The 488,203-nt window shown below is 41.2% G+C and overlaps 4 protein-coding genes and 2 long non-coding RNA genes across 22 annotated transcripts; 5 read left to right on the top strand and 1 right to left on the bottom strand.

Annotated features, from left to right (window-relative positions):
- The first annotated feature begins 37,643 nt into the window (after positions 1–37,643).
- On the top strand, positions 37,644–83,441 carry PPP2R2A (protein phosphatase 2 regulatory subunit Balpha). 9 transcript variants are annotated; one of them, XM_068920637.1, is made up of 12 exons: positions 37,702–37,827; positions 40,320–40,394; positions 52,210–52,291; positions 67,747–67,886; positions 70,890–70,987; positions 75,672–75,837; positions 76,466–76,578; positions 76,945–77,122; positions 78,099–78,263; positions 78,850–79,019; positions 79,924–80,015; positions 80,418–83,441. In XM_068920637.1, the coding sequence occupies exons 1-12, from the start codon at positions 37,821–37,823 to the stop codon at positions 80,695–80,697; spliced, it is 1,566 nt and encodes a 521-aa protein (XP_068776738.1). In that variant the 5' UTR covers positions 37,702–37,820; the 3' UTR covers positions 80,698–83,441. The 9 variants fall into 9 exon arrangements, with proteins under 9 accessions (XP_068776741.1, XP_068776738.1, XP_068776739.1 ...); XM_068920638.1 differs by lacking the exon at positions 52,210–52,291 and adding an exon at positions 42,661–42,798 and having other exon boundaries at positions 37,774–37,827; XM_068920635.1 differs by lacking the exon at positions 37,702–37,827 and adding an exon at positions 39,595–39,646.
- A 4,460-nt stretch (positions 83,442–87,901) lies between these two features.
- Positions 87,902–102,664, top strand: BNIP3L (BCL2 interacting protein 3 like). 4 transcript variants are annotated; one of them, XM_068920872.1, is made up of 7 exons: positions 88,358–88,409; positions 93,833–93,967; positions 94,389–94,575; positions 95,547–95,619; positions 97,526–97,629; positions 98,424–98,573; positions 99,848–102,664. In XM_068920872.1, exons 2-7 carry the CDS (start codon positions 93,856–93,858, stop codon positions 99,894–99,896), a joined length of 675 nt encoding a protein of 224 aa, XP_068776973.1. In that variant the 5' UTR covers positions 88,358–88,409; positions 93,833–93,855; the 3' UTR covers positions 99,897–102,664. The 4 variants fall into 4 exon arrangements, with proteins under 4 accessions (XP_068776974.1, XP_068776975.1, XP_068776973.1 ...); XM_068920873.1 differs by lacking the exons at positions 88,358–88,409; positions 93,833–93,967 and adding an exon at positions 87,902–88,135; XM_068920874.1 differs by lacking the exon at positions 93,833–93,967 and having other exon boundaries at positions 88,334–88,390.
- A 29,837-nt stretch (positions 102,665–132,501) lies between these two features.
- DPYSL2 (dihydropyrimidinase like 2) lies at positions 132,502–190,956 on the top strand. Of its 4 annotated transcripts, none has more exons than XM_009665676.2 (15): positions 132,502–132,707; positions 133,604–133,973; positions 147,924–148,012; positions 149,221–149,405; positions 168,786–168,950; positions 170,497–170,558; positions 171,709–171,789; positions 172,590–172,658; positions 177,267–177,387; positions 180,907–181,063; positions 181,206–181,347; positions 182,094–182,264; positions 185,452–185,631; positions 187,108–187,273; positions 188,073–190,956. In XM_009665676.2, exons 2-15 carry the CDS (start codon positions 133,623–133,625, stop codon positions 188,162–188,164), a joined length of 2,031 nt encoding a protein of 676 aa, XP_009663971.1. In that variant the 5' UTR covers positions 132,502–132,707; positions 133,604–133,622; the 3' UTR covers positions 188,165–190,956. The 4 variants fall into 4 exon arrangements, with proteins under 4 accessions (XP_009663971.1, XP_068776967.1, XP_068776968.1 ...); XM_068920866.1 differs by having other exon boundaries at positions 132,594–132,707; positions 133,607–133,973; XM_068920867.1 differs by lacking the exon at positions 132,502–132,707 and adding an exon at positions 133,237–133,276.
- A 1,702-nt stretch (positions 190,957–192,658) lies between these two features.
- On the top strand, positions 192,659–266,710 carry LOC104138193 (uncharacterized). The gene is made up of 8 exons (XR_692881.2): positions 192,659–194,856; positions 201,821–202,001; positions 209,544–209,675; positions 213,707–213,793; positions 231,942–231,989; positions 234,362–234,513; positions 235,709–235,837; positions 266,397–266,710. It is a non-coding gene; the product is annotated as an uncharacterized lncRNA (long non-coding RNA).
- Positions 217,271–450,292, bottom strand: ADRA1A (adrenoceptor alpha 1A). 3 transcript variants are annotated; one of them, XM_068920870.1, is made up of 6 exons: positions 450,149–450,292; positions 443,941–444,764; positions 312,634–312,814; positions 268,807–268,967; positions 237,110–238,750; positions 217,271–224,234 (listed from the first exon to the last, which is right to left on the bottom strand). In XM_068920870.1, exons 5-6 carry the CDS (start codon positions 237,990–237,992, stop codon positions 223,714–223,716), a joined length of 1,404 nt encoding a protein of 467 aa, XP_068776971.1. In that variant the 5' UTR covers positions 237,993–238,750; positions 268,807–268,967; positions 312,634–312,814; positions 443,941–444,764; positions 450,149–450,292; the 3' UTR covers positions 217,271–223,713. The 3 variants fall into 3 exon arrangements, with proteins under 3 accessions (XP_068776971.1, XP_068776972.1, XP_009663973.1); XM_068920871.1 differs by lacking the exons at positions 268,807–268,967; positions 312,634–312,814; positions 443,941–444,764; positions 450,149–450,292 and adding an exon at positions 264,395–264,420; XM_009665678.2 differs by lacking the exons at positions 268,807–268,967; positions 312,634–312,814; positions 443,941–444,764; positions 450,149–450,292 and adding an exon at positions 240,132–240,647.
- LOC138062485 (uncharacterized) lies at positions 294,610–296,642 on the top strand. The gene is made up of 3 exons (XR_011136494.1): positions 294,610–294,748; positions 295,155–295,766; positions 295,949–296,642. It is a non-coding gene; the product is annotated as an uncharacterized lncRNA (long non-coding RNA).
- Positions 450,293–488,203: the final 37,911 nt, after the last annotated feature.

Genomic DNA, 488,203 nt, shown 5'->3' with positions numbered 1-488,203 from the left:
GCCAGAACTCTGAATTATTCTGTCTACATAAATGACAGACATTGCATTAGATGAACTAATACATCTCACACGATCTCTGTTCAAAGATATTTACCATACTACCTCCCCCTCCCCAATTGATAAATATGCAGTAAGTGATTTTGTCAGGTTAGCCAAAAGCGAGGCTGGCGTTATTTTAACGTTAAAGAAAAGCAACGGTAGTTTAATGGTGTTACAGAGTTGAGGCCAATCCTTTAACGTACAATCTTAGCATCTTTGAGATGCAATTTCTCAATTTAAAAACAGGATAAAATATTCAAAACAAAACATATGAGAAAATAAGACTATACGACGTAAACGTATAGACGATGGTAAGGCTCTTCACAGGAACATTACGGTGATTTTCTTGACCGTTTCACAATAGAAGTGGGTACATTTCCTTGAATAAGGTCCCTCTTCTTTGTACTAGGATCATTTCTGGCGGTGCCACCCTAATCGTTTCTGCATTTATTCTTAAACCTAGGAAAGGGGGGGGGGAATTCCCACTTGGTCTAACCTTGGCGGACGCATTCATAAGGAAGAAGGGTTTCCTAATAAGTGAAGTCCTTTGGTCCTAGTGATAAAGCCGATTCCGCCCCTGTAACGCATTAAAGTGAGTCCAGTAGGATTCGTCCCAGATGCTTGTTCAATTCCAGGCTAGTGGTTTAAGAAATCTTCGTGCGTGGCCGGGCGCGCACGGCGGGACCGTGCCAGCTTTAGGAACAATAGCGACTCGTGTGCCAAAGCCCCCGGGGAGCCTTGCTTTTAGGGATTCATAGCGGGTCAGAGGGCAGCGGCGCGGGTCAGGGGAAATGCACCCTTTTCGCCCCCAACAGCTGCCACCAGAATTTTGCACTCCATGGACAAACGAAAGGAGCCTTCTCCGCCTGCCCCAGAGGGGGCTGCTCGCGGCGGGGCGCCCTCCCCATGCCGAGCCCGCGGGGCGGGGGGAGGAAGAGCTTTGTGAACACCGAGGAAGCGCTGCGGAGGAGCCGAACCGCGGGCGGCACAACTCCGAGCCCTGTCGCTTCATCTACCCCTAAAAGAGGGAGCATTTTCAGGAGATTTTCCCCACACATACAAAGTTTCTCTTCCTTGCCGTGCTTCTTAAAAGGACGGGATTTCTTAAACACTTCTGGAATTATTAACTCCAGATCTAGATTTTCCTTTCCAAAGCCTTGGTTTAAATACAGTTCAGGAAAAGCCCATCTCTCAGGCTCCTCTAATGTAAGTTTACTGAGTAAAATCAGCATTTGTACTAGTGCAGCTGCCGCTTAATTTGGATTTGCGGTTTAGAGGCTTCTGCGGTTCGGTTAAGAGAGTCGGTTCCACCGGCCAGCGGCAGGTAAATGACACCAAAAAACTCCAGGAGGGATGAGCGCGTTTACTTGGCCGGGGGGGGGGGGGGGGGGGGGGGAGGAACCCTACAAGACGGACGAGGACACCTCCTAAGGAGAAGGAAGCGTCCTGCAGCATATTCCCTATGTTGTATTTGCATCTAGTTATAAATACAATTTAGAGGCATAAATAAGAGCTCGCCAAAGACTTGGGGGAAAGGGTTTCTAAAGGGCCAAGAGACGCCGAGAGTGAAGGCGACTCTGCAGCGGCAGCGGCGCGCGGACGGAGCGCGCCGCGGAGCCGCCCCGGGGCGGGGAAGGGTGCCGAACCGCTCAGCCCTGCACCCCCGAGCGAGCGGCCGCGGGGCCGCGGCCCCGGCCCGCACCAGCGCCGCTCTGCGCCCCACCACCCCCCGCGCCCGCACAACTTTCACGCGCGCGGCTTTCATTCTTCTGATTCTCGCTTGAAGCGCTTCTCTTCCTCGGGGGGAAGCAACTGTTCAGTGACTGCTGCTCACTTCCTTCTGGAGAAAGGATTATTCCCCTCAAGACTGCCACACTCTTTTCCACATGCCGGGATCAAAATGACAGGTGAGGCAGTTTTGACGTGGTAACGTGAGGCGCTGCTCTTTGTTAGTACCTTTTAGCAGAGTCGTTTCACGCATAATCAACGTTCACCTCTCGCTACGTTTTAGAAATCCCCAGCAGGAAGAAACATATATATTGAAGTTAACATCTAGGTCCTTTAAATATAGCCTTAAATATGTTATTGTTTCCTCACACGTTTAAGGGGAAAATTTGAATGAGAAAGTTAAACTACTTCTAAAGAAGACACTTAAGAGAAAACATTTCGGTCTTGTTCCTATTCATTCGTGAGAATTCTCCATCCTTCAGGTGTCTCAAGGGAATGAGTCATAGATTAAAATTATCCATGTCAGAATGGAGAATGATAACTGATCTTTCCCTCCCTATCCAGTAATCTGGAAATTTCATGTAACACCTATACCAGAAAATAAATGTTCCCGTTATAAGCAGCTTAAAGTTTTAAGGCGTTTACAATGCAAGTGATTCGCGTTCAAGCATCCATCAATCACATTTTTGAAAAATAACGGTATTTATCAAACAAAGAACTCCCCGAAAATAACTTTCAATAGCCCAACAAAAGCATAGAGTAAACAAAACATTTACTTGCACGAGATACCCTGCGGCAGAAAAGGCACTACAAGAAACAGAAATAGGCTGTCCTCCTGAATTCGTGTAATGAGAAGTGTATGGGGGGCAGCCAAAGCACTATACACGGATCTGGATAAAAAGCTACTCCGACCAATATAAGACTGTATTTTTGACTTATCAGACCCTCAATTTAACTGAAATCAAAACGTAGGTAGTTTAAAGAAAAAAGTTTCTAAAAGCTTTGTTTTTAACAATGTTTTTAAAAGTAGTTCAAGTATATGCAATTAACAGCCATGAAAGCAAATCAAGCTCTTAACTGTGAGGTGCAAAATAAGGACATACCTAAGAGCTTTTGTTTACGTTTATTATAAGCCCAGTTTCATATAATTAACATAGGGGTCTTTTCAAAAGAAAATTTCCTGATTTGATTGCTGGAAAAAGAGAGAACCCCCCAAGTGAAAAATAATTGATTTTCCCCTTCCTCACACCATTAGGAAATAACCAGAAATGTGGATTTATAGCTGTAAAATCCTGAGCTATACCTGATCTCTCTCTGTCCCTTCCCTCTTGCATCATAAAGAGGCTGAGTACTGGAGGCAGCTCTCCATACTGACCACTGCTTATAAAATGTGCAAGTTTCAAAGGTTCCACTGATCACATTTAAAAGCAGTGAACAAAGGAATGCTTTGAAACTTAGAAACGCATAAGTAAACATTTAATAGCTTCTCCACCTCATCTTTCCCCAAAGAGAGAAAACACTGTAGCCATCAGATAGTCTGAGTCTCCCATTCGTTCCAATAAGTAGATTCTTTTTTTCACTAAAGCAGAAAAACACATATACTAGGGTTTATATCCAATTTTTTTTTTTTTAAAAAAAAGGTACTTTTACTGCTTTTTGCCTAGCATGGTTCTTGGAACATGTTAGCAAATAATATTTTACCATCAAGAGTTTATGCTTCATTTTGTTTTATAATGCAGATTTGAGAAGTCTTAGTGCTGAAGTTTTTTTTTCTAACCACATGGAGGTTTGAAGCAACAAGCACATTCAGGAAAAATACTTTAAGGGGGTGTATATTTGTGCTGGGATCTTCTCATTTTCCAGTTTATGAGAAACAATATCACTTTTTCAGTGTATTTGCATAAAGACTGTCTTAAATATTCTCCATCAGGAAAAACAAAACTTTAGGTTATCATAATCTAATTCCACCACAGGTTGTACATACTTATGATCCAACTTCAGCTGTCAAACAGTCTCCACAACCAACTGACTATGTGCAGATATATCAGAGTAGAATTAAATTAATTCTTCACTAATGTATAAACCAAACAGAAAGTCATGCCCAATCCTACAAACATTCTTATACTGGTACTTAATCTGTATTAGTCACTAAAGTGGTCTTACAAGAATTACTTAACAATTTACATGTTTAACATCATACTTAAGGATCTGTACAATGAGGGCCTCATTTTTACTTCTTGATTCAATTTGATGCAGCTCTGTTTTAAACAGGTGTCTAACTTCATGAATAGTCACTCTGAAGTGATGCCATAGGGACATTTTGCCTGCTTAAAAGTTAAAAAACCTTAAGTATCTTCCTGGATAGAAGAAAAAAAGTCTAAGTGTTTTAAAACACAAGAATTGTGAACACTTTCAAGTTTCTTTAGTTCCTCCTCATAAGCAGCACAACCCAACACTTGAATTTGGAAACTCTAAACAGTAATACAAAATCACTTCTATGCAAGCTAACAAATATTAGTAGCATGAATGTGCAAGTCTCATATTACTTTAATTACAAATTTGATAGCTTCGCCTGCAAATATCAGAAGAAAGGGAGTGCAGTGGGGTGGGAAGAAGTACATATCTATCACGCATCTTGTTGCACTGTTTTAATTGGCCCAAAGAACAGCCCCCAGCTAAGGCTAGCTACCTAGGAAAGCATCAGTTCCCAAAGTTCAGTCATTTTCCAGGCATATACGTATCAGTGTTTTCAAAGAAAAGACATTTGTTTCCTAAGGTGAAAGTTCATTGATTTTAATACTTGCATAACTCTCATAAGTGAGTAAGTAGACACACCTCAGATTTTCTAATAACCTTTCACTGTTAGGATAAATCCAGAACTTCAACACACACAAAAACATAGAAAATTATAAGATTTGGTTCAAAGCCCAGTACATGGTTGGAAGCATTTTGACTTCAGCAGGGTTTGACTCAGACTAGCGTTAAGTTATTGAGGGGTCATTATAAGCTCAATGATAACATTTAGTTTGCTTATTTTAAAATACATTTATATCTCAATTTCAGCATTTGTAAAGCGCTCAAGGTACTACAGAGAGAAACTTACCCAAACCATACAGCATTACTCTTTGATAGACTGAAAAGCTAGGCACAAGAGTCACACAGTATGTGAGAAATAAGGGTCCAATGTTTGCCATCACATACAAGGCCATCTTTCCTCCACTGGACCATTTTTCCTTTTATGCTACACAGTCTATAACAACTAAAAGATTAAATAGGTCACGTGACATGCAAGCACTAAGACCCCTGGCTGGTATGAGCTCAGGGAAGACTAGGTAGCCTAGTTTATGCTGCCCAGGGATGCGAATCTGTTACTGATGCAGACTATTTTCAATCTAGAATTAGAGAAGTTACTACAAGCCAATTCTGAAAGTGGCATTGAGCTCTGCAATTTTAAAACAAGTTATATTATTAGGGGCTCCAATTGCAGGCTCTTTCAAGGAGGAGTTAACTTTAATCGTTCTGTACATCACTGAAACTCACTTATCAAGTTCCTGAATCTCTGACTAGAGTTTATCGGTGCTACCATATCAGAAATTATTAGGATGATATCTCATGAGGATGGTCAATAATCGAAACATTTGCCTCCTGCAATGTTTCCTGTGCCTTCTTTCAAAGCATCTGGTACTGGAAGCTGAAATATGATAGAAAAAAATACATAAGAAGTTTAATCTAATCTGATTATTGCTATGTTCTTTCCATAAGGCAAGAAAGAAGTAGTTAAAGCTCAGTATATCATAATCAAATCTTTACAACCTTAGAGAGAGAGTTCCAGTCTTCTCTGAAGTATATGCAATAATCTAAAGAAAATTACAGGCTTTTTGAACTTGGTAGAATGGAATTATTAACACACCTAATCTCAGGAAGACAAATAAACTTCCACCTCTGTAAATGACACTTCAAAAGGGACCAATGAAATTACATGAACAGATTCTGATCCTGCAAACATTTGCACTTGTATCACATACCACCAGCTTCACTTATTGTAGTGTCAACTGCTCCCAGCAGATCTTTGTCAGGTCAGGGTCCCACACCCCATAAAATTCTGAACACCTAACTTATGGAGGCTTTTGTTTTTGAGATTATTCTAAGTCATTAGAGTCTAGTTGAGCCTAAGTAGTATTTTCTGTGAGGGGAGAAATCTCTCCAGCATTTTATGCCTCCCATGCTATTCAATTACAGCTTAGCATTTGAATTGTTTCTTTCATCACTGATTTTAAGTATTCATCGGCAGTGTAAAAAACATAGATGCTCCATGATTTACACATACCTAACTGGTTCTGCTACTTAAAAGGATTTGATCAGTCTGGTTGGATGGCATCACATTTCCATTATCAGTGTTAGATAGGGAAAAGTAGCATCTTTTACTAGATTACCCAATACTACTGAAGTATTTCCATTAGAGGGCATTACTACTAAATTTTTATGAGGGGAAAGGGCAGGGAAGTTGTACTCAGTGCATCCCCCCCAGCCCAACTAGCTACTGCAACAGAAAGAAGAAAACAACAGTTTGTTAGCTTTATGCCTCTGACAAGCATACTGCACAATTAGTATGTTCTACAGTTGGTCTGTATATAACACACTAGATGTGGCTCCTGTATGTACACTTTCAATAACTAGAAAGTAGGAGCAGCAAAGCTGAAATCAGAGGATGGAGAAAGACAGTCTGTAAGCACATTTATATGATGATGAGCTCAGGCTGATGATGTGCTTGGGCAAGCACATGAAGTTCTCATATAATAAAAGAAAAATCAAAAATCTTTCTCAAAACTTCAGGGTTCAAGTCAGGTTTGGTTTTTTTTGGGGGGTTGTTTTGTTTTTTGTTTTTTAAAGAAATCAGTTAAAGGCATCAAATCAGAACTAGCTGATCACACAGATAACTGAAGAATTCAAATTAGATCTCGCTCTGATGAAGGATTATTAGCACAAGGAAAAAAGGCTTTTACAATGACCAGTCAGTGCCTGGCTATGCAGTGGGTAGATTCCCTTGCTGTAAACTTCATTGTAAATCATGAACTATTCTACAGTGTAGCAGGAGCTACAGTAAGCCATGATATGAGCTCAGATATGTTTCTCCTTCCTTATTTTGTTCTTCTACCTATAGAAGAAAAACTAAGAATTACCACACGAGCTGCAATTCATCAAAAGGTGCCTCTATTTGGGACAGTCCTTTCATGACAGACAACACTACTGTATGTATTCATTGTGCACCAGTTGAATAATACACAGTGGGGGAAGGAGGGAGGAAGAAAACCTGTTTTCTCTGTACTTTTCTTTCCTTTTATTTTTCTAAGATCTAGCTACTTGCCAAAGACATAAAATAAGCCCTTGATGACTCAGAGAAGAAAATGGATGAGCAGGTTCAGTGGATTTCAGAGGAGGATCCTGAGCAGATGCAGATTTCTGTGGTCCACATGTATTCTTTGGCTTTAGGGAAGGAAAACACCCTATGTTGTTTTCAAGCACATGTGTTCAGAGCATCTGAAGGGTAGAATATGTTGAAGCATATGGCATACAACTTCCTTCCTTCCTTCCTTCCCTCCACTCAATCTGCAGCAAGTCAGCAAGATCAATTCTAGCAAGAACAATCTCCAGCTTTCATTTGAATTTGTTTCCATACCCATATCCTTCTAGGTGACCCCTTTAAGAATCATCTAGATACAAATTAAAAATCAGTAACGTGTAAGTTATTATTGCTATGGATGGACTAAGGATTTTGCTTACAGTGAGTACACACTGTACATCTGTAAGATTTTCCAGCTGCTTGCTTCTTCCATCAATATCCATGCTGAAAGCACAAGCAGTTCGGGATGATACTATCAACTTGTTCTGCACGCTACCTAGTATACAGAGGCCCTAAACCAGATGAACTAAAGCTCCTTTGCTGCACTGCTTACAATTCAAATGTAGAAGGAAGACACGGAGGGAGAGAAGACAAAATGGAGGTACAGAGAAGAAAGCCAGGAAGAGAAAATGTAACTTCAACTCAGGACACTTAAGACCACACAGCGTAGCTTTTAGGTAACTAAAGGACAGCCACTCTCTTTTAAAGACTTGTCATATATTTTTCTTCTTCTTCACCACAATGCTCTGGCTGGCTGAAGCAGACCTAAAGTACCTCCTGGGACAGAAAAATATTAACCTACTGAAGTCACAACATCTTCAAAGATTTCCTCACCTTGGCCTCATCTTGTACCTAGCTCAGCACCCAGGAAAGAACATGATGGCTTACAGGATTGTGCCTTAAAGGCTACAGATTTGAGACCCTCCTGAATCTATGGCACACAGTGATCAAGGCTGTCATTTTAAGATAACAGAATCTTCTACTGAGGCCATGTTGCTGGTCTGACACCAGCTTGTGTGCCAAGCTGTGTGCAAGCACCCTTACCCCCAGGATTTGCCAGGCTGAGTGACCTGGACTTGACTGTGCCGAGAGACCTGGGCAGGGTAACTAGAACACACACTGTGTAGAAAGCCAAACTGCAAAGCAGCACAGCATGTACAACCTCCAGAGGAGAAAAGCATTTTACAAGATGGTTTATGGCATCTTATTTTTCCCCATGTAGAATATGAATAATGTTAATGGTGACAGAGCCTACAGGCAATAAAAGGCCTTTGCAGGTATCAAACAGCTTCAAACTTTGCTTTGGCTCTTTGCCAGCTGCTACAGTCAGCCAGCACTTCCTATTTATGACTAAGACCAGTGTCCATTAAGAAATTACATGGTCCTGCTGGTTTCCAGTGAGAAAGCTGATAGAAAACCTATTATATTTTGATTTAAAAGGCCATGTGAAAACCAGAGAGGATGAGATCTGTGTTTCACATACACCTGGCATTGAGTTTAATATATATTTCTACTGCATAAGGAAATTCTAATATGCAACTGTCAAAGCTCAGAGCAAGGGCACAGGTTGGGAAGCTGGACATTGAAATCACTACCAGTCTTGTTATCCTTGTTTGAACAGCATTTAAAGGCCCAAACCAAGAATCCAGGGCTCCACTATGGTACACTGTTGATAGCAATCTGTAAAACAATTCTGAAGAATGTTGCAAGAAGTAAGTTTGTAAGATGAAGCAAAAAAATAAGATAGAAACAAGAATTTTGGGGTGTCATTAGTCTTAGCCAGTTGGTAAGGACATACACTTCAGAGCAAAAAAAGTTCCACTGTCTCCACTGCAACTCAATTTTGTGCCAGACGGGGTAAGCACCATAAGACCACACCAATTAGTCATAATACTTTCTATAAACCAATAAGCTGTCTTAATAACAATTTCCCATTTCATACCTCCAAATTATAATAGCAAGAAACAGATTTTCTTCAATGTTTAGTCCAATCGGAGTGGGGGCTTATTGAAGGACTGTCCCAGATAAACGTGAGGAGAAAAGAAGAGACTTTCATTTTTCATTTCCTAATTTTTTTCTGTGCAAATGCTGACCACTGCAAGCTAGTTTCCATAGCAGTACAACATAGTGGTAGTCAAATTGGATGTTTCTTCATTATTCAAATACAACAAGTTGACAAAGCCCATTATAATCAATGCACCCAAGCATAACAAACGCTTATCCAGCTCCCCCATATGTGTTTGTTAAGAGTGGCTAGCCTGTTCATGTAATGCCTTCAATCAAAGTACCAAGAAGAACTACAAGGTGGGGGGAGGCGATTCCCCTACCCCCCCTTTCAATACACCTGCATTAGGTAAGTGCTATTTCTATTTACTGATAGAGGAAGTGGGAGCACATGGAAGTCAAAGTTGAAATAGGTCAGTTGCAAAGATGGGATTAGATCTCAGGAGCTCCTGGATTCTGGGACAATGATATGCATGACTATGTGAAAATATTTTCCCCAAGGCTCAATTATTGGCACAGTTGCCACATACCCTGCAAAACAATAACATTTAAGAAGTAAACCTGCAACAGCCAAGACACAAACATCTGTTTTAAGGAACATTCTGTGGGCTGGGAACAAGACAACCTTTGCCTTTCCACCAAGAATTGGTTAAATGAGCCAAATACACTTATTTGTACTTACAATATTATCTAAAAGCAACTTGAATTTGAAATACATAAAAGCTTTCACATCTATACCATATGCATGAACATATGCACATTTATAATGCATATAAAATTATATATGTTTAGCTTGCCACTAGAGGTAAGACTTAAAATATTGAAAAAATATTATAGAGCTCTACAATATTATTCAACAGTTGGAAAACTTCCACACTCTTTAAAATGGGGAATATATTTTACAAGTCTTATTATTTAACAGAACTGCTGTTTTACACCTGGTCTTATTATTTTATAAGATAGGAACCAGATATTTGATCATCTGACATGTTTCAACATCTGCACTGATTTCCTTTCCCCTAGTGTCTTAGGTACATTTGTTGTTCATAATTACAGCAGATACAGAATTAGGGAACTGGACCAGCTGTGAAAGTTTTGCCATCAGTTTCAGTGATAGGCAAGCTGCTCTTGGACATCTGCTCATTGACTTCAAAACACACACCAGCCTTGTGCTTCCTGTCGAGGTGGAACCCCAGACATAAGACCAAGTGTCTCTTGTACAAGGTGCTACACAGTCAGGTCCAAAAGTAAAGCCTACGTATCCAAGAATTCATCATTTGCATGCAGGTCAAACACCAGTTTGAGGAGATAAAAAGGTGTGTTCTTGCAGGTTAAACATAAAAGCAACACTTAGAAAAGCAGGAGTGCTTATTGATCATTCAATTGACAGATACCAGCCATAGAACACAGGATCTTGTTTTTAAACTCTAAGTCACAACAACATGGTTCAGAGATCTTCATAACACAAAGCTGATAATTCTGCCTTGTGTCTTCTTCATGAAGCTTACCTTCTGAGCAAGCTAGAGAATCCTTCTCTGAAAGGGAAAAGAAAAAGATTACTGATCTCGTTTTAAAGTTTCCAAAGCCTGAGGAGTTTGGCAGGCAACTCTCTCCTCAGATACTGATAGATGACCTAGATGTAAGAGTGTGTGCAAGGAGGGGGAGAGTGGAACTAAGCCTACATCACTGTCAGGATAAAAGCGATGGCAGACAGGCTGATAAAACAGCAGTTCTGATACCACTGGAGAAAGTCCCTAAGAAGCAATGTGAAAGATCTTGCAGAGAAGGAGGACTGATGGAGGAATACAAGAAAGGCAGCGTAGTTGAACTGATGACCCAAGATGATCCTGCCAGTAGCACTTTTAATAGGCCTGGAGGGATTGCATGGTAGCTGTCATCAAGCCCACAGAAGTAGAAAATTCCAATCCTAGAGCAAGAGCCTTGACAGTTTGGGTGGACAGACAAAAGCCGTATCTTCAAAATACTATTGAAGTGAGAGTAGCAAGGCTCAACTGCAGTTCTAGTCCACAGGTCAAAGAACAGGGCTCAGCAGCACCTCAGTATGGGTTTCCCCTTGGTGAGCATCTGCAATAAGCTGCTTTCGCTCAACTCATCATTTGTACAGGTTTATTAACAATAATTAAATGAAAGATGCTACAGTGTTACATGTCTTAAGAAATTTGGAAAGATTACAGGAGTACTTTATATACTCAAGAAGAGACAGGATGCTAGTTAGTTAGGTTCTATATGTACCTGCTAAGAGCTGTGCCTGAAGAGGCTGCACTGTACCTAAGATGAGATTAGAAGAACGAACTATATTATCAATTTACAGATTGGGAACAGGTCTGCAGAGATTAAACCACTTGTCTGAAATCACACAGGAACCTGAGAACTGAACCCTACTCTCCAAATTCCCAGACCACATCCACGTTTGTAATACTCTTACAGGTAAATGTTATTGAAATTAACAACAAGGACTGGGGAAAGCAGGACAAAACAAAGCTAGGTAGCACACAGGACAAACTCTCAGCTCAGAACAAAATCAAGGTATTGCACGTACCATTTACCTGTGTAATGCCACCACCTTGTGGTCTGTACAGTCACAACACTACTGGAATCTTAATTTCTCCAATAGTAAATAAACCTAATCCCCTTTTGCTGTTTTATTTCAAAAGAACTTTGCTTAGACTTAATCCATGAACAAACCGAATAGCTTTGCTTGTCTGGTTCATCCCAATGTGGTTTTAACAATACATTATCATTTACTGATTATTATTACAGAATTGAGGCCCATTCTCAATGCAGTTAATAAAACAGAAAAGCACTGAATGAATATTACACCTCCTACTCATAGATCCTGAAAAAAAGCCTTCACAGCAATGCCGTTCTGGTAAAGCTGTTTTTTTCCTATCTTCTGAACCATATTGTACTTGAACAGACTTTCCCTATAAAGTTTTCTTTCCTCCTTGCAGCATCTTAAGTTCAAGCTGATGCCTAGAAAATGGAGAGCTGCAAGACTGAGCAATGCATATATTTGCTCCTCAAATAACATTTCATAGAATAAATGTTTGTTTGCTCAACCTCTATGTTCAAAGCAGAGATAGGGCATTATTTTCTCTTCCACTGTTCCCTTTGTCTGGCATGACTGAGGAACAACATCATCTTCTCTTCAAGAGAAGAGAGTATTTCCTGCCATGTCACACTGACAGATACAGGATAGCATCTCTGCACATGCCCTATGGAATTACTTTAGCACAAGAGGCATAGGGTCAGATAAAAATAAAACCTCCATATCCTGAAAATACTGCAACTTCCAGCCTGTTTCATAATTGTCACAGAACACTGGTGCCACCACCTGTTAGTCAACCACTACCTGCAGATGGGAAGCATTTTATTAGCTGCCAGCCTTGAAAGCCACGGGCAAGTTACACTCTGCCTTGCACACCAACACCTGCAAGCAGGATGTGAAGTTCTAATGGCAGCCTCTTTGTGAAAGTTAAGGTGCATCTTTTGTCACTAAGGCTATAGACCTGCTGCCCGTTTCAAGTATTATCTAATTTACAATGAGCATTTTCTCTAGAGGACAAAACGTCGGGACCAGAAGTAACATGGTTTGTAACATACATGAACATTCAGCAGGTTAGATGGACTGCTTTTATCCCAGCATGAAAGTGCTGTAGGTCAATGGGGGCAACTCTGTCAGTCACTAGAGCAGGATTCCCATTTCATGGCACTGCCAGGAAACTTTGCTGATACATAAGTGACCTCAATCAAATCTAAATTCCATAGTGTTTACTGTATAAAAAGATGCTTTCTTCCACACTGAGCCTCTTTTCCCCTCCAAACACAAACAGCAGTGGAGACTTGAAACTATGCTATGCACAGAAGCAAAAGGAGGTACTAACCACCCAAAAGCATTTCTGGGTGAGGTGGAATTACCTTCCGAGTTAGATTCGGCTCATAGTAATGTGGTCTGTTTAGCAGCCTAATAGGTTCGGGCAAGAAATGGAGACTCAACAAGCCCAGTCTTTGATACTGAGGTATTCTGCAATTTGAAACACGTCTGCCTTCATTTTGCCGTCTGCATAACATGCCTTTATATGTGACTGAAGATCTGCAAGTGATGGGAAAAAAAAAAAAACAAAAAAAAAACCCAGTGGACAATGATGTCAAAATTCTCATGTCTGGCCACAGTGGAAAAAAGTGAGTATATATTACAAAACTAGGTTCTACTCTGACAAGAAAAACTTATCTGAAACTTCCATAAAGAAATAAAAATACTATGGATATCTGCTACTGATATAATCAAGACATCCTGTATGATGTAAATCTGGGCTGCTTTCCAGGATACTAGCACACAAGCATTTACAGCACTTTTTCCTGCAGTGACCAACACAGAGCTGGTTCGGGGTAATGCTAAAGCCCACATTAAACCTTCCAAGAATGGACATTGAAGAGGATACTGCAGATTGTCAGAGCCAGAATTATATCCTCCATTTGCATTACAACTCCTTGATGCAAGGAAAGTTACTTTGCTGGCTTTAGAACTGTTTTACCAATTAATTTTGCAGCTCCAGTGCTTGGTTTAGCTTACACGTAGTTAGGGACCTCAGAGTTTGAGGTCTTGGGTCAGATTTGCTCCAAAATATCAAAAGCTACTACCTTCTCTTCTTTTACCTTTTTGCTTCTTTTAGGCCCATCTGTGGCAGCTACAGAACTCTGCTGGTGAAACTACAGAGGCTACAACACTCGAAGGGGAAGGATGACTGGAATTTACTATGGAATCAATCATTTTAGAACAGCTCTTTTTTCCTCCAAAGCAGATTAAGAAAAACAGGACTTCTGGACTAGCAACATCTGCTTAGGGAGTGATTAAGAACAGTTATGGAATCATTCCAGTCAATACTCTCACTCAGATAAACTCTAAGGTCCAATCTCTATAGGCATTTGTGCACCCAGTTCCCTTGAGGTCCTTTAAAGATTTTAGCCCATAAGATTTTTTTCGCCAAAAGCCCGCTAACATTTGCTACATTCACCTACTACATTTTATCTCTTAATCTAAATTACAAACATTGTAGTCTCTTTACAGCATTCACAGCACATTTCACACAATAGTGCCCTTATTGCCAATATGTATTTCTGCAATTATTAGCATAAATAACTCTTATTTGGGAAAACAATTAACCTTATGGTGTAGGGATTGTTTCATTTGCCAGTACTGTAGGTTATTTGTCAGAAATAGGAGTCACAGAGGGAAATGTTTTAAAGAATGCAACACAGGTAACTATATACATATATACACTACATATTTTACTATATACCTACATTTTTAGTATTTGTCTAGGTCTATTCAGAAAATCACTACTTGCATTATGGGTATTTGAGGACTTGGTGAAAAGAACGATAATAGCAAAATGCTCCAGGAAATTCATCAAATCAGTATCAACCTTGCAGAAACCCAGGAGCACTGAAGTATTAGCCTGCATTAATTCAGATGACAGTTTCTCTGAATATTCCTGCCCTCTACTACTTCATCACACCATGCAGCTAAACAAAGTGTATAATCCCGGGCTAAATACTAACTCATTAGTGTATGTCTTCAAAGCCAATAATCACTTGACTAGCTGTGTGATAATCTGTGTGGTGGGTCAAGGGGTACATAGGTGGGTGAACTGTGTAATTTTTGTTGCAATCTAACATTGGGAACGAAGCCTGGTTTTGGGGACTACTACACAAATGCATCATTTTTCTCTGAGTAGAAGACCTCACAGCATCAATGTACTACTCCACTGAGATTTTGAGATTGCTCCCTCTATTTTGTTGGAAGAGAAGGAGAGGCCCCTAGAGATGCAGGGCATATGAGTTGCTTGCCCTGAAGCCAGGGTTGAGAGGGAATACAGTAAAGAAAGAATAGCTTTTTTGAAGTCCTGCCAGCACCCCAGATATCAGGGTCGGGGTAGATGCTTTGGGAATTAGCACAAAGCTCTATGACAAACAGTAGGATCATAAGGTTTGCACGCTACAGAATAAAGCCTGGGCCTCAGCACACAGCTGTATGCCACATATGCTGAGGACATCTCATTGACTGTGTTCCATGTCTCCCACTTATGTTTGATACAGAGTGGCACCTGCTGCTACCGCTTCTGATTACAGGATCCGTTTCTTTATCTCAGGCAGAGGGCACCACTCTTGAAGTTAAAGACATTCAGACTCGTAACGCCTCCTCTCCAGAAACCTTGCTCTCTTCCAAAGAGAAACAGACACATCCCAAAGTCAAAACAACCTTAGTTAGCCTCCAGCCCCTGCACAGCACAGGCTTCCTACTGAGACTGGTCAGATCACCTGACAACACTTGGAAATATCACACACATCCCTCAGGCAGTCCTTGCAGCAAGCATGAAATAAACATTTTCTTGGCTGCAATAAGACTAAGACACATCAAGACACCTGCGCTCATTGTATCTTTGCTGTTAAAGGGTTATCTTTTCCACACCCTTCACAGAGGGGCTAATACCCAAGCTCATCTTCAAGTATGCTACTGCTCAGTCAGAAGTTATAAGCTTAATGCAGGAAAAAAGTGCATATAATTCATAGAAGCATCAAACTAAGTCAATGTAACAGCTTAGTCTGATTTGCAAATCTAGCACCATTATACCATAGGGCCAAAGAACTTCAGCAGAAACCAGAACCCTCTTGTGTTTGGTGCTGTACAAGCGTAGCAGAGAAGTTTCTAGCAACAAAGAGGTTTTACCACTTTGTTACTTTTGTTGAACTTTCAACATAGTGTCAAGCTGAATGCAAGAAGCATCCAAACAAGACATTGCCCATCTTTGTTACCTCCTTTCATGTCCTTTGACTCAGCAGGACCCTGATTCTTGTTCAGGAGTTAGAGATGGTACATAACATAGGATAGCTTGGATTATCATCTTTTTAACTAGGAACTACTAAGTCTGGATAAGTCTTTAACTTCTTCTAATGAAAGGCCAAGAAAAAGAGTAATCACTTTGCAAACCAAGTTGTTACGCCTTATTATAAAAGGGAGGCATCAGTTACGGTAACATTTTTGTATAACACATTAGACTTCAGGGATACTTGTCTTGATAAATAAGTTGCTTAAAATATTTCAATGTGCAAAAGTGAAACATATGGGACAACCACCCTTTCTGAAATACACTTATGAGTCAGACATAATTAGGTTTATGCAACCTACTCATATTGCAACATACTCAGTTAAGGATAGTTCACCCTCTATCACTTTTTTTTTTTTAAAAAAGCAGGATAAAAGGGTTTAAAAGGTTGAAAGTACTTAAGTCACAATAAAATTCTGGTTTTTTGAAGGGTGGGGAGAGGAAAGGAAAGATATTTTAAAAGCTTTGTCCAAGTCGCCCATAAATACAGGAATATTACCTACATGTTGCAAACCTCAGTCCCATCTTGCCTCAAGCCACAATCAAGTGCCAGATTTTTCAGATGATACAAAGGCGCATGCTGGCGATTCTTAAGAGCACCACCTAGGTATTTGTACCTTTGCTTCTTGCTCAGCTCTTGCTACTAGGCAATGCAACAGCAATGCCCTCATTAATACCAGATCAGACTTTCCTGTGTTCCTCCTCACATTGCCTCCTATGCTTAAAAGTAACAGTGCTCCACAGGATGGGCCAGAAAGCAGCCAAAGCACAAGCTACTGAGGACCTAGTCCAGGAAAAAAAAAAAAGAAACAGCTTGCAGAATTAAGGCCACCATAAATATTCTCCTCCCAAGAAAGTCCAAAAAGGTATCATCATATATGCACAGTCATAATTTTATACCTCAGTTTTCTATTTCTCCTTCCATCATCTACACCTGTGCAGATGAGAAGGCAAAAACTTAAGTGCCAAGATCACTCAAAAACACCTGATCACTTGTGGTGAGGGGGGGGAAGGTGGTTGCTTTTTCAAAGTTAGAAGTGTGTTAAAACAAAAGAAAACTTTATGCTCTAGGGTCCATTGTGCCTACCACACTTCCACAGAGCATCCAAAATCCTGTACCTGTTGTCAAAGAAAACCACAGTACAGCCTCACCACCTTTATGTTTTAATTCTCCATGTACTAACATCCTTCTTTCTTGGCAGGGGCTGAGCAAGAAACACAACCCACACATGCTGCAAAGAGTCTCAAAACCATTCAGCACAACACCCCTTATCCTAGCACTAGCTTATTAGCTAGAAAGGAAAAAACAAAAAAGAAATTGTGGAAGTAGTGACTTATGAGTCCACAGTAAGACATTAGTTTGGGCTTAGATAGACAGGAACATGAAGCATAGCAACTATAATGCTATTTCTAAACACTTCTTTCCATAACACTGGTTCCTTATTCACCAAATAAGTTAAGCACAAGCTGAACACCCATGAACAAACTCTCCTCTTCTGCCAGCCTTGGCTGGCTTACACTAAGCAAACATACAGCCTGGAGCAGCTTTCACTACTGATCATTTTACTATTATACCACTTAGAGTAAACCCAGCTGAACTGAAGATCCTACCACACAAGAGCCCACAGAGAGAACAGCCATTACCACAGGGCAGAAGGGGCTGCCCAGCCCCACACAGCCCTTCCCAAACCACTTCAGATGGAAACACTGCCACTTACACCAGCTGGCAGGCTGCACACCACCAAAAAAACAAAAAAAAAACCCCTCAGACTCCACACAAAGAAGGCTACATCTCTTTCACCCACCACCTCTCCATACTGCCACAACCAACTAAACCAGCTCCTACCTGCCAGAGGTCTTCACGCGCTTGTTTTTTAAGAGGGAAAAGCAGCAAGGCGCACAGGGAGCGAGGGGGAGCAGGGCGTTACCTCAGCGGGGCAGGCGCTACCTCAGGGGGCAGCTGCCCCTCCCCGTTCTGGAAGGTTCCGCCGGCCCCTCTCAGGGCTCCCCTCCGCCATCAGCAGCTCAGTGGTGGCACCTGTGTGGCCTCACCCCTTCTTCCCCTCTCCGGCCTCCCTCCGCCTGGCTACCCTGCGTCTTGCTGCACGGCAGAAATAAAGCAAAGTAAAACAGGCAGCAGGCTTTTCCCCCTTCCAAATTCTCCGCTCTGGCCCAAGGCGGTGTGCGAGGCTGGCAGGTAACGGAGGGCCAAGCTGCGCTCCCCTCTGGCGAGAGGCACGTGAGGGTGCAGCCCCATCTCAAGCCTTGAGGGTTGCCTCCCACCACCTGCCCGCACCGGAGGAGAGCCGTCTGTCTCGCACGTTTTCAGCATCGCGCCTGGTAGTATTGGTGGCCCCAGGGCAGCAACGCCAACATACGCCTTGAGACGGCGGAGCCTGTGCCTACAGCCTCGCGCATCAGCTTCGCCTCCCGTCTAAAACGGGACCTTTCCTCAGGACGCTACCCGATGCTCGACCCCCCCGGGCAGGGTGCTCTCTTGCATGTGAAAGCGGGAACGAGTCCCAGGGCAAAGCTCCGCTGCCGTGCGTGCTGCCCCATCGGGCACAGGCAGGGCAAACGTGTCATACGCAGGCAGCAAGTCTCCCCGAAGCACCGCTTTTTTCTTTACGCCTTTGTCAGCAGCGTCAGGGAAGCGGGCTGGAAATGCCGCCCAGCACCAGCTCTCTCTGAAGTTTGCACAGCGCTTAGCATAATGGGCCAGTGGTATTTCACACGGGGGTCTCCAGGTGCCAGTGTCAAGCAAAAATATTGCCTAAAGGACCAATTTCCGGAAGCAATTTCAATTTCAAAACTGATTTATCTGGAAGGAAGAGAATTTGAGCCACCTCACGTCTAGATTAACAAAGACCTAATAAAAAACAGGGAGTTATATCTGCAGATCAGCAGGGCCTGTGCAAATCCTGTTTTCACAGCTGCACATGTATGAGCTGGCTTGCAAAGGTCAGGCCTCGAAATTTTCCATAGGTGGCAGCATTACTGCAGTGTTTCAGCGAGGACCTTCAGATGAGCAGTATCGCTGCTTCAGCAGCGGAGCAGAAACCTCCCTTACAGGAGAAGCCGTCTAGGAATGAATTACTTTTTTATACTGCTGTCACCCAGCACAGGCAGCCCTACAAACCTAGAGGATGAATTAAAAAACACCCAATAGAGAGGCTGTAATTGCATGTGAACTAGAATTAACGATGAACTCGGTATGAGTATCGCTACTTTATAGTTTTTAGTGGCCTGTTATTGCTAATAAAACCACCCTGCTTTTCAGAGCTTTATTAAGATTCTATTAAAAGTTAGTACGAGACCCTTGCAAAGGGGCATATTTTTGCCATACCTGTTTTGTTTGGGGTTTCTTTGCCTTTGGAAGAATCTAATTCTTTCCAGTGGTAGCTCTGTTTTGTGAAACATATATGAAACGGCCCACAGGTATGAAGCAATTTGGTAATTCTCACATCCCTGTGTTATATGCCTATATTTTGCATCTATGGGCTTTTTAAAGTGATTAGTGTAAACCCCATGAGAAGATATTAGCAACCACCATCAAATTAGGGTTCATGCAAAGTATTGGCTTAACCACAGCGTGAAGCTCCCTGCTTATGTCCACAGCACATGTAACAGCAGTGCAAGCTGCCTCAGGTTACCTTGCTAGCATCTCCCACTCCATGCTCTAAGGAGAAGATAGCGTCTTCCGTACACTTGGGAATTTTATTCCCAGATGTTGGGGGAAGAGAAGAGATCAACCCTGCTGTACTGATACACAGCTGCTTCATATATAGTAAACTTTTCCTGGCCCAAAAAGATCTCGACACTCCACAGTAGTGTGCCAATACTCTCAAAAACATCAGCAGACAGTATTCTTAGAGCCAAATAAAACTGCATTGTAGATTGGATTTGACTGAAGAGCTATGAGTTAAACAGCCCTTTTTCAGGGGTCATCTGCCAGAAAGAATTTCCAGGGCTCATTCACTAATTCATTCTTTAGTCTTTCTGAGGTCCCTAGGAAAAAAGAGTATCAGCCAGGATGACAGCTTTTAGTTTCGAGGACACCTGTCCTCTAGGAATTAGACTAAAACCCAGGAAAAGCTCATCACTTACAGGCCAGTAAACAGTTAATAGATGGCAACAATTTAGTTGCCTCCAGTTTCGGCTAGATTTGAACTGCCAATCCAGAAGTGAAAGATTACATATGCAGCTTCTAAACTCCTGAACACTCCTTATCCCTGCTAGAAATATGGGAGAGATACGTGGTGGGGAGGAGGGGAAGGTATATGTTGTTTCAATCATCATCTCTCAGCTGCTTGAAAGATCACAAGCAGTAGCTATATTTCACTGCATGTCTAATGGGAGAGCATAAAGTAACATCATCATTTTTATGGGTCAGAAGACCCCTTGGGACATAAGGGAGCTAAGCAGTTTATATGTCTTTTTTTCAGATGGAAAAGTGACACATAACATTTCCCACCCAAAACGGAAAGGGTAGCAATAAAACCGAAGCTGAGTTACGAATCTAGCTCTGATTGAGAAGTTAAGCTGGTAATTTGATTGAAGAAGTCTGTAAAGAGAATGCTACAAGGCTTTTTCTACTCTTCATCTCACCTTTGCCAGCCAACTTCATTTCCTATGGGATAGGTTAATACAGAAGCCTATTTGAAATACAATAATTTCTGAAGTGAATCTTTTCATAGCATTGGAGAGAAGTCCTGAAAGGTGCAAACTTCACTGGAATCAAGATCACAGCTTGAAACCAGTTAAATATTCATTTTGAGTTTCAGCATTGCAAGCATCTGCTACGTGTTCTTAAGATCCATATAATAGGCATTAAATTGCCTTGAATTTTATAATCAGTGTACAGTTGCACTGGTGAGTATTAAATGGGAGTCACCTACATTTTAATAACTGAATAGCAACTTCAGAAATGTATCCTTTAGCTTCTTCAAAAACCTTACAAACCTTTTTTTTCATATTAGCAAGCAAATTAGGGGTAAATTCTGGGGTCATGGAGCACCTGCTAAGAAAATATCCTACCAATAACAAATTCTGGCCTCCAAGGCTAGGGTTGTCTTTTTATTGTGTTACCTATACAGCTGCTCTCACCAGGCACCCTTATTCAAACTTTTCTGCTTTTTTAACAAAAAGAGCATGCCTTTCAGTACTAATTAGGTGAATGAAAGCCCTAACACCGATGTAACTATAGTATCACAAAGCATGCCTTAAACTGGTACAATTTATTTTGCATTGTGAGACTTGGATTGATTGGGATGGCACGCACACATTTTCAGTGGCATGGCTTACTATAGATGGAGAGAAATGAAGAAAATAATGGGGTTACTCCCCTACACCAGCACACTTAAAACTTAACTTTTTACTGTAGACAAAGCCAGCGTCCCACTGTAATGCATATAGCAGTAGCAGAAGACTTTACAAATCAATTTCCCTGAGCTACCCAGTTCTCCGCTTAATCAGCTTAATATGTGTATGTGATTCAGAATTCCTGCTTACCCTTCAAGATCTTATATTTAGGATCCTGGTTTAAAAAAAAAGTCCCAAAGGAAGCTGCCTATTATCTCACTGCTGTTGTTCCACATCTGCCTCATCCGTTTGATGTGATTATGCTGTTGCTTCCCCCTCCTGGCTGATTTCATCCTAAAAAACAAGAGAAAAAATGCAAAAGTATAAATCATTACCTTTAGAGAAGACTGAGAAGAGAAGACATTCCCTGTTCTACATGTCATGTTGGCTCACCAGTTGACAATTAAGATTTAGAACAGAAATCAACTATAGTTTATGAGCTCCCATCTCCGAGTTCCTTGCCCTTCTGATGTAGCTAATGCTCTGTCCACGTATCAGATGTTAACCTTAGGTACATCAAGGACAAATACCCTGAGTTGCTCTGAAGAACCTGGAAGTATTCCTGGATCTTAGTATTAACTGAAATTAATGCCACATACCTTTGTGAACATATAAATGTGAGAGATCTGACCAAGCCTATCTAGGATTTATTTTTCTTATGGACCCAAAGCAACATTCAACAAAGAAGAAAGAGTTGGTTCAACCCTTCAACAAACAAAAGAGCTGGGTTTTTTCCACTGAGCTTTTCATTTTAAGCATTTTGAGAATTTTGCCGACTGCAAAATCGCAACACTTAGCAGATAAAATTCAACATAAACTGGAAACTTCACATACAAATTTCCCATTTTGTCAACAAGTATTTTATACTTTTGTCGTACAGATCTGAATGAAAGTTATAATTTCTCTAGGCTTCACTCCCATTTCATAGCATTTTAGCCAACAGACCACACTCCCACTAAAACTTTTTCTTTTAGCTGTTCCTGAACGTTTACAAAGTTCCTGATTCTCCACCATCTTCATTCCATTCAAGATTTTCCCTATTAACACCCAGTCTTCCCCCACTTCAACCATTACATGGAGATTCCCTCTTTTAAAAACTGACCTGAAAGGAACTGCCATTCCTGTCTTAGTACTTTTCCCAGTCTATGCTAAATATACTCTCCGTAGAGCATGGGACTCTCTTCTGGCATGACCCATTAAAAAGCAGCTAGTCTATGTTACATTGATTAGATCAGTGCTCTGGGAGGTAAGCAAAATTCAGAGAATGATGATGAATTGATTTTTATTTTCTTAAAACAAATTGAAAAATGCAATGAGCCCTTAATTAACTGTTCTATCTGGTCCACACAGTGAGCTTAATTAACTATTTAATTAAGCAACAAATTAACACTGTTGTTAACAAAATGTGATATGGGTCATCCCATCCAGTCTTCCCCCTTTTTCCCCTCCCCTCCTCCACGCACCCACTCAAGCGCTGTATCCCCAGCGAAACAGAAGCCGCTCTTTGTTACAGCTGCAACACTAGCGTCATTGACCAAAGTGTTCATGTGGCCAAAAATAACCGAGCAAGTGTCCATTCTGTCTGGAACCATCCAGCATCGTGTCCTCGCGCTTGGCACATCAGCCGAAATTCTACACCTTCTCAGATAGCAGTTAAAAAACAAGGTCCTGCCTACTTGGGATGGTGAGTTTGTTTTCCTCCCCACGTCAAGGATTTCTAAAGAGTTTACTAGACCTGCCTAACTTAGTGACGATTGTTCAGAGGGTTATTTTCTGTGTTCTTGGCCGAATTCCACCAAGAGTCATTACTCTCTACCTTTAATTTCCCAGGCAGTTTATCTGATGTTTTCCTTTTGTTTTCTTTTACAATTTTTCTGATGTCACATCAAATCTTACCCAGCATACGTTTTACACATAAATCCAAAGGAATTTCAGCTCTTACTTAGTGAAAAACAATTATAGTGTGATTCATGTAGCATTAACAGGTACAAAAAGAAGTCAGATCCCTTAATGTTAGGTGCAGTAAGAGAAATATCTGCTTTGAACCCAAATACACAAGTCTAATGAAGTCATTATTGTCCCTGCTTTTACAAAAATGGAAAGAAGAAACTAGATGATTTGCCTAGCTCATGCGATGAACGTAAAACAGAACTGGGAACAAAGTCCAGATCCCTCAAGTTCCTTGTCAGCCTTCTGATTAAGAACTCGCCCTTGTTTTTTATAAAGAAAAACTATAGGATCTGTCCCTTCTTGATCGATGCTGTCATCTTACTTACTACCTAACAGATTCCAAAATCTACCCCAGAAAAGGCTGCATTTCAGTGCTATGTGAAGTAGATCCTACATCCATACAACTCATTAATCAAATAAGGCAGTTTCAGCTTTAACAGCATTACATATTCCCTCGCAACAGCATATTGCGAGGGAATGAAGCTTGTTTCCAAGACCAGTTAACTTTTCTACATTTACAATCAACTCTTGAGTGATTTCTGACAAGAAGCAAATGGAAACCTTAGCCCAGATTGCTTCGTTTTGTTGATGTGTATCAGCACAGAATGAGGAACAACAATATTTAACAGTGCACGTAGCTGCACCCTCTTCAAGAGTCCTAGAAACATCATACACTGGGAAAGCAAAGCCCTGACGATTTATTGTTGCTCTCAGCAGGAGTCCCAGATGGCTTGGAATGCTCCTTGTGGATTTGAGTTGTCGTGATTTGAGTTGTCCCATGGCCAAAACCATGCTTCTAAATGCAGGGAGCAGCACTGGCTAAACACAAGTCTGGTTCATGCAAACTTACAGCTGTCAGAGTGGGCTCTGTGGACGGTATTTTCCAATTCACTGTGTGCTCCTTCCCTCCCTCCCCCTCAAGGCCAACGTCACCCCAGTTGCAGCAAAATTCGGCAATGCAGCCCGAATTAGCATGTTTCAGAATTCACTTGTGGTGACAGTGCTTTCCTGGTAAATAAAACACCCATTACGGTCACAACAAAAGCGAGATATTTATTCCACAGTGGTTCCATTTTGTATAGAGCACTCTTTGGATCGTATAATCCGTGCTGTGTGGGTGGCAAACACAAAACTAAAATCAATGGCTCGCCTATGACTTGGGAGGGAAGGAGGGGCCCAGCTCTGTGAAACTGCAAATTTGGCAACATCAGATGAAACTCATACTACACACTGGCTGCTGCAACAGTTATGCTGATGCTGGCACTACACAGAGGAGGAAAGTCAGAAGAAACAGCAGGCAGAGGGAATCTATTTCAAGCTGCTATGGAAAATACCTCGGCAGGTTAACACTGCAGCTTCATTTCTGCGATAACCGCTTCGATTTCTTGTGACAGTTCCCAACTTCAGTTGCCTCATACTCATTACTGTTCCAGAAAAGGACAACAGAGATACAGCGTGTTAAGCAAACAATTGCCTCCTTATGTAATGTTCAGTCTAATGCAAGGAGAGGAGCACTAAGCAGAAACATGGCTGAGAAATGAGTAACAGGAAAATGAAAGAGGGTAAACGGAGGAGTTAAGAAGTAAAAGGATCCTTTTGAGTAAGAGAACAGGGAGACAAAGGTGCAAAAGATGGGGAAGGAATAGACCACATACAGTGGTCTATTCTTGCCTCTGCCATGAACTACTGAAGTGATTTGAGTGGTTGCAGACAGACTTTCAAGTGCTCAAAACCTGCAACTGAGGTCAGATCAAAGAAGGATTTCCCGAAATATGCAGCACCTTGTAGCTCAGCTGACTTCAGTGTGAACTCCTGGGTATTAACCAGCTCTGCAAATCTGCAAATCTGTATCTTCTCTGGCTTTGTAGGTAGGACACTAGAAAGGAAACACAGAAGACTTAGCTTTCCAGCTCTGTCACTGATCTGCTGAATGACCTTTGGCAAGTCATTGGGGCTGTTTGTGCTTCAGTTTCATATGTGGATAAAGAAGATTTTATAAGAACTGGGTATTGGGAGAAGAAAGTTTCCACTTCTGAAAGTTTTCCGAGTTTCGAAATGCATTTTCTTTCCAACGCAGAGGGAAACTAAGGGAAACAAACAACCTTTTGTTGTTGTTGCTGTTTTGCAAAGTACAAAGAAAGACAGACAGACCGACAGACAGACAGAAACAGACAGAAAGACAGACAGATTCTTTGCTGAGAATGGCCTGCAACAAGTTTGTTTAGGGCACTGGTTTGTAATGAGATAGTCCGAGTTCAAGATCTTGGACAGAATAAGGCAGAGCAAGAACTTGAATTTCAGTCTCTTGTAGAAAATATTCACTAGGAAAAAAAATCACATGAAAACACTGTACCTAGCCTTCTATCTTGGATCATTTCATGGACATTACATCCTTCCCTTAAATAAAATGTTGTAATTAGCTTTGTCTCTGCATATAACACAATTGCCAACAATGTCTTTGAATAAACTCACTAGCCTGACCATTGTGTTCAGTGTATTGATAAGACCCGCGCAATCGTATTCTGAAAACACCAAACACACTTTGCTGAGACCTAAATGCTCCATCTGAAGCGCTGCAGCAGGCCAGAGCTTCGTGAACATTCATGCTTTGCCCGTCACTGATTTGTTGTTCCTGCCTTTGCACCCTTCCTTGCTCTGTGCCTGTCTTACTGTAGGACCGGGTTGCGAACCAGAGCACTGCACCTTGCTACCAAGAGAAACATCCATGCATTCGCAGCCTCCCTTCTGCCGAATCCCAGGATTACTAGTGGACTGCTCAGGACTGCTCAAAAGAACCAGAGGTTTGTTGCTAAAGGGTCTGGGGAGAAGGGAATGTCTGAGCTCCTTGGCAAAGAGCCTGTACCTTGTTTAGTTTGGTTTGGAGACATAGATCATAAAGGTTCATGGTATTTAATAGCACGATAGCTCTCCTGGCAGGTTTGCGGGAAGTCAGAACATGGGAACCCCCTGTAGTCACTCACTGAATTGATGTTCTTGGTAATTTCCTGCCTGCTATTGGAAACACAAATGATAAGCTTGTTGCTTTCTCAGAGCCCCTGCAGAGTCCAGGGAACTTCTCGTTTGTGGGAAATTAAAAATATTTCTAGTTGCTGTTCAATTTGGATCGAAACCAAGTTTTGGAAAGATGAAATTTCTCTCAAACCAGAAAACCTTTTTTTTTTTTCTTTTTGAGTAGAAGGTGAGTTTCTAGCACTGATTACTTAAACATGTATTATATGCACTGTTTTGTGGTCCAGGTTGCCTGGAGAACAGCTCTGTTTTTCAAAGAGTATCTCTAATTTGCTTTACTGTCATTTTATTCCTATAACCTTTTACAATTACAATAAAGAAAACATGGAATATGACGATCTGTTTGACTTGTTCTAATCCTGCGGTTCTCTGCCTCCAGGCTGCTCAGCCCTTGATTCAGTGTTGCCAACAAGAGCCAAGCAGAGGAGGCTCTGCACGCAGCAGCAGCTGAAACAAGCAGCTCTGTGAGCGGCGGAACTTGTAAAGTCTGGTTTCCTAAGCGCATATATCGTATAGTAGGAGTCTCTGGTGTCTAGTAAGATGCAATTTTTGATTAAGGCTTTTCCCCCACAGATGAAGGGTTTTAACACCGCTTTTCCAGTATGGATTCTCTGGAGTTTAACAAGTAAGGTCCAAACTCATCATGCAGCCTCTTTGTTAGGGTAGGTAAAAATTGGAGCTGTATCTATCTCTATCCCATTCTCTTGAAATTGGTAAGTAGTCAGACATCCCTGAAACACCTACAAAACCTAACTGGAATTGGTCCTTGAGTTAAAAGCTACTCTGGTGAAATGGACAGACACAGGGCACGAATATGCAAGCCTCATTTTGGTTTGGGCAGAGGGGATGGGAGAAAATTACTTTTTACTTCACTAAAAATGCAGCTATAACAATGAAACAGCAGAAACCCAGCTTCATGGAGTGGTCTGGCTTAATGCTAGGAATAATACTTCTAGCTCCATGCAAACTCCATGCTTATTGTTAAGCAAAGTAAAAGGGGTTAACCTGAACCTCTTTAAGTAACTGAACCCTTCACTAGTGGTTTAGATGAACTTGTTTCACTTTGCATGCAACATACTAGGCAAATGTATGCAACTAATTATTGCATCTCAGTGCAGTGACCTGTCAGATGTATCAGCTGGATCTCTGGACCACGCTCTAAATTCCACACAGTTTATACAGATGGCTTATTTCAAGGATATCTGCATGCTTTCTGGATCTATCTGTGCCTATTTACTATGCTTCTTATCCTTATATAAATATGCCATGCAAATATTAAAATCTTTATATTTCTTACCAGAAGACAAATGGATGCATATGCACACACAGGTACATATATATATGGGGACCATGATCAAGATTTCCCTCTTTGTGCTTGAGCAAAACATGCTATTTATCCTTAAACATCTGATTTTAAAGGAGTCTGCCTTTTGGCAGTGGGATCTGTACCTAAGCCTGAGCTAAGTGACACTGAACCAAATTACGGTCTCTCTATATTGACTTCTGTGAGAACAGACAAAGGGCTCTAAGAAAAAAGGCACAACATACTCATAAATTACTATTATTTTTTGTGCTACTTATGTGCTAACATTTTTGGTTCAAGTCATGAAATTAACTTTATTACACATTCACATTTAAATGAAACTGCAGCAGTGACCTTATCGACAACATTCCTCTTGCAGCTTCATCTGCCTCATCTTTGCTTGTGCCAGAGTAGGCACAAGCAGTCTGAAATTAGGGCTTGATGACAGAATGATGAGAAGGTGGATCATAAAAAGCTGAGGTGCCCCAATGCCAAAAGGTGTCAGGGTTGTGTATGGTCACTCTCTGAGGCTTGACCTCCAGGAGGGAATGGAGCACATATCTGCTGTGTTTGTGCAGCTGGGGGAACCAACAGCTACACAGGGAGTAGCGAAACACAAGCAAAAAACTTTTGAGAAAATATTGCTGCCTTATGGGAAAAAACTACATTTCCACTTTCTTCTCCTGCTTACTTTTAAAACTGCTTTTATACAAGAAGAAATAAGCTTTAGGTCTACACTGTAGTATTAGAAATGAGAACTGATGCATTACTTGCAAGGCCTAGCTATCAGCTAAAACAATCAGCACTTTTACATTATGTTTAATATACCCTTTTGAGAGTATATTGGTTTTAATCAAGCAATAGAAGATAAAAATAGGACATAAACAATACAAATGGACAATTTAATCTGATGACTTAGAAGGAAGACGCTCTAATATTCTTTTGCATACCTATGTTTGACCAAGAACAACCTTCATGTAGTTTAAATGAACTGATATGCAAGTGCCAGTAAAGGTCCCCCATCTCTTGTAGGGTCTCTGACAGGGTAAACTATGGTTAAAAAATACACATATTTATTTTGTCTATGATATAAATACAGAGATACCTCTGTTTACAGGCAGAGAGAAAGGAAGAAACAGGATTATGTCAAAAAGCCATATGTGGATTATGTACAGGGAACCACAAAAGGAAGACCTGTTCTGCTCCAGGTACTAAAATAAGTGTGAAAAGGACAGAGGCACTGCAAAAAGAGAGGGAGGAAAGTCAAGAACAAGAATAATTCAGGGCTTAGTGTTGCCTAGGATTTTTAAATAGTCTCTAGGGCAGGCCAATTAAGTGCTACCGTTAAACAACTTGCCCTTTCCTTATTTCTCAGGGGTTCTCTCTACACAGCTACTTTAAGCCCTATCTTCTTCTGAAGAACTTGAACACATTGTAGCTCTGGGATTTCTGAAGAAAGTGACACATTTTCCTCCTGGAAGGCAGCAATCGTCTGCGGCAGCAATCCGGAGAGTTATTGGCAGGCTTAATTCCAAATATCCATCTCTTTCACCAGTTTGTTGTAAATAGCTCCCCATTTGCCAAGCTGAGAATGACTCTGTCTAAAGCATAAGCATGTAATTCAGAGACCTGGGTTCCGATCCCAAAAGTCTCATGAGAGTCCCTAGGTCATTCGTACAGATTGGCACCTCCATGCAGAGTAACTTGCAGCAGTAGGGACCAAGTGAAAAGAAAATTATGGGGCCTGCAGTAACTTTTGTCTTTTTTTTTTTTTTTTTGCTTCTATGAGGATAAAAACCTAGGGTTGGATTTTGAAGGGGAGAGATGAAGGAAAAAATGGGAGGGAGGGGAGGAAGTGGAGTAGGGGAGTATGTTGAAAAGAAGAAAGAATGAGTGGAGAAGCATGAAAAAGGCAAATCCTGCAAACACTGGAACACGTCTCAGACTCACTAGGAAGATTCTCACCAGTGAGGTGAATTCTCACAACTAAAAGAGGAGAGACTTTTGTATTTGGAGCAATACTGGTATGTTAGTAGCTCTGAGCTGAGAGAAAAACAGATCCCAGGAAGCATAATCGAAGAGAATTGAGTTTCTATGAATCTACAACTTTGTGGCTGATTTCAGGATAGCATATCAAGCTCAGGACAAATGATATGCAAACTGGGAGCAAGTTTCTTCAGATTTTCGAAATGAGATGTCTTTCAAGCTAAACCTAATTTACAGAGGTGCTCAGAGAAAGGATTAAATGGGTTTTTAAATAAAAATGTTTACAAATAAGAACATTGAGAGATTTCTCCTTTAAATTTCAGCAACATTTCTCAGCAGTTTTGGCAAGTTAAAATGCTTGCAGCTAAATGAAAAGTCAGGAAAGTTTGATAAATAACAGTGACAGATGTTCAATGAGTTTCCCTTCTCTAATTATCTGACGGAAGAAAATTAGCTCTCAGAACTAGAAATGTTTCTTTGGGCTCCTCTGGACTAGCATGAGTTGCGTACCCTTAGTACCTTTGAAAAATAAGCATAAGCACTAGTTATAGAAAAACAGAGAAACCTGAGATGAAGGTGTACTTTTTAGGAGTCTGGATTTTCTCCTTTCCGTGCTGCTGTTACTAGACAGCGTTACCACAGGTTCTCCCCAATTAAAGTAGGATGATAATGATGCAAGTCTGATTCATCATCCATGCAGTCGTTTCCATCAAGGCAGAGAATCAGCAATAACAAATCAGAACCATCGCCCAGGTGTCACAGAGGGCTGTCACGTCTCCGGTCTCTGTGCTTCTTCAGTATTCCCGACCCAGCACCACGATCTCCCTCTCCGGGACCCCTCGCATCAGACACAGCTCAGCGGCCTGCCAAGCAGCTGCAGCGAGCACGCAGGGTCTCAGGGCGCAAGGGGCTGCCACGCTGCTCAGCAATCAGAGCGTGTGGCTTCTAATAAGGGATTGACGCACAGAAGAGTCCTCCTGAAAAACATACTCTTCTTAGCCACAATCCTGTCTCACATGTCCTCCTTTGCAGGTGTGCTCCCCGCAGCCCAAGGAAGAAAAGGTTAAGACGTCTGTTTACACCAGGGCTAAATGCAGCTACAGGGTGTACTGAGGACGGCCAAGCAGACTGCCCAACCATGAATCACACCGAACAATGGCTAACGGTGGTGGGGCTACATTTCCTCATATCCCTGGTAAAGCATCTGCTTTGCATTGTTATACGCGAGAAAAACAAAGCCTATACATTGACACTGGTGACTTGGGTCCCCAGATGTCCCTAGTCCTCAGAGCAGTGTAAGGAAATAACCTCAGACAACTGGCCAAACTGATTTCAAGCCCGCGTGTGCCACGTGCTGTTTTCAAAGTACGCTATAAATGTTTTAACTGAAGGAGCTGCTCTTATGAGCTACTTAAGCGCTATCATCCCCAGTTTATTTCCAATGAAAAAACAGCAGAAAGCATTTGCTCGAGGTCTCCAAGGGAATCAACAACATAGCGAGGATTAGAACTAAGGATTTCCTGTCCAATCTGCAAACCACACCTCTCTCCTGTTTACAGTGTTAACTTATTCCCGAGCAGAAAAGCCATGTGAATGGAACAATTCATTTTGCTATTTCGGCCTCCCTTCCTTCCCTTCTCAGTTCATTCCTGGCATTACCTTCGGACCCTTACAAAAACCTGTTACCAGAAGAGCTGTGTGACAAAGGAAAGCAAGCAAAGACTGTTTCAGAGCAATTTCAGCAGCAAATACCCGAATATTCTCTATTTGCTAAACTGAAAAAAGTTTGTAAAACTTTAAAAATGCCCTAGAAATATTGTGCTGTTAATAATGAAAAGAAAAATGAAATATATCTCAATATATAACTCATATAAAGGGGTAAGCTAACAAATGACCAAGAATAATCATGCCAGTTACCCGCACATGTCATTTTTGCACGCACGACTCTAGCAATTCGAGGGTAACAGTATTGCTACTCAGAGACATCCTTCCTCTTAAAGTATGGCTAAGAAAGAATCTAAGAGAGATTCTCTCTAAGAGAGAATATCTTGAGGCTCTTTGCATTTTTCTCTCTCTTTTTTTTTTTTTTTTAAAAATCACATTTTGACATTTCCCTCTAGAGTCACAGATCCTTGATGTGATACGTTCACACACCCTGCTAGCAGCAGACAGAGCTAGCAATTAACTTTCTTACTGCAAAATCCTACTAAAACTACAGACTTCAAAGCACAAATCATGATTCCAAAGAACTGATTGTGCTTTTTTCTTTTAGATCAGCTGGCTTATATATATATATATATATATTTTAGTAACAATGGCTTCAGTGCTATAGAGAGGAGAGCTACGGCACTTGAGCTACAATACTTATGTTTTCATGCACCTTTTGAAATAAACCTCCACAGGCATAACTCTTCCAACGCATCATAGAAGATAATAGCTTTTTAATTAATGCATAAAAGTACTTGGTTTTAGTGAGAACCTCAAACAGAAGATACTAAAACCCACTATTAAAAACTAACAGGGAAATCCTTTAAAAGGCAATGTTTTCAACACACTTGCTTTCAGCTTCCTGCTTTTGTTAAGCAAACTCCTTTCATAAAAGGTCTCTGAGGCTGCTCTTTCACCTATTTAGATCACCTGATTCCTCTACAGTAGGTTCATTAGCAGGGAAACATGAACATTTCTGTTCCCTCAATAACACTACAACCCTTACCCAGAAAGAAGCATTTTTGTGTATAGACCATGACGGTTTGGACAGAAAACAAAAAAAGGTCTTCAAGGTTTCCCACTGTTGTGTATCTTAGCTCCTCCCCTTCCTGCAATGTGTCTGATAAAGACGGTGGTGGCTAAGACTCTTCTCACCTGTGAGTTATTCTGCACTTCTTAGAGATGCAGCATGTTATCAGTTAAGTCTATTGCATGAAGTGGTGTTTCTCCCCAATGCAACTTTTTGTTGTGACTGTCAATGTTATGTTATGTTATGTTCCTTCCATTGATCTCAATGTTTTTAAAGAGCTTGAGGGATGTTAATTATCCCCTTCCTGGTACTTTTAAAAGTATTCTCTGATTATGGGTTTATCAGTTTTGAAGCATCCTAACCTTGACTGCGATACTGGCGCAAAGAACCTGTGTTTTCAGTGGGGGTTCTCTGTTGCAGAATGGTAGAAACCAGAACTGGAAAGGACTAAGCCATCTCTTACCCCCAGGCAGGAGCAGCTCTACTTAGCCTATTCCCAGTAGGTGGTTGTCTAATCTGCTCTTAAAAATGTCTGGTAGTGGATGTACTGCAGCCTTTTTCTACAATCTAGTCTGCTGTTCAATTGTTCTTATGGGGAGGAAAAAGGGGTTTTCCGAGTGCCTTACCTTCTGCTCCTGGTGCTTTGTTTAGCATCAGTGATTTTGTATTTGTTTTGTTTTGTTTTTTCCTACTGCTAGTAGCTTTCAGAGCTATGTCTGAATTATCCTGAGGTGGGAGACTCAAAGAGGTTCCAGGTTAGTCTGAACTATGTGCTTTATTAATCTCAGCTACTGAATTACAGTGAGGATTAAATGCAGGTCTTGTGACTCCCATCTTGTGCTATGGCTGCATTTTTAGGTTTGACAGGGCTATGTCAGCTTCCGGCAACAGTTCTCTTATCTTCTAGTCAGATCCATCCCCCCCATAGAACAAACTACACTTTATCAAAGCATAAGAAGAGATTTTAAGACTTTAAAAACACCGTTTTTAAACATATATCTCAAGTTATTTCTCATTTTGGCTTCAAAAAAATATTTAACTGCAAAATACTGGGATACCTCCTACCCTCCCAAACAAACTCCCCTGACTGAAAAATACTCGTTTTCCTCCCTCCAGACAGGTGCTTCCTGTCTACATCCAAGACCTTTTTTTCTTCTTTTCCAGAAGCCTTATTTTCCCTATATTCTTGCATGTATTTTTGTGCTCACTTTAAAGCAAAACTCCTGCCAAAATTCAGGTGTATGACTTCTATACAAACTGTGCTTAAATAATCCGTTAACCTAATGTTTTGCAAATTCTTTTCAATCATTGTAATTTAGATCTGCTCTAAACAGATAAACTTTGGAGCTGGGTTTAAACCTGTTCTGCAAACTATTACTTTAATGAATACATGAAAATCTTTACAAGCCTAATTAGTTTTTCTGTTTGCTTGCACCAGGCTAAAGTAAGGGTGGTGAAAAAGCCTCGGTTCCTGAAAGATGACATTGGATTTAAGCTCTGCTATTATAAGGGGAAGCCTCAATGAACTTTATGCTTTTGAGATGACATAAGCTACTTGTTTACCTCAATTAGTGAACTCTTTTTCCATAGGTTTGTTCAGTGATGAGTAGTTTAGGGTACTCAGTTACAGAGCCATTAGATGTTATTGCTAAATTATTTTGCTTGGGAAAGGGCTCTCTAGAAAATTGCTGGCCGTTGCACACTGAACTGAAAGTTATGTACCGTCCTTGTCTGGGTTTTCTTTTTTTTTTTTCTTTTACACCAGCGGTAATATTTATACTAAACTGCTCAGTGACTATTCAGGAGAAGATTAAATTTTAGCCCTCTTCTGAGCACTTACTCAATAGTTTAGATACTCAGGACTACTAGAAACTTAAATTTCAGTTTGCCCTTTCCAAATATAAGTCAGTGACTTCAGTGGCCCCTGCTCACTAGGGCACTTTCAAAACATGCTGTTGTAGTACTCAGGTTTAGGAGGGTGAGGCAGGACTGGAAATGCTTAAACCTTTGTTTATACCTCAGTTATGGCTGAATTTCTCTGGTCCCTGGAAAGGGAGATTTTTGGGACGATACAAGTGGCATCTGCTCAAAGTGAACTCGGGTCAAAGGAAGCTTGACTGACAGAAAAAGCAAATGAAAGCTCCATATGTCCGCAGAAGACTTCACGGTATGCTAGTTGGCTCACTGCAAATAACATAAAGCTCCTACCTGCTCAAGGGAGGTCGGCACTGGCGTAACTCACAGAGGTTAGATGGGTTGGGACTTGCACCAAATGCAGTTCACCCTGTGAGTCTGCCTGTCTAAAATTCATTACAGGTTCAGGGTCTGTCTGACCTTTTGTTAAGCATGAGCTTCCATCTGCCAGTATTAAGACATGATTCAGCACTGTTTTGATAATGGTTCTTAATTAAGTGGCTGCATACATAGAGATAATTATGTGAAATTAAGAACAGGGAAACACAGACCAAATACTAGCAAACCTTTTCTAAGTGTAAAGCCTGCTAGGCTGTGAAATGTTCTTTCCCGAAAAGCAATGGAAATCTCTGAGACACTTCAAGCTAGAGAGTATGAAGTGCAGAAGAGTATGCTGTAGGGAATTACATTGCACTGATGTTAACCTTCATGTGGCCTAAGACAGCTCAGCTATTACTAATTTCTAGTGATAATTTTGGTGATAATTACTCCCTTTATTTCTAAACTGAATTGTTGTAATTCATTATAATCTTGTCTAACAGGTCAAATTACTAGGAAACTAAGGCAGATACAAAATGAGTTGCTGATAGAGTTCTTTCTTGGGCCTTAATCGTTTGATCAGTGATTCAACACGAATATATTTTTATTGGCTACCAGTTGCATTTCACATTTTGCTTTAGGTTGTTCTGACTTCTACAGCTCCTGTTTTGCGCTGCTGTGAATGGATCACTCACTAGCCTTTTAACAAATCCATCGGAAATGCTTTTCTGTTATTTTAATCTCCTGGAGATTCTCCTTAGTCTAAGTTGAAGCGTCTATAGAGCAAGAATTAGTGATAAAAACATAATTGGGATAGATAAATGTTTAGTAAAGCTTTGTGCTTTGGTGGTTGTATATAAATTTAACATACTACAGTTACTATCTCCCCAGAGCACCTGAACAAATGCTTAAAATATGGTTAAATCAAAGGGAGATAAGTATGTGCTTACAAACTTTTTAAAATCAGAGCTGCAAAATACACTCTTGCTAATTTGCACTAACCATTAGTACTAGTGTGAATACTTGCATTGTCTGAATTAACAAGCAAGTGAACACCCAGGCAAAGATCGGGACTCCCAAGATGTTTCACTAATTACCATGGCTGTGATTTAATGATAAGTATTTATTATACTTCTATAGCTCAGCTTGTTCAAAACAAAAACCTGAAATGTTGGAATTATGAGCCTTCATTCTGGCTCCATGGTATTAAATCTTTTTTAAGAGGGATTTGGTTCTAATTATAAGGTATATACTAAAGCTTCATTAATTTGCATTACAGAACTAATTGTAGGCTTTTTTTGGCAACAGAAGTTCTTGAAACAATGTTAATTCTACTAGGAGGGCCAAATTCTGGAGTAATAGCACTGAAGGCAGTGGATTAATTTCCCTGTCTGCAAATTTTCCTGCTAAAAGGTTGTGGGACGCTTCTGTTTAGGGCTGAGAAGGATGCTCTGAAGGTATCCTGAAACAAGAAGACTACCAGCTTTTATTTAGAATTTGAGATTGACTGAATTTGGCCAAAAACTTGTAGGATTGAGTGCGTATGGTCCTGAGCTTCGGGAAATGTGCACCTGGCTGATAAGGGAAGGCCATTAACAATGTAGTGATCAAAAAACAGCCTACCTTGATTATGAATATTTTCAAACTTTCAGTGTATTTGCTTTTAGATTTCTAGATTGCTCTCAAAATGGACTAAGCAAAATACTTGGTTTCAGATATTCCCCAATTTAGAGGAGTTGCCATTTTTTTAGACTGTCCCATTATGTTTTGAGTGCTTTTCAAACAATACTGTATCATCATTTCCAAGAACTATTTTATTCACACATGCAGTCCCTTGAGGAACATAGAGATAAAGCTGCATTTGTCCAAAGTGGCCTTTAATCTGGGGCAGTTCTGGGTTTCCGGTATTTACCCTCCGACAGGGGGAGGCTGACTGTATCGGTGTGTTCATACAGAGGCGTTCAGTTCCCACAGCGCTGTGTTTTGCGCTGTACTCGACCAGGAATTGAATGGTCTTGCATTTTAAGAAAAGCCTCTTAGGTGTTTTGAGCTAGAAATGCAAAATCACTGTACGTGATGACTTAGGAAGACCTGTCTGAAGGCACGTTGCGAGTTTGTGGCTGTGCTGGGTTTGCAGTATGAGCTCATGAATCTCAAAGTGAAACCTGGATCAGCAAGCCCTACCCCGCCTGAGAAGAAAGAAAACGTTTGCGCAAACGCCTCTGAAGGGAAACTGATGACTTCCACAAGATCCTAAATAGATTGCACTGAATCAATTCGCTGAGTCCTGCATGTTAACTGCCGCTGAGACTTCAACCGGGACCCGTTGAGCTAAAAAGGCGCCTTCTTCCCTTCGGAGCCAGCAGGAGTTGTGCCAAGCGGGCTCGGCTGGAAGCCTTCCTTTGTAGATCTCGGTGGCTGTCAGCGTGAAAGGTGGATGGAGGCTAAAAATGGCTCCGAAGCACGGCTGGGTGCGCGCAGGGAATAGCAATGAGAGCGACCAAGATGCGCCGGGGTTCTCGAGCGAAACCGGAGACCGAGCGGGCGGACAAAATGGAAAGCGTCCAAGAGGGCGGGAAAGGCGCCTCGAAGAGGTGGTGAGGCCGCGGCGGAGGCCCCGCTGGGTGAGGAAATGTCACGAGAAGGAAGCAAGGGAGTGGATGCGGGGGGGGGGGGGAAGCCGAGCGCTACGAGGGAGATCCAGTGGAAGAGTAAAACGCAGGGCGGCCTGGAAAGCACCCCGGCGAGCAGGTAGGCGACGGCAACCGGGGCCTGCCGGGGCAGCGCCTCCCCCCCGCCGCCGCCGCCGCTGGAGGCCGCGCCGCGCCGCCCTGCCCTGCCCTACGGGGGGCGGCGAGGGACCCGCCGCCCCGCCCCCTCCGGAGCGCCGCCCTCTCTGCCGGGTGACGTCACCCCCAGCTCGGCCGGCGCCATTTTGAAAGTGGAGCCGTTGGGGGGGGAGGGGGGGCCGGAGCGAGGCGCGGAGCGGGGGCAGCCCGAGGAAGCGGAGCCGGCCGCACCCCCCGCCGCCGCCATCCGCCGCCATCCGCCCCCCGCCGCCGCCCCCCGCCCGGCACCGGCGGCGCCGCCGCGTAGCGCCGAGACCGCCCGACCCGCCGCGGCCGCTATCACGAGCCCAACATGGCAGGTAAGGGGAGGCTGCCCCCGCGGGGCACCGGCCCCTGCCGCCGCCGCCGCCGCCGCCGGGCGGGGGGCGCAGGTGAGGCTGCGGCAGCGGCCGGGCTGCCGGCGGCGCCGCCTCCCGCCGCGGCTCGCCCGGTTCCTGGGCGGCTCGGGCTGCGCCTGGCGCCCTGCTCTGCCGCCCCCCGCCGCGGCCGCCGGCTGCCGGCCGGCTCGCTCGCTGCCCTCGCCCCGCGTTCCCAGTCCGCCTCGCCTGCGCGCTCCGGGTTTTGTTTTTTTTTTCCTTCCCCCCTCCACCCTTCTCCTGGGAAATCTGCCTTCCTCCCACCCATCCCTCCTTCCTTTTTCTCCCTTATTGCAGAAAAAAAAAAATTTGCATGGAAGAAGCAAGGTGGAGGGGCTGGGATGGGGGGAGTGGTGTATTTTGAAGTTCAGCGTGCAGCAGGCTTGCAGGCAGGGTGGGTCTTTTGCCATATATATATAAATATATATATATAATAGTTTTTCTGAATCTGTAAGTGCTCTGGTATGTTGCATTTCTTTCCCATGGAGTTAGTGAGGACTGGGCAGAGGCGCTGCTGTGCACGGAAGGGTGTTTCAGGGTGCAGACGTGCTCGTGTCGAGAGTACAATTGCAGCCTTCTGTAGGGCGCAGCTTTCAAATCATCTGCAAATGAGTGCAAAATGGGGCACAGGATGTACTTGGATAATACAAGTCTTCCTCTGTTTTCTTTCTCATTCCTTTCTGTGCTTGTTCCCCGTTTTGCATCCTGCTTTATTTTGCATCCTGGAGTGCTCTTGGTAGGGTAGAAGAGCGTATGCATGAGGTATCTCTTCCGTCTTACTTTTCGTTGTAATTTCCTCCCTTGAAAATGTATTCATCCCCCTCCTCTGCAAATGAGTTGCCTTTTTGGTGCTTTGCATTTGGAGGAGCAAGCATGGGGGCTCTGGCAGGTTGATGCTTTGCCTTGTCCCCCTACACCCATGCCTATGCTCCACCCTCTTTTTTTGTTTTAGTCAAAAAAAATGCAGATTTAAATCAAGTAAATCGTATAAAAAATGAAATTTTGATCTTTTGTAGAAAGAGCAGTGATTTCTCTTGTAAGCTGTCCCCTTTAAATGCTTCCATGGTGTCAGCTGCTAAATGACAAATGAAGAGAGTAGGGAGGGGAAGGAGAATAGGTTGCACAAGTTCAGGGGAATGAGAGAGAAATGTGTGGTATACCTTTCCAACGTATCTGCATAAAGCTTTTTGACATCTCTTGCATAGCTAGATGCTTGTACTTCCCTTCACCTTGTCAGGTTATATAGTTTGCTTGTCTATAATCCTTCAGAAAAACTAAGGCAAGCGAAAAATGCAAGCCACAGTCTGTATTCCAGTGCTTCTCTTGCTCTTCTGTGGCATTTGCTCTTCTGTGGAAAGATTATTTTGTGGCTTCTGATTTCCATGTCTTTTAACACTTTTTTCCCCCTTAGCTTAGCGTAGAAGAGGGAAGAAGTATCTTTTGTGTTCTTTGTTGCCCAAAAGTGATGATAAACTTCTGGATTAATGTGTAAATGCCATCTGTTGCTCAGCCTCTTTGCATTGTGTGTCGAGAAAAAGTTCCATTTTGACAGGCGGTTTCAAAGAGGAAAAAAAAAAAAGGCAAGTCCATTTCAGTCTCTTCCTGTATGTACTCAGCCCAGCAGTGATTTGCTCAGAATGCAATGCAAAAGAAATGGGTGGTGGTTTTTTTTGTGTGTTTTGGTGGCAGGGTTCAAATGAATCGCTGCCTTCCGCAGAGGCAGCAATGTTCCTGAAGTTTTCTCTTCGATCCGTTTTCTATGGTAGTAGAACTTGTTAACATGAGATTGCTCGTTTGCTTTGCTGCTCAATTTGCTGCTTTTTTCCCCTCCTCTTTTAAAGGCTGATAATTACTTTCAGTTCTTCTGTGAAGAGACTTTAAATTGTGGAAATTGTGGTAACTTTTTTCTTTAGCCTTTAGTACATAGGTCCAGTTAAATATTTTTGTTAAAGAAGAAAATGAATAACACAATTGGCTTATATTAAAAGATTAGAATGTTCTGAAAAATGTAGAGCTGTTCTGGCAGTTACTGTTTAAGTTGTTTGTGTTTCTCTCTATAGAGTTCTCCTCTCTAAAGCAGGAAGAAGCTTCGTGTGAAATAGGATGTTGATGCACTTGTGTTTTTAATGCAAAGTTTAAGTTAGCACCAGCAGTGTAGCATAGTTTTGCAAGCTTTCGGTGCATGAGGCTTTTATCGTTCCTACTGCTTATGCTGTTTTTGACAAATGTTGCATTGGCCATTGGCAAGTGACTAATGACAAAAACAATATCTGTAAAGGAAAAAGGTGGGGAGGGGCAATTTGTAATTGTGCCGACAGCACAGCTGAGGAAGTAGGTGTGTACAGTGTTGCCTGAACATTTCAATTGGTAACTAGCAGTGTGTTCTCTGTGTCGCTGCAGGGGTCTCATTTTTTTTTTTTTTGATTGTCTTTTAGGAGCTGGAGGAGGAAATGACATTCAGTGGTGTTTTTCTCAGGTGAAAGGCGCTGTAGATGATGATGTAGCAGAAGGTAAGAACAATTTTTATTACTGCTAATTTTTTTTCTGACTTCCTTATCACTACTCCTTAGGCAGGAAGATTTGAATGCGATCTTGCTAAAATATCTCAGTTCTATTGTGTGTAATTTTAGCAAAGTAGACAGACAGTTAATGTACATTCAGATGCCTTAAGCCAGGATCAAAATCTGATGGTTTGTGAGTATTGTTTTGCACACTTTTAGCAGGGCTGAATTCCAGCTTCCTGAGTATTTTGCTGGAAATGTTTGTTTCCAGAATTATTGATCGAATTTTCCTGTCACTCAGCTTTTGGTTTGTGTTTTTTTCCCAATCTGCAAAATGGGGAATGTGATACTCGCATTCCACAGGGAGGTGTTGTGAGAATTAATTAATGTTTGTACTCTTTGAAGATCTAAGTGTTAGATAAAGATCAAGTAATTTTCCCAATCTTTCTAGCTTCCATTAACCAGGAGAGGATGAAATCTGAATATTTCTGCATGCTTACTCTTTTTAAAAAAAAATAAGGTTCTGTGTCGGAGGAGATGCTGGAAACTGCCGAAAAAGTTTTGTAAGCTAGGGATCCTAATGCTGGCAGTGACAAATGTCATCTTATACTAAGATGGCTGCCTCTGATTGTGACTGCAAAAATTCTACTTGTTTTTATTTATTTATTTTTTTACTTGGCTCAAGCATCATTAGAGGAGTTGTACTTTCCCTCTATATTGCTCTGATGGCTGTGCTAGAGAAAAAAATTTTCTCTGATCTTTCTTTGGGAAAGTCCCACTGACTTCTAAATTTCTTTGGCCGTAAGGACCTGTTTGCACAACATAGCCTCTAAGATCATGAGTTAAAGTTTTTCTTTTGCAAGCAATGGGCTTTGTCACCTGCAATTCTGGAGAGGGTGAGGATTATAGCTATCCTGAATGCTTGTACAGACAAGCGAGATGTATGTTGTATTTGGAAAAGCAGTAGCTAGAGTTCCCATTATTTTCACATTTGACATGTGGTTCAGTTAACTTCTAAAGGCCGAAAACTCAATATAAATGTAAGCGTCTTGTTTTTGTTTATGAGCTTCAGCATGTGGAAAATGATGCACTTTCAAAGACTGTCATTCACAAATTGAAAGATGGATTTTTTTGGAAGCAAGCAAGCTGTAACTTTTTTTTAAGGATGGATTAATCTTAAATTGTTCAAGAAGTATATTTTAAAGCTTGAACTCAAAACTACTATTAAATGTAGTATATATTTTTCCCTGCCAGATTTTAAATTGTCATTTTTATTTTAATTGTATATCAAACTAAGTCCTTAAGTACAAAAATTGAGGAAATTGTGGCCAGTGCTTGCAAATAATTCTTCATTGAAATAGACATGCGACATGTGACATGCGCATAATAGTGATGGGTGTTTTTACATATATGTTTGTGATATAGGGATCTGAAAATCCAGTTGGGAAATGTCTGTCCTGAACACCATTAGCTGTTCTGAAGTATTGTAGATTTGAAAGAAGACTTGCTAGCCTTATGCTTTCTGACACAGTTTAGCATCTGCACTATATATTGGTGGAGTCATAGTGGGTGGAGTTCAGGGAAGCCTTCACTGTGAGTGAATTAAGTAGTTTCAGTTTCAGCAAGCCAGTCGCAGGATGGCTTACAAAAAAGGAAGAATGTCCATTTTTCATCATATGGGAGACGTAGACTTCTGACTTTGCCACCCAAGGAACAAAGAAAAGTCTGATTTCATAATCAGCTGTGATTAACTTAGGATGAGTGCTAAGGCACAACCCCAAAAGCATGACATTTTGCAATTTAAATACCTAGAACCTGGTGTGAGGTCCCTAAAAGGGTGTTATGCTTGGTTGTAATGAATTTGTTGAGCTGGAATTTTCTCCTTTTCCTGTGTGTTTGGCTCCCACAACGCATACTAGAAACTGTTGAGAACCAGCTGTCTAAGTAAAAATGCATCTTTTAGCTTCCATGAGATCCTTAGAATTCCTGTTATGCTTTATAATGTCTCCCTGTAATACTGTTGAAATGGTTGATAAATGTATCAAGCTGAGACTTTTATACTTTTCCTTTTATTAGCTATATTTCTGGTTTTAAGGTTCTCTTTATGGAAATGAAGCCTTTTGTGGGGTTTTGTTTACTTTTTACAAAATTGGAATAGCAGTTATGCATGCTTCTGGTCCTCCTCCTTCAAAATGCCCAAGGACAAGTTCACAGTGGCTCTAAGTCTAGTCTGACCTTTTTTCTCCCTGCCTTTCTGTCTTCTTTCTTGTGGCAGGCACCATGGTGAAAACAAAAGAAAATCCTGCTGTCTGAAACTTACGTGATTCTCTTAACTGCTGTGGTCTGCAAGCTAACAAGTGTGGACTCTAATCCGATGTCTGTGACTACTGAGGATAATGCCAATTTATGTAGGGTAGTACCTAGGGTGTGGATTGGGGGGTTTTAAGTGGTTGGAGAGCTCAAATTAAAAAACTGTGGAATACTGAAACTTGACTAAAAACAAGGTGAAGAAAACAAGGCTGAAAGAGAAGGGAGAGGCATGTTTCATTTTCTGTCTTCCTATTAGTAATACAATGTTGCAATATTTATATTGGAAATTCTTCTTTGCATAAAAACAGTCTCAGTTAAACTCAAGCTATCTTCAGATTTACCACGCTGATTAAGCTTTACGGGTAAACTTTTTCTTCCTCTAAATCTAGCTTATTGGTTTATTTTGTACCTCTGCATAAACTAAACTAGTATATGTCAGCCAAGAAAATGGCATAATTTAATTGCATTAATCAATATAATGTAAAACCAGTAATCTCTCTGCAATGTTGCCTATAATACAGGCCAATGGAGGATAATTCTTTTAATAAAAATAATAGCAACAACAATTTTTAGTGTGGTAAGAATGCTAGTGCCCAGCTGTCAGTAGATTTGAGGTCAGATTTGACCTTGTCACCTTCACGTAATACGTACAACCTACAATTCTTAAGATATTTAGGCTAGAATGGCTGTCTACTAGAAAGATGATATTTGGTGGTTTAGATGGGTGAAGCATAATTTTTTTTCTCCTGGTTTTTCTAAGCACTGTGTGGTAGATGGATGTGATAAAATGTTTCTTTTATTGCTAATGAGGATGGAAGAGAAAGAGCTGTTCCTAAAGCTTGAGAAGATGGCAATGACTTTACATTCAGGGCCTGCCTGTGTCATTCTACTATAGCAAGCTTTGCTAAGGAATATGGATGTGTGAGGAATAAAGAATTGGCCTCTCTGTAGTATAGACAGTTTCTCCTTGGTTGTAAGCTGTGGCCTGGCCCTATCAGGTCACAAAGTTAATCACAGAAATCAAGTTATAAACTGAGTTTTGAGTGTCGGCTTAATATGGTTGGGCTCCTTTATTTTAACTGATGGCAAAAGGTTGTGCTTTTTGTCATGTAGCAGTCCATTGTGTAAGGGCAATGAGGGGTGTGGCATGTACTACCTCTGTTTCTGAAGTGGCTGATTCTTTGCATGCTCAGTAGAAGTTTTCCTCCCTCTTCACCTTCACGTTTGTCTGGCTAGAACCCAATCTTAAAACGTTTCTGTGCTCAACTTGTAGGTTCCATCTACTCTGGAGAGTTCAGAACCAGGACACTAGATTAAACAAGACTTCTCCCGTGGAGAAAACGCAGAAAGTCATTGTCCTTGATAAGTTCAGTGATCAGGGCATAAAAAGCATCAGTAAACAGTTGCTACTTTTTTTCTTTTTTTGTGTCATCATTGTTTCTGTGCAAGTAGGACTTAACTGTTCAGAAATGCTCTAGAGCTGATATTACCATGTTTTCTTAGAAGTTTCCTCTATGGGAGGATGATTACAGAGATTTTTCTACAGTAACTTTGTTATAGGGATTGTTTTGGGTGTGGGGGGGGAGGGGTTGTTTTTTGCTTTTTTGCTGTTATATTCTCTAAGATGTGACAACTCCAATTGGAAACAACCAAGAACTGTGAATTTGAACACTCCCTGAAAGCTAGACACTTGCTTAATGGAACAACTTTGTTCTTCAAAACAAATTAAGTCAAATTTGTTTAATTACTTGGCAGAAGGAAAAGAATCAAGCTGCTGTATCTAAATGCTCTTTCAAGTGTAATCTAAAGATATGTAAAAGTTTGATAGATTGTGTCCAAGGCTGTGAGCCAGGAACTTAAGTCCTAAGCTTCAACCCTGAGTGATTACCCCTCATCTTTGACAAGTTTTCTTTCACTATTTCATGCCTGAATTGCTTCTGAATGAGGCATTGGAGTACTTAACTGTGGGTGCTGGTAACTGACTTGAAAGTACCATACTTAAAACCATTCCATGCTTTTTGTTACTAATGTACTAGTTTATTGTTTACTAATTTATAGTCCAAACATTGCTGTAGTCTGTTTCACAGTTTCTGCAGATTATGGACTGATGAAGCCTTTTACATTTCTCTCTCTAGCCAAATTGTGTTTGTAGTCAGAGAAATAAACTAGACCTGACTTTTTTTTTTTTTTTTCTCTTATTAAGGAGTGCTTTCTATATTTGATTCTAGGTATCTTATATCTTTTGAATGTAGTTCCTTGTTTATTTTTGGCAGACTTTAAAATTGCAGAGCATCTATGGGAACTGTTGTTGGTTCATTAATAGCAGTTTGTCTTCAATGCACCAAAACAGTTACCTGAGCTACAATACAGGAAACTGAAGACAGGAATGAGGACTGCTGCAAAGGGCCGTTTCTCTGTGTGAAGTTCGCCACCTTCTCTTGCTTTATCAGAAAGCTTTCTGTTTGTCAAGTAACATCCATCTGTAGTAATGGATTAGAGTTGCTGAACCTTCTTGCAGAAAAATGGTTAGCTCCGTCCTGTCAGACTCTCAATTCCTGACTGTTCTCTAAGTTTACCAACAGTTGACTACTAGGAGCTGTACCCTCTAGATAGAGGGATGTTGCTGGATTTGGTTGGGAAGAAGGGCTCCTACCCTGCTGTTCTTGTGGGTAGGAGTCGCAAAAGAGAAAGTGTCATTATTATAGAAGTCACTGATAGGCTTTCTTTTTTTGTAATGGGAACAGATACAGTAGGAGGTGAGAAAAGAGGGAAGGCATGAAGGGAGAGGCTGGGATAATAACGCTGAAGAAAGATTGGGGGATAGTTATGGGAGGGAGCTTAATTTGGATTTTTGAGGACTGCATTTACGTTGTGTATGATTATTTAGTACCATTAGTTAAAAGGAGTAACTGGAGGACTAATAACAGGTTTGTTAAAGGGATAGTTTGAAATCTTATTGAAAAATATGAAGACCCAAGGTCGTAATCCTATTCTGTATTCTTAAATCTGCTTGTATGTTTTAGCTTTTTTATCTTTAGCTGTTTGTAGAATGGCTGTCTCTATCTAGAAAGAGAAACAGGCTACTGTATTCTAGGAACCGCTGGTCTAAATCAACTAAAGTGTGCATTTATGTGAAGTCCCCCAAAACAAAGAGCATTCAGCAAATAGCTAAATAGTAGGAGGCTGTTTATCTCCCTAGAAGTTATTTAGTCTTCTCTCTTGACATTAGTTTGGTAGTACACTTCAGCTTGTCAGTCATGCTGACCACTACTGTTTTTCCTAGGATGCTTTGCTGTTATCTTTGTACTTGAATTACAGAAACCCAGTCCTTGCTCCAACTAATTTTTATCTTAAATATGGTAGTGATGGTGACCAGGCCATAAGACTCCAACCGTACAAATGAATACAGCTTCAGGGTAGCAGAGCTATCATTGAAAATCCTGGTGGATTATAGTTCTTGGTCTGCTTTGAAAAACTTGATAGCTGTTAATTTGAAAAGGTTCTGGTTTGGGTAGCCGCATCATCATAGAATGCGTTTTGGAAGAGCTAAAATGAAGACAATAACTCCTACTGGATGCAATGCTGGAGTAAGAGTTAAGAGCTGGGTGTTCCTAGCTGTACTGTTTGCATCTTTGTTTTTTTTTTTTTTTCCTGCTCTCTTCTAACTTGCCTATTTAGGCCATGGCTACATGTTTGGCAGCATTTCTGCTTAAAGAGGCACTCCTTCTCACTTTGCTGGCATAAGTGTTCATGTAACTGCACAATGAACTGGTTTGGGAAGCTGATCCAGCCAAAAAAACCCATAAAATTGTGGCTTTCACTGGGTTATTTTTCAGCTGAATTGAACCCGATCTGGTTCTCTGTGCTCTGCTTGTGCCAGCATAGTGTGAGGAGTGTGATCAAGTGGCTGAGGGGAACATGAGGAGCTCTGGAAGAGGGTCTGTCTTTTTATAGGACTTTATGTACAGTCTAGCACAGCAAGACCCTGACCTCTAAGTGCTATGCAAATACAAATGGTAAAATAAATTAAGAAAATAAAGGACTTCAAGTACATCTTGAACAGCAAAGTTTGAGCATGTGCTGTCTGAAGGCCAGCAATACAATATATCTAATATCAAAATTGTAAGGTACTCTTAAGGGACCAAACTGAAATACTGGCCAAATAAAATAGTTTTAGTATGGTACAGTAATGAATGACAGATATCCTGAATCACTGCTGATCCCTTTTTTTAGGTGTAAAGACTTAAGTTAGCTCAAATTGGGCTAAGTGTGTGCTGCCACTGAAAACAAATATATTGTGAAAAGAGGAGGTGATGAAAACGTGCACCTGAGGGCAGGTGGGGAATCCAGAACTGCCTCATTTGGTAGCAGCACAGATTTAGGTAGGTATAAGCCAGCTGTGAGACTGCTTCACAGTGTGACAGTTCTTGAATCTTTTTGAAGTTAAATTTTCGCACGCACACACAGGAATGTCAGTTATTGCTAGGTTCTAAATAATATTTTTGACTTTTTTTGCAGCAGAACTAGTGCACATGAAATAGGTTTTCTTTCTCCAGTGTCCGCACAAGCAATATGTGGGAATGACAAACTTGCTCTATTTGTTTGGTGGTTAGCCGTGTTTGTATCAATACTGTGTTAGTTTCTTGCAAGTTGTTTAAAAGAATGCCACGTAATTGGGAGATGTATTACTTACTGATTGCTTTACTATAAGGTTTACAAAGAGAGTCTAAACAAATGATAGTCTTCTCTTATCCCTCTTAGTGTGATTTGAAAAATTGATCCCTTGTTTGGGGCTTCTTACTTCACCTAAACTTACATATTGTCTTGTACTTAGATGCTATAGAATGAGGCCTTCTTTGTATTGGATACTGTGTGAGTGAGCGTGTGCGTGCAAGTCTGCATGTAATCTCTGGTATGTACTATATCTCCTGTAGTAAGAACATCAATTACTGATGGTACCAAACTAAGGCTATCATGTGTTCTTACCTCTAGGAAACGCTGTGCTGCCAAAACAATTCTGTTAGTATAAATTTATTTTGTTACTGCCTTAAGAGTGTTTTTCAGATCTTTTTTTCGTATTTATTCAATGCACTGTAATGTGTAGTAGTATGATAACTATGGCTACAATATTTGGCGCAAAAAGGCTTGTACGACAAGTCACAGTGGTCAGTAATTATGTGAAACTGAGATTTTTCCCTTCTTAAAAAAACGAAAGAAAAAAAAGAAAGGAAAGCTCTGACATAGGTAGAGCGCGAGTGGAGACAACAGCTATCGTGTTGCTATGAAAACAAAAGGAGACGAGAAATATAGGAAAGAACACTTGAGCCAAACGAATTTGGAATAATCTTTCATGAAGCATTGGTAGGTCTAAAAAAGTAAGATTGCATCTGTTGGACAGTCTTCTAGATTTTAAACTTCCCAGTAGAATTTATGTCTAATGTAACGTCATTATTCTGTTTTATAGCTCAGTTATGCCCCTAAAGCATGCACTATCTAAATGTTACATTCACAGGGTTGTTACGTAAATGAGCTGGAAACGCAAAGGCAACTGTTGTTCATTTACCCTGTTGTATGAGCCTTTATGGAAATGGGGAGAGAAAAATTGTGAACTGTTTTCTTTCCACAGAGACAACGTAAAAAGATGCCTTTTGTCTTAAAAGAGGTAAAGCATTGATATTTTATGTATAGGTGTTTGTGCTATGTTTTTACATAGCACAAACATCCTTTATTAAACATACAGTTGTTCGTTTTCTGGCTACCCAATCGTTCTAGACCGCTTTAGGGCGTTACTCTGGGCAGCATGTAGCATTACATGATGGTTGTCTTGCCTGGTTCTTTTTTGGAACTGAAAGTTTTCAGACTGTTACGTTTGTGTTTAAAATGAAGATGCTGGCTAATAAGACCTCAGGTAGGGTGCTACTGTTGTGAGTTTACAATATTACTGAAAATAGTTATTTGAGGTTTCTGTGCATGGCAGAAATTTGGTTACAGAAGTAGAAGTGGCTGCAAGCTTCTCTTAACTTATCATGCTTTTGTTAAGCACTGGAGGAGAAATTATTAATTTGGTCAGACATTCTTTATAAAAATGTATTTTCCTCTTAGCAATCCATAAGTGATAGCAGCATTAAGAAAACCAGCCTATTTGGGTCACATGTTAAACCCCTTAGGCAATTATGCTTGCATCTAACTTTGGAACAGTAGGAAGAAATTTTAGGGTCATGAAGAGAGGATTTAAAGAGTTATACTGTAAGAAAGATTGATTTCTCAGGTATGTAGAATACATTTTGTGTGGCAACATTTCTCTTTACATTTTCAATGGCAGTTCTTGAATTAATGCTCTAGGAGTAATATGATCTCCAAACAAACAGAAGTAGTGCTTGATGTTTTTTGAGAAGTTGAGAAAAAATAATTGCATATATTCAAGAACAGTTAAGGTAATTGCGACTTCAGCCTATATTAGTTTATTTAAAACTTGAAATCATTTCTAATTTGTTCTTGTCTATTAAGTACCAATAAGTATACTTTCCTCTTTTGCCTGAGTGTCAAATGTTTTCAGGGACCATTATTTGATTCTTAAAAGTAGTGATTGCATTTGATCTTTCTGATGTTAGTAGAAAAAGGTTAAAAGAATGACATAAATTGTGACCTATGCTTGCTTGTGTACACTGCTTATGAATTTAGGACAGGACTTATTTTTTCTAACTACGTTGCATGTTTAAAGTAAGCTGGCCCAGCAGACAAAAGCTCCCTATTGAAATCAAAATTTAGTGTGAACTCTCATAAAATGTATAATGACTTTAAAAGATTCTTTTTTGAGTGTTTCTGTGCAGTCGTTCAATGGAAGTGCACAACAAAAAATAAATATTGTACTTATTTCTCAGATACTGTTCTTAGTGCATCATGTATGGATTCATTAATAGGAATACTGGATAGAATTAAAAACAAATTTTGGATTTTCTTTTAATAATTGCCCTGTTTGGCTTGTTTTGAAGTGAAGTGGGATCTGGGTATGGAATGAGGAGTTAGAATTGAAATTGCATCCTGACACGTCTGTGGGTTCCTTGTCACTTCAAGTAACTGCTGCTTCTGAAAGAGTTAGTCCTTCCTTGTACCTGTACCAGTTCTGCTTTGTGCTGGGACAAACGCTTATGTGATAACGCATTAGTGATAACTTTGAGGAACTGACCAGAATGACAATTAAATGTCTTGGTTTTTGTTGTTGCTGTTGTCAGATGAATTTTATCCTGAGTTAGTTCCCTGATCTGATTTGCGACATTGTCATGGATGATTGTGGTGGGGTAGGAGTGGAGGTGGCACAGGAATGGAACAAGAGAGATGTGATGGGTGAATGGATGGATTGGTTCTCTTGGAGTTGTGATAATGGTTTTAAGGTACCATATGAAACTAAGGCATTGTGAACAACTTGTTCAGCCTCTTCCTCGGCCTTTTTTGTGCTTGCAGTTGCTATGTTTGCCTTTCATATGGGAAAACTCCAGTGAACTGGTATTTTAGAAGAGGTGTCAAGCTTAAAATCCCAATATGAACAAATACAAACAGCCACTGAAGAAGCTGAAGCATGTAAACTTTTACCTCATATGGTCTGGCAGTGAGAAAGGGGCACTGCTTTATAGAGGTAATAGGAGGGCCTTCATAAACTATCTGGGACAGAACGTGGAACTGGCAGGAGTGGTTCTTAAGCTTTTTGACTAAGTTTTTGTAGACTTTCTATGTAGACCTTCTACTTTTCTTTGTCTGTTCTTCTCATAGCTTCATGCTTTGGTTTTCCAAGTTGAATCTTTATTTACTTCATCTTTCTTTTCAAGAAATGTCTAGGACCTTTCTGTTTACTCCAGTCCCTTTCGGAAGTGATAACTTAGGGTTATCACCACCTTAGGGTGGTGAGGGCTGGTAACATATCAGTCCTGTTAGTTGATCAGACGCATGCTGTGCTTGACCCAGCAATTTTGCCTCTGACAACATTTAGATACTTCAGAGGGAAGTGCAATAAAAAGATGTGTGGGGGGGATTTTTTTTTTTTTAATGCTCCCTAAGATTTTTGCATGTGAAATGCTTAACTCCCTGGAGCTTGTGGATTATTTTCCTTGATTTGACCTGAGGAAACTCAAGTATCAGACCTTAGAATAATAGGCATCTGCTTGTTTCTGTAGCACTTTCATCCTTCTGCTGCTTCTGAGAGTGAGTTAAGTATAATCAAAATCGTTGTCTACAACTGTGCTACTAGGTCATCTCTCTGTTCTGTTGCTCAGGGTTCCTGTTCCTGTGCAACAATTAAGTGTGGATGTTGGTAGAAAAAAAAAAATCTCATTATTGAGAGATTGCATCCTGTGTAGGAGTGCTTCTGCCTTAATCTTTCCTCCTGCTAGTTACTGTCATCTCAAAGAAGTCATCAACATAAGATCATGTACACAGCCCTCTTTTGTCATGTAAGTTTGTTTATGCATGTGTGGAAATTCTTTTTCCAGAAGTTGTACAATTATAGAACGTTCAGCTGGAAGCTGTCTGGCACCTTCCAGTTCATGTTTTCTCTAACCAGTGTTGTTAAATGACGTTCAAGGTGTTTTGTGTATGTGTGGGTTTTTTGTTGTTTTGTTTTTTTTTAACATAGCTGTTATTACTTTTCTATGTTTACCAAGTTTGAAATTACTAAGCTTAAATGTAATCATCCTGAGGGGTGAACTCACAAAAAGGAAGCTCTAGAAATTAAGATAACTGAAAATAATCATCCCGAGTCAAGTTTTATCTGCTATTGGAAGGTCGGTCAGTCAGTCAGTCATTTAACCCCTCCATGCTTTGCTTTCCTTATCTGTAAAAACTAGTATGCCCGTTTCCCAAAACGGGGTTCAAAAACTTTTAAAAGTTACTGCAAGGTGCTTTGAGATCTTTTCATGATAATAATTTTACTAAATACTTTATCTGGTTTTCAGCACTTAAATAACTCTTCCAAGATCCAAAGAAAGAGTCTTAATCTCCTAATCTATAGATGAGGGAAGCTGAGAGAGAAGTAAAATGATTTGCTTATGGATAAGGTCAGTATCTAGCTCAGATCTCTAGGGTTTGGTTTTGCTTCTAATATGTGCTCCAATTATAAGGGTCTGCTTTACAAAGGTGTCAAGATTTGTGCATTTCCTTATGCATCTTTTAGAGAAATGAGTGCTAAGAATCTCTGAAAATCTAGGTCATAAACTAGTATGACCCTCTATTTAAGAAGGAAATGTTTTAAAAGAAGCTGAGACGTGTACGCTTGGGCCAGAAAAGAAACACAGGAAAATACTTGCCAAGTGGACAAAACAATTGGTAAAGGGAAAGCTATTTTCCAGTTTCCAAGTTTTCTAAGACTGGGAAAAAATAGATTAAGTATTAAAATGAACTAGTAAAGGAGTGGATATCCATGGTGAGTAAAATAATATGAGACTTTTATTCTGCTTTCATTTAATAGTCAGAACTGTGTATTCATCTCTGCTGGAAACTTAAGTTGTACTTGTGACCTTCACAGGCGCTGTGCTCTCCGGCAAGCTGCCTGAAATCCTGCTAGTGAGTGTGCCTCCCTCCCTCCCCCCTCCCTTCCTTCCATTATGGTAGGTAAGAGTGATTTTTGCTTTCATTTTGATTCCTTTGAAGGAGGCGCTTTCCATGTGACTGAGGAGCAACAGTCGCTTGCATTTTACGGCCTGATACTTGAGGATTAAAAGCCTTAAATTTTTGGCCTTAGCTTTTGCACTTGAAACAAGAGCTTTGGTCAAAGAATGTCTGAGAAGAGGCTGAAACTGTGCGATAGTTTCTAGGGTATGTTTTCATATGCATGTGAGCGTGTGTGTGTGTATATGTATATATATATATATACACACACACATGCACACATGTATATGCATGTATATACAGCAGAAAAGCATGCCAAGGCACAGAATTCTAGTAGCTGATTTTGAAAGGCATTGCCAGATTATGATATTTTTCTAAAATCCTGTTAATAGTTTTTAACTTGCAGTGTATGTTTTGGAATAGCTTCAGCAAAAAGAAAAAATCAAGACGTTCTAGTGCTTTTGATCTGTAACGTTCTCAGTGACAAATCAAGAAAGGCATTGCCTAAAGGCTTCTGTTGTGTGTACATGCAAAACTATAACACAGAACATTATTTCCAAAGATACTGTCATTTGCGAACAGAAAACTAACCACTGGCTTTTCTGTGCTGTGCAGCCCATTGAAATTCTGGCTGTGGTTTCAGCTGAGATTTTTCCATAAATAGCTCTGTACTACTTTGGAACACAAACAGGCCTCCTGAAAAGATCTGAAGTAAGGTCTTCTGAGGACTATTCAGTCTATATTATTTATGTGTACTTCAGTGTATATACTGTGGTGGGATGAGGAATGTTTTCATAGATTGAGGTGGGGGACTGTCAGAAGGCATTGGAGGGTAAATAGGTATTGATTCAAATTAAATTCAAGGACTCATGAGTGATCCAATTGGAACACAGAAAAAAAGGATAATAAAATAATGCACAAATGGAAGCTGAAGCAGGTATGTTTTGTTATTTTTGAAGAGTTTGTTTTTAAAAAGCCATGTGGTAACTAAATACAACTTGCAGTGGAGATTGTTTATGCTTTAATCTGGCCGTTCACTGAAATAATCCTTTCAGCATTTGTACTGATTGGATGCTTGGCTATGTGAATTAGTATGTAGCTAATTTTGTAGTGAATATTTTTTTTTCAGTGCTATCTACAAGAACATACTTAATCTTGAATAAGTAAAACAGGGCCAGCTTTCATGTCAGTATGTTTAGATATTATTTGGTGCAATGTATCTTGACTAAGCTATTTTATTGTCTTGATGACAAACTTATAAAGATTCTCTGATCTAGCAGGAGAGGCAACAGAGTGAACACTTCTATGATTCACCTAGTTCACATGGCTGATTTTCCCCTAGATTTGTTGCTCCTAAGCATTTTTTAACAAAGCAAAAATCCTCTTCTAAAGGGAGTCAAAGGGCATGAAAATAACTTTGGCATTTGTGAAATCCTCGCTCTGAGTGGTAGACTCTGCAGTGCTCTGGTGAGCTCCTGGTTATCAATGAATGTGTTTATCAGCTGTCACAACACAATGAGGGTGGTATTACAGAAAATAGGGCTGACAAGACCTTGGGAGCTTGTTAGTCTGTTCCCTAAATCCAAAGCTTTCAACTATATGTGTTATTCTCAATGGATGTTTATTTAAAAAAAACCTTCAGCTATGGAGATTTTATAGTCTCAGAAGCATATACTTCAGAGCTTAGCTACCTATATTATTAAAGGATTTTTTTTCCCCCTTTTCCTTAATGTCTAAAATCATATTGGAAATTTCTTTGTGGTAATTGCACACTGGTTTTGGATGGAAATTAGCCCAAAACCCACACAAGGCAGGGACTTCCTACTAGTAATTGGATATAGCTTAATGGGAAGCATAACTTACCCTGATGGTGGAGTTGTTGTTGTTGTGTTTTTTTTTTTTTTTTTAACCTAGATGATATTTCTGAGCTTGCTGAGATTTTTCAAGAACATTCATTCTTCCCAGGTATATAGGAAACAGTTTCCTAAGAAAACAAAAGGATAAATAAAACAGCTTGACAATACAGAAAAGCACTTCAGCTACAAGGGATAATTAGCCTTTTTTTTTTTTTTTTTGGACAGATACATGGCTAGAATGTTTTCTTATAGTGAGAAGAAATCAAGCCTAAATAAAAATGTATCTAATTCTTTTAGTGTGTTTTTTAGGAATCCTGGTACTAAGTATAATGTGCAGGTCTTCAGTATGTTTCATGTGAGAATTCTAGAGCATTTTGTAAACATTATGTATAAATCCTGAAACAGCTGAGTAAGTATTTAGTATTATTTTAGTAGTACTTAGTAGTTTTAGTATTTTAGTAGTATTTAGTATTATTATCTTCAGCTCTAAGACTCCAGATTTTCCATAGAAAGCAGTGGTTTGAAATGGAATTCTTCTGATCTTCTGAATCTTTACTCTTCATATGGCTAATAGGATGCTCTTTATCTGTAGGTTAGCAAGAATGTTTTCAGAAGGGTCAGAAATGGCAATGCTGTTTTCCTCTGAATAGAGGCTATTCCACTTTTCTGTTCTAGTATAAAGCTTACTCTGGAAAATCTGTAATCCTGATTTTTCTGTGCTTAGCAGTATTAGCATTGAAAACTCTTTCTGTCTTGGAAATTAGGTATGCGGAAACAGTTTTGCTGTAGCTGTTTTACTGATGCATTGTAAAGTAAAACTGCAGACAGAAAATATGTTGGAACAAGTCATGTACCAGAGTACTAAGGCTAGACAAATGCTGTGGTAGAGACGAAGTCATCAAATCTGTTATTTATAAGGCTGTTTGTCTCAATTCTCCTGATACCGCTCAGTAAATCCCTCAGTTTTGTGAGTGATGGTGACAGAATGCTCGAGCACCTAGGGGGATCTTACATGAAGCAATTTTAGGCGTGAAGCTAGTTCCTGCTTGAGTTAATTTTGTTCTCCTATAATTAGATATGATCTGTATGCAGTTGTATGAAGGACAAAAATGACCATTAACTCAATTCTATACAATACAAATATAATTTAACCCTTACATCGTCTTTCTCCAGGAAAACTTCTTACAAATCAATGTAGGTTTTGCTGAATGGACAGTGTTTCCAAAATAATTGGAAATATAACTAATGTGGACTGTATATCATACTGCTTCGTATAATCCTTTTCTTATAAAGGAGTAAGGTATGCTTGAAAAGCACAAAATCCCTGTGATATTAAATGCATAAAGTGGGAAAATTCAGAGTGGAGGAAGCCCTTTTTCTTTCTAGTGTCACTTTAATCAAATTATCACTTCAGCTGCAAGAATACTTATAATTCTTCCTTAATAGTATACACTGTAGATCTAGAGGCAGACATTGACATTGACAGTTTCCCCCTTCAAGCAAACCATAAACTTCATATTCTACTGCACTGATATTTTAGCTAAAACTTCACTTTGGCTTAAAGAAAAATGTTTTTAGGTAGAATTTTACTGCTGCAGTGGCAAAGAACTATGCAGTGTGTGTGTGTTTTTTGTGTGTGTGTGTGGGGGGGGGGGAATGCATGTAAACCATGCATGAAAGGCTTTGTTATATGACTGTTCTGGGTTGTTGCAAACTTTTTATTTTACGTGTGGGATATGTTGTTGCCATAATGATGGCCACTATCATTTATTCAATCTGTAACGGTTGCCATAATTGACTTCATAATTTGAAGTCTAAGCCTTTGGGCTTCTTTATCTGCATCTAAACAGGGATGTTTTTTTCCAGGTTAACTGTAACTGATGCATGCTGTGACAGGAATGGGCCCATATATACCTAGGTCAGAGATCTAAAATGTCAGATGGCTTTCTATTTAGTAGATGTTTTCAAAAGGAGTATGTTACTAACTGTAATACATTTAGGTTTTGTTTGTTTTTTATCACAGCTGTTTCTTAGGTGGTAAATTTTCTCTATTATTATCATGTTTTTGTTCTCCTTTATATTTCATACCACAAACATGTTTTCTGATGAAGTGTTAGGCAGTAACTTAATCCAGGGGTGCATAGCTTCTGAAATCATGTTATCCAGAGGTTGATAATTAATGTTCATAATCGTTCTGATAACTCATCCCTACTCAAGGCTAAAATTTCCATTTCAATGGAAAGGGGATTGATGCAAAATTAAGTGTGACACAGATCGTGGGGGTGGAGTGGAGGGGGTGGGTGGGCTGCTCTTTTCCGCTTTCCCCATCTGAAAGTGGATTTAAGCTTCCCAGGTTGGAAGCTCTCAACAGCTGAGTTTCATGATTATTAGAAAACTGAACTCCACTATGGCATTCACATTCATCAGCTGGCTGGCATTTAAAAATACAGAGATGTTGGATTTGGTTTTGATTACTTGTTTGTTAAAAGGCAGAGCAATACTATGGTTGGGGAGAGGAAAGCCTGTGGACAAACTTGAACTGTTTTGGGGGATTATATATTATTGCAGCCACTGCAAAAATAGGCTTGAGGAGAACCTGTGACATTTAACTGCTTGTTCCTAATTTTGAATAAATGTTGTAGTTTTACAATCTGTGAGATTATTCACTCACCTTTCTAAAAGTTATTTAAGACGGGTACTGGGAGTGGGTCTGGATTTCTGCCTCTTATGCCTCTTATGTTTATGATATTAATAACTGGTGTCAAATGTCCTGGGAACGGTGATGTAGGTTGAAAGACCTTTGTTTCAACCAACAATAGAACTGAATTAGTGTGAATAGGAAAAGCAAATAGGCACTTCCTGTCATATTTTAAGGAAGACCTTAGTATGGGGGAGCATGTGTATTAAGAGACTTGAGCAATTTGCTAATGCATTTAGTTTATTTGTCAGCACTTTTTTCCAGTAAACGTTCTCCTCTATGTTTGCGTATATATATGTGTATATATTGGTCTTCCTAAATATATTCATAATACTAATAAAACAATGAGTCAGGGTATCCCATTTGTTTGAATAGATTCTTTAGGGTATTCAGGGGCAAAACTACAAACCTAAGTACGTTAGAATCTGAAGATGGTATGTCTTAGTTGTTTTTCAAGTTAAAACTTAGAGGCCCTTTGCAAAGATTTGAGAGTATTTGAACTAAAAAAACCATCTGAGTAGAGCTTCAGACCACCTTGACGTTCACCTGGCATTCATAGGGTATTGTAAAAGCCCAGAACAATGTCATTTTGCTCTTTCTAGAGATGCAGTACTAAATATTCATGAGATTCATCAGAATTTACACCCACAGACTAAGGAGGAGAGTCTTATTCAGCATATGTTGTTGCTAGTTCAGTGCCATAAAATGGCTTTCTCTAAGTGGAAAACCTGTTTGTCTCCAGTTGCTGTTTCAAGGCAGGGGATGCCTTTCAAGACCCAAAGGAATGCTTGTCAGGTATTAAACAACCCCTTCCCGTTATTGAGTCTGAGGTATTTTCAGGCTGATCTAGCTGGTGTTGGAGCAAAGTTGGAAAAGGCTCTATCTTGAGCTGGTAACTCATCTGCTTTGCAGCAACTTGCAAATTTAATTATTTGGATAGTGATAGTTTTCCAGAGTTGCTTTTGTCCCTGTGCCTTTAAGGACTACACAAAGGTTTTTCTTCCTCACAGTTCCTGGGAGGGGAAATCATAGGATAGATTAACTTAGGTGGATGCATGAAATACACCCTCAGAGGTCCTACTGGTACGTAGGTGAAGGCAGCTCCCGTGATGATGAGTTCCAGAGTGTATCACACTTTCATATCAACTCAGGCTGGACCTAAGCTAACCTTATTATTTGAATATATAGCGCCTAAGACAAAGACAACCAAGTCTAGCAGTAATTCTTTGTGGTGTTTGCTTCTGGATGATCTTCTGGACTTAATTCCCTGCTTCTTTGCATGTAATTAGACAAATTGCTCCTTACTCTGTTCTCCCAACTGGATGATGTGTAGCATGGGGGGAGAGGGGGAGGAGGAAAAGAGAAGGGTGCTAGGAAGCTCCATTAGTTTGCAGTTTTTTGTGAATTAAAAGTACTGCTGTGGTCAATTTACTTTCTGTTTCCACCTAGTGGGAGAAGGGGGTTTGCCTATTGGTTTTCTGTGCATGTTTTCTGAAAGGAACTGCAGTAATGTCCTTTCTCAGGGTTTAAAAATAGAAAGTAATTAATCAGGGTGGTGAGAGTTAATGGTTTCTATCCAGAAACAAAGTGGCTTTATATTTGTTTATATGGAGAGAACATGTTTGTATCTGCTACTGTTATGAGTTTAATATGAGAAGCTCTTCATAATAATTTTTGAAGCACTTTTTTAAAACCCCAAATTAGTTTATTAAAAAAAAAACTAAAACACTATTTAATTCTTTAATCAGTTGAAACGGTTTCAAGGCAACAGCTCAAAAATCTTCTCAGCCAACAGATCCTTGTCCTTTAGTTTTTTCTTCTGCAAGTTTGCAGTGAACTTTGTATTTATAAAAGGAGTTGAAGAATGCAGCCCCAGGTTTGGTGAGCAGGTGTAATGTTAACTGCACAGTCGGGTATAGCCCAGGAAGTGGTTGCTGTAATTGTGGTACAGCTAATGCTTTGCTAGTTCTATAGTGGATCACAGCCTTAAATCAATTTAAGGTTTGAACATTCTTTCCTAAAGCTCATAGCAATTTTTAAATGCTTTAACTCCTTTTCCAAAGCTCAGATTTTAAAGATAATTTATATCCTTTTAAATGATAGAAGTACTGAGCAATCGGTTTACATTAGTGTATATCACATCTGTTTTCAGTGTGCTTTGACTTGCTACTGTTTGTCATCTGTTTTCTCTATGCCACCACAGGTGTCTTGGAGACACATACTGGAGACTTTGCATTTCCTACTGTAGATGGAGACAGGAAGTTAGTGGTCTGTGAGGTTTAAGTCCATTTCCTTTCCCTTCTAGAAATGTCGAATTCTGACCTTGTTCAGGGAACCATTTTAAATATAAGCTTGTGGAGACTGTGTACTTACAGATAGAAATGCATTTAATTGGCATTTTAGTTGTGGACAGATACCCTTTTGCAAATACAACTGTACTGTCTGGAGAGGTGATCACTCCCTAGTCCCCCCTTCACCCCCCAAATTTGGTCATATAATCCCTTGTTCAGTTCAGTTTCAATGAAGCAAGTTAGTTTAGCAGAGAGCCACTATTTAAACTGGGTAATCTGTGTGAGGGATCATTCACATGAGCCTGGGATGGTGGTAGTGTCTGTCATAGGTGATGTGTAGTGTTCCCTGTAGTGATTTCTGTTAGTACTGAGCGTTGCTGTTTTAGAACATTTGTTCTTTGGCCTCTTGCCTAGGTCCAAAAAAGCTGGAGGAAAATGGTGGTAAATTTGATGGTGGAAACTTGAACTGAATTGAGACACTGAAACTTAACTAATGTTGACCCACAAACAGCAATTGCACAGTGAGGCTTAGCAATTGTTTAACAAACACAAGGAGTAAAATGCTCTGTGCCGCTCCCCATACTACTTTAAATATTGTCATATTGAACTTAACGTTTGTTTTTTATCTGTTACGTTCAAATGGGAAAGTTATTTTATCGCATTTAATCTAAGATCGCTTGAAAAGGTTTCTGAATGTTTAAGGAGTTAATTTTTCCAGATGAGTGGTACTGTATCTTGGTTGATGGTGATTCTGTTCCCAGTTTTACTACTACCTTCTAGGTAAAACATTTCACATGCACATTTCATTATTTTTACAATTTTATAAATAGTATTCTTTGTGAAGGGTTTTGAAATTCAGTTCTGTATTTCAGTTCTGTGCTCTGCAATTCTAATGTCTGCTTTTCCCCATGCTTCTCCCTATTGCTGACAGGAGCAGCTTCTGTTGTGTAGGACAGACAGAATTGGGGTTTTCTTCTCGGAGCATTGAGCCTAGTAAAGCTATCTGGAAGAACTACCAGCCTGGCATAAATTAATGCCAGCAAGATTAAGACTGCTATTACTTTATAACTTTGGTGGGAGGGAATGGATATTTGCTGCTCAGTAGCAGTTGCCTTCTATGCAGTCTTGACACTTGACAAAAATAGCTGTTTGTGTAAAGTCATGAAACCACAGAGTAATACTGGTTTGAGCTTAGTAGTTATGCTACATCATCTCCAGACTATCCAAGAATGTTATAAGTATTTCTGTAATCAAAGCCATCCTAAAAAAAAAAAAATCTATATCTATATCTCCTATAAAATACTTATGGTACTGGTTCCTTCCCTTAGCTTGTGGTGTTCCTGCTTACATTTAAAAAAAAAAAAAAAAAGTGACTGCATTCAAGCTCCTTGTACTGAAGGCTGCTGATAACGGAGTTCTAACTGTCAATGCTAGCATGTAGATTTGACTGTATCCTTAAGTATTCCACTCCCTTCCGAGATTATTCTTTGCTATGTGAGCTGTGCTTCACCACTGAAGAGTAGAACCCTGCTCACCTGTCAGCCCACTGTGAGCTGAATCAGAACTGTGGAGTAGGAATCTGTTGTGCTAATATAATTTAGGAAACTAAAGGTAAAAAGCTGAATCAGAAGAGGCCCAAGCTTTGATTTAGGGAAAACTAAATGGCTGAACTAGGACTTGCCTGTCCTGCAAAGTGTTTATGTTGTTTTTCCCTACAAAAATGGGAAAGGTTGGGGAAAGAGAGGGAGAAGAAACAGAATGAATGAGAGAAAAGAAATAGGAATATAGGAAGATCCAAGAAATGGGGAAAATATAACATGTTTAGGACTCTTTGACAAGGTTTATTTTTAGTTATTTAGGGTGGGTACTTTGCACTGTAAATTTCAGATGTGGAGTGCTACATGTACTCACTATTTTGAGACTGTGCTGTCTTGTGTGTGTATTTGTGTGCCTATGTATACATTTAAATAGGACTGGGAGAGGCTCAGCACTTACAAAATACCTCTTTACCAAACAGGACTAGAATAGTTAGAAATTTTTTTTTTTTTTAATGGGGGAAAATGCCAGGAGTATTAGTGGTGACTACACAATTTTACTTTCAGCATCACAGGACATGGAGGATTTGAACAGACCATGGGATGGTAGAAAATATTCTGTAATTTTTCTCCCTGTGTGTAGATTTCTAATTTGCACAAGCCAGTGAAACCAACTTAATTATTGTCCTTTGCTTGGATCACTTCTCTGGCTCATGCTTGTTTGTGCTCTAACACTGGCAGGGCCAGCAGTATGAAGCTTTTTGGAGATCATACAAATTCCAATCCCCTCTGTGTTAAGGGGCTTTGTGCACTCTGTGTGCAGCACTGTCACAGGACTGGTACTTAGGAGAGAACAAGTAACCAGCTGGCTCTTGCAATACTGATGGCACAGGACTGCAAAGTTCTGCCACAGAAAGATCGCCTCTTTCTCTCCTTCTGTCTTTCTCACATATACTTCATCCTGCACTCTCATATCTAAAGAAATAATATATTTTAATGCCCTCCCCTAGCAAAGAAGAGGCCTATTAAAGGGCTTCTGGAATGACTCCTGAGAAGTAAATTGAACAGTAGGAATGCCTTATCCTAGCTGCTTTTGATTTTGTTGCCTAGTCACTTCAGAGAGATGGAATGAATGTGGAGAATCATCTTGAAAGTGAATGAAGAAAAGGGAAATGAAGTCAATAGTAAAACTGGTCATGGTAACTTTAAAGTATACAATCCCTGTGTTCCCTTCCCCCTCTCTACATACATAAATTATGGATGAGGCTGGAATTCAGAAGGTTTCTCTTCTTTTATACCATCAGTACTAAATAGTGCTTGTCATTTTGGTTTCTGCTCTTTCCCTAGTGTGTATAGTTGTGGTGTCGTGTGTCTTGGGAGCTCTCTTTTCCACAAACAAATATGCATAGGCACTCTTTCTTAATCTTATTTAAACAGCCTTTCCTGTTCACTTCAAGATTAACACTTTATTGTCTGGCTCCTGAGGCTGAATGTGCAGTGTATTAGGACTCTTGGTAAGTAAAATCAAAATCATGCAAATAATGGGGTGCTGTTGGGATGATACAGGCATGCAGAGAGCATTGTGCAGCTTCTTAAAATATCTGAAGCCTTGGAGGAATTTATTCCAGAACTATTCTGCTTTTGTTTTCTCTCCAGCTTCCCCCTCCCCCAACAATGAAGTACGTGACTCCAATGCAGCATCATTGGTGGAAATGAGAAAATCCAGTTCAAAATGTTACAATTTTATGTCATTAACTATGACTTTTGAGAGTTTTAGGAATTCGCATCTATTTAATAGTCTGAAAAGAGGCAGAAGGGTTTTGCCTCACCTTGGATTAGAAAGGAATAAAAAACTTACAAGCGCTTTCCAGACAATTAAAAAATTACAGAATTATAAGTCAATATTAGTTCTTTTCATCTCCCATTTTTCTGGGCTCCTTCATCTTAGTGTCTTACGATCTCCAGGTTCTCCTGGACAGGTGCTCTTGGACACTTTTGAACTCATTGACTTTATTTAAAAAGATAAACTCGGAGGAATGGCTCAGGTATGCTCAGTAATTGTGCCGCTTGAATTCAAGAATTTTGTGCCTCGTGTCATTATCTGTCCCTGTACTTCTTCCTCAGTTGGAGGCTTTTTTTGAGCTTCCCTGGATTTTAGTAATGATCCTAATTGGTGTCTTGAAGTTTTCCCAATCGAGGCAGTTGCTGAAATCTCCATGGGATGATCAGCTGATGTTTAGTTTGATCAGAATAGCTTTTTTACATACTGAAGGCTGGCAAACTGAGGAAATGGCATCCGCATCAGATCAGTGAATAGTGTTTTTTTGTTTGTTTTTTGTTTTTTTTAACTCCTTAAAAGAGAATTATCGACCTATAGGAAACCTGCTATACATTATGGAAGGGATTTGTTTCAGTTACTTTTTTAGAAAATTCCAGAAATGGTATTTTCAGCCACTGGGAAGGTGTATAAACAATGAGGAAGAACCAAAATGTTTTTAAATACTATGATTCTTTGTTCAGTCCTTGGAAACATCAGATTACTCCACTTGTGTAAACATACTGATTTACTTACTCTGCTTAGGCAGCAGATCAACATGATTCCAAAAACTTGCACAGAAACCTTTTAGGTCTGGTGAAATAAAGACACTCTTTGTTAACTGCCATGATTGACTTATTGCTGTACAGTAGGTGACATGTTTTGCCTACCAAGCATGTTTTATAAGCAAAGTTTATATGAAGTTCATGGTACATTAAAATAGATAGCTTTTTCTCCACTAATAAAATATACTTTATTCTATCATTAGAAACAAATTTAATATAGAATTGCTTTTCAGGTTCACAGTGGGCCTTCTGGAACTAAGTCAATGGAGTAAAATGTTCTTTGCTTGTTTGGACTGATAAAGCTGTCCCATTCCCATATTCCATAGGCTTGTCCACAGAGGGGAAAACTTCAGCACAACCCTTTCTCTAATTATTTCTGAAAATTTACTTGTGATTTTTTTGCATGTGTGATTCTTGTTCAGCATTCATACATTCACTGAAAAGCGTGGAAGGCCCTCAGAATATGAAAGGGTTCTTCAGTGTCTGTCAGTGAGTTTTGTATTTCAAGCAGCATTTTGCTTTAGAGGGAAAAAGCAGTTCAGATGTGTCAGAAGCATTTATTAACCATTCTCTGAACAGTGTAGCCTGCCTGCTTTCATTTAAAACACTCATCTCTCATCCTCTGGCCCAGAGCCTCTGTTTTTCATATGGTCTGAATGCTGCCTGACATAGTTACCTTTCTACAGAGGATCCTGGAGTCACTTTTTGGATTATTTTAGATTTTAAGTACCTTTGACTTGTCTAGAAGCAGCTGTTCTGTTATCAAACCAAGACTGTAATAGTTATACTTTCTGGGGGTGGATCTTGATGTTTCGGAGATGCTTCAGCTTTGGCGGATGCATCTTACAGGGCTAGCAGCACAGCAGAATGCAAGTTCCAGGTGGTGTTACTGCCACAGAAGCCATTTTTTATGCTTAAAGCTTTATGTGCACTTACTGGTAAAATGCACTATATTAATAAAACAATTGTAAAAAAAAAAAAAATTCCTAGGCAACAAGAATTGCAGCTTTTTCTGCCTTGGTGATGATCACGGTTGATATTGGTCCCTCTTGAAGACGTTTTATAACAATTTGACTTTCTGATTTGATATGAAGGTAAGTTTGGGTCGTGCCTTTTTGACAATGTGCAGGATTTTAGTTGTTTCTTTTTTTGATTTTCTTATTTCAGTCAATTTTTCCCATTTTATCTACCCTCCATTTATACATGTGGTATATACTGGAACTACATCTGAATAGTTTTCTATAAGGCTAAGTTTTTTCAGCCCTGTTATACTTTTGTAAGGTGAATTATTCAGAATAGTAAAAATCGATGTAATTAATATTAAGAATTACAAAACTGACTGTTATCTTTACCTAATGTGAAACAAGTTATGTTTGGTTTCAGCAACTTTCTCTTACTAATAAATTAGAAGTGTGTACCTGCCACTGGTAACAACCTTTTTCTGAGCTTCTGGCGTGTCCCCCTTTCAGATGGTGAATTCTGAATATGTTGCATTAACATTATCAAAACTTTGTAATAAACGTCTTCTCCCCCATCCTGTTCTCTGTCAAAGCTAGACACCTTGTTTTGATTGCTTTGTTCCTAGACTTGCTAGGAGAGCAGCAGGTTCCTGTCTCTCCATGCTTCCCATGGAAAAACTAGTCTTGAATCTAGTGAAGATAAGTGCTATGACCCTGAGGTAGTCTGGATTTCTGTTTGGCACTTAAAAGTGAAGATACATCATTGAAACAATACATAACAAGCTCAGAGCAACTTTTAAAAATAAAGATCATATGTATAAGAAAAAGCAAACCTGAAAGCAGTGTTGCAACAAACTAGCACGTAGTTGCTGTATCTGGGAGAACTGTCTGGAAGTTTTGAGAAATCCCAGGAGAGCAGACTCTGCCCTGTTGGCATGTGCAATAAGTCAGTGACCAAAGCCTCTTTTTATGGTTCTGTAGGATATTTAAGATCACTGGCTGTTTGGCCATACTCTTTTGTTTCTCTGAAGTAGTGGTACAGCTGTGATGTAGTTCTGTGTTTGAGTCACCTGCTGGAAAACACTTTCACTAGACACAACATGCACAACAAAAGTAAGTGGACTTTAAGTTGTGCAGATTTTTTTTTTTCTTTGACCATTATTTGGAAGTATTTTTTCGTAGTCTCAAAAGTGTTTCTACAGCATTAGCAAGTGTGCGCTAAGGGATATTTAGTGCAACTGAAAGACAACCCATGTGCCTTGGGGATGGGGGGAGGAACACTTTTCAATACTATGATAACCCTTGAGTTGCCTATCTCAAGTTATGCAGTCACTGAAGTTTATTGACTTTCATGAAAAGTGATGGGGGCTTTTTACGAGTGATGACAGTTGTGTGTATATTGAGATGTGTGCGTGTGTGTTGTAAGTGATAAACAGGAAAGTTTATATCCTTAACAGTAGTCATGCTGGAAAAGCTTATAAAATCCTTCCTTGCGGCCAAGTTGCTTTTAAGGCTTTTTTTTTTTTTTTTTAATGCAGGTATTCTGGTCTTTCATAGGAATCTATTTTTCAGTAATACCTCTTTTTGGATGAAGAGGTTTTTTCGCAGGATTTTTTTGTTTTTTTTGCAGGCTCTCATTGACTTATCTTCAATTCTGATGGCTTTTATAGTTTGAATAGTGTAGAATGCAAGCAAAGACTTCTTGTCTCGTAACAGTGGCAAAAAGTCTGGCAATTCCATATCTCTCTAATGCGCAAGATGAATCACTTTTGCTTCTCTTTTAGATTTTGGGAGAAATCTACTGGGAAGATTGGACAGGAAATTAGGTATTCTGGAAGACTTGTCATTTTACCTTGTGCAGGACAACTGCTGAAAGGAGCAACCTGATGATGTATGTTCCGATTCTCTTGCTGGAAAAACCGAAGCCACCACTGTCTCCTCCTGTCACCAGTTAGAATAATTGATTTTTTTTTTTTTTTGTTAGTAACCCTTTTTTTGCTGCAAAATTGGAGAGAATTCTAGTTTCTAAAAAATAAGCTGTCATTTTGTTCTCTCTGGAGCTCCTGAGCTATGGTGACCTATTAGATTTTCCTCAACTCAGGTGTTTGTCTTGACTCTACTGACAGAGTTCATTTCGGCAAGCTTTATTTCTCTAGTTACTTAAAACTACTATTTCTTGTTACCCACAAAAGTCTCTCTAAAAGTTGTCACCTCTTCTTTCATCTTGATTTTTCTCTATTAGTGATGCTTACACAATAATGAGAATATTGATAAGAGCATGTTATCCTTCCTGTACTTGATTAGCTGTGACTTTGATGTATAAGCAATAGATAATTTGTTACAGACATTGGAATATAAAAGTTACACTGTCTTTAAGTTCTTCTAATAATCCAGTTGGAGTTATGTTGTAGCATATTAACATAATGTCCTAATTCAGTATATCTGAATAGTAAAACTATAAAGTTTTTAATAGAAACTTGCCTATGAGCATATCTGCTTGGAAAGGTTATAGTAGTTTTACTCCAGAGAAGAACTACTTGACTTACAGGGAGTAAAAGCCATTCAAGAAAGGAAGGGATTTCTGTTACTTTGAGATGTCGGATGCTGCTTGTTGTCAAAGGATCAAGCTGCCTTGTGGGCAAGACACAAAACCAAGCTTCAGAAAAATTAAGTTAATGATCCCTGAAGCAACCTTTCTAAAGTGACTTTATTTGTTTTTCTTATTTGGGTTTCCCCATCTGTAAGAGTGATTAAATTTAGTATTCCAGTAGTGATAAGTACACTATAGGAATGTAGATGTATGTTTCTATACATTCTATTAGTGTGGGTGTGTGGTGTGTTTTGTTTTTTTTTTTTTTGCCAGAATGGTCTTTATCCTGTGTCTGATGTTGCACTGTAGTATTTTAAAATGAAATGTCAAACTTCATCTTTGTGTCAAAGATGTTTCAAGACACTTGGGAGGAGGGGGGAGACAAATCTGGTCTCACAAGGCATGGGTGCTGCATATTCATTTAGTAACTTTGTGCAAGTCTGTTAACAGATAATGCTGATCTAACCATATCCTGTGAGGGGTATGGTTATCAGATAAGGTTTTGATGGTTACTTATCTCCAACACTGATGCTTGAAGAAGAGGGCATTGAAATGAACTCTGCAGTAAATAGTAGAATGCCTCGTATTTCTTAAAGCCATTGGCATTAGTGACAATAGAGCACCTATTATCTGCTGCTTGCTCAGATATTCCTCCCTGGTGCTGTTTGCTTATGGAAGACTTCATTTACAAGCTCCTGGGCAGTGAGAGCAACCCTCTGTGTTTGCAAGACTCCCACCTAGAGACTATAGCAAAAAATAGCATGCACAAAAGGGAGGAGGCAGAGAGAAGGCAGCGCGTTCTATAGATGCGCTTTTGCCCATTGCAGCACTGAAGGACTAAAATCATCCTATGTTTAATTATCACGGGAATTCTAGCTGGTATTTGAAAAGAAAAGGCTAACATTCATTTTATTTGGCAACAAGGGTGTTAATACAGATGAAAATACACAAGCGAATCAGTGCACTGCGGAAGATGAAATGCTTCCCCTGTCAATTCTCAAACACTATTAAATCCGCCCAGTTGAACACCAGTGCCTTGATGTCTGTCTCTTTCTTTGACCAAGGTATGGGAATACAATATTCTTAACGGTGAGTTATTGGATTTAAAATGTTTGGTTGCTTTACTTTCCAGTACTGATTTTGTATAAAATATGCATTTCAGCTCTGTTTTGAGATGAGTTAATAAGAAAGCATTTTTCTGCCTATTTTTTTTAGCACATTTATTTTGTCCTTGGAGAAGGAGCAGTTAAAGCTTACAGTATAGAAGGTGCACTAGGCTCTATATATGCATCCTTAGTTTAAAAATGAATTATTAATTTGCTGTTGTGAGTGCTAATAAGGAATGAATTTTTTCTTTCTTAAAATAGAATTGGTCCAAGTACTTGAAAACATCTTCTAGATAGTTGATCAGGCATTGAAGAGTTTCAAGTCCCTTGCCACCACTAACTGAGCATGCTGTTTTTATCTTGGAGGTGTGGGGAGGATGTTAGTGCTGAAAGTCCATTCACTGATGGAGGTTCATGCAGCTAAGCCTATAAAAACAGGAGCTGCATCAACTTGCCGATCACTGATATCAAGTTTTGTGCATATGTATGATTCACTGAAGTATTAGGAATGAAAATCAAGATGAGAGAAAACTTGGATTGGAAGGCCTACTTCAGGCTGAGTGAAATAGTGTTTAAGGAGTGATCTTGAAAGTTAAAATACAAATGCAAAAAGTGAGACTGTTTAGGATTGTTGCAGAAAAGTTGGCAAGTGGTTAGCTTTCCACTACGTAACACTTGTGTAACTATTAAATACAGAATATATTAAATCAACAGACTTCAGAAAATTTACTTTTTATCCCTTAATGTAAAATTTCTTTGTTGCTGTGTATTGTAATAATTAGGCTTCAAGCCTGAGGCTTTTGACCTTGTAAAAGCCTTAAGGCTTTGATCTGTAGGATTTTGACTTTTCAGTGATTTTTTTTTTCATCAATCAAATAAGTACTATGATGAATTTATCCATCTATTCTGTGTTTAGATTTTTAGAGCCAATTCTTCTTTGCTTTTCTTCCTCCTCCCGGCTTAGGTCTGCTGATAAATTGCCATGTTATCATCTCCATTCTAAGACTGGCTTAGCTTGCAGTGTTACATTTCTGAACGTGTTTTTAAAATAAGTTATTCTTCTGTATACTAGTCACTATTGAAAGATGACTTACCTTGTTTTTCTTAAATTATTTGATAACTCTCGAGGCCTCCTTTTATCATATGATTACAACAACATGGTTTGCATTGTATGGAACAGTCAAAAGTAGACTGCTTGGTTTGCACTTCTTTTCATATGTATTGAATTTGATTACTTGTATGTTGTCTCTATACCATGTCCACCCGTGAAAGGTAAACACTGAGTGCCATATCTTCATCTAAATGGTCTGCATTTTAAATCTTACAAATGTGAGAGAGAAATCATTTCATCTTGTTCACAAATATGTGAATGAATGTATGAAGTAACAGTAATTTTCCAGGGGGGGGAAAAACATATATTTAAGTGCGCTCAGACTGAGGTTTTTCCATGCGTGATCTGGACACTGGTATATTTACATACAAGCTTATATCCTATTTATGTACTTAACACTGTATTCTTGGAGAAATTTCAGCCTGTTTGTGTTTCTGCAGTTCCATATAATCATGGTAAGGTCAACTGTGATAGGATAAACCTGTATCTCTTCTTTCTTCTGTGGCGATCTATGCTGTGTATTAGAAAACAGAACTGAGCTCTATATAACTGTTCATGCCAAGAATCTGACTCTGCATCTTTTGCCTCTGTTTGAGGATTCTGCAGCAGCATTTGGCCTGCTTGTCTAGGTTGTCTTTGCATTGTGCAGTTTTGAGACAGACTTGTATGCTTGTAGCTGCTGTGTAATGCAGTTATTGGAAAAGAACAGCTTGCTAATGTCCTTAGAGGCCACCGCCCATGTTTGAGACAACCCAAGGATGATGTAAGCTTCACCATGGTATTTAAATAAATAAGAGAAAAAGTTACCTGTTTTACCTCAAAATGGAATAAACCTACTGCTTTCTAGCATAAGATGCTTTCCTGATATGCTGCAGAGTACTTCCTGTTATAAGTTCAGACAATGTCTTTTATTTAGTAGTAGCTTTCAGTATGTAGAACAGGTACTGGACTTGCTTTCTTTTGAACTCTAAAACAGAGAATGGAGAAACCTTCCAACAGAAAACTTGGATACATTGCTTTATCTGCGTTGGTCTAAGAATGAAGGCAAAATAGCCTGGACTTGCACGTGTAAAAATCTTAGGTACTTCCTTTTCCAGAAATCTAAATTTTTATAGACGCTCTTGTAAGAGCAATTGCAATTTGATGAAGCTGTTGCTCAAAGAGTGGTCCTTTTTATCTCACAAAATGCATTTTTGCGCTATAAACAGATCAGTTTGCTATTAGACATGACCAATTTTTATATGCATATTCACACTTAGTATAAACATTCTTATAAAAATATTTGTAGTAATGTAAACCTTCTTCATCCAGAAAAGTGATACTAAAGTTTTTTTTAGTCAGTCTGAACTCAAATCCTAACTTTCTGTAGCTGTTTCTGTTCCACCTCCTTGTATTCCTTAAGATGCTGATGTCTGAACATCCTCACTCGAGGAAGTTTTGCTGAAGTTCTCAAATGTGTGTAGAGTCCTTAAAGGGTGGTGGTGGGGGGGGGAAGGTACACAACACCTTTGAGATCAGATGGGTAATGAGCATGTGTCCAGTCCTTCTATCAAGAAGGAACAGAGAAAACCAAGGTACAGTACATGTGTGTGCTTATACACAAACCCTCCAAAATATTCAGTGAACACACTGAACTTAACTCTGGTGCTGCAGACTGGTAATTGATTTTTTCAGATGTATATCATTTTAAAACGTCCTATGTTTTTAGGGAAACTCCTGTTTGTGTTTTGTAACATAAGTATTAAGGCACTGAAGTATTAATTTTCTTTTTTTCTTAATCGTAGCTTTCTTGGCCATTTAATATTTAGAAGGAGAATTAATTTGTGGGGTTTATCCTTGTTCCTATGCAGCGGATATAATTTCTACGGTAGAATTTAACCATTCTGGAGAGTTACTAGCGACAGGAGACAAAGGAGGTAGAGTTGTCATCTTTCAACAGGAGCAGGAGGTGAGTGCTAACTCCTTAAAGCGTATAAGCATATTAAATATTTTCCTCTGTTCCTATTTATTTTCTTTTTAAAGAGGAAGTGTGTGATTTTATAACAAATTTTAGGAAAACTGTATGCCTGTGTAATTGAAGTGATTAAAATTCTAAAATTGAAAAGTAAATTATTTATTTAAAACTTGGTTGACAGTGTTAGAAATGACTTCAGTTGTAAGATGTCAGCCTTTAGCTGTGGTCTAGGCTACTGCTTAAAGTGAAGATAAAAATGGGCAATGCGATGGGACGCCGGAAGACCTTGGGAAAGCTAGAAGTGGTTATTTAACAATGCTTTACGTGGTGGTGATTATTTCAGATTTCTCTGTAGTCGGGAGAATGGCCTCTTCCGTTCTGAGATCAATTGGGTAAAATAGTTTAAGGCTCTTGTCAACATTTATTCCTTTAAAGGAATAAGACTTTCTGCTAGTTAAAATGTGTCACATGAAAGTCTTAGTGCTAGGGGGAGTTCTCTTTAAAAGCCATAGGACTGCATCCTTCATGCTGTTTTTGAGGAGGAGCTGGAGTTTTTCTTCACGTCCACACTCCTTGTGCTCATATTTGAAGTTAACATTCAAACAACCTACTATGAACTGCTTTGTCTTTTATGCAGAAGAGTATTTGTTGGTAGTATTATTTAGTACATAATGCTAAGTACAGCAGTGAAAAACATTGAAGGAAAGTAATTTTCAGTATAGAGGAGTCAAACTAGTAAACATCAGTGCCTTCAGAAATCCCCCCTCCCCCCCCCAAATATGTTTGTGGGATGGGTCGGTGTCCCTCTGTAGTGAATACAAACAGTTTGAATTGCTGCATTTGATGTATTTACTTTTAATTTATGCTGTAAATATACTAACTGATTACAGCTTTTGTCCCCCATGAGATCTGCATTTCTCTGATGCATCCCATCTCTGCATCAGGTACAGAATTCCTCCATCTCTTCTTTTAGAATATAAGCTGATTTCTCTGCACATTTGCTTACCTAGCTTTCATGTTTACACATGTTTACACAAGCAGTGCATTTTCCTCAATCCTGAATTAGAAATGACTGTCCAGTAAAATAGGCTTATTTTTATTCCTCAGCAAAATAATACAGCATCTCTTGCTTTAATCTTTTGTTTGGTCTTCAGAGGAGATAAAACATGGTTTTAATACTAGAAGTTATTGCGCTCATATTAAAATAAGCAATCAACATTAGTATTTGTGTATAAGCAATAGCAAGGCTTATTATTAATCTAACTGACAACCAAAGCAATTTGTTTTTTATCAGTAGATATTACTAAATATTTTCTGTTAATTTTATTTTTGTGGGACACTCTGAGATACAAGCTTGAAGCTGTATTTTTTTTTAATTCTTTATAAGATGTTTTATGCAGTGAGTAGCTCAGCTAATACTAAAATCAGAGGGGAAAAAAGCTCCTGAGAACTGAATCCATTTAATATTATCTGTATGTGAACCAAAGATACCATTTCAGGAAGAATTTAAGTTCTGAAGTCCGTTCTTAAGTTTTCTTGTTAGTTTCAGAGCATTTCAAGACATTGCAGTGCCAAAGGAAGCTAGGAGCACGGCTTCCAAATATTATGAAAGCTATTGTAATCTTCTGTATCTTGTGAGAATTTTTTAAAACCTTCCCTGCTACAGCAAGCCAGTTAGGTTATAGTACTAAGTGTAGTAGGTTATACTGTAGTATAACCTACTACAGTTAGGTTATAGTACTAGTCATCTTTTCATTTTATATTTCTTTTGTTCACCAGAGAATTTTAGACAACCACCTTCCTGATACCAGGGAAGGGTCTCTACTCCCACCTCAAAGGTCGGAAAGTTGAGATGGAGCGGTGGGTTTAACTAAGGCCATATTTAGAAGTTGACTTGATTAGAATTTATTTCAGAGGGAGGATAAAAAGGTAGTTTTGTCATCTCTTTGCCTAGAAAAGTCATGATGTTACTTGTTTTCTCAGTGTTTCGTTTAGTCCTAATTCGAAAAATCCCACATCACAAGAATTCCACAGTTCCCCAGAAAGAGTTCCTTGTTTCACTCTTCCTGCTTGTACAGCAGCAGCAACTTGTCTTTGCACATAAATCATTTTGGTCAGTTGATGCCACCTAGTGGGGTTTGCCTGACTGACTAGCTTCATGCAAAGTTTCTTTGGCTAGGCTTTGAGATTAACATAATATGCAGAGTATCTTTACTATAATTTTCCTGTAGTTTAAAAATCAGGCACAAACTCTTGCTTGCTTAAATTTCAGGCTTTAGTTTGCTTCCTTTAGCTTGCTTCAATTTACTTTTCAATTTAGTTAAAGTTTTAAAGAGCTAATTGCATCTTAAGTGGGTTGTCTTTTAATAATTGACTCCTTTAATTTTTGATGCATAACCCATGGCTCTTATGCCCTTTTGATCTGGGAATTTGGGTCTAGTAAGGACCATCTGGGTCATCAGATTCAGTCTCATACAATTGGTTTTGACATAAACTGACCTCCTCAGTGTTCAGGGAATGAACACTGGAACTATATTCCTTAACACACATTATAGGTGGTTGTGTCATAGGCATGCCTGTCTACAGCACGTTTTAGGTACAAGATTATCTACAAGGCAATTGTGAAGCATTTTGGGTAGATTCATGTACCACCTTCCATCATGTTGCGTTCCAAAGTGCTTTGCAAACTGTACATACAGGAAGAAAACCACTAAAATACAATTGCTCTTTATAGAGTTACACAAGCTTGTGTGACTTTACTCACTACTAAAATACTGCCATCTTTGGGCTGGAATGTGGCAGCTGTTCTGCAACATAAAGCAAGTAATATTACAGTATTCATTTCCTGTCTTAGTCTTATGTATCTAATTGAAACTGAAGGAGGAATCTGTGTACACAGCCTGTAATTACCTAATTTGGAATTTAACGTAAGGTAGTTGGGCCAACACCTCTTCTTGTTTTGAATTTTGAGTACCGTAGGATGATCCAGTGGCTTAAGTCTTGCTTTCTATCCCAGGGATGGATTTAATATATTATTCTACTGTCTAGTCCTGTATAGTTTCAACAGAATACCCAAGAAATATATTTAAGGCTGAATCATTGTGGGGAGTGCTGAGCTGAAGGAAAGAACACGGAATCATAACCAGCATTTCCTAAAGCACAATAGATTTACTTTGGAAGTCTCCTGTTCAATGTAGTGACCCTGCTTAACTTGTTAGGTCTTACTGAGACTCGGAACAAAGTTCCTTCCGTTCTCTAGGGTGGGAAAGTATAATTGATAGGTGTGGTACAATATTCTAGTGCCAAACTTTATTTCCAAGGCATTTTTCTTCCTTTCCCTTCCCCCTCCCCCACAGCTTATTGTAAAATGTATGAATTCCTGCCAGCTGTTAATATAAGGGTGTGAAGCAAGAGAATATGATGCAAGGACTGTGACAAATGTGGGCTAGCAAGGATCATATCAAGAAGTATCTGAGTGAGGTGTTAAGGGATGAAATGAATGGATGGACATGAGACAGATATAAAAGAAGGAACAACATCCCTTGTCAAGAATGTATCACAAGAAAGGCATCTGATGGTGCAGCCCCTTGAAATGCATGGAACAAGAACATGTATCACACAGTGAAGCTTGAAGTGATTTCAGTTGTACCTAGTGAACAGTTTCAGAAATGGTTCTGGTTTCTTCTCTGCACCATACCTGCTGGAAGGCATTTAAGGTTCACAGTCCCTGCAGTGCAGTACTGGTGCACTGTCTAAAGCATCCCTTTTAGAAGGAAGAGGAAATATGCAAGCTAAGATGTTTTTCACTTTTCCAAACAGTTCTTTCGTCCTTAGGCTAATTGCGGATATGACTTTTAAGGTCAAAGACGTACTGAGCTGAGGTGTTCCCCCCTCCCCCTTGTTTGCAGAATAAGGAGGAAGAAAGAAGGCTCCTTAAAAACAGATTAGAAGTTTTCAGGGATTGAGGAGTTTACAAATCAGAATTGCAGACTGCTTGTATACACTTAGTGGTTGCATGTGGGAATTCCCATGGTGAGCCTAGCAACCTGAGCTTACCCACAGAGTAGGTTTGCCGTATGTGTGGCTAAGTTTCTTTTGGAGAGTATCTTCCTGAGGAAACTAAGATGAGATGTAGTTAAAGATGAGAGAATAATTCAGATTTTTGGGTTTTCAACAACAACAACAAAATGGAACAAAAACCCCTTACCAACACACTCATGCCTAGAATATTTAGGTAAAAAGTTAGTTTGTAATTTCAGCTGCTTTGAGTTAATACAAGAAGGGAAAGTGAACTTGCTGTAGATGTGTGTGATAACTAATCACATGGCTGAGGGGAGTTTCTGGAAATTCTAGGAATCAAGAGCTGCCACAGTAACTTTCCTCTTCGGTGCTTTCTTAACCAAAATAGTAGAAATTCTAATCAAGCTCTTGCAAGAGATGATTCTCATTTTCTGTTCTGCAGGCTTTTAAAATAAGGCAAGTTGTAAACCACAGGATACTCGCAGTAAATCTGGCATAGGCTATAATAGAATTCAGAAGTCTTAACCTATTCTTATTCTAATTAGCTATCTGCCTATGTACGTGCTGTGTGAATACCTAGTTCTGTCCTCTGCCTGCAGCCCTCGCAAAGCATTGTGTATACTGCATATACATCTTGATCATTTAATTTTCTTTTTAGAACAAAACTCAGTCTCACAGTAGGGGAGAATACAATGTTTACAGTACCTTTCAAAGCCATGAACCAGAGTTTGACTACTTGAAAAGTTTAGAAATTGAAGAGAAGATCAACAAAATTAGGTGGTTACCCCAGAAAAATGCTGCTCAGTTTCTACTGTCTACAAACGGTAAGTTATGACTTAACCATATGTGAATGTGCAAAATTTAACTTTAACTAGGTTCATTATTAGGATTTTGTCTAATCCTCCCCAGTTCCAAAAGATTTGGTAACAAGTTATTTTTAAGTAACTTGCAAGTATCTAAGGATTTGGCTACACAAGAGTCATACTATTTAAATATGCTGCTGTTCCTTCTTATATTGATAGAAAATTCCTGCAACACGGAGCAGTATATTAGTGATTTCTTGATTTGGTTGCTTTACAGCAAAGGAATGTTGCTGTCATTCAGTATCTTCATATGTGTATAACTGCATCTGTGAGAGCAGTCATTGGTAATAATCCTGATTCGAACTGAAACTTGCTATGGTAGTTTTTTCTAAAAAGAACAAACTGTGGAGGAGGCCTCTTTAAAGTATTTTATCTTGTCCTGTTTTCTTTTTGTAAGTTTGAGGTGAAGCAACGTTTCTATCCAAATGAAGTTCTTATTTCCAAGCAGTAGTTTTTCATTTTGTTTTGTTGGTACAAGTAGGTGGCCTGGCCTTGTTTGAAGGCTACACGTCGAAGAATATCAGTTGTGAAGATGAATAATGTCTTTGTTAGAGCTTTGATTTGAACCTGTGTGGCTGTTTCATTTCAGATAAAACAATAAAGTTATGGAAGATCAGTGAAAGGGACAAAAGACCAGAGGGCTATAATTTAAAGGAAGAAGATGGACGGTATAGAGATCCTACTACAGTTACAACACTACGGGTGAGTAGTTCATTCTATGTGAATTAGCCATCACTTCCCATTTGAGGTCAGGTGAGCGAGCGTTTTTAGTGTGTGAAAAGTAAGCTGGACACACTCAAGTGTGTTGGGTGTGTTTTTTTTTTTTTTCCCCTCCCCCTAAAGGCACCCAGGTTACCCTGTAGCTTAGTGGAAAACTTGTCTGGATCATGCCCTGCTAGGTGATTAACTTCACATTTTCTGTGATGTAACCCAGAACCCCAGCTGGCAGAATTTGAGTCGACTTTGAGATCACTTCATCAGCTTGGTGTATGTATGACTGATTGCATGGATGCTATTGTGTTTAGTACGTTTGCATCTCAGACTTTCACGTTACTTTGTATTTTGCAGGTGCCAGTATTCAGGCCCATGGACCTCATGGTTGAAGCTAGTCCACGAAGAATATTTGCCAATGCTCACACGTATCACATCAATTCCATCTCCATTAATAGTGATTATGAAACATACTTATCTGCAGATGATTTGCGGATTAATCTGTGGCACCTAGAAATTACAGACAGAAGTTTTAGTATCTTTTTTTTGCATTGTTTTAGATGATGGGAATATTTGATTACCAAAAAAACCTGTTGGATTTCTTTTCTTTCATGAAGAGTTTTTGTATAGCATATTTCTCCATTTCCTGATTATTTCTCAGTAGCAGTTCTAATGACTTTTACTTCTGGAATGGAAGCTCAGCATGATTCCTTTGAGCAACATAAGCAGAACTAGTTGAAAAACCCATGTTTCACAGCATGGGTTTTTAAAGTGGAAAAAAGTTTAAGGTTTCAAGTTAGATGAGCAGTTTTGGAAGGCAACATGACAGTAAGCTGTCTTGAGAAAATGATCTTGACTTTCAGTAAGAAACAAGTCTGATAGAAGCAGTGCCCTTATCCCTATCTCACCTTAGCATCTGTCATGTTTTCATTCCTTTTTACTTTGTAACCTTTAACTTCATCCCCTCTGGTATGTGCCCCTTAGAATGCTGTAGGCTGTAGGCTCACAGGAATATGTATTCAGCCCCATTGCTGGGAACAAAGATTTGTGGACAGATAATTCATTAAGAACCTGAGCAGAAATCATACATGCCTTCTTTATAATACAGTAATAAAATTAGAATTTAAGCACAATAAGGTCCTACCTGGCAAAATTTGGGTGACAAACTTGTACAGAATTACTTAGTGCTGAAGTATAGCAAAACATGTAGCTTGCTTATTAAAAGCAAGCTTTTGCTGCTGTAAGAATTAACTTCAAATTGATATGGAATGCAATGTTACAGTTTTGCATTCTAGACAAATTGTGGGACTTCAGTTTCTATCCAGTTTGTGACTGGGCCACGCGGTCTTTGGCACAGAAGTGTTGTCCTGCTTCCAAATTTCAAACTTTTTAAAATTCCGTTTGGCTATTTCAGATAATTTGGTGATTTGGAGAAGCATTAGGGAATACGTTTATAAAGCTGAAAAATGTGTTGTGAAAACTGGAGACACTTTCTTAACAAAATGCTGTAGATATTGTAGATATTAAGCCTGCCAACATGGAAGAGCTGACAGAGGTGATAACAGCTGCAGAGTTCCACCCAAACAGCTGTAACACATTTGTATACAGCAGCAGTAAAGGAACGATTCGTCTCTGTGACATGAGAGCATCAGCACTCTGTGACAGACATTCAAAATGTGAGTTCTGCCTTCTAGTGTTCATTCTCTTGTGGAATTTGATATTTTGCTGTTAGATGAAACTAAGCAACCAATAAAGTGTATGCTAAAACATTAAACAGAAAGTTGTATGTATATTGTATTTCTTTAGTATATTTAAATAGATCTAAAACCTAGCTAAGGAGTTAGATTCATTCTTTTCCAGAGTAAGAGTAGTGATTAACCTAGTAAGCAACTTAAATGGGGGAGCCTGCCTACACTGTAGGACTAGGAATGGCTTCCTGCAGACTTTAGCTGATAAAACACTAGTTTAGTTTGATGCCTGATCCGTAGCTGTGCTAGTAGTCTTATATATGTGAATGAAGCCTCAAAATATTAGCAAGTACTGCATTTATTTAGAAGGTGACATGGTTTGCTGTTAAAATAAAACAGTTCAGAGTATAGCAATTGTATCCAGTCTTTCACACTGAGAGGTACTGTGTATAGCACAGGAAGACCAGCCCACCAGGGCAAATGTATTGTGAACATTTTTGCTTTATTTGGGTATGTCTTATGTTGGAAGAGACTCGAACATGCCTCTTCACGTGGCTATCTTATTTCTGTACAGTGTTTGAAGAACCAGAAGATCCTAGCAACAGATCATTCTTCTCTGAAATCATCTCCTCCATATCTGATGTCAAATTTAGCCATAGTGGTCGATATATGATGACTAGAGATTATCTATCAGTGAAGATCTGGGATTTAAATATGGAAAACAGACCTGTGGAAACATACCAGGTATTCAATGAAAATGTTAAAATGTTATAGGCTAGAAATGCACATTTTTGAAGAGGCTGAGCCTTGCTAATAATCTTGATCCACCAATTGAATCTTTGTCTATAGACCACTGTGTCCAGACGAAGCATCAGTGAGATGAGTGGGTTCCACACATATGCCAAGGGGCCTTACTATTTGCAGGTGGCTTACATATCCAAACACAGGTTTTGGTTCTGCATAACAAGTCTCCCTCTTAGACAATGGGAATTTTAAAGGTAATCTTCCGCCATAAGATAGCATGTTTGTTTTAGAGGCTTCAGTTGACTTTATATTCCCCTGTTCTTTCCTGGAGAAATGGGAGGCAAAAAATGTCCTTTGTGAGAAAAAATTTTCCTTTGGGTTTTCAGCTGACACTGAAAGCTTGCTGTGGTGGTGTTCAAGGGAGTTTACAAGAAAACTTCTGAAGGGTTCCTCTTCACCGTCCATAGGAAGATGATTAGTCACTGCATCATGATTTTTAGAAAGAAGCAAACTTTGATGGACACTTTAAGACTTCTAAAAGAGTAGTTAGAAAGCTGCCTACCATGAAGCAAATAACGTGTATTGTGACAGCTGCTCAGAGAGGGAAAGCGTTACGAAAAGTTGCCGAGTTCTGGGAGACGTATCTTTTCCCCGCCCCAAGTGACTTGCTACTACTTGAGTTCATTTAAAATCTCTGTGCAGCAGAACATATTAATCCATGCATCTGTTAATTGTGCTCTTTATCCATACAGTCAAAGGAGGGAGCTGTGTATGCCCCTCTCTGAGTAAGGGGATAAACATGGCTGTCAGATGTATAATTATTTTGGAACAGAATCTATCAAGGTTATTTTACAAACGTGTCATGTTCATTTTCATTCAATTTATCTAACTAATCTTTTTCCAGGTGCATGAATACCTCAGAAGTAAACTTTGCTCACTGTATGAGAATGATTGCATTTTTGACAAGTTTGAATGCTGTTGGAACGGATCAGACAGGCAAGTTCAGTTCTTCTCTGTATGCGTTTAAGTCTTGTTAATTTGGGGAGGAAAAGACCTTTCAAATTGCCTATTTTGAGAAGCATGGCCTCACCTATCTATCTCTGTTCTTGGACTAGCCTGGATAACAGTAGTACTTTAGGATTCGAGCGTGTGTATATTAGCCCGAAGTTATAAGTGTAGTTTAGGATTATAGAGAATTGTCTTGGTACACTAAATAGATGTAGAACTTGACTAGAAGTTAGAGATTCATCACTTTGCCAGAGTGAAAACATTAATCAAATGTTACACTTAAAAACTGAAGAGACTGATATATTATTTTCAAAATAATATTTCACCAGAGCTTATTTTCAAATGCAGTGTTGTTACTTTTTTCCTTTCTTTCCCCTCTTTCATCTGCAGCATTGTCATGACAGGATCTTACAACAATTTCTTCAGAATGTTTGACAGAAATACAAAGCGAGACATCACCTTAGAGGCATCACGGGAAAACAATAAACCCCGTACGGTTTTGAAGCCACGTAAAGTTTGCGCAAGTGGTAAGCGAAAGAAGGATGAAATTAGTGTCGACAGCCTAGACTTCAACAAGAAGATTCTACACACAGCCTGGCACCCTAAGGAAAATATCATTGCTGTAGCTACTACAAACAACTTGTATATATTTCAAGACAAAATGAATTAGGTTTGGCATTCCTAACTGAAGAGTCCACTTCCTGCATAGTTGAAATAGTTGAATCTAGCATTTGTACCTGTAAACGAAAGAGAATGAGAGAGGTCCATTATGGCACCCCTTTCCAGTGTTTAAAAATGTGCCATATGACAACACATTTTTATAGCTACATGGAGAAAGCTCTGTTGATCTGTCACTGTGTTCTTCTCCATGTCTGCTAGCCATTTAGGTGAGGATAGGGCACTTTTTAATTTAAATGACTACTTGCACCATCTTGCCTAATGGACTAGATTGGACTGTATCAACATTGGTTTACTCCACTTTTTATGCCTTCCATTGTGATGACGTCAAACACAGGGAAAGCCTTCAATCATGCTATGGGATTTAATTGTGTAACCTCATTACTGTATCATTTGTGGCCCCTTTTTTTATTAAATACAGCTCATTCTTGCTGTGGCTTGTAGCATTCCTCCTCCTTCTGGCCTCCTGGACTCCCCCTTTCCCTTTCATCCCCCTCCACCTAGCCCTGGTGGTGGTGTATAGAAAAAAAACAAAACAAAACAAAACAAAATAAAGCACATGAAATGGGTCCGTTTGGCGTCAGTGGTAAAGGGGGTCTGTGTTGCAACAAATGTTTTAATAAACAGTTGACTGTAATCACTCCTTGCCATGTCTGGCACCAAAAAAGAGAAAATAAGGAGAAAAAAAACAAACTACTGAATAAAAGTGACAAAGAATGGAGAATCTGTTTTCTTTTTTTAATCTACCTCTTTATACAAATACTCTGTGTTTTACCTTAGATGCATGAAAATAAAAAGATGTTTTTTGTAATGATTTTAACCAGTATTAATTATTTTTCATGGGAATGAAGAGAGGGAGGGATCTCATAAGTATCTGCATTCATTCATTCATGAATGACAATAATACTAGCCTTAGTATGCATTGACCACTTCCATTGCAAAACCATAAAGTGCTGTCAGATTTTGCCATAGTCTGAACTGGTCAGTTACTGTTCAAATATCCTTAAAGATTCTTTGTTTTTTTTTTTTTTTTTTCCTCTTAAACTATTGCTTAAGTTGGAATGGGAATAGAATTTGTATGTTTAAAATCCGTTTTATGGGATTTTTTTAGTTTCATCCCGATTTCTTTAATGCCTCGTTCTAGGATACAATAATGCCTCGTTTAGAATATGAAGCCCCCCACGGCTTTTTTAAAAGTTGTTTGAATTCTTGTCTAGCAGTATGATGTTATGTAGTACAAAATATCAAGTGATTACATAATTACTAAAGTGCATTCTGAGATGCTCTATTTTCTGTATTTTGTTGCTATCAGTAACTGAGTGGAAATGTAGTTTACCATGCAAGTGTTTCTCCTGGCTTTTGGCTTTGCAAAGTTATTGCACTTACAGACATTTTAAAATGGTGCAATGATCAGAAAATACATGGAGTACAGAAGCTGCATGAAATAAGTGTTCATAGTTATTTGAGCAATTTAAACTCTTAAGCAAATAAGACTTATCCAAAGATGAACTAGATATTGATGCTTTATAAGGCTCACGAGTTTTTACCTCCAGATGTTTTTGCTAATTGTGCTTTTCTGTTTACTCTTCCTTCAAGGAAATTTTCAGAATGGAGTTTTAAGTCATAGTGAACTTAACTTGACTGGGAAGACTTTCACTTTTCAGTTAACTACATTTAAATTATATCTGTGGCTTAGTTATAGGTAGCTATTGCAATGCCTCCATTATTTGATCAACTAAGATACTGTTTCTGCTGTAAAATTATGGCTGGGTTAGGGACTGTTAACAAGACTACTGTTGCAAACACTTTAATTTCATTAAGTCTTTGTGCTGTGGTTTGAAAAATGTAAAAATTTTAATATTTATTACATCTGGTTCTCTTAAATACGGTATCTCTCTTGTAACATGCATGCCTGACCATGAGCCTTTGTAAGGAATTTACCTTTTTTTCACCTGTTAGCCTTGCAAAAATGTAACAGCCCCCTTCCCCTCCCAGCCCCTGGGACAGCAACTGTTTTTTGAATGAGTGAATACACTTCTGGGCCCTACTCCTACTTATATATCACGTGACTTAATTTTACTCAAACGAATATACTTCCAAATAGTTAAGGAAACAACTTGTTGAGTAATGTTAATCATGTGCATAGGTGTTTACAGGATCAGGGCCAAGTTTTATTCACTACCTTATCACAAGGGCAAAGAGGTAATTAGACATTTCTTTTGCACCAGAGCTGGTAAAATTCATCTCCGTTTTGCGAAGAAGGGCATAGGTTTAATTATTTCTATTTTGGGAAGATTGAGGGTTATGGCATCAAGACTGCTGCTCTTACTTACATGTGTTACCTGTATATCCTGAATGATGCACTGAATACCTGAAAAGTTACAGACACAAAGGGAAGCCAGGATGAGAAGATGATGTAGAACTGAACAGGTAGACTTCATGTAGAACAAAGTGCAGCCTTCTAGCAATACTTCATTCAAGCGAAACTGCCTCTTGGACCTCAGCTGTGCATGCTGGTATGGATTCAGGGTTTTTAAAACCTAGTCTTGGGGAAAGGTTTTTGTTTTATCAGTAGCGGTGATCCCTGGCATGTCACTTGAGGTCTAATCTATCCTCGCCAAAACCAGCTGCTGACTGTGGTGTCATAGTATCCAATTAGATAAAATTCTCTAAACACACTGTCCATTGACATATGCTGTAAATCTTATATTTTATTAATAAAAAGTATGCATAGACTACCTTTTGTCAGGTTGCTTTTTATCCTCTTCCCCCTACTACCCTCTACTTACAGGCATTTCTGAGATTACTGATCTCCCCTTTACTTCATGATGAATGAAACCCCATTTTACTACCTTCTATATTTTTTATTTATGGACCTTTAAGTGGTGGGTTTTAAGGTAATTCTGCTCTCTTTGAACATCTACAGAATTGCAGAAGAGCAGCTTTTCCATTTTAGTGGTCTCTCCCAGCTCCCGGTAAAAATCATGCAAATGTTGGATTGTCAGTCTTTGAATACTGGACCAAACACAGAAAATGAGTTCTGTTCCCTTCCACAGTCTCTCTGGAAGCCAGTGATACTTCTTAATTACAAAAACTACCTCTTTGATGTTTTAAGGGGTTAGTTTTACTACCTGCAAAACCACAACCGTACTTTAAACCACCATGAGACTTCCTGGCAACAGCTAATGTTCAACCCAAGTTGGTTATCTGACTAGTATAATTCTGAAGTATAGGCAAGATCCGTGCCCCAGAGTTGGTGCTGATGAGGAGAAAGCTGGATTCTCCTCTCCTGGGGAAGTGGTGTTGGTAATCTGACAGTTCCCAAATGTAACCCAGTGAGTGGTTTCAAAATAACTACAAGGAGTAATGTTATTATGGAATACTTAGATTCCTTTTTTAATACATTGGGCTGGTCTGGAATTGGGTGTTCTCAGGCGTGGCATAGCTAGGAAAAGTAATTTCCTGTGCGCTGGTGTTACTGTTTTTCCTAGCTCCGCATCTCTGGATGTAGGGGTATATAGTCTCCTAACATACACTTCTGACTTTAGTAGAACAATAGATGTTTCCTTTTGCCCTTTCCCGTTTAATTAGCTGTTACAAATCAAAGGATTGGTGTATTGATTGATTGATGGGGAGAACTGTGCTGAAAATGAGACTGCCACCTAGTAACTACCGTTGTCTTGAATGATTTGTGTGTTTTCTCATAGCAGGTGTCTTTTATTTAACATAGTATAGAAGGGCTTGTTTTTGTAAAGAAAAAAAAAAGGGCGAAAGTGGTGGAAGAAAACAATAGAAGTGGCTGGAATAAAAACAGTAAGAATTTCTTTCTGGTGTGATATAGCTCAGAGACCAAGAAACAGAATGAATTACTGTTTCACTACCTCTACACAGTCTACCTTTGAATTCTAACACTCTCAACCTTTAGCAGACAATTCATCCCTTGTTTTTCAAGAAAAAAAGTACTTGGCAGAGATGGTTTTTTTTTCCCCTGATGCCGTTTTTTCTGTATCAGTGTTCTCCGCTAGGAGGCAAAACGTTGCTGAAGAGAGTGGGTATTTTAAGAATATAAGGCATCAAGATTAAATTTTGTGACTATCCCTAGTGGTCTTCTTTGGAATGGTCAATTGGTTGCAAAGACCAGTGCATTTGACCTGTCACTGCTAGATATAAAATCTCAAGAGTATTTCCACTATACATCATCACTGCTTCCAGGACACAGAAAATAGCTTAGGTGCAGAAGATAGGCTGCCTTTGTGTTTGCCTGCCTGATAGCCAGACATCATACTTGCTATTATAAACAAATATGCTGTTTTATTGTATTGTTCTACTATCAAAAAACAATAGGAAAGAAGTACTTGGTCTTCTATACATTCACGCTCAGGGGTGGAATCCATCTTAGCAACAAGTTACCATTTTTTCTGGTTTGGGGCAAGGAAGTACTAAATAACAAAATACAAGGTAATTGCTGCATCTTTAAGAAGATTTTGAGATAGTTCTTTACTTAAATTGCCTTGAACATATACAATGCCTTAGAACCATGAGCATGAAACAGTGGTGTAAGTTCAGCTCAGCTCTTTGAGATAAATCAGGTGGCTTGCTGTGTTTGACTTGAATCAACTTTAAGGCTTTATAGGAAAACATTTTAATTCCACTTCGGTACAAAAGGCCTTTCTCTGCAGTTGACAGCCATTGTTTCTCTTCTGTTGTCATGTAGCCTTCTGCCCCTCCAACCTTGCTACTGTAATAGCATTTTCCATCCAAGGATTCAAATTACTTTACAAATGTTAATTACATCATTCAACTGCCATAAGGAACAACATGTCAAGTGGTTAAAACATAGGGCTGAAAGTCAGGAGTTCTGAATGCTATTTCTGGCTCTGCATTGACTCACTATAATTTTGATTAATTTATTTCTGACTCAGTAGTTTTAATAGTCCCACTTTACTGATAAATATTCATGCCAAAAGTATTACAGCAAATGCTTCCTGAATGATGGAGATGGCAAATATTCATATACCACTCATCATGCTAGCCTGTGATTGTAAGGATTACAAAGTAGGATAGGGGCTCCCTAGGCAGGTTTTCTATTCAAGATCAGAAATAGCTCATTGTTCTGATTCCAATCTAGAATGTACTAAACAGTATTTGCACGTTAATCAGATTTATCAGCTTTACATTCAGTTTGGCCCCTCTACCTGTAAACAGACCTTCTAATAAATTAAGTTACTGACTTCTTTTCCCTTTGTACGTAGCTAATTCTAGTCCAGTGATAGCCACAGGACATCCAGATTTTCCACTTAAGATCAGACATTTGGTACAATCATTCAGGGTATTTAGTCATTTTTATGAGAAAGAAGATTTTGTTATGACAGATTTCAAATGTCCACATTTTAGGATACGGTCACCTGTCACCAGCGCAGATCAACGCAAGATGAAAAACGGTTGATACTGGTATTCCAGCATGGGATGGTTGTGACAGGAGGAGACACGTGGTTCCTTTCTGTAGCTTGAAACAATTTTGACACAAACAGAACGCAAGTGCTTTCTTTGGATGTCTAGTGGGGAGATAATGAAAGAATGAACACGAATGGAAATGGAGCTGCACGACTCCATTTCAGTCTCTGACGTTATTAATATCACCAAACGTCTACTGCGGATACAGTAATGGAGAAAACACAATTCATATTCTAATGGCTGTTGATGTGAGGGGTTTATAATAAAGACTCCTTTATTGCTGTTCGGAAGGAAGATGCTTTTAAATACTTGTATGAGTTACAGAAAAAGTTCCATCAAAAAGATTATAGGCCTCAAAATAGACCCTGACATTTAAATGATGTCAAATGGAATGAAGCTAGTAAAATTGATTTCTCAAACTGTGAAGGCAAATTAAACAATCTGTGATTAAGTTATTCTCACTGGTTCTTTTTGTTAGAGGATTTAAGTTAAATAGATTAGCAACACAAGAATCCTAATACAGGTTCTGCTAACTGCAGTACATAACATATATGAAAACTCACTCTGCCTTGAGGAACTGGCATTATTTAATTTTCCAGATAATACTGACTTTTATCTTGAAAATTAGGTAATTTATAAGAACCTTTTATGTGTATATATAATCACTTCATGAAATCTATTTTGAATAAATAATTGCTACAGAAGTTACTCACATATGACTGAAGAAACCTCACAGCAGGTTATGGTAGATGATAAAGAGAACTATCTTTGCATCTATATTTCATTGCATTTGAAAGTCTCTCCTATGGAAATCCAGTGTTATTCCCATTCCTGGTTCAGCAGTAGGTGCATAAATAGCCTGAGGTTGTCTCTCTTCATTTTCATTTTGAAAGGAACCTGTGGTGCCCACTAATGATAGTTTTACTTGTTGCAGCTGTACTCTTTTGTGTTTCAATCAGGAACAAGTCCAATCCTGCTATAGAGATGCCATCTTCTCTATCTTAACTGTCGGGCAATAGTGAAAAAATCTACCGTGCACTTTGTTGACTTTTGCTTGATCATAGAAGAGAGGCTTACTTGCCTGTTGAACACTATAGTTTTAGATGGGTATTACTTATAATTTTAAAATGGTGAGTGCCTTCAGAGAGTCTTCACTATACTTAATGGACCTGTAAGTCGGCTGTAAACTATCTGTGGCAAAAGCAAGACTGATGAGAGGGGAAGAGAAGCGACCGGACACTCATACCATTGCGCTGTGGAGGCTGGCCAGGTTAACCCCTCATGCTCAGGGAGGATTTGCTGTCGTTCCCTCAATCACAAACTCGTCCGAGTTGGCGGCTAGACGGCGGTCAGCAAAGAGCCGTGAAGGCTGATGGCCTCTTTGGAAGCCTGCAGGGTCCGAGGCCTGGAGCGGGGCTCGAGGCCCTGGGGCTCGGCCTCAGCTCAAGGCGGGGGAACGCGACCAGGCGTCTCTCCTGACAGGAAAGGGGTGCCCGAGAGTGAGAGCAGTCTGTGGGGGGGGGGCTGGGCCGCCACAGTCCGCATCCCCCAGCGATTTTGCCTCGGGGTGGAGGTTTGCGCCGCCCCCGCGCCTCTTTCCTCACAGGCCGCCCGCGACGCCGCGCGCCCTCGGCGAGGCCGGCGGCGCATGCGCAGCGCCGGCGCGGCCGCCGCGGGACGTGCGCAAGCACGGTGGGCGCCATGGTGCGCGGCACGCGCCCCGGGGCGGGCGGCGCGTGCGCGGCGGCGGCGGGGGGCGGGCGCGGCGGGGCCCGCGCGTGCGCAGCGGGAGGAGGCGGAGTGGCCGGGCCCGGAGCGGAGTCCAGGTTTGTTGTTGTTGTCCCGGCCCCAGCGGCTCCTCGGTCGCTTCTGCCGCCGCTCCTGCGCCGCCATGTCCTGCCCTCAGGAGCCGCCGCAGCACAACAACAACAACAACCCGCCGGCTGAGGGGACGCACACCGAGGCGGGCCTCAACAGTGAGTGCGGCCCATATTAGCCTATGTAAATGAGCGCGAATTGAGGGGGGGGGGAGGGGGAGGGGGAGGGGTGTAACGGCTGCCCGGGGACTGCGACCCCCTTCCCCCCTTACCTGGGCCGGGATTGGTGGAGAACGGGGCCGCGCGAGCTGCCTGGGGCCAATGGGCGGCCGAAGGTGTAGTTGGTTCGGCTGCGTCCACCGCGGGGGGCGCTGAGGGAGAGGAGGGCGGCGGAGGAGGAGGAGGCCGCCTGAGGCGAGCTGAGGGGCCGGGGGTGGGGGGAAGGGCTGGGCCCTACTGGGGGCTTCGTGACGGGGAGCGGGAATAAAAGAGGTGCGATGAGGTGACTGGGGCCCGGGAGTCGCTGGACGTGGGGCTGGGAAGGCAGAGGGTGCTGTGGAGAGAAGAGGGGGGCGCCAAAAATGGGGTGAGAGGTCGGGCTGGAGCGTGAGGCCGCAGGGCGAGGGCGGGAAGGAGCCGGTGCTCGCTGTGGGGAGCGCCGCGCTCAGGGGTGTTAGTGCCTGGGCTGTAGGTAGGGCTGAGGTGCCAGGCTGAGGTGAATGGGCCACGGCGAGCGCGACCAGAGGCAGGAGTTAGCGCCCTGGGCCGGTGCGAGGTGGGGCGAGCGAGAGCAGGTTTGTTTTGTAGTTGAACTAAGTTTATTCAGTGGCTGGTGATAACAGCTAAGATGGGGATACAGCAGGGTAGGGGGAGGAGCGTAACTGTGGGAATGAGTTTATTCAGTGGCTGAGTCAATAACACTGACGTGAGCTATTTTCCTCTATATCCGGCATCTATGTCAGCTGCTCTGCTGCATCCTTTTGTTCCCAGGATAACGCTAGTATGGCACATCGATGGTTTTTATGTAGGCTCTGGTACTTGTTTGGCTTTTTCCATGTTTTAAACAGCTATTTAAACGTGTATTTTCATTTGTTTTTAAGTACCAAGGATACTGCAATTGAATAAATGAATAAAATGCATTAATGATTAACTATCACCTTCATGGTTTACAATGAAGTTAAGCTGACGACAAAATACGTTGGCTAGTTGATCTCCTGTAACTCAATGGGAATTGTATGAAGGAAGAATAAACCATGTTTATTTCATAACACGACTATTGTGTTATGGTAACATTACATCTTATGATGACTGTGGAACTTTACAACAATATGTTCCCCTAAGTTAAAAGGTATCTTTAGCAAATTATTCGGGGCTGATAGCATATTTAAATAATAGTTATTTTGTGTTACGTTTGGAGCATGCTTAATGCCTAACTTGATGCCTTATATTTAGCTTATAACCTGTAATCTTGGATGCTTCCTCTATATTTTGGTACCTCCTTTTTATTTTCTGTTAGTACATTAACTTATTCTGTGGAAGACCTTAATCGGCTTTAAGATAGGAGCACCAAGCGATGAGCGCACTGTAAGCCTGTGCTGGATCTGCCCACATAGATCTTATTGCTGGATCAGCACATAGAGGCTTAGCAAAATCAATATGATTACTGGAGGCGGTGAACACAAGGTATGAGAGGAAATGTTTGATGATCTGCGCTCTGTGAACCAAACAAATGCAACCAATCGGCTTCATGTAGGCTTAGTACTGCTTTCAGAGGTTCAGCCGCTCCACAATGCTTTGGTGTTATAGGTATATTTTCTGCTGTTACACAAGCTTTTCCATGAACCTTTTCAGGCTAATGAGTTTAGACATTTACCCATTTTGTTTAGAATGTAATTTGTGCGTGTTTAAGGCTTTCAGTCAAAAGTTCTCTTAGCCCTTAAATTGAAGGTCAGAAAACCTGAGAATTGAACTGGTAACTGAACCAGTTCACACAAAAAAGGCTTGCTCATTTTGGGAATCCCTAATGTTTCCTGTGTTTGAATTATTATAAAATTCTGTTACAGAAAGAAGAAATCCCACCTTAGGTGGGAACTCATCTAGCTCTATCATGAGAAATCTGCTAAATAATGATCATTGTGGGAACTTGAAGAGTTGCTTTTTTTTCCCCCTCCCCCTATATATAAAGGTGTATCTCATGGTAAAAGTGAGATTTCTTAGCTTATTCAGGTTGACCATGGCTCAGACTTGTTGCAAGCTACTAGTTTGGAGTATTTAAAATGAAAAAAAAGTCTTTGAATTTGTCCCCCCCCACAACAGTGGAATCAGAAACTGAGTAAACAAAATGCCACTCCATTTTCCCCATGCATTTACCTGCTACTGTCTGAACAGTCCACCAGTTATGAATTTGTAGTGAGTGGTGAGATCGTTCTTACGCTTTAGCTTTTTCTAAAAGCCATTAGATTATTACATTTCTTCATAATATTTTCCTGATATTTAAATTTCTCATGAAAGATTGCATTTAATTTATTATGCAGATGACTGAATACTGTTTCTCACTAGTTTGTGAAAAAGTGAAAGAAATCATTTTTCTAAAACACCATTGAAATTTCTTCATAATTGTTAATTATGAAAAAAGCGAGCATGAAAAATGATTAGTCTTACCTATACATACAGATTTTTTTCTGTAGTTAATATTAATTTGTACTGGAATATTTTACCTTAGAGCATGGACAAAGTTGAAATAATTTTGGAGAAAAATAGAAAAATATCATTCATGTAAACAGCTTTGGCCTTTTTTAGAAGTATGTATTATGTGATTTGGGGAGGGATGAGAAAGTAATGGTGCTCTTTACTGTCAAGTTGGAAATATAGTAAAATTAAGAGTTCTCACGTGGGTGATAAATGCAGCTTACTTTGGAAGGAAGATTGGGGCAAGAAGCGTTCTTTATTACTTGGTCAGTTTATTCACAAATGTCTGCTGTGCTAAGAAGCAGAGTTTTAGCTCCTGGAGTGAAGAGAAAGGGAGTAAGATATTTGCATGCATGCTCAGATTTCGTGTAGTCGTTCCTCCCATGTATCACCTAGACCTGGATTAAACATATTTAGAAGATACCATAGTAAACTTTTGTCGGCCAGGAAGAGATCTTCTGAACAGGGTATCTGAAACTTAGGGCTCGCTGGCTCCCTCTTAGAGACATTTTGTGGCTGCTGATGGGAGAATATAACATGCTTTAGCTTGGTGTCAGATTGAATTTATGCTTCCTTGAGTGTGTTTTGACTCATTAGAAGTGAGGTCAGATGGAGAACGTGCTGCTTGTCATGTAAGCTACTGCTTGACTTGTTGGGACTCTTCATTCATAGTTTAATTTGAGTATTCTTAGTATGGCCATAACACATTTTAGATAATTGGCAAGTTTTCTGAGTCAAGAATAAACTTTAATAAAGAATATATTTGTGCACAGGCTTCACTGCAGTGGAGGTCCATTTAATAGCTGTGTACTAGAGCTACCAGATTTCCAGTGGTCTCTTCTCTGTCTGGGTTACAAGAAGTAGTTTCCCTTGCATGTGTGTGTTTGCCTTATATTCTGTCAAGTTGTTTATCATTTAACTGTGTTTTTTTTTTTTCTATAATACATGTCTTTGCAGATCGCAAGTATTATCATTCTCTCAGTAGATGCACTCTACTCCAAAATGGTTATTGGGAAGCCTGTAGCCCTCTGCCCTGACTGTCTTCTAACTGCAGTTACCACATGCTTTTCTGCACGTGTGGCCTCTTACTGAAAAGGTGTTGCTACAAGGCAGACCTATGTTCCTGATTTATTTCTTGTAATGTGGCCTTTTTTTATTTTGAAATATAAAACCAGTGGTGGTCATAAATCTGAAATAATATTGCCTATGTTCCACACTGATTAATCTGACCAAAGGCTGCCTTTTCACAGTTAACACTTCATTATCTGAAAAACCCAATAACCAGTACAGAGTTGGTGTACATCTTTTGATTATGGACAAGAGCTCTGGGCACACCTTAAATTCCTTGATCATGAATACTGCTTGGAGAAACTAAACTATAAATCACTATGACTCCTAAGATTGAGTCTTATGCTTCCATGGTCATTGGCGTCATGATATAGTTAATAATTGGTGGTAAGGATAAACTCTCTGCTTCATAAAATCAAGTTGAAAATAGGTGAACTTTTAAAGACATGTACTCCTTCCTGTCGCTGATAAGAATTCCCACAACCAACGCTTTACTGCAAAAATAGATGGAGGTAGTTTAAGATGCATTTTAGCTGTCAATAAATCATTGTTGAAACTTAGAACCTAAGAAATAACTTTTAAAGAGCAATTTCAACTATTGTTTTCATGTATCTAGGCTTTCCTTTCTCCCTCTTTTTCAAATATTTTTACCTTTGTGGTGAAGGTGTCAAAAAACCAAAAATACCCAGAAAGCTCTCACCTTCAGACAGCATAAATTAAATTATACATGAATAGTGGTGTTATAATACACATGTGTGGAATCATTGCCTGATCAATAATGGGAAGTAGTGCTGGGTTGAAAACAGTATACTTTTGAAATATGGGAGATCCTTCTCTTCCTTTGTCACGGTCTTCTAACTTGAGAGCATTATTTACTCTTTGTATGCTATGCAGTATTGAAAGGAGAACAACACTAATCTTGAGGAAAATGCTGTGATTTTCTTGAGGTGTAGAAACTTTTAAGATAATTGTATGTTTCATTATTTTCTGATGATGTTTTAAGTAGTTCTCTGTATTCATGGCTAAGTCTTTTAATGAACTACTTGAAATAGTGGGTACATCAAATATAAATTTACTTAAAAAGATTATTGACGTTGTGATTGAAGACTTTATAATAGAAACAAAATTTAAAGACCTTTATATTTCCCTAACAAAGTTATTTGACAGAATGCAAATTTGTGAGGTCCTAACTGCGAATACTTTCTTACGTGGAGCTTAAGAAAACAGTTAAATGCTGGCATTTTATAACATAGAAAAATGCAGTGTAAACTTTAGTAATAAGTGCAGTAACTGTAAAAGGAAATCTCTCAACTGTTAGCCATTTCAAGCAAATAGGTATGCTCTGATAAATAAACTGGCTGTATGCTCAAATGATACTTGTTACATATCTTAATGAAAATACTAAGATCACAGTTGGATAGGGAATGTATTTAAATAAGTGGAGCAGATAGAAGGGTAGAGATCTAAGGGTGCCCCTCAGGACATTAAATGGTAGGTTTATGACTTAACAATATTTCCAAAACATATAAATTGAGAACGATTGTTTTTGGAAAATAATCTTTACCAGTATGTTCGTTTAGTTAATCTGCCCATTTAAATTGGGGGTGGGAGAGGACAGACCCTCGACCAACTGCAGAATACATAAATTTTTGTAGCAGATACGTTTATTGCTGGTAGTACATTCCCAGCTCTTTTGTCAGATCTTGGTGCATACAGTGTTATCACATCATTCAAATTACAGGAAAAAACCAAACAGAATACATCTCAAAACTTGTGGGCCGAGTAGGCTGTATACAGTCTTCCCTAGCTATGAAAAAAAAAAAAAAAAGGCTCAGCTGCTGGCCTTGAACTTACTAAGTGTTATTATCTACGAATTTTAGTTTTCCCTGGTTTTCCCACATTTCTCAAGTTTGTTACTTTGTTAGCAGTGAAGTCTTTTAATCTAACTGTGATGAAATGTAAGTAATCACAGTACTATAGATGTGTAAGGATGCATAGTTCCTACCTCCAGCTTTTGATAATTTGAATGTGAAATGACCCACTTGTTAAGGTTATGGTAGGATAGGTGGCAGATGGCACTGAATGGGAGATGTTTGTTAGAGAGCCAGGGCAAAGGAAGTTGAATGAGGCCAGCTAATGAGAATGGCAGTCTGCCTGATGTACATAAGAAACAGGCTGGTTTGAAGATCGTGGCCTTTTGGAAGTGGAGGGAAGATGGCATGTATAAAATTGAAGGTAAGGGAATTGTATAGGAGGAGGGTTAAAGAATGAAAAATTTGTTTCAAAAAGGAATGTAGAACAGGAAGTGGAATGATTAATATAATTGAGTGGTACATAGGCAGCTGAAGCTTCAAACTACAGAGAGAAATTTATTAAAGCATTTTAAGTGTTAATAATTGAGGAGAGAGGGGACACTTTGGGCTAGGTCAGAGGTAAATAGTAACGTAACTTTTGGGAGGAGGTGGTGTTGTTGATGAAATGGGAGGAAACATGTCACCCTTGTCTTCTGTAAGTGTTTATGAGCTTTTTCCCAGCAGCACTGTATGTTATCTGAATTCACCATATTCATGTTTTTTTTCCTGTGTGTAATTGATAAACTTAAGACAGGTTTTAGTTTCACTGCTTTTACTGAAATGACATCTGGCTGGCCCAACAGGTTCCTGGGTGGAGTTACAGATGAACGGCAATGGCAATAGCAATGATAATGGCAATGGGAAAAATGGAGGTCTGGAACATGTCCCTTCATCATCTTCTATCCATAACGGAGACATGGAAAAAATTCTTCTGGATGCCCAGCACGAATCAGGACAGAGCAGTTCAAGAGGTAGTTCCCACTGTGACAGGTAAGGAAATATTTGCTAAACTAAATATAAATTCTCATCACTTCCGTCCTGTAGACGTTACCTGAAGGATAGTGTTTTTTCACTGGCTTGTGCTTGTCATGCCCCAGTACTTGGAATACTTGATATGTCATGACAACTGACTATCAAATAAGTGAATTCACTTGAAGCCTGTTTCAAAAAAACGTGACTCGTTGTGTTTTCTCTTATATATGAGTAGTTAATCAGATGTAAAAGCTATTTAAAATTAGTTCCTGCTTGGTTTAACTACTGAAATGTAGTAGGCGCAAAATGTTTGAAAATAGACAAAACAAGTATTTCAAATAGAATGGTAACTGTAATAGAAAATAAACAGTTACTTAGCAACATAGATGTAAAACAACTGTCAGTAGTTAAGTACTTTCCAGTTCAACCAGAAATGTTAGCTAGGTGATGGCTGTATAGTTTCTTTTTTCTTTTACTAGTACAATGATTTTTTTTTCCCCATCCTCATCCACATTTTAAATGAATAAAGACATTCCATTTTTTCACTTAATTTTCCAGCTGTTAACTGGAACTTTTTGATAATTTTTTTTTTTATTTTATAGTTGAAATAGCATACAAGAAAGGGGAGGTATTTAGATATTTTATAGAAAAGTTCCTGGTACACTTTGATATTCCATTCTAAAAGTTCTAAACAGTAAGTTCCTTGTAAGTGTGCTTTTAGTTGTTTCTAAAATATATATATATATGTGTGTGTGTGTGTGTATGTGTGTGTATATATATATATATATATATATATTATTTTTTTTTATGAAAGCTGAAGTCAAGTTAAAAAGATGCCCTCAGTATTTTGATGGGTGAGATTAGCATCGCTGCATCGTATAGCATTTTGCCTTGTCCCTGATTTGCATTCTCTAGGGTTGTCTTACAGTCATGCTTCTGTAGTTGACAGATGGTAGTATGAAAAAAATGACATAATCATTTTTCTTCAGCCCTTCACCCCAAGAAGATGGACAGATAACGTTTGATGTGGAAATGCACACGAGTAAAGACAGTAGTTCTCAGGTATTTTCTTTGTTAACCTTTACAAGTGATTAACTTTTTAAAAAAAAAAAAACTGTCTAAATGTAGATATTGTACATAGATACTGTATTTATACAGATTAATTTCAGGAGTACTTGAGGGGTACAGCAAACTGTCAGTCATGTACAAAAGGTTTTAAATGTTATGTATTTTACATATCAAAATAAAATAAATGTATTAAACTACTGCTTTTTAGCAAATAAATTTCTTTTTTTTTTTTTCGTTCTGAGACACTAATCTGGTCTATTACCTGCAATACAAGCAAAAAAATTATCTAAATGTTGTTTGTTCAAAATTTGGAGCTGTTCCTTAGCCATTTGGATAAGACTGTTTACTTGTCTTGTACTTTGTTTTTGCAGGGTTTTTTTTTACTTAATCTTTTTGATTAGAAATATATATAATACTTCTCTGTAAATAGGTACAGTAAATAATGTGAATTTTTGTACACTCAAGGTTATGTCAGTTTAATTTTTTTTTTTATTTGAAGAGATTGTTTTCAAAATAAAGGTTTGTTTGTTTTAATTAAAACACATTCCAGAACAATTATTTGTAACAACCAGGCAGGGATACTAAGCTTTTTAAGGCTTACATTCCATATTAAATGAAATGTCTCTTTTAGAGACCTACAGCTTTGGGGTAAGGAAAGAAGAGGCTCAATCACTAAACTTGAAAAATGCTGTGTTCAGTAGCAGACATGTTGTTTAACGCTGTTTCAAGCTGTGTGTGTCAAACCAGTTTTGCTTTTGAAATATAAATATTTCTGCACAAGAGATAAGGATGTTCAATTTATTGCTTTGTGGATAGTCAGTTCACATGACTGTGAGTAATCTCAACTATACAAACTGAGAGGAGGCTAATGCTGAACACTTGGTTTGATCATTTAATGGAATTTGCTGTCTTTGGCAGTATAAATAGAATGCAGTTCTGAAAGAATGAAACCTTGCATTTAATTTTGTCAAAGAATTGGTGCAACAGGAGGACCGTTGCCTTTCTGCCCTGTAGAGAGCCTGTAGAGGGTCTGAATGAAGTCTTTTGTGGTCTTTGGTTAGGACTGCAATCTCTCTTTTCTGATTGTTCTGTTTGATAACTGCCATTACTGCAACTCTTATATGGTTCCTACTTTAATGTTTTGAGTCATATAGTTTTATTTTGCTAAAGGTAACTCAGGAAACTGTTTTTATACTAAGGAGGATTTTGGTTTGTAGCAATGTCGTTTTGTGCTAGCCAAAGAAATGGCATTCCCCGCTCGTCTTAGCCATTTTTTTCCCTAGATGTTAACATATCAGATATTGCACTTAGTGGTGTAACATTAAATCTTTGGGTCAAAAAATTATATGGAGTGTTGGCCTTTACCTACTGCATTTGGGACCCACACAGTAGAGGCCTCTAGTTGCAAGTAATATATGTTTTATATACTGTAGTAACTCCTTTTTAAAAACTCCAAGTACCAGTTTTGAAACACTTTTTTATTTGGCTGTTTTTCTACGCTTTTCTCCACATGCTCTACTGCTCAAGTCAAATACAAACAGCAAAAAATATAACTTGATTGTAGGACTTCTTTAATTGTTTAATATCTTTTTGCGCAATGCCGTTTTATTTACAACTAGGATTAGATCAGCCTCTCTAGTTTGAAACAAAAAAAATTTTTTACAATGATGTTTATGTCCTGGATAAAACAATTCAATCGGAGATATACTGACCTCTGCAGACCATCCTGTTAGCCTAATAAAATCTCTTCTAAATAATCCTTGCTCCAAGAACGCTCGCTCGTTTATCAGGTGCCAACATTTGGTGCTTATCATTTTGGTCGCTACTGTCGTTGGTCTTGATTTAATACCATAAGGAATATGATTGAGTGTTACAAGGCTTGTACCATGTATATTTGCAGTCTGAAGAAGAAGCAGTGGAAGGAGAGAAAGAGTTGGAAGTTTTGAAGAAAAGTGCTGACTGGGTATCAGACTGGTCAAGTAGGCCTGAAAACATTCCTCCTAAGTGAGTTAAACTCTTTATTAATGAATATTCCTTTTGTATGAATGGAAGAAGAATCATGAGTCACGCTTGCATGGAATTACTCTGGCCATCCAAATAAGACCATCTCAGAAAAAAAAAAAAAATAGATTGTCCTTGGGGAGGCGATAAAAAGTCATCGTAATTAAGTGTGAAAATCCTAAGAGCATCAGAATTAGCTTTTTGTTGAAACTGATATAAATCTACAGTAAGCTGATAACGTGGTTACTTTACAAAATTATAAGTATTGGGAGAGCTGGGTACTTGGAGCTGGGATTCATGGGATTTAGTTTTGGCTTATTGAATGGAATAGTGTTGGGCAAGTTTCCTAAATTCTCTGTACCTTTTTTTCTTTCTATGTAAAATATGTAATGTTCATCCACGGAAGGGGAAACGTTGAGATCCTTGAATGCAAAGCATTTTTATTAAAATAGAGGATGCTGTCTATATCTGGCAGACTTCTGTATCTCTGTTTGGAACAAAAAATGAGGCTCTTGCTAACAAATCACATCCTGAAATTCCCTCTCTCGGACCTACCTCTCTCTTCAGCTACTGCTCCCTTTGTCTCTATACTGTCTGTGTAAGTGGTCTCTCCACAATACCTCCTATTATTCTCTTTGATCCCTTACTCTATGTAAGGGATCTCTTGCTTTGATCTCTAGCTCTTTGTACTTTTAAAAAAAGTTCCTTCAGAGATCTATGCATTTGTGTGCAAAAGAAATCAGAAAAAAAAAAATCTTGCTAAATTTTCCCCCTCCCCCTTCCCCCTCTTCTTTCAGGGAATTTCATTTCAGACATCCTAAACGTTCAGTGTCTTTAAGTATGAGAAAAAGTGGAGCAATGAAAAAAGGTGGCATTTTCTCTGCAGAATTTCTTAAGGTTTTCATTCCATCTCTGTTCATATCTCATGTTTTGGCTTTGGGACTAGGGTAAGTATTAACCTAATTCTCACTTCAAATTTTGTATCTGACTTTGCTTTTCCATTTTACTAGTATTTCAGGTGCTTACCGAAAAAGGCTTTACAAAGAATAGCTAGATTATTATTATACCTTGTTCAAACTAAATTCACTACATATCTTTGCAATTCAGGAAAACTTTGCAGCAATTTGTTGTGCAGCTGTTTGTATGTTTTACTCCTGGAGAGGTTCCAGTTTCTTACATTGAAAATGCATAGATTATCATGAATTTGCAAGTAACCTTTGTGATTATAACGTGAGCCATTTGTTTATCCACCTCTTGTACGTAAATCCTTCATGTTACAATATAGGGAAAGAAGGAATAAAATAGGTGGAAAACTGTTACAAGAACACTTTGTACAACTAGTAACGCGGAAGTCCTGTGTGTGTGGTGCATACTCTGTAATTTTCAATGTCTAATACGGTGATTGTGTGGTATTACTGAAAGTTAAGTTTTGAAAACTTAAAGTAGATAATGTAGAATACTGTATGTATCTTGCAAGATCAGCTACTGCTCTGCTCAGCAATGTTTTCGGTGCCTGTGTAATCAGATGTAATCTGAGTTTGCTTAAATTCTTACGTTACGTTTATCCATCTTATATTCTTCTGTGATGGGGGCATCATATGATATGTACTTATAAATGTATTTTTTATTTAACTTCCTATTCTTTTGTTCCTGGGGTGTAATTCAAGTGTCTTTTTACATTCTTGTAAACTATTGACTAAATTAGTTGGATGGAACATGTGAAAGTGTCAGAAGACGTTTGTGCTATAGCAAAATTGTATGTTTCTGCGGCGAATTAAATCTTGCCTAGGTTTATTTGTTAGAGGTCAGCATTCGTTTAGGTCCACAACGCTCACTGTTTTAAAGCTCACCCCTGTCCATTTATAGGCAGTACTTTATTTGTTTTACCGTAATACCTCAGAGCGTTGCTCAGCTGTTCAGCAGCCCCCTGTACCACTTACTCTGCAAACAGAACACAAAAGCTTTTAGACTGAGGTTTTCAAATGAGCTTGGGACTGATAGAAACCCTCTTCCTGGACATTGATAACATCTCTGTCCTTCTAGGCTCTTCTGAAAATCTTACTCTTTAGGTAATTTTATATGAGAAGTGAAAACCTCTGGAAGATTCTCATCAAACAGGCTTATTTGAAAGACAGATTAGAATAGCCGAGTGCATGAGGACTGTTTCAAAAACAGGGAGTACTTCTGTGAAATACGATATGCCTTATACTTTTTATTTCAGCATCTACATTGGAAAGCGACTGACTACACCTTCAGCCAGCACTTATTGAAAGATGGAGTGCAAAACCTGGAAATCCACGTGACCTGTGAAGGTGTAATTGTCTCATTTAGTACATTTGACTTGAGACCATTTTAAGCATGACCCTGACTTCACCCTTTCTTTACATATCCAGGTTTTCGCTAACTCTTGGAATTCAGTATTGTGTTGGAACTCTGTTAAGGTGTTTCGCTATCTACCTTCTTTCCTTTTCTTCTCCCACTCCCCTGCCTCTTGATCTGCAAGACACGTCAGAGTTGCTGAACAGAGTTTACAACTGTCTATATGTTGCAAGGGCTTCTCTCAATGCAAAATGCCACCAGCAAATTTTAATTTCATCAGTGATGCTGTTGCCTCCGTAGTGCAACCTGACTTAAATTACAATTGTGCATGGTATAAATGTTGACTGTATTATAGTGATAAAATTAACAATCTCTTCAGAAGAAAATTATTATTGATTGGCGCGAAATGAATTCTGGTTTTGAAAAACAAGCTCATTGTAAAGTAAACTAAGAAATCACTGGCAATAAAAAATAATATTTTAAATTAGCTTTTTGGAGAATTCACTTAATCCTTTATATTGGCTAACACCATGTAATTTGCAGGAGGCAAAGACTGCATAAATTTTAAAGTAGGATAACTAAATCCATCAGCATATTTTAATATTAGGTAATTGTTGTAATCTTGTCTTTTCTATGAAGTCAGCTCCTTATTCCTAGTAGGAAAACCTATCTGATGCCTAGAAAATACTAGAAATATTGCATGTGAAGAAGCATTTCTTTACCTTTTTCTTAAGGGGAAATTTTAAATGTAGAATTTCCCTTCTAAAAGTAGTTTTAAATTAAGGAAAAACCCAACAGCTCTAGGTGTAGTTATACTCTGTATAAAAGGATATGATTCTGTTTGTTGTGGAACCATTTTACAATTATGAAGATATGGCAGTTTCAGAAGTTAAAGCATTTGACTTATCTTTAAGGGGGACAATCTTGCAGGTGCATACAGATTCAGGAGTTGCAAAGCTCTGAAATGTCTTCTGCAAATGAGTTTTTCAATATTCCTATCTCTCATTGTTTACTGTACAATCCCCTTTGGGGAGGTATGAAATCTGAAGGTCACTCGTGATGTCTCATGTTAGATAGAATTTTCACTAATGTTGTTGAACTTTTATCTTAGGGAACATTCAGCTTTGTCCTCCTTCAGTGACACTCTTTTTTTTTTTCAAAATGTGAAGCTTTAGTACCAAATTGTTACAAAGCATTGGGACATACATGTCCTTAAATAGATTTTTATTGGATTTCAGAACATGTAGCATGACTCTGAAGGATAGAATACTCTGTTGTTTTTTTATATATATATAAATATATATATAAAAAAAGATATAGACTTTAATACTAAGTATTTAGGGAACCAATGCTAATTTTAAAGCTAGCAAAAATCTCATTTAAATAAGAACTTTAATAGGCTGACTCATAGAAGATGTTAAGAAAATATAGTCAGCCAATTTGGAAAAAACAACTACCTATAATTGTCTGCTTGCATCAGATTTTTATAGAGTTGCTTATTTGATATAGCAGTGATCACTTGAAACAGTTGATGCATAGAGGCTAAATCCCAATTGAGATTTGGTTTAAAAGAACATAGCTCCCAGGAAGTGAAAAAGTTAAGTATAAATCCACTGCTAAGCTGTATTTATTTTTATTCTCTACTTCTGGATGCTGTTAGAGAATGCTTTCAGGGTGAAAGGGCAGTCTAACAATTCTGTTGAGACATCTGCTTTTTTTCTTCTAGTTGTGAATACTAGCAGCACTTGAGTTGCCTACAACTGCGTATTTGTTTCAAGTGTGGATATTGGGTTTCACCCAAGGTGGGGGAGGGAAGGGGGAAGTGGTGAAGGGTGTTTTAGATTGTACCAAGCACATCATTTTAGAGTCCTGCATAAATTGAGGGGATAGGTGAAAGGCTGAAACATTTTCAGTTCTAATTACAGCACCTTGTTTTGTATGGAAATTGGAATAGTGGAGAAATAGATTTATACTAAGTAGGGAGTACTTTCATTTTAAAAAAAAAAATTACCCCTTTGTAAATTAAAGAGTAATTCATCTACAGAATATCTGATAAATAATTTTACAAACTATTGACTAGAGTATCAACACAGCTTATATAATAGTTGAAGGAGCCGTGAAGTAAAAGTTGTGAAAAGGACAACTGAGGAATGGATACATGATCACTGTAACACTTGCTGTGATACAATGCAGTATTTATTGATACCCTACTGTAAGCTTTGGATGAAAGTCTACAACTTGTAGTTTTACAATGAACAGAAACAGATTGTTGTATAATTTGAAAAGGGGTTTGAACTATTGATAGTTGAAGTTTTAAGACAAATGTTGTTTAAAAAGCTTTATACCTGTTTACAATTTTGGAAAAAAAATGCAGGCTTCATTTTTCTTACGTTCAGTGAAAACTGGCCTAAAATATATGTAAATAGGATCAAGAAAAAAATGCATAAACTCGCACATTAAAAATGCAGCAGGCTAACTTAACTGCAGTAAAAACATTTACTTACTGTTTTAAAAAGTGAAAGCTAAAGATTGTTAGAAATTCAAATTTTTTAATTGACATTTGTTGAACTATTGGAGTTAACTGAGCCAAAGTGATTATGCATTCTTCATAGATTAGTTAGCACTTTGTAACATTATATACAGTTTACAGTACCTGTATAAGTTGTAGCTTATAAACATTTTGTGCCATTAAAGCTCTCACAAAACTGGTTGTCTGAAATTCTTCGTGCTGCGCCTCTTTTTACTTCTACGCCCTGCCCCGGAATGGTTTGTATAATGCTTTGTAAACCTATTGTATTCTGGGTTATGTGAACACTGAAGCTGAAGTTTAGATTGAAGTATATTTTTGGGTGGCTTGGTTTTTTGAGTGGCTTGGGATCATCAGCTGCTTGTCCTGAAGCACTTTAAAAATATTTCCATTGTTAGCAAGGTATGCCTGCTCCATTTCCTCCAGTGTCTTCTCAAGGAAAACTTGTTAAACAAAATAATATAATGGTATATTAAATACAAAGTGGAACTGGTGAGATTTTGTATAATAGGTCAGTTGTATTTCCTTGTATTTCTCGTGTGTTTCCTAATTCTGATAAATTTGCAGATTAAAGAATAAGGGACATAAACCATAGTTATTAATCTGTCTCCATATTCAAGAGCACTGCTTATTTCTAGGAGTACCATGGTTATATGGGAGGAGTGAAAAAGGGATCTTGTTTGCCATAAATTCTACATGTGATCTTTCTGATGCTATTATTGCCCCTTTTAGTCATCTAGTGATTTTTCTGTATTTTTGATGTTAAAATCTAGAATATATTTTTAAAAGTTTTGTACCTCTGAAAAAAAATCTCACTTTCAAGTCCCATTTTCAAAAAGCTTAGCATTTAGGACTTCCAGTCAAATTTGGCCGTTGGGCTTGAAACAGTTTTGAATTGTCAGTATTTTGAAATTACTTTGTAGAGTGGATTTTTTTTTTTTTTTTATTGGAGTGTTCCTCTGCAGCCAACTGAGGTAGAAAGTCACATGTATTTAGTAGGTATCAGAGGGAAAAAACGTTCATCTCGCACTTCAAAACTTTCAGTTACTTTCATTCTTCTGCAAAACGCTGCATTGTAAGATTTTAACATTATATAAGCAGCAGTATCTTTGCACTAACATGATTCTGTGCTATGAATAACATTTTGACTGGAGATTCAGCAGCCCTACTTAATTTCTATTTTCAGACTTACCTGTATATGTATGAAAAGATTTGAATTTACTTTGAATTCTGTGCTTTGTGAAAAAAGTTCTTCTACGTAAAAACATTCTTAGGTAAAAAGTTTTATCTAAAAGTGAAATCCTGGCTCTGTGTGTCTGTAGGAGCTTTGCCTTGTACTTAGCTATATATGAGGATCCCTTTATGTTTTGAGTCTTGAAAACCAGATGAAATGACGAGACACTTGAACTATGTTAAATAGTTCCATCATTTATCCCTTTTAGTTGTCACAACATAGGCATAAGTTAATATCACTTTAGAAACAAAACTATAACCTTAAGGTAGTCCGGGAGAATCCTCATGCTGGATATAGCAGCTGTCCACATGAAAAAGGAGAAGCTAAATTCATTTCTGTTTCATTAAATCAGTCTTTGTGTCCTGCACTACATGTCAGCTTGGCCAAGAGCAGCTGACTCAGCTAAACTTCTGCTCACAGTGCTTAAAGCGTGTTTAGTCTTGACATTAGGGGGAGAGCGAGTGGTGGTTTTCCATTAAGCAAAGTAAAAATGGCTTAACTTTTTGAACTACTGCCATAAGACTGAGCAGTATGGAAGCTAGCATTTTCTATTTTAAATTTATTTCCTAACACTTCTCTGATAACTCTGTGGAGTTTGTAGGGAGAGGTGGTACTTTGTTTGTTTTGGTTTGCCTTTGTTTGCATTGGTACTACTGACTTGCAGTTTGGTATCTAAAGGCAAATTAATGAATCTTAAGGGCAGAAGTGGTACCAGGAGTGCTTATTCTGTTTTATATAGCAAAGGGGAAGAGTAGTGATTCCTGAAAATAAGTTTAAGTTCTGTTGTAGTTAGGATATGTAATTTAGGACGTATAAGGACACATACTTGTGACGATTTCAGTGTGCGGAGCTGTGCTGGTGCTCCCACTTAATTCAGTTGCTCCAATCTTTAACTTCATATATCTTACTTTGAACTGAGTTTTAAATTCCAGCTAGGTGATCCCTGTATGCCTTTCTCTGACAGATGAAAGAGCCTTTGACTCTTAAGATTGTTCTGTATAGACTTGTGGTCCAGTCCCCTAAATAGGGGTTTACAGAAAATGTCTATATTTTAAGACAGCTTTCCTTTGGGGAATTTCACATCTTCTACTACTGATGTGTGTTACATGCATCTAAATAAATGGTGAGAGACGGTCATATTACTTGTCTGTGAACAATAGAACAATTATGTTTGCAAAATAGTATCTTCAATAAAATTTGAGTTGAGGCCTACCGACATGCTAGTGTGACATGCCTGACTAGAGTGAAGTTTTGCTTATGAAAATTTAATGGCACCAACACAATGACTGACTATTGCAACTGCTCCCACTGGGATGGGATTTTTCACAGGAGCCTGTGAAGGGAATGCAGACTTACTGCAAGGTAACTTAATTTGGGAGTTTCCAGCTCGGTTTCTCAGATCTCTTTTGGGAAATTCTATTTTTTGTTTCATCTCTCTCATCTTTCTGTGATTATTTGCAGAATTACAACTGTTAAATATTAACACTTACCAGCTTCTAGAAATCTCTAAGTGCTTATTTCCCCACTACCACTTGAAAAATATATTCCTCCTTTACTTTAAAAATGTTACATGAACTTTGGACCATGCAAAATACAAAAGGTGCATGGGTGGCAGTACAGCAGTATAAACAGAAACTACCATCATCATTCTCCCAGGTTTTCCCAGGTTTGTGAGCTTTTTTTCCTTTCTTTTTCTCCTCCGCCCCCCTCCCCCCCCAAGAACAGAAGCAAGCAGTTCATGTTTCAGGTAGCGTAAAGAGCTTTGACAGTTCTAACAGATATTCACCTGGAACACCAAGCTCAAGATCTTGCCTCCTCCTGCTATTATTGAAAACCTCTTGCTTCTGCTCTTCCGTTATTCACCTTAAAGCCCTGCATTCATTCACTGGATGTTTCTGTTCTCATCTTGCTTCATGCACTTCTGTTTCTTATGGTCTACCCAGTCTTCTCTGCTGGCTGCTCCTTCCGTTTCCTTCATTCACTTCTGTTTTCATGATGCTTCTTCTTGTTTCTCTTCAATTAACATGAGCACGCACCCTCTTTTTGAGTACCTATCTATTCCATGAAGTGTTTCAATTATCAAGACAAAACATTGCCTTGTTTTGTAGTGTATTTTCTGGTTCCATGAGGCCTGTGACTTTTCCAGGTAAGTATGTGGTCGGTTTCACAGCTTCTGGTCCTGTGTTCTGTTAATATATGTTTGATCTGCATAACTGGATCTGATAACCCCAGAAGGGTGTTTTCAAGCGTCACTACTGTGCTTTCACCTCACAGGAAGCAGGGTATAAAGAAAGGAGCCCGTCCCCTCTGTAGGTAAGAGGGCAGTGCAGGCTTAATAAGTAAGCTAAATTAGGATTCAGCTCCAAACTTGGAATCATCTTCTGGACTTTTCTGTCTGATAATTCATCTGGAAGGCCTGAAGAAAGCTTTCCAAGACCCATGTTCGCTCCCAGTGATGCTGCATAAAAAGTAACTGCTCACAGCTCTGTATTTCACGCAGAATAGAGCTCGCATAAATAGGTCCGTATTTCTGACAGCATTTTGTTTGTTTTGGAGATGGGATGGAGAAGAAGCTATATCTTTGAGTCATTTAAGGTTTCAGAAAGTAAGTTAGATATTGATAATGATATAGTGAATCAGGTAGGCACTGAAAAAAGTCCCTGTTGTCTGCTTTGTGCTCTGCAGCCTGGTTCAGAGGGGGCAGAGGTCCATAACATAAAGCCTGTATCTTTTAACTAGTATTGTAGCAGAACTGCCAAGGACTGAATGAGCCAACTAGCCTCCTGTGGTATCCCTCCAGCATAGCACTGAGGCAGTGACAAATGTGGCAGGATTTGGCCTGGCTATTGCTTGTGCTGCCCCAGGGATGGGAAAGAACAAGGTGTTGCATTTCTGGGCTTGTCTAGTTAGCTGTAGTTGCAGGATTCTGCTTTTTAAAAACACAGATATTTTTGCAAATACTGATTATTTAGGACCAAATCTTCCTAGCAGAGTCAATGAGAGCAAGATGGATATTGGAATTGGGTTTTTTTTTTCGGTTTGACCTTTGTAGACTGAGAAGTAAAATCCTGTATGTCTGTATTCCATCTGGAGTTGAAGCGATGCTCAAATACTTTTGCAACGAGAATGACATAAAGATCTGTTTGTGCGGATTGGCTTTTCAGGTGCTCCTGACTGACTTGGATCTGAAGTTGTGTGTCTAGAGTACAACATACTTAGGACCTCTCTGTGAGAATACCAGTTTTTTATTTCATGTGAGTAGGCTGCACGGGTACCAGAAGGCCTTAGAGACTTGCTTACTTCGATCCATCCATTTTTATTTTTAAGTGAAAAGTACTTGACAATTACAACTTCTTTAAAAGCACTATCTGGCAGGTAGAAGAGATCTCTGGGGTTCTGTTTCCTACTGATTGTTTTAATAGCTTGCTTCATCCCATGACAATATTACATGCCCGTTTTCTATTTCTCCCAGTAGCAGGCAGCCGCAGTGAAGTATCTCTGCGGTGCAAACAGCATGCCCTTGCAAGCCTCAGTTTGAAGCCCTACAGCTTACCTAGACCCGATGCTGGGCTTTGCTTCAGTGTGCTGCGAATTTGGTTTTAACTGGTTAAACCAACGGCTATAACCAGGGAAAGTTGGAACATAGCAGAGAATTCAAAGCTGTCTGTCTTCTCGCTAGGTTATAGGCATGACTGGGCTATCTCTGACTGGAGATTAATTGCTTTTAACATATTTGGGGTAGAAGTACAAAGACCACTGGCTGCGCAATGTCATAACAGTGAATTAAAATGACCGGTGACTTAGAATTGGAAGTGTCTTCCTCCCACTAAAACTGCTGAAGAAAAAAATGGATTTCCAGAACCAAAAGGAAATTCTTATCTGAATCAGTGCCAAATGCCTAATACTCAGAAATAGATTTTTGCTAAGCGCAGTTGTCTTGCCTCTGCTGTATTCTGTGTGTGTACGCAAATGCGTGTGTGTATGCACACCGGAGTGGAAAATGAGAAAGGAGGTGTGGCAAGATAAGCATCAGCAATAAAAGAGTGAGTCCTTTCCCAATACTGTAATATTTTCCTATAGGCTTGTCTGCTAGGTTAGAAATAAAGGCTGCCTGAGAGAAACCACCCCAATTGGCTGGTAGCATAGTGGCATGATAAGTGATGTCACCCCAGCAGGCCTATTCACAAGACTGTGTTCTGGCACTTTTCAGGCTTGGGCTTTTATTTCTCAGCAGAAATGTGTATGAGAGAAAAGAGGGGATGGTGTTGAAAGATAAGTTCCATTTCCTTCTGTGAAAGTGAGAGTCACTTATAAATCATTATTGTTACTTTTAAGAGTGCGGTAAGGGCAAAGCTAATGCAAAATTAGGAGGGGAGAGAATCAGATTTCAGTACTTCTGCACAGGAGTTATGTGTTTCTGAAGAGTAAGCAAAGAGCTGCCAGAAACATTTATGTTGATGAATGCATGAGGAGGAGTCAGACAAAGGCAGTTGTGGTGAAAGTATCACATTAGTTGTGAGCGTTTATGAATGTGTAATTAGGTGAGTGTAATGAAAAAGAAGCAGGAAAGGCACGATAGGTGAGAAATTCCTCCCAGCCCCTGTATCTCTTAACCCCTCGCTTGAGCTCTATGATACTCAGTTCTTCAAACATAGGAAGGTGGGGGTTTTTGCCCCAGAGCACTTGTATGTTGTTCCTGTTGCACACACCTAGTTCAGCATGCAGATTACATGTCACTGACGCACCCACTGAGAACTGCAACAGTGCAAGCTATACAATTTCACTGCTTAGACCTTTTTCTTACCAATTTACTATACCATTTACTCATACTGCTGAATTTGATGCAGGATTTTTTATATGTGGCTTACTCTGTTTTTAATGATTTTTTTTTTTCCAATTGAGCTAGAAATATGAATTGTGGTGTTGTTTTCCAGGATGAATACTTAAAGGAACAGCCTTCTTTATACTACTGACTCGCTAATGACTCTGGGAAAGAGTAGTCTTTGTGCCTCAGTCCTTATCTATTAAAGTGGAAATAGTAATCTACCGTCGAAAGGTTTTAATGACTTCATTTAAAAGTAAAGAATTTCTATAAATCTCTTTACTATGTAAAGATCTCAAATACCAATGATTTTTTTTTTTTCAAATTTTCAGCCAGTGTAAATGAGTTTATTGTCAGCAAATAGCATGCTGACCTGTGTTCTCTGGCTTGTTCTAGTTTGATTAGTTTTTGAAATAGATTATATGGTAGGTCTGCCTCTTGTTATAAGAACGGATTTGATGACCTGTGAAGCAATTGCTAACTTCGAGACTCGTGCATAGAGTGAGTGAATGCATAGTCTAGTGAATTCCATAGTCTGCATGGAATTCAGTGATTTTGGCGAGCTATTTTTGTGGGCCATATCTTAATGAAGTGATGGGATGATGATTTTTCGTCTGAAGTTATTGATTTGAACTGTACTCACATGTTGGTATGCTGAGTCAATAAGGGCATTTCTAGTCTGTATCTTTGAGCAACTGATACACTGTAATAAATGTGAACACTTTGTGTGTTATAACCTGCCAGTTGAGTCTTCCAGTTAGCAGCATTTTGTTCAGAAACAACTATACACCACAAGCAGAGAAAACATAAAACCTAACATAAATCTGATTTGATTGCAGACATAGAGGATTATGTATTGAGCAGCCATTGAGAAATGAGCTGGTGAGGTCTGCAGGGTTCCTGAGGGACAGGTGTTCATGTTTCTGCTTTTTGAATACAGTGCTGCTTTGCAGTGAAGATGGGGCATAACTGCCTGGCTAGGTATGTAGTTCTTATTAAAGCTGGGTATGTAGTTCTTATTAAAGCTGTACTGTTCTTTGTGATCAGGCAATGTGACTGGCACTGTACAAAGTACCATGAGGTTCAGAATCTCAGAAGCTGAAAATCTATTGCCTTGTTTCTGCAATTTGTTAATAGATGTGGAGCCTTACTGAAGAGCAGTGGGTCTCTGTTCAGGGTCTCTGGGTTTCAGATTGTTTGTGTGGACCAAGCTGTGGGATTACAGTGAACTCTGTCATGCAGCTCAGCTCAACTCTACAGACGCGCTTATGCATTAGAATGCAGATGACGTGAAATGGAATAACTGACACTAATGTTAAGATCCTTTCTGTTTCAGTGCAGGTACAGAACCTGCTGTATAGTCTATTCCCTACCATTTCTATCTGTGAGGAAATCTGCATTGTTTGCGAGGCAGAATCCAGCGGCATCCCCAGACCTCCTGCGGAGAGTGATGAAAACCTCATTGAGAAGTCTGAAATACTTTTAGCACATGCAGTGAGCTAGAAACCTAATGATGATCTCTAGAGAGTAGGCAGTGCGATCAGAATATTGGTTGGACAGAATAATTTAAACCTCCTAAGGGCTCTTCCCCAATGCAGCACTAAATATCTCCTTCTTTTGACTTTAAGAGACATAGGGCTTGATTAAGGTTCAAATGTACTATGCTGGTACCAGTAATTTATTTCTAAGAACTGTGATTATATTTGATCATCAGCTGCTTTTTCTTTATTTTTTCCTGAAGTAAATTTCTATGTCTTTTAGTCAAACTTCTGAAAATGGTGTAAATATATATGATCTTATCATCTCTGCCTGAATTTGCAAATGACCACAACCAGTAGCTCCCATGCAGGACTATGTTCATTCCAAGACCTGCTCTCTGGAGTCCATGATGTCCTCATGCTGCCAGAGGACTCTGCGTGACAGGTACACATGCTGGAGCTGGGTCACATATCCCAGCAGGAATACCCTGGCTGCTGGGGTATGTGGCAAAGAGGGCTGGGGGGGGGGGGGTGGGAAGGTTTCCTACAAGGATTCTGGAGGAGTGACTGACACTACCCAATGTCCGTGCCTCGGTCAGAGGAGAACGGTCAGTCTTCCCCGGTCTAAAGTATCAGGAAGAGAGGCCAAGGCTTCTAGGCAGGCTGGACATTGGGTTAGAATTACAGCAACCCAAGTTTGTGCTGTGCCTTAGCTTTCACGGGGAGTCATAGATTTTGGCAGGATCAAGCTATGGCTTATTATCTGAAGAATGCCTGATTGAAAAACAAGCAGCTCTAATTCGGCAACTATGCTGATAAGAGACGTGGGTCAAGTTCCCCGTGTATAGTCCTTCTTTTGTGGGACTTAAGTACTGCCCAGGCCTTAAGCCAGATCTCTGTTCAGAAGTGAACCTCACTCAGACCTCTTGTGAGACAAATGCAAAGCTCTTTTCTAGTTTTTCTGGTGTATGACCTCGCAAGCGTTTCGGAGTTGCCATGGTCACGCAGCATATTAGTGGCATAGAACCTGATTCAAAGCCAGAGAGAGTCTTTCCACTGGCCGGCAGGCTTTAGATGAGCGACCAAGCCCCAGAGTCACAGCTGACAGCTATTCCTTCTGTCTTCTTGTTAGTGATCTGCATTCCCCAACCCAAAGCAGAGATTTAATAGTGGTCTGACGCTCAGAAGCCAACATGCTAGCACACTTCTTCCTGAGAGCTCTTAAAATGCTGCATAGTGTTCAGTTCTGTCTCCAGATGCTCTCCTCATGGCACTCAGACATGCTGTGCAGCAATTAGTCTAGCAGGTGCCCAGCACTGCAGTTTATTATTAACCATCCCTAATACAGTGCTGCAGATGCACATGATGCTTTGCAAAGAGGGATGGAGATTCCTTGCCCCCCAAAAGCACGCATGTGCCTTTTGTTTCTCAGACCTCTACTCCCTAGCAACTCAGTGCCTTGCATTGATTTCTTCCCCACCCCGTGTGTATTCTGAGAGATAATTAACCTTTCAGCAGCTTGATTAACCAAGAACTGCAACCAACCCATTCTAAGCAATAACTTCCCTAGAAAACCACATTTTTCTCTCCTCTGTCTGATTTTTTTCTTTTTTAATTAAATCAGTGGGCACCAATGTTTCATCTTGAGACTTTTGGGAATGTTAGTCCTGTGTAGGATATGAAGAAAACCCAATACTTAGCTTTTGACTAGACTGCATTATAATTTTGAAACACTTAAAAAAAAAAAAAAAAAATCATCTATAACCTATACAAAACAGACCACCATGTTTTTTCACTGATATTATGATATTATTCTGAATGTTTAAAGGGAGATTTACTTTTTTATTTTATTTTATTTTATTTTTTTGCTCTGGAGCGTGGAGGATACTTCTTTGAGGTAAGAGAAAAATTTTCTGGCAATGCAGAGGTTACATCGTGTTTCACCTTGAGGATTTGAGGATAAGTACAAGGAGATTTGGCCCAAGATGAGGGGAAATAAAATGAGTAAAATCTGTAGACACCTTTAAATGCATCTAGCCATACAAGTAAAGGAGGAGGTATGAGCTGCATATATATATCATTACGATCAGTGAGGGAAATAACAGGATTTAGCCTAAAGATGCTTTTGTAAAGCATATAAGTGCAGCAGACTGGATAGTCTTACATTTTGCTCATTAGGCTGTATTTTTTTCTTTCTATACATATTTTTCCCTCTCTAAACAAAGCAGGGTGGGGTGCCACTAATTTATACAAGGCCCTTTATACATGAGTTGAGGAGAACGCTTGTAGTAGCTGTCTCTGTGCTGAGCAGTAATCTTTGGCAGAATATTAATAAATGCATCATTTTGGACCATTCTGATGTGAAAGCAATGGCCAGCCTAAATAGAGGCATACGTGGAGGTAGACTTTCTTTAGAAATTGTCTAGTCTTGTCAGATTAAACAGATGCAAGCAGGTTCACAAAGCAGTCTGCAGAGGGAGGGCTAGCAGCTAGCAAGTGTCTGGTGTTTTGGAGCAGGTAATGACTGGCAAAACCACAATATAATATAAAGGTAGTTGAGCTTCTGCGCTGCTTGTCAGTCCATGGGAGGGGGTGGGGGGGAGTGGAGGGTCTTTGCTTTCTTCCCGTCAGCCAGTTTTTTGATACTGTTTAAATCCAGTGATGTCTATTGCCCTGCCCTCCCCCTGTTTTTGCTTGCCCAGGTAGCAATCAAGCAATGTGCTTATATGACAAAGAAATCACTGCTCTCTTCCATGCATCGCAGTCTTATTTCTCCTCCATCTCCCTCCCTACCCTGTCAAACACCTTCATTGTTTGTCTCATGCAAAAGGGGCAAAGAAAGAGTTCCCTAGATTTAAACAGTAAATGCTTTTTCCCTCATGTCCTTTCACAGACACTTACAAGATGCTGTTCAGATTGGAGTCATTTGAAAGTGTTCTGTGTCAGTTAATGCCTGATCTTTCTGTGGGCTGTTCTCTCACTGTCCAGTTGACTAATAAAATCTCTCTGATACAGAAAGGTTATTTTCCAAGAACTTTATAGGGAAATTCCTGTATGCATTCGTATGGATTAGAGCCTGTTGTACCCCAGGTAGTGATTTTAGGGCACTTTGGGTTTACTGAAGAAGCTAAACTTTCAGAAGGCTTTTGCAAAGCTAGGCTATGTGCATTGCTAACACATGTTTACGCTTCTCTCTGCTTTCTGTATTAGCAAAGCAATACAGACTTACCGTCATTTAGGGTTATGTCTGGGCAGTAGTGGCCTCCTCCTCCCTCTTTCAGGGTTTCTGTCTGACAAAGGAAGAAAAAAAAGCATTACTTTCTTCCTTCTCTGATTCTCATCTCTGTTTTCTGGCCCATGTGCTAGGAAATTTGATGCACAGTTTTCTGGAGGCATGCAGACTAATAGTATCTCTGTAAAATGTTTCAAGTTGGGAGTCTTAATTGCTAAGCACTGCTGAAATCATTGCTGTAAACACTTTAGGATTATTCTGTCAGAATGGGCATGTCAGTAGTTTCTGTAGTAGTTTCTATACTTCTTCCTCCCTTTAATGTCAGGATCTTCGGGAGTTCAGTTCAGTGTGACAATGGTGTTAAGCATTGGGCTGCTCCCAGCTGTTATTTCTAGGATCAGCTGCCTGACTTCCCTGATTCAGGAATCACAAGAAAAATAAACACCATGGCAGGAAGTTGCTGCCCTCCAGCACTGCAGCCTGACTGTCAGACCTAATATTTTCTACGCATCAGAGGAGGTCCACCCGTCTGGTATGTGGGTCTGTTCGCACTAGCCTGCTCTTTCTGCTATGCACTCCTTGATCAGACTTGTCCCTGGTACTGTGTGCTTGTTGAATTTATTTGCACTCACACATTATTTCAGGGGTGAGGGATTTTTTGCTCAGATCTACACAGATCCCCATGGAATTATTTAATAACTGCAAGTTTCAGTGCCTCCCCATCTCACATGACAGGAATGAGCTGATGTAAGAACTCCTTCAGCTGACAGCCTGTCCTTTGCCTGCATCTGAGGGAGCAAAGGGAAGGAGGATGGTATGGAACAAGTCATAGACTATATGAATTATTTTGGGAGGGCCTGACCCTGATGTAACCAGCTGTATCCAGGCATAACTGAATGAAATATAATGGTCTGAAATTTTGTGATAATCTTTGCCTAAATTAAGGGCTTTTTCAGTGGAAGTCAGGTATTTATATCCTTCTGTTTGCTTACAAATCTCCACCCAAGGCTTTCGCACCCACCTTGAATTTTAAGGGAGATGGCCGTAAAGCTGCTGACTTCTCCTCTCGAATTTTAAGGGAGATGGCCATAAAGCTGCTGACTTCTCCTCTCGCGTGAGAGAAAACCTGAATGTATGCTAGTCTTGCCACCTTTTAGATCTCCCTGCTAATATCCAGAATGATATTAGGCAAATCAGGTGCACCCCATGGGTGTTCACTGTTGAATTCAGTAAAGGACAACAACCTCTTATTGCCAGAACGTTTTGGAAATATTTTGGGAGGAGTATAAAGGTCTCGAGTGTTTTTGAAGGATTGCTTAGGACTTTGGTTTTTGTTTTTGAGCAGTGAAACAACACTGTCAGTAAAATGGAAGAAATCCTTTTTCCTCAAAAAGATTGACTCCCTGAGGAGCACCAGTTCATTTTGTTTGTCCTAGGATAAAGGAGGTCACTTCCTTTTCTCAGCCCTTGGAAGTAAATAGCAAAATATGGCCATTTACAGTAGTTCCCCTTTCAGGATGATTTCAAAGTGTTTTTGTGATGTGATACCGTAGAAGAGAGAGGAACATCTGAGCTAAAGAAGGGACGTAGAAGAAGGTCGGAGGCTTCTTCAGTAGGCTAAGCTAGGAGGAGAGACTCAGCACCCATTAGGGTCAGTACAGCAGTAGTAGGAGATAACTTTTACATTGCTCTTTTTTGAGACTAAGACACACAGCTGGAGCTCTGTCAGCAATGGCAATTTTAAATATTGCGACAAGATGATAGTCTCATCAGCTGAGACATTCAGTGGCCAGACGCACAAAGGTATTGTTAAGGGGAAAAAGAGAAAGGCCTGATGGTTAAGACGGTGAATTGAGATTGGGATTCAACCGCTAATTTGTTGTGCAGCTTTAGGTGGGTCATTTACTACTTCACTCTTCTTCTTCTTCTTCTTCCCCTCCTATTTAGCTGATGAACGGTTTGGTGAAGGCTCAGTCTGACAGCAGGGATTGCATAGCGCCCAGTGCCAGTGGGTTTGCACTTGGCAACTGAAATACAAATGATCACAGTGAAAACATTTATATCAAACTAGTGACAGTTCAGTAGATATTTCTTACCAAAAACTTAACTCTAATCTTCGTCATAGAGCATAGACATATTGTTTTCTAAGGCATGGTCCAGGTTGGGACTTTTGAGCAGTAGTGCCCACTTGAGAGCGGCTTGTAAAGGGACAACTGGCAGCATGGTGCTTGGAAGCAGGTCAAGTACTTGTCCACTCAAAAGGAACAAAGCTTGGCTGGCAGCCGTACTACATCACCCGACCTGCAACTGTCTTGGAGAAGAAAGTTCCCTCATTGTGTCTAGGGGCCAATCATCAAAAAGGGATGATCTGTGATGCTGGTGGAAAAAAGTAAAGGACTCTGGCTAATGTGCTAAGTGCATAAAAATGATCATAAGCTAGGCCTTCTTGGATAATTGATTAATTACTCTCATTTTATTAAGCAATGTATTAAGTAGGGTTCGGTGCACTAAAAACTCATTAACCAGGGCAATCAGGGACAAGTACAATGAGCCCATGCAATTGGATTTTCACAAGGGTTGCAAAACACACTCCCGTATACACAGAACCTCTTTGAATATCCCAAGTCATCAATTCCTGCAACCTGGAAGAGCAGCATGGCTAAACTGTTCCATCTACTATTGTATGTCTTACAGCAGGCCTTTGCTGTCCAGATCCTGCTGATCTGAACAACTATTGCAAGGAAAGAACTTATATTTTAGAAGAGCAAGACGAGTAAAAGTGAAAGGAAAACCTTGCCTTGTATGGGGGCAACTGAAGTAGTGGTAGTAACATCTTTGGAAGTTAATGGGACTTACACTCTGACGTCCCTTCAGTCAAAACTAAAAGCTTGTTCTAAGCTTTGATTAAAAAGTGTAATGAAAGGAGGGCAGCTGTGTATATAGGGAGAGCTGTGGGAAGAGTTCAGAGGTCTCTCAGCAGCTGAGCAATTTAACCTGCATCGTCTATATGAAGCAGCAGGTTAGTTGTTTGGATGGATGTAGCAGGTGGGCATGAGTCTGTAGTTCCTGCTAGCTTGGGATATAAATTGCTACCCAACTCAGCTCAGGTTGGAGGTTCAGACAAGATCTGGGTACTGGGTAACACCTACATCAAATGAATTCTGTAAGAAAGCCATACCGATATACATCCCCCCCCCTCCCCCAAATATTTTTTTAGTGCGTAACATTGCTTGTGGGTGCATCAGGCAGTGCTAAGAGGGGGGGCCTGGATCCTAAATCTTCTTGGGAAATCTTTGCCTGTGTTGTCGGTAATTTGTTTCGCAGCCCGTTGTCAACCTTCAACATTCTGGGCAGATTGGGACCACTTTTATCATCATAGCGTAACTCATAATGAAAACATTGTATGTTTTAATGTGCAGTATGGGTCAGTGAACCATTTACCATGGCCTCAAAAACATTAGTGCTCTGTAGTTGGAGAACTATTGGTTTAATGCTGTGCTGAAAGGTAATTTTGCTGTTATGGTGATGGATATAGCACAGTAACATGGGTAGAATATAGTATCTATTTATAGGCCTCTCATCGAAATATATGATCTATAGGGGGAATTATTTTCCCAGCTACTATCTGAAGAATCACATAAGAACTGCTGACAGCTTGGACTATGTCCTATGATGGTGGGGTACAGACAAGCAGGGAAGATGGATACAGTGATTAGGATGAAGGCAAAGTCAGCTGACAAATTGGCTGTTTCCTTTTTTCCATTCAGTTAGGAGTGAAAAATGGTTTAATTTACATTGCTTCCTTACATTAAACTACAGCATGGCCAACTGCCCAGAGATTAATAGAGTCTGTGGATCTTGCAGATTGCATTTATTTTAGTGTGTTTTCTTTTTAAAGGTTCACAGTCGATTTTGCTTGGTTCTAGTCTGTTAGGTCCCTGAAATGCAGTGTTTGCAAGAAACCTAGCTGAAAGGATTACAGTGCAATTAAAATTCCTTGTCCTTTTTCTTTTTTCTTTCTGGCAGTCCTGTGTGTATGGTAGATCATTTCCGTCTGGAAGATCTAATTAAGCTTGCAACTGAGGAACATTGAAGGAAATCGGAAAGAGTTAGAAGTGGCATTTTTCCATTCAAGATAGGTGGGGCATGAGAGCTGAATGATACCGTATTTATTTCATGTTCTTAAATCATATGCACTTGAAAATTTGAAACACTGTAAGCATAATCAAGACTGATTGCTTAATGGAACCATATTGATTTACACCACTGAGAATGTGGCCCATACTTTCCCAAAATGGAATTAACCAACCCACACATGCAGAAGAATGCAGAGGCCTCGGTATATATTGACATTTTTCTCCTGACTTTAGTGGGCCTAGCCAGTGTTAAAAGATAAAATGTGATGTTATTTTTACCCATGTAAAAATGAATGTAGAAAACTTCTAGGAACTGAAGAACAATTAATAGAAACAGTAAATATTATTTTCATTGGATTTAATTTTACCTTCTTCTTGGGGTTTATCCACTGACACATCAAAGTTTTTTAAAATGTATTTGTTTATCAGAAGCAGTCACTGATTAATCTCTGAGTGAATTCTGGTATGTGCTGCTTTTGTGAGTGTTCAGCAGTCTAAATCCAAGCTGTTTTGAGTACATACACAAGTACACACATACCTTGCCTAGGGCCAGCATGCATCCTTCAAGTCTGACTTCTATGTCATTTTGAGTAGGCTGAAATAAGCATAGGCCTAAAGTCTGCTGCTCTTCACAGAACAGAAATCACATTTAAGCAGCTGAGATAACTACCTACAGCAATTACCTGCTGAAGAGAAGCAGCAACTGGCAGGAAGGGGAAGCTGATCTTGTGGATCAGGTGCTGGATGAGGACTGAAGAGATGTAGTTTCAAAGTTGGCCTCAGATGAGGGGCACAGGCTATATCAAGTGACTGAGCGTGTGTCTCCTATTAAGGATCTCTAAATGGAGGCTACAGCCTTGTCATTTCCTGTCTTTGTCCTTCATTCACCCCCAAAATTTGCAGGTCATGGACAAATTGTCAGCTTTTAAAAAGAATACAGCTCTGTATTTTCAAGTACTTAGTATGCATGGTTGTAGCTATTTTTGTTTAAGACCGGGGCTTCAGCTAAGGTGCTTTTATAAGGGCTAGTCTTCCAGAAGTCCATCAACCTGCTGTAAGTCTGCTGCGCTCTTTAGAAAACTTGTCTCTCAGCTTCCCTTCTCCCTATGTAAAGTGGGTATAACGAGACTCTTTTCCTCCTTTGTCCTCACTGAACTATGAAGTCTTAAGCTTCGCTTGAGAGGGACTGCCTAGGACTTTAGGCATACGCAGCACCAATGATGCCCCAGTGTCAGTTGTATCTCACTGCTGCTGCTAATTGACAGCAGAGTGAGTGCCAGATCCTCAGGATATAGGCTGAACGTGTTTTGTTGTGAAACCTACTTGCATAGTCTTTGTGGCTAAACTAATAATGTTGTGGCTCTTCTGCTCTTTTTGTTATTTTTCACTGACCTAGTGACTTATACAAAACCTCATGAATGACACACATCCCAGGGCATTTTCCTCCTCTTTTTTTTTTTTTTTTTAAGCGCAGCTTTCTGTCTGCTTTGCCGCCTAAGAGCAGAAATCTTTTAGTAATCTGAAAAACAGGACAAAAACAAGGAGAAGGTAGATCTTGACAGAGCTTGCAAAGACCTAGGCTCTATGATTGGTAACCAAGGCAACAAGGCCTCTTTTGAAATAAGTGCTTGTTACAGACCCCCATTTTGTGTAGAGAACTGGTCAGCATTAAAAATTAGAGAAGACAAGGTAAGATCTATTAGGCAAACAAAGCTGTCAGACACGCAATCAGAACTGCCTGCCGTCTAGCTGACGAAATTAAAGCAGGCACCACAAGGGGATGAATGTTAGCTGGTGGTGTGATTGTTCCTTATGAATGGTTAAAGAGACTGTGACACAGCTAATCAAAAAATGAAAATATAGATTGCAAGGAAAAGTCCTTATGTAAAACTGAAAGCAGCCACACGCATGCTCTGTTCTTATTTACATCATATAAATTTGTGGGAGAATTCAGACTGCAACTGTTGTAATAGAGAGCAAAAACTTAGCCCAAAGCCTTCACTGAATCAACAAATTCCTACAAGTCCTGATTTTAATTGCTTGATTTGACATGGGGATAAATGGGAGGGAGACACGAGTGAGCACTTTAAGCCACTTTTGTACGCTCATCATCTGTTAAAGGCCTAGGGGAAAACAGATATTAAGGCTGCTTTAATTTACACTTGTAATGTAATGTTCTTTGCCCTTAATAGCCCTTCAACATGCCCTATGTCTTTCCTGGTCAATACTGAAGTTGTGATTTTGGTCTTTTAGGAAACGATCTGTGGTGTAGGGAGAGGATGCTGTATGGGTTCTTCTCAACTAGACCTGTGTTGCGTGGTTGCTTGCAATTGCAGGGGACTGGTCTCTGTATCCTAGTCAGTCCTTCTGGTTCAGTGTTCCCCAGGGTTTTCCTGTGTTTTTGTCTGGCCAATTTGGAGCTGCAAAGAGATGAGCTTAGTTTTGCCTAAGCACGTATGGAAACTGTGATCCCTAGAGCTGAACCAACAATATTTTATTTGTGTCAGATGAGCCATATCCAGAACTCATGTGCTGCTTAAGCCTTAGTTTTGTTGAATCCCATTGTAGGGGGTCAGTCACTGAGTCCAGCTCTGCCATTAACCTTATGGCAAGGTTTAACTCTGATTCTGCACATCTGTGCTGAAAGTCCCTTGCAATGCATTTGTCACAGTGCTGGCAAGTGTGAGCATATCCATCCACCAGCAAAGCTTTAGCATGTTGAAAGTGGACAAGTCTGTTTCGAGGCTAGATGTGTGCTCAAGTGTCAGAACAAAGGCGTTATTAGAGGGATGTGTAGCCATAGCAGTTTTTACTTCCCAGTGCTTTTGGGCACATAAAGTGAGCCCAGCCTTTTTACTGTGCAGCCTTGAGTCACTTTTGGCTTCTAGTCAGTAAGAGGGTGGATTTTTTTCTTTTTCTTTTTTTCTTTTTCTTTTTCTTTTTTTTTTTTTGGCTTCAGCAGGGCCTCATTTCAGTGCTGGTTAAATTGTTGTAGCTAAAACTCAGTGATCTACAATGGGCATTTTATATGGGGGGGGGGGAATGTTGGCGAATTGGAGCTGATCTGCATTTGGCAGCCCCAAGGATGAAGAGAAACAGACCCCTGCGTTTCTTTAAGAGCTTCCTGCCCTCTGAAGAGCACCGGTTCTGCATTCTGTTGCCATTGCTATAGTAACTTTCTGCCTCCTGATTTTGTTATGAATGGCAATGGGAAAAGCCTCCATGCAGGCTCCAGCTGATACCCTGCTGTTTCAAACATCCTCAAGGCTTGCTTGCTTTTTTAACTCATGAATGGATGGTGATTTTTAGCTGAGGGTTCCTTTGTGAGTATGTGTTTTCTTCCTTTTGTCTCTGTGCATTCAGCAGCACACGATATGCCCATAGTACAGGGGACAGGGGAAATTTGGAGCACGCAGCTTTATACAGGCATGTTTAGGGGAGGGAGCCCTGGGCATTTTTGGAAGGTGGTAGTTTTGAAGGGATGTTTTTGCAAGATGAATGAGAGCCAATGGCTGGCATTCAGCAGCTACCAGTACTGGGGTCTGAAGGCTGAATTTGTCTTCCTTTATCATGATCCAGGCATCCCCTTTCCAGACACAATGCAGCTCTTTTCCTTCTGCCAGCGCACTTTTCCTCTGGGATTTGCTGCTACCATGGAAAACAGCATAAAGCAAGGGTGAATCTGTTCTTTAACCAGTTGTGAGCAGCAGGTCAGTATTATCACTGCTATTTAACAGATGTGCAGATGAATCCCACAGACAGACAGTGGCTTACTTAGGTCAAAAGAATGAACATGAGAATTGGGGAAAGAGCTCAGGAATTTGGGGTGGCTGACAACAATTGTTGTTTGAAACAGTACCTTGACCTTGAAAGTGACCTTGTACTAGAAGCTGTATGTGTGCAGGTTCCCTCTGAAAAGAGGATAATGGAGAAGACAGTCACTGGCAAGCGAGAGACTGAATTATTGTTTCCAGCTAGGAGACAGAGGCCCAGAGACATTACGTTCCTTGTGTTCTCATACAGGAATCAAACCTAGCTTCCCTGAGTTCCCTCATTTTCTAACTTAGTTGTTCTTCCCAGAGACAGTGGTAACTACTTCCTTCCAGCAGCCTGCAGTTTAGCCTCAGAGCATCTTTTCTGCATAACCAAAAGCTTCATTTTCCCATGTAGCCCAAAGTGCTGTTGAAACATTTTTCCAGATTTGCCTTGAAAAATGTTTCTCTTGCGCTTTGAATTTTGCTGCTTCTGGTTAAAGTTCTAAGGAGTGAATATATTTTAGGCGCTCAAACTCTGACCTACCTTGAACTGAAGAGAGAGATCTTTTGACAAATGATGCGCTTTAAATTCCTGCTCCTCTGAACTGCCTGGACTGTCATGCATTTTCAAATGATAGGTATACTGTTTGTGCTAAGTCATGCACACATTTTTATTAAAATGACAAATCACCTTAGCACTAATATTTCTCAAACCTGGTTTTTGAGATGCTGATTATTTAATTAGTGTAAAATGCAATAGATCTCTAAGTTATTTCATTTCATTACCATATTTTTCGTGTTCTTTATTCCCAATATCTGAAAGCATTTTCCAATCATTTAAGAACAAATGAATCCACTCACTCAAGCATGCTTATTTATTTCACTATGGTACCTAGCCGAAGAAGCCTTGCAGGTTTGAATCCTTTGCCTGACTCTTACGTTTGCACACATTAGCAAAGCAAACAGGAAACTGCAGAGCAACTAGTGCATATTTCTCACTGTAATGCTAATTTGGTGGCTTTTGTTTGGGAAAGAAAATGATGAGTAATTTGAAGGAGTTTGTTTGTTTGTTTTTCCTCCGTAAAAGACTGGAAAAATTCATCCCAATTAAAAACTAATTGGTTATTACTGGAGCTGGGGAGAGTTCTGCTGTGTTCTGGGGCTCAGACTTCAAAACATGGACCACTGAATCCAGCAAAACACCTGCATACCAGCTTAAATCTCAGCAGGTGAATTACTCTGCTAATACTGCTGAGATCCATTACATGTTTTTGAGCGTAAGTTGATTCTTTGCCAGGAGATGCACAGACCAGTCAGATGTCTTCCATTTTCTTTCTCATCTCAATTTTAGTATTGTAGCTACTGAAGGATAATGCGTTTCTTGCTTGGAGCATCTCTGTCAGAGTTAAATACTGAAGCCATGCTCATTGCTTGGAAATGTTCTTAAATTTGCAGTAGGGCAGTGTTAGCAGTGCTGGGATCCCTGAGGCATCCCCTGATCATGTGCGTCTTCCAAATGGCAGCTCTGGTAACAGACGTGGGACTAGACTTCATCCAGCCTGGAGATTTATAGCAGTTATGGTGTAAGGCCCTTGTGAAGAATCTTAATCAAAGTGTGCAGAGTGAATATTGAACCTATATATTAGCCATGCTCAAAATGGATTTGATCATTTGCATCAAATTGTATGTGAGAAAGAATTTCCTTTTTTGGGTTTGTTTTGTTTTGTTTTTTCAGAAAAGGGTCAAAATATTCATGCTGGTACTTAAAAAAATGGCACTTCTTCATTTTGGAACTCAGAATATCTTTCTGTCTAAACATTTCCTTTGATCCTATGAAAAATACAACTCAACCTTAAGAAAACTGCTCAGCCCCCAAATGAGACGTTTCATATCAGATGGAAGGCAATTCAGTCTGAAATGTTATATTTTCATTCACTGAAGTTTGTTTAACAAATCGTTTCATGTTGACCTCAGATTGTTAAAACAAAATTCCAGAATGCAAGGGGGAAGAAAGGCCGTTTTACACAAAACGTAACCCAGAGCCTGACCTCTAGTACCGCTGCTCTGTGAGTTAGCAATACCCTGCATTTTCGCTGAATTACGACAGGCTGATCAATTCAAACAAATATTTTTGCACATACAGTCCATATGTCAGGGTGTACATCTTGTACTCTTTTTGTATACGTTAAGATAGGATCTTAGCTGCCCTCATCTTTCTTGCTTTTAAAAAAAAAGGATGCTTTTCACTGGTGGATGAAGTAATCGTTCCATGTTGTCAGGCCCAAGGAAAGTGGGGTGTGACACTGGCTGGCATATGTCCCTGGCTGTGCAGGGATATCTTGGCAGAGGAGGATAGGGGGCTGTCCATGTGCTGGTGACACCTTACTCTTCCTTTCAAAAGCAGCAGCTGGCAGCCCTCTGATTAGTGTGCTGCAGATGGCAGCAAGATGCTAGGGCCCTCTGCCATCCCCTCATCAGAGCACCCTCAGTGCTGCGGCCTCTCCCCTTAATTCAAGGGAAGCCGTTGCTGCTGCTGGCTGGGATTTCCAGTCCTGACAGTCCCAGCTGCGAAGCAATGAGCTGCATCTAGGGCTCTGGGCTGTAATGCATGCAAAGCGCCCTGGGCCCATTCTGGTCCTTGGGAGTGATGTAATCACTAGGGATTACAGTTTTGCCAGGAGTGCCTTCTGCAAGGCCAAGGGGAGGAAAGGCGTGGTACATTCAGGAGTTAATTCTCTGGGAGGTCTGGGAGGCACACAGATTTATGAAATAAAAGCTTGTAATGCAGTTTAATAAGATTAGATTTATTTAATAAGTGCAGCCTGAGGATGTTGGTTCATGCTAGCAGCAACTGCAAAGCCCCCAGACCTAATGGGTTTTACAGAGCAGCACAAAGAGAGGTCTGGTTTTTCCATTGTTGTTATTGTTTTCAGTCTTTCTTCTTACCAGAACTGTTATTTCTGGCTCTTGCGTGCTTCTGCCCCTGCCCAGAAAGAAGGGCTGAAAACTACAGAGGCAAAGCGAACAGGGCAGCGATCATGGCTAGGACCTCCAAATAGGGTTGGCTACAGGCAAAGGAGAGCCTAGACCAGTGTCTTACTATTGCTGCATGTGACAGGCTGCTGCTTTGGTTTTAGGTGGGCCATTTTAATTTCTATGCCTCATTTCCCATGTGTACAGTGAGGCTAATAATGCTTCCTTTGTGTCTTGTCTATTTAAAATGCAATGAGATGAGATTTTCAAAAATGACAAATGATTTTCTATGTCTTGTATGAGTGCTTAGCTGAAGGCATCTTCAGAAGGGACTGAACTCTCTCCTGCTGGGCAGTATGGCCTGTTGAGGTTTTCAAGCTGTGTCAGCAAAATGAAGGAATCGGGTAATACAAAGACAGCCCAGTGCAGGTTTCTGCGTGAAGCTTTTCTTCTCAGTTTAAAATTCTTCTCAGATGGTAAACTGTCTCACCAGTTAGTACTGGTTCTCCTGAACAGCATATTTAGAAGGAAAATAAACCTTTAAAAAGCAAGGGAAAACAGTGATGCTTTTCTTTCCCTTGCTTTCCAAATCGGGTGTTTTGATGTCCTGATTTGATTGTTGCTTTGAAATTTCCAACCTGAAATTAAAATTTTAAAACTACAACTTCTTCTTTCTACCATTAGACTAAATCCAAGTTCAGCATATCCCTTGAAACACTGGTCATCATGAAAATATTGGCTTGAGCCCTTTGGAACAGAGATCGGCTCTTTTTATATACTTATATAGCACTGGACACACTGCAATAGAAATGTGAAACATATTGAGAAGCTTTAGGTCTATCTGTGTTTCGTTTGAGAGTGTTGCACTACTTGGAAATCTGTTTGTTTTAGTAGGTTTATTCCCAGCTTTTGCAATTGGAAATGGAATAAAGCTGGGACAGTTGTTTAATTCAGCCGTAATGTTCATTATCTTTCCAGTGTAATGAGTCTTTCGCTTCTGCATTATTGTCTCTGGTTGACACTTCTATTGCAGAGTAAAACATGACCGTCTATTTACCTTTATCAATGGATTCAAGATAATTCCCCTTTCTCTCTCTTTGCTTTCACCAAATAAGTCATTGCGTGCATGTGAACATGATTAACCATGGATTCAAAGCCATTTTCTAAATGCCTACCTGTGCAGAGCGGTGCAGTGTGTTTAAAATAGTCTCTAAAGCCATCGCAGAACAGAGAGCCCATCCGGTGAAACTGCTTTAATGCAGCTTAAGGGTAAGATGCTTTTGTGTTATGTGCTGACAGGGCTCTCATCCAGTGAACAAAGTTGATAAACAGAACCATAAGCATAACTAACATCTTTTTCTAGACCTACCCGGGCATTTCCACCCAACTTCCCTTCTTTATATGGACCTTGGATATGCCATCAACCTCTCCGCTTCTAGCATATGTAGCTCAGGTCTTTGCAGTTAAAGGTCTTGATTGCCTGATAAGGTGTAGGGAAGCATTTCTGTGTTTGTGGGGTGTGCGTGTGTATGTGTGTGTCTTTGCGCACGGGTGGTGAATGTTCTAAATGCAGTTCTGGTCTAAGCATCTATTACGTTGCTGCCTGTGAGTGCAGAAAACTGGATTCAGTGCCCAAGGAAGTCTTTTCTGGAACCGTTTTCCTACATCATGAGCGCAAAGTGGCACATCACATCCTAGGATGTTCTACAGGGTTAAGATTTTCCATTGCAGTAACTGGGGAGGCAGTTTCATTTAGTGGGAAGTTCTTGCTACAGGAATTGCCGTGAAGTAGGAGAGAGCAATCCTAGAGCAGTTGAAGGGGCAAGAGTGAAACAGAAAGGAAAGGTGAAGGTGAGCTGCATCTTTGGTACAATAGCAACATGTTAAGCAGAGTAGTATTTGTTTATCATGAATCTCAGATACTTCTAGTGTAAAGTTTACTGTGGACTTTTAGTGATTTTTTTTTTATATGCTATCTCACAGCTCTTTGGTTTACTTTAGCACTCTGAAAGTCAATTGAGTGAATCATTCATAAAGCAGGAAATGTTTTATGATCCTTACTATTATTGTTGTCATTATTATTTATTAACCTAGTGCTCAGAAGGTGTGTTAAGTCATGTGGATCATGGCTCTGGCATGCTTGCAGTGGAAGGATCTCATCTGGCGGATAGGAAGCAGTCAAGATATCCCAGATGATGGGACATAAACAACAATATCCACCCGTTCTTTGCCTTTCCCTTTTGATAAGAGCTCCCTGACTCGGAAAGTCTCTATTTTAAGCCATGTCACAGTGGTAAAGATTTTCATTGTCCATTTTGGGTTCTTTTGGGAATACGCTGACAAAATTTTAAATAATTTCCAGTTTACAAATCAATAGCTGTTTCCCGTTGAGTCCCAGTTCCATGCAGGTTTTAGTGGTGGTGAGCCAGTAACCGTTATATTCTTAGAGAGGTGTTCAGAAGAAATGTTAATATTTAATGATGCCTTTTTGTGGTCAGACGGGTGATTTCTCTTAATGACACTGTCTGGAAGAAGCGTACCTCAATACTCAGCCATAATCAATCCACATGACATATTGTTAGGGCTTCAAAATGTCACAGAACATTCATGGACCTTAATGAAATCAGTAATTTTGCTAGAACTTTTGTCTTAAATACTGAACATTTCCAAGAGGTAGAGAGTTCTCATTATTGCTCTCCATGATTATCAACATGGGAATGTCTGAAAAATGTCTGATTTCAGAGAGGCCTGGTGCCTTTCACATGCCTTTATTTTTTGAACAGTGAATTAGTATGGAGAGATTTGAAGGTAGTGAGGCTCTCCACTCCCTCTGAAAGTCAATGGGAGTAGTGTGCCTAATTTCCGTTTGTGCCTTTGGAAAAATCCCCTTCTAATTGACTAAATATTTGTACTATTAGCCATGGGCATGGTGGCACAATGTGGCTTTCAAACCATCTGTTTTCATGGACTAAAACCCACTGGCAGGAAACCTTGATTGGCAAAAATTCACCAAGGCTGGTTTACATTAGTTGAGGTTGCTGAGGGCGAAACCATAAAGGAAAACAGAGGCATAGGATAAGCAGAAATAAAAAGGAGCATGGAAATAAATGAGCTTTGTTTCAGCATTTGAATGGACGTTGCTCCTTTATCAAAAGACTTTCTTCTAGTCTTTAATGTTTTTGAAATAACGTGTCTCATCTTTGAGTGCTCAACGCCAAGAAAAGCTGTCAGCCACTCCAGCAATTATCATATCCTGAAGGGAAGCTGGTTATTGATTTCTCTGTAGAAAACTGGGTATTTCAGGTTTTTGTGCTATGCCAGAACAATTCCAACCCAGTCAAGCAATTTAGGATTTGGTTTGATTCTCACTATTCAAGAAATATTCTGAAATACAGTGAAAGTTAATCTGTTCCTCCTCTTGATACTGTCCCTGCATCTTAAAATATGAAAATTATGGGGATCAGATGCTGAGATCAGTGATAGGTAAGACGACAACCAGCGAAAGAAAAAATTGCTTTCCCAGCTTGAGGTCAAGCAGTGAAACTTGCAGGCTGTTGCAGGGACATGTGCAGCAAGTTGGATGTTTCCAAGGGCTACATAATTTTGTAAGCAGTAATATTTGTGGAGGTCAGCACAGACAGTCCCAAGCCCTTACTCTGAGCATCCTTGAAGTTTGGTTGTGGATTTAGATTCAAGCTTTGTTCACCTTCTCTTTGAAAATCATTTGGTGATGTATATAAGCGATCACTGGATCTCTGCTTTCAGCCCATGTTCCCGGGCATCATGAAAATTTTCTCTACATTCAGTAAAAGCTAACTAACTTCACTATGGAGTGTTCTTTCGGTGGACCCAGCTGAAAACACCATATCAACTTGATGGTTTAATTCTGAGGACAAAGCTGTATTCTTAAATCCTGACCCGATTAAACTTAATTGAGAGGTTGTCATTGGCTTTAAAATAGCCAGTGTTTCATCTGAGTTTGCTCTTGAGTGTGGATGTCATTTGTGCTTTCAGTTAGTATGCACACCTTTTGGCACTTCCCCCTACTTCATTTGTATGGACAGCCACGGTTTTCTCTAGTAAAGTTTTGGTCTCTGCTCCTTAGGGCCGTTGTTCAGATGCTGGAGGCATTGAGCGCAGTACCCCTGCAGCTAGGGACAGATAAATTGCCCCTGTGCAGGGGTGCTCTTTTTCATGTTCATGGTTATCTGCCAGGTATTTCAACAAATGTCTGGTTGCCATGAAAACCCCAGCCCTGGCTAGATTTTAGGGGCACTTTCCTATGGGTGATTCCAGACCAGAGCCATGCTTTTAGATGGCATAGTGGCCCATACCAGTCTCTCTCTTAGCTCATTACCAAATGTATATTCTTTATCGACAGAGTTCTGCCTTTGCAAATACCGTATTTTCATGGAATCCTGCCTTGCATGATAAATTTTGCACCCACTGGAAGTATTAATAATTAATTACTTGCAATAGGAAGAGCCTCAGATTTGGAAGTAGTTGCTGTCATTTATTTTAATAATGGTAATTTAATGGCAGAATATATTGCTATAATTTCTAGCTGGGTTCTTAACCTTTAAACAGTGGAGAAAATCCTGCATTTGCAGTAACTGTCTCACCTAAAGATGGCAGGGAATTAAGTCGACATAAAGGTTGTATTGCATTGTGTTATTCAGATCAAGTTTGATCATTCAGCCTTGCACCATACATGTAAGTTACTATGGCAATGAAATGTAATAAAGCATCATTTATCATTTTACGCATGAAAAGTAAGTTGGCACATCTCAGCAGACAGAATGGAAGATCAGAAATCAGTAGAGCCATCGATGCTACGCAGTTTACTGAAGGAGTCCTACACCCCTGAACCTGCCCAGGCAGGCTGCAAGCACTAGCATGGAGAGAGCATTTGTGTGTAAGTAGAGAGCTGTCCACTAACTTTTATGACAAGGAGCCCACTTACTTCATGTCTTTATGCTCACATTTCTCTCTCTATATTAATGTAAAATTGTTTCTGTTAAAGAGTTTTTGTGAAATCCTGCCACTCTTCATGCGCTCCTTTTTCTTGTCTTTGCAAATTATAAACTCATCAAGCAGGGGTTGTCTTTTATCATGTTTTCCTGCAATGCTTAAGGTAGTGAGTATTTGTCTCACTTGGGACTTTTGTACACAAGCATAAAATAGTCTTACGTTCAGCTAATTCTGCCACTGATTTTCTTTGCAGCTTTACGCAATTTCTATTCATCGCTTTCCTTATTTACAGTGTAGAGATAATACTACAAAAAGTCATTTGCCCAGAAGTGTCCAGAAAGATTTTGATATTTAAAAAAAAAAGAAGGTTGTGGTTCTATTTAGTCTTACTCTTTCCTTCCTTTCATTATATGGTGGGTGGATAATATTAACTCAAGATGATTATTTTTTTTATGTTTTACTAAATATGTTATTTGCAAATAGTTGGTCAAATTATTTATTCTGCTCTGCTTACCTACCTCACTGGGATATTGTAAGGACCAATTAATACTGTGACCAGATGGGGATATGAAATCTACTGCATGTAGACCGAAGGCTATCAGTGTAACTCAAATTGATTTGATTCTTTTCTCAGGTTATGTGTATGTAACTCTGTTCACGGTATTTCTCCACCTCTGTTGTCAATAGGGCTAAATATGATTTGTTATCATCTCCGGAATTTTTGGTATTGATGCCAGGTTTATGAAATCAAAATGAGGGCTAGTGTCATTTTCAAAGTCATTTTTGTGGTTTTATGTGAAAACAGGGACTGTATGGGATTATTGAGCACACAGATTGTCAGTTCTCAGTGATTTTCAGCAAGGTTTGGGCATCCCTATGCTTAGAGTGTGGGCGTTATACAGTTGCCACAGTTAAATGCGTAACTCAGGAGTTGTGCCATACTAACTGGCTGTCAATATACTCAAATTGGAATGCAAGTTGCATCAGCCTATACTGTTTTTATGGTAACACAGTTGGTAATGAAGTCTGAGATCTCTGATATGACTCTGGCCAGGAATTCTGGTGTCCCAGACGAGACCTGTGTGTCAAACACCGTAGAGGCTCAACTGGACTAATCTAGAGAACAAATCTTTTTGGCTTTTTCCCAAAGTCAAAGCGGTTTTAGGGGATTACTTCTCAGTGCACTGGATGATAAGGAGGTGAATATCAGATGCTGGCCACTTGATTACAGCTTTACTCATGATAGCACCCTTTATGTAGGAAAATGGAATGAAGCTGTGAAGTTATGTAGATATATCAAAACATTTCAGTTCAGGTATAATAAAAAGAATGAAATGAAATTGCTACAACTGGGCATTTTCTGGAGATCTAATACTTGACAATTTCATTGGTGGGAATAAAAACCTTTTAAAGTTACCCTACTATTTTTCAGTGTTCATAAAAGGACCATAAAGACACAAAAGAGTAATATACAAACGCCCCTGTCAAATGTCCCCCAAAAAGCATATACTCAGAGGCTCTTTTGTAGTAGTTTGGTAATTGTTTTGGACTGCCTAAATTCCAGCATGGGTGATTGAAATTATCTTTGGTTTGATATGTATGTGAAGCCAGTTAGAGGCTCAACAGGTTAGTCTGGGGTAAGGTGTCCTACATAGACTTCCCATGAACAACAACTGGGTTCCATCAGCTGATTCATTTTTTTTCCAAGTTGCTGATCATGCTGTTAGCCAGACACAAAACAATTGGAGGCATTGCTGAATGTATCCTCAAGTGTATGTGGAAAGGGGAAATATTTGGAGATGGCTGTTTATTATGTGATTGTTGTGTATATTTTGGGTATATCGGGAAAGAAGGAATTGGATTTACATGGGAGGGAGTGATCCCTCCCATTGGCTTGAGGGAGTGATCTTTGATCATCTCTGGAACATTTGGAAACTTCAGTCTTGTCTGCAAAACTTGGTTCTCGTCTCACTCGGTTCACAGCCTCTAGGCTAGCTTACTGGTAGTCCGTTCCCTTTGCATCCTTTCATAGGGGCCATCTCTGTGGCCATCTGAGTATCTTCCAAGGATGCACCAAGTGATGAATGAGCTTTATGTAGGGCTATCCCTGAAAGTCACTGCGTACATTTTAGTAAACTGCAGAACATGTCAACACAATTGCTTTAAGGTTTTCAACTTGCTGGAGCCTCTGTCAGCGCTCTCTGTAGTTTCCATTGACTGCCTGAGCAGCAATGCTATAACTATTAATATTTATAAACCTTAAATAATACAGGACTTCAGTGTACCTGAGAGACCATATGCTATCCTCCAATCCCCATCAAAGCACCTGAGATCAGTGTGGCTACAACCCTGGCTGATCTGCAGTTATGGTCCCAGAAGGCAAAGGGGGTGGAGCTTTTTCCCTGGAGGGCCTCTGTCTTTGGATTTTTCCCTCCTTCATTAGTTACCAGAGCACATCGCCTTCCTCCTTCAGGGCCAAGCTGTGGGCTTCTTTCTTTCCTTTTCAGTCTGGAGTCTTTCATCACAGTCCTGTGCATTTATTACAGGGCTTCACCTGCTTGTGACCTTGGATATATTTTTTTTTCACCTCTTGGTGAAAATGCATTGTAGTGGCTTCCTGGAGGGAGGAGGAGGTTAAGGTGTGTGGTTTGGTTTTTTTTTTTGGTTTTTTTTTTTTTTTTGCTTTTGGTGTTCTTCTAGGCCTGAATCTTGCTAAGGTGCCTGGTAACCACTTGGACACAGATGCCGCTAATTTAGCATTTAATGTATGCATGTGCAAAGATGCATATCAATGAATAATGCATAGCAATAAACAGCTCGGTGATTCGGTTTGGTTCAGAATGATATTGCATATGGATTAGCCTTAAGGATACAGATCAGCAGTATTAATAACATGTATCAGGTGGAAACAGCCAAGCTAAACCCATTGTGTGCTGCACCACTTACCGTTGTGATAAAAATGTCTCTCCTCCCACGTACAGTCTCACCCAGACTTGCAGAGCCATTCGGTATACTGTGCCGAAAGAAGCCCTTCGGAAATGACTACGGCAACGCTCCCTCCTCAGCGGCAGCCGTTGGAGTGGTTCATTTCAGTGCAAAACCGACAGGAAAAAAAAGAGTAAAAAGGAGCTATGCTGTGCATGCAGCTATACTAGCCGTGAGGAGCGTGAGGGTGTGTTACAGCCCAGCAGCTGCTGCGAGACGCTGCATCGCGGAAGGGGGGCTGGGGGTGGGGGGTGAGTGGCTGGAGGTGGCTGTGAGCCCCCCCGGGGGCCGGGGCCGAGCCCCGGGCCGCAGCCGCAGCCGCGCCGGTGGTGCTGAAGGGACAGCGCCGGGGAGCGCCGGCCCGGCCCGGCCCGGCTCGGCTCGGCTCACCCGGCCCCGCTTGCCCCCTTCTACCTCTCCCCCTCGCTTTCTCCCTCCGCAACGTTGTCTCCGTCTCCCAGGGACGCTGGCAGCATGGGCAGGAGCAGGGAGGCAAGGGGCTGCTGCTCTGTCTCCTCCTCTAGAAACCCGAACTCAGCCGGAGCCGCCTTTAGCTGCCCCCCCTGATCCTCTGCAGGGAGGGACTGGGGGCTTCTGGCATTGCAGAGGGTTAATTGACTTGCAAGGTCACTAATTTCGACTCCTGGAGGTAAGTCCTGGTTAATGGCTCATTTTCCTGTGCTTTCTCAGTTCCCACACCCCTCTCCCATCTGTCTCTCTTTCTCGTTCTCTCTCTAATGCCATCAGTCAGCCCTTTTTTCCCCCGAAGAGGAACCACCCGAGTCATGGCACCAGTGATCCCCCCAAACCCAGAAAGATGAGTCAGCTTTTTGCCTCCCACTAACCTAACTGCGATCCCATCCTCTCCCTGCTCTCCAGCCCTGCTGCCTTGAGAAAAGTGAGGAACAATAGGATTCCCGGAGTGCTCCCCGACTCCACCATTGTGGGGCTATGGGAGGAAAGGGAAAGGGTGGAGGGAGGAAGGAAGAGATCTTTTCTAGCCTGCCTTAGGAACACGCCTCCAGAGTAGCTGGAGGTGAGGGAGGTGCTCAGTCCCCATCAGCTTCTGTGCAACTTGTAGCAATAGCAGCATGCTGGGGAAGGGGGAGGGAGGGTGTGTGTGATGGGGGCTGTTGCTCCAACCTGATCGAGTCCATTTGCCAATTCACCAGTCACATCACTTCCGGATCAGTCCCCAGTTTTTGCTGCAGAGTGAAGGTTTTTTTTTTTTTTTTTTCCTCCTTTTCCCTCCCTCCCCATCTGGATGCTGGGAACTTGAAACCTCCTCCCTTGATTGCTGCAGGATCTGCCCCAACCTTCCCTCAACTTTGCACTGCATCAAAGAAAACAGAGCGAGCCACAGACCACATTGTACCGATGGGGGCAGGGGATCTTCCAGGCACAGCCCTTTGCAATTGATGCTGCCGTATCTCTAGGACCCAGAGCGATCTTTTTTTCTCTTCTTCTTTTCGTGTGTGTGTGTGTGTGTGTGTGCGTGTGTGTGTGAAGGATCCTCTGGTTACCGCTGTTATTATTTTCCCTTAGCAGGGAGAACACGCGAACCATGGCTGAGAGGAAGCAGTCTGGTCGGCAGGGTGAGGAGGAAGAAGTACCAGCCTTCTTCAAAAACCTGGGCTCGGGCAGTCCCAAGCCCCGGCAGAAATTCTGTGGCATGTTCTGCCCAGTGGAAGGCTCCCTGGAGAACAAGACCATCGACTTTGACTCCCTCTCGGTGGGCCGCGGATCTAACAAAGTCGTGGCAAAGCAGAAGGATGTTGCCCACCTGGGTCCGGATGCTCAATCCATCTATTCCAGGCAGAGCGGGAAGGGAGGGGAACCATCTGTTGATTTCGGGAGAAAGGTGGAGATCAGGAGTGCCACTGGGAAGGAGGCGCTGCAGAATCTGAATGACAAGGTGGGTTGCATATATGTGCATGTGACAAAGATGCAACTTGCACACAAGGTAAGCTGCAGAAGGGGTATATCCTTTCTAGCCTGCAGTTTCTTGCTTTCATGTCACTTGCATGCATGTGGCAGTAAATGTCTTCCTTCAGGAAGCAGCATGTCTACTAGATCCTTCTTGTCAGACCTCTAATGTTATTCATGTGCTCTCTGCAGGTGTGTGTGTATGTGCACAGGGAAGAGGGCATAAGAAGAAAGGAGGCCCCACACCCACAAACACCCTCCCTCTCCCCGCCCTGCTTTCCTATTCGGTGATAGAGATTTGACTTTTTTGTTTCTTAGGCTATCCCCCCAGCATAACGGTAGCAAAATGCCCCACCCAGCCAGTGAATGCAGCTCACAAGAACAGAAATGCAATTGTTAGCAAAAGAGCGTCAATGAGCATCCACCTAAAGGGACTAAATCCCTGCAGACTTCTTCCAGGGGGAAACTCAGCGATGCCCTCCTACCCCCTCCTCCCAGGGGAGGACAGACTCCAGAGTGACTCCCTGAGAGCTATAGTTCAGTACCCATTTTGAGCAAAGCTTTTTTGGCTACCGTGGGAATTTTGCCTCAGGAAGATCTGCTGGGACTTTTATAGGAATGTGGCATTCTCCTAGAAACCTACCAAACTCCTCCCAGTCTTTTAAGACTCCTGGAGCTATATTCTTTCTCTGTTTGTGTAATGGTGTGTAATAAAGCCCCTCCTTTTCCTGAGGCAAAACCCATTCAAGCCATAGGTCTAGCTGACCATGCACATTTCTTTTTCCAGATAAATAGATCTGGGCAAGCTCTGTTCAGATCTGAGCCATGAAATACTCTGACAATGCTGGCTCATGTGCATTGCCTGGAAGAGCTCAAATGAATGAAGCACCAACCAGCTACCTGATAAACTTCTAGTAGCATACTGGGAAAGAGTTTATCCAAGTAGTCCCCTAAAGGGTTTACAGAACAGCCCGTTCCTCTGGAAACGGTTTCTGGGACGTGCCTTCTGGTTTTGACTAGTGGGATGGATTGTATATAGAAGGCAAAAGTCTGCCTGAAATTGATAGTATGGACTTGTTCCCCACGCTCCCCTTGCTTTCAGAAATGTGAAACATTAGGAGGAGTATTACTGGGGGCTCATGCTCCCCAAATCAGACTCTACTCTGCTTTTCCTACTGCAGTAACCTAAGATCTCCATCCATCCAGCTGTATTTACACCTGTGAGCAACAGAGTTTACTGTGATACCACAAATGTAGGCCTTGGTTTTCAGAAGTGCTACATACCAGCCTTTGGCTTGGAGTGGGATATGCTTCACTCCTCTTCAAATCAGGTCCAGCTTAATTTTACTGCTTGCAGAAGCCTATGGCTTGATTTGCCCATGTTTATGTGCCTACTAATTGAGTAACTTTCCATGATTGTTAGTCCTGTTGAACTAACGAAGATGCACCTCAGGAGTAAAGTGCAAATCCTTTTTCAATTTGCAGACTCAAAGGGCAATTCAGGGCATTTTCAGGACTAATTTCAGACATTTTGATGTGGTGAAAAACCCACAGGATGCACATGTAAAGAGCTGATATGATAATTTTGATGAGGTGAATTATCAAAAAATTAAGGTGATTGAAGGGTACCAGTATAATAAAAAAACCTGTAAGTATAATAATACGGTGAAAAATCAGAAATCCATACAGAATATTAATCACATTTTTTTTAAGTTTATTTGTTTCTATTTTTAAAGATTGTCATCTTAATGTTAACTATGAAGGCATGAAATAATGGAATAGTACTAAACATTTGAGTTGTTTCTCATTAGCTTTGCAGAATGCTGATGCTAATGGATTATGCTGTGAGGGGGCTGTGTGCTTATGAGAGGTTGTGTGCATTTGGGTGAGTGCAGTCCTCTATGATAAATGTCTTATTATGGATTAGCACTTTATAGCAGGAGTGTTTTAGCTTTGATGGTTTCCTGGTGGACCACATCTATAGCTTGTATCAATGGTTAGATCCTTAGCTGGCAAAACTGGTGTTACTCCACTGTAGTTAATAGAAATTTGTTTATGCTAATCAAAGCTCAACACATTTTTTGAAAAGAGGAAAGAAAAATAATACTGCATAAAGTGGTATTAAAGTAAACACCACATTAAAATAAATTTTGATATGAGTTGAAAAGCTAAAGAGCTTCTAAAGTTTTGCAACTGAATTTGGCCCATTATTTTCAAATCTCCCTTTAATAACGCACCTGAAATAGGTTCTCCCTGGACAGACTGTACAACGTCACCATGGAGTAGGAATCTAACTTACAGCGGAAGGGAGTAGTATGCTAATTCATGGGATCTTAAAATTATAAACTATATAAATTATTCCACGATAGTCTAGAAATCTTACTGCTTCTTTCTCTTTAGCTTGAAGCTGAAAATAATTACAGTTTTTATCAATACATGTAGCAATCAGCATACAGGATGATCAGTGCTCTGCTTCAGCAACCAAAGGACCATATCATGAGCTGATGGGAATTGGTGCAAATCTACTGGAGGCAATGGAGATATGTGGAAGTATTTTAGCTAATGATTGGATCCAAAGTGGTTTAAAACACAATCACCCTTTGTGTCAGTGTGCAGAAAGTTCTTGTATTAATTTCCACTAACACCATTAACGAAGCAAGATGGACAAGCTCATTTTTTAGTTTTTTTTGAAGCCTTAACTATCCAGAGGATTCAAGAAAAAAAATGTAATTATTCCACATTAAATTGCAATATGATGTTCTGCAGGCAAAGATAAGGGTAATCAAATCTCTTTGTGTCTGTCCTATCTAGGGTATTCTATAGGCATCTATCATAGCCTCGCTTTATTGCCTCTGGGCCATGCTGCCTCATAATTCAGGGTTAACATCATCTCTAGAGGCGCCAGGAAGACTTTCTATCTTAGTTTAAGCAGCTCTTTACGGTTAGGCCTCTGGAGGCAGTGTGACCTATTCAACAAGTCTGCAACTCAGGAGATCTGAGCCAAGTTCTGCTATTTACCAGCTGTCAAGCCTCGGAAAAGTCGCCCTGCTTCCGTTTCCCGTCTTAAACTTAGTTGTCTTCCCTGTTTAGATTGTTTAGTCTGGTTCTGGGGCTACTTGTTCTATGTCTGAGCACCGCTTAGTGCGTTGAGGCCCTGACCTTAGCTGGATTTGCCTCGATTTCCCATGTATTCCCAATCAGTATTCCCTCTCTTTTGCTCATTTGTTGAGATTCTTCAGAAAGAAGATCATCTTTTAGGGAGTATTTACAGGGAAGGATAAGGTCTGATTGCAACAGGAATCAGCAAGCCTGTGGCTTGCTTTGTTCTAGTTTGCACAGAGAACTTGAGTAGGTGCTAAGACACAGCAACCTAAGTACAACTGCTCTCTTAAGCTGCTAGCTAAAGTTCCCACTTGCATGTTGTCATTGTTCCCCTGATTCAGGTGATTCCCCTTTGTAGCAAACAGAAACCTTTTTTGAATCTCTTAGAAACAGTTCATGGACCGTTAGGGATGTGCAGAGCACTGAGTGTAAAAAAACTGCTGGTCTAACACAATAAAGCTATGTACTATTGTAATAAGATAAATAACAATAATTAATGAACAGAGACTAGGAAAATATTTTTATTTTAGAATTGACAGGAGAGAAAACAGTTCCAAAACACAGTTTCATGAAGCTTCTTGACACGACTGGATGTGCTAAAACCTCAAAGCTCCCAGGATCACACTTGTTCATTGCTGGAGAGAAATAATGAGTAACAGGACATTGTTCAGAGCACAAACAGTCATAGACACTGGAACATTAATGGAACTGTTGTGTAAAACAAAGAAGTTGTTCCAGACAGCTGGAAATGCTGTTCCGAGTTTAATTTGTTATGATGCCTGTAATTTCTCTAGCCTTGTTTCGACATTCATTGCTTGCAAAATAATTATACAGGGAGATGACTTGCATGTTCTTCCAATGGCTCATAATAATCTGTCTTGCTACTGAAAGAAAAAGCCATAAAGAAACTAACAATGATGAGCAAAAATGTCAAATCCCTCTAACTTCCGAGATCCTTCTCAAAGCCATCAGTCTACGTAGCTGAAACATGCAGTACATCCAGTGAGCGTGTTGTGAAGTAGTCTATTAGTGTTATGGTAGGAATTTACCAATGTCACTCCTTCTCGGGCAGAAGTGAGCAAGGGGCATTGATACAGGGCCAACATACTGTTCAGGCTAAAGGCCCAAGGGACAGCTTAAACTCTTAGGGCCAGATCTTCCTCCACCCAGTTTGGAGTGAGCCAGGTCAGAGGTCTGGTCTTACAGGAGCATCTTGGGCTGCAGGCTTTATCTCTGTGGGTGACACAGAGCCTGGCGTAATGAAACTGGCACCTTTACGTGGCATCCTCATGCCAATGCTATGGACATCATTTGACCTGAGCCATCTGTTTTAACCAGGTGCTGAGCAGTCATTTCTTGCTGCTCCGAATCTTACCAACAGGACCTTGTCTAACTCCTTGTATCACTTGTTAGTCTTGTTGCGCATTAAATCTGGGTCTGTCTTCTGTAAGGTTTTTAGAAAGCTGAGAAAAGACTTTGGTAGCAAAGCTCGAGTGAGGTTGATCTGTCTGTTCTACGTGAACTCTCCTAACCTAAAAAAAGGACTACATCTGGGAGCAGAATTGTAGCAAATTACCAAAAATCAAAGTTCTTGACTCTAAGATTCACATAAAAGTGTGGTATCCTCTCCTTTGGTGCATCTCCCAAAGAGCCGGAATGAATCTTGGGGTGGGAGCATGGACGTCAGGATTTCTTTTCCTCGTTGTCTGGAGTAATGATTGACTATCAGAGGTGGGCAAACCTGGTTGGTTGACACAAGCAGTGAGAACAATTGCTGGAAGCCTGAGGCTTTGTTATAGGTTTTTGGGGAAGGAGAGAGGGTTATAATTTTAAGAGACAGTGCAACTCACTCAGAGCGTGGGTGAAAAGAGTTGTTCCTTAGATGCTAGCCATGGTCTCCATAAATCTAACACTGACTCTCATAACAGATTGTGTAATTGCATGCTTGCTCCCCTGGGTATATGAGCTCACTAGAGACCCTACCTTGGGAACTTAGAACTGGATTCATCCTATTAACTTCAGGCACCTAAAGGAGCTACTAACATTGGGTGTGTAGTTCCCAGGCCTGCCTCTATTGCTGGTGGACAGGGAGACACATCCAACTGGGGATCTGGATTCCAGATTGGCTGAATCACCTCCTGGAGATGCCAGTCTCTCTCCACTGGCTGTAGAGGGAGGAACAACGACAAGGATGCCCATAGGTTCTATGCCGTAGTTCTAGAAATGCTGTATTTAACTATAGTGAAGGCCAAAGCACCAGTGTAGGCTGTATGCTGTTTAGAGAACAGAGCACGTTTTTGCTATGTGTTGTACTACCCATGACAGAGTGATCTCTGAAGATGGCTGTCTCCTTACCAGTAACATAAGTGACAGTAATATTAACTGTTGGGACAGCAACAAGGGCTTATTTGAGGGCAATTAAGATTGTAGTGTGTCTGAAATGCTCAAGACACATTTCCTCTGAGGGAGACAATATGTATGTGTGTGTGTGTTACACATCCTTGTATCTGATTTAAACAGCGCCTGTACCTTTGGGAGCTTCTAACTGGGGGAGAGTGTCTGGAATTTCCCTCTTGCAGGGAGCTGAAAAGAAATCAAGTACCCAGGTCCCAGGAAAGCTAGAGGGAGTCCAGCTTTTTGCCCCTGAGTTCATACTCTGGAGATTAAAGTCCTCCCTCTTTGATGGTAACAGTCTCTTTAGAAGGTTATTTCTGAAGCTTCTCAAGGTTTCCTGGGATTTTAAGAGAAACAAAATCAATCAGAAAGTTAACACTCTAATTTGTGGATCAAATGTACACTTTTACTAACCTGTTTATGGAGCTGGAAAGTGAAACTCCCCACTCGCAATTTCAGATACGCTATATTCAAATAGAGTAAGCTATTTCTCTAAGAAGTTGTATGATTTTATCTCCTTACAGTAGCATGTTTGATCTCTGTGGTCATTTCCATAGCATGACACTTAATTTCCGGTTTTGGAGGAGATAATAAAACAAACAAAAGATACCCACTGGTGAGGATAGCTCCTCTCTGTAATTTAGTTTACAGTGATTAATACTGGACAGTTCTTTCATCACCTTTTGGGAAAGATAAAGGTTCTTCTTCTGCCATATATCAGGTTGTATTTAATCCTCCCAGCAGCTAAGAAGATGCAGGCGGTTACTGGATCCGTGGAGAGCTCCTTTCAAGTCATTGAGACTCAGAGCTGGTGCAGCAATTGGCATGGGCAGAATCATGACATAAAATTAGGGCCTGATCGGTAAACTCATGAAAGCTCCTTTGGCCCGGTCCGGCTGCCTCTGATCACAATAACAAGAGTCTTGCTGACTTTGGCAAGGGGTGATTCCCCAATAGTGAGTAGGGATTATTAGCGTCTAACAAGCCTAAAGGGAAATCTAGAGTTTGTTGATGCTGCGGTGCTACAGTTACAGATACTTGCAGGAATACTTTAAGTCCATCTCTGATCCCTCTTTTCATTACATTTTTAATCGTGTGGTTCCATTTGCTGGTTTTATAATTTCATAGCAAAATGTCCTTGTGGGGGGAAAAAAAAAAAGTAAGGATAAAAGCAGTTGGGTGTTGTAGAAATTCTATTGGGTTTGTTGCAATTGCACTAAAATCCCACAGAGAAAGAGACTCTTTTGATAGTTGGTTTTTTTTTTTTTCCAACCATCCAGTAATTCCACAGTGGGAATAAAATTTCCTGCTAAGTGCAATAGGATGGTCTACAGAATCTGTGGAGTTCAGATTCAGAGCTGATGTCAACAGATTTCCCTGCATGCATGTAATGATTTTTTTTTAGCATAGATTATTGCTATACAGAGATTCTCATATTCTTGTGCAATTCTCCCTCTAGACCTTTGCAGCAGACAAATGTTAGAGATGTTTCTTTAGCATGAAATATCTCTACTGCAGCGAACCTGTATATGACGTCCTGTGTGAGCTGAGATCTAAGTAAAAATGCCTGGCTGCAATCCTGTTATATTTGCTGGCCAATATACCCCCCTGATTACCCTGAGCCTAAGGAGAGGCTGAGGACGTGCACCCAGTGCAGAGCACAGCTCTCTGTGTGGTCAGGGTGGAGGCTGGCAGGGCAAGCATGGGGCATAATGCTCTGATCTGTGCGTTTTTCCCCTACTCTGCCTTTTGATGGATGCTGTAAGGGCCCTCAGATGTGCTGATGTAGAGTAGTTGAAGATATTAACGTTCTTTCACTGTTTATCCACCCGTGATGCGACTTCACTGCAGTGACCTTGCTGATCCTGTCCTAGTGGCTGCAGTCGGGGAGGTGGATTGGGCTAACCGGCCAGCCATCCTTCATCACTTCCCTTCGCTAGCATTTGGCAAGGAAGATCTGGCAGTGATTGTTCTCTAAAGCATCTTCTAATTTTAGCCTGCCGTGTGCAGTGCTAGACCTAGTGGAGGACAAGGTGCATCCATAGAGCTCCCATCACTTTTCCCACAGTACCTTGGCGGTGACAGTACCACTGTGTGGCAGCTAGGTTATTACACAAGCCTGCAAGGATTTAATAAGTGAGTTCAGCTCACTTGTTTTAACCTAGATGCTGACTCCTGCAGCTGACACTTCATAAGTAGTTACCTGTCTTAACTTAACTTGTGAGGGATTTAGACAAAAACTGTAGCTTAAGCAGGGGAATGAAATAGCTTTTGAAAAAATGCAGGTGTACATCTTTGTATTTTCAGATTGTATTCCCACTTGTGCTTATGCTAACTCTGTCCTTCAGCTTCACTAGCTCTTCTCCTTCCCTCATGATCGCCTCCCCCTCATGTGTGCTTATATAGCAGATAATATCCCTCCCTTGCCTTCATTTAACAAGAAGCCAGTTTACAACTACATTAATAATTTTTAAAATATTTATTTTGACACCCTTTTAGCTATGGAAGGAAAGAAAGTTGGGTCACGCTAGCACTTGGTATAATGGAGTTAGAAGATGCACATGGTAGCACAGTTCTGGTCCTTTAGGTACACACTAAATGATCAGAGAAGGAATTGCAAAGTTTGGATCCAGAAGTGATTGAGGATATGGAAGTTCTTAAAATTTGGTACTGCGTAGATGTTGTATATTGAATGACCATGTTTTCCAGTCCTTTAATCTCTCCATTTATTTTATTCTGTACTACCTAGGTTCTTGCAACATGGTGATGAGAAGGAAAAGCTAAGTGTCATCTGGAGGTTTTCTTTCTTTCTTTCTGTCTGAACCTAGTCACTGTTGGATTCAAGTTGTTGAATATATTCAAAGTTCAAGAATTGCTGTTCTGGGTTAGGCCCATGTGCAGTAAGCGTTACCTTTTTAAAAGTATTTTAAATATCTCTCTTTTCATGAGCAGATCAGAGTAGCTTTAGAAATATTAGTGAGCTGATTACATCATCCCCTAAGAGGTGCATCTGTTTTTTCAGTCAGTACTGCTATTTTCCATGTTTTAGCATAGAGTGGAGAAATGACGTGCCCAAGGTCAGGGAGGGGAGTCGTGCTGGAGGTGAGCGGTTCCCTGCACCCATGTTTGTGGTCATTCATTTGCAGATCATGTTGCTGCTGTCAGGGCAGGATCTTGAAATGGTAGCAGGGCTCAGCACTTCTTGGATCAGCTGCCCATGGGCCTCCATCCTATCTGTCGAACCCTCAGGCAGTGTTTGCTTCCTCTGTGGTAGCTGAAGACACTCTTTTACCCGGAAAGCAACGAGAAGAAACCATTCAGATAGAAAACTGAGGAGGAAAACTAGCATTATAAAGACAGGTACATTTGCACTGCCTAAGTTTAGAAATCTAATGTAGATGCTTTCTTCCATGTTCCCTGCAAAAATACGCTGAGGTTTCATAACTCCTTCCGGCGCAAATCAGAGCAGGGCAGGACGACACATTTAGTATTGTCTAATCTTTGAAACAAGATAAAACCCAGCAGGCTAACAAATGAATCATTTTGCTACTGTCATAACAAGACACTTTTTCATTTGCTACTAATTGGATATTAAGTGATTGGCATATTAGCTGCTTAAATGCTGCCTGATGCCCTGCCTCTACCCAGGAAAAGCTCTTTTACTTTCCCTTATAGCCTCCTGTGTACGTGAAATGCCCTGATAATCATCTGTTTAAACAGATATTTTCTTTATAATGATTTACTGCAGTAATACACTGAAGTTTTAATTTTGTATGGGTTGGGCACAGTGGGTTTCAGTGGGCTACCTGTCTATGTAAAGATCCTCGCCATTTTGTGATACCAGAAGCTTGCAGCTTACTTTGTGTACAGTGTGAAATTTGGTCATGATTGAGGGAAGGTAAGTCTTTGTCTGCCATTAACTGGTCTATTCCGACCTTCAGTCAGAAGTGGATGTGTGCTATTTGAGTTCTCCAAAAGGTGTCTTGTACCTTCGCTGGGAGCAGCTGATCTGTGAGGAATGGGGCGTAAACAGATTTATTTTGAATGGTCATACCGCACTCTGGCCATGAATCCCACCTCTCTGTATTGCACTGGGGCAAGTGCGTTATCAATAATGAGGAATCATTTATGCCATTTGGTGCACTTCTTTCCTTGAAGTGCCAGTTTACGGAAGTCAGGGATTGCATCCGTCCAGGATGGATGCAGATAAATTTGAGAACGGGCTGCAAGGGTGCTTGAAACCTTGAACAGTGAGCTTGCAGCGCTGCAAGGGTAGGAAAAGGCCAGAGTGAGTGGAGAGGACCAGCATGACTCTGCACACAGCTCCCCTCCCAGAGTGCCTTGGCGATAGAGATTCAGGTCGTGATCGCAGGCGAGGACTCGAAGGCGCGTTGTATTTTCTGGGCTAGGAGGTGGGGAAGAAGGCATTTAGAAAGCAGAGGCGTCTTGCACCGTATTTTCCCCCCGTCATTTGCTACTGCTTCCGAGCAGCTTTCTGCTCCGCTAGCGCCGAGAAGGGCGGGGTGGGACAAAGAAGATGGAGGGCAGCGCGTTTCCCACCGCGCCCGCTCCCTCCTCCCGCGCGGGGCTCCCGCTGCCGAGCCGCAGGTGCCCGGTGTGTGTGTTTTGGGGGGGGGGGAGGCCGCCGCCGTGTCCCCTCCCGCTGCGGCGGCTCCGGCATCCCGCCGCTGTGCAGCAGCCTCTCCCCGCCCGGCAAGGGCGGCGGCGGCCGCAGCGGGAGGGGCGCGGGCGCGGGCGCGGCGCCGTGCCGCAGCCCTGCCCCGGTGCGCGCCGCCGCCGGCGCCGGCGGGAGCGCGCGTCCCCGGGCCCGCACTGACGTCTTCATTGCGCCAATTTGCATCTCGGCGCCCCCTCGGCCCTCGCCATTGCACGGCGGCTGCCGCTCATTTGCATCCCCGCCAGGCTGCCAGCCAATGGCGCCCCGAGCTGCGCGGCCCCCCGCCGGGGAGAGGGAAGGGAGCGGCGCGGGGGGCGCATGCGCCGCTGCTGCCCCGCTTCTGCCGCGGCTTTTATTGCTGGCGGGTGCTCGCCCCCTCCCTGCGTGCTGGGGCTGGGGCCGGGGCTGGGCTGGGCTGGGCTGGGGCTGGGCTGAGCTCGGAGCAGAGCGAAGAAAGGGAGACGCGCAGGGGTGGCTGCTTCTCCCCTTGCTGCCGTTGCGGAGAGCAGGGCTCGCCTCCCCGCCGCGCCCTCCCGGCAGACCCCCCGCGCCCCTTCCTTGTGATCGCAGCTGATTCAGGCTCGGTTTCTTGGTTTCGTGGGTTTTTTTTTTTTCTTGTTTCCTTTTTTCCCCCTCCCCTTTGGAGGGGAGGTTAGTTAAGCGTTTGCTGCAAGGGAAACAATAGCGATACAGCAGCCGCCCTGCTTTCTTAAAAAAGATTTTGAGGGGGGTGCTTTCCCAAGATGTCTTATCAGGGGAAGAAAAATATTCCGCGGATCACGGTGAGTTCAGTGCATGGGAATAAAGAGGGGGGGAAGGGGGAGGGGTGCGTGGGGATTAAGCCCTTTGTGTGCCGGGAAAACGATGGCAGGGGTTTTTGTGCACGATAATAAGATCAGGATCTAATGCAGGCGCTTCCTGTGCTGCGGCGTTGCTTGACGCCCGAGGGGGAGGGAAGGACGGACGGACGGACGGACGGGGCTTGCACGGGAGCCGCGGTGGCGTAACGGGGTGCGGGGCGGCGGTGCCCGCCGGGGCTCGGCCCCTGCTCGGGGCCGCAGCCTCCCGCCCTGCCGCTGCCCCCGCCGGGGAGGCGGCAGCGCGATTTCCTTTTCTTCCCCCAGAAGCTTCTGGCAACGCGCACGTTTGAGTCCGCTCCCCGATGCGATCCTAGGGGAGAAGGGAGAGGAGCCGTTACGTAAACCCCTCCCTCGCTGCCCTCGCTGTGGGAGCCGATTTTAGGGCAGGTATTGCAGAGGCGAGGGGTAGCGGCTCGGCGCTGCTGTTGCATAAGGGCAGATGCTCGCTCGGAAGGGGCCGTGTCTGCGCGGAGCCCCGCCGGCCGCGGCGCAGCAGCTCCGTCCGGCCGCGGCGCGGTCACGCCCAGCCGGGGCAGAGCCGCCGCCGGCCCCGGGGCTGCCGCCCGGGCTTTAGCAAGCGCAGGGCACCGATGGGTACGTGGCAGAGGGAGCGCCCTCGTTTTTAAAGCGAAGGGGAAGTGGTTTCCCTCCAAGAGCTCGGTGACGAGGGAGTTCACAAAGACGCCTGCGGCCAAGTAAAGATGAAGGTTACGGGGGGCTGTCGCGGGCCGAGAGGAGTCTGACGCATTTTTCTCGTGACTGAGCGCTTTGATTTATGTTGGGCGCACCCGGTCCCAATTCTCTTAAAAAGATAAGAAATAGAAGAAGAAGAAGGTTCTGGTCTTCTGTGTAAGCCCAGAATCAAGCTACCAAGACTAATACATTGAACGTCCCTCTTCTTCAAGCATAGGTGTCATGTTTTAACTCTGACGTGGTAAATATGTACAAACTTGGTACCAGGCCCTCATACAGTTGCAAATTGCATGTGCTTTTGTCTCAAAGGTGGCTGAATTCAGCAGATTCTTCCCGCTTTCAGAGCCTTCCATACAGCTGCAGCAGGAGACCTGTTTACTAGCAGAAGCATTCAGAGCATCGTTGAAATGGCCCTGGGCCCATTTTTATTGGTCACTGTAAATACTTTTTACTTTTCTGATTGATGCTCAGTGGATTGGGACTTATTCCTGCTGTTATTGGCATCGATGACAAAACTGTATCTGAATTTGATAGCAGCAGGCCTTTTTAATAGCACAAGAAGCCTGCACTGGAGGTGGGCATAAATACTGCAGTGTTTCTGGAAACGGTAAACATGTAGGCCAGTTTGCTGTAGAGTCTGGCATTGAAAGACAAGTGGGTTTTTCACGCCCCAAGTTAATTCATTCAGGCTTATTGGCATTCACAGCGGAGCCTAAATTTAAATCTTGGGTTTTTCTTTGTTTTTTAAGCTGGTGCCTTTATTCAGGGAAACTCTTCATTGCAGCAGGAGGAGGAAGGAGAAGAAAAAGGCGGAGGAATGAGAGGCACTGAACGTCTCATAGATATTCTGCAGTTATGTAAAAGAGAGACATAAAGGTGTAAATCAGTAACTGATGCAATTCATGTATCCATTTTGGTTTTAAGAGCCATGTCAGCTTATGTCAATTGAGCATGTGATGCTCCAGCTCTTCTCTTCAGTTCTGATATAAGCTCTTTGGGAAAATGCCTGATTCTTTTCTTGTGTCTGACCAATGGAGCCCCCATCCAAAGTAGGGGCCCTGAACACCACTGTCATTGTAACAAAATATGTATTTGCTTTAGCTATACATTCAGGCCACCACCAAGTTAAAGACTTGCCTGCTACCCCTTCTTGAAGTCAGCCTTTGGTTTTGCCAGTCTTGGGCCGTGTCATGCTGGTAAAGCTTTGTTTTCTTATAAAGAGATTGTTGGGAGGAGGAGAGTTAGCAGAATGTGTACCAGGGCAGATATAAGCACTGAGGTGCAGTTTAAACTGAGCACTGCACAATGCGCATGTGCTTTGATTTAAATCTATGCATATGTAATGCAGGGAATGGAGAAACTAAAGGAACGTAATAGTCACTTTTGACTTTCTTCCCCATCTAGGGCTTTACAGAGTGTGTTTCGCTATTGTTTACAAGTACTACAAAAAGATAAATTTGTTTTTGGCCTAAAATAGCTGCAAAGGTGAGATGTAACCTGAGCTGAGATATAAAACACAGTGATTGATAGCTACCTTGTTATAATTACCTTTTTGTTCCCACTAAACTACATTGTAATTTGAGGGAAACATAATAACACATTTTCTAAAATCCTTTTCTTAATTTACTAATATGTGCTTCCTCTGTCTGATTATGTATAACGGTCTAGGAAGGCCCTAAAAGTATCCACTGAATTGAAACATTGCTAAGTTGGACAAAATGAGTTTGTTTGTGTTGTGTAGCCCGTGGCAACAGACTTTTGGTCCATTTCCCTGACAGCAGTTGACTCATAGTTAGCCAAGTAGTGACTCTAGTGTGTGGGTGCATATAGGAAACTCTGCATAGAACTAAAGCAGAAAAAAAGAGAGATGTGGCTCTTATGCATCCCCTGAGAAGTATTATTTAATGCTTTTACTGTAGGTGATGGTGGTGTGCCGTCTTAACAGATTGCAGGTACGAGTGAAACAGCCAAGTAGATGGTCCCACTGAAAGCAAACTGTTTTTCTCTTCTGTTTTTTTTTTTTTGGATCATTAGCATGATGAAAGGACTCGCAGATGAAATAAAATATTGCGACTGACTTGTGTTTTGACGTGCACTTTTGAATAATGCAGAAGTTGTTTCCATCTCTACTCTTTTATCTCGGAAGTGACACTGCAGACTGTCAGTTTTCTCACAGAATAATTACGTGTTGTTGTATGCTTCTTTGTTTCAGAGTGATCGTCTTTTGATCAAAGGTGGTAAAATAGTTAATGATGACCAGTCTTTCTATGCAGACATTTACATGGAAGATGGGTTGATAAAGTAAGTGAAGCCTGGTACCATGTTGTGATTGGAAATGTAGGAAATATATTGCAGAATAGCAAGGAATAACTTAATCTCAGTTAGCTATATTAGATTGCAAAAAAAGATGACTATTTCACACACATGCTGGTGTTTAATGGAGGAATTTTAAAAACAAGATGTTGAATTACATAAACAAAGGGGCAGGAACACCCTTGTTATTAAAGCATGGGTCAAAGAAGGCACTTAAACGTGCTTAATTTTAGCCATGTGAATTTTCCCGTACTGAGATCACACATATGTTTAAAGTTATCTGTGTGCTGTAATACTTTACTGAGTTATGACTTAAGATATTCTGAATCCAGAGTTCAGCACCCTAATACAGTTAATTCTGCATTAGGGCAGGGGTTTGGACTTAGGTAACCTCCTGAGGTCTCTTGCAGCCCTGTTTTCTGCAATTCTGATGCAAGGATCAATCCAAAACCCCTTAAAGTTAATAAATAATTTTAAGTGTGGTGATTCAGACCACTTTCCAGCACACTTCTGTGTTTTTAGTCCTGAAACATGCCTTTCTGGCGTGTTAAATATATTGCAGATTTCTTTGGACTATTCCTCTTAGAAAAAAAATGGACAAGCAAGAGGTTGCAAACAAGGAATTCTCCTGTTCTGGCTATAGAGTCAGCACATGTGCTTTGTTAATCAAAGTTAAAAGAGCCAGCTAAAGACATGTAATTAATGGCAATGTACTGTCCCCTATTGCACTTTTAGAAATAAATCTGTGTAGAGAGCTATATTGGAGAGGTCTTGGGGCGGAGGGGTCTCATCAGGTATATGCATGGGCTTATGTTTGTGCAGGGAGTGCATAATCAGTCCAGTCCCAGTGAAGCTGTTTGCAAGGCTCTCATTCTGTTGGGCGCAGTGATGCTTTGATTATCTGCACGGCCCCCTTTCCATCTGTCTGCCAGTGTGACTCCTTTTCTTTTTCCTTCCTGTTAAGCCTCATGTTTCCCCAGGTCTTGAAGTAATTGCATGCTTTGCTCTCGCAATTATGCAACCGCTTCAAGCGGAAGAAAAAATTATCATCAGCTGCATATGCTGATCCTGTTCCTTGCTTTATACGGGAAAAGAAAGCACTGGTCAGGTGAAGTAGCACAAAGATGCATGTTTACAGACTGCGTTTGCCTTGACTGCTGTTTGTCTGACTTGTTGTTTGAAACCTGTTTACCCAGGCAAATAGGAGAGAATCTGATTGTGCCAGGGGGAGTGAAAACTATTGAAGCCCATGGCAGGATGGTGATTCCTGGGGGAATTGACGTTCACACCCGCTTCCAGATGCCAGAACAGGGGATGACATCTGCTGATGACTTCTTCCAAGGAACCAAGGCTTCACTGGCTGGGGGAACCACCATGATCAGTAAGCTGACTGTGTCTTGTTTTGGGTTTTTTTTCCCCCCTCTTCCAAGGAGCTTTATTTTTCTCCTACTCAGATAAGCAGAGAAACTGGGCTATGTAGGTCATGTTATGTTTTGTACTGCGTGCTGGCAGTGGGGGGTTTCTGTTGTCTGTGTCCAGGTTGGTGAGAAAAGCTTGCGTAGGAGTTGGAAAAGGGATGGAAAAACAAGACCACGGGATTCCCAGATCCTGCAGCTGTCAATCACTTAACTCTTGTCTTGCCCTGCTACTTCTGTGAATTTACTGAATTCCCCTTAGGTCTGCTTCTACTGAAACCAGTGCTGCTTTGACCTCTGGCTCCAGTAAGAGCTGCAGGTTCTCCACACCCTTTCTCTGAGATAGCTGTGACTCCAAGAGGCTTGTACTCTTTTCAGCGACAGAGTTCAGCATTTTTGGAACAGCAGTTGTTGTGCGTACAGAACGGGAGGGACAGGTACTTCAGATAGGGTTGTCTGCAGATGGGTGGATGCCCATCATATAGTTCATGCCCAGCGAGTTGATGCTGATGGCCTGTGATATGTGCCTTTGAAAACTGGGCTGCTTGTTTAAGGAGTTAAATGCCCAATCTTACATGTCCAGCTTTGGCTCCAGGATTTTGTAATAATAAAGTGAGCTTATTTCTTTTCTGCTCACAACCTCTTGTTGGAGGAAGAGAGAATCGGGAAATGAAAATACCTCAAAATAAGACAGATTGACTGATGGACTGTTCTGCACATATCAAGATTAGACACTAACAGTTCTCTGCCTCTGAAATGCCTTCAGAAATGACTTCCAGGCTGGCTGACCCCACTTGTGTTGGCTACAGATGCTTGGCTTCTCAGAGCCAGGATCTTAAAACTCCCTGAGTGAATCATTGTTGCTGTCCTTGTTTGAGCTAGAGAAGGGGGAAAAAAAAAATTTCTGTTACAGTGCAGCTGATTACATGTGAAATGCAACAGGACATCCTGGAGTCTGTTGCCCTATATGAGGATCAAGGATAAAGGTGCAAAGTGATAGACAGCTGAGCATCTTGCGCCCTTTCATGTATCATGAGGTACTGCCATTTCACAGGAGAGGGGTTAAAGTACAGAGAAATGAAAGAGCATGGTTCAGAAAGAGTACTAGTGTCTATTGTCCAGACCAGAGATATAAAGAGATCTTTGGCACAGCCAAGAATCAGCCTGACTCTGCTCAGTTCAAACCTAGTTTCTTATGAACTAGAACATTCTCATCTCTCAGAGAATAAGTATGAGCGAGCTTTGATCTCTGGCCTGGTGGGAGGACTTGGATTGATTGACGTGGAGATTGGGAGCAGGAGACAGTGTCCAAACACAACTAGACTGGCTGCGTTTCAGAAAAATCTTATTTGGAGTCTGGACCCTGCATCAGGTCGTTTCTGGCCTGTGAACTTGGTCTGATGCTTCAAAAAAGGTACAAGTAAACAACCATGAAATAACCTGGGAAATTACTTTTCATAATGTTATCAGTTTAGATTAAGATGTTTGTGTATGAAGTTAACCTAAATACATATAGATAACATAGAGTGGGAGTGTAGCTGTGGACATTCTCATTGTGCACACTTTTATCCAGTTTTTTGAAGTCTTTTCTGTCAAATTAATTGCACTGAAATGGTATTTTCTTTTCAGCTTCAGTTCTTTGATTTCACTGTTTGCTTCTGTGTTATTAGTACCCTTGGTTCACATCGTCCACTTGAAATATTTCATTGTTCTCCCTTGCTAAGCTGAATTAGATCAAAATCCTTTTCTGTCATTTGCATATGGACTTATAACAACATTATTTCCCTTAAAACAACATTATTTCCCTTAATGGCACTTTTAAAACCCTTTAGGCATTTTAAATAGTAAAGTCATTTTTAAATCATTAAAATGTTTAAATCAACATTTTAAAATCATTTAGGCAAATTTTCCAAAGTACCCCTTCACTTTGGGTGCCCAGTTTACCCACGTAAAGCCTCATACTCCAGAAATGCTTGGACCCCTCTTCATACATATTGCCTTTGTGACTACAGTATCGGATTATGTCACTAACGGTGTTCCTAGCACATCTGTGAATTAGGGAAATTCGAGGTAAGCCCCCCCCCCCCCCCCCATTTTATAACTTCTTATGTTACAGACATGAAAAATTGGCACAGTGTAGATTACATGGTTTGTCCGGGGTCATAGAGGAGGCCTGTGGCTAAACTGGAAAATGGAATCACGATCCCTTAGTCCCACACTCTTTTCCCTTTGCCATCCTGCCTTCCGGAGTGTTTTGGATAAGGATACCAAAATGCATGATCACCTCTGAACAAAAAGTGGCTTCCTAATGCATAGCAGCAAGGAGAGTAATTGCACTGTTTAGGATGACAGAGACATTTCTGACAGGTGGGTTTCAGCAACTGGAGCTGAACAGTCGAAAGTGGGAAAATAATCCAACTATACTTCAAAGCTTTGGGCACACTGGTCTGCGTCAGCTCAGCTGTTCTCTTCTTAACAAAATTATACCATTTGAAAAAGCTTTTTTTCCACCAGGAGGCATGCAGAGCTGCCCTCATGAACGTGTTCTTGGTGGGTGGCCTTTGATTCCTCCCAAAGAAGGTGGGAGTCGTGGATGGTTTCAGCATTTTTCCCTTTATGATAAATGGGATGATGTTTAATGAACTAGATTCATAATATTGCAAACAAATAGCAGCCTGAAAATGGCATGCTAGCATTTATATCATGGTGCATTTTAGGCACTGTGTCTGGGACTTTTCAGAAGAGACTCTGCTTCTTATGAAAATGTGTCTAGCTGCATGCCTCCATTCTTCTGGCTTTTTTGAAAAGCTAAGCCTCAAGGATGTGAGCTTTATGAAAAAAAAAAACACCCTCATTTCTTCACTTGTGCTTTAAGCTACACTTTGTTATTTATTTACAATACCTTTATTCTATACACTTTCTTTTGTACATATCACTCATTTTGGGCAAGAAAATAGGTTAATCAGCTTCACACTTCAATTTGTTTCATATTTTCATGCAGGAGGGCGCTTTAAGGCTGTTTACATTACAGTCAATGTAGGGAAACATTTGTTTTATGTAAATTTTTCCTGTGAAATTTAAAAAAAAAAAAAAAAGCAGCAGCAGCAGCTTGGGCAGGTTTCCATTGGTCGTTGGTTTTATAAAAACTGTGGGTGAAATCCTGGCTTCAGCAAAGGAACCGAGAATTTTGTCACTGACCTCAGTAGTGCCAGGAATTCACCCTCTATGGTTTTGCCAAACTTCGTTTTCAGCTCAGATCAAATTCAGTGTTGTGCCTTTAACTCTCCCGTAAACACACCCAAGGGAAGCATGTTCAAGAATGTAACCTATTGTTTCCGAGGCCTGTTCTCATTTACTTCTGTTCCCCTTTAAAGTAAATTCATTGCTAGAATGTCTGGAGATAGGAGAATCAGGTTCCCAGTTGGTATCCAGTGGAATAGCCCTGTTTTCTGTGGGGGACCAGTGCAGGTTTATCCTGGTGGGAAGCAGACCTGGCTCCAGTCCAGCTCGTTCCCAGCTCGTCCACTAGTCAGCCAGAAAGAAGGAGCGGTTAGCAGTGATGATCTCCGAGTTAGCCTTTTCTGCTCGCCAACCCAGACGTTACTGTGAAGCTCTCTAGTCCTTCTGTTTCCAAGTCCTTCTCTAGGTTGCTGCACTCGGAAGTTAGCAATGATTTCTTCTAGCTGCTGGTTTCTCAAACACCATCTGAACAAGATTTCCAGCTACGATCCTTCTGTCTCTGTCCCCTTCAGTGCCAAAGGCACCTAGCAAGACTCCAGCTGACGTTGCTAACATATGAAGCAATATAGTTGGGTTTTCTGTGCAGAACTGAGAGGTGAAATGACATTCTGTGATACGATTGTATTTCTGAAACAGAAATTTGCATGATCTTTTTTCTGTCACTGTCTTCAAACAATATTATAGTGGGTATATGAGCAGAAGGCGAACAACACTGCATGTTTTAAGATAATTTTACTCTGGAAAAATTTGGATTATTGCCCTTTTAAAATGTCAGAGTGCAGTATTTGGACATTAGGTTGAACGGATTATTTCAGGATGATCTGCAGAAGACTTTGGAGGAGAGAGGGGTATTTATGTAGGCTCTAGCTCATTTAGGGTAGCTTCTTCTGTAAATGCCATGGAAAGGGAACAGGCCTTCCCGAGTTTTGGAAAAGGACTCTAACTTGGTTTGAAGTTGCCCTTTAAAAGAGGCTCTTTCTCATCTGTGGAGCCTTTGGAGCCACAGTTTTGTTGAGGCTTTTTAGGCCCCCTTTGTTCCCACTTGAAATAGATTGATACCTTAGTATATAAAACAGTCTCTGGAGCAATTAGAAAAGGAGGATATCAGTGCTGAAGAACAGGGTGGTCTCTCAAAGCCTTAAGACTATTTGGTCTGTTGTTAAATGTGATGGGTAAAATCCCCATCCAAATCAATGGTAAAACTCCCCCTGACTTTAGCAGAGGCAGAATTTCCTCTCTGCTTTTAACCCTTCAGAAAGGACAAAGCTAGGCAACATATATTTATTGGCCCTCTGATCCTCGAGCCTGTTTAATGTCCCAGGGAGAACTGCATCTATCCAGGCCAGCTCCCACACACATTTCAGCACCATCCTCCCCCCTCCCCCCCAACCCCAGCCAAAAAAAAAAAGGGGGAGGAGGGAGAGAGAGAGAGAGAGAGAGAGAGACTGACTGTGCTTCTTCCTGGGTATCTGCTGTTCTGGAGTGAAATCTTTTGCTGACATTCCATGTGTTGACTCAGTCAACCACTGTTATGATCATAGAGAGAAATTACAGTGAGAAGAAATTATAGCTCTTACTGGCTTGGAAGCCAGCTGCCTTTTGAACTTGCCTAGCAGTTACCCTAATAACATGGAGAATATACGCTAGGGATATGAGTCTTTGTATCTTGGGAGGTTTAGAAAATGAAGGGGCACTTCAAATGGACTGTAGTCTGCTTCCTAATGTTTTACCCTGCAATTAAACAAAGGGCTAGTGTGCAGGAGGGCAGGGATTTTCAGAAGCGCTAGCTGCTCAGCTCCTATCGAATTGAAGCGAGTTGGCGCTAGATCTCAAGTTGTTCTGAAAATCACTGCCTAAATATTCAGGTGCTAGAAGGAAATGTTTTCAGTCTAGTAGACTTCCTCTCCTCCTGGTTTTTGAAATGAATGTGATGGAGTGAACGGAGTCACCTCAAAGGAGATCAGAGTCCGAAACTGCAATAGCGTGAGCTTAGGGAAGGCTTTAGGAAAGGGCTGGGCAGAGTGCTGGGGCAAGGGAAACTTGGCAAGGGATGATATTTAGACCCATTAGGGTAGATTAGATCATAGTGTACCCTACTTAGTTTTGCTACTATATGGCATCAAAATTAGTCCTGTCCTGTTAGAGAGCAAGCATCTAAATGGGGGCAAAGTGGGGGGGGCGGAAGCGGAGACCCAGAATGAGGTGATACAGCAGTGGCTGTGCAGTAACTTGTGGCAGAGCTGGAAATATAAACCAAGTGTTTTGAGTCCAACGGCAGCGACCGCAGAGCTGCAGTGTCTAACGAAGGCTGCGTGGCTGTGTGTACGTAACACTGCGTTGCTCTGCAGAGATCAGCCTGAATTGTGTTTCTTTTTGCACCCGGCAGCAGAGATAAAAGAGGAACTTTGCAGCAGGGAACTAGCACTGTGGACATGCTGAGCTGCAGTATGTGGCTCATTTCACTTTCTAGCAGCCGCTGGTGGTTCTTCTGCAGCAAAGAAATGAATTTTAATTTTACTAGAAATGAAATGAAAATGTCCACTTGCTTGCATAAAAGCACATTGTTGATTTATATGGGGAGAACCTCCATGAGCTCTGTTACTAAGTTCATGAACTTGCCACACAGAAGTACAAAGTCTTTCCAGCCCTTTCTCTCCTCTCTCCTTGAACTCCCCCCAACAGTTTCTGCATCTCCAGGCTCTTAGGCCTCTGCACTGATTCGTGCTAAATCCTGTTTGCTTCACTGACTTCTAACTTGCAGCTTCCTGCTGCTGTTTGTTGCTTTCGTTCAGCACAGGCTTAGAATTGTTAATGAGAAAGTCTGGCCATAAACAGAGATGGGTGCTCCCCCATTGCGAGCTACTCTTCCCAAGCTTTTAAACCCCTTTAAGTCCATTAGGCATCTCTGCCCGGAGTACTATGTGCAGCTACTGTAAAGATGACAGGCAGCCTCGCTGGGGCTAGCTGTGCTTCTGCAGAGCTCCAGGGCGTTTGCTTTCTGCTGGGTGGGATTACAGCCGCTGCTCTGGTGGGGTTTCCACAGGGGTCTCGCTGGAAGTAAATGAAATGCATCTGCCAAGCCCTTGATGTCTCTTGCCAGTTAGCGCAGAAGGAAACAGCTGTTCAGTCCTTGACATACGTTGTGTGTTATTGTGTAGGGGACTTCCCCCCCCCCCCCCCCGCTTTGGGCTGCAACTATTGTTTGTCATGTCTTTTGCCGCTGAGACTAGGTTCCTCTGAGGAACAGAGAGGGGCCCTTGGAGTTGGGTAGCATTACCTGAGGTTATACAGGAGGCCTGTGGCATGATAGGGTCTTTAACGCTGGCTGTCAGATTCTCAGGCTGATGTGCCTATCTACCAGCTGGGCTATCTTCCCTTCTTAGGGCTTAAAGGTGAAATCAGCAGTGTCTGGTTTGGGGTTGGAGTCCCCTGAAGCCAGTGCAATTCAGCATGGCTTGCTTTTCCGTTTTCACAGTCTTCTGCCTCTTTAGCAACACCGTTTTTTTTAAAAGAGCAGGTGACAGGGGCCTCAGCTCTGTTCCAGTTTTGCCCTGCCCTGTTCTGGGCCTGTTCCATCTCTGTAATTGCAAGAGGAAGGAATGGAGGCAGCCTGTACCACATGTGCTGGAGCCTGGATACTCTGATCTAGCTATGAACTAATGAATGTTGAAATGGCAGCAGCACTGACAGTGCAGCCGTCTTCCTGCAGATGTAACTGGCCTAGATTTTTCCATGCATCCGAAAAGAGGGATTTGGCACTCGCTCCAGAGAAGTAACTGATGTCGCGTGTTTATGCAATAGCACTTAATCCCTCTTGTTCCATGTAATGGTTGGGATCACTAAAGCTGCTTTCCCACTGTGTGGGGAAGAGTGGTGCTTCATGGTCTTTTCTTCAAAGAGCTGCTTTCAAGTGCTTTTTTTGCTTTCCTGTGTCCAGTGCCCTTTTCCCAATGCCACACCCCTTGTGGAGGACATGCAGGAGAAGTAAAGAGCTGAGGATATCATTTGACTGTGCTTTCTGTGCTGCCAAATTTGAGCCAGATCCTTAGCTGACCAAAACAGGCTATTGTAACCTTGCAGAAAAGTCTGGGAGCCCTATGCAGGATCTTTGTGCTGGATGCAAACAGGGCAGAAAGCTTGCAAAATGTGTGGGGCAAAAACCTTTTAAGCGAAGACAGGCAACAAATGGATAGAGCAAGGAACAGGGGGAAAAAACAGGCCAGTGCTTGCTCAAACCAGTTGGTTTGTCAGCTCCGGCCTGTTGACTTCAGGAGCTGCAGCTACTCAGTGTCTGATAGACTCTCTGGACGTTTTTCCAGGACTGGGGCCCCTGTGGGACGCAGGTCCTTCAACTGCAGCAAAAAAGTCTGTCTCCAGATCCAGCGCTCTTTCACCAACGTGTTGCCCCTTTTGCAGTTGCTTATCTCGGTGGAAGAGCTACATTTGGTACTTTGTAAGGTGCAGGTGTAGAAGTTGGGTCCTTGCAGCTAAAGGCCTCTGCTGTAGATGGAAAAGCGATCTTAATAATAAAACAAAAAAATTAGTCACCTCCGTTAATGTTACAACGTTTGCGTTGTAAAATGTGTCAGCTGATCAAGGTATTTCCACACAGGAATATGGGCTTACTGCTAACTAGAGTAAGCATGTTCCAAAATGCAGTTGTCTATGATAGATTTTCAGGGTGTGTGTTAAATCTAGCCAGATAACCTGTCTCGATCGTCTTCACGCTGAGGCAAGGTCTTGAAAGAGACAGCAGGAAATGGTGCCTACAGCTCTCTTTTTTTCGTCGTGTTTTTCTCTACAGAGATTTTTGCCTTCCTACAAGTGTTCAACCTCTTGGCTTCTTTTACCTTCCCGTGAGCTTGAGTCAGCAGGAATTGTCCCTCTCAGACAGGAGCTTTTAACTTTCCATGTTAGGCATTAGCCTTGCTTGTCAGGGGAAGGAAGCAAGCTATGCCTGAAAGAAGCGATGGCTAAAGCTAAATGTAGTATTTCTCAGTTGCGATGGACTCGGGTGAGTGCTGGCAGTACAGGGGGATTCTGCGGCTTGGATCAGCAGTTTTCTCACCTTTCCCCTGGCCACATCAGCTCATAGATCCCGTTAGTCTCTTAGACACTGAATTTTTAAATCTTTCTGTTCAGAGGGAGAAATGCTTAAGCAATACAAATTAGCTCCTCCCGTCTAGCGTACTTTAACCGTGCTTATAAATTGCCAGCTGATACCAGCTTGGGGCTGTGCCTGTATCCTTGCACAGCCCTCGCTCCCATGGAAGCCATGTGCGTTTAAAAGGAATGCGGAGATGGGTACCTTAGAGTTAGGGCTTCTGGGAACGCTCTTTTCTTCCCCACTGCAGTTAGTGTTGGGACTGCAGACCTCTGTGACCATGGGTAGGACGTTTGATTTCTCCATGCTAACTGCTAGCCATCTGTGAACAGGAAGCGGCTTTGTTGCCAAGGGGTTCGAGGCTTTAATTCAAATTAAGTTCCCCTAGACCCTCATGTTATAAGTGCGAAGTGTCAGTTGTCCGGTTGGGTGAGGATGCCTCTCTGCACCATTTGAACCATATTAGCAATGCAATGTGTGGCTTCTGCCTCTGTGATGCCAAGCTACCTTTTGGGCTTCAGTTGGTAGCAGGACTTTCGGGATTCACCTCTGCTTCATGTTAATTTAAAACTCCCTGATATCAGAGAGCTCTGTGTGGGCTGTGATTATTTTTACTGCTGAGCTGCTGAAGAGCCCGGCATTCAAAACCCTGGGAGCACACCTGATGGAGAGAGTCTCTGTCCCTCCTAGCTGACCCCGAGATCCATGCAGATACAGGTACCCAGTCCCTGCAGCGCATGATGCAGAGCTCTCCTCACTGTCGGGGTATAAATAAAAGGAAAGACTTGTGTGAGTGAGAGAAGAGCTGAGCCCTGGGTGCATGAAGTGCTTGTGGCTTCCTGCATCCTGAAAGTCTATTTTAATGGGAGGAACTGTTAGGCTTTAACATGTAAGTGGTACTGGGAAACTTGATGTATTTTCAAAGCCCATCAAAAAGTGCGGTGCTTTTGGAAGTTCCCTTTCCTGACCGCTTCTAGGCCATATTTTTACCAGACTGCTTTGTTTGTGAAAGTAGTTACGTATGTGCAGTGTGCGTATTTTTGGAATCTGGGAGACTCTGTGGTGTTTTACATATGAATGAAATTCACTGGCACAGCCTACAGAAAATGTGAGCTGGTAAAGGAGTTCCTCGAGAATGATCCTCTATTATTACACAGCACTGCTTTTGTGCTAAGGAAAAGAAGAGGGAAAATTCCCAGAGCATTTCACAGCAAGAGACACTGCAACGTAGTAGTGCTTTAAAATTTCATTCCACAAATGCATGTCAGTTAATAATGCTTCCCAGCTCAGGTCATAGGCACTGATTCATCTCTCGTTCCGTAGAATTTTTTTTATTTCAGATGCAATTTCTCAGGATTTGTGCAAGAAGAGTTCAGCTAAGAATGGGGTATAAACTGCTTTTCAGACTGGTATACGTAGACACTTCATCCACCACGAAGTGAAATAGAAATGTTTTGTTAAGTCTTTAGTAGTAGTTGGGGAAAAATGTAGATGTCCAGGATAATCTTTCATGAAGCAGGAAGATGAGCTTTGCTACTGCTGCTTTGCAAAGCTGTTAGTCCTTCTGCTATACAAACTCTCTATAAAAGGGGAAAATGGCAGCTGTATGGAAATGACTAGCGCCAAGCTGTCCCGCAGCACGGATCTAGGGGCAATCCAAGCTATTGATCTGTCTGGCCCTCCCGTCTGAGATGGGAGACAACATCCAGGCCGAGAATGTAAGAGATGCCTGTAAAGACTCAGGGCATGGAAAAAATAATAGGCAGGATCTTAAATGTAGGAGCTTTTCTAGCTGGTTTGCTGTAGGCATCCTGGATTGAAAGAGCTGCACTGAGGTTCAGTTTCCATCTTTGGATAGGCCAGGTCAGATGATTCCCAGGACCGCATCCTTTTCTGCCTCAATCACAGAGCTTTGTGCCCCCAAACCTAGCGATTTCTCATGGGTCTGGGAAAGTAACAGACTGCCTGAGAGGCCAGATAGGGCTATTTCAGACCTGGAAGAAGGAAACTTGGCAGTTTGGGGCTGCATCGCAGAATTCTCCATTTAAACTAAGGATGATCTCCTTAGTGCCTCCTACAGGTTATTTTAGCAATTGCAGTAGTTGTTTTGCAGGCCACATTAGCCTTACAAAAGTTGGTAAGAAAACCAGCAGGTAGCTAGGTGAGTTCAGAAAATTGGCATGTGCACTGTGAATGTGCCGATTGATCTCTGTCCTGCAATAGGTTTATTAGAAAATAAGTTCTCTCTATGGACACTTGGACATTTGAGTCTGATTTAGCCCTTGCTTTCTTGTCTGTAATTCTACTTTACTGTCATTAAAGTCGTGGCTTAACTGGGAGCAGAATGGGGACCCTTAATGTATTACCAGAATTGGAAGTGCTTTGATGGTGACTGATGAAAACCTCTTTCCCCAAAGCATGATATAACTTTATCATAGCCGTGAGAGGAGGGAGTCAGTAGTCTTTGTCCAGCGAGGGGAGATTTCTGTATGGCAAATACACAGAGGGAAAGGACAGGTTCACCAAGCGGGTCTCTTTTTTTTTTTTTTTTCCTTTTTCTTTTTTTCTTTTTTCCTCTCCTTCTCCTTACTTCTCTTGTAAGCTGTTAATAGAATTTGTCTTCCATATGTACTGCAGAACTCCTTGGATTTTTCTTATTTTGTTGGAAACAAATTTCATCTTTTTATTCCTGAAAATATAAAGCTGTCTCAGAACCCTCATAAATTTCCATTGTAAAAATTCCCGTTGTGTCGTTATGTTCCTCTTTGACTCCAATGCCCCCTGAGACAGCCATGGAGAATGAAATGAAGCTGAGAAACCAAAATCTGTTTAGCAACAATGATGCAGATCTAGAATTGCTCCAGCTTCCCAGCTAGTGGAAAAAGCCTAACAGGCAGCATATAGCTCTGCTGACCTCAGAGGGACAAAACTGGCTTACGGCACTTGATTTTTTTTTTTTTTGTCCTCTTGTTTCTGATCAAACTTTTGCCCCTTGGATATTATTATAATTGCGTTTTGCCTTGACTTTAAATCCATGGCTACAAACAGCAGTTTACTCAATCCCGTTCCCTCAAGGTTTATAGGCCAATTTATATGGAAGTCTTTGAAGTCCTGCATACTTTTTCATAGGCTTCAACTGTGGAGTGTGCCTAAAAGAAAGAATAAATCTTGGAATCACTTGAAGATCTCTTTTGAACTTGGCTCTCCTCCTCCTTTATCATGGTGACCCCCTGAGATGTAAGCCTAGCTGGATGTATAATAAACCTGTACTGTAAAGAAATGGAGCCTTTATTTTTTTGCTCTGATCTAAACATGTAATCATTCCAACCATTGAAGAGGGTTATTAATTGTTGTTTGGACATGTGGCCTCCTATTCTTTAAATTTGTGTCCAACAGGCATTAAGTTATTATTCATATTTTGGATCTAATCAGACAGCTAAAAGACAAATGAAGTATCTGTATTACATAAGCGAGGGAATAACAGAACATTGCAGTCTGAAAATGTAATCACTGTAGCGCAGCTATGTCTAATCCTTCTGAATCTGGTCCAGTTCCTGATTCTTCTTCGTAGAGTCTAATAAATTGGATCTGAAGTGATAGAAAACAGCATGTGATGTCATTTATCTGCCTTCTTTTGTATTAGTTTAGCAGACGCAAACAAACAAACAATTGTGTGGTTGTATCAACATGGTAAGTGCCATTCTGTGCCAAGCTCTGTTTCTCTTCAGAAGGAGCTATTTGATTTCACTATCACTTCGTGGAGAGAGAGAGGGGAAGTAAAAAAAATAAATGGAAATAAAAACCCCAAAATGTGCAAAACCAAATTCTGATTGCTGGATCCAGGATGTTAAGCAACTTCTTCACTTGAATTCTCCTTAACTTTGTGAGGTCAAGGGCCTGTGTTAAGTACACAAGATAGTTACCTGAAAAGCTATCTCATAGCTATCCTTTCTTGTCCTATATCCAAAATATGATCCAGAGCGTGGTTTAGAGGAAGAACTGAACATGAAATCAGAATACAGGGGAAGTGAGGGTCTTTTAGGTTGCTTGATTTGGGATTTTTGAGCTCAAGAAATGCTGAGGTCCCTTTCTAGCCTAAATCGATGCAGATCCAGTAAGCTGGGAGTCATGTTTTAATACTTAGAGCAAAAGCCTCATTGCTGGGAGGCCTGACTTTTGAACAACTTTGGCACCACTGTGCAAGGCAGTTCTCTGTAGCTCAAGCTCTTGACCTGTAAAAGGGTCATAATGATATCTGACTAACGCTAAGAGGGATTGGGCATCTCATTGGCTGAGAATGTGTGGTCTTTGGATGACGCTTCTGAGATAATCTTCTGTGGAGCTTCTTGGCTCAGTCAGGGGCCTGATTTTCGGTTCGCGTCTGTGGATTTTATTCCACCCGCTTTCATAGCGTTGCTCCCAATTCACACCAGGGCCATGCGAACCCTGCTCTAGCCCTAGACTAGCAACAAACTACAGACTTCTAAGCAGGGAGCTGTGCAATTACCGCGGCTGAATTTAATTACAATCTCTCAATAAAATGGCTTGTGACAGAATGTACAACTCAATAAATTCACCAGATTTCATCGCAAGCAGTTGCTGTGAAGATTAAGTAGTATTAAAAAGACAGATGTGTTTATAATGATCAAGCTTCTATTTAAAGTTTTTGGTTGGGGAAACCTGCCTGCTAACAGTTAAGCTTACTGTTAAGGATTTACACCTTATAAACTCCTCTTAAACAATAGGCACATTTAATGCTAGTAGGAGCCTGAAGTAATGTGTAAAACTTGGGTTTATAATAGCAGCTAGAACCCTGCACACATGGTTTTATTATATACACAGTTTTTGTAACAGCTGACCCTAACTGCTTTTTATATGGTCCATATCAAACAGTTTTTTTCTCTTTTCCTGGTAGTGGTGTTCATTAGATAAAGATTCAGAAAAATTTCACATTTTAGATGACATTGAATTAAACAAGTTGAAATAAAGCTTTATAGGGGAAAGCTAGAACCAAAAGCTATTAATAGAAACTTCAGGAAGAGGCTGATAGCAAGCCAAGGCCTGTTCAAATCAGGCAGGATGCAAAAAAGAAAAAAATTGAACATGCCACAATACCAGGAAGCTATAAAACCTGTTAATCCCCACCCATGAGGACATCCATCCAAAAAATAAAGCTATGTAGTCAGTGCAAGGCTGATAGCTGAATTCAGCTGTCCCACTGAGGTCTAGAAAAACAATGATTTCTCTTGCACTTAGTGAGGGGTCAAAAATATAAAGGCATGGCTCTTAAACTGCATTTCTTTGAGAGCTTCAAAGTGCCAGGGGAGTATTGTATGGGATCTTTTATAGCTTCAGTCTCAAAGCGTCCTGTAGGCTGTTGGTTAGATTCCCTAGGCTCCTGGACGGGATCCCTCATGTCCATGCTGAATAGCTCACTCGGTTTTCAAACTGCCCGCTTGCTCAGGAGCAGAGCGAGAGCTCCAGATAGCCTAATGCTTTAGAAGAGCCCTTAAGGGACCGAAAGGCCACAGCCTATCAGAGTCTGTAGGAAGAAGCCAGGATGTGATGCAGCATTTTATAAAGCCACTGTTTAAAGTTGAGATTGGCACTGTTTTAAATGTGCTCTGCAGCCAGTGGGTTCGTATGGTTTTTAAAATAAGTGAGAAAATACAGCAGCTAAATGAAGAACAAAGATTTTCTTAAAGCCAGCCCTTAGTACCTACACTGATCAGTGATATGGTTAGTAAATGCTAGTGTTTTTTTAAAGTGACAGTGTCACTTCTCCTATCCTATTTAGATTTCCATGCTTATGTTAACTTAATACTGCTTTATTTTTCCCTGTGGTTGGAAAGTTCACTTTAAATCAACTCCTCTCAATTTTTGGCTTCCCCTTTCATTTAACACGAAGTGCCTGATGTACAAATGGTTGTTATCTCTCCCCCACAGTATTCAGCCGTTTGGGCTCATAGGACGCACAACATTTCAGTCTGGCTGAGTGCCAGCTCTGGTATATTAAAGCCACACAGATAAGCTAACAGTGGTTAGTGTTGTTGTCTCACTTCGGCTTATTGTCTCTTGTTAATCTTGAGCTGATTAATTTGTCCAAGGAGGAGTGAAGGATCATGAGAGAGAGAGAGAGAGAGAGAGAGAGGGACAGAAAAGCAGCCATGGGATGATGGGTGAGTGGGAGCTGAAATATTTAGAAGTAAGAACAGCTCCACGTTCTAAGCAATGTGAAATGGCGTGTAGTGATGGGAGAGAAAACCAGGCACACCGGAGGGGTGGTGAGGAGTCTCAGTGATTGTGGCTGGAACAGTCATGGCATTTGGGTGCTCAAATCCCATCGCCTTTCAACAGGAGGTGAACTCTCAAGTTTGTCTGGGAAAAAGACAAACAGCCTATCCAGTCATTTTGGCATCTTGTTGGTATCTCCAGAAGGGAAAAAATAGACAATTTGTGAAATACAAGATTTTGGTTTTTGTAAAGCAGTTACTTTGCTGATGTAAACCAATTTGCTTCCTTGTAAGCCGTAGGATAGGGCTTTGATATATTATACCTAGGATCTGCTCCTCTATTTCCATCTTACGTTTGGTGAAAAAAGGAAGGAAAAGAGTGGCTTTTTTAAGCAAAATTTCAGTCTAACCGTGTTCTCATTCTTAATAGGATCATTATAAAACTCATGCCTCATTTAAGTTCCTTGTATTTCTTTTTTTGAGATCATGCTGTATGGATGGGCCTGTGCTAGCCCTCTATAGTCAAGTAAGCACTGACTTTTTTAACTATGCAAGATGATGTAAAAGAAATTCTGCTGCTTTGACTTTTGATATTCAGTTCAGTGGGGTTGATTTTCCACTCAGCATTTCTTTGCTGTGGTCTGTCTGCTGTGAGTAGGAGATGGATTCACTGTAATTCTTGCCTTGGCTTTACCATTTAACTTGCTGAGAGTATATTTTAAATGAAAAGAAACATTAGGATTAGGTCTGAAATTCACTCTGATTCAGGGAGCCAGTGCAAGGACCACAAAGTACTTAATTCCTCCTTTGAAGGCTTCAGCAATGATGAAGTGATACTTAAATGATCTTTTCCTTTTCTTTCTTTCTTTTTTCTTTCTTTTGTTTCTTTTTTTGGATCAAGCCTTGAGCTTAAACTGAGTTGGCAACTTCCTTTTCAGACCTCAGCAGCTGACATCATTTGCACAGCAATAATCAACAACAGTAAGAAAACATCTGGGCTTGGAAGCAAGGAGAGATCAAGGCAATAGTGCTCTAGAAAGTAAAGGAGTGACAACAGTCTGTGTTGAAACAGTTTGTCTTGAGTGCATCCTGCAGACCCGAGGCTGCTCCAACTGCTGCAGGAGTTGAACATTCCTGGTTTCTGAGATGAAGGAACGAAACACAGGGCAGTGCAAGCAGTGGGGTTCCCTAGAGACAAATGGTTCAGGGAGGTCAGGACAGCACACTGCTTTTCACGTGGGAAGGCTCAAGGGTGATCTCCACGGCTGGGTTTGCTGCATGTTTTGGTGGGTCAGAAGACCTTGTATCCAAGGTCCTGTGGCAGATCATACCCAAAGGTCATCTGGAGAACGTAGGGCTGTGGGAATGCAGCGGATGGAGCTTTCCTCAGCTGCTTTGTACTGCTCTGAAACACAGCCACCTTAAAGAAAAAGCTTTTTGTTTTACTCTGGGCTCTTGAGTTCTGCCTGAGGGCTGGAAGGAGAACTTCCTTTGAGCGCTGTGTGGGCGTTTCCTACCCCTACCAATAGGCAGGAGTAGTTCGAGCTCTCAGTTGTTTTAATAGTAGGTGAAAAACCATCTTGACTGTTTTCCTTTCAAGGATTTAGGCTCATTTATGCTTATTTGGGCTCTAGCCATTATATTTTTATTTAAAAAAACCCACCACCACTCAGGAGCCCTAGTATGTGGGGATGTAGGACCTGATTTTGCAATGTGATACCCCTCCTCCATTGTAGCAAGAGATGGGACAGTTGAGGAGACGTTTGCATTTATATCTGAATTACCTCTGGGCTAGAACTTTAGGTTTACCTTCTTGTTTCTCGTGCCTTCTGCTCAGTATAAGACATGCGCTGCTGCTGCTGCAGCTGCTTCACCTGCAGCAGCACAGCTTCCCTCCCGCTCCAGGCTGCCGTGTGTCGGGTGCTGTTGCTGACCAGCTGCAACTGCCCTTTCTATCATGTGAGCCCCTGGTCCAGGGATGCGCCTGTCACTGTGACTGTCGTATGACGTGCTGTACCACGTTGCCCCTTCCCTGAGTCTCTTTGGACTAGTTAGATTGCAGGCTTTTGAAGGCTGGTGCTGGTGGCTTACCTTGCACATTCAGGCCCTGTTCTTGCTGACTTCTTCAATATGACTGCAATAAAGTGGCTGATTAGTAATATTTGCCTGACGGAGAGCTGCTATGGAAACATACTGTATTCTATTTTGATGGGGATGATGGATGATTTGGCTATCAGTGAGCTCAAGGGAGCCTCTATGAGATGTGTCGGCAGCACAGCTTCCATATGAGATATTCCTAAACCCCAGAGCCGACTTTCATGCACATATGCATCACTACCTCCATCCCTTATCCTTATTATAACCAGCTGTGGTTTGACTTAGTCAAAGATCTGATAGAGCTCCCTTACCCCCTCTCCCACTCCCTCCACAGACTCCCATTACTCATACTTGGGCAGTGCATGAAATAAGCTGGTGATAAAGCTCCGACTCTGGACACCAGTGTCATTCCGAGGGGCTCGGTGCTGGGCTGTGAAGACTGCACTGTGTTAACTCCTTGGTGCCTCCGGCAGAACTTCCTCAGGCTCATAAACCGGGTCGTGTTTCCGGGTTGCTAGAGATCTTATGGCACCTTTCATCTAAGCAGAGGTGAACCTATCACTGTGGCATGTTAGAGATTAAATGAGCTTTTTGGGGCTTTTTAATTAGTGGACTGAGGAAGACAGCTCTTGTTTGTGATCTGGTTTTTCTCTGTATCTCATTGGTAACACAGGGAGAAAGTTATTTTTTCCTCCTTGATGTTAATGCTATTTAAGCTAAAGATTAACTCTGGCAGACCGACAAGGGGCTACATACTGGCCAGGAAACAATTCAGTCTGGAAGTTAGTGGGAGGTTTCTGACCATTAGGGAGGAGGAGCTTGTGGAACAGACATTGAATGATTTTATTTTAAACAGGACAATTTGTCAGCTGGTTAAATTTGGGTTGCTTTCGAGTGGTGGAAAGCACATCTTTGATGCGATGCCAGCCTCCAGGAAAATTTCAGAGCTTTCCTTCAGAGCATGGACTTCTTAAATGGGGAAGATACTGCTATCTGAGTGGAGGTTGCTACCACATTGGATGGAATAAGGCCACCAGCCACTCCTGACCCCCTCAGCCACTGCTGATCAAAGCTGTAGCTGTACTGGGGATGCATCACATCCTTCCCTTTGCAAGCTAGTGTGATACTTTCAGGGGCAGACACAAGCCCTTTAGAAAAGCACAGATATTTCAGCTGCCATTTGTTATCTGTCGTGTAGCCACCTGTGCAAAAGGGAGAGGGGGGAGGGCAGAGCTTTGCAGGAGAGGGGGTTGTTTTGGTAATCATATGGGCTTTGCACAGTGTTTGCACATCACCGACGTGTTGGAGACGTCATAACAGACAGACTTGTGTGGCTGAAGCTCATGAGTCATTCGGGAGAGCAACACTGTTTTGCAGCAGATTGAGAGGTTCCGGTGTAAATCTAGCTCTCAAGGCACCGCAAAACCAGTAAATCTAGGTTGATATGTCTGCTTGGGGGAGAAGCAAAGTTTTGTACTTCACTGAAAGTGAATAGGGCCCAAGGACTTAGTCTCTTATTCCAATTGTGATTTAGAGCTGACTGCTGAGCTGATGGCAGCCCAGATACTCACCAGTAAAGTTAAAAATAAGCTGCTTGGATTTCTGTGCTTATAATTGAAGCAGCTTTTTTTCTGTGCGTGATTTGATGTAAAATCAAGCCAGGGGATCTCCTCCTCCTCCCTAACAGCGCCTGTCCAGTTCGTGACCCCTGAAGTCTTGCAGGCTTTTCCTGCTCTCTCAGCAGCAGTTCAGTCTCTGAGATGCTGGCTTGCTCCTTTTATTTCGTTGTGACTAAGGGACATCTTAGAGATCCTGTGCATTCGAATACAAATTTGAATATTATTCAAGTTACTGGAAGGGGTACTAACCCTTCAGAGCTAAATCTCTTTTGTTACCAATGGAGACTGGTCTCAGACCGTACGACTTGGTGGAATAGCCTATGAACCCAGCTGCTGTTGGACCCAAGGTGTTTGGCTAGAATGAGCGTCAGGTTAAACAGATGCCAGCAGCAGCCAGGACCATCTTGTCAGCAGGTCTCTCTCCAGCCCTGACAGATTGTCGGTCCTGCTTCTTCCAGTCCTTACTTGCACGCTGTTTGTGGAGGGTCGTCTTGTTTGGGTTGTGTCCTAGCACAAAACGGCTCTGATACATGCGTGGAGCCACTGGTTGTCACTGCATGTGTGCCAAGCAGTAATACATCTTTTCGCTCTTTGGATGCCTTTTCTAGCATCTCCAGAGGCGCAGACAAAGGAATTGCTTGAATAGGAGCTGCTGAGTATTGAAAGCTGCTGACTGATACTCACAGGGGATCTTGCCTGTGTCACTCTTTGTTTGTCGCCCTAATAGGTAACAGGGGAGCAGTGTTTACAGAGCTCTCCTCAGTACTTTGTGGTTGCTGCTCTAGGAATTTCATTTGCTCCATTCGCAAACAGTTGCAGTCAAACAGGCTGTAGTAATTGAAATATTTCCTTCTGCTTTTGCTTTGTAATCAGCATCCTGGCTGCATTCTCAGACATGGGGCTTTAGAAACCAGGTCTTTCAAACTTGTATATTATAAGGGGAAGGGGATGCCTTTTTTTTTTTCAGCAGCCTGTGCAGAGCATGCTTTGCATCTTACCCAGCCAGGAAAGCTACCGAGCCAGCCATTTACCAATGCTTTTGTTTTTTTGCAGTTGATCACGTGGTTCCCGAGCCAGGTTCCAGTTTGCTGACTGCATTTGACCAGTGGCGAGAATGGGCAGACAGCAAATCCTGCTGTGACTACTCTCTGCACGTGGACATCACAGAATGGCATAAAGGTGTCCAGGAGGAAATGGAAGCTCTGGTTAAAGATCATGGTAAGTTCAGTTATGGGAAGGGAAGGCCCTTCTGTTCAGAAGGGAAACCTTTCCTCTCCCCATTTTTGGACACTGACCCTTGCAAGTTTTTATCCTGACATCCCAATAAAGCTGTTTTGGGCCCATTCTGGCTTCTTGTTAAGCTTTGGACAGCAAGAGTCACTGTTGTAGTGGCCCCAGGGGGATAATTCAAACTAGCATCACTGCAGTGGGTTAGATGGGGGAGCAGTGGTTTGCAGCAGGTGAATCTTGCTGCTGCCAAGCAGAGAGGCACCCTTGCTTAGTGGAGATCCTTGAGCTGGGAAATACACAGATGGTTTGATTTTCCTTGGTGTAGGTAGGTGATAGCTCCAGACATTAAACTGTTGTAAACAAAAGAAGAATCAGGCCCGGGAGGAACAATCCAGGACTAGTCACTAAAGGTGGAGGGGAGCTGAATAAAATGACCTCATAGATTTTTCCCCTCTTTAATTTCCTTAATGTTTTGTCCTCGGGCTAGAATAATTTTCCATCCTATTTATAGTTTTAAAAAAACAGCCTTTTACATCCTAATGAGTGTTTTCCCACACATGCTGGGTAATGCCTTGTGCTGGCTCCTGGAGGAGAGGGAAAGCTGACTTATGAGAACTCCCTCTGTCTCGGTCAGTACAAGCACGGTGAAGGAGGGCATGCCTACAGCCAGAGATTTCCCAGCTCTCTCGCAGGAGGGAGTGGGGGACCAGGCAGCCAGGCCCAGTCGCTGCTTTTGTGCATGCATGCGTGTGATGCGTTTTGCTTATTTTTTTACTCAACCTCCCACAGTGCTGAATCCACAGAATTATTCTTATTTCAATGTTAAGTGGAAGCCTAGGGGTTTAGCTGTCCCCACGGCTGGAGCGCAGGCTCCGCTGTTCTCATCAGCTGTGTTAATAAATGCCACATGGCTGAGGAGATCCTGGCTTTACCACTGCGATCTGTTAAGTGTGTGTGTCTGTGTGTGTGCATGCACACGTGTGTATACATTTCACAGCAGATTAAAGTAATTTATTTTTCTACCTATCATTTCTGCTTGTTGGAGGACTAAACGAGGAGGACATCTTTCTGTGAGAAACTGTGGGCTCATTAGAGGCTACGGTCAGATAAACTTATGCAGCGTGTGTTGGATGCTGCAAAGGATGATGACTGTCTATTTCTGGTGCTGCCAATGTTTCTTCTTAATTTCAATGGAAGCAGGTCTGTTAGGACATGTGGCAAGAAAGGACAGATCCTTCCTGGTGCTGAGCATCTGACATCTCATGTAGTTTTGCTCCTTAGAGCTAGTAGGATTGACCTGTTCAGGCTGGTCATAGCATTGGACAAATACAAAATCAATTCGTTTGATGGGGAAGAGAGTATAAAGGTTAATGTATATGAGAAAATGATCAGGCTCAAGACTGTTACAGTCTGACATCTTGTATATTAATCTCAATTATTGAGGAGGTCACCTTATTTATGGAGCTACAGTGTAGCTTTATCCGTGCCTGCAATTTGTGTGTCAAAGATAATTTGTTCGTTCTGTTTCTGCCAGGTGTGAACTCCTTCTTGGTTTACATGGCTTTCAAAGATCGCTTTCAGCTAACTGATTCTCAGGTAGGAAGGCTTAATGTTCACATACTTCTATCACTGCAAGCTGTGCCTTAGTCAAATATAAGGGTTTGAATCAATGCACTTGGATCTGACATTCTCTTCTGGTTTCAATCTCTGTATGTGTAACAGTACCAAAGGTTTGTAACAGTACCCAGGACTCTGGTTTGAAGATTGCCATCTATAAGCTTTTTTGTTGTTGTTGTTGTTGGTTGTTTGTTTTTTTAAGTAAAGGCCTGAAAGTCTTGGCTGGGCAAAGCAAAGGCAAAACACTCATTTTGAGGGAACTAAGGTTTTATTCCAGCCCCTTTAGTGTGGCAGGAGTGGCAGATTTATAAATTGCTACTTGATGCCTACACACAGGGCAAGACAGTGGGATCTCTGGCATAACTATTTTATGTGTTTGTAAGCTGATATTGATCCTGATCCAGAAACCCACTTTCTGGGTTTGACCTTACAATCATTGGGACCTTAAAAAAGAGTTGCCCTCCTGTTTGCTGTTCAAGTGGATACGTTTGTGCACATTTGATTGTTGAGATGAGCAGTTTATATTTCTAAGTGCGGTGGGAGGAGAGGAATGCCTGGGAGTCATGTGGAACAGTGTAGGAGGCAGTGGTGTACGACAGTTATCTCTAATGACTCTGGTAAGCATTTTAATGAGTGACCAGGGACTGAGCAGGCGTCAGTTGTGGGTTACTCAACCTGAGCCCTCTCAATCTAGTTGTCAGAGCGCACTGCTCCTATCCCAGGCGGTGAGAGGGGTGGGTGTAGCTTCTCCATGAAAATCAGATGTAAGAGGTTTTTTCATACCAAACACCATGAAACTGAAGTGTTTGGAAACCTTGCAAGCTCTTTGAAACTACGCCAGCTGTAGGCCTGTGCAGTTACTATTTCTCCAGTGTGGTAAAAATACCAATAACCTGACTTTTGAACAGTGCTTCTTGCCATATCAGTACCATCTGATTTTACGGATGGGCAGGAAAACTGGCTCATAACTATCCAGCAAACCATATCTTATGTTTGTTATTGCTTCCCTTTCTGTTTTACATTCTGTAAAATGCGGCATGCTAAAGGAAATTGGAGTGTATACTATAGAGTAGTGTATACGTAAGTGTGCACGCGCTGTGTATTGTAATGTGTATTTTCTTTCTTCCAGATATATGAGGTTCTGAGTGTAATCCGGGATATTGGTGCCACAGCTCAAGTGCATGCTGAGAATGGTGACATCATTGCTGAGGTATGTCATATTTAATCTGTGGATTATTAACTGTAAAATACTGGGAGAGGTTTAAACTCTAAATCCCTCTCTGCAAACAGATCTGTATATCAAATCTCATCCCCTTTATGGTCAGTGATAAAGCAGGTTTTCATCTCTGTCTTTCCTCTATAACTGAAAGATTGTGACTGGATAGGAGTCGCTGCATATAGCAAAATGTTTTGCAATAACTTAGCACAGGGGCAGTGAGAAGACATATAACATATGCTGACGTTTGGGATCTGTTCATCTTTTAGACAACGATGAAAAAGAATTGTTAATAATATATTTGGATCTAATCTGAACTCCAGCTCATTTTATGCATTGGGTCTCAAACCTACAAAACTTGGAGTTGCAGAGGATTTCTGCATTGTGTGACTGGGGAAGGGACTACCTGAGTCTTTAGGCCAAGTTAACCTGCAGTTGCAGGATGTTTTTATGAGATACTTTTTTTCCATGCCTTAGAGATTATTTTGTAGACCCGAATGTGTAGCAAAAGTTGAGGGACTATGAGCCCAGCGTGCAGCAAATCAAAATAAAAGGTTTCCCTAACTTTCTGTGAACAAATCAGCAAGGGTTTTGTAGAGCTCTGGTTATTCTCCATGGGGGAAGTTGGACAGGACTGTGGTTCTAATGCCGTTATGTAAAGTCCCATGTGATCATTGGCTAGTACAGATGCCTAGGCTCTCATTTATACCTTTCTTTCAGACAGCTCTGCTTGTTGCAAGAACAAATAATGTTGCTTTAAGTTCTTTTCCTGCTTTTTCCTCTCTCTGCCTTAGGAGCAGCAAAGGATCCTGGAACTGGGAATCACAGGACCTGAAGGGCATGTGTTGAGCAGACCTGAAGAGGTGAGGACTTCACTACCTTTGCTTTTACTCCCCCATTTTTTTATGATTTCTGTGTTGCCATCGGGTACTTCCTATTGAGATGGATGTGGCCAGGAACACATTTTCATCCTAGCTATAAACAGTATTGCTGTATGGAGTACAAGAAAAGACTAAGATGTTTCTAGGGACTAACAAACCCATAAATTCCCCTCAAATTTAGGAGGCCTCCAGCCTCTGTACTGGGAGAGGAAGCACCTCCAGGAAGTAATTCATCAACCCAGGTTCCCCCTTTAGAAATGCCTGTCCCTTTCTCTTGGCTATTGGAGGGAGTCTAGAAAGGCTCTGCTCCCACCTCAGGTAGCTAAAGTGAAGGAAGGTGAATGTGAGCCACAGAGCCCGTGATGAACACTCAAGACATGGAGAGCTGTTGGTGCTTTGCACATCTTCAATTCAGTCCTTTGATAGCTCAAACTGGAATTCTACATTAGGAGTTGTAGAAAATGTTGGCCCCCGGTCCTCTGCCTGCGGACACTACAGCAGGAAGGGCACAGACTGTCTGAATCCCAATTCCTTGGTTCAAGTGCTGCACTGGAACATCTACAGAAGGAGTCCCTGAAGAATTTCCTGTTCTGATTATGTTGGTCTTTATAGAGCTAGACCTTGAGGTTCTTGTGATTTCTTATCACTGTCAGTGGGAATTTTGCATGACTGAAGACTTCAGAATTTGGATTTATGTAGGTAGGATCCTGCCGCTGGCTTTTCTAGATCCCATCTTCTCTCTGGGCTTCTCTCTGAGTCCTTATTACATCAAGACTTCCTTTGAATCAGCAAAAGTTTTTATATACAACCAAATCTCGATGTTCTGTCTTAGGCACTTGCATGACTTCCATTACCATAATATTTGATTGTTTGCTGAACATTTTACAGATGGGGGATTTTTTACACCAAGGCACTTTGGTGATTTGCCTAAGGCACAGAAAGTATGTGCCAGAGAGGGGAGCTAATTCTCACATCCCAGGCTAGCACTTCAATGTATTTAACCTCCATTCTTTCCCATTGATTTCTCTTGGGTGAAATGCCTAAATCCCATTTATCTCACTTCCTTTAAGTATGTAAAATTGGCCTTTCAAATTGGTTTCCATTGCATTGTTCATTTCTGATCTCCCAGTATTTCTAGGTCAGACATCTCGCTGTGATGTTCTGGGTCTGTGAAGCCTATCCATTATGTACAAGCAGGTTTTTTTTTTTCCCTCCAGGGTAGTGGGGCTTTGCTGACTGCCAGATGTGATCCTGCTGGAAGCTGGGTGTGTGAGATCATCCACACATGCCCCTTACACTCTATCTGTTTCCTCCCTGTGGTTCAGACAAGCAGCATTTGAGACATTTCAGTAGAAGCACAAATCATTCAGTTGTTGCAGGCAGAAGGACAAAAGATTCACATTTTGCCTGGGCAGAATGCGAATCCTCACAGAATTTGCGTTTGGCTCCGGGAGCTGGGATTGTCTGCTTCCTGGAAGCTGTGAGCAAACACTTGCACTGAGCCTTCCACCCACTCCTGCATTTCTTTCCATGTTTTTTGGCTTGCATCAGGAGAGCAGAAACAGATGCCGACATGACGCTTGGGGCTCATCTGTGGAGCGCCCCTAGACTTCTATTAACTTCAAAGAAAGGCCACTCCTTACCTTGAAGGGTCTGACTGTCATATTAGCCCAGTCTTGTCTGGCTACTTCAAAGCCCATCCTTAGTGGAATAGGAGCTTTAAAGTCTGAACTGCATGGTTCCCTGGCTTGGTTTGTTTGTTACGTGTCTCCTGTGCTATGCAGAAATGCATTCTTTTTCAGTGTAATTAGGAAGGCTGCCCAAGGACACGTGTCTACCTCAAATGAGGATCAGTAGAGCCTCTTTCCAGTGTCACTGAGCAGCCCCAGTGCAGCTGAGCTCAGCTGCCCAGAGGGGAAGCACTTGCTCCAAATTCTCCTCCTTTAAAGACGCAGGAAACAAGAGTAGGAAATGATGTCATCTGGTTCCCTCCCCTCCTTTTCCCAAACGCAGGAGCAACTTTGTGTTTTTAAAACCATACAACTACTTTTAAACTGGCTGATGACAATGGCCAGATCCTGAGGATGGCTGCAGACCAATAATTCCTGTTAACTTCAGTACGAGTGGACATTTCTTGATACCCTTCTGGGGTGCTGTTAACACTAAACTGGCTTTTCACACTGCCCCTTATGGTGTGTAAAGTCTGTCCTAAGGACTTCATGATGATTGTCATCCTACTGAAAATACACTTTATTCAGGGCTCCATCTAAAGCAAACTGGCAGGAGTTATTCCCACTGCCTTTGCAGAACTCTGGGTCAGGGCAATGTTGAACAAGACCCTGAAACATTTACTGAGTCAAAACTCCCATTGAATTCAGTAGGACTTTTGTCCGAGTGAAACATTTAGGGTCTGCCATGTGCGTTTGTGTCCTGCTCAAAGCATACACATCTGAACTCCCAGGTTGGGCACAAGGTGTGAATTAAGATTAAGTTTCACTGCTGACTCATTGTTTTAGCTTGCTCACCTCAATAACCTGGGTTGAGCCAAGGTGACAGTATTCAGCACTTTGTTCCAGCTAGCAAAGGGAGCCTTAATTAAGACACCACTATCCCAAGTCAGCATCACCCATCACTTTCTGGAAAACTCTCCCCACTATAACTCAAGTCCTTCTGTGATGACTTTTCAGAGCGATCCATCATTTTTATTTTTATTTTAGCCACAAAAACGCTGAAAGCACAAGCAGTCCAAGTGCTCCAGGAAATGTCTGTCTTTTTTTCCAAGAGAACTGCTGTGCTAGGGCTTCTAATGCATTCTGGTAATTGCAAACATTCCCCTTGGACTAGTTGTTGGGTTATTGTTATGTGCCTGTCACCATAGCATCTGGGCACAAGGCATGAATTCAACAGCTTTATTCTCTTCTGTGCAGAAAATTTTCTCCTCCTGCTTAGCAGTTGTTTAATACCTTTCAGTATAAAGTCCAGATATGCATATTATTTTATCCCTGTTTAGAGATGGGGAACTTGGGCACAGTGTGAAAATGTGACTTCCAAGTTGTGCAGGGACAGAGCTATGCGCAGGCCCGCTTTCGATGGACAGTTTGCAAACTGATGCCCTTGCCTGGAAACGTTGACCAGTCTTAAGTTTTCTCCTTGTGTCTCGGAAAAGACGATTATGCTTTTCTTGGCTCTTCCTTTTGGCTTCCCTCTTCCCTGCAAGTGCTGCTGGTTGCGGCGTACTCCAGCGAAACCTCGTGGATTCAACACCCTCCCTTGCAGCCCTTTCCATTTGGGTGGGGCAGCCCAGCCAAAAAAACCCCTTTTAGGCTGTAGGGAGCTGTACATCACCACTGCCTGGGGAGAGTTAGTCACAAGCCCTGGAGTGGTGGCAGGCTAGGACTTTAACCCTTTCTTTGCTAGAAACCGACCTGCTGGGTTAGGGGGCTGTTTTTTGAGTTTTTTAAAAACACTCAGCTGTTTTTGTGTTGTTTTTCTTGAGCAATACAGCAGCAAACTGTTAGAGCAGTACAACAGGTGGCAGCTTTCTCGGTGTGAGCAGAGCTGTCCTGAGCACTGAGGGCATCAGGGTGTTGAACGCACAGTTAGTTTCCTAAGCTCTTAGGTCCTTGATTTCAGGTACCTCTTTTGGTGACTCGAGCACAGGTATAGGAGCAAGGAGTCAGTGCGTTCTGATTCTGACACTGATGATGGCTTACTGTGCTTGGCCTGGGATAAGTCACTACAGAGCAAATTTTCAGAAGTCCTGAGCATGTTCCAGTCCCACTGGCATCCATGGAAGGCGCTGGTCGCCTCTGGCTTTCGGGAATCTGGCAACTGATTGATTGCTCTGTGTTTCAGTTTCCTCTGTTGTTCACTTGGAAAATGTCAATGTTATTGTAGGCTCAGTTCTCCCTAGTGCTAGACACTATGAGCATCGCTCTGTTGTTAAATTTGTCATCTGGACTGATTTGATTAGGATGTGTGATCTGTAAAAGTCCTGTGCAATGATTACATTTACTCTAAAACTGTATTTATAAAGTAGCCTTTCAGTCTTGCTGAGGGATATCTCTCTCCACATGCAGAAAAAGTAGATGATTTATGGGGCGGTTCACACTCTGTCAGATCCCAGGCCAGATATTGCAGTGGAGGGTACAATTTAGAAGGCTTGTTTGCAAACGTGGCTTACCAGAATATGTGGCTATAGCATCTCTCTTCCACGTGGGCTGGAACATGAATAGTTTCGCTGAGTCAACATTCAGTTGCTTATTTTTGCCTAAGTTAAAGAAGGGGCTTAATCATACTGACCTTGAGCACCTGGAGTGTTATTTTAGGACTTAGGCTGCTGCAGAGAAACTCTGCAGCAGCCTGGAAGGAAAGGTGGCAATGCGAGAGGACTATAGCTTGATGCAATTTTAATTATCCTGATTATACTGTACCCTTTTCTGGCTCAGAATCGGAGAGGTGGAAAGTCTCCCATCTCAGTTCTGCACACACTGTTTTCCCCTGAAAGCAGAGGGCCTGACCCACTGAAGGTGAACAGGATGGGCTAACATGCAGGGATTTTACAGACTTGCTGCTGACTTTGTTTTTCAGGTGGAGGCAGAAGCTGTGAACCGGGCAATCACCATCGCCAACCAAACCAACTGCCCCCTCTATATCACCAAGGTGATGAGCAAAAGTGCCGCTGATGTCATTGCTCAAGCCAGGAAAAAAGGTAAGTTATTACCCTTGGATGAAAATACCCTATTAGCTCATGCAGTTGAACTCTTTGTCGATACAGGAGAGGTTTCTTTTTTCCAGTGCCATTGTCCAGGCACTTTTTTAAAAGGTCCCAAGCAAACTCTTCTGTCCTGTCTCCCACAGAAAAGCATTCACTAGTCGTATCTGTGCCAGGAGCCTTTCCTTCTTTCAGCCTAGAGGCTCCGTCTTCACACTCAATCTATCGCACTGAGCCGTGAGCCTGTGTGTTATCTCAGAGTAATTCCATGCTGTCTCCACTTAACAAATTCCCCCTGGAGATTGCAAGCTGTGTTCTCCTTCCAGCCTCTGCGATCTTGCCTTGGTGCTCTCTGCTGAGCTGCTTCCTGGGGTCAGAAATGATTCCCAGAGTCCCAATGGGGGGGCTGTTGGATTTAGTTGGAGTAGCTACAGAGATTACTGCTTCCAGCTATCCACTGTGCTCTGCAGTCATGAAACAGACACGCCTCATGTGCTGTAACTCGCAGCCTGGCATCCTAACAGGAGCTGAGATCAATAGTCTGGGCTAGGCTGTGAATTGCAGTTGCTTCTGGTAGCTCTGCCCAAGAAGACTGCAGGAAGCAGGACTCAGACCTATCTTGGATGCTGCTGCCGCCGTATGTCTCCTCTCTGTGAGTGAGGGCAGTGAGGGAGCTGCCCTACTGTGAGTGATGCAGTAGTTTCGCCCAAGTCCTGACCTCAATGTCTTGCCCCCAAGGAACAGGGGTTACGAAGCAATAGTGAGTGCCTGTATTCCTCCTTTATTCTGTGACTAAACCCTTAATTTCTATTTAAAGCGGCTCTGTGTGGGTGAGTAAGCAGGAGGGATAATTTTTCCCCTCCTTTGCTCAGGGTTGGATTTAATTTTATGCAATCTAAATAAGCCTGAACGGATATACAAATGACATCACTTTCCATCTGGGTGTTTGGTGCTAGAAGAGCTGATTTCCTACTGCAGCAAACAGATTTGTGTTTGTGTTTTAGCTGATAAGTATTTTGATCCCATGATTCCTGTTAAATGAGTTCAGAGTTGGTAAGGAGGACTGATTTCCAACGCATCTCTTTCTGTTCATGGCATGGAAAGCAGCTCAAGCTGTTTGGGATGAACCTTTTACTTCTAGCTCCATTAGTGGGCCTCATAGGTATCGGAGAGCTCATGTTGAAGTGAGAAGATGTGGTGACATGACAAAGTGGCTGCATGTTGCAGCACCGCAAAAAACAACTTGATGTGCCTGTGCAACTCAATCCTATAAGCCAGGGAAGCATCCTTTCCTTTTTCTAGACAAAGGAGTGGGGACAGATGCACTACAGAGGTGCAGCATCAACAAAAATGCCTCCTTCCTGTGCTTGCTGTCCCCTGAGACCACTGGCTGACAAGTGGCAGGGGGCTTGTGGATGAGAGACCATGCACTTGCACTGCAGGAGCCATAAAATGCAACCTGACTTGGCTGGATGTCAGCCTGCCCATGAAAGGTGAAGGATTGTCCCAGATGAATGAGCCACAGAACTCACTTTACTTACCTTCCTTAGCAAACTAGCAGTTTGCTAGTTTGTTACAGTTTTCAATCAAATTGCATTTTTTCCTTATAAGGAAAATTTGGGGTATAAATGGCACACCATTCTCTCTTCCTTTATTTAAATAATTCAATTTAAACGCTGTTTCGTTACCCAGTTGGGTAACCTAAGAGGGCCACACGCACTACCCTTTCCCTCCCAAGCGACAGAGGAAGCATAACTGAAGATTATCCAAGGCAAAAAACAAAACAGAATTGAAAAGAACGCATGTTATTTAAAGCCAGATGTTCCCAGTGGCATTTGTATGGAGGAGATTCCCTGCAGACTCTGTCGTTGGCAGATCTGGGAGCTGAAAACATCACTCCCTGCAGAACAATCCTCCCAATGTATCAGCCCACAACAGGCCTCCCATTAATAGGCAGCGTGTGTTTTGCCTTGTTCTGGTTTCATAACCCTGTTTGTGGCAAGTGATGTCAGACGGACTCTTCCTCTGCTGCTGGCTCCCCTCTGATAGAGGGTATTCCTATACCTCCTGTTTCGGTGCAGTCCTGCAAGCAGCATGAAGCCAGTCTGTGCATTGTTCTGCCTCGGCTAATCCACTCTTTCCCAGCTAGCTTGAGAGGCTATAGACCTATCAGTAGTTTGATCAAACTGGCGAAAGATCATACTTTTGTGTTCTGTATGGTGAAGTATTTAAGATCTGCTGACCAATTCTGGCACGGCCTTTGCCAGTCTTTTCAAATTCAAGTATTTAGTATTAGTATTTTAACCGCCCACATCTTTTGCAGGCAGATAAAAATATGCGAAGTGTCTGGGCTCAGAAGCTAGATGGGCAGGCACTTTGCAGAGATTTCAGGAAGGTTTCATTTGGTGAGCAGATCTGTGGGGCTACCAGCTTCCGCGGCTTTTGAAGTTGCAGCATCTTGCATCTGCTTGGTGTGCAGATGTTGCTGGTGCGTTCCAGCATGCAAAGTATCATGGCCTTAAAGATTGTCTGTTCCTTCATGTGGTTCCAAAAATGCTAATAAAGAGGAAGGATGCACTGGTGGTTAGTGCACTGGACAGTGAGTCAGAAGATCTAATTTCATTTCCTAGTTCTACCACAGATTTGCCATGGACCCTTGGGGGAATCACTCAGTTTTCCTGAGCGGCATTTGTGAACCGGAAACACTGATACTTCCTTTCAGTGGCGCGCTTTCCCTTTAGGCAGTGACGAGTTCTCTCTTATCAGGTCTATTTACATTGCCTACTCCAGGAAGGCCAGCCTTGTTAAATCTGTAATACATATACTTTTATAAAAATATTTCAGGCATTATTCTTCTTCTTCCTTCTTTCTCTTTAACGTCTCTTCTGATTGAGCCAGACTGGATTTCCTCACTGTCTTACAAGTCCTCTCAGTCTCTTCTGTAAGGTTCCTGGCCCAGAATGCAATACTGTGAATCTTTACTGTAACCTTTTCAAGCACAATTAATCAGTGCTGACCTCAGCAATTTTGCAAAGGCATTGTGCACGTTTTGCTGCTCTAAACTCTTATTAGTAACAATATCTTTACTACGAACTCAAGTATTTAGAGTTTTGGATATTTATTCTGGGGGACTGATTTTTGGAAGATGCTTATGTTTATTTAGAGATCTCAAGATAGGCATGTACGATTAAGAGCTTGCTTGTAAAAACATATGCCGTTAGTAATGTAACACAGTTTCAGAGGAGCATTGAATAGGCCAGGAGTTTAATGATATCTGATCGTCTTGTTACTTAGGCTAGTGAATTCAATCCAGTGTTGTGTCTGTAATCGCATACTTAAGAGGAAGCACCAAGAAACCCTGCAGGGGCTTCAGCGCTGTGCTGTGCAGTGCTGGCCTAAGTTTCCGAAGGAAAAACCTCATCCTTTTTTAGAAGGATGCTTTGCGCTAGGAAGCCAGGCTGGAGATGCATGTTACTTGGCACTCACAGCAGGTTTGCCTGTATTCCTGTCCTGTAGGCACCGTGGTCTACGGAGAGCCCATCACAGCCAGTCTGGGCACTGATGGATCTCATTACTGGAGTAAGAATTGGGCTAAGGCAGCAGCTTTTGTCACTTCCCCACCACTGAGTCCTGACCCAACCACTCCTGATTTTCTCAACTCGCTGCTGTCCTGGTGAGTAGAGCTGTGTGTGTTCATACAACAGAGACAATAAAAAGAATAGCTGTTGCTGCCGGCTAGCAAAAGGCTGTTTTACGTTGAGGGGTAAACCTCTGATGATAAAACATTTTAAGAACCTATCATTATCTTTTTTAAGCGGGGACCTCCAAGTTACTGGCAGTGCCCACTGCACCTTCAACACTGCTCAGAAAGCTGTTGGAAAGGACAACTTTACCCTGATCCCTGAAGGAACTAATGGGACTGAAGAGAGGATGTCCATCATCTGGGATAAGGCTGTGGTATGTCACACGGGTCGCTGACTGTGTTGTGGCTGGAGCAGAAGCCCTTGCAGCATACACCAGCCGTGGGGCTGCTTTAACTTCTGCCACCATTCCACCCATGATTCTGCAGTCTGGCAAATCCAGCCTGTGTAGCATTTGGGATAACTCCTCTTGTCTAGTGACCTTTCTGTACCTCTGTGCCAGTAACAGAATAGCAATTGAGTGGAGAGCATTGAATGACAGGTCTGGACCCTCTCTTCTTTTGTCACAGCTAATTTCTGACCTAAAAGTGCCAGTCTGCAAGGAGCAGTTGAAACTCTGTTCATGTGTATTCTAGTACCTCTTTTTTCACCTGTAAAATGCTGCTGATGCGCTGATCAAACAGCAGTTTTCACACTCCTTGGTTAAGGTTCGCAACCTTAGGCCACGTAGGGCCTGTGTGGCCAAGTGGGTAGAGTAATGAAAGGGGGCTTGGGTTCTGTACCTTGTGTCCCTGTGTACCTTCTGTACCAGAGTTGGGTGGGTGAGCGAGACAAGTTCCTTTCTTCTCTGTGCATTAGGCTGTAAGCAGACGTTCAGAGCTGGGAGACCTGCAGGAGTGTGTTGTGATCTCCTGCAAATGCTTGTTATGGCCCCTTTGCTTAAGGTTCTTGCCCCCATAGAGATCACTGGGAATCTGCTTTTGATGGATGTGCTGTCAGCCACTTGCTTTTCAGCGTGGTCCCCACTTGGCTAACACAGTGACTCCTTTTGTCTTTCCCCAGGTGACTGGCAAGATGGATGAGAATCAGTTTGTGGCTGTGACCAGCACAAATGCAGCTAAAATCTTTAACCTTTACCCACGAAAGGGCCGTATTGCAGTGGGCTCTGATGCTGATTTGGTTATCTGGGATCCTGACAGTGTCAAGACAATCTCTGCCAAGACTCATAACATAGTAAGGATAATACTTGTGGTATTTATCTCCTCCTCTCTTCCCTCAATGCCAGACTGTGCTGCTGAGAACTATAGCGCATGACAGCTCAGGGCTTTATTTCCTCCATGCCCCAACTCCTCTCTGGTTTTACATCCAGTACAGCTGGACGTAAAAGGATGTAAAAGGAAAAACCACTGAGTCCAAATCTGAATGAATACCCTGCGATTCCCCTCAGAGCAAAGGGATGGTCTGCTGTATCTGAGTGCTGAACACATGGAACTGAGCAGGCTTCTTATCACAATGTGTCGTTTATGACCTGGCTCACTTGTGGGAATGTGAGATGGGCCTTTTCTAGTTGTGGTCAGTTGAAGCATATCAGCTCAGGGACACCTTAGCTGGAGTTTTCATTCAGATCACTGAGACTGAGGGGATTTGCACCACATACTGATCTGGCCCTGCGATTGTTACAGGGCTCTAGCGGCGTTCAGGCTTTAATGCAGATGTCTTGACCCTTGGCTCTGCTGAGAGGCAGGGTTAGTTGTGCAGTGTAGGTCCAGAAGTTGGTGGATATCCATGAGAAGGAGGAGACTGGGAAAATACTGATTCCAAGCACCATGAGCTGTGTGAATCCAGAGCGGCATGTGTCTGGAGTCATATTTATACATGATTTTACTGATAATCATCTCTATGCTAGTTGGTACAGAGAGATGCAAGGCAGCTTCCAAACTAACCAGACCTTTCCACTATTTCTTTTGCGGCTTTGTGGTGGCACTCTTTGCTTGTGGCACACAGTGGCATCCCAGATCTTACACCTGGCTCCTACAGTGAAAAAATTGTCCCACCCTGTAGGAAACTGCAGAATGGTCCCCGTGCGAAGGACTCATTGGAGTATCTCCCTGTGACCTTCTAGCACTGTCTCAGAGAAAGCAACCACTGTTTGCATTTGTTGACAACTTGTTTCACTGCTGGCAATGAACCTATGGAATGTTTCCCTGGAAAAAACTCCTTGTTCTTTTTTTCCATGAATGGTTTCATTCACTCTGGAGCTGGAGGAGCAAAATTTTCTTCCACACTTGGGTCCCTGGGCACATTCACAAAGAAACTTTTAAAAGGTTTGGTTCACTTCCCTGTGACTTAAGTCTGTGTCAGAATTGGTCACAGATGGCCTGGATTCATCGTGCCTGTTTAGACCCCTAACAGAGGCACCCAGACTCAGAAGTCTAGTCACCTTAATCACTTGAGGTGCTTCCAGACTCATCACACCTCTGATCTGGAGATCTTGCTCAATTAGGGAGGGATTCCAGGGAAATACTGTTACCAGGTCCCAAGGTTAGTGGTCTGAGTCTGGGTTTGTGCTTATGGGAGCTGCATAGCTCAAAGAGCTGGAGGTAGCTTGCTGGCTTGAATATCTGAAAGTCATTGCATTTAATGACTGTTGTCTTTGGGAAATGAATTGGACTCTTTAAATTTCCTAACAAAAAATTCAAAGACCTTATCTTTTGTGGATATGCTCCAGTACAATCGTGATTGACTCCATGCCATCACCAGATTTTGCTGTAGACCTTCTGGAGGAGGTTGAGGGAGAGTCAGATCTACCTTGGAACAAGCATTCAGAAATGCTTTATAGGCTAAGGACTGTAGATTCCCACTGAAACTCTTGCATCATATTGGAGGTCTCAGGACTCAGTGATCAGCCATCACTGAAGGCGGCATGTTTAAGATCAAACATGGTGCCAAGGCTACGGAGGATGAAGAGGCAGCGCTCTCTTTTCAAGTGGTTTGTTCAGAATTTGAAGAACTGTCCAGGAAGTTGCAGCCTTTTTGTTACAATATCAGAAGCACCCACAAACTCTCATTGGAGATCAGATACCTCCTATGTATGAACTGAAAATAAAGAGACAATTCCTGCCACCAAATCCTTCCAGAAAGGCTTATAGTAATGAAGTGGCTGGAGGGAAGAGTATGGATGGAGTATGTTTCTGTTCCGGGTGCTCCATCGATAAACCAGAGGGCAATGTGACTTCTTTGTATAAAGTCCTCTCTCATTACATTACCTGTTATCCCTAGCTTTGCACCTGCTGGGGTATTTTTCATGTCTCACGCTGCATATGTGCCTTGTGACAGAGAAGTTGCTAGGAGCGAAGAATCATGGAATTATCTTTAAAGTCAAGGCATCCTAGTTTGGTCAAGTATAAAACAAAAGCCCCTTTGAAACTCAGGGAGAGTGATTGCTGCGACACAACGAGACGTAGTGATTATGTGGCATCAGATGATTGTTACATTTTTAAATGCTAGAGCAACATATGGACGTTTTCCAAGAACTCACACCGCTGTTGCCGCTGTCTGGCGAGGAAACATTAGGAGTTGGAGAGGGAGATTGTGTTGTTCTTGGAACCTGGCTAGTTCATGAGCTTCTAACCAAGCCTCCTCCTTTGCCACCACAACTTTTTTCATTCTGGACCCTGTTCGCTCTCAGTTTAACTGCCTTTCCAACTAATTGAAAATCTGCAGTCAAGCCTACCCATACTAATAACACACTTAAAGATCAAACTCCATCATTAGCTCAGTAGAAAGGACTTGGATTTGTTCTAGAGATGGAGAAACACTCCCCGAACAACATGGTTGTAGTGCATCTTATGCCATGATGCTTCATGGGTGGGACCTTTACCAATGGTTCTTTTAAAACTTCTCTTTTTTCCATGGTGTAATGTTTCAAATCCTATTAATTGAGGGTGAGCAATCCCCATTAGAGTAAAACAAGATTGTCCTGGTCCCTGACCCATTAACCAAAATAATGATGTGAAATACAATTTTTAATAATTATCACTATTTTTAATGTGAAGCTCAGAGTAAACTTGTTTTGGCCCCTAAATCCATTATCGTACATAAGAGCTAGGTGCCTAGATCCTTTTAAACAAGCTAGGCTTTTGAGGTATTCTCGTTTGGAATGGTAGTTCCTCTTTATGAATCTTCTCTCAATAGGAATTCTGCATGAGTGGGTCCCCAGTAAATTTACACCGATAATGAAAATAAGTCTTACTATTACACCACAGTTTGTACAACACAATTTAGACAAATGCTGTTGGGTTTGTTTCCATCTAGCCTCAAAACTTGGGGAATTAGCATGACTGGTGATTACTAATTAAAACGCTGCAGGTTTGGTTGGGATGAACCTGTTTGCCTCATATTGTCTTTTTGTTTGTCCTAGTCTGTGGAGTACAATATCTTTGAAGGCATGGAGTGCCGTGGGTCTCCCCTGGTGGTTATCAGCCAGGGGAAGATAGTGCTGGAGGACGGGAATCTCCATGTAACTGAGGGCTCTGGACGGTATATCCCCAGGAAACCGTTTCCTGACTTTGTTTACAAGCGCATCAAAGCAAGGAGCAGGGTGAGTATAAATGGATAGATGCACATTTGTTCTCTCACTGGAACTCCTGGGTTAAAGTGGGTGGAAAACAGATGCTATCCTCTGGCTTGCCGAGCACACACACACTTCTGTAACAGAAAATGTTCCCTGGACAGGAGCCATATTTATCTCATTCCTCATTTATTTTTGCTTTCCACTTAAGTCATTACAGGGATATGCTTGGCCTGAACTTGTTTTTTGCTGCAAATTTTGTTTCTGCTCTTTAATTCTTCTCTGTCTCAGAGTCACCTAGACAGAGTGTGTGTCTAGCAAGAGCTGTCCAGTTTAGACAGGAGTCAGTCTGCAAATAACCCTGCAGGATTCTCCCATCACAGGAGGATGAAGTGAATTTAGTAATAGCATTTATATATCGAACCTTTCAGCAACAATTTAGAATTCTAATTTATTGTTAAAGATACATCATGCTGCTTTCCCTTCTGTCTTATGCATATGCAATCAGATGTTCTTGTCTTGTGACTAGTGAGTCACAGGCACAACCTACTGAGGGTTTAATAGTGCGAATGCTTCTATTTTTAAGAGGCTAAAATTCTTGAAAATGTGTTTTTGTAAAATACACCCATTCAGAGCAGGAGCTGCCTTCTGATATACCTTTAGTTGGTAAAAACTGACACAGAAGACGATGCTGCACTCTCAGTGAATTTTAGTTGCCAAGGATTTAAAAAGTTCATTTCCAGATGAAGTCACCAGATAGCTGAGAAGAAAGTGTTTAGATGTCTGAAATACTGCCCTCTCCTGGACAAAAACAGAGCCATTTTAGTTCTGCTGATCATAGCTGGTCTACATAGTCCTTGCAAATGTTTTTTCCTCAATTGTTCATGTGAAGAAATTACAAATTATCAAAATTATGAACTCAAATAATTTAGCAGCTCAGAAAATAGAGCCATGGTTTCCATTGTGTTCTGATCTCCCACAGAAATGTGTTTGAGCTACAAATCCAATTGAGCAGTATCTCAGCTGGAATAATTGCATTTAACCCAATCTACAGCTCTGAAGTTGGTGATATAAAGCTGGTCTGACTCTTATTTATGCAGCCCTGGCTCTTTGTCAGCATCGTTGTGCTTTTTGGTCATGAATAGTAAGTTTCATTAGAGCGTTGTCACCAGTTGTTATTGTAACAACAGGTACATTGAGATCATTAAAAGAAAGAACTTGTGATGCAGGAGAAGGACGTGCTGTCTTATCCAGGCTTCTAACGCAGGCTAACAGCTAGCTGGATCCAGAATGGTCCAGAACATGTTTCATTTTAAGCCATGCTGCTTAAAAGATCGGCTACCACCCAAGTATCGGCGTGGAGGAGATTTTATATGGCTTCAGATCCTGATACTAAAGAAGAATCTTGAAATGTGTGTCTTAGGCCTAGCAACATCTGGCCAGCTGTTTAGGTCTGTTTTGAAGACTGCTTTGACCCTGAAGTCTCCCTGCTTCTGTGTTTTGCAGCTGGCTGAGCTGCGGGGTGTGCCTCGAGGCCTCTACGATGGGCCTGTCTGCGAAGTCTCAGTGACACCCAAGACTGTCACGCCAGCGTCTTCAGCTAAGACATCTCCTGCCAAACAGCAGGCCCCACCCGTGAGGAACCTGCACCAGTCCGGATTTAGCTTGTCTGGTACATACTTTTATAGGGCTAAATTATTTATTACTTAACTCTGTGAATTCTCTTGAAATTGGAAGGAGATGGGAGAGGCTTTGGGGTGTTTTTAGTTTGGAGATTATCCCTTTAAAATGGAAGAAGAACCGGTATAAGAGCTGTCACAAAACCCTGCTTATTTTTGTGCCATGGCACAAATACTGAATACCCCACTGCATCCTGGGCTCAGTCCTTGGCAGGGTATCTGAACAGAACAGTTTCCACCAACTTCAGTGATGCTTTACCTGCTGAGACCAGCTGTGGATCTCTTAGGCAACAGATATGATTTCCGATTGCACCATTTCAGTGCAATAAGATGTGGAACAGCTTGGACAGGATCAGCGGCCACTGCTGATACAAGCATCTCTAACAGAGTCAGGACCAAGTGGTGTAAGGAAATATGCTGAGTGTGACAGGGCCAGAGTCTCTGCAAAACGAAAAGCTGAACGTGCGTGATGAAAACTATAAGAAGGAATAAAAAGCCCACTAACGGGAAACCTTTTAGCCAACTCTCAAATGTATAGGGTTGGGCGGCTTAGTTGTTGGATGGAGGGATAGGTTTCAGTAGAATGGAAGCCAATAAGGGCTTTTCCTCCAAAGATGATGCTTTTAGTGCGCTCTGTTGGAGCCTGGCCTAAGAGGACTTGTTGAGGTTTAGTGCAGCTGTGTTCTCCTGACCCCCTTGGCCAACTTCAGCCTGCGGGAGGCTGTCACATAACTCGCTTGTCTCAAACTCTTCCTCGCATGGGGGACCTGACCTAGCTTCTGTCTCCTCCAGGTGCGCAGATCGACGACAACATCCCACGTCGCACAACTCAGCGCATCGTGGCGCCGCCCGGCGGACGTGCCAACATCACCAGCTTGGGCTAAGGACCAACCCCTTCTGTGCCCGCCTAGCGGACCAGGGGAGGGGATGGGGGCACCTGGAGACCCTTTTTGATTCTTTTAGAGCCTGTGACAGTTACTGCGGGCAACCACTGGGGGGAGGGGGGGACTGAAGTAAGGCGCCACTTTCAGTCCCCTCAGATTCCCTCCTCATCTTCATCGACCCCTCTCACTTCCCCCTCAGCCCCTACACATTTAAAGAAATAAACCCTGTTTTTGACACCTCTGACATGGAAAAGTAAATGTAAAGAGGATGTTTGAGAGATGTGGCCTCTGTCCCATTAAGCATCTTTCTTTTAATAAAGGAAGGATAAAGTGAATCTCCCGGGAGCTGCCTTTAAGACACACACAAAAAAGGAATAAATAAATAATAAATGTAAAAAATAGCTTTTTTTTTTTTTTTTTTTCAATGTCAAGCAGAAGAGTAGTTCAAGGGTTTTAAACTGGATGTTTTGTAGGGTTCTGTGTTCCAGCGGAATAGCTAGGAGAGCACGGAGGGACACAAATCCAGGCCTATCTGTAACCATTTCCCTGCCACCGCTGTTGAGGTCACTGAGTAGCTGTCTGCTGCTGAGAAAGAGAAACAGGACCCAGCACTAGGAATTGACAAAGCGCATCGCAGCCCATCGATGGGTGAGCTAGAATCGTTGGGGGAGGTTGTTCTGTTTGTTTGTTTTTTCATTTTTTTCCTTCTGGATTTTGTTACAAACAAGGTCCTTGAGGAAACTTTTTTTTTTTTTTTAATATTTGTGTGTGTGTTTTTAATATTTTTGTATCATTGTGTTTACTAAGCCTTATCTCAGAACTGGGGATTTCCCAGTTCTTCCTGGTCCTTCCCGAGCCTCATTCGAGTTACAGACTCCCACCAATGTCACTGCCACTGCCTCCCTGGTACTTCAGGTGTCATTCCAGCCAATGCTTCCCACTTAGCTTCAGTAGGAGGTCACGGAGCAAGTTCATAAGCTATGATTTTTCTCTTAAATATACTAGGACGTGAGCTGGTGCAAAAAAAGGTGCCGCATACCAGCTGAGGAGCTGGGACAGAGTGTCTTTAGAAGCTTTTAGCAGTTAGTTTGTCTTTCATTCCTGGAGGTGGAAATTGATAAGCAGGGGGCCATAGGCAATGAATAACATGTTATCTGAAAAAAATTCTGTAGCAGCCATGTTCCCCTTTCCGGCGGCCATCAATGACCGGCTATTTAAAACCTTGTGAGAGCTTATCTTTAGCTCTCATCTAAAGGCTGGTCAGCTGAGTGCATGCGTGAGCATCTGCAGCAATTCCAGTTAGAGACCAGATGCCCAGCTGTTGTAACTGGGAGTCTCAGAGCAGCTCGATGGGTCAACAGCAGCTGAGAATCTCTCACGCACGGTGCAAATTTCTTCTACAGTCACTTGTTCCTTCAGGAATCTGCCTTTGTGCAAATAGTGATGAGAAGGCCTGTTCCCCACCCTTTCTCAGATGCTTACTGCCTCCAATCTGAGAAACCAGAGGCCTTGATCTCTCCTTGAGGGGGTTTAGGTGCTCCAGCTTCTGTGGCAGTCAGCAGGATCTGGGCATTTAAATCTTTTCAAGGATTGAAGGTCTTTTATCCCTAATATTGGAGGTTCTTGTTTCGGGACATGGAGAATAAATCTGCACCGTTGGAGTCCCACTTAAACTTGGCTGAAGGGCTTGATGGTCCCAAGGCCTTGGACTTGTCTCTTAGCACAGAGATCTTTTCTGCCCACAGTTAACACAGCATTACCTCCACTGTCTGTATGCCCTGGCACTTACCTGCCTCTTCTGCTTTCTCTTCTATTTGTACTTTACCATGTACATTGACCTTGTTTTTCCATATTTGTGATTATTTTTTAAATGTTGTTTACAGGTTCTTTTAAGGAAAAACTAGATATATGAAGGCTTTTAAGAAACAAATACCAAATTTGTTGTTATGAAGTATAAGTAAGTGCTGGGATTTTCAAAGGATCTGGAAGCTGTGTAGGTACCCAAACCCTCCCAACATCAGCCCCTAATTCCTTTAGGCCCCTTTGAACGTAAAAGTTAAGAAAAAACATCGCCATACTCATCTGTCCGTGCATTTTAGTTTAACTTTTGGGTCTTTTAGTTTTGCATAAAGGAGTTTGCACTTTGTTTGTTAAGTAATCCGTAAACGTAATATATATTGCAGCTATTTTCATTTTTTTTTCACCTGTACTTTGAAATCAATTTGAACGAGTTGGGGAGAAAAAAAAAGAAATGCAAATCCGTTTCAATTCTACGAAACACTCGCGGCTCTTCAGTATTCACTTAAGTCTTCCTTTTTTTTCCTTCACTGACTCATGATGACTTTTTAGTTTTAATTTGTTCTTCAAAAGGAAAAAAAAAATCACAAAAAAAGTTTTTTGCAGGCTATGTAAGCATGTTTTTTCCTGTGAGAGCTCGTCCGCTTTGTGTCTGTTTAATGAATGTCATATGTAAATGCTTAAAGAAAACAAAGTCAATGACTTAATTAATTAATTAACCGCAGTGACTTGAAGCTCTAAAAATAAAAAAAAAAAAGTAGGATTTAATACTAGCTGGATTTAACCCTTGGATTTGTGATTGTGAACCATGAGTGGAGGAGCTGTAAGTGATAAAGCTGATCATGTGTGTAGACAAAAAGAAGTACTGATATTTGACCATTGTCTCAATGGCAAAAAAAAAAAAAAAACAACCCAAGTCTTGTGTTTTATTCCTTAAGAACTCTGTGTTATATTACCATGGGAACTCCTAATAAAGACAAAATGTTGTTGTTTCACTAGGTGCATCTGTGTCTCAAGGCGATATGTGTTCTATGTAACTGCATACCTTGGCAGGTGCCTTCAGCACATAAAAGTTGACTGGGCTCTGAAATCAGTGCCTAATGTAGACTGATGATAATCATACATACGAGTCAGATATACGGTAGCAGAGCTGAAGGTAAGGCCTCACAGTTCTAGTGATAGTAAAGAGCAATCAGCGGTCCGCAATGTGATTTCCTTTGGAGGAAAGGGAGAGCAAGCCTCCTCGGGGCAGTTATCTGTTTAAGGCAGTATCTGGCAAAGCAGAGACATTTGTCTGAAAACTCCCGGCTCCACATTACGTGGTTAAGTAGGGATCACTGATGAAAGGCGAGCAGAAGATGCTAAAATTATTGGCATAATAATTGGAGTCCTCAGCTCTCCAATGTGTTACTACTTGGACCTTCCTAACAGAGATGGGGGAGGGGAGAGAAAGTACAGCCTTAAATAGAAACCACACACAGATAACTGAATGGGGAGTGTTCGAGCTGGCTGGAAACGTTCCAGTGAAACTTTTAGTGGAAGTGGTTGGGTTTTCCTGCATAGCAGCGATGCTGTGATTGAAATCACACCAGATCCCTGCAAGGTCTCCGAACCAGCCAAGGCTGTCAGCCCCTCAGGCCTTCGACTGCTGCATCCATACATCCACAAGGACAACCCACTCGGTGGCCGTCCCCCATATCTGAGCACAGCTGGATTCTGCAACTGACTTTGCAGTGATGTTTAGTTCTTGTTCCTAATCTGAACAATACCAAAAGTTTAAATCCTCTGTGAAATGCAATTAGCTTTCTCCACACAGCTTTAAACCTGTTGCCCCCATCCTATGGGAAGTTTTAACAGGATTTCTCTTTTGTCTGTTTGGAAAGGGAGAGCAGCTTTTCAATTTTTCATTGAGAAGATGGGACTGTGAATTAAGTCTTCACTAGAAGATAGCATGTTTAGTGTAATAGTGCGGTAACTGTGTTCATGGAGCGCAATGGAATAGCCAAAACCGGCTGAGCTCAAGGGTTATACTTTGAGCTATCAACATTAATGGAGTCACCATTTTGCCCAATTTTGCCAAATTAGTGGTGAAGGACACCTATCAGCCAGCCAACAGGCGGGTCAACCTTTAACTGATATTTATTGAGAAACATGAGGCAATAGTCATGCACTGACAGAAGACTTTTGATTAGGCTGTGGATTCTGGCTGTGCCACCAAAGACGTGCAGTTATCTGGCTACTGGAGGCTTAGATTAGATATTAGCATGTACGCAGTTAAATATTACAGAGCAGGACTGGTGGGTAGCTATATATAAGATGTATTAGCTTGTCCCCCCTATGATAATATCATGGTGGAAGATACAGTCAGCCTAAAGCACTGGTATTTAGTTAACGCACATCTGCGGAGCTTCCATTTGTTGTTATTCTATCATTATTTCTTCCTCTAGCCACTAAATTGGAAGAAAGAAGCCTTTTCTCCAGGGAATCCATTCCAGGGACCCCGTGAACCTAGCTCATGCTGGAGCAGGCCTTAGGGAGTGCAAGAGCAGCAACAACAAAATAAAAAATCTACTGAAGCATATAGAAGTTTTTGAGGTCAGGAAGAAGCAATGAACAGCCAGATCTAAACCTAACATACTGAGGAACCATGCCAGTGAGAAATCTCGGAAGGATATTCAGGTCAGTGGGGCAATGCTGGTTTGCTGCTACAGAAGAGCAGAGCAATAGCCATATTTTGTCAACCCAGTAATCCAGCTAATCCTTTATGCTGGCACCATTGAGATCCAGCTCATGGCTTATTAGGTATGTGCTGATTTGGTTTTCTGCAGGCCTCCCATTGACTGGTCTGTGACTGTGCATATAAGACCCAATATAGATCTAGAGCTTAGAATTGGTACAGAATTAGTGGCTAAAAGCAGGAGAAAAAGTAGAAGACAAAGGCACCTGGAACAGTAGCTGGAAGCGGGTGAGGAGGAGAGGCAGGTAAGCACGCCTGAGGACACTGTGGCTTCATTTGTCGCATAGTGTGAGGGTGGTTGGGAGCAATAGTTGTCCCTAGTCCTTCGCTGTCCTCCTTCAATATGTGTCAAGACCAAAGACAGGATTTTCAAAACCAAAGCTTCTGTGACGTAGGGTTCGTTTATAGCTATACTCGATATATCTACATAGAAGCACATACATATGCTGCTGTTTAACCCAAGCAGTTTTGCAGCAGTCAAGGTTAACCCATGCAGTTTTGCATTCCCAGAAGGCTAAAAGCAGAGTTTCTACAGGTCAGTACCTCCCACCACAGGAATTTGAGAAAGTCTGTGATTGCACAGGTCCCCAAGGCTCCTCTTTGGCAAAAACACCCCGGGAACTCTTGGGTAACCCTTATTGTGGACTGTCATGATGGGTGCATTCACGTGGGCTGAGAACATGGTGTCACACAGCTCCTGGCCTTCCTTTTGCCCATCAGCTGCCTTGTACCAACAATCTCAGTTTCGTGCCCCTAACTAAGGTACTACGTATGGCTCTAGACAGCTTATGCAGGACTGAAATCCTATTAATTAATATGAATTAACTTATTTTGAATTCATAAGATTTTTATGACTTTTCTTTTTAATAATTCAAGCACTTAATACTTTCAGCTGCTTGCTCGGTGCTGATACAGGCTATAGCTTCAAAACTATATTTCTCCCTTTAACACAAAAGGTGAAGGCTTAGCTCACTATCATTAGATGGCAGCAAGACATACAAAATCAAAGTTGTCAGCTCTCTTGGCCACGTGTTAAAAACGATGTAGGATGTAATAAATGTAGAACAAGTACAGGGTTGATCTCGTTGCAGGAAAAAAAGTCATTTTTAAGGAGGTTTTGACTTTTCTTCACAAAAGCATAACGTCCAAAAACAGAGGCAAGGTAGATTTGAAGAAATGGCAGAGCTTTCTTTCCTCTGAAATGGTTTTGTTTCTGTCCTAGCCTTCCTAAATGGCTAGCAGGTTTTTTAGCAGTTTTTTTGTTTGTTCGTTCGTTTTGGCTTTGTGAAGTAGTTCCCTACATAAGAAGCTACTGGTGGACGGAGAATAAGGGAAAGTGTGAACCACTGTTTGGTTTATAATATTATTTGTCCCACTCTTTGAGAAAAATAGTGAATATATTCTCTATGAGTGAATAGTGAAAAAAGAGAAAATAGTGAAAAGAGAAAATAGTGAATAGATAGTAGTGAAAAGAGAAAATAGTGAAAAGAGAAAATAGTGAATATTTTCTCTTTGAGAAAATAGTGAAAAATAAAAGTCCAAAAAACCCCCCTGAATTTTCCTCTCTGACCTGGAAAACATGCAGAATTTTGCTCTGTGCTCTTTTTACCAGTAGCAGAAATAGTTTCCCTGAAAAAGAAAAAAACCCAAAACGCAGAGAAAGCAAAACCATTTTCTTTCTTGAAAACAATCAAAACAGTGATTCTGTTCAGCAGTAAACTGTCCCACCATCTCTTTCCAAGAGCTAGCTTCTGGCTAAAAGCTTCAAGAGAATCATCTCCCTCTTTGCTATTACTCCGCCTATTCCTCTTTCTCCTTGTGAAACTGCAAACTTTGCCAAATGATTGCTCTACAATTAGACGAGATGATCTGTTCTTTCTCCCAGATAATACAAGCCAGAGAAGCTACCCTCTGCTTACTCTAGTAGTTGTGACTAACTGTGGAGTTATCCTTATGGACTTGAGTGTATTATTCTTTTAACCCTTTCTTCTACTCCCTATCCCACCAGGTCCTGCTGCAGAGACGCAGCACACCCCCCTGTGTGAGGAGAGCAATAGATCTGCAACCAAAGTCACGCTGAACATTTATAAGTGTAGCCAGCTAACGTGTGCTGATGAAAGCTGCAACGCCTTCTCCTTGCTGACCGTCACCTCGCTAGGTATCACGCTGAGTTACAGTCATGCTAGCCAGAATTGATGAAACACTGTGTTAATATACAGGACTATCTAAAACTGGAAAAATCTGACTCCAATGAGGCTACGTTTTTCAGATTTTAGCTATAGATATGGCTGCCTGTTGCTGGTATGTGTAAGGGCATAGAAAAAACACAGAATCTCTTTTTGCAGTAGTCCTTTTTTTAAGTTGCAACAGAGCCTTGTCATACGCTTGCAAATATGTTGTGCCTGCTGCAACCTGGTTGCGGTCAGGGCCAACATTTGCTCCCCCTAAGTGTATTTTAAACAGTAATCATTAGTTAAAAAAAAAAGATTTTAAATTGCTCATTTGTCCCACGTAAGCTATGAGTGGAACAGTCATAACATTTGACGAATGGTGTTTGGATTGTTAGGATTATAAGGTAGAGGTGACAAAAATTTCATGCTTTGGTTGGTATTTGAGGGCATTTACATTTAATGTCTTTCATTCAAAGCATTCCTAAGATGTAAAGTAGTGCAAATGCAAGAGTAAATAGAGTAAATTGCAGCTCACTGTTAACTAAACAATTTTGTCAGCAGCTTATTTTACTTTCTGAAGGGATGTGAAATGATTGTTTAAATTGCTTTCATCTTCTGATGGGAATTAAAAAAAAAAAAAAACCCTAACAACCACCGAATTTCAGGTCCAAAACATGATGATTACTATCCATTTTTTGCTTTTATTTCATTCAAAATTCATAAAAACAGGTATTTAGAAACTTTATTGCAGCTCACACACTTAGACTCCACTATCATTTCTGCTTCTGATAGCCACATCTCTTCCTCCCCCAGTCTCCCTAAAATACCCAGGAGCAACCAGAATATACTCCAACACAACCTGTTGTTCGCCAACAGCTAGGTGATACAGTAATGAGGAGCGATTGTTACAGCTACCCAAATAATGTATAAAACTGCAGCAGCTGCTAGGCCAGCAAATTTCAAGTTAGTTTTTCAGAAAAATGATTAACTAAATGGCTACCTAAACTCTATTTTCTATCTATGTTCTGAGTCCAAACACGTGGCAAAAAAGAAAAGCCCTACCCCAGAGACAAAATTTTCTGTTCATTAGAACCATTGAATAGTTGCTTTTTCCCTCCAAAGCGGAGCATGGCATTTTTCCACAAGAGGGCACCAGATATGCATGTTTAAACTGCATTTCTCTGAATTTCTTGAGCCTATTTCCCCCTCTTATTCACATTACTTCTTCCACAAACAGATATGGACCTACTTAAACATAAAGGGCACAGGATTTTGCATTGATAGTGTGCTTTTCAACACCAAAAAACTGCCATCTTTTTTTTTTGTCCTGGATTAGGTAGATGCATTTTAGGTTCTGGTTCATACGCAGCTGAAATAGTCTGGGCTTTTCTATTAGAAATCGCTGTAAGTGTGACAGGGAATCATCTGTTTCTCAGTGCATATTCAAATTCACACACAAAATTCTACAGCAAAGCTATAATATTTTTATTAGCTTCTTCTAGAGAGCCCTGTCAGATTCACCCCAGTGGCTTTTCCTATAGATTCTAGCAAGACTTTCATCACAAGATGATCAAAATGTCATGAAAATGACTGCATTTCTCTCCCTTAACAGCATCAACTAAGCAGAAAAACACTGTTTTATTTATGCACCTACTTGTAGCTTTTTCATTCTACAGAACAAAGAAAAGCCTGGCATGGGAGAGGTAGCGACATTTAGAAGTGGCTGTCACCTTGGCGGAGTGTTGCCTTTCTGGGACAGGGAGGGGAAGCCAGTTGCCAACTCAAACACAAACTGGGGACTGGATCAAGGCTAGATGACATTCAAATGTCACAGAGCTCATCAGCTCCATTCAGATTTTTGGCTCAAATGTTAGACAATTCCCAGGAATGGCTTGCCTTGGGTGATATGGTAAAGAGCAGGAGCATCATGAGATTAAATGTGGCTTTCCTTTCTGGGCCGTTTCATATTACTCTTTGGTCAAAGAGAAACATGAAGTCCCAAGAGGACTCAGCCCAGCTGGACATTTCGAGGCTGAGACCCAAAATGTCTGTGGATTGACCAGGGCTCTGCAGGAGATCCTGTCATTTGCTCCCCTTTGCTCTCCTACTCTCTCTAAAGTTTGTCTGGTGATGGAGATGAAGCTTTCCCAGCCTCTGGGCCAACATGGTAATGAACTACCATCCTGCATTTTTGCTTTAAGTCAGTTGCATTTTAGCCTTTCCTCTAGCAAGCTAGCAGCAGCCACACTGCTGAATGCTGGAAAAGACTCCAGAGAGGCTAAGGAGGGCTCCACCACGAACCAGGACTTGGCAGTTGGATTGAATTCTCAGGAGATTTTATATTTTAAGAAACGCTGCGAAATAACCATAGGATATCAGAGTAGGCAAGGAAATGAGCTTTTCCTCACTCTGCAGGCCAAAGACTTCGAAGAATCATCATTTGCTTTCCAGCCCCCTACTGACCTCTCTCCTATAATTAGATGCACACGTTGTTCCCACGTAGAGCAGTAACTGGGGTTGGAAGGTTTCTTGTGCTCTTCTCCAGATGTGTCTCCTGCCTCAGGCAAGGCAAGTTCTGGGATTAACAGCTCCTAACAGGCAAGGTCATTTGAGACAAAACACTACCCCAAAGAGCCACAGCAGTGGTGCAATTGCTTTGCCTAGTTAGTGGTATCATATAGGCTGTGCTTATGCAGATGACATTCTTTATCCTTCCAGTATGCTAAGAAGGAATTTGTTTGCAGTAGACTATTTTTACTGCACCTGAATTCATTAATCTCTCCAAAAATAACATTGAAGGCACATGCTTAAAAAATTTTGCTTTCCAGCTTGCTGTGGAAAAACTAAGGACCCCTGGTGAGCACTTTATTGATGCCATTGATTTAGTATTTTTGCATGCGTGCAAAATCAAATGCCAGAAAAGCATAAGCAGGTAAACTTGATCTGAATGGGGGAAGGGAAAGGACCTCTCTTCCTTGAGCTACCATTGATTTACTGTGATGAGAGTTTTAATCAAGCCCTTGTACCTTTAAGCCATAAGTTATTTATTAGAGGAGAGCAGGGACAGTCTTTCTGAGGACTTGCTGACAGCCTGAGCTTTCAAGATTATTAATCAAAAATGTTCGGGTTTTTTTTTTTTTTTATAGGCACCACTAACTGCCAAATAATGTCAGATGGTGGAGAACAATATGAATCCCCCATAGAGGTCTATAAATAACAGCTATAAATGTGCCTCATAAATTACTCAAGGGGTTATTTTCCCCAACCAGCATTCCCTCCCTCACGTTCAAATTCAGTTTTATTCATCCAGTTTGTTGCCTTGCACTCCTGTGAGGGAAGCTAGGATAGAAGTTGCTAAAAGGACACAGCAGGCCAAACGCTGGGTCTCTGTAGGGGAGGTTTCCGCTGTAACAGGCACAAACCAGTGCTGGAAAGAGATCCCCAACCTAATGGCAAAACTGATCCCCTTGTAATACATGTACCAAAGCATGCTGCGCACCCCACACAGCCTCTCAGTTCAGCCACTGCCTGGGATTTATACCTGAAATGAAACCATAACGGGCCTGAGTCACGCTGCACAGAGACAACCCATGGCATGACAAGGGTTTTTACCCCCTGAACAATGTGTTGGTTTGGTGAGGCTCCTGCAGGGAGGAAAAATTTCTGCCTTAGGCTGTGCTTTTGAGGAGAGACAGAAGGTTTAAGACAGGGAAAACACAAGCTAAATAGAGACAATGGAGGGGAAAGGTCCTACCCAAAATAACTCAGTGGCACAGCCAGAAGTACAGAGAAACTGTCTTTGCTAAACTGTGTTGTCTCTAAAGGCATAAAACAGTCCAGTGGGAGGAGTAATATGCAGACAGCAGATGCTGTGTGTGTGTGTGTGCGTGTGTGTGTGTGTGCGCGCGTGCGTGCATTTGTGTATGCATAATACCTCAGACAGGGCAGTTACTGTCCACATGCGCCTCAGGCAAGGTGACCACTGGAGTAGCCACGCGTGGTTTAAAGTGGTCTCTGCTTATGTGTAAATGATGCCACATATAAAAGTGATTAACTGGCGGATTAAAAATCTCACCCGAAAGGTTTTGTTCTCTGTGATGAAAGAGGAGCCTGGCCAAGGATTTACAGCCCAAGCGCCTTATTGCCATAGTAGGGCTGTGCTTGCAGGCGAGGTTATTATGGTGAATGTTAATGATGGCTGCATCTGGGTAAAAGCCTCTCCATCACCTCTCACTGTCGAGGCCTCTTCCGTAGCTATGGAAATGGCACCTTCTGTTCAGCTGCTGCTTCTGATTAAAATTCAAGTGCAGAGGGATGGGGAGAGAAGAAAAGCCAGGGGACAAACACAGCTGATCAGTAAGCAGTACGGAGAAGGGGAAGGGTGCATTATACCTGCTCAGTTTTTTGGAGAGAGAAAGGGTGCCGGTACTGAAAAGCCTGAGGGTTTAGTTACTCTGACAGTAGCAGTTTAGAATGAGACTCCCTGTCTTATTTGTCTAGCATGAAACATATGTTACAAAAGAGTCCCTGCCATGAGGAACTTGCAATTTAACTACCTGCAGCAGTGGCAAACACAAGGGCAGAGTGGTGCTTTGCCCTGGACCTGACCAACCCTCTCCCTGGCAGGGCCAGGTAAGGAGACTGGGTTTTCTGCCTCCCTTGCTGCTGTGCTGCCTCCCATGGTTTAGCCGCTGATTAAAACACTTTAGTATTTTTTTGTCTCTGTAAGTCTGAAAACACATTTGCAAGAACAATAGCAGCTCAATAGCAGATTTCAAAGGTCTGTCATACATCATCTTCTAGCGCAGATTTTGTGTAACTGCCTCTGGCTTCAAACAATTGAATAAAGAAAGGGGCTCCTGCAGTAGGTATAGGAAAATAAGCACAACTTAGTTATTATAAATTTATGTTGTTATGACTATGACACAGTGGCAGTACAGGCACATCCAGCCAAAACTGGGGCTCTGCATTGTCAGAGGCAAACACTACCGTGTGGAGCATTAATACAAAAGACAGATAAAGGAGGCATATTAATGCGCACAACCCTCTCCATTTTAAAGTTGGAGAAGAGAGGCCCAGAGAGATGAAGTGAGTCATCTAAGGTTATGCAGGAATCCTGTGGCAGAACCGGGAGATGAGTCAATCTGCTGATCCCAGTCCAGGTCTGGACTGCAGAGTACGGGCAAAGTGGCTACTACTGCATTTAGGACCAGCTCCTTAGCTTAACCCTGGAGCCTTGGCCTCACTCCTGGCACCTCACTGAACCTCCAGGTTGAAGTTACAATCAGCAGGCTGAGGCAGGAGGGCTACTGGGAGCTTTGGCATTGTGAATGGGGCAACATCTGCTCACTCAGCGATTTACAGAGTCAACACTTCGTTTTGACAAATTTACTGCAAAGAAATAGAACTTGGAGCCATTCCATGGCTTTGCTGTGCCATCTTGGATCTCATCCTCCAAAAGCTTTTAAGGCATAACAACGTGCTTTTACTGTTGAAATTCTATGTAAATATTAAGTTATCTGCCTGGTGTCAGCACAAGTCAACTCCCTCTGTTTGAAAGCTGTTTGATAGCACCAGTGTTTTGCTATCATTACCACCCTCTAGCAGTGCACAGCCTCCCGAGGTCAGGGGTGCTATTGCTGGAGGACGGCCCAGCTTCCTTCCTCGTCATTTTATTGCCTCGCATGCATCTGGAGCAGGGTTTGAGCTCAGCGCCATCTGGATCAACACGTGAACTAAAGGTCCAACCCTGTGAATTTGCAGATAATGGGTTATGCCTTGCCCTAGCCACTACAGCGCAACCATGGCTCCCACAGGGCTAATTCAGGTTAGTGTGAATGATATCGTGGAAGTACTGAGCTTCTTTACCACTCAGTGAAGACAGTAGGTTGAGAAGAGAGAGCATCAGTGTCTTCAAAGAGACAACCCTGTCAAGACTAGATCCTGGGGCTGTAAAAGCATCTGTGCAGGAAACCATTCTTGAAGACTAATTATAAGCATAAACTTGATTGTGACCCGCCACTTGCCAGTGCACAGCTCTAACCCTTGTGGACTGATAATGTTGACCCTGTGCTCAGGGTTCAGTCCCAGGGGAACTGACCCTTAATAGGGCGTCCTAAGCTGCATCCATCAGGTGTTCAGAGAAAGCACCAGGTTTGACTCTAGATTATTTTTATGTTTGCAAGACAGGACATATCACTTCACTGCTCCCTGAAGTGTTAGAATCAATATTACAGGAAGCACCCCAACTGCGAACCCAAAGCAGGCTTATTTTCCCCTTTTTTAATGTGAACGCAATACTGGTAAAAGAACCAGAGCTGGGCACATTGCAGCAAGCCTTCTCCTGACCGTGCTGCCTAGCAGCTGATGCGCTCCCCATGTAAGGATTCTCAGTCCTTGGGTTGTCATTGAGTCATTTGCTAACCGTCACTTCACTACACCAGCACAGGTTTTTGTAGTCTATATATTTGCCCGACTGCTTAGATGTGAAAGGTTTTGTATTTTAACAAGCCTTGGCCCAAAAAGCATATGTTCCAGTCTATTTAATCTGTATTAATCTTTCTATTTTATTTTAGCAGAGCTAGTCTGGAGTTGTATCAAATTCTGATCCCAGTTTTACTGTTTTGACTGTTAGAGTTTTGCCAGTGTTCCTGCATATCCACGCTGGGTTTGCATCTGAGGTTATGAGGTACAAATCATCCTTGCCATGGAAAGAGTTAAGAGTGAGCTTCATAGGCTGGTAACTGAGATCAGAATCTGGCTTATAGCATCTCCCCCCCGCCCCTTCCCTGGCTCTGGCTAAACAGTTGTGCTGGGAACTTCAACTAGAACAAATCAGCTGAAAATAATTCTGAACAGTTTGTTTTTTCAGTTAGACAGTGCAGAGAGAGACATCCCTATGAATAATTATGCATCTTTTCCCTGCTAAAATCATCACTTTCCCTCCTCCAGATTTCACTCATCTCCACGTTGGCACCTGGAGCATTACGTGCTTTGGTGGACAGTAATGACTCAGCCAGGCAAGGGAGTACGTGCTCCTCGCAGCCTGGCAGCCCCACAGGCGGAAAGATGAAGCAGAGGGTGGTACAGATGGGAACATTCTGCCTTCCTGAGGACTGGATCGAAATGGGAGGTGAGCTATTATTAGCATCAGTGTAGGTGCTTTTAGAAACATGCCAGGACGTGGCTACAAATTCAGGAGGGGAAACCATGTGCCATGGCAGAGGTACCTCTTGTAGTTATTACAGGAAGTGCCTTTTAGTTCATTCCACATCACAGCCACTTTGGACCATTTCTTTATTGTGCATTGCTTTGCATGCACTGTTTTTTAAGTACCCGTAGAGCCACTTTAAGTTCAATTTGTAGGAGAGAAAGACTATATTTTGTCATTTACTTTATTGTACAAACAGCCTCTTCTTACCTCAATAGAAAGAATAAGGAAAACAGAGCCCAGAAAGACACTACTTGGAGCTCATATACAACCTTAGTGCTGATTTTTCATTCTCTATGGTCAGCCATCATTTAAAGCCTTTTCCCTCAGGGACAGGCAAAGGGAAAAGCTTTCTCTCTTAGGATGACCTGCAGCATGCCCTAAGAGTGCTTCTGTCCCTCTATGGACTAGCAAGAGACTCTACTCACCTACTCAGCTGGGGATGCCCACACTGAAGATGTTTGAAATTGCATGCTATGATTATGTCTGTTTCTGGACTGGCTGGTGGAGGGTGGATTCCTTTCTTATGTGCCTCAGTTTACCCCCTGTAAAATAGAAATATGACTCTGACCACCATGGTAAAGAGCTTGCAGTTATCCTAATGAAAGCTGTCACATTGAAACAATATAATTATGCAATGCTACATATGCTTAGGTTTATTCCTGTGATGAAGCCATGAGTCAGATTCTCAGAAGTAAAAAAAAAAAAAAAAACTTGGGCTAAGAATTTTTCAGCTCAGATTCATTTATTTAACTCTTCTCATCGTCTAGTGTTGATTTCAGCAACAAAGACCATGTCCTTCATGACCAAACTGCTCTGCCTTTCACCAAAATGAAAAAAAACCACTGAGCAGAGCAGTTCCCTTAACCCTGACAAGGGTTAAGGATACTAGCAAACCCTTAAGAGTGGCAGTGACCAAATCCCAGTGATTCAGTGGGAGGAACCCAATTGCAACGCAGGCCCTATGGTCTTTGGGGGAACTGGCTTTACGGTTTATTAGCAAATATTCTTTGTTAAATGCATGTGTGTGGATGGTGCTGAGTTTTATCAGCCAGTGCCCACTGATCTAATGGACAACGGAGAACTCATTAGCGCAGCTCTGAAGAATCCTACCCCAAACCCCACTTTGTGCAGCTGAACAGATCAAAATCTGGAAACATTAGAGGGAAAAAATAGAGAGCAGTTTTTGCCCTTTCCATTCCTGTGGGGCTAGCTTACTCTGATGTTAACAGCCAGGCCTTCATTATCTGTTACTGGAGACGTCACCCTTCCTAGCACAGTGAGATTGGCTGATGTTTCTTTTCTAAGCCAGTTATTCCTGGTAGTTTATTTCTATCATGAGCAACATCCACCAGAGGGCAAGATTTCCTCATCCTGTACTGGAGAAATCTCTTCCCCATCCAGCCATTCCATATTAAAAACAGAGCTGATCCAAGCTTACTTAAATCAATGAGAGTATTTCCATCCACTTCAGTGGTCTTTGGATTGGGTCCTAGAGTTCTTTTAGTAGAAAAAAAACCCAGCAAGATGTTTTATATAAACTTAGAAACAAGGTTTTATAAACTGAAAAAAAAAAAAAAACCCTCTGGCATTTATGCACTTTGGGTTTAGCTGTAACTTGTCACATGGATGTTAAATGGTCCTTTTATTTATAAGAAGTTTATTTTTTAAATACCCATGTTATGAACAAGCCACAGCAACAGAGGGGGTGTAATCCAAAACCCTGCAAGTTTTGAATCTTCTCTGCAAAGCTATGCTTGTACAGCGTTGTAGTGGAGCTAACAGTGCTCATTAATGCTTGCATTCAAAGGCAAGTGCCTGAAAGATAGCTTTAGGCTGTCTTTAGCAGAGTGTGTTGGCATGTGCATGTGCATGTGCATGTGCATGGCTATAAGCACAGTAGTACCAGCTCGTTGACTGCAATGGGAATTGATGAAGCCTGAGGTTTGAAATAATACTTTGCCACCTAGAGGAAAATCCATAGTCCTAATCCTAGGCGCAGATCGGGTGCTCTCTTCAGAGCTCCCGTAGTAGTCATAAGGAAATGCTGAAGGGACTGATGGATACAACCCCAGCCGCGTAATTCAGAGCTGGGGGGGACATGCCATCCCTCTGCCTGCAATTTGCTGCCTTATACTTGCTCTCTGGGGGCAGGGTGTCTAAGCCAATGCACACTGCCAAAAACAGAGGAGGCAGAGCTTGCGGAAATACAACAATACTGTCTAAAGCAAAAACCTGTTGACCAGCAGTTGAGTCCCGAGGACAACTGGATTCAAATTTCTCTCTTCTATCTGCATACATCTGAACCTATTTTTCCAGAAGTGTGAATATAGAGAACCCCTGGATTCAACAAACTAAATCTCTTGCTGACCCACTATATGATTCGGGGCAAAGCTATTTTACAGCTGAAGAAATGGACATTAAAGACCTTTAATAAAGCTCAGACAGCATCTCAAAAGCACTGTGTCAGCCTAACTCCTAGGGCTGCTCCAACAAAGGACAGCAAGAATTTTATATTGCCTTTAACAGAAGCAGAGTTTTGGCCAATGGAGAATAGTTAGGAAAAAAAAATCTCCCCCGTAATGTTTAAAAAGCCCTTTCACGTTCTCTGATGAAAGATGCGATTCAAGTGTACAGTGTTTGCTGGAAGTTTTCCCTCCCGCCTACTGCACTGTTTCTAGGCAAATATCTTGCCCTTTTGAATAATATGGTGTAGAGTGAAAAGATAAACTCATGTAATTATCCCTTTTCTTTTCGTGGCTGTGTTGAAAAGACAAACTACCTCCTTCAGCATTACTGCTCACAGAAAAATTGGGCCTGAAGCATATGTGGAAAGATGAGTCTGACTTGAAACATCTTTCCTCACACCCTAGTTCTTGAGGATGCTATGGCAGGGTGCAAAAGCAGTTCATAAAGGCCCTAGGGATCACAAAGACCTCATTTTCACAGGGAAGGTTATCATCTTGAAGCTATAATGGACGTGTGGAGGAGTCTGGGAGGGTGGAGGAGGAATCACTGCCACTTTATCAAGACAGCAGGAATAAGAGATGCGCCCAAAGTCGTATATAAAGATCTGTGTCAGAGCCATTACTTGCACAAAGTTCGCCTGAGTGCCCAGCCAGCCTCTCCACTGCCTAGTCTTGCTGCGTCCTTGGTGTTCATACATATGGTGGTCACCAAAAGAAAAGGGGTAAAAATATACTGGTTACTCTGGCCACCCTTTGGAGCCATATCTGTTCTGTGCTGAGATTATTTTGGTCATCAGAGCTGTCAAAAGTTACGCTAGCACTAGAACTACTTCATTTAACCACCAACACAGCTTAGGGGAAAGTTCAGGAACATCTGAGAAGATAATATTAGCACGTGTCCCAGTTTGGAATTGCAGTTTGCAACCCAATATCAGGGGAGTGGAAACTCCTATTTTGAGAAAAGCCTCTTGGCATCAGACCTGCTCTATGAGTTTGATTTAGAAATAAGCCAAACTGCAGATGCCATAGTCATGTATCTGTGTGTGCTCTGATCCAGAAAGTATTCACCCCACTGGCTTTCCGTTGCATGAAAATATTCCCAGTGACAAGCATTCACTATGGAAGGATGCAAGAGTGACTTCAGCCTGACATCCAAAGGGAAGAGACAAAATAATCCCAAGCCAAGAGAGAGGGAGGCACATGCTTCCTTTATGGCTTGAACATGAGATTTCATGTGCACAAGGACTTTGCATTGGGGAACCTTCAGTGAGGACAGAAGTGTCAGTCTGAAAGCATAATGGCATTCTCCTAGGAAAGTGCCCTTGTTATGCTGCTTTTCTTTCCCAAAGAGATTTTAATTCATTAGGTGCAAGTAATGGATTGTCAGGCTATAACTAGTCCCATTTCTGGTTGCTGCAGTTCTCTCTAAGCAATCTGTGGTTTAAGGCTTAAGAGAAAAATAAAACGTGCCTCTGTCTCATTAGAGGAGATAGCTTGAAATAATGAAATATTTGCCAGAAAACAGTTCTGTGCCTTTGTGCTCTTAGAAAGAGGACAAGCATTCGCAATTTTGCAACTGTCAAAGAAGCTTAGATTCACAAATATTAAGTCTTTTTTGAAACTATGATTCTTTGTCTGGTTAATTCCCCCACTGATTCCAAGATCAGGCCTAAGAGTTTGAGGCTGAACTATCACATTCTTCAGAAAGTTATTTAGTCTTATTAAAAGACTTTCAGAGTTGGAGAATTTGTCACATTTCTTGGTAATTTGTCTTGATGGTGATTTGTTCTCACCAATAAAATAATGCATCTAATTTCTAATTTTCCTTCCAGATACCAACTTGTTAAAATGAAGCAAACAAAATGAAAATAGTCTCAATGTCTTCCAAAAGATCTTAGGGGCCCCAAAAGAATGGAAATCCCATTTCTGAATCATGCTACTTATAGTGAGCAGTTCTGGAGCTGCAAGGCTGGAAGGGGTTGGATAATATTACCAATACTGATCTCAGACAGCAGATTCATTTTTCTTTGGTTGCCCTAAAAATTACTTTTGGTTTTTATTACATGTTAATTTTTTTCTGTAAATTATTCTTTTGTATTCCTTGATTATTCTTTTGTATTTGAGTAATTCCAGGCTTGCCATTCACTGAAAAGGTCTCTCTTCTAAATTTAGATTATAATGTTATTCACTTTTATAAGAGGTGTTAATATCCCTTTGGTTAAGTATAATTAGATGTTAATTTTCAAAACCTGAAAGGAAATTATGCCCCTAATTCATCATTTGAAATAAAATAGCTGGTTTGAAAGGCATATATGCTACTTTAAACAAAGGTCTAGCCATTTTTTCCCCAAACAAATATTCCCCTCAATACAAATTAAGATGATATGATTCTAGTTAGATTAATGACACCAATTAAGCTAACACATTTCTGAAGCTCCCAGAGTTCATGGAATTGAAGAAGTCAGAAGATCAGCAATTGCAAAGCACCATAATTCCACCACTTGCATGTTGCTTTACTGGCTCTCGCTTCTCCAGCACTAACCCATTTACAGCAGCTGACGCTGTATCCAGCTGGTATTTTCCTCACCACCCCCTCCTTACCAAAAAACATTGGAAGTGGGACTTCCTCTGTTAAAGTAAGCAGAATGTATCCTTTGGGATTGGGGAACCCTAGCTGTATAAAGGGAAGATACAAAGACTTCATTGTTAACTCACTGCGGCGGTCAGACAGCTTCTCCTGAAGATTTAATCCTGCCACGCCAATCTTTCATGTTTCCTTGGTCTTCTCGGTTACTTGCGAGCATTCTCTGCTGCTAATGCCATGGCTGATATTCTCCAGACCTGCCTGCTGATGTCTGCCTGGCTTGCTCTGGCATTTCCTCCACCCGCTGGGACACCTTTGCAGAGTCACCATTGGAGCTACGGAGTGAAAGACAATGAAATTTGCTCATTACCAGGAAGGTTGCTGTGAGTTGAACCATGAGGAAATTCTCCTCTCTAAGTGTTTAACACACTAACAGCATTGCTCAGTTATACCGTGTGTTTTATTATTATTATTACTATACAAGCAGCATGAGAAACCAGCTGAGCTCACAGAGTCCAAGTACAGGGGAACAACAGGATCCCACCAGTGCATGTACCTATTCAGGATGAGCTCTGTTGGCCTATAAATGCCTTGAGCAGTCGAAAGATAGACTTTCCTCCCCATCTGTTGCCATTACTGCTAGCGGGGCCAGAAATCGCGTCTGGCAGCAAAGTGCATGACTCTGAAGCGCCAGCATAAATCAGTAGTCCCGAAGCCATCAGTGGAGCTATGTACTCATGTGTTTGTAGGGCAAACAGATCGAGGGGGACAATTCCCTGTCTGCCCTAGACTTCTTTCCCCACTGTTTGTGAGTTAGAGTAGCGTCTCATACTCTTCCCATTTCCAACTATGCTGTCGGGTCCTCTTCCTTTCACCCCAGCTTTGCTTTCAAACTTGCAGAGCTGAGTAGACCACAAGATGGCAAGGCTGTGCCAAACATGCTCAGAACAAGTATTATGTATGCAACAGGTGTTTATTGGCCAATTTGATGTTTGCCACTTGCTTTGATAGACACTGAATTGTATTTTTATACATAGCTTCCAGCAAAACAAATGTCCCCAGTAAAATGCCTGATGTGAACCCTGGGTATGGAGTATTTAAGGCATGGTCTCTGTGCAGCACCAGGAAGAGATATCACGGCTTGGAATGTGATTCTTATGAGTCCCCTGGACCCTTTTAATATGCCTAGATCCATATGTAAATACAGCTTGAGATGAGATTTATATACAGATATTCCCGGTGAAGCCAGTAGATGCTTCAGGCATGTTACAAATGAAACAACAAGCCAACCAAGCCTTATAATTTAATTTAACTGCCTCTTTTTGGGTGTGTGTCATGCGTTCAGAATTAGACAACTGAATTCCCAATCAAGTGTTCTTTGGATATAACAACATAGTGAAAAGCATAAAAGTGCCTTAAAATAGACTGCTAGCAACCACATGGAACCTATTCTTTTGGCAAAAGAAGGAGGCAATTTATGGATCTGGACTTGGCGTTCATAAATAAGTACGTGTTCCTTTTTCTTTGCATTGGCATGTTTTTGGATTTTCAGATTTGCCACGCACTTTATAAATTCTCATATAACTATTCAGATAGTAGATGGGAATGCACAGGCTCTTCTGGGGACATGAATTTATCCCATTTGAACTGGCTGAAATAAGTTCTCTGTTAACCTCCTAACAAAATTCCTTTTGGGCTGGTTATTCTAATTTTTCCTGCAGAACCTACTCTGCTGCACTGTGAGGAAAAGACTTTAATAGTCTGATACCAAACAAGGTGCTTGTTTTACTGAAGCTGTTCTGAACATTATTTTCCTTAACGGGAGCAGCAGCAAGTGAGCTTAAGCAAACAGCAATTTTACTTTGTTGCCTCTACGTTTTGTGATGTTTGATAGTAGCAAAATGTCACATACCTTTCTTGAAGTAACTAAATAGTAGCTTTGAGTCTGGAGTGGAGGCAAGACAGGCAGAACACCGGAAACACACGGAGTCTGGTGATTAAATGCAACTTGTTTAATACAGGTCACCATGCAGTAGCGCCTGAACTGAGTATTAATAAAAGCACACTTAAGAGATCCTTTTCTTCTGCAGAACTATGATTACGCTGTGATAGGAGTCTGAAAGAGGAATACTGAAACTGGAAATGAGAGTCAGCTTTCCAAACAAGTCTAGATAAATGCAAGGCCAATGATATAGGAATTAAAAACAAGCAAGCAAGCAAGCAAGCAAGCAAAGCCCATGCATCTTTCAAATGATCTCTCACTATTTTTAAGGAAGCTGTATTTCTTAGAGGCTGGCTGATAGCTTTATATGTGATGTTAAGGATGGTTTCGGCAAAGAATCCATGATGGGTGTGGGGACTTAAAAGCTTGAAGGCAAACAAAAAGCAACAGGTTTTTTTTGTGTGTTTTAGGAAAAAGTTGCTCCTTACAGCGTTGCTCGTCTTCCCACTGCGCTCCACAACATCTCCTCCAGAAACAGCAGTTTTGAGAAGGGGGGAACAGCTCTCTGTGAGATCACCTTTACGTTACTCTTTGGAGCCCAGGTATTACGTATCGACAGACGAGTCTTCCTTCAACTGTAAAAGCCACTGAAAGAGGATCCCTCCCCTTCCCTAGGCAGCGGATTTGCTTAATTTTCAGGATTGAAAATAACTAAATAAAATGTTAGGAGGGCTTTTTTCCTTGGGGTGGTGGTCGTGGTAGTTCACGACCCTTGGGTTTAACAATACCACTGTAACCAAAAGACTTGGTTTACATGTGTTTAAGGGAAGAAGTGCTTTGAAAAACTAAGACTCACTGGAGATAGTCTTCCTGCCTGCCCCCTCCTCCACTACATCTCCGGATATAGCACCATTAGTTTGAGATTTTTATAACTCTCAAGGGAAACTCGGAACATTCCTGAAACTGAAGTAGCGTTTTGGAGTCCCTGAGCTGGAGTTCAGATAGCAGAGTCTCTCTCAAGGATAAATCATGGGAGCTGCCAGCATATGGGACATTCGGTTTAAGAGGCATGGGGCCAATAAACATTGATGCCGTTACTTGATTCACTAATAAATAGTAAATATTTCATCTCAAACTCGCTCAGTGTGATTTCCAGCAGCAATATGATGATAAAAAAGCATCACTGCGGAGGGTAGGTAGTGTTAACAAAAATCTAACTTATCATCAGGGCTAGCATTTGCTGCTGGCTGCCTCCACCTCAGCAGCTATAATGAGGAAAGAAAGAGCAGTAAAGAAACAGGCACCAGCTCCTCAGCTAATGTCAGCACCAAACAACACAATGGGAATTTTAATGTAAAAAAGAACTATCTGTTTATTAAACAGATAAAGAACTAGATAAAGAAATCCCCCAGTAAAACAGAAACGAGCAGTAGAGCAGAGCCTGCCTTGGTGGGGCCGAAATTCTACAGGGGGATTTCATTTATTCCTAGTGAACTTTTCCAGTTTTCACCCCCGAGGAGCTGATCTGTTATGGTTAAAGGCTCGGGAGTTCAGGACGGATGCGTGGGTGGGAACCGTTCCACTAGCCAGAGAGCGTATTGCTGCCTTCATATACGCTCTGCCCCTCTAAATTATTGTTACTGGGCAGGTTAACACGAATGCAGAACAGAAGCCGAGTGCGGCGCTCATCTGTGCGGCTTGTTATTTGCTAGCCGTCAGCTCCCCTTTCCACCACACGGGTTGGGACTAACACTATACACCTTACGTATAATTAAGCCTGCCTTGACCTAGATGCTTCCCTGGCCGACTGTATTTTCCGTGAGCTTGGGCACGTGGAGCTGATGAGGAGCGGGGATATTAGGGTTTTAGATACTGTGGCGAATAACCCCCCCCCCCCCGGATATAAGGGAGAACCCGCTGACAGGCGACCTGCCGCTCCCCGCGCCCTTTCTGGGACCCCAGCGCGGCCCCTACCGCCCCCGAAGGTTCCCGCCCTGCACTCGGGAGCGGATTGGCTCCCTCGGATCACGTGGTCCGGACTGTCCATCAAGGGAACCTTCGAGAAGGTTGGCTGAGGCGCGTGCTTGTTGCCGCTCCGAGGGGTATGCAAATAGGCGGATCGGGAGTGCACGCTTTGATTGGTCGGTTTAGTCCTCGTGGGTGACTGCGTACCCGATCGGCCCAGCTATAAAAGCCCCCGGGCAGGCGCCCCCTGAGGGAGGTGCTGAGGTGGCTCTGACTGGAGCTGTCTGGCCGCCTCCTGTCGGAGGCGCGTTCCTGGCTGAAGGTGCCGAGTAACCGCGGCGGCCGGGCGCCGGCGAAGGCTCCCGCCGGCCTGGGCTGCTGTTCGGGAGCACCGAGGGGTCCTTCGCGGACCCGCGGCCCCTGCCGGCTGGGAGCAGCACCGCATACAGCCTAAGTGTAACCGCCGGGGCCGGCTCTCCTGCTTTGCCCCTGCACCGAGGGGCTCTGGGAGGCCTCTGGGTTGAGTGCTGCGTCTCCCAGCTGCCTTTGGGAGCTGTTGGCCGCCCTGTCAAGGGAAGGGAAGGGAGGCCAGCCTGCCTGCAGGGATCCTGCCAGCAGGCCCAGTGCATGGATGCTGTGTCCCCCATCAGGGGTCCCCCTGCCAGCTGTGCTCACTCTTGGTTTGGGGTCTAGCTGTGGAGCCTAGGCATCATCCCAGTCAGTGGCCTTGTTTTCCTTCATAAAGGTTTTCTTTATTCTGGTTATACTTTTGACTCTGCTATTGTTACTCTGTATAGTTTTGTACTGGTGTGTATATAATGTGTATATGCATATACACATAAGATCTGTTTACTATTAGGTGCATGCTGTTGGGTTATTTTGTGACTCTTATGGCTAATAATTGATTAATTTTACTTGTATAATTCTAGTGTCTTTCCTGTTACAATCAACTGTTTTGCTGTCATGTGGCCTGGCACTTGTAAGCCCTCTCACACCTCGGGAAGGCAACCTGCTAGTCATCCAAAAGAATCTGCAAGTGGCAGTCAGTGATTTAATATGCATTTTCTTGTGCTCTTGCACTGCTGGCATGGACTGTCACAGATACTACTAGTGACACTGTAGAAAGAGATCTAATAGTGATACCATGAGGTCATGTAATGGTTGCCCTGTGTTATTTGTTGTTGTCTGTGTGCTCTAAGCTAGTATTCAAGTGTCTACAGAGCTTTGAATCAGAGTGGTATTAGTGGGACGATCTGCTCAGATTAATGAGGTTTGCTAAAAGTAGAGTGTATTATGTTGGCTGAGCTACCATGTGTTTGCAGTTATCTGCTGTACAAGTGGCCATGTAGGAACGATGTCTGCTCAACATCAGTCAGTAAAGGACTTGTCACACAATAAGGAAGCAGTACAGAGTAGCAGAGAGCCCTTTTCCCACAGCTTTGGCCAGCTCTATGAGGAGTGATAATAGTATCAGCTGCTAAAAGAAGAATCGGGTGTGCATGTAGGGGGAGGGAGTGAAAAACAAGTAGCCAGGTGTAGATCTAAGCATATAACTGGCTAGCTGGAGGAAACAAGCAACAAATGGGCTATTTAATGAAGTGCTCTAACCTTTTTTCCTTTCACTTTGAAGCATGTATGTGAAGGAGTGGAGACACAAGCTGAGAATCTCCAAAATCACATACTTTCAGTAAATGAGTTCAGGGCAGGTTTTTCTGTTTGAAAAAAAAAAAACCTCTGCATGGCATTTCAAGTTTCTAAAGTAAATTTTTAGATCAGCTGTTGACTTTCTATTTGCTGGAGCCTATATTTTTTTCCCTGGTTTTTGCAGTCAGTCTCAATTATGGAACCTTAAAGGCTTTGAATAAGATGCTCTGGGCTAAGGTTAGAATCTGCGTGTATATGTATGTCATAGGTATGTGATGTGTGTGTACATACATGATGCGCATGTGTGTTTGTGAACATGATACTACATTGTTTCAGTTTGTCCATTCTACTAAAGAAATAGCTAGTTTTTCAATCAACAGTTTTCTCCCTTTGGAGATGCACAGCAGCTAATAGGATAATTGGATGGCCTGATTGGAAAGGACTGCAGGCCCACGAATGGGAACTGAACTGATATCCTGACATCTTGCTATGCAAAGGAGACCTAAATCTTGTTTTGCCACTTGCAGTAGCATCATAGAGCTTTGTTTTGATGATTTGTGTAAATCAACTGGAAAGTAAAACATGTGGGTTCTGAAAATTGTTTGCTTGTGCCAATTGCTATTCTGGCTGGATCAGCCAGTGCTTAGTTTTACACCCAGTGGTTAATCCCAGTGGAGTTAGTTGTGGCTTTAGGGCTTTGTCTAGAAAGTGGTGTTAATGCTCTGTATGAATGAGGCATGAATTTACACTGAAAAGTAATAGAATGCTCTTGGTCTGTCCTTGTGATGGAAGGACTTCTTCCTCATGTTGTTCTAGAGGGGCATTTTCCTGTATGTTGAGGGACAGCAGTATGGCATGTGAAGACTTGAGTTCAGTATTGTTGGATCTGTAAAAATTCACCAATGTTTCCTGCAAACTCATCTAAAACAAATACCACTACTCCAGGGAGTTATGAGAGCAAATGAAAAACTTTGAGCTGGTAATATTACTGTATTGGTAACTGCTTTTCTCTCCTCTACATAAGGACACAAAGGTAACAGTTCTGCGAGCTGTCTTGATGGGAGCTGTATCACTGGAGTTGATGGGATTCCTTGGTGACTGCTTGATATGGGTAAGGAATGCTGGATCTGCTTCAATATATATATTTTTAATTGGGTTGAGAGGAAACAGGATCAGCCCTTCATTTTTTGGGTATGGGAGGTATTTTTCTTCTGCCAAATAAGTCAAGAAGAAAATGAAAAAACAGCTTACGCAGAAAACTTCTATCCATCTTGTACTGTGTTTTCTAGGGAAGAAAAAAGCAAGCCACAGAAAAACCCAGCATGTTTAAATTGTAATGAACTGCAAAAGCTGTAAGATGTGTTTTGGTATCAAAGCATGTTTGGGTATAACACTCAACTGAAATTCCATCCTTTATTTGTTACCTCTCTTCTATTGTGCATAGGTAAAAGACTTGATTTTTAGTTAGGCTCTTGGGAATGTTTATGACAATTTCTTACATGTCTCTGACGCGTTTTGTGGGCTCTCCTTCTTTTGGGAGATAAGACTATTAGATTATCAGGGCTGCTTCTAACTGTGTCTAGGAATTTTCCCCTTGTAGAGCTAATGAATGCAGCGATAAGCTAAGCCAGCAGTAACAGATCACTGGTAGCCTGTCCATATAGCTGCTCACATACAAATGACAATGGTAACTGCACATACAGGCTAGATCTGGATAATGGCTCTAGGCCTGATGTCAGGGGGAGAACTTGCATTTCCCCAAAGCAGTTCAGTCTAATCAACTTTTTTTCTGATAAAGGCTGGTGGCTGGTAGTTGCATTATGTGAACTAGTGGATTAGCTAACATGTATTTGCTCACTCTGCTGTTTCAGCGAACAGCAGAAGTAGTTCATTGTAAAAGCCATCCTAGCATTAGGCCAGTAACAATCTGATAAACAGAAAAATTGATATTTTCTAGCTCTTACTTCTGTAATTGCTAGCACAATGTCACTTACTGCAAAAGCATGTGAACCCCAGTAAAGCTTCTGACTGCTTTGGACTTTGCCTGCAGTTAGATTAACAGAGCAGAAGCAACAGCATTAAGACTGCTACCAGGTTGCTACCATGTTACCAGGTTGCTTCCTTGCCTGAATCGGTGTGACCCTTCTTCCTCTGGGAACTGAGTAGCTGTTGAAGCTATGGGTTTTATCCTGTAGCGGGCCATAACTAAACCTGTAGTAAAACTTTCTCTTGGACCTGAGTCTTTATTTATAAAGACTCAGTGGGTTCCTGAGAGCATCAGCAGAAATCAAGTTTTTTTCCTCTAGGAGACGGAGCAGTCACACTGGCATAATCAGTATGTGGGTTATCAAATACTGCATTCAGACTGGAAGATGCTGTTGAGTGTTACTTTAGCCAAATTCATAACTGAGCAATTATCTTCTGCTGCTTGGAGTTCCAATTGGTGAAGGAAATAGCCATTTTCTTATCAAAGTTGCAGTGTAATGTTTACGCAGGTACTAAGACAGGTACCTCCTTTCATGCCTGAGTGGAGATTGACTTTACCTTTGTGTGTAGTTTATCTGTCAGTTAAACTTAATGAAATAGCTTGGGAGCCTTCAAGGGGATATGTATAACACAATTTCCCTATTGGAAAGGCTTAATTGAGAGATGCTTCTAAAAGCACTTAAGACACTTGAATGGAGTGTACTGCATGAATAGTATTTAGGATATTTTAATTTCTGTGGTGTCTATAACACAATTTTGCAGTAGTAACAAAATTCAGAGCAACTCTGGGATTTGTGGGAGGATCATCTACAAAATAGAAGTTTTCTAGCTAAGGGAAACTAAGGACTGATTAAACTTTATTTGTAATGCTGAGCACAGACATCTGGCTTCCTTTTATAAAAAAGGATATTGTTGAAACTAATATGTAGAACTGAGAGAAGGAAAATGGAAATAGTCCCTTTTTCTCTAAGTGATGTCACTCTGGAGGAAATCGGGGATCTCCTGGGGCCCTCCTGCATGTGTGTCTGTTCCCTGACAGTTCAAGCCAGAGGAATAACCCAGGATAACCTAAGAAATGGCCTGGAGCAGAACTCCTGTGCAGGGAAGTACTCGGCCATGCTTGTCCATGGTCAGGACCTGAGCGATGGCTGACTTTTCACCCTTCACACCTCAGGCACAAACAGCAGCCTTGTGGCTCTTCTCATTGTGCTGCTATTAGCAAGGCAGGCAGAACTCCATCCTACCCTGGGCTGTTGCCCCTTACAGAAAAGAGGATGTGAAGGGGGCAGTTTATTCCTTAAACTGAGTGGGCAGGAGCTGCTAAGAGTCTAGCAAGACAATTGGAGCATCAGGAAAGGGGAGGAAGCTGACTCTAGAAAGCACTGGCAAAATTTGCCTGTTTCCTGTAGTCATAATGAAACAAATGTGCCAACAGTTTGCTTTCCACCCCCCACCCCCTGCCATATATCAGCTTTTCAAAATACTTCATGGCACTTTTATGAGCTTGAACATTCCTGGCACAGTTGGAATATCGCATCCCTTCTACAGAGGGGAATTTAAACAGTGTAAATGGGTTGACTTGCCTAAGGTCAGAAAATGGTGACCAGTTAAGAAAAAGTTCTTCTCCAGTAGGTGAGAAACTAACTTCCTTCCTGCCCTCACCTGACAGGTTCAGTGGGACAGAAGGGAATTTGTTGGGTAACAGAGGAAGAGCTTATAACCACGCTCCTATGGTTATGTAGAACTGTCAGTCTGTCTTAATTGAACTGCATTTATTTTGTTAGCAAAAACAAGCCTTTCCTGCACCATTTTCCCACCATTGATTAAAAATAGCTCTACCTCCGTTATCCCACAGGACATCTAGTGATCACAAGGACGTTCTGATCTTGTAAGTCATTACTTATAGTTGCAACATTTTCCATATTCATTGAGGAGGATAGATGGGAATTCCTTAGAGCAAGGCCTATGTTAGTTAGGTACCAAATCTTGGACCTTAGCTGAGGCTTGCAGGCAGGCTCTCCTGTAATATGAACAAATACAGTGGCAGGGGGTAAATTCTAATCCCAAGTCAGAGAACAGTCCTATGACAGAAGCAGAGAGCAACTGTTTCACTTGCAGGTTTTTCTCCAGAGCTTACCTGAGACACTGTGAAACTTTCGAGGGTCTCTCCAGTGAAAACATGTAGGGTTTTCTAAGTTCTAGTATATTGACTGTTGTGGAAGTCTATCTTCCCCTCTCTTGATCCCTTCATAAACCACAGGAAAATAAAAATCATTCAGCACTATCTTCCCAGCGAAATGGGCTGGATTTCATGTGGGACATGGTGTATTCCTGTAAGCCTGGCAAGAACTTGTGTCCCTTCAAATTTCTTAGAATCATGTGCCAATTTAAACTTGCTCTAGTAGAAATCGAGGTGTCATTCCTTTATTCACTTTGTACCTTACTCCCACTGAAACCACTGAGATCATCAGTAAAGTGCTGTGTGACTTGGTAGGAATTGCTACCTGATCTAGAGGAAAGGGTTTGTAATAGGGGAAAGCTCCCACTTGGGAAAGCTCTCTTGAAAAGAGGCAAACAAATTTGTAGCTCACATGTCCCAAAGTGCACTTCCCCCTCACCCCCCAATAATTTATTTGTTCATCTAACAGTACTTCATATACATTCAATTTCATTCAAGAAAATGACCAGCATGACTGTTCAAATGTTGCATAATAAACATCGGGCCTATAAAAACAGCATGTAGAAAATCCAATGACATTGAAATACCATATTCAGAAAATGCAGTGCCTGTTTCAAGAAACATCTTTAAAAAACATTGGCAGCCAAAGTTGTACAGCAGGCAAGCAAAATGCTACATCAGACAGAAGAAAAACAACATTTCTGCAACCAAAAAACTGGGTAAGCAAAAAACCACACCAGCTTGCATACAATTCCAACCATCTCAACAGAAGTAAGTACAACTGAGCATTCAGCAATAGTCAGCAAAGATACTGTATCACAAAATAATGATGCTATATGATCATTAGCTGAGATTTCGCTTGCCAGTGGCATCACTTTAAGCAGAGAACTGCTGAAATGCTGGCTGTATTTTTCTTACTTAAGAAAACTGGTTTATAAGGACTAAGCTTTTCCAGTAGAAACGCAGATCAGTAGAGAAGATAGCATTCAGTCTGAGACGATGATTACTGGGAATTCATTTCTGCTTTTTAGTGTAAACACTAAGCTGTTTTGACTCTGAAAAGGAACTGAAGGTTTCATGGTGCTAAAGGAGAAGATAATTTTCAGCCTGGGTTTGAGCTGAGTGTAGTAGACATAGTAATCCCCATTAGCTAGATTTTTTTGGGTGTCATAGAAATAACGCACCTTGCAGTTCATATGTGATAGTTGACTGCAATATATAGCTCTTCTCTTTAGCAGTTCACTTCCCCATAGCTCATACTTGCTATTTTTCTCCTCCTCTGCCAGTATGAGAAATATGCAGCACACTTTACATAGAAGGCATGACATTTTGCTTGAATCTTTAATACGAATGCTTAATCTTCCCTTGGGAAATAAGTGATTCAATTACATTTATCAAACTGGATGGAAGATCTTTATTTTAATGCACTAAAACTCTCTCCTAGTGCCTTGGATTTTCATAATACTGTCATATATTAAACAATCTGCTTGCAAATACCTTCAGAAAGTAGTTGATTATGTTTATGGATTAGCTCCCTTCTATAGATGGAGAAGGTTTAGTTCACTTATGTGCAATGATAGGAAAGAAGGGATTAGTTTGGCCAGACAGCCTACTCTTCTCCCCTGAGTATGCTGAGTCTCATTATAATTAGGCAAGAAACAGAATGAAGATTCATGCTTGGTTACTGGGCTTGTTGGGAAAATAAGTTAAAGGCCAATACGCTAGTGAGATTTGAAGGTTCTGTGCAGAAGGATGACTGGAAATAGGCATGACTAATGCAGAAAAGACAGCAGCTTATACAAACCTGCCTCATGATAGTTCTCTTGCAAGCTCTTAGATGCCTTTTCTTGCTAGCACTTGGCAAACAATGACGCTGCATTGTGGAGGTTCCAAATATGCTTTGAGCTTTTAGTGCAGCGTCTTGAAGGCTCACTGGCTTTCCTCTTTAGCTCTGACAGAAGCAATCATTCAGAAAACTGGCATCAACAGCCTGTTGATTGTCAGCATTGTCTCCCTTATCCAAACAATTTTAAGAGGAAAAATATCTGAGTAGGATATTGAGTTAATTACCAAGCATGGATTCTACTGAAAATCCATGAAATCTTCCTTGAGCAAATCAATGAATTGGGTCCCTGCCTCATATCTTTATTTTCAAATTGAGTTTATAATAAAACCTCATTCATACATGAGCATTAGTTATCATGATGCTAACACACATAGCTAGAACTAAGTAACTTCTGCTTCAATAAAGCAATGAGATTTTTTTAACTGACTTCAGTTGGTATATGATACTGAAGTCCTTCATCTTGTTTCTTTCATGAAACAGAAGTCAGGTGGATGGGTTTTGCTGATAAGACTGGCAAAGCTCAGTGAAATCCACTTACTGAGTCTGAGGAGTAGAAAAGCAAGAAGTATTTCTCATTTAATCTTTTCTCAATGCTATGGATTTTCAAGATGTTAAAGCCTGGCAAAGGACAATACTATTTTTACACAATGTGTAATTTATCCTTGGACTTGGCAGAGTAAAACTCCAAAAAAAAAAAAAAAAGCAAGCAGACATTTATTTGGGCAATGGGAAAACCTTAGAGTATTTAGGATTTGAATAATGTTGCAGAATATGTAAAGCCTTAAAATTAAGACACTAAATCTGAATGAACATTAAATCCCGGGGTAACCCTGGAAACTGGAATACTGACCTGTTCCTGCTCCTGGAAGAAAACAGATGGATGATTTACTTAGATTCAACCAGTGTAAATCAGAAGCCAGCTAACTACTAAACGCTGGTAGCTCTCTACACCTCACAGTAGAGATGGTCTGCTCCATTCAAAATGGAGATGAGATCTTAGCCTTTGCTCTCAATGGAGCGAACAGTGGGATGCCACACGTTCCCCTCAAGGTTTCGTTCAGGACACATCAATCAAAAGATCAGTGCAGTTCAGTGGATGCAACTTTGAGGGCAAATCAGCATGCTCCACTGTGTTTTTACTACCCTTCTGTAGATTTGGTAAACTCCCTGGCTATCTCCTGTTATCTTACAGTACTTCATAAAACAGAGCCCTAATCCTAGAAGGATTTTACCTGCAGTGACAGCTGGCAGGCTGATAGGGATTCTGTTGTACTGCTAGCGTGTTTTTTGACAGACATACAGAGTCTGTATGTCTGTCAACTCTCCTACTAGTGCCAAGTTCACTTTCAATAAAAAAAGTATATGGGCTGTTTAAATCTGCACTCTACTTTTTGAGACTTGTCAGTCCACGAAGATGACAAATGCTTATGATCCTACTTGAAACAAGGGAACAGGGCCATTTTCCTGCAGAGATTATCTGAGTGAGCCAAACAAATTATATATCCACTCTTGCTGGCAAGCAGAGGTTCGGGTAGGATCAGGTTTGCTTGATACCAAGGTCTGAGTCTGTCTGCAGTCATGGGACACAGAGGGTCTTCAGCTTCTGTTTTATGGGAAGCAGAAAGAACGAAGAAGAGGCAATGATTCAATTATTCTGACCTCTGATTCTCCCAAGCAGGAGCACTGTGCTTCAAGGATGACCTTTCCCACCTGTCTTTCTAGATGCTGCCGCCAGCACCCTGACTTCTTTACTCTAATCACACAGGTTTCGATTATGTTGCTATTTCAGAATCGCTCTTTAATGACTGATCCATTTCTTCAGCCTGTATAAAGCTTCACAATAATCCCCTTGGCTGGTGGCATGAAACCTCAACAAATCTAAAATTACTAGAGAGCCGCTGTGTGAATCTCCCAGCTCTAAAGGAGAGATGGCACAAACGGCCTTACTAGTCTATCTGAAGTTATAAAATGGGTATACAAAGAGGGTTGGACAGCAAGTATGTACAGTGGAGATATTAAATGTTGCTCAATTCAATAGACGTTTTTAAGTGTTTCAGAGTTCAGGTTTGGTTCAAATAAATGTCCCATGTATTTGAATCCCATGAGACTGAAAACCTTGGCTTTGAGTCTCACATTGCTCTCTTATGAGATTTCCAGCTTTTCTGCTTCTTGTCTTGGCTTGAATACCATGAGAATAATTTTTTTCATGGTGTCTCAACACTTCTGGTTTCAAATTCTAACCATTGAAAAAAACTTCAGAAAGGCTTAAAGGGTAGTAGCAAGTGCTGCAAGGAAAGTTTACAGGCGTATGAGACCTGAAGTGTTCTTGGTTATCACACTAGAAGGAAAATGCCAACTTTACAAGGTCATTTATGCCTTTCTTGTTTTCTCATACAGTTGAATCGAGTTGGTGTTGTCTGAGCCAATACTACCTAGTGAATCTGCTTGAAGACTTGATGCCTACTTTTATGGGTTTTACTTCTGATCCTTTGAGATTAGCAGGATCACCGGTAAATGGGTACCTAGTATTAGGTTTCCTTGATGTACAAATATTACAGGACAACATTAATGCATTGAGAACAGGGCCAAATGTAGGGGAAAAACTAACTGGCCCGTCCTTCCTCTGTGAACAGGCTACACAAAAATTGTCTTGCATGTATTGATTGAAATAATAGTTCTCTGGTGTGTGAATAAAGCTGTGGAGTATGAATAGCCTGTTAACAAAGCCCAGGCCGTTTTAGGAGCCTTGCAATGCAGACAGGCCTCTACTGGGATTTGCCCAAAGCACCTAGGCAGGTTAGGCACTTAACTTCCAGGGAAAGCCTGCAGGAGTTGGTCAGTTGGGTGTTTTCACAAAAGCTGTGAAGTATTTATTGTCATCTGGCACTAACTACGTTGATAAATCTGGCCCTAACACCTTTTCATAATTTAACCAGGAGATCTTGACCTGAAATCTAGACTTGGGCCCATCTGTTCTTCTTTTACTTTGAGCTCTAAGCTTTTTTTCAATGGCAGTGCTTTATTAGCATCCTGGCCATGTAAAACAGTGCTCGTATAGATACGACACCTTACACTTAAGGTTCCTTTCTGCTCCCAGATCCGTATAAAACAACAGTACTGCAAGAAACTTCAAGAACCAGATGCTCCTTTTGCAAATTTTCAGACAGTGTGCTAGCTGAAAATACTTGTTTACAAGAGAAAAGTCTCATTCGTGCGTAAATAAAAGACACAGACGACTGAAATTCTCTTGACGCTGGGGCCTTACTACTGAATGAGAGATGAATGAACAGTGATTCCTCATCAGTAATATCAAGGTGCCTTTTCAAGGTCCTATCCTGTAAAAGCTAACCTTCTAAGCTCTTTTCCTCTTCTAGCCAGTAGATAAGTCGGCACAGCCCAGAAGCTGACACCAGGACATGAGTAAAGGCTTGTGTTGTTTCAAGGAAGCTGCATTCTTACTTGGCAGGTTCAGGAGGAATTATGTCAAGAGCTGCTTGTTTCTAATATTATGCAGAGAATGCCTCCCACTATTTATTCCAGATGCTGAACTGTCGATTTATTTATTTATTTGGATTAGCTATATTAAAATATAGCATGCTTCCAAATGCTTTTCTCCCAAATTCCCGAAAGATGACCCTTTCTCATGGGGATGTACATCCTGAAGTCATTTAATGGGCTTAACTCCCACTGCTCTGAATGAGGATAAAGTTCCTGACTCTAGGGTGCCTAAGAACTCCTAGAAGGCTTAATCTTTTGCCTTGAAGTAGTCAGAAGAGGAACGTGGAATTAACACCTAGCAAGGAGATGGCAAAACAGCTGCAGCTTTTCCAGTGACTGTGGCACTACAGTACCTTAGGTTCTGATTACTGCAAGCACCTGAGCAAAGAGATTTAGAGTTTTTAAATGGTTCTCTGCTGACCTCAGAACAATAAGGAAAATAAAGTGGTTGAGTAAAAGTGACCCCTTTGAGCCTTACTTAATGATGCCTCACCTAATTCTGAGTTTTACTTTATCTGCATCAAAGCACAGAGACCTTCCAAACACACACAGGATGGCTGCAAATTTTCATTTGGTTTTGTGTGGGGATTTGAGAGGTTGGTTGTACAAAAAAGAAGACTTTGGGTGGGTCTGAAACTAGTTGAGATGCAGCCATTTGGGTCAAGTTTCTCTTAGCAATGGGATTCACTGAAATCCAAAGCCCAAAGGGAAACTTGGGAGAGTGACTCCAAGCAGGGCAAGAGCCAAGGCAATGTTTTTGCCATCTCCTGTGAGCTGAGCTGACTGCGTTTCAGTCATTGGCTGAGGGCGAGCAGACTTGTGGGCGTTATGGAAGACCAGATCCCCACCTGGTGCAGCTCAGGCTGCCTAGCTGAAGATGTGATCCAGACAGCTGCCTTTGGCAAGGAGCGCAGGACCTCTGCAGACTGGGATCTAGAGATGAACAAGAGAGGCAGGACAGGAGAAAAACATTCTTGTTCAAGTCCCTTACTGAAGAGTAAGCAGAGATCTGTAAACACTGTCCCAAGACCTGACCCTCCCCACCTCAAGTCTTTTGGCTGTTGAATCAACTTGTTTAGCTTAAAAAAAATTACATCACAGAAGTGGCTGTGAAGTTGGAGTTGGCCGAAAGCATCCGTGCTGAAATCGCTATAGGATTTTTGCAGTTTGCTCTCTCTCTTCCCATTGCGCTTAAAAATCAGAGCAAATAGAACTTCAAAACAAGGGAACGCAGTGAAAAATAAGGCCTTTAAACGTCAGGCAAATCCCTTGCAGAAGACAGACTCTTGGAAGAGCGCTGGGTGCTCACCATCCCCTGAAGTCATTCACTGATTTTAAGGGGCTACCAGCGCTCAAACTCACCACTCCTCAAAGGATTTGGCCCTGTTTTACAGCACGCTATTTGTTTCAGCTGGATCCCTTCAACTGTTGTAGCATCTACTGCTACTTCCCCATAAAATAACAACATCCCATTAGCAGAGCCGTGAGTTTGCCACGCTACGCTACTAGTCACATCAGTCCTTTAGACGTCCTCCCCGTTTTCACTGAGGGAGATGGTATGTATTTTAATGGTTGGCACTTTACGATTTTCTCGGAGAATATTCCCTGAAGTGCCTGCACAGCAGCATTCCTGTAGGAAACCTTTACTTTTCACTTTGGCAGCAGTACAGCTAGACTTGTCTTTAGAGACTGCATTTTTTGTAGGCATGCTTTGCACAGTGGAGAATATCTTCCATTCGCAGACCCCATCGGACTTGGAAATCCTAAAGAAGGTTTCACCTGAGCCAACGGGGATACGGACCACGCCTTTGTGACTCTCTGTGCTTTGGCTAGCGGGATGGTTGAGGTTGAAACTTGGGGATTGCTTCTTCGCTGTTTGCTTTCTTGGAAGACACTGGGCTCTCAGGACATTCTGGAATGCTTTCTTAAACTCTTGACTTGAGCATGGGTAGATTATGGGGTTGATGCAGCTGTTTAAATAGCCAAGCCAAAATGTTATTTTAAAAAGCGTGTCCGGGGGTTTGATTGCAGGAAAGAAAGAACCTAAAATGGAAAATAACACAGATTGTTAAGGCAAAGGCAATGAGCAATTGTGGGTAATGAAAGAAATTTGAACGCTGGAAAAAATAAATAAGATGCAGTTCTGTCTTGGGAAATTGATGACTCAAAGCCTAATTCTTTCAGGAACGAGTCTTTCAGAAGGTATGGTGTTGTACGGTTGCAGGATATTATATCAGAGATCAATACGAGACATCTGTTTTATTATATGAGCATTGAATTTTCCCACTTACAGCCAGAGAGCCAAGCAAGAGGCATGATATCAAGTGAAAAAGGGAAATTTCTTCCTCCAGGACCTCTAACTTAAGATTACTTAGCCAATAACAATCATATCAAGGCGGTCATCAAAAAGGATTTGAAATGGCAAGAAAATTACCATGTCAGGAGTCAGAGTAGGTAAAAAGGAGAATTACTGGGTTGACCGTGCTCCAGCTAAGAGTCTTACAAGATGATAAAGTACTGGGTGCTCAGTTTCCCTTGAAACCTTATGAAAAACTTAATTTCCCACATTTTTGCTGCCTCATGGAATGCATCCAAAATTCAGATACGTTAAAGGAAAAGTGCCTTCTTTCTTCAATGAGCACTGGATCAGGTCTCATGGGCAGCCACTCAAGGAAACTGGTGTATGTTTGCGAGGTTGTCTCCCACGGAAACAATCTAAAAGGGAAGAGCTAGATGACTTATTAGTAAGGAAAGTACTGTGAGCCTTTTTATTCTATAAATTGCAGGATAACGTACAAAAAATTATTCCAGAAAGGTTATTGAGCAAATCAATGACACAGGCAGAAATAGCACCTTTATTTTTCCTCAGTGTCTTGGTACAGCAACAGCCAGCTGCAAGTGACCATGTCAATTGAAAATGAAATAGCATTACTAATGTCCTTTTCTTTTAAAGTAGATTACAATATATGATTGATAACATGGAATTCAATTACAGAAGGTATCTGCTGACTTAAAATCTTGTTCTTTGGTTTTTATTTGGTGGAAAACTGTTTCATGAATGTGCATTAAAAATAATGTACTGAAAAACTGCAGAAACTTTATTCTGGGTCTGTTCCAATGACAGGAGATCATTTTTGATAATTGCGAAAAAGTCAAATTTTGGCAGATGTTCCTCTCTTCACATATTGATGCCCTTCTTAATTGTCTCATATGGAGTGGAGCATGCCAATGTTGAAAAGATGACTAAAGAACATGGCACCTCTTTTTTCTAAGGGTTTGAAAATGGAATAGACTTACACAAACTAAATTTAGATAACATAAGAATCTAGAGTCATGAAATACAGGCTTGGAGTGATTGCAGAAATTCATCTTGTGCTTCTCCTGTCTGAAAGTAGGATCAGCTCAGTGTATCGCGCTCTTGGGAAGGACTTGCTGAAGCTGCTATTAAAAACCTTCAAACCTTAAAAACCTTGCGGAGATGCTACAGCCTTCCCAGAGAACCTGTTTGTGTTCTTCTCCACCACCAACCATTGGGAACGTTTTTTGTAAATCCAGTCATTTAACTGCAATACGAGCCCGTTATGCTTGTAAAAGCAAGTGCTTAACTTCAAGTGATTTGAATAGCATGCCAGTAAACGCTTACGAGATTTACATGTTGTTATAAAGCTACACAGATGTAGTTAGGATACCAAAGAGTCCAGGCTGTTGCTTATGGAGAATTGTTCAGAAATTTGTTGCACTTGCTTCCTGAATGACACTGGAAAGCAGCCATTGCGACAAGATCTTGTAGTTCTCTTATTTGGTTCTTCTCTTTGCTTAGAAATAAAAGCAGTATTGTCTGAATGTGAATGAAACAGAAAACTGAACTCCATGGGATATTGTGGTGGGAATAAGTAGCAACAGTACTTCTAGGACCAATTTTTCAAAACGTCCTCCAGGATCAAAAAAAGAAAAAAAAATTTCCTGTATGTTGTCAAGGGAAAAGCTGTTCCTTACTTTCATTGCCTGCCTTCCTCAAAAAAAAGTGATTTTATCATTCCAAAAGTCAGTAATTAGTTTGGATAGCCTATCACGGGCATACGATGCACTATTAATTTCCCAGAAAATGTAACTGGCTTGTTTTAGGCTTCATAGTCAAGTTTATAATGAATAGAACATTTTGCACTGACATATGCTTGTCTTCCTGCCTCCTCCACAAAATTATAAGCATGTCTGCATTGGAAGAAATACTGTGGAAGATTAAGGCATCGATACGTTCATCATCCTCTACTGTTTCTGTTTGTAAGCAGATTCTAAGTATTACAGGGCTTGATCTGTTAGCTGGACCTCCCCTGATTTAGGAAAAGCTGATAGTGCAGTCAGAGGGACTTCTAATTTAACTCTGCGAGCTGCTGAATTTGGGGTTGCTTTTTTCTTCCCATCTTTGTCAAACATAGCTGCAGAGAGTGCAGAAAATGCTTTCAAGCGGTAAAAGCCAGAGAGGAATTTTCAGGGTGTTTTTGCCTGTGTGAGAATATATCAAAATACTGCCTGAACCAGCGACACAAATAGTGCAGCGTGATTAATGACTTGCTCATTCTGCTTCTGCTGAACATGGTCTCTGCTGTGAAACGTGAAGCAATGTCGTCTTGCCGTGGCAGCAAATCTCTGAGTGGAACTGATGGGCCCAGAGGACATGCTGCTGTCAAGGAAGAAATAGGAGGTGTGGCAGGGTGAGAAGTGTTCCAGTTATCTTTGACTTGGGAGAAGTCCCTTAGGACCCAGGCCATCTGGAACATGTTAGAGCAGCCACTATTTTGCACATAAATTAGACTGAGTTGGGATACCCAAAGGCTATGCAGAACATACCAAAGGAGCTTGCTATTTGTATTCAAGCAACTGAACCTCTGATTTCAATTCCAATTACAGCTCGGGCATCAACTACAAGTCTCAGTGCCTCCATGACTGCTCCTGTGTTGCTCAAAGCCATCTAGGTAGAGCAGTTTCGCTATTAATTTAACACGGACCAGTTTTTAAGATGAAAAGCATGCAGAAGAAAGAAAACATTTTGCATAAAAACATTAGGAGCTGTGTGAAACAAATACAGGCTTAGGTCTACGAGGCTGAGTGTAGTAATGGGTAAACAACGATAACAATTCCTATTTCTGCAACTTCTGGCTCACCTTAATATGGAAAGCCTTGCCAAACCCTGTTAAAATAGAAAATAGCCAGCATCAGAATTTTTCTCTTTCTCTTTTTTTTTTTTTTTTGGGGGGGGGTGGGGAGAGGGTGAGGAGAATCTGCATGCTCATTTATTAATGTAACTTTTTTTGGTTGATCAGTTAAGAGATTTCGTGTCTTGGAACAACACACTGTCAGGGAAAAGGATATGGAGCAATTTTAACAGCATACAAACTTTGCCATCTGTAGACCCCATCGCACATTTTCCTTTTTCATTACCATGGTAGACGTAACTTCAGCTTTAGGACAGGAACTCTACTCTGTCATGCATCTGGTCATGCTAGTCAGTGGTGTTTCATAAATTTGCACCAGCTAAAGCACCATCTATAGGCTTAATTAAAACTGTATGCTGTCCTGTGAGGGAAACAGTACTGACACCAATAGGAAAATAGTACTGCAAGTAGCATCTTCAAAGGACTGAGATTGGAAATGATAGTCAGTGGACCCAGTATGTAACAGGTAGATGTAAAACCAAAGAAGAAATAGTTTGGACCCTCTTCTCACGTAAGCTGAAAACATCATCAACTTCCAGAGCAACGTAAATCAAGTTCAGCATGTCAAAACGTCGAACCACTGAATTACTGCATTGGATGGGTAAAATATTTCACCCTCTGTATCTTCTCTGTATAATGGGCAAAATCCTTCTGTACTTTGCAGGACTGTTGTGAGGAATGACTGACATGTTAGTATTTGTCCTGTGCATTCAGCTAGCCAAAGAAAAGCTATTGCAGACACCTGGGTATCTATAGTTCATGAACTTTTCCTAATCTTTTCTGTTGGCTACCTGAAAATCTGGAAAAAGGGGGAAAATACCATATTCCACAGGTTCCCTGGGTTAAGAATCTTATTTTATATATCTATTATATATATAATTTTCCAGCTCTTTAATAGTCTGTGATGTTGCGGTTGTGATTAATACCAGTGTTTGATGTATCTGGTAGCAAGTAGAAGTTATTTTCAAACAGTGCTGCTAAGCCTGGTGATAAAGCAGTTTGTTCAGTGCGCTGAAACCTCTAAATGGGCAGTGGCTGGTAGTTTAAGTCAGACAAGTTCAAAATTCAAAAAATTCAAAAAAAATTTCAAAATTCAAAAAAATTCAAAATTCAAAAAAAAAGTTTGCTCATAGAAGAAATCAGAGAACGCATTCTCTTGGCAGAGTTCTTCAGCATGTCTCCCCCGTAGCAAATTACTTCTTTCCTTGCACTGTGTCTCCTTTTAGGGAAGGAAGGTGTGCAGGTCTTGCCTGCATACTGGCAGTGTCACCATGCAGATGCAGGGTTTGGGCAAGGTGAGCAAGCTCCCTGTAGCATGAGGAAAGGCTAAGAGCTACTAAGCGCTGCTTGGTTCTGTGGACAATTGTGCATGGAATAAAATGTGTTCTTAGCACTGACGAAGCAACGGCTTTGTTATCGCAGCTCATCCTCCCTTGGCGTGAGCAGTTCAGAGTCCATGTCTGTTCAGTCCTTGACCACTTGGTGGCTGCCAATTAGTGTCAACTTGGATTTGGGCACTTGCCCACTAACAGTCAGGACTGAGAAAGCAGATTTATAATAGCACCTAATTCTCCAGAGGGAGTTTTGCTAATTCTCTCACTAGTAGGCTAGGCGTAATTATAGACCAGGGAGTGCTGCCATCATCCAGCCATCTTCTAATAGAGGTCAGATAGTGAGCAGCAGTTGTGAAGTGAAATATTTTCCCTTTTAAAACTAATTCTCCATCGTATTCACAAGGCTTCATGTCTGCTCTGGTCCTTTGTCGGGAACAAAATGCTAAATAGTGGCAAAACTGAACACGGTTTAGAGACCTCCTCTTCCACTGTCTCCCTACGGTCTGTGCTGAAAGAACAGTAAAGAAAACTTAAACTGATCTTTTAATGCCTTTAAATTGGAGATTGACTAAATGAGGCTTGAATTCCTGTTGTTTTTTTTTTTTTTGGAAGTTTGAAGTTTATCTAAAAGTGGCAGTAGCACAATTCAGTTGCTTTTTATATGAAAATAAAATGTACTGTTCATTTGCCATTAAATATTTCATCACTCACCCCTGAAAACGTCAGGATTGCATTCTCCCCACTCACAATTTATTTTCACGTTTGCCAACTTCAAGTTTCTTCAGAGCTAAGAGTTAAGTTTTCCATGTATCTCCTGCTGAGTAAGTGCCAATTTGGTCACAAAGATGTAATTTGGTTTTCTCACTAGTCAGAAGTTACAGAGTTGCTTGATTATAGGTTGCTTAAAAAATCAGTACTACATCATGCATAGATAGCACACAGGGATTTAGAAGCCCCCTAAACTAAGGAAGCTTCTGCTACTTATTTAACCCTGTAACGTCTCTGTTAGCAGAACAGGAGCAGGATCCTGGATGTTTTTATGTCCTATGGACCTCAAAGTGCTCATAAAATCCAGCCCCACTATTAAATCTCATAGCTCTGGTGATTGTGGTTGAAAGCCCAGGGAAGGCAAATAATTACAGACAGATGAGGTTATGATGCTCAAGGTTAGGTTCACTGCTTTTTACTCCCTTTTATGTTGTATGGCACAAGTCTGGTGATTGAGTCAGAGCAGAGGAAAAGGCAGGCAGGGTAGTATGGCTACATTGGCGCTGCTCAGTGCAGAGTAAGTGCATGAATGAGGTCAGGCCTGTACCCGTACGAGCTAAGGAACTGGCAGTAATCTGCAAAACAGTTAAGGTTGTATATTCAGAGCTTGCGATGAATAGCTGTGCGCAGTGCCTAGCAGACAACGTTTGTAGACTCCGCTTGGGAGAGGACAGTAGTACCCCTGCACTTTGTGAGCAGAGAACTGAACAGTATTTGCCAGTGTTATTTTATGATGACTGAAAGTGTCTGAAGGAACTGGGAAAAGTGCAAGCTTAAAACCTTGCATAACAGTCCAGCAAAAATCCTAACCATCTTTTACCTCTAATGCCGATGAAATATGCCTCTGGAATTACAGCAAACTGAAAACAGAGCTGTTGTCATTCCAAGGGGATAGCAGTGTGGCTTACAGAAAGGCCAAACATAAAGCTCAAACCGTGGGGTCGGTCCTGAAGGGATCAAGTTAGAAGGTGGCAGCTACTCCAGAGCAACTGCCCTAAAGGCCCAGAGAACGAAGCACAAAGGAACGCTGATTACCTCACACAGGCCGATTCTATACCAGAGGCGAGCTGGATCTCCTGTGAGGCAGTCTGCACTGTGAATGTTGCTAAATATGTTTCATCTTGTGTTCCCAAGCTCAATGTTAGTGCTGAACTTTATTCCGTGAGACTGCACTCTGTACTGCATCTCAGGTCAAACAGAAAACACCCCACGGAAATTGTATTTTTATATATATATATGTGTACACACACACATATATATATATATACACACTGCTGCAGACATGCAACAGCTGTGCTCTTACATATATGCTGTCTCTCACTCTGCTGCTTTCTTATGGGAAGTATCTTCTGTGGGAACAAATGTGGGATCAAAGAACCCTTGAATACTAGGAAATGCTTCTGGGTTTTGTACAATCAATTAACATAACAAATGCAGAGCAACAGTATAGTTATGTTTCGGTGAGAATAAAAACGAGGACTGGTGAAAGCCTGCATCTGTGAAGCCCTGTACCTGTCCTAGGGCCTAGAATATTGTGGCTGTTTCCAGGGGAAAACAAGAGTGACTTTGTCCTCAGATATCCCTGAGCTGTAGTAAACAGTCACAGAAAGAGGAGAGAGAGGTTGTTCTTATTCACAAGGGCCTGAATTCAGAGCTCTGGAGCACTTGGTACGGTGTGGATGTTTCTTCAGACAAGGTGATGCGTGGGAAGGACAGATAACAGGAAAGAGTCAATCTAGGAATGATGCTCTGATCATTTGGATTTTTTCAGACGTAATTTCTGCTCTGTTTTGTATTGTACCCGCTTATAGTAGATACTTCTGGCAAAAAGCAAACATCTTGGGCAACTATTGCCAGATTCATTGTGTGCAGCTGCAGATTTAAAAAGTTGATAAAAACATTGCAAGGTAAACTGAGGTTTCGTTCCCCCTGTAAATCTTGACTAAGCCCACTGATCTACAAGTCACTTTATTGTCGGTGAAATTCTAGCTCCCGTGCTGTTACTACAGTGGAATGATTCTGGATCTTGCTGCTAGCATTTTAAAAATATTTGGTATTCCTCCCAAAACCCTAGCTCCCAGAGTCATGTTCTTACAACAAAGTCTTAGCTTTTATTTAAAGAACAAAAATCTGGTGGCTCACAGAATAGTTTGAAACGATCAGTCTAATTCCGTCTCTGTCACAATTTTGTCACTGCGTGATTGTTAGTCGTGATTCTGGAATCCTTAGGGTTAGCAACAGTGGAATTACATTCTTTAGCAGAAGCTGAAAATCTGTCCTTTATGAATACAAATTGAAGACAAATCCTGAAATTTGCTGGGGGGGTGGGGTGGGGGAATCATTCATTACCTTTCAATCACTAGCAAATTCTAAATAGCACCATGAGGTTTAACAGTGAGTGGAAAATGACATTCTTCTTGGTTCATTTATTCCAGGGACTTGAAAGTGGTGACTATACAAGGCAAGGCAAGAATATTTTAAAGGTAAGAACATGCCTTCTCTCTGACAAGTAGTTCACGCAAGAAAGCTGTAGACACTGCATATGAATCACGAAACATAACGCAACTGATTCTATAAATCTTTTGTTGCAATTTAAATGGCTATTAATATCACCAATTCGTTCAGCTACTTTACTCGATTACGAATCGGTGGGACACCATGTTTCAGGTCTTCAGGAACGTACTGAATCAAGGCTCACGTAATCCTGAAAAGAGCAAGTGACCATCGAGCTACGCCTAGGGAATGGTACGTTTTTTCCCAGTAGCAAAAGGCAGACCGGGTCCTTAAAGTACAGCCTTTGGAAATCAGCTTTGATAGTCCAGCCAGAAATCAGCCATGCGTGGTCCCTGCCTTGCAGAATAAAGGAGGATAGGTCAATAGTACCGTAACCAGCATGATTAAGGTAGGTGAATTTCTCTATCTGATAGCATATAAATGGCTGAAATTTTTCCATCACATCTGCTCACCTTTGACTTATGCTTTGACTTAAACGCTCCAAAACAAGATTTTCCATTTGCAAATGAGTGGACTGTGTATGCACTCATGTCTCTGAAGCCCAAGCAAGACACCAGAGCCAAATCAGCCACCTCATTAAAGCATATAGCAAGTGCATACATGGAACAATGCAAGTGTCACAGGAAAACACAGGGCTTCGGTGCCTGTCCCTACTCCCTTCCTTTTGACATCTTGAGATACTGCATCAATAGCAGAGACAGCAAAATGCGCTGTTCTTTTCTGGTTCACCTCTAGTGACAGTAGAGAGTTATTCTCCTTGTTGCCAGTGAAAGAACAACCACAGAAAGTTATTAGAAACCAGCTGCAGACTGGCACGTAGACAGGCTTAGAGGATTCCCTTGACAGCATTTATGCCAGTTCACAAGCCTAATATACTACTCTACTACAAATGTAAATACCCCCCCCCCCCCGAGTATCCTTTTTTCTGCTCACTTCATCATGAAAATGATTGACAAACGCTAAAAAGCCTTCCTTGTCTTTCCCCAATTTAGCATTCTGCATTGTATGTTCTCCCTCAGCCTCCTGACTGAGCTCTTCCTTTTTTCCTTCTTCCTGGGTCGGAAAGCACCAGTTACAACCAGATAAATTTAAGTTAGTTTTCCAAAGGAAGTGCACAGCTAACAAAACTCTGCGAGTTTGTTTCTGAGGATTTGTTAAGGCAAAGCATCAGTCCTAACTTAGCACCATTCTTGTCATTAAGAAGCTTCCGAGAAATGCTTTGAGTAGCCTCCAGCATCTTCCAATTCCAGGGAAAGATCTGCTCTGTGAATTGTAACCTCATCCACCTTGAAAGCTGGTCCCATGCATGGGGAAATGCACTGAACTCCCAGACGCGTACAGCTCTGAGTATCTATCTCTGTACTTGTCCGTCTGTTTTTCTGTCCATCTCCCTTTCCAGCAATTGCAAGAAGAAGACAAACTGAAATGGAAGACGCAGGGTGTGCAGTGGGCTGTTATTCCAGCATTGCAGTGTCAGGGCCCTGAGTGCGCTAACAGGCCTTAATGCCCTGACCAGCCTCAGTTGGGGCCTGCACCCATGCACCCTCCACCCATTGGCCAGGGAGCTGCATTTAAGGTCCGGCTCTTGTCCTTAATCTGTTCTGATCTGTCCTGAGGCTAGGCTTGTCCTCTGCAGATTTTGGTCTGTTGCTTTGCGTTTGTCTGATGATCACTGGACTGTCACCTGAACCTGTGGAAGTTGGCCACCTTTGCTTGCCTTGTTTAGGTATTGCAAGACTACACCCTTTTGGTGAGGGCATGGTTGCTGCCTGTGCTGTTATCACCCCGGCTCCTGGATTGTCCTGCCTTGTGGAGCAGCCCTGCTCTTGCTGCTCCTTGATGTGGAGGTTCTTCCAGGAGCCAGTTCTGACTTTAGAAAAATGTCAAACCCCTGTGAAGGGAAGCAGGTTTTCATTTTATAGCTGATTTGAAAAAGTGTGGTGGTAAGGTTCTGGCTAATGTAGGAAAACTGAAATGCAGCTCTCTTGCCTGCCAGTCCTCCTAGCTTACATCATCTAGAGAAAATCAGATTTAATAAGGGGAATGTGAACACTGCGTATCTAGTTGGGACATATTTGAGAGAACCTACTAAGTCAGAGCCCAAATAACTTGTGAAGACGTGTTGAGTTCAAAGCTTTTTATAGGAAAACCTACAGACTGGGAGTGGATCTGTAACTCTAAAGAGTAGAGCACATTCAGAAATGAAAACCTGACCGCTTCCGCGGCTGGGTAATGAGCTGTTTTAACACACTTTCTTTCTAAGGAAATTTTGTGAAGGTTGGGTTTACACTCCAGGATGCAACGAGGAACAAATCTTAAAACTGCTTTTATTTTCATGCAGCAGGATTATCATTCTCTGGCTCACTCCACAAACAACATCAAAGCCAAGTGAAAAGAAGGTGTATTGGGCTGAAAATCTTTGTCAGCTGTCGTGCAGATAAAGCATTTGGACACATCCTTTGCCTGGACTGAAAACTCCATCCATCAGAGAAGGTAAGAAAAGCATTATTACCCACACAGATTGCAAAGCAGCCCTCCATCTTTATGGCAACTTTGCATACTGTTTTCAGTTAAGACACTGTCTTATGGCAGGGATACTCAAGCTGTTTCTCTGGCTGTTAGCAACATCTGCTGATACGGACGCATTGCCTTTATCCCCAAGGGCCTTGATACGCTTCTGTCACTCCTGCCCCCACCCCAAAAGATTTCATCCCATAGCCCTGTAACAAGCCTGTGTATCCTGCTTTACCTCAATTCTTAGCTAGTATTGTTGATGTTAATAGACGTGGGGATCTTGAAGATGCTGTAGAGCACAGCCAAATAAACCTTCAGTCTGGGAACATTTGCTGCACAGAGTAGCAAGCACCTGCCAGTCATCTGAAGTGGTTTGCGTGCCAAAGCCTAAGAATATCTGTCTCATGGGGTACCCTTCATTCAGGGTCTGATTCTCAAAGGCTCTGCCTCCTGCAGTAACTAAAATGACCTGCAGCAGCTGATGGATCCCTTTACAGGTTTGTCCCATTGCAAAAAAAGCTGCAGAACTGGTATTTTGTACAACAAAATTCTTGTTCCCCAGCCGGCTGTACTGTGAACTCCACAACTCCCATTAATTTCAGCAACAGAGTGGGGAGAGCTGCTCTGCACAGCTGAAAAAATCAGACTTCTGCCACTAACCTGCTGTGTGAGCTTGGCCGAATGACTTCCCCTCATTGTGCTTGGCTTTTTTCACGTATCTGCAGAATAGATCTGAAAATGCTTGCTCTCTTTTGGAAAGTAGTCTGTGTTGCATAGATGTAGCGTGCCACGTAAAATCATCTCTGGGTGAGTCGCTGACTTTGGGTGGGACGGTCTACATCAAGACGTTTCCTTATTTTTTCAGAGACATGATTCTTCATGCTACTTTTCTATTTAATAGTTTCTGTCTTTAAACAAAACTAACAAATAGGCTTTGAAAAGACTTATTATATGCTTTAAAAATAACACCGTAACCCCACAAAGATAGGGAAACTAACCTCAAGAAAGTTTCCTTGTATGGGATCAAAGAAAGGTGCAAAGTGAGCCTTGAATCTAGACAATTTCTTGAATACAAAGCAAATTAATTAACAACAACAGCTCTGCGTGGGCAACCACATTTGCAGATGAAAAGTGTTTAATGCATTCTCGCAAACCCTTTTTGGGTATGTTTTAGACGTCTTGGCAACCAACATTCCAATATGCTGACATCCTGGACAGCACAAGCCAGGCCTTTGAGGACTTCTCCTTACAAAACAGCTACATCTTTTACTCCAGCACTTCCCAGTACTGGCCAAAAGAAAAAGTCCTGTAGCTTTTGGTTTTTTGTTTATTTTTTTCACGTGGCAATGTTAGCGGCAGGATTTCATGAAACAACCTGATAATCTTGATAAATGTAACGTAGGTAAACTAAAGAAGAAAAGGCTTTTGTAAGGGTTTTTAAAAAAAACCCAAAGTCTTTTTTTGGGGGGGAAACTTTTTTTTTTCTTAATTCTACAGATTGGTCCATTCCTGGCTAAAACTTTTATATAATCTTACTTAATTTTCCTACATAGCACAAGCCTTTTCCATAAGGAAAGCTATTGAAATTGGCAATCACAGATTTAAGCTATGAGGTTCCAGGTTTTAAAAACTCGTTTTTAGTGCAGCTGTCACAATGCAAACTTTAATGTGATATTTAATGCCTAATTACTACACGCTGAGATCTAGGTATAAAACCGGTATTCTGCTTTTACATTCTGCAATTGCATCAAAGGTGACTTTAAAAGGCTTTATATTTGACTGGTAGCAAAGAACGAACCCCAGACATTGCTTCCCTTTGGGATCAAAACTGATGAATAAATACTGATATTCAGTACGATGGATGAAACGGTAGCCAGCGTTTGGCCATTGAGTTCAGTGGCGTTTCGCATAAGATACGAACGAGGAAGTACAAAATTAGTTTGAAGGATCCTCGTGGCTGTCTTCTGACCGGTTATATGATAAAAATACAACATACGTCTCATTTGGAGCTGAGAGAGGGATATTACGGTACAGTATCTCATAGTGAAACTTCCTGGTATGAAGCCGATTTTCCCTCATAGTGGGAATTACTAGGTGCTGAGCACTTTGGGAAATGTGGCCCCGAGTTTGTAAACAGCTACTTTGACCTTGAAAATATTTATATCTTGACCTTTTACACATTTTATATCAGCTGAAGAACGGGCCACCAACTTAGATACAAACACATACCCCAAAAGATAACATTCTTTAACAGTAGAGTTGGTCAGAAATAGCAGTCCTAGTTTTGAAAGAGTACTTTCTCTGTGGAAGAAGGTTACTTAGTCTTCTGAAAATGAAAAGGATTATGCTTTAATCCTCAAAAGGATTATGATCAGGGATGTTTTGTTTGATTTGAGACTTCTTCGGTTTTTTCATTCACCATTTTGTAATGGTGAATGTTTGTGATTTTGACAGCTTTCCAATAGCAAACTGCTCCCTCAGAGCTTTTCTGATCAGCTCTATTGTATACAGGCACAAACATGGCCCTCCCTCCAGGGAAGGTGCTGTAAAAGGCAGGGGCTTTTGCTTTACTTACCAATAGGCATTACTACAAAAAATGGAAGCCAGCACAAAACGAAGCATCCCACAACTATTCCCAGGGTCTTGGCAGCTTTCTTTTCCCTGGAGAATTTGAGGAGACGCACTGAGAAATGATGTTTGCTCTTGGAGTTGGATGAAGATCTACTTGCTTCAGGAGCGTTTTTACGATGGATCCGTAGAGTCACTTCTTCAGAATGAGATTTCTCAGTCTTCAGGCCAGAAGTCAGGCCTTTGTTTTCCCTTTTGGCCACTACATACACGCGGCAGTACATCACCAAGATAATAGTCAAGGGGAGGTAGAAGGAGCCTAGAGCAGAGAAGAGCACGTAGCCGGGCTCTTCAGTGATTTGACAGATGGTCTCATCTTCTGGTGCTGGTTCCTTCCACCCAAAAAGAGGTCCAATTGATATCACCAGAGACAATGCCCAAACACAAAATAAAGCCAGGAGGCCCCTCTTTTCTGTCACTATACTTGGATATCTCAGTGGGTAACTCACCCCGATGTATCTGTCTATCGAGATGATACACAGGCTCATAATGGAAGCAGTGCAGCAAAGGACATCAACAGCTGCCCAGATGTTGCAGAAGATTCTCCCAAAGGCCCAGTAGCCCAAAATCTCCATGGTAGCTGAGAAGGGCAGGACAGTGGAAGTCAAGAGGAGGTCAGCTACAGCCAGGTTGATTATATAATAGTGGGTAACGCTCTGAAGATGTCTGTGGCAGGCTACAGAGAGGATAACCAGAATGTTACCCAAGACCCCAAAAATAATCAGCCCCCCTAGAATAATGCCTAGTAAAATGGCCTTTGAAATGTTTACAGGCCCCACAGAGTGGGTGCAGTTGGAGCAGTCAGATGAATTTCCAAGGAGGAAAACCATGGTGTGTGGCTGATAATGTCCATGCAAGGCCGGTGTCTTTCACTCCCTTTTCTGGTAGGAAAGAGTGGTGAGATCAGTTTTCAGAAGGTCCTACAGGCAACATTTGCCTGGCTTTGCTGGGAAAAAAAGTTTAAGAATATGTTAGGAGTGCAGCACCAGGAACGACGCGAAGGATCCGGAAACAGTAGGAAATCCACCTTTCTCCCCAAGTTTTACCATTCCCCTAGTTAATAGCACAGTCGCCATTTCACAGTCAAGTTTAACCCCCTTTGTATTTTCTCGGGATGCAGAAGTGAGGCTACATAAAATTGAGGCTATTTCTTATACTTTGCAGGATAACTTGATGAAGTCATTTCTGCCTTTTTGGGAAGATTCAGTATTTAAATAATACAGATATTCCAAAGTATCTTGAATTTAGATTTCTCCCAGGGGAAGTCAGTGATGCTTTTCTTGCCTTGTGTTAGTCCTGATTCTGCCTTACAACAGGCTTAGCAGAAACCTGGCAAGGTGGGTGGCTGCTGATGCTGTGTCTGCTCAGCAATGTCATTTGAGATACTTGAGATATCTGCCACTGCAGGTCTTCGGGGTCTGAAGTGTCAGTCAAAACCTCTGCATGCTGTAGAGCAATTGCCACTTGAGCTCCTGGACTGGGACTCAAAGGTCATTTACATGAGCTTCTGGTTAGCTCTGAAGGGGGGAGAGTGAAGTTTGCCATGTCAAAGATACATGCTGTTGTGCTCTTTTCAGAGCAGCACCCCCTAAAGGAGACAAGAAAACACACAGAGTATGATTTCCAGGAGCAACGTTCACTTACTGCTATGGTGCCCGTATAAAAATGGAGTGGGAAGCTATTTTAGGGAGCCTTCCCCAGGCTGCCTCCAGCTAGTGGAACCAACCTTTTTCAACCCAGCATTGTTTAACAGCAGCTAACAGACCAACATTAATTTTGTGGCCCAGATTTTCTCGCCATGTTCTCAGCAGCAGTCCGTTCTCCTTTAGGGATAACAATCAATCCTAATTATCAGTTCACCTGCAGAGATCAGTTCTGGAAGAGAGAGAACCCTGCAGGACACAATTCAAGACTATGAATGGCCTTTGTAAGTCCAGAATTTAGCCTAAGATTTCTTTATTAAGTGACTCTACTACACACTGAACTGCTCATTAGTCCAGCTAAACAGCCTATTTTAGAAATCTATAGGGAAAAACAATTCCTGCCAAGCAGATGTTGCAAAGAACAAGTTTCCTACTGAGTGACACAACATTTCAGAGTATCTGGAAGCCGAGCTCAGCCTCAGCTGACTAAATATGGAGAAAAGGTACATACGATGGAAAAGTGAGGCAAAGCCTGGGAATGTGTACACAAAGCGGGCACAAAGGAAAGCTACAAACGTCAGCTGAAAAAAGCCTCTCACAACACATAGATGGCGGGTGTAGCCTTCCTGTCCAAGAGACTGAATGGACAGCTGAAAAACAACCGCTAATACTACTCCTGTTACATCTGAGACCAGATAAGGCTCTGTAAATGCCTTTGGACAGGACCCTAGTATTAGGTCTTTCAGATGTGTTCCTCAGCTCGCACTTGACACACACACCAAACAGCAGTAACTGTCACGCTGCTGAACCTCAAAGCTATATATTTTCTTGCAGGTGAAGCTGTTTAAAACAACTCTGATTCTGAGCCATTGAGATGCCTAGTTCACGAGTAGGGAGTACGGGGGAGGGGGAGATGAAAAGGTATTCCACGGTGGGCATTTGCCTGCTTTGCAGTGATACAAAATTGGATCGTTAAATTTTCTTTTCTGCAAGAGGGAACAAGTTGAAGAATAAATCCAAGAAGGGAAAAGACAGATTTTAATAAGCACAACAATGAAAAGAAAAGCGAGTGTAGTATCGAGCATCTCTAAGCATTATAATTGCGATCATTAAAGGGTAGATGGTGGACCTGGAAATTGAGAAGCAATCAAACTGATTTTGAAGCACGTAACACAAAACTTCCTAGGAAGTCAAGGAGGTGAAGCAAAAAACGACTGAGAGAGATGTACGCTCAGAACCAACCAGGTAACACTCAACCTGTGGAGAGACATAGTTCAGAGGAAGACTGTATCCTAGACCCTTGTGTCTGCCCCAATCCACACTCACCTCCTTAGTGTCTAGAAGGCAGCACAGCTCCTCTGAGCATCTGGAAAGGAGATTCACAGTACAACACAGCAGGCGCTCCTCTCTTCATGCAGAGATGGGACTCTGCCTGAAAATCCATTGCTTTTTCTCCCTCTTACTTCCCCACTAGTATTTTGATGACTCAGAACTGCACTGGTTCCCTGTATCCCAATGGCCGTGAGGGGCTTGACGCCAGCATCCCTCAAAGCACCCTCCCCTCCTCAGTTGCAGTGTTCAGCTGCACGCTGCCAAGGAGCAGCGGTAAGTTTACTGCTCTGCTGATGTAGCAGGCAGTATCCTTGCCGTTACCGTAATCCCCTGCCATTCCCGTATTGCTCAGAAAGAGAGAGCACTAGTCAGATGCCAAGTGGTGTCTTAAATATTTTTTTCTGTGCAAACTGGTAGTTGCTGCAGAGATCAGAAAACAGAAACTAGCTAGCAAACTAGTGTTTACAGGCTAACAGGTACCCTGAAAGCAAATGTACAAAGTCATCTAAAAATTACATGGTGGGGGGGGGGAATATTTCCTTGATACTGTAGTTCTGTTGTGATAACTAACTGTCTGCCAGGCAAACTGGAAAAAAAAAAAGGCGTGACAGCCACCCTGACCACTTAGTCTGCGTGCTGGTATGAAGCGCTAGTGTAGGCAGCACAGCTAACCTTGAGCTAGGGCTTTCCTTGCTTGGGCAGGGAAACCAGATTTGTGAACACTCTGGCTTCCTGCTGGGGTCTCTTGCTTTCCTTAGAGGTGAGTGACCACCACTGAGGTAATTTCTAAGAGGAAAATTATACCTGGATTTAACTGGATGTTTTGGGAATTTAAGTATGAAATATTTAAGCAGAATGTGCTGTTAAGCTTGTTTTGGGAGGTGGGGGGGAGGGAGTGGGTGGGTTGGTTGAACATGGGTCTCTTTCACCTTGTTTTTGAGGGCTGCTCAGAGGTCTTGCGCTCACACTGAGCCCCCCTGCCCCGACTGGAGTGTCATCCTGTACCACGGTCATTATTTCCCCCAGCACCAAAGGATGTTGTGAGAGGCTGAAGACTACGTGACTAAAGGAAAGCTTGACTTAATAAAGGCCATGATTCATCAGCCCTATTTTGGATGTCTACCTTAAAATGAGGCAACTCAGGCCCTGTTTCACTCCGAAGGGAAGAGCGATGAACCCCATCCAGGGGTTTTGTTTCTGTCGATGCACATGAGCCTCTTCACACTAGTGGCAAGTGCCAGGCTTTTACTTGCACAATGGAAATAAAGTTAGATTTGTCGCTTTAGTTATTAACACTGCACTTGGAAAGTATCAGCTTGCCTAGGAGTAATATCCTGGTTAGGGGACACCTTTCTGGAAGGGAGGGAAGCAGACGGAAGTGCCAGACAGGAGTTTTTTCCTAAAATCCTCAGAGAAAAATTAATGCATTTCTAGTGAAGGATTCATGTACACACACTGACCACTAGCAGGCCAAGGTCAGAAAAGTCGCTAAACAAAGCACGGTCAATGTATGTTATCAAGTGAAGATGGACAGGGTGGGATAGTGTCACATCTAACGCAAAAGAAGCAGTCTTTCAACTTGCCTATGGCAAGGCCCATAGCAGAGTTGCATGCGTCCAGTTTAAAAGTCCTGGACTGATCAAGAAATGTTCAGAAGAAAACAGAAGGATGACCGTCTAGAAAACATGTCCACTATTCACTGCAGGTATGCAGGGAAATGATCAGCTTTCAGCAAGAGAAAATCTAGGGCTAACATAGGGAAAACGGCTTCCCTGAAGAAAGTTAACAGACCCCCCCCCCCAATAGAGGTTATGGACTGAAAGTTTTTAAGAACAGATTAGACAAAGATCTGTCAGCAGTGTTTTACTTAGCTTTCCACCTCTCTTGAGTAAGGATTAAATGTCCTGTAGTGCCCCACCAAACATCATTTTCCACAGTTAAGATTTGCAGAGAAAGGCAAGTCACGGGGTTCAGGCATCGGCGAAGAATGGGAATCCTGGGTGTGACTCTTGTTTCTACTTTCTTGGTGATCTTAGGCAAGTTTATTTTTTACGCCTCACTTCCCTATCTGTGAAGTAGGGAAATAATGCTTTCCTCTTCCTTCTGTCTTACTCACTTCTTCTGGAGTAGGGGATATCTCCTGTGTCTAGATAGCACTTAACACAAACAAGATCCTAGGCTCTCTTGTGTTGTAAATTGCAGTCATTAACAGAGGGTTCCCAGGGGAGGGCTACAGGCAAAGAATGTGCAGCTGCTCAGTCATTTCTAAGCCTACGACCCTTTCTTCTTTGCTAGCTTCATTAAAACCAGAGCCTTGAATGCTGGCTTTTGGCCAGAGTTGTCTTTTTTTTTTTATTACAAGCGTGTCATACAAAGGCCTGGCTACATGTTGCGTGTGTGTCCAATGCCATTTAATAAAGAGCTACTGTTAATCTTAGCATAGTGCGAGACGATGCAGGCAACGTGAGTCTGGGAAGACAAGTGGAATAGCGTCTTCTCAGAGGTGCTATAGGCCTTGGCATGATTAGAACTACTTGCCTCTTCAGAAAGCACTGAAAAGTATTGCGCTGAGAAATCATCCCTTGGGGTTAGTAAAAGTTCAGCTCGCACTGGGGCAAAAGAAAAAATCCACCTAGGGCAAGTCACATTAAATGCTGGTTATTAAACTTCTAAATTAATCAGGAAATGGCGTTCCTCTAGCTTTTAAGCTTTGGAGAGCCTAAAGCTTAACAGCACAGCTGAGTGGAAGATAAACTGCAAACTGAGTATTTTAAAAGGGGGGGGGGAACCAAACCCAGCTGTTGGGCTGTAGTTGCCTGTACGTTAATGACAATCAGTTTGCACTGACAATATGGACCTTGGAGCATGCTGCTATATGTCATTTGAGACTTGGAAGAGAGTATTAGGTACTTAGCATTTTCCTTACCAGTCTCATTTGCTGCAAGTACAACTGTGTTTAAATCTAGGGGTGATATGTTGATGGAAAGATCTGTGTGTTCTAGATAAATGAAAAACAGGTAAAAGATACTTGAATCTTCTGGAGCCCTCAAAATAACAAGCATACAAACAGTGGATTGAAAAAAGTCTTGGACAAAAGGCAAAGCCTAACATTTTCAAAAAAGCTAGATTTGTCTGTTTATTGCATACTCTAGGAGATATGAGACATCCAAATATTAGACATGGCTAAAATTTTCCATCTTGGGATTCACGAGCACTTTTCCACCATGTTTCTGTATCACTTAAACGTAGGCCATTTGTTGGGCAAACAAGATCCATACTTTGGAAACTCATTTTCAGGAAAAGTAAGCTTGGGCCTGAATAATAGCATTCCCAGCAATGGAAAAAGTGTCCTCCTCCCTGTATTTTAAGAGACAACCTTTAGTTCATGTTCTCTATCCTAAAACAATTAATTATTCTAGCAAAGTATGCCTTCACCTATCATCTGTGGAACGCCTGCCAAATGTCAGGAAAGAAGGGAGCTACAAACCATTCCATCGCTACGTTGCTACTAAAGGCTTAACGTAACTCTAGACGTCAGAGATAGACAGATGGGGAGTCAGCTAGCACGAACAAAATACCTTCATTAAAGCTAAGTGGTACTTTGTCAATTCACAACGGATGAAGATTTGAGCCCCCAGATCTTGCGTACAGTTGCCGGTCTCAAGACTGCCTAATTAGATACAGACACTGTTAAATGTTTATTTCCATGAAGCTCAGGAAGAATTTCCTGGTTTGACATATTACTTGGATGATCTGATAAGGTCTAACCACACACACAGAACACTGTAGTTTTCTGGTCTCAGGAAGACTGATTTGTTACCTACTGCTGAAACAACTTTCTCCAGAAATGACTGCCTACTTCAGTTTTCATCCTTCATGTTTGTTTCTTGTTTAGCTCTTGTGTCTAGCCAGGTCCCTTCCTGTCTCTTCTAAATACTTCAGTCAGGTAGCTGTATGCTGCCTATCTACATTTAAGAAGCAATGAGGTCCAGTGAAACTCTGAAACTCCTGCTTGCTTTTCACTGACTTGATTTTCTTCCTGAAGCATCTTCCTTCATCTCGCTACTTCTAACTTCTGTCTGCCAAGGCAGAACTCTCCTTGATCCAGGACTCTGGCTAGGCTTCCAGTATGGCACGTGGTGCTACTTGTACAACGGAGTCCTGACTGCAGTTCTCCTCACATCGCTGTGACCCAAATAATCCCAGTGTGCTGCTTTATCGTTCCCAGACCTGAGCTAGACTTAGGTCTGGTCTTGTGCCTCAACATTCAGTACAGGCCTGCAAAATGTCTTTTCCATCCAAAGCGCACAACGCGGAATTCCTTGGCTTCTTTCGAGAAGCACAGTTGTGAAAAATCCTGGAGAAGAAAGTCTGCATTTATTCAGAAACGGTCTCTTATTCCAATGGGTCTGGGGGTCAGTATGAGCTTTAGTCACCTCCTTGTGTCGCTGTGACCGTTGGCCGATTGTCCTAGCATAGGGCATCTTGTGCAGCCATGCTAGATTTCTCTCACCATGTGACATTACTGGTAAGCCTCCCTACCGTGCTTGAACAGCAGCTTTTTTCCAAGTAACCTTTTAAATAACTCAGAGCATAACAATAAGTTACATTTGATATATTGAGCCTCTCATCTACAAGGAGCTTGCATTTCACCTGCTGCCATCTCCAGGCATCAATTGTTTGCTAGCAACATTAGAGAAAATTGTTCAGGGAAAGAATGGGAAAGGATGTATGATGCTAGTGATTTATCAGTCTTTCCACAGACATAGGTTTTCTCATTATTTACCCACAATGTATCTTGTCTGAGATCGCCTTGAAACAGAAGCAGCCCAAACCAATGACAACAGAAGTCAGCAGCTTTAAAAGTAATACAGAAGTAGTAAGTACTCTTGGCAGTGTGGTACAGGAAGCAGCTTTCCGATGGCAGCACAACCATTGGAATGGGAAGAGCCGAGATCCAAAGGCCCTGGCAGCCAATAGCTGGAGTTCCAGAAACTTGTCCGCTGAGGTTACTTTACTAGGCTCTTTCTCTTAGAGATAGACACTGCCGTGCCAGAACGATTCAACGATCCATCCAATTGACTTTTGCAAGCTCTAGGGAGGTACCTGAATCTGATTATACAGCATCACCACAGGAGCAGTATAGTTCTTGCTTCATGTATGTGATGCCAACAGACAGAAGCGCACAAAGCATATCAGAAGCCTCTTCTGTTGCTGCAACCACAGGACATGCCATGCCTCTGATAATAACTTATCCGTACAAGCGGGAGAGTCTCTGATTCCTTTCAAGTTTACGATTGCATTTAATATGTAGCCAGATTATTCTTTAGAAATAATCAGTGAGGAAATAAATATTTACTTGTAATTGCACTCTTGGTTTCTTAGAAAGCCTGTTGCTTGCCAGTTAGTTATACTTGGGTCTAGAGGGCAATAAATAGCACAATACATCATTCATTTTCTGTGAAATGGATTTAGAGCGTAATAACCCATTTCTTTTTATTCTGCTTTCACCCAAATACTTGTCATTTCCCATTTAAGTTGCTTAGTAATTTCTGTGATAGTAGAAGATGCCAGAAGGACATCTGCGCTCTTTTAAACCTTGATTCATCAGCAAGGGAAAAACAGTTGGGCACGTTTGCTATAGGCAGCTATATAAACAGTATACCTACACAGTAGGCTCAAACAGGACGCACCAAATTGGGAGCAGTTTCTTACGATTCCTGCTCCATCACCTTCATGTGAGACTGTTCCTTGCCTGAACACTGGGGCTCCTGAGACTAATTGTAATAATTTGCTCTGTCTATTTTTAGACACTTTCTAACCTATATTGTAATGTTAAAAACAGACATACATAGAAAACACTGCAAATCATATATTGGGGTTCATTTTTAGCTACATGAACGCCCATCAGGTATCATATAGGAATTCTCACTAAAAGCTTATTTTCGCTAAATGAGCCTAGCGCACTTTTACTATTACCTTCCGACTTTAACAACGAACATTGTGTAGTGAAGAAAAAGCAATTCAAGACTGGAAATTAAAATACTTAACGGTTCAATCATAGAGAAAAAAAAATCACAAAAAACCAGAAATCAAAATAAGTATTTTAATAAACGGTAAGAATAGCTGGGATTTGATCAAAAGTTCCGGCATGTCTCGAGTTGAGGTTTTTGCTTTGTCTGATGTTAAGATGGAGAACACGTGCTGGAAGATTTACATCTGTGTACCTAAGAATATAAATAACTCCCAGCTGACACCCTCTAATTTAATACAGGTTTGATTTGAACTTATTTTTAGAAAAGAGGGGAAATAATTTCCTTCCTTCTTCTGGACACTAAAGTACTCCTTCATAATTCAGTTATTTTGAGAGTTTCTTCCTTGAAAGTGTCCAAGATACAGAGATGTTCTTAGTGCTTTGCCATTAAGAGGGTTCTGGCTTTGTGGAAGGCGATTCAGGATGTTTCTGATCTCCCTGTGAGAAGGGGCAGTAATCTAAAAATCTGTTGTACTTCTGGCCTCATCACAGCTCTCTGTAGCTGTCCTCCAAGTTGCTCCGGTGCCTCCCTCTTCACTTACCTCATCTCCGGGTGTACAGCCTGTAATAGAAAGGGCATTTCTGCTTTGCACGCAAGTCTACCAGGGACACAGACTCCGAGCGTAAATAAAACGTACAGTACTGTTGAAGTAAAGTCCTTAAGATGCAGAAACATTTTGCCTTGCAAATCTAATTACCATTCTTGCCTGTTGGTGTTTTAAGTAGGGTTTTTAAATGTCAGGTAGTCGGGAGTGTGTGTTTGGGTTTTTGGGCTTTGTGGTGTCGCTTTGTTTTTCATGAGATGCTAATTTGTAGTAATTGTGTTAGGCAGTCTTAAGAGTCTGCCTCGCAGGAAGGGAATTATTGGTGTATGTATTTTAGTAATAACAATTAGCCAGAAAACCCTGAGAGAGGAGAAGGAACGTCAGTAAAGAGCTCACGTACTTAGGGGGAAAACTACAGCTTGTTGCTTTAAGGGAATAAAAATGTGTCTGGCATTTCTCAAACACCTATGTCTATGGGCTTGCCATTGAGATCTAAAAGATAAACATTTCTGCAGCCATAATTAATTTGATTCGATTAATGGAATTAAAAGAAGACATGGGCAATAGTTTTTGTTGCAGTCCTAGGCGCGTGAAAGCCATTAACTCCTCCTATGATTTGAGATCCTTAAGAGAAAGACCCATCAGGAGAGAGGAAAATAAGATACTTCAGTTATTTGTTGCAGGGGCTATGGAAATGCCTGTATGTCTTAATTAGGGACACAGCATGCTCCATTCTGTTCAGACCTGAAGTAAAAAGGCCGCTCCAACCCCATGTCGCTTGAGACGTAACGCAGCGGATGGGTGAAGAAGCAAACAGGCTGGGAGAAGGGAGTAAGTTTAGCCTCGGCAAAGGAAGTCATAGCTCACCATCTGTCTGGCCAAAACAACCAACTGATGGGGCTAGGTTGGCAGGGCAACAAAGTTTGCTGGAAGGGCTTGAAGAAGAAGGTCAAAGCAGTAGCTTTACAGGTTTACTTGTTCATTTCTTTGCTGGGGTGGTTTTGGAAACTCAGGTAAAATCCTTCGAGAGGTCACTGTTGTCCTTATTGCCAGCTGCTCCCAGGAGCCTCATTCCTTTCTGTGAAATTCCAAGCTGTGCTCTGTGCTGTTCTGGCTGTACTGCACTGCACCCAAAGACCAAAACTCAGTGAAAACCGTCTAGTGGTTTGAGACAGAAGCTGGGAGTCAAGACTGTGTTATTGCAGTTCATGCGATTACTTCTGGCTGCAGTTAAAAAAAAATGCAGGACAGGGCCTTTACAAAGGCAGAGAGAAAAGCAGCTGAGTGGCTTCATCTTGATCTGCCACAGAAATGGAGGAAAAAGGAATCAGACTTTTTAATTGCCAGTAGTTCTGTTCGTTGGTGCGCAGAGGCTCCTTTCTCTCTTGGTTTAGATCCAAACAACTAAGGAGTAAAGGTTCACTCAGATTTTCTCCAGCATCAAAGTCCAGATGTGATTAGCAGAGACCGACATGTCTGAAGAGATTTGTCACAGGTATGATCTGTTTTTTGAGAGCAGAAGGGAGATGCCTGCTCCGTTCTCCTCTTGGAGAGGTATCCGGTTGTCAGTAAAGGCACTCACTTGATAAGCACGTGCCTCCCATGTGTTAATTCAGAAGACAAAGTGACCTGTGGTCACCTTAGGCTACAGCAACACCGAGTGAGTGCTCTAACTACTTTGCAGGTTTATCGCGCTTTGAAAGCAAAATCACCTTTCCCCTCATTATTTCGGACTCGTCCTCTGGAACATCCTTTGCTGGCTGCTGTGTGACGGGCTCCTAATTCACATCCATGCCTTAGAAAGTTCCCGTTCCCTAGAGCTTGCGATACTCAAGCATGTGAATGTGTGAATTTCTCAGGCTGTTCTCTTACCTTGAAACTGGGCCCCAGTGAGAATGCACAGATTTTCCCAGGCTGGCTGATGTCAGAGTGCCAGTGCACACTGCTTTTTGGCAGAAACATGGGGCATAATGTTCTTTAGATACTGAAGAGCGGACCCAAACCAAAATGTTTCTCTCCTCCAACATTTTCCATGCACAAACAATACACAGAATTCCTGTGACTAAACGTCAGAGAAGCCAGCCACAAGTGCTGGATTTTGCTGTGCAACTTTGTTCTATGCTTAACGCGGCTCGGGGAGTTTGGAGGAAGTAGTCACATCATTTATTTTTAGGTGCCTCACTCCCTAACTAGGCAATGAAGAGAGCCAAGTACTACACAAGTCCAAGTACCTAGAGTAGGAGACTACTGACTAACGCAGTTTCTTGTCTCGTGGACTGGAAAAATCCCATGCAAAGAGCCATGGTCCAGAAGAGCTTTTAGTTTGGAAAGTACGCGTATGTTTTTGTGAGTGGTATACGGAGCGTTGCTCCTTCTGCTTCGTATGTGACTGCTGGTTTAGCAACCCTAGCCTCTGAGGAGAAAGAGGAACGTCTTGCCCAATGCCTGGGCTACTCAGGAGGAAAAAAAAGAACAGAGTTCGGGGCACAGTGTTACTGAACCTTATACTCAGAGAACTCCAAAATCCTGGGGCTCTTAACTGCGACTCATGTTAGTATAGAGGTTAAGGTGAGAAAGGAAGAGCAGTGCAATGAGAAAGCTGTGTATTAATTCACTATTAATCGAGTAAAGACCTAGTAATATCTCACAGTATGCTTTTCTGCAGATGCATTTCCTTACAAAACCAATACTCAACCTGGGTAATTAAACAAGGACCCTGCCGATTTCCCAGCGTTTACAATAACCAAGTAGTACTACCTTGGAATACATTAAAAAAAAAAAAAAAAACCACGTTAAATAATCCATCTTGCAGAGGCCGGGAAAGTATTCCTTTTGCCCCGTCACCTGAAGAAAACTGCTTCCTGTAGGGGGATCTTATGCAACCACAGTAAAAATACACCTTCTTAAAAATTAGTTGTGAAAGCTCCATTTTCTTTTAAATGGTAAGAGCTATGAAACTGGATTTTCCTCTTCTTTCAGCTAGAGGTGGGAGACTGTATTAGTGAAATGAACTATATAAATGTTTTGGAGACAGCGAAAATAGAAATTAATTCAAGTTGCTCTTTGCAATATTTTCCTCCCACTCTCGACAGCACACTAGATCACAAAAATCTCAAGTCATCAGGATTAGCCAGAACTGCAGTAGTTCTCTCAGAAACTGAGTATCTGGAGAGACACATGGTATTAAAGAAATTCAGTGCTAGGCAAAAAATACAGTATTTTTGCATAACACCAATTCCAAACCTGTACGAACGGCATTTTAAGCCACTTTGCAGACAAACAGGAGAAACAGGAAGCCCTGATGAAAGGAATCAGTCAATGAACTGGAAAGATAGGCAACATCTATACTTTACGTCAAGGGAAATTAAGACAGAAAGGCTCTTGCTAGGCAGCTTAACACTTCAGTGAGTCGGTATCGAAGAAATCTTGCTAACTCCATGGCCATTTGTGCAGTGACCACTCTCGGGAGGAAAGCTATCCACTACCCATGCTAACTTCCAGCATGTACTTTTATCTACAGTCAGTTTGAATTGCTGACGGCTTTGTGTTGGGAGCCGGCAGCCACTACCAAATAGCAGAAGCAGCAGGAATTTTGTCTTTTAAAGTCTTCAAACGGACCGGCACGCATATGTAATCCTCTTCTTGACCTCTGTCAAAAAACATGAACTAGAGCCAAGTGGGAGAGGATAAGTGCATTTCGTAATGACTGCTGAAGGTTCAAGTTTCATTTTCATTCCACGTTAGAACAGAAGTAAAGTTGACATTAGTCTGTCTACTTCCAGATTACAAAACATGACTGTTTTCATGCAGGTCTCTCCTTACTCTCCTCCTCCAATGTGGGCCCACCTGACATAGCAAATGACTGAAAGGCTCTAGACTAAAGCTTCTGCTTGACAAAAACTATTAAAACTAGCGCATTACTTTACTGCAAGAATATTCGCTTTCAAAATGTCATTGAGCTGCAAATGTTCTGATCAGCTGTGATAAACATGTCTCTCTCTGACTTCATGCTCCTCTTGTGCACGACCCCTGCGCGGTGAATTGCACAGACTCATAATAAGCTAATTCCAAGCAGATGGACCTGATTTTAGTTTCCCTTTTTTGCCAGCTTCTCCATTTCCATGCCAGTAAGAAATCCAGCCACACTGGGAAGCAGCCGCCTTTTACTTCTATACAAGGCAAACCAAAACGTTTCTGCAGTAGCATTTACTTTTTGGCCTCTGCAAGCTAAATGGAGGATTTCAACCAATAGCCACAGCTTTCACTTTAGGTCAGTGTTCAAACAGTTCCCAAGCTTTTATGCCATCTCTCATTGAGCAAACAGTGTATTCCTATTTTTACGCTGTAAAACTTTTCCTGTTTACCAGCATTCAATACATCTGTGGTATTGTGCCCTTAACAGAGCCCGGTCTGTACTGGTCATCTGCAAGGTACCTGATGCACAGAGTTGTGAGGATAAAGTACAGACAGCAGCACAGACCCAAACATTTAGGCTAGAAAGAAAACTTTCTATGGAAATTGCCATTTTGGACCCCAAAAATAACAATAATGCTAACAAAATCAATAGCACATCATATCAAACTGAACTGGAGGAAAAAAATTGATTATTTCAAACTACTGGGCTGCAGGTTTATTAACTTTAAATAAGTTAATTTTTAACTTATTTAAAAATACAAAAGAAATTAGTATGGTTAAAATCAGAATGAAACTGATGATTTCTAATCATCACCACATTAAGTGCTTTCCTAACTGATGAAGAGACACAAACCGTACAGGCATTACTGAAATGCAGGACGTTCTCATTTGAAAAGCTGATTCCTAGTAGTTCCTAGAAAGAACACAACAGAAAGTGAAGATTACCATATTCTACCTGAAAGTTTATGATGTCTACCCTAAAATAGACTCCCTCCAGCCTCTACATGCCATGCTGGGGCGACACCTACGCCCTGATTTGGAGGTGGGAGGAGAGAATCCCACCTACAGAGTCTCACAACGTGATTCTGATCAAACGAAAGCGGTCCAGCTCCGAGATAGGAGCACGGGTCTGTGACCTATGAGACAGCCAACGTGCAATGTTTCACGCACTGTGAGGTGAGATCAAGCATCTCCTACTGTTCTCTCCATCCAAAGGAGAAGGGGGGGGGGGTCCTGCTGTTTGATGCAGTGATTTTCCACCACGGAAGTTGTGGGTAGCATGAGGTTTAGCTCCTGCCACAGCTGGAGCTAATACATGGGTTCCTTAAGAGCAGATCCCAGGGAAATTACCAGATGGGAAATTGCTCAAAAGAAATTGCCTTATACTCACTGAGAGATTCCTCCGTCTACACCTCTTTACTTTGTAGCGTTTGTAAATGTAATGCTCTGACAAAACTGAAATGTATTCAGCACGCGGCGGCACAGAGTCCCTATAGCTGCTGCAAGCTCACGCAGGGCCTGAAAGATTGCATGAACGGCAACTAGATGAGGAAGAAGGGAGTAGAAGAGGTTGAATCCAAGTCCAATGAGATTACTAGGAAACTTGCCATCAATCAGGACTTAAATTCAGACTGGATATTATCTTTCACTGAAGTTCTGCTTGCAGAATAAACTGGCTGACATGTATATGCCTTTGTAAGAACTCTTGACATCAGCTCATACTAATGCAGTCGTCCTGTCCAGACAAAAATTGGCCTATTACATCCCTTTCTGGAGCTCTGTGAGTCTTCTCTTAAATCACATCCCAGTTTTCTGGTATGCCCAGCCGCAGCTAACATACTACCAAAGCAGCATATCCTTGGAATCACCCTTTTCTCATTACTCCCTGAGCTTCCCGGAACACAGTCTAGTGCAGGCGCATCTGCTGCGTCACTGTTTTAATTATTTTAATTTTCTAACCAACTTTGGTATGAACGTTGAAATCCGCTCTTTTAGCCCAGCAAAATATATCCTGTTCTTTGACCTGTGCCCCTTCCATTTGTGGTCTGAACAGCAGAGCAACAGGACAGGGGTTAATGTAATCTCAGACTTACTGGCCATTCACTGCTCACATATTTATACTCTGATACCCTTGATGATTCATCGTTGTTCTTTAGAGAAATAACAGAGCATCTGGAATAAATCAAGTCTTGGAAGTCATTGATTTATAAGCAGGAGTCCAACTGGGGAGTCTAAAAGATTCAGGGAGTTGATGCTGCAATACAAAGCCATCCACAGATGACTGACTGAATTATAGCTTATGTTTCAAAAGACCAAAAGGCATACCCATCATCCAGCTACCCAGTGCCTTGGAGAAAAGTAGAACGTGTCACCAAAGCCCTGGACACAGTTCCAGCGCTCTATTATTTGAGAGCTGCATGGATATGATATCGAGAGAAACAGCCCCTATGAAGTAGGAAAGCATTCTTATTTTAACGTGGAGAAAAAACTGAGACACAGCGACTAAGTAATGTCTTCTGGGAGCAGAGCCTTGATCCCAGACATCCCAAAAAACCACCTGCTCAGTCCTCATGGCTTCTCCTTTCTCTTCAGTGCCACATATCTGCAGCCATCTATAAAACCGCTGCTGCTGTGGGTTCGCAGCAAGACTCAGAACAGCTGGTCCATGTGAACTGATGACCCTGCCACAGTCAAACAGAGAATGTCTTTAAATTCAGTGCTAAGGAACACTGGCAAGGTGTAAGGAACAGTTGATGCTAGGCTTATTCGTTGGATATATATTATCTTTCTTTCTCCTCTTATACTACAGTACCTTTCACAAACATGGCATTTATTAGAGATCAGGATTAAAAAGGAAAGCGTAGCATTACAGGAAGAAAAAGAGATTTATGGCTTAGGTACAGGGCTGGGGACTGGGAGCCAAGTTTTCTATTTTGAGTTGGTCTCTGCTTGGGTTGTAAAATGGAGATAAAATTCTCTTCCTTAAGGGCTATTCTTAAGCTAAACAAAGTATCTGTGAGGTGTTATTATCATAACAAAGCATGCAGTACAGTACTCAGGGCTACGTCGTTATTTTATTTACGTAATCCATCTTTTTATTGGCCTCTTCATCACCACATCAGAGCCGCTGCTTTTATAGTTATCCTGCCATAAAGGAGCAGTTGCTGACTGTGTATCTGAAGATCTGCACTCACAAGGGCTGCTTGCCATTTGTGTAAGCGTTCACCAGCTCTGGCTGATGCTGTCAAATCGCTTATGGTACAGCAAGCAGGAACAAGGAATGAAGTTGTTATGATCCTTAAATATCTGTATTTTTAGCAAGCTGATCTGTCGTAAACAAAGTGGTATCTCAGGACGCTCTTCTGTTTCACAGGAACTTACAGTTGGAATCGCTTGCTTTTAGTGGGCAGGCCATTGTAAGGCTTTAACTTCCAAGAAAAAGTGGTGATTTGTGGTTGGCTAAAATTCCACTGTAACTCCATTAAGAAAAGAACAAAATGGAAAAGAAGAAAAAATTAAAATATTTCTGACATGTCAAATGGGGGGAAAGTGCCGATGCAAGCTCTTTTCCAGTCTTTCAGGTTTCACTTTAGTATTAGATTATTAGATACGCAGAGGAAAAAAACATTTATTAGAGCTCCGGATTCTTGAGTTCTCTTCTTCCGGCGCGTGCCTCTGGGCAGAGAAGGGACGTCTGACTTCTGAGGCATTTCAGGCTCTTTCCTGCTACAAACAGCCAATACCTGCTGAAAACAGCAGCACAAAATTGCTACCTTAGGAGAATCAGTACTTCTGCCCAAAGAGCAGTCTTGATAGATAGATCATCAAAAAGCCTACTGATTCTGGTTTGTTCACAAAAATCACAGCTGGGCAACACCAGCGTGATGTTCGTATTCTGCTCGCCTCGTTATTCCCTGCAGCACGTTTCTCTGACCTGTTCCTTTGTAAAGCACCTCAAGAAGCAAGGGGTTTCACCATTCCAATGAGAGCCAGTCTCACAGTCTAAAAACAGTCCTCTTCAGGACGTTTCACTTTAATACTCAACTAGGACATCGGCCACCCCGGGCATATAGCCTGCCAGAACGAGGTAGCATGTCTGACTACAAATTTCCTTCTTAGGAAGTGTCTGCCTCATTTCCTGGTGATCTAGAAGACGGCATTTCATCTGTAGAAATGTTCCTTGCCTGTTTAGAAATAATGTTTGGATATTAGAGTAAATTTCTCTTTGGGTGAAAAACAATCTAAGCAGGTAGTTAAGCAAAATTATTAACGCGCTGCAGTCAAGCAGGGGCTGGATCCATTCATTTACTCTGATTTCCTCTGGTTTTTGTAATGCAGGTTTTGCCATAGGAAATGGATTAAACCATGTCCCTGAGGCATATAAGAGTGAAAAGTAATGCATCCGTTTTCCATTTTCATGAATTTATTGCTACTTTAAAGATGCTCCCAGGGCACTGGTATATTTGGGGCGTACGATTTTGCTGGTTAGCAGCCAGGCGCAGCAGTAAGCTCAGATCAGCTTGGTTTTATGGGTAAGGCAGTGCTTTATGGCTGATACAATTATTATTTCTGCATTCAAAGATAATATTTCCTGATAGTGATTCCTGTGACTTGGAGGTTGCCCATCACTAAAGATTCAAAACATCGGACTTGGGAAAGACACGATCAGAATGTTTATCAGGACCCCCTGCCTGGGCAGAATTTGACCCAAAAGCCAGTGGAGAAAACAGTGAGATCTCCAGTGAAAGAAGGGTAATTTCTACTAGCTCAGGGCTGGCTCACACATTTTTTTTTGACTGATGTCTTGAAGTCAAAATGGGGTTCTACTCTCAGCCAAAGTGAGTGCAAATAGCCAAAGCAAAATGCAGACAACTGTAGTTATCTATTTTTAAACCTAAGGGAAAATAACGGGTTCCAGAGTTTAGCTGAGACATACATTAAATGCCTGGCTTTCCTTTGCTCCAAGGCCTTCCACCTTGGGAGGCCCTTTTCTATTATTGTGAGACAGGGAGAAAGGAAAATACAGCAAAGGGTCAGCGAGGATTGTTTAGCTGGCAACTAGAAGAGTTTTGAAAAGCCTGTGGTTTAACCCTGGCCGAATTCAGTTTTTCTGAGTATTACTCAAAAGCAAACTTCATTGCTATGCAGCAGGAATGCTCACAAATCCCGTGCTCACACAAGCAGCTTCTTATCAGTGACTGCTGACCAACCTCTGCCTCTCGCCAGGAACTGTGAGATCCTTCCAGCCCACCTTGAGGCACGGAGAGACTTTGCAGGCAACTATAAAATCCAGAGAGTCTTGAAAATCTGGGGGTGTGATAGGGTCTCAACTGGAAAGAAAGGAGCGTTTTACAAAAAATAAATATGGGTTTCTAAAGCAACACTATACATCGCTTGCTTGCTCCTCTGGTTCACATTCATCCCATTCATCTTTTTAGAAGTTGCTGTTAAAGCGGACAGAATTGTGAAAACCTAAAGCTGGTTTATCTGCAATATTACCTGTAGCAAATGTATACACAGTAGGTTCATTGCATCTAAAGGGGCCTTCCTTTAGTTGGTTGTTAGGTAAAATACACAAACGCAGCTTCAGCAGTACTGCACTTAAACGCAGCTTCAGCAGTACTGCACTTTTGTACTCCGACGTACTGTTTGTGCATGGAGCTAACGGGTGAGCCCTATTTTTGTGCAGAGTGCTGTACTATCAGTTTCTAGACCCCAGTCTAGGGTCGTCTTTACTGCAAGGCCAATGAAACCCTTTTTCGCAATTTTGCCAAAAAAGGGGAAACAAAGCCTGAGCTCCTCGTCTGAGATACAGCCATACCATAACACAAGACAAATCTGAGTTTTCAAAATACAGAAACCATGCTGAGTTAGCATAAATTGTCAATAAGTAAGTTTGAGGGGACGCTAGGAAAGATATGCTGGTTTTTTTTTTATGTTGATGAAGAATGGATAAAATACCTCGAGAAGCGGTAGAAGTATTTCTTTGCACATGTGAACTACGTGTGCGCATGACATCAGAAATCTGGCAAAGGCAAAACTGTACATACTTGAAGTTGGTGAGAATTTTGCTATTTCATGTTCCCTGGTCTGCTTAAAAATAGATTTTTCTTTCCCACAGTTCTTTCAGGCTCAGGTTCTAATTAACAGTACAGTTTAGAAGAGTGCTTAAAATACGTGCTTTGAGATTTCAGCCACCCGATGTACTCCGGATCAGATCTAGACGCCTAGGAGAGGATATGGGAGGGGCAAAGTATCCCACCTTTCTAGTAACTTCTCCTATATCACTCTTCAAGCTTTCACCGTTTGAAGGCGAAAGCAAAGACGACTATTTTTCTTACAGGCTCTTCCCCTCAGTAGATACTGATCACTTAACAAAGCCAGTTTTTCAGCTACAAAAGGCCTTTGATTGAAATTTCACTTGGCAGTCTCTTGGGTTAGATACTTTATCATCATGATGACCGCTTGAGCCCCATAATATGAAGAAGGAAACGAAATAAGAAGGCAGTAACCCGAAGTAAGAACTGAAAAGTTAGGGATTAAATGCCAGGCACATACTCCCAGATACTGCTGTGTCACTTTACATGCTGCAAAGTCAATTCGATTTCCCGGGGATGGATGTAATTACTACAGAAAATTCTCAGAGGCTAAAAAAAATGCTGCAGTTTAATCTGTGCATTCTGAACGGGATCGGTAAATCTTACCGTTTTCGTGAAGAGGCCACAGATTTCCTGCCATGTTCTTGGTGGTATTTGGAACTCTCCCCACCTTAGATAACCGGGGGGGGGGGGAGGGTTAAAAGAGCAAACAAACTGTCCAGGACAAAATCTGTTCTGGCATAGGCGAAGTTCCAACTTGCTCTTTCTTTTCACCAGCAAACTCTATACCACATAGTGAGATAGCTGATTGTAAGAATAAATACCACAGAAGATTAGTCAGTGGCAGAGGAGGAAAGGACTGTTCAAGTAAGTTTCTGTAGAAAGAAAGAATATCTTTAGACCTAGAGTCAACAAACGGGAAGAAATCAGCACTTTATTTAGCTACAAAGCAACACTGATGATCAGAGACGACAAAGATATTTAATACTGAAGAGTCAGGAAAAAATGGCATCTGTTGCAAATGATCCATTTTGGGACTCATAGGCTACTGCTAGCATCTAGGTGAACGGTGTAAACCCTTCTTAGGAGTTTCTTTAAGCTGTTTCAGCAATGAATGCTTTGGAACGCACTGAACCGAGCTGAATAATGAATTTGGCTAAATGGGTTCGCCACAAATACATCCGTGTTTAAGTTCATGGTAAATAGTTGCTACCACAGTCATTCAGAGAGAATAAGGAAGTAAAATCAAGCATTGAAAGTCACATGGACCTTCTGCTGCGATCCCTCAGTAATGGGACTGATTTGGGGACCTCCAATGTCAAAGCCCTAGAGGCTTGAAAATTACTCGGGAGAAATGCAATCTTAAGTCACTGCAGAACCAAGCTGATAGAAAGGAGGCCATAAAGAAAGCAGACACATGACAGAATGTACTTCAGAGTTATTCCTGACCTGTAAATTCTTTGGTTTCCTGTCCTGCTTCCAACTGCTAACGGTTGACAGCAAATTCACACGCAAAGGAGGTTTGGTTGAACAAAATGTCTTAAGCGTCACTCTTTAGTTATTCTTTCCCAGACAGGTAAATGATAACTAGCACATTCATCTAATCCATTGCACTTATCGTTGTAATGTATATGTTTACATCTGATGTAGTTACTTCAGTTGCCTTTATAATCCATAGACAAAGATACACCTGTACACACGGACAAAAAGCAAAGAAAGAGTTCTGAGCTTTATCACCAAAGTGGAGGTCCTACAGCTCCTGTTACACCTTTCCCACTTTGCGGGAAGACAAGTGAGCAAAAACAACAGTTTCCTGACTGAGGGGGCGCTCTTGTGACCTCAGAGCAGGGGAAAGAAGGAAACATTTTTGTTCTGTTTTAATCCAATTCTCTCACCAGGCCTTTTCTTCAAAGGCCACAGCTCAAATTAAAAAAAAAAAAGGGGGGGGGGGAGGGTTATTAGATCTTTATCTGCGAGTAACAAAAATAACACAACATCAGGAAAGGTTAATGCTGGTTGACTAATCCCTCTTCTAAAAGGCAAAGCTATATCTCTGTGACCTAGAGTTGCCGGTGTACTGAGTGTACTGCCACTGAGTGTGAGGTAGTGTGAGGAGGGCTGCTGGAGGACACAGAAACCACCTCGTGGCGATGGCATCATGGCGAGAGATCTACCAGGCAAGGAGACCAAATGATGTTAAGGGGAGGAGAAGCTCTCACAAGTCCCAGTTCTCACAACTCCCATGACGACAGGATTTGGGACTCTGTGGCTGTTGAAACTGAACGTGAACTGATCTTTAAAACACATGTGCCCACCCTTACACTGCGCCCTGCTACATTAACAAAGCTAGATAAAATGCGCAGATGTTTGCTGATCCCTCTAAATGTCTAAATGGTACGGATTTCTCATAATCTGGGCAAGAAAGTGCCAAGTGGCATATCTTCTTCTTCTTCTTCATCTTACACTGTTCAAAGCTCTAGATTTCACTATGGCCAGAAAAATACAGCTCCAAAGATCGCTAATACAGAATGGGTTATAATCTAGGTTTTCCTATTCGTATAAAAGGCTTTCGTGGCGCAGTATAAATATCTGACCTCAGCCTTTCTGCTTGCTTGGTTGTGTCTGGCTGGAATATTTTCTTCCTGAATTTTCTCTTCCAGCCAGCATTTGCAGTCAGTTACAGAAAATGATAATTTTGCTTCCTCGGCAGTACTAGAAGCTAAAAAATTCAAGGAAAACTATTTGATACAAACAAATCAACGCGCACTGATTTTAGTTTTTCACCTTGATTCTTTTATCTGCCATCTCACTATGTTAATGAGCTCACTAATGAGCTCACTAGAGAAGACTAAAAGTCATGACCACTCAGCTTCATCAGTCCGTCACACACACGCTGCTATCAACACAGAATAGTAATATAGCACCAGAAAAGGGCATTAAACTATAGCTATAACGGAGAGAACAGCGTGGGTCAGTCTTGTATTATTAATAGTAAACTGTATTGAGAGCTTAATAGCTCCAGTCTGCATTGACTCGTGGCTGCATGCTATACATATTAATAGGTTACTTTGCAGTAACAGCAAAGTGTGACGTGTTGGTTTTCAGGCATCTGCATCTTTATAAGTACGTCTGGTTGATGTGTCGCTGCTACACGTCATCAGTGTTTATCTATCTGCCTCACAAGCCATGACACATCAGTCTTACCTTGGAAGACTGTGTCACGCACACTTACCTAAACACAATATATTTGTTGTTGTGTGTTAAAAATAAAAGGTCGCGTTACCTTAACGCTGTTTGAGACGACAGAAATCCTCCTTTGCTCTGATACTGCCTTGATAATGCTGCCCACTGGCCTGTAAAAGTTACGCAACCAGCTGTATGAAAGTGCAGACATGAAAGACTTCAGCACCTCGGAGTAACTCCTCTCACTTCAGCTGTCTCAGTTAGAAGCACATTGCCTGCAGAAGAAACCTTTGGTGACTGCTTCTAGCCTGAGTGACTTCATTAGGTGACATGAATCTGTGATTTAACAATTAATTAGACCAGGATCAGCCTCCTCTGTTCTCTGAAGTTAATTCTGCTAATCAAGGTAAACAGTTACACGGCTAGAAGAGAGAGTCCATTATATATGCAACTAAATCCCAACTCACACAAAACAGTTCACATTTATAAGACAGACATGTATCGTTAAGACCTTTTTTTCGGCAAGCTAGAAATGAATTTCATTTATCGGCATTGAGTCTGGGAGATGGGCACAGCGACTAAGTTTGGACTAACGACCAAAATGCAGGCATCCCAGCCCTCTCTAATCATTCACTGAGGTGGTCACAACCAGTGTGTTTTATAGCCTCGCTTCCAATTGCTTCCTCCCGTGGCATGGTCCCAACCATCCAATTATCCCAGATGCCAATCTCCATGATAGCCTGTGCTAATAACCTTCAGCATTTACAGAGCCAGCAGCACTCAGCTATGAGAAGGCTGGTATTTCTCTGCATAAAATGATCTTGATAAATGCAAGATAACTGGACCTTCTCACAGTATTTATTCATACAATATATTAAACTAGGACACCTATATTGGCAGAATAGATTGTAGGTAGGTTGTATTTGATTTACAAAGGCCAGAAGGCACTATAACAAAGTATATCTTACACTCTTTAGAGCTTTAAAGTACCTTGTTAACAATGAGGAGCCCATGTCAGGTACACTTCAAACCTGGGAACTGTCTTAGGCATAGCTTTGTATCTCCAAACTAAATCATCACATCTATCGTTCTACTCACAAATTCCAGTCTTTCTTAATTAGAAACGAACAAGAAGCATACCTCAGGAAAGCACCTCAAGCAGCCAAGCAAGAATTTAAGGCATTAGATAACGAGGCACAAAAGTACAGAGGAGACACCAAGGCTAGCAGACAGACAAGTAATAAAGAACAATTCAGATCCTCATAGCTGCATCCTAAAGATGATCTTTTGTATTCTGTGCTAACATATTACAGATTGGAATGAATTGCATCTATGGTATTTTTCCCTTTGCTGCTTTATCAGTTTGGATACAAAGATGTCACCATTATTATTGGCTCCTCAGAGGCCTGAATAGTTCTCCCTCCGGACTTTAATAATTAAACCCATTCAATGAAATGAACTCATTGCAGTGCTGAGTCGAGCCAGTTTCAAAAACCACCAGATTTAATGTTGATTAAAACATTCCCCAAGGCAGCGTTAAGCAGCCAACACTTGACTCATAGTTTCTTGTGAAGTGGGAGTGGGATTCGGGTGTCTAATTCTCATAATGTCTGTTGAAAATACCATTGTTGCAGAGAAAGAGGTAAAAGGATGCACACACCAGATTTCATTATTTAATTCCGCCTTGATGCCAGCTTTAAATCTAGTTTTGTCTGCAAAATTATTACAGTTAGGGACAGGTTATCTTTGAAGCTCAAAGTGGCCACTCTCAGCAAAATCACTCCCATCAAGGTTTAAAGAGGGGAAAAGAAGAAGAGACAGGCAGACAGTTATACCCCTCAAAAGGTTAAACGCGTCAGAAGCCAACCTGAAGTACACTGCATTAACTTTGGCCTTTATTGGTCACGTTAGCTAAACTGCCAACAGAAACCTCCACGTTTATTGCAGAGCGCTTCCAAATTCATGCAAAAGATTGTGGAAGTCAGTAACAAACACAAAAGTACAAGCTGCCCAAACTTTCCTTTTATTTGTTTTTTTTCCCCATTTTGATTCAAGGCTTACCATGTCTTTATGATAGCACAGCTACAAATAGGTTGGCTGTTCATCCACCGTGAAATGATTTTTTTAAATCTCTATCCATTATCTAAATAGGAAGAGGCATTGCTTTTCTTGTTTATCGTGCTAGCAAAAGAGCTTCCAGTAACACAGAGATTATTGAAAAGGATAGCTGAGCGTCGTCTTGTGTTGCTAACTATTGCTGAGCTAGTTTGCAACATCAATGCCAACTTTCTAAGAAAGTTTGTTGGCCTCATCTTCTTCAAACTGATTATTTGAATATAATCAGTTCAGTCTTGCCTGAAGCATCAGATAAAAGAGTATAGATTTTGTTAATAGCTTACATTCAATTTGATTCTGTTTCTCTGGCAAAAAAGCTCAAGAAACTATAGGAAACGGACCAGTATTTTATACTTTCAAACTTTTGCTTCAGTATTTTATGAGGCAGCAGGCCATAAAAGTCCATCCAGTCACACTGTAACTACTGTAAACGCTGGCAGGTACATGCATGTTTTACCGAGCTTATGCATAAGGTGGATCTACGCTGTGTCACAGGCCAGAGCCTGGTTCTTGTTACCATGCCAGTGCAGTTCAGCTAATAAAAATGAGATCGGTTCTTAGCATACCTTACTCACGCACATAGTTCTGATCTGTATTTCTAATAAAGGCAGCTCTTCTATTACAGATTACTGCTCATGGAAAGTATTTGGAAAGCTTTTTAGCTCCTACCATAGCATCTTTACAATATCTGTGAGGGAATTTCAAGCCTTTATTGTAAGGAGTCTGGCATTTTCAAAAGGGAGGAGACAATCACGTGTGTTATAGACTTAGTTTTCAGCGAAAAGATGCTCTGCCAAATAATATCGTTATAGTTAAATAAAAATATGCTTTAAACGGCCAACAATAGTTTTCTGTATTATACAGTGCGGTGCCATTTCTTAGTAACTGGAAAGTTTAACTGAAAGCAAACGTGAATTGTTCAGCCTAGCGCAGTTACTTGCGCTCAGAGAAATGTTGAAGGTAAAGCTCATAAAGGGAACGTGTAAATTCTTTCAAATTTAATCATATAAGAAGTCTTTAGCAAATGATTCGACCTTTAACACAAGTTTTGCGTTATTTATGAAAAATGCAGTGATACTCTTTCCTGTTTAATTGCCTGCTGCTTGGACTCAGATGAACTTTTGTTTTATTTCTAGTACTTACCATTGCATTTGAGTAAGTGTCTTGCATTGGTGTGTGCATGTAGACTTCTCTTCCTTAGAAGTCAGAGTAAATCGGTGAAGCAACTGTGTCTAATTCTATGTCAGTGGTCGTTTTAAATGTTAAATATAACCCTCCCCCCCCCCCCTTTCTTATAACGGTAATTTGCTTAATGGCCAGGTAAATGTACACTCCTCTATACACAATGCAAATAAAAACAACAAAAGTTTGCTATGATTTACTGAAGTTTGCTATGATTTACTGCTCGAAATGTTACGTGTTAATCTCATTTAATAATGATAATATATGCCTTGGTCTTAAAAGGAACGCCTCTTACAAACATCTGACAGCAGGTACCATGCATCTGAGTTGGTATTTACAGGTTGGTAAACACTGTGGTGCAAGACCTTCAAAAAGCCACAACCATGAGAAGGGATATTCAGATATTGATAATAAAAAATGGTGGAGGTGGACGGATGAGTTGTGAAACAGATAACTGTCTTTGAGGATGGGGAAAACCACTTAGAGACTTGTGCACAATCACAGGCTTTCTGCAGCAACGCAGCAAGAAAAATTCAACTTCACTCCCAGCGCCACGTTTTAATTTCCACCGTATGTCGTTCCTCGAGACCCTCCGGAGTACTCTGGGACCTGCCAGCGCTTCTGATTATATGAGAAGATGCTAAATCCCAGATGGAGCTGTTCTTTTTATTTTGCTGCTGCTAACATCGAGACGTAACAATGCTTGCCTATTTTATTTATAGAAAGAGCTTTCACAATTAGTCGTATAGGACCAGCAGACGCCTCCAACCACTGTGTAAAGTTCTGAATGCCCACAACTCTCCTGGGTCACTCGATATTGATCAGCTGATACCACGCTGTGAACAGCTGGCTGTGCTAGATTAGAAGTGTGACCTGGGAGGGTTAGATGCTATTAAACTAGCAGAGCCACAAGCTGTAGGGACCACATGATTCACGTCCTCTGAGCCTTCACAGAACAAACAGTGTTGCCCTAAGAGCAGCAGAACCCAACAGAGAGGTGTTCTTTGGAGGCAAAGGGACATCTGCCGTAATGAGAGTAGGACACAGATGGGACACATCGTATCCAGGTTAACCATCCATTAATACAATATATGTTATTCTCTTTATATCTAGATAAGCTGTCTCTTGTTGCTAAATATTCAAAGCCTAACAGGGGCAGGCTCTGAAGTTTCATACAAAACTTACCACCTTATTTTGCTCTCTTCACGTGAGTTACTTGGTCCCAAGGGTGTGCAGTTCTAAAAAAAAGCGGTGCTTATTCCTCCGGTGTGGCCAGAAGGGCTGTGGTCATCTTGCAGTATCGGATGAAGTACAGAAGCACATCTTGCAGAATGAGAGCCTGCCAGTCTTGACACAGGTGCTGCAACCAATGGAGCTTCTCAGTATAGCAATATACCATTATTTGAGACGTACCAGCTCAGCATCAGATATTTTATACACGAATGATAAAGGACTCTCTGCTCTGAAGAGAGGGCAAACTAGAATAGACAAGACAGGGGAAGTGTGAGAGAAGCTAACCAGATTCCCATTATATTGTCCAGTCTTCTGGACAGTCTGCAGTAGCAAAAATTGCTTCTTTTTTTTTTTTTTTTTTGGTTAGCATCTGTAAATGTGGGGAAAACCATTGATGTAACTCACGTAACCATTTCCATCTGTATCTCTATACAGTCCTTTAAGAATATGTAGATTAACTAGTTGCATCACTCCCAGAGCGTATGCAACATTTCTTTCCTTCTACAATTCCTTTGGTAAGTCTAAATATAAATGTCTTATAGGAAGATGCTTTAATCATCTTTTCCAAGACATCCTGCAGCTTGTCCTGTTGTGGTGAGATGTGGGAAACCCACTCCAAGAGCAATTAATGCACAGTTTATTGCTATTGAGCTTTGTGAATTGTAGTGTATAGAAAATTACACCACCTCATACAGGAAACTGGCAAGGCCTTTTTTTTGTTACTTAGAAGAAGCTGTCATCTCAATGAATATGAAGGCTTGAGAAATTCATCAGGAGGTTAAAAACTATTTGGTTATCGCCCTTCATTCTTCTACCTCTGCACTCTGGCGCATGAGTCTTAAGAGATTTCTGTCCTCATTTAAAACAGTCATGGCTAAATGGAGGAAGACTGAACCTGGAAATGGAATAATTTATCTGCAGAATTAGTGAAACAACGCTGAGAAATTCTTCCAGTTGCAAAAGAAACAAAATGGAAGCTCTTTTCTCTCTAAAGCATGCCAACTGTGCAGACAGTAAGAGACAGCCAGCAGTAATCTGTTCCCGTAGTAGTTGAGGAGGCATAAGTTTATGGCAAAATGATTTTAAGGCATCACAAAAGATAATCATAGGAGCTATTTTACTCTCCAATATTTCACAATCTACATCACAGCATGAACCATTAATATAACTAAATTGTGAAGTGTTCTCAAAGATCCTTACACGCTGTTAGCCAAAGAATGAAATCTGGAGTTTCACTGCTGATTGCTCCCATAGCAAAAAGCAAATGCTAAAAGCCCTCATTTTTTTCCTTAGCACTGACAAGGGATTAAGATGGTGCAGGAATTTGTATGAATCTGCTTTTATTTTTATGGAAGTAGGTAAAACCTGTGTGTTCTCAATATGGCAGTACACCATCATTTGAGATACGCTGCCTCTGCACCAGATGCTGGACAGCTGAGCGGTACAGCCCAGCTTAGAAAGGACTGCAACCTAAAATAGACAACAGAGAGGACAGGTGAAAGACAGCACCAAAAGAAGCAGCATTAGTCATGCAAAGTCTCTTCCCTACTCTTCTTCAGCTGTAATTGATAGACTTGTTCACAGAGAACTTAGCTGCCACCCAGCAAAACAAGCCCCTGACTAAATTTCAGGAGCAAGTAAAAGCTGTAGGAGTGGCAGCTGCCAGGAGCAGAATGATATCTCCCCGTAACAAAGTGTATCGGTTATGAATCACTGACAGCAGATTTGCTAATCGGAGTCCTGGTTTCTCTCAAACTCCTGAGCAGAGTAACAGAGAACTGTAAAGGGGCTCTGTATTTACTAAAACCTCTTCCCACTAAAAATACTTTGGTGTAACACAAATGGCTCTTCAGTAGCTCGCTCGTCTCTTCTTTCAAGTAAAGATGTATTCTAGTCTTTCATCTTATCTAGTCACCCACAGTAGACTCTTAACTCTATTTCATTCACTTAACAGTTCTTCTGTACTGCCACCATGGAAACCAGACCCTCTTTGGCGTCTTAGAAGGGGTTAATACGAGAAGTGGAAGAGTTGGATGAAGAGACAGAGAACGCCATAATGGAAAGAAAGATGTCCACTCTTTTTTCCTACTTTTTCAGACAAAGGTCACTCCTCCATTCTGATGTAATTTTCTGTTTTTTCCTGCCTCACACTTCAGTGTACTGTTTCTCTAGGTACCTCCAAACCCCTTTCTGGGCAGGCCTGATTTGTTCTTTTAGAGTCTGATCTTAAACATGCCTAGCGAACGTCTTAAATATAGCTAAGAAACATCTTTTCCCATTGACTTCGGCAGCTGCTACGTGAGGTCCTTGAAATACAGTTCTGATCTCAGTCCCACTGGCTTGGCATTGACTGTAGTGGAGTTTTGATAACGATGCTATTGTAGAGTAAGACCTAGATCAAGCTTCAGTGACAAATGCTAAAACTGAAAAAATAAGCTTTGGTGTCAAAGTTCACTTAAGCTGGGGGCTATGCAAATAGTCTCAAAAAAAGCAAAGCATATAGGGAACAAGTTAAATAAACGATCCTGCAGTTGTCCACTGCTTTCAGGCACCGGTTCCCTTGACTCCGTGAGCAACAGAGAACTGAAAGTATTTACTAATCACTTTTTGAACGATATAACCATGTTCAGCTGTGATTCTGTAAGAGAACTCTTACTGACATGATTTTTTTATATGAAGAAAATCTACTCTCTATTTCACCAACAGGTACTTTCTTTAGCTGTCATGAACTTTGAGCCAGCAGCGTGAAGACGCTTCTTGTTTGTAGAAATTCCAGAAGTTAGTGACACAAACAACAACAGCAGGAGCCTGAGCAGCAGCAAGAGCAGGGGAGCAGCATGCTCTTCTCACATCCCCCGTTGGTGGTTCTGATGACAAGTCTTTGGCACTGTAGGATGCTCACTGGAGCCAAGAGACCATGGGCAAACTTGTTTCTATTTTTGTGTTTTGTTTTTTGTTGGGTTTTTTAAACAGTTTCATACTCCCTTTTCTAATAATGCAGAGCTGCAGTGCCTTTGCAGTCAGGCCTTTTTCCTTGTTGGCTTTCCCGAATGTTTTATTACTCAGCCAGATCTGTCTAAAGTCTTAGGAGAATGAGAGCTACTGTTATTTACCATAAAACAAGAAAAAAAAAGTATATCTAATACCCCCGGTCCTTCTGGCTGTTTGGCCTCATGGATTAATTATGAATCCTGTTGGCTTCTTGACAGCAAAATTCTCAAGAATTAACTTCAGTAAATTACTAAAACGTGAACATAATTCAGTACAATCTAGGAATGCCTTGGGGGGTTGCAGTATAAGAGGAATCTAGGAGTAATTCTCTGCACTTTCTGTTCTCGGGATGAAAGGTGCTTTACAAAGGGACATCTGTTTCAAAAGAGCTCAGCATAATGGCTGCATAAAACCTTGTAGGACTCTGGCTCCCTGTTTCTGTTCCTTCCGTGGCACATACAATTTCGGACATTTCCTTGCTCCCAGAGGGGGCACAAAACAGCTGAAGTGTCACTACTGAGGGAGGAGCTTTTTCTGTCATAGTGGAGGGTGTGACAGGCTAGAGGCAGAGAATGGAAAGCAGACCTCCTTCCAAAGGAAGAGCAGCATGTAAAAGCAACGAAGGGAGCGACAGGCTGCAGTGTATGCTAAAAAATCTGGTCACTGTTTAGATGCCTAACTAATGAGAGCGAGATGGAGGCTTTTAAAGATACAGCTCAACATCCCAGGGATTTTCAAGAGCACCTTAGCGTATGAGGTGCCTAATTCCCACTGAACCTCCCCTCTAGGCATTTGAACACCTCTGAAGACCCCCCCCCTTTTGTAAATATGATCCATCTGTATCCACTGCTCTAGTCTCTATTAATTTTGCTGCCTTTTTTTTTTTTTTTTTTTTGCATGTGCCTCCTACATCTGCCTCAGTCTGTGGTAGCTAAGTATATCCTGCTTTCGGGAGGCTAGCAGCATGAGCAAAATGAATGCTGAAGAAAATTAATACATTAGCATCAACTGACACAGAAAAACGCCAGTCTGCTGGACGGCACTGGTAATGGCTTTTATTTGCTTTCCAAACATATTTGCACAAAAGTGTTTTGCCAAGAAAGACAGTAAAAAGGAAAAAGCGAGCGCGTGTTAAATATAGAATATATTTCTATTGTGCTCATATCATCATGAGGACGTGGGTCATCCAGGCAACAGAAAGAATCCATGGAGATCTCTGAGCTGAAGCATGAGATATGAATAGCAAAGCCTTAAAGCAGTGGCTACAGTAAATGGTTTGTGAACAGCGAGTCAACAGGGCTGATTTATTCAAGGAATGGATTATGGGTACATAATTTCACAACAGCTAAAATCCTGAAAAACAAAGCCCTTACCTGGTCGTTTGAAAGCAGATAAGCAAGCTACACAGAGCCACCTGTTCTTGGCAAGCAGCTCATTCAGGTCTCAAGGTATCTAGCCTTTCCATCGTTACACAGCTGGACAAAAGGAGGAACATGGCGCTGAAATGATTTGTCCTTATTATGTGTGCACAGGACTGAGAAGAGAGCACAAAAGATATGTTAAAGCAACATGCTCGTCTACCAATGCCAGTGCAGAACATTTTCCCTGCAACAGATTTCCCTGGTCAATTCCAGCTGCTTCAAGCAGTGCGATACTTGAATCCGTTCAGAATTATACTAGAAATTTTTAGTAGCAGGGGTTGAACCTTGTGGGGTTTTTTTAACTTGAACAAGGCTTTATGTCTGCAGTAAAAGATTGAGCTGTTAGCCCAAGCTATCCCAAACCTTTCAGTCCCTAGAGAGAGAGAGAGAATAATGTGCTGGGAGTACACTCTACCCACCTATCATCACTGCTGTTATTAACTCCTAACTATTGGGTCAGTGGTGGATCGTGAAAATTTTCACATTGTTACACGAATGAAATAATTTTGTTGACAGCAATTGAGCCAATCTGTGCCACACTGACGGTGACAGATCTCTTCTCTGCCTGCAAGAGCAAATTGTGTAATTATGCCTATGTTAATGAAATGAAGTTAGTGAATAAATCAGTGTCAGTGCACTAAAGCGCAGCTGATTTCCTTCATGAACCTAAGGTGCAGGCACCTTCTTGTGTTTCTGCATTGTCCATGGAGGCCTAAAATTCTTGGGTTTTTGTTTTTGTTTTTGTTTTTGTTTTGTTTTTTACTAGTGTGCAAGATTTCAATGCAAGTGGAATAAACAGATAGTATAAAATGTAGGCTTATTGAGACCGCTTCTTAGTAATTTGTAAATAGCCACCTTTATAAACAGTCATCTTCTCCAATTCACCTTGCTTTAGGTATCTGTGTCATACTGATAATGTGTATTGCCAAACTGAAATGCCTTTTTAATTATAAACTCTTAGGCTGGAGCGTTGTGTTTTTCTCACATGACCTAGCAATGGACCCTGATTTAATTTGGTGCCTCTGGATTCTACTGTAATGAAAATAATCGCATAACGACCAGAACAATTCCAATAGTCATGCTACAATTACTGTAGCGCTCTTAACAGTCATCACTGCAGGGGTTTAGAAGCAGATCTGGTAGAGGCAATAATCTTTTTAAAGTCATGCTGCTTGATTCTCAGCATATGGTAGTCAACAGAAAGCCTCCAGACTGTTTTCATGAGGTACGATTGAGTCCCTTTCCATCAGGATTAGAAGAACACCCATTAAAATATATATACATAGTGTGTATATCTATCTATCTATCTATCTACTGAATATACAATATGAAAAATATATATGATATACTGAACAAATACTGCAGTTAACACCTCATGCTTAGTTCCAGTTGAGTGCAGGGTTGCACACCTAACTGGCCTGTGATTAAAAAAAACAACAGTGTGATCCTCTTACACATCACCAGAAATTAGATGCTTCTTTTAGACTGAATTTGCAAAGGTATTATTTTTTTTAAAGAGGTTAACGTAAGTGCCAAGTGCAAATTAACTCAGTTTCTCTAGTTCAGCTAAGTCAAACCTGTATCTTGTAAATGATAGTGCCTGCTTACTATGAACCCAGTGAGGCAGGGTTAAGGCGCTCTCATCCCATCTACGAATAAAATGGGTATCCGCAGGCCGTTGCCCATGCTTTCCTTGCCGTGAGGCTGCATTAAACCCCCCCCTGCTGGCTACTAAAGATACTGCCTGCTCCAGAAAACTCCATTGCTTACTTATATGAGAAGATGAAAAGTTACTGGCAGATAACTTAAGCCAGATTAAGCAAAAGAGCATAAAAAGTTGATAATGGATAGACATTGTGAAAAAAAATAAATAAATCTAGGTGAGTAGTAGCATTGTGCTCAGAGTTCAGAATTCCATGGAAATGCATAACGTTATTGTTATTACCACTGTTTTTTAGCAAGCAGCAATATTCGTTTTCCATGGCTCTAAAAAGACTCTACCTTAAAATATCCCCTTCTTAAACTGGATAGCTGTAGATTACGTACATTTTATGTAGCATAAAATGACCTTTTAACACCTTATTTCTGAGCAACAGGACACTTTTTTTTTATTAACGTACTAGGTAGCGTTACAGTCCGGTTTCTGTAGGTGACGCCTATAGGAACGTAATCCTGGGAACTCAAGCCATACTCTCTGAAGCACGCCTTACACAGCAGGTGTGCCTGTGGACTATATAAAATCTGCCTTCACTTAATTTATCTCCCTCAATGGTAGTGCTTTTTCACTCTTCATCCGAGCACCAAGAGCAAAGCAAGCATTCATTGGGCCAGAGCTTTGGTTAAGATGAACTCTACAGGGAAGATGACTCTACAGGGAGGATCTCCAACCACGCTCCTGTAAAATCTTCCTATGGGGATGAATGAACGCCATCACCTCGCCTTGTCTGGGACTGTTGATGGAGGGCTGTTACCAGCCCTCTGCGCTCTCTGTCCACAGCCTTCGGCTGCTGAGGGCCTGCCGCCTGGTTGGTGAGAGCACCCTCGGCTCCTGGCTCACCCTCCGTTGTGGAGCAGCCCTGCTCTTGCTGTGCTCCCTGAGCTTTCCCACCATCAACACCTGAGCTAACTCAGGCCGGCTGAGTCATATTGCAGTGACTTCTGGAGGAAGCACAGATATGCTCAGCTCTGGAGGAATACTTGATTTCTGCTAACGGTCAGAAAATTACACAGCTCTCTGGCAAAGGTTTATAACCTCCTGTTTTGCTGGGGCAAGCTGGCAGACAAAACTGTGAGTATTCCTTTTAGGCAAAAATGAGCGCGGATAGCTTAAACCACTTAACTGGGTGATTTAACAATAGATGTAGAAGAGGACAGCAGACTTCAGCTTATACAAAACCACTGAAGTGTGTCATCCAAAAATAAAAGTTGAGAATATTCTACCGTTCCCTTTCTTGCATTCTCACCTAGGAGGAAAGCACACAAATGGAAATGGCTCACTTTTTCCAAAGCTACAGCTACTACAGAGGAATAATCAAGTCAGTCTTAGCAACAGCCATTTCTAGTCTAGGAGAGGGGGGGGAAAAAAAAACCATGACCCCCCTTGGAGGGCTTCAAAAGAGAATTTCAGTCCTCACCGCAAAACATCACTGAGGCCGTTTGGGAGGACTGAGGAAACAGAAGCAGGCATTTGGAGAGAGAAACATTCTGTATTACACTCATGGGTTGTTACAAATAACAACACTAAATAAACAGCTGGAGTTCAAAACTCATCAGTGTAGGAAATACTTATTTTCCTGCAGAAATCTTTTTCTGTAACCAACCACTGCTGCTCCCTTTACCACCACCTCTGGTATACGTTCTAGTTACTGCAGGTTTGGGCACTGGCACTGACCTGCTTACCATGGCAATTTGTATGACCCTTCTTATTTGCTGTAGGAGAAATTCCACCACTGCACAGAAGAGCAGCAGAAGGGCTCTGCGCTTTCGTCTTCAAAGTCAGTCCTTGGATTTGCCTTAACTGATGCAGTCTGTCTGCATAAAGGGTGAACTCCACCCTGAGAAGACAGCACATAAAGGACGCGAAACAGACTCCTCTGGGTTTCAATTTTAACCTCGGACAACATATTCGTACCTAGCAACAGAATTTGTGCAGCTTTTCTTGGGTCTGCTTTTGATCAGATGCCACGAAAGTTTGTGTATGGCCTGATCAGACACGATCTCATGCCAGCAGCGAGACCAGGAACACAAAACACAGCGTCCTAGATTTTCTAATATCATCTTCTTAAACAATCATACCCTCAACTAGGGTGTTTAATGTTTGTCATGAAAAAGTTCTCAAAACAAATCTACACTTGCCTCGTTTATCTCTCTATCTGTCTGTACTGTTCTTATACGTGCGAAGAAGAGCTGTGCTGGCAGAATTTTGAGACTGCAAATGCTCCGATTGCCTACAAGAGAGGTGCAGAGTGGCACTCAGAAAGCTTAGATAACATTCTTCAGCAGTGACACTGAGGGGGGTTGACCAGTATACTCACTAAAAACTCCTCTAGAGGCCTCCATGGAGCAAAGCATTTCCTCTGTACTGCAAAATCTGTCCTAATTCAGAAATAGGTCTAACATTTTTACTGAGTGGTGCCCAGATGCATAGGATATTCCACAGTTTTTGCGTGAAAGATGTACCTTTCCTTAAAAAGTTCAAAATAGGTGAAACAAAACTCTTGTCTGGAAACTCTTCAGATCCAATACATAAAAATAACCCCATCCTGCTTAGCCTCAGACTGGGTAACATTAGCAAAGGGAATCGACTCAGAACTTGAGGCCACAGAGATCTCATCATCAGGGCCTGTAGACTAGAATGCAAGTGAAATATTTTACTGTATAGTTGGTAATATAGTGGCTAATTTTGCAATTGTTTTGAAGAAACTTGTTAAACTAAATCAGAAATTAAAGGAATTGCTGGAAAGGCAGCCTTGCTTAATGAAACAAAAGAAATACAGAGCCTAGCAGTAAAAAAGGCCAAATTGTAAAGAACCTGAATCTACCGAAATGTATAGGAGCTGCGCAATCGATTTCAGTGGGAGCCGAAGCTGGCTCAAATAGACTCGATTAATTAACAATAATGCTATTTTGGCAGACTCCTTCTAGGCCGCAGAGGAGCAGTCTATGCAATTACCACTGCAAAAGCATCATAAATATTTGGCTGCATTTGCTATATTAAATAAAAATTCTACAGAAAGCTAACAGATTGAGTGGACTCCTTATGCGGCACATAGGGCCACTGACTAAGCTCTGGTGTCATGGAGAAAACCATGACTTTGCAGAAAGCCATGGCAAAATTTCCATAGGCTTCAGTAAGATGAGATGGCACTTCATGCGACTGTGAAGATGGGAACGTTTGCCTAACGTTTGCTACTTCATGCCAGTAGCCTATCAGCTCTGTGGACAAACAGGCGTCTGTTCCAGCTAGCCCAGACCGTTAGCTGAAAGTATCGGCTACCTTACAAACAGAATTCCCCAATCCTTCCTGCTCCAAGTCTGACTGAAATTCAGCGAGTGCACGACTCATGTTTTATAGCTTTAACTTGCAGCTTGCCAGTAACGTGGGGAAACAACGTAACAAAAGGAAGAACAAACCTGACTACTGGATTTGAATGGATGAAAGAGGGCAACACTTCCAGCTCCTCTAGGGATGGTTTTGTTTCCTTTGTTCAACAGCCTGCTAAATGTTAGTGAGACTCCACCACAGGTGAAAAGAGAATTATTTCTCAATAAAGCAGATGATTTTTTAAGACTCAAACACATATTTAGGTCTGGCTCTAGCTAGTTAGGTATGTATATGGCAATCATCTGGTGTGTTCCCTAAAATGAACACGTTGATACTGTTTCATTAAACAGGTTGATGCTTTTAACCTGGATAAAGCAGGATTTCTCACCTTACTTCTTCAACCCAGATAATCTTGAGAAAACGAGCGCCAAAAATCATATACACGTGGCATAGGTACAGAGGAACGGCCAGGAACCCCTCGCCCGGCTGTTTCCCAGAGTCCAGGTTATCTCCTCTGCCCTCTCTCCTACATCAGGCGCTTCATCCTTTGCTGTATCTGGCTCAAGTCTTCTGCAGCAGTAATTTCAAGGGAATGGATGATGCTGTTACTCTGCATTGCTAAGATACAGTCTCATTATTTCCCCTCTCACTGGCACTGAGTGATAATTGAAACCCAGTCTTGCAGTTTGGCTCCCTATAAATAACAGTCTGTAAGAGTGGAGAATTTTGTCTTTTGAATTATAATTACGCTCATCTCTTAACTATACTATATTAACCATGTTTTATTCTCCTCCCAGTGTATTGTAACTGCAGTAGCTGGGAACTGCCAACTGTATTGTTCACTGATATGATGTGATTTTCTGCTGTTTGATTACATCGGAGAAAACGGGAAAGGGTCCAACATTCCCAACACTAGCAGCTTCAAAGTGGCCCTGGAATTCCGCTCAACTAAACCATAACCTGCTGACCACTGTGTTCCTCACAGGAACAACGCAGTATTAATTACTGTTTTGTCTACAGCAGTCACACTTTTGATGGTGTCACTTGCTTACTGCTAGAGCTTGGCAACAAGTAAGGAAGGGAACCATGGAACAAGACAAAACTCCTCATCATACCACTTGAGAAAAAGCAAAAAACAAAGGGCTGAGAAATCAAAGAAATTTTTAGATGCTGTTAGCAGAGATGAAAATCACACAGCCTTTTTGAAGGCTGTAAGGGCTTTAACAGAAGCGAGGAGATTGGTGCGGGGGCCACGGATACTATCTTTCAGTCTGCACTTGGAGATAGCAGTGCTTTGATCATAATTGTTACTGTAAAAGAAAGAAATCTCCGTGCCATTCTTCAGCATAGGTTTACTGTCCAGGACAAATTATAGCTGAACATGCTGAGGCAGATGGCAGAAGAGAAGGAGGGAAAGAAGGGAAAACTAGCCAACACTATGAAAAAGCTGTTTGTTAAAAGTGTATTGATCCTCCCCTGCCCCAATTTCTATTCATAACTTGCTCAAACTCCCACTGAAAATGTTTCTCTCATTAAGATGGGAGAAACATTCCTGTAATATAAACTACTAGTTTATGACAGCTCAGGACAATGAAAACTCTGAACAATGTACCATGGACCCAGACATTATAGCAAACTAATCACTTGTGACTGCAATGCAAGCAGCCGCATTAACTGTCTCCAGCAGTATGTTCTGACCTCTGTTGTTTGAAAGGTTGCAATAAAATGCTGTTCCGACCTTGCTGTCTTTGATTGAAGAGGAAAGGCCTTTTGAGACCGATTCTTCAGCTGCAGCCAAAAATGCACTGGTTGAGTGCCTCATGCATTGTAACATCCTCAACGGGATGCGCTAAACTAAAGGACGTTTCACCCGATGCTCAACTGGCCTATGTTCATTAGGAATGTAAAGCGGGGTAGACCATGTTTTCCACTGCTGTCAGATACATGTACATTTTGGGGAATTTCCAGGATCACGCAAAGAAGTACAGTTCCAAAAGCAGTAATACTGCACTCTGAAGTCTGTTAAGAGCATTCTCAGACGTGAACACATTCGCAATGCATGCAGCCAAGCTGCTCAGAAGCATAGGAGAACTGTGCAACTTTACTTACTGCCATTAACGGATGTTTCCCCTTACTGTCAGATCCTGCGAGAGGCCATGAAAGCAAGAGCAGACCTCAGCGATGTCAGAAAGCCAGAAGCAAGGTCCGTCTCTGCTTTATGAATCCCTCGTGTACACTACGATGGGATCTGGGAAAGTAAGCCCATATTCTAGAAGAAAGAATTGATTAAATCTTGCTAATAGCGCTCTGAGATTTCACAAGTATGCATAATGAGGAGAATAACACCATCAAGATAGTCTTGGTTATCTCAGTTACTCTGTCGTTCTGAAGAAGGATGGCGCCTTCTTAGCAAAGAAGCATAAGGATTTGATACCTAGCGTTTATATAGCTAAGCCATCCTATGTGTACGCTCTCGTCATGGTGATAACGTCTTGCTTCTGCGTTCTAAAATGAGTAAGATCCTATTAGCAGTGGGAACTGAATGTGATTGGCTAGAGAGTTGGAGATGTTCCAGTTGTGCTAATAATACTTTTTGCTTGGAGACAATAACAATCCAGTTAAGTTAATTTTTTGTCTGGCGCATACAGTGTCTGATGTACAATAATGTCCATAAGTGTTTTTATGAGTGCTTAACGCACACACTTAAATTTTGCAAAGCAGCTGTCAGAATTAAATGCCTAACAAATCAGATGGTTAATCAGCATGTGAATGCATCAGGAACTGTGTCTATGAGGGAGCCATGCTATTTTTAAAACCCTGGGGAGCTCTGCCACCAGATGGCCTTTTCTGAACTCTGAGTCTTCCTCAAAACAGTTTGGTTTTGGCCATATACAATATCTAGTAACCTTTAAATACCGTTCTGAAATTGCTCACTCTGTCACCTAAATATACAGCTGACAAATGGGTAGCCTCACTTCACTAAGGGGAGCCCTTGTTTCAGGCAATTTAAGCTTTGTTGTCCCAAGACATTAGTGGCTGTATGAAATTAAACAGAGATGTTTTTGCACATCTGTCAAGAGCCTGTGTTCATTTCACTCCTATGCTAGCTTGCATGTGCTGTAATCAAGTCGCCTAATGTTTTAGGTTGAGGGTATCGGTCAAAACTAAGCAAGTTAAGCTCAAATCTGTAAGTATTTAAAGAATGAAACTCTACTGATTTTAGTAGGAGTGAAATGCCTAGAATTTGCCAGGAATTAAGCTCCTACACACCCTTGCGGCCCCGGGCACCAGACAGTCAGTCAGTACATGAAAGCAGGTATAAGTAAGTTAGCCAGTTCACATCCTTCGGAATTTGGAAAAACCTAAGTGGGGTTTTGTCATATCCAGAGCAAACCATATCCGGACTCAAGAACTGAGATTTCCCAGGAACGTCGAGGTAGGTGCTGGTACCTGTTATTCAGTAGTTTTTCTTCCTGTGTCTCTAATGTGCTCGTTCTTCTCTCTGCTACTAAATAAATAGGGGAGCCAGTTTTCACTAAAAGATGTGCTAGAAAAGAGGGGGGGTCTGACAAATGATTGTTTACATATCTCACGGTGCTTTTCCAGTGGCAGGCATTCAGAAACCAGATTTATGCACCCACTGGAAGAATCCAGATCGATGACTATGGGATTAAAGGTGAACTGAGATTAAGCTAGATGAAAATAGTTTGTTTAGTTAATCCCCAAATTATTTACCTTTCGGCTGTGGGTAAGCATAATAAAATTAATGCTGGGAAAATTCTTGCTAAACGGCATGAGTGGGTGGAAAGCGGGGCTGAGACTACAGTGAGTTGCAGTGCAGCAACTGCCTTTCAGAGTATAAAATTCTGGACCTGGTTGTCAACTGAATTAATCTTAAAATTTATTTTATATGAAGACATGTATTCATTTTTATCTGATCCAGAAATACAAACTAAAACCAACAAAGTCAGTGAGGCTCTTCCACTGCTTTCAGTGAGCTTGATCTAGTAATGGCGTAAATCTACGCTCTCTTGTTTTAAAGGCGTAATTGATGGTAATCTTGAAGACTCCTGACATTTTCTTTTTTGAATTTTGCCGCACAAGACAAACATTTACTTACAGTTAAAAAATTCTCGTCAAGAATTTTGAAGTTTCTTATGTCCGTTAATTAAGCTTAAACGATACGTACTACCACTACTTTTACCACTTCACGCATGGCTAAACTTATGTAGAAAGAAGCGAAGAAGACAGCAGTTCAATATGCTTGTGAACAAAATGGTTCAATGAGGAGAAGAAAATACAGGAACGCTAATATAACCCAACAGAAAACTTGTTTTGCTAGTTTGATCATGGACTAGAATCTCATCTCTCATCTGTTAAATACTCGAAATACACCACAGCACTTTCAATCCTATCAGTTACTTACCTTTGCGTTTAAATAATTACTGGAACAGGAATTCAGCATCTCATGCATATATCATTAGCACTGATTCTTCCAATTCTGGGAGAGTGGAGATTTTTTCCCCCCTCCTTTCTTTGTTTTTCTTTATTTTCCCTTTCTCCCACTGTGACCACGAATATCATTTTTGTTGTCTGTGGTGCGTGCATTCCCACGAAAAGTTTGGGTTTTGAGAAGCTGACATTCTCCAGTGGAAAAAACGTTTCATGAGAAAAAATCTCCAAGCAGCCCTTTCTATAACTACACTCAACATATGTTTTGTGGGCCCCAATGCAACAGCAATCACACAGGTATCAACAAAACTCATTACACACACAAACATCACAAGAGAGATCCTGAAAGCAAAATCTGGCCCCCCCGGAGCGATGTTACTGGGTTCTGCAATCATATTGCTATCAGCTGTTTTCAGCTGGGCATCAGTTGTATAGAGCACAGTATTGTATGAAGTCCTGATTAAGCAAATACCTCCTGCAGAGGCACCCAAAATCCAGCGTAGGCTGCTTGGGGTGGCCTTCACAAGCCATCCCACCTCAGCCTGTTCTTGCTTCCTCTGTACAGAAAGAAAATGATTCTGCCCTCCTTTATAAAGTCTCCTGAGGTCTACAGAGAGCTGTAAGAGCAGAGGCTATTTATTATATCAATTCCTATTTATTCTACAGTGCTACAATCCTCTCCCTGAGAGGCCGGGGAGACTGTCTGTTTTATTATGAAGCTGTCCTGTCCATATGGATACAGGCATAGAGAAACCACTCCAGAAAACACAGCATGGAAAAGATGTCATTTTGGTTTTACGGACAATTTATAGTACCTTTTTTCCCCTTAGGAACATATGGTCCCCGAATTTACTCTCAGCTCAGAGTGAAGAGCAGCAGACTCCTTCAAAGTGCTCCTAAAGATAATTTGGCGTCTTACAGAATAAAATCAATTACAGCGTTAGCAAGGCTGGCAGGACTTTGCCACAGAGAATGGCACCGTTACTGCCGAATACTAACCATATGCAAGTCACCCTTAGCCAGCTATTACTTCCTTCATTTTGCAGCTAATTTGATGACTTTAAGGAAAGGTAAGGGAATTAAGAAACGTGGATATCTTTGGCTTATTTTTAACACTTTCAAAGGGCTAAATGGACAAAAGGAAGAAAAAGGTAGTGATAAAAATGCTACATTGCTGTAAGGAAAACAACGTTTCATCTGAATTAAATTAAGTGAGATGAATTTCAATGTGATATTTGTGGCACGACCTCTGACTTTACTGAGGGCAGCCTGTTCTATAGATTGCATTGATTCTTCAGTTTCCTGGGACATGCTTCACTTTCTAATTTTGAGCGTGCAATGTAGCAAAAACAGATTTTACTTTGCTCTTCCTCAACAAACACACTGACTACAGAAGCAAATAGAAGAAAAGCCAGAAAATCCCATCAGTGCATAGCAAATGCTTTCCTCTGTATTTGCAAAACAGAAGTCATTGTCTTGAATATTTCAGCACAAGCATCTCTGTCAGAAAAATGATATATTGTAGGTACAACAGTCTGCAAAAATGATAGAAGGCTTTGCTAAATTTCTCATTTCTAAATTTTACCAGAAGAAAATTCCACAAGGCTTCACTATCCTATTATGAAATGAAGAAGTTCAGTTCTAAAGTGCTGCTATTTCCTCTGGAGATGCAAGGTAAGTATAGTTAAGTATATTTAGAAGACAAACACACTTTGATTGATCTGTATCATTTTGCCCTAGAGTTGCTCACTTTCTCAAGATTTCATTTTCTCATCCTGATTTTGGTCAGGATACCTTTCTTAAAGCCCCATATTCTTAGAGTGGAAAGATGTTCTCATCCACATCTAGTAAGCTGTTCTCAGCAAATCAAAAATGAGGGCGCAATTCCCTTCCAATGAAGGACTCATCTCAAACCTATTCATTTGGGCCTCAGTTTTGGCAAAAATTCAAATGTGAAGTTGATTTTAAGTATGTGGAAGTCAAAGTCAAGCATATGTATAAGTACTTTGCCGAACACAGACAGCTTAGTAACATGCCGAAAGCTACGTTTAACAAAGACTGGGGTGCCTCCATGCTACTGTAATAAAAATAGGAATACATCTCTTTCAAACATTTATTTATTTTTTCTTAGTACAGAACTGGAACAGGAAAAGAACAGTACTATCTATCAGTCATACGGCTCTCAACCTTCTGGAACAGCACAAGTTGTGCACTATGTATATTTACCCATTAAAAACGTCTGTAGAATCTTTTTTTTTTTTTTCCCTGACATGAAAAATGTTGATGGAAGCACTAAAGGATTAGACTGTCTCTGTGATTTGCTTGCTAAAGTAAACATGAGCCAATAGTGTAACCAGATCACATACTTGTGGTAAAGTGACTAATTTAATTTTCAGCCACACTGAGAAGAAGCAGAAAGTGCATCAGGAAATTGACTGAGCTTTCTTTAGCATGGGAATGAAAACACTCGTGGGACAAATGGGACTGATGGGTTTTTTGGCCTCATTTTACCTATCTTGGCCTTTAGGATATGTCATCCAGAATAATAATTCAGAATGAGAGTATAAGGATTTTGCAAATACATAATACAAATAGATTTCTATTTCTTCCTCATACAGCAATTCTGGAAAAGCCAAGTCACCAAGCAACTGTAGAAGAGCTGAACTGTTACACTGCAAAGTGGGCTTGGTTCAGTTCCCAGGCTCTTCCTCTAGTCACAGTGGTTGATTTTGCTCTGTATTCTCAGACATTGATTGCAACAAAGGCAGGGACATAGCAGCTGAACTGCAACATGATGGAGAGGCCAGCCCCATCCTCCCTACAGCTAGTCTAACAGGGAGTTTATCAGCTGCGATATATCCATCTCCTCCTGTGTTTGCAGCGAGAAATACAGCATTTACTAGGGCCTAGGATTGCTCATATCATCGATTCACTGTTCAGATCTGGCTGTGACTCAGTCACCAATGGTAGGAGAGAAAGTGGTGAGTCAGAAAGCTTCCAAGTCATCCTACAGCATATTAATACAATTTTAAGAGCTGGCAGCACAGAAATGATTTGTGAGCCAAAATGGCTCCAAGTGGCCCGAACAGATTTCAGTTATCTTCTCTGAAATGTGTCAATGAATTGTATAAACTGTAGCTTTCAGTTAGACATTAAGGATTAACATGGACACTGCATTGTATGTGTCACTGTCTGAAGATGTTTGGATGTCAAAGTCAAGGTTGCTTACAAAGAGCAGTTACACCTCTCACAAGTTATAAATTCTGCAACAAAACTGACAGCATGGTAAACTCTGATGAAATGGAAAACTTCACCTTTTCCTTTGTGAGAATGACTTATTTTGACGTATTGCATCATGGAGGTCTTAAAACTCGACAAGATTCTTGGGCTGATTCTATGCTCTTGAGGATCTGAAGGACAAAAGTCAATCAGCCATATGAAGCTTCTTTGAGCATGCTTTTATCCAGTAGTACCATTGTTTAAAAAGAAGGGGACAAAAGAACCACAAAGTGAGAAAAACCTTTTGCAAAATTACAGCTCTCTCCACTGATCCACAATGCTGTGACACTTCAACCCTAGGTCTATCAACAGAAAAGTTGCACTATATTCTACCTAATAGCCTCACTTATGGCTCTTTTCTATTTTGTGATCTTCTCCTATCCAAGTTTTTACCAGGCAGAAGGACAGAGTGAAATTCTAACCTTACTCATATTAATGGCAAAACTCCCGCTGACTTTAATGAAGTCAGATGGTACCTTCAGCTTCGAAGACCTGGACCCTAGTGACTCCAACTTTTGTCAACAGAGTTTTGGACAACAGGCTCCAAATTTTGAACAACAAAAAGGAGAGATGTGACTTGCTTGGGAAGGTCAAATGGAGGTGAGGTTATGACAGGGGTAATCAGAGAGTTAGACAAGGCTTTCGCCTTCATTTTCTCCACCCTTCATATGAACAGCAGATTCTGAGCCGAAACAGCTCTAGCTGCTTAAAAAAAGGGGGAGCAGGAAAGAGAGGAGAGGGTATCAGAATTCACTTGGGTCCCTTATATTCTGGCATTTCAGCGCTTCCGAATGTAAGTACACCGTCTATGGTGTTTACAACCTGAAGCATTCACACCACTCACAGAGTCAATTGCAGTCCATCTCTTTCTGAATCCTGAAATTCAGTCCGTTGCAACCAGGAGGGTGTTTCTGAAAAGACAGTTTTTAGGATGAGCTAATACTGAGTCTTTGCCATTCTGGTCATGGGAAAGCATTCCAGGCAGCTGTCAGGATGGAAAAGGGGGGAGTCAGAATAGGGAAAAGCTCTGAGGGAGGAAACATAGGCGCGAACCTTGTGGGGGGAAATCAGGAAGTGTGGAGAAAGAGCTGTGTGAAGTCTCAGGTATGTGGTCTGAATCCTTTGTAAGTAACCTACAACAGTAGTCCCTATTTTAAAGCTAGGAAAGGCACATACATTTCTCAAGCCTTGTACTCTCCAACTGAAAACCTTGCTATTTTTAAGGCACACCCAGTGCTCGCTGCGCCTTTCCTTTGACCTGCCCGGGCATCAGTAGAGCAGACAATGAAAGAGCTTGCTGTACCATAAAAATACCAGCTAAATAGCTCCCTCCATCACTCAGTGGCTGCCTTTGTCTTTCTAACTTGTGTATGCATGTATTCACAGTTGGACTGGGGAACAGAGATGAACTGGAATTGGATTGCACGTAACATTTTGGAGATGGTGTAGCTCATTTCTCAGATGCCAGACAAGGGAAGGAAATGTCTTTCTTGAAATTTTTTCTTTAAGGTACCCAGCAAAAAGGCATATGATAACAAAGAGCACAGCTTTCATCTCCCTACTCTAAGCAGGAAGAGAGAACCTTGTGCCTGAAGATAAGTTAGGTTTTCTGGGGGTGGTCAGATGAAACGCATAAAGGAAAGTGAGTGACAAATAGCAGTGCTATCCTGCAGCGCTTATCAATCTTTGCAGCTCTCTCTCATTATGTGTACTGTGGCAGCAGTACACATAGGCAAGACTGGGGCTCCACTACTTTTCAAGCACGTGGTAAGAGACCTTTCCACGCCGAAAACCTTCAGCAGTTCAAGCGCAGGAAGGGAGAAGAACAGTACTGTCAGACCCCTTGCACAGGCTGCAGTGTGGAGAACAGAAATCTCACATATCTTGGCTAAGGTGATCCAGGCAGTTTTTGGCAGAACCAGGAACATACATCCCTTGAGTCCCAGCATTTTAACTTCAAAGCCACAGGAGGTCAAGTTATAAAACATACTCTTTTTCTTGCCAGCAGGCCATTCCCTTTCAAGCACTTTTCTGGGTGTATACATTAAAGAGGATCTCACTGGACAAGCCAGAGGAGAAGTCTGATAATCAGGAGGAAATGCATGCTGAGAAGCCACTTTACCGGCTTACCCTCTGTACAAACCATAACCACAAGTAAATGGGCTGAAAAATATAAGCTACGAGCGCATAACGGATTTTAGGCAGATAGAAGATAATGTATTCTTCTTTTTTAAAAAAATCTCTTTATATTTGTATACAATAATGAACACTTTCTACTGCTATAGCCCTCCCACTTGGACAGGCATTGCTGCATACTTCACAGAACACGTCGTTCTCCCTTCATCACAGAGACAGCACAGAGCGTTCAGGTATCTTTCCTAAAGCCACGCAATTGCAAAATCAAGAAGAGAATCCTAACCTGGTATGGCGACCTTTATTATAAGAGTCAGAGCAGCCAAAAACTAGAAACTTTAAAACACACACACCTTGTAAGTCTTATTTGCTAGCTAATATGTGAGGCATTAGTGTTCATAATTTCCGTGGATACTGAACTTTCCACAAAGGGAAAGATCTGTTCTGAACTTTTCATTGGAAGAGTTGCGGAAATTTCACAACACTCAAAACTTGTCCTTGCAATTTCTCTTTGCACAAGTTTACAATATATTAACTGGTGACAAAAGCAGCAAAAAAAAAAAAAAAGCCAAAATATTTCAGATAGATAGAAAAAAATACAAAAATGAGATGTTACTACTTCATCAGAACTCCCCAAGCCACGAAAGCCTTCTTCTACTAAAATCAGTGCAACGTTCTGCTGTGTTGCTACGAAGAAAGTACAAATTGCAATGGAAGATGGTTCCATCTGTATTTCTCCAAGAAGTCACACCAGTCATTTTTGAGCATCCTACTGTTTTTACAGTGCAAAATCCCAAATACATTGCATGGGAATTAAGTGAATCACCAAATCTTCGCTGTAATTTTAATATCCTGTTATTTTAATGGCCAAACTTAAGCACAAATTAGAATAGTCTTCAAATCACAGCTAGTCTTCTGGAGCAACACTTGCAAAACAACTTAGCTGAACAAACAGAAAGTTACAATGCTGAGTTACTTTATCTGATTGCCTAGGCATTGACAGCACTGTACTGGGTCCAGACAATAAGAAGATAAAGGAGAAACCAAATCCATCTGGCCTGTAAGGCTCCCTTCATTTTTCACGTGATTCTCTATTTTAATGTATTGCTGAACCGCAATGTCTTTTCTGGGGTAATTTTCTGTTTCCCAAGTAAACCCCCTTCAGTATAAATAATAATGATGATATAAAATTATAAAGTCTGCATTGATGTCTTATCTTTTTCCCATAGGGGTTCCAAATAAGCTGAACGGAGGATATCCTCTAGAAAAAAACAACTCCTGCCCAGCAAAGCGGATCTCTCCTGCAGTAAAATGGTGTAACTCCATTGACTTCAGCATAGCTGGGTTACTCGCAGAAAGTGGTCAGAATCAATATTAAAGGGACAGGCACGTTACTCGGGCTCATACAAAGACACAGCACGTTCTCTAAAAGAACTGATTATGTGCCTCAGCCAAGCTGTGTTTCCCCTGGATAATTTCATTATGGCTTGGAATTCAGCCTCTGGACATAAAGTCAGCCCAAAGCTTTGCAGGCTGCTTACATTCATTGGAAACATTAGTTTGGGAGCGCCAGTAATGCCCTGTGCTGCGTGCTCACCTACGTGCACAAAAATTTTATACTGCAACCTCAGTGTTTTGCTTTGTTTTTCACAGTTCTTAAAGCATATTTAGACACTAAGCTTTGGGTCAAATTAGAGAGACTAAAGAGGCAGAACATCTATCTATCTTCTGCCTCAGCAGCCATCTATTTTAGCATACAGCTCCTGCGCATGATGCAGTAATAGGCTGTGAACACCTCTCGCCACCTGCCTGTATACTGGTTGCCTCTATTCTACTCAGGTTGAAGTATGGGAATTTGCAGTTTCTCTCACTGTCTTTGTAACCCACATACATACCCCACATTGAGACCGTACCTTTGCACCGTATTTTTGGCAGCTTTTCTTATGACTTTTCTTTTTCTTTACTACTGGTAATTTCTTAGGCAGTCATTTGGCTCAATTTTGTTACCAATACAACTTTATTTCTGGTATAAAGTAGTTCCTGATTTTTAGACACATCACATGTTCTTTTGTCACATTATTTTGACACTACATGTACTCTCCAGCTTTATAACAAGCAGCAAGTCAGCCTAATGGGCTGTAAGACAGAGAAGGAAAGTACATTTCACTGAACTATCTGGATAATTCAACTCTTGACATCTGGTAAACTACATTTATGCTTAAGAAACAGAAAGTTATAACAGCAGTTAGAAGTAAAACCAGACTGTCTAAGACCCGAAACACACTAGGGCAAAATGAAGACTTGTGGATAACTCAAATTTAAGGCTTCTTCACCAAATTCTAAAGTTTGCCATGCCAGCATATGTGAGGACTTGTATTCAACCAGTTGGGTAAAGATAAGTTTGGACTTAAGCCATATTTAATGCAGGAGAGAGATTCTCTGAAGTGAGCTGCAGGCTATAGCCCCATCACTTTTAATTAAGTTTTAAGTGACCTTGGCTCTGATTCTCAGCATGTACCTGGGCATCTAATTTCTGTTGATTTTGAGTGTCTCAGTGTTAGCCCCTTTCAGAAACATCATAAATTCTGACCATCTTTCACATTAGTACATAGTGAAGTCCTCTACTGCACTGCATTTAAGTGTCAAGTGACAAAGGATCAGCCATACAAGAAATTGGACCGTCTGCTCTAAGCACTATGTGAAAAATTCCTTCCAGGGATGGCATTCAGGCTTTGTTTATGCCATTCTGGGCTCTGCATACTACATTCCTTGTTTGTTATACAATGAATGAAACAATCCAGCTTCTTTGATGCCTGTTTCCAAACAGGGGGACTGTTCTCTGTGCTTCTCTAATGACTTCCCAGGGGTGGCATCAGCCATAACATTCTGATCTCCTAAAGCATAGAGAGTTCCCTCTGAAAGGATTATCTAGTTTAATTGGCTTTAAATTAAGGGAAGGAAAGCTCTGTTATTTCAGAAACATCAGTTTAAACTCTTACAAGAAATTCAGTAACTGGGAAGCAAAAAAAAAAAAAAAAAACACCCTAATTCTTCATGTGAAAACATCAGTTTATAATATTCCAAAGGTAATCTGGATTTCCAAATGGATACATTTCTGTTCCAAGTGAAGGAACAGCCACCTCATGTAAATCAGCATTTTCTTCATGGGTGGGAGGCTTAACTACATGAAGGAAGGGCAAGGCTTCTAATTTCAAGGGCATATAGTCAGGATCTCTAGGTGTGAGATAGTGTGTTTTCTCAAAAAATAAAGCAGTGCACACGTAGTTTAGCTATCTGAGTCTGGATTGAACTGTCTTCCTCTCGCTTCTGCTGGCTAACTGAACGGCCTTTAAAATAAAAAGGAGAAACTAGGAGTATATTTTAGCAGAGAAAAGAAAGAATGATGTGTTAAAAAATCAAGTGCCAACTGTGGGCCAAATCCTACGCAGACTCACCAAAACTGACAAGCTGTGGATGATTAGCGTTTCTGCAACCTAAACCATTTTTATTTTAGCTACCTGCAGCATAAACAAAAGACATTCACATATGAAAATTATATCCTGCAAAGTCTATCCCCCTCTAACCAGGAAAGTGAACAGAATGTCTGAAAGTATCCAAGATCCAATAAAATGCCACAAGGCTCCCACGTATAGTATAGAGATCTTTTTACTGACGGATTTTATGGAGTCCTCCCCTTGGTAGCTGATTACTCAACACAGCAAATTTATCACTGCTGGGAGGCGGCACAGAATTAATGTCTTCATTACACAGACAGAGCGCTGTGCGCTAAAAGGGGAAGTAGCACACTCAAGTTTCCTTCATCAGAAAGCCGGACATTTTGGGATGCTTTAGAAAAGGCCAATTGACTCCCATATTCACAGAGAAGTACCAATTTACAGAGCAAGTCAGCCAGACTGCATATTCAAGACGCTACAGAAAAAGATTTTAGAGGCACAGGGACTCAAATCACTTTAATAAAAAGTGGATATGGCTTGTCGAACTCCAAAGAGGAGGACAGCTTCGGCAGGACGCACAGATTCAGAAATATAATGTTGAAATTCACATGGTGCCTATCTGGGAGATGAAACTCTCTTCTCACGGTTTAAATTTTGTATGTAGTCTGAGAAACAATCAGAAACTTCCATGAAACAGGATGTCAGTTTTCAAAAATGAATGCCTGACCTCTAGCTTTGTCCTATTAGATGAGTTATTTTGCAATGAAAGTGGTGAATTACACAGAGGTCATCTCTGTCAACCAGAAGCTTTTGTGACAGGGCAAAGAAGTGTCTCACGAGTCTAGGAGTCAAAGAGGCAAAAAACACTGTGTTCTGTGACCACTTGCCAGCTTAGTACCTCCAAACTGATTTCCCAGGTGGCTAGCCTGAGCCTTAGTTCTGTCCTTCTCCTTCCGGAGCCCTCATCGCACATCATTTTCATTACTAAAATATCATCAGATTTTCATGATTTAAGGCAAATGACAAAAAGCGCTCTGCTAAGTCACAGTAAAGTGACTTAGTGACTAAGGAGCCTGTTGCTGGTATTGCTGATGTTTCAGATGTTTCAGAGGACAAAATATAGAGCGTGTATAATGAGAGCGAGCCTTGGAGGTGAAAATTTATCCCTCTATCTCTCACACTAAAACAGTAATAATAATTGGTAGGTCTTAATCACAACTTACCAACGTGGATCTGGAATTTACTGCAGTTTAGATCTTTTGAGCTGCTGAGAGCTCAGCTCATCCTAGGTGACACTCGGGTCCCATTTGGGGAAATCTGCCACTGACTTTGGAAGAGCTAGGCTTCTGTCTTCTTAGATAAAAGTATTTACTCTTTGTCCTGTGACAGTGCCAAAAACTTCCCTCAGGGACTGGAATCCCACTGTGGTAGGGTTCTATAAACACTGAACAAAGAAGATAGATAGATACAGACTAAAATATCTACATTTAAAGATAAAAATGTTCTTCAGGATGCAGGGAATCACAAGTTTTAGTCAAATGTTTTAAAAAACACTCAGCATTTTCACCGGCCAAGCTAGCAATATACAGCAGCAACTCACTGCAGGGATCCAGACTTAGGGCTTGACTGAAGCAACTGATGACATTTTGGAGGTAGCCACAAATTTTCCTATCAAGGCTTTTAAAAATAAATCAACTGAAAGGAAATCTCAATGATAAAAATGATCAGATTATTTAATTATCTTCTTATTATTTATCTTAGGATAACTGAAAAATCTAGAAAGTGAAGAATTAAAGGAAAAGCTAGTTCCAAACTGAAAAATAAGGCAGTCTCTATCTTCCTACACATAAACATACATAAGCAAACAAAACACTGAGAAAAGTATTGATGAAAATATCTCTTTTTTTTCAATTAAAGCCGTGGGCATGAGAAAGGGAAGGGAATTCTCTCTCAATCAGTTCTGAAAGTATACCATCACACATATTACTGCCCTTAGACTCGGTCTTTCTGACCATTGTCTCTTTTTTTGTGGAAACGTAAACAACTTTATGAGACTGAATGTGTTGTAATTTAAAGCAAGAGAGAATAGTTTTCTGCCTGTTAAGCTTGCAAGCTAACAGTGATAATAAAGTACATAATGTAAGCGGTAAACAACCAGCGCTGGCATGCGAAAGTTTACCCAGGCCTGACAGAAGGGGACCTCCTGGCTAGATCTTTTCCTTCTCCAAGTGGAGTCGTTGCCTGCCTGTCAGTTATCTGGGAATGGTTCAAGGGCTCCCTCTCGTGGAAGTTACATTCATCGCCGTTTTAAGTTTCCTGCTTTGCTCCCTTTGCAGCTTTTCTTGCTGATCTTTCAGATCTATCCCTGGATACTTTAATTTTCCATCTATTTTAGAGACAGATTTAAATATGGCAAAGCAGACAGCTGTTAAGGGCAGCAGACTCCTAGGCACAGCAATAGAGCAATGCCCCTGCTGCCTGCTTTGCCACAGACTGGCTGTGACTGCTGCATCCTCTAGTCCACAAAATTTCCCTCCAGCTATCCACCCACCCACTTATTCTTTACCTACCAGGTTTTAAAGTAGCTCTGTGATTTATGAAGGGGCAGTAAGCAGCTCCCACAAGCCTTTTGCTTCCAAAGCATCTCACCAAAGGCTGGCCTGTGACTTGCCCTGTAGTATGTAAGAAATAATCTAGAACAAAAAGTTGACTGTCACTGGCTTCAACCACTGTTGACCTGAAGCAACTGATTTACCCTCTCACTATGCTCTCTATTCATCTGTGCAGCAGGTCCATAACTGGGATGCCTACTGCCTTCTTCTTTGCCATGCAGAATATAAACCACCACCTTCACATTTTATGCCATCTTTATGCAGACACCTCGGCTATGCAAAAATGCAGGAGGAGCATGAAAAAAGTTAAGATGTTAAATATTTAAAGAGCTTTTCTCTGATTCATTTCAGATGAAAAATCTTACCAAAAGGGAAAAGACAAAGCTTGAAGTGATCCTTGACTTTCCTTTAGCATTTAATTTTTTTTTTCTTTTTGGAAAAAGTCTCCTTACACATCATGCATTCTGATCTAAAAACAAGGAACGGTCCTATTTGCAAGCAGTATTGCTCCCCAACTAATAACTCCTCAAACTAATTGGCATATGCTTTACTGTCCTGGGGTTTTATTAATGAACAATATTTCATTCAAAGCTAATTAAAATCTCTAGGCAGACCCTACTTAGCAAGAGCGATGCCAAGTGTGAAACCAGAGAACAGGTTAGCAGGCAGCCTAATAACTATAATCAGTTTGTTGGGAAGTAGAAAGAAAGAAGGAGGCATAAAACCCACGCCTAAAAGATCCATAAAGCCAAAACACTTAAGAAAGTTGCCAGGTGTGTTGAGCCACCACAAGCAATTCACGGATGATGCCTAAAGCCCCTTGCTTTAAAGATTTTCTTCTGCAGAAGACGTATAGATCCAGTTCTCAGAACGTTGCTCCTCCACTGAAGCAGAAGAACTTTAAATTAGAAGACTCCTGCTTGTACAAAACGCCCCTTACATAGACAGAATGAACTTGTTGGAGGATGACACACATCACACACATTTTGCAATCTCGGAGTTAGAACATGTCGCTGAGAAACAAAAGGTCTGGACCAAAAAAACTGCAGTCCCGGCCAGCCCCAAATGCTCTTGGAGGCTGTAAGAGCTAGTAGCAATTCATAGTAGCCCTGGAACTTCTTAAGATTCCACAGGGAAAGGGGAAATATAAAATTCATCAAAACTTCCAGCATGGGTCATCTCACCCAAGAGGAACGTGGTGAGATGGCTAAGAAGCTATGACAGGTGGGATGTGAGCATCATCTTTTACAGAAGGCACCAGACTATTTTTGAAGCCTCCACGCTTCCCCAGCCTCATCTTGGAAACCACATTTTACCTGCTTTACTGATTTATTTCTCAGCTCTTTCAGGCAGCTCTCCTGTGAGCGGTTCCTCCTCTCTTATTTCCCCCTTAGGCTTTTTATCATGCAGAATTTGATTTGCTCCTCACTGCTTACCTGCTGCTGGAGTTAACCCCTGCCTAACTGCTTGGAGTTTGTAAAGCCCATCTAGAATAAACCAAATCCTGCACCGTTTCTGTAACTCCAGCTTGCTGCATTTCACATATCCAACGAACTCAGACACTTTAAAAGTCTTACGCCTACAACTGCCTATGAGGAAGAGAAAACGTTCCCCTCCTTCTACTTTCCCAACAAGAAAAAAGCATGGAGGAGTGTGGAGTTTAGAGTCCAACCTGTAAAAAAATTTCATGTATTGTGAACTGGGACATCAGAAGCTCTTTATCTGCAGTCTGGCACATCACTGAGAGCATCAGGAAGTCATCTGAACCAGCAATCAGGAGACAAGAAACCAGTCTTGTTCAAAACACTGCGAGAGCAAAGTCCTCTCTATTGCAGTTCAATACTGCCTACTGTTACCGCTTGAAACCAGAGCCTTGTTATTCCACGAGCTAGATAGATCAAGAGGAGGAGACAACCGCTTCCTAAAGAACATAAATAAAAGAGGCAAAAGATAAGAAGGGGAACAAAATAACAGAGAGAAAGCAATAAAGTGCAGGTGTCTGAATACCTTCAAGGATCTGGACCCAACTGTTCCCCACGTTCACACAGCAGCAGAACAGAAGGGAGCCATCCTACCTGGAAAGCACGGGACACAAAGGGAATTTCTATGTCATTTCCCCCTTCCCCCCACCAGTATATCTATTTCTGAAGTCATCTATGCCAGTCTTATACTCTACAGCCAGGCTCTGGGCACTGTTCTGAGGAAGCATGCCGAGCCTGGATATTCACAATGCTAACTGAGCAAATGAGAAAGCCCACGGTCTGCCGCTGTTAGATTTTCTGACGCATTCTTGTTTGAACTTCAGCTAAAAGACGAAAGAAATGGAAAGGGAAATGTACTGAGACCTGAGCAAAGATTTCTTCATTTTGCCATTGTAATAATCTTGCATTAGCAGCTGTAATTAGTCAGTGCCAGGCCATCAACTGTTATTGAAGTGTTTGCGACTAATTAGACACAAGGTTTTTATGGGAACAAGCCCATTAGCCTAAGAATTTATACTAACTATTGTTCTAACGATGAGCGCAAGGCTCATCGCAATGACATTTCTGAAATCAAAAATGGTTTTAACATCAGCCATAGCCATCTATGTTATAAAGAACAATTTCTTACGCTTTCTTTTTCCAATGAGCAGCAGCAACTCATGATAGCAGGTCTCTCAGTAAGCTGATCACTCTGATTACAACACATAGGAATCCTGGAGAGGAATCTGAATTTGCCCTTTAAAACTCGTTGTGTTTATCTTCACCCATTGCAAGTAAGTTCCCTCATACACAGAATATATCAAGCCGAGTATTCTCCGTACACACTGACACTGTAAACAGGTGATGGAGGGCTAGAGCTAAGATTTGCTTTGGTAGACATATCTCCCCCTTTCTAGGGCTCTGTTCCAGAAGCAATAGTGAGCTTTCACCTCCAAATGAAACTTCAGGGCCTGGTAGGTCAAGCAGCTGGCAGGAGATAGTATTGAACTGCAGTGCACACAAACTGGAACTGCACATGCTCTGTCTGCATACAGTTTCATCATTAACATGTGTAAAGACTAAAACTGTCAATGTTAGGCAGTAGTTACATTCTCCAGCTGAGTGGGAGGGTTAAAACAGATAAATTCATTTTGAAAGAAACATGAACGCCGGTCAAAATCTTGGCTGTTTGCAAAACTGATCCTTTTTGGAAAGCACTAGAATTTTCACTCATGTCATATCTTATTGATTGTGTCCGTCAATGTCAAAACACAATGAAATGGCTCCAAAACTGCATTTGACATCCACCAGAATATCAAATTAATTCACTAATGAGCAGTCACTCTGCCATAACAGTCCCCAGAATTCATGATGATGGGATATTTAGGTTCAATTCATTAAATACGGATGGGCTGTAAAGTAGGATTTTACTCCCTGGAAGATGGGGAACGAATCAGGGAGAAATGCATGCTAATAAGGTTTTTAGGAGCTGAAACTTCAAAAACAGTAAGATTTAACAGCACAGAGCAAAGTTCAGAGTGTAACTCCCCTCTGCTTTAAACGGGAGTTGGGTACTGACCCAAAGCTTCTCCTGAGACCATGCCACAACACCTCTAAGAATATCAAAAAACTAGTGGCTTCCCTGCGATTGTGGTTTAAGTTTGGGCATTAGCCACGGGTTGTATATACTTTGCATGACAACCTGTAACCTGATCGCTCGCCACACACTCGCTAATTTGGGCTCGATTCTCACCTCCTACCTCATACCCCATGACTTTCCCTTTGTGTTCACGCCGAGGTCTCTCCACCTTGTTCCTCACACCTCTTTAACCAGCAGGCTGGACCCGAGCACCCTGAAAGCGAGGACGATACCTTCCTCGCTGCTTTTTTCAGACTTCCCCCGTCAGGGCCATAGGAAGGGGCATCCTGGCTGCGGCAGGGTGATGGGAAGGTCCCTCAGGGGCGCCCAAGCTGCCACATAGGGCAGGCGGCTGTTGCAGGGTCACATGGACACGACCCCCTTCTCCCGTGGCGCTGGTCAGTGCAGAGGTGCGCCGGCAGGAGCAGCCGTTGCCGACCTGGGGTGAAGGCGGGGGTACACGGAGGTGACTCGTGGCACATAGCCAGAGCTGGCAGAAGCCAAAGGGTGGAGGCGGGGATGGCGAGAGGAGGTGGCTTTGGAAGGGGGTAAGCGAGCAGCAGCCAGCCAGGGGGCAGCGCTGGTGTTTGATGGGAAATGTTGAGTTGCCACACAAGGGAATAGCCAAGTATACGGCGCAGCGGCGGGCAGAGAGGTGGATTTCAGGCTGAAACACCAGGATGCCTCCGGATGGGGCCAGTGCATTGGCAAGGCTGAGAGGGCTGGACTGGAACAGCAGCAGGAAACACTGTGGAGGCTTTGGAGGGGCAGGAGCCTGCCCCAGGCGGCTCGTGAACACGACTTAAGCGATAGAACTGGGGCTGATGGTAAATGCTGAGGTGACTCTAGTGTAGGGAATAACAAGGGAATCCGAGGGGACAGCGCTGCCATTTGGGTGGGAAGCACTGAGGTACTTCAGGGAGTCAGTTTAGAAAAGCCTTATTGATCTGCGTCAGAGCTAATACATAAACCAGTAAAAATGTGCTCTGTACAAAACGTGGATTCCTTCACGTCTTCACAGAATCTGAAAAAGAGAAAGACAAAGGAAGGCAATGCGAAGAATACTGAAAGCAAGAACCCGTGACTCAAGAGTGAACAAGAAAAGAAGGGAAACTGGGAGCCTGAAGAAGAAAAAAAAAGAAAGGCACTCTAGGCACAAGGGCCTCCCTGTAACCAGGGCTCAGGCCACGTAACAGCTTCCTGGATATTGTTGGATATTCTTGGTAGCAAATTGTGCCTAGGGTCCCAGACCTCCAGAGCCAACTTCATCCCCGGTTGGAAGATGATGACCCTTCCTGGGGATTCCGCAGCAGCTGCTGGTAAGCTCAGAAGAGAGGTTGCTCTCTCAGGTGTGGGAGAAGGGAAGGGTCCCTGGCAGCTCTTTGGGACTCAGCTGGGCAAATGGGTGGTCTGTTGTCCGCCACTGCCAGCCTTACACCTGCCTGGATTTCCATACGTTGTGTCGTGGCAGATGCCAAGGGGTAACTTGCAAACAAAGTCTTTTGTGGGGTGGGGAGGCTGGCTGTCCAGCTTTGCTGCTGCAAAGGGGCTGAGAAGAGGGACCGCCTGGCAAGGAGGCAGGGGACAGCCCAAAATGCCCCTGTTGCAGGCTGCCAGGGCGTTGCATCCTCGCCTGCAAGACTAGTGCCCACACAGTCCCTTTTCTGGGTGTGGGGGTTGGGATTAGTGCCTCTCAGTCCTCAGTGTGTCTCTTCTCTGCTGCAGCTCACAGAGAAGAAAGAAGAGGAGCAGTGTGGACCAGCGAGTTAAGAGTAAGCAAGAAGAGGAGGAAGACTGGCACCCTGAAGCAGAGGCAAGAGAAAGGCACTCTGGGCACAACGGTCTCCCTGTAACCAGGGGTCAAGAGCATTCCCGGCACTGTAAGGCTCAGGGCTCGGGTCTTTGCTTTCTTTGGCCTTTTGCCACGTTGCTCTTTCTGCTGCCGGGGGAAGAGCGACCACTCTATATCGAGGGTGACAAGAGTCTCTCTCCTCACTTGAGGGGGAAATTGAGCTCTCTGGAAACCACTCTCTTCTCCCCATAACCAGGAGGGTGGCTCTTTAGGACTCGGCTGGGCAAATGGGTGGTCTGTTTGCCACTGCTGGCCTTGCACCTGCCTGGATTTCGGTGCATTGTGTTGTGAGAGATGCCAAGGGGCAACCTGCAAACAAAGTCTGTGTGGTGCTGGTGGTGTGAGAGGGGGTGGGCTACATTTCCCCAGCATCCCTGCCTCTGACACAAGCTTCAGTACCGCCTGGCATTCTGCAGTGCAAGCTTCAATCAAGATGTCCAGACACCTTCTCTCTTGGACGCTCTCTCAATTGGCAGCACTTTCTGGTGAGTTTAGCATGCGATTGTCAAGCCAGGGAGACTTTGGTGTATTTGGGAGAAGTTTTACATCTATGTAAAGGGGTGAGGGGTCAGCATAAATTTGACCTGTTTGTTCTGCAGGATTGGGGTAACCATGCTGAGGGATATGGTTTTTGAGAGGGTCAATTTGCTATGCCTCTCTCTTGCAGCACCTGAACAGACAAGGGAGCAAGAGGACCAGAAGAGCCTTCCCTCCATCACAGATGCTGCTGACTCCGCTCAGCTGCAGAGTCTTGAAGAAGAATTTCCTTCTGCGCACCAACAAAACTGCACGGCACATGCAAGTTTAACTCCGCACCAATCACTGGAGTGTTTTGGCTGCTGTAGGGATAGTGTTTCTGTTCCCAGATGATGCAGAGTAGACTTTCAGTACGAATTTTGAAGATCTTGTGCAAGAGTTTGTTAATGTTAGAGTATTATTGTGTAAGTTTTCATGCAGGAGTTTGATGCGGTATTACCCTGCAAGATTTTATGCAGGAGTTTGTTTATGGTACAGTGTTATTATAGGAAGAGTTTATTTTGTGAGTTTGTTAATGGTAGAGTGTTACTGTAGGAGGAGTTGTTTATTTTGTGATGTTTTGTCTTTGAGGTACAGTATGGAAAATACACTAGTTTAGCGTGAATGCATGAAAACTGGACACTTGGTAGGTAACTGTTAGGTGGAGTGTAGACCGCAAAGTTGACCTTGCCTGTGTAATGCAATTGGATTGGTGTGGAAAACTAATCTGAGGTGGGCAACTGAAAGTGAGCAGAGACTCAAGACCCAGAGAAAAAGAAGGACAACGTACCTGTATACCTGTAAACTTTGTAGTGGAAATGAAAAAGCCTGCTTTGTCATGACCTTTGAGAATGTTTCAATGTGATCCCTTCTTTCCTAATGTACCGTACATAATAAAGCCTATAAGTTCAGAAATTCCCTGTCCCGTCTTTGCCCAAATAAGGAGAAAGTACCTAAGAATCCTTTTTACTCTAGTATTAAAACTCAATTTTCAGAGCTCCTGTGCCCTTTGAAGTCACTAGAAGTGATTCTTCATGCTGCCCTACTGGTTTTAAGACAGTGTAACTCCTGGTGAAGTCAACAGGCCCAACTTCAGTGAAGACCTGGGATCAGGTCTTTGGAAATCACAGTTTTAGGTGCTCAAGTATCTTCTGAAAGATCGACAAAAAAGTAGCTCAATTTGCTGCAGAAACAGGAAGCGCTGAGTTACTCTTGCTTGCACTAGGAACACTGACTCATGGGAGCGTCTCTCCAGGAGACCAGGAACACTCTGGTAATCACATGAGAATTCACAAAATGGATACGTCTATGCAGTATTATTATAGATAGCTATAAATCGGACATCCTGTTTCAGACAGTTCCTTGTCTGTATTATCAATGTTTCCTGTACTTTTGCTTTATGCATTTAGGTATAGCAACATCAGAAGTAGGCACTTAGTCATAATAAAAATATCACTTAACAACCTATTACATCCTAACCACTAGAAAAATCATTTTCCAAACATGGGATTCCAGATCTGGTTCTTAAGAGTTTTCCCAATACTGCTCACAGCAAGATATTCAACAAGTTTACAAAAAAATCTCTCAGCAGGATTCTTGAGCAGAACAAGCGCACGGAGTAAGAACATTCAGTAATCAATGCGTAACAAATAAAGAGCTTGAGAGCAATCAGTGGGCAGTACAAAATATTCTCTGTCTCTCTCTCTCTCACATACACACATTCCCCTGTTGAGCTAAACATTTCTGATGGCCTTAAAATATTCTCTCTCAGGAGTGTTTATAGCTACAGTCTTGTTTGCATTTGTATCTTGGCTGAGATAAAAAAAAAAAAAAAATCTGTCAAGGAGTTTCCTATACCTATTGAGGTTAGATGAGGAGATGAATCCATCTGCCAGTACAGGTACAGTACAGCTTAACAATTAACTACCAACACGAAAACATTTGGCACAAAGGTCACAGGAACCCAAATCCTTGGAGGAGTGTGGTGAAAAACCCCAGAAGGGATATCCACCTGCAGGTGAATCTGAAGTACAAGAAAGCTTCTTTTTACATTTGCTGCTTCAGGAGGATCAGACAATGCAAAGCAAGCGGCAAATGCAATCAAGTAAGACTCTCTTAGTCCCTTATTGTTGATCTGCATAAAGCCACCAAACTTTAGCATTTAGCTCCAGTCTGTAATAAAGATTCCTGTACGTGATTACAGTGTTGCTCAGCTGCAATGGGCTACATGTTATCAGTACTTAAATCATAAATGTGGCAGTGGAAGCACACCACAGGATGTGTGACGTGTGAAGGTGAATGCTTAATTTCTAGGAATCAGGTTTGGGACTAGAGTACAGATGACAGAGTATGTAATAAAAATGTGTTAACACAGATAGGCAGGGACACAAAAACCTTCTTTAATGATGCTCTTCACTCCAAGCAGGTATAGAATAAATAGATTAGAATCAATTTGGGTCCCCAGACCTTTGTGGTAATCTCTTTAACCAGGGCTCATTAATTCTCAGGGAGATTAAACTCCACTCCACTTAAATGCCCAAGTTAAAGAAAGTGAAATAGCTAATTTAGCTGCAGGATCTCACTGGGAACAAAGTAGAGTATTAACATTCACATGAAAATTTCCCAAATTAATGACCCAGTGAGAATATTGTATAGGTTTAACATGTCTAACAAAAGATGTTTCTGTAAGAATGAGTAAACATTGTCCTTTTATTTTGACTACAAGGGAACAATGCTGAAGGGTAATGCCCTACATTTAATTAAAAGAGAAAAATTACACCTCCTAGAAAACTTGAGGTACCAAGTTAAATAAGGAATTGGTCTAGAAAGGGCCTTGTGGACAGCAAGACCAGTCCTTGCTACCCCAGACAGCCATCTCCTTCACTGCTCTAATGGCTAGGAACCTTTTTCTAATTTCCAGCCTTCATTTATTCATGGCCAGTTTATACCGATTTGTTCTGGTGCCAGCTTTGTCCTTCAGATTCAATGGCTTTCCTTCCTCGTAGGTGTCCACTGCCTGCTGTGCTTACAAAAAGCAACTGTATGGTTTCTCAGCATTCATTCTGCTAAACTGAACAAGCCAAGCTCTCCCTCTCTTAATGCAGACACTCCGTTCTCTGATCATTCCCACAGTTCTTGCATTATCCTGTCGTCCATCCGCAGGTCTTTTTTCCTTTTCAGGCACGTCCAGCCGCTGAACAAATTTATTGCAAAAACAGCCTGCGTTTAGAACTATTAAATTTTTAGCCCTGTTGTTATACTCATGTTTGTAAGGCTCTTCCTCTGCACTCACAGTTTCTCCTGAGTTTTATTTTTATGGTTAGCAGGATCTCTACCACCTTTTGTGTGACTAAAGTCATCAATGAAAATAAAAAACCAAGCAGATTCTAAAACTGGTCTTCGACGATCTCACAAGAACCTCTTTCCAGCACCACTTACTACTAGCTTCCGTTTAGCTTCATCCATCAAAAACACACAACCAAATGCTCCTTGAAAATGCCTATCTGAAGATTCAATCTCTTTCTCCTTTCCACTATGGATATTTATGTGACTAGGATGAGGTGCACCAGGTGGACCACACAGGCTGACTTCACTCTGATAGTGAAGCCTGTTTCATCCCAGGTGAATGGCTTTAATAGAACAATCTTCCCCTTGTTAAAGAATAGGAGCAATGCCTGATTTGATTCTGCTATGAAACAGAAAAAAAAACATGCAAGCCACAAGTTTTTTCTGCTGCAAACGCAAAGCTTGTTTTCCACCCACCCCTAATCCTGAATACTTCAAAATCTGGCCTTGAAATCTTTGGAAAAAAAGCCCTATGTATATATATGTATACAAATATTTTTTCTTATTTAAAAATGCAATTAGACAGACACAGCAGGACGGAATTTACAGTATAATTATGCAAACACAAGTCATGGAGCATGCGCTAGTCAGTCAAGACAGACATTTCAGCCTGCAATAACCCTACTAACAGAGGCGGATGAATAATACAAGTTTCCTATATTTGCTTTAGGGTACAATTCACCCAGCTGCAAAGGGTCAGCACAAGAGCTATGTTCTACTGAAGTCTTATTTAATACCTATAAATAAGGCATAAGTGATGCATGGCCTTGCACTGTTCCTTTACACCAGAGTGAAGTATAGCCTTAAGAAATCATTGTCTCAGCATGTCCCTTCTCCTTGTAATCCCATTCAACACCAAGTGAATAATAATCTGATGCTTCTTCTCTTTTTTCTATCAGTGGTTTCACAGACGACTGTTCGTGCTTGTGCGCTGGCATTCAACTCTCTCTACGCATTAACTCCCACACCCCCGCCCAACACACACAAAATCTGCAAACATCACATTGATCTGGAGTATTACAGCATTACAGTCAGTATTTGATAAAGCTACTATACAAAAAATAAGTAACTCCCCAAATACTTCTTTCCCCTCTTTCCTCCTGTATCAGGAAACATAAAAACATTCAGAGACAGAACATAGGACACCTTCTGGCTTTTAACTTTTGATTTCCAGTTTTGATTGTTTTTCTTCTTTCTCTTTATTTTTAATTCACTTAACCACTGAGAAAAAGTAAGATGGTAAATAGAAAAAGTAGGAAAGAAAGGGGAAAAAATTCAGATAATGGAAAAAAATTACAACTGAGAGCAAAGACAAAGGAGCAGTTTAAAAAAACAGAATTTGCAGGTTGTCTTAGTTTTCCATTTTTACAATAAGATGTTAGAATATCTTAATAGAAAGAAACTGTTACTTTCAGCAGAAAACAACCTCCTGACAAAATATTTACCAGCAGTCATGCCAGTAATGAACTAACAAGTCGGACAGAAGATAAAACGGGGGGCCCTGGAGATTTTATACAGATGCTGTGGTTAGTCAGAGTGCCTGCTACGCACACAGCAACTCTGATGGAGGCCAGTCTCCAGAAAATGGAGAAGTTTAGGATGACCAGTCCTCCAAGCCCTTTTTTTTTTTTTTTTTAAAACAGAGTCTTTCTTGGCGACAGTTTTTTAAACATACTCTCTTTCCTACAAGTTGCCACCAGATGGCACTTACACACCACAAGAGCAGAAAAGGAAAGGGGTCGGTCAGCAGAGGACAGCAACAGGACATAAATCTGCCTAAAATACACTGGAAATGCTCTGGCTAACTTGCCAAAGAAGAAGTCAATGCTGGAATTATGCTTCTGCTGCTAGAATTATGTTTCTGCTGCTGGAGCAGAAAAAGGCTTTAGTGTAACTTTTTGTACCTAACAAATGATCACATATCTCTTCAGAATATATTTCCTTTGATTAAAACAATAACAGAAGAGAGTTTTTCATTCACACTAATAATTTTAGTGACCATCAGTCTATATGCTTCAAAGAAGCCGAGTTTTACTTCTAAACACTCTTGTAAAATTAAGAGCTCAGCAGGGATGTGGAAGTTCAGAGTAGCTGCAACTGGCCAAAAGTGAGAGCAAACCTGAGAGTTGCATATGGAATAGCTGAGCCCTAAGGCTCTACCACTCCACGGTCTCAACTCACTTATGTCTGATGCTGTGCAGAGTTTTCAAGTGAGTGAAGTCTCAATGAATGACACTCATGCCCTAGGCACAAGACAGGGATAGGTCCTGAACTGAGCGGGGAAGACCACAATGTTAAGACTACGCCTGCTAGTGGCACAATCCCTTGGCTGCAAGGCAAGTGCTGTCTTGGTCTCTGGCCAGTAAGTTCTGAAGTGACATAGAAAGGTAACGGAGCAGAGAGAAATGGGGCTGTAATTTTACAGTTTGCATTCTCAGCCATACAACAACTAAAGGTCAAGATATCTAGCAACTAGCATCCTTTCACAGTCTCACATTTTCCTACTAGAAATGCTCCTTTCAGGGTGGGGTTTTTTTTTTTTGGTGCCTGTCGTATGCTAAATGCAATTCAATCTCTAGCATTTTTGAGATGTTTAATTACTTTTCTTAGTATCAGTTGTGTTGATTAGGTTTTTTGTTTTTGGGTTTTTTTTTGGTAAGAGAGGAGAGTCTCACACAGAGAGCAAATCACTGTTTGACTGGCAGTGCCAAGCTTCTCAGAATGGCTTCTGATCACACCTCCCCCCCCACACCCCCCCCCACACCCCGGTGCTAAAAATGCTAATGTCACAAAACAATGCAGGGCTGCGTCCAAAATATCTTTTATTTCCCTGTTGAAGAGCACATACTGATTGAGGGATATGTTCAGACGCTCTTTCCTCCTTGTATTTATAATCAGAACCCCAAGATCATTTAGCCTTTCTTCCTGCTCTAAGGAAGACTCAGTCCTACATCAGCCGTCCTTGATAGGTCTTTGTCAAAGGTTTCCAAGAAAGAGATCTGCATCTCTTCCCCACCGTAATATAGTAATTAAACTTCTCTAAAGGTAAATTAAGCCAAGAACTTTTTTGCCTCAGTGGCTAAGAGGCACACCCGATTGTCAGCTCTTGGTAATACACTGATGTAGTTCAAAATATGGCATGTCCTCACGTTGCAGTCTCACAGCCTTCTCTGACAGAACCAGAGCAGTTCTGTCTACTCATTTCTGTACACTTTCCAGTCTGCTTGCATCTTCTTAACTTGTGGTGACCTGGAAGCAGTGAGGCCCCTCATTCTGCAGTACCTAGCAGAATAATGACCTCCTCTGTCCTACACACAACATACTACTTAATACCTTTTTGCATTTTTCCTTTTTTTTTTTTTTGTGCAAAAGCATCACACTGTTGGCTTATTCTACGTGTTGCACTGTTACTCTCTAATTCCTCTATGTGGTAACCCTATGTAGCCAGATATTTCCCCCACCTGGTACTTCTGCCCCTACTTGGCTCTATCTTGTTAACTGCAGACAACTTCTCCAGTTAACGAGATCTCTTAGAATTATAAGTCTTGTCTTCCAAATGGCTGTCCACCTCCCCTCCTCCCCCTGGAAACATCTTCAATGTGATGGGCGCTCTGTCACCCTGCTTAGGACAGACATGCGCGCACGCACACACACACATCAGTCTCTGTCCAACCCCAGGCAGCATCACACTTGCTGCCAAACTGATTCAAGGAGCCCAAGGGCAGGCTGGAAACAAGCTCCAGCCTGGATGCATTGTTTGTGGCAGTAGCCCGCTCCCAGCTGCAATCTTTCCGCAGGAACCCTGGCCTTTCACCATCACATGGTGCACGTGTGCGTCACGTGACAAGAGACGAACTGCTATGTGATGGGAGATGACCCACTTGACCTACCCTAGCCCTGGAGGGAGACGAAAGGACCACGCGAGGGTCACATGTGCTCCAGCTGCTGAAAACTCCTCTTCAAAACAATTTGCTTGAGTCATTTCTCCCCCCAACCTACAAGCCTGATTTTTATGCACTGCAGTAAATGTTATGCCTTGAAAAGACCCACACATGAATAAAAAAAAATCAGGCTGTCACTCTGCTGTGCTCCTTTTAAAGAGAAATTGCTGAAAGTAGGAAGACGGACGTCTAATCTCAGGAATCTGGGCGCCAGTGTTTGCAAACGTCTGTGCAAGTAGGGGATGGTGGGGAGGTCACTGTAGTTTATGCTCGTGAATAATGAATCTGACATTGTAGCTATGCAAATGTAACCTAACAAATTCCAAACTAAATAAAAATCTTGTTGGTTACAACAATTATTCATCAGCCTCATTTTCCAGCACTTGCTTGGAGTTTTGGAACTGCACTTACTTATTTAAAGAGGTGGAAGTGGGCGATCAACACAGAATATTGGGTGCCCTTCTGAATCCTGGAATTTAGAGTCATTTGTGTATTTTATAAATATGAGACAGGATTCATGGTCTGACTAGAGCAGAGAGATTTGATTCTTGTCAAGATTTCCTGAACTTCTATAGTAATGACTGAGAAACAATCAGCATAAACTAACCTGCACTGGGAAGCCTTCCCTGTGATCAGGTTGTTCTACAGTAAACTGTTTCAGGTTTTATATTCTCTTAACTGCTCAGCGACAGCCACAAGTGAGACAAAGGACTGTCAGATCTCATGATAGTTGCTTAACCCCTCCGCAGTCTTCAGTTTGTTCATTCGGTGCAAAGCATTAACACTTGCTGCTTTCCCACAACTGTTTTGCAGCCTCTATGTGAAGCACACTTGAATAGAGAGGGTGAAAGAAAAAAAAACTGTTATCAGTGTGATATGAGCACTTAAAGGTAGTTAGTGCCTGCTACATATTATAATGCAATGCTAGATGTCTTCTGATCACCTTACAAAGCTGTAAACTACATGCAGTTGCAGAGGCTATTTAAGCCAATGGAAAAACTCAAGCTGACTTCAAGATCCTAACTGAAGGGGACTTAAGCTGGGGTGTTGTGTATCCCCTTGCCAATCAGTAGATCTTCCTCCTTGCCTTCAACAGACTCACAAATGGATTGCCTAAAGAAATATAAAGCCAAAAGCTGCAGACATCATTTCTCTGCTGAGGTAACCTTTATAGCTTTATGAACAATATTTTACACAGCTATTGCTTGAACAGAAGTCACTGTACTGTTTTTTATACCTCTGTCTCTTGTCAAGAAGAAGCTAGAGTAAATTCTCCTTGGACAGCTCAGTGAAATCCTGACCCGCGTGCTGATCATTACTGTGTTTTCTCAACTCAGAGCATGGGCAAAGATGTGTGCCAGGTTACTGCTGAGTCCAGATCAGCTTTCACCCCCCCCCCTTTTTTTTTTTTTTTTGGTCAGCTGTATATACCTGGCTTTAGTTGTGATGTGGTTTTCCATTTTAACCATTAACACAACCTGACAAGTAGGCATTTACATCTAAACAAATGGGTCTAGGTCTATTTGCCTGGTATTTTCCACAGAGATAAATCATGAAGGCTTGGTCTGTTTAAGATGATTAGCAGCTTTAACTAAGGGCAATACTGTAGAGAATGAGAAAAGATTTGTATGCCTGATAGCGGTAATCAGAGTCACCAGTGCTATATTCCCAATTCTCTCCCCCTTATCTGTTTCAACATGCCCCACTCACAGACCATGAGCTCCTTGGAGCAGTAACCAGCTGTTTGCCATGGGCGAGGTGCAATCTTAACTAATTTAAAATGGGCGTGGGTAGATGGGAAAATACCAGTTAAACGAATTTTTATTTCTGGTGTGCCTCTTGTACTGTGTAGAGAGAAGTAGGTGGACAGGTGCCCTATGGGAGAAAGGAACAAATCGGACTATATACTGGTGTTAAATAGGTCTCATGATGAATAGCTGCTGAAGATCCAGTCTTCTGATGAAGCGCAACCATCTTCCTACTCTTTACCTGACAGAAATTATGCCAAGCAATTACTGAAATTGACTGTGAAATTACCCTGGTGACAGACTGCCTGACATAGTCAACAAAGAGAGAGGGCATATCTCTTGTAATTTCTTTCATGTCAGCAAGTATACAGTGGCATGCTGCTTTGTGGCCGATGGAATTTCAAACTACCGTTTCCTCTCCTATGCTGCAAGAACAGCTAACTCTGTCTTCAGCTGACACCTCGCAGAAGGCTCTTTTACAAAAGGTGGCAAGTCATCTGAGTCTATGTCAAAGTTTCTTCCCACTGAGAGGTGAACTGTTGGTCATTTCTGAACGCTGGGGAGGAAAATGGCTACAGTTATTTGCGACCAGGAGGAAGATCTACATTTTTCTTAAGTTGTCAACCCCAATTAAGGGGGTCCTAGGAAAGCCTGTCTGACAGACAGTGTCCATAATGAATTTTATTGCTTAACTCCTCTGCACTTGTCTGTACTTGGCTGCAGAGGTATGAAGATATCTATTAAGCACAAGGCTGAAATATGGGAATTTGTGTCCTACACTGTTGCACTGACCAAAGCTGAGTTACTAGTTTAATGGAAAAATTAAGAATGGAAGCAAGAGTTCCCAAAGAACGGGCAAAAAGTGTAGTTGCTTATCATAGTCCTCACCTTCTGGTAAAGGAAGAAGAGGCTAGGAGAAAATGAGGCTGAAGTCAGGAAGACAGAGGCCACAGAGAGCAGAGAGGTGCAGGAGGTGACATATAAGCAGTAGTTAGCAGACCCCTCACTTCCCTCTGTAAAGTGATCTGCTGTTAGACTTTTCCACCTCAACTTAGAGGGACTTTATGGCTTCAACTAACCTGGTAACGTTTAAACTATTCCCTTTTTCTGACCATCAGACCAACTGGGAGACACTGCTCTGTATGGTATGGAATGTTTTGGGTACGCAGTAGACATCAGCTATATCCTATTAACCTCACTGAATGATTGAGAATTACAATCTAGAAGCAACTTAGTTAATACAGGCTTTAAGAACATTATCAAAGGGGTAGCTCTAAGTAAATCTTTCAGATAATTAACAGTACAGTTCTGTGAAGTAGTAGAAATTACTTATTGAAATGCTTGGATTATAGCCATGCTAGAGTGGAAGCGCCGACTTCTGTCTGATCTCAGAGATCAGCTGTTTTTGGCCTGCCAAATACTTGAATAGAAAACTACCTAGAAACCCAACACATTTTTGGTACAAATTAAGAATTGAGCAAGAGACTACAGAAACAACAGTAAGAGGAAGGACTCCACTTGGGATCAACGTTACCGCTGAATTCATACATAAAAATAACAAAAATAAATAAATACCAAATACCAAACCCCAGAAACCACACACACCCATTATGAAGTAATTGTACATGTTAAAACCTTTCTATCCTTTCCCCTTCTCCTTAATCACGGCTCTTTAATCATGGGAAACTCTGCTCATAGAAAAATACACAATGAATGAGTCATACTCCAAATATTTAGACACTTATGCCTTCATCTTACACAGAAAGAAAGACGAACCAAAAAACCCAGGCACGCAGTACGCCTCCTGCTTACTTGCGCATTAGTGGCTAATGTATTCTCAAGTCCTTCCTTACAATCATAAGAACAGATGGTTTGAGAGCTACCCACAGTCATGACCTTCTTGAAAAGGTGTCGAGGGCTTCTGCTTTGCTTTCCAGTACAAGGCATAACAATGCAGATGTTTGCACGCAAACGAAAAAAGGACCCCCTCTAAAAAAAGTCCAGGCCAGTGGAACGTGGTCACACGCCATCAGCCTGCTCGTTTTACCCCCATGATAGAAAGAGCCATGCATACAAGTAATGCAAGTATTACAGTAACATCTATCAACCTCTACATCAAGCATTAAGGCTCCATTCCCATTGCCCAGTATATATATATTTTTGCCATTCCTGCCCTCCTTATTTCCATTGCAGATCCCAGAGGAGCACCAGAAACAAGAAGAGATGAGAAAAGCTCATAATTGCACATCATTTCCCCCCGGTGTTGGCAAACAATGTGTATTTTGATGTGGAACCTTTGTAGCCAGTGAGCATGCAACAGCCTTACACAAAGATACTTAAAATAACAAGGAAAGATGCTGCTTTTAAAAAAAGCAATGACTTGCTTTAAATGACATCAGCAGCAACAGTAACTGCAGCCTTACAAAGAAGGCTGTCTTCATGTGGGACCCTGAAGAGCAGCTCTCCTCCTGCCCTCCACCTTTTCTTATTTTTTTGCAGTCCTTGCTTCTAGGAGAAAAAATAAGAAAGGGATCACGTTTCTAAGGGAAGTCTGAAGATAGTTACAAACATTCAAACACACACGTAGCTAAGAGCAGGATACCAACAAATGGCACACCGAGCTTAATGAGAATATAATATGAGTGGGCTGCTAATAAGGGAGATGCACACAAAGTGGTATTTCTAAGATCTTAGGGTGCTGGACAGTGGGCACTAACCTCTTCCTGACTGGATCTCCATAAGATAAGATTCCCAGGAACTTGGGCATTTTGAGGGATTTATCTCTGGCTGATTACAAATGAGAAATCAGGGCTTTTTATTCCAAGCTATTGCATTTTCAGGAAATAAAACTGCTTGCCCTCCAAAAGGCCTTTCCCAGACCCCAGGGTCATATACGCATGCTGCATTTAGTGCCTCTTCACGCAGATGGAACATCTCTATCTCAGGCAATCATTTCTCAGCGCTTTCCAGCACATACTGGCAGGATGAACTTTCTTGTGGGCTCCGGGTACTTGTCTGTCAGGCAAACTACAACTACTTTCATATTTTTATTCAATAAGGGAGTGAACAGCGGAAATAGCCAGATGTTTCCCATGGTACCAGTGCACTCTTTTTAAGGTGATATGGGCCTGATCTTGTCAAAATTAATGGCTTATGGTTATTCATGCTATTATTCTTAATGGGGCCAAGCATATACTGTACCCAGCAAGAAGCTGTGCTTGACTTGTCAAAGATTTATAACACATCATGACCTGGCTGTGCTAACTGCAAAGTATAAAAACTTCATTGCTAATAATGATGCCATGCTCTGAATAAAAAGGAATGAGGAGGGAAAAGTACTGCAGGCTCCCATCTACCAATCCTAGCATCTTCTCGAACTAGTATCTATCACTATCACTGGTCAGAGGTTGCTTGCAGGCACCACAGTCCGTCAGAGGCTAAAAGATTTAGTGATAGCGGGCCAGTCATATTCCATCGTCTGTTTGCACCAATTTGAAGGCTGGATCAGCATCACAATATACTAGGATACTAGCTGCTTTGTAAATACAGAACAGAATGATAGCTTATGCCTTGAAGACGTAGCAGTCTGCCCCTCTCCTAGCAATCTTCTTTACAAGGCCATTGACCAATGATCACACCTTTAAAAAGGCATGTGAAAAACCCACTCAATTTCATACCTACAACATGGAAGACAACTGGATCCCAAAGATGTAATCGAGGAACCTGCTTTCATGATGAGGCTCTACAGTGGAGGCAAGGAAATTACGTGAAGGCAGCTGATTTTGAAAGATAACAACAGATTCCCCCCCTCAGAGATCACACCAAGAAAACTGCAAATGAAAGGACAGCCTATTGCCAAACTACTACAACTGTGAAAAATGAAATTCAACTGAGTAGGGAAACTCCACCTTAATTAAAGCTCAGGTGCTGAAAACACTTGCACAGCCTAAACGTGCATGAAGGGACTCAGTGAAACTACTAGGACTTTAGAGGACACAGACAGAAAATATGCCTCAGTTAGGGAAAAAAAAAAAAGAAAAAGAAAATTCATGGAGATTATTTATCCATTGTAAGGCTTCTGAATACCAATTGGTATGATCTGACTGCGAAAAAATATCCTTCCATATGTCTATTAAAAACATATGCCTCTGCCCATTAGGCTGCAGAGAAAATGGTTTTTTGTTCTTCTACTAGAAAGAAATGTTTTTCTGCTTGCAAGTAAATATTCTGTAACAGAAGGAAACCTCCTAGGAAACAATTTCCTGTAGAAAAGGCTTTGGGCTTCTTCTTTGCTCTAAGTGCATAATTTTGTATTTTTAACCAATGCATTAATTACTGTGAGCCTTACAAACAAAATACTCGTAATTGCTTTACTCGTTCATAACAAGAACTGTGAAAAAGTATGAAAGGGGAAGGTTTGAACTGCAGACTAGAGGTTTTAAAAAAAGGAAAAGAAAAAGAAAATTTGCCTAGTTTTGATGTCTTAAACACTTGGGTCCCCTGGTTCATTAAGACAGAATCATCTCTGCACCATGCTTGATAAAGAGCTGAAAGACTGAAAGGCCTTGATCAAAGCGTTAATATTTCTGCATCAGAGCAAGAGAAAGATTTAAATTGCCATTAAACTCTAGTGTGAGTCTAACCTGCCCAATTATAAGGCTAATACCCCATGGCTCTCAGATCTGTGAAGTGTATGTGTTTTAATGTGAATTTTATGCTGGCCTGGCAAGTTCTAGAGCCCAAACTTCCCTATGGACTACAGAGGAGATGTAAGGTGGGCAAAGTCAAATCCTTTCTCACATAGGTACATTTGTGAATTACCAGCAATGCTACCTGTAATTGCTAAGGATCACCTGAGATCAGGCATATTGGAGTGGAATGATCATTTACAGTAATACAGACTGAGGACTCCCATTCTCCAGGGTAAAAGACCTTGTTCACTGAAGTTGAAATGTCTGCAGATGTCTAATTTGTTTCATCACATTCAACTTCTATTGATTTTAATGCAAACGTATTTTATTTGTTTTCATAAACTCCACCTCAGTGAGCAAAAGCAGTTGCAAAGGGTTCCCTTGTAATAGGTTGGATTCAGCTGGATTGAGTGGAGTTCAACATATGGAACGAAAGCACAATCAGATCCTGAGTAAACAACACGTCCCTTTGTTCACATTCTCCCCTATATTGAACAAACAGCGTATTTAACTCCAAGCAACCCCTCCGGCAATTTTGCTGAAGATGGACAATCTAGCTTGTCAGTTCCTATTACGATTGCTAAGTCTTTTTTCCTAAGTCAACATGAAAATATGACTAAACTTTTATAGATGCAGACTCTGAGTTTGTTTTGGTTATGGTGCCCGTATGTTCAATTGCATCCCTAAATGGCACACTCAAACTTTTGGCTGCTGTTGGTAGCGTTAAGATGCTAAAGAATCCCGTTCTTATAGCAAGTACATAGGTCTACTTCCCCCTTCTTCCAGGTAAGATCATAGGATCACACCAGTCTCCTCCTACAGGAAAGCAAAAGACAGAACACACAAGATGCTACCATCAGGGTCAACACTTCTAGCTCACAGTAGGGAAAATCAAAGTATTTCGAGACTGGCACAGCATTCCTGAGAAAATCATTTTGCCTATCCACGCCTCAGCTTCCGCCCTAGAAAAGACTTTCAGAAACTCGAGAACCACACATAACTGGTATTTTTAATAGATCAGCATTTTTTTAAATTTGTCTCTGTTCAGCCGTGAACATTAGTAGTTTTAAAAGAAAATTCAGTATTTCACAGGAGTAGTGCATGATTCCAGGAGAAGGTTTTTTAAGGAAAAATTGAATAGTATGATACTATTTTATAAATCGCAAACTGTGGCAACAGTTGCTGTGCGTTTTATCTCTGTGTCTAGGTATACCCTGTCAAACATTAACCAGAAAAATGGAGAAGATATTTAAAATTATTTTTTAAAATCCAATAAAACCCAACAAGAAGTAACTTCCAGTAATAGTGATACTTTGCACTTAAAGACTCTTTCATCTGTGGATTGGAAAACGTTTTACTTATAGATAATGATGGTTTACAACACACTGCCACATTTTGTCATGCCTACATTTAGACTGCAGTAGTGCTAGGCAGGCTTCGAGGTGCAGGCCTTATAACAATAAACACACCAAGAGGCACTTTCAGTCCTTGGAGAGACTTTAAGTTATACAGATGAGGCAAACAACTGGAGAATGTAATTATCCTAGTGTACAAGTAGTTTATTAAAGCTCAGATACATTAATGACCAAAATCAGACAGCATCAACTGTAAGCCTTTCTCTCTGCCCGTTCTTCCTGCTTATAGTCCCTGAGCCAGTTGCCTTTTAAAAGGTGGCAACACCTGGGCCAAATGGACTTGTATGAATTATCAGAGACTTTTGATACATTAGTAAATTTTCCAAGACTGTCACCAAACTGAAAATTGGATGCCACTGTATTGTGTTTATCCATCTGCTACCACTGCTCCTATTTTCATGATGCTAGAGTATTTCTGATGGATGTCCATACATGTTGTCCACTTGGATGAGTCCTGATACACGTTAGCAATTCTAGTGGTGACTTCTGCCAAGATCTTTTTATTGCAATCTTATTTATAAATTACTCATTTATGAATTATGTATTTGCTTGATGTGTGCTTTAATTAAGATAAGATTTGGGGAACCCCTCTGCTTCAAGCTAATCAACGATCACCGTGAGGCACCTGAGCACCTCAAATCATCACAGGAAAAGACAGATGCACGTACTTTTTTTTACCAGCAATCTCCGTATCGTAAAACATAGGTACAAATCAACAAAAATCACAGCTGAAAACAGAGTCATCTTTGCGCTCTGCCTCAGGTTCCACACTATTATGTCTTGCCTATTGTATCAGGAAGTTGGAACACAGACCCACAGATTTGCTGACAGTAATAAAACAGCACATTGCCTTGGAATCGACATATGCAGAGCACTGTTTGGCTTGTGGGTTTTTTTTTCTTCTTGCAGCTTTGCCTGCAAAAAAAAGGAGCCCTAAATCTTATGCAAACTTTTCCTAAACATGTAGGGAAGTAGGGAAGACCTCAACAAATCTTCAGAAATTGCAGGGAGTCACACTCCACCAGCGTCTCTGAAAATGCAACAGCTGATATTGAAAACTACATTTATTGGCTCATCGGTTCCAAAAAGAGAGGAAATTAATGCCAAATCTGTCATGCAAATCTGCCTAGTCCACCAGACACTGCATACAGGCTACCATCAAGTGGAGTTTGGAGCCAGTCACTGCCACACGCAAGTTATGGACGGGCAACAGACGCCAACAGAGAGTTTGCGCATTTTATGACGAAAGCTATTCCAGAGCTCCTGAAACACAGCCCTCGCTGCCCTTGACAAATCAACGGAGGGAGAGGCATTAGCAACGGATATAATCACACAGAACTGTGAAAACTGCACCCATACTATCCAAAAGATTGACAATGAAGAGAGAGCTAGTACTGAAAGACCACGTTAATGAATATTTGTACAGCTGTGGTGCTTTTGGGAAAGAGAGAGAGAATATCTTACAAGTGTTTTGCCGTATATATAAAATTTCTTGTGTTGTTTATAAGATACTTATAACATTGAAAAGGTATACAGACGCATGCATCTTTTAATAGCATTGTTAGAATTTTCCACCTAAAGCCAATAGCTGAAATTGTCTCTGAATATATGGCTCTAGGCCTTTCAGAAGGCCTAGATTGATACAAAATACAAGAAAAGGGGCAGGATTTAGGCCTTTAAAATCTAAGTGACTTACCCAAGGATGCACAGGAAAATTTACTGCATGCCACTTGCATGAACTCCACCCAAGATGATGCTTCTTATCCAGGTTTTTAAAGTCATGCTCCTCTCTTTGGCTTCAGCAGACACTTAGAGGACCCATAAGAATAGCTGCAGAAAACGAAGTCCACATGCCATCAGCAGGTGTTCCTGTGGGGCTGGGGAAAAAAAAAAAACCAGAGAGCCTTAAATGTATACTGATTAGTAAACAGAGAATACCTATCACAATCTAATTGCACTGTCTGGATTAACTGTTCCTAAGAACTTTGTTCTTAGGAAAATAATTAGCCTGTGTGATCTCTGATGCTTCTTTAAGCAAATCAACTGTAAAAAAGATCAACAGATCTCCTTTTTCCCCCTAGAAAACCTGTCTTAGAGAAGCAGAGAAACACGAGGTACTAAATAGCATGAGCTGTTCTCAGTCTCAAAGAAGAAATGCCCTCTTTCAAATTTCCCAAACATACTTGAAATCCACTGTCACCAGAGCAAAAATAAATCGGAAATGACTTATCTGGGAGTTAAAGAGTGAAGAGTTTGGCTTCATTTGTAGTCATTCCAGTGGAGTCCACAGTGGATAAGCCACCCTAGGCATGAAGTTAGCTTAGATTCATTTATCTGTGTGAAAGTCTGAATACAAGAGTGAAGATAGATTTTCCCTAAATCCCATGGAGAAGAGGGAAGAGCCACCACACCGAGCTCTCTCAAGAGATGAATGCAGCTCTTACAGTTCAAAGGTAACCTGCCAGTTACCCTCAGGATGGGAAATTAAAGGTATAGGCAGAGCTGTGATCCTTTTCTGCTGTCCCCCCACCGCTCATTCTTCTCTTTTTCACCTCTTAAATTAGGTTTGCAGTAATTCCAATCTCTGTATCTAAATCTTGCCACAACTTAGTTCCCATTCTGCACAATAGAACAGAACCACACTGATTTCTTTCTCCTATCCTTTTGGTCATGTTTATTTGGAATGCAAACTTTCTGAGACGTCTTAAATGTGCATGTGGACACATACAGCGCCTGGCACCCCAGGGAGTTTCAAACGACAGAACAATCTCAATCGTACAGTGATCGTATAGTACATCACTATGTTATCCTCTCCCTCTTAGGTGTAGTTAAAAAATTAAAGACTCGTTGTAGAAGTCTGTCTTGGTGTTTGGATGGGAAGTTATAAACTTTTTCTCTGATCTCATGTTGTTTTATTCCTTCATTTGCATTTTGGGAAGGAAAAGAAACCTTTCCATAAGGCTGCAGTGTTTAAATCTCAGTTTATTGTTTTCTATCAGGGCAAAATGTTAGTTCTAAGCCAGGTGTTTTGAATTAATGGACTACAGGTTTAAAGGAATGAGAAAACTGCCAGAAATGTTCCTGCATTTGTTCTAGCCTTGAAAAGCATTGATTTAATTAATCTTCCTTCATCAGCAGCAGAAAGCATGGGTCTAATTGCAAGCTCAGAAGCATCAGTTGTCCAAGCGATTGGATAGTAGTTAGAGATGAAAGGGAGTAAAACAAGGCATTGATGAATGCAGGTTTATTAGGAGCTTTGTCTCATTGACTTGTCTTGTGAAGCAGTTGGAAATTGGCTACAAAGTAATAAAAGAAAATTAAAACACATAAAACTTTGTTAAAGTAACATGGAAAAGCCTGCATTAAACACAAAAAAGCAAGAGCTAGGGAGTGAGAAGTAAAACACACCGTAAAGACTTGCTGTCCAATCCAAAGCCCATTGAAATCAATGGCATAGTGACAGACCCAGCTGAAGCTTATTATTCAGCCATTAGAGGTCTATTTGGGCTGTACGGTGCTGCAGAGCATGCGTACTTACTGCTAAGCAACAGGGCCAATGCCGGCACTCGTGCTGTGTACAAACACCTCTCTGTATAGGTATATAGTTTGGTATATATGAACAAAATTATAATGCCTAAAGAAGACAGCAGATCCTAAACAGCATGGTGACCAGCAGGATTCCCCAGGGACATTAGCTGGCTCTGAGCAGGCCTTAAGCCAGCTCTGCAGAGGCTCAGTACAGAACGAGTTGTCCACTGAGCCATGGCATCTTCACATCTTGGAAAGCAACATGTGGTTAGAAGCAAGAACTTGAAGAACTGCGGTGACTGAAAACGGTATAGAAAATTCACGTAGCGACTCCAAGGTCCAGTTCCTTCCACAGTGGCTACGCCCTATCTCAAAGGGGCCTGCATTTGAGTGGCAGATGCACACAGCCTGTATCATCCCCAAATACAGTACTTTATTTCTGAAGACTGTCCTAACTCAAACAAAGGTTCTTAACATCAACTTGCCTTCTCCTAGCAAGTTTTTTTCCAAACACTTTTTCTTTGAAATATTGATTGCAATCAAGTAAAATCAAGAACCTTACAAAACTTCTGCATCTTGTAGAGAATGACTGCTTGGTAAGAAGAACTAGGAAGTCACTGTTTTTTTTCCCTGTTTGATTTTTACAGTCTGGCTCTGGTGTGATAGAGAAGCCGGGAGATGACTCAGGTCTCCAACTGAAATTTCACATGAAGTCAAATGTTCTTCTTGATTACGTGCTGAATACCTACCACACACAGCATCAGTCCCTACTCCTGCAGGCACCTCACAATCACATCCAGGTACCAGACCCTATTTCGGGAGCTCTGAGGCTCCCTCAAAGACAATCAGGCTTGTCTTTGTGCTTGTCTTTGATCCTACTCCTTGCTACCTGACAGCCTATTTGTACTGTACATGCTCAGTAGATAGAGACTTCCATCTTCTCTGTGCCGTGTTTATCACACATGAAACCTGATCTTGGCTGGGGCTCATGGGTGCTAGTGTAATACTAAAATAAGTCTACAGTTTCGGTAATATGCAGCTGACAGCAGTGGTGGAAATCAGCGTGCTTGCGTAAGTCAAGTGGTCATCACAGTGGTCTCGCAGGTGGCAGCCATCCTAGCATCTAAATTTAATAGATTAGACGGAAAATAATGCCTCCCCCAATACTTTCCCTTAGGGGACTGTATCTCTCAGGAAAGCATTTCCCAGTAATTAGCACCTGTGTCTTAAAAAAAATCAGAGCCTGCCATTCCTTCTAAAGCAGGGCAGTGGGAAGCTCTGCTACATTTGCATTTTTCTTGGTATCGAAAACGTGCTACAGATTATGCAGTCAGCAGGAAGTTCCCGTCTGAATCTCCTTTGTGGGGGGTAGATGCAAGGGCCTGTTGTTTCAGCCCTACACAGGGTTATGAGAGCACAGAAAAAGCAGCAGGCCTCTGAACAAAACCGATTTGAGCAACGGCAGTAGCCTCTGCACTCGTCCCCTTCCCAGAGGACAGTGCCTTGTAGGGTGCAGTGAAGAACCAGCCCAACTACTTTTAAGATGCTGCAAATTGGATGTATGCAAATTTTCCTGATAGGAAAAAGGAGTGTGGGGGGAGAGAGCCAATGTTTTTCAATGAGGCAACTGCAGTCAAATAATCTACTTATTGACACTTAGAGGAAGCTTGAGATTATTCTGAGTTAGATCCATGGATGCAGATCAATAGTAGAAATTGTTGTGTTTCTGCAAAGGTTCAGGTTAGTCCCATAATTTCCTGTGGAAAAAACAGGACTGTCCTCAAGGCAAGGTTTTTCCTTCTCCCCTTATCCATCTCTACTGCTGTCAGCTTAGTCAGCTTAGTTTCCAAACTCCAGCAGTTCAAAGTGGACAGTGAAATAAGAGAGTTATCAAAAGAATTTAGTGTTACTGAGAGGTACCATCAGCCATAATTATTGATGACTGAACAGGAGAATGCGAAGAACATGTTTGTTATGGAAAACAGCAGAGCAATCCTATTCACTTACACTACACACATTAGCTTGCCTCCAATTCAATATAGGAGGAGAGATCACCATTTGGATGGTCAGATGAGATTCCTATTTGGGCTCACTCCTACAAAGATTCAGAAGTACAATTTAAAATCTATCTTAGGTGAGATAGATAGTATAATCAAGAATCACACGAAGGTGACACTCAGAGGCTGTTTCATTAAAAAAGGAGGATGACCATATTGTTAGTGAACTCTGAAGCTTCTGGTAATACTTGCTGGTTTAGCTTTGTTAGGTGAGAGAATAAAAATAATTTATGAGCTCAAAGACTCAAGGGAGTTGCTTGCCTTTAAATTAAGAAAGTTAGCATGCTAGCAATCAGGAAACGGAATTTGTATAATAAACCTTCCTCCCATCAACTGCTTGTTACCCTGTTTTCACTTGCAAATCTTTAGTAACATGCTTTTGAGAACAGAAGGATCTCTAATTTTCCTGGGGAAAACGCCTTGATGGTGAAGAGTGACTTAAGCAGTGCTAGGTAGCCACCAACTCATCAGGAAGGGTCAGGTGTGCAATTAGGAATGGAGCAACGGAGATGATAAGCTGCTTGCGTAACTGCCCTCCTCCCCGCAACTATCATAGTAGGTATCTAACTTCCTTTGGCGTTTCACAAAACTGAGTATCAAACTGCATCTAAAGATGGTTAAATCCTTTAGTAAATTTGACACAACATGTTTTCTTTTCCTCTCAAGCAAATGTAACCATAAAGAGATCTGATAAAGTATTATAATACTGTTAATGGCAAATATGCCATTTAAATGTAGAGAAAAGGGATAGATTGTTAATGAGGTACTTAGTTTTCTGAATGAATCCCATTTTCTTCTAGCATTTTGATTACCGTCACTTCTCTGATCCCAAAACATCTCCTGCTTCAAGAATTACTTAAAAACAGTCTTTGTGTATGGAAAGTGATTGATTCCTTTATTTTATTTTGCAAACCTGATTTTGCTTACTCTGCAAAGAAGATCATACACATTTTTATTTTGTTGCTTTGTCACTTTGTTGCTTTGTAGGAGGAAAAAAAGGAATGAAATTATTTTGTGCTGATTATTAAAACAAAAGAAACAAATCCTTTGCGGCAGGGATGTTAACTATCAACTCATCGGGACTGCAATGGCTTTAAATCTACCACAACTGCTACTCAGAATTTGTTTCCACGTTTGCATCAGCATTAAAGCAAGATAGAGAGTAGGACAATTATTTGACAATACCAGTACGCATAACGAGCACGCTGTTTATTGTTTGTCTGTGCCCTTCAAATTCAAATCTACAATGTACTGTGCTGTAACAAGTTATCACGGTTCCGCTAAGGGAGGGTCACTCTTTTGTGGGCTACTTTAGCCAAAGACAAAGGCGTAGATAGTTTGATGTAGCTCAGTCCATGGTGAGAGAGAACTGAACTGTTTTGCCACACATTGCATTTGTCATTAGCTGAAGTTGCATGCACGAAGCAAGCTGCTGCAGCGCACCTGAGTGATGGTAACTAGATTGTGGCTTTGAGTCCTAAAAAGCTTTTAGTTCTGATCTATGCAGAATATAGGGGAAAAAAAATCTTTCCATAGACTGTCTATACTGGTCAAAGTAGTATCTAGCATTTGAGCTCTACGATATAACTGCACTGATTTTAGACGGTACTACCTTTATGCTGACACAAAATTGAATTTGTGCACTGATAGGGCATCGAATTAATCATTTGGCATCAGCACGGCTGTGTCAATGCTGGCTGTATTTGTAATACAAGTACTTATTCTGCTACTTTTAGCTACCACTTATGCATAAGAAGGTACGTTCTCAAGAGGGAAGAAGGGAAAAGGGTCCAAGTGTACGGCTTAGCAACTGTTTATTTCTGGGGATGTGCACAGTTTGTGTGATACATTTTGTATCTTAAGAGAGACATTGCTTCAGACCTCCTCCCTATGCTACTGTCACTACAGAGGATCTGGCCCACGTTCTATTAGTATCCAAGGGAAGAGGAAGAAGGATATCCAGCAAATAGATATGCACACTAACTAGACAGAATTTGTCGCCTAATGCTGCTTCCCTTTGACTTCAGCTGAAGCAGGATTGTGATTAAAAGGAAGAGGGGATACATTTATTTTTAAATCCACGTATTTCTAAAAAATAAAACTTCAGTGGAAAATCTGCATTAAAGATATAACCCAGTGGCACTGTGGTTCCTTATCCCATAAAGTTGCAACTGAAAAATGGGGCAGATAATGTGAGCTTTTGTCATTTATATCTGAGAAGACTTCAGGAAGCAAAGACTTTCATGTGAATCTTGTAAAAGGATTTTCTGCAAAACTCTGTCAGAGTGAGAATAAAAAAAAAATCTCAACTCAAGAAAGGGCGCCACGTTAAACAGATGTACAATATTGCCTGGCAGGTCTAAAACCCTCATGAGCTCTAATTTTAAGTTTGCTAAACCTTGAAAAGTTTTACCTTTATTGGTATCCAAATGTTCAGAGGTTTTTTTCCTTCCCTTTTGAATACAATCACTGTAGGAAAATCCTGGCTATCAAGATTGCAAAGTCAATGATTTAAAAATACTTACATAGAAGGAACATGCCAGCTTTTGTGCGTTTAAATCATTCTCCTGCAAGCTAAAATATGTACTTAAACCAAGCCATGTGACAAAAAAAGATGGGATTTTGAGAGTTTAGCTTGAAAAGTGAGATCTGTATGGTTGGAAACACAAGAGATGGTAGATCTAAATTACCACTGTACTGTTTGCATAATTTCTTCATGACAATACCTGCTCTTACGACATACCCAGCGTTCATTGCTCCTACAGGAAGCTTTAAAACACCAGATGTAAATGGTAAGTCTGTGCTTTCTCTTCCTGTAAAGGGGGCAAATGCAAAAGACATCACTAAACTCCGTTTTCGGGTTGGGAGCAAACTTCCCCCTCCTGCAGTAAGTGTTTAAGCATGTTCTGAACTTCCTGATTAATATTATCCCTGATTAGGTTGTAGATAATCCTCTGATTAAAGTGCTCTTGGCTATTTTGGAGCGTCGCATAAATATACATGAAGGTAAGAGACAAGAAAAGAGTAAACAGACAACAAAACATAAGCTGGCAGCTACTGCCCCGAGATACAATGCAGAGATTCAGGTCCTGGTGCTGATCTGCACAAATTAGGAAACATGGAACTCTACCTAGGAGGCATTTGCCTCCCTTGGGAATGGCCGATACCTGGAACGAGGACAGACTCTTCTGAGGCCAGTGAGAGTCAGCCAGCCAGCCTTCATCAGAGTCAGGCGGAGCTTTATGCGGTCAAGAGGGTTAGAGGTGTTATGAAGGAACGACAGATGTTTTGGTTCGGCCCGCAGTAAAGACAGAACACAGAAATAATCTCAGCTACACTACCATGCTCGGTTGTGCTCAACTATGAGATTTTAGATTCAGGTTTCTAACTCAGGATTAATATATTTGCATTTCAAGTTTTTCATTCAATACTTTACGGCTTTTTTACCAACAAGTACAGATCCTTCATTTCCCCACTAAAATCCATACTGCCATCCCTGAAAGCAAATACGTTTCTGCTTCTTGGATGTGATTTTAAGTGCCAGTGCTTAAGGGCCACGTTTACTGTAAGCACGTGACACAATCATGTAACAGAAGTATTCCAGTTGACATAAATAGGTTCTTGGTTCAAGATGTAAGTAATTCTTTTGATGCATAAAAAACACAAGTGCCTTTATAAAAGTACTTTGCTTGGTATTTAATTTCTTCCCTGAAAGTTTTCTGGAACTTCCTTATTGGTGTGAGTTCAGCCAAGAGGCCTAACAACTTCACACAGTCGGATCTGCTCTCGTTCATTCTGTGTGCAGAAAAGATAAACCTGGCCTGGAGTCCCACACTGGTTCTTAGATCAGCTCAATGGGATACAAAACCTTGTCATTTAGGGCCTAAAGTGGTCTCCAACCATGAAGAACTATGGATGAAGCTTTATCCTGTACTTGCTGAGTTTCTTCCACCTCACCTTCCTCTTCAACGTCTAATAGCGGCTAGGGCAAAAGACAAGACACTGGACTAGACTCCCACACAATACAATCTAGGCCAGTAATTCTTACTCCCCCTACCCTTCAAAGTCTTTATATTACTATCCAAATAAGATTTAAAAAGACCAAAAGCAAAACTATCTAGCACTCCCTAATACAGTGGAAAATAAATACATCAAAATTGAATTAAATCAATAACATTCACACTTCTCTACCCCTTTCCTGCATCTGATTACTTTTCAAGCAGGTTCTGCACAAATAGATGTTTCTATCATGTACGCTCCACTGCTGTCACACTTCCAGATAAACAGCAGCCCACTCTGCTGCTGCTAGCATTCTTTTTATCTGAAAGCAAAAAAGCAAACACTCCTAACCAACAATGCTGCTTTTCATTTTAGGCAGCTTATTAGTGGAGCCTGTGGGCACAAACCTCCCTCCCCTTCTCTGTGACACCTGGAGAGCTGTTACCAATTGTTTTCTCTTGAGGCCTTTCATCCTGAATCCCTGTCTCTCCTGGTGACCTTTACTCACACCAGGTTTTTATTTTTATCTTTGCTTTCCCTCTGAGGCTCTGCTAAAGATGAAGGAGAACTGGTTCAGCTGTACCAGTGAGCAACCAAGCTTTCAACCCCTGAACTGTACAGTTTCATCGGAAACTGAATTGACAAAAATAAGGCAGTTGCCCCTGTGTTTCTGCAGCGCGCTTACAGAGGAGAACATGTGTCTTCAGAAGAGGTGAACCCTCTTCGGCTGCTCAGTAGTAGAGTTTTTTCTCTAATTTACAGAGCGGATGTTCATGCTACGATAGTGGAAGACGACTACCACCAACATAATTGATTGTCACTGCTGCGGGTTCACTGTGCTGTAAAAAGAGGTGCTCAATCTTTCCAAATGTCAGCGTGTTAAATTGACAATATCCAGCAATACGCAATTAAGGCTTTTGCACATTTTCCCCAGCATAATTTCCGCTGCCAATGGAACTGTCTAATTTTTTAGTGCTCATCTATATTTGATAAATCATGAAATTCTGAATTTAGGAGAAAAAAATATCAACATCTACCTTTTTCAGCCCAGCTCTAATACTCACAGACACAGCCAGAAAGTTAGAAAGTACCTGAAAACTCTCAGGGAAACTGTTCCCTGAAAACTCTACAAAAGGATGCCCCAGAGGACACAAAATTACAGTCTGGCCACCGATATGGAGGTTATGTCTGCTTAGTGGTCAAAAGCACTGTCACTGTGACATGAAATAAGGAACTAACTATATTCCCAGCTTCCTCCATGATCAGCATACAGCACAACCTTTAGATTTACTTTTGCAGTTCTCCTGAAAGGGCAGCAATCTGCATTTTACAGATGGGGAGACCAGCCAGTGACCCAGCTGAAGTCATAAATGGGTGCCCTTAGCGCAGTGCCTTCTGAGCATTAAGGCTGCACCCTAAGCATTGAAGCGTCCAGTAGCCTAGCTCAGTATTAATGGCCTGCTGAGTCTTTGTTCTGACTCCATCAATTCAATGGCCGTTTAATAATGTTCTATTTTTGTAATGTGGATACATGTCTACTGGGAACTGGACTGAGACCAAATCATCTTATGCAGACCCTGCACATCCATCAACTGGCCTAGGAGTGACTCACTCTGACTATCTATAAACCAAAGAAAAATTCTACAGTTAAGAATAATTCTAATTAAGATGAGTGACCGAAGTATTGAAACCCACCCACTTAAATTAGGTTGAAAAATTCACTTTGCACGCCCCTCAATTTTTTTAATAAAAACTTTTGTTATGCACAATGAGTAATTGTTACTCAGACCAACTGGAACTGTACGTGCAGCCTGTTTCAAAAACATATCTCAGGTGCATCTACTCCAAATGAATGGGTCACTTGGCCTACCAGTTATGTGACCACGGCGAAAATGTACATTTGGGTATGTGTGGAGATCTGGCATTTGCAGGGAAGTGCTGAGGGAACAGCGAGAAAGACAGTAGCCACTCTAAGTACAGCTCTTTATGTGTCTGATGCACTTCGTAACACTACATAGGACAGCTCCTCTCAGCACCTCAAGATTAATGAATAACAGGAACCGTTTCCCACTTCCAACACGTGTTATAGATCACAATGTTGAGCCTGGGAATGTCCCTAGATAGGTATGGCAGGCTGCATGTTTAGTTGCTCTTCTTGACAGTTTTTGCATCTTTGAGAGCAAATATATTGTGAGTAGCAGGAGAAAAATCAAGTCTTCTGGCAAGACGTACACATTTCATTCCATCAATGGAGGCAATTTAATCAAGAACGTGGGCCGTTTATTGCAACATGCACCTTCTCAGGAGCACTTTCTGGCGTACCGTCCCATTAAATCTCTGAGTCCCTGCCTCTCTGACTTTGTGACTATTCTCTTTCTGTGACCACAGTCTAGCGCAGATACACAAGAGAGAGGATAAAACTAGAGAAAAGCTGAATCTGAAAGAAAAAAATATCTGGAGAAGATAAAGAAAAATATGCAGCAAGAAAGGAGTGAGTAAAGCAATTTATTTGCATTAAAAAACTCCGGGGTCAGCTTGCGTGACCTGGAACTACAGTGATTATTGCTAGATGAGAAATGTTACACATGCCTATCAGAACTGCCTAAATTTAATAGTCCTTACTGCTCTAGCATTTTCTTAACATCAGTCCTTTTCTTTGTACAGTTATGGGAATATTTGCTCCTTAGACCTGAGTATATCTCCTTTTTAAGAGTAGCTCCATTCTTAGCAGTTTGCTCATCTCGTTGACTCTTCTGCAAATGCCAGCCAGATTTGTGGAGTGGAAGAGAGAACAAGAAAAAGCACTGAGGAGCACTCTGCAGTGAAGATATTCTATTCTCTTCCTTACTATCAAGGTGAAAACCGAGTCTTTTGCAGAAGGCCTCTGTGCCACTTGAGTTCCACTTAAGTCCTTAAAACTATGCTTTTCAAAAGACTGTACCTTTCTTCTTAAATGCTGAGTGGTGTTTAAGCTCACGCAGGACTTGCACTGATCCTCCATGTAAGACTGAACTTCACCCCTAATATACACAGGTTCACAGACTCATCTCCGTAATACCAGGGAAGACCCAGGACAACCTTCTTGATAATAATGACTTTATTCCAGTTCTAAGGTGCTAGAGGATCAGAACTGAGTCCTTTAATCGTTACAAACCTGCAGTGAGGGTGCGTTAGTTTGGGTGCAAGTCACCATATCTCATTTACATATCTGTCTTTAAGCTAGATCTATAAATGGTTCTGATGCAACAAATAATTCAATGCATTTGTCAGAGTAGAAAGTGTTTAATCTTAATGACTGCCTTCCAGTGATAATTATGTTTTTAAATAGTTTCTGTCAACCAAAAAATATTTTCTCCTCTTAAGGCATTGTTTGCTTTCTTTCAGGAAGGAAACAAACTCATGGGCTGACATTTCTTTGATAAGCTATAGAACATCAGCAGTACTTTCAAAACTGGCCATAGTGGTGAAGGGTATCCTCATATCTCCATAAAGAAATAGAAAATAGAAAATATCAGCATCAACAGATGGACAAGCCAGCAGGAGGATTTGCAAGAGGCACCTGAAATAAACTAAGCTGATAGGATTTGGCACTTCTATCAAAGCAGATCTCGCATAACAGCTTCTAAATTCAGCGTGACATACATTTCCATTTCTTTTACACAATTTTCACTACACTGCTGCACCTGAACAATAACATATAAAAAAATCCAAGACATATTGTTACAACCATACTTGTACCCCACAAATGGATACGGATCGCTCAGTCCACCCAAAACCAAATGAATAGCTTATACATTATTTAAATGACAGTATTGCACTTTATTTGCCTTCTAGATTGGGAAAGATTCTGGATTTGCAGGGTCTGCATTTCAGCTTTTCTTTTTAGCCAACAGAACTTGAAACTTAACCTTTTCAAAAATGTAATGTTGTGACATTAATAATCACAAGATACAAGAAACTGAAGAGGTTTTAGGACCTCTGAAGGAGAGCACAAAATACTGCATTTGCAATATGGAGTGGGTGGGAGGGATGTTCATCCACTTAACACAAGCACTGACCTGGATGCTCTGTTCAGTGTGTCTGCTGGCTGGAGAGCCCAGCCTCCTAAGTTCAGCTGTAGAAATACTATCATTAGACAGCTAAATACCTTTGCTATTCTAAACCTCGGTGCCTGGGAAACCTATGTCTCATTGGCATCTGAACCACTTACCCGTCTTTTTGAACACTTGCTCTCCAAAGACGGGTAAATACTGTTACTCATTTACTAGAGGAGTCTTTGTTTTCCAAAACTGTTCTTGCTTAAGCCAAGGGAACTGTAAACAGCCCAGTGGCTTATCTGAAAAAGCTGGGTCCGGACATACTTTCACAAGAAAATAATGGCCTGCACCAGGCATCGCAGACTCCATACATCTTGAACAGATTGGATTACCAACTGCTCAACTTCAAAGACTTGCTCATCTGCGGAGAACAACCAAGCTCAAGACTCAAATTTCTTTTTGATTAGGCCTTTCAAAGCATCCCTAAAAAATCAAAAGGGAAGAATATAGCATTATTCTATGGCAATTCTGACAAAAAAGCTGCAATGTTAGACTGTTTAAAACAAAAAAGGTTTGCCTTTTTTTATTCTGGAATGCAAAGCACCTTATTATAAATATAAGAAAACCCAACAGCCTCCTGATGATAATGACTCAGCCAATTTATCATAACAAAATGTCAGTGTCATCCGTAGAATAATCACGTAAGAATACTTCAAAAAGAGAAAAAAATGAAATGCACCCAGTACTGGGATGACTGTAGGGGTTGCTTATGAAAACCATTAAAGTGAGAGGCTTAAGTGATTAAGTTGAATATATAGCTCATTCATTTGCAATTGGATTTTAACTACGGACAAGATGAGTGAAAACAAGAACGGCAGTGTCTGCATCATAATATTAATAAAACATAATTAGGAAAAGATTAGCATAGGAGAAAAGAAAAGCATCTTAATTCACCTTCCCTTAGCTTGCCAACGTGTCTCTTGCTGTTGATTATTATTTCCAGGAGCCAGTGTTTACAAAGGTTTGATTAGATTGGAAGAATGCAAATTAAGAGGGAACTCACTGACAACGTATTTCCCCCTCTCTAGCCAAGAAGGTGCTTGGAGATCACAATAGATGCTACTGCACTATAGGTGGACTAGCTAGATCACAGAGATAGTGGTGGCTATTGTGTATTTCCGTACAAAATTTCTTAGCGTGCCTGACTCCCAATTCAGAGAGGTTCACAGGGTTTTAAGGTCATAGGCTCCTCCATTAAACAGTGATTTTCTCCTGGAGAACTCAAAGTATTCAGCAGAGATAAAATATTGCTCATAATTTCTAAGAAGAGAAACCTGAGGCCATGAGAGAAAAATTTTTCCATCTACCAACATGTATTGGGTCAAACTCAGAAAAAAGAACGAGCATGCAGACTCCTAGATCTACTAGTCAACAGACTAACAACTACAAGCACAGTTTTCATTGTATCGCTCTGTACAAAGGCCAGTCACCACAGGGTTTCAGGCTCCTCAAGCACAGCCTAAAAAGTGAGGAGGGGGAAAGTACGGCAGACAGTGCTGGACTGAGCGGTGAAGAAAGCTGCATGCAAGAAGATACAGAAATAGCAATGAGAAGAGACCACAAAGCCAGGACAGACGTGACAAAGCTGAGAAAAGCAGCCATAGTAGGGAAAAGACAATATATTTATTACAGAGAGGCAGCGTATCAGAATAAAAACGAGGAGAAGCATCATGTGTTTTCACTGTTTTCTCAAGGGGAAAATGTGTTTTCTCCTGCCTACGTTTGTTTAAATGATAGTACACAGTTTGCCTTTGGTAATGTGGTTTAATTTCAATTTAAAAAGCCATTCCTAGAACAAAAAGTTTGCTTCCTGTGCTTCCAGAGGGGGAATGGGAGAAGGAAGCTTTCAAGTCAAACAACAGACTAAGTGAAAAATGAAAGGGGCTTTTTTCTATAGAATACTGCTAGACTAGAAGGGCTGAAAATGATTTTGACTTGTGCACAATGGCACGAACTAAAAAAAAACACCTCACAGACAAGGTGCCGGATAAGGGATTTTGACAAAAGCAGTTCAGATTGCTTTATATGTTCAGTTTCTCCCTACGTTCTAACACCTAATTCTTTATCCTTGGGTGGATTCAGCAAAACCTTCAAGGACTCAAAAGGAAGACAAAAAATTCATCAGACACTATCCCACATCTTTTGTTATAGCATAAAGACACATAATCTGTTAAAATCATTTACACTCTCTCCAACTGAGTCTATGCATTCAAGACTGGCAAACTGATAGCTTAGAGAGAAAGCCACTTTGACATTGTATTCACATAATATTTTTAAATCATATAAGCTCTGTTCAAGCCTCATCTTTGAATATAGTCAGAACCACTCAAGAAAGAAATCTAGTTTTTTTAACTGCTTCTAGTAACATAGGCATTTGTACTAGAGATACAAGGAATAATAATTTTTTTCCCCCTCTAATTACATTTCCTTAATTAAGAAAGATTAAACTAGGTTTTAAATCAAAATTATTTACTGAGATGAACAGCTACCTTTAATCTCAATCTAGAGAGCAAATTTAAGCCATTAAAATTAGAAGTATGACCTTTACTACACCTATTCCATTAGGTCCTCTTTATGACCTACTGTAATAACGTTAAACAACAATATGGATAATTACTCTGTTATCCCTTCCAAAGAAGATGGTTCTGCCATCAAATACATGGACAAGTGTGTCAGTCCAACAAAATTACAGTTTAATGAAAATTCAACTGTAGAGTCCACCCACTATTCATACGCAATCTCGCAGTGTTTTAAAATTCATCTCCCACAGTTCTTGTCATCTGACTTGCATCACTTTTTTGAGCAGGCATTTAAAGTATTAGGAGAACTGACTTCTGCTCAATCACACTGAATGTGAAAACAGATTTTTCTGCCTGGTTGGTGTAGGTACATGCAGAGTGATTCCCTTCCATATGACACTTATGAGTAGAAATGTTTTAACTAGAAAGCTCACTAGTGTTTGACGTTTTTCCATAAGATTTATCATCATCATCTACAATTTTCTACTACTGAGTGGGCTGCTGCTGATGCATGAAGATCTGTTCTGCCTTTGTAATTCACCCTCACTAGGAAGTTGAAAAAAAGAGGTGAATTGAGCCATGGAGAAATATCGCCTCCATTTCCTCAGCTGTTTGAACCCTGCCGGACCAGGGTCAGTGCCACGAGATACCCACCTGTCTTAAATAGCAATACAAGAGGGGCAAAATGGACATGAAAGTATAAGGCATAACTTGTTCTTTAGACAACTGTAATGTCATCTTGAACGTCAAAGAAGATTGAGCTTTATAGAGGAAAGAGTAAGTGAAGCTGGTGATTTAATAACCCTGAGTGAGTCAGCAATCCCATACCTCCCCCGAATTAATCTTTACCTAGTACCATTTTTATCTTGCCATCATTTAGATCGCAATTTCTTTAGTATATGTTTATGAAACAATTAGTGCAACAGAGCTGAGGCCAGACTGAGGCCTGTAAGTGCTCGACAATATGAAGGATAAATGCTTCCCTCACCATGCTACACCTAGGCATGGTCAAAATGAAGCAATTACTTATGTGGCACACTAGGGAGGAGGGAATCAGATGCTCCATATCTGACAGAATATTTCAGTATTGTAAGATGTCTGAAATGAAGAAGCACAACATAAATACAAGTTATGTATTTGGCATACAAATCAGAAAGATTTATAAACACAAAATGTTAGAAAAGATATAAAGCAAATTTATATACTTCGAGGCATTACAAGGTTAAGAGGCATGTTTGATGTTGATAAGCTTTGTGTTGGTTCCTGTGGATCATCTAGACTGAAGCGCACATCCACATCAAAGCTTTAAAACCTACGCTATTTGTTACACTGACTTCCAATATCACGCTCGGCTATCTCTTCTAGAGAGTACCTTTCCATTGATGCCTTTGGGATAGCTGCTCAGATTCTCCCAGGACGCTCCAACGCAGAGAGGTTTAGTCAACGTAAGCCACATCTGCATGTGTAACTTGCAAGTGAACTCTGATGTCCTTCAACACCTTTTGGATATATACATAAAGACAGAATTAAGCAATGTTACAACATGAGTCTCAAGCTGGCCTAGAGAATTGGACCAGAGATCCAGATCTGAGTCTCGGTATTTTACTTTTTTTGTAGTAGTAAAGAGCTAACCAGAAATCATTAAGGGCGTTCGTTTCCCTAGGCTACTATGTCTTTTGATAAAGTTTAGAAATAAACATTTTATTATTAGTCTGGGCAGTATTTCTTTTACTGGCCGCTTATTAATCAAAATAAATTGGTAGCCCTGCAGTTGTAAAGGCACAACAGAAAAGCTATCCCATAGCTAAACCCCAAAGGGCTTGACATGCTTTCATGCTGCAGAGGTCCTTTTTGAATAAGCAGGAGCGCTTCTGCACCATAGAAACATGGCAAGCCTTTCTGGGTTTAGCTATGGATATCTTTCCCACACCTGCAAAAATGCACAATGCTGTAAACCGCATTAGCTGTGAAGAGCAGTAAAAATTAAAAGAGTAGACATTTTAGTAGCTCTCTGTTCTATTCAGCCAGTTTTCACAAATTTTCAGTCTGCACTGCTATTTAGGCTTTTGAATTGATCACATTAATGCCTGTGTACACCAACAATTGATATAAATGAGATGCTAGTAGAATGTTTAGTCATCACATTATAACTTCTCAATTTAAAATTCTCACACCAATTTAATAGGACAATAACTGTCAGGAACTTTACTGAAAGGGCTTAAATTTGTAACTGATGTTATCTGTAAAAAACAAATACGTGAAAAAGCAGCCATTGTCAATGCCTTGCACATGTCAGCTAAGGCCTAGTATTAGCACTGAAAAATCACTTTCTGCTGGGAACGGCTTAATGTGAGATAGTGTTTAAGGTGAGAAGACAGGCAATTCCAGTATGTGAGCTTCAAGATCTGAAAGCTAAGACGTAGACAATCAAGAGAAGTGCAGCTGTCCAATAACATATCCGAGAGGTCACTGGAAACAGAGCCAGTGAGGGATATACTGATGGCTTTGTTGTAACCGGGTCAGGTGACAGGGCCCCAAATTGTTCCATACAACAAACAAAAGTTGCAATGGAGCTGACTGGAAATATTAAAATAGGAGTTTGGCTGAAACCCTAGCAACAATAACGCTTTGATTCTCAGTGTTACCCAGGAAGACAGTTGGAAGTTTACCTACAGCCCCAAAGGTAATAAAACACAGTGTCATCCATGAGATATGATAAACGAGCTCCCTTTTCCAGTAGCTGTGTTTCCAGTTGCTATATTTAATGAGAAATATGCCTCACCACACTTGTCTCTTTGCTTCTTCTCTCAGCCTGCATGCATGTTCTGTAATCTGAAGAAGCTGTTGGTTAACCCCTCCTCTCCTTGAGAGGCACAGGGCAATGACTGCAGTATCACATTGCTTTTCCTTGCAACATTGCATTTAGCTACAAGATGTGACAGAGAAATCTCCAAACGCAGTGTGATCCCTGCTCAAAAGGAGAGGTTAACCTGGGACTAAAGATGGGGGGACACCTCTCTGTCAATAGCAAGAGTTGTTTTCTTCATAAATCCCACTGAAGACCACGACAGTCAGAAGAATAAGAAATTAAGCAGCATCTAGTCATAGTCTCCTTAACCCTAAAAACGGGATTTACAAGCATATCAGTGTGACAAAACTACATGGTAATACTTCATCATCCCCCCACAAACAGCAGGACACTAACAAGTGATAGATATTATAGCATTAACTTTGGGCATTGTTTCACACTTAATTAGGTCTACTTTATGCTTAATTAATTAGAGATACACTAGTGGAGATCTTACTGATATGGCCTGGCCAGAGTGGATTTCCTGTTGCATGCATTGCTCCCTGTTGCAGAGGGAGAGCCACTGCCAGAGCCTACTCAATGCTGAACAATATCGGGTGAGTCCCTAGTTTGTGGGGCTACCTGCCCAACCTGAGTCAGAATGAACTCAGGACTGAGTTCATTCTGAGAATGAACTTAAGAAAGAAGCTCATACAAAGTCTCCTGAAAGAAAGAGGGAGAAAGGAAGAATATTCATGTCCTACCCAGTGGAGAGGAACGCCCTGCAGCCTGCAATCTCACAGCACTGCAGGGACTGCTGGCACAGCAACCTCTCTGCCCACCATGTCAGCACAATGGTCCTCTTGAGAAATGAGGCAGGTGGAGGATGGATGACTACAGCTTCACAAAGAACCAGAGATGATTGATTGGCCTGAAGAGAAAGATATGATTCCTTGATTAAAACAGAAACTAATTGATGGTCTTGGAGATGTAGATGATAGCGCTAAGCTTCTGTCCAGCAACAATGAAAGGTGGCTGGATGGAGAGGCAGGAAATGCTAGTTCAGCAGAAAAAGGTAAAAAGAGATGAGAGCGGGTAGCACCGGTATAAAATGCTGGTAGGAGAACCGAGTAAGCAGCACTTTTTCTGAACATCCTGGGGGACCTGTTCTGATTACATGAATAGACACACTGAAAAAGGATGCTCAACACTTCTCCAATCTGCAGGTTATCGAAATTTACTGACTGCTCAGCAAAGGCAACAATAACCAAGAGAGGGCAACGGTAGGAAGGCTAACAAAATGCATGCTAGGTTTCACAGTGCAGAGTGCCAGAGAGGAGGGATGAGTTTACAGCCACAGCTAAGCCTAAAAAGGCTTCTCTGCCCATCTGACTTCACACGTTAGTAGCAAATGGATTTCAAAATAAATTCTTTATACCTACTCAGAGTTAAGCAATCACTCAAATACTTTAAGAAGCCAGGGTCTCAGTCGCAAGATTTAGGAATTATGTTCTTGCGTCTTTCACCATTTGCTCCATAACTTGTGCAAAAACATCACCTGGGACCATTTCTCTAGTTCTCTCCCTGTCAAATCAAAATTACTCAGTATAATGCAGCTGTTTTTGCTCATTTGCTTTTAATACAGTGCTGCCTAGAAGTATGAGAACCAGAGTCTAACCATGGTACCTGCTACGTTCATAAGTAATAATCTTTCTCAAACAGCTATCAGGCACTTGACTGGGATGCTGGCGGGGGGGTCGGGGGGGGGGCTCAAATTTTTTAAATCTGCCACAGCATCCCTTTGTCAGTGCCTTTAGTCTCCTCATGGCCAGCTGTAAACAGGGAATAATAATAATATTCCCTTTTTCTTCTCTATCTAGATCGTAAACTCTGATTTAATGACTCTCTTTCTTTGAGCAGGTACAGCACCCTGCACAATAGCATCCTGATCTTTGACATACACTTGTAATATAACTATTAAGCTAAACTATCCCTTCATTCACTAGATTAAGGGAGTGGATCCAGAAAACTTATTGCAATTTCTGCTAAAGAAGGTCCTGCGCATTTCTGTAGCTCTCATCATTTATCCCTGATGGCTGCAATTTTGAAATTATTAACAAACTTAATGCAAAAATATGGATTTCCAAAGGTTTTGCTTGAGTTCAGTCACCCATTTGGCACCACTAAACTTAAATTTAGGTCTAAGACAGATAGTCTACAAAAGCTTTTGGAAACCTCAATGGGAAAGAAATCCATTATAAACTCAGAATTAATCTCAACAATCTTGCCTATTGATTTTTTGCTTTTTATCAGTTGAACTTCTTGTTCCAGAGTAACTCATTTGCAGGTAATAGACTGATATAAAAAAGTCCTACACGGTTATAATTGACACTGTTTCCTAGAACACGTTCATCAGAAATTATTGGTCTAATAATGATTTTTCAGGATAGCTTAAACAAACTCCAGGCTTCGATAAAGAAACAGAAATCTTAACTGAATTTAATTTCACACATCAGACTTCAGCGTCTTCCATCTCAACCCTCTTCTAAAATAAGGCAAAAATCTTCTGATACATGTGCATGCAAAGAAATGACCAATTGCAATGCATATCTTAATGGAGGGAAAATTAGCTTTTTAATGCAGACTTTGTAAAGACATGATTCGTCTTCTGCAAAAAACACACTTTAGATATATGTAAAGCGCAAGGACTGGACAAAAATTTAAAATCTATGGGTAACAAAACACTAAAGCATTCAGGAGTGATTTTCTTGTCGCTAGGTCCCCAAAAGTGGTGAATAGCAAATAACGAATGAGCAAACCTTGCAAGCTACTTCCCTGTTCCTTCTAAGGACTGCAAGAAAAAGGATCCACATCAGTAAATTTACAACAAGGTAGAAATTTTGCAAGTGGAAGAAGGCTCAGGTTCTTCTCAGTCTGGATTTTGTCCCTGCCCAGTAAGGCATCTATGCCATCGCCATCATCACACCATTGTGTCTCTGATACTAGCAATTGCTTTGGTACTCCCAAGCAAAGCACGATCCACAAATCTTCCATTAGTGTATCATGCGTTCAGAGAAGCCACAGATCTCAAGCATTTTCATTAGGAACAGGACTGATCTAAGGATTCAAAAAGCACCGACAGACCAGATAGCGGAAGTAGCCACTCTCATGAGAACAGTTTTTCTCCTAATGGTGAGACTGTACTGCCACCCAGCCCTGATAACATGGATAGATTCTTAATTTGCCAGGGAATAACAGGCTATGGCCAGAAAAACATAAAGAGAGAGGTCTTACACCATTAACAGAGGTAAGGAAACAAACATTGCCAGGAAAATTAACCTTACTGAAGTTGCAATGCAAAAGACAATTGTGGTATCTTGTATTCAGGAGGGAAAGAGGCTTCTCTTTTCCACTGTTTTCTTTCCTTAGAGCTTAAGGGAGGCGAGTATCCTTATTTCCATACTCCTTATCCTTTTACTGATTTGTTTCCTGTGGTATAATACAGGCATCATGCATTACAGAGATCATCACTGGATCCCAAGTGTCTTCCAGACTCCTCATCATTACATTATTTCCACTGCAGGAGGGTTTAGAGGCCCAAGACAAGATTACAGCACATTTGTAAGCCCTTGATAGTGGCACAGCAAGAACTTTCATTACCCCAAGGGGCTTACAACTTAAATTATATAAAAGAAAACAGGCAGAAGAAGGAGTAAGAACTATTGCCCTCACTTTCCCACAGCATGGGAAACTGAGGCACAGAGAAACTCAGTGTCTTGATTAAAAAAAAGCTTCAGAGAAGACGCAAAGCAATCTAACCTGCATCCCAAAGTGCCGTTTCAGTCCTTTAACCTCTAACAAATCAGAGTGAGAGCAGAAAGTAAAACACGAGAAAAATTACTTCAATAAGAGAAACTATCAGCTGTCGCCGGCTTTACTCTATTTGGAAATGTTGTGAGAAATATGCAAGCTTCCCTGAACTGCAGTCACCTACAGCCTGTGTTCTGCTACCTCAAAATATCCTACTTTTCTTCCATAAATCATCACAGCCCAAGGGAAGGGGGAGTTAAAGAGGCTGAGTAGGATCTAATCACTTCTTCCCTATTCCATTCCAGAAACGTACACAGATTTAATGAGCAAAATCTAGTTTTGAGTTTCCAATCTATTTTGCAGAATATTGAGTGGAGCATTCGGAATTTATTACATTGGTTAAAGTAGGGTTCTACAAGCCCGTTTTCATTTCCATATTCACAAGGATAGAGCCTGCCAATGTGAAATTAGCTGCAAATTCAGAGAGCTTGTGTTAGGTGAAGCAGGTGGCCAGGCCTATAATTAATCCATATACTTTCTCACTCTGGATGCATGCCAGCAATCTCAACTGAAACTAATATGTGAGCGGACAGCGTTGCACTGGAAATTGTCAAGCATCAGACCCAGAGAAATAATTAAATCCTTTGGGTGTCCATTTCAAAGCTGGTCTCTGAAAGTTTGCTTGTCACTGCTACTGCTTCTTCTGTGCTTCAGGGTGTGGGAACAGTAAAATGAAAGATTCAGGTTAATGTTAGTTTTTAAATATGGCAAACACCTTGTCACCCATCTAAAGATGATCTTCTCAGTCTGACTCAAATACGACTGCAACTCTAAATCATATGGGTTTTTAACTGGAAAGAGTATTGAAGGCTCTGCTGTTGGTGAAAAGATCTAGACTGCTATTCTCAAGATCTATGTCTTGAAACCATACGTGCACACTATAAGGACTGTTCTCTGAAGTAAAGGGCAAACAAAGGGAATAAACTTCAGGGAGTTCAATAGGGAAAGAGGTGAAGAGAAGCAGGAGGAGAGAATTTCTGTGCAAGTAGATGTGGGAACAAGAGAAAACTACAGTCCTCACTTTTCAGCCATCCCAGCCCCTGGGGTTAGGTGAATAATCCTGCATTCTTTCATTAGGGTATTGGGTCTGCCAGCCCCTGAGTGGGGAGCAAGGATTTTGTTCCAACCATCCAAGGATTTTGTTCCAGCCATGGACAAGACCAACAGGGAATGCACTCCAGCAAAAAAAAAAAAAAAAACTGGTTTCGAGGATACCCTAAATGACTGGCCTAGTGTATGTTACCGAAAAAATGTCCCCGTGCAGTGCACCAGCAAAACACTTGAGATTTTAGAGGCTAAAAATGTAGGAGATTAGAGTGATTTTCTTCCCAGGGGAAAACAAAGACTGCAGACTCAGCTGGCACAGCAGACTACAGCTCTGGGCTTCTCATCTTGTCAGAGCTCCCATAAAGATTTGGGGTCGCTTGCTCCAGTAGCTCTGAGTCTCCCATTTGGGATGTTAAAGCAGTGTTCATTCTCGAGCAGGTCTCCTAGGGTCAGAGACAGTATGAGGAAGGACATGGAATGTCTTCTGCAAGTGCTTGGCTCTTCTCTACTCTTATACAATACTGTTAGTGATGCATTCTGTCCAGGTCTTTCCAGGGACCCTCACTGTCATCATTCCTTTGTTTTAAACAAAAGAGATGCACATAATTTACTGCACTATGCATTCTCCATAAAACTGATACAATGCAATGATAAAAGCAAAGATTGATGGACAGCATAATGATTAAATTGTCTGATTATTTGGTTTGCCAGAAGTCATCTTTCTGGGTTTTCTGGTTTTGATCTTTTTAATACATCCGACATTCTTCTGGGTCAAAGTCTCTTATCTTTGAATTTTAAATAAGGACTTCTGAGACTATAAAAATACATCATGAATAAGAATTCTCTGTTTAGGTAAGATGGGGTCCTAATTGCTTATAATCAATTCAGTGTGTTCACCTATTGTCATTAGATATAAGTCTGGAATATATGGAGCAAAGAGTAATTGCTGGTGATTAATGCAGGAAAAGGTAGTCCATTTTTCATTTGTACCACATCGTTTTTATTTGCACGAAATTTTATGAGACTAGACAATGATTAAAGAAATACAAAAACCACTGAATGGACTCTCTGCAGTAGGAGTTCATTTTCTTTTGTTTCTCCCCATGTTTTCCCAGAGTTTGTACTTTTGGCCATTTTATCTTTGCATTTCTATTCAGCCAAATGGATTTCATTTCTCTCAGTGCCACATAACAGAATGACAGAGTGACAGCAGCAGAAAATAAAAAAGAATGAATTAATGACATGAAGAAATGTTTTAACAGAGACAAGGTGAGAGGTGACGATAAAAATATGATCTATTGTCAATGAAACTCAGTGCAGAGGTTAAAAGGTCCATTGCAGATTGGACTCAATACTAGCCGGGCTAGGTGAGCAGTAATAGTCCCACATTAAAATTTGACAGGTGGTTAGTAGCCAACAAAGAACTGGAATTGCCAATACTATTCTCTGTGAACCTTGTTGGGAAGGTTACATCCACAGCTCAGTGGGCCTTTGATACAGATGAGTATGGGAAGAGGAAATTAATACATCAAATTCTGATATGGCCCATAGGCAGGAGGAGAGTGGGAGGAGAAAGAAGGGCTGTTCAGTCTATCTGAGGTAGATGAAGATCACTTCTTCCACTTACATGCTAGCAATGCCTACTGGGATAAATATTAAAGGTCCTCCCTGATGTCTCCTGCTCTGCCTCCTTCCTAGCCAAGACTCTCACTAGGCCTCTATCTATTTATTTGCTTCTTATCCGAATAGTGTCTGAACAAAAAATATCCCACCAGTGAAACATATACTTTGGATCCTAGAGGTGAGAATCAGTTGGTTAGCTATCCAAAAAGAAGTTTCCTGTGGCCCCTCAGTTGAAAGCTACAGAGCCTATAAAATATAAACCCTGAGCAGAAGAAAACAAATGTCCCTATTGGGCCAGGGGTCTAAGAGGCCATTCCTACACTGTTGGCTTGATGTATCACACTAAACATAGGTGTGAAAGGTCGGTCTCTCCTCCTTTGGTTGTTCCATCTTTCTCACTGAGCAGAAGCATCTGCCCTTATACAGTCCCAATTTTCCTCTAACCTACACAGTAACTGATTTGAGCTGAGCACCTCTTGCCTCACTTAACTCCTGGGATCCCTCAGCAAAGATGCCCACTGCAGATCTCATCCCAGGACAGGCCTTCCACTTTCTTTCTCATTTCCACATTTCCATCTTTTTTCCTTCCATATAACCCAGAAAGTGATATAATCTCTCAGGTTTAGATCATTCTAAAGGAAATCTGGGATAAAATATACAGATTATAAAGAGTTAATACATGGCAAATCAATCTTTATAGTAGTTCAACAGTTCAAGAGGATACTTATGACTATGTCTTGTACAGATTATTCACGCTTGCAGTGTGCTTCTAACACTTCTTAATCATGTATTAAGTAATTATTAATGAAAAGAAAGCTCTACCTTACAGACGACTTGCAACCAAACTTTTAACACACTTCAACACAGAGCATTCTCCTCTGGTTTGGGTCTAGGTTGACCGTGCTCCAAGACTGGTATTTCAGTCATCCCCAGTTTGACGACGCACTCATCTTACCTACGGGCATTCCACTGTTGTCAGGTATTCACTGCTCTCAGAGACCCAGTTTTGCATGAGGGACAGGAATATGAGTCGCAGACAGGAGGATCTGAGTTGTCCCTGCTGCCACTAGGAAGCAGCTGAAGTGTGCAGCATCGTGACAGATGCAGAATCCCAGCTGGCCAGAGACATGCTACAGTAGCTCTGTTACACTGCAAGCACTTTGTGTTATTCACTTGCTCAGAGGAAAAAAAGAGGCGAACATTTTAATCTAAGGCCAGATTTTCAAAGATGGTGTTTGAGAGCACATGTCCTCTTACGGTCAACGACAACTAGGAGGGGCAGCACCTTTCAATGTCAGGCTGTTTATTTTTAAGTTAGAGATGTCAATTCCACATCAATTTTATTACCTTTATTATCTGCACTACAGTAACACCTACAGATGCCTAAAAAGACTGAAGTTGCATTCTAATAGGCCCAGCATATACTTGCTGTAAGAGCTATCTGAAGAGGTGGGAAAAGGAAGAGAAAGCATCTTTCCAGAGGGTACCTCAAAGTCAGGTTAGAGACGGTGCTGTTATGCGGATACGCTCTAGAGAGCTGAACAGGTAACATGGCAGGGAACGGACCAAGCCAGAAATAAAACAGGCCTGCCCTGACACCCAGCCCATGTTCTGCTCATTAGAAAATTCTGCCTTCAGTGTTTCTAACGCATTTGCTTGTTTAAACAGCCTGCAACTCCCCAGAAAACACAATAAAAACAAATGAGCATCATCTTAGCAGCCCCATTTCTTACTCAGTTGCTATCGGTAGCTAATGAAGTGGATAAATGATTAATTAAGAAACAGTATTTCTTTACAGACACTAGCTCTTAGGGGAAAAAAAGAATCCCTTGACACCATTGTTCAGTGGTCTGCTATTCACTATTTTTCATAAGTGGAGGAGAAGCTGAAACAGCAAGAGAGGAAGCACGGCAGTGTTTGATCACAGTAATAACAATAAACAAACCCCCAAACAAATCGCCAGCCATTGTTTAATGCATAGCTCTCTGGCTATGCAATTAACTCCTCTGCCATTCCTGATAAATACAGAGCTCCAGCAATGGTAACTCATTGTTAACATCAGACTTCTGGAAAATTACAAATCCAAGGGGAAAAAGGGATGACTTTTTGTGATCCACACTGCATTGTGGGAGATATGGTGCCTCAAGCAAAAAAACAAAAACAAAAATACCCCAGTACCGAACCTTTCTCTCAAAGGAAATAATTTTATAGTCCTCTTGTACCAATACACACTAGACTACCATGCATACCTGTCAGGAGCATGAAGCAGGATATTACATCTATTCTGGTATTTGTTTCAGAAAAAAAATCTAACCTATTATTAAAAGATACCCAATTATAGTTTTAAAAGATGCACATGAAAGTTGCATCTTTTATTCCAGTTAAGTCAAATCCTGTAAGGGCACCCGTCTGTTGTACTCCATAATCTTCTTTAATTAGGAAATTTACATCAGCGCTAGGCAAGAATGTTGGAAAGACAGACATTTTATACTTCGCATTCACATTTAGGAAGGAGATGGCAGTAGTCAAAGCCAGTAGCATAGCCATTTGAGCTCAGTTTAAGACTTTATTTTGTAACTGTTGCTTTACTATATATATTTTTGCTTTTTATATTTTGAGGTATAGCAAAGCAAAACATTTATTGGAAATATAATTCACGTACCAAATTGCAATAATAAGAATAGTAGTGAAAAGGTAAAATTTACCAAACTATCCCAAGCAACTGAAAATAAAACATTTGATTTCAGCTTTGGATTTCTGACCCTTAAATCTTGGCTATTTTCATGAAAAAAACTCTGTTTTGCAGACTACAATCAAAACAGCAAAAGTATAACAAAATATCTCGATGAAGTGTTGAGACTAGTGATTTTGATTTTTACCTGAAACTACTAACAGATCTCTGAATGGTTTCAATTTTCTTCCTCTTCCTGACGCTTTGTTTGGAGAGAAACTCTTTTTGAAAAATACATTTATTCCACTGCAATTTAACTTCTGCAACATTCAGACCCTCCCTTTAAAAGATATACAACTTACTCTCACTTCACATTCAAAGATCTTTTAACACGACATTAGTTCCTACTTGTACGTAGTTAGTGCTTACAGTCTCTCCTAGGAGTGTCAATAGTCATCTGAGCTTTGTCTTTATACCAAAGGAAAGGGAGGTGGAACGATTCCAAAGCCGAGGAAGAGAGTAGTTGAAACCAATCCATCTCTTCTGTATTTCCCTCCCCTCTTTTCTCATTTCTCTTTCCTTCCTCCCCAGAGAATAGAGGTATACAAAGTCATTTCTTGGGAACTGAAATCTTTGGAATGATTCTACGTTTGGTGTTTTTTCCTTGCCTCTAGTTTGATATCGCTACTATTGGCAGATGCATCCCACCTCACCTCCCTGCAAAGCTGCTTATATTTTTTTAGATGTGTCTTCTGAAATTAACATAAATACTTTGCTCTTATATCACTATTTAACCTCATTGACCTTTATTGCTTTCTCCTCTTTGGGACCTAAGAGAGAGGAATTCCAGTTGCATCCTCTTCCTTCAGCACTTAATTATCCTTTGCTTTTCTGCAGCCTATTTCCCAATTTATGATTTGCCTCCCAATCAGACTTTCTCAGGACACTTCCTCCTTCTCCCCAGTCTGAAATCTGGGCTGTCTTTCGGTGTGTTTTTAACTCATAAGGGTTCCAAAGCCAATAGCTCTGCATAGAGATCATTAAGCCTTAGAAGACCTATACATTCCTATTTAAAAAACTGTATTTAATTCATTTCCCCCAATTCCATCCAGCATAGCCTCTGACTTTGTCAAACTCCATAAGGATCAATAACTCCAAACCTGGTTGCTATTACATTCCTGCACAGTAACAATGAACATATATCTTGGGATTTTACACTGCCTCATTGCTGTAGTTTTGAATGACTTCTGCACAAAATCAGTAGCAATAATAAGGTCCTCACAGAATATCTGAGAGTCTCCCATAGACCTGCTCTTCCTGGGAAAAGCAGCTTCTGCTTGAAATCAGGTTATTTTCTCCTGAGATAGACAGACATAGGGAAGAAACAGGTAGACAACAATTTTTCTTGAAGAAGGCATTCAGCATCAATAAAACATGTTTCCCTTGGCTCTGAGGCAACAGAACCCTTTGCCAGCTCTTGGACAGCAGAGGAGATTTTCTTTTCAATCATCCACTGCAAAGCTATGTCCTCCTGCTCCAGAAGTCTTCTCCCTTCAAAAGAGTCTGAAAAAAACTCTATATAGCATTTCATCTAAAATCCTCTGCTTCATCAGAGCATTAACCCTCTCTGACCAACCCAGAAAGTGCCTTCAGAGACAGCAAACCTATATTACTACTCCTAGCACGGCCTCACTTTTCCTTGGAGTACTCCTTTCTTGTGCTACGATCCTACATGAGCTTACGCAGGCATTTGCTGCTGTTCACTGCTGGCAGTCCCCTATGCACAAAGCTCCGGCAGGTTGCTCCCACATCAAATCTGACCCAGGTGATGTAGCCTATTTCTGACCCTACCTGCTTTGTCAACACACAACTACAACAGATGGCTGTACTCACGCTTTCAAGCCAGCATTATTCATTCCACCCTTCCGCTCTTGAGCATGCAGCTTCGAACCCTCTGCAGCACTGAATCTGGAGATAAATTTCAACTCTTGTTTACAACATATTTTTAATGCTGCTTTAACCTGAAATATTTTTTTGAGTCACAGTCCCTTTGCTTGTTCCTTCTTTCTTGCTTTATGGAAGCGTTCACCAAGGAACAGCAACCAGTAGACCGCTAGTGCTGACAGACCCATTTTAAAAATCACGTAACCTCTATAACTTCCCCCAAGTGGATTTATTAAGTGAAGTTTAATCAGCTCAAAGAAAATCTCTGGAGTAAAACACAATGTGGACTTCCCTCAGTTAATATTAATCCATCTCTTCTTTCTGCAATTGCACTGCTTCATAATAGGGCTTATTTCCTGTAAAGGAAATTCATGGAAAAATAAAAGAGCTACTCATCTCATCCATGAAAAATCAGGCTAACTTACTGGGGTGGAAATCACTTAAATTACAGGGAGCACAACTGGTGTGGAAAGCCACATATCATCAGGGAACAGAACAAACTCTGTGAGGCTTTCTTTACCAGTGTCTACCAGAGATTAGAGGCTGGAGACCACCTTGAGCAAGGGCCAGCTACTTCAATATTTCCCAGTGAAAAAAGTGCCAAGGGACAGACTTTTGTGCATCTCTCACAACTCTAGCCCCACCACCCTTCGAAGCCAGTGGTTTTGCAAGTCCTAAGCCTGGCACTGACTTTGTGAGCCTTAGACACTAAGCTCCGATCTTGGATGCACTTACTGGATTGTCCTTCTTGCTCCAGGGGAGGTCCTGGCTTACTCTCGGCTGTGGCTGAATAGCTGAAAGGACAGTTGCTCATTTGCTTTGCTCTGAGCTGGCCTCTGTAAATACAAATCTATTCACCTGTCAAGCAGATTTGATTCCCAGCATGTCCGTTCCCTGCACTGCTCTGAATCACCAATGTCCACAGTTCACAGCACCTGAGCCATAGAGCAAAAGATCTATCTACAAATAGCTCTGGCAAGCTGACAGCAGTCTCTGTTGTTATGACATAACCTCTGAGCAAGTAAAGGGGAATGAGTCCATCCCTAAGTTGCTCTCCCTTTCACAGATACACATGCCAAACCAGACTTTCACAGTAGAGAGTCAGTTGAAAGCAAGCATCCAGGTTTGTCCAATAAACCTAGGATATTAGCATGTCCTACCAGAGTAGGAGTTACGGGGGCATCAGTGAAAAGGGTTTCTTGTTTCCTAGCCTCTATTTCCCAAGACTCCCCACAAGACACAGACACAAACCCGGAGTAGCCTTGCAAAACAATAGCGGTAACTAACTCAGCTCTAGAGGCTTAGTGCTGTGGGGCCAGGGATTGCAGATAGAAGAGGTAAACCCAAGGACTATTTCCACTGCAGCATCACTCCTCACAGTCTCTAAGCCAAGTGCTAACCCACTGCTGCCCCACAGAGCTGATAGGCACCCTGGAGTCCCATGGTAAACCTTCCTGATGGATGGTCTTTGAGCGCTTGTTAACAGCGCTCTCTTCCAGGAGCCATCTGTTTCCTGCAGCAGAGATTTCCACGGAGCCGGAGAGGGAGAGACAATGCAAATCCCCCTCTGACTTTAATGCAGCCGCTGTTTCTTTCACAAACACTGAAAGGCCTAAGTGTAAGCAAATGTTCCAAGTTCCTGCATAGCAAAAGCTGCAGACTTTTGTTTCTGATTCCTGCAGCAAATTAATCTGGAGCAAGAATGATTCTGATTTCCTGCTATTCCAGATTTGTGCAAGAATATCATTCCCCATGCAGTGAGGATATCAGCCTAAATGCTAGAACCTGAGAGGCTCATTCACATGCAGTTTCATAATCAGCATAAACTGACTGCACTGCTGCCAAATGCTCACTTTCTCAGGCATTCTGAGGTGCTTGTAATCCAACTCCCCAGACGTGTTTATACTGAATATTAAGGACAAGGCTTGGCTGTGTATACACAGTCTCTGACTGTGCTTCATGGCTGTCCTGCTTAAAACTATGGCCAACCAGAAATTAATGGTGACAGCATATACAGAACTGAAATTAGCTTGCGTATAAAGTGCAACCTCCCACCAGCTGAGCTGTAGGAGCCTGGCTTTGGGTGGTCCAGGAGCTATGATCTGCAGATGTGAACAGTGCTGGACATGAAAACAGCCAGATACAAATGTGCCTACACTATTTCAGCTGGCTATATCAACTGTATTTTAATCAATAATATTTGGAAACACTCTAAAAGGCACTCAAAAAATTTGCCCCTCCCAAAGGCCAATGCAGAAATAAACTCTAGATTAAAAGCTGCCAATTTTTCTACAGGAAAAAAGTCACATACCCTGTGGGCATTTCTTTCTCGGGTTGTGTTTGTGGGGGGAACTACACGGGCATGTACACGCAGAGTAGCACAGGGAATAGAATAAGACTCCAGAGCAGATATCTGTTCTCTCACTTCAGTGAACAGCAGCATACTGTTATTCAAAAGAAAGCTTTTATATGTTTCATTATTGTTAAACATTTGAGACAAACCAATGTTGACATCACATAGATACTTCCCATTCCTGCTAGCACACTGGTTTCTTGCTTTATTACTGAGATAGGATCTTCCCCACTACCTCCAAAATGCCTGGGGAAAATAACATTAAGAGATTAAAAGAAAAGCTACTGCTTCATATTTAGAATGAAATAGATCCAAATTCACTCACTGTTTCTATAATAATAATTACAGCTAGGAGAGCTTGGCTGGGGAGAGCCTAAAATCCTCAAGCAGATTTATCTTCCTAACTGATTTTGGCCCACAAACTATTAATCTAGTTATCAGTCTTTTATCAGTTAATATAAGTCATTAAAATAAAAAAACAATAAAGAACAGTTTGGGAAGAATGCTGAATTCAGGTTTAAACTAGGATTAGAAGTTCATATTCAACGGTAGAGGTCACATCAAACGCTTCAGAAGCGCTGTACACTGCCAAGGTGAGATTTGTGGCAGACCTTATCTATATAGTGTCAAAATATACATGATTTACAGAGATACCCTTCACCTGCTCTCCCCTGCCCTGTGCATCTTAGAAACAAAGTCAAAAAAAAGGCCTTAGGAGTTTGAAGTGTGACGTGGACTCTTACGTTTTACTTAGGTCTGACGCTTTGATCCTGAAATTCCTCCGCGCTTGTTCTCGTGCATTGGAGGAACCTGACTGCAGGCACGTATGCTCAGCTCTCTCAACCAGCAGACATGCTAGCAGACTCAGTGATGCCTAATCCTCTCTACTAAAAGATAGCTGGAGAACATACCTTTCCCCTCCAAATCCCAGGTTTTAATCTAAGAGCCTAGTAGCTAGAGCACACAGCTAGGAAGCCAGAGGCCCAGGATGCATTTCAGCTGATGTCCTGGGATATTCAAACCAACCTCCATGAATTGCAGGACTTCAGACAAAAAGGGTCAACATTTCATCGTGTTGATGTATGAGGGATGGGAAGAACTTCAGAGGCCACGTTTCTGCTATAGGCAACCCCATCTAATTCCTGGAGGAAAACATTTTTATCATTAACGAGATCAGTACATAAAGTGGTTAGGAAGCAAGGGGTGCCTACCCAAAACTGAAAAGCCAAATAGGAGTACACACAGAGAGCTGGAATAAATATAGCAGGAAAAGAAAAATGAGAAACACATCCTTGATCCCGACTGTTAGAAGCCTAGAGTATTTCAGGGGAAGGGGGGAGTTTTTAACAGGTGATTTAGTGTTTTTATCCGCAGATGACCTATGCATAGCTGCATTTCATCACCAATTCACTTACATCTCCCTCTCCTCAGTTCCAGTTTCCAGTTTCCAGTTCCTTGGGACTGGCAAAGAGAGAACAGAATAAGCATATTGCCTACCTTAGTTTGCACTACGGACACCTAAACCTTTAACGGATCTTTAAGGGAGCCTGGAAATATTTGCAGCTAGGTGTCCATTTGATCTACTTTGCTCTGGGCTGACTCTGAGACATCTTGAAAATTTAATGTAATTGGAAAGGCAGGAGGTGTTTCTCTGTGATGAAATGTCATGATTGCACTGGAGACACTGACACTGTAAATACCTTTCTAAAGGGTGCCTTTGTTTTTCCTCCCATAACAAGGGTGGGGAGCTAGGGAAAGAAAAAGGAAGCGGATGATTTGCATCAGATGATCATTTTGATGTCCCATTATGAAAAATGTTTTGTTAGAAGGAGAAGTCAATTAATTTGATCCTTCCCTTGGTGTGCTCAAATTTATTCGGACAGAAAGACCTCTGACAGACGATGTGCTAGAAAAATTCTCAAGGCTTTTGAGTTTGATTTAAGATAGGACTAATGTAGTTGCTCCTGATGAAAGTGGAGCCTCTGTAAAGGACATCCTTCAATACTCATGTTATATAAATGTCTCGACAGAAATGAGAGGAAGAATGCTTTTGCAGTTGACACATGGGGAAAAGGAGGGCAGAAGGGATTTGGGGTTAGCTCTGTCACCAGCCACTCTGGATGACATCTGGCACATATCTTAATCACACTGTGCCTCAGTTTGCAAGGCAAAAGATGATTTCTCACTTATTTGGATCAGAGCTCTTCAGAGCAGGGACTTAAAAAAAAAAAAAAGAACACCATCCAGCGATATCCTGAGCAGTCAAACTGTTGATGATTTCCAAATCCTGATGAACTGTGTAGGGGAAGATACAAATCTTGAAATAATTGTGTGGGCACATCTACTTCTACCGGCACTGCCTAGTGTCAATCAAATTTGTCCTCAGTTCTGTATTTTACAGTCAAAGCACTTGACTTTTCTATAAAGCTTTACAATGGATTTGAGCATCACTCCACAGGCAGGGAAACTGAGACACAGAGAGCCTCAGAGGTTTGTTCCCATAAACTAGGGGTAGAAACAGATACTGAATACTGGTCCTGGGTTGTCTTATTTCATGCGCTCTCCACTATGCCAATATGAGGAGTGTGAGGTTAATACTGGGTAGTTATAAATGCTAGGGAAAGCCCCATGACAGATTTCTTTAACCAAATATTATGCCAAGGATGTTGCTTCCCTTACCTCCAAGGAATAAGCTCAAGTAGGGGTCTTTCTTACATTCAGAATCATGTCTTGCTATATCAATAAGTAAAGACACAGTTATATCTGATATCAGCACAAAGGTGCATACACTGCACTCCCAGCAAATTACATTGAGTTTCATCCAGTCTGGAGGAGGAGCTTGGTTTTTCTGAGAGAATCATCGACACGTTTGAGAAGTAAATTTGTGCTTGCTCTAAAAATGTACACGTTTCTCCATCTAGAGTACCTGCATTACTGAAGTGTCTGAGAATGTCACATACATTTAATGTGCCATCCTTTTCAATCCATGCTTTCTTCTATGCAATTTTGTGCTGTTTAAAAATATGGTAAAAGACAGTCCTTGCTCTAAAGAATTCATACACAAGACATTCAAAGGAGGGAGAGAATATTAATATTTTATATTTACACAGACTATTCTAACCACAAAAAAAGGACATGCTAGTGCAGGAAAGGAGTTCAGGACTCTGCTACGGACTCTGCTAAAGATTTCAGGCAAATGGCTTTCCCTCTGAATGCCTCATTCACCCCTACAGCGTACTGTTTCACGAGGATATGGTGTGAATTATGAGCTCTGAGCTGATGCATTGAAATGTGAAATGTTATTTATTGTATTAATGGTTTTGCCTTTGATCACTACTGCAATCTTGTCTTGTCAAAGCTAATCCTGAAAATATATGTGGTGTCATATATTTATATGGGGTAACATCGTGCACAGGAGACAGACTGGAGGTCTATGATATGGGTGTATTGTCTATGGAACATAAAAAGATAGATATAGATACATGACAGATGGCTTTTTGGTTCCACAATTCCAGATTTTTATGGCTAACTTACACAGCTCGTAACAATTCTGATATTTCTTCATATCAAAATTATTCTACCACTTTAGCAGATGATGTAGTACATTAATTTTTATTTCCAAAAATCAAGGCTTCTGTTTTGTAAGCAGGCACGGCAAGAGTATGGAAAACTGCAGCCCCAACCAACAGTTAACTTTCAATCAACTAGGTGGCATTCGGTATTTAAAGTAGGTGGAGGTCCGAAGTAGACTTCTGACCCCCTCTCACGTGCAAAAATGAGGCTGACCCGTCTGGATCTATCTGCTAGTTATCTGGGCAGCATAAATGCAAACATTTTTTCTCGGTATTCCTATGAAATAGTCTATATTCATCCTAACAAACGTTCACTGGTAAAACAAAAACAACACAAATAACTCCAAGCCCTTTCTCATCTAAATGACTCATTGCTTCTTGGTGAAGCAGGGGCTCAGTGAAGATCCGAACCTTATGTTCCAAGCTAAAATGCACTCAGAGCGTTACTGACACAGCAACCTTGTCATGCTTTCATCCAACTCACTCCTGACTCTGGAAGTCGGCAATTTTAACACAACTGCAGTAAAAAGGAGCCAGGATTTTCCTTCTGAGTGAACAATACGAAGTTCAGTCAAACAAAACAACTGAGGCCAGGGCCTCCCAGCCCTAGATTCAGATAAAATTTTAGATAAATGATTTAGCTTCATAACACCTAGGATGAAAGTTATGTCATTGTTAACAGTCTTCCTTTGCAGCTTCTCAAGCTTATACGCACTATATGCACACTTTTGTTCCCACCTGCCAAGTTTAGTATCCAACGGCTGAACTCTCAAGTCCCATAACTTCGTGAAATAGCCATGTACTTCCGCTCTGTATACAACAAAATCCAGTAAGAAGGGAAGGGTGATGAAACAGCACATGGGCAGGGGCTAATTGAGCATGCGCCAACTAAAATCTGTCTAGTATGCAAATATGAGGGAGTCAATCATCTTGCCCCATAAACAGGGGGCAGCCCAGAGCCCATTGAGCTCTCCTGTACGGCAGCGGGCTGCACGGCAGAATCTCCCCTTGAGCTGGGACGTCTCTCAAGGTTACTCCTCGAGGTCGAGAGATTCCTTACCCATGACAGATCCTTGGTAAGTGACTAATAGCATGCTAAACTTTGTAACTTTGCTAAGTTATATCTCCGAATGATTGCGCACATACTCCTTAGACATAAACCGTTGACCAAGTCTGGGACTAGGATCGGATCCACTCGGGTCCGTTCTGAACCTTGTGGCTCAACGTGAGGGTCTCCTTGACGCTTTCATCTGACCCTGTCCTCCATGCAGTAAATAACTGAGTGAACCTTGCCATCAACCCTTGTTAAATCACTGTTTTATTTACAATTGAACTTTGTTAATCACTACCTTACCTCAATAAAACATATTGCTGCTTCTCTCTTGTGAGTGAAGCATCAATCCTCACTCATCCACAACAAATTTCCCGGCCCATCTCCTAACCACCTTGGACTTTCAGCATCTAACTTAGGTGCCTAATTTAGGATCCAGTTGCAGTTGATTACTCAAAAGACAGAGTCAGGCATTACTTAAGTTCTCTAAGTCAGCTCCTAAGAAGGCTGCTCAAACTGCCATCCTGGTTTTCACCTCTTTTTCTCTTGGAAACATTGAAAAAAATATGGGCAGATAATGACAAGCGAGTAAGTGCAACTTGGAGAGTTATCACTTGACAACTGAGCCACTGACACTGACTGTGTGCAGGCTCCTAGCCCTTTCCAAGTATCAAATGTGTCAGGCTGAACATTAAACGTGGCTTAGACATTTAAGCCACAGCCTAGACCTAAAGATGTCAAGGAGACGAGTCAGTTGACAACCTTTTTCAGAGTCAAGAACTCCTAAGTACTTTTTCTAGTTCTAACACTCAGACTATAGCGGTCATTTGCAATGTCATTAATGGTTACCTACTTCTCAAACATATTGTCCAAGATGTAGGCGATGTACGTAAAGCGCTTGAGGTTTGCAGTAAGTATTGAAGCTGCATTTAGGGGTCTCAAGTCACTGGCTGTGGTGACCACATACACTGTACAGACATGTAGGAAACAATACAAATCAAGAGTCAATACTCTCTACAAACAAAGGGCATGGTACTCCACAGAAGTGATGGGCAGAGATAGACGTTACAGGATTTGCTTAATGTCATGCAGGAGCGTAGAGCAATGCAAGATACAGCTCCCCAAACACCATTTCAATGCCTTAACAAAGTCATTTTCCTTCCTCCTTACAACTGCTAGGCTTTATCTTTCAGGCTATGTCATTATTGCTAATTTATCTTTATTTATTTAATGCTGGTGTTTTCCAATTAACATTTAATCTGCTCTTTGGCTTGCTCATTCATACAGGCATGTCACTAACCTCCTGAACCTCTCTAGCTGGACAGTTCTGCTGTGACAGATCCTAATTTTCAAAACCAACTGGTTTCAGGTTAAGAATTCAGCAGACTAATTACAGAGGGATCATAAGCCAAAGGGTCATACATACTGTCAAAAGCATTTCTTTGTCAAACAGAAAAAGGGCAACTGCAACTCATCAGTTCATGTGCAGACACTTACAGGAAGGGAATAGCCCAACCCAAAGAATTCAAACATCACAGCTTTCCCAAATTCTAAACCCAGATTTTACACCAGCCGATTACAAAGCAGAAGTCAGAAGTGAAGTCCAAAGGCAGACCTGAGGCCTGACTTTTACTATATATCACCGTAAGTTTAGGCTGTAGAGAACCAGACCCTCTGATTAAAAGACCTATCTGGAAAGCAAAGGGAAATCTGGATCTTAAGATTTGATTCAGTCCTGTGTCTTTACACGTCATTGTTTAACAAATGGGACATAATCACTTTAATTCCTCCTAAACTGAATTAAATATGCTTGAATTTGGCCCATTTCATTCTTTACCACTGGCATAAAGATATGGTTCTGAAGCATCAAGGTCTCCTTCTTGAAATGATCTTTTCTGAGAAATCCTCACTTTTCAAAACATACTTTTTGCTTTCTGTAGTGCTGGATGATAAAATCCCTTGACAGTGGTAGAGGCGAAGGAAGTTAAAAGAAAGACAGAACTGCAGGTAAAGAACTGCCAAGGAGACTGATGTCCACACAGACAGAAGGATGCTTCTCCCAGCGCTGCCCATTTCTGATTGTTCTGCCCAAATGTTGCCACTTTCTTTGTGCTGATTTTGTACCTCATTATTGCCAGGGGCTGTGTCACTAGTTCTCTAGACAGCATCAAAAGGTACATAAATAATGCTGAATAATTCACAGAGTTTTGGATCAGCCATGCTGGAGTTTCAGAAATCCAGGAAAGGCTGGTAAGGGCATGCAGTGATTTAAGAACCTCATGAGATTTCTGTGCATCTACAGCACAAATGATTTCATGACACAGTTTTGAACTGCTTCTGTCCCAGTCTTACCTGGTTTATGCAGCTGGGTTTACAATGCCTCACAAGTCTCCTTTCATCTGTTATATTTCTTCCTTTGCATTTCACTAAGAAGTAATAAACTCCCTTAAAATGACAAGGGTGCCAGAGTTTGTCTGCAAAGAGGCTCATACAAGACTGACAAATGTTCTCAGCCTTCATGTACCTTGTCCAGTGCATCAATGAATTCACATCATCAATGGCCTAGTACTCTAGACTGATAACAAGTATCTAATCCAAAAGAAATGCTCCTCTGACATATTTTTGACAGCACCTAAGCGGAGTGACTCATAGAAATGATGGAGAAGAGCTGGTTTTCTAGCCTACCCTTCTGACAGTGAGAGAATGCTCTCAAGAGTATACTTTATATCATTGTCTGGACCAAATCTCATGGGAAACTATTTCAGATCTCACTTCTTTGAAAGCTTCCTGATCATACCACCTAATTCTTTTGTTTACTGCCATCTCATCAGTGCTCTATACAGTCTCTCTGCTTCTGAAAGTTGCCTTTTGTGGTGTCTGGAACATTCAAATTTATAGATTTCCATCAGATGATATGGAACCAGAATCTCAAGAAAAAGCAGAAATACACATTCATTCCTAGACACTCATTTTCCTGCCCTAGGCTAGCACAGTATCAATGTTATATTCAAGGGCTCAGGGTCATGATTAATTTATCACAGCTTAACAGGACCAACTGAGCCATACTGACCAGAAAGGAAGTCTGAGACCAGAGTGTTCTGTAAGCCCTCAACATGACCTAAATGATGCTATGAGTTTTGCGTCTGATTTAATTTCATCCTCCAACTGTAATATTTTAGGATCAAGATACTTTTTCCTCCTTCAGTCCTGCTGTGCATTAAGCCTATTGGATCATATCCTCAGCAGCTGTCAATCCACTGAGACCGATGCTCATTTGCCTAACCTACCGACTGCACTAGACAGTGCGTTCTCATTCCTTATCATGTCATGCAGCCCTCAGTGGGGACTACTTCCCAAGCCAAATTCTGTGTTAGGAAGCTTCAAGTCTGTTCTCATACCAAGCAAGTAATTTTTTTTAATCTTCAGAAAGAAGATTCAGAAAGACAAAAGTCCTATTTAGAATTAGAGGCACACGAGACATAAGGAAAATGCCTAAAATAACCACTAGCTAACATAGGACATTCTCAGTCTAGCATAGCTTCCCGTAATATGGTTTAGGCTGTAGAGATTAGTCTTTCTCCAGCTGACATCCCATGACTGTCTTCTAAAGGCTTATCTTTTGATGAAAGAATTACACCTACACTTGTGCATATTACTATTTTTTAAGAAAGATCCAGGGTATTTTTTTATTTTTGGCAGGGAGCTGTCCCTAGCTTTTTGTCACATTCACGACAAAGACAATTCCTCACTTCAGATAGATGTGAATCATCTAAGTACATCTGACATGCCTCCCCCTGCAAGGTGCAGGATGATGACAGCTTGGGTGAAAGAAGGAGTGCTAGCCAGAGAGTAAGCCTGGAGGCCTGGGCCTGTTCTCAGCTCCATCTCCGAACACCGATGCCAACTGTTAGAGAACTTCTTCAGTTCTGTTTCTCCTCCTGCCTCTCATCTCCCTGCCATATTTAGGCCTAAACTTTTCAGGGCAGAGACTTTCCTTTCTCAGTGGGTACCAGACACAATGGGGTGAAAACGAAGAGCTGATGGGTGCTATATGGCAACATGCTTTTTGAATACTGGCTTTGCCTGTCACTCTGCGTGACAAGAGATTAACAGCATCCATTTTGCTACCTAGTAGCAGCACCTACTTCTTAGCTAGGCCTAAGCAGAGCCTAGGGATCCAGGAGTCTGGCCATCATTCTCACTTGTCACCGTTCTGCAAGTCACTTCACCTTTCCATACCTGCGTTCACCTTATCCCTCATCTCATCTGCTGAGGCTATAGCTCCTGTGTTTTACTATTCATTTATAGCGTCACACACAGTGGGAGCCGCTTCTCTTTAGAACGTCTCAGTATAACGAGTAGATGGACTATTGCTCACAGCAGCCCATTCCTTTCTTTTCTGCACCAAGCTATAGCAGAATTTGCCCCATATTACAGTTATTTTTAACATTAAATGACAAGAACCATCTGGCAGAATTTTTCCTCCACGGATCTCAAAGCACTTCACCAAGGACAGCAGTAAGATTAACTCCTTTTTTACCAGAGAAAAAACAATAAAGGATTAACTTGCTAACATTTGCCTAGTAGCAGAACGGGAGGACTACAGCAATCTGTTCAGCAGGACACTTTTTAATATCCAACAGTCATGGCACAATCGTTATCTAAAGCCCAATGCATGCTGAAAGTTCTTTTCAAATTGCACCTACTGGAAAACCAACTTTCTTTTGCACCCAACTTAACAAATGACAGAGTGTGCACAGAAAATAAAAAAATACAAATGTAAAAAAAATTGTGAACCATGTCAGAAAGTCCACGGTATTCTATCTTAAATCTCTCCCTTTGACAGACAGTGGATTAAACAGAAAATGAGTTACATCTCCCCAGACCATATAAATGTGAGTCCCACATTGCAAGGTAGCATGACAAATAGCTGCTGATATATAAGAGTGAAAATAAACCATGTTTGAGATCAGTGCAGGCATCACTGCTTGTATCTGCCGTGAAAATCTACTCAAAACCTTGGGGTAGGAATTTGAAGTGCATAGTTTCAGTGGCATAAAACTATGAAATCTTAAGGAATAAAGAAAGAAAAGATGGTTCATAGAAAGGAACTTTGTACTCTGGCCAAACGGCTAAGAAAAAGAGGGCTGGTTCAACTGTTTCCAAAGGAAAAAATTCACAGGAAGCACAAAAAGGGTGTTTCCTGAAGCATTAATGATCTACACTCAGACGACAGTATTTCGAAAAGCAGGTCTGAGCTTTCTTTTAAGCATTTCAAAATGCATCCTGTATCTTCCAAATTATCCAGAGGCAGGCATAGAGGTAATTTCTCTTCAAAGACAAAAGTGATTCAATGAAAAATTATGTCATACAGCAATATAACAGCTATATTAAACTAAAACTTAGGTCTTCTAAATTGTAGCTCGTCTTCCCATCTAAGGGGCCACAGTGAACGTTAGCGTAACCTACTAATAAATGCCTCTGTCTTTTTGTCTGGCCACCAGAGGATAAAAGCTTGTGACAATGCCAGTAAGCTTTGATTCTTAAATTGAGTTGGAAGGTCTTCTGGTTTCATCTGTAGACTTGCAAATGTAATGGCCACAATGGTAACTTCTTCCTCCCAAACTGCTCTGAGATTATGGCCCAAGACACGTCAGAACTGACTTGATTTGAGATGTTATGAAGGAATTACTTAGAAAGGGACTGTCAGAGGTGTGTATACCTCTATTACTCATAGAAACAGGATGTGCCAACCCAGCACCAATCCTTGCTAACTCTGCTTATGCTGATTTGCAACATCGGTAAACATCACTAAAGGATTTGGCCAAGTTTTCAAAAAGCCAGGAACGCTGAATTTAAGAGCACTGCATAAGGGCTTGGTTTTGAGGAAGCACTGAGCGTTCACCATCTACATACCAGGTTGTCTTGAAGCGTCTTAAATTAGGCACCTAAAATATGGCATGCCACTTTTGTTAACAAAACATACACATTTTCTTTGTGGAAATAAATACAGGCAGTATCCAGCAGCTGAACTCTATACAGTCTTAGCATTGTTGTTGCTTTTTTCCTCTTTACTAATCGGGCAGGTCTTTGACGCAGAAAGTAGTCTGACACACCAAGCAGCAACACAGTGGCTTTATCACAGTCTCAGGCCACTAGAATTCTTTTTCTTAATTCCATGCCATCTTCCCTCCTCTAATCTTCTTTGACAGGTGCTGGCTAAATGCAAGAGCAGGGAAAGAAACAGTTTTCACTATTGGAAAGATCTACCATAAGCACTCTCAGTCTTCTCATGGTGTGACTTTTCACATGCTGCTTGCTGTTGCTGTATGCCTGGAGCTTTGGCAGATCGATCCTGCCTGGTGCTCAGCCAGCTCCTTTTCTGTTGACCAGATGAGGATCTGAAAGTAGCATTTGACGCTTTGCAGGATCAGGCCCTTGCAGTCACACAGCCACAGTATTGCATCTCTTTTGCTTGGATTTTTTTAACATATTAGAGCATAAGTAACTTTGCCAGCCCATGTAAGCTTCAACAGCACACGCATCTGCAGACCTGTTCTCAGAGTAACACCATTTTGTGTTGCAGGCTAGAGGCTGTTGTTTTCCAGAATGATTTGAGCTTTTCCTATATAACATTGTACCCATAAAAAGTCCAAACTTCCCCTCTTCCCAAACAGTGGATCCTTCTTCTACCTTTTGCAAGTAACTCTTCCCAAAGGCAGGTGGAGGGTTCCGAGCGCTGAGAATGAAGCCCCATAACTGGGATTCTTCCAACTATTTAATACAGAGGCATCTAATCTGAGCTGAGTTAGTCGATGACTAGCTTCTAACCAGCTGAAGATTGTAAGATGAACTCCATCTTGAGTGATCTAGTGGCATTTAGAGGCATGAGGAGACATTCCGGCTGCAGGTGGCCTGATATTCCTTCAACATAACATCCGGTCTCCCTGCCCTTCCTGTAAATGACTCACATGTAAAAGCACTTGAACTTGTCAGCTGACTCAAAGGCAGAGAAACTAGACAAGTATTTAAGGGTACTGTAGGCACAGCATAATTATCCAACAAGTTACAGGAGGGCTTCCATCTTCCCCTGAATAATTAAGACACCTTCCATTTCTGAGACTAGGATATGGGATTTGGGGAGAAACGATTGGAGGCAGCCTAGCAAACCCTCTGTTTCTCATTCTTCTCTGTTATTGAATTCTCCTCTTGCTATCTATCTGGGGATACTGCTAAATGAAAAGGTTTATGACAGCTCTTCAGCACTCAATCATATAAAACACTCTTCAAAAGATGTTCAGTAAGTTAAAGTAACTGCTAGCACTTCTATTTTTTTAATCATACATAGATTGAGATTTTCACAGACGTAGAGAAAGTTTATATACCCAAATTCTGTTGAATGTCAATAGGATTTGGATTCGTAACTTCCTTCGGTACCTGCAAAAATCGCCGTTGTACTCTGGATCTGCCTTTCATCTGAAGAAGGAATACCTTGACGTTAACACACAGAAGTAAGGTTAAGGATGCTTTTAAATGAGTAAAGGTTTGAAAGTCAATGAGTAGTTACTCCTAATTTACACCAGTGTAGATCAAAGCAGAATTTGCATACCCTATTTTTGTTCCTTTTTTTCAAAATAAAACGAAGTTTCTGTTACAGAAGGAGAAAGCTAACATTTATATTGAGCTTACTTTCTGGCAGAGACTGTTTTTGTCTAAGCAAAAATAACTCCTGCAGTTCTCTTGGACCAAATTCTACTCCTACGTCAGCTACTGCGAGCCTCCAGAGACTTCAGTATGGTTGCTTTGGATTTATCTGGATTTAGTTGCTTCAATCTCTGATGACAAATCTTAGCATGCAAGAATTTCACATTCCTGGGAAAAAGGTGGCAGACCCTATTCTATAAACAGCACTACCTTTAGTAATTCTGCTGCGCGCTGCATACCAGTGAATAATCAGCCAAACCAGCTGCACACAGTCCCCAAGATAAACTGCTACTAACATTTTGCTGCTGCAAATACTTGGCTGTCCTGGGCAGTTATATGTCCTGCTTCTGATGGTCCAGAAGCTTCACATCAAACAGAGAAACGGGCACTCAAACGCACGCTCTTCCCTTCCTTTGCATCCTGAGGCACCATTTTATGCAAAAATGGACATCTTCCTATAAATTTCTGCTTAGAAAACAGGATATAGGGTGGGAGAAACATCTCTGTCCAGATCCTGTTTCCATGAAACAAGCTGCAAAAGATGCTGCTGATTTCGGTGGTAATAGTATCAATAATAATAATAGTAATAGTAATAATAAAAAAAAATACAGCAGTGTTTCTCACTTATTTTAAGCAAAAAATAGAGAAATCACGGGCTTTCTTTTCTGTGTTACAAAACAGGTCTTTTGGGGCTAGATACTTCTCTCTCATTTACATTTGTGCAAACCTTGAGTAAGTTTTTTTAAATTCGCTATTTAATCTGTAGTTTTTCCAGGAAGAGGATCTATAGAAAATCTAAATCAGTATCAGCTGGCTTTAGATCAAAGAACTTGGACCACAAGCGTACTTGTTAGCTAGATATATACAGATATATATCACAGCCTGCATGACAGTTCTCTCTTATTCACCCAAGGCATCACGCGGATAAGTAAAATATAATTAATTATTGCATTTTTTTGGCCTTTGATAAGGTAGTCAAGTCACTTCACCATAACCAATTAATTAAAAAAGCAAAATTCCTTTATCTCCTTTACTTCTCTGCATGGTCAACTTTAGGATGTGCCAGGAACCATTCCACTGAACGTGATAAACTTCAAGAGACAACCAGGACTGTCACAAATCCATAACACATCTTTCTGTTCTGATCTGTTATTCACCTCCCAATTGTTCCTGCTCTCACATATGACATATTTTCCTTGCTGGTGAAAGAGATGCTAAATTGATGTCGTCATCTTTGAAATGTACAGGACTTTGAAGGCCTGTAGGTTGAGGAAGATGTTAAAAGTAGTGCCTTGACCAAATCCCTAAGATCTCTTCTATATCCAGACAAAACTACTCCTTTAAAAAAAAAAAAAAAGAAAAGAAAAGAAAGAAAGAAAGAGTTGCCTTATCAAAACACTTTCAAAATAAAAAAATCTGGAGTTGATATCCAAACACTACTGTATAGCTGTAACTCATTAACACCTTAAGCTTCAGTGTCCTATCTACAGGCTAGTTCTGGCACTTTTACATATCCATAGCAACGTTGCTTGTGAAACGTCTGACACTTTGGAGAGTTCAGGTTTGGTTAATGCTACACCAAGAACTTCCTCTTTAAAATTTGGATGATACACAAACATATAACAGTTATTGCCTTCAGCCAAAACTCTCTCATTAACCGAGCAAGGATAACTTTTGCCTAAGTCAGAAGCACGTTTGGAAGAAAAATGCACTGAAACAATGTGCTCTAGTAAAGACTGGATTCAGATAATGGTTATTCAGATAACAGTTACCTAAGTATCTATGTCAGCAGATTTTTTTATTTTTTATTTTTTCAGTTCTGCTCAGTGATTTGAACATGATTCACTGGATTTTAGCAGTGTACAACTAACAGCCATGAATCTTTGTATTTTAACTTTACCTTTATCTGTCATAGAGTTACATGAGGGATTCAATCTGGCCTTTCATCTTGAAGTATGACAAGTTGTATTTTATGACTCTTGTTTCCCTTCCCAGTCTAGAATGGAAGTGTAGGGGAGGAAAGGGAGCTAGCACCTGGCATTGCAAAGTCCACAACATCACGTGCCAAGAGAAAAAATTTATTTTGTTGCCGATTGTTTCTGACTTTCACTTCCCCCAATTGGCTAGAGATGCAATTTTCTAGATCTGCCTGAGGCTATCTACTCTGTTCAGAAAAACAGCAATAAAAATCCTCAATGCAAACTTAACTGGCATATGAGAGCATGTCTTAGGAGCTCACATTATTTGTAACTAACACTATTTTAGGAAGCTTATTGACAAATTACTTTATTTTCAGAAGCTAGCAAGGTTCATCAGATAAAGTGGACAATCATAACAGACATTCACAGAGGCCACAAGATCCTTGTGAAATATCTGAAGAGAGAAAAGACCAACTCTGAAAACCATGAGCCTATTTCTGGAGAGCTAACAGGAAGGTTGGCTTTATTCTAACCTAATACATTTTCAGAATTTAGTGAGAGAGCTGTGCAAGCATTCTTTAACTATGATCACTGGCATGGGCCTGGATTTTCCCAAACTCTCATAGAAGGGTTAAGGATGAAGCGGCCTCTGGAGATCATCTAGTCCAACTCCCCTGATCAAAGCAGGGTCAACTACAGCAGGCTGCAGTTTGTGCCCTTTGCCTCTCCTCCTTTCAGTGGGTACCGCTAAGAGGAGTCTGGCTCCGTCTTCTTTACTCCTTCCGATCAAATATGTATACATAGTGACAGGATTCTCCCCCCTCCCCACACCAGCCTTACGGAGGCTGAGCAATCCCAGGTCTCAGCCTCTCCTCGTATGACAGACGCTCCAATCCTTTTATCATCTCCATGGCCCTACCCTTTCCCCTTCCTAAATCCTTGCTGACTGCTCCCAGGCACCTCTGTCTCCTTCATATGCTTGGAAACGGCTTCCAGGACGATTTGCTCCATCACCTTCCCAGGCATCGAGGCAAGGCTGACAGGCCTGCAGTTCACCGAATCCTCCTCCTTGCCCTTCCTGAAGATAGGGGCGACATTTTCTTGCTTTCAGTCCTCAGGAACTTCCCCGAATCGCCATGACCTTTCAAAGATGATCGAGAGTGGCCTCACAATGACACTGGCCAGCTCCATTAGGACTCGTAGATGCAGCCCATTAGGTCTCATGGACTTGTGAACGTCTACTTTTTTAAAGTGTTCCCTAACCTAATTTTGTTTTGGTGAGAATAAGGGTATATCAATAACTTTATTACAGCTAATTGAAATTGTTAATTACATCTCATCAATAATATGAAAATTCAATTTTTAATTTTAAAAGTTTTTTTGGTTACCTTAGGAAAAATCCCAATATCCCTCAATTTTTAGCCAGAAAGAATTTTTAATGGAAAATTTCCACTCTAATGGAATGTATCTCAGCATACCTTTCCCCAGTCCTCCCTGTGATCTTAGTGAATACCCTGTCATCCACCTAAGTCTTTCTAATCGAGCTTCAGGATGCAGTGAATGCAGCTGTTTTCCCCAGCAAACAATCCTGAGACAGTTTCTGTCACTAAGAGAAGACTCATATTCCATGTACACCAGGGCCAGACAGCTCAGTTTTGCAGCCTCTCATCTGTCATGTGACCATAGCGAACAAGACGCTTAACCATCATTAGTGGAATGGGTCTCAAAGAAGGTTCCAGGAAGACTGCTGCCTGCTTGGGCTGTTTGCACTGTCTATTTCCACTAAAGCATTCGGCACCATCACAGTTCCCATGACTTTGTAGATATCCATATTTTAGCACATTATCTAATTCACAGAGGTCTATCGATTCCTAGCTTTGCTCTGAAGGGCAGTGACTCATCTTTCAGTATGCACAATAGAAGAGCTGCTAATAAAAAAAACATTTAACATTTAGAGCCAGAGTATCTAGATGAGAAATGCTCCTACATTCCAGACATCCAGGCATCGTGAGCTGGATTCAGAATTGTCACCCCCCGCAACAGTGCTGAATACAGGAACTTTCCTGATTTGCTGATCTGATGAGCTGGAATTTGCCCTGGGCATGCTACCCTCTGGATAAAGACACAATCATTCAATGCAATACCTAACCTGCACCTGTTTATGTTAACTTTATGTTCATGTGTACATGCATGTGAAGAACACGTGTCTGTGTTCTCGAGAGGGCAAGAGGGAGTTTCTGGAAAGGGAAATTCATGTCTGCCCACAAGAAAACATTACCACACTGGCTTTATCCTCCTTAAGACTTCAAATTGGGAACAGAACAAGACTGAGGCAACGTGCAGACCTTGTACTGGTCTGAACCTTACCAAATGAGTCCATATTCTTAGACCTCCAGAACCAATCTCTAATTTCTTTTTAAAGCTAAAAGGATGAGGAACTGAACAGAAAGAGAAAACTGCATGTATAGAAAGGGAGATAGTACTGCTGAAAAACATAAGATTCATCTGTCAGTCGCTAATCAATAATGCCTGAGCAGTGTCACTTGCAAAACTCTAATTGATTTTAATAGGAATCTTATTCAAAGAACTCAGTGCCACCCCTTGTGATTCTTCCCAAGCCTTATAGCTTTTTCTTCTTTTTCTAATACAGTTATTAAAACGTCTTTCATTTTTTAAAGCTGGTCATCAGGAACCATGAGATTACATGAGCATCTCAGCTTTATACATGTTTTTATTCCAGCCCATGTGGTTGCAGAAAAAAAAAACTCAGAGGGGATCATAATCTGAATAAAACTGCATAGGGCTCACAACCCAGAAGGCAAGCTACACAGAAGCTGTAATAGGTTATACACCCTTTTTTCCCCCCAAGAATTCATGAGTTCTTACATCCAACTTTGGATCCTGCTGTGATGCATGCAACATGAATCCAGATAGACTAAACAAGTAGGCGCAGACGAATGAAATGTCAGACACACTGTGAATAAAGCACTCTCCCTCTAAGCATCGTAAGTAACAACCAATAAGTTGACTCACGTGGCATCTAACATCATAAAAGAGTATAGATAAACAGGTTTAATATGTTACAGGAAATCGAGACCATAGCTGGATGCACACTTATGAATCAACTTTGGCTTCCCCCCCCCCGGAAGGTAATGACTGTTTTCTTTTTCAGCAGTACAGACTGCAACCTTGATGTACAGATACAGCAACACAGACTTTGGTTTGGCCTCCCAATAGCAGTGGGGAGGTTTAATACTTCCTCCTAGCTACAAATGGTGACTGTTTCCGTCTGAGAGCCCAAAGCACAACACTTAATTGGCATGGTTAAAGTGATGCACCTAAGTTCAGGAAGAGGCCATGATAAATTCAACCTGCAGCTTTCCTGATGGGGGGGAGGGGAGTGGGGAAGATAGCTTTAAGAGGAGGAAGCAGGGAAAACAAATTTGCTTGCTTCATCTTCGCAGTGCTGAGTGACACGACCACAAAGTGTGTATTACAACGCTAATGCAACTGCTAACAGCCTCTTGCTCTGAATCCATCAATTCACAAAATGTAAGGTTACAAGGTACTATTACAGGTCTTCCAGTGCAACCTGCATGGCACAGGCCAAAGTATTTCATTCCCAGGTTTCTATATCAAGCCCTTGACAGCTGGTTAATCCAAAATATACCTTTTAGCAATTCATCTACTATTGTACATGCATGAAGGTGTTGATCAGAGTCCACCTCTGTCGCTCCTCCTTCCTGATAGGTACAGAATCTAGCCCGTCTGTTCTACAACATACGACATCCTCTCCAAAGTACTGCAGCATAGCATTTGCACTGACAGTTGCGTGACTACATTTGCTCCTGAAGTTATAGGGTGGATCCAAAACTCATTCTAGAAAGCTAGTTTTCCAGCCAGTGAAGTAACCTAAATATTTAAGCATTTTTGGTTTGACACTTTGTTCTACTTCACACGCTGGCAAATGGAAGCCTTTGTCATGAATAAGCCAAGATTTGTTAAAGGAAATGAACCTTGGTGGGGTGAACGTGCTGTCTTAATCCTTCAAATATTTCTCCTGTTCTCATTTTCCTTCAGAGAAAACTTGCTGCTCTAGTGATCTTTAGATTCTTCTCAATCATAAGGGAGTGACATTTACAAAAATCCCAATCCCACTAAAACTATTGTAATAAAAAAATGCTCCAATACTGACCGATGCTATTCATTTTGACAAATGATGTTAAGTGGAGTTTCTAAGAGTCAAATCAGCTTGTTGAATTGCGGACCATTATGTAAAAATTTCCCCATAGTCCCACCTTATTTAATCAAATACTTAACTCCATGTCTGTTCAGGCCAGCAATTAAGCATGGCAGGAACAGAATTAAGTGTGGGCTTCAATACATTTTTTAATGAGTATGTTTTCCAGGATTGGGGCCAAATGAGCCAAAATTCATCACTGCTCAGAGGTAAGTGTAGAGCTGTAAAAGGGAAAGGAGAAACATTAAGTTTCCTGTTTGGACTGAAACCGAAGCATTAATTAGGGCATTTCTTTAATTTCCCTTCCTACGTCAGCTTTTAATTAAGCATTAATGTACCTTCCTATGCTCGTGTTGGGGTTTGCATGGAATTTCCACAGACTTCATGGCATCCTACAGCGTTGCCAGCAGAGAGTCTGGGTGGTAGCTGGCACAGTGAGGGAGCAAGAGGGAAGCATGCGCTTCTCCTGCCGGTACTAGTTACTCAGGGAGAGGGAGACCGTCAGTCTCCAGGGCTGCTAATCTGGCTCCATTTCTGCATGCAACTGCTTAGATCCTCAGCTAACACGAAGCTCTGCAGATGCACACATTTACTCCCATGCCAGATCTGGGTCTAAAATTAACGCAGAAAAATTAGTCTTAGTTAAATTGTTTCTCACTTAAATTCAACTCTTTAAAATGTAATACTAAACTAACAATGTCTGGTGGCTCTTAATTCATTACAGCGCCATTTCAACTTTCTAAGGTTTTCTTTTTATTTCAGGATATTAGATTTGTTATAATAACAATGGTCTTAGTGAGGAAAAACTTGTTCCTCAATTATCCGTACTGCTTCAGAAAAATAGCTCTTTATGATCTTCGTTTTCACTGCAGACTTTGATTCCATTACTGATTTTTCTTATGCACTGGAGTTCAAAGAACAGACACAGCTATTTAGAAATACAGAGAGACCCCAACTATCCTTTCATTTAAAACCTTTTACGGAACTAGGACTTCACTGCGGATAAGGCACAAAATTGGGTTTGGTAATCTGGATTGTAATCCTGGTTCTGCCACAGCCTCAGCAGATGACCTTGGACGAGACATATCACAGATTTCTTGTGAAAGACTGGAGTAATAGTTCTCAGCCTGGCTGCTAAGAGGATCCATTCCCAATCCTAGTGAAATGCTGGAAATAATTCTGCCTCCTACGCTCCTATACGCTGAATAAAATATTTATTCAGTCAGGAAACAGAAAAGACACTTTATGACCTAGCTAAAAAGGTATGAGACTGAGGAAGGACTGGGGAAAATATTGCATAGACTTTCCCTGTTTTTACAATGATTCTTTATTGGCTACTGCCAGAGTCAGTGTGCTGAGCCAGATGGACTTCTGGTCTTGTTGACTGTGGTTTTTATGTAGCTGGCTTGACTCATGACAAACTGACCGTATGTTTCAATTCTACTATAATTACTTACATGGCAAATATGGGACTGGGAGTTTCAGTAGGACACCATGTATAGCAGAGAACTCCTGCCATAGGCAGGAATGGCAGTTTCCTTGTGGTATGTGAAACACTCAGCGTTCACAATTGGGGTCTACAGGGAACAACCTATGGGATTAAAATTTTACCATAGAAATTAACAGTCCAATGATTGAAAGAAAAAGCATATTTGCAGCCAGCAGAATAAGCTCACAGGCAGAAAAATACTGAAAATACAGAAAAAGATCTACTCTTTTTACTTCCCAAGAAATCAGTCCATCACCACTGTGGTATATTCCTAACCCATTCAAATCAGCACGAATCTTGCTTAATGGGGTTACAATTTCTCTCATCACATTTCCACAGTTAGAGTAAAGAGAGTTTTACAGTCCACAAGCATGATTTGAAGTCCCTCCCCATCCTCACCCCTTCTCCAGCAAGTTTAGCCAAGTATACTTTTTGGTGGTGGTGGGGGGGGGGTTGGGAGGATATTCAAGTGATTTATATTTTGTCATATTAAATTAAGAGAGGATACAGTTAAAACCATTTTGATCAAGGAAACAAATGGAAAAAGAAATGGAATGATCCCTTGTAGATGGCTTTTGACATTTGTGGATTTGTTTTGTATTCCTTCTCACTCAATAAACCGAAGGATGACTGAGTTCATTTCACAGAAGATGGACTGTATTTTCTTCTTTCAGCTCTGCAATGTCCATCGAATTCAACCAGAAAAAAAAAAATCACTGTGCTTTAGAAACTCATGATTCCTATATTATTAGACTCAAACGGCACACCTGGGGCATGAGAAGGGAAATGAATACAATTTCCGTGTATGATAGCGATGATTATCTAATAATAGTGGTTAATAGCTAGAGGCACTTTTAAAGTAAATATGCACTGAGAAATAAAGCCAAAACTGAAAAGCTTAGCTCAAAGCTCAACATCCAACCCCCTCCTTTTTTTTTTTTTTATAAGCCAATTTCAGAGTAGGACCCATATCTACTCTCTCGCTGAAAGAAAGCAAAAGAAGTAGCAGCAGACAAGACAAAACAAGACGTAAGGGTCAATTCTGGCCAGCTGGAAGGACTGTTCTGCCCTACAGCTACATGTAGCAGTGCAGAAAGATCCTCACCACATCACCTGTGGGGTGAATACCCTGTTAAATATTCTAGGGGCCACTGATGTTTAGCATCTTTCTAGATCCTCTAATGGTAGCGCATAAAGCAAGTGGTCTATGTCAGTACAGCTCCTATCAAAGCTACTGGCACTACAGTGACTTACGCCAGCTGAGAATCTGACTTGACATTTCCACCACAAAAGGCAGCAGAGAAGAAGGGTGAAATTACTTAAAAAATTAAAATAAATAAATAAAAATGAAATATGCCTATTCCTGGCAGAGACTGAATAACACAGAGGTGGAGAGATTGTTCTTACACCCAGGAGGTCCTTACGTGCAACAGAGATGGGCACCAATTTTAGAAACTAAGTATATCTGCAGCCTGGATAAGAGATCTACAATACAGATTGCATGAGACAAGTTTTTGCTTGAGGGCTGGGGCTGGGGTTTTTTTTGGTAGATGCGGAAGACGAATGTGAACCCCATATGGGAGTTCAGCAGAAGCAGAATAGTTAGTTACATCTCCTGTTTCTCAGCTTTTATGCTTACTTGCTTTTGTTATTTGAATTCCTCTTGTGTTTTAGGGCACCACTGAAACACTGCGGTGCCATTATTGCAGGCGTAAGACAGAGCACGCAGCCAAAAGTAAATCCTGATTCAAACTCTTGGTTCTGCAATTTCAGCATGACACGAATGTTGCTGCAATCTCTGTGCAGAATCAAGCTGTAAAACGCAGTCAGGAACATCTCTCCCTGCCTTTTCAATTGAGTAAACTGCCAACATCCATACATGCTGATATTTCCTGCAGCAAAGTTGAAATATCAATACAAATATTTCCATTAGCTTTTTCCACCAACATTTCTTTATCTCATAGGTGACAGGTGCATATCATGCAACATGGAAACTGCCTACAAACTGGGTCATACTACTTTGTCCTACAAGCCTGCAAATGCAGTCCTTCACTTTGGAATTTGCAAATTGGCATGAGAGAGAGCTATCAAAGATTTAGCAGGCCTATTGCCAAAAAACTACTTTGGGAGATTGTTTTTATGATTGAGCCCGTCTTCCATGAAGTCTCATTTGAATGCTGTTAACACACATCACAGACACTGATGACACCGAATTATTTAGTGCTACACACCTATCTCACTTAGATGAAATCTTGCAGATCAAAGGAAAATGTTTTACTTCAGTTGGACGGAGTTGCTATATACACAAGATGTGGGGATGAGACAAACACTATAACATATTATGGGAATCATCTAATAGGAAATGAGTATAAATTCTTTCCAATGGTCTTTCTCTGGCTCATTCATCATGTTGAAAGTATGACACACACCCCATTTCCCAGCCTTTTTTGTCCTCTGATAACACTGTCTGTTTGCTGACTCGCAGGCTTTCAATTCACTGACCGGAGTTCCTGCAATATGATTCCCGCTCAAGTCCTTGTGCGTTTCAGTGTTTACTTCTTCTGCAATAACAATAGATGATATGGTTATCTACACAGCAAGCAAAAGGGCTCCGTCTTTGCCCCTTGTTCAGGTGAGCAGATGAGTCAGAGGATTTTTGAGATATAACTTTGCACGAGGGTAATTGGTCTTCGTTCCCTTCAGCCTGACAGCAATCAAAAATGGTTAACATGCCACGTTCGCTCCATGAGAAAGGAGCTTGCAGTCTTTGTTCACTGGCTATTGCAACACTACATTAAACCAAAGGTTCGGTTTTCTTTTGGTCCGGGATCATACAAACACTTGAGGTCCTTCCAATTCATTCTTCAGGCAGGTAAAAAACATGACAATAACGTCCACAGAAAAAGTAAGCAGGAATTGTCCAATTGCCCACTTCCTTGACTCACATATTACATAGACAGTAGCACTGACACAAGAATAAACTAACCAGGCAAAAGGAAATGGTGGTAATGGAGCAAAAGAGAGGACAGAGCTATACGTTCTGCAGACAGCTAATGCCATTATTTCCAAAATTTGCCTTCTCAGCTATGCATGAGTGGCAAGAAAACCCAAAAACCTTCTCTAGCTAGAGAATATCTAGATATGCTCTAAATGGAGTGAATCTCAAAACAGTCAGCCATGCCTTCCTTCTCTTGTCTTCGTCTGGTATCACTACAAGCACCCTGTGATCCACGCACCAAAACTACATGAAGCATCAGCAAGTATAAGGACATAATCAGATCGAAAATGCTGTGCTTCTCTGCTCTCTCAGCTTCACTAGCCTCCCATTTTCTTTCTGAGGAAATCTAAAAAGCCCCAGCTAATCTGTGATCAAGCTGCCTTCTCCATCTAATAAAAACAAAGGTTGCAATCATCAAAGACTCTGCGTTACCTCTTTGACATGCATTTTCAGATCATCACAGAGAGGTAGTTTCAGATAGGACCCCATAGCATAGGAACCTGTTATCTTGAAAAACGTGCTTTTGAGATGATAAAAGCATTTGGTTAACATAATACAGAGAGGTGAGTTACAAAGCCTTACTTGAACACTTAACAATTTCACGAGTACTCTAGGCCACATTTTTAAAAGCTTTGCAACTCAAATTAGAACTACATATTCAGAACAGCGTACTCTTTTTCTCAGGACAAATAAGAAGGCATGTTCAGAAGTATTCAGCAACCAATGTGCTGAACTAGTCAGAAATCTAACTCTTTCATTAGTGCAAAATTAGGAGTTTTAACTCTACTGAAGACCCTGGCCTGAGCGTCTTCATGAAGGCAAATGCAAGATGAATGCACTCAAAAAGATAGAAGTTAATTTTAAGCATTCTTCCCCATTGTCTAAGTTGTTGTAAAGCATCTGTGGAACGCTTTTTAGCAAGAAGGCATTGCTTTTACATATTTTGAGAAAAAGCTCTGCCGTAGGATCTCCTATCGTTGGATGGCTTGTACCATCAGGCAGAATACATGAAAAGCCAATTAAAACCTGTTTGTCAAAGGGTACAACTAACATCATAATATGCATGGTCTGCTCAAAGCTCACTAGCTGTTACTTGAAGTCACAAATCACAATAACCATTCTGTTGAAATTGTAAAAGAGAAGCTAGAAATCCTGCTAAACTCAATGAGCCATTAAATAGTAGACAATATTCTTTATAGGAACCTAATTAGTCCCAAAATACAAATGGTGAGCATGAATAATTACCACCATAGATTCCAGTCAAGATACTCAGGACTAAATCAGCAGCTAGCATAAACTGATATTGCTTCACGTACACTGCCAGCTTACACCAGCTGTAAGATTGGCCCTGAAGGGTTGACCTTATGTTTATAATAAGAGGGTCCTAGGTGAGGACTCCTGGGTTGTGTTCCCGACTCTGCATTGACTTGCCGTGGAATCTTGATTTTTTCTTCTTAGCGGTTTACCTGCTTGCATTATTTTTGGCAGCACAGCTCCCAGTACCGTATCAAAGGATCTGTACGCTCCTTTATCATCCTCACTATAACGGCTTCCCCTACGTGCCCTCTACCCTTGTTACTACTCTTTCACCTCTGCTACTCTAGGTGCTCCGTTCTCTTCTCTCCTCGTCATCTCCTTCTTGAGGTTTCCGGCTGTTGAACTAATGTAGAACTAACATGGTTCTATTTATTGATGAACAGAACATTCCCCCCCCCCCCCCCCCCAAGTTTTGTACTGATGAGATATGACCTTCAGAAGTTATTGCATTACACACAGACAAACAGAGAAATGCCATCAACTTGAGTGCAGGGAATTGCTCAGCCAATTAATATTTACAAATCCTTGGATGGAAGATATCAGTAGTACAAACTATTATTATTATTAATAAAAGCCCATGGAGAATCTTCTGTCAGGCAAGCACAAATAAGGATATGTCTCACTTTCTCTCTTGCTACTCCACAAAGTTTCAGAGGAGTGACACGGAAAACCAGCTTCTTGCTCAACCCAGAAAGTTTGGTGGAGCTTGAAGGGCTTTAGGAAGCCAAAGTGGGAGACAGAGTTGTGAAAGGAGGAAAGACATACAGCACCGATGGCACTTCCACAACGTCACACAGTAAAACTGCGCACTGAGTATGACAGCAGAATGGTCCTTTACTCGAGATCTCTGCCTTAGTTTCCCTTACACAGTCTTGATCTTGAAAGTGGCTTTTCTGAACTGAACTGCTCAGGTACATGGAAATAAGCTAAACTTGAACACTTCCCAGTTCAGGAACTTGGGTTTTCTCACTCCTGAGGAAATTCATTCTGCATCCTTTACAGCACAGATACACTGAAGCTACCAAACAAACAACAAAATGGTGGCCCTGGTCCTGCAAACCCTCACAGAGCATTAGGACTACCAACAGCCAGCTTCTAACCAGCCTGGCCTGTTCAGCTGGTGCCTGTGAGCACTCTTGATGCTGAAAATGTGAAACATAGCCTTGATAAACTGAAAAAGAAGTCTTCTATTTATTGTAGCAGACCAATGACCTATCATGTATCTTTGTCTTTCAAAATAAAAACAGGCGCTCGAACAGGGTACATTTTAGGACTCTTAAATGCTTTCTTCCCCTTTTAGTGCTGCAGTGTCCGTAGAGAGCCAACTGCCAGAATGTGCTTGTACAAATATATTTTCTAAAGTAAACAGCCCAAGGCTATCTGTTGCACCCAAGGACCCTGTGTTGATTCTGCATCATTCCCTGGAGGATTTGTTCCTCCTTGCAAATTTAAAGATGTGAACCTGGGAGGGACCAGAACCTTGCTCCTGTACATTTCCTGGCCTGAGGCCAGCCATGCAAAATGTATTAATAGACACTGACTATTTTATATGACTATGCCAAAATAACAGAGCGATAAAAACATCTAAAGCAAATACGGCTTCAAGAAAACAGGAAAGAGGGTCAAATGTTATTTTTTTCATAGGTGTTACCACAGGACTGAATTTTAAGAGATAATATTCAGCAAATTCAACAAATTCTAAGAAAAAATAGAACAAAATTCTGCATTAGCATGGATTCACTGCCCTTAACTTGAAGCACATGCTTCTCAGTGCCTTTCAATAGGAGTATTCACATGGTTAAAACCAGGTGTGTCCTTACGTACTTTATTCAGGGCTTCAAGGACAATGATAATGCCTTTACAGATGTCAGCGGTCAGGGGACAACTGCTGGCATGAACTGAATCAGACTTCAGTCTGTGATCTGAGAAATTCAGAGACTGTTCATGATCTCCTACCAATACTACAGGGATAAATGGAGAAAGTAAGTCAGAGAGAGTAGCTAGATCCTGTTTTGATATGACCACTTTGCGCCCTTGGTGTTTCCAGCAGTAAAGTTCCTCAGTTCAGGCTCCCGAATGTGCAGCCAGCGAGGGGCTCAGTTTTAATGACTTCACAAAACAGGTCAGGAGCTCACTTCCAGGGCCATAATGTTTCTCTCTGCCTCTATTAGCTGTTATCTCCCCCCTTTCCTCCTACTCCCACCTCTCTAGCATCTCCCTCCTGCTCCACTGCTGTAGCATACATACCTGGGTGGCAGCACAGTGGAAACATCAGTGATGCTAGCGTTACAGAAAGGGAGCAGGAGACCACAGGTCACTGAGCAAAGTTTCTCTGCTGCTGCAGAAAGACAGAACGACATTTTTGACTCCAGCGTGCATAAGGGCTTAATCCTCCCACTCCTATCAGGAGCTGGTTTGCCCTTGAGTTGACAGGAATAAAACTGAGGATAAAATAAAAAGTACGGATATGGGAAATAATAGAAAGTAGAGAGGAGAACAACCCTACCATGACTCTTTCTTTGCACCCTGCACAGAAGCAAATCACCATCTGAAATAAACAACATTAGCAGAACAGCTTTTCCTCATTACAAAACAGAATTGAAACTGTAGCTATCCTCTCTATGGTTCTTGGAGGAGCTGAGTCCATAAAAGCTGCAACAGACAACTCGATCTAGCCTCAAATGGCACCCCCTGGAGAGAGCCTTATGAACTTTACTGGCAGCTTTCTCCATCTGTGTGAAGTCCATGTGCAGGACTAGTTTGATTTGCTGATAGAAGCAAGGACAGAATCAAGCTCCCTACGTACAAACTATTATTATTTGAACTTCTCTGCTAACCAAATTCTCAACTCTCCGCTGACACTAGCAATGCATAGGTGACCATACAGGGAGTTGTGTTGGGGGTTTCTGACCCTTGTTTCTCTTTCAAAAGACCCTCTCATCTTCTCTGTTATAGTAGTACCAGATAAGCAGCACTTAAGGCTTTGGTAGGTGTGAAAATGAAAATAAATAAACCAACCCTTGGTAGCACTGCTGGGGCAGGCTGAGCCAGTCACTATTATTGCCTTGACATGAATTCAATTAAAAACTTGAGTCACACAGTGATAAGTTCCTACTAAAGAACAAAAATGTCAATGAAATTCCAGCAAGGAGTCATAACAAGCCAAGGGACCAGCTTCAGCACACACACCCCCCCCCAGCAACCCACCTTGTCCTTGAAATAACCCAGTGCTACTGATCAGGTCATGGTGATAGCAAGCTTTAAGTACCATTCATTGCAAAACAATGTGACTTTTCAGAACAGGTGTCCCTGGAGAAAGGCCACTGGCAGAGGGAGGAAATTAGGATGACATTACACTCTAAATGTGCACATAAAAACAAACACTGTTGGATTTCAACTGCTACTCAGAGACTTGCACATAGCAGGGATTTCAACAAAGTTTAGCTGCTTTTTAAGGCATCAAAAAGGAACACCGGTTTTCAAGAAGGCAGCTGGGAAAATAAAATGCAAAAAAATCATAATATCCCTTTTTCTGGCATTAAGGCAAGCAGACGCAGAACTGCACCAAGAAATTCTCTGCCACTTCCTTTTGAACTACACCACTTGCTGTCAACTTTAACTGGCTGTACACAGTAATGAAGCACTGTCTTGGACGTACCCTAACTGCTCCATACTCCAAAAAGGCTGGTATGTCCAAAAGAACTGCACATAAACATGTGGAAGATTCAGCTTCTGTCCCAGAAGACCACTAGCCACGTTACTCCAGCGCTCAGTTGGGAAGAATTAGTGCAAGTGCTGTTTGCGGTACAGGGGCCAGAACTGGTATTCCTGTAAAACCTGCATCAGACACTATCAATATAGTGTAGCGACAGAGAATCTGTCAAGTTATTTCCATGGTTAACAACTCAGACTGTTAAAAATATAACGCTTTTCTCTGATAGATTGAAGTCTGCTATGAGCAGAAATGTCCTCTCCATATGGACACTGATAAACCAGTGATCAGGTCACTTTTTAAAGGATTTTCTTCTTCAAATAAAGGTACAGGGACTCGACTACACTAGGGCTTCTTCCACCGCAAAGCTAACCTTACAGAGGAGATTTTCAAGGGCACAAAGAACCATTAAAATCTTCATTTCACACTGAAAATCAGCGTCTCCTGGGCATCTTACTCCATTTGTTGAAACTTTGAAAGTCCCTTCCCCTGTCTTAAACAGCACTAATGGAAATAATAAAGATATCACTTAAACGTGGAGTCTCAAAGAGGTGATTCAATTCTCAGCAAATTGGAAAGAAAAGAAATACAAAATAATCCTTTTCCATTTCCTTCTATCATGTTATGATGGTTCCTTCCTCCTTGTCTGATGGCTGATTTTGAATGCTCTCCTGCCAGCCTCTGTATTTCCATGAGCTGTGGCACTAATGAGCCTGATTTCCAGTCCTCTACTCCAGAGTGCATGCTCTGATGTGCAATAAGGGGTGAGTTTCTTAGTTTTACCCTTAAGAGGGGTTTTAAAAGGGTCCTTCTTCTTCATGTCCAATTGCTTTTACAAAATTTGAAGGAAAATAATTTTTTCCAGCCTCACCCTCATGGTCAAATTTGGTTGAAACTGGCTATATCAAACCTGTGGGGACAGAGGGACATCCACACAACCGCAGGAGCAGTATATATATGTACACAAGTACCTACACATCACCGGCAGAAGAAATACTAGATTCACATGTTACAGAGGTATGTTTAGGGTATTGCTAAACAGGAAATTAACATCAATTCATAGAATATTTAAAAGGCAGAAATTCTACATTTTTGCCATAAAAAAAAAGAAATAAAACAAAAGAAAAGAAAAAAAAAGGTGGGGGGCTCTGTTTAAGGTACAGAACAAAGCTGGAAAACGTCTACAGATTTTGGATGCTCAGCTGTCATGACAGACCCTACAGCTCAGCTTTCTGACTCTGTCACTCTCATTTGTACTTGTGGTTGCATCTCTTCCCAGCTGACCATTACACCTCTTCGGTTCTTGTTAGCTGACCTCCAATAGGAGTGTGTTAGGATAGAAGCAGGTATGCACTTTTCAAAAGCAGCTTTGCTCTCCTCCAAAGAAAAGGACAGTACCTTAATGGCTGCAACTGCCTACATTTTTTAATGAGAAGAGGAAGCCTTTCTTTCTAAGGGTTTTTCTCCACAGGATGTCTATAGTCCAGGCCCAATGCTAGCTAAGAGAGGGGGAAAAAAAAAAACCCTCCCAAACCACAAGAGAAATGCATGTAATTAGCTAGCACAGATCTAATGCTTCCAGCACTCTTTGGTTTAATCTTCATAGCTGTCCATTTTTGATGGAAAATTTGTCCTGATTTCATGGTAGCTGCTTGAAAAAAGTCACCACACTTCATGGTTATTTCATAGCTTGTGGGAGAAGAGGGGTGAAGGAGTGGTGAACAATGATTTAATTAGGCTTCTTTAATAAAATCTCAATTTCCAAGTGGCTGCCCATGTATATTAGTATGAAAGAAACTCAATTACTGTATTTTCGTCACTTCTGCGACTTTACTGCTGATGGAAACTGAGAATCATAACTAAACATCATAAAATAAAACAGAAACTCTTTGTGCACAGAACGGGTATAACATCGGTTAGAACAGTTCACAGTTCCACTCATGCAGCCACATCCGTGGGCAAAATCTGTCTCCACATCTAATCAGTGGAAACACTCTCCTTATATCTAATGCTGCTGGATCAAGCCCACCATCAGAAAGAACCCTGGAGAAAGGACTACCATGATGCACAGATCACTTAAAATAGCTTAAGATTACAGACTTAGGAAAGAGTCAGATAAAAAGCTAGCAGCCACCCCTCATTCTTGGCTTCAAAACTCTACTCCCAGCCAAATCCTCTCACTGTAAAATACATGCATTCAACCAATACTCATACTACTCCATAAAGTAGATAGTGTCTTTTGTCCGTGACTCTCACAAGACAGCATATATACCCTAAGTATTTTTTTCAGGGAAATACATTATTCTCTCCCCACATGGTTCTTTATTCTTCCGTCTTCCCAAAACTGCAAATTACCCAGTACATACATACTGGTAAGAAAGTCAGAGTCCCTTGAGGAATTTAACAAGTCTTGATGATCTGTCTTACCAATAGGATTGGGTCAGACTATCTCCGGATGTGTTGCTGTTGACATAAATAACAGGGAAAATGAAATATAACCAGACCCCAAACAAAAACCCAATCAGTAGTGTCTGCCTTCTAATTCCTCATTAGGTAGAATGTCAAAGCCTCAGCTAATCTCATCTTACTGTACAATCACTCCATCTGCTGCAGCCTCTGGTTTCAATATGAATTGAAATAAACATAATTCCTGAAAATGTAAAAACATCTCCAATTTCCAAGTGTCTTTGTCTCTTAGCAAATTGTACGCCCTCGTGTTTGGCACAGTGGGCTTTTCAAGTACTACCAAGCTGATTATATCAGTTCTCTACTACAAATTGGATAACGCAAAACCCTCCTAGAGAGCTCTCGTAAAACTCCGTGGCTGGATGGAAACTGGAACAGATGGGTGAGCTCCACCAAGCGCTATATTAACCCTGTTCTCTGACTGATGGCCAATAACACATTCAAAAGTACAGATCTAAAAATAAGCCTCCAAAAGAGAAGATGATCTGAAGCTTTTTATATGCAGCTGCAAGATAGATGACCACTTAGTAACATGGTTTTGCTGTGATTACAACCAATTTCTTCCACAGAAATACAAGAATTTCAGCTTCTCAGTGTTTGAGAGAGAGGAAGTATTCAAAAGGAAAAGGCATGTTTCAAGGCAAATTGGTTACCATTCGTCCATTACAGCTGAAATACTTCAACCACTACCTCACTACATATATAGTAATAGCAAAGAGAGTGCAATGAGGGCCAAATTGGTTACCATTCGTCCATTACAGCTGAAATACTTCAACCACTACCTCACTACATATATAGTAATAGCAAAGAGAGTGCAATGAGGGCCATAATTGGAGTGGAGAAATGGAGCAGGAGCCCTGGGGGTAGATTCACAGTACTCTAATTGGTGCTGAAGAGTCAGCTCTATTTTTACTGCTGAGTACATAAACTCCCAGTAGATTCAAAAGGAGCTCTGGGTGCCCAGTGTCTTTTAACGTGAGCCCATTTGAAGGTTTAAATATCCATCTTTCCTCCATGCCACTGGTGAGGTAAATGACATGATTTCACGTTGGTCTGTGAGTTCTTAGATACCACAGGGCAAGGATTTCAGAGATGTCAAAGGAATTTAGACAACCCCAAGATGTTATGAAGGGGTCTGATTTGGAAAATGCTTTGTCTCTTTAAAGCGAGGAGCAAGTATAGACACTCTCCTCTTGCAGAAGCGGATTTTTTCAGCAAGCCATCCACTCCTGGCAGCAGCCTCATCCCAGAGGCAGTGGACTGCTGCAGATCCATCTCTCTCATTCCCATTCCTATGATATTATTCAAATATCTTACAGGTAATATACTCAGCTAAAGTATTTTCCTTCTGCTAGGCAGACACCTGAGTGCTGTACACCAGTAGCACAATACAAGCAATTGAGCACTGTGTACATTTGGTATTGTCCCTAAAAGCCAGCCCTAAGGGAAGTTACCAGCCCTGAAGGCGGGGGGGGGGGGGGGGGGGGGGGTAAAGACAGAAAAGAAAGAAAGGAGAAAAAAAATCACTCCCAAACAAAAATCGATTTAAAATCTATTGCTTTTCCCCTGATTAGGTATCAAAAAGCCTGACCCTGTAGTGAGCTCTAAATGAGCAGATCCCTGCATTTGTTTGTAGATGAAGTTTGTACAATGATCATTCCCCCAGACAAACAAAACAAGCTCTATTCTTCATTCTTTATGCTGGCAGGCATGAAGGCTAATTGTTTAGAATCGCCTTTCAAAGGTCCCATATGAGATAAGGGCCAGGAGGTAGAGGTAAATCACACAACTACCCACTTGCTGCCTCAGAGTTTAAATAAATAGAAATTCAGGGCTAATTAATATTTAGAAAATGCAAAACTTGTCGTCTTAAATCAGGCTGAAACACAATAATCACATTAAGTGCTTACTTCAGCAAAATACCACTAAAATGCTAAGTGTTAGTGAACTATGTGCATAGTTATCCACTTAATTGACTCTTGGCTCCAACAGAACTCTACTACCCAGGAGTGAGGAAGAAATCTAATTCTGATCTGTATAGTTGCACTCAAGGACTTCTGTTTCACTTCAGCTTATTTTCAGTGGCAAGAACTGAAGGGCTACATTTTTCCAGATGCAATACTACTAAGTTGAGTGACAAATGTGACATTTAACTTTTCAGGTGATGACCTTCCATTTATGTTTTGGAGCTTTTGATCCTGTTCAACTTCAGTTTCACTCTATGTGTTCTTTAAATAAAAAAAGCTACTTAGTACATTCACACTCATGCAGTCTGGCAGGGAAGTACTAACGCAAATAGCAAACTACAGTTGATCTACTCTTAAGCTAAGCTGGCACCCTTTAGTACCTAAATTTTGTAATATACTGTGCCACTGACATACAGCCATTGGCCATTTTGGTTTATTCAATGATTAGGGTACATTTCAAACTATTCTGAGCCCTTCAGCAGATGAAAGTTGCCCTATGTTTCCTCTTGGATTCCCTCCTTGCCGAGCCCTTTCTGCCTGAGCCCAAGCCGGTTCTGCATCCTCACTTGGACAGAGTGGATGCCAGCTCCTGTTAAACTACCTGCGTGGCCTCTAGAATCAGCTTGCAAGGAGTCTTGTTCCTGCTGTCTTCCTGTAACCATGGCAGATGAGGCTGCCTTGTACTGGGACAAGCTCTGCCTGTCATAAACCCAGTTCTTTGTTTTTGCTTTTTAAAACAGTATCGTGGTGCTTAATTCCTATTGATTTAAATAAGAGTTGGGTGATTACATCTGTTTAAAATGCTGAGTCCATGAGATCTGGAAACAGGTGACTTCTCCAGCAACAGCTACTCTAAGTTACTTAGTGTGATCATTGGAAACCCTGAAATAGAAAATACCGTGTGCTTCCTAGCTCTCATGTTAAGAGTGGCTGCATGGGGAAAAAAAACTGAGTTACAGATCTAAGGCAGTAATTGACCATCTGACCACCTTTTCCCACACAGGCCACAGTTAGGAAAACCTAATGCCCCTCCAGTTTTTGCAGGGTGGATAGTAGCTCTTGTACAGACACTTTCAAAAGCCACAGTTCATGTGACAGCTTGACAGAGCAGACAGCTGTACAACGCCTCTCTTAAAAGTTACACTAAAAAAAACATTTAATAGTCTCTCCGCTTTAACAGAATGAAGCATGATCACATAGCTCATCTGACAGTCACTCATTTGCTGAAAGGCTTGCTGTGGGTTTCATAGCAAATTGGAACCTCAATTTGCAGGCAATACAGGTCTGAACTTCCACTATACAGAGCGCTAGGCAGTTCCGGGGAAGTTCTTCTCTCCCTGCACGCACATAATCTGAAAATCAGTTTGTTTCTTCCCACTGCATATTGGCGCTGGGCTTGAACGGCCCTACTGCTCTTTTCAATTCTCCTGTGTGTGACACATTTAAATATTTAACAAGGTCATAAGGTACTTGTCACCCTCCAACTGCAAGCCTGCATTAATAAATCACTATGAAAATCTTCACTTGTTCTACTTCTCAGCTTTCAACAAGAACCAAGATCAACTAAGCTAATTGCGCCTCTCGAATTGAAAGCTGATTTCGACAGATACGATCCTGAGATTTATCATGATCAGGACTGAGCAGAAAAAGGTAAATAAATTTCCAAGACTGTCAGGACACAGGACTTCACAGATTAAAGGTAGTGTCTTGAAACGCATCAGGAAGCAAAACAGAAACTCATGAAGAAGCAGTGTAGCCTAACAGTGCAAAGAAATCTTACTGAAATCAATGGGACTTCTTTTGCAGATTCAGTGTTTGTTGAACCAGGTCTTATTTCAGCAGCTGTAGCCAGGTTCTGAGCATTTTCAATGACATAATCTGGCCTAGAGGTAGGAAAGTTGAGAGTAGCTCAAAATTCACAATTCCCAGCTCAGGTTGTGATGATAAAGATGAACACTGATGCCTGCTCTTGGTTCAAGAGAATCCCCTATATATAAGAAAAATGTCTGTGCTTGTAGGTAATAGAGAGAGGTGGGAGCTAGTGCTGTGAAGAGGAGCGCATGGCAGGGGGACAGATGATGAGGCTAACAGTGGAGTGTACGTACCCAGACAGGAAACTAAAGAACCCTCAGTGCTAGTGATGCTGGGCAAAACAACATAAGGGACTCCTTGCCTAGCTCCAATGCTCTGCGATAAGCCAACTGCAACAGAACTGCTCTCCTTCTTTGCCTGAATGAAATAAAATAAAATAAAATATAGAGAGCTGAGCTTTTGTGCCCAGTGAGGAAATAGAGATAAGAGCTGTGCACAAAGCCAAAGCAATGCTCCTGCTTCACGTGAAAATCGCAACTGATGTTCAGGATCCCTTTTAGAGACCTTCAGATAAAACATAGTGCCTCTGATGCTCACCACTCTAGCAGAGGTGTAGAATGAAGCTTTTGATGGACACTCTGCCCCACGTCAGTGCCTGCTCCTTTATACAGCAGCAGTTGGCCTTTGCTGGCACTATCACGAGGACAAACGCCCCCACTAACAGACAACCAATTGCTGGAAGGTGCTTAGGGCAGTGAGGATGCAGAGGGAGGAAAATAGTGAAATATGCTCTGTGTCTGTTTGATGGTTTCACAAAGCAGATGACAACTGCTGCTGTAGCCCAAACCAGGGAACGCTGGAGTAATGATGGCCTGGTAGAGGGGAAGAATCTACCACCCTTCCATCAACAGAGGGTTACCCACCAACTTTAGATACATCAGCAGCACACTGTGAATCTGCTGGAGAAGCAATCACGTGCACTGACAGATTTAATACCAATAGCAAAGAAGGGCTTCCCTTGTCTACATTTAGGAGTTCTTCCATGTGATATGACCCTTAAAGATGTGCGTGTAATAACGCTGGCAGCAAAGCACCACTTGGAATAATCCTGGGGAATGTGCTTTACCTTTCTTTTTCATAAAAATCAGCTGCAAAAACGACCCTTACAGAGTTGCAAACAGAGCTGGAAAAGCTCATTAAAGGCAGAGTCAGGCAAAGTCATTATTATGTATTTGCCAAGGTTAATTCTCCAAAGAAACAAATGCCACTAGCACTCTCTCAGTAATCATTGCACACCTTGTATCTGCCTATGACACGGAACAAAAAAAGATGAAGGTGGGGGAAGGGCAGGGGGGGGACTAAACAAATCACTACACAAGTCCATGAAGTCTAAGTATTCAGACTCATCTATTTACATACTGTCCCTACTCAAGTCATTAGGAGACATTCTGTACTTTTCTCAGCCATGGAGACTTGCCCCAAGCGAGGATTAATGAGTCTGACTTCTATTGACTCAGCTGCACCTACACCACAAACAGCAGGGTAAGAATCGTCAGAGTTTCAGGCAGTACATAAAAAAAGCTCTTGGTAATGGAGGAGAGGACCAGACCCCAATGAGATACGAGCTAACAAGGGTCCCATCATTTATTTCTCTTTCACCAACTTGCTATGTTGCAACCCTACACAAATAGCTCTATCTCTCTGCGCTTTTTTTTTTAATCTACAATTCAGAATAATTCACAGAAGGTTTAACCACAAAGCCCCACACAGAAAGAAAGAACCTTCTCATTCTCCGACACGTGTGTGTATGCATACACAAACGACAAAAAATACGTATGCTCTCTATATAAGACTGTGTAGATTTAAAAGCACGTGGAAGAAAGGAGATCCAATGCCGGTAATGGAAAATAACACAGAGCGCTTGTCATTTTATAACATCAATTCCAAAACCAACCAATCAAGCCATGTTGTCAGCAATGCCATTTCATTTGCTGCAGGTTCTTTTTTATAAAGTTTTCTGAAGACCTACAATGAAAAGGAGGGGTTACAATTCATAAGTTTTGAGGTTAGTCTCTCTATTCCTGGTCTATGTAAATAAACAAACACCCAACTCAGCAGGAAAAGAAGAGTTGTTCAAAGTTAAGGGCGCTAGCTTAGCATCTGGGATCAACTGCTTACTAAAAATTCCCGTGTGAACTAGAGGAAGTGACTTAAATCTGTGTGCTTCAGTTTCCTACTTGCAAAGCTGAGCTAATGCTTTTCTACTATACACAGAGATTGTGAACATTTAGGTATCATGGTAGTTCTTATTAACAGGTAACATATAACATGCTCTACATACACTATTAACAGTAATAACCCTTGTTCTTTAACTACAAATGCCTGCATTGGAAGAACAGAATTTGTAATTGCACGCTCTGATATTTTCAGTTCGAAAACTCTCATCAGCCGCTCGGTTTATTAGTAAAGAAATGGGATTGGCTTCATCCTGACAGAAGTTCCTCCCAAATAACTGAAGCTTCTTGTTTACTCTACACCTCTCCTTTTTAAGGATCAAAAACCACCTCTAAGAATAATTAAACTGAATGAGCTTGATTATAAACATGACATCATTCCACACCGGATCTCAGATGAGCTCAAGAGAAAATTCCTTGCACAGTAACCTCCTTGTTCCACACACCTGTGCACTTCAGAAATGGTTCCATATGCTTAATTGAAAAGAAATCTAATTACCTTAATTTACTTGATACAAAAGCAGAGGAGTAAACTATATGTTTAATTATAAACTTTCCACCTTGGGCAGCTATAATTAATGAGTCAAGGAATCATGCAATAGGCCTGGAGCAACTTTTATTACTCCTGAGGTACCTGAGCACCACGCACGGTTTAAAGCCAGTCACTTCCTATTAGTATTAGGAACAGAAGTGCCTACCTAAGGCATTAATCATGGACTGCTACAGCTCTAAAACTTTTAATTACATATAGTGTGTATGCCATACATGGATTGCACACACAGTGCAATGTTAATAAATAGCCTTCCTGGGGCTATCAAAGGCCTTGGTTTGGTTTATTTCACATTGCTAGGTTTTATGCAGACATGGACAGGGTTGTTAGAAAAATGAGTGTAACTCCCATAGCCTGTCCAATATGGGGTGGACTGAGCCATAGCTTGCAAATACTGAAGAGCTAATACAGTCCAGATAGGAGGATGCTGGCTGGGGGAGTGAGGGAACCTGGGCACCATTTCCAGCTCTGCCACTCACTGCAATCAACTTTCTTCCCCTAGCCCGAGAGGGCCTTGCCTCCAAGGCCCCTGGATGATGGATTCCCCTGTATATATCTCTTCTCCCTCTGCTGCGCCCCAGGCTCTTAAGAAGGATTTCTGGATCATCTTTATCATTTTTTGGTCTTATTTTAAGCGAAAAAGAAATGTCAGACAGCACAAAGATAATGATGGCAAGAAAATTAAAATTGCCTCCATGCTCTAAGGAAAGCACTACACATGAGACTAGATGGTTTCCTCAAATTTGCCACATTCTGGTCCTGGGTGAATGGCTTTTACTGAGGTCATTTTTCTCCAGCGCAGAGGAGAGCCACTGCTGCTCTTAAGCACAGCTAGGAAAGCTGACCTCCGGACTCCACCACGCTATTAGTAAGAAGAGAAAAATCTTTAACAGAGTACAGATACAAGCAGAACAGAGAGGGAAAGGGAAAGGAGAGGTATTTAGATAATTACATGGGTTGTGTTAGCGTCAAACGGGAAAAGCCAGGGTGATCAATAGCTAGGGTCATTACTAGCCTAGAAGAGAAACAGTGCATCTTTGGTAGCCTGTTGCTAGATACCTGGGCATATATTTGAACATGGAAATGAAAACATGATTTAAAAAAGAATCTGCAGAGAATATCAGCTTTTTTTTTTCCTTAGCAAAATAAAGCAAAATAGAAATAAAAGCCTCTAGAGTGTACCTTTCGCAAGATCCTCAGCTGTTTTCTCATACATTTCCTCTTTAAGCACTTTGCCATTTTCTCTTGCAAAGCTACAGAAAATGGTGCAAGCGCTTTCCAAGCACAAGCACTGTGTGCTGCCTCAGCACAAGGCGAGCAGGTTTGCTTTGACTGACCAGATGCTGGATTGTGCTGGCTGCTATTAGCTGCACTGATTTCAACAAGGCTTCAAAGGAAAATGACCGTAGTCAATGGTGCCTTTGCAAATCCTGCTAGCTGAGGCTCTAGCCCTATGTTCTAGTATGTAAGCTTTCTATATTGCTCTCTCAAGGCTGGATTGCGATTGCTTTAAACAGCTCGGGTACAGATGAACTCCTCACTGCTGCCACTGAAACCAGTGGCAGAGCAAACCAAGATATGCAACCGGGAGGCATTTCATGCTCAGTACATGTTCACCTGCATGACTGCAGAGGGTAAAAATCAGTGGAAAACGGGTGCCCAGGCACTTAAGAACCACCAGTACCTATCGGCACCTTGCCGCAAGCTACCTATAAACACGCGGAGAAGCTTTTAAAAATCTAACCACAAATCTATTTCCTTTTAAAATGCTACAAAGGTGTTATTAGTCTACATTTATGTCTCTGCTTCCAGCATAACGTTGCCTATAATGTCTGCCTAAGCATGCATTACCCTGCACTGTATAGAGTTAACTTAAAAAATGCTAATCTGCATGTTTAAGAATCTCCCAGGCTAATTCTCAACTCTGTTTCATCAGAGCATCACAATAAGTACAAGAGCTCAAAGGATCCCTTTGTAATATTTATACCCTGCTACTCCCCTCCTTGCTCAGGGCTGCTGAAATTTTCATTCAAAGATCAGACAGTAAAAGCAAATAGTTTTGTAAACTGGGAGTGTGTGCATCAAAAAGGAAAGGTGGGGGGGGGGGACTAACTCATCTCAGTTCTTGTTGGAGTATCAGCATAGATGTATATATTTCTTTTATTCTCAATAGGTTCTTGAACAAGAAACCTGTGAGAGAAAGTCAATCAGTCATTCAGTCTGTAGACTGCCCTTTGAGCACCTTAAATTATAAAAATCTCTCCTTGGAAACTCAGTAGATAACTCCTTCTGTTCAAGTGCATCATGCATTATTCCTAGGTTCATGACAAATGCCTTTGGAAAAAAAACCTCCAGAAAGCCCTGAGTGTGGAACATTGTTCGTGCCCTACTGTCACACTGACTACACTCTGAAGAGCTCTTAAAGTATTCATACAATGCGTAAAAAGCATTTCCAAGGCAGCTTTACATACCTGTGATGTGAGGCCACCCATTTTGTTTCAAGTATATTAATGTTCCTCAGGTTTTAGGTGCAGGACTGTTCTTGTTTTCTTGTGCATTCAGTATGCATACTTTGAACGAGCATGGAAAGGAAGTACATGGTAACTTCCCAGATGCCTGTAACAAATTTGCATCAGGTATACTTGTCCCTGGTTGCTCCCAATAAACAAAGAAGAATTTTAGACACTGCTCTGGTCATCACAACACAGGGCCAAAATCCCCCTGCAAAAAAGGGGAATATTTTTAGCCCTTTTTAGGGCCTTTTTTTACGTACGATCTATATGACTTATCCAACATCACAGAGAAAATCTGTAGGAAAGCATGAAACAGTCTCTCAAATTTAGGCTAGCCCCTTGAACACTTAGTTTCCTTTCAGATGAACGCAGAAACAAATAAAAAGGGAATAAACCAAGAAACTTAATAAATTTTCTCTTCAGGAGGGCCTGTGGGTACATTGATACGCATTATCTATGAACTTCTTTTGTCCTACTTGATTACTCGGATTCTTTTTGAAGAGCTTTGACTCCACTGAGTTTTAAATAGGAGCTCACTGATACACAGATCTCCTCTTCAGAGAGGAGTTTCCTGCACTAGCAGCCACAAAACCACCCTCTCCCCTATTTTCCTTCTTTTTGTGCTCATCTATCTTTGTTCTCAACTAATTACTTTTGAGCCATTGGCAGTATGCAGCTGCATGAACTCTCCTGGGATGGAGAAGCAAGACAGGTCCTATTTGCAGGTTAGGGTCCTTCTACTGCGAGAGCATCCAGACAGGCAACTGGTCTATAGCTGCAATATACAGTAATTCAGATAATAACGCTCAGGAAAGACTTGGTGCCAGGAAAAATGAGTATCATTGGCAGAAAATAAAGTAATAAGCTGAAGGAGACATTTCAGAGGTGATCTCTACAAGATGGGTAGCCTAGAGAAGCCCATTAAAGAGACCATGAGTGTCTGTCTTAAATAACATGCCTGAAATCTAGCTTTCTATCTCAGTCTTTCACTTGCTAGCAATTTGTTCAAAGTACAGTCTAACTGTGCTGACCTTTGCTTGCTCTTGGCTGTAAAGCTGGAATATCGGACCCACTGGACTTGCTTTGGTGCTGACCCCACTTGCTCTGTGCTGCTGGTCAGACAAGCTGTTGCTGTTGTCATTCTACTATATGCTGTTCACTCCAATTGTTCCTCTGCTAAAAGACTGTAAGCGTTACAATAATGTGTCAGTCACCCACTGTGCTGCTTTCCACGGGACAAGCAATGGGATCTTATGGCTTTTGCAGCTTCGTTTCAAGTACTTGGATACGCCAGGCTGCCTTTTTTTTCTTTTTTGTTTTTTTGTTTTAAATCAGTCAGTGTACTACTAGAACCAGAAATCTAAACTAGGATAGTGCACAAAGTCAGAGCTGGTCCCTATTCCAGGAAGCAAAATAAGACAGCTAAATAGTGTGAAAAAGGATTCTCCTCACTGTACAGGACATAAAGAGGGATGAAAAGACTCAGGTGAAGTCACTAGCAGTCCTGTGAAAGAGCCAAGAGTACAGCTCAGACTTCCCTGCTCCAGGTCAGTGGATTCGCCGAAAATTCCTGAACTGGCAAGGCATCCAAACAAAAGAGGGGAAGCAAAAACAGAGAGTTTCTTCAGGAAGAAAAACATCTCTGTTGATTTATCCAATCAGCAGAGGGCTTAGCAAGTGGGCTGATAGTTACCTCAAATGAATGAGTTCAGTGTTCCATTTAAAAGGAAACATGGGCCGATCAACTAAGACCCGGACACTTGCAAAAGTTGGTACAGGAAAGAACAAGATGCAGAACTGCATTTTGAAAATGGCTCAGTAGGCTAGATTGTCTGTTTGAGTCAATCGATAAGGACCATGAACTTCCATGGTGTTAACACCAGATCAAAAAACCCTGAGACTTCAGTTCTTCAAGGCTGAATCAAAAAAGTTGCCAAACATTTCTTGACTCCAGGATGGTCAAATTTCTGACTCCAGCGCTTGGAAGCATGTCTCGACTGTGAACATCTGAGTGGCAGCTACACAGTGCTCAGTTCTCTCCAAAATCAGGCCCTTAGCCCCTCTGATGGACTACTCACAACTAGCAGATATTTCTGAAAATATAAGCATTTACTTCAGCGGGGCATATTTTAAGCTACTCTAAACTGGTGCAACTCCTATGAAAACAAGCAGGCTACCTAGATATGCATCAGCTGCGCTCTCTCCCACACTTCTTTCCCCATTTTCAGGGATAGATCTACATAATGAAAGTCTGTAAGTGTAAATTAGCACTTAAGCACTAACTATTAATATATTTGGTCATCTGTAATCAGTTACAGCTGTATTTGTGCCCTTTGATGCAAAGGAAAAAAAAGAACAACATTTTCAGCACGGTTCTCCATAGCTAAAGTTATCAAAAACCTTAAAATAAGATGGGCTTCACAGAGAATATTGGGAATAAGGGAAACCTGAGAGTCCCTTAGGCAGATGTCTGAGGGTTTTTAAAAAAAATTTCTTATATGGCTAAGTTCTCATTTTGATATTTCATAGTTTATATTTAGAGCTATAGGAAAAGTATATGAAAATAATTACTGATGGTTTCTTTCTCTTTATCTCCTTCACTCTCTCCTGAAAAAGCTAACTTAGACAGATCTCTCATGGTCCATAACATCTGTCTCAGCAGAACAAGTACACTTCCACCTAAGGAACCACCTCATGCACACTTCGCTGATAAAAACGGCATAGCTGATAACTGATTATATGCCAATCACAGTATCACGGTTGTTGGTTTGCAGAAGACAGGCATGTTTGAGATCCCCAGAACCGTTTCTTTCAAAACAAATTTCAAGTGGCCAAATGCCTGCAAATGTCAGAGAAGCATGCTAATTTCTATTTCAGGGAAAAAAAAAAAATGATGGTTGATTTTTCTGCTCATTCAGAAACATTACAAAGAGTGAAGAAAAAAATGGACAGAGAACATAGAGAAAATGAGCATATACAAAGACTAATTTTGCATCCCGTATGTTGTCCTGAATAAAAAGAAAAGGAATTTGGCATGGTGGTTATATAACACAGGAGGAGATCGACTTTGCTGTGCGGTGCTTTTGACTGTGCTGGGCTGCAACACCTGAGGCAGGGCCAGAAAGCTGCAATGAAGTTTTCAACCCAAAGCAGCAAACTTATCTCACAACTGTTAGATAAGCTTTGGTCATACTTACCCAAACTATTCTCTCTGATTCAGTCCAAAGGCAATATGTCAGAAAAGAAGGGTCATCTTGAAGTTACTGGACAGCTATTTAGAAGAACTGGACTCAGAACCTGAACCAGGCACATTCTCGGACAAACTAGTCTTCGTGTACCTCCTTTACAATCAAGGAAAAGAGAGAGATGCCCTTCAGAGAAGGAGACTAGCTCATTAAGTGCCTAAAAGTAATTCCTCATCTCTTAATGAGTGTAATATTCCCTCCTTCCTTCTTCCACCATGTTGACTTCATTGTCTGTGTGAATTTACCACAGATTTCTATAGCTTTGTTGTGGCATAAAGAGTCAAGACTGCACAGGGTTTTGGAGTCTATTCTGTCCTCTCTGTGATCATTTGAATTTTTTGCATTAGACTACTGGGGTCTTAGTAAGGAGGTAAGAAGTTCTGTACCTTCCACTCATATCTGAGCTAAAGACCACGTGCACAGTGTTTACTGACTATGTCAGCTCTTTTTAAATACATTTCTTAATGGCTGATCCTCGTGTGAGAGGCACCTTTGTGCTAGTCTCTTCATGCTTGTATTCATTTAACCAGGGCCAGAGATTAATTTCCTTTGCATTATCACTGCTGTGGTGACCTCCAGTAAATGCTGAGTTATGGCCAGATTTATCACGAGGTACTGTTGCTATTTATCATCTCTAGCAATAATTTTCATTTTTACTCAATAGTTCAAAACGGAGAAGCAGTGAGATTTCTACAGTAAATCTTGCAAGATATTGTCTGTTAACATTTAATGCGTGTCACCACGGCATAGTAAATAATTCCTTCTGAAACACCTAGAACTTAACCCATTTTGTTATTCTTTGAACACTGGCAAAGACAAAAACAAAATCCAACATGTCATGTGTATTAAACAATATCACTGAGATCTTAAAAAAACTTAATGATTATTTCTGACTAGCATTCTCCATCCGATGTGCACTAGCACTGAATAAAGTTCAGCTGGAAAATATGCATTACTCAGTGTTACACAAGATACATAACAATCACCTCACTGGTTCAGACTAATAGTCTATCTTTTTTCATATCCTGTCAGGGAAAAGAAGCTGCAAGAGGAAGCACGACTCTGCCTGTTGTATAAACTGTCAGGAGATACAAAACAGGAATAATGTGAAGAGTGGGCCAGAAGCAAGAACCCTCCCTTCCCCACAGGATGTCCTAGCCACAACACTACCAGTTCCATCTTCCTTCTGCTTCTGGATCTCATGGTTCTTGCCTTATACAGCCAGTGTTCAAAGACACGGAATTTGGCAGTTTGAATCTTTTCAAGCTGGTGAGAAAAACTGAACCCAGTGCTTCCAGTAAGTACTAGGGCAGAGCATTGCAGGATCTCAGTCCCACTCCCATTTTACACATCTGCCTTTTGTAAGGGTTCCAGTGACCTCCTCCCCCTCTTTTTTTTTTTTCCTGGAACCCATCACTCCTGTGTTGAAAGCATTTTGCCCTATACAATCATCAATGCTGTCTAATACTGTCTCTATAATAAAATTTCTTACAATCAGACTCTGAAATGTCATTTTATTGACTTTACAGAGCACAATAGATTCTGTTACAGGTACCTTAAACGACACTTTTAGTGAGATATAGGTTCATTATCTTCACCCTAGAATCAAATCACCCCCTCCTAAATAAAACAATATGATTTTATTCAAATAATTATTTACTTCTACTGCAATTTTACCACAATATTTTCATTTCTTCTACAAATTTGTAGAGATCTACCAAACTGTTTATACAGTTGGTATGAGAGATATCCTAGACATAAGAACTTACAAAACACTCCACAGGTTTGATTCCAGGTCTAGCTAGATCAGTTCTGCCTCTGAGCGGCAACAGGAGACGCTATTTAGGCAGTGCATCCAAACCTAGACGCTTCCTAAGATCCGTTTCCCTCATGCATCCCCGTGACCAGAGCTGCTGTATTACATGTTTCTTCCAGTATCCATTTATGTACCCATTGTCCAATAATCTATCTAATATCTGTTTAAACCTGCCAGTATTGTTTTACCTCTGAAACCTCCTATGACAGCAAGTTCCAGAAATTCATTATCCTTAAAGCACGGAAGGATGGACCTGGCCCAGCCACAACACTGATAACTTACAAAAAGCTACTGCTTTGAAAGCTAAACGTTTGGGAAGGGACATGCTTTTCTGTACTTAATATCAGGAAGTCCATCAATGGAACACCAAGGCATCCAAGAACATACCAAATTTATCACTAACGAGCCCCAACACAAAGGTTGCCCATAACGCATATGAAGAAACTGGACTCTTCCACTTGAATGAGGAAAGAAAGCACAAAAAAGAATGAGACTGTGAAAGTTAAAAGAACATCAGTGGAAAGTTTTCCTAAGGAAGCAGATAATTATCCAGACAAAATATACACTTCCCAACCACCAAAACAGAAAAATTCTGTGAAGCCGAGATGAATTCAAGGGGTATCTCAGTGCCTGCAAACTTGCATTCCTTGCCAGAAAAAAGTCATGGGTGGAGAACTTTCCATAGCTCTAATTCAAAGTCAAAGGCTCCCGAAGTTACTTACACTATTTTGAAAACACTGCCTGAAGTGCTGTTTGCTTCTGATCCCATAATGCAACTTTCAGTCCTCATGTAAGCTTCCTAATCCTTCAGCAGTTACAGCTACAAGTTGCCAATAGAATTTTATGTTTGATCCCCCTGCTCTCAAAATGCACCGCTGAGCAACTTCAAATGAACTCTGTTAGCACTGACCATGAAATCACTTGCTGTGATTTGTTTGCATATATATTGAAAAATAAAGTGATGCTACTTCAGATTTGTGAAGAAGTGTGGGGGGGAGGGAGAGAGAGAAAAAAACCCTCAGTTGTCCATAAAGTGAACAGCCTGCTTCTTAATATCTTGATACGGTAGGGGGCTCTTCTATATTCTCTGTACCTTGTATCTATTTATGGTTCACATAGCAGTATCTAGCAAAACAAGATTAACTGGAGTTTACGCAGTGGTGAGTTTATTGTTCATATAAACATAATGGTCAAAGAATAGGTTGAATGGGATCATTACATTTCAGTCTAAACTCCCATGGAACAGCCGAGAAGCTGATGCGTTTGTGGCTGATCCTTTGTTAAACAGCATACCTTCTATCATAGGAAGTCCTTGCACACACCAAGGGCCCAGGTGATAGTTGGTGTAAACCAGCATAGCTGCACTGAACGTTAGCAGGACAATCCCAGCTGAGGGTCTGGCACAAATATCATAATATGAGGCCAGAAATGGCAAATGCTAAGCAGAATAAAAGAATACAATCCAGGAGAAAACAGTACTCTTCATTACGAGTGCTGCTTGCCTCCCCAGCTGATAATTCTGAAGTGATAAATTCTGATTTCAGTGGTTCTGTTGCATTGTAAATTCAGACTAATAACTCTACTACATCCAGCAATGCTAATCTGGATATGCACTGGCATTACTGTAGTTAGAGTCAAACGCATCTCTCTGGGCCCGATTCTCTGACGTTGCAGCGCTGCTTTATTCAGACAGTATCTGCAACACTGCTACACAGGGCAGTTGCTGCTTTCTTCCCGTGTGCCAGGGAGCACTACAGGGGAAAGGAAAGGACAGGGCTGAAGTGGCTCTACAGTTGACAGAGATTACTGTAGCCATGATACTCCATGGACTAGGACTCACGCTTGGAAACATTTTTATCCCCACGTTAGCTGTAGTGAGCTTGACTACTTTAATCAATGGGAATCTCTTTTAGGAGTGGTGCTAGTGAAGAACTGAAAAGGTAGGACATAGTCACAGTGCTAAGGCCTCAGTTTATCACTGAGTTCCTACTCTCACAAGCACTTACGCAGTTTGTCCCCTCTGAGTCACTAGACTGCTCACACGGGCAATAATTAGGAGGATGAGTAAGAGGAGGTATGCAGCAAGTGGCACATACTGAATCAATGCAGCAGTCATCACCAAATCTACTATGTGCTACACTGCTCTACGTGGTACAGTTTCCAGGTGCCTTCTCTCAATGTACTCCATCCAAATACATACCCTACACTCAGAATTAAGAAGCACTATAGCTGTGAAGGTTAATAATTGACAATGGCCTAACAATGGCCAGTAAAGAGTACCTTAGCCATCTAGCTGAAAGTCAATGATGCTAAATGCATAATTGTCCAGTACATCTATATTTGTTTCAGGTATGCCGCAGAACATTTTCTCATGCCCGAGATATTACTCTCTTGTGATTGCAGGAATATCTGAGCCGGATCAGCTTGAAAATCTTCTTGAGGAAATTGGGTTTCTCTGCTCTATTAGGAGCATTCCATTTTTGTGATTAAAATCAGAAAACAATGTTCTTCCCAGTTAAAGTGAAATGCGCAAAATATAACTTTCCTGTAACTAGGTTTCCAAATACTTATCTAAAGTGCTGTGAAAAGGTATTAATAAATAAGGATGAAAAATGAAAACTGCATAGGTAATACGTTTCATAAACTGTATTTGCTGTGAGTTATGAAGAACGTGCTTTAGAGAAATAATAATACTTTACTCTTCTGTACAGCACCTTTCAACTGAGAGGCTTCCATAAATAATATGCAAAGCCTTAATCAGAAAGGAAGGCATCAATTTCTCCATTACACAAAATTAGGCAAACTGAGGCAAAGACTAATGACCAGCCAATAACTTAATCCACAGCTGACAAATTTCATGATAGACTCCTATTGGCCGAAGTACTTAAATGTGTGCTTATGATCCACTCAAATCAGAGAGACATCAGTCTATACTTAAAATTAAGCATATACCTATGTGGTTGGAGGGGGAGGGGTAGTTTGGAAGTGTTTGTTTCTGTGTTCGCTTTTTCATTGGGATGGGCTGTTATTCCATCAAAACAAGGAAGGACGGTTCACAGAACCTACAGGTGTTTAGCCATCTGGTTCCTGCCGTCTTGAGAGAAATTAGGTACCAAAATACCTGCGATGATCTGGACTGAAATGATTTAACCTAACGTCATACAGGTAGGCTTGGGCTGAAGCCCGTCAGGCACCAGGTTGCCAGCTGGACCTCTCTTCATTTGGTATGTAGGAAGCTAAGCCAGGGAGCAGTCAAACTTTTTGCATGGCTGGTGACTCAGAGAGCACACTGTGGGGTAGAAAAGTTATGTTCTCACTCTACTGTGTGTGCTAGGATTGTACAACGGCAGACAAAGAAATCCAAAGGATGAGATACAAGCAGAAGATGTAACACAACAGACAAATGGAAGTAACTGAGGGTCTTCTCTTCCACGCAACTGAAAAGCCCTGTGTTCCAGGGCTTTGCATCTTCCAGATGAAAGAGGGAGAGCAGCAGGCTTTTGCAGGTGACAAAGGTCTACATTGCTTGTGATGAAGGACAGCTGAGAGGAGAGCAGTATAGATGAATTTTGATTAAAAAAAGAGTCCTTGAGGCAAGAAGAAAAAAAAAAAAAAGAGGAAGGAGAATTACTCTGCATACAAGGAGTATGCAAGAAACTCTGAAAGATCAGAATAACACACCATCAAAACATAACCATTTTAAAAGATTACCTTTTCTTCCCTGCTCAGGTTGCAGTCCTTTGTTCCATCCCATTTCAGTGATCATCAATACATCTGTCTTTTCCCTTCTCAGCTAGATTTGGTTGACAGTAATCCGATTGGATATAAACCCAGATGAATTTTTTTCCTTTCTTCTTTGTAATCTCTATAAAAACCAAAATCCCCACCAGACAAGCACTACTTACGATTTCGAGTCTACCTCTACTTTAAACTAAAACCTCACTCTAATAAGAAGAAAATGTCACAGGGAATTAAGAAAATTAAGCTGATAAAATTATTTCCATTCCCCTCAATCTCTGTGCTCTATGAACACAGCAGGGCGACCTGACTCTGATAATTTAACCCACTAAATATAACGCATAAAAGAGTTCTGATCCATCTTTAATTAGCTAATAATACCAAACTCTCCAACAACAGGGAGGTCAACTTCACAGTTACACACGCGGACTCACACAGGATGGTCAAGGACGAAGCGGCCTCTGGAGATCATCTAGTCCAACTCCCCTGACCAAAGCAGGGTCAACTACAGCAGGTTGCTCAGGATCTTCTCCAGACAAGGAATATCTCCAACAGTTGAGACTCCACAACCTCTCTGGGCAACCTCTTCCAGTGTTTCACCATCCTCACAGTAGAAAAGCTTTTGCTTTTGTTTCAATGGCATTTCCTGTACTGCAGTTTGTGCCCTTTGCCTCTCCTCCTTTCAGTGGGTACCGCTAAGAGGAGTCTGGCTCCGTCTTCTTTACTCCTTCCGATCAAATATGTATACATAGTGACAGGATTCTCCCCCCTCCCCACACCAGCCTTACGGAGGCTGAGCAATCCCAGGTCTCAGCCTCTCCTCGTATGACAGACGCTCCAATCCTTTTATCATCTCCATGGCCCTACCCTTTCCCCTTCCTAAATCCTTGCTGACTGCTCCCAGGCACCTCTGTCTCCTTCATATGCTTGGAAACGGCTTCCAGGACGATTTGCTCCATCACCTTCCCAGGCATCGAGGCAAGGCTGACAGGCCTGCAGTTCACCGAATCCTCCTCCTTGCCCTTCCTGAAGATAGGGGCGACATTTTCTTGCTTTCAGCCCATTAGGAACCACACAGTAAGCAAGTCCCCTCATTTACCACCCGACCTTTTTCTGCCTCTTGACGACATTTTAAACAAAATATTTTAAATCGGAGATGGTTAAAAAAACCCTGATTATTTAACAGACAGTTTTTTCCCCTTCTCTTCTCCTGTTGCCTTTGCGCCGCATAATCATAACGGCCATTAATTTTAAATAGTACTAAGTGCCATCTTTTGGCCTTTCAAAGCACATCTCAGCGCCTGCACTGGCAAGACCTAAACATGGAAAAAACACGGTTTGAGTCTTGCCCAAGCCAAGGAGGACAGCAAGGGAGAATGTGCTAAGATATACCCAAGCTGGTGAAGAGGAGGTGTAAAAGACACCATCTGGACATCCAGCATCTCAGGGTAGAATTGCTCAAAATAAGGATAGACAATGTTGGAGCCATGGTATTACTACCCTCCTTCAGGGCAGCCACAACTACTCTAAGTTTAGCACTCTAAATGAACCATTACAGTGGCTATATCAGGTCAGACGAAAAGGTCCACCCAGCCCTGTATTAGCATAGTACGTGGAGAAAGCAGTTTAAGAAACCACATATAAAGCAAAGCTGCTCCTAGGCTAGCAGTGAGCAATAGGGATTTCCAGGACTTCATTGCTGTATCTTATTAAATACCCCACTCAATAAGCAGCCACTTTTGAAGCTCTTACAAAGCTCCCCATGCATAAGGGAGTTTTTGCTTTCACGGTACTGCCAACATTCTGGAAACCTGCTTATTTCCAGGAGGGAACTTGAATTAAGGAAGTTCACCAGCTATTTCTCTATGGAAACAGACATGCTAAAATAAAGACATCACACAAAGTCAGAGGCCAACCCGGGCTAACAGGCTGGGAATGTCACATCTCTGTTAATCTTATCCAAGGATAATGGAGTCTTAACATCTTTCAAGACAAGAGCCCCTGTCTGAAATCAGCTGGACTCCAGCTCATGCTAAATTAATAGAATTTAAGACCAAAAGGAATTAATAGCTCGCCTAGTATGACATGCTATGGTACATGCTCAGTATTGAGGCCAAGCTAAACAAATCCATTCCCAGTCCCAGAAGTCAAACCAAAACTGGAATGGACTTTTCATGTAGTCTTTGTGTTTGCATAATGTTGCTTCTAATGATGTTTGGTCGTTTCTTTGCCAATTATTTCCAGTCCAGGAAAAAGGTGGAAACTGCAGCATCTTCTGAAAAAAAATCTGTCTTCTGTTAAACTTACAGCTTGGTTTTATACACTTCAGAAATTCTCACACTCCAAGGACAAATCTGAATATCTGAAATGAACCTCCAAACCTTTTGAATTTTCCCCAGCATATGCAAGGAAGACAGCTGACAATCTCAGTATACATCTACTTAGACTGCTATTCAGAAATATACAGTAACTATTTCATAACAGAGTCTTGCTATGATTCAACTCAAGCTCGAGTTTCCATATTCTATGACTAAATATTGGTTACACACATGGAATTTTGGCCCGGTTTTTGATGCTAACCATAGCATGTATTTGCTAGATTAACCAATACTGCCGCTGGTTTGTCTTTAGTGTGTGCACTGCAGAGTCATCTGCATCTCTTTAAGCTGCTAAGCATCAATTTGTAATAGCACTTGTAGAAGCTGGAGAGCCCCTGGAATATGTACAAAAAGCATCTAGTCCTGCTTTCACTGGAATAAATGAAGTTTTGTCAGTGGAAAACTAATGAAAGATGCCAGTGAGGCCACTTGTCTTTGGAAGGAGATACAAACCCCACAGTCTTGACCATTTTCAGTCTTCAGACTTTCTGTAGCACACAGGCAGTCTAGGTGCTCATCTAGAATACTGTGCTAGCCCCAAACACAAAAACATCAGTGATCGTTTTCCAGCGAGACAACTCCCGTTACCCCTTGAGCTCCTACGTTCTAGAGAAAGCTGCGTCTTCACTGGCTTAAGTGGATGGCTACGGAGCTCAGGCTGCATTTCTCTCCAGAGGTGGCTGCTCTGAATTAAAACAGGCTTGGTATCTACTGAATACTTAACTTTTTGAACCCCAAAACACTGGTTTGTTGAACATCTACCAAACCATATTTGCGAGCTGGAAACATGACAGAAAAAAATAAAAATAAAACAAATCAAGCAGATTTAGTTACTGCAGCTCTGGTACAAAGCTTTCCTCCAGTTAAATTCAAGCTCAGCTGAAGGAACAAAACAGCCTTTCTCCTTGTGTTTCTCTGCACAGGGCACCTTTACAAACAAACATTTAACAAACACAACATCTCTCTCTCTCTCCTCCACTATGATTTACAAGGTGAAATTAAAAATACTCACATCTCAGTGCTTGGGGTTTTACATCGTGGGTCACTGATTTATAAAAGCTGCCAGTGAGTTTTAAATGCTTCGTTTTGATTTAGAAATCATTGCTACAAAGTCGCATTTATCTTGAATATTCAGCTGGATTGCACATCGCTAAAAATCTGATTTACAGATTGCAAAATGCCTGCTGATATACTACAAAACATATTTATGGATCATTCCACCAAATAATGATGTATGCAACTCACCCACCCAAAAGATACTCAGATATTCATACGCATGTGTAAGTGCATATACATGTATGTATCTCACGTGTTTAGATTTAGCCCCTCTCCCTTTAACCACATATTTTGAGGATAATATCAGGAGCCATGTCAATATATAATAAGAGTCTGTGATGTCTTCCTTCGACCCCCCTCACCATATAACCCCTACTAATATACATAAGACTCAGCTTTAATCTCTGCTTCCAGCTCCCCAGTTGCCTCTTTCTCCCGCTGCTACTGTCAGAGGCAGAGATGCCTGGATTCCACCATGAGAGACTGGAGCTGCATAATTTCAAAAACAGGCCAAGTAATTGGATCCTTCATCCAATCTGTTTGGTGAAGGTGCGGGATTGCTTCTGTTGCCCTCTGTCGCCACACTGCTTACTTCTCCCTGCTGGGCCTAACAGGGACTAGAGATTAAATGGAACCATGCGCTTTCCTTAAAATTGATGGAAAATGCCCATCTTTTCCTCCTAGACTCATACATAGGAAGAAAAGGATGAAGGCCTGATCATTCACAGAGGCAAAATGGAAGAACTTACAGAGCAGCACATTTCAAAACAGCTTCGTTTTCTTTTCCCAATTCAATTCTTTAAAAGCTAACAAGTCCTGATCTTTCATATCAGAAGCACATCATCTGTTACTGGCATCACAGAGTGCCCCATCACCTATTCATTTTTATTATGTATTACATTTGTTACAGTGGTAGTAAGGAGTTGGATCCTATTGTGTTAGATAGTCTAAAACAGTTTTGGATATATGGCAGCCTTTCCACTAATGAGCCTTAAGGCTAAACAACAAGCTTTTGCAGGTAACTTGAGTGTGGGAAGCAATGAGACAGTTACAAAACACATAAAATAAGACATATACGGACATATACATATACATAGTGTATGTTGTACATGCTATGGGACAGATGAATCGCAAACCATTTTGGAGGGAAGGGCACAGAGGCTATGCAGAGCCAGGGACTCATCCTCCATTCACACCTGCCCCTGCATCCTCCTGCCTGATTACTACAACTAGAACCACCTGCACAGAGTAGCTCATTAGCAAAAATATTCATGAGCCGGGATCTTTGCTCCTTGGACAGAGCTAGCATCCCTTCTAACTGCTGCCTACAGAGTTGTTCTCTGCAGCTGTGATTTCTCCACTCAGCAGCAGCTGAATTGATGCCCCTTGTCCACCTCCTAGGGATGTTCTGCAGTTTAATTGATTAATACTATAAGAGCGCTCTGAGATCCCCAGACAGAAGGCAAAGGCAGGCGTGAAAAGCTTGTTCAGAGCGTCTTCACTCTGTGCAAAAGGACCAGAGAGGAAAAAACAAACAAACAAAACAAAAAACCAAAACAAAACAACAACAGACCAAGCAACCTAGGAAACCCTGTTTTGCAGTTCACCCTTAAAACTGGCTCCTCTGTGCAGGGGTTAATTTCACTCTAGACTTATTATTCAAAAATAGCTAACCTAGTCATTTGCAATTATTTATAGGCTGAAGAGGTGGCATATATCATGCTAGCAGCACTTTTCAAGCTGATTAAGTTTGCATTACAACTTCATGTACAGTGAGGTCTGCTGACAGCTAGCTGTTCTTACAGCTTAAACATATACTCTCCATCAAATCACAGGCAGAACTGAATTAGCCTTTCCTCCCTCCTTCCCCAAAGACCATTAAGAACACTAGGTAGCTGGGGAGGGACTTGAGGCAGAGGAAGATCCTCTTTAATCTGTATCATTAAAGGAAACAAAATAAAATTAGATCCATCATGAATCTACCTTATCCATCTGGCCTCTCATTATTCAAGCTGCTCCCAGGTGTTAAAGGCTTTATCCTCACAATGATTTGCTAAGTTAAGGGGGTTTCATTATCCTCACCACAAAGGTGTCACAGGAGGTCACAGGTTCACAGCCACAGTTGAATTCCTAAACAGTGCAGGGGCTGTGATTTTAACAGTAGGTCAACATGGCACAATGCGGTCTTGTCCCCTACCCAGGGATGAATTTGTAGGATTAAAATTCAGTCCATCCTTTTTATAGACTAAAGAGATGTGCCTCTCCATGGATAGGATTCCGGAGTTCTCAGGGGTGTCTTTAATAGAGGTCTTATATTTCACTTCCCATCTGAGAGCTGAAAATGCAATAGGAATCAGGCACCTACCTTTTGAAAGTCTTTTAAAGGCCTGATGCCAAAAATCTCTGAATCCCCTACCAATTCAGATGTATTGTACAGACCATAGCAATCCTGTCCTACTGATCTATACCTTCTGCAATCTCTTCCATCAGAGCTGTGCAAAACAGATGGAGGAAGTTACATGTTCCCTACTTCACATTGGTGTCAATGACTACAGAGATTCCAGGGCTAATGGTGAAGTGGAGGAAGTATCTCTCTCTGTTCCCCATGGTCCCATCGATGCCAAAAGCTGTTCCAGAGGAGAAAATGCACACAGAGAGGGAGGGAAGGCAAGAACAAACATTTGGGACACAGTTATTTGCTCAACTTTCTGTACAACAAATTCCCTATGTACAGTATGTTTAGAATTTATTAAAATTAATAGGTGTTTATTCAGCCAGAAGGCAGGTTTATAGAGACACTCTATAAAATTACAATGTTGAGCAGAGATAAATAATAACAATGAAAATATAAGGGAAGCCATTACCTGATTTAAATCAAGGTAATTAAAAGCTACATATTTCAACTGCCAGAAGTGGTAATTCAAGTAATACTGTGACTTTACAGACACATTTCCATTAAGACCATCCATTATGAGTAATTGAATTTTCTCTTCACTGAATATTCCTTACCTAATTTCACCTTTTCCTTAATAATATACATTACTTAATTCTCCAAGCAGCTGTGTAATTTAACTAGGTATGGTAAAAACACACTGATTAACTTGATTGCAATTTTGAACGTGCAAAGTAATATATAGAGAACACGATTCTTAAAAAAAAAAATATATATATATATTTATTTATTTATTTAGGACAGCAATGGGATTTTGGGCAATAGTTGAAATGATGCCATTACAATAACATGGTAAGAAGGCAAAAGATTAAGTTTTTTATTATTCTGTTACTTTTAAAATATATTTTATTTCCAATAATTACATAGGTTTCTTTTCTATTTTCATTGCCTCAACATCTCCCAGGTTAATTATTTTGTCAGGATGATGTCAAAAAGCCACCACTAAAATTATGATTCTCATTACAACATGATCTAATCAATTTTGTGTGGTATCTTTGGTCCAACCTATACTACCAACATACACATCCCGAACATGGACAAATCTATTTCTCTGTCACACTATATTATACTGTTCTTCTTGTGCCACTACAGCTAAGAGCCTGTCAGCAGTGCTGCTACAACCTCTTATATCCAAGGTTTAGAACACAGACATTAAAAAAAAACCAAAAAACCCAATCACACACACACATGTCGGCTGACACTTGACAGGCACTTTCATTATGGAGGGAGGCCATTTATTTAGATTTTTGGTTCTATTTCAATAGGGTGTCTCAAGTCTTACCTGTTAGCCCAGAGGCTGCTAAAACTAGAGATTGATCCAGGAACCAGAACCACAAACTACTCTTGGAACTGAAAAAACACCTTCCTTGATAGCTAACTACAGATCAGGGCCACACTGCCTCTCTAGTCTCTCCATCATTTAGTTAAGGGCTTACTTAGCTTTACTGGCATCACAGAGATTAATTACATCGTGTTAACCAAGCGCACAACAATTGGAGGAGTGGCACCCTAGCAATTGTCAGGGCATGAGATACAAACAACAGCCCCTGAAAACATCCTTATCAAGTAGTGAAGGGGCAAAGGTGCTTCTATGGGAAGCCCTCTCTCTTATTGTTGATAAAGATCAACAGCTGTTCATATATATATATAATGCCCTATGCATGTATCAACGGGGAATTATCAGTGCATAAGCCTTGTCGTGGGACAGTAAAGACTTCTGAGGTTCAGTCTTAGGTGAAAACATGAAATAAGAGGTCAGAAACAACGAGGAGAGTCTACAGAGGGCCAGCTTTAAAGTGAAAACACAAAAGGAACTTTCCACACTTTCTCATTCCCACTGTTAACTGGATCCATTTCAGCCCTGCCTGCATGCCCACATCTTACGTTTGCATCATACAAACATTTGAGTAGTTGCTTTTTTTTTTTTTACTGCCAAAGTGCCTGGGGGAGGGGAATTTTAAAATGACATATATGAATATGCATAGCAGCAATGTTTTAAAACATATCCACACAGAAGTTTTTGCTTCAGAACAGCTTGCATGATCTGTAGTCAAAAATAACATTGAGCGGTTTACCAGGCTTATCACAGAATGAATGACAGCGTGTCACAGACTACCTGAAGTGAAAAAGAAAGACGGAAGTAACTAATTCACTAGAGAAAACTGTAATGTGCTCATGAAACGTAGCTGCTCCTAACAGAAGCGAGGCTGAACTACATTCAAATGCAAAGGCCAAAACAAGGCCAAAAGCATCTATCCAGTCCCAGGTAAGCCCATCAAGCCCACCCAAGCAGTGCAGAGAGCTGAGTGCACTGCATGGAGACATGTTCCACCACAACTGAATTATTCAGCACAAAAATGTTTTCCAAGATGTAATTACCTTGGCACACTTTGAGCAAAGAGAGATACAGGTGGAGAAGGTATTAAAATCTTCATCTCTTTCATCACAATGTACTTGTCTCCCACAATCCCTAAACAGTATACATAACAATTTAAAATACACATGATTTCAAAACAGAATTAACTATATATGTGTGTGTGTGTGTGTGTGTGTGTGTGTAAATACATACATATACATACACACACACACACACATATATATATGAAATCACACAGTACCACTAAAAAAGATGGGTCAGATCCATAGAGCAGCCTAGCTCAAATGCATTCAGTGGAAGAATCAAAGTATGCTTTAGCCAAGGATCAGGCAAAAGTAGTAGTTCTTAAGTTCTACTGCTGGCAAGATATAGATTTTAAATAGGCTTTGTATCTAATCAAATACATTTGAACTCGTATATAAAAAAACCCGCAAACCTTCATTGTATTATTCAGAATGATAAGAAAGCAAGCTGTATTCAATATCCGCCCCGAATTCTCCCAAATTGTACTGTTGAAAACTTGTATATACAGTTATGTTAAAAAATATATGTCCTTGGAAGGAGTCAAAAAGAATTTCCAGTTCATTTTCTGAATCATGCATATGCTGTGGGTTGAAAGCATCAGAAGGATCCACCAGGATACTTGAGACATCTAGGCAGAGGAGTATGATGCTCTGCAGATGCTCACTTAAAAAAGCTAGCGCACCCACTCTGGACTATCATCTAGTCTGCAGTATGAACAAGCTCACACACTCCCTAAATGACTTCTCTAAAGGCCAGTTAAACCCCAGTTCCACAAAAGACTGAAGTGCAGGTCTTCAGTGAGTCAGAAGCAAGCATAGATTCAAAGGTGGGGATAAGAATGACAGAAAAACTAAAGGATTAGTAGTTCCTCCTTTAGCATTGCCAAATACATTCAGTGGCACAGCAGCAGTCATGTAGCAGCGCAGCGCTGTCCCTCCTTCTCTCATCCCATTTCAGTCAGGTCTCCCCTGCTTTGGGCTTCATTCATATATGGCAGGAATAGCTATACTTCCCTTGCTAAGTGCAACTCTTGTCTCTTGTTCTAACTTGTTGCCCCTTCTGTAGAAGATGTTATTACAATGAAGAGCCCGGACCAACCGGCAGACCACATTCTCACCACCCAAAAGCAGGAAACCAAATTCAGCCTCTCTTGAGGTTTGACACACATGATAAATGGCATTTATCACAAAGGCGGCACTGGTATTTTTTTCTGCTTAGTCAATGTCTCTGTGATTTTTCAACTGATAGTCAGTTATCACTGAAGTGTAAATAGTTTGCTGTGTGGATTGGCTAAGCTACCTATTAATCAACCAGATTAAAAAGATGATGGCAAATCTCCAATAATTATGCAGCATAATTAAAAGGCTGGGAAGCCTGATTTAGCCCTCTATGTCCTTCATTAGCCATATTAGTTTCCTACATTAGATCCCAAAGGGAAAATATTACTGCTGTACTATGAGTCACGAAGATATGACCGGCACTTTCAAATGTTACACTCATGGCTGAGTTTTCTGACCTTGTGAACTTCAGCATATAAAACTAAATATTTTTGTCCTACCCTCTTTTTAGTGGAGACAAAAATTACACAATTCATGTATGGGAAATTCCCTTTTCCACAGGGCAAGATAAAACCAGAAATCCACGGTGAACAAGGTATTTTACCCTAATTGATGCTCCTCTGTACTTCTGTTCTCCCCATCTTTAAAATGGGTGAAAGATACCGAACTTGCTTAAAGAAGCATTTTGAAATATGCTGTGTAACAGCTAGGCTTTTTTCTTTTTCACCTTATGTAAGTTTCTGTTTTTCAGGTGTAGGTATTTATTCTCAGCCTGTGGGAAGGAGAAGAACAAGCAAATCGGTGAGTCCCCCTGCAACCAAAAATCCTAGTGAAATATCATTATATAGCCTTGCAGTACGTTCGTCTCCCTCTAGCTAGTTTCGTAGCAGCTCTTCAGATTTGCTGCTAAAACTTAAGATGATGGAGATAAACGTAGAAGACAAGGGCGAGTTCACAGAAGCTGTCCTGTAAGTCAGTCTATTTTCTTACGTGCAGGATCTAGGAAGTAACAAAAGATAATTCTCCTCAAACTCAAACGCTAAACAAATTGCTGCAATACACTGGGGTCATGGTATCATGAAGATAACGAAGCAATCAGGAATCTCTAGAGATCACAAGTTGCTCTCTTGAAGTCTGTCCATAGGTAGGTAGGGAGTTTGCCTGGCATCAGACAAGAGAGTTTCACACAGAAACCGTCTACCCAAGTTTAGTTTCTGCTTAGCAGCACGGGATTGTGCCCTCCCAACATTCGCAAGGCAGAGCTGTAAATTGCAGGACACAAACGCCAAGCTTAGAAGCTATTATTGCACAAACAGCATCTGGCCCCTTTTGATGGGCTACATAAGCAAATGTCATTTCACAAATGCCAGTACTTCTCAAGTGGCTCACCCAGTGTGATACTAACTGGCCACCTTCCCATTACGCTCCCAGCTGCCAGCATTTCTTCCATGCAACCTTCTCACCTTTGAGCAAGACCTAACATGCAGTTCTATAAAGTTAAGGAAGATATGTCATCATTTTCTGCGAAAAAAAAAAATAGATGTCTGTTGGGTTAATAGTTACTGTGCTGTAGATCAACAACTCCCACTGTCACCTTCTCATTTTCTCTGCTGTCTCCCACATCTCACTGGAATCCCATCCCTAACCTATCATGGGAAGACAACCAGGCACTCAAGCCCCATACAAGAACTTCTCATGCTGTAATTTCAGGTACCCACCTACAGTCACATTTATTTAACCTACAGACCACAGTCACATTTACTAAGCAAGGGCTGTAGATGAGTACACAGAGTTCCTACCTAAATATAGGTATGCTATATTTACTTTAGTTTCTCTCTTTCAAATTAAAACACATCATAACTCTGCTTCTTCTTCCATCCCTATTTAGACTGCAAGTTGTCTTGTAAAGGGTATTGGCATAGTCCCTATTAGCATGGTTCTGCTCTTCAGCTTTTAAATTAACTTCACATTGTTATAATCTTGTTTGTATTTGGTGAGAAAATCCTTGTTTACATGCTCAAAGGCTTGCTGTCCTGTCAGAGCAGTCAAAAAAGAGCTGCCTTCAGCTGAGGACCACCATGCAAGTCCACCCCTTACATATAAATCAGGGCTGAATCTTACCCACCCATCACCACCGCATCTAGGCTGACATATTCTGTTATGAAACAACTCCCTGCCTTCCATCACATCTGTAAAACAAGAGGCTCCTCCTGTCTTCCTCCTTTATGGAGCTTTCCAAGCCTCATGAATTATTATTTTGGCTGTGCCAGGCATAAACTAATCAGAACTGCTTGTTTCTAACAGCATCTAAAGTAAAATTCAGATTGCTGCTTGTCTCTGTCTCTCTGTGGTGCTGAGGCTCTGCTCTTCCTAGCACTAAGGATGACACTTTTCTACAAAACAACATCCCTGCTGCAAAACATGAAAGGGATCTGTTAATTAAGTCAGATTGCCAGTGGCTCCTGCTGGGGAGGCAGCTGCACTGCATGTTCCAGTGTTTTAAAAGCATCCTGGTGTTCAAGAACATTGTCGTTATTTTCTGTATGGCATCCTCCCGAACACCATTAAACACACTGAAGCAGCACATTTGCTCATACATCACATTGCAGGTTACCAAGTTTCACTGGAAGGCTATGCGTTTAATTTGCACATTGCGTTTAATTTGAACGCTTCCCTTCCACTTGGGTAATTCTTGCTTATTTCATCGCACTCCTTTGGGGAAAGTGCATTAGCTGTGTGCAGCTTTGGCAGAGTTTGTTGTTGTCGTCGTTGTTGTTCATTTTTAGTTGCCACAGCCCCTGTGACAACTCTGCCAAGCTAAAATCAAAGCCAGCAGAGAAAGTAAAAGCCTGAATCTGCTAAGGCCTCCTTCCTGCTTGAGACAACAAACCTTCCTGCTTGAGAAGGCTGAGGTCACCACTGTTTCATGCTCTACGATACCCATTATGCAAGTGTAACATGCTAGTGTCTGACAGGTGCAAGCTGTGGTCACCTGTTGCGAGAGGAACAGGTGAGATGAGATGGTCCTGGTTTTACCAAGAGCTTACAGCCTAATTACATGAAAAGAGGAGATAACAGGTAAAACCAATCAACAGCTAGTAGAGGTAGGAAGTACAAGAAACACAACAGGCAATTATTTTTAGTGTATCAAGCATACACAGCCAGCCAGCCAGCTGCTCTCTCATCACTCACACTTAGATCCTCACTACAGCTTCATCCCCTTTACTGATTAAAAGGCCAACCCCAAAAAAGAGTCCTGAAGCTACCGGTTCCAGCTATGGAAGAATTGTTGCCCTTGTCACTGTGGAAGACGGCCACAGACTGTGTGAAGAAAGCCTTTCACAATTCTAGTCAGGCTTTAGGATCTTGTGGGAAGCATCACGGATTGGAATGCCATAGCAATTCTGAACAGCAAATTGCATTGCATTGCAGAGCCCAAACGGGTATAATTTTGCCACTCTTCATCTGGTTGAGTGGGTATATTCACACTGCATCCAGAACACAGCGGCACCTCACCTAGACATACGCAAAGTGAGTATGGTAGGCAACAAGCGTTTAAGAGCTCAACTAATGACCTTGTTTCTTGTAGGAATTCTGCTGCTGTGGCTACATTGTTATCAGTAGCCCACCTAGGTAGTTCAAAGCTAGCTTGGGCAGGCCTATGCAAGCTACACTCACAGCTTTTAATGTAGATCTGAGCTAAGACCTCCAGAGCAACTTGAAATAAGGGTGGTGCAAACATAGGGCAAAGTCTTCTTCATCCATCTTGGGATCACACATGTAAGAACGGTGACAAAGGGACTGCTGAGGAGCTTTCAAGAGAGAGCAGAAGGAAAAAGGTGGATTTTTTTTTTTTTTTTTAAATATTGCTACAGGGAGTCTTTGCAGAGAAGACAAAAGGATTTCTGGAGAAACTGGGCTGCTGAGAAAGGCAGGCATGTGGGTTGGGAAGGGCACAGGTTGATGACTAGGACAGAGCATAAGAGACGATAGCATAAGCAAGACCAAGCTGTGAAGAGCTTTTAAAATAAGGACATGTAGTTCCCTTCACAGGGTACCCACAGTCCAGAACAGAAGCTTGATCATTCTGTTCTATGTCAGTTACGGCAAAACATGTCTGCTCAGCTGTTAAAAAGACAAAAAAATAGGTTCTCTTAATGTCTCCATAATCACAGAGATAGAGAGAGATCTCTTACAGCGCCTCATTAGGATCCATTGCTTTGTTTGTCTGATGAAACTGACACCATGGCACAGGCAATTCCAGTTTTATCTTAGTGAAATTGCTGTGAATTTAAAATTATAGGCATATATGATGGATATAAATACATCTCTTTCAACTTCCAGTCAGAGTAAAAAATACATGTGCATTAAAAAAAAAACAAACCACAAACAGCTGCATCTTAATGAATCCTCATCTAACGGAGCCTTTAAAGCATTAAAATGAGAATCACCTATGTAAACTGAAATTCTAAAGTATGATTGGCTTCTTATGTGAGTGCACACACACACACTTTCTCAGTGTCTGCCCTACAACTCAACTTTGGAGTATCTGCAACATAATGAAAGCCTTAAGGGAAGGAACACACTTTCATACATATATATATATATACCTACACCTTCATTCCTCTACAATCTGAAAAAAAAAGAGAACAAGGAGATAACAGAGCTTTTCCCTTCAATGGTTCAAGTGACAAGGTGCTACCACATAAAGCCTCCGTTTTGTTCTGTTCCCAAAACACTAAGAGGGCATAAAAGAAAGTTAAACAGCCCTTATGGAACAACACCAGTGAGAGGACAGAGACAATAGCAGCCTGCTATTGTGAATTCTGTGACATATTAGGCAAGCAAAATAGCTGAAGGCAGTTACAATTTGATACAATTAGATCAGCCCTGCTCTTCTAATGCCATTCATCAGAAAGGAAGAGCTTAATCAGTAGGGCAGAGAGTGAATGAGCTGCAGAAGCTGAAAGTCTTCCCCTAGCACCAAACAATAGGGAACCCTCCAGGTGAAGAAAGGATAACACAGAATAAAGCCTATTCTGCCAGTCTGAACTGGACCTATTGTAGGCAAAGCACTTGGGTTTTCAGTTAATAAAGTAGGGCCAAGAGATAACTGCTACTATTACAATAATTGCCTGGGAAAAAAATGCATTAGGGTAAGAAAATACAGAGCACATAAAAGCACTCGTTAACATTCTTTATACGTGCTTATCATGAATTTTATACAGGGTTAAATATATTTTCCGGTGACTAACACTGCAAGGCTGAGGATTAAAAAGGATAATGTACAACGTGATTTATGAAGTTTTAATGGAAAATCCCCATGGGTTGTGTATAAATCTTATTTATAGCTTTAAAAGTATGTAATACACTTATTGTATATTTTAAAAACTGTGGGAGTGCAGTCTCTGTCATAGTTAATCCATTAAAAAAAGCAACTCCTAGGGGGCTGCTAGGGATAAGACATTTGATATTTTAAAGACTTTCAATGTGTACACTGCGAAATGTCCAATATGATTTAGTTAGTGGGAGAGAAAAGAGGAATAAAAGAACCCAAACTATCTTGAAGGAAGGAACAAAATGGCTGTTCTAGAAGTAAGCTTCATCCATTCGGATACGAGGGACAAGGTGGTGGTGGTGGTGGGGAAATTAAATCATTTGATGCAGGCTCTGTCCTGATGCCTGTGCTAGCTAATCTCTGCTAGAGGACTGAGCTCCATCTTTGTTTTTAGATTAGAAGAGCCACTGCAGGCCCCCTCAACTTAGTTTGTCAGATGATGCACATTCTCCTACGTGAAGTTAATCATTTCAAGTTGAATCCATAGAATCCAGTAGCTATATCTGAGGAGGGAAGGCATGGTACTATTTAGCTACTTTTGTTAAGTTCCTTCCTCTTACCCTCGTGAAAGGTTCCCCCTCCTCCAAGGTTATAGAGTCAATTTTACAACAGTTCAGGATATTAGCTCTTGGACTCTGTGCTTTAGCTTGATGGGGGGGGGGGGGAGGGAGGAGTCCTGTCTTTGAAAAAAGCTTTGTTGTCATCAATTTAGATAAGCCAATAAAAGGAATCACTCACAAATGTTCTGTTTCAGAGCATGCATGTCCGTTCTTTTCAGTGGTGAATGTTCATCCATTGGACATCAGACCTGGAGAGCCACATAGCTCCTAATGAAGAAGCGAGATTATCTTGCAAGATAAAACCAAACTTTACAATATATGACAGGGTCTTTCGTATAAGGTGGCTGTTTGGTTATCTTTAAAAATAAGATAAAATCTTTGGGTCTGGCTGGGGAAACTAAATCCCTGATCTCATCTAAGCTAGGTACAGAAGTTTGAATAAGGGTGTCTAAAAGTTAATTTTCCTTTCTTGTATTTCTTACGAGTTCTTAGAAGCATGCTGATATATTGGAATTCCTAGACTAGACAATCAGAGCCAGTGATTCATTTCCAATATGCCAAAGTGAGCTAGCATGGTATTTTGGATGATAATATTGCATGAAATAAGATTTTTTAATGATATTTCTGAGAAATGATGATTCTTCTCTCCTAACACATTCCACTCAGATTTATTCTAATTATGTCATATTGCTCAAGATTATTGCTGGGTGCCTTAATAAAAATGTGAGGTGTTCAGACATATTTCAGCCTACCCAAGGAATAAAAAGTAAGGGTGTGAACAGCTTCGGTGGCATTGGTCATATATTGCATGTTTGAAAGGTGTCAGACGTGATCTTTTGGGGAATATACGGCTGTTTCCAGTGTTTTACTTCAAGGTCAAGCTTTGATTTCCTACTTCAATAAGGCCACGTGAAGATACAAAGCAGGATTCACTGCAGTGGAAATCAAAGGGAATGAAGAGCACCCTCATGAAACTGGATATTTAATGAGATCCATTAGTTGACACAGCTGTAATAAATCTGGTCTGTAACAGAGCACAGACATTGCAGAAGAGACTGAGGCCCCACTATGCTAAGTCAAATACACACGCACATGGAAGGAGACAGTTCCCACTTGAATTAACCTACAAGCTAAATCAACTAAGGAAATAAAGGAAATGCTAACGTCATGAAACACAGAAGAAAAGAACAGAGGTCTTACCGGCCTTGCAGGAGCCCACTTCTCAGTGCATCGCATACCTTCATCTCCCAAGGTAAGACCATAACCCAAGCCTGCCTTTTCCCTTCCAAGTTCACACATACAGATATCTATCACCTCTTTTATGCACAGGCTCCTACAAAAAAAAAAAAAATATATATATATATTGGGAATGATACAAAGGTCTGGAACTTGTTGAGTTTCCTTCTACAGTAACTGTACTGGAATATTACAGGCTTATATAGGGCAGTCCTTAGAGGAATAAATTAAGTGCCTTCCAGAATGATGGAAGGAATTGTTATAGAGTTATTCCCTCTCTGAAGAAATGATATAGGCCTTTCTACAGCACCCTTTCCACAGTGTCTTCATTGCCACTGCTTTTAACCTTGATAAATTGGCACGTGCAGTTTGTTTCTTCTTCCTGCAGCAAATTACCTGCTTCAGTGATGGTGCCACATACCAGATGCACTCAACATATGGCACACACAGGCCTGCCAGCGAGGCCCATTATATCCTGATGTTCAGTTCATTTGAAAAGATGTCATGCAGAGTGAGCCTAGGCAGAACTGCCACTCCCTCTGAGCTGCTACCCCCACTGGAGAAGGGTTTCACATCATGGATACTTCAGGCATCTAGTCTAGGTGAAATTCAGTGGATCTGAGTAAAGAATTCAAGTTCCCTTTAGTAGTATCATCATTCTCCCCTATAAAGGAATGTGAGTCAGAGCACCTTAGTTAGATCTAAAGTAGTACAAATGTATCTTGCCCCTGTTTCCACGGCCTGGGGCACCTTGAAGCTGGAGAAGCACGGTACATCAAGCCCTTTGCTACCGAAAGGGAAGGGACTAAGCAGCACACACCAGGGCAAAGACACAGGAGAGAGAAATGCCAACTGTCAACACATAGCATTTCCTTTACTGTCTATGAAAATACCTTATGAAAGGGAGCCTTCAGGCCACCGCTCAGCGATACAAAGTAAAGCAAATTGCCATTAGATGCCATGCATGTTTCAGCAGCAGCAAGGCAAATCAGGGAATATAGAAACAACATTTTATCAACCTGGTCCAAAGGGTGTCCTCAAAAAGTGCTAATTTATTGGAAAGCCAAATCGTCCTGTGTAAGATATTTACACTTCTGACAGCCTTTTATAATCTGACATTGGGAAAGAGATCTCATCAGCATTTCTTCAGAATGAGGAAAAACAGCAGAGAAATTAAAGAAGGGTGATAAGAGTTTTACCACATAATTACAAGCAAGCAAGCTTGAAAACAGCCCAGCTAAAGATACATTACCCAGCAAAATGGTCTCTTGCTGTTATCAGACTAATCCTTAGGGGCATCTTCATTCCTATTAAATTCTGTAGGACTGAAGTCCAATAGGATTTTGTAGAAAACGCATTAAAAATCTGTAGTTGTTACAGAAAACGATAACCTTTCTATAGGGTATTAGAAGCTCTCGAACAGAACTATATAGCACAGACAACATTTTCTATTACATTTTATAGGATGATTTAAAATTTTTCTTTTCTTTAAAACACCAGCGCTACAGATACTGAAGAGAACACTACTGTTTCTTAGAAAGGAGGAAAATGCCTAGTGACAGAGCAAAAGTATGTTGAAATAAAGCACAGAGAAAATGGAATGAAAATTCCCATTCATCCTTTTGTGAAGTATTAGGACAAAAGTAATTTCTTTCAGCAACGTATTTAGATATCATGAAAAACAAGAGCTCAACAGATTTCAGAAAAAGGAGTCGGTAAGAACCGAGAACGTTTAGAATTACAGTAAAGGTGTAGAAACTGTGAGGCATTCTATCTCTAATCTGGTGGGCAAGGAAATCTAATATCCCTTAACAGCTTCTTGTATTGTAAAAGTCCACTAGAGTTTCTTGTTCCTTCTTTCAAATCAGATGCCAGTGACCAATGTCAGCAACAGACTAAATCTTCTCTCTTGTATCTCTTAAGGGAAAAGGCCTGAGAAGAGAGCTGTTTAAGGAGTGAAAGCTGCAAAGAACCACCCAGATTTCTGAGGTTTCTCTTCAGAAACACTTGTGGTGTTTCCAATCAGATTTAGATTTTGAGGGTACAATACAAACAAATATTCTGTAATGAATGAATTCAACAAAATTGCTCAGGAAATGGAATCAGCAGCCACTCTCCACAATCAAATATGAAATTAGCAAGTAGAAATTATTACTTCTTGTTAGGTTAAGGCAAGTGGCCAGCTCTGAATCTCATTTCTAGAAAGGTATTTTACAGAAGAGTACAGCAGTCTCAATTTGGAGATAAATGACAGGCAAAGGCCTCTGTTTTGCCAAAGAAATATAAAGTTGCCTTTATAGTAAATGCGAGACAGTGCCTGTATTTTCTTGCTGCCAGCTCACAGATGAGACTGGGTGAATGGAGTGATGATGTTTAACACCAGTAGAAGACTTTGCCCCCGATATTTAAAAGGGAAGACCATGATGCCATCGAATCCTCACAGGTGTGAACAGGTTTCATACACATATGTGTCCCGACATACTTGAAATAGAATTGAACTGAGAGGGTTAAAATTTGCCAGAGCCTTAAACATTTGCGTGAATCAAAAAATAACAAAAAGCAAAGGCCAGAATTCCCCTTTCATACTACTCTTCCACTAGCACATCATTAGCTCCAGGAGAGTTATTTCTCGTTTGCTGCAGAAAATGGGAGAAGTGAGACCTACTTATCTCTCTGCTGGAAAGTCTCTCCTACATTAAAGGAATCTTCTGAGCCCTTTGCTTTTCTGTTGAGGTTTCAAAGCAGGAAATGTAGAAAAGCATTACGCTCAGACCAGAGGTTTTTCATTTAGTAATCAGCCTCTCTCACATGGCTGCCAACACAGAAGTTACATTAGAAGCAGCAGCAAATTAGGTTAGAGGATTATGGAACAGCAAGCTTTCAGAGGTGTGCTGTGCATTGGATTCTTCCCTGCTTTTCACCCCAAGTAGATTGTAGGTACTGGTGCAGAATGAGCGCACAAGCTTGGGAAAGAGGTGGAGAGTCAAGCCTGTAGTACGTACTTAACATCACTCTAGCATCAGTTTGGGACAGCCACACAGGGGAAATGCCATGAAGGGGAAAAAAAACAAAGAACACCGGCCTCCCAGTCCCCCTCTCTTTCTTCCAGCTATTTCCTCCTAGTAGCAAGATCCTGGCAGGCCAGAGAGGGAAAGAGCTCAATTAAACTCTCTAGCAAGTCTTGAATCTGCTTCATAAAAGTAAGATTTTGCTTCCCTGTAGTACTGATTGGGCCTAGGCAAAACTGAAGACCAGAACAAGTGACCCTCCATATGTACAGTTACCTGCAGCCTTTAAATCTCAGTTCAGGCTTCCCTTGCGTTCTCTGAAAGTCCTCACCCAGGATCAAGAGCTAAACTTTGAGGCCAGTCAAAGGGTTGGGGTCTGCGTGCGCAGACACACAGTGTTGCATTTACGACGGATACTAAAAAACTTCAAAGCCAAAATAACAACAGAAGCAAGTTAAGATTACTTAATTCTGAAAAAGGAGTCTACATAGAAGTGCAGTATAATCCAATTTTGGCCAAATTAAACTAGGCCAACTTAAACGCACGCTTTCCTGAGTGTCCCATGTACATAAACCCTTTGACTAAGTTAGCTATCAAAGAGGTGACTTTCTACTAGCAAGATCATAATAGGATGCCACTTTACAACCCCCATGAGATCAGCTATTTGTGGGTAGATATTGCAAATGTGAAGGACAGTTGCCTTTAGATGCAAGTTCATGAAACATATTCAGCTGCACTCACTCAATCCCTGTGGACTGAAAGTCCTCATTCATTCCCCTTTCCAATTCTTGCCCTTTGGTGATACTTTGTGAAGTCCAACAGAGCTGTTCCTACTATAAGGCACGGAAAAAAAATCAGGATAAAACTACTATAAGAATCCAGCTGGAATGCTGATTACATTTCAGCGGAGAGACAGTAATAGAAGGCTGGATGCTCAGTGATAAAACAACACTGACTATTCCCTCAGCTGATCAGAACTGAATTCACTGACACCAGCTAAGAGTCAAACCTGAATGTGGGGAGTAGAGGTGAAATCTAAACGAACCATTCAGAAAATGTTCCCTTACCAGCTGATTGCACCTGCTGTCTACTTCCTCTAGACGGAAGATAAATTCATTGTCATTGCCCAATATGTGCAGCCAAAAGCTTGTAACTCTGAATTCTTATTAATGGCAGATAGAGAATCAGGTCACGTCTGCAGAAGACAAGCATTTATTATCATGAGCAAGTTCTGAACTAGTAAGGGAAAGGGGCTTTCAACTGTGAAAAGAAATGAGTTAATAGATGCACCAGCTACTCGGAGCTCCCTCTCAAACCCAGCTAAACAGTTAGCTGGACATTGGCGGCAAACTGTAAGCTTGAGGACATTTCTTTACAAAGAGCTAGAGACATCCACATGCGCAGAAGGGATGCAACCGAAATGTGTACGTTTGGGCATTTAAGTTGCAATAAGATTTTCAGTGACTCTTGAGAAAATATATCCCAATAGGAGTTTTGTACCAGATGTCCTCCAAGCTGCACACACAACCCCTATTGCTGTTTCATTTTGGATGGGGTGCAAAACTAGCCGTCTGAGCACTTGCAGTCATTAAGAAATTCAATGGCATTTAACAGCCCCAGAATCCTTGCCAAACTCCAGTTTGCTTTATCACCTCCTGCCTAACTAGAATCTTTCCATGTAAACTCAGTATACAGTTCTTGACATAGATCCAAGTAAAACCCTATCCGTAAACTTTCAAAAACTCTGGACCAGTCTCAGAAAAATAAGATGAACTGATAGTAGGGAAATTCTAGTCTCCAGCAGCCATATTACAAAAATTAGAGACAAGGTAGACAGCTAAGGAAGTGAAGAGCTATTTCTCCCCAAAATCAGTAACAGAGATTGAGATAAGAGAGATTATAATATACTTATCAAAATTATAAAATCCATGGTAGAGACCAGAAACGGCCACGGATGTTCAGAATCAGTTGCCTGAGCCACAAAACTACCCACCTGTAATTAATGTTGTAAATATGAAACATAATTCAGCTCCCATACAGTCAATTCAGGATATCCTGATCTTAGGGACAATCTAAACAGGACAACAAACTTGCATAAACTTCCTCCACAGTAGGAGTCCTCTAAACACAATTTCTTGGACATCTACCAGTTCAACAGCCTACTCTGATGTAAGCCTTCAAATGCCTCTGAGGGGCTGGGCTTCACCCTGTAATGTATTTGTGCAGCTAGGATACTCAAGCCAGCCCTGAGCTGAGCATGATCCACAGGCAAGCACAGCATAGCTGAGTCAGCACAGTGTGGCAACCGGCCTAATTACCCATGTTAAGAAGATAATTATCCCAGGTAAAGTACCATAATGATGCTGCTTTTGGGACTCAAGCTAATACCTCTGTGTAGACACAGCAGTTTGCTGAGATCTCTAATACCATTTTGTGTCAGGCCATATAAAAGTGTTCTCTGTGCCCTGCTAAAAGGGAGGAAAAGGTGTGGGAGACAGCGCTTTCCACCCCTTTCTCCCCTCACCAGGGCAGCTGAAAGATTCAAGCACTAAGAAGCAAGACATACACTAAAGTTCAAGCAAGTTCTTCAGCTACGTAGAGCTCCCAGATTTCAAACAGTGCTGCTTGCCTTTCAGTGCTTGGCAGTCCGAGTTTTCTTTCAGGGCTGGTTCCCAAATAAGTAGAACAGCTTTAAAAAGAAAACAAAAAAACCCCCCAAAAAACAGGAACAGCAGGCCTCTTTATTTGTGTGTTAGTGTTCCAGAACCTGCAGAGAGACCTGTAGTTGCGCGTCTATGTCCATGAACTTTTGCTTTATGATTTCTTTTTTCTCATTACGCCTTTCATTCTTCCTAAATCTCAATTAAAGGCTTTTTTTTTTTTTAAAAAAAAAAAAAAGGCAGATCAGTAGCTTACAGCAACAATCATACCCAAGAATTCATTGAGGGGGATAAGTGTTTTGGAGGGAGAATACGTGGGGGTGGAGAAGAGAATACATTCTCTTCATCTCTCATCTTCATCTCTCTCATTCATAAATGATGATGCTTTGTCGGCAACTTTTATCTAAGAAAGGAAAGTGGGTCATGGTGGCAATGTACTCAGCAAAACTCAGCAGCGGTGAGAGTTCAAGATTCCTATTAATTAGGCACCCCTGATAAGTCCAGGAGGAAACGTAGTATCAGACCTCCTTTGCTATAACTTCAAAAACACAGCCTGGAAGCACCCAAGTAAAGGATCCTAGATAACATGACAATAATAATTTTGTCGTATATAGTGTTTTACACCAATGAAGCTTAAATGGAGGCAAGTACCCTTCCTGTCATTTCAAAATGGGGAAACTGGTGCAGAGAAGTGAAGTGACTTGCAGAAGATCACACAGCAGGCTAGTGACAGAGACAGCAGCAGCACAGACTTCTCGGTTCTTATCGCTCTGGTCATTAGACCAAGCTGTTTGTCAAATATGAAACTAACAGGCTGCAGTCCGGGCATGGACCTTTGCTGCATCTTTCAAGAGATGGACAAACCACAACCTTAGCAATTTTTCCAAATGTTTACTTATGTTTAAGAGGTTGCACCTGATTTCTGGAGTGAGATGGGCTTTTCTCGTAGACAACTTCCAGCTACCAGAAATGGTTATTTCGCTAGGTCTTACAATAAGCTGCCCTTCACAATCACATAACTTCTCCCTGTGTGGATAGACTGTGATCAAGGTTTTTTTTATTAGCAGTATTTTGAGTAACTTAATAAATTGCACTCCTTAATACTTTTGTTGTAACGAATATATTTCCACCCCTCTTCAGTAATAGTCATATCCCTGAAGAATAAAAGCCCATTTTGCTTTCAAACATGGAAGTCTGATGACAAAGAAAAACTTGTTAGCATCAGTGGCACACATTTTATCTGGTATAAGAGAGAAACACAGAACCTGCACCTGCCCCTGGAAAAATCATTAGAATTGAACTGCTCCTTAAAAAAACAAAAAACAATCAACCAAACAGAATTTTGTTGGTGGATGCTTTCTGTTCTACAAAATGTTTGTTTCTATATACATGATCAAGATGCCACAAATCCAAATGCACAAGCTATCATAATCCTTGAATTCCTTTGAAGTTCTAGTACCACAAGCCTGTCACTGGTAATGACAAACACATATATTTGCAATGCCTAAAGAAACACCAAAGTTATAAAGACCAGCGGTGCAAAGGTGAGTGCCAAGCGCTGACACAAAAGATTTTGTTCTCATAGACCTCAAAAGCAAAACTGACTCAACCACCAAGGGGACCCCAGAGGAATGTGTGTATTTTTTTTTTTTTTTTAAATTAAAGAAACGTGCATCTGCTTCAGTTTCGGTTATAACCTGACTCCTAAGTCATTTAACTAATGGGATGCAGCCTAGACCTCTTAGCTATTTTTGTGACACCACACAGCTCAGCTAACCCCCAGAGCAGCTAATTCACAGTTTATCCAACCACAATGGACTGATTCTGCAGTCTCAGACGTAATCTCAGGTGTTATGATTGGGATTGGAAAGAGCTTAGTGCTGTATGTTGAAAGCTGAATAAATGCCAACCAAAATGTGCTTCCCTCTTCAATATACTTTCCTAACAGTCAAACTGAAGTTTTTATACATGTGAATAACATGCATATAACTGGAATTCAAGAGAGACTCTTAATCCTATCGAGACCAGTCCTCAGTTTTGCTTCAAGGTTATCTCCTTCTCTTTGGAGGAGTGGATTTCTCATGATGTTTTCCACTTGACATTTTTGATAATTTTTTTCCTTCAGGTTTAGAACCTTAATCCTTTTAGCTGTCTCAGTGAACCTCTCAGACTGCAGCGGGTTGTATTCCCGTGTGATTCACAAGTCACTTACGCAATATAAGACTCATCAATATAGCCAAGAAATCTGGGAAATAATTAATCAAAAAAGAAGGGGTATATAAATTTGAGATTAAAAAAAAAAAGTCATAGGAATTTTAAGCCACTGGAAAGATACAAAACAAGGAACTGCTAACATTATTATTGCAATAATACAATGTCTTATGAAGCCTGTTGGGATAAAAGTTAAAGCAAGGAGCCTTCTTATTTCTATAAGGCAGCTTTTAGTCTAAGGGTATGCGTTGTTCAGTGACACTCAAACTAATAGCTGGCGAAAGAATGCATCCTGTCTTTCATCAAGGTTAACGTTAAATGCTGATAGGGAAGATCTCAGATATCCTTATACTAAACACTTATGCATGTTTAGCCAGTCGAACCCTGGCTAATGTTAGAGGTTCCAATAAACTGTATGGCTTACGCCCCTTGTATAATATTTTTGTCCTCTAATACAATTACAGGTATTTTCAATTCAGTCTTCAGATTCAATGTTTTCTTCAACGGAGCTTAAGTAAAGTCTTTTTGTTAAAGGCCACCAGTTCAAATGTTACTGTTGACTCATGCTGTTCTCCTCTAGACACGCTGCTGGCTTGCACATTACTGCCAAGGTATGTAAACTGATTTTCCTCTTCCTATTCTTTGCCTTGCAAAGTAATAATCCCCTAATGCAAATAAAAAACCAAACAAAAATAAGAACTTATATGCAATCTTCCTACTAGGTTCTATCCTAAGCATGGAAATATCACTGTAAGTGCTGGAAATACGTTAAAGACTTTGGTGATACCATAAACACTTTAACCATAGGAACAGTATGAGCAGCAATTCCCCTAAGATACTTCCACTACCAACTGAGCATCCAGGCCGTTCTACTGTCAGAGCTGCAGCACGTTTTACAGGAACTCTGCACGTACAACAGAGCAGCGCTGTGATTGACAGCGGCCTGAACGCGAGAGCGCCAGCATTTTAAGGCACCGAAGAGGCCACTCGCTGTGAGGAAGCAGCTTTCCAGACTGTTTCCAGTAACTTCCAAACCATCGGTGTAGAGTCTGTATTGCTACTGCTCTGTCAGCAGAGTAGCCACAACACAGTAAGTAAATCAAAATTGGCCTCTCTATTAACAGGTAAGATCTGTGTGTTTTCCAATTCATAGTGAGGGTGCTCAAACCTGTTGCCAGTTATCCCCTAGGGCCTCATTACACTGAATATTCAAGCCTTAAGCAATCTATCTTTGCGCATTCTCTATAGAAATGAGAATCATTTTCCATCCCTACAAATTGCCATTAAAAACCACTTTTCCAAAAACGGGCTCAATAATTAGTATCTTTGATTGCACAGGGAAAACTGTTGAATGTGTCAGAATACATTTTCAAAGCCAGTTTTCACTTCCAATGCAATGCAAGAAAACGGAAATTCCCACTGCAACACTCACACAACCTCAGGTATCACTAACAAAATTAATGACTTTTCTAGGTCTCCTGATGCAAAAAGGAGCACAGACGGGTATTCAACACCCATGTTTTTGTCCTTGTCAGATGGAACAGGCTCATGATAAATGAGTAGGACTAGAAAACTACAAGTTTGGTTTTTATTAGTAATAGTAACCATTCATATTGTGGTGCTAGGCACACATGCCATTTAGATCGGGCAGCTCTCTGGTAGACACTATAGAAGCAAAAATAGTCTCCTTTCTTTTGGGCATGCAATCAACAAGGAGAGGATAATTAGTCTGGTATGCAAAGCCTGTAAAAAGGAATCAACAGAGAGACAGCTTCCAATGCAAGAGACAAATGCAATACAGTAAATAAATTGCCAGTATTGAGCACTACCTTATGCTTCCCCTGTATCATTAGGCAAATTACCTAACCCAAGATCCAGATTTAAAGATTTTAAGAATCCTAGGTCTCACTGAACACAAAGGAAATTAGGTATTCCAGCCTCCTACATCTGCTCCTCCATGGAAACAGTCTTTTGTGCTCTGCAAACATGCTTAGCATCATACCAGAGTCACCATAGAGCTTCAGACATATAGGATCATGGATACTCCAAAAGGTACCCTTTAGTCATGCTTCCTAAACTGCTGTGGGCACAAAATATCCTGATCTCACTGTACCCAGAAAGTAAGAGGTGAGGCACATCCTGAGTTACTACTGATGATCCCAATCCTCCCAATCATCCCCTCCCAATCCTCCATTTAAGCAGCTATAAAACCTATGCAAAGACTTTGAGAACTTATATATATTTGCATCCCTCAAGTGAGGTACACCATGGTCTAAGCTCTGCAAATTCTGAAGTACTGAGCAGAGGAAATTCTTCCCAATGGTGGTTGTTAGGAAAAATGCAAATAGCAAAGTTCTCTAAAAACCACGAATATACTAGAAAACTTTTCTAGTGCAAGTTCTACAGGATGCAATTATTTCTTTCCCATTTTGCTTTTAACCTGTCAAAAATCCCTAACAATAGTTCTGTCGATAAAGTAAGAAATTCTTTTGCTAATGTGACACATTTTATTTGCAGAAGTGCTGTAAAGGTACATATGCAAAATAGTTCTTCTGCTGGTAAGCTACAGTGACCATGTTTCTTGGGAGACTTGCTACTATAGCTATTATCAGGAAACTGGTTTAGTAAGACAAGGTCTAAAACACAACTTGGAGACATGAACTAAGTTAAGTGCCCACTACCTGCTTGGGGGAAAAACACTTTGCAGTTAAAATGCTTAAAAGGTTTAGGTTTATTCGAAAGATGACAGAGGTAGAATGGTTGCTGTTAAAGAGCGCTGGGAAATAAAAAGAGATACTTTTACATAGAAAGATATAAAAACAGTCAATGGTTGGAAATTAATTCAAAGTAAAAATAAAGCACTAAACAAAGAAAAAATAAGAAAACTGAAGTTAACCTCCCCTCGAAGCACACTAGCCAAGGAAGTGAGAGATTTATCTGCCAGCTTAGCAAGAGTCAAAATCCCAAAAGAAAACCCCAGTCACCTAGAGTTGGATAACTGGAAACAGTATCAAGATGTTGGGATTTTCTACAGGTGAAAAGAGCTAATTCTATTGCAGTGTGCTAACGCTCCTAGACAAGACAGGCAAGTAGTAAGGATAGAGGACCATTCCCCCTGCATCTTTCAAAGGTTATATAAAGCACGGAGAAATTCAGTGATACAGCCATGGACGTTGTAGCAGAGCCAGGAGTCAAAGCCAAAGCTCCTGAATTTCTGATTAGCGTCCTACACATAAGACCAATTGTTGTCTTGTGAACCTCTAAAATGACAATAAGCAGTGGCATTCACAAAGGCTACACAGATCTTTTAAGCAATAGCACTGTCATAACTCATTCTGAAACACATTTGAGTAAAATAGAAGACCCAGAAGGATGGGAACTGCTTGAATAAAACCAAAACAACCTCGCAATAGATGGGTAGGAGTTTCAGCAACCTCTAGTCAACATATTCTAATCACTCCTCTGGATTTCCTCTTCTCTGACCCTTCAAGTGATCACGCAGGAAAAGCGGTGCTTGTGATGCATCTTCAAGACTGGAGACTTCTGCTGACAATAACTGGATTTAGCAGATTTTTGAACAGAAGACTGATATATAACAGCCATAACTCCACTGGCAGGACAGACCTAATAACCATTCAATTTTAATGTTCTACAGGATAAACACAGTATTTGACAAGCAACTACACTGACAATATCACTTTCCTACGTGGTTCATAATGGAATGCAAGCCACCTATTGCGGTTGTGCTCAAAACGGAAGGAGGAAAAGGCCGTTTCTTATCCCATGTTTTTGACACCAGACCTCAGAACCAGGAATCATTTTTGGCATCACTGCAGTCACTGCAAGCTGTGCCTTTGACATCTCAGAGTTTGAAAACAACTATTTTCTTACCGAAAACTAAGACATTCCATCTGGCTAATCAAAGAAAAGTCTAGCTGGTGACTTGACCACAGTTTATAAGGACTAAAATACTGGAAGATATTCACTCAGCTTTCAGAAGACCTGGGAGCAGTGTACAGAATTTTTGGCACCAGCTGGAAAAAGTTAGAGGCCAGCTGATAAGATCCAGAATATAGCCACAAGAATCATCAAAAGTACTAAAATGTGACCCATAAGGAAAAACCTGAAAACAGTTGTATTCAAAGGGATGCAAGACAACAGCCTTCAAATATATAAATATATAAAAATATGTTTATATATATTTTATATATATTTATATAAAGATATACTTTTCTTTGCAGCAGCCTTTTATGGTTTCCACACCCATGAAGAGAGCTTAAATTATACCACGACGACGTGTAGGTTAAAGATCAAGAAAAGTCCTTACTGTTGAGAAGTCACTGAAATATCTTGTTCTTTGAATGTTGCGAAATCTCTGATAACGTCTTGAAGTCTCTTCCAACCCTACCTAACACAACAGTAGAGACCACCATGTTAAGTAAAATAAAAGCCAATGCTTGTAAAACCACACTACATAAATTTAGCCAAAAGACAGATCCTTTTTAAAAGTAATCAATTATTCAAATAGCTCAGCTAGGAAAACAGCAAATTCTCTGTCAATCAGAGTCCTAAAATCGAAGCTCAATTTCTTTCTAAACGATATTTGATAGCTCTCAGAAACCTTAGGTAATGCAGATGTCAGAGCGGATGGTTTCTCAGCCTGTGTTTCACAGGATCTAAAAGCTGATTATCAAAATGATTCCTTCTGGTCTGAATAAAGGACTACTCCTGAGTTAAGAAGCTACAGAAGAAAAAATTCACACAAGAGGTTTCTTTCATGAATTTGAGAAAGACAGCATCAAAATTCATATCTTGAGGTAAACTACAAAATTACTGCAAGTCTATGAAGAAAGTATTAACTTGCTAGCTAGGAAAAATAAAATCACAAAATGCCTATCCGTCAGGCAGGACTGTGCAGCTAATTCTCACTGAATTTCTTTTAATTTGAGCAACGTGTAGTCTAAGAGACTTTTTAATATCTCAATAGCACATGCTAAAATAAGTGGCCTTCAGATGTTACAAAGAAGAAACCTTAGGCTCCACAAGAGGGGCAGGGGGAACAAGGCCTGTAAAGCTCTTATCAATATATATACATCATGGAGGAAGTATGTTAATAGAGATCTCTTATAAGTAATAAGCATACCATGTACTTAATATTTTACTTGGCTTGCAGGTGCCACTTATTTCCTGACAATATCCTGGCTGTCAACACACATACACAGAAGTACTCATTAGCGGTACTGAAGGACGGTTTATAGAAGGTCAAATAATGGGCCATGACAATGCAATTATGTTCCCTGCTATAAAGGTCACTTTTACTCATCATAGTAATTATCTTGACAGGACTACGTTTACTTCCACTGATTTCAATGCAGAAACCACTTTGGCCTTTCTGATTTCAATGATGCGTTTGCCTTTACTGCTCTCACTAATGCACGTTTCTTGATGCAAGACAAACAACAAAAGCAGTCTCCAGAAGGGGAGGAAAGAAAAAAACACCACATGGAAGCATTGCAATTAAAAGTTAAGCAAAAAGTTAGCTTGAAGTTTTTAGACCAGTTAGCCTTCACCACCGCATGAAGTACAAAAGGCAAGATTTTCAGAATAGTGCAGAACCGCACATGCCTTTTGAAATCCCACTCTTCACTCCAATTTCCTGGATCCTGTATTAAGGGTCAGTGATACAGTCACAGAACACTCTACATTTACCTCTTTTTCTTGCCTTAGCTCCTAGGCTTGTCCCAGGCTTTCTTTCCAATAGGATGCTCCATCAATATCTTTAATAGTTCGCTTGTTTAGATTAATCTACTGATGGAACAAGGTTTGCACAATCTTGCTGTCAAACCCCTCCAATGAAATTAACCAATCACTCCAAAGCTAACAGTTTTGAAACACCGGGGAAGCCTGCGTTAATTTCTTAAAAATTTACCACATCTCTGTTGGTTCCGAGCAGCAGCGGTTGGAAAAAAACCTAGGGGAAAGAGATCTCTCCCATAAAACCTAGAGCAGTCAATGTCTATTGTGAAGCAGTTTAATTTTAAAATTAATTTCTCATATGGTGGGGTTGGAAACACATTCATAACTGCAGCTGATCTTTAAGACTGAAGGAGAAACTAGGCTAAAAGGCAGATTTTTGTGGATGGCTATGAATAAAAGAGGTAACTAATTGATCAAAGTATATTACTCATGTTATATGCTTTAATTATGTAAAAAGTGTATGGTATAAGGTATTAAATAAATTTTGTTCAAGTAATTTAGAAATATGACAGGTGAGGAAAAATGCAATAATGTTTTCAATATGAGCTGGATATGTCTAGAACTCAGCATCTGAAAAAACATTTATAGGACAGGCTTTGACTTAGCAAATAGAAGTAAATGCATACATTAGAGCAATTTCACAAACTAGATGGGTCAGATTATCACAAGGGGTAAGCAGTAGTAGATCCATTTAAGTCAGTGCACTACACCCATGGCTTTACTGTTCAACAGCATTTTGCTAATTAATCCCAGCTAAACATCTGCTCTGTGTGATCTGGATAGCAGATCTGGATCTATTGCATAGCAGTGGCAGGATTAGGTGAGTAATACATGCACGGATGCCACAGCACTAAAGAAATGCAGAGTTGGAAGAAAGAGTAATATATAAAATATTCAAGCAAACAGAAAAGAACTCTCATCCTCGAGGGGATCAGTTTATCACAGGCTAACAATCAAGCAGAGAGGGTTGCTCATGACATTATTTTCTCAGTGCAGCAAAGACACTGAGCATTTCTTCATGTTCTAGGAGTGCTTGGTCTCCCTAACTTCTCATACTGTTAGTAATCACTTGTGGTCATCACAGAGTAAGTTTTATTCCTTGTAAATAGCCGTCGCTGCTGTTATATCGTGACACACGACAGCGTCTTTGCCGTAGACAACATACAGACAGACCACGTGGAGTCCACAAAGGGAATATATATGTATGTTGTCAGAAGATAGCGAGAGAGACCACAGACAACTAAGCTCTCAGTGCCATCTTTTAGCAGCAGGATAAGCATAAAAAAGTTAAGAGATGAAACAGAGCCCTTGATATTCCACTACAGCGAGGACTCTGTAATGGTACACGGCCCAATTTCAAGGCCTGAACAGCATGAAGAGTCATACTGCAACAGAGAAGTAGGCAAATGCAAACATGACTTCCCAGCTATAGTCTCTGGTTAATTCTCCTTGACTGAGTGGCTCTTGCTGCTGAATTGGCTCTGCTTCTGGGTGGCTTAATTAAAGAGACTGTAAGTGAGAAGAAAGAGGGAGAAAAACATCCCCTCCTGAGCCTTCCTTTCCAATACTGTGCTCAAATACCATGCTTACTGCATCTCTGAAACATAGCAGGCTTACTTTTCATGACTACTGAGCGCTTGGAATTCCTGCTAAGTTTAGGCTGCGCATTAAGTGCCAATTCCTCTGAAAACAGAAGCTCAGCATTCGTTGCCACTTCATCTCTCTTTTTACTTTGGTGTCACTTCTGAAACAGATTTTGATTCTGCTCCTGCATGCTACCATCACCAGCTCCAGCCCATGCAACTCACTACACTGCTGGGATGCGGATGAATTGTTTCCGAACAGCCTGCAAGGATGACTAAGCCACTGATCTTGTAGGCACGACACCAAGGTTTATTTCCATGATTTGATATCCTGGGTCACTATAGACAAGTTGCTTTATGCAATCTGACAATTATGATATTCACATTCCTTTGTGAAGTGCTTCAAGGCCACATATGAAATGAAAAGTATTATTAATGAGACAGCAATCATCTCTTTTAGGCAATAACTCTATTCTCTCTGAATTGGCAGGTGGCTTGCCTTTATTAAAAAACAAGCAGTTCATTTGAAAAGGATGGGAAGGTCTCATACACAACAAAGAGGACTGCAATAGGAGAAAGAAAATATAAACAGCCCCCATATATACAAAGATAACACGAGCACAAAAGCACTCGTGTCCCCCCCCCCACCCCCTTAAAGCATCCTCCATACTGCTACAAAATAACAGGATCAAATCAAGTTGAGTAGCCAATGGTTGAGTAGCCATTGAGTAGTCAATGGTTACACACTCCTAGAAAGGTCAATGATTGCTTACAGACTTCCTGGCACCACACCACAAGGTGAAGAGGAAAAATAGTTGCATGTATGGCTCATATAAATCATCTTAACTAAATTACCGGCCTGCTTTATGCCGTACATCATGAAGCATATTTTACTGAAAGGAGAACCCACTCCCGTTATCCAGAAAAAAAAGAAGAAAACTAACTCCTCATACTAGAGTAGTATGGTCATGATCCTGTAAATATGTCATATTCCAGTTTTTAAAGTAATCTTTATAGGAAGTTCACATACTGATTTACGGCCAGTGAGAAAATGCTGTGCTGAAATAGCCCTGCCAAAGGGAAAAAGATGGTAACATTTCTTCTCCTGACACTTCAGCCCTGACTTCATATAGCAACAAAGAAACTAGGTCAGAACAAGATAAGTAGGAGAAATGAGACAATTAGAAATAGCCTGTCTTGTACATTTTGAATAAGGCTTAATTAAAAAAAGGTCAATTCCCAGTTAGGCATTAAAATGGCCAAATTAAAAATAAATAAAAATGAAACTCAACAAAAACAAAATTGAGCAATCTGAAAACGTGGCCACAAATATCAGAGTGGGAGCCTTGGAGGAATGATTTCACAAAATCTATTACTACTGTAAGTTTGTAATCCAAACCTTTTAAAATCTTAGCTTTAGTTGAAGTTCTGAGCACTTAAGGGAGGGGGGGGGGGGAGAAAAAGAGGTCCTGAACTCTTTTTGAATTACTACTCTCCCCCTCCAACCCCCAGCCCTAATATCAACCCTGGAAATAGCTACAAAAATACTGCATTGGTTTTAAACCAGTCTTCAAGAACTAGTTAAAAAGGGAGGGGATATGAAAAGGTGGACTTTTGACTATGTCAGTACTGTGCAACTGAATGAGTCTCATTCATTTTTATGTTCTTGCTAAACAAGCAAATTCAGGAACTAGTCTCATCTCTGCCAATTGGCAAGTAATCAAAGTATGATCTATGGCTGCGTTTATCCATACATGTGGAGTAAGCACACACTTCCTATTGAAACAACTGTTTTTTTTCTCTCTCAAACAGAAACCTGAAAACAAAGGTGAGGTGTTTAAGAAGGAGCCCAGAGCATCTTCCGAGTCTGACAGTGCTCACTGCCACACCACAAGCAGTTGCATGGCTCCATACAGAGACTGTACAACATGGCAAACAAACATGGAAACGTGTACAACATGGAAAACAAAGGCAGAGCTGAGCCCAGAGATTCAGTACTGCTCATAGTATAGCCAGCTCTCGTCATTTTAATCTACCAGCATTCAATGTGTTTATTAGCGATCCAACAGATGGTCCTGTATTTCCTCAGAACTTCATTTTTCATTTGAAAGAGGATTTTGAAAAACTGCAGGATTCACTGTGTTCCTGCATGGGCACCCAGTTAGTGCATGCGTGAGCGCTGTTCTGGGCAGGAAAGCTAAGTGACAAGGAAGCTAAATGACAGGGTCCCTTCAGCTAAGAGGCCTGTGATGAGCACAGCCCTGCTGCAACACCTCCCACTATCCACGTTCCTTTGATGGTAGGGAGGTCGGTGAGGGTGTGATTTCCAGAAAGCTTAAACCTGTCACAGAAGCAAATCAGGCACTGCGAAATCTATCTAGCAGGAGCAGAGAACTTTCGACCAAAAGCAACGTCAGGGGAAAACCATCCAGTTTTGATTTATGCGAGTTTTAAAAATAAAGTAAGCTTAAAAAGGAAAAATTGGCAACAGATACTGCTTTCACAGAGAAACCACGGGAGTACTCAGAAACCCCCTTCATTCCAGAACTTTTTTTCTTGTCTTGTCTTTCCTTACTTATTACTAACTTGAGGAGCACAGTTAATCATTCCACAGAAAACCCTCCCCACACACAGGTATTTTGGGGTGAGAGAAAGGAAAATAAATCGGATTTCTCATTACCTATTTTCATTTCTGAGGCTCTAACAATTCGCTAACTACAGAAGGGACCCCAGGAAGACAGAAGGCTGCTTAAGTCATCAGTTTAACTCTTGCTTCCTCAAATCAGTGTTTCACTCAGTAGCAAATGTAGGACGTTTACCTACTAAGATTAACAAACTTACCATTAATTTCACTGAAACAGTGTGGCCCACAAGTGTTAATTAAATCTTAAATTGCTTTCTGGGGCAGAATCAGTTTTTATAATCATCAGAGGAGCGTGACAACAGACAGACGCTACGACATGCTCACAGGTATTCACTGAATCAGTGCAAGATCCAGAAGCAATAGTAAAGAATCGAAGAGTCAAAGCCTCAATTTTCTCCCGGAAACACTCTACTGCACTCCAAACTTCGAAATGAAATGACCGCAGCAGCCTGAAGCAGCCAGAGAGAGGAAAGTAAGGACAAGACAACCGCTCAAAGCTTACCTCGAGAGGGCAAATTCTTGTTTGTCCAATTATTTGAACCCAGAGAAAATTAAATGGGGATACAGTATGAAAAGGATAGCTATGATAACAGATAATGAAGTCGTTTTTCAATTATATTGCCTTAAAAGGGCAACCAAAATACGCCCCAGTAATTCCTTCTTTGCAGAGACCGTTACCCCTACAGCTAAGGACTTGCCTCTTGGTACAACTCCTGCTTCCAGGGTGAGGTGAGGAGCAAACCAAGGACGTGCCGAGAGACTGATTACAAAGGATGGTATGTGCATCCTTTGGCTTCTGAGGCCAACACTACTCTTGAGTTCATCAAAAACTTCCATGGCCCTGAACTATGGGAAGCACAGATTTGTCTCAAAACTGTGTTTGCTTCCAACTCCCTCTTCCCAAACAAGTGTTGGAACAGTAGCTAAAGATCCAGCCAAATATGATGCCCGCTAAGGCATCAACCTCTCAACAGCCAGGAAACACAAAGTAAAGCAGATGTCTGGCATATATTTTTCAGTTTTGCATGAATAAGCACACGTCTCCTAACACTGAAAGACAGGCCTGGTTTCTATGAATACAATCATATTTTCCCCACAGACAACAGATCCATATTTCTATGCTAATTAGGGGAAAAATAGACAAAACAAAGCCATTATAGTTTTCAGTCACACATGCCACCCCTAATACTTAGAATAATGTTTCCTCACCATCCCTTGCCCTCCCCTACAGGGATAGGAGGCAACCTGAGGCATTAAAGAGTTCAGAGCCTCTTTCATAATGAATGCACTAGAAGGAAAAAGGGGGGGGTGGGCAGAAGAAGAAAAGAATATCAGCTTCACTTATCTTCAGGCCTATAGCAACACCATCAACATGATATTTCTTAATTGGAGCTTATTTTCCAGGTCATCAACTCAATTTCTCAACTTCTTACAGTTTTTGATACTCTCTATTAAAATAATGTCAGGTCAATCAATCATTATCTCTTGGGCTTCAATTTTCCTTTCAAGCCTCTTTGCCATTTTAAAACCCAAGTTCTCATTCCCCCTTCCTTACTCCTTGCCTTAAATTTACCTACTCCAGCTATTTAATATCTTCAACTGTCACCTTCTTGATTTTATTTTCTCTCTGCATGCTTGGCTGGCAGAGAGAACAAACACACACAAGACTGAATTCCACAAATCTCGCCCCTAGTTCTGGGCATTCTGTTTCACTGTAATGACTTATTAGAGCTCTAGGAAAAGAGATATTAAAAGTGATAATTGCTTTTCAAAACAAATAGAAACATGTGATTCAACAACTTGAAGTGTGGAGGAAGGGAGAAGAGAGTATTCCAAAGTGTTAAATAATGCCTTTAAACTCCGCTATACTTTAAATGTAGAACTCAGTCAAATTCAGCTGCCACATAGAAGCTTCAAAGTGCTTCAAAGAAAGACTCATCGAGACTACATGGACAAATTTGCAAAGCCCCTGGAAAGCATATGCAATGAAGATTTCAACTATGAAAAAGTCCCTAAGTGCCATCACTTTGAGGTCTTAGGATACTAGGGACTATATTTTCAAGCCTCTTTCCGTCACCAGAAGAGATAGGAATCTCAGCATTCAATCAAAAAAGAAAAAACAAAAAAACAAAAAACCCCCAAAAACCTCCACACCACCACACACACAAAGTGAGATTCTGACATTATCACAGGATCCCAGAAATAGGGGCTTATGTAAAGCACTACAAGAGTTTGCAACTCAAAATTACAGAGGTGGGCACATTATTCAGAAAGCCACGTTTTGAAAGTCTAACCCACCTGGAGAAGGCCTGCAGATGCACAAAGCTGAGCCATTTTAGGCTTTCATCAGATTGGTTGAAACTTTAGTCAACACAGAGTAACCCAGATTTGCTTGCTGCAAATTCCAGGTACGCATTCAGATTTTAAATCGCAGTAAGTACAATCAATGAAGCATGTTTTAAAAGGAACACATTGTTGGAATAAACAAAAAATTAACTAATAATACCAATGGCGAGATGCTATTTAATGATGTCTGAGATAATTAACCCATACATCATTAATACTTACTGGCTTTTGTTGTATTTGTACTTCCAACACACATCTGGCTTTTTTTCCCCTAATGAGAAGATTTATTTCACCTGATGTACATCACAAGCTGCTAGAATTTTTGCCCGGTAACATTGCACAGTATATAACTCTTGGCCTAGCTGCTTGCTATTGCATGTCACCTGTAAACTTTTATGTTATACCTGCGTCAGCTTGCAAGTTCCTTGGACTTGGAGCAGGGAACTTTTCTCACATACGGTGCAAAGAGCCATATGCTGATCTGCTGAGAAACAAGTACTAATGCAATATAGGGTCATTTGGTATTTTCTTGGTATATAACTAAATGTGTAATTGAAGCCTGCTTCCTCTTGTGCATACAGCAGGGGTGCTGCAGAGATGCACCATACCATTAAGAGCTCCAGACAGCTACTGCAACTGGTACCTACAGCCATCAGTCCCTGAAGACAGTACTTTTGGGAAACCCTGAACTACACAACCTGCAGAAAGAAAGGATCAGCAGATTGATGCTTTAAGTTTGCCATAGAGGCACTCAAAAAACCTTCAATCAAATATTCTTACAAAACATTTAGTTGAGAAAACACTCCCAAGCTACTTCAGCAATCCAACTGAATGCAATATTCAAAGTTGAGTAAGAAAGAAAACAGCCAAAACACAGAACCACCTAACAACTCTTCTCCCTTTTCCCCACTCTTCCCTACCCAAATAACCTTGATGCTACTTTAATGGTTTTAATGGATTCTGAAAACTGTTAACTCTAAGATAACATACATGAATTAGATTGAAATGCATAAGCACATCCACACTACTTTGAAGCAAAGATTTTTTTTTCCACTACATCATAAGCTTTTTTATATATACAGGCTTTCAGAAATATTGCAGCTTCCTTCAAATGCACAGACTTCACATTACTATTTTTGAAGCTCTCAGAAGATTTTGGGGTCCACAAGAACCCCAAGTATTAAGCAATGTTTGGAGAGATGGTGCAACTTATGAGAGGCAGAATTTAGGTAGGTGAGGTATTACACTTGACAAGAACATTTCATCATCTTTATTTATCAGGAGAGGATTCAAGAACACATGACCACCTTCGCAAGGATGGTTAGAAGAAAAGCTGCAATGATAACATACATTTCTAAGGCTAAAGCAAAACTAAGGTATTTATGTAATTGGTTATACATTGTGCGAAATGTGATGGATTTATATCTGTTCTGCTGAGCTGCTGCTTTCTTGTGTTCTGAAAGAGAAATGAATTGTACTTGGAAAAGCCTGGAAATCTTCCAAAACAGCACAAGGCAGACACAAAGTTCACTTATTTGTGAGTGAGCTGCTACTACACTGTTTCAAGTTGATTAGTAGCAAAAATTAACATTTCATTAAACACTTTGACAGGAGACAAGACCCCTTTCATCAAGCACAAAGTATAAAATTAGCAATAATAAGTATACTCTTTTTTTGTACAGAGCTCATTATATTTTGCACTGCAACAGGAAAACACAATTTGCACTAATTATTGTGACCTGGAAGACACCAGTGCATTAAAAATAAAAACTTTTTTCATTATTTATACTAATCTTCACTTAATTAGGTTTAAACATTCATAACAACAAACACATCCTTGTCCCCCAAAAATAAGAATTTAGGTCCGAGTTGCATATATTTTATGCACTCCTATAAGTACTCCAGACCAGAATTTTATATTTTTCTTAATTGGTGCAGTTACAATTGTAAGACTTTCACTAGTATGCATATGAAAGAACAGAAAGGCTCTGTATTTCACATATTTTAATGCACTTAGGAGAAAAATCCTACGCTTAGTTTATCAGTGAGGCTGAACGTTGCTTAGGACTGCTGAGATTCTTAATTTATTTAAATCAGAGGTTCAGAGAGAAAATTCTGGCAGTGTTTCCTAAGGGGAAATCCAAGCTATCTATACTTACTAGAAGTAATTCCAAAAGTGTCTTGGCAGAGGCCAAGCTCAGCAGGGTAGAGGCTCAACGTTTCAGTCCTTAACTAGAGGCTTAGAGGTTGAAGGATTCCTTCTATTTCTTGATGTAAATGATCTCTGAATGTCATCTCAGGAACGGGGATGTCAAGGAGACATGTTTCTCATCTGCCCAGTTCAAAACAAGTGGGTATTAGCGGGTGTCTCCCTTTCATCTGATTCTTCCCTGCAAGGGCTTATCAATTTTCTACCGGATTCAGTCACAGTCCATTTCTGTCACAGACTCAGCAACATGGTAATTCAAATTTTGCAGGTGCAATTACACCTACATGAATACTGATGAGCTAAAAATCTGACAGGACTTTGAAAAACATGGACTGATCGCAAACTGCTGTAACCACTCAGTGTATCTTGGCAATGTTAACATGAGACAGGCATGATATCACAGAGGAAGAACAAAAAAAGAACAGTAGATCAACTAGGAAATTTCACTTAGGATATGGACCCAATTTTTTTTTTTTTTTTAAAGACAGAAAATAACAGAACAATTGCAATTTCTACTCATTTGAGATGACAGAGTGCTCCCTGTTTTTAGAAATCCTATCATAAGATTTTATTTTAGGCACTGTCAACTTTGGAATAGAGGTAGATAAAATCAGGACCTTTATCCTAAAGTTGTAATGAGTCCCAGAGAACAGAGACTGCTCAATGTTTGCAATTGAATCACCCGTATGAACCATAGTAAATTAAAAAAAAAATAATATTTTTAAAGCGATACAAGGCTAGAATTCAAATTACTTAGAAATTTGGGAGATCTGGGATTGAAAAGTTCATTTGCCATACCAAATATCTTACTGAAAGAAAACTATGAAAATAATGAAATTAGGGATGAGCGTAAGTTTTTTTTTGTTGTTGTTGCTTTTACAACAGATCATTTACAGGAAAGGAGTCAATAATAACAATTTCCAAATAAGAATCACCGAAATATTTTAAGTTGATTGTGCCAAAGCATTCCCTAGTCAAACAAACATCTCACCGAGATCAACAAGACAAACAGAACTTAGCAATTCTGATATCTAACCTGAAATATTTTAGAATAGCCCAATGTTTGAGTCAATATTTTGTTGAAGGCAGCCCACCAATGTAGAAGCATCTCTACAGGCACCCAAAAAACCCAAACTGCTGCTGAAAACATTGCCTCAAACACTGCTGCATGGTGCAAAGTTATTTGTTTGTCTTTTTTTCCATGCTGGCTATGTTGGTATCACTTAAATACCATATAACTTCTCAAGGTAGCACTTAAGGGATGCCTAGGAGTTATCCTGGTCCTGCTCCACAGAGATAAATTTCACAAGATAATACACTGGAAATTATCAGAATAAACTATACTGTCCAGCAAGCAATATCTTCAGATGTTGCCCTTGCCCAGTTATCTACTTAAAATATTGTAAGAAAAGCCCTTCTTCCCATTCTTTCCCTTTCTTATTGTTTTTGTTCAAATTAACTTCATTGCTTTATTCTCCGAAATAATCAAGTCAAAGAGGTCAGTTGCTCCTCAGCCTTCACTGGAGCTGAAGGTGCACCGTTTTACATTAGCTACAGTTTTGGCCCATATTATATTTTAGTGGAAGGAGGAAAAGGATAATAAATCCACTCTGGAAACTAATGAAAAAGATTATGTGAAACGTATTTTAACACATACTTGGTACAGTAAATCTGTGGACGTCCTTTGAGGAAGCCTTCCAGGGGTCCTATTTTACCATTAGCAAAGTAATATACATTGTCTGTTTTACCCTCGCCTTTACGGTACAGGTCATAAACTTTTTAACATAATAATTGCATGGCAACTGCCCAATTAATATCGCCACTGACCACATACCTCTCCCTAATGTTTGCTGTACACAGATTCGTCAAAAGAGAAACTACACTAAGACGAGACAAAAGGGGTGTGGGGGAGATTTGTTCCCTGAGCTCCCACTTGGTAATAGTACTTCTAACATCATTGCACTGTGGTAGGCCAAATATAACAAGGCTAGAAACGTAAAAGACAGGAGACGTTGGAGGAAAGCAACGTGCACGTGACTCAGAAGGGAAGAAAGCTTATATGAAATATAAGGAAACAAGGGACTTCTGATGAAGCTTTGAACAACCTGAAAAATGTCAACACTGATGCAGTAGGGAAGAGTCCTGACACAAACCCAGAAGAGCCCAGCTCTCTTGTTGACCTCTTTTCTGTCTTGCATCACTGCAAGACTTTCAAGGCAAGACTGGCCTTCTAGGTTATTACCAACTCTAACACTCAGAAAACCATGAATAAGGGATAAATTTAAATAGATAAACATAAAATCACTTTTTTTTTTTTTAAATTTTGCCCTATGGCATTTTTGCTTTTAAAGGACTTGGTCCCCCCCTCCCCAGTCTAGACACTGCAGAAAAGAGAACATGGTATGTAAAACGGGGATTCTTGTGCAAGGCTGCTGATCTTAACAAACACGACTTCAAAAAAGACAACATAATGATAAGTGCTGGCAACACCTCATTTAGCATAGGGCTCCGACCTCAGCTGAAGGTTTGAATGCTACTGTAATAGAATAAAATGACAAAACTGAAGTTGCTGGAACATGCTGGCTCAGATTCTGTGCTGCACAAAACATCTCAAATTCAGCAGAAAGTTACAGAAGTAGTCTTCGAGTACGCCAAACTAGCTTCTACAACCTCCAACACTGAAGAATAAAGATGAGCTCAAAAAATTCCCCTCCCTGCACTCTATCTTGTGTGTGCTATCATCAAATTGATTAGCACTGTTTCAAAAGACAATTTTATTTAATCAGCAAGGAAAACAAGAACTATGAATTGTCACATAATGCCAGTTATAAGCCAGAGTTTCTCTCCAGCAAAGAGAAACAATGCCCATATACTCCAAATCATTGATGGGTGTTGCCAAAAATCATCACTGGATTTAGCACAGTAATAAGATAAAAAGATGGGCAGGTGCTAATATATCCTTGGTGTAAACAGATGAACAAGCTGCACTCAAATATCAAGAGTTTTTCTTCATCTCTTGCACAGATAGGCCATAGAGCTAAGCAGAGACAACATATCTTGCCTCTTTTGTCCCCCTCTTGTTCTCCTGATTTCTCACAAGGGAAAAAGAAACCCTGTAAGAAAACTGAGTAGTGACAAATCACACTGTAACAGCTATGGTACTTTGAGATTTAGACCACACCCCTCAGAACCCAAATGTTTTTGGCCAAAACCATAGGTGGAATAAACTATGCGAAACACATTGGCAAAAACAGTTCTAAGTAGACTTGCACTGGCTGAAGCTTTGACAATACAATTGATACAACTACTGCAACGTAACAAGGTGCCATTAAAAGTACGTATCCGTGAGAAATTCTAGTTCCTACAAAGTATAGCCCTGCAAAGCAAACATAGCAATCTGGGTAAGACAAGAAATAGGTCTCTTGGAAATCAAGAGAGCATCCCCAGTGCTGCAGTCAGAAGTGGATGGCTGATGCTCTTCTGCTGTTTCAGTAGGGCACAGGCTATCCAGTGGTGTCCTCCTGACTCCCTGCACATAGGCCCAGCTGATCTTAGCTGCCTCCAGCTGGGCACTCTTGTTTGGAATGCTTTGCAACATCTAGTTGTCAGGACTGACAACTTCTAGTTGCCCTGACAACTTCTAGTTGCCCTGACAACTTCTGGCAAACAAGTGACTTTTCTGCATTCCTGTCCCCAAATCCATAACAACATTTTTCCTTTTTTTTTTTTTTTTTAAAAGAAAAAAAGGTTTGTTTCTGAAGAAAATAAATGGAAGATCAGCTTTAATTCTTTTCCTTATTGTTTCATTGGAAGTATCTGCCTTTTAAGGCTTGTTTAAAGCTAGAATATGTAGCAAGTTAACTTGAATTAGTCCAACAGACTGTTTTAAAATTGTGTAGTTTCTCAATGCATTTTCATTAAACCATTTAAAGTGGGTTTGTGGGAGCAACACAGTAAAGCTCCTGTACATTATCAGCTGTGCCTTAATCTCTCAGCCATGCTTTTGCAAAGTCCTGGACTTCTATCAAGAGGAACATATCACAGGCCCATCCTGAAGACAGTTAATTAACACAGCACATAACAGTAAGCAGCATTTTTCTGTCCCTTGCTACATGTTCATGCTGATACCACGCAGCATTATCAGTGTAACTGCTGGCTTGCTTTTTAGACAGACCATCCTATTTTTTTTTTTTTTTTTTAACAGTTCTGTTGTAACTGTTCTTGTTGAACAGTTCTCGTAATTGTTCACCAGTGGCTCTTAAAAATGGCAGCGGTGAATCTAGTCTTTACATCCTAGACACAGAAAGCCTATCAGTGGCCTCAGGAGAGCTCCAAAAACCTCACCAATTCAGATGCAGAAATGTTTGCTGTATACCTGACAGTTATGCCTATTTTTTCCTCACAAAAGATCTTGTATACAACAATTGACCTTAAAATTGATTAATCCTCCCTAAACTTTATTTATTCAGGTTACTTAACTGCCACGGTTTGTAAGACGGTAGAGACAGCCAAATGCTTCTCCACACTTTCTCCTAAAGAAATGCTGAGGGAAAGTGAGTTTTGACATCTTTCACTGCTTTGTCCTTTGTAGCTGGGTTATCCCAAAAGCAGCAGCCCACAAAGAGAAGCTGGTCCCAGAAAAATCTAGGACGAAACTCCCCTCAACTACAATATTTTCATCTGCAGTTGCTTTTATTGACTTGTTTAAGGATTCACTCCATGACTTCAGCTGTCCTTGCAGAAACCTGTTCAGCAGCAAGGGAACAGCCAAGCTTGCCAATATTTCTCCTACGCTGACTGACAGCTTTCTAAGCTCACAAAAGAGAGATGATGGGATTGGCTTACAAAAATCCCAGGACTTCTTGTTTCATCCTAAATCCCATTGATATGCAGCACAAACAGTCTCCAAATGCGTATGACAAAGCAACAGATCCACAGGAGGGGAGTACTTATTTCAAAACATGGCTGCAGTGATAATAGACAAAAAAACACATGACAGTGAAGTGATAACAGCAAATGGATGTACCTCAAGTAACAGGCCTCTTCCTGCAGATACACAAAGCTTGTAGGAAGCCCAAATGCCAACTGGGTCTTGGAAATACATATAGAGAAATTATCCCTTGATTTCTTTAGGACAAGAGCCTGCCTAAAGTCTAATCCATGCCCTCTTTTGTCTAATAAGCATAAAAAAACCTGAAGTACTGTGTCCTCCAGAACTGCATGCCTTCAACGGTCTCTCTCTTAGCCCTCCTTTCCTACAAAATAAGGAGACCCACTTTTGCTCTGTACCATGTCAGATTAACAAGGTATCAACAGACTTTTCTTAAAAAGCTTCTCAAGATTACCGACTAGAGTTCTTCTGAGACAGTCCAATGTAGCTACTGAGTCATGCAAATACCCCATGTTTGCTTTTATCTTGTTTTCCCCTCACTTTGACTGAATCATGCTTAAAGGCAATGAACAAAGGCAGCAGAAATCAGTGCTGCCAAAATCCCACAAATTCTGTAGGATTTGCTGCCTTTATGAGTAAACACTCCAGCTGCTAGATTCACGTGCATACACAACAATCTTGAAGCAGAGGCTTAATTTTTATTTTCTATTTTTTAATGGTTGAACAGGTAAGAAAGACAACCTGATGACCTGGGGGGGGGGGGGTGGGAAGGGAGAACTGAAAAGGTAAATAAAAAGACTCTGAGTTAAACATTTAGGATTCAAGCACAATGGGCATGGCAGGAGAGCATACAGAGTTGCCCAATTTTCTTTGTCCAAATGGGGAGGCTATACCTTTGTTAAACTGGAAAGTGGAAGCAATTCCACTGACTGGAAAGGTTTCCTGGCTGTCTTCCTTTCAGATTAGGTGGAACACAGTCACATCTTTGTTTTAGAAAGTTAAAACGATAGGGAACATGATCTGAAACACAAGTCACATATCAGCAGTATGCAAGCAATAGAGGTCATTTTAGGCTACTAGCCAGGGATGAAAACACATAGCTCTAGAAAAGCCCTGGCAGTGCCACTTAAAAAGGCTGCCTTCCTTTGGAGGGCAGGGGAAGATGCTTTGAGGTAAAATGCTAGCTAAAGAACGGCCTGGGGAAGAGAACAAAGAAACTGTCTCCTGCTGCTTCATTCCTGCTGTGCGAGGGAAACAGGAGTTTAGGCATACACTGTAAGCAAATAAGGACTGCCTCCAGATGGTATCTGACTTAATCACTGATTTCCTCCGAATGAATGGTGATCTACTGGACCTCAAATTCTGGTTAACAGCTCATGTCACGCAGGGTAAAGGTAAATTTTAATTTATCATGCCAAATCACTCATATTTAAATGACCTTTTCTAGATATGCAACGTTATGCTTTCATTTCATATAGTCACAAAAACATATCCTTTAAGAAAATTTCCTGTGGTATGTAAGTTGTGGCTACAGAGAAACTCAACAGGGATTTGCACCTGCCTAAGAGCCTGCCCAAAGTTCTAATCTTTGGTGCTAACATACTGTAAGGAATAAGTGGCTGAAATATGTCATTACATGGGATGGATCCATCAAGCAATTTTCTTGTCAGTAGATGCTCCACAGATGTACTTAATGGGTAGCACTCAGATGCTAGCAGAGAAAACCCAACCCTTCTGAAAACTAATCCTAAACTAGTTTCATTAAAACACCTCTGTAAAGGCAAGTACTGAAAGGACATCACCTAATGCTGGGTGTATTTTCACCCAAAGAAAGAAGAAATAATCAAAAATGGTATTGCTGCTAATATTTGTCTTTGGACTTTTCACTGATTACACTCATCATCTACAGTTTCTTTCCCTTGGTATTACTCAGAGCGGAGACAAGGCAAGCAGCAGAGAACTTAAGAGTTAAGTTTAGCTCTCTGATGTTTTATACAAGGGTTGCAAATGCAGGGAGAGCAAATGTTGCTGTTTGTTCAGCATCCATCTTAGACTCCACAGAGAAACACTACTGCCAGCACAATTTGAATTGTCCTGCGACTTCTGCATCAAGGCACAAATGACTATGAGCAAGATTCTTACTCAGCTGTCACATAACTTTTCATTAACCTGTTTAGAAAAAGTCAAAAAAAAGCTGTAAGAATAAATGGCTGTAAGAATAGCTAAGATTTAGAGGTAGGAACATTATATTACCCAACTTTATATGTTTTTCCCTCAACAATCAACTTTATATGTTTTTCCGTCAACATTAAGACATTAAAGATGTATTAATAGTCACATGCTTAGTCCCTTTTTTTTTTTTTTGTCCCTAAGTAAAACATTAAGCACAGGAATCACTGTAAATCCCAGTAAAGTTGATGGAATTAGAGTAGAAATGCTCTTCCAACCGTAAGTAGTAGCTCAATGGATTATACTCTATTGTCATCTTCACAATACTGAGGCTCTGAGCTTTTATTAAATCACAAAATGGGCCCTCGTTGATTTTGTTGAAGCGTCACCTAGAAATTTCAATCCTAGCCCAGTACCCCATAAGGAAAGGTCCTGTACAAACATAAAAACAAAGCAAAACCTTTCAAAGAAACAAAACTTCTGACGGTAATCTTAGTTTTGCTATCCTGGCCTGTAACAAGGACCCTTTCTCATCAGGGTTAATACAGTGGTGCTGTTTTGTACCGAAAGGAGTTGACTTCAAAATCCCTCGCATAATTGTGCCTTACTCTGTTATCCTCAGGTCTGCACAAACAAATAAAAGATTCTCTTCCCTGATGAGTTTTTCAAGGCTGTTTTGCAGTGTGTAAGCACCTGGCAGCTTTGACGACTCACAGCAGTTCATTTGCTTTTCATCTGGACAAGAACTAAGTTCACTACTTGTCTAGCTCAGCAGCGCTCCATCAAAACACAGAGTACAAACATCAGGAGCAGGACTGTGCTTAGTTGACCTACTTATTACAGTCTCAGGGCAAACTTTGTCTCGCCCTTCATTGTTCTTTTGCCCCTGAACCACCAAATAACACCTCTTTCCAGATTCTCAGGAGATATGGGAAACGTACTGGCTAAGCTACCATTGCAAAGTCCTCCTGTCAAATATCGAGCCTCCTTCCTCGCCTTCGAGCTCAATGAGATCAGTACAAAAGTGCCTTGGCATGCTAAACCACTCTGCTAACTCAAATTACTTTCTCTAAAACCATGTCTGCTCTAAAATACCTTCTCTTTCTTAGCAATACTAATAAGCAGCCAAACTGCATAGACACTGTGGTGACAGTACTTTAGATTTAATACAGTACATCTAAATTAAATGGGCTTAACACACTGCTTTCTTTTCCTTTTCAAGTACTGTCTTTCAACTGCAGATCTTACTGTTGTTTCAGCCTTGATAGAGTTAGAAAAATTGACAGCTCAAATATATAAATACTTCAAACATGCAAGGCAGGTCTAGATCCCAAGGGAAATTTCTGAGCTTTTCCAATATTCAGATTTGATTATTTATGCAATTAAATAAGAAAGGAAATTGCTAATAAATCTATGCATGGGTTTGGCCCGTTGTCCCAGTTTGCCTTTCCCTGCCCTACTCTTGTAATTGCTGTCTGATTAGGACTGAGGAAGAGTAGTCTTGTTTCACATACTAGAGTGGAACTTGAGAACAGTTTTCCTAATTCACAGCTCTGCCAAAGATTTCAGACAAAACCTTGGACAAGTCACTTGATCTCTGTGAATCCACATTTCCCCTCCATAAAAATGGGAAACAGCAGTGCTTCCTTTCGCCTTTGTCAGTGAATCTTAAAGGCAAGATCTTTGACACAGCGGCAACTTCATAAAACAAACCCCCTAAGTTGTACCAGTAGATACCAAAGTGACAGCCAAGATGCTGAGATGAATTAGCTCTGACTCAGATGTTACAACACAAACAACCCCATTAAAAAGGCTTTACTAGTAAATATGTCCTATTTACTGTGTAAAAGTAGCCCATCTGAGCTACCCAAACACAGATCTGCTTCTCTAATCTCTAAGATCTGCACACCCTGTCTTTTGACAAACTCTTCAGAATGGGAGATGAAGAAGGCCCCTTTGATGCAAGTTTCATAGGCTGAAATTAACCTAACATAACCATACTAAGTGGCCTACAGTGATTCCACTCTAAGGTAGCCTCAGGCCGCATACCTGGATAAATCCCGTTAGTTAGACTCTCAAATCAATTCCCACATCAGCTACTGTTTTCTGCCTTCCTTTCTCTTTCCTGATGCACCTTTTTGTCTTCCTCCTGTTGACACGTTTGGGGGTGGGGAAGCAACCCTTAAAGCTACTTTCTGGAACTGAATTCTTGTGCTATCCACAGAAAGAAACCTAGCTAAGAGCTACAGGAAGGCCTGTGAGCCACTCACACTTGCCTTTACTAACCTTAGGAAAGGCTGTATAGATCAGCCTAAATTTTTTTCAGTTTGAAGAACACGAGGGTTGGCTGTGTATTTGTGATCTCTCAATTTCCATTAAATTTGTGTCAACTGCCTCTGAAATAGCACTTCACCTTTATCACTAGATTTGCCTTGGAGCTCTGTGTAATATACTTTGTGTGAAGAAATTTTGCCTCAGTCACTTAAAAATTAGTCATTTCTTCCCCTTGAATACTTATCTTTTCATGTTTATGAATAAGCTGCGGCTCTGAAGAATTTACTGTCATCAGTGACTGTCTTCTGCTTATGTTGTTATTCTTTTCAGATTTTAATATTCTCTCTACTTGAGACATTTGTTCTGCAGTTTTGCAACTTGCGAGGAAATAAATTGGAGGGAATGTAAGCAGGCAAATATATGCCCATATTAATCCCAGACACTTCAGAAGCAATACAAAGGCACTGGAGTGCCTACATCAAGGCTGTTTCTACACCTCATCTTGAAAATACTCCTGGAGTAGCTCACATAGTAATTGTCCCCTGCTGCTTACTACCATTGCACAGTTAGAAGTTTTCACCTTGACAGCACAAGGATCCCGAAAGTGCTATTTATACAGCTCAGTGGGAAGCCAGTTAGCTTTCTTTAACCCATTGGTAAAAATCCATTTAAGTTAAGTTGCCTAACCATGTACTGAGGCAGACAATGAGCCCTAGCACAACTCATACTGTTGATTTTATTACGGGGTCTAGCAAGCCCTGGGAGGCAGAGACACCTCAAATAGCCATGACCACAAAAACTTCCCCAGCCTTTGCCACTTACTTAAGTGCTTACACACAAATGCAGGTGTACAAGTCACAAACTTGCATTGACTACAGCGGGGCCAGTGTATGATGCTTAGCATCAGTTCTTGGGTTTGGTTCTCAGAACTGCTATCAAGTATTAGCAGTTCTTGCCAAAGGTTAATTGGTTCTTGTTTAAACGAGCATCCTTGGTCTGAGAAATCTCCAGTTTAGAGACCAAGAAGAGACTCAGAACAGGCAACTGATAGGCAGTTTCTACTCAGGTTGAGACCACGCACTACAAGTGCCATTGCAGGAGTCACTTTTCATGCAGAAGTCATTTTTCAGAGAAAATGGGCAGGGGAAGGGCTTAATAGAGGATATCAAGAAAGTCAAACTGTTTCGTCCAGTTTGTCTATCGCTCTATCACATGTCAAGTATGGATTAAGGTTTCAAAATTTTAACTTACTGACACTTGCATTTAATTTGTAATATAAAACACATACAATTATGCCAAAAATTCATGTTCCTCCAATTTCTTAGCTAATGCACTTTTCATCTCCTCAGAACTTCTGCACATGCTGTTCAGTTACTGTGACATCTACCATCTCAGCTTCCAGATTGCTAATTCACTTGGACCAATGCGTACAAAAGGAATCACACATACACATACCCAACATGAAAGAACCACCTGCAGTGCCTACACGTCAACCTGATTTACTTCAACAGAGAACTACAAATTTATAGCAACTACTGACCTAGCCTGTATTTAATAATACTGCCTTCCAGCAACCAAATTCATGAAGATCTAGCACAGGCATGGAGACGGTTTGCATCTACTGACTTTAATCATGCCAAATTTAAATCTAATTAAAAGAAACTCAGACCCTCAACCTCAAGCTTGGCTTTTTATTTATCTTGTATTCTGACAGAAACCAAAAACCACAGCCAAACAAAAAAAAGAATCAGTTCAGTAGTTTTAGAAGTTGTTATTATTTCCATTTGCCAGTTTTACCACTGTGTATATATGAGGTACAATCCATATTGTTTTATAATGCCTATTTTTGGGCTCTATTTATCAGAATATAAAAAGGTAACAAGCTCAATTCATCACGATGCAAGCCCAGTACCTGAACAGGGATGCTGAAGGATCCTGCCCTTTAGCATTTCTGGAAAATAGCAACAAATTCGAACTGACAGGAAATTACTTTGATCTGACAATCACGACTGTAACTCACATTGAATATTGAATATCAGTTTCCTTTTAGTTCCAAAAAAAAAGTGGATAGACAGTCTGTGCATCTCATTGTGTAACAACTGATAACACCAATAAACTTTCTGAAGCTAGAGCCACTTGGAAGAACTATGTATTATCTTGCTGTATTTTGACACCCACAAACTCAACAGAATATGTCTTCAGATGTATTAAGAGTCACATGCTTGTGCAAAGATGGCAACTTGGCACTCATCATAAGAAATACAGTTTCTATTCAAATACTTCTCTTGCTGGTGCAACCAAAAAAAGTGGGCTGAAACAAGAATTTTCCATTGCAGTTTTTATATTCTGTGCGTTTTATCTATTAACAGAAAACAACCTATTATAAGTGATAACTCCATGCAGGGCTACATTATCAAAGACTGAAATGCCATTTTCTTTTTATTAAACATCCTGCAACGTGCCCTCCCTCTTGGAGGAGCGGAGGAAAATTATTACCAGGACAGCTACCACAACTTCAGGAACTAAAGTAAGCCTTAGGATATCAAATTCTTCACAAGTAGGAGCTACATGAAGTCTTGGAAATGACATTTTTGTGTTTCCCCATCCAACAAACAAGGTGCACGCACACTCCCTTAAAGAAAGAATAATAATGCACGTATGTGCACACACCCACGCTGCGTTCACAGTCCCCAGCTCTGGTATTTATTTTGGCTCTAACACACCTTCGATCCCCAATTCTCTCCAGGTTTGCTTGCTATTGCCATTAGCAGGCTATTATCCTTGTCTCCTTCCAAAGGTTTGACTGATGAACCAAAATAACTGGAAATTCATCAACGATCCTTCTAACAGCCAACAGCTATCCTTTACCTCAAAAAAGGACTGGGTCACATAAACCAAGACTAGCAACAATTACCAAGACATCCTCAGGGACCAGTTTGTTCCGTCCAGTTGTCTTCAAAACCTTGAGTATATCTGAATGTAGTAAAACTTAAGAGGCCCACAGAAAAACAGAACGAAACTACTGCAGCCTTAACCTGTCAACCAAGTTGCAGGAAATGCCTATGTCATACAATGACATTTTACCCCGCCAGATCAGCGATTTATCACATCTATAAAAAAGTTTGACTTTGTCCTTCATCTCGGAGTATCGTTCTTACCAGTGCAACATCACTCTGAATTCTACAATGACGATCCATTATCGTTTTATATTTCCAGCTGCTATGCAAGAGTCTGAAAATCTTCTTATGGGTGAACTAACACATCCAACTCCAGTGTCTCTATAGAATTCACTGTCTGCACCAGACCTTCGCTATTTGAGAGATGTGGCTAGAAGGAAGGTCAAATCTAGCCCCACTGAAATGGTAAAATAATACTCTCAAAGGCAGAGGTCACTCTAGTTTAAGTTAGTACAAGTACACAGCTAAGCTATTTGTGCTCCCAACTCTACACAGAGCCAGATGTCTCTTCTACATTCTCAAATCGTTGTAATTCAATTACATTGAAATGTTAAAAGCCGAACAAGATCAGGCAGCTGATAAAACCTTCAACGTTTCACCAAATCTGACAACTTCATCTTATTAAGCGTTGGACATGAAATTGGTATTTCCATACACAAGCTAAATACCCACATTAAATTGTTCTTAAAATATGTTAAGTCAAAGTAAACTTCCAGAGTTAAATAGGCAGCAAAGAGATCATTATGAGAGCTCATTCAGCTGAAGACTTAGGGTGCACTAAGCATAACACTGAGCACTTCCACCACACTTTAAATCTCCAAAGTACTGTACAAACATTCACTAATTAAACAATATCTAATTCATCTTTTCTCCCTTTAAAGAGAGAGATTCTGTGTTGGCACGGTTTCACATAGAAGGAAAAAACAAACAAACAAACAAAAAACCCACACAGGCAAACGTAAAGCCATACACTTACTGCCATGAATGGAGCTTCTCATAAGCTTAGTAGGCCAGGAACGTTCAGGACACGGGCAGGAGATTACAGAGCAACTGCTGGATGTGACCTCACGGGATCTGTGCAAGAGTTTGGGAGTTTCGCTTACAGATGAGGCAATGATGATCCTGCCACCTTCAGCTCCCTCCGAGTATAAGATTTTCAGAGGCACCTGGACTGATCCAGTGTCAGAAGACTGAATCTAGTCCGATTTAAAGAAAATAACGCTTGCGGGCACCAATTTGTCCTTCGGCCTGCTGAAATAGCGGCCGTTTTCCCTCACAAACAGGGAAAAGACATCTTTTGATTGACAAGACCGGTTTATCTGTTGGGAAGAGAAATCTGCAAGTTTGCCTTTATTCTTCTTTCTTGCTTCCTCTTTTAAGAGCTTGGAACCCATTCACTGGTTTTCAAGGTACTGACTAGGGAAAACAGCAAGCACCACAACAGTCAACACAAACGTTTCTGTGGCTACTGAGGGCTTATACATCCTGTGGCTGAACAGAAATACTCAGGAGCATGAAGAAGCAACAGCGCGAGATCGATCAGGAACACAAACGCTTTAAATAGGCTTGGTCAAGAGCAAAGAGGTAACAGCATCGAATTGGCCAGAAACTCTTGCTGTGATCTTCTCATTTCTTGTCAAGATAGAGGTAATTACACTTGAGTAAGAAAAAGTCCACATCATAGCATGAAGCAACCTCTAATACTTCCCCCAAGGTAGCAGCCCTTTTCTCCATGCCACCATATCTTCCTGGTAATTGAGGATACATGCAAATTGCTTTGATGATCTTGCTGCACAGCTCCTGAAAAACAGAGGCCAAAGAAGAAATTCAGTATGTTAATGCAACTGGCAGACGTCACCATTAAAAATTTTCCCACTTAGAGGGGACAATTACACCAAGCAGGAAAGGCAGGTAAGTCTTCACTACTCAAAATATTTTTTATCCCCTTGGAACATGACTTTGTCACATTCAGCCACAGAATACAAAGCCTGTTATGAGAAAACGCCTTAATAGAGTTGTTTTGATATAGATGTAACATTTGGACCTTGCAATACTATTTCTCCTCTTTGCAACACTTCTCAAACAAAAAACATTGCTACACATGAAAAGCAGCTATCCACAAAATGTAGTTTATGCCAGTCTTTATTTCTTTTTAACAGCTTACATTCTTACTGTACACAAAGTACAAGAAGGGCTTTGTCAGCTCTTTGCAAGTAGAACTGTGACAGGTCTTTGCATAAATGCTTTGGGTTTCAGACCTTGCAAGTGCTGTGTCTCCCTCTAGTGACCGCTCCACATACCTCCTGTTCTGCTACTGCTGCCAAGCAACGGGCTCCTCTCTGCAGGCCCAGCGGTTTGGAAGGGGCAGGACTCAGAATGTTAACAGCAGAAAGCAGGAGGAGTTCTTTGCACAAGGAACAGATGCAGGGAAATCCTTTATGTTGATTTTGCAGGCTATATTTCTTGTTGTAGGCATACACCCCCAAAAAGTCAATTTCAGAGGCAAAGAAAGAAAAAGCTGTGAAATGCCAGCTTTCATGTTACCTGGTATATCCTTGAGTTACCTGCACTGCACTAATGCTGCTAGGTTCCATCTTCTTTCATGATCACATCCTATCCTTCATCTCTTCCTCCCCCTCCCCAGATGTAAGGACCACGGCTCCTCCTCTGACAAACAAGATAGGCTCTGCTCGTTTAACTAACACCTATTCAATACTTTGTCATCTCCTTTACTGTTCAGTGCGAAGTCCTATACCTTACTTACAGTATATTACTCTAAACCTTTCCCAAAGATACCATTAGGCTCCTCACAAGGTTTTTTTGCTCTCAGCACTCTATTTTTGAGTTTTTCAGAAACAAGTTATTTTTCACAGCATTTCTAACAGATAAAAGACATTATGTCCAGATGACAGACAGCAAACTGAGGGAAGAAAGGCCTTTACGGTCAAGGGAGACCACTAACTTCAGGTGTTTAACTTCCAGTGCCAAGAATCTGATAAAGTTATACATGTTTAAATCGGGGTTTCCATCATATTCAAGCACCGTTCTGACTGCTCAGCACTTCTGTGCTTGAATATGCAACCAAAGACATTTTAACTTTAATAGTTGCGAGCATATGAATGAAAGTACATACAGCAGGAGAAAAATCTTCTGCAATACTAGTTCTCCTCCACCCAGTACGTTTGCTCTGAGGCACACCAACTCCCCAAAGCAATTTATTTCAATCAGTAAGGGCACTGCTGTAAGATGAAATTTATCCCTATAAAGAGATACAAGACCAGCTCCTATAAGCAATTTAGATCCTCTTTTGAGGTTTTAAATTGTACCTACACCATGTGATGACATTTAAGACAGTGACTTTCATCTTATGTGCTCTGTTGTTTCCTGTTGTCTCTCATTACAAAACAGAAATGCTCTTAAACAGCTGCTAATTTTAGAGCATATTTAACCTCCTAAAATGTTTGCCCTCCCAACAGGTAGAATCACGTAGGACTGACTCGCATCTCTAAATACAGGTTGGCAGATTACACCACATCTAAAAGTGAAGAGAAGCAATAAAACTGGTCATTACCAGGAACTGACCAGAAATTCAAGGAGATGATTGGTGACAGCAAGCACCCATTACCGGTTTAATAATTGCACATAATTAATTAGCAAGTCCTCTCAAGGAAGAAACTACTATTTTCTATTGCCAAGGCATTCCCAAGGTGCATAACAATCCTTTGCTTTCCTCTCTTACTAAATGCATCATTGCCACATGAAGACCCAGCCTTTAAGACAGAAAATGCAAAGACTACCAGTCAAAAGAAAGACCATTACCAGCTTCCAGCCGTTACCCCCGTTACAGTAGCATCCCCAGAGAAAGAGACCCCATCGTGCAAGATGACATACACGCGCAATGCAAGAACAGGTTCTGTTCAAGAGAGCATATGCTTTACAGAACTAAGAAAAGCAGAAAGAGAGGTGGCCCTATTTACAGAAAAGGGATTGAAAGATAGTTTGCCCACAATTACAAGGGAGTATGTGACAAGTTAAGTTTCAGACTCTCATATCAAGTCCTCGAACAATACTATTCCTCTAAGACTTTCAATCAACCAGATCAGAAGCGGTTGTATAGAAGCATACTGGAGCACTTCACAGAGGACTTTGTCATGATAGAACTATGAACACTGAGTAGGAAACACTGGAGAAATAGTAACATTGAGAAATATTGACTCATAGAGCCAAAACAGCATGGATATTTCTATTACACCAAGTAGGTCTTTCCAGGTTGCCAGTAGGAAAGAGTTATCAGGGCAAGATTCACTTTTTGTGCACTTTAAGAGTACAGTTCACACACATCCTAATTCCAAAGGACTAGCATAAGAAAGAATAGCAGCTTCGGGTTCCAGTGCTAAAGAGCTTTTTTTGTGAAATCTCCCATCACAAGATTTTTCTAAAGGTTTATCTATTCATAAATAGGGAGTTTATTCCGAGGTTTGTAAGAGACTCACTTTTGCAATCTAGCGCTCCATTGAGCTAGTACTTTTTCTACCCATCTCTGGAATCCAGTTATTTAGAGCCTTTTTTCCTTCCAACTTGCAGGCCCAGAAGTAGAATAGAATAACAAACAGCATACTACTCTTAAGGGATTGATCCCAGTGTCCTCAAAAATCAATATTCTCATCACCTTGAAAGAGATGACTTTGTCCCACAGGCTCTAGAAGCTTCCAATGTACTGCACTTCATGCAACATCATGAGTACTTTGCACAGTAAGGTGACATCTTATTTAGATGAGAACAAAGTGAAGAGAATACAGCCAGCATTCACCAGCATACTGCCCCCAGTATGTTGGGCAGTCAGTACAGTCCTATGAACAGGGCATTGGAACTGCAGACTAATCACCCAAGTTTCACACTCAACTGCCTTATAAAAAGGGGAGGGAGAAATAGGAAGTTCAAGTCACCCTTTAACATACACAGCTAGTTCCGCAGCCACAGACTTGGCTTTTATTTCCTCCAATGGAAGCACGCACAATATTTCCTCTCTGCTACTTTCTCATATGGTTCTCCATACTACTGGAAAGACATTCAGCAGACTGATCCTGATCCAAATTAACAAATTTGGTTGCCTTCCACCCCTCTGTATTTCAATATAGAACTGCAGCAAGAAAGCAGCAAGCCCAAAATTGTAACTGTGTACACCAATATTCTCTTACAAACAAAAAGTTACAGTTCCGCACTTTGGGCATCTGCAACATTATGCTGAAACAGATCTGCCATCTGAGGAAGCAGCAAAGATGGACCAGGTCAAAGAAGAAAAGCCACACTCCTCCTTGTAACATCACTCCCGAGTGAATGGTACTGGTGGAAAGAATTTGTGCAAATGCAGATTGAAACAGATCACAATAACTGGCATTCTGGACTGATTTCTTCTGATCCAAATCTACTCCATCATACTCTGCTCCGTCAGCATCAAAACCTTCTCAGCAGCAGCACATTCTAATCTGACAGATTAGGAGTCGCAGCACTTTGCTAGCAGGGTCTCCTTCCTTTTCATTTGCATAGTTCCCAATTGCTTTGGATTTGTGTGGTGGTCTGAATAATAATTTTGAGAGCTGCTTTGAGAGCAGGTAAGTTTGGTTTCCTCTGTAAGGAACAGCCCTTTCTGAGCTGTAATTTCTCCTCTCAAGCAAAACTCCCCCTTAAAATTGGTGTGCTAAATAGGTACCAGCATTTCTTCTTTATCAACGTTACAGGCTTTCATCCCAAGAACTCCTATTTACAGTGACCCATGCACATCTTCACACACTGTTTACCATCTGCATTTTCGCCCCATGCAGGCCTACATAAGGGCATGTGCGTGGTACACAAAATCACTATGCCAGTTGGCTTAGCAGAGAAGCTAAGTACTTCACCACTAGAAGCAGGCCTTAAAGCACATGATTCAAGCTTTCTCTGCCAAGAACGTTTTCAGAGAGGAAAACAGATGGCTAAGAGGGCTTCACACAACTTCCTCTCCATTTACCAGTACCTGCCATCACATCTGCATAGTTGCATAGCCCTTCCTTTTGCATTCCAGGTGAGACCACCCCCCCCCCACGGGTAAAATGCTACTTCACCCAGGCTAGTCTAAAGTTGAAAGCTTAATTCTGCTATTTAGTTCTCCTTCTCGGCATTCTTCCAATCCTTAGACATTCTTCTCTTCTCCTCCCCCAGCCACCTCCACCTAGCTCCCACCTCTTTCCTCTTTCAGCAGCTCTGCTGATAAAACAAATGTTTATTCTAAGTTGATACATCAGCTCAGAGCTCTTAACCATTTACTGTGGAGGTGGTGGGGGAAGGAGAAGACTGAGAAGTTTGCACGGCAAACTGTTCCGCATGTAACCTCTAAAGCGAGCACTGTTTCCCCTCGCGCTCCTCCGCGGTCGTCAGCACAAACAGGTTAGCTAGTGTTCTTCACTCCGGTCATCCGCGGCAGCTGATGCATAAACACACGTGTTGCTTAGGTCACACATGCCATACGGCTTCTCCTTTAAACCGATCGAAGGACAGAAATGCATTTTTCCATACGCGTGCCTTCATACCTGAAGACGAAAACGCGTGACCGTGCGCACAAAGGAGCCAGGAACGAACAAAGCTAAGAGGAAGCAGAACTTTAAAGACTGAGCCGGTGGCTCTTCCTAACGGCCGCAGCACCTGCTTAAAGCGGCCCGCGCCCAACGGCCGCCGCCCCCTGTTCAAGGCGCTCGCGCCCAACGGCCGCGGCACCTGTTCAAAGCGGCCCGCGCCCAACGGCCGCGGCACCTGTTCAAAGCGGCCCGCGCCCAACGGCCGCCGCCCCCTGTTCAAAGCGCTCGCGCCCAACGGCCGCCGCCCCCTGTTCAAAGCGGCCCGCGCCCAACGGCCGCGGCACCTGTTCAAAGCGCTCGCGCCCAACGGCCGCCGCCCCCCGTTCAAAGCGGCCCGCGCCCAACGGCCGCCGCCCCCCGTTCAAAGCGGCCCGCGCCCAACGGCCGCCGCCCCCCGTTCAAAGCGCTCGCGCCCAACGGCCGCGGCACCTGTTCAAAGCGCCCCGCGCCCAACGGCCGCGGCACCTGTTCAAAGCGGCCCGCGCCCAACGGCCGCCGCCCCCTGTTCAAAGCGGCCCGCGCCCAACGGCCGCCGCCCCCTGTTCAAAGCGGCCCGCGCCCAACGGCCGCCGCCCCCTGTTCAAAGCGGCCCGCGCCCAACGGCCGGGAGCTCTCTCGCCTCCACAGCGAGCGGGAGGGGCGCCGGGGCCGACCGCTCCGGCTCCGCGGGAGCCCTCTCCCCAGCCGCGCTCCTTCCTGCAATCTCCTTGCAATCGTAAATCCACTAGCGCCCTGGAGTTTTGGTTTTGAGGGGTTAGTTACAAAGACGCTGTTGAGATAAGGCAGGACGCTTTGCTAGGACCAGCGCGAGCCTTGCAATTGCAAGCAGTGGCTTTGATGGCCACATGCCAAGCCAGGACACGGAAAATGTTCATGAATATACAACAACCCTCATGTTAAAAAAAAAAAAAAATCCATTTCAAAATAGCAGGGTCATGAGCAAATATCAAAGCACAAATTCAGAAGTCCTAGTGCTCTCAAGGGAGACAGCTCAATCTGAAGTGTCCTTTAGGTAGAACTCGATGCCTTTGATAGTTCACCCTATTTGATCAAATAAACCTATTGATCCTTAGCATGAAAGTTCAATACAGGCTATCAGTGCTGTAAGAGTGGTACAATAAAACCATCAGTCTTTTTGATCTCTTCTGAAGCATTTCATCTTGACATTTGTTAAATGTATCAGTAGATTGCTTCAAGTGAATATAGGATTTTAAAAGCTTACTGGAAAAGCAAAGCTTACATTAAAATTCAACTTTTACACTTGGTAACTTTTACATTGGGTGCTTTTCATTAACTGTATTGCCCAGCCACGTATTATTATCCAATTCCATTTTAAGCAAGATGGTGAGACCTAAATGAATTTCTAAATATATATTCTTGGCTTCATTCTTACAAGTGGTTTTTATGAGGGTTTATCTGCTTCTGCACCCTTCCAGTTAATCACTCTTTCAGAACACCTTCTGACCCCAATCCAGCAACAGGAAGACGGGATTCATACCAAAACATCCCAGAGACGACAAAAGCCAAATGGCAACGTTAGCAGGCAAATAAAGGAAAGGGATGAACAGAAAGAACGTTTTCCATAATCTGATCCTCTGTAAGAGTCAGGGCAGATTGTGATCTCAGTGACAACAGGGCAAACCCAAAATTAATAGCAAAACACAGACCTTATTAGTATTACTCTGGGCATGATCTTGTGAAATTGGGTAGCCCCTCCCCTCCCCCCCCCCGGCACAGGGCGTGCAGGCAAAGCATCCTAAATCACAGAGACTTCTTTAGCATTTAGAGTTGGTAAGCTCTAAAACTCATTGTGCATATAATTTTTCTGTGTATATATAAACACGCAAACACAACCTTCCAATCTAAGCCTTTCTATGATTTTATGACTCAGACCTAAAAACGCACAGACATTACAACAAATGAAATTCTAAACATATAACAACAGTCACAATCCAACATCAAGTCATTGCTTATTTCTCCCTCCTTACCACAGCTCCTTTCAAGATGCCAGTGAAAAAGTCAACTTTGCAGGTATCTGGCCAGATGTGTGGCAAATCAAAATCTGGTAGCCTGAGGTAGGACAGAAGCTGAGGATATTCTGTATAGGGAAATACAGAGAGAAGGTGCTGGGGAGCACAGAGAGAAGTCTAACGTTTACTTACTGTCTGGTTTATAACCTAGTATTGAAGACAGACTATACACATGCACAACAGTGCATGTGCCTAAGTATCTTCAAATATATAGGCACAGGAGAAACAGCGTTTGCGATATTATCTCATATAATCTTCCTGTAAGTTTGTTCTCTGCTAAGATGATTTTTTTTTTGTTCCAAACCTATTCCAGTTATTCACATAGATGCACCTGCTTTGCTTCTTCTTTCCACTATTCCATTTAATCATGAATCGCCACCAAAAAATAAAAAATTCCACAGGTTAGAGCAGTGCACTTTACCTGACGTTCGGTTTGCCAATGCTCCACCCTAGAATATTTAACCTTAAATCTGGCAGTATCTCATGAATCCTAAAGGCTGAAAACATACAAAGTAAGTGTAGTCCTCAGAGGTTTATTAATTTATACCTTTCGAGGCACTGACACTTAATCTGTATCTTCTGAGAGACGTGAGACTTCAAAAACATCATTTTATTTAGTTTCAAATCCAGTCAGAGCACTATCTGACATTTTGATCCTGGTCCATATCCCTGTTGCTTTGTGAGATGTAACAAGAATAGACTGAGAAAGACAAGGTGAAAATATTATGGAAATGAGCAGAAATGGGAAAAGAAATGGAGATGGGGAGAAACGGAAGATGACTGCATATTCTCTTGAGAAACCAAGATCATTAACTTGATTCTTTTCTACCTCACCACTCCCCATGCAATACTTGGCCCATATTAAAGGACACTTGGTGAAGGAAAAAAATTCACCGAGGATTACCAGGTGCACTGTTTTGAGCAGCCCCATATGCAGATACGGTGTAGCAACCAATAGGCTCCTCTATTTGTGAAAGAGGATACAACCCGAGGACCTCAAATAATGCTACTCTTTATGTTTTTAAGTTAGCAAGAAAAGACTTAGAGGCCTGTTACCACTACCCTATGCTACATGCATGATGCTGCCGTCTTGCTTGAGGGGAGTCACCTTTGGAAGTAAACGGTTTAGAATTACTAGTAGGTCTTTGTGGATAAGTCTGTGTGATTTCAAACAAGATTTTAAAGCCTAAAGAAATACTCAAAGCTGCATGTATGCAACCTTGAACTGCTGATGTTCCCCCACCATTAGGAAATGTTCGGAGGCAATGAAAAGAAAGTCAGCAAGTAACCTTATCAAGTGAAAGCGTTTCTCTCTCTTTGTGGTCAGCATCCAAGAAGCCCTGCTGAACAGAGATCAAGCTGAATGACGGAAAACAGAAACACTCAGGGGAGCAGACAAAAAAAAATAAAGCAAGAAAAAAAGTTTTTTTTTCCCCCTTCGCTTTAAGTTAAGTTTATAACTGTGTCGGAAAGAACAATCAGGAAATTCTTTTTGAGATGAGAGAGCAGGGAACTAGAGGAGAAAGGCCAGAGGATTTCTTTAAGGGCTGCTTCTTTTAGAAATGTTATTATCAGAGAAACCATCAGTGGATTTGATTCCTCTTAAACACTAGCAAATGGATTGAAAACTGCTCCTAGGCAGAAAGTCAAAAAAGACTTGCAGATCAGTTGTGTCTCCCTAAGTAGGAGTAGGAAACAATCAGCAGTTTATGCAGTTCATCCTCACGGAAGAGTCCCGTAAGACCTCATAACAGGTCACGCAAAATCTCCTCACAGACCGAAGCATTCTACAGGTGGGCCCATCTCCATTCTGAGATCACCTGGAGAATCTTCTGCTTGTGTAACTGACACCAAGCTAGAACTGTTGCTCTTCGGCAGAGAGACAGCGGGGGCAGTTGTGTGGTTAAAAATGATCTATTCTCCAGACCATCTCCTGTCCCTAAACAGGAAAGACTCTGGAGTGGAAAGATGTCATAGTGTCAGCATAGTTTGTATTGGGAACGTGCTAGGAAGAGAGAGAAAGTCTGCCTATGTGTGAGGTAGAAAGCAGTATACTGGGGATATGGAGGGCATTGCACGCTTCCGAGGTCTGCTGAAAGATAGCGCTTTGCACGCTTCCTGCATCCCATCAGAAGACAGCTCTAAACAAAGCAGGTACCTGGGTACCAGACATTCTTTCCTAGGGACACGAAGTAAGGGCAAAAACTTTATCCAACAAAAAGAGGCAAACTCAGAAATGGCCGGGAAAACATACACTTGCACCAGCTAAAGCATCCGAGTGTTCTTCAAAGAGAGCCTGAGGGGAGCACGCTGCAGTAATCCTGCCTGGAGGTAACAAGGTTTGCACAGCTGGGAAAAAAAATAATTCACAGGAAGACTAACTGAAGCAGAATGACACAAACCCACAAGAAAATCTGCTTTGCTGTATTTTATAGTGTTTTTGTGCAAAAGAGGAAGCAAACCTCATGCAGCTCTGGCTCCACTTGAAGTAACGTGGGGCACTGGATCTCTGCTTTGGGATGGATGTGAATGCTGAAGAGCCTCAAGCACAACTGGAGCAAAGTCAGCAAGAATGCGTAAGAGTCTAGAGACTGCTTTGTAGGATTCAGCAAGCTCTATTACATGTATTAATATTACAGTATTGCCTAGAGAGGACAACTGAGATTCTTACAGGAGGAGATGCTATAAAAAGAAGAACCAAAAAGATATCTATACTCCCAAAACTCTAGATAGGTGACAGTAGAAGATAAAACATCAAGAGGAAGGGAAGTAAATGGCCAGGAGCGTTTACATAACCCAATAACAAGGCAAGATATATACCCTCAGAACCCAATCTTAACCCCCAATACTCTCTGCCTCTTTGCAGCGCTGCCTTTAACAATGGTTTTGCGAGGAATAAGCCAAACCAAACTAAACGTGTCATTTTTCACTGTGCTCTTCTACCAGCTTTAACCTCTTTCCATTGTTCTCTGGCTGCTTTTGAAAAGCTTAATCAGAGATGATACTCTAAATCTCTTCTTGGCAATGTTACTAATCTGTTTATTATTTTCCTGCAACAGTGCAGCCCTGATATGAAGCCTAACATAACCAAAATGCTTAATTACATCCTTTCCCTTGAGGAGGAGAAACCACTTCAGTCTGTGTGAAAGCTACAGCAGTCTTAGTGGAGAACACCTTTATTAGAAGACGGAGGAGCGCATTGCAGGAAAAAACAGGGAATGTAAAGTTTAACCAAACAATTCCACTACCAGTATCGCTCAAAACAAGGTGCTATGTGAAAGATGACGTCCGGATGTAACATCCATAATGCCCTGAATTTGCAACCAAACATAACATTTAGTTTAAATTGCAAGTTCTCCGTTTAGTTAAGTGAAACCAACTAAAATAAGTCAACAACTTTGCAGTTTCTGCACTGCAAAATAATCTTACTTCTTCTCAAAAGGTTGCAATAAGATAAAATTAGTTATTATGCCCATTTTAAAGACAGTGAGCTCAAGCACAAAGAGACTAACGTGAAACTCAGCCTAAGCACAGGCACTTCACTAAGGTATCCTAGTTAGAAACGCAGTTGTCCCACATCTTTTCTGTATAACTACAGAGGGAAACCAGACAGGCATCCCTGAAGGGCTGCTCAATTCCAGCATGAAGAGGCCTCAGGAGCTGCCTGTCTCTGCACTGAAAACGGATGGACGTTTGGGCAATTTTAATGCCTGAAGCGAGTTGCGATGAATCTGTGGCAAGTTATGTATATCTAGTCATACAGGAAATGTGTAGCAATACAGAGAATTAAGTCCAAGCTTCCCAAATCACATACCTTTTTACTACCCAGTGTGGCCCTATATAGTTTCATTAGATATGATTTCCTCTCTTAGTGCTGCAAATCTGAAATACTCAACTGAAAACAATGGAACTTCAGTAGTGGAACAAGTGGGAGTCAGCTGCATTTGAGACAGCTGAAAGTGGACAAATTGAAAAGCAAAAATTTGGCTAGTTGATTATGCTGGCTTAAATCTAACAGCACAAAACTTGTCTGTTGTTTGGAAGAGGATAGGAAAGGCAGTAAATTATGCTTTGGGAAACTCTACTGATCTCCTGGTGGCTAATGGAACTGCTAAGCTCAAAAGAATGATTGCATTATATATAGCTGAGAGGCTTCTCTGCCTGTGTCCTTGCTCTTTTGTAAAGCACTCCCATGCACTGCTTAATGTTCAAATACCTGCAGACCACGGGTAGGCTGCTGTTGGAATTTCCCAACAGTACACAAAAATGACTAATTCTGAACAGCAATTTTGCCAAGCAGTACATTGTCTATAGATTTAATGCATCAATGTGCAAGCATATGATCCCTCCCATCACAAAGCACTGCTAATCTGTCAGCAGACCCGTGTGCGTCTGGACAAAGGTACGGGAAAACAAATTCATTCTTCTTTTAAGTGCAACAGTCTCAGCAGAAAGTTATTACTCAACATACAAAATAAGTGCTGGGAGTAAATTTCTTTACCAAGGTCCAGTCCTTTACGTTACTGAATAACAAATCTCGCAAGGCACTGAGCATCCTCAAATCCTGTCAAGAGCTGGAAAGAAACACTGATTTTCCTTGAAATGTATTTTAACATTAAAATACGTTAACGTATTTTAACTTCAGATTCTGACAAAGATTTTCAAAATTAGCAGTCTAAATAAAACATTAAACACGAGCTAATCAGACTTTCTTTGGATGGTCTTAAACCTGTTTTGGTCAACTAAAAGAAACGGAAAGGAAAAAAAAATCAGAAAATATATTTCATAACAATGTGAACTCGTTCAGACCATTTCACTGGAAAATTTTGAAAAATTTTTGCTAAACCAACATTACCCCATGTTTCCCTCTACCCCCTGGAAAAACTGAGTTAGGAAGAGTATCCAAAAGCAGATGCTGCAGACTCTTAGATTATTTTTGGCTCAAGTGACCAGTGTTAGATATGAAAACACATCGAAAAAATGACAGCAACAGAATCAACATCAGAACGCTTCCTTGTTTTTCAGGTCCTGCAGAAATGGCAGTCTCAACAAAATTGTGAGTCTGATACGTTCAGGGGAAAAAAAATGTGACGTCCAGCTACAGAGAGAAATAGCTCAGTTATCTTCATAGTCATCTGTAAACACTAACATGCAGCTGCACAATACAGGCTAAAACTGAATGAGCTCAGGCCATGGAAAGGTGCTGGCATTTGTAATGGGTGGTTCAGTGTTGCCCAGTTATCACTTGCACCTGTTACCAGGAGGCTGTTTGGCTCTGTTCTGAAGCCAGAGCTAAGCTTGCTACAAAAGAAATGACAGTGCAGTCAACAAAAGAAAAAAAAACACACCACAGCAATGGTGCTTCTTTTTTTTCTTTCTTTCTTTTTCTTTTTTTTTTGCTTTTGGGAGATCCTGCTTTTCTGAGGGAAGAGAGACCTTTGTTTTCCAACACTGCAGAGTGCCTTATGGCTGCTCCTCCAAAAAGAATGAAAGGAAAATCCCAACATTTTGGATATTCCCCCTTTCCTATTACAAGTGCCCTGAGTATAGTTCTGCCTTAAGTGCAGGGTATACTCCAAGCCACTTTATTTACTCCAAGTATTAAGCAGATTAACAAACCAAGAGGATATTAACTGTATCTACATACCTGCTGTAACTATTAATCTGTGTGCCACTGCAGACAGTGTAGAACAAGCTGATATTAAATAAAATGAGGAGCTTATCTCTCAAAGGGTACAACAGTCCTGTTCCCCTTTCCTGGACACATGCCATGTGCATAACTAATCTATTTTTCCAGGTGTCACATTTTTGCCAGATTCAGCTAAGAAAAATGCTTTGTTTCAATCTATTTCTACATGGCTCAAGGGATAAAGGAAGGCAAGTTCAGATCAAAACCCTCAGATCAATTGTTGGAACAGTGGGTAATGTGCTCCCATAATGTGAAATCAGCCTGTAAGTAGACTGATTCCTTTTCCACAGCTGGAAGGGTGGGGAGCAGGTGTTAAAGCACTGGGGAACGAACAAGACCCCCGCTCTCTGCCCTGAAGCATATATGATCACTTTTGTGCCTACTCTAGCCACTGGATCTTCGAAGAAGGACTATGTCAGAAATAGGCAGGGAACATCTGAGGGCAGAGTACAGAATAAACCTGAGAGCATCTTTGGGATTATGCTCCAGCAACATAAGGTCTATTAAGGCCCCTTAGTTGGCAGTATAGGGGAAAAGATATAGGACATCTAGCAAACCATTAAGAACTACACTCTTTGCCAGCCCTCAGGTACCATGAACATCATTCATTACTTAAGCGACAGAGAAGCTGATGGAGAAGAACAAGGATCTCATTTACACTAGCACAAACCAGGAATAAAAGCACAATTATACCAAAGTCAATGAAGTTAAAATGAGAACAGCCTCAGTCTCACTGAAGAAAAGATTTGGATAAATTATGCAGGAACCTATACAACGTATTATCTGGCCTTGGAGATGACATTGCAATTTCATCAGATAATTAAAAATAGAACAAAATACTGCTTTAGAGACACTGAAAAGATACCCTTGCACCTAAATAGTACTAATGTTAGGACTGGAATAATCTGAAAGGGAGTGACTAACTTTAACCTTACTTTAGCTAATTGAGAACATGTTCACTAGATGGTTTTATTAGGCAACCTAAAGGTAGAAATTGCCACATCAGCCATCCCTCTATAACTTTAATTAAACAACATACACAGCTCCAATGCACTACACAGTCTCTGCGGAGAGAAGCTGAGGAGGAAAAGGCCATGCACAACAAAGGTTAATCACATTGCCTAATGCACTCGGATGCTCCCGTGACCAGGACGGTAACAAAACTAAATAAAATCCCTGACAGCATATAGACGCAGCAGATCAATGCAGGACAGATGCAGTTAAACACATCAGATGGTAACAACTGCCCTGTGGTTTCCATATGGAACTACTGGAAGACCTTCTAAAAGACATTAATGTCTTTAATGAGATACAGGGGCTCCAGGATGATAATTTAGACAAGCAATTCAGTTTATGAAGCAGAAAGACTATTTATGATGAACTGCAACCAGGCAGATAAGAAACAAATTGGGACAAAAAGGCTGGGATTAAGACAAAGAGTCCATGAATATCAGTAAGATCAGGAGAAGCCACAACTAGATTTTTTAATTATTATTATTTTTTAAATCAGTGACCACTTAAAAACACTTGCAATCAACAGGAAATCTCAGGGCAGGGGGAGGGATGGGGAGGGCTGACTGAAGCCCCAGAATTTCTGGGCCTGGTTTTGATCAGTGTATCTGATCACAACAAACAAAATCTGTGATTATAACCACTAACTTTTGGCCAAAAAGAAAGTTTCTCCAGTCCTGTAAGTTTTAACATTTCCATTCTTTTGGAGATCAGCATCCGTATTGGCCATCTATACTGCTTAGTCAAAAATATTCAATTATTTCCTTTAAAAACATTTTGCTGCTGAACCTGAGAAATATTGCTCAAATATATCATTCTGGAAGAATCTCAGAGAGGAATAAAATAGAAAAAAAAAAAAATTCAGGGACTGGATCATACCATCTCAAGAAGAAAAAAGCAAGCTATGTCTTTTCAGCTGTTACCTAAAAATTCATCATTAAAATGGCTCTTCCAGAAAACCATTTCAATCTGCTGGCATCTACTTAGTTACATAGTTACATGCACATAGGTGCATTGATCTATTGACCCAAGAGCTAGTGCAGAGTTAAAAATGATACTTATGCGGTGTAATTGATGCCCTTAACAAAATAAACAGTACCTTTATTTGGCTGCAGGATAAGAATTACATATAGATCTTTTGCTAGAGTCCTGCTACAAGATGGATCCAGGGTGACAACAAAATCTTCAGTTCAGCATCTTGTATTAAGGCTGTATGTTCAGTTTCATCAGAAACACCAATTTCTCTTCCAAATCATTGCTAAAGAGGTTAGGTAAAGAGTTATTTATAAAGAGTCTGCACTTATCCGGAACATCAACCAAAGCAGAATCCCTACTCTAAAACAGAAATGCACCAGAAAATCTGCAGAGGTCATTCAGTTATTGTGATTGCCTGCGCACAGGAGATGCTCAGACACAATGCTGATACAAAGCAACATAAAACTCTGAGACTGAGAATAATGTGTGTATGGACAGAACTGACCGTACCACCACTTTCCATTCCTTTCCCAGTCACATTATTGGATCCATATTCTTTTCTGTATTTTTACACCATCATGCTGAATAACACCAGGATGCACACATAAGGCTGCATTCACTCTGTGTATACACTCAAAGATAACCCATTTTAAAAAGATGATGCTCTGCAGGTCAGTTCCATCGCTGAGTGGATTTACTCTCTGCATAAATAGCAACTGGTCATAGACAATAATTTCGTTTTCACTTTTCTTTTATTTAAGCACCTTGTGCATCTGGTAGCATTCAAGTTCATGCAACATTTAGAGTATTTTGCATCCATGTCTCCCTGCGAGTGCAAGAGGTAGTTGACTTAGGATATTGAATGTGACATATTAGAGAAGTCTGACGAGCAAATATGCTGAAAGGTAAAAACTGAGCTTAAGTAAATACAATAAAATAAAAATACATTAAAAACCTACCCAAGGAGGCCTTCAAAAATTGAGAACTACATGGAAAAAAAGGCAGTGAGAGATTTAGGGAGAACAGAGAGAATACTATAAACACCCGAGGAAAAAAAAAAAATTAAAATTTCTCTATTTCTGTACCAGCACAGTCTTAAAAAGAACATTGCCTTACACTCTAAATTCTTAACAAGTGACGTGACAGCATACCCAAACTTTTCTCCCCGTGTTCAGCACTACTGTATCTTGGCCTCTGGTCAAATATCTGAAAATGGGGTCCACTGTATACTGTTTTTGATTCAACTGCTCTCTAACCTGTCTCTATACCTGTTTCAATTTACCAGCATGCAAAAGATGGTCTTGTTAGGTCCTTAAGAAGGAATCAGAAACAGCCGAGTCCTCTTTCACATAAGAATTTTATCAAGTCTTCACGAGCACCTCGGGATTTGAAAATAGTAAAAGTGATAAATTGTCATTTAAAACTTGATCCAGCTGCATTTGAATAGCAGCCTTGAAAATGACATCCATATATGTAAGAGCAAATAATAACTGTGGGTGTAATTCCGTCTCCTTGCCAGTCCCAAAAGCATTCAGCGCTCCAGCATAGCTCCAAATGCACTCTGAAGTGCATTTACCCTCAGGTTTAAATGCTTCCCTGGAGAACAGTCAATATTCCTGCAGGATTGAGCTCCACTGGAAGAAAAGAATGGGGTGTTTTATGGGCCTAAAGGCACTAGTAGAAGGTACTCCACTAATAGCAGCAGGACTACAAACCGCTAGGAAACACCCTCTATGCAAAAATAAGCAGCCCTAGAGCTAGTCAAATCGTGTAATATTCACAACCTGCTCTGGCTGCAAGACTTTTCCTTTTTTCAGATTAGTCCAATTTCAGAGTAATGAATTTTTTAAACTATCAAACCTCTATTACAGTGATTGCTGGAGTTTTGAAACATGGTGAAAATGAACACAAAGTTACAAGAAAAAAATCAAGTCTCAAATAAACCTCTTGTATCTTTTAATATTTGCAGTAATAGGATTTGGTGCAGTAATTTATAATTTTTATACAAGCAACAGCTAAGATTAATGTTGGTAGTTATTATACGCAATAATTATAGGCTTTTTAGAAGCTGCCTGGCTGGAGGGACACTGCCTGTTTGTACAGAAGATAATTATGGGACAAATTTAATTTCCGCATTCCGCTAGTTAGGCAGCTGCTGCAGATAAACATATACCTCATTTTCAAGTGCTTGTTCCTTATCACTGTCTTTGAAGGGTCACAAACCCTTATCAAACACTGAATTTTTATTCACCGCCCAAATACAGCTGAGTTTATCTACGTACTTACACAGCTCTTGCCATTAGTGTAACCTCAGTACTTCACAGCCTGTTAGATTGTTAGCCTGAAAATAGAGGGCTATTTCTACTCAGTGATAAGAAATAGTGGACCAGATTCATCTTCCCTAACACTTGGCAGGAAACAGAGGCAGCGATGTCCTCAACATGATCCTCATTATGGTCTGACATGCTGTCAAGTCCTCTTGCTCAGACTGTAGCGCTCCTGAGAGGGGAAATAAAACCATTTGTGTAACATGGACCTGATCCCTTCTTCAAGTCTGGATGGGCTGGGCCTGCCGCAGCCTTGTCCTCTCAACAGACCAGCAAGTCACGCTTTGCTTTCCTTAAGTTACCGAACACTTTTGGCTGTATCAACGTTATCAATTTGGTTTAAAGCAGCAGAATAGATTTTGCGGCCAACGCCAATCGTTTTCATTCACCGCATGTTGGTTCAGTTCACAAAGCAGTTCTGGCATGAGCAAAATAGTTTCTTCCAGTGCAGCTCTGGAAGCTCTGCTCCAAAGACTCCACAGCACTTAACGTGGCTGTGACCTTCCAAGCTAGCTTGCAAGCAGTACCCTGATACATACTGGCAAGTATCAAACTCCTTTTCCTCTCAGAAAGCTTTGAAATTATGTGTGCAGTGAAAAGCCTGGCTGAAGAGACTAGACTAGATGTTATCGGAAGTGTGGAAGTATGTGTTACTGGGAAGGTCTTTCCCCCAGTAACACGTACTAGACTTGAGGAGCTTCAGCACAAACCATTCCAGGCTACTGATCTGCTCCTCCTGCAACAGCTTATTTGCTAATACAGCCTCTGAGACCAAACTGCAGTCGGGCCAACAGCAATACAACAGGAAGACGTGCAGTTACAAGGGTCAACATACTTCAGCATCTACTCTCCCACCTGCATTTAACTAGCAAAATTGAAATGCTTTAAGGCTAAACTATAGTCAAGGGAAACATTCTACCATGAGAAATTAAAGTTCATTCCCTACCACTTAAAAGTTCAGCAAATTAATATTTATATGATGCAGAAGAACAGATAACTCCCACTAACATTTTCCAGAAACAGAACCAACAAATTGTGCAGCATTTGGAGTACAGCCTCAGGGGGCGGTTTTTGCAATATTTTGTTGTTTCGAATGTTCTAAAACACTATTTGTTTCCTGAAGTACATTTTAAAACAGTGCATTAGAGGCTATCCGAAGTGTACAGGTAGTTCAGCAAACTGGCAGTGAAGAGTATGCCAGACGAGTGAGTACACCAGGAACATCCCATTCTAGTTCAGTCATGGCAGGCACACAACACTTGCTGTATCTGGATCTTTAGTCTGCCACTGAGAACTAGCGTGTTTGTCTAATACATCCCAGAGACTTGCACATGGATGATCCTTAAAAACGTGGTATATAACCCAGAAGAATCTTGAAGGCAAGAAGTTTCTGCACAGTTTATTCAGTCTGTTTGATAATGCAGTCCATCTCTAGCATTTTCCCTTTCAGGGCTTCGTTCCCTCATGTCAAGTCAAAGAGTGTTGCCACTACTTTCCTTGGAAGCTAGATGAAGCCTTCAGTCAAGAGCTTTGCTGGCTGCTACCTGCTAGAAGAACAGCCTTCAAACAGCTCTTTTGCTGCTAAACTTATTCTCCTGTAGGCTTTCAGAGTCTATTGAATTTTACTTTTTTCCCCCTCTGCTGACTCTTCCACCCTTTCTAGAAAGCGTTACCTAGAAGTTAACAGGCAGAAAGAGAATTAATGAGATGAACACAAAGAGACTCCAAATGGTTTCTTCATTCAGAGCAAACTTCATCCTGTACAGGGTTGCCCATTACCTCTAGTCAAAATCAATCACTGGGGAAGGAGAGGGGGGAACGGGACACAGAGGCTTTGAAACCAATAATTTCCTGCTATCTTCTTTTTTCTAATGTCAAAATATTCAGTTCGCAGTGGGCTGCAAGCTACACTAACATGCATTCGCAGTTCATGCTCTTGGAATGAAATTCATTTCTCCGGGCACAACTTTGCTTCAGTAGCATTGGTTTAAAACCATGATCTGTCACTAACTTCTGCTTTCATCTTCAAGACATTTAATACCACCTGTTAGATTTCCTCTATCTGTAAAACATGCATGAATCTTTTGTGATTATTTCTTTCATCTACTTGATTATAAAGTTCCTGTGCCAAGAAGTGTTTTTTGCCAAATCTCTACAACGCCTAGCGTATTGAGAGACATAGCTGAAATTAGCATTCAGCATTACAATCCAAATAATTTTCAAGATACAAACATAAATGCTCCCCTTTGGAAGACTGGGGATTTTGTTTGATACAGAAGGCTAACCTAAACAATCACCAAAGAGCTAAACGTTACTTTCCCTCCATGGCTTTTCTTCGTAGAAGAACATCTGTTAGTAGGAAGCATGTGCAGGATTGAAATCAGTTTTCCCAGATGTCTTTTTTGTTTGCTTTCATGACCCTATTGCAGCAGAGACGACCTATACCAAACTTCCCTTCTGACGATTATTCTGTGTACGTTCCATCATTGAAATTATTTTTGAATGTATGCTACTTAAAATATGTTCTGGATTTGTCCTACAAGTTAAGAAATCTATAATTTGGTGCTTGTTCAGGGAAAGATAAAGAACATTAAAGCAGCTAGCAAGTACAAAAGCTCAAGAACAAAACTAGTCTTGATCTCAAAAACACATTTCGGTATAATGAACCATATAATTAATCCATGAATGAGATGACAAAATCCCTAATCATAGAGAGAATCAGCTGTTTCTTTGTTGATTTGGTTACTAACTCAACTGTTTCATTTAATACTCTGAGTTAATGAGGGGTCTCATATCCTAACAAGTCAAACATTAGTGGATTTCTACACTGAGTGGAAGAACCTCAGAAGGTTTAGTGGCAAAGGGATGCAGTAATTATTAAAATTAAAAGGCAACAATGATGTTGGGAATTTATGCTGAGCTTCACAGTGGGTTCAAAACAGAAATCATTACCTTGGAAAACAGCTTTACTTGTAGATTTATTTACTGAGAAAAGGAAACTCATTAGAAACTAGTTTCAGTGCAGAGAAAGAAAACTCATGTGACTGTGAGACTGTGTGGGTAAAATCCCTTTCCGATAAACTCTTCATATGAAACAAGGTTAGCATCTGAAAACTCCTTTCAGCAAAGGGCTTGGCATGTTCATTTCCTTAGCCCAGAGTAAGTCTTCTGGTAAAACTGACTCCCACATAGGGTAATGACCTGGCATTATTAAAATGTTGTTTAGTGCTCCCAATTAAAAGCACTTTTTGTAGTATCAATTCGCCTAACTACAGCGAATATTACGGGGCCTAATTCTCCCTTACCCTAGAGATGCTTTACGCCATCTTGACAGCATTAAGTTTTACACCAAAGTATTACATCTGAATTGCTTTTCATTTTAACCATGGCCTTTGTTTTCATACTCTCCTCCTCCTTTTAATTGCTAGTCTTGAGTTAGGGGCAGCTCCTGATGATTGATGCAGAAAAGCAGATAGTTTACCCTAATATTTGTAAGCAACATAAACCAGCAAACACCAAAATGTGTGGCAGTAGAGAGTGTAAACCTAAATAAAGGATATGGACAGCTGTCCCTGCAATGTGTTTTTATTTAGGATGTTCTAAAACATCATTAGTTTAATTGAATATGGATTTAAATGGAGTGTTTCAATGGTTATTCTGAATGTACAGCTAGTTGGAGAAAATTAACACAATCTAGTTACTTCAAAAGGCTTTGGAATGAGTAAATCAACATCATTTACAAATTATATCATAGCACTTCTAACAATTTATGTCATTGAATTATGAGTGCTGTAGGGAACAGTTTGGTTGCAAATGTTGTAGGAAAGAGCTGGCTTAGGACTCTGGGAGTTTAGCAAATGCTGTATAAATTCTCACCAGAGCACAAGTGTGTTGCCCTCCTTTGTTCAAAACATTATTACTTATGAGGTTTCTGTAGGCTAACGCTTCAATGAAGTTCTGTCTTTAGAACGGGAAAGAATACAAAAAAAAAAAAAATCCTCATACACATACCCCTCCATAAAGAAGTATTTGCTATAGTTTCCACTTTGTTGGCATAGTGTGAAAAACCTTCCATGAAAGAACTCACATCTGAGTTCCTACACACTGGTGCCATCCCAGCTACATCAGGGACTGCCTGATTTCATAGCAGCACTGAATCCAGCCGCGGTGCTTATGGCAAAGCTCTGACGAGTTGCTCGTGGCTGAAGTTCTGCCGGAAAAACTGCTGTGGTGAAGTGCAAGAGCGTGCTCGCGTAGAGCTCTGAGAGAAAGCGAAGCAAAGATGACAGCCTTATACTCACGTCTAGGAGGAAGGAGGGGGAGAGGTTGCTGAGCTGGGGTCTGTTGGATATTTTCTGATGGTCAAGAAGGCTTCACAGAGGAAAATTTCTTTCGAGTTCTCTGCATCTATGCTAAGGATGAGCACTTCAGTTCGTCTTTGACTTTCACAGATTCCTCCAGCCCCCCAATCTTCCAATTATATTCAAGAGTAAACTCACCTTAATACACAAAATACAAAAGAGGAGGGTGGGTGGAGGAAAGGGAACGTTCTCATGTATTTCCTAACCTGTCGCAATGCTTGGAAAAAACAGCAACAAGTAGGGGGAAAAAAAAAAAACCCACTGTCTTATTTTCTATCCGTTTTTGGGATAAAAATCAAACTTCCAGTGGATAAAACTACTTAAAGAGCACACAAGCTTAGCAGCTACTGCCATTACAAACTACATTAAAATATTTCCGTCTTTTCCACATTATAGCCGCAGATGCTTTAGAGGCACTTTTGGTTTCTGATGCATCTCTCCAAAAGCGGTCAATAGAACCACAATTTCTACATTCATTGAAAGCAGGTGAGTAATTAGGTTATGCTTTGTGGCCACCGTGTCATAACAGAAGCTGTCAGTTTAAGGCACCAAAGGTGGATAGGCTCTGATTTGAGGACAGCTATAGCTGATGCCATTAGAAGTCAGGTGGAATATGTTTGGAATTGTTAATAACAAAAGGTTGCCTTTTAGAAGGAAAAAGGACATCTTCCCAGTCCTGCACGCACAAAGGGGTTATATCTAGCACTTATACAGTTGATCTCTATAGGCTTCACAAAGCAAGCACCTTTCTGTTTACAGGTCAGAAGATGAAGTGGGTGGGGAGTTTTGGTAAGACTTGTCCAACATCACACAGCATGGCGGTGTTAGTAATGTAAGTAACCACTGGTCCCTACCAATACCCTGCAGCTAGACAGAAGAGCTCTAGTAACACAAAAAGGGCTCTATTAGGGTACTGAAATCCTGTCACTGTGATCAGGACAAGACTATAAGTGCAGGAAACGGCTCGTAAGATTTAGCCTGATGGATATCTTATTTTAGATCCTTGAGCATCCCTAATGCTTTGTGAAACAAGAGTAAACAATATAATGGATCAAAGCTGGGATAAGCTAACCTCCAGAGACTTGATTTGGATAATAAGATAAAATAGACTATGACAATTTTAAAAACCGGTACAAAAGCAAGATAGATATTTGCCAAAAGCATCTGACAAGACATTACTAATACTTTCCCCTCTAGTACCCCACTGTCAAGAGTGATCCATCTCAAATCTTAATTCTCCTTGCATAGCTGGTGAGCCAACTGAAGTCTATGGTATTGTTAGTGGGCTGAAAATGTAGCCATTTGCTTGCAGTGTTTTGTTGGATTGCATCTTTTCACATAGGTAAATTACAGGTTTTACATGCATTTTCAGAAAACCAGAGAACTAGGGATACACTGCATATAATAATGCAGATTTCTGCCTTAAATAGCATGTAGCTTGTTTGCCTTGTTTATGACTTGATATAATTGAAATTGTTTTGAATTAATTTATATGGAAGAAAGACCTATACCCTCTTTTAATATCATACAAAAGATATTAGCTTTGAGAAACTGCACAAGTAGTAACTTGGGTTCTAAATGGCTCTAATATTTAATTACAAAAATTGTTTATCTTTGGAGTTTTTAAAAAAATTATGAGAAGGAAAATATATTAATCTGTTTTTATACTGACCTACAATGTCATCCATAATCCTGATACAATAGGGAAATGTGTTTTAATTCAGCTATTTTGGTTACCATATACATAGAGAGTAGTTATTTATTATTCTGATGAATGGACTTATTTTGGGGGGAAAAAATCCTGAATAGACTTTAAAGTATAAATCCCATTAACAGATGTGTACTTCATGGTTCTGTTAAGAAAGAAAAAGAAAAAAGAAAAGAAGAAAAAAGATCCAGAGCCCAGTAAAGCCAATGAGAAAAGATTTCAGTGGACTTTGGACCAAGCCAAAAAACAGTTATCCACTCATTTCTAATGATCTTGCAATAAATTGTTAGTTGCATTCCATTTTAGCTTGTTGGCTTGTAGAGAATCAGGAAACTTCTTTTAAAGCTGTTTGAATGAGACACTTCAAAGAGGAAGCAGGTAAAGAGCTCTTTTTTCTTCTTTTTTAAGCCAAATACATAAACACAAACAAAACACAAAGAAAATCACAGAATTAGAGCTAATTGTAATCACAAAATCATGTCTGTATATGGACACACTTCTAAAATAGCCATTGCTTATATTGCATTCCTCCTCCCCCTTCTCTACATCAGGGGACACAATAAATCAATCAAGCCACATCCAGTTCTGAGATGAGGCTGAGAACAAGGTCCAATTTTGTTTGAGGAATCGAACCGCGTCTTCTCAATGGACAAGGGATCTCAGCTAGTGAAAAATCCTGAATTAGTGAAAAATACGAAACTGTAACATCCTCAGTGGAGATTTGCCAGTCGACATCTGCTGAGGATCCCATCCCCCTATATTTGAGGGGAAAGGACGCTACCCAGAAAAGTTAATATAGTGGCCATTAAAAAGCCAGCATGTGCCAATAGTTACCATGCTGCAGTAGCTGAGATAACCATAATCTGTTTCTGCACTAGCCTAAGAAGTGACAGTGACAGTGACAGTTATTGTGATCTGCTGATTTATTTTAAGTAGCCACTACTGCATCAGCATGCAAAGCAAATTACTTGCACAGTTCTTCAACTAAAAAGGGGGGAAAAAGAAGGAAACTTTTTTTTTTTTTTAATAGCAGTTAAATGTCATCATATTAGTTCTTGCAGGGCTGAGAACACCCCGCAGGCTTAACCTTTAGGATTGCTTAATTCCTGAAAGCAGTAACAACCGTCTGTATCTGCCAGATAACCAAGAGAATGAAATCTCCATTTATACATTTAGTACTGAGACATACCTCCCAGTGCTCTGGGTTTGGTTGCAAGCAATTCTACCCTGTCCCAAGCCGCAAACCTCTTCCCCATCAACTACAAGAAACAAGAGAAAGGATCATCACAAAAGGTGCCTGAAAACACAGTTGGATAAAACTTGAGTTTAGTAGCAGTCATGACCATCTAGCTGATGGAAAAAGGGAGACCCGAGAGCCAGGTCAGCACAACAATTCTGCTGTTCGCTCGTCCCAGAACATCGTGGTCCAATCCTCCAATCCTTCCAGTATTCATCCGTGTCATTTTTGATCACTGTGATCCCAGCTCATGAAGCCAAGATCCCTCTTTTACCTCTCCCTGTGACGCCAATTCAATTTGACATGTTGCTCTGCGCATCTTGTTTGCCAACAGAATGGCTAGAAAAGCCCATGGCAAACAGTAGAAGCCATTACCGTAAATTGCTCCCTAAAGTTTGCTTGTTTAAGAGTTTGCTCCTTAACAGGTTGCAGGGAAGAAATGAGCCAGATGCTCAGCTAATACTAAACTAGATCCCATTGATAAAGCCAAGCATCTATTGTATTATTTTTTAATATATCTTTAGGCGGAAAGCACTGAGGAAGGTCATTAGTAACTTAAGAATCAGATTCCTGCCACATGTAAACCGACATAGCTTCAAGGTACCTTGAAGGATTTGCTTGTTTCTGTAACTACCAAATTTCTTTTTATACCAATTAGCATAGCCCAAATTTTTAAAGAGGCAGAACAGAGCTCAGCGAAAATTGTTTATGTTCTTTAGTAGGAATTGTACTGGGGAAGTATTTTCCAATTTTATGCCAACACATAAATTATTATTGGTATAGCTCCACTGGAGGATAAATTTGGATCTGATAGCAGTGGAAGCCATGCCAGTCAAGCTTTGCAAATAAGGAATATATCAGGCCTAAGACACATCTAGTAAGTTAAGAGTAGAAAGTTTCACATACAAAACCACCGCTACCTGGAATGGTTTTGATATTATACCAATACAGACAAGGAGGCAGGGTAAGGAGACTGGATATGAAAAAAAGACCACAGTGGGTTCTGGGCAAGAGCAATCTCATTTGGAAGTCGAGGAAATTTGGCCTCAGTGAATGGACTGTTAGCTGGGTTGAAAACTGGCTGAAGCACCAGGCTGACAGTTGTGCCAGTTTTAAAAGGCTTATCTCCTGTAAATCATTCCAATCCTTACATCAGGCTAAGAAATAAACTTTTCAGAGTTAACCCATCACTACACTCTCTAATTTGTATCAAGACACTTAAAACCACCACAAACCCCCAAAGTCTTCACCGCTGCTTCACACAAGCAACACAACATCCAGCAAAGAGTTTGCATATGGCCTAGAAACCTAAAGCTTGCAAATGGTCTTGCAGCAATCTGTGCAACTCCATTGAATAGGAAGCAGTGGGAATGCCATCATTTGAGCTGATATCTTGGGAAAAATACCTAGCTCTGTTGCAGAATTAAGCAGTAAAGGAACACGGCCCCAAAGGAAATAATTAATAATTGCAATGATACTAATTAACAAAAAAAAGAGCAATTCCTCTCCTGTTATACTAGATTTTTCACCCACAGGACACTACCAGTTTCGATATATTCCCAATGGAGTAAGAGAAAGGACTATAGCTCAGAGCTATACAGAGAGCGAGCGTAGGGGAATGGAGAATACTTCGTCTCGCCCTGTTGAGGGCCGTACCCTATGAACCATCTAGTTCGCTATCTAGTTGGACCAAAAGGCTCAGTGAAAGAGCAAGTACAGCCATCGTTTTGCCTTTTTCCTAGTGACACTGAATTCCCCCAGGGCAGAGCAGACAAACAGCTGCTGTTACTCCGTAAGTCTAAGTCAGTATAGTGCCACCCTAGAAGAGGCGCATGATTTTTTTTGCTGTCGCTCACTGGTGTAAGAGTTAGTCTAGATTTCATCCTAAATTGATTAAGAAACGGTTGGTCTTATCAAGATATCAGGGTGACATTACAACTGGTATCATCTAAAATATACCCATTTTAGAAGACTTGTATATAGTAGTTAACGCAGGCAAGCCTCTTGCCCCACCACAATATTTATTGAGCTGCATGTGTGAAGCAGTACATTTACTAACACAGTGTATCTGCCTGAGTAACTTCCTGCACAAGCGAGGATACATACCCCTCTTCATGCCATTTGTGTAGGGGGCTAGTGCATTAATACACACCCTACAACCACATATCTAAGTCATGCACCCTGATCTCTCAAGAATTCTGCACCCATCAGTTTAAACCCATCTCCCATTTTTTAAAGCTTCTAGAAAATTAATGAGCCTGCAGATCTAAACCAACATTAATCTGCTGGAAATAGATGGTAGATGCCAAAAAAGCCTTTGGTTTTCAATCAAATCTCCAGATGAAGGGGTGAGATATAAGGTGTGATATTAGAAGACTCCTTCTTTCCACATAAATAAAAGGGACAGCAATCAATCTTGTCTCATCACAAAGACACAGCAAAGAAATTCAAATTACTCTCTTCTTTGTTCTAGCAAATCGCAACAGAAGTTGAGAAAGGGCCTCCTCACCTTCCCATAGAAGTAAAAAACGTGAGCAACACTACCCCGTGACAATGTTTCTCCCATCTGTACACACATCTTTTATACAAAATAGAGGCTGTCACTCACTGGAATGAACCCATGAGCTCCGTGGCTCGTCTGGGAGGAACTTCTCCATACTTACTTTGTAGTGGGAAGTTTTCTATGAACAGCAGTATGATCCAGGCCACAGACAACAGGATCTATCACATCTGAAGTCTCTTCCTTGTCCTGACTTTCTTATGACCTTGGTCAAACCATTTGTCTTCTTTGCACATCTGTTTCCTCGCTTAAACTTTTTTCACCATTATCAAGTCTTTATGTCTCTCTATGGCTGTTCTGTTAGTACAATACACAGCACATTAGATTTAATCTCTGTAGGGACCCAAAGAACTACAGAAATACAGACAGGCAGTTGATAACTGCATGGCTCCCACTGGTAGTTTCTCTTGGTAGTTACCACCATGAAATGCCTGCTTGGTTTTAAGGGACTGTGGCCCAACTTTCATCTGGGTCGCACGCGAATCAGTCAGATAGACGTGAAAAGCTGTGTGTCTGAGCTTCAAGGGGGGGGGTTTTGAACTTGCAAGGGTAACTTCTGGGGATGGCAGTTGTTTGTTTGTTTGTTTTTAAATACATTCTGGTAATGCAGTCAATTGACTTCCTGCAAACAGACTGCAGTGTTAAGAGATCATTTGATTTTCTAATTCCACAGCTTCTCGCAAAGGAGCTGCTTCCACAGTTTTGTTGATTACTGTTATAAAATAGAAACATTTGATCCATTATAAACACTATATGGAAGACAGGTTTTTCTACTTTTTTTTCTTAAAGTACTAAATGACTGATTCATGGACTTTGCATAAAACGTCTGTCTGTCCCATCTTTCTGATTTATTGCTCTTATACGACAAGATTGAAATCTCAAAATGCTTTCATGACTCAAAGATTCTCATTAGGCGTTATCAACAGGAATCTTGAAAAGGTGGGTTATTTTGGTACTCAGTATTTGAGCAATAGATCAGTGTTTAGCAATGACTGTTTTTTTCCAATCCTCGATGGGCAAATGTGTTTCTTTTGTCATAGACAGCGTATCTGTATTCATTCATAACTGTTTTGAGAATCAGCATAATATTCCCTTCCCTCTATTATCTTTTCTTAATAACTTTTTCTGCTTAGTGATTTTTTTTCTTAGGCGTTAGTTTAATATTCTCTTTGGACAGCATTAAACATTATCCCTGAATAACAAATACAACTTAGTAATCATGTCCCCTCTATCCTTGACTCAGTTATAATTCCTCATGAATTTTACTCCTGGTAGTTTCACTAAACACTGGCAAAGTTTTGGGGAAAACTTCACCACCCTTTGTTATAGCTGCAGAGGCTACTGACAGATGACCTCAGACTCTGCATCTCTTTTTTTACTCAGATAAGCTTTCTGTGGAGAGGAAACTGGATTCAATGGAAGAGTCAAATATGGACTCAGATTCTTGGATTTAATTCTGTCCTGCATATGACTTTGAACAAGGTCTGATTCCCTACCTTTTATTTCCTTGCAATTGAAAGCAGCAATACCACCACTTGTTTTGCATTGTGAAGTGCTGTGAGCTCTACAGATTGCTTTACCTAGGTAAATATACAAGAGAACATTTTTTAATAAGGTTGTATTTCAGTAACCCAGGCTGAAAAGAGAGGACCATCTGCAGGAAGTTTCAAATTTTAAGAGCAAACAGGACCATCTTCTCTGCACTCTTATATAGCTTAAGCCATCAAATTTCATCCAGTTACTCCTCTTTTGAGAGCTGTCGAAGTTTCATTCCCAAGATCTATACCAAGGCTGGGGGGCCCGGGCTGGCACAACCTTCTGAGGAACAGCTTTGCCTGTATTCATATTTGGGTTCTGCTATGTGAAAGTGATATTTGTATGATATCTAGCACAGAATCCTTTCCGGAATAAAGGCCTCCACATGGTCCTATGATGGAAGTAATAAATATGGCAGATTGTCTACGCTACAAGTTGGCACATGTTCTAATATAGTGATTAATGAGAAATCAAGTTGGAGATGATGATGAAAGTGAGCCTTTAACAGGTTGGTTGGCAAACAGAGGAAAGAGTTAGCGGGACTCCAAGACTCCATCACTGTGCATCTCTCAGGTGTAACTCACAGAAAACTAGGTTCAACCAGAATACTCTGAAGGCATTTCAAGTCAAGTCTCGAAAGGCCACATACGTCCTCAGAGTTGTACATACGCACATATATCTTCTTCCACAATCCCTCCGCACCCACACTTACTATGCTTATGTCATTTCCTGTCACTGCTAAGTCTCAAAAGTGGTAAGCGTGTGTCAGAATAAAAGCCAGTGACGGATCAAAGGGAAGGGAAAAGTCGGAATTTAGAGGGGTTGTAGTCAATAATCTGTTCGTATTCTGACAAAGCAAAAGTAAACCCAGATTATGGCCACCAGCCAGATACTGACAGAACACTGAAGGCCAGAAGCTGATTTCATTTGCAAAAAGTGTATTTTGGAAGTCACATGAAGCACAAGCGCAAAGCAGACTCAAGGAGTTTACTTTTCCTTAATGAGGAAATGAGATAAGGTCCGCCTACAGAAAAAGGCTTGAGAGGGAAAGGATGGGTACGTTTCCTGTCTCTCCGCCATACTGAATATTGAAACAGCAGCTGGCATATCAGATTTGTACTGTCTAGAGAAAAAAAAAGAATAGTCTAGTTTTGCCAGCATACACTCCCTTCGCATTTATCTGAGTTGTGAGCTGAAGCGTATCCAGTCTGACTGTCCAGTAATGTCACAAGCTGAAGTATATGAGAAAATAGCTGGTAACCAAAACACTGCAGCGCAAAAAGCAGGTATTAGAATAGCTAAAGACAAGCTGCAAGACTAAACAGAAGCAATGGCGTGAGAGATCCTTAAACATCCCTTGGAGTCCAAAAAACATTGAGCACAACATAATTCTCTTAGGGAAGAAAAGCCCTTCTATATTTACCAACACATTCCTAAGGGCACCAAGTTTCAAAGTGAGGGGGTAATGAAAAGGATAAAAATTTAATGCATTAAGTTAATCAGCAAAGAACAATCTACAGTTACTTACAATATTTATGATTAAGTCCTTTAAGAAAGGATCATCTAAAGGAGAACTGATGGCAAAATGATCACCTCTTCAGAGAATTAGGGAATGAACAATAGCATAAAACTCTCATTAATCTCAACATGTTTTCTGTGGTCCTCAAATTCTCAGTTTTAGCAAAGAGTGAGGAGAATATGCTAACTAACCTAATTAGTCTAATTAACTTTTGTTAATAGATCTGATTAATCTTAAGGAAAGAAGTTAAACATCTCTTCAAACCAAAGCGCACAAGCTGTCTTTCTTACATTCCACAGTGATATGGCAAAGGATAAGTTAGCTTAATATAACCTTCTTAAATACACCTTGGAAGTTAAGCAAAAAACTCATACGCTAAGAGTCCCTCTATCCCAAACAGAGGTCACATGAAAAGATCAGATATCTGTTTCTTAAAACCTTACAGTGAAACCTGGGTGTCTGCAACAGGAGCCATCGTGAAACAGTTGTTCGTGTCTGCTATTCTGGATGATTATTCAATCACTGTGAGTGAAAATGAATCTACATTAAATGAATCTACATAATTGTAGCTCAAATTCAGACCATCCCTTCATCTGAATTAGTTCACTTATATGCATAAGCTTAGTCAACCACACGGCTATTTTGAAAACATCAGTTGGGCACTGGGAAGGATGCGATACCCCAGCAGGTCAGACAAGAAGTTCAATAAGCCAAATATCCCGTGCCTGAAGTATCAGAAGCTGTAAGAAAGACTCCAGTAAGTCTTCTTGGAACACACCATAAAAGCCGTTTTCCTCATAGGAAATTAAATAGTAAAGCAAAAACAAATGGGATAGCCCAGAAGAAACAACTGTTTCTCTGGTCAGTAGTGAAAGCAGAGCTTTGAGGAGACAGTAATATAGGGGTGTTCACATCTGCAAGCAGCGAAATCAATATTAAAAACATGGCTGCAGCCAAGAATATCCTTCACTCTTTCAGTATCGTTCACAGGATGAAAGAGGACAGAAATTAAGAAAGATATCATTTATCTGCTTTAAGAGAAAGTTGGTAGATAGGAGCTTTGGAGTAATGTGGCTCCAATACTAAATAACCCAGAACATTTGAGGGACATAATATAGGATCAACACTAGCAATGGAGAAACAGAACAAGCCAAATAAAGCAAAGATCTTTTTGCCCACCCAACTATTAAATAAGTACATTTCTTGTAAAAGACTGATATGTTTATCAGTTGAAGTTTACCTGTTAGCTCCTAATTCTATCAGAAATTCACTAGATGCTTATGAACATTAGTATTTAGATTGTCAGACTATTTTTTCTTTAGTGTTAGCTCTTGCCATTTTAATTGCACTAATTATTTATTCAAATCCCCAATTCTGAAGTCATGTGACTATGTCAAAAGCACCATTTTTTTTTAAAGCCTCCTAGCTATAAAGAATAAAAAGCTTAAAAACATCTCCTAAAGGACTCCACATTTATTTTTTATGATTGCCGGGGGAAAAAGGAAAGGAAAGATGATTTATGATTTTTCAGTGCTTAAGTTGTCACAGCTGCTTCACTTTCCTCTGTTATTTGGTAACAAAATAGAGTGATCTATTCTTAATGCATCAATAGAACAAGAATTTCCATGTTCTGCTGTGTAATACAAGGAGACAGGCTCAAAAGAGGAGCAAAAACTTTTCCCAAACACTTATGGTGTGCTGACCTGGATGTCATCATATTTTTTTTGTACAAAGGAGACTTGCAGGCAGCCTGGGTAATCCAGGCACCAGGCTGCCACCATGCACAACATGCCAGAACGGGGCGGGGGGAAATCAGTGAAGCCATTCCCATTTCCTCCAGCTGAGCTCCTGGCCTACGATGGCAAAGCAGATCTGCCTTGCAAAAAGAACTCATATTTGCCCCGCATTTGCCTGTGCAACTAGGCACAGCTCTTTTTCATATTAGCTCTTAACTTTCAAGCTGAAAACCAAGACAACTTCTTTACGGTTTAAAGCATAACCAGTAAATTCACCCCTACTTTAGAGATGTTTGTACTGTTTTGTGAGGGGGCTTGCTTGGGGGGTTTGGTGTATAAAAAGCAAGACAGTGATTAATTTTTCTGGCTGAGTTGGACAGAAGCTCAGTTAAAGCATATGAGTCTGCTTAGCGGGGCTTCCTAGAAACACCTTTCTTAGCTGGACACAGTGTACAGGGGCTTTACGTGGACTGAAGTTACAACTTACACCCACATCTACCTCATCCCTGCAATGTTCCATTAAATCTGTGCTGTTTCTCCACTATTAATACTGTCTGTTCTCTCTGGCAGGAATAAAGTCAAGTCTGAGCAATTGAAAAAAAGAAAAAAAAAAAAAGAAATCCCCTCTCCCCCCAAAGAAAACAAGTCTTTCACATAGGCTAGCCTCTCCTTTTAGAATATAAACCAAACTCAGTTAACCATGCTGCCCATGGAAGACAGCAGACGCTTCCCAGTTCCTAGGGTAAGGTCAGTGGGGTAGTGCCCTTAGGATTTCCTGTAGGAAAGTCTACGGCAATGTAAAACTAAGTAGTAGTCGGAAAAGGAATTACACAGACATAGTCCCCTCTGAGCTAGTGTATTAGGTTCAGACAAGAGATCAACACAAGGAATACGCACCTCTTATGTTCCATTTAACCAGGATTTTAGCAACACTTTAAGCTGTCTTGATGAATGGAGATGTACTGCATTCAAAACTCCTGTTTCAACAAAGCACCTCATCAACTCTTTCTAAACGAATGGGACTTACGGTACTTACAAGTGAGCGAGTGATAGTATTTTCCTAAATTGGAATATGTTATCAGGAACACAGAAACTATGCGAGGGAATCAAGAGCAAATTTCAGCTCTCCTCTTCTTGTAAGATCAACAGCATGGGCAGCTGCTCGCAAAGTCCAATGAAAATGGAAAAACAGCGCCAGTTCCAAAAAGGAGATACTTCTAGCAGTACACGATCACTTACATCAAAAAGTACCAAATAGCTGGCTTTTGGGAGCTTTCTTCTACCTTTTTTCAGAAGCATCTGATGCTTGTTGCTGTTAGAAATAGGATACAAGGCTATGGTTCCTCAGTGTTCAGATCTGACTGCCATAGCAACCAGTTTGGTCCTGACTGCACAGATCCTGGCATAGCACAGTTCCAGAGAAAGGCTGAAAGAACAGTTTCCAACGCAATTTCACATAGTCTGCAGCAAGGGCAATCTGTACAGACATCTTTTGGATTTGTAAGCAGAGAAAATTTGATCTGGGAGACAGTGAGCAAAATTTATGACATTCCCCAGATCATTTGTTTTTCATAGCATCATTTTTCTGACCATAACTATGTTTTAAAAGGCAACAGCAGAGTCAGTGAGGTTTCTAAATTGAAATAAAAAAGCCGCATGGTTTCTTTCTCCCTGACTGAATAAGCATATATAAAAGTAGAAGAAATGAGCTAGAAATCACTAGTAACAAAGAATTTTCATCACAGCTTATCTGGGGTGGCCTCCAAACAACATGATACCATCTGTACTTGTCTGATTTCAGGAAGCAGCAATGAGTAATAGCATTTGATTGCCTGTAGGAGTTGGGAGGAGGAGGACTAAAACACTATTCCACCACTAAGCCTATTGTTCTATAAAGATCAAAGAGCCTCATTGTGATCTTGCTTGCATATCGGTATAAACTGACTCCTAGTATAAGCATCACTGGGAGTGAAGGTGCTCTAGATACACAGGAGAGCTGAGCATCCAGCCCACTTGGCTCTAGGCCAGTTTCTGCTCCCTGCAAAAACCTGAAATTGATACAGCTGGTCTAAATTTTCATTGGGAGAAACCAGTGAGAGACCCTTTTCCCTTACTCTAAAGTCAGGCATTCCCAACTCAGGTCTTGCAGATCCTCTAAAATTTACCACCACATGCGTTATGGAAAATCCTTGTCATAGTTTTGCTAGTAATTTATTTTCTCAGACCTTGACTTCAGCCTGGAAGTAAAACATCTCCTGTACCTATTCCACTTCCTTCCACCAACTGCAGGCGTTTCTTGCTTTTCCGTCCTCCTCATATGCATTCAGCTAACACCATTTTCATTAATGCCAGCTTCTTGTTCAAGAACCTTATCTTCTGTGATAACTGTCTAGCCCTAGAATTCTTTCTCTATCAGGTAATAAACCATTCCTATTTCTTGTTGGCTCTCTCCTTTTATCACTAAGAAGCATTAATTCCCATGAGAGATCCTGAAACAGCCTGTGCAGAAAAGCAGTCGACAAAGCTATGCAATAATGCATGCCTTTCTTTTGGAAGCTTACCATATGCAGACTAAAGCACATGCATACTATTCAAAAATATGCAGAAGTATCAAAAAGAAGAGATGGAAGCAGACTGCCTTTCCAACAAGCGCTCAGGTAAGACTCACGACCCCACCCTTGAAACAGAGGGGGACTGTTCCAACTTCATAGTCACAGAAGACACGGAAGAGGCAAAAAGGCCCCTTGCCATGGTAACTGCAATCAGTGACTGAATCAGCTAGAGCTTCTCAACAAGTCTGGTTGACTTAAGTGTCCACACAGTGAATTGTGCAATTCTCTTAATATACCCACCTATCTACGGATCTTACAGTGTGTTTAGGGGACTCAGAAATAACTAGTTGGTAGGGGCGCAAGGAATTCACTTGCGAGTAAAGAAAATTAAACTCACCTAGTGAAACCAGAGAGGCAGCTGCCACCTTTCCTTTGCCTTTAAACAAGGAAGCAAATAGAGAGAGCTAACTGGACTTTAAATGGTCAGCGCTGAAATGAAGAACTGCACTTGATTTAGAAGCATATTCACTTACCCTCCTAAAACCAAAGTCATTTAACCTTCCAATATAAATCAAGAAGTTAGAGAGAGAGAGAGAGAGAGAGGTACAGGCAAAGCAGCGGCTGTAAATCAAGTGACTGAATGAAGGAAGCCAGGTGGAGCATGGAGTTCCACAGCCATACAAAAACACTGCGTATGTAGTCTCTCTCTGGAGAGTTATGATCCCAGAATTGCATGTTGGATAATAGCTTACATTTATACGCCGCCTTTCATTCTGCAGAAACAAAGTGCTTCACTGATTACATATAGATAGAGGTCAGTCATCTTCAAATAAAACCAGCCACTGACATAGCAGAACATGGCAGCAGCTCTCTGCAAAGCAAGCCAACAGTTTCTGAAAAGGGAAAACAAAGAAGAAAATCTCTGAAAATACCCCTCTGAGTTTTAGAGATGCAAAGCACAGAATCACAGAATCACAGAATCGTTTAGGTTGGAAGGGACCTCTGGAGATCATCTCGTCCAACCTCCCTGCTCAAGCAGGGTCACCTAGAGCATATTGCCCAGGATCACATCCAGACGGCTTTTGAATATCTCCAGGGAAGGAGACTCCACCACCTCTCTGGGCAACCTCTTCCAGTGCTCTGTCACCCTCACAGTGAAGAAGTTTTTTCTCAGGTTCAGATGGAACTTCCTGTGGTTCAGTTTCTGCCCATTGCCTCTTGTCCTGTCACTGGGCACCACGGAGAAGAGGCTGGCCTCATCCTCTTGACACTCCCCCTTCAGATACTTGTACACATTGATGAGATCGCCTCTCAATCTTCTCTTCTCCAGGCTGAACAGGCCCAGCTCTTGCAGTCTTTCTTCATAGGAGAGGTGCTCCAGCCCTCTAATCATCTTGGTAGCCCTCCGCTGGACTCTCTCCAGGAGTGCCATGTCTCTCTTGTACTGGGGAGCCCAGAACTGGACACAGTACTCCAGGTGAGGCCTCCCCAGGGCTGAGGAGAGGGGCAGGATCACCTCCCTCGACCTGCTGGCAACACTCTGCCTAATGCACCCCAGGATCCCATTGGCCTTCTTGGCCACAAGGGCACACTGCTGCCTCATGTTTAACTTGTTGTCCAGAATCAGAAGCAGAATCAGCTTGGCAAATATTTAGCTAAGACTGTATAACTGGTACTTAAAAGAAGCAGTCAAGGTATCTTAAGTGACACAGCAGGGGTCAGAGTGGAATGTGGTTTTATATCCCTCATTTAGAAGGCACCCCTTTCAGCTTCATACCACACCTAACGCAACATCAGACAGCTGCCTGAAGGGACCTCGGTCAAGACTAAAAAAATAAGTAAATCTAAGTAACATAGGAATAAATCCCATTGTAGAAGAACAGATCCTTTTGATCTAAGTCACTTAAGGTGATTTGGAAAATTTAACAGTCAAACTCAGTAGCAGATCTCTTAGCTTCAAGAACTCAGCCCTGGGAGGCAGATAGAAAGTACCTGGGTTAGATTTTAAGTAGTCTGTATTTCAAAGGTACAGAAGGGGCTAAAAGAAGACAGATCACATGAGATGCTACTTTATCAAGCAATATTGCTTGCTTCCCTTCTCTCATTGCTACTTGTCATTGTTTGTCATGCTCCTATGATGCATACTTTTCTTCCCCAAACCTGATTTCTACAGAGGGAAGAGAAGAAAAAGAAAAAAAAACCCACTAAAGGAGTATCAAGCAGAAGAAAAAAAATGAATGTTACAAGGTTGACTGGCTTCTGGTATGGTCTGTGGCAGGAGTCATATATTTTGCCTAATTAAGATAAGGCTGTTGCTCCCTTGCAGATTTCACTAATACAAAATTTATTGATGCTGCATTACGCAGCATTTTAAAGTGATAAAATATAGCTGATGCAGAAGCCAAAGGCATCTGGATCTGAAAACTGGAGAACACACTAATAGAGACAGATCTACAGGCTTCAGCTAAACATGAGCACTTTCCCCTGAATCCAGTATCTGGTCCCATTTCCAAGAAGCAAGTACTTCAGTTCACTGCTGCTCAGAAACATGTCTAAGCCCACGCTTATGCTTACAGAGTATTATCATCCTACTGATTCCTATAGTTGGGGGGGGGGGGAGAGAGACATTCCAAATTTCAGCATTTTCCCTCAATATACACCATTAACAACAAAATCATTACACAGACTCATTGTAATATGCATCGAGTACAAGCTTTTAATTTTCACAAGGCTGGTAACATCACATGCAGCAAGAGCCCCAATGTCAGAGTTGCAGGGATCAAATCAGCTTGCTCTCACCGTAGACTAACAGGGCCATTCTATAGTATATTTGCAGAAACAATATGTGGGGAGAGAAATGCTTTTTTTCCAGAATAGGTCCGAGGGCTGTTTCGGTTAATAGCCAATCTTACGGCTCACCATTGTGATCAACTTTGTCATTAGTTAAAACTTCTGAAATAGATATACTAAGGTAAAAGGAGGACAAGAGCTAGAGAGCAGAACTGAAGAGTTCCAGTTCCAAACAACATATTGCTAACTGAACGTTAGCAACCTGTGAAGCATTCAAGGGTACTTGTTCATCTGCCTTGCAACAAGTCTGATGACCAATCATCATATAAAAAAGGCACAAAAGTGGTTGCCTAGGACCCAGAATGATTTGGTTATTAACCACACCAACATACCAGTTTCTGGCCAGGAATTTTATAGGTAAAGAATTGCAGAAAATCCTAGAAAGCAAAGCCTATCTCATATTGGAAAGGAAGACCGATTTAAAATTCATCCCTGTCAATTGTGACATATACATATGCATGACTGTTAGCACTCACTCCAGGTGTTCAATCCTAGATTCCTACAGCACCATTTTAATCAGGTCAGCATACCACAGATTTGACTTGGGAGCAAAGCAAGCAGCAAGTGTTGGCACTTCTGAAATCCAAGCCTCGAATACCAATTTGACAAGCTAGATCTCAATTACTAAAGATTGCAACATCTGAACACTTGATTGTTAGCTATCCTAGCTGTATCTTGCATCCGCGTGTAAGAACAGCTATGTTCCCTGCAGCATAACCTGCAGAACTGCACAAAGAACCGAGATGTTTATCTCCGTGTTGGGATTCTTTCTGGCTCAGGTTACAAGCACCACGTTGCAAGGGCAATGAGCCTCTATAACTTAAGGTGACAGTCGGTAATAGCAGTGAGATATGAGTCTTTGGATGGCTTCAGCAGACTTATGCATAGCATTAAGAAGTCAAAGAGGTTTTGCTCCAAAGAACTTCAAATGCAAAGCATAATTCCACAAATCTTACTCAAATTAGTGAAAAAGGTAGCAATTCTCAGGAGGAATTTTTCTTTTCATTGCTTTCCGGAGTGATGGTTAACAATGGAAACCAGTTGCCATTTTTATCAAAGAAAGGTAGTGATACCTCTACAATGATGACCTGAATTAGAATCACTTGGATCCAGATATTTTAAGCTTTGCAGAAGCTCACAGTGGCATGCCGATGTCAAGGCAAGGCTTATTTCTAGCTTAAGTTACTCAGTAGTGCAGAACTGAAAGCAGATGAAAACACACTAGTTAACGGAATTACGAGAAGGCACCGTACTTCAGAATACTCTTCTCTTCACCATTTGATATGCGGCATTGCATGGCGCTACTAAAATTGTGTTGCTTTGCACTGCGTCCAATGACAACCCGACATGTTGTGATACAAGGTACAGCGTAACAGCGTCACGGTCCAGGTTTGCTGGGCGGCCACACCGGAGGAGGAACGCTGCTCCCTCTCACAAGGAAGCTATTTATTTGACCGAATCCGTGAACCAAAGGACAGGTTCGGGTGGCGGTATAGGAGTTCTTACTTTCACGAACGGATTTACAACACTTTTTATTTACAACTTTTTAATTATCAATACGATACAAACAGTGTATTATATTAAAGACTTTATACATACGTACATGAAGCCTCAAATAAGTAACACAAATGACCTAACAGGGAATATAGGAAAGGAATATAGGAAGGGTACCCTGACGCTGCGTGAAGCGGCACTGGATGATGAGAAGGTGCAGTTCTTAATATACCTTATAGGTGTACCAGTCCGGCCACACCAGCGGGTGGGCCGGTTCCCGGCTTAACGCTGTAATAACTTACGTGTCCACGATGACTTGAAGGACCCTGGGTATACGAGGACCTGGCGTCTCGAGCCTAGGGGCAGGGCAGGTGCTCCAGAGGTGTTGCTCCTCCGCTTCGGCGTCGGACGGTCTGGCAGGTCTTCAGCCGTAGGGAGAGCCTTGATCAAGGCTGCTGGGTGGCTTCTAGCCTTGAAAAAGGCTGCTCAGCTTCTCCGCTCCTGGTGCGCCGATCTTTGTGATTTCAGCTCTTTTCTGCTGCCGACCCACAGGACCTGCGGAACTGGAGCCTCTTTTACAGCCGACGGTAGATGGTGGCATCTATCTGTTCCGGGACTGGTCGGTTTTTTGGACCCTTGTTCCAAGTGGTTGTTGCTGATCCTTCACTGGAATAGTCTGGAGCGCTCCCCGTGCCGGATAGCGGCAGCTGCCCGCGGCACGTGCTGCTTCTCCAGGCCCAAAGCCTGTCAGGAGTCAGTTAGCCGGGGACCCTGAAGTTCTCTATTGTCTCCACTAGCTTCCAGGCATTAAGAGTGCTATGTCACATTAATCCAAATTCCTTTTAATTTTCTTAGACTTCTGAGTGCCGTGTGTATCTTGTTCCAATTATTTTTAAATAAGATTATTACTACACATATCCACATTGCACAATCCCTTGAACTGTTTTCAAGGTAAATATAGTTCTTTCAACGCTGACAAACCATCCTGAACTCTAGCATCCACTCTGCACGTTTACAGCATCGAAGGCAAGCTGTAGGGCTGCCAACATGCACAAATAAAAGCTTAAAATAACCGCACCGAAAAAGTTCTGGCGAACTCTGTAAGGGCGGGGGGGGGGGGGAAATTAAGTATGCTCCCACTGTCTAATTATTTTAAACTGAATATTCAGTGTAATAATTTAACAGCTGTCTGACAGCTGAAATACTGACCCAACACAAAGCCCTGTTCCAGCACAAGCTGTGCACTATTGTTTCAGAATGGAAGCGACAGGCTTTTTGGCCCTACTGAGATAAACGCCCTGCAATGCCTATGCTTCCAGCAGAATTTTCTCTAAGGAGACCTCCCGTTCCTGCCAACTGGACAGGAAAGCTTCATCAGGACAGGTTGTCCAGCTCTTCAGAATATTGCCAGCAACCTCTGGTTTTTGAGTGTGCTGGAAATATAGTAGAAACGCTACTGTTCACCACACCGTCTTAATGCTAGCGCTACTCCAAGTTGGAAACGGACACTAGTCACTTGAGAGAGATTATTATTATGGTAACAAGTCTTAAGTCTGAGTTATTATTCCAACTATTTTCTGATTAGAAGAACAAGACACCATTAAAAAGTTTTAAGGTAAAGTGTTAATTAAAAAAAAAAAAGGCAGTAACATGCTGCTGACACAGGTTAAAGAAAAAAGTAAGGCATGTATTAGCCTTGTAAATCAGCTAATAGCTCAAACAATTTTGAGATTTAGAAATCAGCTGAGGATGCGAACTATAATACCACTATGAATAAATTTGCAACTCTCTGTGCGAAATAGGTAAGATTTTTCATTCAAAAATGTATCTAATAAAATGAATATGTGAAGATAAAAAAACTGTTCAGGATGCCAAGTACTATCTATCTATAGTATTTTTTATATATTAGATATATGCATGCACATGTGTATATATGTATGCATATAAAGTCACAGAATGGTTGAGGTTGAAAGGGACCCTCAGAGATCATCTAGTCCAACCCCCTCACTCAAGCAGGGTCACCTCCAGCATGTTGCCCAGGACCCTGTCCAGAGAGCTTTTGAAAAACTCCAAGGATGGAGACTCTGCAGCTTCTCTGGGCAACCTGTCCCAGTACTCAGCCACACTCACAGGAAAAAAGGTTTTCCTCGTTTTCAGACAGAACTCCCTGGGTTTCAGTTTGTGCCTGCTGCCTCTTGTCCTGTCCCTGGGCACCATGAGAAGAGTCTGGTCCCCTCCTCTTTATAACCTCCCTTCAGATATCTATACTCATTGATCAGATCCCTCCTCAATCTTCTCTTCTCCAAGCTGAATAGGCCCAGTTCCCTCAGCCTTTCCTCATATGAGAGATGCCCCAGTCCCTTAATCATCTCAGTAGCCGTTTGCTGGACTTGCTCCAGTAGCTCCATACCTCTGTCCTACTGGGGAGCCCGGAACTGGACACAGCGCTCCAGATGTGGCCTCATCAGGGCTGAGTAGAGGGGGAGGACCACCTCCTTCAACCTGCTGGCAATGCTCTGCCTAATGCAGCCCAGGATACCACTGGCCTTCTTGGCCACAAGGGCACATTGCTGGCTCATGGGATACTATAAACAGAGGTTTTTAGTTAACGTAATACATGGCTAGAATTTGTCAGACCCTGCGGATGGATCTAAATCAGACTCTTGATCTCCAAACCATTTAAAACCATCCAAACAAAAAACTACACACAGGCCTGCTGATCTTAAAAGATCTTTATCTAGCATAAAGGGCATGTGTTTTCTTGGATGGGCTTTCTTGAGGATTTTGATCTACTAAGGCAGGACTTTGACAACAGGACACGTTTACAAAGACGTTTCTAAGATCAGCAGGCCTCAGAGCAGTTTTATCACTTTAAGCAGACTTCTCTTGAGAACAGTTTTTCAGAATTTTAATATTACCATATATACACCTCAATTTTAAGCTTGATTTTGATCAAACCCAGCAACCCATGCAACTAAAAAGCTATTCTTCATGATTGGGTCCCTCACCTGTACTTACAAATTTAAATGGAAATCAAATCAATCATCTCAGCCAAGAGTGAACATTACTCATTAGGAACAAAAAGTTAAGAAGTATAATCAGGAATACTCTTTTTTACCTGACGCTTTGTAACTAGTCTATTACAATCTAAGCAAAGAAAAACGTATTGCGCTATTAGACATATAACATTGTGAAAGATGCAAGTCAGAGGATGAGATCAAGATATGCTATTACAAAATGGAGTTTATGATTTAAAAACTCTCTAAAAATGGCTCTGAGGTCGGGAGAGAGACACGCATGAGTTGCAAGTTTTGCTTAGTTGAGCTTCCCTCTGTCCTGTGGGATTCTCACACAGATCAATAAGCCAAAGTATCAAACATCATTATTGATTAGTACTCATCCTGAAGACTAAAGCAGCTCAGTATAACCCTAATGAGCTCATCCTTCTCATGGCTGCTGAAACAGAAGAATCATGGTTTCCAGTGTTATCTGGGCTGTTTTATAGCCTTTGGTCAAAGCAAATCTCCTAAAGATGTTGTTTCACTTTCGCAAAACCTAAATGCCTTATATCTAATTGGAATACGATGTGTAGAGCTGATATAATTTTTTTCGTTATTAGAAATGGTAAAACAGACTTTTAACTAGATTTTGTACAGGAGGGTTTTCTTTGCTCCTTTACTATGTCAGCAACCCAAGAATATTTTCTTCTGAAGTTTTTGGCAGCATCTTGGAGTTACTCAGAACTGCAGTGTTACATCAGCTTTTGCTTTCCTCTGAAGGTTTTTTGGAACCTATTGTGATATGAATTCATTGACATACCGGCAGCATATTATTCTTTGTACAGTTGCTAGCAGAACAGAGGCCCATTCTGGGTGGCTACAACAAATGTGATTTGCAACAACTGGCAGGAGTAGCATTTACTGAACCACCAACGTGCCTTTGGAAGTACCCTGGAGGTCTCCCATCCCATTTCCAGACACTCCTGACCCAACGCAGCAGCATAAAAAAAATATTGCCGGAGGCTACCAGCACTATGCTCAGACCCAGGGGAAGGTGGTGCCGTAGGCAAAATCGTCATTTCATTTAACGAGAACTAGGCTTGGTGTGAATTTGATAGGAAACAATTAAAAACCAAGGACAAACACTAGAAAAGATTGATACAAATCCAAAGACAAAACCCAGATGTTTTCATTTTCAATGATTCAAACTGTATTTTTAACCTTTTTTTTGGTTGCAATTTCTTATTTTATACCTTAGTATTATCACTCACTGTGCAAAAATTTATCTGGACTGTGACAGCAGGGTATAAAGCATTGCAAAATGACTTGCTCTGAAGGGAGAAGCCATCACACAGTCATCAGCCCTGAATACTTTGCACATGACTTCCCTGAGTTCATCTAAAGTCCTATTTCAAAGGGGAAGAAGAAAAATCTTACTCAAGCATTTGACTCGCAGCTGGCATTCTGCTTGGAAGGCTTTGGGGTGGCTGATATGTTAAGCTCCAGAAAAGAAAACAAGTTTCCCAATCTTCAGTTAGAAAAGGAGGCAGCCACAGTCAAGGATGGGCAAGAGAGAAACACCTGCTCATGCCTACCTCTAATGTGAGCTAGGTGAGGGAGCTTGGGCTGAAAACCTCTTCCAACCCTACCAAACTTGTTTGCTTGGACAGCACACAGTCCAGCTGAGTTATCTGTCACTCAAGAAGCCACTACCGGTATTCTGGCTTCTCTATAAGAATTTATTTTTACCCAGAGAATTGAGCTTGCTGCACTTCTAATGGGCTGGATCCTCGGCATATGGAAACTGGTATTGCTCCGCTGATGTCAATTGTTGCAGCTCGCAAGGAATCACCAAGACAACAGCTCTCCAGAGCTGATCTCCTCCCCCTCTTCTTGCTATTTTCTCTGTTGGAGAACAGACTGCTCACATCTGGCATGTGCAACAAAAACACTCGAGGCAACAATGACTGACCCTGCCCTTCAACAAAAAGTCTCCTGTATACCCGAACGAATAGGGCACTGTATTTGAGGTGAGAAACAGTGA

Source organism: Struthio camelus, chromosome 27 (genome assembly GCF_040807025.1).
Source record: "Struthio camelus isolate bStrCam1 chromosome 27, bStrCam1.hap1, whole genome shotgun sequence".
NCBI classification, from domain to species: Eukaryota; Metazoa; Chordata; class Aves; order Struthioniformes; family Struthionidae; genus Struthio; species Struthio camelus.
This window is presented reverse-complemented; position numbering and strand designations above follow the sequence as displayed.

What these genes read in the sequence shown, in the direction of transcription:
- DPYSL2 (XM_009665676.2), top strand. Translation starts at nt 133,623, where the DNA reads ATGGCTGAGAGGAAGCAGTCTGGTCGGCAGGGTGAGGAGGAAGAAGTA. An exon ending in CTGCCAAGACTCATAACATA is followed by an intron (nt 182,265 to 185,451) that starts GTAAGGATAATA and finishes TGTTTGTCCTAG; the next exon opens with TCTGTGGAGTACAATATCTT. An exon ending in GTCCGGATTTAGCTTGTCTG is followed by an intron (nt 187,274 to 188,072) that starts GTACATACTTTT and finishes TGTCTCCTCCAG; the next exon opens with GTGCGCAGATCGACGACAAC.
- ADRA1A (XM_068920870.1), bottom strand. Translation starts at nt 237,992, where the DNA reads ATGGTTTTCCTCCTTGGAAATTCATCTGACTGCTCCAACTGCACCCAC. An exon ending in TTTTGTAGTAATGCCTATTG is followed by an intron (nt 224,235 to 237,109) that starts GTAAGTAAAGCA and finishes TTTCCATTTTAG; the next exon opens with GTTCTTTCTTTCCTGCAATC.
- PPP2R2A (XM_068920635.1), top strand. Translation starts at nt 39,610, where the DNA reads ATGTTCCTGAAGTTTTCTCTTCGATCCGTTTTCTATG. An exon ending in GTTTCTACTGTCTACAAACG is followed by an intron (nt 75,838 to 76,465) that starts GTAAGTTATGAC and finishes GTTTCATTTCAG; the next exon opens with ATAAAACAATAAAGTTATGG. An exon ending in GACCTGTGGAAACATACCAG is followed by an intron (nt 79,020 to 79,923) that starts GTATTCAATGAA and finishes ATCTTTTTCCAG; the next exon opens with GTGCATGAATACCTCAGAAG.
- BNIP3L (XM_068920872.1), top strand. Translation starts at nt 93,856, where the DNA reads ATGAGGCCAGCTAATGAGAATGGCAGTCTGCCTGATGTACATAAGAAA. An exon ending in TGGCATGTATAAAATTGAAG is followed by an intron (nt 93,968 to 94,388) that starts GTAAGGGAATTG and finishes CTGGCCCAACAG; the next exon opens with GTTCCTGGGTGGAGTTACAG. An exon ending in GGTAGTTCCCACTGTGACAG is followed by an intron (nt 94,576 to 95,546) that starts GTAAGGAAATAT and finishes ATTTTTCTTCAG; the next exon opens with CCCTTCACCCCAAGAAGATG.